Source organism: Anabrus simplex, chromosome 1, assembly GCF_040414725.1.
Source record: "Anabrus simplex isolate iqAnaSimp1 chromosome 1, ASM4041472v1, whole genome shotgun sequence".
Lineage (NCBI taxonomy): Eukaryota > Metazoa > Arthropoda > Insecta > Orthoptera > Tettigoniidae > Anabrus > Anabrus simplex.
Genome location: NC_090265.1, coordinates 639,334,003 through 639,910,718, shown reverse-complemented (window position 1 = coordinate 639,910,718; position 576,716 = coordinate 639,334,003). Strand labels below are relative to the sequence as shown.

Below are 576,716 nucleotides of genomic sequence, written 5' to 3'. Positions count from 1 at the left end.
AAAAATAACCAACCTGTTTTAGACCGATCTTTGGTCAAATCTGTTTCCATTCAACTTTCTTACAGGATGATTCACACATATTTTCAGGTTGGTCTGTTAGTCCAATCCTAGTCCCGTTTCTCGGCGGCATCGGGTATGAGGTGAGATGAATCTGCCGTGGCGAGTTGTTATGACCGGATGCCCCTCCTGACATCAACCTCATCAGAGAAGTTAATGAGATGAAATGAATCACGTGATATATGATACTAGGACGGGAGAGGGTGAAACCCGGTGCCGGCAGATAGCCTATTCCTGTCAAATAGCACAAATGGGTCTGATCAAGGCTTAACGTCGCCATACGACGGACGAATCACCGCCAACAGCGTCATATGCCCTCACTCCATACAAGTATTACGGAAAGGTTTGGAATTGAATCCAGGCTTTTCCACGCAATTCAGTGATTAGAAATTTATTGTATACCACCACCTCTCCTACCCTGCCGGCCAACATTCTGATGGTGAACATTTTTTCGATCAACGTTACTCGAACCGGATAACCACGGTGTCAGACCGTTTAGACTTCAAAGCCTAAACGATCATGGCCACCAGGTGGGCTCTCCCATGCATTTTCAGGTACAGTGATGAAATTACACTAATAAGGCGATAAACGTACGAGTCCTTTGAGTTTAGGTCTAAAGTATGTGAGCTTTAACTTGAAAAAGAAAATGTTATATACAACTGAGCTGTGACTTAATTTTGTATGTTCCCTTTCATGCCTGAGCTTAAACCAATACATGTATTTTCTCCGAAATACATCTCAGTAAGCTTACACACATGAACATCTTTCGTGGGAATATACAGATTACCTCTATTCTGGAAAGAAATGAATGGATAAGGATTTTCTAATAATAGTGTTTAATGTTATTTATTTTACGTCTCACTAACTACTGTTACGGTTTTCAGAGATGCCGAGGTGCCGGAATTTTGTGCCGCAGGAGTTTTACGTCTCAGTAAATTTCCCAACACGGGGCTGACACATTTGAATACTGGTACCTTTAAATACAGCGGGACAAAGCCAGGATCGAAACTGTCAAGAGGCCAGCGCCTCAACCGTCTGAGTCACTCAGCCCGGCTGAGGATTTTCTTCTTGTACAACAGGTTTCTTACACGTATCACATTGTAGAGAATTGGCTAACATCTTTACCACAAATCCTGAGACATATTCTATAATATTCTGTGATAATAAACCTAACAGGCTTCTTCGGTTGATGAAAGCTTACCGATCCTTCCACTCTAATTTTAACAGTAATTTTGATATCCTTATAATATATCTTTAAAAATTAGAAGAGGCCGAGACCGCTGTTGTTCAATTACCAACACCAGCAAAACAAAAACTTGTAACCAAAAGTTGTAGTATTACCGGTACTATTATTATTAGGCCCTATGCCGCACTCCATCACAAGGGGACTAATACCAACAAATATGCACCGGAAGGAAGTGAATTAGGCATCTTTAATCGTAAACTTAATTGCATTAATTAGTAGTACAAGTACACCACTTACCAATGTATTGAAACTCCTATTCCATCCTTACTCTCTCTTCGTGAATAGGAAAAACCACACCCAAACACTACACGGGTATTCATCATTCTGCCACACAGTAGTATTCCGAAAAATTAATGTGAAATGTACATAAAAACAACATAAAACAAAACTGCACGTAACATATTAACATGCATGTTTACGGTGAATCTGTAGTGACATGAGATGGCGGCGGCCGCAATTTTCCGGCTTCGCTAGCACCATTGCTACGAGATCGGTGCTGCCTGTCTATTTTGTATGTCTTTGACTCCTACACATCCCTCAAATATGGCTAAGCATGAGCACGACTTGACCACAGATAAGAATATCGCTTTCGGGGGAAATTAAATATAATATTATCGACACTAAAGCGACAAGCCACCGTACGAGGAAGTGTAGCTTTAATTATAGTATTGTTACAGTGAGTGTAATCCAAATAGCTTCGGCGAAGGGAAGATGAAACAATAATACTGTGTAACCGAATGTGTTGTACGGTCCATATACTGTAGATGTAGCTTGTATTCTGGAGATCATAGGTTCGAAACTCACCATCGGTAGCCCTGAAGGGTTGTTTTCCGTACTTTCACTATTTTTCACTAGGCAAATAGGCCTACTGGGATGTTATTATGGCCACGGTTCTTCTTCCCCGGTCTTTGCCTCTTCCTATCTCATAGTTGCGGAAAACTTATCTGAGTGCGACGATTATTGTTGTAAATAAAAAACAACATAACCTAATTTTTAGTTGTCAATATTAGGCTATGTATGCTCACTTATTAGTAAATATAATATACCGGTACTGTAAGCGAATCCCTTCCGGTTGACGTATGTGACGGCCTTCTGGCGATCGGGACAAGTAATTCTGATATGCATGTAGTCGAAGTGACCTTTAGTTCCATGGCAATTATCCCATGTATAATAACGTATAACGTTTGCCAAGAATTGTAGTCAATTTGACAGTTACCGGACTGTCCCTTTGTCAGTCTCAAGAAACAAGTCTCTTGAAAAAGCGAAATAGTATTTTAAGCTATACCTCTCCGTACATTTCAAATGAATTGCTGCGATTTCGCAACAGACAATCCACAGAAAGGCCGTCGGACTAACATTTCTTCCCGGAAACGTCTCAGCATGATAATACCGTACGAATTACATGTTTCATGGTACATGACCTCTGTTTGTGATTCACTCCTCACATTTGCGGTTAAACAGTGTTCTCGGCAGTGTTTAAACATGGCCAGTTGAGCATCGGTTTTAGACAGTGTCTAAGTGATAAATAACTTCTCTGCAATTCGGCAGCCATACTTAGAGTTTGTTTAGCCGTAGACATCGTCTAAACACCGTTTCTGCAATCAGCCCTATTTATCTATTTCTCTGTACCGTACCTATATAAAAGTGGATGTTGCAGTGGCGTATACTGAGGGCTACCAAGGCTATCAGTGAAGCCCAAACCTCAATTGAGAATGATGGAAGTCTAAAACACATTATGTTGTACGCATCTGACACATTGTTCCATTTAAAAAACTTGAAAGTGAGGAAAAACGTCGCACGTATTTCTGAGAGCAAGGCATCGGACTGATATTGCAGCCTAGACTCTCGCCCCTCTCCCCTCGACTCGTCCCAAGCGGCTTACTGCTGTATATCGGTCAAGAGCGGTCAAAAGCATTCTATCCATTTAGCCACAAAGCTGGACTTTAATTTGCTAAACCTTGGCAGTAGCAGAGGCCAGGGCAGTAGCCAGTAGCTTGTGAAGCAGCCTTGACAACACAACAGGCTTCTCCGTTGGCTATTGGATGCAGCTCAAAAACGCTGAAAGCTTGACGTTCACTAAATCAAACATGGAAAAGGGGTAACTTAAGTCTAGTGGTCGCCCACGTCTTGATCCCAGCATACGCCACTGGGATGTTGGTATATTTCAGATTAATAGACTCAAAAACTACTATTACTCTTATTCTTATTACTCCTGGGAGGGTTTAGGAAGTGGTTAGAACGAAATCCGATAGGTAGTTCCTTTTTGATGAATAAGTGTGTGTAATTAATTTAATTCCAAAGCCGCACCAAGATTGGATAGACCTTGATGGATAGATTGTCGCTAGGCGATAGCGTCCAAACTCTGTATCATGATAGTCCGGTAAAAAATGCTGTATATGGGAGGATGGGAACACGCCACCATGTTTTATGAAGTACCTTTCCATATCTCCTCCTAAACCATTAGAGCAATTTCTACCAAACTCTGTACACTTACTGTGGGAGTAAGCCATCCCTAGCATCCATAGGGTTGGGAGTGGGAGGTGGTGGCATATAAAGGTAATCGAAAATAGTGTCGAATCCATTGTTTTCGGGGTCGCTGAGATGAAAAGTGACACACTGGATGCCGTTTAAGTCAAAGTTCAGCCCCATCGGCATAGGGAATAAGAAAATTTTCAAATATGGCATAGATTATGGATGTATGTGTGTACGTTCCAGCATAGCTCTCAACCAAACTTGGTACAAATATGACTTACTATCTGAAAAAAAAAATAATGTGTGGGCAAGACACCCCTAGCACCCCCTAGGGGGAGGGGTTGAAATGTAACAATAATCGAAAATGACTTATATTAGCATCGAATCCATAGTTTTAGGGGTTGCTAAGATAGAATGTGAGACTCTGGATGCCGTGAAAGTCAAAATTCAGTCCCAATCGGAATGGGGGTTAGAATGGGTGAAAAGAAAAATGTGCAAAATTACCGAGATTATGGGTGAATGTATGTTCCAGCATAGCTCTCAACCAAACTTAGTACATACATCTAGGGGCGAAGCGTCAGGGGAGACAGGGTAGACAGCGTGAACGAGAAATTGTCTAGTAAATTCAATTATTTTTATAGAACATTAATTATTTCTAGATACAAGACATTATTGTATTCCCCGCTTTAATTATTTTCGACTCACTTCGGCAATACTCGTGCTCGCGTCAGTTACATGAAGCACGTAGACAAAAGTAGACGCTGTCCCTTCTGTGTATTTTTCCTTTGATTTTTAAAGCTTTCGTCGTTGCCTATGCTATAATAGAAGGCCTGGACATGCCGACACATTTCTGGGCGAACAAAGTAGTTCAGGCAATTGCCGCTTGGATCGCGTTTATGTTCCATTGTTCTCATGTTCTGTCTATACCCTTATATTGAAGATTCATACAATAACGCGAAATAATACATTTTATTATCATTATGCCCGGTGTGAATCAGATATAAATATATAAAACAACTTAGAACACACGACACTACATACATTTCTTCCATTTAGCACTTCATTATCGCACAATAATAAATAGGGAAATAGGCCTAAACAGAAGTACTCACAAGATTTTTCCCTATTTCTATAATTTCAACACTTTTCTGCTCGGAGGCCTGCTCTTGAATTTGTTTAATAAATTACAGCCTTTAGTGTCTTTCTTTGCATTAGTATCAAGAACAGGCCTGAAAAATGTTGTAAGTATAACGTATGTGATGTGTGCTTGATCACAGTCGCGGCACTGAAACGTCTCTTTAAACTTTGGAGCGGTGAGGAATTTCTGCTTTCGGACAAGGTTACATTTTCCGAGATATCCTAACGCCCGCATTGTAAATATTAATACATTTTTAAGAAGAAGGCGAATTCGCGCCGGCACTTTGTCGTGGAGCAGAATTCCCCTCACTGTACTTACACTGTAATCTGATTCGACAAAGTGCAAGCTACATATTCTTGAGTTATCATTACGAACCCAAATAGATCCTTTTCTGCTGCCCTGTCGAGAAATAGCAAGCCTCCATTTGTCCCCTAAACTCGGACCTTTAGGAAAAAGATGAAAATTTATATTTGTGTATATTTCTTCGCTGTGTCAGATGTGCAGTTAAGCACGCAACAATAAACCACCTTAACCCACAGAATGGAAAGAGAAACTTGACGGCAATTCGACCCAGGGACTCTGAAATTTGGATCTGGGTTGGCGACCACGGGGCCCTTAGCTGAGTTCTGGTATTTCTTCCACTTACTTGTGCCAGGCTCATCACTTTCGTCTATCCTATCCGACCTTCCTTGGTCAACTGTGACCCCGACACTATTAGGCTTCCGAGGGCTAAGGAGTCTTTCATTTTCACGCCCTTCGTGGCCATTGTTTTCCTCTGGCTGATATTTTCATTTTTCGAATTGTCTGGTCCCTTCCAGTTTCTCTCTCTGATTAGTGTTATATAGAGGATGGTTGCCTAGTTGTATTTCCTATTAAAACAATAATCACCACCGCCACCTTCACGGTGATTTGGAAGCGCGTAACTAAACAAATGTTAAGTGCATCTCAGCAACCATCCATATATTGCAAATCGTGAGACCAAATAAATTAAAAAACGACAAAACTCTTCATATTTCATGTTAGATAAGGCCTTTCCTTATAAAACGAAGTTTAATATGTTATTTCTTCTCATAAAACATGTTGCAGTAACACAGGTAATCATAGAATTCGCGCCAAACATAGAACATAAACGCGAACCTAGCGGTGGAAAAGAAAAAACTATTACCCCGCTTTTAATGCAAGAAATTGGCTCTCTGTCCAGGCCTTCCTTGTTCAGATAGAGCGACACTAACGCTAGTGATGGGCGAATGATACGGAAGTTCGAGCAGGCTCGAGTCGGCCCGATACGCTACGTAGGCTCGATGCCGTATCGAACCTGTTCGAACTGTCAGGCGACACCACACATCGCCTAAGCGGAGCGCGGACGGAAAATTCGTCCTATTAGATTACTACTAGGTACACTCAGTATATTTATGTGTGGGTGGGTGGTGAACACAACGTTCTCAGTGAACGGAAAGAGCATTTGTTTAAGTCTTTCTGGCAGTACGAACAACAGACTGGTAATATTTATTTCGTTAATATGTACCTTTGCATTTTACAATTTGTCCGCTCTTTAGAAATACGTTTCTGTATAACTTTGTCGTGTTTTGCAGGCTTAATGTTGTTAAACATTACTTTCAAGTACCGATAGTTAACATTTTTTTCGTATGCTACGAGCTATTATTTTCTCATTAATAATTAGTAATACATTATTATTTTATTTGCTATTAGCTTTACGTCGCACCGACACAGATAGGTCTTATGGCGACGATGGGACAGGAAAGGGCTAGGACTGGGAAGGAAGCGGCCGTAGCATTAATTAAGGTACAGCCCCAGCATTTGCCTGGTGTGAAAATGGGAAACCACGAGAAAACATCTTCAGGGCTGCCGACGGTGGGGCTCGAACCCACTATCTCCCAATAATACATTATTATGTCCACCTCTGTGGTGTAGTGGTTAGTGTGATTAGCTGCCACCCCCGGAGGCCCGGGTTCGATTCCCGGCTCTGCCTCGAAATTTGAAAAGTGGCACGAGGGCTGGAACAGGGTCCACTCAGTCTCGGGAGGTCAACTGAGTAGAGGTGGGTTCCATTCCCACCTCAGCCATCCTGGAAGTGGTTTTCCGTGGTTTCCCACTTCTTCTCCAGGCAAATGCCGGGATGGTACCTAACTTAAGGCTTCGCAGGTGAGGCCGCCTGGGCGAGGTACTGCTCATCCTCCCCAGTTGTATCCCCCGACCCAGAGTCTGAAGCTCCCGGACACTGTCCTTGAGGCGGTAGAGGTGGGATCCCTAGCTGAGTTCGAGGGAAAAACCGACCCTGGAGGGTATGCAGATTAAGAAAGAAAGAAAATACATTATTATAATAGACGAATTTGTTATTACTTCAGACAGAGCAGACAATGGCCGGTAGAAAAAGGTCATGGACTTGGGACTACTTTGAAGAGCTTCCAGACAAACGAGTAAAGTGCACTCGATGTGATAAAATATTAAAACGATAGTAATAATACATCGACGATGATAAGATACTTAAAAATTCATAATATTCGTCCTTCGTCGAATGACACCATTCCAAATGAGGGGGAGACACCTCCACGTAAACGACGTCGACATATGCAGGTAAAATATTCCTAATAGGTTCCGTTTTGTTTTTCATGAATAGCACAGTGGACGCCCGCTCGCATTTGACCGGCGAAAGGCTCAGAATGTCCGCCTAGACAGGGTCTACATAGTTTACTGTTGAGGTATACAGTTTATACCGATTTTACGTGCGTAAGCATTACGTTATGAAACCATCAATTTATTCATTGATTGGCAATTAGTCCGCCTCTGTTGTGGAGTGGTTAGTGTGATTAGCTGCACCCCCGGAGGTCCGGGTTCGATTCCCGGCTCTGCCATGAAATTTGAAAAGTGGTGCGAGGGCTGGAACGGGGTCCACGCAGCCTCTGGATGTCAACTGAGTAAAGGTGGGTTGGATTCCCACCTCAGTCATCCTCGAAGTGGTTTTCTGTGGTTGCCCACTTCTCCTCCAGGCTATTGCCGTGATGGTACCTAACCTACGGGCACGGCCGCTTCCTTACCTCTTCCTTATCTATTCCTTCCAATCTTCCCATCCTCCCGCAGGGCCCCTGTTCAGCATAACAGGAAAAACCGCGTGGGCAAGGTACTGGTCATCCTCCCCAGTTGTATCCCCGACCCAGAGCCTGAAGCTCCAGGATACTGCCCTTGAGGCGGTGGAGGTAGGATCCCTCGCTGAGTCCGAGGGAAAAACCGACCCTGGAGGGTAAGCAGATTAAGATGAAGAAGAAGATGGGCAATTAAAGAAAACGATGCAGAAAACCGAAAAAGTAGCTAGTGGGTCGTAAAGCCAATAACGAACAATGGGGTTCTTTACTTCTATGGTTATGGCCCCAAACAGGAAATAAACACCCCTCACATCCTCGTTTTAAAGCGCTGGGGAAATCGGGCTAGAAAAATATAAGGGCCAAGAAAGAATAATAATTTTATTGGCTTTACGTCCCACTAACAACTTTTACCGTTTTCGGACACGCCAAGGTGCCGGAAGTTAGTTCCGCAGGAGTTCTTTGCGTGCCATTAAATCTACCGACAAGAGGTTGACGTATTTGAGCTCGAACCTCGGCGCGTATCGGGTCGGCTCGATCCCGCTAGAACACAGGTATCGTTTGTCCATCACTAGCTGTATCCCGAGTCAGACTCACCCTTCGGTCATGTGACAGCTCGAGCTTGCTTCAAACAGGCTCGAACCTCGGCTCGTATCGGGTCGGCTCGATCCCGCTAGAACACAGGTATCGTTTGTCCATCACTAGCTGTACCCCGAGTCAACTGCGCCTTCGGTCATGTGACAGCTCGAGCTTGCTTCAAACAGGCTCGAACCTCGGCTCGTATCGGCTCGGCTCGATCCCGCTAGAACACAGCTATCGTTTGTCCATCACTAGCTGTAGCCCGAGTCAGACTCACCCTTCGGTCATGTGACAGCTCGAGCTTGCTTCAAACAGGCTCGAACCTCGGCTCGTATCGGGTCGGCTCGATCCCGCTAGAACACAGGTATCGTTTGCCCATCACTAGCTGTAGCCCGAGTTAGACTCCGCCGTCGGTCATGTGACAGCTCGGGCTTGCTTCGAACAGGCTCGAACCTCGGCTCGATCCCGCTACAACACGGGTATCGTTTGCCTAACACTAGCTGTAGCCCGAGTCAGACTCACCCTTCGGTCATGTGACAGCTCGAGCTTGCTTCAAACAGGCTCGAACCTCGGCTCGTATCGGGTTGGCTGGATCCCGCTAGAACACAGGTACCGTTTGTCCATCACTAGCTGTACCCCGAGTCAGAATCCGCCTTCGGTCTTGTGACAGCTCGAGCTTGCTTCGAACAGGCTCGAACCTCGGCGCGTATCGGGTCGGCTCGATCCTGCTCGAACACGGGTATCGTTCGCCCATCACTAGCTGTAGCCCGAGTCAACTGCGCCTTCGGTCACGTGATGACTGCTCGAGCTTACTTCGAACAGACTCGAACCTCGGCCCGTATCGGGTCGGCTCGATCCCCCTAGAACACAGGTATCGTTTGCCTATTACTAGCTGTAGCCCGAGTCAGACTCACCCTTCGGTCATGTGACAGCTCGAACTTGCTTCGAACAGGCTCGAACCTCGGAGCGTATCGGGTCGGCTCGATCCTGCTCGAACACGGGTATCGTTCACCCATCACTAGCTGTAGCCCGAGTCAACTTCGCCTTCGGTCACGTGATGACTGCTCGAGCTTACTTCGAACAGACTCGAACCTCGGCCCGTATCGGGTCGGCTCGATCCCCCTAGAACACAGGTATCGTTTGCCTATTACTAGCCGTAGCCCGAGTCAGACTCACCGTTCGGTCATGTGACAGCTCGAGCTTGCTTCGAACAGGCTCGAACCTCGGCTCGTATCGGGTCGGCTCGATCCCGCTACAACACGGGTATCGTTTGCCTATCACTAGCTGTAGCCCGAGTCAGACTCACCCCTCGGTCATGTGACAGCTCGAGCTTGCTTCGAACAGGCTCGAACCTCGGCCCGTAACGGGTCGGCTCGATCCCGCTTGAACACGGGTATCGTTTGCCTATCACTAGCTGTAGCCCGAGTCAGACTCACCCTTCGGTCATGTGACAGCTCGAGCTTGCTTCGAACAGACTCGAACCTCGGCCCGTATCGGGTCGGCTCGATCCTCCTAGAACACAGTTATCGTTTGCCTATCACTAGCTGTAGCCCGAGTCAGACTCACCCTTCAGTCATGTGACAGCTCGAGCTTGCTTCGAACAGGCTCGAACCTCGGCGCGTATCGCGTCGGCTCGATCCTGCTAGAACACGGGTATCGTTCACCCATCACTAGCTGTAGCCCGAGTCAACTGCGCCTTCGGTCACGTGATGACTGCTCGAGCTTACTTCGAACACACTCGAACCTCGGCCTGTATCGGGTCGGCTCGATCCCCCTAGAACACAGGTATCGTTTGCCTATTACTAGCTGTAGCCCGAGTCAGACTCACCCTTCGGTCATGTGACAGCTCGAGCTTGCTTCGAACAGACTCGAACCTCGGCCCGTATCGGGTCGGCTCGATCCTCCTAGAACACAGGTATCGTTTGCCTATCACTAGCTGTAGCCCGAGTCAGACTCACCCTTCAGTCATGTGACAGCTCGAGCTTGCTTCGAACAGGCTCGAACCTCGGCGCGTATCGCGTCGGCTCGATCCTGCTCGAACACGGGTATCGTTCACCCATCACTACCTGTAGCCCGAGTCAACTGCGCCTTCAGTCACGTGATGACTGCTCGAGCTTACTTCGAACACACTCGAACCTCGGCCTGTATCGGGTCGGCTCGATCCCCCTAGAACACAGGTATCGTTTGCCTATTACTAGCTGTAGCCCGAGTCAGACTCACCCTTCGGTCATGTGACAGCTCGAGCTTGCTTCGAACAGGCTCGAACCTCGGCTCGTATCTGGTCGGGTCGATCCCGCTACAACACGAGTATCGTTTGCCTATCACTAGCTGTAGCCCGAGTCAGACTAACCCTTCGGTCATGTGACAGCTCGAGCTTGCTTCGAACAGGCTCGAACCTCGGCTCGTATCGGGTCGGCTCGATCCCGCTACAACACGGGTATCGTTTGCCTATCACTAGCTGTAGCCCGAGTCAGACTCACCGTTCGGTCATGTGACAGCTCGAGCTTGCTTCGAACAGGCTCGAACCTCGGCCCGTAACGGGTCGGCTCGATCCCGCTTGAACACGGGTATCGTTTGCCTATCACTAGCTGTAGCCCGAGTCAGACTCACCCTTCGGTCATGTGACAGCTCGAGCTTGCTTCGAACAGACTCGAACCTCGGCCCGTATCGGGTCGGCTCGATCCTCCTAGAACACAGGTATCGTTTACCTATCACTAGCTGTAGCCCGAGTCAGACTCACCCTTCGGTCATGTGACAGCTCGAGCTTGCTTCGAACAGGCTCGAACCTCGGCCCGTAACGGGTCGGCTCGATCCCGCTTGAACACGGGTATCGTTTGCCTATCACTAGCTGTAGCCCGAGTCAGACTCACCCTTCGGTCATGTGACAGCTCGAGCTTGCTTCGAACAGACTCGAACCTCGGCCCGTATCGGGTCGGCTCGATCCTCCTAGAACACAGGTATCGTTTACCTATCACTAGCTGTAGCCCGAGTCAGACTCACCCTTCGGTCATGTGACAGCTCGAGCTTGCTTCGAACAGGCTCGAACCTCGGCCCGTAACGGGTCGGCTCGATCCCGCTTGAACACGGGTATCGTTTGCCTATCACTAGCTGTAGCCCGAGTCAGACTCACCCTTCGGTCATGTGACAGCTCGAGCTTGCTTCGAACAGACTCGAACCTCGGCCCGTATCGGGTCGGCTCGATCCTCCTAGAACACAGGTATCGTTTACCTATCACTAGCTGTAGCCCGAGTCAGACTCACCCTTCGGTCATGTCACAGCTCGAGCTTGCTTCGAACAGGCTCGAACCTCGGCCCGTAACGGGTCGGCTCGATCCCGCTTGAACACGGGTATCGTTTGCCCATCACACGCGTAGAGAGCGGGATCGAGCCGACCCGATACTCGCCGAGGTTCGAAGCAAGCTCGAGCAGTCACGTGATCGAAGGCGGAGTCTGTCTCGGGCTACAGATAGAACGTGCAGATTAGCAAACAGCATATGAAGTGAAGCACCTTTCACACATGTGTGTGTATAATATTTATAACGAAGTTGCGTGCTTTCACATATTACTACATTCAGTCATTGACGTATATCTTATGAGAAATAAAGGTTGGCCATAAAATTAGAAGGCTTAGATCAGGGCCTCTCAAACGCCCAAACTCTCACGCGTGCAGAGCGAGTTGCATAGGCTCTGTGCACTGTGCATCGGTACGCTTCGCCTCAACTCGGCTTGACTCGGATGGTGTAGTGTGCTGAGAGCGACGAAGCGTTTGGTGGTAGACGACGTGTTTATCAGTGAAATAGATAAGCGCACGACAACTACATAATAATGGAGCAACCTGTTTCGAAGAAAGCAAAGACTTCCGAAAGTCCATTTCAATCGAACTGGGAACTTTCGTATTTTTTTTGTCTGTCGTGACGATAACGCCAAATGCTTATTCTGTTGGACGATAATTACGTGCGTAAAAAAATTGTCTACTGAAAGACACTACAACAGACTACATTCGGAAAATTATTGTGAAATCATAGGACACGTCAGAGAGAAAGAATTAAGGAAGTTGAAACATCTTGAAGAAGAACATTCTATATCCACAAATGAAGTTTGTTCCAGTACTGTAGCATTTTCATTTTGGTTACGGGCTCTGCATTTTTAAAAATTATGTTTACATTCCTCTCAAACATGTATGTGTATTTCTAATTCACTTTCTTTTAATTTTTTAATAACACTGGTAACCTTGTCCCATACAACTGAGCGTCTCCGCTCACCACACATAAACATTTCGCAGTAGAGGAGAAACAGTAGTGAAGGTGAGGAACGCGGAGACAGGCCGAACGGGTGAGACAGGTGTAGGGAGAGAGGAGTGGAGGGGTCTGCACTCTGGTCAACCAAGCGAAGTCGTCTTTTGCACCGTGCACAGTGCATGCACCACGCGCATGCACCCTGAGAGGCCCTGGCTTAGATTATGATAATATGCAATGAAAATGACGACGGATGTACCCGTAATATTCCCCCCGTATTAACAGAAGTATTTCCTCCCAAGGCAGTACTTGTGTGCCGTGTAACAACTGCACGTTGGACGCAACATTATGAATAAAAAACCAAACCAGACCCCATGGCGCAACAGCCCCGACGGGTCATGGCCTACCAAGCGACCGCTGCTCAGCCCGAAGGTCTGCAGATTACGAGGTGTCGTGTGGTCAGCACGACAGATCCTCTCGTCTGTTAATCTTGGCTTTCTAGACCGTGCAAAATTATGAATACGTTAATATTATTCTTACAATGCGATGCTTTGGGCGGCTAAGACAGCTGGCAGCGCCTCAGGCGAGGTTCTCCTTCTGTCCTCAATGTTGGGGGGTTTGAATCCACTCCTCGGGAGAGTATTACCCTTGTTGCTCGTATAGAAGACTTTGAGTAAGAAAGGATTGACATCTCATCAATCGTATACACAAATACACGTATAATTATTATGATGCAGCAATGTTACTGTTTGATTGCGTGAAATATAGGCTATATGAAACTCAAACGTGACTCGCGATTTCAAGCTGTATCATTTACAATAATTCAGGTCAATCGGTTCAGTAGTTTTCGAGCCCATCTGGAACAAATAAAACAAGACATCATCTTATGGTTTTAAAAATCCTGATCCTACCGGGTATCGAACCCGGGACCCCCGTAAACAAAGGCCAATACGCTTACCATTGAGCCATACACCCGAGCGTGAAACGTGTCAACAACAACTGCAGGTAAAATATACATTTTTAGTCTTATGGTTTCCTTTTTCTGTCTTTATACGGCCCAAACAACACATTTTAGTAGAGAATTGGTTTATTCGGATGGAGGCATGTGTAACGAATCATCGCACAAACACAAATTTTGATTGTCTCCAATATATAGGTATGGGTCGAAATTATATTATGTACAAAATACACGGAAGTAACAGTAGAGAGGACGAACCGGTACTGTCCAGCATAAATACTCTTACATATCCTTCTCAAGTTTGCTGGGTGTTAGTAACAGCAAGGCGCTAGGTTGCGGCGCGCGCAAAAGCTCGAGCAAAGCTCGAACAGGCTCGAGCTCTGACGTCATCTGTTCGAGCAGCTCGAGCCGGGCTCAAGCACATCACTAGTTAGACTAACGCTATCTGTAGGTGCTGACTGTGGAACTATTGCTTTCCTCAGTGCCTCCTAGGAGGCGCTGACTTTCCTATAGCGAGATTGCTCCGCCCAGTAGACAGACTTACCAGCGTCTCTTCTTGCTCTCATTGGCTACTTGGATCTCCCTTGTAAAGGTGCTCTTATTGGCTACCATCTCAGACATGCTTTTAATGTAATTAATTTGAATTTACTTTATTATAAGACACGTCTAAAAATAAAATATTGATATAATAATATTCAAATACGAAATATAGCAAACTTACACCTAATAAATGAATGATAGCACCCAAACCCTTCAAGTACATGCATTTTCTTGGCCGCTAATATTAGTTACGGTACGGCATTATAACGTAAACGAACAGTTACAGTTTCAAAGTTACGAATGTGGTGTGAGACGTGACAGCAAGTGGCTAATAGCGTACGAGTGTGCTAGTGTCTTATAATAAAGTGATAGGCCTAAGTGTTAATGTTTTATTATAAAGGAATAGTGAATAGTTACTGGTAATAAAATATAAAGTGCAATTCTTGTTTTCTCGTGTGGCAGATTGTGTTTATTGATGATAGGCCTATCATGGCTTCTGAATTTAACAGTCCTGACTTCGATTCAGTTGTATACTTACTTAACAATGGTATTTCCTCCTTGTCGTTAGAACAAAAGATAACGATAAAAACTTTACAGAAACGGCCTGACCTAACATTATCACAACAGGACGGAAAATTTGTTCGAAAATTTCAGAAAAGCTGGTATGATAAATATCAGTGGTTGTGTGGAACTGGTAAAGGTCGTGAACAAAAGTTATTGTGTTTTTATTGCTTGATGTTTGGCGTTGACGGGAAAGATTCTTGGCGCAGAACGGATGTAAACACCATAAACAATTTCGAAAAAAAGCTAAAAAGCACGCGGCATCTGAGAATCATATTAAGTGCGCCTACAAATTTCACATGTTGGGGCGGTGCCGTATCGAACATGCCGTTTCAGAGGGACAGAGACTACAGGCCATTAAACACAGTGAAATGGTTTCAAAAAATAGGAAAATTGTCAGCAGATTAGTAGACGTTGTTTGCCACTTAAGTATTCAGGAATTGCTGTTCAGGGGTCATCGAGAAAGTCAATGTTCTTCGTTATGTTCATTTAATAAAGGGAATTACATGGCTACTCTTGACTTACTGGATTCGGAGGAATCTTTCATGAAATACCACTTAGAATCAGAAAATGTCTTCAAAGGTACTTCTAGTGACATACAAAATTATTTGATTAAAGCTGTTACTGTTGCCGTTCAGGAACGTATTCGAAAAGGGAATTAGCTCATGTCCAACCTGACGAAACTACAGATGTTTCAGTTAAATAACAGTTAAGCATTATTGTGAGGTATTGTGTTAATGGTAAAGTCGAAAAGCGGTTTCTAGGCTTTTATGACGTGTCTGCTGATAAGACTGCTAGGGGTTTAGCTGATGTCATAATCTCAGGTCTGAAAGAATGGAACATTGATGATACCAGACTCGTATGTCAAACGTATGACGGAGCTACAGTAATGTCTGGTCATAAAGGAGGTGTCCAGGTAATTGTCAGACAGTCTTATCCTCATGCCATCTTCGTACATTGTTACGCCCATCAACTCAGTTTGGTTCTTCTTCATGCTACGAAAATTATGAAAGAGGTGAACTTGTTCATATGCAATTTATCTGTCTTCTACACATTCTTCTCTCGTTCTTCACGTCGTGCAGAATTGCTGAGAGAGCAGGGTTTTCAGCTTCCTCATCCTTCTCCTACCCGATGGAATTATAATTCTAGGGCTGTTATGACCGTGAAAAAATATTATTCCGAGTTGAAAAGAGCAGTGGATCATATCATAAATTCTGACAACTGGGATCCAGAATCAATGCAGACAGCAATAGGAATAGATAATATATTGAACAATCACAAATTTTTGTTCCTTCTCTGTCTCTTTTCTAGAATTTTTGTCTACCCCGACTTCTTGTTTAGCATTCTGCAGTCGAACACATCTTCTAATGTAAATTTGTGTATTAAAGAAGTGAAGGTTGCTACTACTAACATCAGATCTCTCAGAAGTGATAGAGTAATTAATTATCAACATTTACTCTGATCCCGATAAATATATTCGACCCCAGCAACTATTGGCGTACATTTTTAATAATGTTCTGCTTTATGTTCAAATGTCGTGAATGCTAACCAGGGTCAAAGAAGAGTTGCCTACGAGGTACTTGATTCAGTGTTGCTTCAGTTAGAAACACGTTTCGGTAATTAAGAAAGCCTTCGTTTCGTAGAACTACTTGATGAAACTATATTTAATATATTTATCATTCACAATTTCCCCAACATCATTTAAACTAACTCATGGCCATGTACCCTAAGGTTTTCCATATAGATCAACTTAAAAACGAACTTATCAACATTTACTCTGATCCCGATAAATATATTCGACCCCAGCAACTACTGGCGTACATTTTTAATAATGAACTCCAGAGTGTGTATATGGAAACAACAAAATTCCTTAACTTGATGCTATCTATTCCGTTAACGCCAGTTTCTAGCGAACGCGCTATGAGTGCCTTGAAACGAATTAAAACATATTTAAGGAATTCGATGACCAACCAGAGACTGTCCAACTTGAGGACTCTAAGCTATAGAGAAGGAACTGCTGTGGCATTTTAGCAAGACTCCTGACTTCAAGACGAGAGTAATAGACATATTTGCTGAAATGAAGGACAGGCAGATTGAACTCATTTACAAGAATATTGTTTAAGGTGAGTTGTACGAAACTCTATGATTAACCTCTCATTAAATTTACATAACAATGAATTATATTGCTATTTTTAATTCTAAAAGTATGTTGTTATTTGATGGTTCCCCGCAGCCTATTTATGTATTTATTTACGGTATTTATTTATTTATTATCGTCTTGTTTTCTATGGCGTGGCTCAAGCTATAGAACCTGCTATTATGCCCAACCATAATACACTATGTAATTTATGTTAAATTCTACAACATACTATAACTGTGCAACTTATAGACTAACTGGTAAAGCTCATGGCATAGATCCTACGGTTAATATGTACATGAAGAAAGTACATTATCTTAGATATGTTCTATAGACCTCGTGCGCATGGATGTTGCTGCGCTCTGGCGGCAAGTTGCTCGAATAGTTCATGTGACTAGCTCTCGTCAGGGAAGTGAAACAGGCTGGGTTTGTTGAGATACGAAATCAAGTTCGAGATGGAAGAAAGTTCTACAAAGAGTAGAACAAATTGTTCTGTGGTTGGATGTAGCCATTCCTAGAGACTAGAAAGTTCTTCGAATTCCCAAAGAATAAGCAACACATTTGGTAACTCGTTTAGACAAAATTGTTCATATCATAGGTGTCTTAGTGAACTTCTGTCCTCCGATCATTAAAGCAGATGACTAGTATCTTTTAGGTATGACCTAAACTTAAACATACCGAGCTCGATAGCTGCAGTCGCTTAATTGCGGCCAGTATACAATAATCGGGAGATCGTGGGTTCGAGCCCCACTGTCGGCAGCCCTGAAGATGGTTTTCCGTGGTTTCCCATTTTCACACCAGGCAAATGCCGGGGCTGCACCTTAATTAAGGCCACGGTCGCTTCCTTCCACTTCCTAGGCCTTTCCTATCCCATCGTCGCCGTAAGACACATCTGTGTCGGTGCGACGTAAAGCAAATAGCAAAAAACAACTTTAACATTATTATATAATTACTAAATTGTACATGATTAGGCTACATCAATTGAGTTCACTGTTTTTAATTTTTTTTACTTCTAACTCGAGTAGAAATTATATCATGTTTGATATATCTGAATAGTGGTAAATTCTATGTATGAGTATGGTAACAATGTAACATTTTGTATACCGGTAACGCTTGAAAATTAGCGGAAGGTAATGTTTGAAATAAAACCTCCCTGCCGTGAAAATAATATTTGAAAGGAATTCTTCATTTCTGGAGACACCCACTTTCACACTTTTCTTTGGAGAATATACAAAAAAGTCACAGGAGTTGTGGTTCAAAATATATAATGGTGCTTGTACCTGGGTGTAATATACGTGAGTTTCCTTTAACTTGATATCAGCATCAATGTCAATACACAAATATGGAACATTACACATTGTGACTTCCCCTCTCGGAGAACAATCATCGAACGAGAAATGCAACCATTCAAGCTAAGGGCGCCAATCTTTAAGTTGAGGACTTAAAGATAAAAATTTATAATCAAGCTTGGACGGACTCTTATCAAAGGGGTGGGGTGATAGTGCACTAATCATTAAGCAGGAGAATTAGAAATCAAAAGGCTAATTAAGGCAGATTGATTAAATTGAACTAGAAAAATACTATTTATTATATTGAATATAAATGACGACGGTTTAACGAGAACTGAATTTAAAATAGAAAATGAATTTAACAAAAAATTGAATGACTCTACTTCGCGAAAACTTGCAATATCTTTAACTCGCTTGCTCACCATGTTGTCTTGTTCTGCTGGTCCTTGGAAAGCTTCCATCCTTGTAGCGGGAACATCACCGGTCGTCTTTGAGATCTCTTCATCTGCAGCTAAGTACCATTCCTACCTTGCAAATTGCACCCACCACTAATTGGAAGATGACTTCAAAACTAACACTCCCTATTATGCTTTATCCCATATATTGGAGATAAGCCCTAAGTCATAGTTAGAAGAACCACCTTGGGTTATATGGAGAGGATACTCAATTAAGAATCCTTCCAACTTTACTGAGAATGTGCTCTGAAGTTTCATTTCTATCTGGTTTAATACTACCTATTGACTTAGACTGGTTCAAACCGGTCTCGTAGCCGAGCTGTACGTACTTCCTGATGAGAGTGGCTATACACCCCTCATTCAGAATTTCTAAGTATCGAGACGAAGAATCAAGTAGCATAATGTAGAATAATATCGATCAGAATCACGTAGAAGTCTCGTAGAAGATCCGTAGAAGACTCGTAGAAGACTCGTAGAAGATGAAGCCAAGAGCTCCAACACGCCCTTTTATAACCTTCTCTCGCGCTAATTACAGGTCGCTACACGTGGTCCAATCAGATGACACGTCTCTCCCCACTCCAGATATTAGAGTTGACGGGTCTTAACCAAGATATCAACTGTTCTTCTATTAGTCCTTTCACTCAGTATCCATGGCAACATGACGCTCCTTTGAAAATATAGGCGGTGATCAGTTTGAATAATTCTGGTCGAAATACGGTAGCTTACGTTACCACGCTTGAACACGTGCTCGCTTTTCCCAGAACTTGGTGTCTAAATTTGTCCTTCCTTCTTCCTCGGTGATGTGGCAAGATAGAGGAAATCTACTGCAAGTTAATTTTAAACTAATGTCGCAAGAATCTAAGTGAATATTAGGATATTCAGCCCTCATTTACAAGTCGTAGTTACAAAGTAATGAAATGATAGTGAGCAAATGATTAAACATGAATTATAATACAATTACATACCAAAATAAATATCATGACGTTAAATTCCTGAATTAATTACACATAATAAAATTAACATAATTACACTGTAACGTCTGGAACGTTACAACATGTTCTCATCAATTACGGGCTTTACCCAGCACTATCCCATCCGGGCTACTAGGGTTGCTCTTCTTTTATTAACAAACCCAGCTGTGACACGCAACATTGGGACGATAAACAGAACCCCTGAAGTGCCCTCTGCTCATTATCTCTACCATATTGCACTGCAAGACTGTTTATGTCCTTAGAAATAAGGACCTGAGTTGCCAGTTTTTTTAAACCTCCACTCTGCAGAGTCATGATCTTGTGTACACTCTGGCTGGCAGATATGTGTAATTTTCTTTGATCGAACCACGCAGGATTTTTAGACTGAGCCCTAGTCTCAATCGCAATAGCATACGTGTACGATTTTGTGACTTTTACGTTGTCATAATAAAAATTCAGGACGTCACTTGGCAACGTGCACTCATAATAATTGTTTGGCACTATTGATATCTTGCCACTTGGCAAGTAACTTATTATTCTTTTTTTGCTAGGGGCTTTACGTCGCACCGACACCGATAGGTCTTATAGCGACGATGGGATAGGAAAGGCTTAGGAGTTGGAAGGAAGCGGCTGTGGCCTTAATTAAGGTACAGCCCCAGCATTTGCCTGGTGTGAAAATGGGAAACCACGGAAAACCATTTTCAGAGCTGCCGATAGTGGGATTCGAACCTACTATCTCCCGGATGCAAACTCACAGCCGCGCGCCTCTACGCGCACGGCCAACTCGCCCGGTAAAGTAATTTATTCCACAGCATCTAAACAGGTTATTGACGTTTTGAAGGTCTAATTCCTGAAGACACTGAAGTAAAAGTCTTGTTTCGCTCTGTTCTACAGCATCATCAACAATGAAATTGGAGATAATTAAGGATTCACGTTCACACACGGCCTTCAAAATTCTTGTAAAAGCACAGTCTATAATTTTAATTTTCTCATATAGTTCAGTTTCGCTGAATGTTTCAAATCCCTCCCTTTCCAATACGCTACAAACTGGCCGCTTACTTAATCTGTCCTGGAACATTTCTCCTAATTGTTCACCTTTAGAATATTCCACGGCAACATTCTTAGGTTTTTCCCATTATTGCAGAAAGAAAATCTTCGAAGAATATCTTTCTGTATTAATATAAATCCAAAGCGCAGCAATGTGCTTACAGAATTTGGAAAGGCCTGCTTTTTATTCACACTCGGCTGTTCCTGTTCAGTCCTGTTGCAGTCGATCTGTTAAATATTAAAACAAGACTAGCATTAATTAATGAAAAAATAATTTATAACGGCGATGGACACGGAAAATATGTACTGTATCATAAAGTTATGTTTGAAATTAATAGTCTATTTATACATGTGATTTATGCTGCAAAAATAATAAGGCGGTTGATTAATGCTTGTTTCTCTCAAACAGAAGCTGGATATATCTTATTTCACCTGGAATATGTGATTACTGAAATATGACTTATCCCAATGAATATTCTGAAAGCCCACACAAATCTGAGCTTTAAATAGCTTCCTTCACTGTCACACTTGATTCTCCCACACAAGCCACTACACATACTCGTCACATGAATGTTCTGTGCGAGTTGCCGCTAGGAGCGCCAGCAGGTAAAATATCGCCATGCGCACGAGGTCTATAGATTATGTTCTGATATATAAGTAATGTTTGTAACACCTTTTGAACAGCTGAGTACTAGGAATGTTTCTAATTTCAGCCGGCTGGGAATTCCACAGGCGGATAGTAGCGGGGATGAATGAATCACTGTTACTAGTAGTGTGATGGGTAGGAAAACTTAGCAAGGAATTAAAGCTAATGATCTTGTTTGGAGATTATTTCTGGATGATAACTACTGAAGGTCATTTCTCAAGTAAACCGGTATTTTGCTCCGTAGAACAATATGAGTAACTGACGCAGAAATAAAAGGAGTGCACGTAGGGTTACACAGAACGTTGTTGTAGGACTTGTCTTAGTTTCAGAGTCATTAATATAATATTGATAATATGATTAAATAGCTTTAAAATATCTGTCTACCCCCTTATTTAGCTCACGCTTTGCTACTGCATACATCACTTACTATCTGGAAAAGTTATTGTGGGGGTAAGACACCGCTAAGGGAGAACGTGAATTATAAACATAATCGAAACCGATCGATATTGGTGTCGAATGCATAGTTTTCGGGGCCGCTGAAATGAACTCTGACACTATGGATGCCTTTAAGTCATAGTTCAGCCGCAGTCGAAATGCAGGTTGAGAAGTGTTGAAGGAGAATATCTAAAATGGCCGAGATTATGGATATATGTGTGTATGTCCCGGCATAGCTCTCAAGCAGACTTAGTACACACATGAGTTACTAGACTATCTGAAGACAAATACTGTAGGAGTAAAACACCATTGGCAGCCCTAGGCCAGAGGGTGTTCGGGAGTGAAATATACAAAAATAATATAAAACCACCAATATTAATGCATAGTCCACAGTTTTCGGGGTCGATGAGAGGAATAGTGACACTGTGGATGTCGTTTAAAGTCCAAGTTTATCCACCGTCGGCATGGAGGGTGAGAAGGAACGGAAAAGGGAAATGTCCAAAATAACCGAGATTATGGAGGTATATGTGTATGTTTCAGAATAGGTCTCATGACTTACTATCTGGAAAAATACTGTGGGGGTAAGACACCACTAGCACATCTAGCGGAGCGGTTGATATGTACAAATAAGTGAAAACGACCGATATTGGAGTCTAATCCATGGCTTTCGGGGTCGCTGAGGTTAACTGGGACATTCTAAGTGCCGTTTAAGTCCATGTTTAGCCTCGATCGGCATGGGGCATGAGAAGGTGTGAACAAGAATGTGTCCAAAATGACCGATATTTGTGTTGAGTTCACAGTTTTCGGGGTGTCTAGCCTGATTGGTGACAGCCCCGTGACATTCGAAATCGTGTACATCATACCGGTATCTATTACGCGAGGCGCAAATACATTCAGTTATAACGTACTTCTATTATTTGTTTGAAAAGACAGCTACTTCCCTGACAATCTGGGCTGCCAGAAGGAAATAATGTAACGTGAAATTATAATCTCAAACTAAAACTTAACATTAAACACTTAACAATAACTCTAAATTTACAAATGAGTTCGTAAACTATCATTCGACGTCACAACAAAGTAATGTAGAAAAAAATCACTTCAAACAGTTAATACAAATCCTAAAATTAAACATTCAAAGAAAGTGCACGAGCAAAACCGGGTACTACAGCTATACTTTATAAAGATGGGTCTTCTATAAGTTATAATCACAGACCGAGCTCGATAGCTGCAATCGCTTAAGTGCGGCCAGTAACCAGTATTCGGTAGATAGTAAGTTCGAACCCCACTGTCGGCAGCCCTGAAAATGTTTTCCCGTGGTTTCCCATTTTCACACCAGGCCAATGCTGGGGCTGTACCTTAACTAAGGCCACGGCCGCTTCCTTCCCACTCCTAGCCCCTCCCTGTCCCATCGTCGCCATAAGACCTATCTGTGTCGGTGCGACGTAAAGCAACTAGCAAAAAAAAATATATAAGCACAGAATAATTTTAAAAAATGATCAGTAGAACTTTGTTCGAGATATAATCTTCAAAATCATACTGCATCATAATAATGTCCTCTTTTTTATGGTGTCCGGACATTTCGTACCACCGACATTCCGTACCACTTGATTTTTGAGGACATTTTGTACCACCTAGGTCGTTATCTATCTGGGAACGGTTTCCTTGTAATTCTCAAATATTTACACCAGGACAATCCGTACCACTTGTCATTTCCACGCCAGCGGGCGTAATGAGCCTGACAGACACACATTAGAAATCACAAACAAAAATAATTTACAACATATGCTGAAGAAAACTTCTACTGTATATTATTTTAATAATTGTCCTTGAAACTATACTTATCACTTATGTTTACATAAATATTATCATAAGAAAGTCGATTTTTTAAAGTATAAATCATGAAAGAAAACAATACAATAGAAATACACATCGTGTTCGGGCGCAATGTGCCTGACGAGCATAATGATGGATAATATTACTATTATTGTGAATATTAACTAAGTAAAATAAAAGATCCTGATGAACTGGACGATATGTGCTTAAAGATCACCCGGAAACAGGAAACTACTTAAAGGTGGAAGCAGCTAGGTCCCCGCGAATGACGAAAACGAGATAAGAATGAACACATGTGCCAATAAGATCGGTTACTAGAGGTGTGACGGTCCAGAAATAATGTGTCACTGCTCCAACTGCTCCAGTGACTTGACTGGAGCAGTGACACGTTGCCGGTCCAGTGACAAACCGGTCCAACCACAGATGGAGCTCAGGAGCATGGCATAGCATGCAGAGCGCGGTGACACGCTGCCGGTCCAGTGACAGACCGGTACAAGCACAAATGGAGCTGAGGAACATAGCATAGTAGGCTTACGTAGTCAGCGGACGCACGATTTGCTCTGTCCTTCGATTATGTCATGATCACGCCTGTTTTATCTGATTACATAAAATCAGCTTCATGGTCCGTATCGCACTTCAATAGATTCACAATTAAGTATTTATTTATTTTCCACCTAGTCGATACAATGATTGCTTAAGGCAATTTTTAATGGTTAAAAGTGGTACATGTTTCGTATATTATCAACATCTTCAGCCACATAACACTGTTTAGATGAAAAATATATAAATTGACAAAGTAATGCTTTAGAGGAAGTGTCCTTAAAATTAACATAAAATTGGCACTTCCTGAACCAGGATCGAACCTGCCAAGTTGGGGTCAGAAGGCCAGCGCTGTTCCGACCAAGCTACTCCGCCCGGCACAATTTTATTTCAAGTAAATTACAAGTAGACTTTCTGGAAAAAGTAACGATTACAAGTATTTTTTAATGTAATCTTTACAAGTAATCCGATTACTTTTACCCACTTACCTTCCAACTAGGAAAATGATAATATTTTGTGTGCAATTCTTCCCTAAGATTCTGACATGTGAATGGCCTATAATGTTGTTCAGAAATCGCCGATGATCATTTTGAAATATCTGACGTTTTAAAAAGTATTCCGTGTTGTGATTTTAAAATGTTCATTGATCATATTCGCCAGATTAAATGATTAGTTATAGTATTAAAAGTGACGTTTAACTATACGGTATTTTAACTATGTTTAAAAAACAGCCATTAATAATAATCACAAAAATATATTATTATTATTATTATTATTATTATTATTATTAGTATTATTATTATTATTATTATTATTATTATTATTATTATTATTATTATTATTACTTCCTTCAGGCTAGCAACCCGTCGGAAGGACATTTGATTGCTTCAAGTCTTGCAAAAAGTAAAATGCAAGACCGTAACGGGTCACATGGCCCAATACTTGGAAGGAAGATGATGATGATGATGATGATTATTATTATTATTTGTAGAAACGTTTTAATGCTGAAGTAGATTACTGTGGATTTCTTTCGTTCGCATGAAATATTGAACACCATATCGGTATGTCTCCGTCCTGTTCTTGTCACAACCTCCTAACGGTACGGGACGACGACGGCTGTGTCACTGGACCGTTTGCGAATAGCAGTAACAACACTTCCCGGTACAGCAAACTGCGAGTCGCAGCGCAAGACCGTCACAGTCTGGTCACAGTAGCAGACAGCAGTGGACCGGTAGCAGCAAACTGCGAGTCGCAGCGCAAGTCTGTCACAGTAGCAGTGGACCGGTAGCAGCAAACTGCGAGTCGCATCGCAACAAGGTTCCTGGAGCAGGTTGTCACTGTTCCATTCGGAGAATAGGTGACGCGTACCGGTACGCCAGTACCGACACACCTCTATCAGTTACGCCCGACAGAAAGTTAACATCAGCAGTGGTCACACCATGCGGAGGCTTCTGCGCCACTAGTGGACAATGGATATACAAATTAATACATACAGTAGGATATCGTTTTTACTTCGCAATATTCCCCACTCTTTCAAGTGGTACGGAATGTCCTGGTGTAATACTTTAAAGTCATTAACTGACACTTCGCAGTAGGGCTGGGACAGATACAACGCAACCGTTTTATCGCAACCGTTTACGGAACACAACCGTTGTCGAATGAAACCGTTGCGAGAAAATAACAGTTGCAGTTGCGCTTTGCTGTTGCGTTCTTCGCCAGCACAGATCAAGTGGAGTTTCAAGTTTTACAACCGATACGTATACAAAACTGCTTTGTGCCTTCCGCAATCGTTGCGTTTCTTGACACTGGAGTTTTCCAGTGTAACTCACAGGTGAGATAGGCTGTTCTGGAGAGCTGGCCTGCTATTGAATTATGCGCCTGATATCAGCGAGAGCCATAATAGACAGTTCTATGGCTCGAGTGTTGTAAGGTACAGTTAGTTCAGTATTTTTAGAGTTCATTTTGTTAGTTATTCTAATTAGCCTCCATTCAGTCATGAAATACAGAACTAGTGGATTTTTAGATCCCGTGATATTTAACATTTAAAAGTAATACGAAAACATAACATGACTTCAAATCCGTCTCTGTAATGACAGGCACACTCACAAAGGCGATCGTGAGTTGAGAATCAACCTTTTACGAACAACTAAAAACATAGGTATTAAACAAGGCCTAATAGTGCCCCAGTTTAAAGAAGGAAGAGCATTATTCCACCTCTAGGTCGCAGAAATTACAGTAATTTAATATTATTTTGTTATGGATTTATAAATTTTGTTGACATTCGGATACATTTATTTGTAATTTCTATAATGTACGGTAGTAGATTTTCAAGCACACGGTAATTTTAAATTCTTCTAACCCACATTTCCAGTAGTCTGAATAGGTAACATTGTATAGTAGTAGGTTAGGAGAGTGTTAAAAACAAGATAGTTATATTACTACTATCGACCAAACTATTATGCTCATTCAAATGTTGTTTATGTTATAACCAGTAAGCCTATAAAAATCCAATTACACCATAATTTTCGTCGTTTTATTTCACGCTAGTCACGAACGTTTGGAATTTTAAATTTGTACTTTAGTATTTTTATGGCAAATGGAACGCAGGAAGAGCCCGTTTTTAAACGCGTTTCAACAATACGTCAAGTTAAAAAAATTATTTCTCAAAACACGTCATCAGATCGAGTCCAAATTTTAACACAATATACAATGTAATATTTTATACATTAACTTATTTATAAATTTAAGAATTTACCGAGCTCGATAGCTGCAGTCGCTTAAGTGCGGCCAGTATCCAGTAATCGGGAGATAGTGGGTTCGAACCCCACTGTCGGCAGCCCTGAAGATAGTTTCCCCGTGGTTTCCCATTTTCACACCAGGAAAATGCTGGGGCTGTACCTTAATTAAGGCCACGGCCGCTTCCTTCCCATTCCTAAGCCTTTTCTATCCCATCGTCGCCATAAGACCTACCTGTGTCGGTGCGACGTAAAGCAAATAGAAAAAAAAATTACGAATTTGATATTCCCAAGGAAAAAAAAGCTGTTATCAATTTTGTAAGACAACTTTTTTCTTGGCTTAGGGTGGTTGGAAAACTACATTCTTGGTCGGGTTGTAATCTTTATATATCCAATGGTTATGCTATATGACTGTGAAATTCGTAAATGAATTCAATTCATTCATATCATTTGTGTTTATATTGGATGTGAGGCGTTGCCGCGCACTCCCTCATTTGTTCGGTAGAAATACGTTATTTTGCAACCGTTTTATACAACGGTTGTCTGCGTGCAACAATTTCGGGGACAACCGTTGTCTGAGCGCAACTGTTTTGCCCAGCACTACTTCGCAGGTACACAGCCGTTCAATTTGTACGAAATGTCCGGTGGTACTAAATATCCTAGAACCCTTTTTTAATGCCCCTTCCCCCCGGCGAGAGAGTGCCTTGTCCACAAATCGGTCATACAGCTCGAAAAGCAGGTCTAGTGTGACTCAGAAGCAAGGCAACGCAGAGATAGTGATAGCCACTGAGTGACGAGGAGGGGCAGAAAGGGGGGAGGGGTTGAGAGAAGGGTAGTGCAAGACACAAACACACATGCAGCAGCTGGCGACGGTACCAGTGCTGCCATCTCTTGCCTTGCGATTGACAGTGGAACTGATCGCTGCGCCTTAATTAAATGAAGTAGGGTAGTAGGAAGGGAGAGAGTAAAATCCGGTGGCGGCATATAGCCTACTCCTGTCGAATAGCACCAAGGGGTCTGCTCAAGGCGTAACGTCCCCATCCGACGGACGAATCACCATCAACAGCGCCATATGCCCTCACTCCATATGAGCACTGCGGAAAGGTAATCTAATATATTGGTTAGAAATTGTATTCCACCACCTCCCCTAACCTGCCGGCCAACAGTCTGATGGTAAATTTTTTTTCGACCAACGGGATTCGAACCGACTGGATAGACTTCAACGTCTTTACGATCATGGCCACCAGGCGGGCTATGTTGGTCAATAGCAATGCTAAGAGCTATTCTAGCAATGGATAAGATCGTGTGCTACTCTTTATTAGGTTATAAAAGTAAATGTACTTCTGGGGGTGTGTTTATGGGTACCTGGACATGGCAATGAACACATCTCTCCTCTAAAAGGAATTCCACGTAAGTTTTGCATCTTTTCTACTTCCCCACTTTCTTACAAACCTTGCGTGAACAGGTCTGGAATTTTACCTCGGAATCAGCTAGTTTTGCAGCCAGGCTCCACTGTGTCCTTATCCTTAAGCGGGCCCTACACGGTCAATAAAACTGTCAGTACCGATAATAATACTGACAATAATGCTGATCGTGTGTGGACTGGAATGATGGAATGAAGGCCAGTACTGAAGCAGATCCGGATTACCTTATCTGCGAGCATCAGTACTGCAGAGTGAAGATTCTGAAGGTTATACTGGCCGTGTGAGTGCGCTTTTAGAATACATCAGAGAGTAGTAGACTCTCTTTGCAAAAGAAGAAAAACAAGTGACTGCTATAATTACGCAATTTTAAATCAGCTGGCGCTGTGGTTATGTTTATCTGAAATGTTTTACGGGCATAATTGCGAACTGAGGCAGGAGGACGATCCTACCTTCCCTGTTCTTCTTCCAGGCGCTCCAAAATGGAAGCATGTGAAACGAAAGCTTCAAAGATACTTAATGGTGACCGATAACGACCCCAGAAACAAGCTATGCCTGAGGAGCAGAGCAGCAATAGCTTACGAAAAAAGACGTCACGCTAGATCCCGTTTTTGGTACATAATCCACCCATATAGTAAGTTACGTACTGTATGGGAAGGCATTGTGATTGCCATCTTAACGATCTCTTTCTATACTCTACCATTTAACGTCGCATTCTACAATCTAGAAAGGCACTTGTTTCATCCTTTGCAAAAGGAAACGATCTTGGGCCACATTGAACTTTTCTGCAGTTTTATAAACCTTACTGATGTAGCACTCAATTTTATTACTGGTTATTATCGGGTTTCTACAAAGGAAATTATATTAGAACCTGCTATAATTGCAAGGAAATATATTCGAGGTTACTTCATACTGGACTTAATTTCATCTTTACCCTTTGCCCATATAGCGGATTTATTCGTAATTCATAAATTTAGAGATCATTTATTTTCTGCGACTTTAATTCACTGTGTTAAAGCACTCCTGATATTTCGTCTAAGAACGTTAATATTATACACAACGCATTTTGGAGTATTATTAGAATGTACTGACGCAACCATTCGTCTAATTTGTGTTTGCATAAACTTTGCAATATTTCTGCATTGGTTCGCATGCATTCATTTCGTGACCCCTATATTAGTTCACGGTAAAGAATTGTTTACTAATACAGAGGGAAATTTATCATCGTGGATCCATCGGTCGGTTATTCAAAACGAAACCCTTTTGATGCAATACGTTCATTCCCTAACTCGAACAGTTTGTATTACTGCGTCTGTTGGCTATATGCCCGAGATCCCCATTGCATTTGAAGATATAGTGGTAAGTACCATTAATGTACTTACTGCAGGAGTGCTGAATATTTATGCATTTGTCGAGATAGCACATATCATGCTGTCATTTTATGCCCCGGAAGTTAAATATGAAGAAATTATGAGTCAGCTTAAGGAGTACATGCGTCGGAATAAAATACCCCGTCATCTACAGGACCAGCTACTTTTGAATTACGAGTACTGTTATCAGAAAAAGTTCTTCAGTGAAAAGGCTATCATTGCAACACTTTCGGAACATCTCAAAAGCGAGATAATAATACATTGCTGTCAACGTCTTGTAGACAATGTGCCCTTATTTGAAAATTTACCAAAACCTATAGTAAATTCTATTTTAACTAGCTTAAAACTTGAAATCTTCCTTCCAAATGATGTTATTATAAAATCTGGAGACCGTGGCGATTGTATGTACTTTCTTACACGTGGAACTGTAGCAGTGCTCACATCAACAGGCAAAGAAGTCTGTCATCTAGAAGATAATTCTCATTTTGGTGAAGTAGCTTTAGTCATGGAAGATGACGAACGCAAAGCAAGTGTACTGGCATTGGAGATTTGTGAAGTTTATCGTTTGGAACGTAGAGATTTTCGGCGTATATTCATCCCATTTCCTGAACTATATTCACGAATAAAACGCTCAGCAATACAGCGTATACAGCAAGTTCTAGTGCAAGAAGGAATACAGAGTTATTTACAAATGGAAAAGACTTTGAGACCGTGGGACGTGTAACATAATTATACAATTTTAAAATATCCGCCCAACACATTATAGGATCCATTACGATGCGTATGGTAAGCCCTAAACGGCATTAGGCGTCTTTACAAAAGTTAATAGTATAAAAAGGGTATTGCTCTTGATCTATTCACTGTCTTGATCGATTCTACCATAAATAGTAAGTTTATTCGTACCTATACAATCAGAATAAAAATATCGTCAAAAATTCCTTCAGTTCTATATTTGTAGAAACTTAACTGTCTTATGAAGCCATGTAATATCATACTATAGAACTCCAGGGAATAACTAATCCAACCAATCCAAGCGTTCCCCGCTCTCGTTGGTTCTCCTATGGGCAGGGTCTTCTTACAATCCAATGATCTGTTGGTATTTTTACTTTCTCTCCTGATCTGGGTGGTGAAATTTAGCAATATAGTCGTTTGGTGAGGTGGGACTTTTTATCTCGAGGACATCCCAGTACCCAGTACTGAGTTTATATTGATCATAGCTAGGTATAGCACAAGCGCTGTGGTCCTCAGATGGCCCAAAAATACTAAATAATAATAATAATAATAATAATAATAATAATAATAATAATAATAATAATAATAATAATAATAATAATAATAATAATAATAATAATTTTTTTGCTATTTGCTTTACGTCGCACCGACACAGATAGGTCTTATGGCGACGATGGGATAGGAAAGGCCTAGGAATGGGAAGGAGGCGGCCGTGGCCTTAATTAAGGTACAGCCCCAGCATTTGCCTAGTGTGAAAATGGGAAACCACGGAAAACCATTTTCAGGGCTGCCGATAGTGGGGTTCGAACCTACTATCTGCCGAATACTGGATACTGGCCGCACTTATTGCGACTGCAGCTATCGAGCTACGTAATAATATTAATAATAATAATAATAATAATAATAATAATCCTTAATTATGGCCTACCTGCTAGAAGCAGGGTGCACTGCCTTCGACTGTACATTTGATTGCAGAGAACTCTGCGAAGTCCAGACGCTTCCACCTTCCCTCCGTGCGTTCCTAAGTTGATGGTATACATACTGAAACCCATCCGCCTGCTTATATCAACCCCACATGCAATTACATTTGACGCAAATGATTTGAGTACGACCACCCTTGCCTATACTTACCGACCTTACGGTGACATAGGAAATAATTCTGTACGATGGCATCGAATACTTGCGCCATTATCTGGTAGTTTGGCCTATGACAATGAAATGTGTGTGTCTAATTCAGACGATGTCCGCAACGCGACGAAGTCGTTGGCGTGGAAATATTTTTAAGAAATGCCACACAATACAATCCACTGTGTTGAATATACAAAACAACTAAAATACGTCAGCGGAAATACTGGGATGATCCAGCCCTTAAAGAACATAACACATTTCGCGTATTAGCGTTTAAATGGTGGAAAGAAGCCGATCTCATATTCGTAGGTTTCTTTTTAATGAAACATTTACACGAATACAGGTTAAAGAATGTTTGTTTGGTTTAGATGTTTTGTTTTATGCCAACATACTGAACACTTTAATTGTTATGCAACGGTCAATTACCACGGCGAAGTCGGAGGCATGTATTTGTAGAATCTTGTGGTCTCAGAGAGATCCCCTTGTGGGCGGGGGCGGTAGAATAACATCCACGCGATCCCCACTGTAGCAAGACGTGATTAAAAGGGGCCCCAAGTGCTCTTATCTTCGAAGCGTGGGTTGGCGACCACGGGGCCCTCATCTGAGTCCTGGCATTGATTCCACTTACTTGCGCCAGGCTCCTCACTTTCATCTATCTTATCCGACGTCTCTTGATAAACTTTTGTTCTTTTCCGACCCCGACGGTATTAGAGCAGCGAGGTCTTGGGAAACTCCTCAACCGGGCGAGTTGGCCGTGCGCGTAGAGGCGCGCGGTTGTGAGCTTGCATTCGGGAGATAGTAGGTTCGAATCCCACTATCGGCAGCCCTGAAAATGGTTTTCCGTGGTTTCCCATTTTCACACCAGGCAAATGCTGGGGCTGTACCTTAATTAAGACCACGGCCGCTTCCTTCCAACTCCTAGGCCTTTCCTATCCCATCGTCGCCATAAGACCTATCTGTGTCGGTGCGACGCAAAGCCCCTAGCAAAAAAAAAAAAGAAGCTCCTCAAGCTCCTCCGCGGCCCTTGTCTTTCTTTGGCCGATACCCTTCATTTTTCGAAGTGTCGGATCCCTTCCATTTTTTCTCTCTCATTAGTGTTATATAGAGGATGGATGCTTAGTTGAATTTCCTCTTAAAACAATAATCACCACTACCACCATCTCAGGGTGATTACGGGCTCTTCGTCACTTGCTGCTTTGATCGACGTGTATCAAGATTGCAGAGAACACTGCGAAGTCCAGAGGCTTCCACCTTCCCTCCGTGCGTTCCTAAGTTGATAGTATACATACTGATACAGATTAAAGGCAGGAATATAACTCAGATTTACACCGGATGAGTTGGCCGTGCAGCTTTGAGCTTGCATCCGGGAGATAGTGGGTTCGAATCCCTCTGTCGGCAGCCCTGAAAATGGTTTTCCGTTGTTTCCCATTTTCACACCAGGCAAATTCTGAGGCTGTACCTTAATTAAGGCCACGGCCGCTTCCTTCCAACTCCTAGCCCTTTTCTATACCATCGTCGCCATAAGACCTATCTGTGTCGGTGCGACGTAAAGCCACTCCATATAGGGTTGGCGCCAGGAAGGGTATCCAGCCATAAAACAGGGCCAAATCCACATACATACATACATACATACATACATACATACATACATACATACATACATACATACATACATACATACATACATACATACATACTATACGCGAACCTTTTCTTGAGCCCTGAGCTCCCTAGTGCTGAATCGGTAGACCTCGGTTATCTTCGACATCCATATTGGCAACCTTTGAAACACAAACTATGCATCGCTGTGCGACATCTGGCGTACACTTTACGAACTAGTACTGATGTTGTTTACACAGCAAAGCCAAACTACATAATTCATGCTAGGAACAAGATTCGCATCGAGAAATGTTATATAATGTTAAATAATGTATGTGTGACAGAGTTGTTGGCGTAAGATAATAAATGTTTAGAAAATTCATATCGATCGATCATATTATCGATTCAAATCAGATTTCATTTCCATCCAGTTGGCTGTATAACCGGAAACGTTAGCGCTCCCTCCTTACCCCTTACCCCGTAAAAATCGGGTTCAAGAAAAAGTTCACGTATATTACATACATACATACATACATATGTGACACAGTTCGCACCCGCGACCCCACAGTTATGGGAAAAGTGGTAGAAAAGTAAGAAGAAGAAGATCAAGCAATAGAAGTACGAACGTTTGGGTACTGATAAAACCTCTCATAAAGAAAGTATTATCGACAGAAATAACTTTAGTATAGGCCTGCTTCTCATGTAAACTATACGAATAATATCTTGCTATGCTCCTTTACTATCAAAATATAATATCTTTTGCTATTGGACTGATTACTTTGACAGGGCTGTTATTGTAAAGTGAAATACAACGTTAAGTGCATACGGTACGAAGCTCCTAGGCATGTGCATGGAGCGAAAACCACGTTTTAAGGGCCTGAAACCAACAGTTCTCGAGATATTGGTACGGTACCACACTGCCACCGCTCTTCAATGTAAGTGCGAGAGCACATGTTGAGACTTACGAACGAGGCGAGAATTACAACTTCCGCTTAGGAGATTGTGTAAGATATGTAGAAAGATTTCGGGAAAATTCATATTCTATGTGAGAATTTTTTTTTTTTTTTTTTTTTTTTTTTTTGCTTGGGGCTTTACGTCGCACCGACACAGATAGGTCTTATGGCGACGATGGGATAGGAAAGGCCTAGGAGGAGTTGGAAGGAAGCGGCCGTGGCCTTAATTAAGGTACAGCCGCAGCATTTGCCTGGTGTGAAAATGGGAAACCACGGAAAACCATCTTCAGGGCTGCCGATAGTGGGATTCGAACTTACTATCTCCCGGATGCAAGCTCACAGCCGCGCGCCTCTATGCACACGGCCAACTCGCCCGGTGTGAGAATTTTACGGTGCTCGCTGTCAGTTGTCTCATATACAGAAATAGGTTCAGAAGTGCTTCTGCGTGCTATCAGACAGTTTTATATGTTCATTGAAATATCTATGATTTGACAAGCACATGCTTTATTTTATATCTATCTTCTATTCTTAATACTTCCCATCTTTTCAGACTCCATTTTGGCCACAATGGTTTTTTTTCCTTCCAAATTTGCTTAACGTCGGACCGACATAGATAGGTCTTATGGCAACGATGGGAAAGGAATCCTTTTGAGTGGGAAGAAAACGATCGTGGCCTTAATTAATGTCCAGCCCAAGCATTTACCTGGTGCGAAAATGGAAACCACGGAAAACCATCTTCAGGAATGCCTACAGATGGGTAAGGGGCTCGAAACCACTATCTACCGAACGCAAGCTGATAGCTTCGTGGCCCAAACTGCACAGGCACTTGCTCGATTACAAAACTTTAGTTGTTCAACCAGGCTTTCCTAGAGCTCCTGTATACTGTAGTTCCTGTTACTCATGACTGATTCTATTTTGCTTGTCTTTTCCATCTTTATCTTCTTTACCTGGCAAAGCACAGACATGCCTCTGTGTGCAGCTGCTCCATTTACAGCAGTAAGATTAGACGTGCTTCTTTACTGTCATACAGCTCACTGAAGTAACTTTAATTCGTCATACATATCATCTTATCTTCTCTTCACCGAGCTCGATAGCTGCAGTCGCTTAAGTGCGGCCAGTATCTAGTATTCGGGAGATAGTGGGTTCGAATCCCACCTTATTAAAGCCACGGCCGCTTTCTTCCCACTCCCAGCCCTTTCGCGTCCTATCGTCGCCATAAGACCTATCTGAATCGGCGTGACGTAAAACAACTTGTGTGTATATATATTCTCATCTTCTTTTACTTTATTCTTAACTAGCATGTACCCGCGGCTTCACCCGCGTTTATTAATTCTGTTAGGGATGGGCATGAGCGCAGCTCGAGCGGCTCGAGCTGATGACGTCACTGCTCGATCAAGGTCGAGCAGGAGTATGGCCTGCCATCTATGAGTGATTACCTTGTACTAAATCAGATGAATGGCAATCTTTTTTGCTCTTTTAATACTAATGAAATGAAACCAGTGTGTGTACAGGAACACAACTGAACAAACTATATCCTCACCCGGCAATTTCAGAAATAGCTTGTTACATTTCGTATCATGAAAATAATATTTATAATGATAACGCCTTAACATTATTAACGGAATACATTGAATCCCTTACACAACATAGGAGTATATGGATTATATGGTTGTTATCCTAGAGTAATATTATCGCCTGAGAAATGATAAGGCGTAATATGTAAGTAAGTTCGCCTCTGTGGTGTAGTGGTTAGCGTGATTAGCCGCCACCCCCGAGGTCCGGGTTCGATTCCCGGCTCTGCCACGAAATTTGAAAAGTGGTACGAGGGCTGGAACGGGGTCCACTCAGCCTCGGGAGGTCAACTGAGAAGAGGTGGGTTCGATTCCCAACTCAGCCATCCTCGAAGTGGTTTCCCGTGGTTTCCCACTTCTCCTCCAGGCAAATGCCGGGATGGTACCTAACTCAAGGCCACGGCCGCTTCCTTCCCACTCCTAACACCTTTCCTATCCCATCGTCGCCATAACACCTATCTGTGTCGGTGTGACGTAAAACCAATAGCAAAAAACCCAGTTATATTATATCGGACGCAGGACTTAAGGTCTGTTCACATTTTTTTATTATGTAGGAGAAATAGTAAATATAGCATAATAAAACTGAACAGAATATATTATTAAAATGATACAAAATGATACAATGTTCAGAAGAACCAAAAATGGAAGTAGCGACCAAGTAACGAAAGGAAAACCACACAAATATAATCACTATGCAGAGCTCATCGCCATGTCGAGCAGTCACTTCTATTTGATTAAAAAAAAGTAATTATTGGCATATATGGATTTAATAAACTGATGCGTCCACTATGACTTACGGTACGTATGTATTTCTGTAGAATGGACGCTATCGCTAATGATTCTACTTCTACTCTACGCGTAGTGCCGGAAGGTGAATATCAACGTGAATGAGTGCAGACGGAATTGTAGCTCAAGCCCTAACACACACTCCTGCTTAGCGCACATGCAAGCCTACGTCACGAGGGAATTCCGTGTTGCTCGATCTGGCTCGACCACGCTCGACACACCAGTTCGTGACGTCAGCACTCGAGCCTGCTCGAGCAGGCGATCGAGTGGCCCATCCCTAAATTCTATCGTTAGATGTTTTAAAACTATTTATTTCAAATTAAAATGAAATATCTATATTATTAATACACATAGTTGTTACATAAATTGCATGCATTAATTATTTTATATATATATAGATAATATTGCTACTTTCAATGTTTAAGATACCAGGTAGATGGATGGTACAAATAACATTAAAACAATATAAAATACCGTAATATAATGGCGTATGGCCTCCGGGGAGGCCTGGTGCGGGTTTCTCATAGACGGCCTATTAGGCATCCTACATCCCTGTGAGGGCCCTACCTAGGATGATTTCTAATACTGAATACGCCACACACACACACACACACCCACACACACACACACACACCCAGCCCGTGAGCCATTGGAATTAACCATTTAAGGTTAAAATCCCCGACCCAGCCGGGAATCAAACCCCGGACCCTCTGAACCTAAGGCCAGAAAACATATCACCATGCTAAGTCACTGATAACTACCTATCTACAGATAACTGTCATTCCAGAAACCGGCCATGATATAACAGCTAGCTCATGTTCATACGTAGCACGAATCGAACAAGTCAGTCCTCAGCTAGCAAATAAAGATCTTTTGAATAGGCTACATCATATTCTTTCGAGAAGTATTTGTCCGATTTTCAAAATAATCTCCTTGCTGAATTTACAGTCTAATGTTTGTGTAGATTTAAGGCTATGTGTACAAAACAGTGTGGTACCGTTTAAAAAAGCAAAGTTAGTTCCATGATCTCGGAAAATATTAACGCCATGAAACAGTTCTGCACGTCCGATTATTAGCCAATTGGTACCATTACTGAAAGTGAACACAGACTGTCGATATCTTTAACCGTTCACGGGTTATTTGAGGTGGACAACTTAGACGAATAACCCTGTATAAGGGAGGAATCTTTGTATTAAGTTCATAAATGTCTTATTTGTTGCTAGCGAAGGAACTATGAATATAATATGCCTCAGTTTTTTCGATTCCATTTTCTTCAATCTTCATTGCTCTGAGGTACCGGTATTGTAATGTAGGGGTCTTACTAATAAAAAGTCCTTATACCGTTGTTTAACTCTTGTTTAGTTATACAGTGAATAAACCCTATATAAGCGTTTTACATTTTTCTTACTAATAAACGAGGTATACGCATTGTATTACTACACAGCACGTATACACTCGTTCCAAGGAGTAGGAATCTCTTCCTGCAGTTCACTGACGTATTTCGTACGTTCACCGCCTTTATGATCGCTTCTGCTGGTTATCTACGAGCAAAACTTTCCGGAAAGTCGCACAGTAGCACGGCATATCGAAAAGGCAGTGGCAACACTAAGTGAGACAGCTGGAAATTCGCTTATACTTATATAAATATTTCTTCAGCTTGCTTGTGTAATGAACGCCAAAAAAAAAAAAAAAGAAATAAAATGGAATGGCTTAAGAAAAGATCAATAGCTCCTAACTGGGCTAGTACGGAAAGCGTAAGCAATTGTAATTGAATCGGCGAGTTGAAAAGGGTACACATTCCAAAATCCTTACTTTTCAGGAGAAAGGAAAACCTGTCTTGTAGCTAAACGAAAGGTTAGATCAAAAAAGTTTCTATTAGGCATTTATACATCATATTTCTACGTATTCAACTACAAAGTATAGAAATCATATTGCGTACGGTTTTCAAGTTATACCATTTTTTATGTCAAGGAATATGTCCCTTTTTATACTCAAACTAGCAAGATACCCGTGCTTCGCTACGGTATTATACTGAAATTTATAATTGAATGCTTATTGTTTTAGATATATAATCCGCCGAAATTCGCGATCGGACTCGTTTTCTGCGAGAATCCACCAAAATTCCCGATCTGACTCGTTTTCTATTATTTTACAGCACGTTTCCTCCCATTTTTCAATCTTCCTTTCCAGCAATCGATTTCGTACTTCCCGGGCTAGGCTCAGGTATTCCTCCTGGTCAGTTGGGTCCGTAAATCTTTGCTATCCTTTCCTTTAATCATTTTTAATATGGATAAAATCCTTCAGGGGATCCGGCGTGGTGTCATGTTGGGTGCCTTGGCGGCACTGAACCCGCGGCCGGACTGCATTCTTAGTCATTACCCGTCCAGGAGCCGTTACCAGCGCGGTCCGCACATTTGACGACGGTCCGGAACATTATTATTATTATTATTATTATTATTATTATTATTATTATTATTATTATTATTATTATTATTATTAAGTGTTGCTGGAATGGATGATGACAGGAAAACCGGAGTATCCGGAGAAAAACCTGTCCCGCCTCCGTTTTGTCCAGCACGAATGTCACATGGAGTGAACGGGATTTGAACCACGGAACCCAGCTGTGAGAGGCCGGCGAGCTGCCGAGGATCCTTATAAGTACATTAAGAACATTAAAATCAATTGGTCTCACCTCCTTCTACACCCCACCGCCGTTAAGTTTATTTACCGGCAACCCCCCCCCCCCACAAAAAAAATAAAAGAAGGCTTGTTTCTTATGTTTAAAGAAGATTTCAAACACCAATGTTCACGTCTATTACCTTCAGTTTTGAGATATAAGTATCCCCATAAAAATAATTTACTTTTTTCACTTCATTTCACACAACTCCCCCCCCCCCCTAAGTGAACTTTCCCGCAAAAAAATACTTGTTTCTTTAATAGTAAAGGATCTTCTAAATACCAATTTTCACGACTCTAACTTCTTCAGTTTTTGATTTATGTGTCCTCATGAAAGGATTTAAACTCCTTTATACTCCCGCCCTCCAAGATGGTTTTCCCCAAAAACGCGTTTTTCTTTGTTTTCAAAGGAGATCAAAATACGAATTTTCACGTCTGTAACAACTTTAGTTTTTATTAGATGTATGTATTCTCATTCAATTAATTCCATTAATTTTTTGAATTTTTCACCCCCCCCCCCCTAAATTGGATTTTCCAGAAAAAAAAAATACGTGTTTCTTTATTCTTAACGGAGATCCCAAACACCAATTTTCAGGTCTGTAATATCTTCAGTTTCTGATATATAAGTAGCCTCATTAAAGACATTCAATCACTTTTTAGCCCCTTTTCACTCCTCCTATTGCGATTTTCCGAAAACAAAAAATACGTGTTCCTTTATTTTTAATGAAGGTTCTAAATACCAATTTTTACATCTGCAAACTTTAAAGGTTTGGAGATATAGATTCACTCATTTTAAAAATTCACCCCATTCTCACCCTCCCATAATTGGATTTTCCAAAAACAAAAAATTACGTGTTTCTTTATTTTTGAAAGAGGTCAAAAGTACCAATTTTCAGGTCTGTAATATCTTCAGTTTCTGAGATATAGGTACCGGTATCCTGATTAAAGGCATTCAACCCATTTTCCCCCATTTTCACCCTTTTTCACCCCTCCTATTGGGATTTTCTGAAAACAAAAAAATACGTGTTTCCTTATTTTTAAAGAAGATTCTAAATACCAATTTTTACATCTGTAAACTTTTAAAGTTTTGAGATATAGAGCAACTCATTTTAAAATTTCACCCCCGTTTTCACCCCCTTAGCGAAGGAATATCCAAAAATCCTCTCTTAGCGAGCACCTACGTCATAATATGAATATATCCCCAAAATTTCATCTCTCTATGTCCAGTAGTTTAAGCTCGGCGATGATGAATCAGTCAGTCAGTCAGGACAAGCTACTTTATATATATACTAGCAAGATACCCGTGCTTCGCTACGGTATTATACTGAAATTTATAATTGAATGCTAATTGTTTTAGATATATAATCCGCCGAAATTCGCGATCTGACTCGTTTTCTGCGAGAATCCGCCAAAATTCGCGATCTGACTCGTTTTCTAATAGATTACGGTATGTTTCCTCACATTTTTCAATCTTTCTTTCCAGCAATCGATTTCGTACTTCCCGGGCTAGGTCCAGATATTCCACCCCGTCAGTTGGGTCCCTAAATCTTTGCCATCTTTTCCTATAAGCGTTTTTAATATGGATCAAATCCTTCAGGAGATCCGGCGTGGTGTCGTCTTAGGTGCCTTGGCGGTACTGAACCCGCGGCCGGACTGCATTCTTAGTCATTACCCGTCCAGGACCATTTTCCAGGGGGGTCCGCACATTTGACAATGGTCCAGAACATTATTATTATTATTATTATTATTATTATTATTATTATTATTATTAAAAGATGTTCTGAACCCCACAGCAAGCTGCAAGATCGCTACTTGGCGGTAAATTACATCTGCCGCCAGTGTCATTGTTACAATGTGACCAGCACCATCGTCGCGCGTAGGCAAGTGTGCGGGATTTCTGGCGATACCAATGACATACTTCCGTGCATTGTTGACCTTATTATAGAGGTGAACAATTTGACGGTCCATCTCATTCCTATCGTTTATTTCAAATGTGTTTAAATTTTTATTTACATGCCAGGAGGATCTACTGTAATCTAAGAACGTTCTCCGAAGGAAAAGATGGCTGTTGAAAACCAGCCCAGGAAAGATTAAAAATGATCGGTTTATGATCAGAATAAGTACATCGAAACTATATAGCCTGTTTCCAGTCATTCGACAGGGTCAGGAATGGAATGAATAAAGCCCCATCTAGCAGCGACAATAGGAATTGTGCCGGCTGCCGAAGCACACCTCTGGGGCAATGATCGTTGAATGACAAATGAAATGAAATATTGGACAGTGTTGCTGAAATGAATGATGAGAGAGAAAATCGAAGTATCCGGAGAAAAACCTGTCCCGCCTCCGTTTTGTCCAGCACGAATGTCACATGGAGTGACCGGGATTTGAACCACGGAACCCAGCTGCGAGAGGCCGGCGCGCTGCCGCCTGAGCAACGGAGGCTCCTTAAGTACGTTATGAACAGTAAAATCAATTGATCTCACCTCCTTTTACACCCCACCGCCGTTAAGTTTATTTACACCCCCCCCCCCAAAAAAATAGAAGACATGTTTCTTTATGTTTAAAAGATATTCCAAACACCAATGTTCACATCTGTTACATTCAGTTTTGAGATATAAGTATCCCCATAAAAATAATTCACTTTATTTTCACTTCCTTTCACACTCCCCTCCCCCCCCCCACCCCGTAAGTGAATTTTCCGGCAAAATATACTTGTTTCCTTAATAGTAAAGGATCTTCTAAATAGTAATTATCACGACTCTAACTTCTTCAGTTTTTGATTTATGTGTCTTCATGAAAGGAATTCAACTCCTTTTCACTCCCGCCCCCCAAACGCGTTTTTCTTTGTTTAAGGAGATTCAAATACCAATTTTCACGTCCGTAACAACTTTAGTTTCTATTAGATGTATGTATTCTCATACAATTAATTCAATTAATTTTTCAATTCTTTCATCCCCCCCTCACCCCCCCCCCCTTCATTGGATTTTCCGAGAATACGTGTTTCTTTACTTTTAAAGCAGATTCCAAAGCAGATTTCACGTCTGTAATATCTTCATTTTTGAGATATCAGTAGCCTAATTAAAAGAATTCAACACCATTTTCAGTCACTTTTACCCCCCCCCCCTTCCACCCAAGTGGTATTTCCGAAAGCTGAAAATACACGTTTCATTATTTTTAATAGAGATAAAAATACCATTTTTCACTTCTGTAACATGTTAAGTTTTTGAGATATACTGTAGAAATTCGCTTTTTAAAATTTCACCCCTTTTTATTTCCCCTTACGTGGAGTTTCCGAAAACAAATCACCTATCTTTCTTTACATTTACAGGAGATTCCAAATACCCACTTTTTACGTCTATAACATTTTACGTTTCTCAGATATTCTGTAGATATAGTCTTTCAAAAAATTCACCCCAGTTTGTCACTCCTGTTTAACCCCCATTAATTGGATTTTCAAAAAACAAAAAAATACGTGTTTCCTTATTTTTAAAGGAGCTCCCATATACAAATTTTCAGTTCCGTAATATTTTCAGTTTCTGAGATATATGTATCCTCTATAAGGCATTCATCCCATTATTCACCCATTTACACCCCTCCTATTGGGATTTAAATAAAGCGAAAAATACGTGTTCTTGTATTTTTAAAGAAGATTCTAAATACCATTTTTTTTACATCTGTAAACTTTTAAAGTTTTAAGATGTAGACACACTCATTTTAAAAATTCACCCCCCTTTTCACCCTCCATTATTTGGATTTTCCAAAATCAAAAAAATACCTGTTTCTTTATTTTTAAAGTAAATCCCAAATACCAATTTTCAGGTCTGTAATATCTTCAGGTTCTGAAATATAAGTAGCCTCATTAAAGGCATTCAACCGCTTTTTCACCCTTTTCCACCCTTCCAATTGGGATTTTCCGAAAACAAAAAAATACGTGTTTCTTTATTTTTAAAGTAGATTCTAAATGCCAATTTTTACATCTTTAAACTTTAAAAGTTTTGAGATATAGATAGACTCATTTTAAAAATTCACCCCCTTTTCACACCCCCATTAATTGGATTTTCCAAAAACAAAAAATATGTATTTCTTTATTTTTAAAGGAGATCCTAAACACCAATTTTCAGGTCTGTAATATCTTCAGTTTCTGAGATATAAGTATCCTCATGAAAGTCATTCAAACACGTTTTCACCCCTTTTCACCCCTCCTATTGGGATTTTCCGAAAACAAAAAAATACGTGTTTCTTTGTTTTTAAAAGAGATCAAAAGTACCAATTTTCATGTCTGTAATATCTTCAGTTTCTGAGATATAAGTACCGGTATCCCGATTAAAGGCATTCAACCCCTTTTTCACCCTTTTGTGCCCCTCCTATTGGGATTGTCTCAAAACAAAAAAATACGTGTTTCCTTATTTTTAAAGAAGATTCTAAATACCAATTTTCACATCTGTAAACTTTTAAAGTTTTGAGATATAGACACACTCATTTTAAAATTTCACCCCCCCTTTTCACCCCCTTAGCGACGGAATATCCAAAAATCCTCTCTTAGCGAGCACCTACATCTTAATATGAATATATCTCCAAAATTTCATTTCTTTATGTCCAGTAGTTTTGGCTCGGCGATGATGAATCAGTCAGTCAGTCAGTCAGTCAGTCAGGACAAGCTACTTTATATATATAGACTAGCAAGATACCCGTGCTTCGCTACGGTATTATACTGAAATTTATAATTGAATGCTTATTGTTTTTGATATATAATCCGCCGAAATTCGCGGTCTGACTCGTTTTCTGCGAGAACCCACCAAAATTTCCGATCTGACTCGTTTTCTATTAGATTACGGCATGTTTCCTCCCATTTTTCAATCTTCTTTTCCAGCAATCGATTTCGTACTTTCCGGGCTAGGCTCAGGTATTCCTCCCGGTCAGTTGGGTCCGTAAATCTTTGTCATCTTTTCCTATAATCATTTTTAATATGGATAAAATCCTTCAGGAGATCCGGCGTGGTGTCATATTGGGTGCCTTGGCGGCACTGAACCCGCGGTCGGACTGCATTCTTAGTCATTACCCGTCCAGGAGCCGTTTCCAGCGCGGTCCGCACATTTGACGACGGTCCGGAACATTATTATTATTATTATTATTATTATTATTATTATTATTATTATTATGTGTTGCTGGAATGGATGATGACAGGAAAACCGGAGTATCCGGAGAAAAACCTGTCCCGCCTCCGTTTTGTCCAGCACAAATGTCACATGGAGTGAATGGGATTTGAACCACGGAACCCAGCTGTGAGAGGCCGGCGCGCTGCCGAGGATCCTTATAAGTACATTAAGAACAGTAAAATCAATTGGTCTCACCTCCTTCTACACCCCACCGCCGTTAAGTTTATTTACCGGCACCCCCCCGCCCCAAAAAAATTAAAAGAAGGCTTGTTTCTTATGTTTAAAGAAGATTTCAAACACCAATGTTCACGTCTATTACCTTCAGTTTTGAGATATAAGCATCCCCATAAAAATAATTTACTTTTTTAACTTCATTTCACACTACTCCCCCCCCCCTAAGTGAATTTTCCCTCAAAAAATACTTGTTTCTTTAATAGTAAAGGATCTTCTAAATACCAATTTTCACGACTCTAACTTCTTCAGTTTTTGATTTATGTGTCCTCATGAAAGGAATTCAACTCCTTTACACTCCCGCCCTCCAAGATGGTTTCCCCCCAAAACGCGTTTTTCTTTGTTTTTAAAGGAGATCCAAATACGAATTTTCACGTCTGTAACAACTTTAGTTTTTATTAGATGTATGTATTCTCATTCAATTAATTCAATTAATTTTTTGAATTCTTTCACCCCCCCCCCCTTCATTGGATTTTCCGAGAATACGTGTTTCTTTATTTTTAAAGCAGATTGCAAAGATCAAATTTCACGTCTGTAACATCTTCATTTTTGAGATATCAGTAGCCTAATTAAAAGAATTCAACACCATTTTCAGTCACTTTTACCCCCCCCCCCCCCCTCCACCCAAGTGGTATTTCCGAAAGCTAAAAATGCACGTTTCTTTGTGTTTTATAGAGATAAAAAACCATTTTTCACTTCTGTAACATGTTAAGTTTTTGAGATAAACTGTAAAAATTCTCATTTTAAAATTTCACCCCTTTTGAGTTCCCCTTAAGTGGAGTTTCCAAACACAAATCACAAATCACCTATGTTTCTTTAGATTTACAGGAGATTACAAACACCTACTTTTTACGTCTGTAACATTTAACGTTTCCAAGATATTCTGTAGATATAGTCTTTCAAAAATTCACCCAATTTGTCACTCCTGTTTAACCGCCATTAATTGGATTTTCCAAAACTAAAAAATACATGTTTCTTTATTTTTAAAGGAGATCCCATATACAAATTTTCAGTTCTGTAATATCTTTCGTTTCTGAGATATATGTATCCTCATTAAAGGCATTCAACCCATTTTTCACCCTTTTACACCCCTCCTATTGGGATTTACAGGAAACAAAAAATACATTTTCCTTTATTTTTAGAGGACATTCTAACTACCAATTTTTACATCTCTAAATTTTAAAGTTTTAAGATGTATACACACTCATTTTAAAAAATTTACCCTCCCCCTTTTTACCCCCCAATATTTGGATTTTCCAAAAACGAAAAAATACGTGTGTTTATTTATTTTTAAAGGAGATTCTAAATACCAATTTTCACATATATAACCTTTAAACATTTTGAGATAGATACACTAATTTTAAAATATTACTCCCTTTTCACCCCCCCCCCTAAGTTGGATTTTCCAGAAACAAAAAAATACGTGTTTCTTTATTTTTAACGGAGATCCCAAACACCAATTTTCAGGTCTGTAATATCTTCAGTTTCTGATATATAAGTAGCCTCATTAAAGGCATTCAACCACTTTTTAGCCCCTTTTCACTCCTCCTATTGCGATTTTCCGAAAACAAAAAAATACGTGTTCCTTTATTTTTAATGAAGGTTCTAAATACCAATTTTTACATCTGCAAACTTTAAAGGTTTGGAGATATAGATTCACTCATTTTAAAAATTCACCCCCTTTTCACCCCCCCATTAATTGGATTTTCCAAAAACAAAAAAATACGTGTTTCTTTATTTTTAAAAGAGGTCAAAAGTACCAATTTTCAGGTCTGTAATATCTTCAGTTTCTGAGATATAGGTACCGGTATCCTGATTAAAGGCATTCAACCCATTTTTCCCCATTTTCACCCTTTTTGACCCCTCCTATTGGGATTTTCTGAAAACAAAAAAATACGTGTTTCCTTATTTTTAAAGAAGATTCTAAATACCAATTTTTACATCTGTAAACTTTTAAAGTTTTGAGATATAGAGCAACTCATTTTAAAATTTCACCCCCGTTTTCACCCCCTTAGCGAAGGAATATCCAAAAATCCTCTCTTAGCGAGCACCTACGTCATAATATGAATATATCCCCAAAATTTCATCTCTTTATGTCCAGTAGTTTAAGCTCGGCGATGATGAATCAGTCAGTCAGGACAAGCTACTTTATATATATATAGATAGATAGATTTGAGAAAGATCTAAGATCTTTGTAGAGGCAGATAATGTATAATAAACTCGCAATTTAAAGTCTATTAAGCAGTAACACCTTATTACACAAACATACGCCCAACCATCATTTCTTTTATAGTTATTCATTGTCATTCCGTGAGACAGCTGGAAATTGACTTATATTGATATCAACATTTCTTCAGCTTGCTTGTGTAATGGACGCTAAAAAAGAAATGGAAAAGCTTAAGAAAATATCAAAAGCTCCTAACTGGGGTAGTACGGAAAACGTAAGCAATTGTAATTGAATCGGCGAGTTGAAAAAGGTAGGCCTACACATTCCAAAATCCTTACTTTTCAGGAGAAAGGAAAACCTATTTTGTAGCTAAACGAAAGGTTAGATCAAAAAAGTTTCTATTAGGCATTTATACATCACATTTCTACGTATTCAACTACAAAGTATGGAAATCATATTACGTATGGTTTTCAAGTTATGCCACTTTTTATCTCGAGGAATATGTCCCCTTGTATACGGTAGGTACCTACTCAATTAAGAAAGATCTTTGTAGGGACAGATAAAAGTGTATAATAAACTCGCAATATCAAAGGTCTATTAAGCTGTAACACATTTTTACACAAAAATACGCCCAACCATCATTTCTTTTATAGTTATTCAATGTCATTCCGTCTCTTTAAAGTGTTTTACTTTACGAAGATGTCTAGCTTCCATAACCTCTGAATGGTGTACCGTATGTTTTCTATGTTTAAAATATCGTGAAGATCATCAACGTTATCGTCATTCTTTCCACGTGTGTTCAATGTTAAATGGATAAGTCGAATATTTTACAACGATTATATGACTGTCGACAATAAATACCACGAAAATAAACTGCTCACTCGTTTCTTTTTTTCCGCTACACGCTGCTATACAACGCTTATACAAGGGTCCTGGACTGTATAAGCAATTCAGTGAATAACTATAACAGATGTATACACAGGAGGCTTATACACGGTTTATTAGTAACGAATTTCGCGTAAACGGTGTATAAACCTTGTATAAAAGTTATACACCGTTTATTAGTAAGACGGTAGGTGTATAACTGCACATAACTAAGCATACTGTAATGAAACTCCAAGTTGAGGTGCCAGCCTCTGTTGTACAGTATGTTGCACTTGTATGGCATTATACTATATGACACTCGTCATAAAATTTAAGTCATTAAGTACTGCATTTAATTATCCCGGAGACAGGAAACGGGTAATCACATTCCCTATTAGTTACTAGCAGTTTCCCGCTGGCTCCACCTGCAATGTACAAAGTATGATGCTGTTCGTTACTATCCTCACGAATGTATTTGCAATGTTTCGAGTTAATGAAATAAAGCACATGATCTGCTGTGGTAACAGAATGTAATTTGTCTCCATGACGAAGATCTTTGAAGGACTTTTTAACAGTTCGGCGCGTAGTGTTGTTCCAAGGAACGTTTAATTCAATTTCTTTGTGTGATGTATTTCCAAGCGTTTTGTTGACATAATATGTTTACATATTATATCGTTTTGTTGACATAATATGTTTACATATTATATTATATACATATTATGCCAACAAAACGCTTGGAAATACATCACACAAAGAAATTGAATTAAACGTTCCTTGGAACAACACTACGCGCCGAACTGTTAAAAAGTCCTTCAAAGATCTTCGTCATGGAGACAAATGTACTCAAAACTTTTCTTAGAATCTACCAATGTAAGTTGTTATTACCTCAAAAGAAAGCGCCTGATCCACTGAGTGTTTTTAGACCAAAACGAACTGCGTCTCAATTAGAACGATAGATATGATTGCTTCAATGAGAAAAAAATGTTGAAGAAATGAGACGTCAAATTGAATGTGCACTCATAACTTTCCTCAGAATCAACCAATTTGAATAGTTAAGAGCTGAAATGAAAGAGCTTGATCCCCTGAGTGTTCTTAGACCAAAACGAACTCTGTACCTCAGAACCAAAGATATGATTGCTTCAAAGAGACAAAACATTGAAAAATCAAATAATTTGAAGAAGGCGGAAGTTAAGTGATTTATAGTACCTGATGACAAATCTGTGCATGAATACCTTTCAGTTAAAAAAAGAATGAAGGAAATCGAGCGGATAGAATGGCCGGACTGACTGACTTTAGTTTTCATAAAAAAGTTAATATATAGATTGCACATCATGTTAACAGCTTTTTCACTATGCATTATTAAACATTTAAAATTATAACGGTGAAAATTATTTTCCCCCACCTAATGTCCTGAATCTTCCGAAGAATTCTACCCGACATTGACATCATATCAACTACAAGCATTTCCATACTGGTCGCCCGCGACCAACGAATGATCGTAACGATAATGCTCGTGCTTTCTGTGACTGAATCACAGATAAAAGTCACAGGCATTTTTGTGCCACAGATACCCCGGTCACAAATATTCTAAAATAGCATTTAAGCTCATCTCTACACGTTTGGTTGACCATGGGAGAAGATTAAGTCCAACACTTTAAAAAACTTCTCCAGACCGCTGCTTGTTTTACAAAGACTTTCAAAAGTGAAGATAAAAATATCAGTATTCAGCTGGTATCTATAGTACTGCCATCTGGTGTCCAGTTATAATTCTACGGCAGAAGAACGACACCGTCTGTCGGAAAGACGATCGCACTGGACGAAACAGTGCACCGTCTTCCAGAAAGACGGTTCGCAATTCTAGGGATTTTCGTTGCCCCTTGTTGATGCACAGAGCGAAACTCAAACAAACGGGAAACTGCAGAAGTCTAAACTGAAATAGTATATCCGAATAGATGATTTGAATTCGAGGAATGAGTGCTACTTCGCCTGCGGCATGTCCAGTCATGACGGTGGCTTCAATAATTTTCGGCATCTGTTTCTTAACAGAGAGTCGTTTTCCATTGCAAAGGGAAGGAGGATTCATATTCCTTAGGATAATCGGTGTCTTTGCAGAGTGTGTTTCTTTTATCTTGTCCACTGAACGAGAATAAATGAAATTATCCGCTGTACATTACCATTATGTGCAGGAATAACGAAAAATTGTTCGGCAGTTTTCAGCAACTCAAAATGGCAGGTTTCATACGAACTAGCATTAAAATGTCTCAACCCCTTATCATTAGTTGATGCCACTTCAAGACCTGAACAGTTTTGTATAAGAAATTGGTTTAAATTATACAGAAGGTCACGATATTACCACCTGCGACCACAATAATCACTTGGGAAACTTCATTTCGCTTTCAGAAACAATTATCCATGTGGTCAAGCAACTTACAACAAGAAAATACATTTTTAAAACCACAGACTTTTTTTTTTAGAAATAAAAAGCAAAGTAGGACATATCATGTATGAATTATAAGAAATTACTCCCGGACGTCGGACAGGTTAAATTTTAGAGCATGTCCGGGATTTTCTCGACGTCTGATAACTTCAATCTTGTCACTATTTGAGCACTGTAGAAATGAGCACCGATCGAACACAGAGACAGTGTGACAGCATGTTATTTCAAACACACACTCACTTGAAATATACTGCCTGATTTTTCTACAAAATGTTGAAGAAAAGATGAAATAGGTTTGGGATAAAGCAGATTTCCCAAGGCTTCATTTGAAATAAGGCTTGTTAAAGTGAAACTGTAGGAGTTCTGAGAAACAGTCCGAACATTCCGTACAATTAACTCTTCCTTCTACCTTCTGCACCATGTAGCCACCAATATACGCTAGACTTCCAGTCCTCATGGTTGCAATGGCGACACTGAAAATAATACAACAAATAATACAAGTCATAGAGAGAGAGAGAGAGAGAGAGAGAGATTTATTAAAGAAAGAAATAGTCCGTCCTCCAAAGGCGTTGGAAAGTGGTGCCAGAGGAGCACATTGCAGAGGATGGATCAAAGCCGTCTAAACAAACTCAATAATCTTGATCTCGTGCCCTGGTTTTATAAGTTTTGCTTTTACCAGATTATTTAAGTCAGAAGTTACTGTACTTATTAGGTTAGGTTTGTCAAGAGAAATTTCGTTGTTGAAGTCAATTCTTAAATCCTTGACTCGTGCATTGTTCGTTTTTATCGATGGGATTAATGATCCTTCGAGTATAGTGGCGTTTCCTTCAGTTAATTTTCCTTTTTTACGATTATATTTTTGCTTTTAAGAAAATGGATATGTAAACCAAATTCTGAAAAGCTGTTTTCGGCTAAATTTAACAAGGTAGTAGCATCACTTTAGGTTTTTCTGATTATGATTATTATGATAGGTCATCTGCGAAATCACCTTAGGATAAAGGCGGCAGATCATCAGATAAAATATGGCCATAACGTTGGCTCTTGCCATAGTCAGTGAAATTTTGTTTTAAAATATTGATTGCTAAATTAAACACCAATCGTGAATTCGGGGACCCTTGAGCTAAGCCACACTTAATTTCGATGGGTTTTGATTTCTTACTGTATATAGTTCTGGTAATACTCCAAGACTTCCATTTACCGATTACTTCTAGCATTTCGGCAACAGTAGTCCTTCGAAGCAGAGTTTTAATTTTGTACTTTCCTTAAACATATCAAGATTTTCATCTATCAATTACTGTTATCATATCGGCAACTATTGCCAGTGAAACTTGGGGTTTCATTCAGTACTTCCCTTAAGAAGGGAGTGCTTACCTGCCTCTTGTATCCTTGGCGGGTAACCACCTAGCGGCATTAAGAAGAAACATTACCATTTCATTCACCGCCGCCTCGATCCTCTTATACTGCCTGCTCTATGCCACTAGTTTAACACAGGAAGGCGCGACTACCAATATTTCTCCAAGACGCCGTAAGAGTGCAGCAGTAGACGCACAATATTCGCTGTCAGTGTGGGTGTAGCACTGTGTTATTGGTGCATGAATGTGTGTGAAAACCTGAGTTATTTCGTACAATGAGTAAACGTATGTGGTCACTTCCGTTCGTACAAGATATATTTTGTATAGAACTGTGAAATGAATTAATCATGCTATGCTTATAGATATTTAAAAAGTGATTTTAAGGAGTTGGTACTTGTTTCTTTCCGTTTGTGCAAGGTTTATTTTTTGTAGAAATTAAACTTTGGATTCTTTCCCCGAAATATTCAACTGCTGTGTACTATTTTGCCAATCTCGGCAAGGTGGTTCGCAGCCAGAAAAGATACGACTCCATGAAATACCGTCTAGAAGGGAATTAAGAGAAAAGCGTCTGTCGGCGTTATCTAGGCAAGGACCTAATAAAGAAAGTAATTGGATATCCTCAGATTACTCTCGCATCTGTGGCTTTACACTTTATTATAGAAGGTGATGGAGCCTCCGCGGCTCAGGCGGCAGCACGCCTCTCACCGCTGGGTTCTGTGGTTCAAATCCCGGTCATTCCATGTGAGATTTGTGCTGGACAAAGCGGAGACGGGATAGGTTTTTCTCCGGATACTTCGGTTTTTCCTGTCATATTTCGATTAGGTGGCTTTTTAGATTAATATGTTGATTAAACTCATCGATACGGCCATGAAGTGGACAGCTTGCAATATTTCATTCCAGCAACACTCTCCAATATCATTTCATTTCATCTGGCATTCATTAATCATTGCCCCGGAGTAGTGCGACAGGCTTCGGCAGCCGGCACAAATCCTGTCCTCGCTGCTAGATGGGGGCTTGATTCATTCCATTCCTGACCCGGTCGAATGACTGGAAACAGGCTGCGGATTTTTTTCAGAAGGTGATTAAAGCCGTGGAGGATAGTGGATTCCTTGTGATAAGAATTGTGACGGACAATCACAAAACGAACGTCTTTGTGTTTAGACATTTTGGACAACTTCAGATATCCAGACGATATTCCAATCAAACTAGAAACAGGAAATCAAATCCTAATTTGCGGGTACTAGGTTCGTGCTGTTGAAGAGAGGATGGAGTGTGACATTTGTGTCAGCAACATCTCACTGCCGAGAGCTTCGACACCGCTAAATGGCTGATTATGTATCAGGACAGAGGAGTTCGATACCAAAACCTTGTTTTGTTGCTCTGGTGAAACATCTGCAGGAGTTCGTTTAAGCTGCTGTGCCCTATTGTCGAAGTTCTTCAAACGTACGAGCGTAATACGAAGAATTGCGACGTCTTCCCTTTCAGAATACCGGGCGAGTTGGCCGTGCGGTTAGGAGTCCGCAGCTGTGAGCTTGTCTACGGGAGATGATGGGTTCGAACCCCCACTTTCGGCAGCCCTGAAGATGGTTTTCCGTGGTTTCCCATTTTTACACGCCGTCTCCTTCCCATTCCTAGGCCTTTCCTATCCCATCGTCGCCATAAGACCTATCTGTGTTGGTGCGATATAAAACAAATAGCAAGAAAAAATCCTTTCAGAATGTGTTTTGTTACAGTGTGAGGTCAAAGAACATCAGCAAACTGTTAGTGATATTATACTAATCAAGTTCGTAAGACCTGTATTATTTGATATTGCGTTGGCAAGAACACAAAAAGTACGGTACCGGTACCACTCCAAGCCTTCGTCCGGGAATATCCTTAAATTGTGCATGAAGAGGCCAACTGCGACTTCATACAGGTAATATTGCCAATATTTAATATTACTGATGTAATTTACGAGCTTAAGTGAACATATGACCATACTGCATAGTGTTTTGTAGGCTATCGTCATTAGAATAAGTTTAGAACATTGTGCGTCTATGTCTGCCATCTAGCGGAGAAATTTTGTCGCAGCGTAGTCGCAAAAAGGCTCGCATAGAGCAGGCAGTATAGGAGGATCGAGACGGCTGTGATTTCATTTTAATAACAGGCTTCACAAAACGAAGTTATGCAGGTGTGAAAAGCCTAGCGGTGGTATAGCTGGCCGTGGCTGAAGTGACTAGAAAGCCATATGTAATCATAAAATTACCAACATTACATAAAACTTTCATGTAAATGACAAGAAGTATGCTGTATAGCTGCTTTACTTTCAAAATAGATTCTCTTCAGCTATTCAAATTATGAATTTAACCAAGCAAGAACTGTATTTCAAGTGAAATAGGATGCACTCTCGCGGTAGACGTACTTAGTTCCTTATATTGGCAGCGATAATTACCGTTTTAGTCTCAGTGAGATATTTTTTCAGCCATATTTTTTGTACGGGAGTAACGGATCTCTTTCATGCATTATCCTTGCTTCTACTCATCTTTACTTTCTGAGACATGCGACAAGAGTGTAAAGACTTTCTTATCTCGAAAACAGCGTTTTATATGCATGTGCTTCCAACATTTATTGAACAAGGTCTTCCATATTTGTACGCTAATTGCATTTTGCTTGCCACAATTACGATGCGTTAATCTGTACCTGTAATGGAACATCACTGCGAACTGAGGAAGGGAACCGACAATATTTTCCCAGTTCTACTTCCAGGCTCTTCGAAATTGATTAGTATAAGACGGCGGTTTCAGAAGTTATTGATGGTATCCGATAGTGATCCTAGATGCACACTGTACCTGAGAAGTAGAGCCGCAATAAGTTTTGAGAAAAGGCGTCACGCTAGATCTCGTTTCTGGTACATAATTCATCCATTTAGTAAGTTACGAACTATATGGGAGGCTATTATGATTATTACTTTAGCAGTAGCTTTAGTTATTATTCCATATAACATCGCATTCTTAAACCAAGGAAAGATGGAATCAGAATTCTCACGGAAGGAAGATGTTGTCTTTAATATCGAGCGGTCTTGCAGTACCATATGCCTAGTAGATATAATAATAAATTTTTTCACTGGGTTTCATCGACATGCCACAAAGGAAATTATCTTAGATCCTGCTATTATTGCCCGACACTATCTTGGAGGTTACTTCATTTTTGATTTGATTTCATCTTTACCATTAGACGATATTGTAAGATTATCAGTAGATAGAGAACAATTTGCAGATGTTTTATATTTTATGACACTAATTGATTGTGCTGGAATTCTCAAGATATTACGTCTAAGAACTTTAATTCAGTACACAATATGTTTTGGAACAATGTATAACTGGAATCATTCAACCATTCGGATGATACGTCTGTGCATAATTATTACAATGTTTCTTCACTGGTTTGCATGCTTCCACTTCTTGGTTCCTATACTAGTTCACGGAAAAAATTTATATAACTCTAGAACATCGAATTCATCGTCGTGGGTCCATCAGTTACACATTCAAAAGAAAAATATGTTCCGTCAATACTTTTATTCTCTTTTCCGATCGGTATGCAATACAGTTGCTGTAGGTTACGGACATGCCATTCCGAGAGCCTTCGAAGATATATTAGCATGTACAATAAACATTATTGCTGGGACAGCATTAAGCGTCTACACATTTGTTGTTATTGTACATATCTTATTATCTGGATATGCTCCTCAAGCTAAATTTCAAGAAAACATGAATCAGCTTGAGGAATTTATACGCCAGAAAAAAATCTCGCGACGTCTACGACGGCGTATGCTAGTGCATTACGAACACAATTTTCAAAACAAGTATTTCAGAGAAAAGGCCATTACTGCAACGCTTTCGGAGAATCTCAAGAGTGACATCTTAATGCACAGCTGTCGACGCCTCGTGGAAAACGTACCCTTGTTGTACAAGTTACCAAAGTCAATTATACATTCAATTCTTACCTGTTTAAAACTAGAAACATATCTTCCAAATGATGTAATCATTAAAGCTGGGGAGCATGGAGATTGCATGTACTTCCTCACTATTGGAACTGTAGCGGTGCTTACATCAACTGGTAAAGAAATATGTCACCTTGAAGACAATTCTCATTTTGGTGAAATAGCCTTAGTTGTGGAAGACGACCAACGAATGGCAAGTGTATTGGCAGTAGAGATTTGTGAGATATACCGTCTAGAGCGCAATGACTTCCAGAATATTTTTATTCCATACCCGGAATTGTACTCGCGAATTGAACGTATAGCAGTGCAACGTATTCATCAAATTCTCGTTCTTGAAGAAGAACACAATCGCATACTTATGGAAAAATCACTGATACCATGGAGAAAATAATCACGTATTTTGTAGTATTACAGTACCTGTACACCAAAAAAGTTCACCTCAAATAACTGATAAACCGTTAAAAATACCGAAAAATCTGTTTTCAGTTTTAGTAATTTTACCAAGGTGCTTATAATGGAGCTTGCAGTAATTTTGTAAGTGTGTCGTTATCCGACGAGATAAGGGTATCAACTTGAAAAAAAAAAATGGAAATGTACTGTTTCCTTCACCTAGCATTAGAGTAATGGACAACGTCAAATTCAGAGATATACCGAACTCGATAGTGCGGCCAGTATCCAGTATTCAGGAGATAGTAGGTTCGAACCCCACTGTCGGCAGCCCTGAAAATGGTTTTCCGTGGTTTCCCATTTTCACACCAGGCAAATGCTGGGGCTGTACCTTAATTAAGACCACGGCCGCTTCCTTCCCACTCCTAGCCCTTCCCCGTCCCATCGTCGTCATAAGACCTATCTGTGTCGGTGCGACGTAAAGCAACTAGCAAAAAAAATTCAGAGATACTATAATTTAACAAGTCTTACCAGTTGTATGCATACGTTTTTGACGGTTTTTGTGGTTAAAAAAAACACGTAATTTTCAAGGGAAAATCATTTTGTAATTTATTCAAAATATTGGCTTCTACACACTTCACCCATCTTTCAGCCCAACTTCCTCGAAATTGTTGAAGTGCTGCTCTGCGAGTGCGTACCCCATTGATGCGAAGAGGTGATAAGTCAGATGGCGCCAGGTCGGGACAGTACGGCGGGTGTCGAAGGATGTCCCATCCAAGCGATTTGAAGCTGTCTTTCACTAGTTTTGCTGGCTGAGACGGCGCATTGTCGTGTAACAAAATCACTTTGCCATGTCTTCTGGCTCATTCCGGTCGTCTTTCGATCAATCCGTGATTTAAATTAATCATTTTTCCCCCTGTGGGTGGGGGCGGTAGAATAACATCCACGGTATCCCCCACCTGTCGTAAGAGGAGACTAAAAGTGGTGCCAGGAGCGTGGGTTGGCGACCACGGGGCCCTTAGCTGAGTCCTGCAATTGCTTCCACTTACTTGTGTCAGGCTCCTCGCTTTTATCTATCATATCCAACCTTCCTTGGTCAACTCTTGTTCTTTTCCGACCCAACGATATCAGGTTACCGAGGATTAGGGAGTCTTTCATTTTCAGGCCCTTCGTGGCCCTTGTCTTTCTTTGCCTGATATCTTCATTTTTCGAAGCGTCGGATCCCTTCCATTTCTTCTCTCTGATTAGTGTTATATCGAGGATGGTTGCCTAGTTGTACTTCCTCTTAAAACAATAATCACCACCACCACTTAATCATTTGTTGGCAATTGCGTTGAGCATTATCGGTTTCACCGGGCTTCAAGAGATCGTCATACGAGATACCGCTTTGGTCCCACCAGTTACAAAGCATGGTCTTCTTGCCGAAGCGATTTGGCCTTGGGGTTGAAGGACCGGCTTCGCCAGGCGACAGCCACGATTTTCTCTGCTTCGAGTTTTCAAAAAGCAATCCATTTTTCGTCACCCGTCACGATTCGGTACAAAAATCATTTTCTGTCGTGGCGTTGAAGCAGCATTTCACAAGTGACTGTTGAATCCTGGTATTGTTTCCACTTACTTGTGTCACGTTCCTCACTTTCATCTATCCAATCCGACCTTCCATGGTGGTGGTGGTGATTATTGTTTTAAGAGGAAGTACAACTAGGCAACCATCCTCTATATAACACTAATCAGAGGGAAAAAATGGAAGGGATCCGACACTTCGAAAAATGAAGGTATCGGCCAAAGGAAGACAAGGGTCATAAAGGGCGTGAAAATGAAAGACTCCCTAGGCCTCCGTACGTAATACTGTCGGGGTCGGAAAAGAACAAGAGTAGACCAAGGGAGGTTGGATATGATAGATAAAAGCGAGGAGCTTGACACAAGTAAGTGGAAGCAATTGCAGGACTCAGCTGAAGGCCCCGTGGTCACCAACCCACGCTCCAAAGTTCAGAGCCCCTGAGGCCCCTTTTAGTCGACTCTTACGACAGGCAGGGGATACCGTGGGTGTTATTCTACCACCCCCACCCACAGGGGAACCGACCTTCCATGGTCAACTCTTGTTCTTTTCCGAACCCGACCGTATTAGAGCATTCGAGGCCTAGCGAGTCTTTCATTTTCACGCCCTTCGTGGCCCTTGTCTTTCTTTGCTTGACATCTTCATTTTTCGAGGTGTCGGATCCCATTTTTTCTCTCTGATTCGTGTTATATAGAGGATGGCTGCCTAGTTGTACTTCCTCTTAAAACAATAATCAACACCACCACTCTCCTGCCTATCGTAAGAGGCTACTAAAAGGGGCTCCAAGTGCTCTGACCTTTGGAGCATGGATTGACGACCACGGGGCCCTTAGCTGAGTCCTGGTATTATTTCCACTTACTTGTGCCACGCTCCTCACTTCCATCTATCCTATCCGACCTCCCTTGGTCAACTCTTGTTCTTTTCTGACCCCGACGGTATTAGAGCATTCGAGGTCTAGGGATTCTTTCATTTTCACGCCCTTCGTGACCCTTGTCTTTCTTTGGCCGATATCTTCATTTTTCGAAGTCTCGGATACTTGCCATTTTTTCTCTCTGATTAGTGTTATATAGAGGATGGTTGCCTAGTTTTACGTCCTCTTAAAACTGTAATCAGCACCACCAGCACCACCACCACTACCACCACCAATGTTAATGGGATCGAACTCGCGATCACTCGTCAGGAAGAAAGTTGTAATTTCACGAATTTACAGAAAGGAATGAAGAATTTATTCACAAGAGTGAACACTGCTGGATATCACTAAAGAATATACGAGTAAGTTTATATTATATAGAGCTGTTTGAATGTTGTGTTCTACTATACACACTGGCACTTTGAATCGAACGTCCAAATGAATAATAAGAATAAAAAATTCTGTCAATATTTCAGTCTACAAAACGTTCATTTGTGTTGAACGAAAGAGTTTAACTATATACATAAAATTAGTGGGTTCTTTTTCTGTACATTGTACAGAATTTAAAAATAATTGTTGTTATGTATCGGACATGTCCACAGTAACAAGGAAATGCACTTCTTAATTTTCCGTCATGTCTATATGTCGTCTGGCTGTATGTATGTACACCCATCACGAGAAAACGGCTGATGAAAATTTAATGAAAATCGGTATGTAAAATCGGGGGATGACCCACTATAATCCAGGCTATTCATTATTTTACTCACGCTAAGTGAAATAGTAGTTTAGGGAAAGGCCCAAAATTTAATTCTGAAATATTTATGTTATTAATGGTCCAGCCTACCTGCCTCTTACCCGGATGCCCCGGGTTCGATTCCGGGCCAGGTCAGGGACTTTTACCTGCTTCTGAGGGCTGGATCGAGGTCCACTTAGCTTACGTGATTACAATTGAGGAGCTATCTAACAGTGAGATAACGGCCCCGGTCTACAAGCCAAGAATAACGGCCAAGATGATCCGTTGTGCTGACCACACGACACCTCATAATCTGTAGGCCTTCGGGCTGAGCAGCGGTCGCTTTTTAGGCCATGGCCCTTCGGGGCTGTTGCGCCATGTGGGTTTACATGAAATGAAATATAAGACAAAATATGCCCTAAAACACACGGAACAATACAGTATCTACACAGTGAAACGTATTAAGGGGGCAGACCTTTAATTTTAGTTTTTCTTGACCTCCATCTCCCATTTGCCGGCGATCTCAATAGATATTTACTCTATCATAGACATTATTATATTCATGTACAGTGTGATTGGGTACATTCTGGATGTCTTCACTCTTGCTTTACAAATTATGCTAAGAATCTAGAATCGAACACAAGGAAACACCGCACTACAGAAAATACACACGTATTTTATTTACACTAGCGAACACGTCTCTGTGGCAACAAACAATGTCTGTCTTGCAGCTACTACTACTCAAAATGTTTTCATTCCTCCCTTGAAGGGGTAGGCAGGCCTCTTGGACGGTGACACCGTCTCTCAGGCCGGGAGATTTGTTACGGTGAAGGAGATGCTCCGGTGAAGGTGAGGGGGTTGGTGGCCGTGGGCTGTACTAGGAACCAAATATAGTAGAGATAATACGCGACACTTACGGATTTCGCCTTGCTGAAATGGGAGACAATTCGACGGTGGCGCTCCTAGTGACTTGACCTGAACAAATCGCGCTAAATTCAAATATCAATGGAAATGTATATACGGAAATGGATAAATAAATTACGTCTAGAAAGAAAGTGTTATTAAGATATTAACTTCGAAGTTGCTAAAGCAATTCTGGATAAATGAATGAAGAATTATTTAAAAGGTTATTATTCAAAGACTGAAATTAGACATATAGACAAGAAGTGAAATGGACTGGTGTGAAATGGCTTGATCTTTCATTTATGCATTACTTTTTTAGCTTTAGCATTCCTGCCTGAACTCTTACGGTTGGATTTGTCTTTTTTCTCATTTAAAAACATTGTATCATCACATTAAGACACTTGTCAATAAAAATATCGGCACATTCCTTACACATATGATGCAATGAATTAACATTTAATAATAATAATAATAATAATAATAATAATAATAATAATAATAATAATAATAAGAAGAAGAAGAAGAATATTTTTGTTTTACGCCCCACTAACTACTCTTTTACGGTTTTAGGAGACTCCGAGGTGCCGGAATATAGTCCCGCAGAAGTTCTTTTACGTGTCAATAAATCTACCGACACGAGGCTGACGTATTTGAGCACCTTCAAATACCACCGGACTGAGCCAGGATCGAACCTGCCAAGTTGGGGTCAGAAGGCCAGCGCCTTAACCGTCTGAGCCACTCAGCCCGGCGAATTAACATTTAATAGCTGGACAATTTTCCTCCTAACATGAAGCCTACTAACAGAAAGATAATCTATAAAATCCCGGCTTTAGTCTGAGAAGAGGGATATAGAAAGAAAAGTATGAAAATGTTGTCGATAGTGATGCTTTAAGGAATATTTGCGTACAATTAGAGTAAAAATGTAACATAACCTTGGCTGTATTGTCGAGGATTTCTAAAGTCGCTGGCCTGGAAATGATCTGAACGGATATTATAATTCTTATATAAGCGTAACGTCCCTTCTTTCTTGTACACCTTATCCAAATCACTTCTTTGACATTTCAAAACCCACAGATCACACCTACAACAACACATCTGTATTGAAGGTTAACTGCTGCACTATAGATTAAAATATGCGTATTACATTTTATGCCAGTTAAAATATGGGTCGAGCAGGTCAGAAGATTATGAAGTACTATAAAAATCTCTGCCACTGGAAGAATATATATGCAAACACAATATTACTTACATTTTCTTGTCACGAGGGAACCTGAAGAACGACCGCGCATTCTTCTCTACTTCGTAATTACTGCAGCCAAACACAGCAAATACCTTTCCCCTCATGTTGAGATATCAAGGAATGACACACACTACTATTTATTTATGTCAACTCACTTAAAACGCATAAATAACACCAAAAACTTCACACAAAAATACACGTGCTCTTATGAGAGAATCAGTACTGTTCAGGTCTATCCGCTAGAGTGCGCTTCAGTAGCTGTCCCTCGATATCTCGCTCAATGTCGCGTATTGTCTCTACTGTCTTTGTAGGAACTGTCCCGGCATTCGCCGGAGAATGGAAAACCATGGAAAACCATTCTCAGGGCAGCCGACATGTCCCACCCCATCCCGTCTCCCGAATGCAGAGCCGTAGAGCCACGGTAGAGCCGTGGCCACCGAGACCAAGACTCGCTATATCATCACTTCACTCCCCTAAAGTGCATTTGCTCTGAACACCTGTTGAGATAAAGCAGGCTGACAAGCAAAATTCAATGGTTTCAAATCAGCTATATCTCAACGCAGTACAACAATATTCCTTTGCAGTCTTTCTGTCCGGAAATATCCGTTAAACTTACTGGCTCGACTTGTAATTTAATTGAATTGAATGTTAATGTTTCCACTTGCGTGGAGCGACATATAAATTAACCAAGTCCCGAGCTCTAGCAGACTTGCGATATTAGCTATCACTTGAAGAAAACTTTTAAAAGTACACAATTGTTCGTTCGTTCGTAATCTGTTTACCCTCCAGGGTCGGTTTTTCCCTCGGACTCAGCGAGGGATCCCACCTCTACCGCCTCAAGGGCAGTGTCCTGGAGATTCAGACTTTGGGTCGGGGATACAACTGGGGAGAATGACCAGTACCTCGCCCAGGCGGCCTCACCTGCTATCCTGAACAGGGGCCTTGTGAAGGGATGGGAAGATTGGATGGGACAGGCAGGGAAGAGGGAAGGAAGCGGCCGTGGCCTTAAGTTAGGTACCATCCCGGTATTTGCCTGGAGGAGAAGTGGGAAACCACGGAAAACCACTTCCAGGATGGCTGAGGTGGGAATCGAACCCACCTCTACTCAGTTGACCTCCCGAGGCTGAGTGGACCCCGTTCCAGCCCTCGTACCACTCTTCTAATTTCGTGGCAGAGCCGAGAATCGAACCCGGACCTCCGGGGGTGGCAGCTAATCACGCTAACCACTACACCACAGAGGCGGACCCAAAAGTACACAATTGTACTGCTCAATATTAGCTATCACTTGAATTTTTTTAACAAGTGCAAATTTACACCCAGCACTCGCCAAAAAATCTACATCCTTGCACTATGGTATAGGAAGTAGACTGCGTGGGAAGTTCCACCGAATACTGAGCGGTACAGCGTGGCTTCGCCTTACAAATCTCCGAAAGAATAACCACGAGTCTCTCGACGTCAGAGTATTTTTTGATATGACGTGTTTATTACGTATGTTGGGAGTATGTGTAACTTAGAATTGTTATCAAGACGCAGTTTGGCTTGTTGCATTTATTGACGTATCGTAAGGATGTATTTCATCTGAAGAGCTAGCCTGCTATCCCTTTCGCTCCCTGCACTCACAATCGTGAGTGTACTCGTAGATTTAACATTGCCTAGATACGAATTATTATTGTTGACTTCGTTCACTTCGGTCGCACATGAAAGTGAGGGTTCTGGCTTATGCGAAACCACTGAAATCTGGCGGTATACCTCAGTATCAAAGTTGAAAACAAAGAGTCTCATTGCATGCCCTGTGACAAGATGGCGTAAAGAGGTAATTATGTTTCTATTTTAGTCAATTTGTACTTTTAACTTGAGCATCCGTGGCTCAGGCGGCAGCGCTTCGGCCTCTCATCGCTAGATACCGTGGTTCAAATCCCGGTCACTCCATGTGAGATTTGTGCTAGACAAAGCGGAGGCGGGACAGGTTTTTCTCCGGATACTCCGGTTTTCCCTGTCATCTTTCATTCCAGCAACACTCGCCATTCTCATTTCATAGCATCTATCACTCATTAATAAATCACTTTGGGAGTGGCGACCTCATCGTACTAATAGCCTATATCTGCTTCAATCATTACATCTCTGACCCGGTCATTGACTAGAAAACAGGTTGTAGGTTTTCATTGTACTTTTAACTATTATATAGCGATACATTATTAACATAATATCCTCTACATTTAAATTATATATGTTTATTTCCAATCTAAAAGTATTTGGGGTATTCAATTCACCTGTGAATTATGCACTAACGTTTGTGACTGTTGGGAGTGTACGTATACTTCTCGGGTTTGAGGTTAAGTTCGTCAGGCATGGTTTATTGCTATTGAAGTAGCTTTAGTTACCTATCTATTGTTTCTGTTACTAATAACAGTGTCGAATCGTATATTTACTTACTGGCAGTATATTTTCACATAGTTGTAATTGCTTTTATGTACACTGACTGACAGAGGAAATGCAACACCAAGAAGGAGTGGTCAGAACTTTATGCCAATTGCAGGGTAGACTGACGTCACTGAGGTATGCTCATGATGTGAAATGCGCCGCTGTGCTGCGCACGTAGCGAACGATAAATGGGACACGGCGTTGGCGAATGGCCCACTTCGTACCGTGATTTCTCAGCCGACAGTCATTGTAGAACGTGTTGTCGTGTGCCACAGGACACGTGTTGTATAGCTAAGAATGCCAGGCCGCCGTCAACGGAGGCATTTCCAGCAGACAGACGACTTTACGAGGGGTATGGTGATCGGGCTGAGAAGGGCAGGTTGGTCGCTTCGTCAAATCGCAGCCGATACCCATAGGGATGTGTCCACGGTGCAGCGCCTGTGGCGAAGATGGTTGGCGCAGGGACATGTGGCACGTGCGAGGGGTCCAGGCGCAGCCCGAGTGACGTCAGCACGCGAGGATCGGCGCATCCGCCGCCAAGCGGTGGCAGCCCCGCACGCCACGTCAACCGCCATTCTTCAGCATGTGCAAGACACCCTGGCTGTTCCAATATCGACCAGAACAATTTCCCGTCGATTGGTTGAAGGAGGCCTGCACTCCCGGCGTCCGCTCAGAAGACTACCATTGACTCCACAGCATAGACGTGCACGCCTGGCATGGTGCCGGGCTAGAGCGACTTGGATGAGGGAATGGCGGAACGTCGTGTTCTCCGATGAGTCACGCTTCTGTTCTGTCAGTGATAGTCACCGGAGACGAGTGTGGCGTCGGCGTGGAGAAAGGTCAAATCCGGCAGTAACTGTGGAGCGCCCTACCGCTAGACAACGCGGCATCATGGTTTGGGGCGCTATTGCGTATGATTCCACGTCACCTCTAGTGCGTATTCAAGGCACGTTAAATGCCCACCGCTACGTGCAGCATGTGCTGCGGCCGGTGGCACTCCCGTACCTTCAGGGGCTGCCCAATGCACTGTTTCAGCAGGATAATGCCCGCCCACATACTGCTCGCATCTCCCAACAGGCTCTACGAGGTGTACAGATGCTTCCGTGGCCAGCGTACTCTCCGGATCTCTCACCAATCGAACACGTGTGGGATCTCATTGGACGCCGTTTGCAAACTCTGCCCCAACCTCGTACGGACGACCAACTGTGGCAAATGGTTGACAGAGAATGGAGAACCATCCCTCAGGACACCGTCCGCACTCTTATTGACTCTGTACCTCGACGTGTTTCTGCGTGCATCGCCGCTCGCGGTGGTCCTACATCCTACTGAGTCGATGCCGTGCGCATTGTGTAACCTGCATATCGGTTTGAAATAAACATCAATTATTCGTCCGTGCCGTCTCTGTTTTTTCCCCAACTTTCATCTCTTTCGAACCACTCCTTCTTGGTGTTGTTTTTGCTCTGTCAGTCAGTGTACATTACACTCTGTATTTTCTCTGCCAAATTTTAAGAAAATTGTAACCCAATGTCTCTATAATTTTTCAGATAAACTACGGGCACTAGAAAACCTCCTAGATGATCCATAGGCAATTCAGGATTGATTAGACACATCAAATACTTTGATGACAGTAATGATAAGTCAGCATGGGAATCAGAACCTTGTGCAGATGGTTCTATTTCAGAATCTGGAACAGAAGTGCCAGTGAACCCACTTCTTTCGACAAGTGTCTCATGGTCTAAGAAAGCATTTAAATGTAAACCTGGTTCTGAAGTTATTTCTGTAGAAAAATAAAATCCAGTTTCGGTGAGTCAAATTTACGAATTACAAGTTGAATGGGAAGGCACCAAAAGAGATGATGGACCTACTAGCTTTCCGGTTGGCCACTGGAGAGTACTTTCTAGGTGGACCCAAGAGAAAAAGGAATGACGATTTCAATGAAGAGAATGGGAACATATATCCGCACACTTTATCTTGGTGCATTTACACTCTTAGTGCTGAATCGGTCGACCTCGGCGATCTTCGAGATTCGTACTGGCAACCTTTGAAACACAAACTATGATTCGCTTAAGCATCGTTGTGCGACATCTGGCGTATACTTTACGTACTATTTACACAACCGTTGCCTACGAGATATACAAGGCCGGGAAGTGTGCGCTAGTTCTGAGCATAAAAAGCGTCCACAACCAGGTTCGTAGTACCGCCGCCAGATGTCTCGACATCTTGCTATAGTTTTCATGTGCTGTAGTGTATTAACATATGGAGAATGTTTTTAATACGTTTACTTATAGATTTCACTTACCGTTAGTGTTCAAATGAACTCGAAGTAAATTTCATATACTCTATAAAATATGGTATATCGTACTGTAAGTCCAATTCGTAAAAAAAGGGAGAATAATTGGAGTTTTCAATCATTTCCAGCCGATCCAGTTTTAAAGGAGAAGTGGATAATTGCTACATCCGAACGGTGGTAAGGGGGGCAAATTAGGTTCGCTTTGGTCGCCTGGGACGTCATCCAGAGTCTGTAATTTACATTTTAAATATTGAGGCTTCAGATTAAGGGTTACAGATTCATTAGATCACTTCACTGCTTCCGACTACCGCATCAAAAGACACCAATTAGGCCTATGTTGGCTTTTCGAATCGAAAAAAACTAGAATAAGACTCCTCATTAAAGATCCCCCTGTGGGTGGGGGCGGTAGAATAACACCCACGCTATCCACAGCCTATCGTAAGAGGCGACTAAAAGGGGCCCCAGAGGCTCTGAACTTTGGAGCGTGGGTTAGCGACCACGGGAATCTTAGCTGAATCCTGGCATTGCTTCCACTTACTTGTGCTAGGCTCCTCACTTTCATCTATCCTATCCGACTCCTCTTGGTCAACTCTTGTTTTCTTCAACCCCCACGGTATTAGGTTCCCTAGGCCTAGGGATCCTTTCATTTTCACGTGGTCCTTGTCTTCCTTTGGCCGATATCTTCACTTTTTGAAGTGTCGGATCCGTTCTTTTTTCCCTCAGATTAGTGTTATATAGGACGGTTGCCCAGTTGTACTTCCCCTTAAAACAATAATCACCACCACCACCACCACCAGCACCATCTCGTTGATGGAAACCTCCATTACGAAGCCATGAATTTGACATGCGTGGAGGAAACGTTAGGATCCCTTATCATAGATGAAATGGCTATCAAGCCCAGAGTACACTATGATCGTAATCATGATCAGCAACAGTTCTGGAAATAGGCCTACTTGATGAGACGCTCGAAGGTAAGCTAACTAATCAATTCGCGATTATTCTATTTTCTTTCAGATGTACTATTTTTAATAGGCCTAAAATATCTGGAAGTGTTTTGCTATTGGTTTTACGTCGCACCGACACAGATAAGTCTTATGGCGACGATGGGATAGGAAAGGGCTCGGAGTGTGAAGGAATCGGCCGTGGCCTTAATTAAGGTACAGCCACAGCATTTACCTGGTGTGAAAATGGAAAACCACGGAAAACCATCTTCAGGGCTGCCGACAGTAGGATTCGAATCCACTATCTCCCCAATGCAAGCTCACAGCTGCGCGCTCCTAACCGCATCTTAGATGCTATTGATATTAAGAATGACACCATACCTTTTCAGAAAACCTGTCACTCTGGAGTTGTCTTCCTTGGCCATGATATGTGGTTATCACGTTCGAGTTGCGGAAGAAAATTCCAACTGTCAATCATGCTTGGGACATATATCCTCGGCCACTACTGACAGTCCATTGATGTGCCTCATTAGGATGAAGATCGTGGAGTATTACGCTACCCCTCAAAAGAATTTGTTTACTTCCTGGAAAATATGTTGAATTTTACGCGTCATTCATTATTTTTTTTTTTTGGTCCAAAGTTCATTCAGGCATTCAAATTTGACGAGTGTGATCAGAGTACTGACTGCAACTCTCATTACAAAACTTTTAAAACCAATACTCGACAATGAAGCTCATACAATTAATTACAGATGCTCATGACTTGCAAAAGAACTTCAGGACAAAGCCTTTAAGTTGGAAGATCTTAAAAATGTGAGTGATATGAGCAGTGGTCATGGTAAGTCATTTTTAATGTATTACTTTTATTAATTATCACACTTGATTTCGCCTAAAATAATTCCAAATACCACTTAAATTTGCCTTACTTTAGGATCACATTTACGTGGTCCTAACTTCATTATTTGTAGATTTTTACGTCTTTAGAAACCAACATGTACTATTAATTGAATGTATTTCGCGCGAGCAGCATAGCAAGATGTCGAGACCTCTAGCGGACGTTCGTAAAACTACTTGCGACCCGCATTTCTATCGGTCCACTTCCCGGCCTTGTATATCTCGTAGGCAACGACACAACAAAGCCAAAGTATAGAATACATGCTAGGAACAAGATTCGCATCGAGAAATGTTTTATAATGTTATATAATGTGTATGTGATATAGTTGTTGGCTTAAGATGATAACGGTTTAGAAATTTCATATCGATCGATCATATTCTCGATTCAATTCAGATTTCATTTTCATTCAGTTGGCAGCACAAGGCAGCACTATCGATACCGGGACAGCTCCCTCCTTACTCCTCACCCCGTACACAAATGCACCAAGATAAAGTGTGCGGATAATATCTCCCCCACAAAAAAAGACCAGCAGGTATGCCCGGAAAAGACAAACGACTTGATGGTTTTGAACATTACCCAGTTGTAGATAACTTGAAGATGCCACTATGTTGCAGACTTCACGGCTGCCAACGGAGATCTCGCACACGATGCATGAAATCCAATGTTTACCTCTGTTTAAATAAATACAATAATTGTATCTATTTGTTCCTCACAATAAAAAAGAGAGACTAATGCACTGTAGAAATTCCATCATCAAGACAAATTGTAATGTGACATTTAGCCTGCTATAATCAGTATTTATGTTGTAATAATTTGTTTTATTTCTGGTTACAAGCTAATAAACATTTACTTCAATTATGGTTATGATGGCAAGTATTGTTTTTCATTGGTGAAACACATTTTAGAATGACAAATGTCAGATTTCAATTATCCTCATCGCCTTAATGAATCTGATACAATTGTGAGGGGTCAAAAAATACCCGTAGTGCCGTTTGTAAATTAGAAAAATTTCATTTTCGGTATTATTTAGACCATAATAGGAAATAGAAATTTTGCGCCCGTATTCTCATAGCATATACGTATGCCGGGAGTGAAAGGGCTATAGTAGTACACACGACTGGCGCTGTGCGCTAAGTATTGATGTGTGTGTTCTTCCCGTTGCCTACGCTATAATACAAGGCCTGGAAATAGAGCCCGTAAAACGCTATAGAAGTGGTCACACTGCAGTTCATTGGCGGGCCGCTAGGATCGCTACGTTGCCCCCTGTTTACCAGGTTTGCGCCTTTAAACGTGTGTATTGAGTTGGTTGTGAATGTGTGTAATCTTGTGATAATAAGCACTCGCAGGTTCAATCATGGTTTATTGCTGTGTTCCTTATTGTCATTCACGACAAATTAAAGGTAGTGGAATTTCATTTCACAAGTTTCCAGTGAATAGTGCTTTGAAAGAACGGTGGCTTGTTGCTATATCTCGCAGAGGAGACAAGCCGGGATCTCTCTGGGTTCCTACAGAAAAATCGAGGGTGTGCAGTAAACACTTCAGAGAAGAAGACTTTAGTATAAGTACATCTAAAAAGACGCTCCTGCCTAATAAAGTCCCTTCAGTTTTTACAGAGTTCCCCAAACACAAACAAGTCACTTTAAAATGTAGGAAAGCTCCTAAGAAAAGACAGCTTGAAAAAACGGACAGTGAAAATGAGTATATAAGAAATAAGAGAAAATGTGTGGAACAATCGGATTCTCCTGTGCCTGATAATACTGGAGAATCTGACCTGATAAATGTAGGTACCACAACAGTAGGTACACAGTTTTCTCCCGTCCTAAAATCAACAGTACCAAAATACATTACCAGGAAATTAAGGAAGGAGATCAGAAGAAATAGAAAGCACGTGACAATTATTCAGAGGTTGCGCGTAAAAATTCGTGACTTGGAAGCAGAACTTAGTAAGGTAAAGAAGGATCCCGGAAATCTTGCAAGTCGAGTTTCTAAAATTCAGAAGGAAGCTGAGGGAGGTAATATGAAAGCAAACTTTTTGTTAGAACAACTTCAGAGCTTTGGAAAAAAGAAATGTAAATACCAGGAGACTACAGTTAAAATTTGTGTACTATTATCTTCAAGGTCGCCAACTGGTTATCGGCTTCTCAGAACACTCGATATTTTGCATCTTCCTCATCCAAGAACGTTGAAATCGTATGTTGGATACTCAAAAGGGGAGACCGGCATAACTTCGCTAACTAAAGCCCGATTACTGGTAGAAAAACTGTCGTTAGTGAACGATAACGAAAAGGTTGGTTCCCTTATAATAGATGAAGTGTCCATAAAGCCGAAACTTATGTATGACAGGAAATTAGATATGTTTATTGGACTGAATGACATTGACATTGACGCTCTTGGAATCGAAGATAGGTTGGCCAATAAACTACTCTGCATTTTGTTCAAGGGACTCTCTACATATTACAGAATACCGGTGTCTTTCTATTTCACTTCATCCATTACGGGCTCACAACTTGCAAAATTAACCTTGGATGCGTTAAATGCTGTTGAAGAGTGTGGTTTCAGAGTGATCAGAATTGTGACCGACAATTCTCAGGTAAATGTTTCGATGTTCGAAACATTATGTGGAGGAAGCATTACGCATGAGATACAACATCCAGCTGATAAAACTAGGCCTCTGTTCCTTAGTTTCGATCCCAGTCACGTCATAAAAAACGTGCGATCCCAACATTTGTCACGAGACTTTTTTGTAAACAATGCTATCGTGACCGGTGATAATTTGAGAGTTCTTTTCAAACTCCAGAAATCTTCAATTATGAAGCCGGTGAGGGATAAGAAGCCCCTGAGTAGGAAAGTTTTAAAACTGTAGACACCTACAACATTCAGCTCTCTTTATTTAGGATATAATTTACTTATAGACATACACGGCCATGCGAATGAAAGGGGGCAACAGCGCGATCCTAGTGGCTGAACGGTGAACTAAGGTGGCACCCGTTTTCAGTAGTGCATTTGAAGGCCTTGTATTATAGCGTAGGCAACGGTTCTTCCTGAGCTACGCTGTGCTGCCATCTGGCTGCGTACATGCACTACAGAGTCGCCAGCGGGAGTTTCGATCCATAGAGTTGTTTCGATCGTGGGCGACAATGTTTTGATGCCTGTTTTGTTTTGTAGTTGTTTGAGGACGGTTGAAGAAGGCTCGTTCAGGCTGGTCGCAGATAGCAGTTTTAAACACAACCAAAAGAGAAAAGAAATGGTGAAGATATTTGATCCGGGTTGAATTTGTCGCCAACCGGCGGCAATTTCTAGTTTGATTGCGGTTTGCCTTATCATATCTTATGTATACGTTGGAAGTGTAAGTAACTGATCATGTTCTTTTGCCCGACTGCATTTTACTACTGAGATATCTCCAACATACCAAGAAATTGGGAAAGCGTTTGAATTTATTGTAATCAAGAGAAATATTTTTTGAGGTGACTCGGTACTCGTTAATTTGCCGTGAATAGGATGTAATAATAACTCACGGGGCTCTAAGTTCTTAACTGTTCTTGTAACAGTATGTTAAGTGGCAAACTTCATGAATTCATCATCATCATCATCATCATCTGTTTACCCTCCAGGGTCGGCTTTTCCCTCGGACACAGCGAGGGATCCCACCTCTACCGCCTCAAGGGCAGTGTCCTGGAGCTTCAGACTCTTGGTCGGGGGTACAACTGGGGAGAATGACCAGTACCTCGCCCAGGCGGCCTCACCTGCTATGCTGAACAGGGGCCTTGTGGAGGGATGGGGAGATGGGAAGGGATAGGCAAGGAAGAGGGAAGGAAGCGGCCGTGGCCTTATGCTAGGTACCATCCCGGCATTCGCCTGGAGGAGAAGTGGGAAACCACGGAAAACCACTTCCAGGATGGCTGAGGTGGGAATCGAACCCACCTCTACTCAGTTGACCTCCCGAGGCTGAGTGAACCCCGTTCCAGCCCTCGTACCACTTTTCAAATTTCGTGGCAGAGCCGGGAATCGAACCCGGACCTCCGGGGGTGGCAGCTAATCACGCTAACCACTACACCACAGAGGCGGACAACTTCATGAATTACTGGTGAAAATCAGTAAGTTAGAGTTGTTTCGATGATGGCTATCTAGTGAGTGTTTGGGAGCCATCTTTACTTTACCGTGTCACGTGATCGGTTTCCATGGGTGACAGTTGTAAGCAAATGGGGACGTGTCGTTGTTGACGGAATACAGATGATTGTATCATGTTGGTTCGGTATGATGAGACGTATTGTGCTCTGATCTAAGTTCATTTTGACAGTACTATACGATTTTGTTGAATTGCGTCCACTATTCATCTGACCTTATCTTATTCAGAATTTTCTTTATGTCATCTATTTTGCTGGTAACATTGCATTACGGCTCGGTTATTTAGTGAACTGGTATTAGAAGTCTCGGACAAACAAATCTCAACTTATGCTAAATATTTTCACTAGTATTTCAGTTACCCTATGATTAATTATTTTCCTGTCCGGCTCCATGGCTAAATGGTTAGCGTGCTGGCTTTTGGTCACAGGGGTCCCGGGTTCGATTTCCGACAGGGTCAGGCATTTTAACCATCATTGGTTAATTTCCCTGGCGCGGGGGCTGGGTGTATGTGTTGTCTTCATCATCATTTCATCCTCATCACGACGCGCAGGTCGCCTACGGGAGTCAAATAAAAAGACCTGCACCCGGCGAGCCGAACCCGTCCTGGGATATCCCGGTACTAAAAGCCATACGACATTTCAATTATTTTCCTTAATGTACTGAATAATTTAGGTTCTGAAATATTGATATCTCTAATTTAAAGGGTCGACCCGTCTAATATTATCCGTTGTGATTTTAATTGTGATAATAATTTTTCTTTGCTTAATTATATTAGAGTAAATAAGGGATTATTGTTGATTTTAAATAGATATTCTGATTCATTAAATTACTTAAAATTTAATTGATCTATTCATTTCAGGTCAGTATAATTTCTTTGGTTTTTGATCCGCCTGGCCTCTTGGCTCATTTTGCTTGTTATTCACGCTTCTACGTTGGGACCTATGTGGTAAGTAGTCTGTTCCTATTGTTTGCCTTGAACGGTCCCATGTTGTCCTACTACTACCGATTGGGAACATCTTAGTGATACCAAGGTACAGTTGGGTAAATTATACTGTGGTGTTGTCACATTGAGATGGTGGATCCTTCCAAATATTGTAATGCGATCCCGTGACATTGCCCATTTTTCTCAGTTCCACAGGATTTCGTAGAAAAATTACCACATAAGTGTTCCTAAAATGCCTGCCATCACGGATCCAATATTTAAATGATATGAATTACATTTTCTGGTGGTAATGTTCGTAGCGTTATTCGCACTAAATTTTGTCTTCTGGCGACCGAAGCACTCCTCTGACCAGATCACGGATCATCTACGTAACCTTCTCTAGTAGTTATGATGAAAATATACATTTATCCTGAAATATCCCTTTAAATTCTTGTCTTTCTTTTATTAAAGATTGGGATTTAAATATGCCACAAGGGCTTAAGTATTTCTGAAAATATAGTTCGCACGAAGTCCCCCGACTCCACGAGGGGTCCCGACTCCACAGGTGTCAGCGGCAAGCGGGAGGAGGTTAATCAGATATCTATCGGTTTTCTTTATGCCTGCGAGCCATACACAGTACGAAAGATGACGTGCTATCTTCATCCCTAGAGATAACAATACCGAGGAGGTGATACCGTATAGGCCTATTACACGTTTTATAATATTTAATCAACAGTTCTAAACCCTGTGCATGGTTACACAGTATATCAGGGCACGACAAAACCCGAACGCCATGTCGCCATGGCGCTTAAAATTATTTCTTTGGCGCCATGTTTTTCGAACTGAGTATAATCTCCCCCTCCCCCCCCTTTATATTTTGATTTCCGGTTTACTGTTGCTGAACTATTGGAAAGCGCATGTAATAATACACAACCACACTCCATACGATTTTTCTAACTCGGTTGAACAAGAGAATGAGGTTAGGTAACGGTGGGGATCTTGGTAAGTATGGGCGATTTCTGCTTTGATATTAATGTTATTACCATTTTTAATAATAATCAAGGCCGCATTATATAAACAATAGAAGAACAAGCAGTATAAGTATGAACGTTTGGGTACTGAGAAAACCTCTCGTAAATAAAGTATTACCGACAGAAATAACTTTAGTATAGGCCTGCTTCTCATGTAAACTATACGAATAATATCTTGCGATGCTCCTTTAATGTTGTTGTTTGAGTCATCAGTCCATAGACTGGTTTGATGCAGCTCGCCATGCCACCCTATCCTGTGCTAACCTTTGCATTTACTATCAAAATATAATATCTTTTGCTATTGGACTGATTACTTTGATAGAGCTGTTATTGTAAAGTGAAATACAACGTTAAGTGCATACGGTACGAAACTCCTAGGCATGTGCATGGAGCGAAAACCACGTTTTAAGGGCCTGAAACCAACAGTTCTCGAGATATTGGTACGGTACCACACTGCCACCGCTCTTCAATCTAAGTGCGATAGCACATGTTGAGACTCACGAACGAGGCGAGAATTACAACTTCCGCTTAGGAGATTGTGTAAGATATGCAGAAAGATTCCGGGAAGATTCATATTCTATGAGAGAATTTTGCGGTTCTCACTGTCAGTTGTCTCGTATACAGAAGTAGGTTCAGAAATGCTTCTGCGTGCTATCAGACATCTTTATACTGTTCACTGAAGTATCTTTGATTCGCCACACACATTTTTTTCTTTTATATCTATTTTTAATACTTCCCATCTTTTCAGACTCCATTTTGGTCACAATGCTTTTTTTTCCTTCCAAATTTGCTTAACGTCGCACCGACATAGATAGGTCTTGTGGCAACGATGGGAAAGGAATCCTTTTAAGTGGGAAGGAAATGATCGTGGCCTTAATTAATGTCCAGCCCAAGCATTTACCTGGTACGAAAATGGAAATCACGGAAAACCATCTTCAGGAATGCCTACAGACGGGGCCCTAGATTCTGTATGGTTCACCTGTCTCATAGAGACAGGTGGTGTGTGAGGTACCGATGCCGGTGCTCCTTCGGAGCTCCTCTGTCGGTCTTTGGTAGGTGTATTGATTTGTGTTTTAATAGAATAAGGTCACACTTTCGGTGGCCTTATCCTGGTTTCTTGTTTTGTGGAAATTTATTTCGTTGTGTGATTTTATTCTCGTTTAATGATTGGAGGAGTGTTAATTTGTGGCAATGTGAAGTTTGTTTATATGTAGTTGAGTGTATTTATTTCTGAGTTGTGTAGTTTCTTCTTATTAGTTTAATTATTGGTATGTGTATGAGTGTTCAGGGAAAAATTTCGTAATTTAGAATGGCTGACACAGTGAGTTCAGTGTACGATGTGGATTGGAGCTTGGTTTCCCATGAGATCCAGTCCTAGCTGATGTTGCGTTAGGAGGTTTGCAACGCTGCATCGTGTATGAGTTCGCTTACTTATTTATCATTGTAACTGATTAATAAGTGTTTATGCGGGTGGAATTATGGTAGTTAACAGCAATGGCATCATGATAGTTTATTTAGAAGGGCTTCACATGGGGCAATGTTGTTGTTACGCTGACCAGGGTCCATTCCCAGGTGACCTAGCTGCAGGTAGATGGGGGCGTTGTGGGAGCAGAGGTTGCAAGAACAGTCCTTATCTTGTGTGTGCTTTGAACGTAAGTGTGTTAGTTGCTGTGTATTGTGTTATTTTTGAGTATTGTTATTACTTGCTAAAGTTTAGTCAGGGTTGGTAAGTATGTCTTTAATTATTAGAGTGTATTTTGGTCGTCGGTAGATAGTATCGGCTCTGTGTGGATCATACTGTCCAAGTGTGTTTATTAGTGGATTTTCGTGTTGTTGTGTGGAGTTATAGAAGTTTGTAGTTAGTGAGTGTACATAATCCAGAATGTACGGGACTTTAGTTATGTCGTGTAGTTGTACTGTAGGTATGGTGTAGTCTTTAACTGCTAAGTGTAATAGCCAGTTCTGTATTCTCTGTAGTCGTTTTATACTGGATATAGGTAGAAAGCCAATGGCTGGATATGCGTATGTAAGGACGGGGCGTATAAATGTGGTGTATATGAGTTTGATGTTTTTCTGAGAGAGTGTACTTTTTCTGTGGATGAGTGGGTAGAGCATTAGGGTGTTTCGTTTGACGCGTTGTATTGTGTTCGTGATGTGTTCTTGTAGGTTGAGTCGTGAGTCTAGTGTGACCCCTAGGTATTTGTGACTGCTGACTTGTTGTATGGCTTGGTTGTACAGTTGTAGTTGTTGTTGCGGTTGTTTGCGTCGGCGAGTGTAGTGTACTACTTTAGTTTTTTGTAGGTTGACTTCAATTTTCCATTTGGTGAGCCAGGGTTCGAGTTCGTTTAGGTGTTGTTGTATTCGTTGGGTGGCAATGTCTGGGTTCCAGCTTCTGGCCATAATGGCTGTGTCATCGGCAAAAATAGCTGTTAGTGTTTTATCTGTACGGGGGATATCGTTGATGTACTGGAGAAAGAGAATTGGTCCTAAAATACTACCTTGGGGGACGCCAGCGTGTATGTTTCTTGGTGTTGAGTTTTTATTGTTTATTGAGATGTAAAAGGTGCGGTTTAGTAGGTAATTGTGTATAAGTTTAGTGTAAGTGGAGTGCAAGTGTAGTCTGATTAGTTTGTAAATGAGGCTGGGGTGATGTACTCTGTCAAAGGCTTGTTTATAGTCTAAATATACTGCTATTGTTCCTTGGTTGTGTTGAAAGCCTTGTGTAATGTGTTCTGTGACGCGTAGCAGTTGTGTTGTAGAGTGTTTCTGTCGGAATCCGAATTGCTCGTGTATTAGGTTGTTGTATATTGTATTTCTGATGCATGAGTAGATTAGTTTCTCGAATACTTTGGAGATGATGCTCAGTAGGCTGATTGGTCTGTAATTGGCTGGGTTTTTGGGGTCTTTGTTTGGCTTAGGGAAGCATATAATTTTGGCTGTTTTCCATTGTTGTGGGAAGTATTCAAGATTGAGCATGGCATTGAAAATATGTGTTAAGAATTTTATCATGTCGGTGTTGAGGTGCTTGAGCAGGAGTGCGGGGATCTCGTCCTGTCCAGGGGCTTTTTTATCTGATAGTTTCTTGATTATGTTTTTGATTTCAATTGGTTTGAAGGGGGGGACAGGTGAGTGGTTTGGAGTATGTAGAAAGTTGTGTATGATGTTGGTTACTATGTTATCGTGTTGAGGGTTCGTTCTATTGGTGTTGGGTTTGAAGTTTTCTTTTAAAGTGTCTGCTAATAGTTCAGATTTTTCAAGGTCGGAGATTGTTTTGGTGCCGTCTGGTTTAGTTAGTAGGTTGGTCAGATCTGCTGAATATTTTTGTAGTTTTCCAGAGGTTGTTTATGTAAAGGGGTTCGAAACCACTATCTACAGAATGCACGCTGATAGCTTCGTGGCCCAAACTGCACAGGCACTTGCTCGATCACAACATTTAACCCCTTCGTTCCTGGCATACTAAAGAGTACATCATATTTGATATTTATTATCTCTGCATGCAAGATACAGAGATGGTTGAGCCCTGGTGTTCTGAATATACTATCATTTCCTCTTCACTTGCCGAATTAGTAATCAGCTGCCATCTAGCGTTTATCCTGAAAACTACATTTGAAAACAAGATGGCAGAAATAACCGATGCTGTTCCTGGTAACCTTATATTATTTATTTTACTTCTCAGCAAATGTACATTTTAGTGACATTCTTGCTGTGTATAACTTACCTAGATACTGTATATCTTGTAATGTAACTGATGCAATAACTATTTCAGAAAAGCAGTGTAGATACAGCTATATGCGCAACAATCTTGTGTGCCCTATAATGTTTTTGATTCTCGTCAGGCTAATGCCGAATTCGAACCAAGAACATCATAGTGACCCATACATCCAAGAAAAGATGTATGTACGGCACATGTCTTACCTTACAGGCGTATCCACAATCCGCAGCTCAGTAGAGCATGAATCAGGGCATCAGGGTGAAAAATGAGGGCATAAAAGATAACTTAGGTGGATACGATATGATGCAGGGTAAGAGAAAAATCCTACCAAAAAAAAATCTAACAAAAACATCTCTGCATTCAAAGTTTTACAATAGTATAAAAATAGTATAAAAATACTATTTACAAATATAATAGCTTTCAAATGTGACTGGGGTAAAGATAATGTTGAGCCGATGACTACCAGTTCACTGCCTTCACGAAACAGCTTTGCTGTAACAAGCATGGTACAATTGTGTAAGTAATGAAATAAAGAGACAATGGATCTGCTGAAATACACATCTAACAGTAATCTCCCCATAAAATTTTACTATGCCTCGTACCATCGAACCCCGGTGCAAACAAATATAAACACATAATGTACAGTGCCCTGATCCGGTCTCGATCCCTGGTCCAATGAAGAGCAAGGCGTTGAATAATCATATACAAAAAAAAATATCAAAGGAACACAACCACCTTGTCCAAGGGGTCAATATCAAACGGGCAAGTGTTAAAATAAAGCAGAACAAACAGAACTAAAATCTCTCCTTGCGTCAAAACATCAAGGTCGTCCTCTCCCCTCTACACACTCGACAAGCTGCAGACAGCAATATAACCGAGTTTCAAGACTGTGACGTCAGGCACGACAACCTTCACCAGCAGTGCACTCGACAGGCAGCGGTCCACACAATTTATGAGCTCAGCTGACTGACTTGTAGCTGAGTGCTAAGAAACTTCGCTTTTCAAAGTACCTCACATAATCTGTCTGCTAGAGCGCTCTTATAAATACACATGGGCTACACGCCCTCATCTCAATATAACCAGCAATACAACAAATCTCATTTCCGCCTCCAATGGGCTCATCCTTGATAATACAAAGGCACAATTCAGTAAGCTATAATCACATAGCCATAATAAGGCATCTCAAATGCATCCAATACACTCTTAATCTGTGCTGGGGCTCTCTCATATCAATTCATACAGTCAGCTACATGCATAATGCCCACATCTCTCAAACATACGGACTCGCTCACCCTGTCAGTAAAGCTAGGTGAGTTACGGGGTAAATCCTGATCTCAAATACACAACCGACGTCTGCCGAGACACATGTCTAAACGCTACACAATAAACAGTGCCTGCCTGTCAGACTTATCTAATATGACCAAGGGAGTTCGACCTGACCCATGAAGATTACACGTACACTAATATAATACTATCGAAATGAAATATAATCACACCAACAAGGAATATACAACCTACTACCTATCCTAATGTACGGGGTTCGAGCTTGAGGCCTAGCTCTTTATTACCAAGAATTTTCCTACCATAAACTAACCTGTTGACAGACGGCCCCCCTGTTCCTATCTAAATTTAAACGACATGCTTGAAACAGAATTGGAAAGCTCTGACCTTATATGACTGATGACATGACGGAGCGGCCCTTCCTGTGGACCACTGAATTCACCACATCATGACAAACTGCGACACTTGCAGCAGATACTGGTGGACGGCTGGAGCCATTCTATCTTGCGTGAATCCTTCTTGCAGCTCCTTAGATGGTTGGAAGATGTCCCCTTCGATGTCGCGCTGATCAGGTACGCCCAACGTTCCTGGGTCGATTCCCGATGTCGTGCCGGCTTCAGCTCCCGTTGTGGCTTCCTCGCAATGATGATGTAGAAGCTCGTTCTGGCTTGATGCAGGGGAAACTGAAAACAAATTTACTTATTACAGACTGTCCAGACTCGATGCCTGTTTCCACTAATATCGTGCCTCATACGTTACATTGACCAAGTCTTGTTCTGAATTTTAAACCTGGTACACTATAGTTTCTTCGTCACTCTTAGTAACACTGTTATTTTATTCTTTCACTCGGACAACATGTGGTATCAGAACTACCCTGAGCCTACATTTATTCTAGCATTACGTCTGTTACAACTGGACCTCACCGAAATATGAAGCTACTAGTTCATCAGTCTATAATAGGCAGTACCTCATCTCACCACAGCAGATCAACACAGGTAATATCAAGAATTCAGCTGAATATGCAGGTTAATTACTTACTTTCTGGCAGATTCAGTAGTGCTAGTTGTATGTGCAGCTCGAAGATAAAACGTTGTTCTAGGTGCCGACTCGCAGCATGACGACTTCGTTCAAGCAGCCTTACGGTCAGAGAATGAGGCTGACGTGCCAGGCGGCCTTGCATTTATAATCAGGTTGGCGTAGCCACACCGCTTAATCGCGTGTAGGATACGCGCGCCCGCGACTCGAAGTTTTCCTGCACAAAGAACGTCAAGTACCCTACTTAACTAATGCATTTATGATTACAGCCATATTGCATATCAAAATTTAGCATAAATTATGCAGGTTGCAATTCTTGTATCAGATCCAATGCATCTCTTTCGTAACCAAAGATATTAATTTAATTCCTTCTTCCCTCCGAAAGTTAGTTTGCCGGGATCTTGGGAGAGACCCCAATCTTCATTAAGAGGCTTGGCTTGGAACATAAATCCCTTTAATGAGGCTCTGGAAATTTTCATAATGATGCTCTAGCTCTCTCCCCACGAGAACGCTTCTTCTGGAATCTTTTATGAAATAAACTATAAGACAATGACTTCCTTGGTGGTCTTAGGTAATCCCAATATCTAATAATAAAATCCATACTATTGGTCCATGAACTGTATGGTTCACTTGATGTACTAAATGTAGTACAACAGCTCTCCAGCGTTATAGTAGTGATAGTACATATATCACACCCTCGCACTATATGTAGAAGTAAGAGATATTATTGTCAGTATTCGATTTATTATTATCCGCATTTCAATTGTATATTTTGTCATTAATATTTGTCAGCTGGGAGGTCTCCATATATGTAGTATGAGTAATTTGTTTTGACCATACGGCTGGGAAAACATTGCTATATTGGAATTGGAAGTTTTGCATGAGTCACGTATATATCCCAGTCTGATGAGATGAGCTTGTTGTTGTACTAGGAATGTTCTATGACTCATGTGAAACACCCTAGAGTGTGTTATTGCCTTGGGACACTGGAATGAGTTCACGGTGTGGTCTTGACAAGAGGATCACTCAAAGTTATAGTTACAGAGACGTTCGGTGAGTGTCATTCATTTCTAATGACGTGACTGTATTAAAAATATTTGCATGTGATGAATTACTTTTAAGTATATTCGATTTTAGCCTTCATTATAACACTTTGAATTCCCCCGGTATGGATTCACTCGCCTTTGTTTATATTTATGGTAGATTGCACCGTCATCTACACTGGTCACACACATACGCGCATTTTACTTAATATTGTTATTTGTGTCGTAATAATTATAACCACCATTTTCTTTTATAATAAATTATATACATACTGTAGTTTTAACCTCAGTCTGAGCCAGTCGTTTATTTATTTCAATAGTATAGTTTAGCCTAGTAGCCTTATATCAACTTTGTAGCGAAGCTCCCAGATAGTCAACAGGACGTCACCACCCCTGAAGAAGAGAGTCATCTGCGGTAAGTATATTCTTTTTAGGAAGCAGCCGTGGCAGAACTCAGGAAGTTCGACTCATTGCAGACATCATGCGAAGAGTGCAGTATAATATACTGCATATTATACATAAATATATTGATATTTAGCCTAGTATTTGTTAAGTTAAATATCTATACATCATTTTCCACGGATATACCAAAGGAAAATAATGGAAGGCATGTTTTGTTTCCAAGTGGATGCCACCAAAGGGATTATTGCTCTACCATCATTTCCCAAGTATTATGGGAACTAGTGCCTACGCTTTTATAGTTCTTATTGTGCCTTATTTTGTGTAGGCTGTTCAAGAGATCCGTGGTTTGTAAAAGAAGACGTCCTGACAAGAATACGCCGTTATCGGAAGGTGAACTGGAAGACCTACTAGAGCGAATGCATAATGGTGAGATATCTGACATGGATTGTATCTCTGACGGAGAAGAAGATGAAGAAAGGCAGTTTGAATCGCTAAGATCCGTCATTTATGAAGGTGTTGGTGCTGATGGTAACATTGTTCATGGAAGTACCCCGGATCCAATAGAAAATGCTAGGAGTGACAGTGACAGTTCCCATGACGAATTTTCACAACCGAGTAAACAGACGAAGCGTGTACGTATTTCTGAGAAGTGGAAAGTAAAGGAATTCGAAAACATAGAAGATAATACGTGGCGTGGAACACCATTCCGAGATGATGGGGGAAGATGTACGTGCACCGTATGAATACTTTAGACGGTATATCCCAGAAGATCTACAGTACATGAAACCATAGCTTTCCACACCAACAACTACTGTACTACATTAGAAACACGGGCAACAGCAACTTTTCCACTGACCCTACAGAGATTCGCAATCTAATTGCAATGCACATTGTAATAGGTGTTCTGAATTTCTCCAGGCTGAGATTGTTTTGGAACCCATTGACACGTATTCCTTTGACTGCTGATCTGGTCACAAGTTGTAAATTCCATTGTGGTCCGTATTGGTAATTGATCACTATCAAGGGGCTGATCTGATATCGCGCAACCGTTTTGAAAAATTACAGAACAATTTAGCTACTGACAAACCAGACAGTAGTAATGACAGACTATGGAAGGTTAAACCGATCATTGACAGTGTAAAATCAAGATGTCATGATCTCTATCTTGAAGAGAATATATGTATTGATGAGCGAATTATTCCTTTCAGAGCATCTTTGAATATCATGCAATACATAAAAAGTAAACTATATACTTGGGAGGTGAAACCGTACCTTCTGTGTGGTGAGAGTGGATTGGTTTATGATTACATTGTGTACTAAGGCAAAGTAACACCTCTTAAACCTGAACTGGCTGAAGAGTTTGGTATAACTGGAACAGTAGTGGCGCAGTTGTGTGAACGAATTACCACCTAATGAAAACTATAAAGTGTATGCCGATGATTACTTTACTTCCATTCAAATTATCAGACATCTTCTGGGAAAATGTATATTTTACTCGGGAACAATTCGAAAAAATCGAATGAAAAATGTCCAGTCGCTCCAAAAAATAGTGAAAGTGGTATCATACATGAAACTGTAAGTGGCGATGACAAAATAGCCATTATTCAGTGGAATGACAACAAGACAGTGATTAAAAGTGGTCCCAGGGGCTCTAAGATTGGGAGCGTGGATTGGTGACTAGGGAGCCCTTAGCTGAGTCCTGGCATTGTTCCAATTACTTCTGCCAGACTCCTCAATGTCATTTCTCCCATCCGACCTTTCTTGGTAAACTCTTGTCCTTTTCCGACCCCGAAGCTATTAGAGCATTCGAGGACTAGGGAGCCTTTCATTTTCGAGCCCTTAGTGGCCCTTGCCTTTATTTGGCCGCTATCTTTTTCATTTTTCGAAGTGTCGGATCCCTTCCTTTTTCCTCTCTGATTAGTGTTATATAGAATATGGTTATCTGGTTGTACTTTCTATTAAAACAATAATCATCACCACCATTGGATTTTGAAAATTATCACACCCTTGCATTTATAATATCCATGACTTTTTATAATGCTACACGTAAAAAACATAGTTCCATTTAAGAAAGTTTAGTAAGTATATAGAAAGGTAATAGAATACAATGTAGGCTACATTTCACATATTTCAAATACACTAGTAACCAAAAGTCAGGCATGAATTACGAGTAAGCAGGGCGACAGGAAATAGAGCGCAAATCGCATGACATATGCACCTACCAACCTTACGTGTTCCCTGCTTTGACTAGCGGCGTAACCACAAGGTAAATACAGCCAGTGCCTGCGCCCCATGTTCCCTCAGTCGTGTTTGCCGTGTTATAGTGCGCGGAGTGTAGCCACGTGGTGAACGTGACAACATAATGGCACAGCGACGCCATATGGACCTCGTTTTGCAGGGCAGAATACTCGGCCGCCTTGAAGCAGGCCAGACACAGACCGAAGTCGCCGTATCCTTGAATGTGCCACAAAGTGTCATTTCCAGGCTTTGGAGACGATTTCGAGACACAGGAGATGTTAGTCGTATGCCAGTACCAGGTCGACCAAGGGTGACCACCCCATAGCAAGAACGATATCTGGTCTTAACCGCCCGACGAAATCGGAGTGCACCTGCAAGACAATTGTCGACGGAGCTTGCAGCCGTCTCAGGGATTGCCGTTTCCCGGTAAACTGTGTACCGGAGGCTCAGAACAGCAGGGCTGTTTTCCCGACGCCCAGCGATGTGCGTCCCGCTCACTCCAGCGGAGTGTGGAGCCGTCAACATCGAAACTGGACCATGAATGAATGGAGGCATGTGCTCTTCTAGATGAATCCCGCATCAGTTTGCAGAACGGTTCCCGTCACACATCAATCTGGAGAGAACCGGGTAGCCGATACAACCATAGGAACATCGTGGAACGGGACCAGTATGGTGGTGGTGGCGTCATGGTGAATGGGCGTACGGACCTACTCATCTTCATGGGTGATCCGAGGAACATTTAACGCTCGGACATTCAGGAAGGAGTTACTGAGACCACATTATCTACATTTCAGACGTGCGGTTGGTCCAGACTTCCTCTAATGGACGATGCCCGACCACACTGCGCTGCTGTGGTGGATGAATTTCTGGCTGGGGAAGACATTCATCGCATGGACTGGCCAGCGAGGTCTGCGGATCTAAATCCTATAGAACAAGCCTGGGATGCATTGGGGAGGCGAGTTGCATCCCGTCAGCCTCCACCAAGGATCCTCCAAACCTTCGCATTGCCCTTTCGGAGGAATGGGATCGATTGCCACAAGAGCTCTTGGACCATCTGATAGAGATCATGCGAAGAATGTGTGGGCGTTAGAGGTAACCATACACCCTATCAACAGCATATTTTGTTGTGGAAGACATGGCTTAATTTTGTTAGTTGTTGTCAAAGTTTACCTTAGCTATCAGAACCTTTCTGACACTGTTTTTTTGGTGTGTGATTCAGCTTCCGTTTGTTCAGCAATCCGTCTGACATTCATGTCAGGCGATATGGCCTCGTTTAGTGATTATGCTTAACTTTTGGACACTAGTGTAGATTAAAAGCTCCGCTTAAAAATAGCTGTTTGAGTTGATTAGACGACGAGGTGGTTTTCATGGCGGGCCCCTAAACAGTAACGTTGTCTCCCGGGCCGGAGATGTGGGGAGAACTGTGCGGTGCGTTGAAATGAGGTAGATGGGTAGGGCGATGTGAAGAATTGAGGGAGGAGGGAAGATGGGGCCTCTTGGCTACGGTGATGGGAAAGACAGAGAATGTGCGCTAGGAGTGGAGTTTAGATTATGGTACCAGGGTGGAGATGGAGGGTTAGGAGTTGCAGGGTAGCAGTGAGATTGCAGAGGGAAGAGGTTAGGAAGGTATGATTTCGAGTGTCGGAGGTCGTTGGGGAAAGACACAAAGTGGGGGAAGGGGTGGACCGACGAGTTGACGAAGTTGAAAATGAGTGGGTGGCCGGGTGCAACGATGAGGATTGTTGGGGGGATGTCGAACAAGTTGGGGTGGGGAAAGAGAGAGGGCTCCACTTTAGATGTATGCTCTACTACTAATAAGGTGTTGTACACCTTCGGCGGTGGGAGATGGACTCGGACCATATACGTTGGGCCGGATTCGTTCTTGATCCTAAAGACGCGACGGACTGGGACGTTTTCTGCTTAAAGTTAGTGGAGGTTTGTTCGGTCTGAGAGAGCAGGATCCACTCCGCGGATCACACAGCTATACAAGGCGTAGATAGTCGGTGGTGACTGCGTTGATGATGGTGGTGCGGTGGCAGCTGCTGCATGGTCGGCGTGTGAAGATGGAGGTGACGAAGGCGATGCTGCGGCTGTAGACTCAGATGTTTCTGTAGGCAGGTACTGGTGTTGAGGTTGTTCAGGGGTGGGGAGGAGAGGGAGGGAAAATATCATGAGTGATGAAGGATAGCAAGTTACAACAGTTGTGACGACTCGTTGGCTGAACGGCCAGCGTACTGGCCTTCGGTTCAGAGGGTCCCGGGTTCGATTACCGGTCGGGTCGGGGATTTTAACCTTAATTGGTTAATTCCAATGGCACCGGGGCTAGGTGTATGTGTTGTCTTCATCATCATTCCATCCTCATCACGACTCGCAGGTCGCCTACGGGATTCAAATCAAAACACCTGCACCTGGCGAGCCGAACCCGTCCTGGGATATCCCGGCACTAAAAGCCATACGACATTTCATTTTTCAACAGTTGTGACAGGAACATGAGAAAAGGTATGGGTGGATGTCGAGGTGGTCGTTGTGGCGGTAGTGGTGGTGGTGATGGGGGTAGTGTAGAAATGGGATGCAGATGGTTGTGGTGGTGTCCACTGTGGCGGTGCGGTTGCTTCTTTGTCGAAGTACGGAGGACTAGGTGTTACCCGATGTAGTTGGCGGTTAATGTAGATTCCACTGTTGATGAAGCGCTGAACGGAGTCCGTTGTATGGAGATGAAGAAGGACCCGACGTGTAGGAACGAAGTCTTGCAGTATCCTGGAAACGCTTCGGGCTGGGACGCCTGCCAGTCGGAGTTGGCTGAGTTTGTCGTGGTCAGAGAGGGCGGGATCAACGCCACGGATCACACAGCTGGACATGATGAGAGGTTGACTTCCAACTAGGTGTCAGCCGCTTACTTGGTTGAAGTCGACGAGGTAGCAATGTTAAAGATCGAGAGCCACCCGGCCGAGAAAAAATTAAGAGAGTAGCACGGAGAACTTAGCAGTCCTACTTAGAGAGGAGTCGATGAAAATATGAGTTGAAAATGAAATGGCGTATGGTTTTTAGTCCAGGGAAATCCCAGGACGGGTTCGACTTGCCAGGAGCAGGTCTTTTGATTTGACTTCCGTAGGCGACCTGCGCGTCGTGATGAGGATGAAATGATGACGAAGACAAAACACACACCCAGCCATGGAGCCGGACAAAAAAAAGTTGATTAGCTCGGTTTCTTTTCTAGTGCGAGAGTACGAATTTCTTGGTATGCGCCTACTATTTGATCAGTTTTCTGTACGAATAGAAAATGTAAACACACGGCATAAAATGCAGTCGTAATATTTTTTGTCAATTTCACAGTTTGTGGCATTTACCGTATGTAGCAGCGATCAAGGGCACTCAGTTTCCCTAAATGTTCTTCAAACTTCAACCATCCACTGCTGAATGGAACTCATATATTTTTCCAAGCGTTCTTGTCTTGAGTCACTTGACACGATCGCGTTCAAACTTCCTGCCTGATTCCTGTCCGACCTTGCCTTGGTAAACCCCTGTTCTCTTCCGACCCAGACGATATTACGTTTGAGACACGCAGGAAGTTTTTCATTTTCAAGCCCTTCATGGCCTTTCCCTTTCTTTTGCCGAAGGGTCGGATCTATCCCTTTTTTCCCTCTCCGATAAGTATTTCCTTTTAAAACAGTAATCACCACCATCATCCTCCTGCCTGATGTCACCCAATTATCTCTTCTGAGGTCTTCCCACAGTCTCCCCTGTAGGTGAGGGCGGTAGAATAACACTCACGGTATCTCCTGCCTGTCGTAAGAGGCGACTAACAGGGGCCCCACGGGCTCTGAACTTTGGAGCGTTGGTTGGCGACTACGGGCCCCTTAGCTAAGTCCTGGCATTGCTTCCACTTACATGAGCCAGGCTCCTCACTTTCACCTATCCTATTCGACCTCCCTTGGTCAACTCTTGTTCTTTTCTGACCCCGACCGTATTAGAGTACTCGAGGCCGAGGGAGTCTTTCATTTTCTCGCCCTTCGTGGTCCTTATCTTTCTTTGGCCGATACCTTCCATTTTCTCTCTGATGAGTGTTAACTGCGCTAACTGCATTTAAAACAGCATATATGGTCCGTAAGTTGTGTGAAAAGCGATGTTTAAGTAGTAACTAGTCTACATTGGAATATGCCTTCACTCAAAGGTGCACACGAAAGACTGGATAAATTTGAAGCGGCTATGAACAGGTTCGAGGCACGCCTAGAACTTGTTAATGGCTCCCAAGGCTCCACCACAACCAACTCTGCTGGTAACTCCCTAGCTTCCCTGAGGCAGGAATTCATGGAATTTAGGTCCGCGAAAACCAGTGAACTCAAGTTGCTTAGAGATGAACTAAACAGTCTTGAACATAAACTGGAGGAACAATACGAGCTACTGGGTGAGGCAGAGTAGTACAGTAAAAGAAACTGTTTGCTGAAACATGATATCGCCGAGGAACTAAATAAGACATTTATAGAAAAGTGAAGGACGTATTCTTCACACATCTAGAGTTGGAAGTGCCCATGGAAGGGATCGATAGAATCCACCGAACTGGAAAGCCTCAGAGGACAGCAGCACAGGTACTAACAGCGAGTAAGCGGTCGATTATCGTCAAGTTCGCTAGCTACTGGGAACGTGAACGCGTGTGGGATGCTAATTACGCAAGCTAAAAGGCACGAAAATCCTGATCACTGAATCGCTGACAAGAACACGTAAGGCAATTTTAAATTCTGCATGGAACAGATTCGGCATGAGAAATGTGTGGATACTAGATGGTCGTATTTTAGTTATGTTTCCAGACGGCACTAAGAAGATTATTACCACGAATGCAGATTTGCAATCTTTAAACTTTAAAGTTTTCGTGGGACAAACGATAACAACTATGTTTCTTGTAATTATTGTTGTTATTATTACAGTGTTCTTAAGAATGTGTGTGTAAATGCCAGCAAGTGATTGTTAGCTGCCTCATTCTCCAGAAAGTTGAGGTGAGTTTCATTCTTTTAAATAGCATATTGTTATCTGGAATTCTTAGTATTCAGCTAGACAGTTATTGTGCACCTGGACTTGACCTTGGCAGTGACGGCAGGGTTGCCAATCTGGTGATTTTGTCACCAGATCTGGTGTTTTCAGAAAGGCGTATGGTGACAAAATTTGAATTTTGAGACAAGTCGAAAATATGGTGTTTTTCTTTAAAATTTGGTGACATATATGGTGATTTTATAATAAAATGTCAATTTAAAAAGGAACTACGGTCATGAGACGTATAACTTAGTAAAATATTATGACCTATCATATAAAAACTGATCTTAACATGTTTACGTAAGCGACTCGCTTGACAATAAAACCAGCGCCATTGTCGCGTGTGAGCAAGAGCGCTGAATTTTTAACAGCATCAGTGTTGTATTTCCGTGCATTATTGATCTTATTATTAAGGTGAATAATAGCGCGGTCGACATCATTCTTACTTGTAACAGTTGTAACTGGAAAAGTTGGAATGAATCATGCGAGGAGCCCAGCTCCAGTGCCAATGTCGCTGTGTGATTAAAGATAGTGCGCTGGACTTTTGAGTTGTGATTGTGTGGTAGTGTCTACTTCTTAATTTATGTTAAATGTGTTAATTACAGAGTTAGTGTAGTTGGGAACCATGGGGAAGCCTCAGTATAAACAGCGATTTAGAGACGAATGGCTTAAGGATGATAGGTATAATAAGTGGTTACTAAAAGTAGAAGGAAATGCCACAAAAGGCTTTTGCAAATACTGTAAAACTCAACTAGCTGCTAAATTAGGAGATATTGAAAAACATAGGAACACTGCTAAACACCTCAAGGCAGCCGAACCCTTTAGTTCTAATAGGCAGAAAACTTTAAATTTTAAACCAGTTAATATTGAGACAAATTTAGTGGAAGGAAGAACGGCACTTTTCATAGCAGAACATTGCTCGGTTCAAGTGGTTGACCATCTTAGCGAGTTGTGTAAAGTGAATTTTCCCGATAGCAAAGGGATTAATAATTTGAAGTTGCATCGTACAAAATGCACTGCTATAATACAAAACGTGTTAGCTTCTCATTTTGAAAAAGACTTGATAGATGATTTACGTGAAAATGAAAACGGTTATAGTTTGTTGTTGGATGAAACGAATGATATTTCAGTTACCAAGTTACTAGGCATTGTTATAAGATACTATTCAAAAAGAAAAAGAGAGATTATCGTGACATATCTACAGTTAGTAGAGTTGTCAGAATGTAGCCTACAGCTGATGCTATAGTTGAGGCTTTGGAGAAATGTCTGTGTAATAAAGGTTTGGATTTTAATAAATTACAAGCAATAGGAACAGACAATGCGTCTGTTATGGTAGGCATAAATCATGGCGTGTATGTAAAGTTAAAGGCTAAAGTGCCAAATCTACAATTAATCAGATGCGTTTGTCACTCTCTACAATTGGCAGTTTCACGTGCATCAGGGTGTTTACCGAGGAACTTAGATTTCCTCATAAGGGAAAGTTACAATTGGTTTTCACAATCATCTCTACGACAGGTTGTATACAAAGAACTATACGAGACAATAAATGAAGGCGACTCTCCCCTGAAATGAGTACAGTTAAGCCAAACTCGGTGGCTGTCCATCGAAAGTGCAGTGACAAGAATAATGCAACAGTGGACCGAGTTAAAAACACACTTTGAAATCGCTCGTCTTAAAGATCGCTGTTATACAGCCGATATTTTATATTCAATGTATAGCGACCCTCAGAATTACTTGTACTTGTCTTTTCTGAAGCCAATTTTGGTTGAAGTGCAGACCGTAAATAAGAAGTTCGAAAGTCGAAACCAAGATCCTACAAAATTATTAGGTGACCTAATCCTTCTCATTAAGTCATTATGCACCAAGGTTCTACTGCCCACTGTCAAAGTAGATGTCCTGAAAACAGAAATTAATAATCATCTGGACCCAAAGCCCTATCTAGGTTATGATTTCGAAACTAAAGTATCATCGTCCTCGCTTTCTGAAGACCAACAGAAACAACTACGCTATAGATGCGTGCAATTCATTGTTGAACTTACTCAACAATTGAGGCAAAGATTACCTGAAAATATAGGGATCCTGGAAAAAATGTCTCTCTTTTCACCCGAAAATTGTTTAAGGCCTTTTAAGTTGCAAATTATTGATATAGCACAACTCTTTTATGCTGACAATAATGTTATTGCGAAAGTAGAAAACCAGTGGAGAAATCTGCATCATATCCAGTGGACTGAAGTTAAGGACACTGTGAAATTTTGGGCAGAAGCTGATATGTATAGGGATTCAACTGGTGAAAAAACCCTTTCAGCGAACTTGCAAATTTAGCTATATCGACTCTCGTACTTCCTCATTCTAATGCGGATGTAGAACGAGTGTTCAGCCAAGTCAGTATAACTAAAAATAAACTGAGAAATAGAATGTCAATACAAACTCTCCATTCGGTCTTGTGTGTAAAATTTAGATTGACTAGGACAGGGAAATGCTGTTATACGTACGATCTACCGAAATAAGTACTGCAGAAAATAGGCACATTAGAGTCATACAACTATCCGCGTCAAGTACCCTCAACTTATACAGATCAGCCATAAATAAACAAATATAGTACAGTTTTTAATTTGTGTATATAGTTTGCAATTAAATACACTTATGTTAGGATTACGACAATTGATAACACGCAGTGAACATTTTATTATTATAATAGTGCCAGTGTTTGAGTGTGACTTGTATTCAATTGATCATATGGCTATAATATAGGCTAGACCTATCTTTACAAGAGGACACCATTAGACTTACTAAACTTTAGAGGCAGAACAGCACAACTGAAAGGAGGTAAGTGTAAATTTAATGCATTATCGTACTACATCTGGAGAATTTATAGAGTTTTCAAATCCAGATCTGGAGATTTCTGGTGTTTTTCAAATCCATATCTCGTGATAATGAGTATCTAGGAGTTGGGAACCCTGAAGGGGTTATTATCACCAGATATGGATTTGAAAAACACCAGAAATCTCCAGATCTGGATTTGAAAACTCTATAAATTCTCCAGATGTAGTAAGATAATGTATTAAATTTACACTTACCTCCTTTCAGTTGTGCTGTTCTGCCTCTAAAGTTTAGTAAGTCTAATGGTGTCCTCTTGTAAAGATAGGTCTAGCCTATATTATAACCATATGATCAATTGAATACAAATCACACTCAAACACTAGCACTATTATAATAATAAAATGTTCACTGCGTGTTATCAATTGTCGTAATCCTAACATAAGTGAATTTAATTGCAAACTATATACACAAATTAAAAACTGTACTATATTTGTTTATTTATGGCTGATCTGTATAAGTTGAGGGTACTTGACGCGGATAGTTGTATGACTCTAATGTGCCTATTTTCTGCAGTACTTATTTCGGTAGATCGTACGTATAACAGCATTCCCTGTCCTAGTCAATCTAAATTTTACACACAAGACCGAATGGAGAGTTTGTATTGACATTCTATTTCTCAGTTTATTTTTAGTTATACTGACTTGGCTGAACACTCGTTCTACATCCGCATTAGAATGAGGAAGTACGAGAGTCGATATAGCTAAATTTGCAAGTTCGCTGAAAGGGTTTTCACCAGTTGAATCCCTATACATATCAACTTCTGCCCAAAATTTCACAGTGTCCTTAACTTCAGTCCACTGGATATGATGCAGATTTCTCCACTGGTTTTCTACTTTCACAATAACATTATTGTCAGCATAAAAGAGTTGTGCTATATCAATAATTTGCAACTTAAAAGGCCTTAAACAATTTTCGGGTGAAAAGAGAGACATTTTTTCCAGGATCCCTATATTTTCAGGTAATCTTTGCCTCAATTGTTGGATAAGTTTAACAATGAATTGCACGCATCTATCGCGTAGTTGTTTCTGTTGGTCTTCAGAAAGCGAGGACGATGATACTTTAGTTTCGAAATCATAACCTAGATAGGGCTTTGGGTCCAGATGATTATTAATTTCTGTTTTCAGGACATCTACTTTGACAGTGGGCAGTAGAACCTTGGTGCATAATGACTTAATGAGAAGGATTAGGTCACCTAATAATTTTGTACATACATACATACATTTATTGAACATAACAGGCGACTTCGCCCCTATACATGTTCACATGCAATAATAATAATAATAATAATAATAATAATAATAATAATAATAATAATAATAATAATAATAATAATAATAATAATGATAAAATGAATAATAAATAATAATAATAATAAAATGGATAATAATAATAATAGTAATAATAATAAGGATAATAATAATAAGAATAATTAGCAGTCAATAGCTGAAGCAGTTCACTCACTCAGTGTTCATCCAGTGTCCTTATTATGCTCTGTACCTTGCGTCACATTCTTGTTACTGACCTACACCTGATCCATAATCAAACAACAACACTCAGCATTTCAGCACTTGCATTCCAGCTAACTTTAAAACAAACAGACCATGCAATCCTGTCCTCTTACCCAACTCCACCTAACTAAGTACTCAGTCCCTATATTCCCTAATCCATTAGAATTTTAACATACTATCCCCTTCCCTTATACAGATAACTATTCCACCCCCATATTCCCCTGCCCACCCTCTAACTCACTCTCCTTCATTTTACTCTCGCAGGCCTTTTTTGTCGCACAAAAATACCTGTTCAATTCACCCCCTTTTTCCCATTGTTTAATAATCCATCTCAGTATTGCGTTCTCAACCCCTCTCCCCAATATTTCCCGATGCTCGGCACTCAATAATCCATGTCTTAACCCCCTCGTTACCTCACAGTCTCTTAGCAAGTGAAACTCATCATTTACATCTCCACAAAGTACACACCTTGTCTTATCCCTCCCCTGTAACCAGCCTGTATTCCTTGGCAGACCTAAAAGCCACCACATCATCCCATATCGTTTTGACCTATCGACGTATCTAATATTCAACCCTGCTATCTCCTCTATTTTCGTCAAAACAGTCAGCGAATTTCTTAGTCTGCTTTCCCCCAATAATTTCTGCCTATGGATATCTCTAATTCTCCTTTCCAGTATATTCATCCCTCTCACTTCTGTCCTTGACCAAACCTCCCCCCACAGGTGTCCTAATCCTATCCTCTCCAAATATCCCTTTATTTTTTCTAACCATCCACCCTTATACATGCTCTTAAATTGCTGTACATATGCTGCCTGTAAAACTCTCCCACCTTCCTGTCTTTTTAAATTCATCCAGTATCTAACTATTCTTTTCACACCCTCTGATTCCAAATCCTCCCCACACATTAATTCCGCCCCTACATTTGCTGTACACCTCGGTAAGCCCATCACTAACTTAGCAAAACTACTAACAATCCTTCTTAGTTCCTCTCTTTTCTCATCCAGCCCCCAAACTTCTGCTCCGTATAATACCCTCCCAACGATTACCGACCTGAACACGAGTCTCAGTGTTTTATAACTGATCCCCGGGTACTTAAGTAGCAAATTTCTGACTGAGGCTAAGGCTGCCAATCCTCTATATTTCACTCTTTTGATCTGGTCACTCCAAGTTCCTTTATCATTAAAAATAACTCCTAGATATTCCAACTTCCTTACCTGTTCCAATCTTTCTCCCTGAATTACCCAATTCCCTTCTATCTTTCTTCATCTGTCCACCTGTACTACCAATATTTTAGACTTATTTCCATTAATTTTCAATCCCCATTTCCTCGCAAATAGCGTCACTGACTCTAAGGCCCTATTCATCGCCCCTGAAGTAAGCGTCATCAATAACACATCATCCGCAAATATCAGTCCTGGTACTTCCATACCATTAATTACTGGTACAGCCCAATTTTCTGCCCCAAACCCGTCTAAAATATCGTTAATAAATAAAATAAACAGTATTGGCGATAACTTGCATCCTTGTTTTAAACCCACCTTGGACTCTAATGGTCCACTCAGTCTCCCTTCTCCCAATTTTACACAAAACCTGACGTCCCTATATATTCCTTCCACTGCCCTCAACATCTTCTCCGAAATCCCTAACCTACCTAATTTCTCTAGTAGGGCCTCTCTATTCACCTTGTCAAAAGCTTTCTCAAAATCTATTTCTGCTACATAAACCGTGCTTCTAGCCATATTCTTATACTTTTCTAAAATAGTCTTTACTATCATTATATTATCCACTGTTCTTTTCTTTTTCCTAAATCCCCCTTGGTAATCTGTCAAAATTTCATTTTCTTCCGCCCACCCGCTTATTCTGTTCGCTAGCACCCCAGTATATATTTTACTCAAAGAATCCAACAGAGATATACCTCTATAACTGTTCACCTTGTTCCTACTACCCTTCCCCTTGTATATAGGGCATATAATTCCTGTTTCCCATTCCTTAGGGTAATTTCCTCCCTCAAATATCCTATTGAATAGTTTAACCATGCCCTCTATCATTATCTCATTTTTACTAATTTCCTTCCAAAACTTGTTATTTATACCATTACACCCCCCGGCCGACTTCGCTCTGGCTCTGCTTATCACTCTCCGGATTTCCTCTCTTGTGATTTCTTTATCCAGGTCATAAATTGCCACTCCCCTATTCCTCCAAATTACTTCTTCTCCCGAACCTCTCCATCTATCACCCCCCTTTTTTCCTAGTAATTCATCAAAGTGCCTGACCCATTGCACTTCCTCAATACTCATTCTCTCTATATTCCTTCCACCCTTAATAATTCTATTAATCTTATCCCAAACTCTCTCAAAATTGTTTGTCTTGCAGTCATTATTTATGGCTTCCATTTGTTCCTCTAACCACGTCTTTTTTGTCTCAGAGATTTTCTTTTTATACTCCTTCCTCAATCTACAGAAAAACTCCCTTTCTTGGCTCCCACCTTTCCTTCTATATTCTCCTAACGCGTCCATCACCTTCCTCCGCAATCCTTCACACTCCCTATTAAACCATTCTTCTCCCTCTTTCTTATTTCCTTTTCTAGCTTTCACCTTCTGCGCTATCATCTTTATTGGATGTAGCAACAATTCCAAGGCTTTATCAGTATTATTCTCTTCTAACGCCCCTTCCCACCCATATTTCAGAAGATGTAGCTCCTCCTTTACTACCCTATTCCAATCCCGGCCCACCTTCTCTGTCCATTTATACTTATTATAACCACTCCCTCGTTTGTCATTTGTCTCATCTTCCTTCATTGTACACTTCTCTTCCTCCCTTTTCAGCATAACCCTCACCGGGAAATGGTGTGATTCAATCCATTCTCCTATTTCCATACTTACAACTTCCTCAATCATCCCTTCCGAACTTAAAACCATATCTATCACACTACCCCCTTTCTCCGTAACATATGTCAATTTCCCCGTCCTGTCACCCTCTATCCACCCATTCAGAATATACAAATTTCCCACAGCACACATCTCTAGGAGCTTCTCTCCATAACTATTTGTAATTTTGTCCTCACTCCTTCTACTTTCCAACAAACACATTCCATCCTCCCTACTATAAACTGGGCTCTGTTCTCCTATTCTCGCGTTCCAATCCCCAAATAACAACATATCCTCCTCACCTGGATACTATGACCGTCCAATGGCAAGTGAGTCAGCTGTTGAGCCATTGAAGGTCATGCTAAAGGAATGGTTAACAGGAATTACTCGGAAATACATCCAGCTGGGTCAAATATCTAGAATAACTCGCCCATTCAGACAAGAAATGGGATGGATATAAGATGAGGAATGAAATTCCTAAGCTCAAAACCCCGTGGTCACCGCACGCTTACAGTCACGAAATATTACCTTATAGGTGAGCAGAGAGTAGCAAAATAATTTCACATTCTCAACAGTATTAAGAAGTAAGTCGACTATATGATATTCAGGTCCAGCGGTGTCATGAAGGAGGCCATGAATTGATGCCATATGTAACAGGATCAAGGCGGCGCTGAAGAGGTTAGGTCGATTACATACGTCATAAAGACAATGGTGAAGTGTTCCTTTGTACATCTTTCCAGTCAGATGGGATCACGTTATCTTGGAATTCGCATTCGAACTGTCATAAACAGATGGAAGAGAGGTTACAAGTCAGTGAGTTGAGCCTAACGTATGGAATGCAGACCGATATTATTAGCATAACAATGGTAATGAACTTTTTGTTTTATGAGTAATGTATGGCAGATAAAAACGGAGATTGAAGGTTGAACTGACAGTGATTAGCACGTCTTTAAAGGGAACGTCTACGTTCGCAGAACCTAAAAGAAATATTAGAGAACGTGATATATAAAATAATATTACTGTGTCGAATAGCGATCTGAAGTTTTAATACTGAACAAGGGAAGTTTCGGAAATAACTGTGAGATAGTGTAAAACGCCTGTGTCACTGTGTTAATTTTGTTTTCCTAAGTTTCAGGTCCATGGACTCAAAAATGTATGAAGATTTTCACAATGATGTAATGATGGAAATGATTATGAGGGCTTAAACATTCCGATATCCTGACAGGCCCGGGAGATAATGCCGAAGTGAGGGCCAAAACTATGACCAATGGAGCAAAGGACTGAGAGCGGTATCACCTAATCTTCACTGATAAGTACCAAGATTTCGTTTTCTTTACCCTATTTTCTTGTAGTTGCATAGCTGTAGAGTAGAATGTATTTTTCCTTTCATAATGAAGTGACGTAAATTTAAACAACTTGAGTGACCTAATGCGACTATCATTTAGTGCCCGGTTACTTGTGATTACGGTTATGTCCGAGGTGGTAATATTAAGATCATCTATTACACGCAAGATTTAGCTTGTAAATACGTGCCTTACCGCGAGTTACTCGGAATCTTCTTCACGTTTACGGTGAATGGAGGAATGCGGTGTCTTCATTAGTGAACCATACTTGTGTTGCACGAATACTTCGTGAGGTGACTTTATTTTAATATTTATTTGTAGAAGGTCTTCTGCATGATAATACAATACGTGTTTATTGCGTAGTGGCGAATGTTTCGTGAAATTAGTGTTGCGTTGATTGCGATTTGGTAATGATAAAAGAGATTCTTCGGGAATGCTTGTGAATTCTCTTGGGTAAGTAATGTGTGAATATGTATGATGTGCTTGAACATGGTGAATAATAAGGACAGGGTCGTCCATAAAGTGTTTTATGATGAATTAATATTGTTATGGGAAGTGTCTCGTTGGAAAATAGATAATGGGAGTGTGATAAATAATTGTTTGAGAGTTAGAGATGGATTTAAGCGCTCGTCATCCAATTAAGAACCCAGAATAGGCAAGCATTTGTGTCGTTGTTATTTTGGTGATGTAAGATGTCCAAAGGTCGAGCGTAGGGATTGTTATATGATCATCGAAACACTGTTTCGCGACGGGATACGATGCAGATACCAGTTAATTTGAGGAAATGGTCACTAATTAGACGTTTTCAACATTTAATAAGCATATGTGTGAAGTAGAAGGTCGTATTTATCGAATTGTTGTCACCTGGTAGTAGATTGTAGTCTTGCGTAGTTGCTTATAGTCTGTTTCCCGTAGATAGTGTGCCTTCAAGATTTTCTTTCAGGAGGGCAGTGCCGGTGGAAGCAGTTACTGTTAATCATTCTTTGGATTATTTATGATTTGTAGCGGCTAGATATTGTGTTCTATTTAGGTGGCTGATACGGATTCCTGGGACATGCTGTTGTTGAGTTATATCGATATGAGATCCAATTATTATGTGGGTTTTCCTACACTGTGTGCACTTTATGGATGTTGATATTGAAACTGGTCACCATTAGAGAACTCAAGTTGGTTAGCAATTAGGTAATTTCTGAGATAATGGATAAAATGTAGGGTACTTTAAAATGAAATCTTGGATAAGTGAAGATAAAAGCAAGTGTAGTTTATAAAAAAAAAAAAAATTTGAATAAAATTTTATTCGATCCTATTATTCATTGCGGGCGGACAATTAATGATAAATAATGATGATTTGCCTTCAGCAAGTTCCATATTCGTTTCCATCAAGTTAGTATTTTCAATCAAGGTTTAAATAATGATGTTTTTAAGTATTTAGCCAACAGAGATTTTCGTTCGTCTATCTAGCTATTATCCAATCATCATACAATGTATTATTATTGTACTGAGTTAAGTTTTGATTTCATTAAATTGGAAAAAGGTCCTTCCAAGAAACTAATATTCGTTTCCTTATTTAAATGAGATATATTTAGCCTTGCGAAGTTTAGTGGATACTATTATTACCATAATCATGAACGTCTTGCGTCAAATGCTAGTCCAACTGCATATACAGTTGTTGGATGTCCATGCCCTGGGTGGGGAATTATGCGTCACGACTGACTTTAGCTGAGGCATATCACAAGAACCTACGAACCTTCTATATCCCCGGGCAATGGACGGGTGTATTCTGGCGCCCATACGTGAAGCCAAATTAAGAGAAGGTTTTCTTGACAACCAACAGCAGAATTCGAAATAGAGGATGACTGAGTAATTCAATGCTCATACGTGCAGGCAAGAGCACACTTATTGTCCACCGTGGGAGATTTATGTTATGCAGAGTTTGGACGGGGGTAATGGATATGATTAATACTTACATTTATTACAGAGCTACGCAAAATATTAAAAGGCAGGAGACGTTTCGAGCAAGGCATAATTATAGGTTGGTAGATTGGAAGGATAATCTGTAGGCAAACTCTGTTGGCTAAGAGTTATTAATTTACTTAAACTGAAGTGTCCGCAATTAACTCACTTGCATTTATCGTATTATTGGTCGTTCACTTTGGCATTGATTCCGGGTCTGGAAGGATTTAAGCATTCAAATAGTTGAAGTATATTCACGTAGGATTAGGTGTTAGTGTTAGGTAACTTGAGTGATAGGGAACTTAGAGACTGTTAGTACTATATTTAACTTGCGACAATACTTTTTAAAAATGGCATCGTTGGCCCAAGTAAAAGCGTTGTTGGAAGAGTTGGCAGGAAAGATGACAAAGATGCAAGAGACACAGGAAGCCACGACAAAGGAAAATCAATCAATGCAAGAAAGTATTAAAAAGATTCATGATGCCCAGGAAGCTATAACAAAAGAGATCCATGATGCACAAGAAACTTCGACTAGAGAGATTCATGAAGCACAAGAAAGGATAAAAGAAGTCACCATAAAGGAAATTCATGACGCACGGGAAGCTTCAAGAAGAGAAATTCAGGAGAGCCATGAGCTTATTCAAAACAGATTATTGGAGACACAAAGTAGGCTCAGAGTGGAAATGCAGGAAGGAATTAAGAATGAGATTCAAGGTAATTTGCGTGAGATCACCGAGGTGGTCCAACAGAATTTCAAGACCATGCAGGAAGAGGTGACGTCACTAGGAGACGACATGAAGAACTTGAGAGAGGAAGTCGCTATGGCAATTAATGAAAATAAGAAGGATATTCAGGAAAAATTCACTGAGTTGAAAGCTGAATTAAGACTGAATGTCAGTGACCTTCAAACCCAGGTTGATCGAGAAATAAAAGAACTTAAAGAGGAAGTAGTCATGGTGCAAGGAAGGATGACAGAGAAAAGTGCCAGCTGGGAAGAGAAATTCAAGAAGATTACGGAAGAAATGGAAAATGCTAACCAAACGGTGCTTAATGATGTAACATTGGCAAGGGAACAGATCAATAATAAATTTGACTTGATCATGAAAGAATCAGACGAAAATAAAACCTTAATAGATCAACAAATTAAGAAGCTGAGTGATAATCTTAATACGATCCAGAAGGACATGCAATGTCTGAAGATTGAAAATGAGGCAACGAAGAAGTTGGTATCATCTTTCACAGATCGACAGGTATCGATGGAGACTGGGAAGAATACAGAATCAGAATGTCAGTCCGAAATGCCAGCATTCAATATTGAAACCAGCGAAAGTGGCATTACTCATGTAGGAAACGGTATGCAAATAATTAATGTTATCCGCACACATGAAGATAGGCCTAAGAAATTCTCAGGCAATATCGGATCAGGAATGACACCCCGTGGATTTGTGCGTGAGATGGATGAATACTTTCGTGAAGCCAAAATACCGATGGAGAGACGACTTAAGACTGTAGAGCGACATTTGGAAGGAACACCGTTGGTGTGGTTCAAAGCGTTCCGCTATATATTTGAAGATTATGACGGATTCAAGCAGGCGTTCTTGGAAAAATTTTGGAATATTGATACGCAACAAAATATCCGGCTAGAATTGTACTCAAAGAAGTATTCACTGGGTGGACCGAGTCGCTTCTCAGACTACTTTACAATGCAATTCCATCGCCTTAAAGAACTGGACTCACCACCAACAGAGTTAGAGATGGTCAGGGCGATAGTAAAGCAATTCCCTCCAGACGTTCAACGATTATTGACAGCGGCGAATGTACAGTCTGCAGTACATGCTGAGTCTGTTCTAAGACAGCTTGATAGCACGTCATCGCAAACCGGTAACCGAATGATAAGGCATGCTGATCCGGTTGTTAATGTTGCGACACCGGTAGAATCACAAGAAGCAGGGAGAGATAATAATTCATACCGCCATGCCCAAGAAAGAAGGCAAGCGAGGTACAAAAATCTCAAGGAGGACCGGCAATATCAGAGATGGGCACCACCCCAGAATGGGAATAGGAGATACCCACGATATCGAAGGAACTCAAGATGGGTCAACCATAGAAGCAGATGGCCATATCAAAGAAATAGAGATAATGAGGACATGAGACAGCGAGATGGAAGTCAAGAAGAAGAGATAAACCACGAGAAGAAGAAATACATTGAAGAGCTAAAGAAACAACAAGAAAAGAAGCAATGGGAAAATGCAATCCAGAGTCAGGATATTAATGCTGATTGCATAGGTGCAACGAGTTTGGAATATCAGCAGCAGCTAAAGAAAAACAGAACAAATGCAAAACTCAATCCTGGAGCGGTACCATTTGATGACGGCAATAAAGAGAGGAACGGTGTGAAAAAAACTTCGTTCTGGGATCAACAGAGAACGATGTAGTTAAAATAAGACATAATTATAAGGGAGATGATTGGATAATAGCTACCATAGAGTCATGGGCATTTGAACCCGAAGAACTGCTGGAGGATAATCAGCCCAAAACGATAGATTTAAAAAGAGGACTTCCGATAATTACAGTAACGGTATTTGGTATTCACGTGTCATCATTATTGGATACAGGGGCAAGTATCAGCATAATCTCGAAAATACTGTTCTTAGGATTGCAGGACAGACTTAAGATTCCTGTAATTCCAGTTTCAGGTGTAAAAATCAGAGGAATTATCCCAGATAAAATCGCTAAATGCAAGATACAAACCTATTTGCCTATTGAGATCGGGGAAATAGTGTTTGAACACCCATTTGTGGTTATGGCCAGAACTCAAGGAGTCTGTCACCATTTATGTTGACGACATTGTGCTAGCAACGGTCACGTTTGAAGATCACATGACCAAGTTAGAACGATTATTGGCTAATTTAGAGGAAGCAGGGTTCAAAATTAACAGATCTAAATCAAAATTCTGCCAGCCAGAAATTCTTTTCGTTGGGCATATAATTGATGGAACGGGGATCAAACCGAATCCTCTTAAAATCCAGGCCATATGTGAATTTCCCAGACCGAGAAGGATGAAACATATCCGGCAATTTTTAGGAATGACGGGATTCTTCTCTAATCACTGCCCAGATTATACTGAAACAGTAGCACCTCTACAAGAGCTCCTGAAGACTAACAATCGATGGCACTGGACTGAACGTCATGATCGAGCTTTCAGGAAAACAAAGGAATTGATGGCGAATAATGTTAAGTTGGGCTATCCAAATTTTGATTTAAAATTTATTATACAGTCAGATGCTTCGTTAATAGGAGTTGGAGCTGTATTATATCAGGAATATGACGACGTAGAGAAGAGAAAGACTTACTTGGCATTTATAAGTCGGAAGTTACGCGGTCATGAAACGAAATATACGACGACGGAGCTAGAGATGTTAGCGATCGTGTATGCGCTCCAGCAGTGGAGGAAAATGATTTATGGGTACCCTATAGTGGTCCGAACTGATCACAAGGCTCTGACATTTGTATTAAAATCATCTTTGACAAGCGAGAGAGTGTCAAGGTGGGCCCTCTACGCACAGCAATTTGATCTTCAAATCGAGTTCTGTGCCGGTAAGTCAAATATCTTGGCAGACAGTTTGAGTCGAAATCCGGTGGAGGACATACCAGAGGTTAACATGGTGGAAATGACCAAAGAAGACGAAGAATGTCTTGAGGATTTGAAATGTCTATCAAAGTTGCAACTTAATGATTCGTCCTTAAAACCCATAATAGAAGAGTGTCGAAGAAGAACTACCGATGATGGTCATGGAAACCAGGAAGCAAATATGCTAACGGCCAACTATGTTTATGACAATAACCTCCTATATAAATTTGTGGATAAGGAAAAGGAAAGGTTACGAGTTGTAGTTCCACGCAGTTTAAGGTGTAAACTAGTCTGGTACATACATCGAATGATCGGCCATGGAGGAGTAGACAAGCTGATAGCAACTATAGGAGAAACATTTACCTGGGTTGGATTTCGAAGAACAATAAGGAAAGTTGTCAGAACTTGTGATACGTGCCAGCGTGTAAAGTATAATTCCACTTCACTGTACCAGCAACCGATCTCTGTAATACCAGAAAAGCCCCGTGACATATTTGCGATGGATCTATACGGAGGATTACCAGTTAGCAAACGCGGGAATCGTTTCATTCTAGTTGTCCTTGATATCATGTCCAAGTTCGTGTCGTTGCAACCTATCAGGAAAGCAAATTCCAAAGCCATCATTAGGAGTTTGGAGAGGTATGTCATACCTCAGATGGGCAAGCCGAACTGTGTCTTAACCGACCACGGAACTCAATTTACGTCAGTAGAATTTTCAGAGGCCTTAAAAAGAATGGGAATACAGCACAAGTTCAGTTCCATACGTCATCCAGAATCAAATGCGGCTGAGAGGATAATGCGAGAGCTGTCGAAATATTGCAGAGTATTTTGTTCTGAACGTCACTGGACATGGGCCACATTCTTACCAACGATCACTGAATGCTTAAACAACACATGGCATGAATCGATCGACAATATCCCTAGCGTTGTCCACCTGAATAAGTATCCTAATCGTCCTTGGAACGAGGTTATAAGTAAGCCTACAGAAGACCTACCTAACGAGGAGGAGATCATTCAGCAAGCCCGACTGCGCATGGAAAAACAGGCGGAAAAAAGGCTCAAGAAATTACGGCACAGAAGATTTCGGAAACCACTAGAAATTGGAACTTTCGTGTTAGTGAAGAAACCGGCCACGTCAAACCCTGCTGCTAAATTTTATTCAAAATTCGCTCATCTGTTTATTGGGCCATTCAAAATCATCGAGGTTTTGGATAATAATTCATACAAAATTCAGAGCTTAGATTCTGGAAATGTTTCCATATTTAATGCCTCAAACTTGAGAAAATATTATTTTCCGATCACTGTTGAAGAAGAAGTAAACGTTATTTTTGAAGATAGTAAAACAGAGGATGAATTTAACGAATATACATCTACGGAGGAATAGGGTCAAGCCCGTTGGATATGTTACGAGGAATATCAAAGACTAAGAGGGACGATAGAACGTGTAACAGGACGTGTTGTAACGAAGAACAACTATTCAATTAATATGAATTGCGAGTTTTCCGGACATATTATATTGATTCCTCAAATGGAATATGACATTGAGAACGAATTATAATTTTGGTACACATGAGGAGAAATTTCCTACTGACGTCCGAAATTTCTTTCAAGTAAGGGGGGAAATATGACCGTCCAATGGCAAGTGAGTCAGCTGTTGAGCCATTGAAGGTCATGCTAAAGGAATGGTTAACAGGAATTACTCGGAAATACATCCAGCTGGGTCAAATATCTAGAATAACTCGCCCATTCAGACAAGAAATGGGATGGATATAAGATGAGGAATGAAATTCCTAAGCTCAAAACCCCGTGGTCACCGCACGCTTACAGTCACGAAATATTACCTTATAGGTGAGCAGAGAGTAGCAAAATAATTTCACATTCTCAACAGTATTAAGAAGTAAGTCGACTATATGATATTCAGGTCCAGCGGTGTCATGAAGGAGGCCATGAATTGATGCCATATGTAACAGGATCAAGGCGGCGCTGAAGAGGTTAGGTCGATTACATACGTCATAAAGACAATGGTGAAGTGTTCCTTTGTACATCTTTCCAGTCAGATGGGATCACGTTATCTTGGAATTCGCATTCGAACTGTCATAAACAGATGGAAGAGAGGTTACAAGTCAGTGAGTTGAGCCTAACGTATGGAATGCAGACCGATATTATTAGCATAACAATGGTAATGAACTTTTTGTTTTATGAGTAATGTATGGCAGATAAAAACGGAGATTGAAGGTTGAACTGACAGTGATTAGCACGTCTTTAAAGGGAACGTCTACGTTCGCAGAACCTAAAAGAAATATTAGAGAACGTGATATATAAAATAATATTACTGTGTCGAATAGCGATCTGAAGTTTTAATACTGAACAAGGGAAGTTTCGGAAATAACTGTGAGATAGTGTAAAACGCCTGTGTCACTGTGTTAATTTTGTTTTCCTAAGTTTCAGGTCCATGGACTCAAAAATGTATGAAGATTTTCACAATGATGTAATGATGGAAATGATTATGAGGGCTTAAACATTCCGATATCCTGACAGGCCCGGGAGATAATGCCGAAGTGAGGGCCAAAACTATGACCAATGGAGCAAAGGACTGAGAGCGGTATCACCTAATCTTCACTGATAAGTACCAAGATTTCGTTTTCTTTACCCTATTTTCTTGTAGTTGCATAGCTGTAGAGTAGAATGTATTTTTCCTTTCATAATGAAGTGACGTAAATTTAAACAACTTGAGTGACCTAATGCGACTATCATTTAGTGCCCGGTTACTTGTGATTACGGTTATGTCCGAGGTGGTAATATTAAGATCATCTATTACACGCAAGATTTAGCTTGTAAATACGTGCCTTACCGCGAGTTACTCGGAATCTTCTTCACGTTTACGGTGAATGGAGGAATGCGGTGTCTTCATTAGTGAACCATACTTGTGTTGCACGAATACTTCGTGAGGTGACTTTATTTTAATATTTATTTGTAGAAGGTCTTCTGCATGATAATACAATACGTGTTTATTGCGTAGTGGCGAATGTTTCGTGAAATTAGTGTTGCGTTGATTGCGATTTGGTAATGATAAAAGAGATTCTTTGGGAATGCTTGTGAATTCTCTTGGGTAAGTAATGTGTGAATATGTATGATGTGCTTGAACATGGTGAATAATAAGGACAGGGTCGTCCATAAAGTGTTTTATGATGAATTAATATTGTTATGGGAAGTGTCTCGTTGGAAAATAGATAATGGGAGTGTGATAAATAATTGTTTGAGAGTTAGAGATGGATTTAAGCGCTCGTCATCCAATTAAGAACCCAGAATAGGCAAGCATTTGTGTCGTTGTTATTTTGGTGATGTAAGATGTCCAAAGGTCGAGCGTAGGGATTGTTATATGATCATCGAAACACTGTTTCGCGACGGGATACGATGCAGATACCAGTTAATTTGAGGAAATGGTCACTAATTAGACGTTTTCAACATTTAATAAGCATATGTGTGAAGTAGAAGGTCGTATTTATCGAATTGTTGTCACCTGGTAGTAGATTGTAGTCTTGCGTAGTTGCTTATAGTCTGTTTCCCGTAGATAGTGTGCCTTCAAGATTTTCTTTCAGGAGGGCAGTGCCGGTGGAAGCAGTTACTGTTAATCATTCTTTGGATTATTTATGATTTGTAGCGGCTAGATATTGTGTTCTATTTAGGTGGCTGATACGGATTCCTGGGACATGCTGTTGTTGAGTTATATCGATATGAGATCCAATTATTATGTGGGTTTTCCTACACTGTGTGCACTTTATGGATGTTGATATTGAAACTGGTCACCATTAGAGAACTCAAGTTGGTTAGCAATTAGGTAATTTCTGAGATAATGGATAAAATGTAGGGTACTTTAAAATGAAATCTTGGATAAGTGAAGATAAAAGCAAGTGTAGTTTATAAAAAAAAAAAAAATTTGAATAAAATTTTATTCGATCCTATTATTCATTGCGGGCGGACAATTAATGATAAATAATGATGATTTGCCTTCAGCAAGTTCCATATTCGTTTCCATCAAGTTAGTATTTTCAATCAAGGTTTAAATAATGATGTTTTTAAGTATTTAGCCAACAGAGATTTTCGTTCGTCTATCTAGCTATTATCCAATCATCATACAATGTATTATTATTGTACTGAGTTAAGTTTTGATTTCATTAAATTGGAAAAAGGTCCTTCCAAGAAACTAATATTCGTTTCCTTATTTAAATGAGATATATTTAGCCTTGCGAAGTTTAGTGGATACTATTATTACCATAATCATGAACGTCTTGCGTCAAATGCTAGTCCAACTGCATATACAGTTGTTGGATGTCCATGCCCTGGGTGGGGAATTATGCGTCACGACTGACTTTAGCTGAGGCATATCACAAGAACCTACGAACCTTCTATATCCCCGGGCAATGGACGGGTGTAATACATTCCCCTTATCCTACCAATATCCACCAATAACTCTTCAAAAAAATATTTATTTGCATATGCTGAATTACTAGGGTGGCAGTAAACAAAAGCTAGATTTATTTTCTTCCTCCTTCCCTCACTCCCTCCCAAATTCAATCTCAGCCATATGGTTTCCATCATATCGGTCTCTATAACCTCTACTCTTTCACTAATTTCTTCCCTAATTAGAACTATCATCCCTCCTGGTGCTCGTCCCTTATTCCTCTCTTTTCTTCTATATTTATATTTTATCTCAAACCCCTTCCATGAAATCTCCCTCCCTGTTTCCAACCACGTCTCCAAGAGTGCCACAACATCAAAACTTTCAATTTCTTCCCGAACTTTCTTGTTTCCTAATTTGTTCCTTAATCCCTCAATATTCACACATCCTATCTTCCAATATAGTTATAGCTTTCCCTCCCTCCCTTCTAGGTCCCCCCCTCTATTCTTACTTCTAGTATTTATCGACCTCTCTTCCTCTGTATCCTCCATCCCTTTACGTACTTTTCCCCATATGTCTTTTAAGCTCTTACTTCTGACTTTACTCATAATTTTTTTACCTTCTTGTCGATCTGTCTCCTCTTGACCTTTCTTGTTCACTACACCACTGCACCCTGCTCTCACCCCTTCTTGCTGCTCACCCCCACTCACCCCCTCACTATTTTGGACTTCTGAATCCACCTTCCTTTGTCCTTTCTTGCTCACTGCACCTCTACACTCTACTCTCCCAGTTACTTGCTGCTCACTCTCACCATCCACTTCACTATCTTGATCTTCTGTCTCCCGGCTGCACTGCCCATTTTCTTCCGAGATGCTCTGCTCTCCTGCCACGTCCCTCCTCCTCTTCTTTTCTTCTTTCTTCTTCCCATCTTGCCTTGTCCTCTCACCACCCTCAACCCTCTCGTTTTCGTCCATTTCCTTTAGCTTCGTCACTGAATGTACTCTAACCCATCGCCCGTTTGTCACCTCCAACCTCAGACCTCTTATTCGGGCCTTTAGCCCCTGGTTCCTCGCTCTCCAAAGGTGCCTATTCAAGATCTTCATATTTTCACTTCCTTCTCTTCCTATGTCTCCTTTCACCCCTATTTTCAGTCCTTGTAAATTCTTGCTGTTACTTAACACAGATTCTGCCATTAAGGTTGAGAAAAATTTAACCCTAATTGGCCTCCGGCCTTTGATTTTACCAACTCTCTCTACATCATCTATGTCTAACTCACTAAAGTTAATCTTCATTACATCACGTATAACTTCCACCACCTTATATATCAGCTCAATCTTGCTCTCTCTCGCCCCTTCCTCAACTCCATATATAAATATGGCTTTTTTCAATCTCTCCTGCCTGTACCCCTCCGCTTCTTTCTTCATCTTCATCACCTCCTCTTTCAGATGTTTCACTTCCCCTCTCAATAACTCGATTTCTTTCTCATTATTGACCACTCTCCTGCTCGATTCCTCTGTCTTCGTTTCAAGCCATTTCTTCATGTTCCCTATCTCCTTTCTCTGCTCCTCCATCATGTCCTTTATTTCCTGTACCTTATCCCATTGACACTTTTCCTGCATAACTTCACTTACAACCACCCTGAGTGCGGCCAAATCCTCCGTACTATATTTTCCACTGGTATTTGGGCCTGGGTTTACTTCCACCCCCCCAATAACCAGTAGCACTGCTATCACTGTCACCACCAGCACCGCTTCACTCATTTTCAATCCGTCCGTACTTAGCACCAATCCACTCCTGGTCTCCTTCTTCTGCCTTGCCTGCCATTTCCCAATAGCGGCCCGGTACTGTTCAATGCCGACCATGTTTACAGCACGCACTTCACTACGCAACCTCTCTCCTCGACCGCTCGAGCTAGACTGTAATAATTTTGTAGGATCTTGGTTTCGACTTTCGAACTTCTTATTTACGGTCTGCACTTCAACCAAAATTGGCTTCAGAAAAGACAAGTACAAGTAATTCTGAGGGTCGCTATACATTGAATATAAAATATCGGCTGTATAACAGCGATCTTTAAGACGAGCGATTTCAAAGTGTGTTTTTAACTCGGTCCACTGTTGCATTATTCTTGTCACTGCACTTTCGATGGACAGCCACCGAGTTTGGCTTAACTGTACTCATTTCAGGGGAGAGTCGCCTTCATTTATTGTCTCGTATAGTTCTTTGTATACAACCTGCCGTAGAGATGATTGTGAAAACCAATTGTAACTTTCCCTTATGAGGAAATCTAAGTTCCTCGGTAAACACCCTGATGCATGTGAAACTGCCAATTGTAGAGAGTGACAAACGCATCTGATTAATTGTAGATTTGGCACTTTAGCCTTTAACTTTACATACACGCCATGATTTATGCCTACCATAACAGACGCATTGTCTGTTCCTATTGCTTGTAATTTATTAAAATCCAAACCTTTATTACACAGACATTTCTCCAAAGCCTCAACTATAGCATCAGCTGTAGGCTACATTCTGACAACTCTACTAACTGTAGATATGTCACGATAATCTCTCTTTTTCTTTTTGAATAGTATCTTATAACAATGCCTAGTAACTTGGTAACTGAAATATCATTCGTTTCATCCAACAACAAACTATAACCGTTTTCACTTTCACGTAAATCATCTATCAAGTCTTTTTCAAAATGAGAAGCTAACACGTTTTGTATTATAGCAGTGCATTTTGTACGATGCAACTTCAAATTATTAATCCCTTTGCTATCGGGAAAATTCACTTTACACAACTCGCTAAGATGGTCAACCACTTGAACCGAGCAATGTTCTGCTATGAAAAGTGCCGTTCTTCCTTCCACTAAATTTGTCTCAATATTAACTGGTTTAAAATTTAAAGTTTTCTGATTAATTGTAGATTTGGCACTTTAGCCTTTAACTTTACATACACGCCATGATTTATGCCTACCATAACAGACGCATTGTTCCTATGTTTTTCAATATCTCCTAATTTAGCTGCTAGTTGAGTTTTACAGTATTTGCAAAAGCCTTTTGTGGCATTTCCTTCTACTTTTAGTAACCACTTATTATACCTATCATCCTTAAGCCATTCGTCTCTAAATCGCTGTTTATACTGAGGCTTCCCCATGGTTCCCAACTACACTAACTCTGTAATTAACACATTTAACATAAATTAAGAAGTAGACACTACCACACAATCACAACTCAAAAGTCCAGCGCACTATCTTTAATCACACAGCGACATTGGCACTGGAGCTGGGTTCCTCGCATGTATCATTCTAACTTTTCCAGTTACAACTGTTACAAGTAAGAATGATGTCGACCGCGCTATCATTCACCTTAATAATAAGATCAATAATGCACGGAAATACAACACTGATGCTGTTAAAAATCCAGCTCTCTTGCTCACGCGCTACAATGGCGCTGGTTTTATTGTTAAGCGAGTCGCTTACGTAAACATGTTAAGATCATATTTTATATGATAGGTCATAATATTTTACTAAGTTATACGTGTCATGACCGTAGTTCTTTTTCAAATTGACATTTTATTATAAAATCACCAAATATGTCACCAAATTTTAAAGAAAAACACCATATTTTCGACTTGTCGCAAAATTAAAATTTTGTCACCATACGCCTTCCTGAAAACACCAGATCTGGTGACAAAATCACCAGATTGGCGACCATGGTGACGGTATCAATAATCCCTCCCTCCCGGGCTCTAACTTCTCAGCAGGTACTCTGTTGAAACAAGCATTGTCGTCCTCTTCTTACAGCCTACAGTGTTGCCATGTAAATGCTCTTTCTCTTCCGGCGCATTACAACGAAATTCAAGCAATATTAACGGAAAATAATTTACATATACTTTGCATCTCTGAAACCTGGCTGACTCCTAGCATTCCTTCCGCCAAATACAGTAGAAACAATACGCGACACGTACGGATTTAGCCTTGATAAAATGGGAGACAATTCGACGGTGGTGCTCCTAGTGACTTGACCTGAAAAGTCGCGCTAAATTCAAATATCAATGGAAATGCATATATGAGAATGGATAAATGAATTACGTCCAGAAAGAAAGTATTATTGAGATATTAACTTCGAAGTTGCTAAAACAATTCTGGATAAATGAATGTAGAATTATTTAAAAGGTTACTATTTAAAGACTGAAATTAGACATATAAACAAGATGTGAAATGGACTGCTGTGAAATGGCTTGATCTTTCATTTATGCATTACTTTTTTGCTTTAGCATTCCTGCCTGCACTTTTACGGTTAGATTTGTCTTTTTTTTCATTTAAAAACATTGCATCACCACATTAACACACTTGTCAGTAAAAATATCGGCACATTCCTTACACACATGATGCAATGAATTGACATTTAAAAGCTGGACAATTTTCCTCTTAACGTGAAGCCTACAAACAAAAAGAAAATCTCTAAAATACCGCTTTAATCTGAAAAGAGGGATAAAAGAAACAAAAGTATGAAAATGTTGTCGATAGTGATGCTTTGAGGAATATTTACGTACAATTAGAGTGAAAAGGTAACATACCGTGCCCTTGGCTGTATAGTGGAGGATTTTTAAAGTCGCTGGCCTGAAATGATCTGAACAGATCTTATAATTCTTATATAAGCGTAATGTCCCTTCTTTCTTGTACACCTTATCCAAATCACTTCTGTGGCATTTCAAAACCCATAGATCACACCTACAACAACACATCTGTATTGAAGGTTAACTGCTGCACTATACAATAAAATATGCGTATTATATTTTAAGCCCGTTACAATTTGGGTCGAGCAGGTCAGAAGATTATGAAGTACTATAAAAATCTCTTTGTCACTGGAAGAATATATATGCAAACACAATATTACTTACATTTTCTTGTCACGAGGGTAGCGAAAGAAAGACCGCGCATTCTTCTCTACTTCATAGTTACTGCAGCCAAACACAGCACATACCTTCCTCCTCATGTTCAGAGGAGATATCAAGGAATGACACACGCTACTGTTTAATTATGTCAACACACTGAAAACGCATAAATAACACCAAAAACTTCACACACAAATACACGTGCTCTTATGGCAGAATCAGTAGTTCTCAGGTCTACCCGCTAGAGAGAGCACTAATAGCTGTCCCACGATATCTCGCTGAGTGTCGCGTATTGTCTCTACTGTATTTGCTTCCGCCATGGTTGATATCGATCGATATGATATAATATGTTTCGATTGGTCTGATGGGAGACGTGGAGGTGGGACAGCGATTTACTGTAGAAATGATCTAAAGAGCCGAGTGATATGTACATCTTCCCAGGGTGTACGAACACGGCCGGAATTCATGTTCGTTGAAGTAAATATCAACAAACAAAAAGTGATGTTTGCTGTCATATACAAACCGCCTGGTGCAATAGATATGACCGAATTCGAAACGTATTTACTAGACTTCCAGGCTATTTACGAACACACAATCATCATGGGTGATTTTAAATGTGACCTACTTAATACGACTCGTGACAGTAATCGATTAGTAGATTTGTTTACTACTTGTCACATGACTCTTCTCCCGCTACAACCCACGAACCACGTGTGTCGTGTATGCAACAAACCGTTCATCACACACGCTCATATATCTCTTTATAACGAACAACCCAGGTAAAGTAATAACCCATGGGCAAATCCCTGTATCATCCATTTCGACCCACGACCTAATATATTTATCGTATTCCCTCAAAGTGCCTAAATACAAACCCAAGTACTATACATAACGGTCAGAAATACGAAGGACATAAACTTGGATTACTTGAATTATGACGCTTATCAACTACCGTGGGACGATATACGGAGTCTAAATGATGCCGACGCTAAAGTTAACTTGTTTAATACGATGGTAAAGAGCTTATATGACAGACATGCCCCTAAACGTCGAATAATGGTATCTCGCCCTTCTTGTCCATGTCTAGATGATGAAACCAAGAGAATGATGGCCCACCGTGACTCGTTATTTCGACATTATAAACAAACCCCTAGATGACACAGACTTCGAATCTTACCGCACCTTAAGAAATCGCACAAAGCAGTTAATCAGAAATACAAAATTTATATATTTCCGGAATTTAGCCAACAACATAAATACTAATCGTGCATGGGACCAACTTAGAGCTCTGGGAATAGGAAAACATCAACAGAGACAGACAACTCCTGACATTCCACTTGACGAACTGAACGATTACTTTAGTAGAATAAATATTCAAACTACCCCAGCTAACTGCTCCGACTCACCGCCCTCCCCTCCAGCCAATCCACCATTCACATTTCACAGTGTCACATAAAATCAGGTTAAAATGCTTTGTACTCAATTAAATCAAAGGCCACAGGTGTAGATGATATTCCTATTAGTTTTATACATAACATTTTGGGTGCTGTCCTGCCTACACTGACCCACATACTGAACTACTGTTTACTAAACGGAACTTCCCCAACTGTCTGGAAAACAGCCAATATTATACCGTCACCTTAGGGTTTAGACCCGCAATCACCCTCTGACTATCGTCCGGTGTCCATACTCCCTGCGCTTTCTAAAGCCTTTGAACGTTTAGTATACGAACAAGTTCTGGAGTATCTAAATAAAAATGCTCTTTTGGACCCTTCGCAAATCTGGATTTAAGAAGGGTCACAGTACCTTGACAGCACTTTTGACCCACGATTAGTTGGTTCAAGAACTGGAAAAAATCCAAAGAAATAAGCTCGATTTTTCCTGGGTGATATCGGGCAAAAGATTAGCTTCACAAACGTGTTGCCAAGTTTGGGCTGGGACGACTTGGGAGAAAGGGGACGAGCGGCTCGACTAACTGGTATGTTCCGAGCTGTCAGTAGAGAGATGGCGTGGAATGACATTTGTAGACCGATAACTTTGCGTGGTGTCTTTAAAAGTATGAAAGATCACAATATAAAGATAAAGTTTTAATTCAAGAGGACAAATTGGGGCAAATATTCGTTTATAGGGAGGGGAGTTAGGGAATGGGATAACTTACCGAGGGAGATGTTACTGAAGACATTAGAAACGCTATGGACAAACGACTGCTCACTATACTTATCCTTCTTGACTTCAGTAGCGCCTTTGACACTATAGACAATGATAAAGAAAATGGAACTGCTAAATTTTGACCTGGCTGCGCTTAAGTATTTTAGTTCTTATTTGAGTAACCATCAACAGCGTGTAACTGTAAACGACAAGGCCCTACAGGGCAGTGTTCTACGGCCCTTACTTTTCTGTATTTATATCAGTGATATAGGTACCATCTGTGACAGGAAATAACGCACACAACTTCTATGCTGACGATCTTCAAATTTATCTACACTGCAAGACTACACACTTTAGATGAAACAATACAAGATATTAACAATGACCTCCGACGACTCAGTATATATGCACAACGAAATTCTGTTATTACTAAACTCCACAAAATCCCAGGCAATCATAATTGGATCACGAAAATTACTACTCAAACAATGTTGCAATCCCGCCTATCCTACGGAATGGTAACATTATTCCCCAAGTAAAACAGTTAAAAATCTGGGCATAATTAGGAATGAAACACTTGATTGGTTTGATCACACGTAAAGAATCTGTAAAAAGATTTTTGGAGCGCTTCGCCCTCTTAAACGGCAAAGGGATGCATTTCCATTTGAGCTCAAGGCTAAACTAATACAGACACGGGTACTCCCTATTCTTGATTATTGTGACGTTGTTCTAGAATCTAGTTGATATGACGAGAGAAGAAACACTTCAACTTCAATGAGCATTGAATTCTTGCCTGCGATTTATTTACAACATCGGGTACGATGTTCATATCACCCCATACTATAAGGCTCTCTCATGGCTTAAGCCTGAGAAACGTCGGCAGCTACACATTTTAACGATGGTATTCAGAGTACTAGCTGAAAGTCAGCCACTGTATATTTCTTCTAAATTCACCTTTTTTTTTTTCACCATTTCACAACTTAAATACACGTTCCAGATCCTCTCTTTCTGTTCCAGTTCACCGTACAAATGAAATTAATAGATCGTTTGTAGTGACCGGCGCCAGATTATGGAATTCTCTGCCAGTTCAGGTCAGAGAAACTAGCTCTTTACAAAGACTAAGGTCATCTGCCGAGACTACCTGCTGAGGACAGCTGACTGAATGGTTGAAGTATGAATGTGTGCGCTCCTGAAGATTAGTCATTATTAAAAGTTTTTAATATTAATTAGTTTTAGTATTAGTATTTATCCTCCAGGGGTGGTTTTTCCCTCGGACTCGGCGAGGGATCCCACCTCTACCGCCTCCAGGGCAGTGTCCTGGAGCGTGAGACATTGGGTCGGGGATACAACTGGGGAGAATAACCAGAACCTCGCCCAGGCGGCCTCACCTGCTATGCTAAACAAGGGCCTTGTAGGGGGATGGGAAGATTGGAAGGGCTAGACAAGGAAGAGGGAAGGAAGCGGCCGTGGCCTTAAGTTAGGTACCATCCCGGCATTTGCCTGGAGGAGAAGTGGGAAACCACGGAAAACCACTTCCAGGATGGCTGAGGTGGGAATCGAACCCACCTCTACTCATTTGACCTCCCGAGGCTGAGTGGACCCCGTTCCAGCCCTCGTACCACTTTTCAAATTTCGTGGCAGGGCCGCGAATCGAACCCGGGCCTCCGGGGGTGGCAGCAAATACAGCAGAGACAATACGCGACACTCCGCGAGAAATCGAGGGACAGCTATTAGAGCTCTCTCTAGCGGAATGACCTGAGAACTACTGATTCTGTCATAAGAGCACGTGTATTTGTGTGTGAAGTTTTTGGTTTTTTAAATGCGTTTTCAGTGAGTTGACATAATTAAATCGTAGCGTGTGTCATTCCTTGATATCTCCTATCCACATGAGGGGAAAGGTATGTGATGTGTTTGGCTGCATTAACTATGAAGTAGAGAAGAATGCGCGTCTTTCTTCAGTTTCCCTCATGACAAGAAAATGTAAGTAATATTAGGTTTGTATATATATTCTTCCAGTGACAAAGAGATCTTTATAGTACTTCATAATCTTCTGACCTGCTCGACCCATATTTTAACTGGCTTAAAATATAATACGCATATTTTATTGTATAGTGCAGCAGTTAACCTTCAATACCGATGTGTTGTTGTAGGTGTGATCTGTGGGTTTGATTTAATTCAGGAAAATACATATGCGTATGAGTGTGGCTGGTTGTGTTCCAAGTTACTCCATTTGGAATGCCGTAATGCGTTGTCAAGCACTGAAGAAAATATGGGTGATTTAATCAAGAAATGTGCATATTTTGTTGAAACAATATGATGATGCAAATTTGCTTTACTCTAATGTAATGGCATTATGGCAAGTATTGCTTATAGGGAAAGTTTGAATGTTTTTGAGGCTAAATTTATAGATTTTCTTTCTGTCAGTAGGCTTCAAGTTAAAAGGAAAATTGTCCAGCTCTTAAATGTAAATTCATGGAATCATGTGTGTAAGGAATGTAATACCAATATAAATGGCCCGTTATTGGACATTATAAATTTTCCAGCTAACTCATTTATAATTTCCAATTTATAATGTTCAATAACGGACCATTTATATTGGTATTATAAATTTACTCATTCGGGACAAACATTTCAGATTCCCTATGGGAATCAACATCTATATTATGTAAGGAATGTGCCGATATTTTTGTTGACAAATGATTTTATATGATGATGCAATGCTTTTAAATGAGAAAAAAGAAAAATCTAGTCGTGAACGTTCAGGCAGGAATTCTAAAGCTAAAATAGTAATGCATAAATGAAAGATCAAGCCCTTTCACAGCAGTCCATTTCACATCTTGATTATATGTCTAATTTCAGTCTTCAAATAATAACCTGTTAAATAATTCTTGATTCATTTATCCAGAATTGCTTTAGCAACTTTGAAGTTAATATCTTAGTAACACTTCCTTTCTAGACGTAATTTATTTATCCATTTCCGTATACACATTTCCATTGATATTTGAATTTAGCGCGAATTTTCAGGTCAAGCCACTTGGAGCGCCACTTGCGACTTGTCTCCCATTTTAACATGGCTAAATCCAGAAGTGTCGCGTATTGTCTCTACTGTATTTGGTGGCAGCTAATCACACTAACCACTACACCACAGAGGCGGACGTATTTACATTTATTATATAATTTTTGTACTTTTTATAAAATATCTCAGTATTTTATTTTTGATTAGTATGTGGTTATGTAGAAGTGAGGGTCTCGATCCCTAACTTCGCCACTGAAGAAAGGCATTAATAAAATAAAATAAATAAAAGTATAGAGGAAGGCACTGCTAGCACACACGGTATCCCCTGCCTGTCGTAAGAGGAGACTGAAAGGGGTCCTAGAGACTCTCAATTTGCGAGCGTGGGTTGATGATCACGGGACCCTCAGCTGAGTTCTGACATTTCTTCCGCCTCAGTAGCGTAACGGTTAGTGTTATTAGCTGCCGTCCTCGGGGGCCGGGTTCGATTCCCGGTACTGCCAGAAATGGCAGAAAGATGGCAGGAGGGCTGGTATTTGGATTCAAATGGTACATGCAGCTCACCTCCAATGGGGGTGTGCCTGAAAAGAGCTGCACCACCTCAGGATGAGGACACGAGTTTTTTTAAACTTTTTTTTTGTCAGGCTCCTCACTTTCACCTATCCTATTCGACCTTCCTTGGTCAACTCTTGTTCTTTTCAGACCCCGAAGTTATTACAACATTCGAGGGCTAGGGAATCCTTAATTTTCACGCCCTTCGTGACCCTTCTCTTCCTTTGGTCGATATATTCATTTTTGATCCCTTCCAAATTTCCTCTCTCTGATTAGTGTTATATAGGGGAAGGTTGCCTAGTTGTATTTTCTCTTAACACAATAATCACCACCACAACTATCTGATGTATTCGTCAATAGTTTTGATGGTTTGAATTCCAGTGGTGTAGCATCATCAGGGGAGACTTTGCCATCAGACATCTACTGGTGGCTTGTGCTCAAGGCAGACTTGAATCTAGAGGCTTTCAATAGTGCGCAGGTCGAATCGAGTCGAGATACGATCTGTCACAAACTCGAACAATTGGAGTTATATAGGCAATACCAAGTGGGCAAAATAAAACTGGCCCGGATAATATTTACAATAGGACTGATGCGGGATTGGCCCTTGACGCACAGAAGATACTGGAAATGGCCTCCCGTAGCTGAGTCTGACATTGCTTCCACTTACTTTCGTCTTTTCTAACCGACTTCACTTGGCCAACTCCGACCCCGATGGTATTAGATTTACGAGGCCCTTCTGTCGCCGATACTGTCATTTTTCAGTGAGAATTGATGGTAGAATGACTTGGTTCAGGGTACTTACAGGGGTTAGACAAGGCTGTAATCTTTCACCTTTGCTGTTCGTAGTTTACATGGATCATCTGCTGAAAGGTATAAAATGGCGGGGAGGGATTCAGTTAGGTAAGCAGTTGTAGTAAGCAGTCTGGCCTATGCTGACGACTTGGTTTTAATGGCAGATTGTCCCGAAAGCCTGCAGTGTAATATCTTGGAACTTGAAAATAGGTGCATTGAGTATGGTATGAAAATTAGCCTCTCGAAGACTAAATTGATGTCAGTAGGTAAGAAATTCAACAGAACTGAATGTCAGATTGGTGATACAAAGCTAGAACAGGTCGATAGTTTCAAGTATTTAGGTTGTGTGTTCTCCCAGGATAGTAATATAGTAAGTGAGATTGAATCAAGGTGTAGTAAAGCTAATGCAGTGAGTTCGCAGTTGCAATCAACAGTATTCTGTAAGAAGGAAGTCAGCTCCCAGACGAAACTATCTTTACATTGGTCTGTTTTCAGACCAACTTTGCTTTACGGGAGTGAAAGCTGGGTGGACTCAGGATATATTATTCATAAGTTAGAAGTAACAGACATGAAAGTAGCAAGAATGATTGCTGGTAAAACAGGTGGGAACAATGGCAGGAGGGTACTCCGAATGAGAGGAAGACTAATTTAGGAATGAACTCTATGGATGAAGCTGTACGCATAAACCGGCTTCGGTGGTGGGGTCATGTGAGGTGAATGGAGGAGGATAGGTTACCTAGGAGAATAATGGACTCTGCTATGGAGGGTAAGAGAAGTAGAGGTAAACCAAGACGACGATGGTTAGACTCTGTTTCTAACGATTTAAAGATAAGAGGTATAGAACTAAATGAGGCCGCAACACTAGTTGCAAATCGAGGATTGTGGCGACGTTTAGTAAATTCACAGAGGCTTGCAGACTGAACGCTGAAAGGCATAACAGTCTATAATGATAATGTATGTATGTATGTATGTTATTTGAATGTGATTGTGTATATTAACATTGTGTCCTGTCATTTCATCATTCATATCATCCATCGCTTTGTTAGGTTAGATAGATCCTCGAAGGTATGTGTGAGGATTGGAATGTGTTTATTTTCGCGTTTATGCAAGCAACTTCAGGACAACTTAGTTTATTTAAGGCATAGTCATCAATATTTTATTTCATTTGAACCATGAAAAAGCTATATTGTAAGGACCAGACATATGGAAACGAATGTAAATCATCAAAAGTATGTAACATATGGAATATTAAGCCTGACATATACGGTTGAAGGATAACACAATCAGGCAATGATTATTATAACGCAGGTCATTATACTCATGCCAATTATACTCGATGAAACCACATATTTTTTAACAATCTTTAGGATAGTATTAATTATCTTTGTGAATGGGTATGAACAATTAGCTTTTTGAAATATGAAAAATGACGTAATGCTATCACTGCATTACATTGATTTGAATTTGGATAAATGACTGGTTGAGATTTCAACATTTGTATAATTGGGATGTTAGAGGCACGCTTTGGTTTCATCTTAATTTAGTTAGGGATTTTATTTTGAATAAACTTGTTCCAATCCAGAATATCTCAGCTTTTATCAAAATTATTTAGATGTAATTAACCATATCTGAGAATTCATTCCAACCTTACGTTCATACTAGGTTATAAGATAATGTCAACCTTAGTATAACATGACCAACTTCATCGTAAATATCAGATGATTTGCGATTATAGGAAATATTAACAGTACATCGATGGACTTGAAGCCATACAACATAAGCATTTTATCTAAGTGATTTGATACCTCATATTTTCGATCTGACACCTTGATTGCCCAATAGGATTCCCAGCTCAAAACCTCATAATCGACACGCTTCATCATTATTCAATATTGGGAGTGAGAACCAACATAATCACACTAATCAAGTCACCCTAGCTAGCTGTGACATTGTAATTATCGGAAGTAGCTCCATAACAAGAAGAACCTAAGTGTAGAGTGCTCGTGCCAACCCGGGGCGATGCATATAGTAGAATAGTACAAACTGATTGTGCCATTTGCATGATAGTATTAATTAAGCATACCAAGACTCAAAGGACGTTATCAATGGGTTTGTTCATATTAAGAAAAATTAAAGAGGTTACACAGGGTGCTGCAACACGCCTGCCACTGGGTTAACGGGTTAAAATGAACCACTGACAATAAATTTTCATTTATGTATTTCAAACATAGCAAAGTACAATAAAGAATAAACTTTGAAAGTACTATGAACTGGGGTAACTATGGTCCAAAACTAGCACTGATGTGGTAAAGATATACTTAGGAGCAGGTTCACCTGTTTAGAATTATTGGGGGGGGGGGAGATACTGGTTTCAAAAATGTATTGTATAGATAAGACCTATTTAAGTTTTTGACTGTAGTCATTCTTGTAGCGATAGTCACTCCAGTTGATAGTACACATATATTAACATTTTTAAAATGTTTTCTGAATTATAAACATTACACACAAAAATAAAAGAGCCTCTTTGATAAAAATTATTTCAGTGTAGCACCAATTTTCCACATCTACAAGACTAGAAACAACACTATGTATGCAAGTGCGTGTAAGCTCACGCATGCACACACTCACACTCACTCATTACTCTACATTTAAAAAAAAAACATAAAATGAACTTAAAATATAATAACGGAATACAGCACAGTAAATAGATATAGAAATTAATATTTAAAATGTTTGTCTTTTCAGTCTTACATAATAAATAAACAATTTACAAGAAGATTTCACATTATTATCCATTAGTAGAACATTACATAAATGTTATAAAATAAAGTTTCAATGACTGAATTACAAAATAATTCTCGATTAGAACTAACACAACAAAATGCTATAAATACTGACAAGACCAGTGCTCAGGTATGCATCAGTGATTTGACCACTAACATAAGAGATACTGAAATGTTGAATGCTTTCAGAAAATGGTTCTCCATGCACTAATAAGCCTACTCTGTGAAACAGGAACTCTCTGTAAAAAAGGAACACACTGCAAATGAAGAAGACGGAGAAGACGATTTAACAATGAACTGTACTCCATCTATAAAGATACATTCATCAGTTAACTACAGTAAAACCTCTGACTGACGGACACATAAGGGGGATTATTTTTTCATCCGTAATGGTGAGGTCACCACACCTGTGCAACTGGAGTTGGTGTAAGATGATGATGATAACAATGAATGGGGAGGTGACCAAACTGCACATACTATTTTCATTGAAGTATTATTATGTAAAACCGAGCAAGATGGCCGTGCGGTTAGGGTCGCACAGCTGTGAGCTTGCATTTGGGAGATAATGGGTTTGAACCCCACTGTCGGCAGCGCTGAAGATGGTTTTCTGTGCTTTCTCATTTTCACACCAGGCAAAAGCTCAGGCTGTACTTTAATTAAGGTCACGGCCACTTCCTTCCCACTTCTAGCCCTTTCCTATCCCGTCATTTCCTTAAGATCTATCTGTGTCGGTGCAGCGTAATCAAAAAAAAAAAAAAAAAAAGACCCAACGTATTTTGTAAAAAAATCCCAACTATTTTTCTTCCATGCATTTATTTAAGTAAGACAAATTATTGAAAGCTTTATGTAGCCAACCTAGCTAATTTAATCACGTAATACTTGCAAAATTCAGTGCAGTTTTACTACATATCCATCTTTGTATTTTCATTGAGTGATAATAAATGATTGTATGCTTGTTTGCTCTTTACATATCACTAAACAAAAAACGTTGTGTGTGTTGTTTTAATTTAGAAATCAAATGAAATGTAACAGAATAATTCTTAAGACAAATAAAATTGTTCTAATAGCTGTGGTGCAAGTATTGCTACTACACAACTATTAAGTGCTGAAACATGAAGTAACAAAGTTGTTCCCCCTCTGGGTGAGGGCAGTAATATAACATCCTCAGTATCCCCTGCCTGTCATATGAAGCTACTAAAAAGGCCCCAGGAGCTCTAAACTTTAGAGCGTGGGTTGGCGACCACGGGGCCCTTAGCTGAGTCCTGGCATTGCTTCTGCTTACTTGTGCCAGGTTCCTCACTTTCATATATCCTACCAGACCTCCCTTGGTCAACTTTTGTTCTTTCCTGACCCGATGCTATTAGAGCACTCGAGGCCTAGGGAGTGTTTCATTTTCACGCCCTTCGTGATCCTTGTCTTTCTTTGGCTGATATCTTCATTTTTCAAAGTGTTGGATTCCTTCCATTTGTTTTCTCTCTGATTAGTATTATATAGAGGACGGGTGATCAGTTGTACTTCCACTTAAAACAATAATCACCATAACAAAGTTGTTGATTTTAACTTTTTGTCACTGAATTTGTGACTTACCTGAAAAGAAATGTCCATAACTGTGAAGTAAATTTACATTCAGGGGAAGAGAAAATGGTACCTGCATCCATTTTACAACAGATGTCGTACAAACCATTCCTATAGCCGTTGATGGAGATGGTATATTACTCTCCAGTAACAGAGCCAACGGCCGTAGCCGAGTTGAAACACCGGATCCCGTGAGATCTCCGAAGTTAAGCAACATTGGACGTGGTCAAGATTTGGATGGGTTGCCACGCGCTGTTGGTGGGGGGTAAGGAAATGGAGGAGCGGAAAAGAACTGGCCACCCTACCGTACGTGAACTCCGGCTCAGGCAAACCTCGGTGGAGGCTCGAACCTGCCTTTGGGCAGAATAACCCTTACCTACCTCCAGTAACAGAGATGTGCGCCTTTAGGTGACACTCTGGAGATAAAAATGGATATGTTGGTCATTTTGGTGAATATTTTTTAATGACTGGAATTGAAAGGATTGAGTTTCTTCTTTCTTGTCATGAAGTTATTCCATTGAATTCTAACAATATGTCACTTTAGTAATGCTTTGTTTGCCAGTCTGCACATGGCAGAAATTGACGTGGCATCTGCTGAACTGCTTTGTTAGGTAATGATGTCATTGTCATGTTTCCATTCAATCAAATATGCCTGTTTTTTGCAATTACGCATCCATGGGATGGGCCAACAGCTCCCACTTCCCCTCTGCTGACATATTTATGCACAATCCAGCTGTAAGATCTGCCATATTTCTGATGAATTTATAAAACCTGTTATGGACTAATATTTCAGTACGCTACTGTCATTGAGCAACATTGTGTGCTTGTATTGGTATTCCTGATGGTACTATAATAGTGTCAACAACTGTGAGTTTAATCTTTTATGCAAGTTCTGTGTTGGTAGCCAGTCTGTTGACTTTTGTAACTTTTTGTAGTTGCGTATCAAGATACTATTATTACTGAAATATAATGTGCTGTAATAATTGATAGCTTGTATCCAAGGGAATAAACAATATGCGTAAACATAAATTAGCCTTAGCTAAGCGACAAATTGCTGAACTTTTGATATGAAAGAGATGGGGATCAGCTATTACCGAACAGGAGTCTCCATTGAAAACACCAGGGACGAAAGGTCAGTCATGAAATGTTATCGGAATCAGATTGTTCTCATCAGGAAAGTGTCGCATCAACTTTAAGCAATGTAAGTCCAGCACCTATACCCAACAATCATGACAGGACAGAAACATGGGCGCCTGCAAGGGGGGGCACTTGCCCCCCCCCCCCTGGAATTCTAAAAATGTTGATGTTCAATTGTTTAATATCATACTAGATTAGTTCATAAACTGAAATTACTGACAGTCAGCTAGCATATGTTATAACTGGAAGTTTCTGTAAACAATTTAATGTTGCTGACGTTATATTGGTTTTTATATTCAAGAAAATTGTTAATGTGCCCCCCCTGGAAAATATCCTGCGGGCGCCCATGGAGAGAAACTACAATTTCCATAATTTCATCTCAAGAAAAAGTAACATTGTCAAAAACAAGATGCAGGTGAATCATTTTCCATTCTTTGGAGGAGGAGAAGAAGAAGAGACAAGCTTCCAGAATTAACAGTACTTGTACAGAAGCTGCTAAGAGAGAAAAGGAAGGAAAAACATACAGTTCTGGTGACTTTTAGGTAATGAATCAGGAAGAAAACGTCACTTGAACTTTGTTTTAATTTTCCCGCTAATTGTAATTTTACATTTAAATCCCATTTTTCTCCCATAATATTCCGCCAAATGTAAAAAAAAAAAAAAAAATGTACGGTATATGTATCACAGCTATATTAGGAAACCTGCATATGGAATTTTTGATTGCAGAATTTTTTCAAGTAGTAGGGATTTTTAAGTCCAAAATTTTAGAACGTAAAAATTACATAATTAAATTTCATGAAAAAATGGAATTAAAAATTTCAAAAAAATTATTTTGGTTAAAACTATTACTTGTATATGAAAGAAATGTTTGTGATATCTCTACTTTTATATAGGTGACATTTACACAAAGTTTCGTGAAAATCCATGCATTAGATAAAAATATCTGTTTATCTCAGGAGTGTTGCCTTAAAGAGGTGTCCAAAACCAGATGTTTTACTGTAGTAAGGTCGGCAAGACTGAAGTGGGCTGGGTATATAGCATGGATGGGTGATACAGAGATACTATCAGAGATATTCATCAGAAACCCTGGCAGTCAAAGAGATCCACGCAGAACCAGGCAGCAGGATGGAATAGAGTAAGATTTATAGCAAACAGGACACAAAAATTGTAAAACACTGGCACAAGAACAGAATACTAGGCAGAAAACAGTAGAAAGGCCAAGTTCACTAGGGACTGTAGAGTCACAGAAGAAGAATAAGAAGAATGGAGCAATTCATTGTTCATACTTGAATCCAATAACACACACTTGACACTTTTACTGTACTGATATCATTAACAGATAACTGAGAAAATGATAGATGCATTATTTTGGGCAATAGTGGGAAATGAACTCTCTTCAGTCCCCATTATTATACTCTCATAGATTTCAAAACTACTGAGGGAAAAAAAAAAAAAGTCTTTGGTTAAACCTTCATTTCCTGTAAAATGTTCACAACTCTGGCTGCATATTCAACTTTGAGAAGATAATGTGATTACACATGTCTGATTCAGATGCTATAGATGACATTTGTTTGCTAAATAATCTGTCTTCTCAGATAAATAGTGATATTTAATTAGAAGGTTCAATGTAGGTGTTGCAAATGTGTAAGCAAATTTTTGGCGCAAAATTAGCATTACATTACAATGGCTGATTCACCTAGGTCGAAAATGAGGAAACACGCTCAAACCGATGGAGCAGATGAAAAAATCCAGTTGTCCACTGAGTGGAGCTGAAGAGACCAGAAGGTGTGGAGAACCCCAGAAGGCTGAGAAAGCAGAAGCCGCTCAGCCAGGTATGAGTGGTGCTGGCCCTTCTACTGCTCCCAAGGCCAACAATTCAACAATTATATGTCCAATGGCTTGATAAACACAAACGATCTCTTGGCCAATCAGAAAAGTTGCCACCAACTAATGCCGAGAGGCAAAGGAGGTACAGGGAATGTCAGAAAACAGAACATGGAGAAGCGAATATATCTGCTGTGCGAACCTCTGTTCTGGTAGATCAACACGAATCGACTATGAATAGGGTTCAGCCATGTTGCCCAAATTGCAGATTTTGTTGAAGCGTAGTATAATTTTTAGTTAGTTTGTAATAATAATGTTTAATTTAACTTATAATTTGTCCAAAAGAGTAATAACCCTGTAATATACATGTATTTTAAGACTCTAACAATACAGCCTACAAAACTTTTCATTTCCTGTCATAAAAAGCTTCATTCTAATATTCAGTGTTCCACTTTATATGAGGGTTGGGGGCATAAATCATGGCAACTACCCCTCCCCAAGCCTCACATGTGCATGGTGCTACCATACAATGGTCAAATGTCCTGGAAAGAATGTCACTCATAGTGCATGGACACAGCACGAGATGGCGGTGCATTGCACAGGTACCGCGCACAGGATGATGGAATTTCAGTAGTGAATCAGGCTCCGTGCAAAATGGATGTGACGAGGCAGGAACAGCATGCATCAAACTAGCTGCTAGCTGGGGTCGCAATGCCAAAGAAAATCCCAGAGAATTTGTGGAATCTGGAGAAAAATGTCCTTCCATACCAAGACGTTGCGAGTTGGGCAGCAGCATTCAGTGCGGCGTGAAACGAGTAGCAACGTGCAATGGTCCAGAAGACCTGATAGTGTCTGGATTGATGTGTCATGTGCAGTAATTACTCAGTGCATGGACATGGATAGAAGAGGGACACTATTTGACTTACAAACAAAAAACAAGCATTGAAAAGCATACCATCCACAGAATTTTACAGGATGATCTTCAACTGCGCAAAATTACATCAAGGTGGCAATACTAGAACACCCGCCATACTCACCAGACCTGTCTCCATGTGATTTTGACCTCATCCCCAAAGTGAAAGAAGAATTGCATGGGAGATTGTTGGGACACGAGACGACATTGCTAGTGCTGAAAATGAGACTGCAAAATTCACACTATACTAATAATAATGAAAGTTGGCGTGTGACATTTCTTAGAGGGAGGTCCGTTTACTGTCTGCCGGGGCGGGATAAAGGGAGTGGCAGTATGGTTGCCATGGAAACGAGGGTGGAGCGGCTGCGGTTGCCATGGAGATAAGTCTTCTGGGTAGCTCGTCTTGCTGGGAGTTGCCAAACCTCTCACTTCACTTGTGAGTTAGATCTTGTCGCAAGCAGTTCAGTGTGAGTGGCATTCTATTTCTGTTTTGTGGCCATTAGTAAGTTTTTAATTGTATTTTAAATACTATTTACGTACGTACAATCATTGTATTTTAATTTATATTTTGAGTACGATGAAACGCGCCAGGTACTCTACCGCTGGGTGGTGTAGAAAAGAGTACACATGATTTATGACTCCCCGGCCTCCCCGCGCACCCTTTTCCCCTTGAACTCACTTTTTCTTATTTGTTTTACGTCCTGTACTTATGCCAATAAGGTGTACAGAGACAAAGTATAGGACAAAGGGCATGTTGAAGGATTTGTCTGGCTATAGGTACCCCCCCTGTTAAAGAATAATAATGTTATTGATTTTATGTTCTGTAGCACTTTCAAATACCACCGGACTGAGCCAGGATCGAACCTGCTAAGTTGGGATCAGAAGGCCAGCGCTGTCTACTGTCTGAGCTTATCAGGCCAGTCCCTGTTAAAAATAACGCAATGAGACCAAGTCAGCCACAGCAAAATTTGTCCCATTTGCGATCACTCCCATTGCAGTGGAAAACAAGAATGTTAAGAAAGACCAGTTCATGTCACAGCGGTCAGAATGACGGAGGGAACAAGTGAGCCGGAAGCGAGGGGTAAGAAAATGTAGAAAGGAATGCTGGAATGTGGCAACATCGTGAAATGGCATGTGGAATGCTCCTCCCTCCAACCTTACCTGTCATACGCCAACTTTAGTTGAGTCTAGTATAATATCCAACGTGTCCCGCATCATTGGTAATGTGTTGTGGACAATATAGGGGACTGCACTGATGATTTACTGTAAATGTTACTGCACTCTCTGAGAATAAACATCATGTAGCACAGGAATTTCCTGGCTGACAGTTTACTCGCCTTATATCCTACACCTGGTAAACCTACTCGGCGTTATCCACACATTTCACAGCACCTTCACAGTTGTCACTCCCATATGTATATTTCCATTTGTATGGTAGATCCTGTATTCATGCAAAAAAAAAAAAAAAAAATATATATATATATAATAATAATGTTATTGATTTTATGTGTCCCTCATAGATAAACTAACCTGTTTAAAAAAATGATAAACAAATAAATGGCTGAGTTTTCATAGAATGATAGACCAGGTATAAAAAAATAACTTTTACTCACTTTAATACATTATGTACATTTATATCATAGAATTCTTATGCTACAGATATACAGTGATGAAAAAATATATTTTTTAAGAACATACAACATCAAACAGCCTTATTTGTACTCCATCTTTGGTAGGTATGAGTAAAACAAAACATTTCTTACATATTCACAAAACACTCATTTGAGAAACACCATCACACTCCTTATTATCACTTTTGTACTTCGATTACAATCACCAGATGGTCTGAACTATACTGTAACCAACTTCCTCAATTAAGGCAAAATTAATATAAAATAACTTTTACATAAAATGCTCTTTAAAAAATCCACATTAAAAATGATTACAGAATGTAAATATGAAAGTATAAGAGAGCTGCTATCAATATTTTTTTAGTTATATTTTTTATGCAATCCTTTTGACACAATACACAATTCTAGAAGTTTAGCCTGAGGTAGCAAAAAAAAAACCTACCAAGCGACACTGCACTGTGTTGTATGTCCATACGTAACTTGGTCCCACCACCACCACCTCTTCTTTTTACAATTTTTTAAATTCTCTGTTGAGAATGTGTATTACTAACAAACATGTAGCGGTTTCAAACCAGTAAAAGAGTGACAAGATCGTCATTACTGTAAACGCATTGACTGCCAACCTTATCGATGGACATTTTTGCATTGTGCTTCCACTACTGCCAATTTCATTTTCATACAGTGACAATGAAGGCCAAGAGAGGGGATGGGCTACAATGCCAATGCAGCAGTGACAATGAAACAATACCACTGGCAAATTAGTAAATTGTTGAGGCTCTGGAAGCTGACAATGTAGAAGCAAATACAGTAGAGACAATACACGACACTCAGCGAGATATCGAGGGATAGCCATTGGAGCTCTCTCTAGCGAGAAGACCTGAAAACTACTGATTCTGTCATAAGAAAACGTGTATTTGTGTGTGAAGTTTTTGGTGTTATTTATATGTTTTCAGTGAGTTGACATAATTAAATAGTAGCGTGTGTCATTCCTTGATATCTCCTCTCAACATGAGGGGAAAGGTATGTGCTGTGTTTGGCTGCAGTACCTATGAAGTAGAGAAGAATGCGCTGTCTTTCTTTTGTTACCCTGGTGACAAAAAAATGTAAGTAATATTGTGTTTGCATATATATTCTTCCAGTGACAAAGAGATTTTTATAGTACTTCATAATCTTCTGACCTTCTCGACCACATTTTAACTGGATTAAAATATAATAACTTATAGGTGTGATCTGTGGGTTTTGAAATGTCACAGAAGTGATTTGGATAAGGTGTACGAGAAAGAAGGGACGTTACACTTATATAAGAATTATAAGATTTGTTCAGATCATTTCCAGGCCAGTGACTTTAAAAATCCTCGACTATACAGCCAAGGGCATGTTACATTTTTACTCTAATTGTACGTAAATATTCTTCAAAGCATCACTATTGACAACATTTTCATACTTTTCTTTCTTTTATCCCTCTTCTCAGATTAAAGCTGGGATTTTATAGATTTTCTTCCTGCTAGTAGGCTTCATGTTAAGAGGAAAATTGTCCAGCTTTTAAATGTTAATTCATTGCATCATGTGTATAAGGAATGTGCCAATATTTTTATTGACAAGTGTCTTAATGTGATGATACAATGTTTCTTAAATGAGAAAAAAGACAAATCTAACCACAAAAGTTCAGGCAGGAATGCTAAGACAAAAAAAGTAATGCATAAATGAAAGATCAACCCATTTCACAGCAGTCACATCTTGTTTATATGTCTAATTTCAGTCTTTAAATAATTCTTCATTCATTTATCGAGAATTGCTTTAGAATTTCTTTCTAGACGTAATTTATTTATCCATTTAGGTATATGCATTTCACTGATATTTGAATTTAGTGCGACTTTTCAGGTCAAGTCACTAGGAGTGCCAACGTTGAATTGTCTCCCATTTTATCAAGGCTAAATCCGTAAGTGTCGCGTATTGTCTCTACTGTATTTGGTAGAAAGCACCCAGAATGATTTGAAAGTGGAAGGTGCGAGGATCTTCCGCCGGACTATATAAAGAGCGGAATCAGAGATAGCCAGTCAGTCTTCAGTCAATCATAAATGAACGTAAGTTAGGAGATGGTCACGAGTCAGTGCATGTGCAAGTTTGACGGTCTTGATTACACGAAGTACAGACAGCTGTACAGTGAGAGGTTGTGTCGGAGAACAAGAGTTTGGTGCAAAAAAGCTGTTTGATTATGTCTATGAGTACAAATTATGCCAAGTGGAAAACTCAAACAAGAGTGAACTTACGTGCTGATAGAAGAAGGATTAAGTCAATTGTGGTTTGATATTAGAGTTGGCTAGTGTGTGTATGCTTTGAAATATTGAGTCAGCGCAATCAGTTGTCTCAATGTCTCGACACATCAACACTTCACTGTTCCGAAGCAGTGAGATTGCTTTGTGTGTTGTGTCATATGAACAGAAACTACAGTTGTTCCGTACACATCAGCTACATCGATGCTTCAAAACAGTGAAGCTCTGAATCAGTGATGGTGCATTATCCTCTCGCCTCAATAAAAACACTCCGCATGACATTATGCTGAAGATAAGCTGACACTCATTAATAGACACTTCATATTCCGAATTGCAAGTCATGTTACTAAAAGAACAATGTCATGTTTTTATTTTACACACACATACAAAAAGGACATTATTGTTCTCAAAGGAGGGTCATTACTATAATAGGAAGACGCTCCTGTTTAACAAGTGTAAATGTTTCAAAAATTATGTTTTAAACTTCAATTTGAAGTACAGTTTTAGACTAGATTATGTCAAGCCTGTTACTGTACATATAATACCGATCATGGACTCTTCTCAAATTTAATTTGATAGTAATTCAAATTAGTTCATGTAGTTCAACTATTTTATTATGCTTTCCTAACTAGTTTAGGTTGCTTGTAAATGTATGTAAAATTCCAATTTCGGACTCTTCTTAGATTTCATTACTCATTTTATAATTATTTAAGTTAGTTCACTTAAACTACTATTTTACAAGTATGCTTTTCCTAAGTCTGTTATGACACATAGAATACCTATCTTGAACTCTTCTTAAATTTTATTAATTATTTTATAATTATTCAAATTATTTATTTATTAGTGTGCTTTTAATAGTAAAACTGATTCCTCTGGCTATCATTGCAAGTGCTTAGCGAAGAAGCAAACGCAATTTATTACTATATACTAGTACTTTGTGTACCATTGCTCATTAAATATTTCATGAACCTCATATTTTATCGTTATCAGAACGTTGAACAGTTTATGCAGGGAACTGAACTTAGCTATGAAGCATGGTTCATGTTTCACCACGCCATCGCAATATACTACTCCTCTTGTAGACCGAGACGAAAGTATCCCGTGTTTCAACACGCTGCTTCACCATTCCATCACGAAATATTGTCCAGGAACACCGGTTCTTTTGCAGTCCGAGACGGAAGTGCACCGTGTGTCGACACACTACTTCGAAGCAATTCGCTGTGCCATATCGAATGTCTCGAAACAATCAACAGTGTCGTTTCACTCATCTCTATTTGGAATATGATTTAATAATATGTTCAGATAAAAATGAGGGCCCACCCAATAACACATGTGTTATTGTTAGAAATTGGCAGGACAGGTAGTCATCACTTCATGGAATAGGACTACTGTATATAAAATTTGTAAAATAATGGGTAGAGACACGAGGATAACTGTTTTTCTTTCTTTCTTCTTTAAAAAAATTAATGCATTATTTAAAACAAGTAAAATATGAAAATAATAAATAAATTAAAAAATAACAAATGTCTGAGTACCCTGAATATTTTCCACTGTCTCATTGTCGATTTTGAAGATATGATTCACATCTAATGGCATACTGAATTGGTATTACTGGCATGTATTCAATACTTGTGGCATCCTGAATTTTCTCACTTTGACAGAAAACCACACACTACCTTTCCTCAGACACAGAATGATAAAAGCTCACGGCAGTACTGGCTGAAAAAACAACTAACAGCTGATCCAGTGGTTGTCTGAATTTAAATACTGCGTTGTCAAAGATTGGTATTTGCTGATGATGTACTAATATGGGTAGAAATGGGATATGAAGAACAGGAGAAACTGGCGCTTTGGAACAACAATTTAAAGAATTTGAACTGAAAGTGAGTAAAATGAAGACTGTAAAAATGACTATGAATAGAAGAGGAACAGATTCGAACATCTATTAGAAGGGAACCAAATTAGAATCGGCTTCCCACTTCAAGTACCTTGAAAGTACAGGAAGTATAATTTAAGACTTGGCACTTCTGGTGACAGGCCGTGGGAATCCTCAAGCCAGTGTCGTATGGTTTGTGTCATGCTTGACCTGATAAGAAGTGTTAACAGATAATGCAGCAGATACTTAGCTCTCTTGCTCAGTTCACAAGTAAATTTGGACTTTTTAAGGTGTGTTATTAAGGTTATAATTCTGATGGTCAAGTACATTAGAGCGCAAAGAATGCTTTTGGTCGAGAGTTTGCACACAAAGAAGAAACATGTTAAAAGCTGCCTTCGAAAATTCTGTACACAGTTTCCTGGTTCGACAGTACCATCAAAACGTTACGCCAATAATTCATTCACATATGGTGTAGTATTGGTTTCATAACTGATAAGGAAGAAAAAAACAGTGAATGAGAACAGCTCTCATGCAGGAGAGATTAGAAGATATACGGGCAGAACTGCAAGTCAGTCCACAAAGTCGCTTTGGAGAGCAGCTCAGGAAACTGGTACTTCACATTCGTCAGCACGTAATGGAACAAAATGATTATGTTTTACTGGTCACATTTGGTCCATAACATACTGCCTGCAGATTTCATTGCAAGAATGTGATTTATTCATTGGCTATTGAACAGTTTTCACTATAGTATTGTGAATCCAAACTTTGTATGTATTTATTTTTTTATTTGTCCTGAGACTATATACAACTGGTGAGTTCAGTTTTGTTTAGTTACTATAAGCGTAATCATGCCACTTCTTTGAGACAATTATGCCCGCTCGCTGTCTCCACTACCGTGTGCTCCTATTCCTTGGAAGTACGCTATGATGTCTAATCTCAAAAGACAACATAGTCAAACAGGAAATTCTCAGCAGGACCCAGAAAGCTGAAGTACCTATGGATCACACCTGGTTTGTTCCAGCTCTCATCTATGCATGAGCCATTCACAGCTAGCCTTACAACCAGTTACTTAATACTGTCTTGCTATTACTTTCAACAGACATATTTCACTCATGACCATACATCCAAATGATCTCTTTTCAATTGCATATTCATATATCCTGTTTTCGATATCTGGAAACTTGCTTCTTGGCCACGTATCTCAACTCTCATTCACATCCCACTTTCTTCCCAAAGCGTGATTACCAATTTACTCTGACTCTTCAATAATGCAGAGCTTTTCTTTAGCCATGAACAACCTATCATGAGAACCCACATCAGCCACCTTACACTTGTGCTACTATTTAAACTGATGTCACGCAAATGATGCAATATATATGTGACACGCTTCTTGCTTGTGGTGGAAGCAGAGTTGCCAACAGAGTGGGCTACCATCTTCCAGATTTCTGTAGATCAGGAGCACTGTACAAACTTTGATGCAAATTATACCTTTTTGCCTCCAAATTTGGAAAAAGAAATATGTGGAGATTATTCATATGTATAATGTAAATTATAACATAGCATTGTTATTCCTTGGAATTATACTTTCTCTTGTATTCTCTTTAAAAATTTCTTTTCAACTATTAAATTGTAACTACTTGTTCATTAAAAAAACCACAATGTAGTTTAAGCTAGAAACGTAGCCTGTAAAATAAGAGAGCTACTGGTCGATGTTTGACTGCCTTGAAATGCCTCGTGGCTCTTCAAATGTGATATACTTCTGTTTTCAAAAATAATATCCGGAGAACAATTAATACACGGCACTTTATTTTCTGTGACCTCTCTTAAATACTCCCAGTCTTGACTTTCTTTTGATGGCCATCAATGTGCACCAGAATTCATTCAATAATTTACAAGCAGAAATGGTACAGAACTTTTCTAACCACCATAAATCAAAGGTTCAGGCTCAAATGAAATAATCAATTCTGCTGTCTCCCTTTTCAGGGTAAATCTCACCTCCTACCGCCATTCTTCCCGTGTACACATACGTTTACGTAATTCACTGCAAATGGAAGATCAAACTGCCTCCTGACACATCTGGTTGTCCAAGATGTCATACCGCACGACATCAGAAGTATTACGAACTATTCTCAACAGTCTCAAGAGATGTGTCTCATCAGTGAGACATGGAGAAGTTCTTGGGCTTCTCGAGGCGTGTGCTTGCATTTCTCATTCCTAGTAACTGCTCTCTAGTACTATGTACGGTCTCGTCTCGAATGGACAGTAATGCCCCACACCTTAACATTAGGTACATACCTACTAAAGCATCAGATAAATTATATATTTCAGGCACTGAATGTAAAGAGGCCTAAAAGAAACCTTTTGAGGTATTGTCTTGTTTTGAGAGGATGATGTTTATCCTTGAGAGAATACTGCACCTTCAATAAAATTTGTACAAAGTAAAGGGGTGATAAATAATTATGTAAGTATTTGGTCAGTTTTCCAGTTTCAAGATATATATTGAGACTTAGCTTCATGTAGTACCTTTGTAATAAATGTGTGTGCCACGTCCTATTTCCGAGTTTTCTTTAAGTACGAAATATCCAGATCTCTTACTTTTGAGCCCTGGTTTTTAAATTTTATTTATATTTGATGTCTGAGATTTGTGATTTTTCACTTGGAAAATAAATACAGTGTACTTATTTTATCTTTATACAAGTAACAGGATCTATGCTCGCTGGTGCACATCAACCAGGATAATTAGAACATGTCTTCTAGCATGATTTGCGCTAAATGTCCAGGCAAGAGAGCGAGAGAGAGAGAGAGAGAGTGTGTGTGTGTGTGTGTGTGTGTGTGTGTGTGTGAAACAGGCAAAGAGCAACCTTTCACCGTGTAAGGACATATGGATAGATTAAACACCAAAGAAAGAAATGGGCCCAAAATGTTTGGCTATAGTCTCTTTCAGTTGGACAAATAGATCCTGTTGTGAGATAGAGGGAGGAGGGTTTAGATAGGCATGATGAGACAATGGAAAAATGAAGCAGTGATCTAATGTTCAGGCTGGGCGCTTCCTTACAATCTTTAAGGGTAAAGCCGGACTGAGTGGCTCAGATGGTTAAGGCGCTGGCCTTCTAACCCCAACTTGGCAGGTTCGATCCTGGCTCAGTCTGGTGGTATTTGAAGGTGCTCAAATACGACAGCCCCGTGTCGGTAGATTTACTGGCACGTTAAAGAACTCCTGCGGGACTAAATTCCGGCACCTCGGCGTCTCCGAAGACCTTAAAAAGTAGTTAGTGGGACGTAAAGCAAATAACATTATTATTATTTTAAGGGTAAGAGGGTGGGAAGTTGGGAGTAAATGTTTAAGGACTTACAGTAAATGTGAAAGAGTCACCACATGTGGTTTGATGGTGCTGGATGTAAATGGGGACGAGAAGATCCATATTATGGGTTTTGCAGATACTGCGGTGGCTGCATACAGTATTCACTTGGCTACGGTGCTGGTGGTTAAGCTGGACACAGTTTGAAATGAAGCAGGTAGATGATACTGGATCAAGTGGAGTCATTATGACCTTATATGTGGGCAACGCATGCTGATGACACTGCTGGTAAAAGTGATGCTGGGTATAAGTAGACAGCAGGTTTTATAGCAGCTGTATTCACAAAGAAAAGTCAGTATGGGGTGGAGGTTGGTATGATTCATAGCAATTGACAATGTTTCTGAGGTTAGGTGGTTGCTTGAATGTGACTATAGGGCTTTTTCTTATTTTGTCATCCTCCAGTGACAGAGGTTCCAGAAGAAAATTTTGGGCCCATATCTTCCTTTGACACATGCTTGTCACTGTTCTCCATCTGTTTCCTACATGTAGGCCTATATATGATGAAACGATTAATTCATTAAAAAGTAAAAGAACATCATGTTGTTGATCAAGATAATTTAGTGTTTGTAAACACTAGCCAGAGTGACCACTATACATGCATTAAGTAGCATGGTTGATTCAGATTCCACTATGAGCCATAACTGACAGAGATTTCGACCATGGCACAAAGTAAATGCCAAGATGACACACTTAAGTCCACTTCGTTCCCAATATCCTGCCAAAAGTACAGATTCACAAGAACATAAGAGTAGAAACATCAGATGCACTAAAGACATAACCAATCACAACATTCACAGTCATGAATCAGAAAGAAGCAAAACAAATATCTTAACAAAGATAATATGTGTGAATAATTTTCTTCAAATTCAAACTAAAACAGAGTTCATGTAACTTAGTGAAGCTATGTTCCTGACTAGTATAGTTTTTCAAATTTCTTAGTTCCTTCCTTTTTCCTTATTCTTGTTCTTATTACAATGCTGTCACTGAAATGCTTGGACCCTGTCAGTATCAATCTTTAACAAATGTAGCAGGTGATGCAAGTGTGCAGGTACTTGAACTACAAGTATACAGTATTAATTTTGTAAATTTGCTGAATGTGTATTGCAAATGTATTTTGCAATAGAGAAATGTATTTAAAATTACACAGCAGTGGCAGTTTGTGACATTTTACTCTGGCAGAGCTGTGATGCTATCCCCCCCCCTAATCGGTCCACTTTTCACTGACCAGCATCGTGATATTCTTAGATGAAATATAATAAATTATCAAAATAATAACAACCCGATGACACTGGCTGAATAGAAATCTGCTTGTTGCAGCACAATACTAAATAATTAACTACACCACAATGGCATTTATACACACACATTAACAAGCTAACAGCTACTTCAATTATGACTACTATGGCACTGCACCATCTCACGTATCACAATCACAAGCGACAATAATGACATTCACGAAAACAAATACACAGTGCATCTCCAAATTTCTCTCGTCTTACCCAAATCTCAAAGCATAAAGACGTACCGGTATTTAACAATTTGACCAACCTACAAATAGTGCTGTCATCTTATGGTTACATTTTGAATCTTTATTTTAGCTTCTTTATAGAAATGAATTGTTTAAATGTTTAAAATAGAATTCATTGTTTTGTAAAATGTTTTGGAATTAATCTGTAACAAAAATTAATGTAAGACATGGGGAGAAAAAGCCTAGGTATATCGTAAAGTGGTTGGCGATGTTGCTGCAGGCTCTGCTGGACAGACCATACACCTGCCAAGGTCTGACAGCCTTTGCAAACAATAAAATGAAATGTTTACAGCCAAAATAATAAAGATAACATTGTATAACTGAATAGCACACCACCATAAGTTCGACTTCGCTACATTTGTCTATCTCTTTATGCAATCAGTTACAGAGTGAAATTATGTTAAGTGTTTTTGAAAAGGCGGTGGGGCGGCGCCCAAACGCTCTTCATGCACAAACCGCCACTGTTACATAGATAACATAACATAAAAAAATTATTGAATACTTCAAATAATTACCCAGTGTAATTGGACCTAAACACATTAAAGGCTTTAACATCATCAATCAACAATTTACAACAGAACAGTAACAAACGGTACATACTATGTGAAAATAACATTTAAAACATTACATATTTTGATACACTTTCATTGGAAGAGACAAAGACGAATTCAAAGTCTCAATTATCTGAGTCTCAACTACTGAAATTCTGTGCTTTCCAAGCCTGTTCAAGAGGGGGAAAAAAAAAAGTTTCCATCAGTGCCAAACAATTCCATTGCTTCATGGCTTAGAGTGTAACTGCTCTCATCTAATAGGTATCAGACTGAACGTGCAAAGCAATGACCCTATTGTTTTGCGGCTCGAGTCAGTCACTACCTGCCATCCAATTGCCATTTCAAGGCTTGATTTGTCATTACTATTACCGCTATGTTGCCTGTCAGTCAAATGAGTGAAAACAAAAAAGTGCGGTGGTGGTGATGAAGAAGATGACAATGACATACTCAACGTAGAAAGCAAAACCAGTCATACAGATGGTTTGAATGTGATCTAGAAGACATGGTTCTATGCAGAAAAGGAAGACAGTGTAATCAAACAGAAGACTGTTATAGACTTTTCCAAATTCAATTATAAGATTTTAGTATAGTGTACAGTTTTAGATGTTTGTTCTTCCTGTAAATGTACAGTATATGTATGTACTGTATTTTCATATTAACCTGATTTGTTTATTCTATTTAGTCCAATTAGTAAATTGTCTAATTTCTAATCAAAACACAGCTTTCAGTAACCATCTATTTTATCCAAGTTGTTCATCCAAAGTAGTCTTGGTCCAAATTAACTCGGATAATCGAGACTCTACAGCACAATATCAGTATCAAATTAACGGGCTACCCTTCCTTACTGATGTTCACTCTCACAATATTTCTTTTGACAAAAGGATTTATTAAAACCAACAATAAATGACCTGTCTCTGCCTCTTTTACAATATCAAGAGACTCCAAGAATGTCAGGTCTTAAAATTATACAGATCATGATTTCTTTTAAAACTCTTAAAAATTTTCAGCTCACATTCTCCTCCATGGTATTCTACGTATACTCCTCAGATTACTTGCCAGTCTACAGCAAGCACCACCTTCTACAGGACTCTTCATCTAATCCACATAATTACAACATATTGGTGAAATATCTCTCTCTCTCTCTCTGTCACTCTTATGTACAAGACCTGTTCACAAAAATAACCACACTTGAGATGTCTGAATATTACCAACAGTGTATCAATATTCGCTTCTGCTTCAAAATGGGTAGAACTTTTATGGAGACCCATATTCATGAGGAAATTTTTTTCCAAGACAAAGAAAGCTCAGCACATCAGTAAAACCGTGTTGTTGATGGTCTCTTTTGACATCAGGGTGTTGGGCTATTTTGTTTATGCAGATTGGCCTTATGGTGATATGGGAGAGGATAGAGTTAGGAATGGGAAGGTAGCGTCAGTAGTCTTAATAAAGGTACAGCCCCAGCATTTGTGTAATGTGAAAATGGGAAACCACAGAAAATCATCTTCAGGACTACCGACAGTGGAGCTCAAACCAACCATCTCCTAAATACAAGTTCACAGCTAAGTGACCCAAACTGCATAACCAACTAGAGCACTGTGCACCATGAATTCCTCCTACCTGTGGGTCAAATGGTGAAGTGCTGATATTAATTCAAAGATCTCAGACATTTGAGATAAAACATCAGAAGAAAAAAACCAGATTTGTGGAGAAACAACTCAAAGAGCCTCCACCATGGAAATGTGCCAGCTACCGAGCGAGTTGGCCGTGCGGTTGGGATTGTATAGCTGTGAGCTTGTATTTGAGAGATGGTGGGTTCAAATACCACCGTCGGGAGCCCTGAAGATGGTTTTCGATGGTTTCCCATTTTCACACCAGGCAAATGCTAGGGCTATACCTTAATTAAGGTCATGACTGCTTCCTCCCCAATCCTACCCTTTCCCATCCTTGCATTGCCAAAAATCTTCAATGGGTCAGTGCGATGTTAAACCATTACCAAAAACAGATGTGCCAGCTCACACATAGCTGTTTATTCATGAATTATTGATAACATGAACTTATTCACCCGACCTAAACTTATTTTCTATTCCTCAAACTGAAAATGCAGGCAGAAATGTGTGTGATCCTCCGAATCGTCCATGATGACTGCTTCTCTATGAGTAAACAGTGTTGGGATCATTGTATTAAAAGAGAATAGGAAGTACTTCAAAAGAGACAAAATTAACTAGGCTGCAGATAGGCCCCATAAAGAATTATTTTCAAAGATAGGTTATTTTTGAATAGGCATTGTATTATGTGTTGGTCAACTGCATTTTTGCTTGAGCAAGTCATTTCACCCACTTATATTTTCCTATCCAGTTTATTGAGTATCTACATTCTGCCCCTGTTTAATCATAAAAACAAAGCATGAACATTTCTTAAGAACATACAGTCCTCATTATTTTTATACAGATTTACAATACTGCGTCTCAATTCTCTAAATTCAACCAGGTCCTTCTTAACTTCCAATAAATCTACATTCATAAACTCATTTGTCGAGACTGTTGGAGAACGAGATGGATAACTTAACTTAAATTCGATACCCGAGGTGTGTCGGAATTCAATGTAAGATGAAATCATTACAGGTAAAATGGCAGCAATCTTTTTAACTTCAGGAGTTGACAGATGACGAAAAATATTGGACTGGCTATGTGCAGACTCAAGGATCTGTAAAATTGCTTCATTTTTTGGGCAAAACATACGGGCGATTTCTATAGGCGATTTTCCATCCTTTTTGTCCTGTAACAAGTCTTGACCTGGAAATAAAATGAGAAAATATGTGTAACTTTACATGCATCTTGCTAGGAGAAAGGCAAGGCAACAACTGTTAGGATTTGCAAGTAAAAATAGTAAATAATAAAAATGAAAAAGGAAAGAAAAAAGAAAATATATTCTTTGAAGTTATTACTATATCACAAGAAACATGCAACATATTTGGGGAGAATATAAATTGAATTAGACAAAGTATGAACATTTTAATAAAAGAGAGAATTAAGTTTCAAAAGCAGAACATCAACAGTAGAGTCCATTTTTATTATGACTACAGTAAGGCATCGGGAAAGAACCTTAATTGATTTAGGAAAGGTCCATAACAATTTGAGCCTCCGTGGCTCAGGTGGTCTCTCACCGCTGGGTTCCATGGTTCAGATCCCAGTCACTCCACGCAAATTTTGTGCTGGACAAAGCGGAGGCAGGACAGGTTTTTCTCTGGGTACTCTGGTTTTCCCTGCCATCTTTCATTCCAGTAACACTCTCCAATATCATTTCATCTGTCAGTCATTAATCATTGCCTCAGAGGAGTGCGACAGGCTTCAGCAGCCAGCACAATTCCTATCCTCGCCACTAGATGGGGGCTTCATTCATTCCATTCCTGACCCAGTCGAATGACTAGAAACAGGATATGGATATTCATTTTTCCATAACAATTGCAGAGCAAATTTTTGGGAAAGTTAACCACAGAAAAGAAACACAAAAATAGTGAAGCAATGGTTAGGGTGTGTAGGAAGTTACCACATCCTTACACAGCAGTACAATACCTCTGCCACCACCACCTTCATCAGATCATGATTAAGTTCTGTGAAGCTTAAAAGGGTATTTATTTTGTTAATGATGTTATTCATTTTTACGCCCCACTAACTACTTTCATGGTTTTCGGAGACGCCAAGGTGCCGGAATTTTTATCCCACAGATGTTCTTTTATGTGGCAGTAAATCTACCAACGCGAGGCTGACATATCTGAGCACCTTCAAATACCACCAGACTGAGCCTGGATGGAACCTGCCAAGTTGGGGTCAGAGGGCCACCGCCTCAACCATCTCAGCTACTCAGCCCGGCGGCCTTTATTTTAAAGTGAGGTACAATGACAGTTATAACCATTTGCAGCCATGGTAGCAGAGTTACCTACAGATAAGTGTGGTGATGAAATGGAAATATTTTGAAGTCGTTTTGTTGACGAGTTAAGTGTTGTTGCCATTGCTCTATTGTTAACACATTTATTTTCGCAGTGTACTTTCTGTATGAATTTTTTTAACACAGTTGCTCAAATGCTGTCACTGAAATAATGTGCTTTTAAAGTCCTATGCGAGGTATTCATCTAATGAGGAGAGCCGGTTTCAATTCAGTTGCAGATTTCTTGGTGCGAGTCTTCCAAATAGGAATACGTATATACTATAATGAAGAACTCCACTCTACCGGGTTTGTTCTTAACCAAACGAAAAACAGACAATATCTGTTAACACAGGATAAGCTCACCATACTACACACTCTAGCATGTTGCTGTTTTTCTATACAAATTTAAGGGAACTTAAGGGAAGCTTAAACGTAAGACTAGGAGAGCGTACGAACAAAAGAAATAACGATGTGTGCAAAGCAGAGTAAAGAAGTTTGGTGAAGCTTTTGCTAACAGAAAAGAAATATCTTGACAATATCCTCAAAGAAAATTGAAATTCATAGAACCCTTTTCTAAAAATATATACGAAGACTGAAGGGAGAGAACAAGTCAGTTCCTTCTCTTTGTATAGGAAAGGATTTATTGGCAACAACAGATATAGATAAAGCGGAAGCATTAAATAAGCACTACGGAAAGGTTTTTAATCTGGCAGCACAGTTATTCAGGAACAATTTTCCAAAAACTAATAATGATTTCCAAATTAAAGCTTCATTATTGCATATAGGTCTTTCTAAACTCAGAAGAAGTAAATCTTGTGGGCCAGATTCTATTTCCGGAGAGGTACTTTAACTCAGGGGTGAAGCGATCCTACCATATTTAACAAGAATCTTTAATATATTTGTGAACAACAAGAAGGATCCAAAAGATTGGAAATCGGCCATTGTAGTTCCTATTCACAAAGGGGGTGACAAGAGCGACTTGAATACCCACGGACCGGTAAGTTTGACATCAATCGTATGTAAACAATGGAGCAATTAATAGTAGACTATTTGAGGTTAAAATGGGACTCTTCTGGAATTATATTTAAGGGGAAGCATGGTTTTAGGGGAGGCTTCTCCTGAGAAATTCAGCTCTGTTCCGTATGTCAAGATATATTGGATAAGCTCGACAGTGTGTCAAGGATTGATGCAATAGTAATTGATTTTGCTAAGGCATTTGATCTCGTGCGACATGACATCCTCCTTAACAAGTTAGCATGAAAGGGCATTGATATCAGAGTTGTGAAATGGATACGAGAACTCCTCAATGGAAGACCTCAGAGGGTGTGCGTGGGAGAAACGCTACCTTCTCCAATAAGTGTTACGTCTGGTGTGGCTCAGGGTAGCGTTATTGGGCCAATTCTTTTCATACTTTTCATGAATGAGATGCCTGATTCGATAAAATAGGAAGAGGACATACGACCGGCTTCTCTTTGGTTTCTCCTTTCTTGTTTAGAACAGTGCGCATTTCCGTGTCACGAATACTACTCAGCATGCAGACATCTCTCATGTCTTTTCACTTCAAGGCCATGGGTTTGGTTTTATAGGCAATAGCCACCTCCCCTTTTTTTCCAACTTTTTCCCCATGATGTCCTTCGGAAGATTTTTTCTGTTAGATTTTACAGTACCGACAGCGTCTGTCCGAAAATCATTGAGCTGATCGAAGAGTTCCGGGCTACTGTAATAATTATCTAGAGCTGTGAGGTATCCCTTATTTAGAAGAGGTTTGGCTAGAGCAAACACAACTTTCGAGGGCTTGGTATACTGAGAAATATTTACCCCACAAACCTCATTTACTACCTCAGTTTCCTTGCCTGTGTACGACAGGATATTCCACACACATCGTGTTTTAGCCTCACGTAATTTAAAAGATTCCATCGCGAAACGAGCTTTCTTCTTTGGAATGTACATTTTCCACCCCAAGCAACCTTTCCAAAGGAGTAAACTTTCGTCAAATGATAAGACGATCATCTGGCAAATAGGAAGTTTTAAATTTTGATACAAGAATGTCTAAAACTGGCTTCACTTTGTAGAGTTTTGGGGATACTTGCCGATCGTAAGCCTCATTATCTGAGAAATGTAAAAATTTCAGAAGGAAAAAACGTTTCTTGGATATGATCTCGTAAAACACGGGCATTGCAAACAATTTATTACGTGAAAAATAATGGGATAGCTTTGGCTTTTGAATTATACCCTGAAGAAGAAAGATCCCAAATAAAAGTTTTATTTCTTTCTTATTAGTAGGAACCCAATCCCTCTCCCTGCTTCTTCCTTTCATTTTAGCTGTTCCTATACTATGGCTCATTCCACGTTAAGAAAACAGTATTGCTCTTACGGACCTACAACGAGTGAACATACCCCCTCTGAGACACCCATAATTTCTCGTGATTAAGGGATAGTATACCGTACTTTTTAATGTATTATGAAAAATAGATAAAAAGGATGAGGCATTTTTGCCCGTGAGATATTAAAATAACTATATAACACTTTATTTTTTATAAATACATTCGTAGGGAGGAAGTACAATGGCGGGAACAGCCACCGCTTCATTGCCTTGCTTCATTTGCCTTCTATGTTGCTCTGGTTCAAGCATCTGTGAACCGCGGGCAGATCACTTCTGTAGTTAAGTTCTTTATTGCATGTGTGTTTTTAGGCTGTAAATCAGTGCGTACTTGTCTTGTGTGCCTATTTGTGCGATCTCTTTCTTTTAACATTAACACCGTGATTTCTTTTGTAGAGATGTCATTTACGGTATTTATTTGTTGCATGTGTCTTTCAGCCTTTATATCAGTGTAGAGGCCTAATCGTATTATTTTGAGTGAGTGTTATGTGATTAGCCTACGTGTGTGATTTCTTTCTTTTAACATTAATAGTGATTTATTTGCGTTATGGGTGAGAACGTCCATAAAAATAAACAGGGAGAGGTACTGAGGAAGAAACAAAAGCAAACTGTGCTTAACGTACTTAATTATCTTTCTCGAAGGAATCCAGATAAAAGTCTCAGCTGGGTGGTTAAAGAAACTGCTGAAGCAACAGGCATTTCTGAGAGGACTGTTTATAAAGTGCGATCAGCAGCCACTACAGGACCTTTGGCTTCTCCGATTAAAACAAGAGAACGTAAAGCACCACGGAAAGACAGCAGGTCAGTCAAGTTCAATGATTTTGTTCGCAGTGGTGTAAGGCGTAAGGTGCACGAGTTTTCCCTTAAAAACCAACCTCCAACCTTGCAGCAAGTCCTACAGTCTGTGAAGAATGATAAAGACCTTCCCGAGTTCAAAAGAACAACTTTGTATCGTGTGTTGAGAGACATGGGTTTCCAGTACGAAAGGAAAGGAAATTCAGCTCGTTTGACGGAAAGAGAGGACATTGTATCTTGGCATCACAAGAATCTGTCAACAGTTAAGAAATATCGAGACGAGGGAAGGAACATATTTTACACTGATGAGTCGTGGGTTAACACAGGGCACACTGTTGGGAAAGAATGGAAAGATAAGACCATTTCAACTCCACGGGATGCTTTTCTGTCAGGACTATCTTGCAGTCTGAAGTCTCCTACAGGTCGTGGTCCACGGTTCACGTTAGTTCAAGCCGGTAACGAGAATGGGTTCGTGCCAGGGGCGAAGTACGTGTTTCAGTGCAAGAAGAATACCGCAGATGCTCACGATGAAATGGATGGTGATTGTTATGAGGAGTATTTTAAAGAACGTCTACTACCGAACCTGCCGCCAAACTCTGTTATTGTTCTTGACAATGCCTCCAATCATAGCCGCAAGAAAGAAGCTCTGCCTACGAAGGCATGGAAAAAAAAGAACCTGCGGTCATGGCTTTGAGAACATGGTGTAGTGTATGATGAAAACATGCTGAAAACAGACTTGATGGCCCTCGTAAACAGTGTGCGATGGAAATACGATCGCCACAGAATCGATGAAATGGCAAGAGAAAGTGGTGTCATGGTTCTTCGTTTACCACCATACCATTGTGAGCTGAATCCTATTGAACTTGTTTGGGCGCAAGTGAAGCACTATGTTGCTATGAACACCACCATGTTCAAAACAAGGGAGATGGAAAGACTCATCGATGAAGGTTTCTTACACGTGTCTACTGAAAACTGGGCGAACTACGTGAAACACGTGAAAAATATTGAAGCGGACATGTGGAAATCTGATTTGATCCAGGACGAAATGGAGCCCTTCATCATTGCTGACGGCAGTGAATCCGTCCGATTCAGACTGATAGAGGACTTCAGTCTGCAGCGGCAAGGAAGTAACATTCGGTGAGTACCATAAAGTTGTTGTCTAATGGCAGATATTTTACTTTGGTTGTATATTGCATAGTATGTGTGTGTGTTCTGTTATTTTCGTACTGTACAGAAGTTGTTACTGAAGATTTTGATGCTGTGGTGTACAGTGAAAAGTCATGGCATAACTTGTACCGTTACAAAAATTTGCCATGTGTTTTGTTTGTGCTTGCTTTTGTTATTTAGTTGTTCTTTAATAATAATTGCTGCTTTACGTCCCATTAACTACTTTTACGGATTTTGGAAATGCTGAGGTGCCGGAATTTAGTCCCGCAAGAGTTCTTTTACGTGCCAATAAATCTACCTATACGGGGCTAACGTATTTGAGCATCTTCAAATACCACCAGACTGAGCCTGGATCAAACCTGCCTGGTTGGAGTCAGAAGGCCATCGCCTCAACAGTCTGAGCCACTCACCCGCCTGGGGAAATTTATTAAATGCAATTAAATGCACCATTCACCCTTCGAGCCCATAAAAAATATTATTTGTATATTTTCTCCGCCGGTTCACCTCACACTTCAATGCTAAGGTTTCTTATGTGCCGTAGTTAACCTCGGATTCTACTCACCGTCCCCTTTACTTCATACAAAAAAATTTCAACTTAGTTCATTCCGCTTGTTATCTTGAAGTTAAATATTGAATTTCACAAATGTATATGCCGCCGTTACACCGTAATAGTGTTGCGCAGAGCCGTTCGATATGGCAACCCTGTTGTTATAAGAGCAATACTGTTTTCTTAACGTGGAATGAACCATAGCTTGTATTGACTGCTGAGCGAACAGATTAGTTTGCTCTGCAATAAGTTTGCACAGTTCATTGTCAACGAAATGCTCAAATATTACGTCCGGTTCTTTTTTATTTAAAATTTGCCCTGAATTCCACTTTGGTATGTAGCTGAAAATCTGGTTCTCCTACATCCCCTTACATCCCAGTCATTAGACGGAGTAGGAGGCAAATCGCTCTCACTTTCTAACTTGCTACTCTCATCAGAGCTCGAACTCGACACCTGTCCACGACATCTAAGCAGCAGGCCTACTCCGACAGAAGCACTCATGCTTGGAGCATCTAATAGCGGGATAGTTTCACCATTACTACCTAAACTAGAATCACTGCAACTATCTTCCTCACTGAGTTCGAGAATATCCCGTATATCATCACTTGGAAGATCTACAAATCTTTTGGACATGTTCACAACAAATAGGAAATGCTACATGTAGAATTAAAACAATAAATCACAAGAGATATTTATATACCAACAAAACAACTTATGCGAGCTGAGAACATTCACACCGAGACACGTAATACTACGCTCCACGCAACACACTGACGGAGCTTCTCGCTAAGCGCCACATTGGTTGTTCTTGCGCTCTGCAGCTATGTAGCAGAAAACAAGGGGATTCCCAGACGAGACCTGCTTAGATACACGAAGGTGAAAAAATTTGTCAGATGGCAGCACCTCTCAGAACATACGGAGAAAGTTTCAAACCTACTGCTTGTTTCGTAACGGAGATAAAAAATAAAAACCTTCCACGCTTCACACGACGCGCGCCCACCAGCGGCCTCGCTCCAGCCGCGTCACCTGAAGCGAGCCCTACTCTACAGGTTAACATTACTTTATCATCATTGTAATGTTATGCTAGTAGTAAGCTCAATCTATAGTATTGTAAGGCGTAGTGTTGAGCACTGGAAATACTTAAGCTGTGTATAAAATTTTATGCAATGATGCTGGATTTAGACTGTTAAACTAGTAATATTTCTCGTAAAAAAAATTTCCCCCCATGGAATTGCTTGTTGTAATCCAGTTGTTGTTGTTGTTGTTGTTGAATTATGTTTTAACCTTACTTTATGATAACTTGTAACGTTAAGCTAGTAGTAAGCTCAACCTATAGTTTTGTAAGCCATAGTGTTAAGTACTGCAAATAATTAAGTTGTGTATGAGATTGTATATGTGTGCGTGCATATGAAAAAGGACCACATGTTGGGTATTGAGATAAAGGTACTCAGTGTTCTCCCCAGAAACTTTTGTTAGCTGGGTGGCAGGAATGAGTAGTCGGGCGGGGAATATTGAGTAAAAAATAAATATGATAAAATTTCAACTTAGACAGGTAAATATTAACTGCAAAAATCACGTAGAAAATGTAACAGAGTAGTTTGAACTTCTAGTGTTCTACTGCTCGTTCATAATCACTTGGTTGCTGTGGAAAGCCAGACGCGTTTGTTACGTCCCGCCAAATCCAGTGCTCGCATGCGATTCCACGCTAATCCAGACACCGCTCGTGCACAACACTACATGATAAGCTTAATTCCAATGTAACTCAAGCAATTATGCTGACAATAACGAAGATTTATCATATAAATAAACAGTTCATAATGACTGAAATATGTGTAGCTTCCACGGCTCAGGCGGCAATGCGTCGACCTCTCACCGCTAGGTTCCGTGGTTCACTCCATGTGCAATTTGTGCTGGACAAAGCGGAGGCGGGACAGGTTTTTCTCCGGGTACTCCGGTTTTCCCTGTCATCTTTCATTCCAGCAACACTTTCCACTATCACTTCATTTCATCTGTCAGTCATTTATCATGGCCCCATAGAAGTGCGACAGGCTTCAGCAGCCAGCACAATTCCTATCCTCGCCGCAAGATTAGGCTTCATTCCATCCCTGACCGGGTCACTGACTGCAAAACAGGTTGTGGGTTTTCAATGATTGAAATATGTATTAATATTACGTAAACTGAGCGAGTTAGGAGCGCGCAGCTGTCAGCCTGCGTTCGGGAAATAGTGGGTTCGAACCCCACTGTCGGCAGAACTGAAGATGGTTTCCCATTTTCACACCACATATATGCTGAGGCTGTACCTTAATTAAGGCCACAGCTGCTTTCTTCCCGCTTCTAGCACTTTCCTATCCCATCACCGCCATAAGACTTATCTGTGCCGATGCAGCGTAAAGCAACTCGAAATATTATGTAACTAGCAGATATCTAAGTTATGATAGTTGGGCGGTGTGCCATTAGAAAGGTCTTAGGGAGAACATTGGGTACTGTCGTGTTACATAATATGTAACTAATATCATGTAACTGAACTGAATGCCTCCAAAAGAAATTAAGACCTTAAATTAGCATGTAATCTTACAACATAAGATTTCACAACTTTTCAGTAGAGCTGTTTAAAAATGTGGTTACTTAGTGACAAATAACTTTTAAAATCACAGCAATAGAACCAGCTTTTGGGTGGTTAGGCCGTGTGCATAATGCAGAGTTTCGTCCAGACGTGCCATTTGGACTCATCAGCTGGAATGGCACGCTGGCTTTCTTAAAATTTTAATTTTTTGATATTTGTTCGGGGTGTCGACCTAGAAAGATCTTTTGCTCCTACTTGCACCATATGTTAGTAACCTGCGTGTATTTGGAAATTGCAGAGGTGTAAAGTGTTGGATATGAGGAAAGGAACTATGCTGGCGTTTACATTTTCATGTTCACCGATATTCAGACATAGAATTTTTTTAACAAAAATTACCAACAGATATTAATTACGGTCTAATTTTTCGTGGAGATCTATCTATCAATTCTAAGTCTCTGAAGTTTTACGACTTGCAGAAGGTCATTGAAGACAACTAATTGCAACACTACTGTACTTTACAAAAATTTTCACATTCCTTAACGATCGTTAATCATAGCCAGCATAAGACAGGAATATCAGTTATTTATGCTGGAGCCTGCATTTTGGGCATATTATATGCTCTTTCACTGTCTGGTCCCGATGTCCTGCCTCTCCACAGTAGCTGCAGGTGGGTCGAGATCTCTTCTTTGGGGAGAATTTTCTAGGAGTTGGTGGTTTTCTCTTCTGAGCCTTACGATGATGGTGTAATTATTGGCAGAGGAGGAGAAAAAGAAGCCGGCTCCGTAAGATTTTCACTTGAGGTGGTTGGTGGCGGCATTATTGGAGCAGGGAAAGATGTTACAGCAGGACATAGTATATCTTTCTTATCTTCTGATATGAAGGGACTATTTTTGTCATGGAGATACATCTGTCTATGGATGCTAATTCCTTGAGGTTTGATGACTTGCAGAAGGTCACTGAAGCCAGGCGGTGGATCATCTGGAAGGATGGTGTAGGGTACTTCATCAGAAACTATGGATTTCTTTGTCAATACTGCACCAGGGTGCTCTTTCATATACACAAAGTGATGTATCTGGGTTATTTGCGGAATGTTTTTCATTCCAGCACGGAACTTGTTTTGCCAGTCATAAGTAGGAATAGTCACATTTCCAGATTCTGTGCCAACAGCGACAGGAATAATAGAGCTAGAAACCTGACAACTTTTACAGGCAACATTAATTACATCTTCAATAATTTCACTTTCATTTTTCTGGAATGCTCTCTTGAAACAACCAAAATACAAATCGGGTTGAAATTTTGTGTGTTCCACTGGCAAAAATGAAACTTTTCAACTGCTGTTCTTTCCTGTCATAACTCTCCACATGAGCTATCTCATTAAGATGTTAATTTGGAGCGTGGGTTGGTGACCACGGGTCCCTTAGCCGAGTCCTGGCATTGCTTCCACTTGTGCTGGCTCCTCACTTTCATCTATCCTTATTGACCTCCCTTGGTCTACTCTTGTTCTTTTCCGACCCCGACGGTATTACGTACGGAGGCTTAGGGAGCCTTTCATTTTCACGCCCTTTATGACCCTTGTCTTCCTTTGGCCGATACCTTCATTTTTTGGAGTGTTGGATCCCTTCCATTTTTTCTCTCTGATTAGTGTTATATAGAGGATGGTTGCCCAGTTGTACTTCCTCTTAAAACAATAATCACACCACCACCACTTTTATTTTGCCCAACACAGTTATCAGCATGGAATTCTAAATACTCCTCACCTACTGAAAATTTTTCCAAGAAGTGATGTACAAGAGATAAGAGAGTATTTACACCTTTACCTGCAATACAAGCTTCTGGAGTACTGTACAAAACAAATTTGTTAAGTGGTTCACATGCTACACCAAAGAGACCAACTTTGTGGCCTATAAGAAAGAAAATGGGTCCAACTTGTTGCGGATCGTACGGTAAGTGCACCTGTTGTGCAAAATCAAAACTATAATGCATTGTGCCTTTGTATATGTTACAGCTATGTGACCCAAGAGACAATGGAGTTTCCAGTTGTCTAATCCCTTGTCTACAATTGTCTAGGGTGTTTTTATAAGCAGTCTGCTCTGCTTGGACGTGATTAACATATAGTATAGCCTTCTCCATCAGATTTATTTTTTCCTCCTCATCCATAATTGACAGTTTCCGTATTACAGTTTAATGGCATCTACAAGTCATACAAAGATCAGTCTTTGGTTTCTGAACTACTATATTACTGCAAAATGTATGCCAGATGGGATACCAGGACGAGAGTGATACAGGAACTCTCTCTAATGATTTACAGCTGGAGTATAATGTATGAACGTACTTCTTAGACATGCTGGTTGGAAGAAGCACAAGATCACTTCTTCGATTTGTAGGGATCCGGCCTGGCATGACAAGTGCATTGTGTTCACTGGAATTTTTCATAAGGTCGACTGTATGTTTACGATCATCAAAAGAATTAGATTTTATCTGAGAAGTCTTTAATACGTTTTGGTGAATTTTTAGGCTGTTTCTTGAATTATTCCTTTAATTTTTTTTAGCCTCTTAGAGCCACAACCGACAAATTGAAAGAATGACTGACACACCTCCTGCCCTCTGAAGTGATAGAAAGTTTCTTTCCTGTCATAATTATTTCTCTTAGTAGCTGTCATCATTGGCTGGTTTCGTACTAATGCATTCATCGCACACTTCTCCATAGTACGAAATACACTGTAAGAATGCATCGATATCGGAAATGTTTGGAGCAGACAGGATGTTTATGAAACTTATTACATTGCCCAGCTCGGGTTTATTCATCATAAGATAGCTCAGTCATCTTATGCTCACACAGCTATGAGCGCGAGCAAGTGTGTGGAGCCTCGCTTATGATGCAAAAAGTGGTCCCTTTTCTAAGTATTAAATAAAACTCATGTTTTAGCACCAATTATTGTCAGAGGGCTTTCACATTCATGCAGCAAGTAGATGGCAGTCCAAGCAATATATTGTACCGGTAACGGCGGTACAAAACTAAGTCCCCGTAATAGAAATCTTAAAAAAACTTACGCGTTACGCTCTGGGTCGGCTACGAAAGACTGACTGGACGGCGAGCAACAGCTGTGTGCGTGTGACGTAGAGAGCGGGTGACGTCACAGCATGCCTTGCCGCGACACAGGGCCTAGACTGATGTGGAATGTTCTTCGAGTTTCTATGGGTAATAACTTTCCCCACAATAATAATTAAACAAATTTAACAACATCATCGTGTAACCCGATCCCTTATCTACGTTCCTGCAGAGTTTCACGTAAATCTGACATGAGGCGATGAAGTTATGGAACGAGATGTGAAGGCCCGGATCAGATATAAATACAGTACCGCTTCGCTCAGCAGAGCAGTGTGTGGCCTGAGTGTGTGGCCAGAGTGTGTATGTGCACGCTAGGCAGTGGAGTTCATACAGTCGGTTCGCGAGGACCGTGATCTAGCGTAAAGCAGCTATCAATCTCCAAGTCCGTGGACTTTAACCCAATCGCGTCGAATATGGACTTGTACGGATTTCTTTATACTGTGAGTGATAAACTTTTACTCCGACGGGACGTGATATAAATTGTGCATGTGTGAACTGTGCATTTCAATTTTACTAAACAAGTTTAATGTTATGGACAGGACTTAGAACAGTTTGCTCCTAACAGAGTACTAAATACTTCAAGTTTATGAGACAGTGTTTTAATCCAGATTTACTCGATTGCAAGCATGACTACGTCACTAATTTGCCATTTCATGAACTGTGTAAATATTTGTAGGCCATGAACTGTAAACTGTGCATGTGTGAACTGTGCATTTCAATTCTACTAAACAGCACATTTCAATTCTACGAACATTCAGTTGTGCATTTCGATTTTACGAACAGTCGAACCGAGGACTGTCAATACATGATTAATTTCGTCTTTTAATTTCATGTTATTATCAATACGTGAATGAGTTCGAATTCACAAGTGAAACATCTTTATTTTCTAATCCAATTAAATTACGTTGAACAGTGCTTCAAACTAAGAACTAAGTCGTGCGGCATTACTTTACATTATGCCAAGTGCCACAAACTTCAAGTGACTGTTAAATTTTGACGATAAGTTTCGAGTGGACTTTTATTTTATGAGTATTAAACTTACATGCTCATTCGAGTTTAGTGGCCTTCTTTTCATTTAACACGGGATAAAATTTAGTGACATTTCACCGTGTGATAAACTTTCAAAGATACATTTTTTTTTTTTGTGTTGGGACCTTGTTAAAACCATTGATAAACTTTACTCTCATCTGTGCAGAAGCAGTCTTTACATTAACTCGCCCCAAGGCTTAACGATGTTCATTCACGTTCATCGTTCACGAGGACTACCTCAACGCCCTTCATCAGCACCGTATGGATCTTCAAGACGTCGAATGGATCTTCCAGAACTTCCATCGGGGGAGGAATGGTGGTTCACTGGTATGGGAAAAGGAGGAGCTGCCGGAATCCAAGGACATCGCCAGCCCTAGGACGAGGAACATTTTCTACTGTATCTGCTGTACAGAGGTGACATGACTTTGAATTTTTTTAATAAACTCAGAGGAAAAATTTTAAGATTTATTTCTAAACAAACCCTCTCTCTCTGTACGCACTTCAACGAATGGTACACGCCCTGCGTCTCATGTCTACCGAAGTACCACATTTACTGTTACAATATGTTGTGGTTGTTGTTTGAGTCATCAGTCTATAGACTTGTTTGATGCAGCTCGCCATGCCTCCCTATCCTGTGCTAACATTTTCATTTCTATGTAACTGTTGCATCCTACATCTGCTTGTCATATTCATACCTTGGTCTACCCCTACAGTTCTTACCACCTACACTTCCTTCAGAAACCAACTGAACAAGTCCTGGGTGTCTTAAGACGTGTCCTATCATTCTATCTCTTCTTCTCGGCAAATTTAGCCAAAAATGTCAAAAACATATCAGATGTAAGGCTTTTCAGGCGTTTGCTCTATTAACCAGCGTTTCGCCTTAGGTCTGACACTAGACTCATCAGAGTGGGATGTGTCAGACCCTACCCACTGACGCTGGGGTGTATGCAGGTGAACTTATCAGAAGCCCTTATAAGAGGCACAGTCTGATAACTGCATACGGGAGATACATCTCCACAATGGAATTATTGCCCGCCTAGCAATTCCGAATGGAAAATTCTAAATTCCCATGGAGGGAATTAGATATTTTTCACCAATAGAGCATGTCAAAAATGTCAAAAAAATATCATCCTCATCATCTGCTGAGCTAGTGGGCATATAGACCTGCACTACTGTGGTGGGCATATATAGGTATCAAAAAAGAAATTCAACATTTTACTCCCTTGAGTGGTTTTTTACAATTATTTCATGAACTGTTGACCGTGAGGTGGTCCCTTTTCTTATGCATGCACACATATGATGATGATGCTGGATTTAGAATGTTAAACTAGTAGTATTTCTTGTAATTTTTTTTCCCATGGAATTGCTTTTTTGTACTCGTGATGTTGTAGTTGTTGGGTAGTTATGTTTTTAACTTTATTATCACTTGTAGTGTTCAGCTAGTAACTTACAGTATTGTAAGCCGTAGTGTTAAGTACTGGAAATACTGAAGTTGTGTGCGAAATTGTACAGAAAGTTAAACTAGTAGTATTTCTGGTCATATTTTCTTTCCATGCAATTGCCTTTTGTACTCTTGTTGTTGTTGTTGTAGCTGTAGGGTAATTATGGTTTACGTTCGCTTTATTATCACTTATTTCAACCTATAGTATTGTAAGCCATAGTGTTAAGCACTGGAAATACTTAAGTTGTGTGTGAATTTGTATATGATGATACTGGATTTATATTGTTAAACTAGTAGTACAGTATTTCTTGTAATATTTTCTTTCCATGGATTTGCTTGTTGTACTCTTGTTGTTTGTTTGTTTGTTTGTTTGTTTGCTGTTGGGTAATTATGTTAACTTTACTTTATTATTACACTACAGTAAGTGACCATTGCCACTGGGATATTTCCCATTTGCGATGCATTTGTTAATAATGAAAATAATAAAAACTCAACAAGTGGATAGCAAAATTCCAGGAATTTAACCTCAAGATCAGCGAGACGAAGACTGCTGTTATGACAGTGAACAGAAATGACCGACCACCAAGTGAAGAGTGTAGACAATTTCCCATACCTGGCTAGCATAGTTTCAAAGGATAACCTACTCACCAAAGAAATCACCAACAGGGTGCATAAGAGTTCCAACTTCTACCAACAAGTAAGAACCCTCCTCTGGGATGAAAAGATCCCAAAGAAAGCAAAACTAAACATGTTCAACAGTTGCTTCATACCAATCTTGACTTATGGTATCGAAACATGTACCCTCACAAAGAAAGACTCATGAAGACTTCCGGCATCAAAGATGAAATTTTTGAGGTCAACCATCCAGAGAACCAAGATGGATGAGTTAAGAAATGAAGTGGTGAAGAGAGAAGCTGGAATCAAGTCACGTCTGCTAAACAGAGTCAGAACGTCACGACTGCAGTGGTTCGGACATATGAAGAGAATGGAACCTACAAGGACAGCCCAAAAACAGCTGGAAAGAGAGGTAGATGGAAAACGGAGGGTTGGAAGACCTAGTACCCGTTGGAGAGACGTGATCACGACCGATATTGCAATCAAGGGAAGGACACTAGATGATGTCAAATAACAAGACATACATGAATAGAGGAGAGTGGAAGACGCTTATCAAAAGTACCCGGGAAACTGGAGCTGTAAACTGATAATGATGATGATGATTGGCTGCATGGTAGCAATCGCAGCTAAGCCAGAAGATCGACTGCAATTGGCGGATCGGTAGTAGTCCCAGGCTCTCAGCTGAGTTAAGTTAACTCTTGTGCATGGCACTATATCACATGATCACAACAGTGTCACAGAATAACAGTTCGTAATGCTGCCATAAGAGTTTGTAGCTATGAGAATGTCCACAGATACTTTGAAACAGTTCACCTTATATGCCTAAATTGGCATTCGGCACCCCTTTAATATAAAATGATATTTTAAATCAATTTACTGCATTCTCTACAGCCATTCGTAGGACAGGATGGAAAAATTGTAGATCACAAATATTCCGCTCCATCAGTCACATATTGTGATTGCTACTGTTTGGTATCAGTGACTAAATCACAGTTTGTGGTTGTGATGCACACATCTCTAGTATTGGGTAGGGCTTGGACAATTACGTGCTTAACTTTTCAGAAATATGCATTCATTTACATGCTTAAAAAGTGGAAAATATCTGATTAAGAATCCAAAATATGCTCTTCAATTTGTACTATAATTATAATCCCAGTTACTTGAAAATATTGATGAAACGTCCAGCTGCCTGAATGAACCAGTCCACAGTGTAAAATAATGTTCTGTCAGCCATACTTTCCTCTCAATAGGCTGACGCTTACCATACTTTCCTTTCTGACAGAACTTGTTTCCCAGGTTCCCTAGGAGAGTTCTCAAGCTCCTCACAGATTTCAAGAATGTCCTGCCGATCTGATGAAACACATTTTACTTTTCAAGTTTTACGATTCTGGAACTTAAGAAATCAAAGATTTAATCTGTACCAAGTCTCCTTGAACTCCCTTCACACACAGCTTCTGAAAACTCACTAACGCACTAGCTTTTTGAGAGCTGACTTTATAACCTCAAAATTGTCCACATAATACCACATCGCTGGATGCTGGTTGTGGAGGTAGTGGCAAATATTTGTATAATAGGAATGTAAATATCATGTTGTTTTTTTAATACTGTGACTGTATAATAGACCTGTATATTTGTATAGTAGGAATGTAGATATCATGTTTTTTTTTAAATATCTGTAAGTAAGGTTGATCCTCCTGACACGAATAAAGAAAGAAAGAAAGAAAGAATAAACTCACACAACTGAGTGCTTTAATGAACACTTTTTACTGATGCTACGATAGAATAACACCCACAGTAGGCCCTGCCTGTTGCAAGAGGCAACTGACAGGGGCCACAGGGGCTCTCAACTTAGGAGCATGGGTTGGCGACCAAGGCGCCCTTTAGCTGAGTCCTGGCATTGCTTCCACTTATTTGTGCCAGGCTCCTCACTTTCATATATCCTAACTGACCTCCTTTGGTCAACTCTTGTTCTTTTCCAGCCCCGATGCTATTAGGTTCCAAGGGGTAGGGAGTCTAATTTCCACACCCTTCATTGTCCCTTGTCTTTCATCGGCTGGTACCTTCATTCTTCGAGGTGTCGGATCCCTGCAATTTTTTTCTCTCTGATCAGTGTTATACAGAAGATGGTTGCCTAGGTGAACTTCCTCTTGAAACAATAATCACCACCACCACTTACTGACGCTATTACTCTGTTCACATTTGGAAAACAATATTTGTTACTGTTTCAGGAACACTGCATACTGTGTGCTAAACAAATTAAATGACATCTTGCCATACCGAACATTCAACCCTTAGCATACTTTAACCATGTAAGGTGCAGTGTCTGTAATTAATAGATGCACTTATCATATCGGATGCCATACCATTAAAGCTTTAGCTAGTGTATGACTGTTAGTTTTCTCAAGATGAACTGTTATTAGTGAAAATGATGGTGATAGATTGCATTTTAACACACTAACTATGCCGTTGGCTACATAATGGCCAGTAGTGTCAGTCGCCTTGTCTGTTGTAACCCATACTGTGTTGATTCATCAGGAACAAGAAGTTTGACACACTTCTCTAACATTTCAGGTAGCACTGGATGCTGGAAGGGCATATAGGCGTAAGAAGTGCAAGACAAATATCTTGTGAGAATTGGTATTTTGTTGGAGCAAGTCGCACATCCTGCATTTTGAGAAGCAAACTACATGTCAGCTTCTTTATCGATGCACATTTCACATGTTTAGCTGTAATATGTTGTATAACTTGTGAACGCATGTCAGCAGCGACAGGTTTCTCACAAATGTTGCTAAATATAGTAATACAGTTCCATTAGTTTTTAAAATGTGTCTAAACTCCTGAAAATAAAAAAATTCTGAGTAACACACTCCACACTTTTGAGATGTATTGGGAGGTATCTTATTCCTTGATATCAGAACTCCACACTATCAGTCTATGTCTTACAAGTTTGCCAAACCACTGTAATTTCAGGTAAAAATTTCCTGTTAAGGCATAGACTAGTGGAGGGGAAAAATAGGCTTAATGAGACTGACAGCTCCAGCCCTCTGCTCTCCTTAACCCACTCAACTCATTTGACATGATGATCACACACAAACAATGGCCAGGTCTTAAACTCAAATGACGAGGCATTCACGCGCCGCGCCGAGTTGTATGTACTAGCATATATTTTGATCACTCCTGCAAGGGTTTCCCTTTTGCAAACTTCTATGAATAGAACAGGAATGTGGACTGTTTACAGCTGTCCTTCTAAGAACTTGCACCGTTATTTATTGCTTAATTATAGCCTCTGAAAGCACAAACATTTCATCAGGTGTCAGTCATTCTCTTAGCCATGGTTCAGGGCATAGTATAAGCAACTGACAGCAATGCTATTGCTGAGTTAATTGAAAGTGTTTTAGATTCAGAGGACAGTGATGGCAATTATGATAACACAGAAGAAGAGATTTGAAGTGAAAGTGATATTTAATCTGATACGACTGACAATGAAATCGTACCTAAAGCCCCGCGTACGAAACCAAAAACAGTGACTGGGTGTGGGTTAGTAATACGAGATAACCAACCAATTATTTATTACTTTACATGGTCTACAGGGATATCAGTAGAACTGAGAAGACAAATATTTAGATAATTATGTATGGGAGTTGTCTGCATTCTTGAGGGTTATGGATATGTCTTTTCCCACACTGCGGGAAACAAATATCTACGCTATGGAACAATTACTATCAAAGGGTAGAGAAAAGATCCACCTATTCAATAACATTAGATTAATATCATATCTTATATTATTGGTACTAGTTTCGACCTTACTACATTAGGTCATCTTCAGCCATATTCAAAATTTGGAAACACATGCATATGATATAACCACCAATAAAATATTACAAATGGAATAATTATAGGACCCACAAGGAAAAAAGGATGATAGGTGGTTTGACACTAATGAGGATGAAATTAAGGTCTACTTTACCCTCTGCATTCTGATGTCCCATGTTCATAAGCCTTGCATCCAAGTATACTGGAGCAGAGATAAATGTGTAAGACCCCAATTTTTCAAGATACATTGAGTAGAATGAAGTGCCTCTACATATACCCAAATGTTTTGAGACTTATCATATAAAATCTTTGTTCTAATATCATTGTTGTTGAGTAGATTTACTTTGAATGCTTCAGTGAAAACTGTGCGTGAAAATTCGAGTTGCTGTTCCATTTATAGCATTTATTTCAGAGCGGTGCCCAATAGTTCTGACCAGGTGGCTTACTCGTGCTGATGACAATTTAAATGCGATTTCTAAGTGAGCGTGTGGGACCATTAAACCTGACGCGATTGGGTTAGTGATAGGCAATAATTATTCCTGTCTTGAAATAGAAAATAGAGACTAGGGTGCACTGACAAAACAGATAAGACAATTGCTAAAATTGGCAAGGACTGAAAATGTGGGCAGGAGACGACTAAGAAGTAGAATATACCGCCGAATATTGGAAATATATACTTATGAATAAATATGCCAGACTATGTATTTAATTATAAAAATGGCAAAAATATGTAAATAAATAAAAAAGGAAAGTATCTAATTATCTGAGCCTTAATAATGAGGTAGTATGGATTCACCTGAGTGAAGAACTTCAGGAGAACATTTGGGAAGTGATACCGAAATCTCAAAGGCTGAGATTCAGCGAGTGTCTACAAACCCATTCAGAAGGTGGCATACAAACTCATTTAGGAGGTGCCAAACGTGTTAGAGGGCAGAGAGACATCATTTTGAGCATCTACTTTTACACTTTAGCTGCCATGGGGATCCAATTGGCCCAGCAGCATAGGTATTTATTAAAAATTCTGCCGGTTGCTAGGTAATTACAAGTAGGACTTCTATACTAATTGCACGAATTCTAGCATGGAAACTGGAATGTATTAACTCGACAAAAGAAGCATAAATACAATCATCATCATCACCTACAGTTTCCAGCTGTTGGCCGGGTCTGCTTGCATAAATACAACACAATAATACTTCACACTGCAATGGAGCCATCCCTCTTGTGGACGTTATCAGAGCCATCCAGTCTCCGAGATCGTTAAATTATATATTTAAAATGTTTTTTTAAAATCTGTTTATATATTATGTACAAATATTTAAAATTAAAATATAATTGAAGAGTGGAAATGTCAAACGTTCTAAGTGCCATGTTCTAAATTTTACAGAAGGACAAAACTGTCTATCTCTGTTTGCATTTAATTTATTCCATCAAAAATACATATGTAGGCAGTTTCCTACTACAGAATTCTTTTGTACTAGAAAACTTTGCCAAAAATACAATGTAGGAGAAACAAAGCACTAACGACAAGAACGTTCTATGTGCCACATGATGATCGAGTCAGTTACAAGTGCCACTCAACCTGTTGTTACACTTTATTTAAGGTTTTAGAAGGATATAATAATAGCAATAACATAAATGATTAGCAGGAACATATTATGTAATTGTATTATACACAAAATACTGCATCTTATTAAGGAGAAAGGTTCAAAAATGTATTTTATTTTTAAAAAATGCCTATCAATCTTCACATTCTCTCCTGACAACTGCCAGTTTTTCAGTTTTTAAACAGGGGTTGAAAGTAATGTCTCATAAAACTCTCTGTGCTCTTGAGGAAGGAATGGCAACATTGTCGAGAGGTCCTTCTTTTTTTCAACTGATAAAGGGGGTTGATCTTTCAGATGAAGCTCAGCTTGCTGTATATCAACCACTGATTTTCCTCTCCTTAAAACATTCATAATCTTCCATGCTTCTAATTCTGAGTAAGTGATTTTAATAGTTATTTGAGATGGATGAGACTGAGATACTTTAAGCATTGTGCATTTTGATATGTTGCACTTATGTAACATTAACAGACTATCAGCTATATTCTTAAAATCAAAGAAGTCACTTGACTCCATTGGAAGTACATGGAAAAGGATATTCGTTTGTTCTTTTCTCCAGTTATGTTTTACATTTTCCAATCTCAACTTTTCTCCTTCCATTATAAACAATGTTTTATTCCATTTATTAAGGTACTTTCTAACCACATGCAATTTCCCGCTCTCAACACACAGAACAAAACACTTGTAAAAAGGAGCACGGCACTTGGAACAAGAGATGGCAGTACAGCATGGCTCTTAGAACAGCCCTACCTGTAACAAATTCTTTGAACTACTTACTCCGTGTATTGGCTCTTGGAACCCAGCTAGGTATATACTCCTGAGCACATAGAACATATTTGTGAAATAAAACTAATTTTTCAAAAACTGGCACTTAGAACGTTTGACATTTCCAATCTTCAATTACAGAAAATGTAAATTACAATCTCTGAAACTTTCCATTTAAATGATCATTCATGAAAATATTGAGGTTTTTTTAAAATAGAGTAATAGATATCTCTCATACTCATATAAATAGTTCTCACATAGTTTTACTGTTAATTCTTACACCAAAAAAGAACAACTATGCATGTGTGGCTTCTGCAGAGAGACCTTTTTAACTTGTTGATATTTAAAATTTAATCACTCCATGACAGACACTATAGTAAAGCATTGATATAATGAACTATGCATGTGTGACTTTTGCAGAGAGACCTTTTTAACTTGTTGATATTTAAAATTTAATCACTCCACAACAGACACTATAGTAAAGCGTTTATATAATGAACACTAACTGCATATTACAAGAGCTATCTGGTAAGCGTGATCTTATCTATCCATATGTTGCTCCTGACAAGCATTTGGAGAAGGGGGCTGAGCAGGGGCCAAGGTACTGCACGGAAGAGTGGCCTTGACCAAACAGGTCGGCCATTGCAGCAATATCAAATTTACTCCCGGTCTCACAGACTGGTGGTTCCATTAAAGTGTTAAATAATAGGTCCTTCCAGACCTTCTCATTACATCACTTACCTCCACATGCAATAAGTAATCTACAAATTTCCACTCTTTCATTCTCAATTGCATCAATGAGAGGAGTGGTGCCATTATTACTGCTAGCTCGAAGATTCACATTCTCACAACCTAAAAATATACAAAGAAAACAGATCATTACAATTTAATAGTTCTTATGAATACACAAAATCACATTTTCTTAATTACAGACATCTTTCTTTTCAAACAGAGCATTATTTTTAAAACACTTCACTTTCAATTCTACACAACTTAAACTACTTCTCCACACAGTCACCACCAATATTAAGACCAATTTTTGTAAACCTTCACCATAGAATGACAATGCCTGTGATGAAAGCCATGTCTGTACTCTTTCTATGAGATCATCATCACAACTGCCAAAACACTTGCCACCAAGAAACTTCTTCAAGTGAAGGAAAATTAGGAAATAACTTGGCATCAAATGCAGACTCTAGGGTGCTGCCACTGTTCCCAACAAAATAATGCGATGAGGTCCTGGGTTAGATTGGCTGTCTGTGGTCTGGCATTCCTGTGAAGAAAGATGCTTAAGGAGGAAAGCATTCCACACCTTTTGTTCTCAATCAAACAACGCAGATTTCCTAGCATCACACCGTAGCCATCTTTGCAGATTGTTGCCTTCTGAGACAAAAATTCAATAATCAAAACATCCTGTCTGTCTCAGATAACTGTGGTTAGGGGCGCACAGATGTAAGCTTTGCACCCAGAAAATCATACACATGACCTTCTGGGTTGTTGTCAGTTTGAATTTCTTCTTCATTCATCGAATGCTTCCACTCCAAGGCTTCCTGCTTTGATTCAGGAGTGATGTGGAATACCCATGTCTTGTCTCCTGTAACCATGTGGTTTAAAACATTGTCACCTTCCTTATCGTGTGAAAAAGGCCAACACACTGCCCATTCGTTTCGTCTTGTGTTCATCAGTGAGGTGTTTTGGCACCCGCTGTGCACACAATTTCTGATATCCAAAGTAATGTATCACCATACAGTACAGAACGAACCTTTAACATAGTGGAAAAATCAGAGAGATTGAAGAAATTGTGTACAGTTTGTTCCTACAAATTTTTTGCTTCAACTCCACACACCAAAACATCTATGGGACGTCCTGCACATGTTGATTAAGGTAAGGCTAGTGGCTGCAAGAGGCAGCAGGTATAGTGACTGATCCTCCCAAACATTGACCTGCAACTAATATTATGCTACTTTTATATTCTACTACTCCAACCTGTTACTACAGTGTAATGGATACACAGGACATGATACTGGAAAGTAACTGTATATCCCGTATGTCACCCAGGTAGCAGATTCCCTATCAATTATTGTTTACCTAGTTTTTCTTAAATGATTTCAATGAACTTGGAAATTTATCAAATATTTCTCTTGATTATTCCCTTCCCTAATTCTCCTTCCTATACATGAAAATTCACCCTAATCTGTCCTCCTGAATTTCAACTTTATTATCATACTATCTTTCCTACTTTTAAAAGCTACTCTCAAGCTTTTTAGTCTACTAATGTCACTCCACACCATCTCTCCACTCATGACCTGGAGTATACGGCTTACTTGAGCAGCTCGTCTGCTAATTCCAAAGTCTTCCCAGAGCAAAGTTTGCAACATTTTCATAACACTACCCCTTTGTCAGAAATCACCCATAACAAATCATACTGCTTTTCTTTGGATCTTTTCCAGATCTTGTATCAAGTTATCATAGTGTGGGTCCCATACACTGGAACTATACTCTAATTGGGTTCTTACCTCTCTTTACATCTTTACTCATCATCATCATCATCATCATCAATGTCCCACTCCAGTCGCCCAGGTGTGGTTAACAAGCTTCCCCCACTCCTTTCTGTCCTTCCAATTTTTCTGCTCCATTACTTCCACCACATCCAATCTAGCTTCTCTAATGTCCTTCCAAATCTGATCCATCCACCTTCTTCTCGGTCTTCCAACTGGTCTCTTTCCCTTAACTTCTCCTTCTAATTTCCTTCTTGCTACCTGTTCCTTTACCATTCTTTTCACATGTCCGAACCATCTCAGTCTTGCTTTCTGTATGTTCTGTACGAACAGTTCTATATTTAGCTCGTCTCTGATTTTAATATTTTGGATTCTCTCTCTTCTTGTCTTCTTAACCGATGTTCTTAAAAATTTCATTTCTAATGCTTGGATCTTACTATCTTCTCTCTTATTAGTTACCAGCGTTTCTAGTCCGTATGTAATAACTGGTATGAAATACTGTTTATATAATGTTAATTTCGTTCTCTTGAGTACTTTGTCATCCCATAAAAGCTCTCTGACTTGATGATAAAATGTTGTACCTTTCCTTAGTCTGATATTAATTTCAGGGTTGATTTCATTACTTCCATTAATAATGCTACCCAGATACGTAAACTGTTCTACATTCCCTAACTGTTCTCCGTCTACGTTCACTTGGCTTCTCTTTTTCTCTTTTCCACAGTGCATGTCTACAGTTTTCTTTTTACTTTTTTTTTTTGCTAGGGGCTTTACGTCGCACCGACACAGATAGGTCTTATGGCGACGATTTTCTTTTTACTAATTACCATTCTAAACTCCTTCAGATTTTCATTACAAATGTCCAGTCTCCTTTGTACTTCCTTTTCTCCCTTTCCCAAAATCACCACATCACCTGCAAATACCTAAGAATTCACTTCATCACTACATCTTTACTACAACCCCTAAATACTCTCATAACTATATGAAGAGATTTGTAAACTTTAAGTATAAACTCGTTAGTGTGATTACTCCATGAAGATCTTTCCATATAATAATACCTAAGTACTATCAGTCATCCCTGTAAGTCACTTTCACTCAATCAACACAGAAATTAAAACTGAGAGGACTTCTCTTATTGGTGAAAATTACAACCTGATTTTTTATCCTGCTTATCAATATACCATTGTCTGCCATCCCTCACAACATAGTAGAGATCTCTTTGCAATCATTCACAATCCTGTAACTTATTTACTGCTCTGCACAGTATAACATCATCTGATATTTTAACGTCTGACAAGGAAAGGGTGCATGCCGGGGAATTGCCAATCTTACGTCAATTTTTCACACAAGTTAAATGAGCCAAGAATAACACAATGGTCAAAATTATTCGTTCCGAAATTAACTTGTGTGACCTACAGAAAGCATTAAATTTTGTATGATTGAATTAGCGAGCTCGGCTACACAGTACTGTACAGCATGCTGGGTCTGCTTGTCTTAAGGCCTCTAATTCATACCCTACCCGCAATTCGCAATGTCCAACAGATGATATGAAGCCACAATGACATACGCTTATAGTCGTCGTATGGGACAAGTGATTGTTTGTATAATGATAATCAACATAGGCAAGGTTAATTTTGTGCTGGAAGAAAAATATGGAACATTTAATATTAAGCCTCTCATGATGTGGTCGACACTATTGACGGTATGTTGATGGGTCTATTTACTTGTTGGTTCGTACCTGTTTCGTACCCATTGTTTAACATTTTACGTATTGAAATTTACAAGTGTCATCAGAAATACCTCAAAAATGAAGATATTTACATAGAGCATGTCATGTCTCACTTTTCCTCAAATGACATGTTATGTGATCCTGAAGCAAACATTCTTTTTTTTTTGCTAGGGGCTTTACGTCGCACCGACACAGATAGGTCTTATGGCGGCGATGAGATAGGATAGGCCTAGGAGTTGGAAGGAAGCGGCCGTGGCCTTAATTAAGGTACAGCCCCAGCATTTGCCTGGTGTGGAAATGGGAAACCACGGAAAACCATCTTCAGAGCTGCCGACAGTGGGATTCAAACCCACTATCTCCCGGAAGCAAGCTCACAGCCGTGCACCTCCACGCGCACGGCCAACTCACCCGGTCCTGAAGCAAACGATTCCAAGATGAATATTTGGTAGAAAGTAATAGCCAACCAGGGAATGTGAAAGATGAACTTACAGATATTCACTATAAAAGGAAGGCTGTTCAGTTATTAGAGAAGTGGCCGGCGGGACCTGCTTTCCTTTTGTCAAAAGCAAAATAGACTTATATTTGTGGGAAAAGCATGTAAAAAAACAGTGGAACCCGCCACGACAAATTGAGGGCACATACTTCAGAAAAAAATAATTGATTTCACCCATCAAAATAATGAAGTAATTCACTGCTATCCAACAGTGGGCTCTACAAGTTTCTTATGAAGAACAATGTACGGAGTTTAAAACATACCACACATGGTACATAACTTTAAGAAGCGCAATGGTATTTTGTCGCGGAAAATAACACTCGTAACGAAGAGAAAGGAGACCAACAAGGAAGTAGAAACCACGGCAGCAGTAGAAATATTCATAGAAGTCAAATCTGTTATCAATCAATCAATCAATCAATCAATCAATCAATCAATCAATCAATCAATCAATACTGATCTGCATTTAGGGCAGTCGCCCAGGTGGCAGATTCCCTATCTGTTGCTTTCCTAGCCTTTTCCTAAATGATTTCAAAGAAATTGGAAATTTACTGAACATTGCCCTTGGTAAGTTATTCCAATCCCTAACTCCCCTTCCTATAAATGAATATTTGCCCCAGTTTGTCCTCTTGAATTCCAACTTTATCTTCATACTGTGATCTTTCCTACTTTTATAAACGCCATTCAAACTTATTCGTCTACTAATGTCATTCAACGCCATCTCTCCGCTGACAGCTCGGAACATACCACTTAGTCGAGCAGCTCTTCTTCTTTCTCTCAATTCTTCCCAACCCAAACATTGCAACATTTTTGTAACGCTACTCTTTTGTCGGAAATCACCCAGAACAAATCGAGCTGCTTTTCTTTGAATTTTTTCCAGTTCTTGAATCAGGTAATCCTGGTGAGGGTCCCATACACTGAAACCATACTCTAGTTGAGGTCTTACCAGAGACTTATATGCACTCTCCTTTACATCCTTACTACAACCCCTAAACACCCTCATAACCATGTGCAGAGATCTGTACCCTTTATTTACAATCCCATTTATGTGATTACCCCAATGAAGATCTTTCCTTATATTAACTCCTAGATACTTACAATGATCCCCAAAAGGAACTTTCACCTGATCAACGCAGTAATTAAAATTGAGAGGACTTTTCCTATTTGTGAAACTCACAACCTGACTTTTAACCCCGTTTATCAACATACCATTGCCTGCTGTCCATCTCACAACATTTTCAAGGTCACGTTGCAGTTGCTCACAATCTTGTAACTTATTTATCACTCTATAGAGAGTAACATCATCCGCAAAAAGCCTTACCTCTGATTCCACTCCTTTACTCATATCATTTATATATATAAGAAAACATAAAGGTCTGATAATACTGCCTTGAGGAATTCCCCTCTTAATTATTACAGGGTCAGATAAAGCTTCACCTACTCTAATTCTCTGAGATCTATTTTCTAGAAATATAGCAACCCATTCAGTCACTCTTTTGTCTAGTCCAATTGCACTCATTTTTGCCAGTAGTCTCCCATGATCCACCCTATCAAATGCTTTAGACAGGTCAATCGCGATACAGTCCATTTGACCTCCAGAATCCAAGATATCTGCTATATCTTGCTGGAATCCTACAAGTTGAGCTTCAGTGGAATAACCTTTCCTAAAACAGAATTGCCTTCTATCGAACCAGTTATTAATTTCACAAACATGTCTAATATAATCAGAAAGAATGCCCTCCCAAAGCTTACATACAATGCATGTCAAACTTACTGGCCTGTAATTTTCAGCTTTATGTCTATCACCCTTTCCTTTATACAAAGGGGCTACTATAGCAACTCTCCATTCATCTGGTATAGCTCCTCCGACCAAACAATAATCAAATAAGTACTTCAGATATGGTACTATATCCCAACCCATTGTCTTTAGTATATCCCCAGAAATCTGATCAATTCCAGCCACTTTTCTAGTTTTCAACTTTTGTATCTTATTGTAAATGTCAGTGTTATCATATGTAAATTTTATTACTTCTTTGGCCTTAGTCTCCTCCTCTATCTCGACATTTTCCTTGTAACCAACAATCTTTACATACTGCTGACTGAATACTTCTGCCTTTTGAAGATCCTCACATACACACTCCCCTTGTTCATTAATTATTCCTGGAATGTCCTTCTTGGAAACTGTTTCTGCCTTAAAATACCTATACATACCCTTCCATTCTTCACTAAAATTTGTATGACTGCCAATTATGCTTGCCATCATGTTATCCTTAGCTGCCTTCTTTGCTAGATTCAATTTTCTAGTAAGTTCCTTCAATTTCTCCTTACTTCCACAGCCATTTCTAACTCTATTTCTTTCCAGTCTGCACCTCCTTCTTAGTCTCTTTATTTCTCTATTATAATAAGGTGGGTCTTTACCATTCCTTACCACCCTTAATGGTACAAACCTGTTTTCGCATTCCTCAACAATTTCTTTAAACCCATCCCAGAGTCTGTTTACATTTTTATTTACCGTTTTCCACCGATCATAGTTACTTTTTAGAAACTGCCTCATGCCTGCTTTATCAGCCATATGGTACTGCCTAACATTCCTACTTTTAAGACCTTCCTTTCTATCACATTTATTTTTAACTACCACAAAAACAGCTTCATGATCACTAATACCATCTATTACTTTAGTTTCCCTATAGAGCTCATCTGGTTTTATCAGCACCACATCCACGATATTTTTCCCTCTGGTTGGTTCCATCACTTTCTGAATCAGCTGTCCTTCCCATATTAACTTATTTGCCATTTGTTGGTCATGCTTCCTGTCGTTCGCATTTCCTTCCCAATTGACATCTGGCAAATTCAGATCTCCCGCTACAATCACATTTCTTTCCGTGTCGTTTCCCACATAGCTGACTATCCTATCAAATAATTCCGAATTCGCGTCAGTGCTACCCTTTCCCGATCTGTACACTCCAAATATATCAAGTTGCCTATTATCTTTAGAAATGAGCCTTACACCTAGAATTTCATGTGTCTCATCTTTAACTTTTTTGTAGCTTACAAATTCTTCTTTCACCAGAATGAACACTCCCCCTCCCACCCTTTCTATCCTATCTCTACGATACACACTCCAGTGCCGTGAGAAAATTTCTGCATCCATTATATCATTTCTCAGCCATGATTCAACTCCTATTACAATATCTGGTAAATATATATCTATTAAATTACTTAATTCTATTCCTTTCCTTACAATACTTCTACAGTTCAACACTAACAATTTTATGTCATCCCTACTTGATTTCCAGTTCCCTGTTCCCTTATCACCGCTCCCTAGGCCATCCTGTTTCCCTGAATGTACCTCCCTATTACCCTTCTGAACAAATTTCCTAACTTATACGTACCACTGCGGTTTATATGAAGGCCATCTGAGCGCAGATCCCTATCTCCTACCCACCCATTAGGATCTAGAAATTTCACTCCCAGTTTCCCCACATACCCACTCCATAGTGTCATTTAAATCCCCAATCACCCTCCAGTCAGTATCCCTTCTACACAGTATTCCACTAATAACAATCTCCGCTTTCTTAAACTTCACCCGTGCTGCATTTACCAGATCCCGCACATCTCCAACTATGTCGGTACTTATATCAGCTTGCCTTACGTTGTTGGTACCAACGTGAAACACTACCACCTTCTCCTTCCTCTCCTCCCACTCTTCTACTTTCCTCAACATCTGCCTCAACCTAATTCCTGGATACCACTCTACCCTGGTACCCTTTCCTCCGCACACTTTCCCCATGTGTCTAACGATGGAATCCCCCATGACCAGAGCCTCAACCCTACCCACCTCATTTGATCCCCTCCCCTCCTGGTCAGCCCTATCTTTCCTGATAGCTGCAGAAGCTACTTCCTCCTCCCTTTTCTTCTTCCCATGACCCTGTGCCACCTGTCTTTTCCTATCCTCTACTCTACATTTTCCTTTCCTACCTTTTCCCTTCCTCCTACTTCCACACATCTCAGCAACAGTTCCCTGTCCCTCATCTTCCCTCTGTTGTTCTACCTGGAGTGACTCGTACCGATTTCGCACAGACACCTGTCCTGAATTCTGATCCTGAATAGAGCCCTTAGCCTGCAATCTCCTTCCCCTTAGAACATTAGACCACCTGTCTTCTACAACTTCTCCCTTTCCTTCCCCTCCCTCTTGTACACCTACTGTAACCTGTACATTGTTTGAGGGAGTCCTATCTCCTAACTCCTCCCTCATACCCCTCAATGCTCCGCCACACCCACAGTAAGTACACTCGCGCTCCTTAGCCATTCTTTACGGGGAAAAAAAAATTAATTAAAAATAAAATAACTTATTTGCAAAAAATAAATGAATGGAGGGATATATTGTCTGGGATAGTACACAAGAATAAGGTAATTAATATATGACTACACTACAATTATACTTAGTCGTGCTCTATTTTTTTTATCCTACAACCCCTGACAGGATAAAAACTGCTGTTAATTACTGAATATCGAAAGTAATAACCTACACAAGAACTACACAATTCCAAACTGCAATTAAGCCTATTATAATTACAACAACAGTATTTTAGTAAGAGTTTCTACGGATACCTCTACTACACCAGTACTACACAAATATTTTACAATAATAAAATAATCACACTAAATTCTAATAGGATATTACTCGTATACTACTGTACAGTACACTACAGTAATTTTAAACTACTTTCAGACGTATCCTAATTATGATACCGGTACCGTACCGTATGTCACAAAACTTAGCACAACAGAAATGAAATTTGCAAGAACTACTGTACTCAAAGATTACCAATGAAGCTAAATGCTTAGACAAATTATTATTAGGATTACGGTCTGATAGATACACATGAAAAATAACACATGAATATAGGAGGCAAGATACGGCACTATCTAAATGTACTGTATCTATACTACAATGTATCTACACTACACTACACTACACTACACTACACTGCGTTTGGTTAAATGCTTAAGTATTGAAAGGATTGCCGTACACGAAGAAAAACACGAATATAACTGGCAAGATACTATCTAATATATTATACCTTATCTTCACTACAATTCTACTGAAATGTGGTTATGTGATTATTACAGCTGGTGGATTACTATTATTTTCCCTACTCTACGGGACGGAGAATAATAGTGTCCTTAATTAAGCCTACTGAAAAATACGAGGTTGTCTACAGTAATTTCTCAAATATTTCTATCAAAACTACTACTACTACTACTCCTCCAGGGACTTGAACTGCAATTACTGGGATATATGAACTTTATTATTATTAGCTAACCGCTCATAAATACTGAAAGATCGAGGGAGCGAGATATAAATTACGGATACTTTAACTACCTACTCAGAAGTACAAATGAACGGAATACAAGGTCAGCTGATTTTTATTTATATTTACTTGACTACACTACACCCTTTGTTCACGACTGTAGCCAACAATGCAATATTTGAATATGAGGAGTGACAATAATCAATAACAATACAATGACTGTTAACTATTACCGTGTAATCTCTTTTAACTTCTTCTTAAATGGAAGTTTACAGGCGTATCGTGTTTTTTAATGTAGTAAATTATTACCTTCGCGATAGTTTGAACGGATATCTATACGAAATACCGGAGAAGTTGCTGCAGAAGTTATGGTACTATTTCTTATGATAATCTGCCTTTTTAAGTATAACCAACGAACCTACAGATATTTACAAATATTTTTAAAGTTAATATTATTACCTAAACCTAAATTCGAAACAAGGTACACCTAGCTAGCCTACTTAACCTAGAAAACGTAATTTACTGAAGACCAACTGAATTACTTGTTACAAAATTTAAATAAATATCACTACTCCCAATTTCTACCAACAAGCACTAAACATCACTATATAAACAGCACTAAATGAATCAGATATACACAAAATTTAGCTATTTCAATAGGTTTTCACTACTTTACCACTACAATAATGCAAGAGCTCTCTCAACAGCCAACCGTTCTCAAGCGCATCCAACAATGCAAATGGAGTCCTACGGCCTCAAAAACGTGTGTAACAGTGATCAGAGTGGGTTTAGCCTGGAGATGTGTACGGGAAGGACATTGACTTTAAAAGGGGAAAAAATCTGTTAAAGCCACAGTACAATCTGTGTTACACCATAATGCCCATAGTTACCACAAGTGGCGAACTTATGGGGGTCTTTATGCATCACTTTAAGAGCACTGAAAGCTGTGTTTGGTAAGACTGTGAAAAAGAACATGTTTTTGCATGAAAATATTCATGTTGGTTGCATTAAATCCAGAAAAATGGGATCTCTATAAGTTAATGAATGGTTTAATGGCATATTCAAGCAAAATACACCATCCGGTAAAGTTGCGGTCATTCTGGATTCCTTTAATGGACATAAATCTGTACAAAATGAAGATATTGTACAGCTGATGAGGACCCCTCCCAGTGCTACAACTTACTGTCAATGACTAGATGTATATGGGTTTAGAGTATTGAAAGGCTTTTGTACATAGATTATCTGACACTGTTCGATTATTGAATTAGGAAGTCGTTTTATTTATTTTTAGAATCTCTGTAATTTGGCATTATGCTGTTGCTGATCCTAAATAAATAAATTAATTAATTAATTTCTACTATGAGCATCATTGTTGCAGCAACTATAAGGAGTAACTTGCTTTTGTGTGTAACATCCCTCGTTATACTTGTTAACCTTTATTTTCACCACAACAATCTTATTTTATTGCCTTTAATCAATAAATTATTTCTCTAATGCTGCTACATCATTTTAAAGATGTGCTTTTAATGGGCCCAGTCTCTCGACGTGTGAACCCAGCATGCGCTGCGGTCCTGCATAGCAGAGCACACCAATTCAAACATGTAAACTTGAATGCCTTCTGTAGATCGCATAAGTTAATTTCCAAAAGAAATGTTTTGGCCATTGTGTTAGTCTTAGTTCATTTAACGTGTGTGCTTGCCTAATGCCATTAGTATATAAATATATATTTTTTTTAATGTGTGTGCAAAATTTATGTAAGATTCGTGATTCCCTGGTACACACCCTTCCCTTACGAGTCTCATTTCAAAAATATGACTTCCATCATAAAATGCTTAAAAAAACTCCTAAATTCTACAATCTTCAATTATATCCAGTACATACATATATAACTTAATTATCATACCTCAAAGAGCACAGTAATTCAACAATTCTTTCACACACTTTCCACTTCGCCACATACAAAAGACATAAAATAAATAAATAATCCCACTGTAAAAAAATACTAAATTCCATTTTAAAATGCTTAATTCTTAGTTTAAAATCCCTAAATTCTATTATCTTCAATTGAAGCAGTTGATGTAAAGAGGGCAACATAGACCTATGGGCCCGTTTTACACAGAGTATATAGGATTGTCCACCATTGTATCTAGTTAACAATGGCAAAAGATTCAGCAGGATATGTTGAAAACCGACGTTGTTACACCTGTTTAAAGTTAGCCATGCAACTTTTCCCAGTTCGTGGTCACAGCTTCTCACAATGTGACAGGAACTTTGGACTAATCTCGTCTAGTACATGCTTGGTGACGGACGTGAGTGAGTGAGGCTCCACATAATCAAGTGATTTGAAGGTGTTATACAGCAGTGAAAGTGAAAAAAATTGACGGAAGTGTTACATTTGTATTTACCAATCAATATACACACACGTTTTGTTGGTATTGATCTTCTTTGAATTCCAAATTAGCATTGTAAAGAAAATGGGTCGCCGAAACAACGGAGTTGGAAGCCCAGCCATTACCAGTGCTGCCAACGTAGACCGCCTCGTGAAGTGCGTGCTGGACGACTTCATTAACTCGGACAGCTTCCTTGAAAAAATTGTGCAGGCCATTTCGACCCGCATAACAGAAGTGGTCATAAAAGAACTTGAAAAAAGTTTAAAATTTAATATCGAAGCGTTATCAGAGTTAACTGAAAAACTTGATAAGAAGGAGGCGGAAATTCGCAAACTGAAGGAGGATATGGACGCTAAGTGTGATTCATTGGAGCAATATAGCCGGAGAAATAATGTAAGAATTTTCGGCATTCCTGAAAGTTCGAACGAAAACTGCGATGAACTAGTGCTCAACGTGTGCAAAGCAGTAGGTGCAGATGTGAGACTTAATGACATCGATAGGTGTCACAGAGTAGGACCTCGATCTCCAGGAAAAACACGACCTATCCTAGTGAAATTTGTGTCTTATCGCTCACGGCAGGACGTCTTCACGAAGAAAAGGAAACTGAAAGGATCATCTACAACAATCCGTGAAGACCTTACGGCTGTCAGAATGTCCATCTTGAAGACAGCAATCCAGCGTTTTGGGCTTACAAACACTTGGACTGATTCAGGCGACATCATAATCAAGAAGGCGGACGGGATGAAATTAAGAGTTTGCCAGTTAAAGGAACTTCCTATGGCATAAGGTTCTGTTGCAGTGCTGCTTTATCACTTGATAATGTGAGTCTACTTCCCATCCTTTACTGTAAGTCACAGCCGAGAAGCTATCTTTCAATTTAGTTTAAGAAAATCTATCTATCTATCTATCTATCTATCTATCCATTTACCGTATTAATTGATCTAAATATCGATTAGCTTATCTGTCTTCTTATCCTACCATCTGTCGATTGACTTACTCTTTAATCACTTTCCTAACTGGTTCTAATTTAAATCAGGTCCCCGTATTTACGTCTACATAGATCTAACATCTACACTACGGAGAATAAGCTCCTACTCGAGTTATTCTGTACACGTAATCTGCTGTTGCACGTTATTATTATTATTATTATTATTATAGACAATTTAGCTATCTAAAATACGTAAATTGCTGATTATTCATTGGATGTATTCGCATGCTGTGTTCTACTTCTAGTTAGTTTTCATTTTAGCAATTGGCAATGCATACCACTAACAGCAGTAATCCCTCTGACCATAGCAATACTTTTCCTTGTCACACTTCCCCTTCCCCACCCATCCCTTCAACCTGTCTACCTGCTAGTCCATTGACCCGAACCCCACCCCTTGAAGCTACAACACACATTCTCCAGTCAGCCCTAAATAGACATAAAAGCGCACTTCACATATGTCACCTTAATGCCCAGAGTTTAGTTTCTCAAACTCGTATAGATGAACTCAAAGCGATTTTCATTCCCCTGTCCTTTGATATCATCTTATGCAGCGAAAGTTGGTTGAAAGTCAAATTCAAGCTAAGAATCTTGAATTACCTGGCTACTGCCTTCTGAGGAATGACAGACTTGGCAAAGGGGGAGGTGGGGTCTGTGCTTTTGTCTCTTCGCGCTTGAAACCTCAAATTATTTGTCAGTCGCCTCAACAGTACGAGCGTAAACCTGAGTACATGTTCATAGAGATACAGGTCGCTACTGTTAAATGCTTGGTAGGTGTAGTATACAAACCGCCTAAAGCTCGCCGTCTGAATGACTTAGAGACTGATATTAACAGACTGTTACCTATGTACGAACATTTTATAATGATGGGAGATTTTAATACAAACCTTCTAAATCCAGATTCTTCCGAAGCCACCCATCTATTGAATACGTTTCAGGCATGCAGCTTGGCGGTCCTCCCACTTTCTCCCACTCACCACACTAAAACTTCACACACACTACTGGACCTAATAGTAACGAACAACCCTAACAGAGTATTACATCACGGCCAGACATCTGCTCCCGGACTGTCAGCCCATGACATCATCTTTATGTCTTACGCACTGCAATGCCCTAAACATAAACCTAAGCACGTGACTTACCGAGACTATAGCCGTATTAACAACGAAAAATTATTGGAAGATGCTTTTTCGATGCCGTGGCAGGAGATAACTCATAAAACTAATATTGACGACATGGTCACCACTTTCAATAACATGATAATGCATATTTTTGACAAACATGCCCCTATACGAACAGTACGCGTCTGTAAAAGACTCTCCCCGTGGCTAAATGATGATATTAGAGCAACGATGGCTAAGCGTGATGCAGCTCATAGGAAATATAAACATTACCCGACAGAGGAAAACTTTATCTATTACAAACGACTATGTAATAAAACGACTCAGACAGTAAGAAACGCTCGACTACGGTACGCCCATGACCTTATAAAACCTGACGTAAGACCCGCTACTTTACGGAAGTCAATCCGCCATTTTGGACTAAATAAACCGGACAAGGTAGACGATTTGGAAGTTTCTCTTGATGAATTGAATAATCACTTCGTATCCTCCCATGTACAATTAAACGAAGAAGCAAAAGAAAACCTTTTGTGTGCAAATTACAACACACCACCCGTAGGCAGAGACAAATTTTATTTTAGTTATGTCTCACCCCTTCAAGTGAAAGCGGCTATCATGCGAATCAAAACCAAATCCACAGGGGTGGACAATATATGTATTATAATGCTAAAGAAAATTATCGACGCTATTATTCCAGTATTGACATTCATATACAATTTCTCCCTTCAAAATACATACCTGCCAACTTTTAGAAACCAAAAATAGGAAGATTTTTTAATTCTTGGATTTCATCACATATATTCCACCAAGGTCTACGTGAAAAAAGGTCAGGATAAAAGGCATACTTGTCTACAGTTACGATGCGAATTGACCATTAAATTTAAAATCTTAAACTAAGAAAACATAAAAATGGTTACATGAAAATGTACCTAATCACTCTCATTTATGACATTAACATACGAATAATATTCGTCACACCGACACGCGCAACAAAATGCATAATACCGTATATACTCGCGTAATTAACGCACTTTTTTGACGAAAAATACAGGCGAAAACTTCGGATGCGATTCAAGGAAATCGGATATTTACAAATTATTTACAATTCATTTACATTTAAAAGATACTGGTACATCAAATATAATCCAAACACAATTGGTTCAACCCATTTGCAGTTATCGTCATTTGGCGTAAAATTACGGCGTGAGATTTTTTCTGAAAAGTCAACTAGGGTACATCAGATAAGTTAGACACGTGGGTTTGAAGTACCGACACTGGAAAACATTCTTCCCATTACGAGCTGACAATACGACCTGAATGACATACCGGCAAAAAAAAACAAAAAAAAAAACTGTCCAACACGAGAAGGGCCGGGCATCGATGGAGGGACCCTGCTACATTACCCCAAACCGTTCGTATCCAATCTTGTACGAATGACGTGTCCATCCACCTTTTTTCTTGAATACGAACGTGGATCACTCGCGGAAATTTTGCTTTAGGCATTGTTTTTCGTTTTAGAACAATGTAAGCTGCAAGCTTTCTGTCATCAGCTGTTACAGCAAGCATTGCGGTACATCGTTGTTTTTTTGCTTCCGGTAGCGCGTGCGATAACACTGTACGTTCCTTTCTTATCAATTGTTCGACTTAATGGTATATGGAAACTGATTGGCGTCTGACCTGCGGTTCCTATAAGGGAGATAAAATATTCCTTCACTTTACGCTTCCCAATCACAAAGCGCTGAAAATGGTTGAAATCATTCGTCACTTTTTGGCATAATGTTGTTCTTCGTCGAAGAGAAAGTCCATTTCTCTTCATAAAATTAATTCAGCCTCGGCTAACCTTCAAATACGAGACAATGATTCCACGTGCCACGGCCATTTCTCATTCTTTAAAATGCAGCATTTTGTGAGAAACTGCTTATCCAACATTGCGTAACAAAATCATAAAGTTAAGCAGATAATCCTCTACTTGCGGAAACTTGCCGCTTTTTGGTCCGCGAAATGCTTTGCGAGACTTGTTGGCCGCTTGAAGTGCACTTCTGTTACCGCGGTAGCGCATGTTTCATTTGCACACTGAAAAATTGCTGCCCGCTGCTCTATTCACTATGTTTCGGCGTAACTGATCACCGCAAGTTCGTATGATGCTTTATTAATCGAGTACTGTGGACTGGCAAACAATTTTGAGATCACATTATGTCCCGTACGCGAAACACTCGTAAAACTAGTGCAGTGGGATTTCCTGCCGGCTAATACAGCACGTTGCCTGTATTTGGAATGCCCGTTTTCGCAATAGGAAGCCTGCTACCTGAGTAGTTGGCATCTTTATTTCGAAACGCATCCGGAGCTGAGTGATGGATCTTCAAAGTTGTGGGTGCGTCGAATTCCACTTTGGACCCAAAAATATTGGGATGTGTAAATTATTCAAGGGCGTCGATTACGGTTCGCGGGAAAATACGGTAGTTTCCTTCAATAGCCGGTAAAATGTACAGAAATTTATAGGCATCTCTGAACACTTGGAGATAACGTTTGTCATATTGTTTGGCCATAACGAGAAAAGAAAATACCAGAAACAGTCATAGAAATGCAAGGAAAAACACGTGGCCTACAACTCCGACGAAAATTCGCACAGAAACGATGTTAACAGCGCGCGAACAACACAATAACAAACTCATTCTTTCGTCCCGATTAACTGAGTCGTTAGCGCGCGCTAGCCTCTTGCTTGCAGGACGATTGCCGCCCCGAATCCCCAGCTGTATAAAGCGCACACGCTGCTGTGGTGAGCGGGAAACACGATACACGAAGGCGACGGACGAAACACTCACGAAATAAAGCATCAAATACGCTTGAAAATTAGGTTTCGTAAATTACACAAGCACATAAGAATTTATCCTTTATTTTAGGGGAAGAGTATTGGCCGTACTAGAGATTATATTACTCAAAAATCGGAAGAAGTAAAAATAAATCGGAAAATCGGAAAACGAGTTAAAAACCGGAAAGTTTCCGGGTAAATCGGAAGGGTTGGCAGGTATGAAAATAGTGTATTTCCAACTGTCTGGAAAATGGCCCTGGTGCATCCTTTACCAAAGATAAAATCTCCTAGACTAACCAGTGACTACAGACCTATAAATATACTGTCAATAGTAGCCAAGGGACTCGAACACATTGTGCATAATCAAATCACCAACTATCTCAACGACCACGACATATTAGACCCACACCAGTCAGGTTTCCGACGCAATCACAGTACATGTACTGCCTTACTAAGCGTGACTGACGATATAAGACAGGCTATTGATGAGCAAAAACTGACTATCCTAGTATTATTGGACTTCAGCAAAGCATTTGACTCTGTAGACCATGAGTTGCTCCTATCCAAACTTTATCACCTAGGGTTCTCCTACAGTACTCTGAGATGGTTGGGAGCTTATTTACACCAACGTCAACAACGTGTCATCAATCAAGGTGCATTTTCTTCGTGGCAATATGTAAAAAGAGGTGTCCCACAAGGGTCAACCCTTGCTCCTTTGCTATTTTCTGTCTATATCAACGACCTAGCTAAACAGCTGACACATTGTAAACATCACATCTATGCTGACGACGTACAATTTTACATCCATGCAAAACCAACAGACGTTTTGACAGCAATTGAGAAAATTAACATGGATCTAGAGGCCATAAGTAAATGGTCTTACCAGCATGGACTTATTTTGAACCCAAAAAAGTCCCTAAACTATAGTAATTGCCCACCCAAGACTTATTTCCGACAATTTCCGCATGTCCATCCCCGACGTACAACTTCAAAATCAAGTGTTGCCCTTTTGCAAGAGCGTAAAAATTCTCGGAGTAACCACTGACCAGCACCTCTCGTGGACAGATCAGATAATATCTGTGAGTAGACGAGTTTTTGCTACGTTGCACACATTAAACAATTTCAAATTTACTTTTCCGTTCAGTTTAAAGAAGAAACTAGATGAAACCCTCGTTCTTCCAATATTCGATTATTGTGACGTAGTTTACAATGATGTGAAAACCGAGCTTCGAGATAAACTACAACGTGCACAGAATGCCTGTGTAAGATTTATATGTAATCTGAAATTTTCAGATCATGTTACCCAGTCTTACGTCGACCTCGGATGGCTACGCCTTGAAGACAGACGCAAGCTGCATACCCTGACTTCATTGCACCGAATCCTTACCTTACAATCCCCATCTTACCTGTATGAACGATTTCATAGCCTTTCTGAACACCATGATAAAAACACCAGAGCGCTGAACTCGACATTGCTCACTATTCCTAAGCATAAATCCTCAAACTACAACTCCTTCACTGTTGTGGCCAGCCGTGAATGGAACTTCCTTCCGCAGGAGGTCAGAGGGATATCACGGAAGATTTAAAAGTATGTGTTCAAAATATCTCTATGAAACGAGCTCGTAGTGCGACAGTCTTCTTCTTCTTTTCCTTCTTCTCCTCATGGTCATTCTTCTTCTTCTTCTTCTTGTCATTCTTCTTCTTCTCATGGTCTTTCTTCTCTCCATGGTTCTTCTTCTTCTTCTTCTTCTTCTTCTTCTTCTTCTTATTATTCATCAATAGTGTTAGAAAGTACTCAGCTGTGGTTTCCTGCATAGTTATCCTTATCCCTATCCCCATTTGGCAATGTTTTTCACCCACAGTAAACACATGAAAACTGAACATTCGTCAATGTGATATACTTCTGGAATTGGACAAATTAATTGTAAATATTAGTAGGTTTATCTATATTATTATTATTATTATTATTATTATTATTATTATTGAAATTGTAATTCGTTTTTTCTTGTATGTTAATTTCTTCGTACGAAGCAAAATGTTAATTTATATTGTGTATTATAATAGTTATTTTTATGTACAGCATGATAGCATAGTACTGTAGTAATTTGTTTCAGTCTCTTTTTTCATTTATTCAGTATGTTATATATTTTTATGTTAATTATGTATTTCACTAGTTAAGTGTAAGACAGGGACACGTGTCCCTAACTTTGCCAGTTAAAATAAATCATATCTATCTATCTATCTATCTATCCATCTACACTAACCAGAAAGACGTGATTTGGGAATGCCAAGCCTTATCTTACTGCAATGGTATTGTGCTGCAGAAACCCTTCTCCATTTTTCAAGTTACAATGGATGTGGACCAGACTGGATAACTTTTTATCACCATTCTTTTTTGACAAGCCAGTATCCAGAAATAATGTCCCATTCACAATAATGCAGTATGTACAGTAGTCATGAACACAAGGAGAGGTGGTCCTGTTTTGTGTTCTTACACTTTCACTGCAAATTTCAACCTTTTTCACAACCTTACAAACAAGAGAACTTCACCATTGGAAAGACTGCTCCCATGGACATCAACTAAAAGAAAATGAAGGATATAAGAAGCCTGTACAAATTTTTATCTGGAGAAGATGTTGCCAAATTTTTGTCTGGAGATTATGTTGTGTTTATTTGGGGAATGATAAACCAAGACGGAACAATAAATGAGGTAGGACGTTTTTGTATTCTCTGACAATGTTAATAAACCAAGACTGAACAGAAAATTCTATTCTCTAAAAATACTGATCTATTGTAGCCACTAAATTTATCCATAAACTCATTCTTTGGTATTAATATTGGATTACATTTAATATAAAGCACTATATTTAAGTCTTGTTTATTGAATTTTACCACCAAAAATACTGTGTGCGTGAAAAGGGCTCATAATATTGATTTAAATATAGTGTCCACAGAAATGTTCTCTTAAGTTTCCCTGACTTTCCCTGACCTAGTAAGAAAAATTTCCCTGGCTCACAAAAACTGAGTGACAAGTTAATTTACCAAACAGCATGTTTTACAAGGAACAATAAAGGAAATTCCAGCCTCCACCATTCTCATAGGTGGCCTAATTTGCTTTCCACTTCCTTTTTTTTCAATTATTTATGGAAAGATGACACTTTATATATAAACAAATTGTTTAAAGGTAACATGTAGGCCAAACATATACCTTTATCTTATCATTTCCAAGGAACCAAGTACAACTAACTTATTAAGAAAGTAGTTCAAATATGAAAATAAGATTATTTTACAACAGCAAACTAATACTATTTCATGTGGATTTAAAGCATGCTTGAGATCAAAAGCAATTAACTTGCATTTCTAATGTAGGTGAATATAGTGAATTCCAATTAGTATAGGTCTATATTTAAAACAGTTTTCAAATTTGAAGACAAATCAGTCAGGAAAGGAATGAAAAAGAAAAAGTTTGCACTTATCAAAAAGATTACTGCTTTAGTTCTACGTTTTCTAGTACCATTTTCTTCCTTTCAATTTCAGCATCCTGCTTTGCTCTTTCAATTTTCAACTTTTCCTCCAAATCTTTCAATTGTAATTCAATGTTCCTTTTCTCCATTTTCTTCTTTTCCTATTCTGATTGCTTTTCTTTTTTATTTTCCAGGTATGACTGATACCTTCCTCTTGAAGTTTGGATAGAGGTCAGCATACTTCTATTGGTAGTAACATTCCTCAAATCTCCAAAATGTTTTACAATATCAAAAATTATTCTCTGGGACACAAGTGGTTCTTCTAAAAGTAATGGACTTTTATCACATATTCTTGTATAGCTGTGCAAGTTTTCAAGAACAACATCAATCCTTTTCATTGCCAAACTGGATTTGAGCAATATCATTTTACTGTCTAGGGCAGTGAGACCTCTGGTTAAATGTGATTTTAGGACTTTTCTCTCTGTTTTTCTAACATGGTGATTTTTGAACTCATTCTTACAAGTAACCTTTTTCTTTTCACAACATTTAACTTGTTTGAGTAGGCTCTTGGCAGCATAACCAATATCCACTTGGCATTATCTTGTACGTTAAAATATTTTAACTTTTAGTAAGTACTTGTTTTGGCTATCTTTTCACACTTAACAAATCTCATCATTATGTTTTTCATAACTTCAAGTGATGTAAAATGGTAAGGCACCATAAGTTTATAACTTTGAAATCTTCTGAGGGAAGGTTCAACATCTGACAAAATGCTTCTAAAAGCACTTAATTTTGCCTTAAGTAGTGGATTTTCACAGCTTCTCTAAGGTACTGATTATTATTATTATTTTTTTTTTTTCTTCAGTGTACTCTTTCACAAATTTGCCCACAGCAAAGTTTTGAGCAATTTCACTGTCTGGGAACATTGTTTTGAATGCTGTGGAGGTTTCATCACAAGAGTTAAGAGACATCTTTCCAGTGACAACCTGGAGATTCTATAGGGCTTCAGCCAATGTAACATCTTCATTCATATTGAAGGTCTTTAAACTCATTTGACTTGTTCCTGGCACTGCTAATTCTTTTCTAGCTGTGGATGTAGTGTGAAATGTTGACTGCATATCTTCAAATGGAGATGGAGTAGAGGTATTCTGTGCAAAGAAAGAAATTGTTGGCTGGGAAGACTTAGCTTTCATGTATTTTATATGAGTAGGTCCTTTAGCATGGGAAGTGACTGCTTGTTCACCCACATTAATAAGTTTGAATGATTTACAACACACTTTAAAATATGCTGAAGTTGCATCATTTACCAGTATGTCCAACCAACCACTCAGTTCGGGAAACACTCTACTGTCTAGCCAAAATTTATTAAATGTACACTGATAGTAAGCCACTATCATGAGTTTCAAGAAAGCATCCTAGAAATGAAATAAAAAAGAATAACATAAAAATGGTTGAAAGAAATTACACACGGGCACAACAAAAATTGTAGAATTGATGTGCACTTCTTGTGTAAAAATACCTTAAAAAGAAATGCTTCAATAGCCTGGGTTACAGCAGACTAGAACCTAAAAAATCCCCTCAAATCCATCATTGGAGAAGATTTCCCTGACTTTCCAGATTTTTTCTCTATTTCCCTGACTTTTCCTGACCAAAATTTTTCCCCCCAACTTTCCAGAATGTGGACACTGTGTTTAAAAGTTCTTACAGAGATCAAGTCGTAAGTCATGGCAACTATTTTTTTTCTCGCGAACAGGAGACAACACGGAAAATCTAAGATATGCATTTCGAAACGTACAGTATGTACTTGCGTATGTTGCCACTAGATGGTGTATGTAAACAACAGTGTGGGTCTAAGCATGCCCCCCAAGTTCAATGTGTGAGTGAGAGCATCACAAAATGGAAGTCAACAAGCAGGAGCAACAATCGTACATTAAAATAGCAGTTCTCCGCGGCAAAAATGCATGCCAATGCCATGCAGAGCTGCGGGAAGCATTAGGTGTGTGACTATGATCTAATCCCCAAAGTCAAGAAGCCATTATGTGGACAACGGTTTGCTAACAAAGAGGCCATCGTAACAGTATTTCGGAGAGAGGTGTCACACGTTAGCGATACACATGCAACGAATGTTATTCAGCGCCTGCCCCACCGCTGGCAATGCACAGTGGAAACCTTGGGTGATTATTTCAAAGGTGTGTAACCAGTGGAGACCTGTCCTTTGTACGTAGTCTTGTGTATTTGCTGTCTATACCATAATAAAACAATGTTTACCAATGGCCTGTGTTCTGTCACTTTCCTATGAGAATCTCTTGAAGTCAGAATTTGTTTTCAGGCACTATGCACATGCCCTATATTTCCAAATACATAGATTTTCCGTGTTGTCTCCTGTTTGCGTGAAAAAAAAAAAAAGTTACCAAGACTTATGACTCGATCTTTGTATTTATTTAATTCGTGAGCAATTTATGTCATATTTTACATGAATTATTCATGTATGAATGAAATATTTAGCCTAAATAATTACAAACACTGCCATATGGAAAAGAAATAAACACCAAAGAAAAAAACAAAGACAAATATTTCATTTCCTTTTTTTCTCCAAAATGAGTTTTCACTTATGTGCCCTTTTTACGTTGACTGCCTCAATCATAACCAGTACATACACACCATAATTATCATACCTCGAGGAGCACGGTAATTCAATAATTCTTTCACACAGTCTACATGCCCATAACTAACAGCTTCGTGTAAGGGAGTCCAGCCATCATTACAAGCGGCATTGACATCTATGTCCATGCCACTGTTCAGTATTTCCTTCAGCTCCTCAACATGATTCCAACGGCATACAATGTGCAGCTTCACTTCACCTTTAAAGAGACACAAAAATTATTAGAACATGTTATGGGTGATATTCCCACATTTATCCTATAAAGAGCAAATATTTAGGAAATTATGGCATTTTTAGAAACAATGTGGATCCATTTTCAAAATGTCACAAGTGCAGCAGTTTATTATTTTTAAAACTTAGTCAAACGATATAAAGAAAGATAAGATCAAAAGGAACAGATTAGTGCATTCAAAGCATTTGACAGGGTATATCATGCCAGACTACCGGCAAAAATGAGTTTAATTGGACTAGACAAAAGCGGGACTGAATAGGTGGCTATATTTCTAGATAACAGAACTCAGAGAATTAGAGTAGGTGAAGCTTTATCTGATCCTGTAACCATTACGAGGGGAATTCCTCAAGGCAATATTATTGGACCTTTATCTTTTCTTATATATATAAATGATATGAGTAAAGAACTGGTATCGGAGGGAAGGCTTTTTGCAGATGATCTTATGCTGTAGAGAGTAATAAATAAGTTACAAGATTGTGAGCAAATGCAAAAAGACCTGAACAGTGTTGTGAGATGGACAGTAAGCAATGGTATGATGATAAACAGGGTTAAAAGTCAGGTTGAGAGTTTCAATGATAGAAAAAGTCCTCTCCGGTTTAATTACTGTGTTAATGGGGTGAAAGTTCCTTATGGGGGATCACTGTAAGTACTAAGAAGGAAAGATCATCATTTGGGTAATCATATAAACAGTATTGTAAATAAAGGGTGCAGATATCTCCAAATGGTTAGTAGGGTAATCAGGGGTTGCAGTAAGGATGTAAAGGAAAGGGCATATAAGTCTCTGATAAGACCCTAACTAGAATATGGTTCCAGTGTATGGGACCCTCACGAGGATTACTCTGATTTGAGAACTAGAAAAAGTCCAAGGTAAAGCAGCTCGATTTGTTCTGGGCAATTTCTGACAAAAGAGTAGTGTTACAAAAATGTTTCCAACTTTGGGCTGAGAAGACTTGGGAGAAAGGAGATGAGCTGCTCGAGTACGTGGAATGTAATACTAATATAGTTGGTCCGTTACTGGACATTATAAATTTTCCAGCTAACTCGTTCCTGGTTGCCAGCGTTTCGCCCTAGTGTGCTAAGTTGGGCTCATCAGTTCGTAAATAGCATACCTACCAAGACGCATGGCTAGTGCACACCATGGAGGCCACTGCGTAGGCTACATGGAGCTACCGGCAGTGCCAATGCACTATGAGAGACTTTGTCTCATTTTCAAAAATTGATGCCTGCCTGGCCATCAGATGATAAAGATGTTGATTACCGTAGGGAACCTGAAATATTTGTTCCGAATGAGTAAATTCATATCAACATAGTAGGTCTGTTACTTTCCAGCTAACTCACTCCTGGTGCTATTTACCAACTGATGAGCCCAACTTACTATATATCATGTCTTTCATTCCTTGAATGAGGTTGACATCAAGAAGGGCATCCAACTGCTTCAAACTCGAGCATTTAGGGGAACGGGACAAGGGTTGGACATACATACATTAAAATAAATATTATATCTGGATTAAAGCCACTTTATATTAATAAGTCTTTTAAAAAAAAAGCGCCAAGCTTTCAGCCAAGTACATTGGCTTTCATCAGGGCAAAGCATGTGAACGTCTGCTGCTGACAGTAAGCATAGAAATTCTACACGGAACATGGAAGTCATGATCACATTATTAGTGGCCCCACTACTAACTAGACTCCGAGATCATCACGCTGTGCTGTGGTGGTTGTAAGGGAACTAATTGACTCACCACCCTCTGCCAACAGTTTCTGGACTGTGTCACGTTGTGCCATGGTGGTGCTATGCGTTTACCTATTTATTTTAATAAATGACAATGAGCCATGAAAACCTACATTCATTAATATGAGTACATACATCTTTTACCCAGTATTAACACCAGCAACCTACATGCAAATCAAAAATTGAATTTGTGTTCATATTCTCATAACACTAATTTTCTTTTTACATATTCAAATACCAACTTGAGAGACCATTGAAAAAAAATAGTGTAATTTCAACATACAGAAAGTGTGCACAATTTTATAATGATCTGAAAAAATATACAAGTTTTAGATCATTTGAACTTTACAATTTCAGACTAAATAAAACCACAGCCACTGTCTAGCAATTCTGAAGTATGAAATAAAAACAATGACTGGTTCGTATACATGTTTGGCTTAACCAACTAAGAAAACCAAACTGCCCTCAGAAATAAAGTTTGTAATCTCTGCAACTAAAAACTATAAAAATCTATCCATGTGTAATCAAATGTTGGAGATTTTTATCAATTCATGGAGAAGACTACATTGTGTCGCACAACATAATGCTATCATTTCTGAAAGGCAGAATAATGTTGCATGTTTTCTTGGTTCTATGGTTTAAATGGATACTAAAGTTGTGAATGCTTCACGATTGCACTTGTCTGCAAAATTAGAAGGCAATCAGATAAAACTGTTGTACAGGGATCATTCTGAGTTCCATAAAAAGTTACTTTAGAGTAATTTACACTAAAAGATGGCATTGCATTAACAATAATTTCTGAATCAGTATATTTTTCTTTTTAATTAGCTTTGTGTTGGACCGACACATACAGGTCTTATGGTGACGATGGGACAGAAAGGGTTTAGGAGTGGGAAGGAAGTGGCCGTGGCCTTAATTAAGTACAGCCCCACAATTTGCCTGGTGTGAAAATGGGAAACCATGGAAAACCATCTTCCGGGCTGCCGACAGTGGGGTTGGAATCCACCATCTCCTGAATACTGGACAGTGACTGCACTTTAGTGAATGCAGATATCAAGCTCAGTTTCAGGATTAAAATTACCAAGGTTCTAAATAAATACACTCACACCTTTTATTTTTTCCAGTCTTTTGAATTTCTCTTGCTATTATGACCAAAATACACTTTATTTAGATTAACTAAGCTTTATCATATTAAAACTCTGAAAGCTTTCAAAGTCACAAGTGTTATTTAAACATCTCCATAAGTCTTTTAACCCTTTGTCGGGTTGTGATCATGGACATTGTATTTAACCAATGTACCTCAGAAATGAGCCACCAATTTCTTCAAAACTTCCTATACATTATTTCCATAATCCTGCAGAAGATTTCATTTTCTAAACTGCTACAAATTAATTTGTGACAGAAAGGAATAAACATAGTAGGAGAATAGTTCTTCAGTCATGAATTGATCTGCACCAATTAAAAAAAGACCCCTTATAGGATTATTAAAATAGTAACAGGAATGTGTATTTCAATTTTTTTGAAGAAATCCAATTGCTCATATCCGAGATGCATAATATCCATGATCACAGACATTGTTACTCCGTGGTTGTGCTATATCATATGATCACGTTTACATTCATACGTTAAGTTGTATTGTACATAAATATAGAGAAAATTTGTATACTCATAGCATTATGTTCAAAGGGAACATCAAAATGAAATACACTAGAACCCCATTTATCCGAAATAAAGGGGGCGGAGCCACTTCGATTGATGCAGTTTTTTCGGATGACACATGGTAAATATTTTCGGAAGTTAAATGTTGAAATAAAAATTCATGAACTCTGTTAAGCAAAGGTGCATACTATATATTCACATTAAAGTCTTTACGTAATATCACCCAGTGTATAAAATCAGTGATTTTCTTCTGAATTTTCTTGGTGCAACGCTGTCATGCAGCTATGTTTGTGCCACTGTTTAATCAACAATCTATCAGGTGGTGTAGATTTGTTGCTTTGTTCAACAAAGCGCAAAGCAATCTGAAATAATGAAACAATTTCTTTTGCAATGGGGTAAGAAAAGCATAGAAACCACAGTATAAAACCGCAAGGCCAGTGGAATGACGCTGGGTGAAAGAACAATATGAACGGAGAAGGGTCGCTGGACTTCCCTGCTTTCCTAACAGAAGCTGCAGTATAGTCCGAGCAGTAATCAAGATGAAACTCCCGCAACTGAAACAACGTTAAACATAGTCTACATAATCTTCATGACGAATAATAATAATAATAATAATAATAATAATAATAATAATAATAATAATAATAATAATAATAATAATAATAATAATAATAACAACAACAACAACAACAACAATTCCTGCTTGATCAAGAAAAAATATATCATGGAACGAACTAGATGGTAAGAAACAAACTGTTTTGTTTTATGCTACACGTATATTCTGGTATAAGTCATGGTATAAAAATAGGGTTTGCCTGGTAGCTCTCAGCACATATAGCAAGAGAATTACTAATATCGACGGCTAAGATCGAGAGGGTAAAACACAAAATATTAAAATACAATTTTGCAAGAGCATTTCGGTTAAGCCAGGTTTCGGTTATGCGAAGTTTGGTTAAGCGGTGTTCTACTGTACATAACATTTACATATGAACAACCTTGCAAGAAGGCATACTTTTGATGAAACTTTGTATCTGGGAAATGAGCAGTAGGATTTCTTAAAAAATCTTAGATATACTTTGCTATGACTATTTCAATAATCTGCTATAAGAACTTTTCTTTTAAAGAGGTATGTGGCAGTTGGTATCGTCTATACTAGCACTATAACGGAAGAATTTGCGACTAAAAGAGTTAAAAACGGCTGCACGTGAAACAACAAAGATATCGCCAAAATATTATTTTTAGTTCCTGGGTCTTTCTAAGCCTTTATTTTAAAATCACCCTTTAAATCTTATAACCTCATAATCAGAAAACATCAAATTAATCATTATTGAGCTATTAGATACATTCTAGAAGTATCCTCTTCAAGCTGTGCTTGAATCACACCATTACAGCAAAATGATCATCGACTTCGTCATACATCTTTTAGTCATGCACCAAGATTGTGGTCCATCTTCTCTTCCTTCTATGGTTATATAGCTGAGAGATGATAATGATGGTGCTTATTGTTTAAAGGGGCCTAACATTTAGGTCATCAGCCCCTAATGGTACGAAGTAAGACGAAATGTAATGCCAATTTGAAAGTCCAAAATCATCCACTGACCAGAAATCGAAAAGTGACAACAAAGAATGAATGGGTGAACATGAATTTAAAACAATTAGTGTATCCGACCCACAATGTCCCACATTCCCAGAAACTATTACTGATCAAAAGACTGCTTCTACAGCACAATTCTGAATCAATGATAATCATTGTCTAAAGGGGTCCAAAATCCAGGTCATCGGCCCCTCTTAATGGTACTTATCACTAGTAAAGTAGAACCATGGTATTTGTCATATTGCGGTACTAATCAAAAGTAGCGTACTCTCGCAGTATTCCACACATGATGGTACTAAACACAGGTAATGTAACATGCGCATGTAACGCAGTCCTACGGTGTTTCTCACATTGTGGCGCCACTTACGGGCAACGCAAACCTATGGTGTTCCTCACATAGGTATACTAATCACAGGGACTCTACTATCCCGTGGTGTTCTTCACACAGTGCGTACTAATCACAGTCAACGCAGACCCACTGTGTCGCTCATATAGTGGTACTAATCACAGACCTGTGGTGCTTCTCACATAATGGTACTAATTACAGGCAACGTAAGCCCGTGGTGTTCTGCATGTAGTGGTACTAATCACAGGTACTGTAAATCCCACCCTGGTGCACACTCTGTTGCTACTAATCACAAACCTATTGTGTACCTAACATAGTGGAAATAATCTCAAGTAAAGAAGACCCATGGTGTTCCCTGCATCATGGTACAAATTACAAGTAGTCTCGTGGTTCTAATTCGATCATCCCTTGGTCACCCCTTTTAGTCACCTCTTACGACAAGCAGGGGATACCGTGGGTGTACTCTTTGTGCACAGGGGTTATATGGCTGAGAGAGAGAGATAGAGAGAGAATCATACTCAGAGACAGCTATTATATACTATGATATATAATCTTAAAATCCATATCCGCCAAGGTTTTGAAGTAGCGGTACTTGTCAAATGGTTTATACACATTCTTGAAAGCTGCATGAAAAAACTAACGAGAGTGATGGAATGCAATTTAATAAAGCTGGGTAAAGCAGGACATCATAAATCTACTCATATAATAACATAAGCCATTTTCTGGTCACAGAAACTGTGAGAAAATGGCTGAATAGATTTCAGTGAGTGATCCCTCATTTTAAAGTGTAGAATCTGCCTCAGTAAAATAATAGTTTTTGTAGAAATGTCTATTAAGCTCAAGATTTTTTATTTTATTTTTTAATTTTCTTCAAGTATCAGTGTATGGGTTAGTACCATGTCACAGCTAGTGTGCTTTCAGGGCCCTCCACTATGTACCACAAGGCAGCTGGTATCATCGATACTAGCACTATAGCGGAAGAATGCCAGTTTCAAGCAGTACCATGTTAACATACTATTAAGATGGTAGAATGAAGTTACTATGAACTGTGGCATGAAGCTCTGTTTGTTCAGAACCTGTACAGTTACATTACCTATAAAATTTAATTTACAAATCAATATACTACTAGTAGATATTCCCATAGACTCCACCGGTCCTACAAAGACATCACAGAGAAAGCGAGCCACAGAGTTTCAATGGCAACAAGTAGGTTGTAAAGATTGACTGGAGTTTCGTCCAGGTACCAATGGAAGAACAATTTATTTTTTGCAGCATTTGTTGCAGAAATCACTACTTAGGAAATAAAATCTTCAACAGAAGTGAATGAAATTGTACTCACCATTTTTATTTTTCCGTCTGAATTGTGAAATATTCGGTTTCTGAAATGAGAAAGAAATGAAGATAATCAACAACAGAATAGATGGCAACTAACAACACTCGGAGCAACATAGGTTTTCTGAAACAAATTAACAGGAAAATATATATATGCAGAAGAATTGCAAAATTATGTAATACTAATCCCTACTAATACACAAAAAGTACTCAAATTAACATGGAAAAATAACAATTCATCACACTAAATCTATCACCTAGACAACAGTCCTAAATGCAGATCAGTGATTATTAATTGATTGATGCAAAGAGATGAATATATCAGATAGTTACATTGGGGGTCTAGCCACAGAGGTAAAATGTACTTGGTTCATCCTAAAAGTATGGGTAGGATTCTCTGACATGCACACATGCACACAAGCACACAAGGAGTATCAGGTTAATTCCTGGGAGCAAAGGCAACTAGACACCGAGCTGACAATTCTATATTACTTAATGTTGAGGATTTTTTTTGGATATTGGAGGTCTTTACCTCTCACTTTTCCACAGGACTGACGTAAATGAGCCAACTGATGCAATAACACAACTAAAAAAGGACAATGAATCAGACAACCGTGAATACAGTGAAATTTCCAACTTCCTTAAAATATTTTAAGAAAAAGACTCGGCAAACAATTGATAGGGAATCTGCCACTTGGGCGATAGCCTTAAATACAGATCACTGATGAGTGATGACTGTGTCCGGCTAATCACAGGCAACGCAGGCCCATGATGTCGCTCATATAGTGGTACTAATCACAGGCAATGCCCAGACCCGTGGTATTCCTCGAAACGCAGACCCATGATGTCCACGACCAGATGCTAAAACATCCCAGTGAGGATAGTCTTTTTTTTTCTCCTTGGGGTGTTCCAACCGAACCTGCATAGAGGGGAACCTCCATCATAGTGGCGGATGCTATAGACGGGTATTGTAAACCCATCGTGATCCACCCAGATCCATGGTATTCCTCACAGAGTGGTACTAATCACATGAAAAGCCGACTCATGGCGCTCCTCGCATGATGGTATTAATTACAGGTAATCTCAGGGTTCTAATGTCATCCACCATTGGTCGCCCCTTTTAGTTGCCTCTTACGACAGGCATGTTGACTCGAAGCTAGAGATGCAAGTGGTCACGAGGATGCATCTCATATTGTAACTCTGGTAGTACCAATATACTTCTCATCTTTTCCATCCAACTTCTCTTGATCGAATTCCACCCTGTAATTTCAGCACGGTGTGGTTCCTAACAGCTCCTTCTGTGGATCAGTGGTAGTGTCGACCTCTAGATATCCAGATCATGGGTTAAAACCCAGCAGAGGTAGCTAATTTTTGAAAGGCGGAAGAAAGTTCATTCGTGTAAAAGATCTCTGGTGACACGTTTGGCGGTTGTCCAAATTACTTAAAACTCAGCCATAGGTCACCAAAGAAAGATTTGGTTATGGCACAGCAAAACAGAACATTGAAACTGATGCATAGACAACCTAGATGTGTCAAATTAAAATAACTGATGCCATACTCTGTCATTATTATTATTATTATTATTATTAGGGAGCGGATTTTTATGTGCTAAAAATGTGAAAAATATTTATTTTTTATGTGCTGAAAAACTTTAAAATATGTGATAAAAAATTGAAATTTTTTCCTTTAAATATCACATAGCTACTCGCGCTCAAGAAGTAAATAGGTATAATGTTTTGTATTAGAATATGGTGCTACCAAACGTGCTCCTTAAGGCAAAATGATGTCTGTGTATGGAAACGTGCTGTATGGTATATTAATTTTTGATATTCCAAAGTAGATATTATGAATGGTTATTTTTTAAAGGTAATGATTTGCTTAAATATGGCAAAAGCAACCTATCATCTTTGAAAAAATAGTACCAGTTCGCACTCACCCATCACACGCTGAAATATTAGTTGCTAGAAGTAGTCTCAGAATTGCAGTGAACAACAAAGGTCATCTCCAAATTGTCCATCACAAATGCATGCCGATTATCTCTAAAGAACGCCTTATACTGCGAAAACGATTGCTCCACATCACAGGAAGTCAGACGAGCATAGTTAAAGAGAGGAATGTCACCAACAATAACGCCATCAATTTCGCCAACATGAGCACCCTCTAATACATTAGAAATTTGGCACATTGTTTGAAATCCTCTGTTTTTTCTGAACAAATTTTGATATTTGACCTTTAACAGTCCCTGTACCTGCGAAGCCGGGAGTGAATCTAATTTATTTTCAACAGCGTGCACTTCCTTCACTGTTTCGGACAACAGGTTAGTGGATTTTTCAAGTATGTCTATAGTTTTACACAAGAAGCTTAGATTGGCAGATATAAACGCCAAATCATTTTTGAAAGAGCTGTCTTTTAGTATCTCTTGAAGAATCTCAATTGACGACGCATCGTTTTTATCTAGCACGTTCACAACGGATGCAAAACTTTCGAAATTGTCTGCGTAGTATACCACAGCGCTAAGCCAGGTACCCCACCGCGTAACAATAGGCAGAGGAGGAAGCGCAAGATCCGGGTTTTTCTCTTTAAAGATATTGATTCTTGAGGGTGCTTTTACGAAGACTTCTTTGCCATTAGACATTAATTTATCCACTTGAGGATACTGAGCCCACACAGTTTCACATAACCTGTGTAGAGCATGAACAACGCAAGTTACGTGGATCATTTTCAGATAGCTCACAGAAGGGGCCTTCGGCTGCCTTTTTCATGTAAGCTGCACTGTCAGTCGTATTTAATACCTTTTGGCCAAAGTAAGTGCATGGCTTCATTGAATAACCTAGCTACAGTGACGTGGTTTGCAGCAAGCATTTCGTTACACGCTAGCAAATAAGAATGTTCGCAAGCAGTTTTGTCATTCTTCAACACACCAACTACAACATTTCCTACTTTTCTGCCACTTGAATCAGTGGTTTCGTCAATGCTCACCCACAGTTTTTCACTATCACATACTGCCCGAATGTGTGTGTGAAGTGAAATTCTTATAACTTGAAAACTACAGGAGATATTTCAACCAAACTTCATATTTTAGTATCCACCTGTCCAAAGGTAGGCTTTTAGGTCCATACCATGTCAAATTCCTGGAATGGACTTCAGGTTTATACTGAACCGAAACAGTGATTTTACTCTCCCACAATATATACAAGACCAACCTGACTGGAAATCGACCAGCCTTGATGGAAATCTATTTCTAAAACCCTTTTTCTCATGTGCATTTTTACAATAAGAGGATTATTAAAGGAGATATCATGAACAATCCGTTTTGCAGGTTAAGTCCAGCGGACATAGCCCAAAAGGTGTTGTCTGTGGAGCAGATTCCTTATCTATATAAATAAAGTCTTAACGACCGTGTGTCTGTACATTGCGTATTTTGGCGAAATTTTCATTCAGTTATCCGTTTCAGGTGTAGAAATGACTATCTGCATATTTTTAAGCTTTGGTGTCTGTTTATTTGACCGAGTTCTTGTAACTTGAAACCTACTGAATATATTTCTACTAAACTTCATATTTAGAATCCACCTGCCCTTAGATGGGTTTTAGGGCCAATATTGTTTCTAAATCCCTGAAATGACTGGGGGTTTATACGAAACCGAAATCGTGATTTTGCACCTCCTCATTCAGTCGTTCTTCTTTTGGCTCGTTATCCATTGTATTAACCCTCAAACACACGCGTATGGGGTGGAATCCACCCCAGGTCATTTTATTTACTAGTGAAATGTACAAATAACTTTCCTGTGCTCTCCCCGCTCTTATATCTTTCTGGCTGGATCCCCGCAGAAAGATTCATTCTTACATAATCTATCTTAAAATCTCCAATTAATACAGTAATTCATATTTTACAATACAATGATATGTGGGGTGGAAAACACCCCCGCGCGTGTCTATGTCCTAAGATTTGGCGCGTGTGCTTGAGGGTTAAAACATCGAAGTACTACCGGAAGAGACTCACACGACACGACTAAACACACACGACAGCCCGCCAGACCAACTGCTCAGAAATGAAAAGCGCATGCGCCCGGCCAGCTACAGCCAAGGAAATCGCCTGCCTAGCGATCTGTCTAGCTTAGCCTAGCTTAGCTTCGCTTAGTATAGCTTAGCATAGCGGCCTGTGTGTGTCATCGTACTTAAATGCATTGGGAGCGATATTTTTCACAACACCGCGTAGCTTAGCTTAGCTTAGCTTAGCCTAGCTTTCTGTGTGTGGTGGCCTTTAGGCTCGCTACCTAACTGCGCAGTACAATATGGCGCCTTGCCGCGTCACGGTGTCGTGTTGTACGCGCTTTTTTTATCAGTTATTTGCGGAAATGGCGAGTAATTTAGTTTCAAGTCCCAAGTAATTTAGGTTCAAGTCCCGTTCGGAAAATGTTGGATGGAATAATGAGTGACGCGAGTAATATGAGTGACATTGACAGACTTCCTGGAAAGCTGGAACGTTTATGCGTAATCTGTTGACCAACAAAAAAGGGGAAGGACCCGGTATTTGTGCCCTGGTTGTGACTATGTAGTTCACAGGGGGTGTTACCACAATTTACAGCACTTTAGGAGGCCTGAAAGGAGAGGAAGAAAAAGGAGAGAGCAGTCTAATTCTGGTACCGTAGCTCCTCTGAGTGACTTTGCGGAGGTGTTCTAGTGCTTGTGTATATATGTATATCTTTATTTGTGCATATAACATCAGAAGTATTTATATTTTTTTGAAGTGCATAAAATTGTGAACAACATTGTGATTTGACTTTCTCGGGTAAGTCGAGTATTTTAGGGTCTGGTATGGGCGCAAACATTTTGATAATATCATTTTGGAACATTTTTTTGGAAACTCAGGATGGCTGTAAAGATATAATGAAAGGTACAAAACAAAAATATATTTATTTCAATAGCCTATGATATGATTTAATAAAATGTATTACACTGCGTGATTTTCTTTTAAGACCTATTTTTAATAATTTTTAATGAAAGTGTACAAAAATCCTGAAAATCGTGTGACCGTAACAGTCGTTTACATAGACCATTTGCGGGTTAATTAAGGCCACGGCCGATACATTCCCATTCCTAGCCCTTTCCCATCCTTGCGTCGCCGAAAACCTTCGATATGTTAGTGTGACGTTAAACCACTAGCAAAACAAGTGATGACTAATACCGGTTGTCTGCCTAGCCAAAGTCGTAAAGGCGTGCTCGGTTCACCCGAAAGGACGTGGGTTCGATTCCCAGTCAGGAATAACACAAATTTAGAAACAACATTTCCATTTGTGGAGAAGCACGTAACCCTGCCGTTCAGCCTACACCAAAAATTAGTACAAAGTTAATTCCTAGAAGCGAAGACAGCCAGGCATAAAGTTAATTACCGATACTCTAATCCCACTTACAAGGATCACCCTTGACCTCGAACGCTCTGAACCGCGTGAACACATGCTCGGAATATAGATCGTTCATCACAAAAACAGTGGCCTGTGATTTTTCCACGCAAAACTCAGCAGTTACCAGCAAGCGCCATTTTATATCTGCACTGACAAGTATAGCAGCAGTAATGAAATGAAATGACGTATGGCTTTTAGTGCTGGGAGTGTCCGAGGACATGTTCGGCTCGCCAGGTGCAGGTCTTTTGAATTGACTCCCGTAGGCAACCTGTGCGTCGTGATGAGGATGGAATGATGATGAAGACAACACATACACCCAGCTCCTTTGCCAGCGAAATTAACCAATGATGGATAAAATTCCCGATCCTGCCGGGAATCGTACCCGGGACCCCTGTGGCCAAAGGCCAACACGCTAACCATTTAGCCATGGGGCCGGACATAGCAGCAGTAAGAGTGCGTCACAAGATAGCTCTCCACAGAGTACAAGACTTCCATCTCAGAGCAACATGAGCCGTCAAGTCAAAGTCAGTACGAGCTACCTCCGCCCAAAATGTCGAGGCCCAGTGTATTAACAGATATTAATGGCAGCATACTTAAAACCTTTACACTAGCGGCTTCAACTCCTACAGCAAACTGATGATGATACTTTTTGTTTAAACGGGCCTAACATCTAAGGTCATCGGCCCCATAATGTTACGAGATTGACGACATTATATGATTAAAATTTTAAAATGTATCCAATGACTAATATTTGAAACAAATGATAATAAACAATGATTGCGAGTTTAAAACAATCAGTGGGCCGATTTAGCAATGCCTTATCTTCGGTAAAATAATTGATTACGGTAGAATAAGACATTGCCTTAAAAGAAATGAAATGAAATGGCGTATGGCTTTTAGTGCCGGAAGTGTTCGAGGACAAGTTCGGCTCGCCAGGTGCAGGTCTTTTGATATGACTCCCGTAGGCGACCTGCGCGTCGTTATGAGGATGAAATGATGACGAAGACCACACATATACCCAGTCCCCGGGCCAGCGAAATTAACCAATGATGGTTAAAATTCTCGACCCTGCCGGGAATGCAACCCGGGACCCCTGTGACCAAAGGCCAGCACGAAAAACCATTTAGCCATAGAGCGGACGCCTTAGAAGAATGGTCGAACGACAGAACAAAGTGGAGAGGAATCATATTTACTCCCATCCGGTGTGTCAGCTGGAAATGGGAAAATTGTGATTATGACGAAGATATTGGGTGGTGTGAATAAAAATGAGCACGCACTCTTTAATCGCGAATTTAGAGCAGGCACTCGCAATGAGGTGAATAAAAACCGCCTGTCGGAAGCCATCACTCACAGCAGACCTGTGACCTTGAACACACACTCCAGTCGCTCGAGTAGCAGAGTGGGCGCTCCAGGTTTCTGGTGAATAAAGATAAAGCAGGCACTCTTTCCGGTAAGCGCCTGCTCATGTTTCCTTGAGCTAACTCAGTAGGTGATTCCGAATTATAGTGTTAAGTTCAACTGCATGGCAGAGGTAATGATGGTGGTTAATCGGAAAAGAAAATTATATAAACTTCGCAGAGAATCATCTCAACTTGATTACAGAGTGTTATAAAGGTCCAGTAAGGAGCATGCTGAAGTGCCTCCGTAGCTCAGACGGCAGAGCGCCGGCGTTTCACCTTTGGGTTCCGTGGTTCAAATCCCGATCACTCCATGTGGGATTTGTGCTGGACAAAGCGGAGGCGGGACAGATTTTCCTCCGGGCACTCCAGTTTTTCCTGTCATATTTCATTCCAGTAGCATCCTCCAATATCATTATATTTCATTTGTCAGTCATTAATCATTGCCCCAGAGGAGTGCGACAGACTTTGGCAGCCGGCACAATTCTTATCCTCACCGCGTCATTCATTCCATTTCTGACCCGGTCAGATGACTGGAAACAGGCTGTGGATTTTCAAGAAGCATGCTGAATGGTTAGCGGAGCATGTTATGTTGGTGACCCTGGGTTTCAGAGTGTAGTTAGTGAAGACATCTCGGAGAACTGTGTCAACAATATTTTCGCAAGTTTCGACATGAACAGAAAAGAAAGCAGATTATTAGATAAAATTCCAACAAATGTTGCTTAGATGCAGGAAGCACGAGCTAAGAACATTTGAGCTTCCTTTATGCTGTCGTAACTGTAGACTGTACTCATGTACAAATTCAGAAGCCACATGTTCATGGGAATGACTACATTTACAGAAAAGGCGTCCCTAGCATTAATGTACAGGCCACTTGCAATGGAAAGGAAGAATTCAACCAGTGTAGATGACGGTCTATGACTCCCGAATTTGAAGAAACTCCGATGTTTGCAGAGTTATGACGCCTCTGTAGGAAGTCGAAGGGATGACAACTTCTGCAGTTCTTGCAACTTGCTTACGTCACTCCGACACAGATAGGTCGTATGGCGACGATGGGATAGGAATGGCGCAGGAGTAGGAAGAGAGCAGCCGTGGCCTTAATTAAGGTACAACCCCAGCATTTGCCTAGTGTGAAAATGGGAAACCAAGGAAAACCATCTTCAAGGCTGCTGACAGTGGGGGATCGAACCCACTATCTCCCGGATGCAAGCTCACAGCTGCGCGCCCTTAACCGCACGGCCAAATCATCTGGTCCTGCATATTTGGCTCCTTAAAATTTCATTCAATTGTCAATATATTATTTCAACATAATTGATCTTTGTTATTTACGTTATAGGCCTATCATTTTCCTCAATGTAATAATGTCGTAATATTCAGGCTATGATTTCCTACCTTTCAGACGGCCGATGGTAGAGTTATTGTCCCGCTGCATCAGATTCATCAGCCGCTTCTCCCATTATTTTAACAATATGCATTTGTTTCCCGTACGCTTTAATTCTACTTTATATTTCAGTCTTGTTTTCATGTTTTGTAATTTTTTACCAACGGTTGGACGGAAAATCTTCCTCTCCTTCTACCACTTTTCCCACCTCTGTGGGGTCCTGGGTCGAATTGTGTCGCACATGTGGATTTGGCCCTGTTTTACGCCGGATGCTCTTCCTGACGCCAACCCTAGATGGAGGGATGTATTCACTATTGCGTGTTTCTGTGATGGTTGGTAGCGTATTGTGTTGTGCGAATATGAAGAGGAAAGTGTTGGGACAAACACAAACATCCAGTCTCCGAGCCAAAAGAATTAATCAGAGGCGATTAAAATCCCCGAGCCAGCCGGGACCCTCTGAACCGAAGGCCTCAATGCTTACCATTCAGCCAATCAGACAGTTGTTGGACAGAAATGTTTAAGTTAAATTTAGCGAGTAGTTCACACTGAACTGCATTTATTGCACTTGTTTTCTTGTGCTTCTTATCCGGTAACTGTGACTCTGAAAACATAATTGTATATTCCTTTAAAATGGAGATAAAAGCGGACTGGAATTCCACACTGTTGTCGCCTGCCATGTTAAGCATTGGGTGGTGTGAATAAAAATGAGCACGCACTCTTTACTCCCGAATTCAGAGCAGGCACTCGCAATGAGCCGAATAAAAACCGCCTGTCGGAAGCCATCACTCACAGCAGGCCTGTGACCTTGAGCACACACTTCAGTCGCTCGAGTAGCAGAGCGGGCGGGCGCTTTAGATTTCTGGTGAATAAAGATAAAGCAGGCACGCATTTCCGTTAGCGCCTGCTCGTGTTTCCTTGAGCTAGTTCAGTAGGTGACTCAAAGCGATAATGTCAAGTTCAGTACCATGGCAGAGTTTATAACAGTGGTTAATCGGAAAAGGAAATTATATAAACTTCGCAGAGAATTATCTCAACTTGATTACAAAGTGTTATATACTGTAAGTTCAGTAAGGAACATGTTAAATGGTTAGCGGAGCATTTCCTTGGGCATTCCGAAGAAACAAGAGGTGGTGCACTAACAAACGAAGGAAAAATGAGAATCTCCTTGCGTTATGTTGGTGACCCAGGATTTCAGAGTGGAGTTGGTGAAGACGTCGGTGTAAGTCGGTGCACCGTCAAAAACATTTTCGCAGGTTTTGACTTCAATAGAAATGAAAGCAGATTATTGGATAAAATTTCCAACAAATGTTGCTGTGATTCAGGAAGCACAGGCTAAGTGGCAAGAACGTTTTTCATTTCCTTATGTTATCGGAACTGTAGACTGTACGCATATACAAATTTACAAGCCACATGTTATGGGAATGACTACATTTACAGAAAAGGCGTCCCTAACATTAATGTACAGGCCACTTGCAATGGAAAGGAAGAATTCAACCAGTGTCGATGTACCACGACCTGACTGTATATGACTCGCGAATTTGGAGATACCCCAATGTTTGCAGAGTTATGACGCCTCTGTTGGAAGTCGAAGAGATGACAACTTCTGCAGATCCTACAACTTGCTTTACGTCGCACCGACACAGATAGATCTTATGACAACGATGGGAATGGCGTAGGAGTAGGAAGGGAGCGGTCGCGGCCTTAATTAAGGCCTAGTGTTCAAATGGGAAACCACGGAGAACCATCTTCAGGGCTGCCGACAGTGGGGATCGAGCCCATTATCTCCCGGATGCAAGCTCAAGCCCTTAACCGCACTGCCAACTCGTCCGGTCCTGGAGATCTAGCTCCTTAAAAATTATATTCAATTGTCAATATATATTATTTTCATCATAATTCATTTTTGTTGTTTATGTTAGACTATTTTCCGCAATTTATTAATGTTGTAATATTCAGGCTAAGATTTCCTACCTTTCAGACGGCCAATGATAGGGTTATTCTCCCCCTCCATCAGAATCATCAGCCGCTTCTCCCATCATTTTAACGATATGCATTTGTTTCCCGTACGCTTTATCTCTACTTTATATTTCAGTCTTGTGGAAGCTCATCGGCAGGAAGACACTCAGGCACTCAGCGAGCACACGCTCACTCGCGTAGACTCATTTTTATTCACACCACCCATTGCTGCCGATGAGCTTCCAATCAGCATTTGCGGTGAATAAAAATGTAGGGCGGAAGCACAGTATACACTCGAGTGTCTGGAGCAGCAACTCAGTGTCACTGAACAAGGTCGTGCACGTGCCATGTATATAACACCTCAGACTGCGATAACACTTCGATGACTTCCGGGTAGTTCAATGCTTAACATGGCAGACAACAGTGTGGAATTCCAGTCCGCTTTTATCTCCATTTTAAAGGAACATAAAATTATGTTTTCAAAGTTACAGTTACCGGATAAGAAGCACAAGAAAACAAGTGCAATAAATGCAGTTCAGTGTGAACTACTCGCTAAATTTAATTAAACATTTCCGTCCAGCAACTGTCTGATTGGCTGAATGGCCAGCATTGAGGCCTACAGTTCAGAGGGTCCCGGCTGGCTCGGGGATTTTAATCGCCTCTGATTAACTATTCTGGCCCGGAGAATCCATCCATCCATCCATCCATCCATCCATCCATCCATCCATCCATCCATCCATCCATCCATCCATCCATCCATCCATCCATCCATCCATCCATCCATCCATCCATCCATCCATCCATCCATCCATCCATCCATCCATCCATCCATCCATCCATCCATCCATCCATCCATCCATCCATCCATCCATCCATCCATCCATCCATCCATCCATCCATCCATCCATCCATCCATCCATCCATCCATCCATCCATCCATCCATCCATCCATCCATCCATCCATCCATCCATCCATCCATCCATCCATCCATCCATCCATCCATCCATCCATCCATCCATCCATCCATCCATCCATCCATCCATCCATCCATCCATCCATCCATCCATCCATCCATCCATCCATCCATCCATCCATCCATCCATCCATCCATCCATCCATCCATCCATCCATCCATCCATCCATCCATCCATCCATCCATCCATCCATCCATCCATCCATCCATCCATCCATCCATCCATCCATCCATCCATCCATCCATCCATCCATCCATCCATCCATCCATCCATCCATCCATCCATCCATCCATCCATCCATCCATCCATCCATCCATCCATCCATCCATCCATCCATCCATCCATCCATCCATCCATCCATCCATCCATCCATCCATCCATCCATCCATCCATCCATCCATCCATCCATCCATCCATCCATCCATCCATCCATCCATCCATCCATCCATCCATCCATCCATCCATCCATCCATCCATCCATCCATCCATCCATCCATCCATCCATCCATCCATCCATCCATCCATCCATCCATCCATCCATCCATCCATCCATCCATCCATCCATCCATCCATCCATCCATCCATCCATCCATCCATCCATCCATCCATCCATCCATCCATCCATCCATCCATCCATCCATCCATCCATCCATCCATCCATCCATCCATCCATCCATCCATCCATCCATCCATCCATCCATCCATCCATCCATCCATCCATCCATCCATCCATCCATCCATCCATCCATCCATCCATCCATCCATCCATCCATCCATCCATCCATCCATCCATCCATCCATCCATCCATCCATCCATCCATCCATCCATCCATCCATCCATCCATCCATCCATCCATCCATCCATCCATCCATCCATCCATCCATCCATCCATCCATCCATCCATCCATCCATCCATCCATCCATCCATCCATCCATCCATCCATCCATCCATCCATCCATCCATCCATCCATCCATCCATCCATCCATCCATCCATCCATCCATCCATCCATCCATCCATCCATCCATCCATCCATCCATCCATCCATCCATCCATCCATCCATCCATCCATCCATCCATCCATCCATCCATCCATCCATCCATCCATCCATCCATCCATCCATCCATCCATCCATCCATCCATCCATCCATCCATCCATCCATCCATCCATCCATCCATCCATCCATCCATCCATCCATCCATCCATCCATCCATCCATCCATCCATCCATCCATCCATCCATCCATCCATCCATCCATCCATCCATCCATCCATCCATCCATCCATCCATCCATCCATCCATCCATCCATCCATCCATCCATCCATCCATCCATCCATCCATCCATCCATCCATCCATCCATCCATCCATCCATCCATCCATCCATCCATCCATCCATCCATCCATCCATCCATCCATCCATCCATCCATCCATCCATCCATCCATCCATCCATCCATCCATCCATCCATCCATCCATCCATCCATCCATCCATCCATCCATCCATCCATCCATCCATCCATCCATCCATCCATCCATCCATCCATCCATCCATCCATCCATCCATCCATCCATCCATCCATCCATCCATCCATCCATCCATCCATCCATCCATCCATCCATCCATCCATCCATCCATCCATCCATCCATCCATCCATCCATCCATCCATCCATCCATCCATCCATCCATCCATCCATCCATCCATCCATCCATCCATCCATCCATCCATCCATCCATCCATCCATCCATCCATCCATCCATCCATCCATCCATCCATCCATCCATCCATCCATCCATCCATCCATCCATCCATCCATCCATCCATCCATCCATCCATCCATCCATCCATCCATCCATCCATCCATCCATCCATCCATCCATCCATCCATCCATCCATCCATCCATCCATCCATCCATCCATCCATCCATCCATCCATCCATCCATCCATCCATCCATCCATCCATCCATCCATCCATCCATCCATCCATCCATCCATCCATCCATCCATCCATCCATCCATCCATCCATCCATCCATCCATCCATCCATCCATCCATCCATCCATCCATCCATCCATCCATCCATCCATCCATCCATCCATCCATCCATCCATCCATCCATCCATCCATCCATCCATCCATCCATCCATCCATCCATCCATCCATCCATCCATCCATCCATCCATCCATCCATCCATCCATCCATCCATCCATCCATCCATCCATCCATCCATCCATCCATCCATCCATCCATCCATCCATCCATCCATCCATCCATCCATCCATCCATCCATCCATCCATCCATCCATCCATCCATCCATCCATCCATCCATCCATCCATCCATCCATCCATCCATCCATCCATCCATCCATCCATCCATCCATCCATCCATCCATCCATCCATCCATCCATCCATCCATCCATCCATCCATCCATCCATCCATCCATCCATCCATCCATCCATCCATCCATCCATCCATCCATCCATCCATCCATCCATCCATCCATCCATCCATCCATCCATCCATCCATCCATCCATCCATCCATCCATCCATCCATCCATCCATCCATCCATCCATCCATCCATCCATCCATCCATCCATCCATCCATCCATCCATCCATCCATCCATCCATCCATCCATCCATCCATCCATCCATCCATCCATCCATCCATCCATCCATCCATCCATCCATCCATCCATCTAGGGTTGGCGTCAGGAAGAGCACCCGACCGTAAAACAGGGCCAAACCCACATGTGGACACAATTCGCACCCAGGACCCCACAGAGGTGGGAAAAGCGGTATAAGGAGAAGAAGAATTTCCGTCCAACAACTGTTAGTAAAATATTACCAAACATGAAAACAAGACTAAAATATAAAGTAGAATTAAAGCGTACGGGAAACAAATGCATATCGTTAAAATGGGAGAAGCGGCTGATGAATCTGATGCAGGGAGAGAATAACCCTACCATCAGCCGTCCGAAAGGTAGGAAATCATAGCCTGAATATTACGACATTAATAAATTGAGGAAAATGGCAGGCCTATACCGTAAATAACAAACATTAATTATAATGAAAATAATATATTGACAATTGAATGAAATTATTAAGGAGCCACATCTGCAGGACCGGATGAGTTGGCCGTGCGGTTAAGGGCGCGCAGCTGTGAGCTTGCATCCGGGAGATAGTGAGTTCGATCCCCACTATCAGCAGCCTTGAAGATGGTTTTCTTTGGTTTCCCATTTTCACACTAGGCAAATGCTGGGGTTGTACCTTAATTAAGGCCACGGCTGCTCTCTTCCTACTCCTGCGCCATTCCTATCCCATCGTCGCCATACGACCTATCTGTGTCGGAGTGACGTAAGCAAGCTGCAAGATCTGCAGAAGTTGTCATCCCTTCGACTTCCTACAGAGGCGTCATAACTCTGCAAACATCGGAGTTCCTCCAAATTCGGGAGTCATAGACAGTCATCTACACCGGTTGAATTCTTCCTTTCCATTGCAAGTGGCCTGTACATTAATGCTAGGGACGCCTTTTCTGTAAATGTAGTCATTCCCATGAACATGTGGCTTCTGAATTTGTACATGAGTACAGTCTACAGTTGCGACAGCATAAAGGAAGCTCAAACGTTCTTGCCACTTAGCTCGTGCTTCCTGCATCTAAGCAACATTTGTTGGAATTTTATTTAATAATCTGCTTTCATTTCTGTTCATGTCAAAACCTGCGAAAATATTTTTGACACAGTTCTCCGAGATGTCTTCACCAACTCCACTCTAAAACCCAGGGTCACCAATATAACGCAAGAAGATTTACATTTTTCTTCATTTGTTAGTGCACCACCTCTTGTTTCTTAGGAGTGCCCAAGGAAATGCTCCGCTAACCTTTCAGCATGCTCCTGAAAAACCACAGCCTGTTTCCAGTCATCTGACCGGGTCAGGGATGGAATGAATTAAGCCGTGAGGATAGGAATCGTGCCGGCTGCCAAAGTCTGTCGCACTCCTCTGGGGCAATGATTAATGAGTGACAGATGAAATGTAATGATATTGGAGAGTGTTGCTGGAATGAAATATGACAGGAAAAACTGGAGTACCCGGAGAAAAACTGTCCCGCCTCCTCTTTGTCCAGCACAAATCCCAGATGGAATGGCCGAGATGTGAACCACGGAACCCAAAGGTGAAAGGCCAGCGCGCTGCCGTCTGAGCCACGGAGGCACTTCATCATGCTCCTTACTGGACCTTTATAAAACTCTGTAATCAAGTTGAGATGATTCTCTGCGAAGTTTGTATAATTTTCTTTTCCGAATAACCACCGCCATTACCTCTGCCATGCTATTGAACTTGACACTAGCATTTGGAATCACCTACTGAGTTAGCCCAAGGAAACATGAGCACGCGCTTACCGGAAAGAGTGCCTACTTTATCTTTATTCACCAGAAATCAGGAGCGCCCACTCTGCTACTCGAGCGACTGGAGTCTGTGCTCAAGGTCACAGGTCTGCTGTGAGTGACTGCTTCCGACAGGCGGTTTTTATTCACTCATTGCGACTGCCTGCTCTAAATTCGCGAGTAAAGAGTGCGTGTTTATTTTTATTCACACCACCCATTCCCTTAAAATGCAATAGTATATCATGCAAATTACAATCTTAAAAACACATTAAATATCCAAACACAAACTAAAACGGAATAAAATTAATAAAACGTAGCGAACAATAGTACAAAGACTAATACGAAACACTACGTTTATATGCGATCAAATAAGCCACTATTTCTCATAAAACGGACGACGAGGTCGTCTGCTGACTGCTCGTCCTCCCCCCGGATGAGGGAGATAGTACTCGGGAGTTTTAGACAACGGCGCAGACCGACCACGTCCACGCACTCCGTAAAGGCTTGGTTTCTCAGAACTGACGCATGCGAGGTGCGACCCCAACGTTGCGTACTTTCGTCCCAATGACGCTGCGAGGCTCGTGGTTTCCCAGGCTGCGAAGCGGATCCGTTGCCGAGCACATATCTTGTTCATTGGATCTCGCAGCCTGTGCGCTACTGTTGGAAGAGGAAGCGGATTATGAGTCAGTACTGGAGGGTTTTCTTCACCTCTATAGCAGTATCAATGAAAACTGTTGATGATCATGTGATGTCAGCCCGTATCGTCCACAACTTTCTCCGGAATGAGCGAATTCCTTGCCCAAATGAACACTTTATTGGCAATTTGGAATTAACAGAAGAAAACATGATTCCTCTGGCAGTTGACAACGGCGGTAATTCTACACATGATGCTTTCATGATAAGAGACAGCTTCAAGAAATATTTTTGTAGCAGGGAGAGAGAATCGGTATGACAAAGAGAATATGCTAGCTGGGTGGAGTGAAAGTTTTTTCTAACGGACAAACATGTATTTGTTTACTTATAGTTTACTTTTTCTGTTCCCAATTAGCATAATAACGGAATGAACACCGTTATTAAAATAAAACACGTGATTTTATTAAATGAACAATACTGAACTCAAATTTTGAAAAATTATATATATTGGCATATTTGATATGAAAGTAATGGATTTATTGGTTGATATATCATTTCTTAGGCCTTTGCTGGCAGGATGTGGTGTTTACAGTGCACTATGTCTTCTGGTATGGGCTAGAATAAAATTGTTACTTTCACTGACCTGTCTCAGTCTTATGCTTGACTTTCACAATATGAAAGTGGCTGAGGTATGAGTGACGCTAGTAATGGCATTCCTTATACAGCCAGTCCCTGCTATGAATGGTGTGAAAATGTCGCTCATAGGGTCGGTTGGTGCACGCATTTCAGTGGGCTTGGCAGACTGATGTGCAATAGCAACTTCTGGTTCAGTGAGGAAAGCAACGGGAAACTACCTCACTCCTCAAATCCCCTAGTACGCCTCTTCAGTGACACCCAGGCCATCTATGACAGCTAATGGTGAACCTGTTGAGGATCCAACCAGCCTTCGGGCTGAATACCCAACATACGTACATATCATTTCTAAATCTGTTAATTATTTAATCCTTTGAAACTGAACTCATTATATTTGTTATAAGTAACATCAATAATAATAATAATAATAATAATAATAATAATAATAATAATAATAATAGACACCCTACCACCGATCCACAGAGGCAGCTACCACATCAATGAAAAAACAAAGAATCCCAAGAACGGGGGTTCCAAATGAGAGTAAATTAACATTAATCGTCTGGTACCTCCGTTTTTGGAGTTTCTATTTTTACGAACTCTTTCCTTCTCAAGACCATCGTATAATACATAAAACTAGCTACATTTATTAGCTGTTCTATCCAACTTCTGTGATATCATTTTCCATAACTTGTCTTTCACAACGTTGTTTTTGTAGCTCTTGTGTTAACTTACAACACTGGGTGCATTCGAACTTCTTCAATCAGTTCCTCGTCCACTTCGTCCGTAAAGCTCATCGTGTTGCTTAAAACAGTAAAAACAAGAACAGAAACAATGTTGCCTCGCACTGCTGTCGCCTCGCACAAATCTGGCCGGACGAATCAGTGCGCGGTGACGCTGCGAGGTTGCGCACAGTGCGCACCGCGCAGCTTGAGAAACCACTTGCATAAGCTCGTGTAGTCTGGATTTGTGCGAGGCGGGCCTCGCACCTCACATGCGTCGGTTCTGAGAAACCAAGCCTTAAGGATGTGTACCACGGTAAGATGATCGCCACAAGTACACACCGGACGGGTTCTCCTTTCAGTAAATAGAAGTGCGTTACTATACCGTGGCCGATCCGAAGACAACATAATACCACTACTTCTCTCCGAGGAGCCCGAAGAGAAGTCTTCCATACCTTCGTTGTATTTTTATCGCTCTCAGCACATCTGGAAGTGGAATGGCCGGCCACTCCATCTCCCAATGGGAAATAACCAAATGTCTCAGCTGAGAGCGAATATCACTTGCTGGAAACTTGAAAGCCAACGGGGGCAATTTAACTGTCTCCTTGGCAGCCTTAGCAGCTAACTCGTTTCCCTCTACACCCATGTGGCTTCGGAGCCACATAAACGTAATTCTGGTGCCGGCACCCGAACACCCGTCCAACAGGACCTGGATCCGCTGCACCGAAGGATGCCGAAGAAAACAAGTATCAACAGACTGTAGCGAACTCAAGGAGTCTGTACACAGCAGAAAGTGTCGGCGCTCATCGGACAGTGCGTACCGCAGAGCTTCACAGATAGCATACAGCCCTGCTGTGTACACACTACAGGTTTCCGGGAGAGCAAAAGGAAACCTATCAGTGTCGACAACGTACGCACAGCCCACCTTTGTTTCTGCCCTTAAACCATCCATGTAAACGACGACTGAATCTGGATACCGGCCAACAACGGACAGAAAGAGCCTCCGATAATTCAAGAGGTCCGTGTTTTCCTTCGGGGCAGTATGCAGATCCAGAATTATTTCAAGTCGTTGTATTATCCACGGAGGTACCCAACTTGGTTGTCTGACAAGACAGGGAACCGTAGGTACATCAAACAATCTGCGACTGCTATCCAAGCGTATCCCAACCGGGCGTGTTTCTCGGGGATAAGCAGCGTACAGACGACAGTTTCCATTGTGGAATACGCAAGGATAGCTTGGATGAAGTAGCATCTGTCGCAAATTTGCAGTATAGGACAGAAGCATTTGCTGGCGCCTCAGGTGTAAAGGCAAGAAGGCTAGAAATGGGGCTAGTACGAAAAGCTCCCGTTGCTGAACTAACCCCTCTGTGGGGGATGCTATTCAGTTCCGCAAGGACGCGTTACCTTGCTGATCCATGTGCTGCACTGCCGTAGTATAACCTGGATAAAATATGTGCCCTATAACATCGCAGGAGCACCGTGCGGTCAGCTCCCAAGTAGTGCTGCTGAGAAACTTCAAAATATTGAACTTCTTAGTGCATTGCACTTTTAACTGCCACACGTGTGGCTCTCACGATAATTTCTATCGAAAAAGAGCCAAAGAAATCGGTAGGTGTCAGTTACGGGAAGAACGACATTCCCTCAATAAAGCTCAGGATGCGAGTGAAGTGTGCGCTTCCGGCAAAAGTGTACAACAGAGGTCTTTGTGGTTGAAAACCGAAAGCCATGTTCTGAAGTACACTGTTAGACTCTCCTAACATCTCGCTGTAATTGTCGCTCTGCGACTGTCATTCTTTGCGAGTTATAATGCAGAGCAAAATCGTCTACATATAGTGACGGTATTACCGCTAAACTAGCAGCTGCGACAATACCGTTTACGTCAATCGCGAACAGAGTGACACTAAGAACCAATCCATGCGGGCCTCCATTTTTCTGTACGTGGTATTGCGAATATGCCCTCCCTACTCGGACACGGAATAGATGAAGGGACAAAAAATTCGCAAAAAATACCGGCAAGTTACCTCGGAATCTCAACTGATGCAGAACTGAAAGGATACAATATCGCCATGTGGTGTCATATGCCTTTTCTAAGTCAAAAACAGCCACCAAATGCTGTCTGCGGAGAAATGCATCCTGGATAGAACTGTCCTGGCGTACCAAGTGGTCAGTGGTCCAGCGAGCGGCTCGAAACCCACACTGGTACTCGGACAAAAGTCCTTTTTTCTCCAGACACCGCACAAGTCGCCGATTTACCATCCTCTCAAATAGCTTACACAAACAGTAAAACAAATAGGCCTGTAACTTCCTGCATACTTAGGATATTTGTCACGTTTGAGGACAGGAATTACTATGCCCTCTCGCCACTGAGACGGAAACTCACCCTCTATCCAGATTCGGTTGAACACACGAAGGAGATAGAACAGACTGTCTACACTAAGGTGTTTCAACATCTGGTTAGGGACACTGTCTAGTCCGGGAGACGTGCCCTTGCAAAGCGCCAAGGCGCTGCGGAGTTCCCACTCCGTAAAGGGCACGTTATAGTCCTCAGAAGCTTAAGTGGTATACCATCTACCTACCTATTTACTCTGGATCGGTCGAAAAAGTCGAGAAACTGCCAGGAGCTGAATCCGGGCCTCTTAGACTAGAGAAAAAAGTGTAAAAGGCATGTCCCCAAAAGCAGAGAGACAAAAAAGTCGATCAGAGGTCAATTAAAACGTACAGGATTTATTCACATAAGCTTAGCAAGAAATGATTAAGATATGGGCATAGAACAAGCAAAGTGGGGAAACACAGGGAGTCGAATATTCACACACATAGTTTGTAAAAATGAAATGGCGTATGGCTATTAGTGCCAGGAGTGTCCGAAGACATGTTCGGCTCGCCAGGTGCAGGTCTTTTTGATTTGACACCCGCAGACGACCTGCGCGTCACGATGAGGATGAAATGATGAAGACGACACATACACCCAGCCCCCACATACACCAATGATGGTTAAAATTCCCGACCCTGCCGGGAATCGAACCCGGGACCCCTGTGACCAAAGGCCAGCACGCTAACCATTTAGCCATGGAGCCGGACACATAGTTTGTGAAGATATATCAATCGCAATCGAGTCGTTTGACTCATCAAACTGGATATCATGCAATTTTACGCTGTCGCAACAGAGGTATCACGAAAGGTGATCCAATTATATTCAATCATTACCAGACAGTGGTAATTAAAACGTGATCCAAAGTATTTCTTTCTTATGGACCAAGTGCCATAAAGAGGTGAAAGCGAGGTGTTGGTGAAAGTAGCAGCTTTCACACAAGAAAAATATTATCACGGCTTCCGACATAAAGTCAAGGCTTTTATAACAAGAAACATGGCTCCCAACAACAATCTCCATGCAGACTATATCCCCACAAATCAAAAACGCCAGTGAAGCAATGCTGGCAGAAAAGAAAACAAATATGGAACACAAGTATGTTAAAACGGAGTTGCCATAGTTACGGAAACAAGTAAAATGAGAGTAAAATCTCGAAATAAGCATGTAAATCGGTTGAGCAAGAATAGCGAGATAAAATAAGAACAATGATTAAAGAAAATATCCATAATATACTGAAAAACAACGTCTCCCGTAAGTTCAACCCCTCGCCCACGTCGTGGGAGATGGGCAACGTCATAAAGTAAGGGATTGCCTGGTGGGGTGATATATACAGTACAGTGGGGACTGCGTGTGCCTCGTGACCGCCTCGGTAGCTGTGAAGGCCCAGCAGGAACCCTAAAAAGTGGCGGCTAATGGGGCTTTGGTGAAGATGCTGCTGCCTTGTAGTATGTGGGATTGGTTCTCCAAAGGCTAAGGGAAGAAAACCCTGATTAAAAATTACCCGCTGTCTGGAACAGGTTGGACGTAGGGCTGACACCCCGCTATGTAAAAAAGGTCAAGTTGCGAATCTTCAACGAAAGAAAGCCGGTCTGATCAATGGAGACAAACTTGGCGAGGAAAAGAACAATGATAATCGACCATCAGTGCATGAAAGAAAGAAAAATATAAAGCGTCAGATTTATATATTGGAACCTGGAATGTGAGATCTTTGTATCGCCCAGGAGCCCTGAAGGTGCTGTTGAACCAAACAATGAAGTTGAAGCAGAGTATCATAGCTCTACAAAAAGCAAGGTGGACCGGAAGTGGAATTCTAGAGAAGCGAGAAGCTAGTATATTCTATAGCTGTAGCGAGGAGGAGCACGAGCTCGGCACACGATTTGTAGTACACCACCAGCTAAAGCACGTTGTAATTGGGTTTACACCTATTAGTCCAAGAATGTCAATACTCAGGATAAAGGGTAAATTCTTTAATTACTCTATAATAACGCCCATGCACCAACAGAAGAATCTGAGGAAGAATAGTCCTATGAACTTTTGGAAAGAACATAATTATGGTGGTTGCCCAGGACATGACATTAAAATAGTTGATGGTGATCTAAATGTTCAGGTGGGAAGGGAACAGATATATAAGCCAACAACTGGTCCCCACAGCAAACATACTGTAAGTAATGATAATGGAACGAGACTTATATTATTTGCAGCATCTAGAAATATGGTTGTGGGCTTCTCATTGTTCCCACACAAAGACATACATAAAGGAATGTGGACATTGCTGGATGGAAACATAGTTAACCAAATTGATCATATACTGATAGATGCAAGGCACAAATCACATTTCTTGGATGTGAGGAGTCTCAGATACCCAAATACAGACTCAGACCACTTCCTGGTACGTGGGCGAATTAGGGCTACGATCTCCAGTGCATTCAAAAGAACCCGAACCAACATACCACAATACAATATAACAGCTCTAGAATCATCTGAAGTTAAAAAGCAATACCAGGAGAGGATAATACAGATCCTTGAAAATACTGAAGAATGCAACGACATTGAGTATCGGTGGCAAATGATTAAAAATGCAGTAGAGACGTCAGCAAATGAAACACTGGGAACTGAAACAAGATATAAAAGATCTCACTGGTTTGACACTGAGTGTGAAACAGCAACAGAATAGAAGAACATGGCATACAGAAGGACATTACAATCAAACTGTACAAGAATGAAGGAAGTCTATAAAGAAAAACGGAGGATTGAAAAGAAGATCCATCAGAGGAAAAAGAGAGAGTGGATGAAGGCAAATATCAAAGAAATGGAGCTTCTGAGAAATCAAAATGAGGCGAGGAAATTTTACAGAGAGGTAAATGCTGCACGGAAACCCTTCTGTGGCAAAACTAGCCTGATAAAGGATGAAACAGGAAACATTGTTAGCGAGGGGAAAGAGATATGTGAAAGATGGCGGCGACATTTTGATAAGACTCCTGAATTTCAGAACGATAACAAGACACTCAATTGATGCGCAAGGAGAAAATGACCCTGACGAAAATATATGTCTACCAACTTTAGAAGAGGTGATAACTGCCATGAAGAAATTGAAGAATACAAAGGCAGTAGGAAGAGATTCTATTCCAGCGGAATTGCTCAAGTAAGGTGGTAATGAATTGGAACGGACTTTCCTAAAAATAGCTAATTTAGTACGGGATGAGGAGAAAATGCCTCAGCAATGGGAAGAAGGAATTTTATGTCCTATATATAAGAAAGGGGATCAGCTTGAGTGTGATAGTTATAGAGGAATTACGCTACTTAATTTGGGGCATAAAGTATTCTCCAACATTCTATTTGACCGTCTTCTCCCAATTGTTCAGAGAAAGACTGGGATTTATCAGTGTGGATTTATCCCAGGAAAGTCCACTATAGACCTTAAGGGAACCGGGTAATGTGGAATGACCAAAAATAGCATTTTTTGTTTTAGGTTCAAAAAATTCTCCATTCTTTCCCGATTACAACAATATATAACACATGGGTATATAAACCATATTTGAGGTCATTAATGATATTTTAATGTAACCACGCATACGTCAATTACGTGTATCGACACACACTCTTTTTGTTTTCCGGCAATATTTTTGTTCTACATGGTGTAACTGAAATCGGGAAAGTTTGTTATCTTGGGAGATTCTTCTGTTCATCACATAGGCTAACCTGAGTACGCAATAACGATTGTCAGTCGTTTCACCGCCTTTCTAATGTTTATGCTAACCTGATATTTACATTGTGATTGTGCTCGTATTCAAACTTCAAGGTGGTGGTGGTGATTATTGTTTTAAGAGGAAGTACAACTAGGCAACCATCCTTTATGTAACTTTAATCAGAGGGGAAATATGGAAGGGGTCCGACACTTCGAAAAATGAAGATACCGGCCAAAGGAAGACAAGGGCCACGAAGGGCGTGAAAAAGAAAGACTCCCTAGCCCTCGCAAACCTAATAGCGTCGGGGTCGGAAAAGAACAAGAGTTGACCAAGGGAGGTCGGATAGGATAGATGAAAGTGAGGAGCCTGTCACAAGTAAGTGGAAGCAATGTCAGGACTCAGCTAAGGGCCCCGTGGTCGCCACCCCACGCTCCAAACTTCAGAGCCCCTGAGGACTTCAAACTTCAACCTCATTTTTCTCGAAACACAATCTTTGATAGGTTTTGTACCTTTTTCTCGGGAACTAAAAAAAACTGTACAATCCTGAAATTTCTACCACATACTGTGCAAATACCAAATGCAGTGGAGACGTCAGCAAATGAAACACTGGGAACTGAAACAATATATAAAATATCTCATTGGTTTGACACTGAGTGTGAAATAGCAACAGAAGAGAAGAACATGGCATACAGAAGGACATTACATCGTGTAACTGAAATCGGGAAAGGTGTTATCTTGGGAGATTCTCCTGTTCATCACACAGGCTAACCTGAGTACGCAATAACGATTGTCAGTCGTTTTACCGCCTTTCTGTAGCAGAATCGCTTTAAAACCATTAGCATTTATTGAGATAAGTTACGAAGTATAACAAAAAAAATGCCATTACAATATGCTCAAAAAGTTTGCTCGATTAGATTTTTGTTCAAAAATCAACCATCAAGTCCATCAATATAAATCTACTACAGGCTATTAACCACACATTTTCAAGTACATAATCCAATACTCAAGGTTCTGAGTCTTCTAGATCACAAGAAAATGGTGCAAAAACAAAGCAGCACCTTTTTTAAAAAAATTTACATTACGCCACTGCTCATAGTTTAATCATCACGGAATTCAACTGGTGTATACCCTTAAGTTATTTTAACAAATATTAAAAAACTCAAATATAGCTCAAGTAGTTTCGGAGATATTCAAGATTTATTGGGAACTAACGTTTACACTACCCAGTTCCCTTAAGACAAATTTTAGAGAAGCCAATCGAATTTGGGATTGGCACACATCACTTCTTCATTGATTACTAAGGAGCGTTTGACAGAATAGACAGGAGAGCAATTGTACCATGCTATGGTTGGACTGGGAATTCCTGGAAAGCAGCACTTTTTTTAAAATTTAACATTACGCCACTGCTCATAGTTTAATCATCACGGAATTCAACTGGTGTATACCCTTAAGTTATTTTAACAAATATTAAAAAAAAATATAGCTCAAGTAGTTTCGGAGATATTCAAGATTTATTGGGAACTAACGTTTACACTACCCAGTTCCCTTAAGACACATTTTAGAGAAGCCAATCGAATTTGGGATTGGCACGCATCACCTCTTCATTGATTACTAAGGAGCGTTTGACAGAATAGACAGGAGAGCAATTGTACCATGCTATGGTTGGACTGGGAATTCCTGGAAAATTGGTAAGGCTGGCGAGAATGACAATGAGTGGGACATGAAGTAGTATAAGAACGGGAGGAATGATATCTGAGACATTAAATATTCAAAATGGGGTACGGCAGGGAGACGCGCTGGCATGTCTCCTTTTTAATGTTGCCTTGGAGAAGCGGATGCGAGATGCAAACCTCCTGAATAGGGTAACAATTTTCTATAGATCAGTGCCGATACTTGCGTATGCCGATGATGTAGTGGGAAGAACTCGAAAGGCAATGGAAGAGACATTCATCGCCCTTGAACAGGCCAGTAGGAAAACGGGACTGAATATCAACCAGCAGAAAACTAAATATATGGCTGCTGAGAAAGCACGAAAGGAGAATATGCCACCCTCAATAACAAATTTTAGAGAAGACAATTGAATTTGGGATTGGTACGCATCACCTCTTCATTGATTACTAAGGAGCGTTTGACAGTAGAGACAGGAGAGCAATTGGGAACATGCATCATTATCAAAAATATTTTTTTTGAAAAGTACACCAATGAAAGAGTACGTAAACGTATTACATTGTGGTGTGTTGCCTTGTTTTCTACCATTAAAAAAATATTTAATAGTGCCTTTCCGCAAGGCGAGTGAAACGGCCTCTGACGTAAGCGGCGCGCTGTGACGTCACGATCCAGTACCGCATGGAGCTCTGCCAGCCGTTGTGCATCAGCCGTTGCTAAAAGCCGATTGTTTATTATTCATGATCGCGAACAACTTCGAAATGACAGAAGAAAGGTTCAAAACAGCACAGTCAGACAATCTACCATGTGTAGATGTCATCATTCTTGAAAAATGTGACTTTTGTGGCCGCAGAAATTAGCGGATAACAAGCAAGTTTGTAAGTGGTGTCCTTTATATACGTGCAATGTACTGTAAACCCTAGTATTAGGATAACAACGAACCTGGATAGAAATCACATCACTTTCAACATTTCCTTCTAGACTGATTCCCCTATTAAAGAATAACATTACATTTTCGGGCTTTCAACATTAGTAAAGTAAGAAATCGGATTTCAGCACTAACATAAACATATAGGTAGCATTATAGTACTAGTCCGCTTCTGTGGTGTAGTGGTTAATGTGTGCCACTCCCCGAGGCCCGGTTTCGATTCCCGGCTCTGCCATGAAAGTTGAAAACAAATAGTACGAAGGCTGGAACGGGGTCTACTCAGCATCGGGAGGTCAACTGAGTAGAAGGGTTTCGAATCCCACCTCAGCCATCCTCGAAGTGGTTTTTCGTATTTTCCTACTTCTCCTCCAGGCACCTAAGGCCACGGCCGTTTCCTTCCCTCTTCCTTGTCTATCCCTTCCGATCCTCCCATCCTCCAACAAGGTCCCTGTTGAGCATAACAGGTGAGGCCGCCTGGGCGAGGTAATGGCCCTCCTCACCAGTTTCATCACCATGCCCAAAGTCTCACGTTCCAGGACACTGCCCTTGAAGTGGTAGAGGTGAAATCTCTCGCTGAGTCCGAGAGAAAACCAACCCTGAAGGATAAACTGATTAAGAAAGAAAGAAAGATCATAGTACTGTAGGTCTATAACCTATCATTTCTGAAAAAAATCTATATTTATGGTTGGGGCAACTGGCCTACCCACTTCCGGGGCCCATGAAAGAGAATTAAATATCTTTGTGGAGGGAAAAAGTTAAACATGATAAAGATGTCACCCCCTTTTTAGTTCTCCTTAAGTGGATTTTCCAGAAACAAATCACCCATGTTTCTTTACTTTTACAGGAGATTCCAAATACCAATTTTTACGTCTGTAATATTTTATGTTTCTGAGATATACTGTCGATAAAGTCTTTCTAAAATTTCACCGTAATTTGTCACTCATGTTTAACCCCATTATTTGGATTTTTCAAAAATAAGAAATTCGTGTTTCTTTATTTTTAAAGGAGATCCGAGATACCAATTTTCAGGTCTGTAATATCTTCAGTTTCTGAGATATAAGCATCCACATTAAAGGCATTCAATCCCTTTTTTTTCCCTTTTCACCCCTCCTATTGGGATTTTCAGAGAACAAATAAATACATGTTTCTTTATTTTTAAAGGAGATTCTAAATATAAATATTTACATCTGTAAACTTTTAAAGTTTTGAGATATAGATACACTCATTTTAAAAATTAACCCCCCCCCTTTTCACCCTCCCCCACTATTTGGATTTTCCAAAAACAAAAATTTAGTTTTCACAAGTTGGGCTGAGTGGTTCAGACGGTTGAGGTGCTGGCCTTCTGACCCCAACTTGGCAGGTTCGATCCTGGTTCAGTCCGGTGGTAGTTGAAGGTGCTCAAATACGTCAGCCTCGTGTCGGTAGATTTACTGGCACGTAAAAGAACTCCTGCAGGACTAAATTCCTGCACATCGGCGTCTCCGAAAATCGTAGAAGTAGTTAGCGGGGCGTGAAGCCAATAACATTAATTACATTTGGCTTTTAACAAGCTGAGCATATCAGGAAAGAAAAGTGTTCTGGTGACATTTTAGTCGCTCAATACAGGAATGTCTTTGGGTGCTGTGACTTTTACTTTTTTTTTTTTTTTTTTGCTGTTTGCTTTACGTCACACCGTCACATATAGGTCTTATGGCGACGATGGGACAGGAAAGGCCTAGGAATGGGAACAAAGCGGCCGTGGCCTTAGGTACAGCCTCAGCATATGCCTGGTGTGAAAATTCGAAAGCACGGAAAACCATCTTCAGGGCTACCGGCAGTGGGGTTCAAAACCTTCTATCTCCCGGATGCGAGCTCCCAGCTGCGCGCTCCTAACCGCACGGCCAACTCGCGCGCTATTTTTACCCTTCGGTTTATTGACTTGGCTTGTATAACCTAAAACTTAGGCTAAGTTGGATAATATTTTAAACACCTACATCACTATTTTCACCTGTGTGCAATTTTGTTATTTATTTCATTAATATTATGATAATTATTATAATTGAGCATTGTTAACTTATAAGACCCCAACAGACAAGCATTGGTTTTGTGTAGAGTTATACATTTGTTAAATTCACGTTGTTTCCTTTCATGATGTACACGCCTTTGTTACATTATAGAGTATTTAGATATAGCCTAAATTTCTTTACCAATTAAGCTCTTCAATAAAGACATGCATAACTGTCCCATGCCAAGGTATATTGGTAGAATTAGAGCTGTCAAAATGGTTCATAACCCCTTTGATTTATTATCTTGACATGGATCACCCAAAACATAGGTTAGGTTTGGAGAATACTTTAATAATCAGCATTATTTAATGCACTGTTTATTATTTTCATATTCCAAGATATAATTGAAGCATTTAACTAAAGCATCATACATTAAAATTAAAAGTTTTACCACTAGAACAGCTGACATGGAAAAGTGATTTGAAAATTCAAACAAATTCATCTTACGTTAAAATCTTCAAAAAAATAAACTGTAGACTTTTCCGACATATCACCAGCATTTCTCCGGCTCGCCAAAATCCATTTCTCCCTAGTTTTAGCGTCTTTGGAACATGTATAAACTATTTGTTTGGTATGATATGCGATGTGCTATTGCACATCGGAACTCTACACCATTTACAAGTTTTCTGCCTCACTGTCTGCGCAGGATTCATTTTAAGTCTAAAATATACCACTCAGATTATTATCCAATGTATAGACCTCGAATTTAACCATACTAGACCTAACGTAAAGTAGAAATACGCGAAGTGTATCCTGCTTCTCACAGCACACTATGTGTTATTTCGTCTGCTAATTCAGTCAACCTGTACGATGACGTCAGACCAATGAGATCGCGTACTTGCGTGACGTGACATTTTCGTAGATTTTTATCATGTTTGGAGTTATTATTTGTACATTCTGATCACATTTTTGAATTCTGCATGAAATTTTGAATCAGATTAGCATATTTTTAATTAAAACCCCGGATCATGCATGTTCCCTATTGTACCATGCTATGATTGGACTGGGAATTCCTGGAAAATTGGTAAGGCAGGCGAGAATGATAAAGTTGACCAATTTAAATATCTGGGATCGACAGTAACCTACTCAAATGATACCTCTCATGAAATCAAACAGAGAATAATAGCAGCCAACAGAGCCTATTTTGCTCTAACAAGGCTTCTCTCCTCAAGGCTCTTGACCCGTACCACTAAATTAACCATCTATAAAACACGTATAAGACCTGTGCTTAGATATGCCTCGGAAACTTGGCCATTAACAGCAAAATATACTGGAATGCTGGATGCCTTCGAAAGAAATATACTTCGAAGAATCATCGGCCCAGTCTGTGAAAGAGGAACATGGAGGAGGTAAAATAATGAATTGTACAACATTTATAAAGACCCACCTATTAGAAGAATAGTGAAATAAGCCAGATTGAGGTGGGCCGGGCATGTAGCACGGATGAGCGGTACGGAAGTACGGTACCTAAAAATATATTAAATGGAAATCCATGGGGACAGAGATGACGAGGTCAACCAAGAACCAGATGGATGGATGGAGTTACTGAAGATCTTCGGGAAATAGGAATTGGAAAGTTTTAGCGTTGGATCGAGATAAATGGCGGAAGATTGTTGAAGAGGCCAAGGTTCACAATGAACTGTAGAGCCATATAAGAAGACTGAAAAATAACACAGATTCGATAACCACGGCACACATACACACTCAGAGACCAAATATGCGAAGCAAAATGAATAAATAATATCAAGACACGTTACGATAAGAATCGTAACAGCACGACAAGAATCAGTGGATGGTTCATGAGCTTGATCAGGGAGCACAGATCAGTTATCTGGGTCGCCGCAAATAGGCATGGCTCACGCAGTTGACACCATAACCAAAGTAACTTACACGCCGGATAACACGCATTCATATCGCACATCAAGGCGAACATGAATCGTACAGCATCAGCGTTAAACCATATTACAGAACATTAGCTCAAGCCAGACGTCGAAGCCGAAGAGGAATAAAAGGTATGCAATCAAAAACCACAAACTCATCACGCAACGAAACAATCGGATCAGTGCTATCTTTTGTTCAACGTAGGAACGATAACATAATAAGCAGACATGAAGAAAAAAGGAAGGACAATGGAATAAATCTGCAGCAAATAAATAAAAGAATAATAGAACAGGGATCTCTCAGTAAACAAAACCAGCATAACGATGGCAAGCCAAGGAAGGATAAATATGATAAATACCTGGAGACTGAAGAAATCAATTGCATTAATTCTAAGTAATCATATTCATTGACTCTGAACTGAAAGAGCCATAAGAGGTAAAGTATGAATCTTTTGAAATATCGTTTATATGAGATGAAAATCAACTCGTAGACTAACGTCTCCATACTTTTTATCCAAGCCATTATTGACCCCAGATCAGAGATCACACGAATCAAAGATAAGCTAGAAAGAAATGCTTTGGCAATCCTCCGTTACATGAGGTGCCATCTCTCTAAATGGGATGAACTACGCGTCAAGTTCGGCATAGAGAATACTAACCAGTCACAATTGACTGATCTATGACATGGTAAAGTAAGATATGAAGGTAATGAGGTGCGGCACAGTGACAAAACTGAGGTGATGAACGAGAAAATCACGATGGTAATTCCCGGAGCCAGGCACATCCACGACGTGACTGGCTAGATTGTAAGCAATCGAGAGCGGTTTAGTGACGATACTGCCTGCAATGAAAATTCCCGGTACTGGGGATGGTCGTTGGATACGTCGAAGTTTTGTCCACACTTGAGATGACGGAGTATGTGATGTCATAGACGACACATCCCTCCCACGAAGCTTTCTTACACTCTCGAATAAGAACACGCGCCTGAGCACGGATTTTTTAAATGTTAGCAATTTGGCCACAGTAGGCCGCCTACAATTGCGTTTATGAGCACGACGGCGTTCTTTGATAGCTGCTGCAATTTCTTCGTTCCACCAAGGAACGAGTTTTCGGCGAGGAGTCCCTGGAAACGATGGAATGGACTCCTCAACGGCAGCGAGAATAACCTGTGTTATGCAATTGATATCGCCGTCTACACTCCGCCTGGCCATGTCGTTAAAGACAGCTAGTAATGTGAACTTTGGCCAATCAGCATGTTTAAGAATCCATCGAGGAGCCTCAACGGATTTCTGTTTCAACAAAGTAAGAACAATGGGAAAATGGTCACTGTCACAGAGGTCATCGTGTGTATTCCACCGAAACAGGAAAACAGTGTTCTGCAGCATGAACTGACGTCTGTGCGAGAGTATGTGGCGTAACGTACACTGAAATGAGTTGGTTCACCTGTATTCAAAATACATAAATCCAGCTCTCTTACTAATGTTTCTAACTCCCTTCGCCTGGGGCAAGGCGTTCCCGAGCCCCATATAGGGTGATGGGCGTTACAATAGCCCAATAGAGGAATGGAGCTGGAAGCTGATCTACAAGATCAGTTATACCATTTATATTAAGAGGCTGACCTGATGGAAAATAAGCATTACACACTGTTGCTATGATAGGCAGCGGAACGCGAATTGCTACAGCCTCCAGCTGGTTTCTTAGTGGAACCTCTTCGCTATAGGTATCAGAACGGACAAAAATGCCGACGCCACCGAGAACCCGGTTGGCATAATGTCGAAAATTTCTCAAGACCGTACGATGTCCTGGTCTGAGATTAATTTCTTGAATGCAGATTATACTCGCCGAATACTCACTAATTAGCTAGCGCAGCTCACAAGATGCCTATCATAAACGTTACAATTCCACTGTAACACTGCCATAGTGTCGACCAAAGGGGGAAGAGTGTTATACTTAAAACCTGGGCACTAACATCAACATCTACATCCGTAGATGTAGAGGAAAGCTCGACGTCCATCCCGTCGTCAACGGGCGAAGGGACTGACGCCCAGCTCTTCGACTTATTTTGCGGCGGGGTTTCGTCCTACGAGGGGACCGCGCAGGTTTAGGAGCAGGCGTACCTGCTGGCGCTGATTGATACCCTCCAGATGGAGGGCATGATTTCCCCTTCGCAGAACTGTGGGAGCGTCTGGGAAGGGCGCTCCGCTTCTGCGCCTTCTTTTCTTGTTAAGACGGGCTGGGAGATATTTTACCAGCCCTGGTCGACAATACCGCCTCCGCCGGCGTGGAAACGACTTTCGCCGACCTCTTTGTGGGGAAGACTTGGCCTTTCCTGCCTGCTGTGCCGGCTTAGGAGTCCCTGCAGGCACACACTTGTTGGTGGTAGAAGGCGGGGTGGTCTCCCCTTTCAGCTTTTACTCTTTGCGGCTTTGCTCGCAGGAGCAACTGTCGCCTTGGGCGCAGCGATCGTAACAGGTTTAGAAGATGTAAACGACGAACCTGGAAGACTGTGCTAACTTTGTCAAGCGTCTTTGCGGGTGCATTCCTAGAATTAACCTTAGGGGCGCTTCCTCCTACGGAAGACCATCCAGGGTCTTGATCATCTCGATCTTCTCACCCAGATATACTGGACAGTTTTGATATTGGGGTGAATGAAGACCAGGGCAGTTAGTGCACCTGTAAGGAGCTGTGCACTCTTCCACGCTGTGAGTTCCTCTGCCACATGTACGACACACAGACGGATTCGAGCAACGAGATACCATGTGCACGAACCTCTGGTATTGATAGCAGCGCAGGGGAGGCGGGATGTACGGTCTCACGTCGCAGCGATAGGTTGTTACCTTTTTTTCTGGTAACACTGACAATTTGAAGGAGAAAATGAACGCACCCGTGACAATGTCTTCGCCGTTGACTTTGCGCATAATGCGTCGGACGTGTGTCACGCCACGGTACTTCATGCCTTCCATCAGATCTCCATCAGTTTTCAAGATGAGGGCGCGGTGGAAGATAACTCCACGAACCAGATTCAATGTGTTGTGCTTGTCCACTTTGACAGGAATATCGCCAAAGTGGTCGCACTTGAGCAATCGATCAGCTTGCACGGCAGTGCGCGTCTTTAGCAACACTCTACCGTTGCGCATTTTTTTCAGGTCTTCCCGTTCGCCGTAGACACATTCTATGTACCTACTAAACAAACAGACTTTACCAGCTTGAAGTCACTCTCATCAGTTCTGGTAGCTTCCAGAAACCTAGGAAGCTGGATCCCATTCCTTCACGCTGCGCTTGTTCCCAGGGGGTCGAACCCCAAAAAGAATCCAGAGTTAAAGACTTCGGTGAAGGGCGATCTTGGGCAGGCTGAAGACGTTTCGAAGCCATGCCCGAAATCATCCATCCCGAATGTGACCCACTCCGATCAGGGGCCTCTGTAGCCGAACCAAACAGGCAAGGCAATACCCACCTGGCCATAGCAGTTATTGCCCGGGGTCCGATGTTGGACGATGCCTAATACGCGATGACTGGGGCAATGAACACTAGGACTCCCTTCCTCCAATCACCCGCAATATAATGTACTCCATAGCATGCCCACAGTAATAAATATAGATTTTTTTTTTTAATTGTCAGACGGATACTACTGCACGGATACATGACGCTCCCACCCGACGTGAGTTTTGGAAATACTGGCGGACTTTCGGGCGTAGTCGCACACGTAAGAGGCCCATCTCCGAGCTGCACGCACATCAAGAATTTTGAATCGGTCTGCAACTAACCCTCAAAAAAATAAAAAAAATAAAGTACGGACCGATGGCCACATGACACTTTTAGTCGCCTCCTACGACAGGCAGGGATTACCTGTGAATGTATTCAGCCCCTCTCATCCTCAGGGGGTCCAACACATGATTCCAAGCCGCTATCAGTGTCCGCACCACGGTCGCCCCTTTTAGTCGCCTCTTACGACAGGCAGGGGATACCGGGGGTGTATTCGAAAGGGTGTTACCCTTTTAGTCGGCTCTTATTATTTTCCATCAGCGTCCCCCACCCACAGGGGTATAGCAAACTAATGAGAGTTGTAAGCGCATTAGCAATAAATCAAATTACAAGTTAATTTTAAAATGTCACTAGAAATCGACGAGGAGCTCACTTTCAAGTAAACAGGCTGTCACAATCCTTTTTTTTCTTTTTTTCTTTTGGGTCAGCAATTCTAACATTCGTTTTCAGCGGCGAAAGCAGCTCTCCAATGTTTGTTTTGGGTTAGTCTCTTTGGAGTTGTATAGGAGCAACCTCGATCTGTCACAATTACAAACTTTAAAAGCACATGATGTTGCAATTTGATAAATATAGGGCGTACGGATCTACAGTTCATTACTGGCATTTGAAAATGTGCACACTAGGTGCGTCTAAAACTGTTGGCCTGGACAATTTCAAAGCTTTGATCACTTTTGTAGACAATTTTACGACAGAATATGGCATTTCATTCTGGCTTATAACTACATTCGTTACACGTAAGGACATAGAAGAAGATAATACAGTGCTCCCATTTTACGTGGAACCTTCGTGCCGCTGGCTAACTTCCGACTCTCAACTCCAAAACACTGCAGATCCCACCTGTTAGTTGCTTCTGAGAATGGTATCGGAACATGACGTCTACGATTGTTGATTCTGCATTATTGTGTATATTGGTTGTGTCAAAACCGACTATAATATCTCAGACCGTAATAGCCTATCAAAACCAAAATGCTAGACCACATAGCGACCGTCAAAGATTAGGGCGTCATCTAAAAAGCTTTATTTCACCACGAAACATTCGCATATTTAGATTACTCCAGGAATAGCAGGAGTAATGTCAACAAAATGTATGTTGACAATGTTGCGCAATAAAAAGATACCATTTTCTCAGCTGCACGGGGAAACATCGAATCATGGATATGTTCAATCAATCACTACAGATCAGCATTTAGGGCAGACGCCAGGGTGGCAGATTCCTTATCTGCTGTTTTCTCAACCTTTTCTTAAATGATTCCAAAGAAACTGGAAATTTATTGAACATCTCCCTTGTTAAGTTATTCCAATCTGTAACTCCCCTTCCTATAAACGAATATTTGCCCCAATTTGTCCTCTTGAATTCCAGCTTTATCTTCATATTGTGCTCTTTCCTACTTTTAAGGACACCACTCAAACTTATTCGTCTACTGATGTCATTCTACGTCATCTCTCCACTGACACATCGGAACATACCACTTAGTCGAGCAGATCGTCTCCTTTCTCCCTCGTCTTCCCAGCCCAAACTTTGCAACATTTTTGTAACGCTACTCTTTTGTCGGAAATCGCCCAGAACAAATCGAGCTGCTTTTCTTTGGATTTTTTTCCAGTCCTTGAATCAAGTAATCCTGGTGAGGATCCCATACATGTTTCTAAGCTTACTCTCTTTACAAGTCAGGGGCGGAGCCCGCGAGGGGAGGGGGGCGGTGGCAGACACCCCAGCCCCATCCACTGAATCTTGTTAAAAGAAAACAAATATAAATTGACAATAAACAAGTGAATGTCGACTTAATGGACAGGGCCGTACAGTAAGAACTGGCCCGTTCCTTCGATGCGAGTGCTGCCGCCTTATGACTGCCAATCAGAGGCAGTGACGTCACTAGCCGAACAAGTTACTGTGCGACTTCCCTTGTTCTGATCATCACCAGTTCTGCGCGAACACTGTACTTTGTAAGTGCTTATAGATGGTGTTTATAGATATTTGTAAAGCATTAACATACTGTGAGTGAGTTTCATGTAACAGAGTTGCTGTCATTAATTTGTTCCGCGAGGTAGAATGGGTTGTGCGGGGGCTTCGTGTAAAAGTTATTCTCTAAAAGACAAAAAAATCTGGGATAAACATTGTTTACAACATGTTCCCAAAGGATCTTGTTACTTGCAAAATTTGGTTTATTGGTCTCGGTTAATTATAAAAAGGCATATGCATGCAGCGAACATTTTCTACCTCTGATTATAAAGATGACTTGAAAAATAGTTTGTTAGCATTACCTCTAAAGAAAATATTTAAGTCTCTAAAAACTACAAGTCATACGGAACAACGGATTGCAAGTAATTCAAATTCGACTTTGCAACTTAAAGTAAGAAAAACTCGTTTAGCTGCCTTGGGAAGACTGGAAAATCTAAGCCCAAAGATATTTTTTTTTAAAATGTTATTGGCGTTAAGTCCCACTAACTACTTCTAAGGTTTTCGTAGACGCCGAGGTGCCCAAATTTAGTCCCGCAGGAGTTCTAAGTACCGTCTTCTCGTCTCTCAGAGTGAGCTTCCGGGGACGTCCGCTCCTCTCTTTATTTATCAATGATTTTGAAGTTTAGTACTTCTTAATCAGTGGCGTGCACTGATCCCCAGCTACTTTTTATTATTTCTTAGACCGTCTCTTTATCAAGTTAAAAAACTGCGAACAGTTAAGTCAAGGGAAGTACAGCTGTGTCGATAACCCGTTCGCTTCACCGCAGTGCAGGTCTCTCCAGCGAGCAGGGTTTCTTTCCCGGCGCGAAAGAGAGTTACCCCAGCGAAATGCAAGTCGCTTGGTTGACATGAGCTTCAAGCCTCCTCTTGGGCTGGCAGGTTGATAGCTGTTGGCCTCGCTCGATATTAAGAGCATCTTACTGCGGCAGAGCAGCTAGCCTGGGTGCATGTTACTTGTAATAGTTAACACTCGAAGTGTTCAACGCCACACACCAGAGACGACAAGAAGAAGAAAAAAACAGCCACATGCAGATAGTCTTGCTAATAGAAATAGCCGTTTTATGAAACCAATTGTAATAAAATAAATTATTTTATTTTTGGATTTCGGGATGTATGAAGTTTTTGGAAGCGATTCATTGATGGCATGTGTAGAGTAGTTTTTCGATGCACGCGGAAAAACATTTAGGTTGCCCAGCATGAACACAGAGCCAAACGTGAAGTAAAAGGAATTTGTATTTGGTAGCTTTGAACGAGTGGGTTTGCCTTTAATGATGGTACTCATATATAGTGACTTTTTGTAGCGTTCCTCTTGGATTACAGGTAGAGTTTTCGCGTGTTCTGTGGCATCCTTCGTGAATATAGCAGTTTACGTCGTGAGGAATATTTTCCCTAGTTTGTCGTTGCTGCATGTACGCTCAGTAAACGATTGAAACTGTAACTCCGGCGACGGTAAAATCATTGCTAAATTTTGCTCATTCAGTTTAGGTTAGGCTTTTTTTTTAAATTAAAAAACACCAAGTTAGTCACAGTATACTTCTGTGAGAATCATGACTGTACTGTTACGAAGCGTCAGTGGGTGAAACTGTAAGTACATTTTTAAAAATCTGCTGCAGCTTAAATGATGGTGCTGTTACTGCCGAAAACACCAGTTTGGAAGTACGTGCGAGTATGTGGTTGAAAATACTCCTATTCAAGTTAGTTATAATAAGCAATTTATTTATTCGTTTATTGTCCTATCTGTTTGCTTGTTATATTTCCACTTAGTTATCTAGTGAGTTTATAAAATAATAATGTTGGCTTTAGAGAGTGGTGGGGTGCGATTGCTTTTTAAAAAAGAAAGTGAAGCTGGGGTAACGAATGCGTTCACCGCACGCCACCGTTCTTATTGATACTGCACACTGTATCTGCATCGTTTAATGATTTGTGCAATTTCGGCGTATGATTTGTCTCCTTCATGCAGAGTTACTATTATTTTTTCTTTCTTCAATTGTAGTTTCCTGCCTAATTTTCCTCATTCCACCATGAATCACCAGTATTCACTTCGAATGTAAACAAGGTTCACTCCTCAATGTTCAAGTCAGAACTAACGCGTACTACTCTGTTGATAGCTTTCATCGATGTGTGAGGACTTCTGTACAAGCATACCATCACTGCCCAGACACATTTTCCTCATCTTTCCAATTATGATCAGGATTTTACTGTACGTATCTTGACGTATGTATGCATAATGTATCGTTTCAATTCATGATGGATCGAAGAACGTACGCAGTTTGCTACCGCGCCTATTTTATAGACCAACGGGTCAATGGGCCTCTGTGTGCACACTTATATATGTCCGTCTGCGTATGTCTTTCCGTCCACCAAAATGGTGTCAATCTTCCGTCAACATGACGTACACTGGTTGCCTGGTTACGATGTCGGCTTTTTGTTCACGCAAATTTCAGGTAGACCCGGAGCCCAAAAACATATCTATGTTAACAAGAACGACGTTACTAACAAATGCATTAGGTTAATTAATTACCTTAGCATTGTTTAAAATATGAATAACATAACACTGACATAAAAAGACATGTAAACAAATATCGCATGCAACAGATACATTTTACCAAACACACAGCTTTACCTAACTTAGCAGTTACAAAAATATTAAGACGATAGAACATTCAATGTGAGTTAATGTGAGCACACAGACACATCTCTATTACTCCACTATTTAGATATGAAATTCAGAAATTGGATAGTGGCCACAGAAATAACAGTACCCTCATTTTGTAACATCTCTAATGTCACAATAATGAAATGAAATGACGTATGGCTTTCAGTGCCGGGAGTGTCCGAGGACAAGTTCGATTTGCCAGATGCAGGTCTTTCGATTTGACTCCCGTACGCGACCTGCGCGTCGTGATGAGGATGAAATGATGATGCAGACGACACATACACACAGCCCCCGAGCTAGCGGAATTAACCAATTATGGTTAAAATTCCCGACCCTGCCGGGAATCGAACCCGGGACCCCTGAGACCAAAGGCCAGCACGCTAAAGCTCCTTTCACACAACACGGTTTCGACCGTACGGCAAAAAAACCGTACGGCTCTTTGCCGTGGAGATGTTACTTTCACACTACAACGGTTTTCTTGCCGTACGGTTTTTTTGCCGTGGGAAGCTCAGTGCATGTCTTGATGCTAGTCATACAAGAGAGTCATTTTAATAATAGGATGATTTCTTAATATTAGTAGTTTGTGGCTGAACATTAAACTGTGAAATTGTATCATAAGTATATATTTGTGAATCTGTATTACGTAATAATATGCACTATATATAATATACTGAAAATACACTTAAATTACCAATTTTTTTCTTTGTCTTAAATTAGAGCAAAATCTGGTTTCATTTCTAAGTAAATTCACGCCAGGCATTTCTTGTCGCATTCCGATCTTTATAAACGCAGTAGTGGCGATTAGGGGGGCCAGGGGATGCTGTCGCCCCGCCCCAATTTGTGGAGAAAACATTACATTATTATTCCGTTTTAGGTGGCTGAAACTAGGACTTATTTTAATTATTTAAAAAAGCAATTTGTACAAGCCCTGTTGTCTTATCAGATAATTTTTTCTTTTATTTTCTTTAATTATCAATAAAATTATTAGCGGGAATACGCACAAAATGTAGTTTGTCGCGGCTAACCGATTTGTATAGCGCCATACCAAGTAGTGGAGACTTTGCATGTCCTGTGAGGAAGGGTGGCAGGGGTATATTTTATTGCCAAGGTCATGGACACTGGGGTATGATTCACTCGCTTGCCGCGCGCATTCGTCTATCTGGCAATCTCTTTAGTGTGTTAGTTTCGTAGTGTGTAGTCAAATACTAAACGAATTTTAATTGTATTATCACACCGTACTTCTGTTTAATTTTCGTACATGTGTAAAATTGTTCCTTTGATGAAAGTTTTATTGTATGGTATCGAATCAATATCTAAAAAAAAAAACTATTACCGCACTTAAGTTGGTAGTCTGACAACCTCTGTCGAAATTAGCCTACCACTTTGAGCTTTTTAAAAACGTTTTGGTGTATATACCTCCCCCGCCCCACGCTATACACCACAAACCCGGGTACGTTTTGTTGTTTGTACATTTCGCCCCCCTGCCCAACACATGCGTCCAATACCCAATCGCCACTACTGTACAAATGTCTGGAGTTATGTCCCCATATGGACCAGATTAATAAGAATTCCAGAATCTACGTCAGCCATTTCACAAAACCAACGATAAATCCTACAAAGCAATGCACTGAACATTTAACAAAGTAAAACAATAAAACGCAACGATACTAATACGTATAAGTTGTGTCTAGATACCCTCGCGTTATCTCCTCTACAGCTGCTCGAGAGCTGCCGTACGATTAAAAAACCGTACAGTGTGAAAGCACGCATTTAGCTGTGTGCGCCTCTGAGTCAACGGCAGCCGTCCATTCCAGTGGCAAGACACGGCTGCCGTGTAATGTGAAAGGTCTAATGCTCTTCTTCACGCCACTAATGGAATGTCGCCGTACGGTTTTCTTTTTTTTTTTTTTTTTTTTTTTTTTTTGTCGTACGGTCGAAACCTTGTAGCGTGAAAGGAGCCTAACCATTTAGCCATGGAGCCGGACGCCACAATAATGTTAAATGATCATAGCTAGAGCAACTTTCTGCCTCTCGGCAGCTGTAGGACAAGGCTTTCCTGGTTAAATTTAGAACAAGCTTTAACAACATTCTTAAGAACCTAATCAAAGATACCGGTACATATGATGTTAGTTCTTTGTATTGACTGACAGGCTCTCGAATACGTGTAAGGCTATGTCCTATTGGAAGCGTTGCTACGCGATGCTAAGCTGAGCGAAACCGCGCTGCGCACATGCCGTCTGTGTCCTAATACAGAGCGGTGATACGCTCTTCTGACTGGACACAGTAGGCGTAAGTTACATTTCATAAAAAGAATGACAAACGTGTATTGCTATTTGAAAATAGTGCGGTCAAATTTTCTACTTACGGATGATGATGAAAGGAGTTACACACACTGTTGAGTGCACTGTGATAATACACAATATTGTATGCGATTTAGAAGGTTTAAATGAAGGTATTTCGATTAATGCAGAACAATTTACGGTAGATGAATCGTTACGTAAATAACATGAGGGTGAATAATGCTAGTACCAGGTCTGCAACTGCTGCGAGGGATTACTTCTGTGTTTACTTCACAGTCCCTCCGGATACATAAGGCCATGAAAGGTACTTTTCATCAGTAATAAAGCGATGCGCTTCAAAGATAAATTTAAAAAAATATCAGTACTCTCAAAATGCAGTGTTATTTTATGCAGTAAATATACTAAAAGCTATACATTTGCACTAGATTGTGGATCCTATCGATTCGGCGATTTCTTCCCAGGTCTTATCCACCACCCTCTTGTTCACATAATTCCCGTGTCTCTTGTCACACAAACAATTTCGCGTGGACGAGATAAATAAACTCCTCTGTGTTAACTTCCATCGAACGCGGTTGAAATAGCTCTTCTTATCCTCTATGATAATACTGGACCAAGCGTTGATTCGCTGTTGCTGGTCACATGAATGTGACGTCACGAAGCGCGGGAAATTGAATAGTGGGCTTGACTAGCCATATGTGCATGATTTAACCTGACGCTGGCCACGTAAGCAGGCTTAACCGTACAAGGGCGTTAACCTCACATGGCGTCAATAGCTACGTGTGCGAGCTTTAACTTACTTTTTTTTCTAGTTGCTTTACGTTGCACCGACACAGATAGGTCTTATGGCGACGATGGGGCAGGGAAGGGGTAGGAGTGGGAGGGAAGCGGCCGTGGCCATAAGGTACAGCTCCAGCATTTACCTGGTGTGAAAATGAGAACCACGGATGCAGGCACAACATCGCGCTTACAACGTGTGCAAGTTTAACCCCACATAACGTCACGCTGAACAGGTGCAAGCATAATCTCACATAACGTCACGCTGACCATGTGGGCAGGCTTAATCTCACATGACGCCAATGGCAAAGAGTGCTTAACCTCATATAACCTAACGTTGACCAAGAGAAAAGACTTAACCTCACATGACGTTAATGTCTACGAGTGCAAACCGTACATAACGTCACGCTGACCACATGTGCAGCATGACGTGACAATAACCACGTGTACAGGCTTAGACCCGTGCTCGAAGCCCAGGCTTAGGGGCGTCAGCCTAACAGACGTAAGTTCGATACAACCTTAACCTAAGTAGACTATCAATGGTATGAATAAAAATGAGAATATAGTATGTACTCAACTTTTCTGAGTATATACTCCACTTCATAAGAATAAAGTTCTTGAGAATGTACTCACTAGCTGAGTATATACTCATGTTATGGAGATGGTGTAGTATATACTCACCTTCCTAAGAGTCTGAGAGTAGTTTCTCATATGTGCTATGAATAAAAGGGAGTACCTTCTCAGATTGATGAGTATATACTCACTTTGTTTTGAGTATGGCTGATAGTTGTCTCAAGCTTGAGTATATGCCAATTTTTAGCTTCTGAGGAGAAATAACATGGCTGAGTTTATTAATAATGTGGTGCCTCGTGGAAAAATTTACAAGGAGAGAAGTGAACATGTGGACTCTAATAATTTTAAAAGTCTATATCGTTTTTCCAAAGTTAATGGGTGGTATGAATAAAACGTGAGTACTTACTCAAACTACATACTCATGAGCATGAGCATTTAGTAGGAGTATATTCTCAGTCCAAGTAGTATGTACTCCATTTGGTAAGAATAAAAAGATTCTCCTGTGATGGAGTAGATACTCAAGCGCACCGCCATGTGGATCGTTTGAAACTGAGTAGATACTCATGTTGTGTACGATCGTCAACTGTTATCTTGTTTGGTTCCAATCGCAACATAACCTCAACTGGATCCGGTTTGGTTTGTAACTTTGTAGTTTGCACTGATTGTTCGTTCGTGAAGTTCGTCGATATGGAAAGTATTCATCCGGTAACATTTTCAAATATATTGCTGGAACATGCGGTACTTTTTAGTAAGTCCCAACTGCCGGCGCTTCGGAAAGAAAAATCCGAATCGTTGGAGGCAATTCAAACGAAATTGATAGCTATGTGCGGCAAGAAAGTTGAGATCGGCACCATTACGAAAAGGATAAACATGAAAATGAGGGTGAAACAAAAGTGCGACCTAAACCAAACGGGGAATAAAAGGATAGTGCTGAAGGACTGGGAGAATATTATCCACGAGCTGTTGGATGGGGATACCAATCCAACATTGACACGAATTCCAGGTATGTTCCTAAAGTATATTCACGATTATTTTCTTGAACAGGTTTATAGAGGTTGTAGAAAGTTCAGTATTTTGTGTGCCAACACTACAAACTTTAAGGTTAAGATATTTATATTTATTGCTTTATAAGAACCAAATAGCACCTAGGCATTTGGTTCAGAGTACCGGGTTTGAATCCCGGGCCTGGGATTTTAGCTCCGTTTAATTCACTTGTCCGTAGAAAACTGAATTAGTGAATTAAAACGTTTTTCGTTTTTTTTTCGTAGGAGCAACTGCGGTTTGAGTAGGGCTTACTGAAGTTCAGCCACAACATATTCCTCCACCTGTAGTGGAATTTGTAGTATTGGAAGAGGGAGGAGAAGGAGGGAGTCCTGTAGAAATCGTCAACTCTCCAAATGTAGCCACCCCTAAACGAAAAAGAAGTGTTTTGGATGACTATGAAAATGACGAAACCAGAACTCTAAATAACACAGACCTGCAGCGCTTGGTGCTGTTAAAGCAGATAAGAGTGTTGGAACTCACAGAAAAAAAGTTAAAATCAGAGATGAAAGAATGAGAGTCGAGTATATATATATTTAAAAATAAATTGTTTTGCATACATTTTTTTATTTTTATTTTTTAGTGAACAATAAACAGAGTGACACTGGTACTTGCTGCAACTCAAACACCTTGATATATTATCTCTGCCAATTCATTTCGCCTAGCTTCACCATTCCACCTGATATTTGCAGCAGCTGCCATGTCATCATTTCCATCTTCTAACCTTACATTGCCACCTAATGGTTGTAGTTCAGGGTCCTCATCCTGTAAGTACTTGGCAATATTGTGCAACACACAGCAACAAATGATCAGTTTTGGCACTTTATTTAAAGATAGGCGTACTTTGTGCTGAAGAATTGGGAAACGTTGTTTTAGTTGCCCAAAACATCGTTCGATCACAACTCTTTCTTTGGTAATGCACCTGTTATAAGCAATTTCTTGAGGTGTTTGTGGATTTCTGAACGGTGTCATAAGCCAAGGTGCAATACCATAGCCACTATCCGCTAACAGTAAAGCATTTACCCTATTCAGACTTACTGTTGTCTGGACAGCTGAATTTCTCCAGACTCGAGAATCATGCACAGATCCAGGCCATGATGCATCGACACTGGTAAAAACTTCCTTGGCATTGCACGTTGCCTGTACAGTAATACTTGTATAACCTTTCCTGTTTACATATTCATCACCATAATGTGTAGGCTTATTAATTCCAACATGAGTGCAGTCAAGAGCACCTACCGCTGCTGGAAAGTAGTACTTTTCCTGCCACTCTTGTTTCGCAACTTCAAATTCCATATCTGTTTGAGGAAATTTTATCCACACTGCAGCTTTAGCCATGATGCGGTCCATAACCTCAACAAGATTTTTAGACACAGTTGTTTGGTGGATTCCAAGATCTTCTCCTATGCCACACTGGAATCCTGGGTCACCTACCAATCTTAAAAATGCTTTTAATTTTACTATGTTTTTAACAGCACCACCTCTTGTTTCCAGTTTCTCCGGTCCAAATAAGTATAGGTTTAACCAGTCCACATTAACTTTGGAAAAACGATATAGACTTTTAAAATTATTAGAGTCCACATGTTCACTTCTCTCCTTGTAAATTTTTCCACGAGGCACCACATTATTAATAAACTCAGCCATGTTATTTCTCCTCAGAAGCTAAAAATTGGCATATACTCAAGCTTGAGACAACTATCAGCCATACTCAAAACAAAGTGAGTATATACTCATCAATCTGAGAAGGTACTCCCTTTTATTCATAGCACATGTGAGAAACTACTCTCAGACTCTTAGGAAGGTGAGTATATACTACACCATCTCCATAACATGAGTATATACTCAGCTAGTGAGTACATTCTCAAGAACTTTATTCTTATGAAGTGGAGTATATACTCAGAAAAGTTGAGTGCATACTATATTCTCATTTTTATTCATACCACCCATTGTGGACTGGTTAAACCTATACTTATTTGGACCGGAGAAACTGGAAACAAGAGGTGGTGCTGTTAAAAACATAGAAAAATTAAAAGCATTTTTAAGATTGGTAGGTGACCCAGGATTCCAGTGTGGCATAGGAGAAGATCTTGGAATCCACCAAACAACTGTGTCTAAAAATCTTGTTGAGGTTATGGACCGCATCATGGCTAAAGCTGCAGTGTGGATAAAATTTCCTCAAACAGATATGGAATTTGAAGTTGCGAAACAAGAGTGGCAGGAAAAGTACTACTTTCCAGCAGCGGTAGGTGCTCTTGACTGCACTCATGTTGGAATTAATAAGCCTACACATTATGGTGATGAATATGTAAACAGGAAAGGTTATACAAGTATTACTGTACAGGCAACATGCAATGCCAAGGAAGTTTTTACCAGTGTCGATGCATCATGGCCTGGATCTGTGCATGATTCTCGAGTCTGGAGAAATTCAGCTGTCCAGACAACAGTAAGTCTGAATAGGGTAAATGCTTTACTGTTAGCGGATAGTGGCTATGGTATTGCACCTTGGCTTATGACACCGTTCAGAAATCCACAAACACCTCAAGAAATTGCTTATAACAGGTGCATTACCAAAGAAAGAGTTGTGATCGAACGATGTTTTGGGCAACTAAAACAACGTTTCCCAATTCTTCAGCACAAAGTACGCCTATCTTTAAATAAAGTGCCAAAACTGATCATTTGTTGCTGTGTGTTGCACAATATTGCCAAGTACTTACAGGATGAGGACCCTGAACTACAACCATTAGGTGGCAATGTAAGGTTAGAAGATGGAAATGATGACATGGCAGCTGCTGCAAATATCAGGTGGAATGGTGAAGCTAGGCGAAATGAATTGGCAGAGATAATATATCAAGGTGTTTGAGTTGCAGCAAGTACCAGTGTCACTCTGTTTATTGTTCACTAAAAAAAAAAAAAAAAAAAAAAAAATGTATGCAAAACAATTTATTTTGAAATATATATATACTCGACTCTCATTCTTTCATCTCTGATTTTAACTTTTTTTCTGTGAGTTCCAACACTCTTATCTGCTTTAACAGCACCAAGCGCTGCAGGTCTGTGTTATTTAGAGTTCTGGTTTCGTCATTTTCATAGTCATCCAAAACACTTCTTTTTCGTTTAGGGGTGGCTACATTTGGAGAGTTGACGATTTCTACAGGACTCCCTCCTTCTCCTCCCTCTTCCAATACTACAAATTCCACTACAGGTGGAGGAATATGTTGTGGCTGAACTTCAGTAAGCCCTACTCCAACCGCAGTTGCTCCTACGAAAAAAAAAAAAAACGAAAAACGTTTTAATTCACTAATTCAGTTTTCTACGGACAAGTGAATTAAACGGAGCTAAAATCCCAGGCCCGGGATTCAAACCCGGTACTCTGAACCAAATGCCTAGGTGCTATTTGGTTCTTATAAAGCAATAAATATAAATATCTTAACCTTAAAGTTTGTAGTGTTGGCACACAAAATACTGAACTTTCTACAACCTCTATAAACCTGTTCAAGAAAATAATCGTGAATATACTTTAGGAACATACCTGGAATTCGTGTCAATGTTGGATTGGTATCCCCATCCAACAGCTCGTGGATAATATTCTCCCAGTCCTTCAGCACTATCCTTTTATTCTCCGTTTGGTTTAGGTCGCACTTTTGTTTCACCCTCATTTTCATGTTGTTTATCCTTTTCGTAATGGTGCCGATCTCAACTTTCTTGCCGCACATAGCTATCAATTTCGTTTGAATTGCCTCCAACGATTCGGATTTTTCTTTCCGAACCGCCGGCAGTTGGGACTTACTAAAAAGTACCGCATGTTCCAGCAATATATTCGAAAATGTTACCGGATGAATACTTTCCATATCGACGAACTTCACGAACGAACAATCAGTGCAAACTACAAAGTTACAAACCAAACCGGATCCAGTTGAGGTTATGTTGCGATTGGAACCAAACAAGATAACAGTTGACGATCGTACACAACATGAGTATCTACTCAGTTTCAAACGATCCACATGGCGGTGCGCTTGAGTATCTACTCCATCACAGGAGAATCTTTTTATTCTTACCAAATGGAGTACATACTACTTGGACTGAGAATATACTCCTACTAAATGCTCATGCTCATGAGTATGTAGTTTGAGTAAGTACTCACGTTTTATTCATACCACCCTATATGGCGGCTATACACGGAACCTAAATTTAGAGAGCAACCTCAGACACTCGGAGGTAAGCATGGTTTAAAAAAAAAACTTAAAATTAAAAATGCATTATCTCCTTAACCGATCATCGTAGAAAACAATTGGATTGGATATATCTTGAGGCATGAAATTCTTCTGTACACAATATTGGAGTATAGACTGGCCGAGTTGGCCGTGCGGTTAGAGTCGCGCAGCTGTGAGCTTGCATCCGGGAGATAGTGGGTTCGAATCCCACTGTCGGCAGCCCTGAGGATGGTTTTCCGTGGTTTCCCATTTTCACACCAGGAAAATGCTGGGACTGTACCTTAATTACGGCCACGGCTGCTTCCTTCCTACTCCTAGGCCTTTCCTATCCCATCGTCGCCATAAGACCTATCTGTGTCGGTGCGACGTAAAGCAAAAAAAAAAAAAAAAAAAAAAAACACCACCCTGGAGGGCAGTGTGGAAGGAAAGAACTGTAGAGGTAGACTAGGGCTAGCGTACATAAAACAAATCATTCACGACAACGGTTCATAGACCGGAGTTCATGGGAAGCCGTTACAAACCAATCTTCGGATTGAACCCATAGAAGAAGATCCTCTAACTGGTGATATATAACAACTCACCACTAACGGTTTCCTTTCAAAGTTTTGGAGTAAAAAGGACTTGACGTTAAAAAAGTTTCGGATGATACCTTAAATTACGTTTAGAGTAAAAATAGGTTGGGTGAAGAAACCTTAATTTCTCTTCAATCAATGGTCCTACACAACTAATTTTTAGCTTAAAATGTACCAAAAATTATCCTTCAACTAGTGATATATATATCAACTCACGTCTAACTGTACCCTTTCAAAGTTTCAAAGTTTTCCAGTAAACATGACTTCTAACGTTAAAAATGTCTCGGATGACGTTTTATATGACTTTTAGAGTAAAAAATTTGGGGTGAGAACAACCCTTAAATAAAAAGAAAACAGTATCTCAACGGACAGTATTGGAAAACTGATTCTTTTTAGCTGAAAGTTCCTTAGCCTACATCTTAGAAATAAAACAGCGACGCCTAGGAAAACATGTAAAGGAGGTGAAATAAGTACATCATCTTGAATTTAACAAAATATTTATTGAATATTGAATTTTCACAACCGCATTGTAATCGAAATCAACTTTCAACCTATCAGGTCATGAATTACGAACACAGTACCTGTTGAAGAGAACACAGGTGTCGGGTTGGCCATTTTTCTTCTGTACTTATCATCTCTTCAACGCGTACTAGGTTGAAAGTCGATTTCGAAATATTTCCAAACCAAACCCCATGGCACTACAGCTCTTGAAGGGCCTTGGCCTACTAAGCGACCGCTGCTCATCCCGAAGGCCTGCAGATTACTCGGCGTCGTGAGGTCAGCAAGACGAGTCCTCTCGGCCGTTAGTCTTGGCCTTCTAGACCGGGGCCGCTATCTCACTGTCAGATAGCTCCTCAATTCTTATCACGTAGGCTGAGTGGACCTCGAACCAGCCCTCAGGTCCAGATAAAAATCCCTGACCTGGCCGGGAATCGAACCCGGGGCCTCCGGGTAAGAGGCAGGCACGCTACCCCTACACCACGGGGCCGGCACTTCGAAATATTTACGGTCTAATTATTTACAAAATGATATAAACTATTACCGGTTTTACTACAATCGTTGTAATATCGTTGCTTTACACCTACGTCTCTTAACATCTTACAGCGAAGGGGTAGCATACCGGAAAATTTGTGAAGATCCTGCAACAATGACATTTAATAAAATACGTATTATTTACGATAATCACTTTTGAAAATATCTTATGCCATGCAGGTTATGGTTAGCAAAGAAGCTGTTGCTATTCTTATCATGCATCCTTCTATTTTTGTTGCTATTTGCTTTACGTCGCAGCGACACAGATCGGTCTTATGGCGACGATGGGATAGGAAAGGCCTAGGAATGTGAAGGAAGCGGCAGTGGCCTTAATTAGGGTACAGCCCCAGCATTTGCCTGGTGTGAAAATAGGAAACCACGGAAAACCATCTTCGGGGATGCCGACAGTGGGGTTCGAACCCACTATCTACCGGATGCAAGCTCACAGCTGCGCGCCCCTAATCGCACGGCCTGCATCCTTCTTACGGTGAGATCTGTGTGTCTACTTTCTTTTAGAGTCGTCATCAACTACAGTAAACAAGGGTGCAAGTTCACGCATTCACTTCCTACAGTTTACAATTAGAAGTGAAGCTTTCACAGTGTGTAGAGTTACTTAGTTCTATCGGCCTGAACCGTGCATTGACAAAGAATACTGCAATGTGTTCGAAACGTCGGCAAACTGTACAGAAAACAACACCGTTCAATCCTTAAGAAGAACTAAGTACAGTTTACAATCTTTGGATTAGGTCCATCCCAGTCATCGTTACCATTTCCACCTCAGTGCTTGTAATGTTGCCGACAGCGTCTGTATGCGGCTACGTCGCTTGACTGTGGAGAGGTAACATGTTCTAAATATCTACGTTGACAGCCGCGTACGTAGAATAAAAGCCTGGTGGTAAACACTGAAGTAGATGCTTTCGCATGCGATGCAAGATCCCGTGTTTGTAGAACATCTTAATATCCTTACTTACTTGAGAAAAGTAAATAAGATGTAGCATATAAGTCTCACAGGTTGCAAATTCACGGTTTGGTTTGTTATCAAGACGATTGTTTGACCGTGTAATCTTTCTTTTTTACGCTCCATAATCTTTGATGGAGAGGCACACACTGATGATAACATACCTGCCAACTTTACAAAACCAAAAATCGGGAGATTTGGATATGAAAATCTGGAGATGCAATTGGTCAAAACCGCTTATTCTACATATTGTGTGCAATACAGGAGTACTAAAACATGACTGTAGCTATACGAGGCTAGTCCCTCACAGGAAGTATGCGAGTGAGATGATCTGCCTCTGATAAGTTCCGAAAATAGTATGAACTGATGCTCCACATGTGTGAATCAGTCGTGCATTTACTGTAGATGCTATTACTTAGCAAGTGCATAGAATAAATTGCATCACCCGCCCGCGCGATTATGCGAATCGCAATACTATTTTTTTCAAGCGATAAATTCAAGTTCGCCAGAATTGTCTCCGAATGGGTCCTAAAATCTCTAGAAAAGTCACTAGTCGCTATCTTTGAAATTCTGTCACTAATTTATTAAAAAACTCTAAACCTAGCGACTAGCCTCAACAACTGACTAGACTGATGTGAATGAACACGAACATAGCACGCGAGAACGAGAGATTGACGATCGAAATACGCGTCGTGATATACAGGTTTGAATAAACATCACACATTCTCGTCTTAATAAACGTCCATATTTAATTTGAAAGCGGCAAAGAGCGAAGGACTTTCGGTCACTTGCGTACAATGCTGAAATGGCGGGATTTGAAAAAAAAAAAAAAAAAAGTTTGAAGTTCACAAAAAAAAAAGCTAAAATCGGGAAATAATAGAATAATCGGGAGGCGGGAAATACTGTCGAAAATCGGGAGTCTCACGCCTAATTCGGGAAAGTTGGCAAGTATGCGATGTAGGTAAGGTAAGGGTTATTCTGCCCGAAAGCAGGTCCGAACCTCCGCAGAGGTGTTCCTGAGCCGAAGTTTACGTACGGTAGGGTGGCCAGTTTATTTCCGCTCCTCCATTCCCTTACCCCCCACCAACAGCGTGTGGCAACCCATCCAACTCCAACTCCACGCCCAATGTTGCTTAACTTTGGAGATCTCACGGGATCCGGTGTTTCAACACGGACATGTAGACATATCCTTATTTATAGTCTTGTGATATTCGATAGCGGATAGTGAGTTATGGCAGGCACTTCAATCCTTGCAGTAGCATGTTCATCATAGTATTCTGTGTTTATTTAATTTTTCTTTCGTTGCTGATTAATAGAATATATGAAACAACGCCTACAAACGTACAGTTTGTCTTCGTTTGGTCAGCACGTTGAAAAGTGCAGACCTCCACTTCGAAAATCATAACTCCTAAACGGTGCATGATATTAATAAACACGCCTCATTTATGCTGAGCTCAAAATTTGAGGCCTCCAGCGTGCCCCCTTCAGGGAATTTTGAGAATTTTCGATTTTTCTAAGGATCCTGGGGTCATCAGCTTCTCCCGTACCAAGTGTCAAATTTCTGAGATTTCTGAGCTTTGTCTCGTCCTTATACGACAAATTCGATATTTTGCCTATATTAGTCTATTATTTTTATATCTCCCCCCGTGCCCCCCACCTAGAATTGTTTTCAAAATAAAATACAGCCATATTACTCACTGGCAATGTAGATTTCTATAGGTGAAGTAATTTTTAAAATCGGTTCAGTAGTTTTTGAGTCTATTCGTTACAAACAAACAAATTTTTCCTCTTCATAATATTAATATAGAAGTATAGATAATGATAGCTTCCAGAGGCTTGATTAAGAAGAAGTAAGTCACGATAATCAAGCAATTCTTTATCTACTACTTTCAGAGGAAATATCTTGTTGTCTTCTTCTAATTCAAATATATTAATATATATGATATTCCTCTTCTCAAACTTTGATGTGTCAGAGAGCAGTGTTCAAAATGAGATACAGGAAAACTCACAATTCTCTTCCAGTTCCTTGTACTTACTAACTCTCTGACTATTTTTTTAAATACATTTTGCCAAGACAATGCATGAAGCATTTCTCATCCTTGAAATTCCGAGGATTAATACACGCTTTCTTAGCTTCAACAGTTGCAGGTATGGGAATATATGTACTACTTGCTAGTGAATTATATTTGTAAATTTTTAATCCTCGTACAGAGAGTAGTGCCCAGTTACTTCCTTTTAGCAAGGCTTATTCCATTTCCGTACGCAGTGTTTTAAATTGTGTTTCGAGAAACTCGCTGACATTCACTTCAAAAAACGCTGCTATATTATGAGTTATAAACGCAAGATCTGTGGTTTCGCCAACAACGTTGATGAATTTACACTCAACTATCAAATTAACTGTCACTAAACTATGAAGATTTAATTCTTTCTGTACAGCTCGAATAATTTGTGTTTTTTATTCTTTTAGACAAAAGTTTAAATCCTTGCACGAATCACAGCGTATGAGATACGACTTCAGCTGCAGTCCAAAATATGTTTCATACCCCACTATACCACTATCATCGGGGTTTATAGCCAATTATTGTATCTTAGTAGGCTCTCTTTTAAACATTTTTGAAAATGACGGAACTTCTTCATGACGTTTGCCGTTGTAGACATTGTTGCATATGCGTCCACATGTTTCGCAATTATAGACTTGTTCACACGGCATTTCATGACGCATCCTATCATAGTTTCGGAGGAAAGATTGTCCACACTTCTTGAAAGAATAGCTCAGAAGTTTACTCCTTGATAGAGTTTATACCTTCTACTATCGGATTCTTCTTTAAAAATAGAACACACTTGAGGAAGAGAGAAACAGAGCTATACCGGTATGCTCAACTCAGCAGTTTATTACAAACTAAATCTTGTCGAGATCTACAACTCTACAGTAATTTATTATATGTGATAAGTAGCGTTTCCATACGTGCAAGTGTGATTTTCCTTATGCTGATGCATTTATCATGTTGAATTACCGCCATTGGTACAATATGTACACAGGGAGTAAAGAATACAGGGAGATGCCTTGGAGCTCTGAGAGTGAAGCCCAATGACAGTGGTCTACAGAAGGGGCGTGGTCGTAAATAGGCGCGAGAACGCATGCTCTTTCTTGATAGTCAAATCTGTTACAGCTCACCGAAGTAAATACGGTGTACGCAAATTGTAATTGCGGGAATTTTCAGATGCAAACACTGTACGGCACGCAAAAATGTAAAAGAGAGACTAATTTTAGTTGATGATGTAGCTCTTACAATGTCGTGTTGTGCATACGGTTGCAAGAATCGGAAATCCAAAAATTTCCTGGAATAACATTTCACAGGTGAGATTCTAAGTATGGCTTTTAATATGTCCATTATACTACCTCCATTGTATTTCGGAGTCTCAGAAGCACCGTCCACTCTTGTAAGAATTTTTAGGTTAGACTTGTTTATCGTCAATTTTTCCTGAGGTTTCCTGTTCATGAAGAAAGGAGAGCAGAGTGGATTAAGGCCATTAGAAGGGAAAGTTGGATACCTTCTCCTTACAGCAGAATATGTTCAGCACATTTCAAACCGGAATTATTTGATCGGTCTATGAAGAAAGTTTTTTGAAGGTGAATGCAGTACCTACTATTTTTGAAGAGTTCCCTTCTTACCCACAGAATTAGAGCACTCGATGCCCAGGGATTTTTTCATTTTCACGCCCTTCGTGGCCCGTATCTTCCTTTGGCCGATACCTTCATTTTTCGAAGTATGGGATCCCTTCCATTTTTCCTCCTAATTAGTGTAATAGAGGATGATTGCCCAGTTGTACTTCCTGTACGGTAGAATAAGGCCCACGGTATCCCCTGCCTGTCGTAAAAGTCCCTGGGGAGGTGGGGGTAGTAGTACAAAACCCACGGTATCCCCTGCTTTTCGTAAGAGGTGACTGGAAGGGGCCCCCGGAGCTCTCAGTTTGGGAGCATGGGTTGGCAACCACGGGGCCCTTAGCTGAATCCTCTCATTCTTTCCACTTACTTTTGCCAGGCTAATTTTAATTTGGTCAACTCTTGTTCTTTTCCGGCCCCGAGGCTATAAGAGGATTCGAGGGCTATGGAGTCTTTCATTTTCTCGGCCTTCATGACCCTAGTCTTTCTTTGGCCGATATCTTCATTTCTATCTGATTAGTGTTAATAGAGGATGGTTGCCTAGTTGTATTCCCTCTTATAACAAAAATCACCACCACGTGTCGTAAAAGGCGATTAAGGACCTAAGGGTCTCTTAACTTCGGAGTGTGGGTTGGCGTCCAAGGGGCCCTTAGCTGAGTCCTGCGTTGTTTCCACTTCTGTCAGTGAATGGTTTACTTCATGGTTTTACTTCCTATTAAAACATTAATCACCACCACCACTCCAAAATATGTAGTAAGCAATGTTGCTGAGCCCAGTTTGGTAATTTATTGCGCATTCCCCTAAAGGATTCAGACTGTGGTACCGTATGCCATTATTAATAGCCTACTCCTTATCTATACTGATATCTGGTGAAGATTTGCATCTACTGTTTTTAATATACTGAGTTTATAGTACCGATATTCAACTAGCGAGAGGGTAGATTTAAGGCTGCGGGTCATGAGAAACGCTTTATTAAAGCTTAGTAAAAAAGTATTAATAGGTCTGTTTGCCAAAAAAGTTGTTGCAGTTAATCGCCGTATTATTTTGAAACGATTCTACTTAACTGAGCGATTCGAAGTTTCCCTACTCCCGAGAAAATGTCTTAGTTTTTATATATCCCCAACGTAAGAACTGCCATGTTTTGGTAACCATGGGGGGCGTGGCCGTTGGCTTCAAGCGATAGCCACAGAGAGTAGTGTAGCGGGCAGCTCCCTGTATTCTTTACTCCCTGTATGTACGTGATACTTTTTTATGTTACGGTCTGAGTATTGGAGTCAGTCTTAGCCTTGCTTGTGTATTAAGTAATCGAATGGAAAATGAAGTGTCCGGACGAAGAGCGAGTTTATTTGGTGGAACTTTACGTAAAGAAACGTAACTATAGAAGATGCATTCGGAGATTTGCTCGTAAATATCCTGAATCTAGCATTACTGCAAAATTTTGCGTTTCGAAGTGGATGAAATAGTGGCATACAACAGGTTTAGTTTGTGATGTACTGAGGAAACAGAAAAGACATGTCTTTACTGAAGATAAACGTGGGAATATACGGGTGCGGTAAGAATCAAGTCTTAGAAAACCACTTAACCGTCTAGCACAGGAAACGAATATATCCATGGAGTTTGCCCACAAAGTAACCAGATTGCTGAAATCTCGATCATATGCAATAAGATTTGTGCAGGAACTTCACCAAAGATTTCACCGCAAGAATAAGGTTCTGTAAGTGGTTTCGTGTACTTTGCTCCTCCTGTTTCAAGTAGTTGATGTTCCAATGCTGGGTGTGTTGTCTTCATCATCATTTCATCCTCATCACGACGCGCAGGTCGCCTACAGGAGTCAAATAAAAAGACCTGCAACTGGCAAGCCGAACCCGTCCTGGGATATCCTGGCACTAAAAGCCATACGACATTTCATTTTTTCAATGTTTCAATAACCATCAAGAAGCTGCAGCACTTGATTGTGAAATGTTGATGTGTATCTGTCATCCAGAAATGCAAATTGTTTCGGAAATGTTCATGATGGCAAAAATGGAACCACAGCTGGTGTTTCTCTCTGAAGAGACATGGTTCCTTTTTTCCGGACATGTAAATTCACAAAATGTGCGATTGTGATTGTGGAGTACTGAGAACCCATACACTGTACAGAAGTGCCACTGCATCCCAAATGGGGGTGAGTGTGCGGTGAGCGCGCGGCGGATAATTAATTGGGCTTATGTTTTTCGATGACTGCTTGAATTCAGATGTGTAGGCTATGTGAGAGAAATGATTACGTTCATTTTCTAATGAACTGACACAAGAAAGGAATTATGGATATTTTGAACAGGATGCTACCACAGCGCATATCGGTCTATAATTCTACACACACTTAGCGTCCAGTTTTTTTTTTTTTTTAATGGTTCATGGCCCACTAGATAAGCTGACGTAACTTACTGTGATGATTATCTTAAGGGAACTCTAAAGAGCAAAGTTCAGTGAAATAATCCCCGTAATATATAAGAACTGAAGGCCGAACGAAGCAACACGTGCAAGCGGAATTACAGAACGTGACAAATCACTTATCTTACTTGACTTACTTCGGTCGGAGGTTATTTTCAATAGTATCTGAAATAAGTAGTGAGTATTATATATATATATATTTTGCCAGTTGCTTTACGTCGTATCGACACAGATAGGTCTTATGGCGACGATGGGACAGGAAAGGGCTACGAGTGGGAAGGAAGCGACCGTGGCCTTAATTAAGGTACAGCCCCAGCATTCGCCTGGTGTGAAAATGGGAAACCACGGAAAACCATCTTCAGGGCTGCCGATAGTGGGGTTCGAACCTACTATCTCCCGAATATTAAGAATGATATTTACATTCGTAGTCCGCCGCTGTGGTGTAGTGGTTAGTGTGATTAGCTGCCACCCCCGCAGGCCCGGGTTCGATTCCTGGCTCTGCCACGAAATTTGAAAAGTGGTACGAGGGCTGGAACGGGGTCCAGTCAGTCTCGGGAGGTCAACAGTAGACATGGGTTCGATTCCCACCTCAGCCATCCTGGAAGTGGTTTTCCGTGGTTTCCCACTTGCCTCCAGACAAATGCCGGGATGACGCCTAACTTAAGGCCACGGCCGCTTCCTTCCCTCTTCCTTGTCTATCCTTTCCAATCTTCTCACACCCCCCCCCCCCCAGGTCCTTGTTCGGCAAAGCAGGTGAGGCCGCCTGGGCGAGGCACTGGTCATTTTCCCCAGTTTCATCCCCCGACCCAATGTCTCACGCTCCGGGACACTGCCCTTGAGGCGATAGAGTCCGAGGGAAGAGCCAACCCTGGAGGGTAAGCAGATTAAGAAAGAAAGAAAGAAAGAAAGAAAGAAAGAAAGAAAGAATATTTACATTCGTAAGGTTATTTTATTCTGTAGAGAGAGAAAACAGTTATTTACGTATGTACGGCTACATTTTCATCTAGTTGCCATAAGACACTAGAATTCAATCAATACTAACTATATTTTGTGAGCACATTCTGATTTATATTTGATAAAAAACAGTACATTATTTTCCTAACTCATTTCTTCACATAAATATGATGGTGGACGATAGTCACGCAGCTGGTGATGGTGTTCAAATCAATCAAATCAATTAATATTAATGAAATGGCGTATGGCTTTTATTGCCGGGAGTGTCCGAGGACAAGCTCGGCTCGCCAGATGCTGGTCTTTTGATTTGACACGCGTAGGTGACCTGCGCGCGTCGTGATGAGGATGAAATGATGATGAATACGACACATACACCCAGCCCCCGTGTCAGCGGAATTAACCAATTCCCGCCGGGAATCGAACCCGGGACTCCTGTGGCCAAAGGCCAGCACGCTAACCATTTAGCCTTGGAGCCGGACATTAATATCAATGATCTGCACGTATGGCTGCCGTCCAGGTGGCAGATTCCCAATCAGTTGTTTGCCTAGATTTTTCCTAAATATTTTCAAAGAACTTTAAGATTTATCGAACATTTCCCTGGATAATTTATTCCAATCCCTTACCCTCCATCCTGTAAATGAATATTTGCCCCAATCTGTCCTCTTGAATGCCAACTTTAACTTCATATTATATTTCCTACTTTTAAAAGTTCCACTCAAGCTTATTCTTACCACACCAACTCACCACTGACAGTTCGAAACACACCACATAGTCGAGTATCTCGTCTCCTTACTACCAAGGCTTCCCAGCCCAAAGTTCGCAACATTTTCGTAACACTACTTCTTTGTCGGAAATAACCCTAAAAAATCGTACTGCTTTCCTTGGATTTTTTTGCAGTTCTCGTATATTTGTTTAATACGTGCCGCACCCAATGCACGTTCAATACCCGCTTTCATGCAAACTGCGTGTGAATGAATGTGGCCCTAAGAAGGGCCGATTAGTTAGCGGGTCGCACGTATACAGATCTGAAATAATAGGAACATAACTGCCCTGACAATGTTTTATCGCAGCAAACGCTCGATGTGATGACTGTTTTGATTTATGCACATTAGGGCCCGGTGTACAATAGATCGTCTTGCGTGTTGAAGCATTCCAGGTGTAATTGCTGCCGGAGCTGGTCTTTTTTTCTTTTTCTTTTTTTTTTTTTTTTTTTTTTTGCTAGGGGCTTTACGTCGCACCGACACAGATAGGTCTTATGGCGACGATGGGATAGGAAAGGCCTAGGAGTTGGAAGGAAGTGGCCGTGGCCTTAATTAAGGTACAGCCCCAACATTTGCCTGGTGTGAAAATGGGAACCACGGAAAACCATCTTCAGGGCTGCCGATAGTGAAACTCGAACCTACTATCTCCCGGATGCAAGCTCACAGCCGCGCGCCTCTACGCGTACGGCCAACTCGCTATCCATTTCCCTGGCAGATCCTTGTTCAGATGGTGGTGGAGCTCCATCCTGTTGAAACCATATCGTCAAACGATCGTGCAAGGGCACATACTCCAGCAGCATTGGGAGTTCCTCATACACAAAGTGCAGGTAGCGTAGGCCCGTCCAATGGTCCACAAAGAAATAAGATCCAATCAGGCGTTTCCCCAAGATTCCACACCAAATTCACCACTCCCCGTCGCATTTGATGGGCCGCCTGCCGCACCTAGTCAGAATTGTCCGGACTCCAATAGTGCAGAATGTGGCAATTGACGTTCCCATTATTGTGGAAGCGCGATTCGTCCGAGAACAAGATATGCGATACGAATGGTGCATCATTGTCCAGCCTGCCTAACAGCCACCGACAGAACTCCATTCGAGCTTCGAAATACCGCCCATGGAGCTCTTGGTGTAGCTCAAGATGGCATGGGTGAAATTTGTATTCATGCAGTATTCGCCAGACGGACGGCTGGCTGGTGTTCACCTGTCGTGCAGTCGCCCTTGTACTGATGTGTGGATTATTACGAGCTGCCCCCAGAACGGCCTCTTCTGTTTTCACCCGATGTAACGGGTCTGTCGTGGACTGGTGGCTGGTTGGAAATCACGCCTGTTGTCCTTAGGCGTCTTTCAACACGGCGGAATGTCGTAGCAGCCGGGTGTCGCCTGCCGGGGTACCGTTACTAGTATAGACGTAGTGCCTCGCCGGCGTTTTGTCTTGCTTCCCCATAAGTGAGGAGCATAACAACGTATTCCTCTGTGGAAAACATGCCGAATGACAGCAGAGATTACAGTACATTCAGGCCCTAACCAGCAGAGTATGCGCAGGGCACAAAATGAATAACAGCGTCATTCTACTGTTTGAATGTGGCAAAAGTGGCCCTGCGTTTACGTATTCAAACATCATACCGATCAGGGGCGAAGCGTCAGGGGAGACAGGGTAGACAGCGTGTACCCTTAACATTTTGTGAAAGAAATATTGTCTAGTTAATTCAATTACTTTTTAGAACAAAATATTTCCAGATTCGTGACATTATTGTATTCCCCGCTTTAGTTATTTTCGTCTCATTTCGGCAATGCTAAGGCTCGCGTTAGTTACACGAAGCACGTAGGCGAAAGTAGACGCTGTCCATTCTGTGTATTTTCCCTTTGATTTTCAAAGCTTTCAGATAGCACCTCTGACTGTGGAACTATGACTTTCCTATAGCGAGATGTCTCCGCCCAGTAGACAGACTTACCAGCGTCTCTTCTTGCTCTCATTGGCTAGTATTTGGATCTTTCTTATAAAGGTGCTCTTATTGGCTACCATCTTAGACATGCTTTTAATGTTATTAATTTGAATTTACTTTATTATAAGACAGGTCTAAAAATAAATTAATAATATTTAAATACGAAGTATAGTAAACTTACACCTAATAAATGAATGACAGCATCAAAACCCTTCAAGTACGTACATTTTCTTGCCCGCCAATATTAGTTGCGGTATTATAACCCCAATAACTATCGGCTTCCAGTCTTAATAAGGTACTCCAGAGTACGCATACGGAAAAAAATTGCTTAACTTGATGCTGTATATTCCGATAAAGTCAATTTCTAGTGAACGCGCTATGAGTGCATTCAAATGAATTGAAACGTATTTAAGGAATTGGATGACCAACCAGAGACTGTCTAACTTGGGAATTCTAGCTATAGAGAAGAAATTTCTGTGGAATTTTTAGCAAGACGCCTGACTTCAAGACGAGAGTAATAGATATATTTGCCGAAATGAAGGACAGGCGGATTAAACTCATTTACAAGAATATTGTTTAAAGTGACTTGTACGAACAACTATCTATTTCTTATTTCTCTTATTAAATCTACATAACAATGAAATATATTGCTATTTTCATTCTAAAAGTATGTTGTTATTTGACAACTCCGCGGCCTATTTCGTCTATATTTAAAAATAAAGCAAGTGCACGTAGGGTTATAGGTTGTTATAGGGTTTGCCTTATTTTCAGTCATTAATATAATACTGAATACAGATGTGTGCGTCGAAAACAAAATTCCATATAATAATATGATTAAAACAGTTTAAATAAAAGAATCTCTGTCTACCCCCTTACTAAGGTCACGCTTCGCCACTGATACCGATGCAAAAATACTTGAACGATGCAGAATTCGAACCGCCGCTCGCACATTCCGTCGATTGCTAGGCGAACGCCTAACCACATCCGCTAAGTTACACTGCTGGAAACATGCTGGTAGTACGAGAGCAGAGTACATACGCCACCCGGTTCGGTGTTTAAGACATTAATTACTGTACTGTTGCCTAGCTTTGTGCATTGATTCCCCTCTTCGTTACACCCGGTCACGAGGCACGACACATTAACATAGTTACATGGTAGAAGGGCGTTGCTACATGATTTCAAGCCGTCACGATTTGCGAACGGATGATATAACATTTTGCTAGGGTTCAGAATCGTGCGCAAAATGTGCTCACTGAACATCAGTACCATACAGTACGCCTGCAGGGAAATAGCACCCCTATAACCATGTGCACGTTAGTTGCTATTTGCTTTACGTCGCATCGACACAGATATGTCTTATGGCGAGGACGGGATAGGAAAGGCCTAGGAAGTGGAAGTGGCCGTGGCCTTAATTAAGGTACAGCCCCGGCATTTGCCTGGCGTGAAAATGGGAAACCACGAAAAACCATCTTCAGGGCTGCCGACAGTGGGGCTCAAACCCACTATCTCCCGATTACTGGATACTAGCCGCACTTAAGCGACTGCAGCTATCGAGCTCGGTGCACGTTAGTTGGGCTGCAGCAAATGATGTTGGAAGGGGCTGCTGAATCACACTGTATACAGGGTTATTCACCTAAGATGTTACACGGAAATAACGGCTAAACCATTGAAGATATCGGTATTGTTTTCATATTCGTAAATGATACCCAGGGGTTGTAAAATAATGCGCTACTTATTTCCATAGGTTGATTAATAACCAAGATATTGATACTAAATTAATATTTTTAATGGAACGGGACGAATGCATACAGCTGGCCTAAAAGTTCAACTGCGTACAAGTCCAAATATGTATTTTCAAAATCGGACAGTTAATTTTTGAAATGTCAATAAAAACCGCATTTGGACTTTTGCGTGCCACATCAGACAGCGTGCAGTCGGCCCAAGGACGTACTGGCACGCAAGCTGTTTCCTGCCATTGATTCCAGCCACAGAACGGATAATAGACATGTACTGTAAATTATAGTACACATAATTTGATGTACCGTAACATACCCTGGGTGTGCAACGTTATTGTATGACTGGTGAACACACAACGGGGAAGGGAGATTAAAGCGGTTTTTTTTCTTTCTTTAAACCCATGTGTAACAGGTTGCGCTCACTTTGGCGTCTTTCCCCACGGATGGGAATGGAAAGGATGTGGAAAGGACGTCGGCTGTGGCCAATCTCAGAGGTACCAACCCGGCATTTGCCTGGTGTTGAACATGGGACACCATGAAAAATCACTTTCAGGTCGAGCGAGGAAGGACTCTGACCCGAATGCACGCTACTACATTATTCATTTGCTTTTGTAGAAGGAGCTCTTCAGGTGTCCTGTGTTGTTTATTTCTCAATTTATACAGTAGTATGTACTGTACACTCAAACCAGTGACAAATATAGCTTTCGTGATGTTCCTTTGAAGTCAAAATAATTATTTGATTCCTTTTAAAACATCCATACTCCCTGTCCGGTCGTGAGTTCGCCTGTCATACAAACTTTACAAACCCATTACATGTGTATCCATGGATGTATGGTATCCGTTCTGTGGCTGGAATCACACCCACGAAACTGACTGCATGTCAATATGTCCTTGAACAATTGCACGCAGTCTGATGCGGCATGCAAACCGCGCATGCTGTTCTTATTGATATCTTAAAAAAGTAACTGTCCGAATTTGAAAATACATATTCGAACGTGTACGCAGTTGAACTTTTGGGCCAGCTGTATGTATTCATGCCGTTCCATTTAAAAATATGGAGTTAGTATCAATATCCCGCCTATTAATCACCCCATGAGAATACGCAGCACATTATTTTACAAGACACTGGGTATCATTTAGGAATATTAAAACTGAATACCGATATCTTTAATGGTTTAGACGTTATTTCCGTGTAACATCTTAGGTGAATAAATCCGTATATAAGAAAACATAAAGGTCCAATAATACTACCCGGCGGGAACCCCCTCTTGATCATTACAGGATCAGGTAACGTTTCCCCCACTCTAATTCACAGAGTTCTATTTTCTAGAAATGTAGCCACCTATCCAACAACTCTTTCGTCTAGTCCGATAGCCCTTATTTTCGTCAGTAATCTCCCATGATCTACCCTATCAAAAGCCTTGGATAGGCCGACAGCGATACAGATCATTTAACCTCCTGAATCAAAAACTGCTACTAGCTGTTACCCACGGCTTTGCTCGCGAGGATTTGGTAAGTTGATAAAAATGAATTGTTCCTCGGTACTGCACTAAGACATTATCTGAAATTGCCTAAAGTATAAAAACTCACCGAAAAATTGCATTTCATTTACCCCAGAACCTTTTTGTAAACCACGTTTGTGGCATTGCCTTTTGGGGCTACGATGACCAGGCTACTGACAGAGCTAAGTTTGGAACATGCGACATGGAACTCTACATGTGAGAAACAGTCCTCTTTTAAGTCGGAAAAAAGGGGGTTTCTTTATTTCCAAAGGTGATTCCAAATACCGATTTTCACGTCTGTAACATAGTTTCTGAGATATAAGTACCCACATAAAGAAAATTCAACTCCTTCACTTATTTTCGATCACTAACTTGTGTTGTTTTTTCGAATATTTCGATCACTAACTTGTGTTGTTTTCTCGAATACAAAAAGTGCGTACCGGTACTTCTTTGTTTTGAAAGGGGATTACAAATACAAATTTTTACGTCTGTAACTGTTAAGTTATGAGAAATACTGTAGACATAATCATTTTAAAACTGTCCCACTCCTTGGCTGATTGGATAGCGTTGGGGCCTTCGGTTCACAGAGTTTCGGGTTCGATTCCGGGTTGTGTCGGGTGATTAATTAATCTAGTTCGGGGACAGGTTGTATGTATTTGTCTCAACACTCTCCTCTTCATATTCACTCAGCACACCACATTACCAACTACAACAGGGACACACAATAGTAATTACATCCCTACACACGGGGATGGCGTCAGGAAGGGCATCCAGCAGTAAAACAGGGTCAAATCCATATGTGCGACAAAGTTCGCACCCGCACAGGTGTGGGAAAAGCAGTACAAGAAGAAGATAATAATTTTAAAAATTCACCCGATTTTTTATAATTTCACCCCCTTAAGTGGATTTTCCAAGAAAGTGTGTTCATTTATTTTTAAAAGAGATTCCAAGCACCAGTTTTAACGTCCGTAACACACCTTCAGTTTCTGAGATATATGTATCCTTATATAAAGAATTCAACTTCTTCCTCGCGTCTTTTCACCCCCTCACCCCTTAAGTGCATTTTCTGAAAACAAAAATTTCTGTTCTTTTATTTTTAAAGGAGATTCCAAATAACAATTTTCATGGCTGTAACATGTTAGGTTTTTGTGATATATTGTAGATAATATCGCTGCTGTAAGAATATCGGATCTGACGTTGCCATGGTTACGGCAGTTCATTTCTTTATCCGATTCCTAGAGCAGGGGTAGTGTGGTGCCAATTTCTCCATAACGGTTAGTTTTATGGCTTTAAAACATGGTTTTCGGGCCCGTAGGACTTACCGAGTTTTGTTCTTTGCGTCAAGGGGCTTAGAATTAGCTTTGTCTCGTCCTTGTACGACAAATTCGATTTTGCCTATATTAGCCTATTATTTTAATATTTTTTAAAATCTCCCCTCCCTTGAATTGTTTTGAAAATAAAATATAGCCTATGTTACTCACTGGCAATATAGATTTCTATAGGTGAAGTAATTTTTAAAATCGGTTCAGTAGTTTTTGAGTCTATCCGTTACAAACAAACATACACATTTTTCCTCTTTATAATATTAGTATAGAAGTACAGACATCTTGCTAGAAACCTACACGTTGAGCTTTACTGGAATAACCTTTCCTAAATCCGATTCTATCAAACCAGTACGTAATATTGCAAACGTGTCTACATAATAAGAAAGAATGCTTTCCCAGAGCTTACAAACAACACATGTCAAGCTGACTGGCCAGTAATTATCCGCTTATTGTTTGTTACCCTTTCCCTTGTACACTGGAGGACTATTGCAATTCTCCATTTATTTGGTACTGCTCCTTCATGCAAACAGTGATCAAGTGAGTATTTCAGATATGGCACTACATCCCAACCCATAGCCTTTAATACATCCCCAGAAACCTTATCAATCCCAGGTGCCTTTCTAGCTTTAGACTTTTGTATCTTTTTATGAATGTCTTTATTATCATAGGTAAATGTCAGTGTTTTCTCCAGTATTAGGCACCTCCTCCATCCTTCCATTGCTTCCTAAAATTCATATAGCTGCCAATTATGTTTGCCATCATGTTATCCTTAGCTGATTTATTTTTTCTGAATTCAATTTCCTAGTGAGCTCCTTCAATCTCTCCTTACTCCTGCAATTTTTTTCTAATCTGCACTTCCTTCTTAATCTCTCTATTTTCCTGTCATAATATAGCAGGTCCTTACTATTACTTATTTTGAAGGTATATACTGTATTTCTTTCCCCACTCCTCAACAATATTGTTACCCATTCCATGTTGTTTACATTTTTATTTACCATTTTCCATTGACCATAATTGCTTTTCAAAAATTTTCGCATTCCCCTCTTGTCAGCCATGATATTGTCTAATAGTCCTATCACATTTAACTCTGACAAAAACAGCTTCATGGTCACTTATACCTCCTATCACTTCAATTTCCCTATAGAGCTCATTTGGTTTTATCAGCACCACATCTCAAATGTTTTTCCCTCTAGGTGGTTCCATCACTTTCTGATTTAGCTGTTCTTCCCGTAATTTATTCACCATTTGTTAGTCATGCTTTCTGTCATTCGCATTCCCTTCCCAGTTAACATTAGGCAAGTTCAGATCACCTACTACAATAACGTTCCTTTTCCTGTCGTTCCACATACAGCTGATATCTTACCAAATAATTCTGCATAAGCGTCAGCGTTGCCAGGGCTGTACACCCCAAAAGCACCCAGTTGCCTATTGTCTAGAGATTAGTTTTACACTTAAAATTTCATGTTCCTTATCCCTAACTGTTTCGTAGCTTACAAATTCTTCTTTCACCAGTATAAATACTCCCCTCCTATCGTTCCTAACCTGTCTCTATGGTAAACACTCCAGTTCCATTACAAAATTTCTGCATCCATACTGCTTCTCAACAAAGATTCTAATTTCTATTACACTACAATATCTGGTACAGTAAATATATGTCTATTATATGACTTAATTCTATTCCTTTATTTACAATACTTCTACAGTTTAACACTAACAATTTTATGTCATCCTTACTTGACTTCATGCTTCCTATACTGTCATCATTTCACCCTGGCCCACCCAGTTTCCCTGAACGTACCTCCCTATAACTCTTCCAAACAAACCCCCATAACTTACGTGCATCATTGAGGTACAAGTGAAGGCCATCTGAGCATAGATCCCCCTCTCCTACCCACCCATTAGGATCTACAAATCTCATTCCCAATTTTCCACATACCCATTGATAGTCTCATTTATACTCCGTACGGCTCTACTTCTAAATTGACGTTTTAGCAGATTTTGGCTCTGTCTGGTGGTTATGCGCTGAAGCATAGACATCCAACCAATCCCAAGCTGCCATTCATATCGATTTATATCGGCAGAGCACGATCTCGAAACCTAGTTGCCAACTCTAATATTTACATTCGCCACGTGGTTAACCTATCTCGCTCAGCGTGTATGGTATTCGGTACGGTTCGCAATTTTTTGCATTTTCCTTCAATATTTAGTGTGTTTTTCATATTGTTGGAGGGTTCCAGTGACTCTGAGATCAGTAGAGTGTTCCCATTGTAGGCCATAGCCTCCTTTCTGTGCCAGCCGTTAGTGATGTGTTATTTCCTCATTCTCTTTTATTGTTAATAATATATTCTCTTTTAGCGCCAGATATTGTTAGAAAGTATAGTTCTTGTGAATTTGTTTTCAGTCCATATTCATTCGTTTTTCTGAGTTCTGTATTACAATTTACAAGGGCTGTTTACCGCGGTCATATTGCATCAGCTGTTCTCCAGGCGTAGCGCGATGGCAACAGAGGGAAGGCGATGCTCACTTGTTTTGCGAAACTTCAATTTAGAAGTAAGGCCGTGCGGAGTATAAATTCCCAATCACCCTCCGTTCAGTATCCCTTCTACACAGTATCCCACTGATAACTTGTTTGTTAAACGTCTTCCATGCTTTCGTAACCGGGTTCCAAACATCCCCAACTATATTAGTACAATTCCTGCTTATGTTATTGGTTTCAATGTGGAAAAAATGACTACCTCCTTACCCTCCTCCCACCCTTCTATTTGCCACAACATCAGCCTTAACCTAATTCCTGGATAACACACTAGCCTGGTTCCCTTTCCTCCACACACTTTCCCCACATGCCCGACAAGTAAGTTACCCATGACCACCGCTGGTCTCCCTTAACTTCCCTGACGCAGGCAGAACTCGCTTCCTCCTCCCCTTTTTCCCTCTCACTACCCTGTTCCACCTCCTTCTTCCTATCTTCCACTCTATATTTCCCTTTCCTACCAGTCCCTTTCCTCCTGCCGCCCCGCCCGCTGTAACGCTTTCCTGATCATCTTTCCACTGCTGATCTACCTGCAGTCACTCATACCGATTCCTCTCCTGGGCCTACCTTCCTGAGGAAAACCACTAGGCCTCATTGTCCTTGACCTTAAGACATTAGCCCACCTGTCTTCCACAGCATCTCCCCTTGCATCCCTTCCCTCTCCCATATCTACCCTATCCTGTACACTGATTCAGAGACACCTATCTCCATTACTGTCCTCCATTACAAGTCGAATTACTTCCCTCAAACTCGCCATCTCTTCCCTCATCCTTCTCAGCTCGCACTCACACCCACACTCCTTACACCTGCCTCTCTCAACCATTCTTTTTGTCTCTTCAAAGAAATGTGAAATAATATGGAAATATTAACAGAAATAAAATAAGAGTATTATATGAATACAAGTAGGTATATATGTCAGATGAAGGATATAATGAACACTACACAAAGATTTCAAAACAATAATGCAATCAGGAAACAAAATGTTAGAATAACTACACTACAATTATACCAGTTAAACACATTCAGGTTATAAAATACTAGAAATAGGAGGCTAACCGTAGAAATGTACAAATACACTAAATGTATGTAGTTATGGACAAATTAATATTATTATTACTACTAGCAAACAGAAAAGGCAAGCTATGCTACAATTCTAAATTGTAGTTACGCCTATCCTAATTACATCAATAGAATTCTAATAAAGAGCCAAATTTCCAGAGATATATTTCCCTACTACATGAATATTTTGCTATAATAAAATAAGCTTGCTAATTTTGAATAAAATAACTACACTACAATAATTCTAAACTGCATTCAGATATATCCTAATTACAAAAAGGATTAGGCTTACTACGTGCAAACAGAAATGAAAATTTTCGTTAAATGTTGAGATTCGGAAGAACTGCTCAAGGATTACACAATGAAGCTAAGTAAATAGATTATTATAATGATTATTGCTATTTTATCATACTATGCTCTAATAGGAACGTAAACTGCCGTTAGTTAAATGCTAAAGTATCAAAAGCCGATACCATACACGAGGATACTTAAGATGGGTTATTTGTTTATCTACATATGCGCTAAAATAAGTGGGATTTTTATCCTACTCGAGAAATATTAAGCTATGATACAGTAAGTGCCATAAGCACGTATCCTAATTATAACAGTTGAACTCTACAATGAAATGACGGCTCCCATAGCGTTTGTGTTATTTATCCCTTCGGAAAAAATGCACCCTTCATTAAGAATAATATTTTAAAACATCTTGACTGACTTGAGCAGAATGATTTGTATACTTTGTTTCATAATGAGTCCTCGGATCAAGAATACTGGTATATACAGTACCGTGCAAGAACCTTTCTTGAAAGCAACATTAACAAACAACAAAAGCAACTTACAATTAGCCAAAATCATTTAAGAAAAGGCTAGGAAAACAATAGATAGGAAATCTGCCAACTGGGCAAATGCCCTAAATACTGATCAGTAGGGATTTATAATATCAAGGATTCTACTGGAGCCGTGTTCATCCGGCCTGTGGACCATTTTGAAACAACCATAACTCTCATGTTAAATGCCTTGATTAGCCGAAAGTAATAGAACATGCTCCCTGCGGAAAAGTGTGAGCCGGGATTTAACGTTATTCAGTTTCCTCGCTTTCTCACCCAGCCTCCCATGCTGCAGTTTGAGCGAGCAGGAAGTTGGCCAGCGGCAGAATGATCCGAAGTTTCCTCGTAAAATGAGGGCACTGCAGTATACGTCGGAAGGCACAAGAGTTTGTGGACGACGTGAACACAGATTTATGACAGAGGGGAGTGTCAATAAAAGATATGTTTGGAACAGTGACGAAACCAATTTCATTATGAAACTGGAATCAGTAGTTGGGGAAAAAATACCACGATTCCCTCATTGATTCAAAATGGAAATCGGGTCCTTGATTTACAAAGGGTGCTCAATATGAACACTGATACCATTAGCCCGAATCCATACTTCGCTGCGACAAAGCCAACTTCCTAGTACAAGTTCACATGTCGTGATGAGGTTCCTCATTGAAGCCACAGGACCAAATACATACTTTTGGAGGTGTTTAGAGTCATACACCAGGCATCGTCAATCGAGAGCGAAATGCCTTCGGAGCCAGTATGCTCCCCGCTCTTGAGGAACGAGAGCAACTTAGCAAGCAAGTAGGGGAAGTGCACGACGTAGTACGAACTGCAGGCCAGTGGCGCAAAGGTGCAGTGCATCTTTCTCGACAGGTTAGATTGCGACACGACACACGTGAACTCATGTGAGGTGACACTAGTGTGTTTCCGCCTTTATTCTCACACCACACGACGTTCAAGTCTAGTCGGTTAATGTTGCGTTTCACGCCTAGTATGATAAATATGAAGGCCGGTAAAGGATAGCATTACTAGAAAAACTTAAAAACAACACATTTGAGGATGTAAGTACATTTCATATTACCCAACTCAACTCTAGTTTGATAATTCCTCAGAAATAATTAATTTATGTACCGGTATGTATGGTAACATTTTCAAGCTGCAAGTACAGTACTATTAAATAATTAATTTATTCAATGTTAAACAATTAATTTATTGAAACCACCTATTCAATACTAGTTAAGTCTTTAGGACTATAACACTGTCATAATATTAAGTTTGAGTATGGTACATGTTTCGCGTCATTGCAGGCATCATCAGCCATGAAATCTATCTCCACGTCAGAACTCTGAGTGGATACTATACTAGGAATATTCATAAATCAATATTTTTTATATAACAATTTGCACTGAAGTACAAGACATTAGGTCATATTGGAGTGAACAAGCCGTTCATGTCTTAAAGTTCTAATGTGAAGTCCAACTCACGTTCACATCCAATGGAAATAATATTATCTGTCAAATCTCATAATGCAGGTAATGAGAACGGCATGATACAAGTGGGTTTAAAATATCTATACACTTTTACAACCTATTAGGAGATCAACTTGTACTGGATCTATTCTTAAAGACTACTGTTTACACAATTTACACTAATATATATAACATGTGGTACAAGTTGGGAATGAACTGTTCGATCATATCTTAAAGTTCCAATGGGACGTCCTACTCATTTCCACGTTGAATGGAGATAATGCCGATACTGAGGTGGCAATTGTAGTCTATTGGAATCATAACATTTAAACATTTCTTTTTACATTTGTAGGAGATCAAACACATTCAGCTTATATGGTTTTTGGGATGGTCTAAATATTCTATAGATCAACATCACTTCCTTGAAGAATGAGGATCAAAAGTACAGTACCGCCACGGTATGCAACCCGCCTGTCCACTGCTCTCTTGTCACGTGACTGACAGCCATCCCAAGCGGAGCAAGTAACACCGGCTCCCTAGAGCAACTGCGTGATGACGTCTGTCATACACTTCACTCCTATACACCGGTTCGTTCATATGGCCCCAAAAATAAAAATCCAAGAGATTTAGATCAGGGTTTTGGGAGAGCCATACCTCTCTTCATATGAACAGAGGATAAATATAAAGAGGATATCAAATAGACCCTCCGGGAACGTTTCAGTTAGGAACTGGAAATACTTTTGGCCTATCAAACATGGTGGGAACATGAAAGGGCCAATGATTGTGGTGATGGTGGCAATTACCGTTTTAAGAGGAAGTACAACTAGGCAACCACCCTCTATTAACACTAATCAGAGGGAAAAAATGGAAGGGATACAACACTTCAAAAATGAAGGTACCCGCCAAGATAGCTGACAGTTTCTTCATACAAGCTGCTTAGAATAGTCTTTTCTATTACCAGTTTAACAGAATTCATATATATTTCAAATACACACAGTATAGTCTACAGAGGATTCCAGAAAAATGTAGACACACTGATAGTTAATATCTTTCAAACAAAATGATATATCGTTGTAATCCTTGCATGGTAGCGCAGTCCATTCTTTTCTCAACAGATGATGAAGATCGTGTGAATGGCGCAACAATCTTGGCATGCATTTTCCAGCAGATGACAGTGCAGTAATGAACAAAGTAAGATTGCCATTTGAGCAACGCAAGGCCGTATTGAAGTGGTACTGCAAGTACAAAACCATGATGGAGGTACAAAAACGGCAATGGCGTGATGTGTACAAAACTCAGCCACCAAGAAATACCACAATTTGTCATATTCGGAATAAATCTGAAGCCAATGGTACTGTTCAGGATGTGCATAAAAAAAGGTCTGGCCAACCAAACATCAACAAGTCCAGCTTCCAGCGTTGCTGTGTTGCAATATTTTATTAGGTGTCCTAAAAAATCTGTGAATCTGTGAAAGCAGGGTAAGCTGATCAATTGTACAATGAATTCTGAAGGCTGCAAAGTGGAAAGTGTACATTCCAAGACCGCTGCATGCTATGAAAGAGGACGACCCGGATCGAAGGCTGGAGTACTGCGAGTGGTTTGAAGGCATGCTTTGCAAGGATGAATGTTTTGCAGGGATGGCACAATTAAAACTGAACGGTACCGTAAATCGCCACAACTGTGTGTACTGAGCTTCTGAAAATCCTCACGTTTACATGGACAAACATGTTAATCTACCCAGTGTTAATGTGTGGTGTGGTCTGTCATTGCGCGGTTTGATTGGCCCATTCTTCTTTGAAGGTTCCGTAACTTGTGAGGTGTATCTTCAGATGCTGCAAACTTTGATTTCACCTGCCATTCAAAAGGTGTTTGGAAATGAAAGATTTTACCTACAACAAGATGGTGCTTTGCCTCACTGTCACAGACGTCAGAGCCTACTTGGATGAAAATCTACCTGGATGATGGATAGGTCGAAGAGGAGCTGTTGAGTACCCACCACAGCCTCCAGACCTTACATTCCTTGACTTCTACCTATGGGGCACCTTGAAAAATGAAGGTTATTGACAGAAGTCAGGTACACTGAATGAGCTACGAGATACCATCGAGGCGTCCTGTGCGACTATCACACCGACAACATTGACAGCCATAGTTCGGTCAGCAGTTCAGTGGCATTTACATTGTTTGCCTGCTAATGGAGGTCACTTTGAACACATAAAATAACCTTCCCCCTGTGCAAGAATTGTAACAGTATGTCATTTTGTTATTGACTATCAAAAAGTTTCTACATTTTTCTGGACCCCTCTGTATATTAATGTGTGAGAGATATGCTTTCTAATGGTGAAAAACTTAATGAAATCAATTGAGGGGTTCACAAGCAGCTCCTTGTCTAAATTGTCAGTATCAGCGCCTTCGGTTCAGAGGGTGTCTGGTTCAGTTCCTGGTTGGGTCGGTGATTTTAATCATGTCTGGTTCATCTGTTCAAATCCTCCAACTTGGGGACTAGGGTTTGTAGTTGTCCCAGCACTCTCCTCTTCATACACACATGCCACTACCTACCACTACAGAACCATGCAATAGTGAATACATTCCTCCACATAGGGTTGGCATCAGGAAGGGTATCCGGCTGTAAAACTGACTGGGCCAAATCCACATGTGCGACACAGTTCGCACCCGCAAGCCCACCAGGGTGTGAGAAAAGCAGTATTGGAAGAACTGGAATGTTTCCCAAGATTAGCCAAATTTTTTTTAAAAAAGCAGCTCACAAATTCCTTACACAGATAACTAAAGGATATAATTATTTACATTCACTGCAGTACTGAAAGCAGGAAGTAATTTATTTTTAAAATGTCTTTTGTTTTATGACGAACTAACTACACTACACTTTAAGTTGATAATACTATACTTTCATCTTAGCTAAGAAGCCTAAAAGCGAACTAACTACTTGAGATGGTAACATCAAGTAAAGGTTAATATGTATCCACATACTTACAGCAAGTTCCTGCTCCTGTCTTCCTTTAAAGGTACAATCTTCCAGTAAGTAATTTGCATTTTGCTAAATTGTACACAATTCAAATGATGAATGCAAAGTTCTCTTTGCCATATGAATGAACTCTCCACCAACATTTTCATAATGCCAGTCTTTTCTTAAACCTTATTCTATATTTTCTAATTACTTGTATGATTTTCAGCGTTAATAGCCAGAAAGTCTTATCTTCGAAAAAACTATTTTATGTCTTCCTCCAAGTTTCAGCAGTACAAGTTGAGCATTACTGGTCATATACAAATCACAGTCGTCACAGTTTTGTCATTCTTATAAGGATAAAAACCATCATCATCCATTTCATATGTATAAATTATTCATTATAATCTAGTAATATATTAGTTGTTAATATATCCAGATTTTATCTTGATTCACCCCTCATTACATTGTAGATCAGTGATGGCCAACTGGCAACCAGTGAAATGATATATTACAGCCCCAGGGAGTCTGAGGTATGCTTTTCAAAATTCTTAATAACTGTATCGATGTAGCATTTAATACTAGAATGCTTCACAGGTTTACAGTGTTTTGCAGAATACATTCTCTCTGTGTTGGATATTTTAACACTTCAACCTGTCTTTCAACCATCGACATATTGTAAAGCAGGGATACATCAACACACGGCAAGTTAATGCATGTATCATTTGCCAATGGAGGGCATTTTGAACATTTCATGTATGGAAGAGCTTCATATGATACGATGGTGTGTTCTGTTCCCGTGCTGGCTTCTTACCTCGTGACTTATGAACTGGCAAGTTATGAATACATTTGTGAAGGAGTTCAGGACAATTTTTTTTTTTTTTTTTTTTGTGGTTTTTGATGTGTCCTTATTTACTGAAGCGCCTGTCTTTCACAGACAACTGCAACATGAGGACACCCTAAAGTTATTTTATCACTGCATGATATCTGTTATTCGTTGCAGGACAGGTAACATTACAGAAAGACTTATGGTTTTGTCATGGAAAATGCACTTTATCCCTTAGGAAATAATAACATCTGATAACTAGGAATAACTTAAAAAAACAGCAGTGCCAACCCATGCGCACAGATAATATTCATCATTATAACAGGGTTTCTTTACTGTACCCAAAATATCTTAAAGCGTAGGTGGGCAATGAGAGGGTCCCATTCCTGGAGCGTGTGAAGAGCTGAGAGCAACCGACTTAAAATACATGTAAAGAATACATGGTGATATATGGAGTCCAGGAGCAAGCAGAGCCACAGCAATATACCTGGCTGAGTGTATTATGCTGGCCACACGATGTAGGGGTAGCGTGCATGCCTCTTACCTGGAAGCTCCAGGTTTGCTTCCCGGCCAGGTCAGGAATTTTTACCTGAATCTGAGGGCTGGTTGAAGGTCCACTCAGCCTACGTGATTGCAATTGAGGGGCTATCTGACGGCATGTAGGGGAGCCCAGTCTAGAAAATTGAGAATAAAGGCTGAGAGGATTCATCGTGCTGACCACATGGCTCCTTGTAAACTGCAGGCCTTCGGGTTAAGCAGCTCACTCGGTAGGCCCAGGCCCTTCGGTGCTGTTGCGCCATGGGATGTGGTTTGGTTTTGTGTGTATTATATTTATGCAACACAATTGTACAGCTTCTTGTCATTCACTGTTTATGCTGTATTTCTAAACAAGATTTATGTAGGCCTACAGTATTTCTATAAGTCCAGATACTAGTCAAAGTAGTATTTAGTTATCAAATGTCAAAATAATTAATATATGGTAAGGAGGAAGGATCCTGGGCATGATATTAAACTGTGTCCACAGACTGAATAAATGCCGATATAAGTGATCCCACTCTACCAAGTGTTAATGGCTTCCTTGGAGGGTGGATGAGCTTGTAGAGGTCCAAGGCGGTGCGACGTAAAGAAAACTTAAGACAGACAGATGCTTTACTTCGATAACACAATGTCGTATTGGCGGTAATGCACTATTTGACAATACTGTAATAATAATAATAATAATAATAATAATAATAATAATAATAATAATAATAATAATAATAATAATAATTTCGTTAGGAAGAGAAAATATCTTTAAAGGCGGAAGAGCCACTATACGGCCAATGGCATAGGATGCAGAGGCAAGGGGAAACTGCATTAAAGATCCATAGGATATCCTAAGTATAAATATTTATGATGGAATCTTCCCACGTTAAATTAGTATCTGGAAGTAAAACAGTCCCCAACTTGAATCACCAGAGGGGATGACTTAAGAAGATGCAAAGTAATATTCAAGTTTGTATAACAGGAACATGGAATGTTTCATCACTTACAGTAAAAGGACAGGAAAACTAGAAAATGTCAAAAATGAAATGGATAGGCTTCACATAAGTGAAATGAGATGACCAAAGAATGGAAACTTCTGAAATTACTACAAAATTATTTATTCAGGGGATGTAAAAGGAAGTTGTTTTTTTTTCTTCCGCTATTTGCTTTACATCGCATCGACACAGATATGTCTTATGACAACGATGGGACAGGAAAGGCCTAGGAATTGGAAGGAAGCGGCCGTGGCCTGAATTAAGGTACAGCCCTCGGCATTTGCCTGGTGTGAAAATGAGAAACCACAGAAAATCATCTTCAGGGCTGCCAACAGTGGGGCTCGAACCCACTATCTCCCGATTACGGGATACTGGCCGCACTTAAGCGACTACAGCTATCGAGCTCGGTAAAGGAACAGGTGGTATTGCCTTCATATTAAAACAAATACTAGCATATCGCATCGTCATGCACATAGGGATTTAGTGAACGAATTATTTTGATCACACTGAAGACAGAACCAAAGGACACAGTATTAATCCAGACATGAATGCCCACATCTGAACTCTCTGATGATTAAACAGAAAATATATATATGAACAACTGGAGAAAGTAGTAACAAAAGTTAAAGGTAATAACCTAGTCACCATAGGGAACTACTGTAGAATGCTGTAGTAGGCAAGACTCCCATTGGACTACTGTGTGAGTACGTATGGCCTTAGAAATAGTAATGTAAGTGGAAACAGGCTAATTGCGTTCTACAAAAGTCATATGTTAGTGCAAATACATCCTTTGAACAACTAAAAACATGATGATAAACCTGGACCATGCCAGGTAATGGCAACAGGTAGCTGATAGATTATATATTGATAAAGACCACTATCATAAACAAGTTGAATTATTTATGAGCTATCCAGGTGAAGATGTGGACACGGACCACCATCTGATATTAATGAAGAGCCAACTAACTGTAATATACAAGACAAATGGGATAATACAAAATTAACTCAAATGGTCAATGCATGCTTTGGATGAAGGAAAATCTTGGATCACTTAAGATATACTGGAGTTAATGGAATAAGTAGCCAATGCAAAGTTAGAGGAAACCAGGAAGAATATGCTAGAATACAGAGGAAGAAAAACAGAGAAGCAAGAAGAATAAGATAAGAACACTACAAAAAGTAGTGCAAAGACATGGACAAACATATGATGAAAGGTGATAGCGAGAACATATGCCAAGATACGAAAAACAACTTGGAACAAGAAAGTGTTGAACATCGTATGGAACAAGAATAGTAAAGTCCTAATAGATGAAAATGAAGCAGCACTACATTGGAAGGAATATACAGAATAATGTGACCAAGGCAAGCTGGATACAGATGTCTGAAAAATGAAAACTAAGCAAGGAAGAAGAATAATGTAATGAAACGCTAATTTTCCCACAAGGTCATATCAATGATCACTGCTGAATCCAAAGTCTGTGGGTCGAACAACTATTGAGTCATGCTATAGTTTATGAGTACCAAATACTTTGTGAAGCAATGTAGGATTACTCTCGTTGAATTGAAATCACATTCGTATTTTTGGATTTGGAAACACTCATGATACAGTTAAGAGAAAACATGTATGGGAATGCCTACTGAAATGGAATGTACCAAAATCATTAATTAACAAACATAAAAGTGTTGTATCAAGAGAGTAAAAGCAGTGTACAAGTGGGGAGTGGTGACAAACATTTTATACAAAAAGGGTCTCAAGCAAGGAAGTGCACTGTCACCATTATTGTTTATTATATAGATGGATTAAATCATAAAACATGAAAAACAGAGTATCAGTAATGATGAAGTGAATACTTTGGTATTTGCAGATGATGTGGTGATTTGGGGAAAGGGAGAAAAAGAAGTACAAAGGACACTGGACGTTTGGAATGAAAATCTGAAGGAGTTTGGAATGGTAATTAGTAAAAGGAAAACTGTAGTCATGCACTGTGGAAAAGAGAAAAAGAGAAGCCATGTGAACATAGATGGAGAACGGTTAGAGAATGTAGAACAGTTTACATATCTGGGTAGCATTATTAATGGAAGTAATGAAATCAACCCTGAAATTAATAACAGACTAAGTAAAAGTACAACATTTTATCATCAAGTCAGAAGGCTTTTGTGGGATGACAAAGTACCCAAGAGAACAAAATTAACATTAAATAAATAGTATTTCATACCAATTGTAACATACGGACTAGAAATGCTGGTAACTAATAAGTGACAAGATAGAAAGATCCAAGCAGTAGAAATGAAATTTTTAAGAAAAATGGTTAAAAAGAAAAGAGATGGAATTCAAAATATTAAAATCAGAGAAGAGCTAAATATAGAACTGTTAGTACAGAACATACAGAAAGCAAGACTGAGATGGTCCAGACATGTAAAAAGAATGGGAAAGGAAGAGGTGGCAAGAAGGGAATTGGAAAGAGAAGTTAAGAGAAAGAGACCAGTTGGAAGACCAAGAAGAAGGTGGATGGATCAGATTTGGAAGGACATTAGAGACGCTGTACTGGATGTGGTGGAAGTAATGGAGCAGGAAAAGTGGAAGGACACAAAGGAATGGAGGAGGCTTTGTTAACCACACCCGGGCGACTGGAGTGGGACATTGATGATGATAAATCCTCCAAGTGATAGATTCTTGTGAATGTAATATGTACACTGGTTACTGTCTGACACATAACCTCAATTATGCCTTAAGCATTTTCATAAATAGTTCCATACTTTTCCCTTTAGCGTTCGTCTTCCTGGTTTCTATGGTTACTGTGAGGAGCGGCATTATATTAAGGGTCAACCGTACTAAAGAAAAGACAAGTCACCGAGCGAGTGGCTGCGCGGTTTCATTCACGTAGCTGTCAGCTTGCACTTGAGAGATAGTGGGTTTTATCTCCACTGTTGGCAGCCCTGCATCTTTCCTACTCCTAGCCCTTTCCTATCCCACCATCGCCGCAACACCTATCTGTAACTAAGAACCTCTCTGTGTCGGTGTGACGTAAAGAAAACTTAAGACAGTCAGATGCTTTACTTCGATAACAATAATAATGTTATTGGGTTTACGTCCCACAAAACTTCTTTTTCGGTTTTTGGAGACTCCAAGGTGCCAGAATTTTGTCCCGCAGGAGTTCTTTTACTATTCAGTAAATCTACCGACATGAGGCTGATATATTTGAGCACCTTCAAATTCCACTTGGCTGAGACAGGATCAAACCTGCCAAGTTGGGGTCAAAAGGCCAGCGTCTCTACCATCTGAGACACTCAGCCCAGCAATGTATTATTTTGCTTTTTATAGTCTTCTGATATATACTGTTTATTCTTGTCAAATTGACCAGGATCCATTTGAGGATGACATTACATCCTGAGACAGTATTAACAAGTTTGAGCCTTCCCCTATAAACTTTTTGGACTGGTGTTAGATGCCATTGAAAATTTGTGTCAATCGGCTTTTCGCCAACATACCTTTTTTAAGTTTACGGAATGCAGAGCTCACTACTGTACTGAGTTGGTGTATGTCTCCGCCTAACTGCGCATGCGTCGGAACCCACCAGGCATGACTAGTCCTTGGCTTGCCAGCTATCGCGCGGCAGTCCCCAGCGTGAAGCCAAGATGGATGGAAGTGTGAACGTGTACTGCGCTATGGAGTGGTGGTTTGTTCTGAAACCACCGTGATTACACATCTAAAGGGGATGTATCCCTGCTGAACTTGCTGTCGACCTCTTGCCGTTGTTTTTGGGATATAAATTTGAGTGAATGCTTCTTTTGGATTCATCGTAACAAGATCTAGTTAGCTGGCCTCGTGGTTACCTGCTTCAACAATGACCAGGTTTGGATTTCTCAAAAAATCTACTGACTCAAAGGTATGTACCTGTGTTTGATTTCCCTCATTCGCCGTGAAGAAGAAAATATATGTGTTTTCGTGGATTCAAGAAAAGTAATAATAATAATAATAATAATAATAATGATTTATACTTCCTCCTCAAAATTGGTACTTTGTGTCGTGTGCGTTTATGAATGGTGGAAAACTGTTTCGGCCAGCTAATCACTCTATTAAGCATGGAATATGCACGGTGAACTGAATTAGAAATATTTTTTTAAAAATTGTATAACCTTTAATCGTTTACAGTTTGTAACTTTCCGGTGTGAACCAAGGTGCTGTTTCCAAGATAGCGGGTTTAGCTTTTCCCTTGGGGTTTCGGTTTGCATTCTGTGTAACTTTCCCCTCTGTTTCATATGCATTCTTTATGCTCGCGTTTTCTGTTATATATTTATTTATTTATTTATTTATTTATTTTTCTCTGTTCGTTATCCTCCTTGTTTGGAAGGAGGCGTTGCGTTATGTTTTTCCTGTTACTGTGGCAACGTGATTTTGTTGGGCATTGTTGTTGGGATTTTGATGATGTAGTCTGGAACACGGCTCCTGTGTGGATCTTGCATAATATATTTTTGGGTTGTGTGTATCGTTGGCTATTTCTCATGTTCCTTAATTAATTTTGGCCAACCTTTTAACTTTGTTTTGCCTTTTCTTGGTCCAGGGCGGATGTGTAAACTTCTACGTTAAACTTCAATTTACCTTGGAAACAGCCCTTGGTGGAAATTTAACAAATTAATTGTGGTAACGATGAGAAGCGACCGGCTTAACAGTTAACTGAACTATTATTTTGTTTACTGAGTATAGTATTTTACTTGCTTAATTTTGCGTGATCGATCACATTTTATTTAAACTAATAGTTTCTACTGGTATTAAGGTACGGAAGTCGACTTTTGTTTTTTCCCTGTCTTGTTTTCAAATTAGTCATTTATTATTTGTTAAAAGAATACCAACATTTTCTTATTTAATGATTCCTAATTTGTTAATTATCACCAAACCATATCAAGTATTTTCAGATTAATTTATTGTTAGTTTGTCATTTACATTAAGTTCAATTTACTTTCTGATTATAGTTTTTCCCTTTCTAAAATAAACCTAGGTTTTCTCAAATTAACACCATTTAAATTGTTACCTCCCATTTAATTTCAATTAAAGATTTTAAATACCACTAAGGCGTTGCTTTTCATTCACCACGTTTGGTGGAACACTGTCACTGCTTGCTTGGGTATTTGTATCCACGGCCTTAAGCCGCCTGACTTCTCTGCTTCCGGTAAGTGTGTTAATTTCTCCCTTTTGGTAATTTTAATGTATCATGTTTTTGGTTTGTGTTTTTAAACCTTTGGATTGGTTTTGTTCTGGGCTCTGTTGTTTTACTTGTCCCCTTGTTCTTCTTCATATTCGTTTTAACTTCTCTTTTGGGGCGGACACGCTAACAACCTTCTCACCAGGGTGCTCTTCTCTCTCTCTCTCTCTCTCTCTGTGTCTCTCCTTTCTCTTTTCCTCTCTTACTGGTGGGTAAGGTTATGAACCCATCATCCTTAGGTTGTTCCGGGGACCTGGAGGATGGTGTTTGTTTGAATCCATAGTCTTACATGTGGGCACACGTTTTTGTTACCTATTATTTCACTGCCTACTACAGAGAGTGAGTGACCTGCCTAAAGTTGCTGTCTACTGAGTAGCTTGTGAATATAATGAAAATCATAAGGAATGTTGTTAAAAACAATCAAAGTTAAAAAACGTAACATAGCAGTTGCTTTGCCACGATTGATTATGTCATAGTCAGGTGATCAAGTTTACATTTGGTTTCAGATATTTAAAAAATATTTCTTCACTAAAAAAGAATGAAAAGTAAAGAACCGATGGTGAATTGCCACAAAAATATTCATATCTACTATAAATTTCAAATTCAACTGTTGTATAGTTTCGAATGGTAGCTTCTTAAGTTTGGAAAGGATTAGTCGGACAGTGATATAGCATTTTTTGACTGTAACCTCTAAAAAGGATATTACTCTTGTTAAAATGCTAGCAATTACCTTGAACATTTCACTTCTTGTAACTTGTAAAGCAGTAGCAGTTATAAGAACATAACGGAATGATTCAACTGAGTCCATGGTTTCGCTTTCGGCTCTCCGTCACGTGGTAATCGAATGAACAAATCATTTTGGTGAATCATTTTCAAATGAATCGGTTCTTCTAAAGGAATCAGATTCCCCATCTCTTGCTCCCAACAATATTCTATCTACTGATTCAGGTAAGTTACTTGACTTTAATTTTGATCTATGTGAACATTACCAGTACCTGCAACTTTAAAATCTTTACATACTGAATTTTTACGATTGATTTACAATTGAAATAAACTTTCAACCTATTAGGTCGTGTTCAGTACATAATAGCACATGTTAAAGAGATGTTAAGTACAGAACAAAAATAGCCAACCAGACACCACTGGAATCCAAAACCACAACCTCCCTATCCCATACACTGAAACTTCGTTAGAGAATCCCACCTTGTGGGAGCAAATACTATATAAATGTTATAAATTAATTGTGAAAGAGTCTCATTTGCTTGCACTTGAAAACACTCTTGTTGTACGAAGTATTGGAAAGGAAGAAACAAGCGTCCAATCAATCAATCAATCAATCAATCAATCAATCAATCGCCATTGATCTGCATTTAGGGCAGTTGCCTAGATGGCAGATTTCCTATCTATGGTTTACCTAATTTTTTCTTGAATAATTTCAAATAATAACAAACATCTCTCTACCGAGCTGCAGTCGCTTAAGTGCGGCCAGTATCCAGTAATCGGGAGATAGTGGGTTCGAACCCCACTGTCGGCAGCCCTGAAGATGGTTTTCCGTGGTTTCCCATTTTCACACCAGGCAAATGCCGGGGCTGTACCTTAATTAAGGCCACGGCTGCTTCCTTCCACTTCCTAGGCCTTTCCTATCCCATTGTCGCCATAAGACGTCGGTGTTGGTGCGACGTAAAACAAAATAACAAAAAAACATCTCCCTTGGTAAATTATTCCACTCCGTAACTCATATTCCTATAAATGAATTTTTTTCCCCGATTTGTCCTCCTGAATTCCAAATTTACTTTCATCAATCCTTGTTGTTCTACATCATCTCTTCTCAGCCCCTGACAAGATAGTTTCTGCTTCTTACCTTCGTCAAGGGGTCATCTTGGCAGATTTCCAGTCTTGATGCGGAAAGTGTAGAATGAGAAGAAAGCTGCGTAAGTACAGGAAAAGGGAAGAAACACAAGTAAAGGTAAGTACGGATGGTACAGGACAAACACAAAAGGAGAAAAGGATTCACACTGGATAATACAAGTATTGGAAAGGAACAAACAAGGTCAAAGTGTTGTATGCAAGTTTAAATGTGTCATCACACCGTCTGTAGTTAACAATGGCTTCAAAGAATCGAGCCTCCCTCAATTTCTGTACAAAGGTAGAAATTATAGAGGCAAGTGAAAAATACACATTGTTTGTTAAGTCTCTTGAGAATGAACATGAAAACATACCTGTAGAGTAAAGCAAATGAATATACAACAGACTGTCAATAAATTTAAAACAGGAAAACACAACATTTTGAAATTTTAGAAACAAAGGCAGAAATCAATGTTAGTGATTGAATGAAAGTTGTTTGATGAAGAAAACAGAAGAACATGGTATATAAAGATATATGAGACTGGTTCGTTAGTGCTAAGGCAAAAAAAATTAGTATTCAGGAATGTAACAAGATAGGGAAGTAGCAGAAAATTGTTTGCGCACAAAGAAAAGCTCTCCAGAGTGTGAAAAACAGTGAAACATTGTACAATATGGTACTTCTTTCTTGTGTTACGATCAATAAGATGTTATGGTGTAATCTCATTTAGGTGTATAATTCAGCAAAGCAACAGGACAAGATCTCGGACTACTCTATGAAACTCCAAAATGTATTACAATGCACAGTTACGCTACATAAACAGTGTTGTACATTACCTCTAATCCTATTTAAAGGAAATATGTGCACAACAGAAATTAAATGTAGTACCATGCCATTCCATTATGGACAGGTTTAAATGTTGGTTGTTATAAGATGCTTAAAATAATGAGCAGTCCATTGAATTCATAGCATACTCATGATACTGACAATAGTTTTGCAAAGAATTGCTGCAGTGTTCAAAAAATTTAGTGAAGTGATTTGTTCACTGCATTGGACAGTTGTTTCTCATTGTTTTTTATTTTGGGGGATTTGGATGTCTGAGACCATGAGAAACTTCATTTTCTTGTTAATTGTCTGTATGTTAAACCTGTTATTGTAAGGTGTGAGGAGGGATAACTAATTGTTTGGGTTTTAGGTATCAACAAGTTCCCACAGACAAATGAAACAACCCAGAATTTGCCACAAAATCAAACCCAGTCTATGATGGCCAATATTGCTACCAGTGTTTGAACTTTTGGATCTCTGAATGCAACATCTTCTCGGCTCTTATGTTCAGAGGGCCCATGGTTTGATTCCTGGCCAGGCTGAGGACTTTAACTACAAATAGTTAATTCCTCTAGCTCAGGAGGATTGGGTATTGGTGTTTGTCTTAATACACATCTTCATTTACACATCACAATATATCACACTACAAGCCACCACAGAAACACACAATAGTGAATACATCCCTCCACATAAGGTTGACATAAGGAAAGGCATTTAGGTGTAAAACTGGGCTTAATTCACCCCCAAGTAGTTGGGAAAGTGCAAGGAAGAAGATATATATCAAATTCAGACTCATTATCTACAATTCACAGTATGCTTAGTCATGAAGAAGGTTCGTTATTTGGAGCTAAACTGCTTTATTACTTTTGTGCACAATCTCTTTCTATTTTCTTTACTTTTCTTTCTGGTTGGTTGGTTGAGATATCACACAGCAAAGGTGGGTTTCGAACTCACTCGCCTCCCGAATATAGAGCTTGGCCGCATAGCCGAAGTGCATTAGCATGCGTGGCCGCTCCGCTCAGCAGACACATATCGTGTTATTATCGAGAAATAATATCATGGTATTCTGTTATTAATGATAATATTAAAGGGCAGTGCTCTATCCGAATTGCGACGTCGGCTATCTAGTCAGTACTTCTGGCTTCCGGATAAGCCAGGGAACGAGAGAACATTAAAATGAATATTACTTTACCTAAACATTAAACTCTGTGTTTTTTCACAAATTCAGTTTAAGTCAGATAAATTCAACTCCATGTTAATACTACAAAGACTGTTAAAATTATTTCATGAGAGAATGAGTTTTCTAAAGATGTTTCAGAGGCTTATTGACATACAATCCTGCCATTTACTTGGATTTCTGTATAATGACAATAGATTTAATGCAATTAACCTCTCAAGCCAGGAGCACGTGAATGTCACGCGCGCAGTAGTCGTATCTATCGGTGGATGCACGTGACATTCACGATGAACGCATCACTTGCTCCAAAACAGTCTAGCTCTGCCATCTCTTGACATTTCTCTGTAGTACGTAACATATGAAACCTTGAGGCTTGGTTCTCCTACCCCTCATGTTTTCTTTGGCCTATAACTGTAACTTTGTGATAAAATACATCTTGGTTTCACGTTGCTAACTACTGTTTTTTTCTTTTTTTTCAAGTGAAAGCATGGCAGGTCCAAGTACGTCGTATAATCTCATGTCTGAACAAATTCTAGATTGTTTAGTTGAAGTGGGTGATGGTGATATTATAGTATTTGACAGTGGTAGTGAGTTTGACAGTGATGAAAGCGATGAAGATTTTTTGCCAGAAAAAAGCCCTGAAAATAACGACGTAAGTGCACACGGTAACGACGATAGTGATGTTGAAAATGACAGTATCTTGCCAGTGAAGGGTCAACGTACACAAGAAGACTGGAAATGCGACAAAAAAATTCCATTTACTGGAACATGTGAAGTTGTAAACCAGGTACAGCGCATTACAGAAGTATTTAAACTATTTTTCGATAATGAGATATTGCGTACAATTACGGGCGAGAAAAATCACTATGCCAATGACTTTTTGAATTCAAAGGATGATGACCTGACACAGCAGTCCAGAGTTCGTGCCTGGAAAAATGTGGATAATGATGAACTGTATGTTTATTTTGGATTAATGGATTACTGGAAAACGAAAGGAAACACCATTCTGGTGCAAGGAATGTGGCATTGGGCTCTGTGTAGATGGGTGTTTCGAAGTTTATCACACTGAAGCCAACTTTCATGTGAGTTAAAATAACTTTCTTTACTTTTTTGTAACAAGGAGTCTATAGTGGTGTGTATCTCATCAAAATTTGGGTTATTTATATGCAAACGTTGTCTAGATATAAATGTTTATTTGAAGTACTGTATCATTACTGCTGCTTGGCCATTAAAATTGCCACCAGTAGGCACTGGCGAGATAATTTTATTCACGGCTTGAGGGGTTAATAAAGTATAAACTTGAAAATCCAATTTTCAAATACATTCATAAATGATACATAGAGTAAAATGTCAACTCAATAGTTACCATAATGTTTCTATAATCAGACAAGAATAATTATTCAAAATAAAGTCTAGCAGGCCTAGATGTTCACAAGGCTGTGAATAATTTTATAATAAAAACTGTTAATAGATATTTAAAGTAATATTAGTTTAGAGTGTGTTGTTGCAACAACACGGAACTAATAACACAGTGGTTTATAATTTCCAGTCTTCCATAAAATTAATGATTGTCAAACTGATGCCTATTTAAAAATAATTTAGAAATACTTCTATTTTATTTTAAGAGCATTTTCTATTAAAGCATGAAGGTTTTTATAAATTACAGCACGAATAATGCATTATTTTGTACGATCAATTTTTATGAGTAATTTCCTAACCGTACGTCGTACCATTCAAACTGTCTTGGCATTTTTAGCCAGAAATTCAAGGAACAGCTTGGAACTAGGACGGTGAAGAAAGAAAAATGAAAAAGAGAAGATCTTGTAACCTATAGCTCTTAATGATATTAAAAGTAATAGTTGCTTAACTGACAAATGAATGGTAATCTGGAAAACACTAATAAACTGAAATCTGTCGGGCAACACTGAAGTTATGAGAAAATACTATTTTAAATATGAACAAGCTGTAACTGATGCCCATTTGGCTGCTTCTTAATAAATCATTCCATCCTCATAGATAATAATGTTGTAGCACATTATGCCCAGGTAAAAAAACAAAGGACTTCAATTAACCTTTTAACGAACCACTATTTAACCCAGACTTTGTGGAACACAATGAGTAGTTATGATTTTTAGAAGTAATTTATCACAATACAGGACAGTGAAATTGGACAATCTGGAAAGGATGCAATATTTCAATTTATAACAACTTTTGTATCGTCAGAAGATATGGAAAAAGATTTTTCTAATCTTGGTGTGTTGCTTTCTCAACTGAGAAATAAACTATGTACAGAGAATGCTTTTAGGCAGGCACTTTTAATGAAACACACAATAACACATAAGATGATAGGATATGGAACCCTAAATCATGGTAATAAATTTATTATAATAAAACTCTTTCAATAATTGTTTAATCTTCTTCTATTGTATAACAATTTGATTTTGTGAAATAACTTTATATTGTACAAATATTAACAGTGTTTACGAATTTACGAAAATTATTAGAATAGTAACTTGAAATAGACTTTCAGTTTATTGAGCACGAATAGAACATGCCAAAGATACGTTGATTACAGACTGGTGGGAACCAAACCCACAATCTTCAGATTTTGCATCCAATGCTCTCCTGATTGAGCTATGGTGTTGATGTTGTTCTGTTGGTGGAGATCTGACCTACATATCAGTAGGCCTATTCAGTTCAAATGGCAGGGAACTAGCCCAAACTCTACAGTTAAGTACTGTAGGGCTAGACCCGTAGCTCAGATTCCTGTCAACAGAACATATAACCAAAACCACTGTAGCTCAATCGGAAGAGCACTGCACGCGAAATCTAAATGTTGTGGGTTTAGTTTGCACTAGTGTCTTGTACGACATCTGTAGTTAACATCTTTATGGCAGGTATGAATAGTACTCAACATGACCTAATAAGCTAAAAGCCTATTTCAAGAACAGTGTAGTCATGAAGCTATATACCGGTATTCATTATTGTCACTTTTCATGAATTAGAGATTTCTACTACAAGCTGTATACATCAACCATTAATAAACCACCCAGTGATAAACAACTAGCCAAGAATTATACACATGAAGTAACACCGGAAGTAACCACTGCTGAGATTGAAAATGCACTTAAACAACTAAGGAATAAAAAATCCCCTGGGGAGGATAAAATAACGAATGAAATGCTGAAATTAGGTGGAAGAGATCTGCTAGAAGCCGTGAGAATACTCATCAACAAGTGTATTAACTCTGGAAGAATACCAGAAAATTGGAAAAATGCTAAAGTGATACTTCTCTTCAAGAAAGGTGATAAGGAAAATTTAGAGAACTATCATCCTGTGAGTTTGTTATCACACCTTTACAAGCTCCTGACTAAATTTGTAACCAACCGCCTCATAAGAGAACTGGATTTTTATCAACCTGCCGAGCAAGCGGGATTTCATTCCAATTAACCTGAAGACCAAGGTTTATAATACGTGCGTGCTGCCAGTTACTACTTACGGTCTGGAAACGATGACTCTGACGAAGGAAAGTGCTCGCAAGCTTCAGCGAACACAACAAGCCATGGAGCGACAGATGCTAGGGATCAGCCTTACGGATAAGATCCGTTCAGAGGACATCAGGAGAGGAACTAATGTAACAGACATCCTAGAGAGAGTAGCAAGACTAAAATGGCAATGGGTAGGACACGTAGCTCGACAAGACTACAACAGGTGGACCTCTAGGATTGTTCACTGGAGACCATGGGAACACAAGAGAGGCATTGGAAGACCCCAGAAGAGATGGCTCGACAACATAAAGCTGTTGGCTGGAACACGTTGGTTCCAAATGGCTCAAGACCGAAGACGATGGAAGCACATGGAAGAGGCCTATATCCAGCAGTGGATTGAAATAGGCTAGAAAATATATATATATATTTTTTTGCTAGTTGCTTTACGTCGCACCGACACAAGGTCTGATGGCGACGATGGGATGGGAAAGGCCTAGGAGTTGGAAGGAAGCGGCCTTAATTAAGGTACACCCCCAGCATTTGCCTGGTGTGAAAATGGGAAACCACGGAAAACCATATTCAGGTCTGCCGACAGTGGGGCTCGAACCCACGATCTCCCGGATGCAAGCTCACAGCCGCGCGCCTCTACACGCACGGCCAACTCGCCCGGTAGGCTAGAAAAGAAGAAGAACAATTACGGAACAAATCCACCATGAGTAACTGAAAAGATGGAGAATTCCTTTTCATGTTCGTCTCTCTATACGACTTGATTCGATGCTTGTTTGTTCCTTACCAATACTTAAAAAATAGATGGATGGTGTGACATTCACTTCCTACTGCTAAATTCATTCATAAAGTGCAATTTCCTTGAATATACAATATGTTGAACTTTTAAAACATTCACTGTTTAATAACAGTGTGATAAAAAATAACAAACCTACTAAAATTTTTCTAATATTCTTGGAAGTAAAATATTTAGGTCTCATCTACTACTATAAAATATTACTTACTCTCTTATGACACTCTACAGTCATGTACTGTAGTGCTAGACCTGTAGCTCAGATTCCTGTCAACAGAACATGTAACTAAAACCACTGTAGCTCAATCGGAAGAACACTGCACGTGAAATCTAAATGTTGTGGGTTTGGTTTGCACTGGTGTCTCGTAGGTCATCTGCAGTTAACATCTTTATGGCAGGTATGAGTAGTACTCAACATAACCTAATAAGCTGAAAGCCTATTTCAAGATCAATGCAGTCATGAAAGCTATATATTCACTATTGTCACTTTACATGAATTTTTAATTTCTGTCAACAAATGCAATATATAAGCACATGTAGAAAAAATTCAATTTAATTTAAGGCACATCTAGAAATTTACAACCAAGCAGGACCCTATACACACATAAAATTGAAATTAATGATCAAAATACGATTACCTGATTTACTGATTTGATTTTAAGTTACTTCACTTGGCCTACTCTGCAAAATGATCTCCTTACATAGAACAATGTATTTTACATAAGTCTCCATATAATTTCTGTACAACAAAATAACTGCAACTCACTGAACATTGAGTTTGCTGGAATTAGATATAACCAACACTCTCACACACCTTATAGCTGTCTTACACACTCATCATTAATGGCTTGAACAAATCATGGTAAAAAAAAACAAACCCATCATCAGTTTGACACAAATTCATAAAACTTTAAAATAATTATGCCCACTTAGCATCAGGTGACTCTAGACCATATGATAAATCTAGAGTCACCTAGGCCAACGAAAACACAAACAAATCATCAGAACTGCACAGTAAACTTCTCCTGTGACAAGAAGATACTTCCTTGTGTTTGGATATAAATAAACAGTATGGCAGATATATTTCAAGGTGGTAACTGCCAAACAAAAACGTGCTGGTTTATTCAACTAATTCAACCATTTCTCTTTCCTCTATTCTAGTTTATTGAATTACAAACAAGTACATCAAATCATCACTCATCAAAGGAAGGAAAAAACATGAAGCTGTTGAACTTCAAGACATTAAGAATCTCTATATTTTTAAAAGTAGGTCTGTTTATATTAGGAGATAGGATGTCTTTGGAGATGCTCAAGCTTCTTTCGACATCCAAAGAAACCGGTGGGGCAAACCTTGTATTCACTTGGAATGGCAACTCTACAGATGTGGCAAATTCCTCAATGTCTGGATTCTTATTAAGACTAGACTCAAGTTTATCTTTGGCTAAGCCATCTAACTACTTCCTTACGGAAGTAAAAATATCCCATTGTTTTTCCTTTTCCAGACCTTGTTCTTCTAATCGTTTAATAACTGTGGTCAGGTATTTGTAACTATGGACACAATATAGTTCTGTCTGCAAATTATGTATTTTCTCCAGTAACAGAAGTTGCTGTGGCTTAGAAATTGCACCTGCATCAGCTGGATCCAATGAAAGCACAAACACTCCAATTTTGTCAAAATTCTCACACAACATAGCACACTCAATCCACTATCCCCAGCGAGTAATGACCGGGAAATTTGGAAGGGGCAGGCCAGTGGTTTTCCTGTAGGCAACAACACGACTCAAGAGCTTTCGGCAGTGATTTGTGATGTCGTATTCATTCCTTATGGATTCACAAACCCTGTGAAGGGCATGAACCAAGCATGTCACATGCTTCAACTTAGGAAATACAGGTTTCAATTGATAAACAGCTGAAACCATGTATGGAGCTTGGTCTGTAACCACAAGAAGAAGTTTTTCAAACTCGATAGCAGTAGGCCAAAGTTTTTGGCAGAAGTCCATAATTGATTGCATTACTGTACTGGCATTGGCTTTCTGCATCTCATACATTCTCAACAACATGGGTTTAACGTTCTCCCCTGCTAAGGGGAAAACTAAAATGTTCAAAAGATATCGCTCCATTAAGTCTATGGTTTCATCCACAATGATTCCCACATCACAATCAGACACTTTCCCCTTGATTTTTTGTATGTTTTCTTGGTAAATAGGCTCCATGTAGTCTTTTCTTAAAGTACTCTCATCGGGCATTGACATCTTTGTGTATATTTCAAGAACTTCCCTGAAGGCTGGATGGTTCACCTTATTGAGTGGAATTCCTGCTTGCATAAGAGCTGAACACAAATCAATGTTTTATTCCTTCAAATTTTGAAGAACTCTGTTGAAAAGCATTTCGTAATAGAGGTTAATGCGATTCGTTTGCTTGAAGAGTCTTATTCATTTCATGCTTAGAGCTGGAAATGTGTTGTTTGATGTGATCTTGCTGGTGTTTTTCATCTAACAAAATTGTTGAATCACAAATAGTACATTACATAACAGTTCCATCAGCGTCTATGAAATCTTGTTTGAATTCCTGAGCCAGAGCAATAAATCGGGCCCCGGACACCTTTAGCATGGTAAAATCGCGCTTACTGGGAATTCAAAAACATATCAGATGTAAGGCTTTTCAGGCGTTTATCAGAGTGGGATGTGTCAGACCCTACCCACTGACGCTCACTCATGGGGAACAATTGCAAGCCCCAATCCCTAGCATGAAGGAGATTCAATGGATTGCCCAGTGCTTTCGGACTAGGAGGCCATGCTGATTCCTTCAGTGTAGCGTGCGTGCGGCCCAAACACCTAAGGGCATCACAGACCTGTCATTGCTCAATCTCGTGCGGCTAGAAGCCACCTGTCCCTCTAAGAAGATGTGTTGTCGCCAGTAGCACGAATGGATACCGGATGCAACTATTTAGCAGGCTAGAGTCTCATTCGTTATTGGAATTAACCAGACAAATCGCTCCACCAACTAAGAACGGCCATGCACCACCACCCACCGAATCAAGAAAGAGCTCTCAATCTGTCAATCCTTCCGGTGTCCGGGCCTGGTCAGGTTTCCCGTGTTGAGTCAAATTAAGCTGCAAGCTCCACTCCTGTTGGTGCCCTTCCGTCAATTCCTTTAAGTTTCAGCTTTGCAACCATAATTCCCCCGGAACCCAAAAGCTTTGGTTTCTTTAGTAGTACACTTGTTTACTTATGTAACAAAGTGCTAACACCAGTTCACTTGCTAACTCAATGCAACTATCACACAACTCACTCTTGCGCTCACTCACTCGCTGTCCACACTCTCTTATAACACCGCAAAAGTTACCAGAATGTTCTCATTAATGCTGGAACTGAAGTCTCAGCAATTTATAGTAGCTCCGAGCAGAATCCAGTTTTAATTCTCAGAACTACGCGGGTTCGGTTGCTGACATCTCTGCATCACCAGCCTCCGTCTCCATACAAACAGAGGACGTCTCTCACAGTAAAAAACTCACATTCATGAACAGCAGACTACTGATTCTGGTGGGATAGAATCACTCATTGCCAACTGCATTATTGTGGGCTACATTATAGCGGTAAAGCGAGAGAAAGAGGTTTTGTTGAACACACAATTATTTTTCATTGTTGCAGGTGTGCTTTCAACTCACGCATGGTGTTTACTGAAAGAGGTAGGCTTACTATTAACATGTACACAGCAAGCTGAGAAAACGTTAATTGAAAGTTAAGCATTTTATATCAATTAGAAATCTTATAGAATAAATTGGAATTAAAAGAAAAAGGGGGAAAGGGGGGGATTATGGGCATGGTTGGGGGAAAAAGGGATAAAGGTCCCAAAAAAGGGAAAAAGGTGCATGAAAAAATGCCTCTTTTCACAACTAGAAACAAACACTGTGATATCTTTCCAAATAGCATTAATTTACCCTAACAAAACAGATGCGCACCTAAAAATCCTAACCCTGCTTATTACTACCTTGAGGGAATTACTATGGGAAGTGAAACATAAAAATAACTAAAAACCTACCTATATTAGGGTTGGATCCATATATTTTGGGGGTCGCTGAGAAGAATAGTGACACTCCAGATGCCATTAAGTCGAAGTTCAGTCACGGGGATAAGAAAGGGTGAAAAAGAAAATATCCAACATGACCCAAGATTATGGATGAATGTATGTTCCAGGAAAGATCTCAACCAAACTTAGTACACGTATGACTTACTATTTGGAAAAAAATATTGTGGTGGTAAGACACCTGGCATCCCTATGTTTGGGAGGGACTATCACATGAAAATCATCGGAAACAACCAATATTAGTGTTGAATCCATACTTTTCAGGGTCACTGAGATGAATTCTGACACTGTGAATGAAGCTCAGCCTCCACTGACATGGGGGTCAGAAATAGTGAAAAAGAAAATGTCTAAAATGACCGAAATTAGCATTGAATCTACAGTTTTCAGATTCGCTAGACCAAATGGTGACAGTCCCAATGACAGTGGGAACTGCGTGAATGAATAGATAGATAGATAGATAGATAGATAGATAGTTTATTTCAACTAGCAATGTTAGGGAAATGTGACCCTATCTTACATTTAAGCCGTGAATACATAAATAAAATAAAAATATTGAAAAGTAGACACAAAAATTAGTATGCTACTAAGCTAGTTACTGCACAAAAAATATCTAATATACTACACAATATAAAATAAGTGAACGTTTTACTTCCTAAGTAGGATAATGTAATACCTACGAAGAAATTAAAATACAATAAATTACAACAACAACAACAACAACAATAATAATAATAATAATAATAATAATAATAATAATAATATAGATAACTGCACTATTAGTTACAAATTAATGTTCACTACCAGAAATTTCTCACATTGACGAAAATTTTAGATCTCATGTTATGACTGTGGGTGAAAAACATTACAAAATATGGATCGGCATAAGGATTATTATACCGGGAACCACAGCTGAGTACTGCTACTGCTCTAACAGTGAAGATGAATGATGATATGGTAAGAAGAAAAAGATGAAGACCTGTCGTACTGCAAGTTCATCTCAGGGAGATATTTTGAGCACCTTCCTTCAAATCTTCCATAGTTTGATATCCTTCTGACCTCCTGCGGAAGGGAGGTCCATTCATGGCTGGCTACAACAATGAAGGAATTCTTGAAGGCTGAGGATTTATGCTTAGGAATAGCGAGCAATATTGTGTTCAGTTTTATCATGGTGTTCATAAAAGCTATGAAATTTTTCATACAGGTAGACTGGTGATTGCAAGGTAAGGATTTGGTGCAATGAAATCAAGGTATGCACCATGCATCTCCCTTCGAGGCGTAGCCATCCGAGGTCAACATAAGACTGAGTAACATGATCTGAAAATTTCAAATTACAGTACATATAAATCTCACACGTGCATTATGTGCACACTGTAGTTTATCTTGGGAGTTTGGATTTTGAGTCTTTGAAAACTAAGTCACAATAGTCTAATGTTGGAAGAACAAGGGTTTTGACTTGTTTCTTCTTTAAACTTGGACAGGAAAGTAAATTTGAAATGGTTTAAAGTGTGCAAGGTGGCAAAATCTTGTCTACTCACAGATATTGTCCGATCCAAATACGAGAGGTGCTGGTCAATGATTACTTCCAGGAGTACATCATAACTATAGTCCAATGTATAAATACATACAGTTATCACTTATTTTTATTATTTATCTGAAAGGATCAACTACTTCGCAGACAACCTGAGCTGCCACATAGACAAAGTTCCACACAAAACAAAATAATCTAATTAAAACACGCAACAATAACTCAGTATGTAAAATATCAATCATCATCACAAAGAATTTTACGAAAAATTCACTTCATACATAATTAACAGGTAATACCCCGCAGTACATCACGCCAATTCGCTTATGCAGATGACCTAGCAATAGTTACTCAGCAATTCAATGTGAATGAGATAGAAGCAATTCTGAACAGAGACCTTGACATTTTGAGTGAGTACTTTGATAAGTGGTGTTTGATACCTAGCACCAGCAAAACGGAAACCTGTCTCTTTCACCTTCATAACAGGCAGGCAAACATTACTTTGAATGTTTCCCTCGACAACTTTCCCCTACCACACAATCCTAACACCGAGTACCTTGGAGTAACTCTTGATCGGACACTATCGTTCAGGAAACATTTAATGAATACCGCTGCTAAACTGAAGACCAGGAATACTATCATTCAGAAACTTGCAGGTTCTACATGGGGAGCATCAGCATCCACTCTTAGGTCGTCAGCACTGGGACTGGTATACTCTACAGCCGAGCAATGTTCTTCTGTTTGGCTGAATAGCCCTTATGTTAAGAATATTGATGTTGTTCTGAATCAGACGATGTGCATTGTTAGCGGCGCAGTCAGATCTACTCCTCTTTTCTGGTTGCCAGTCTTGAGCCACATAACACCTCCAAGGATTTGCAGACAAAACAACCTAATTCGCGAATTCAGGAAGATAACAATGAACCCAAGTCTTCCCATTCATGAAGACATGGTTGTTAGGTATGGACGTCTGAAGTCAAGATCTCCACCCATTCAGACTGCAACGGAACTCATCAATAGGAACTTTAACGGTTCTGATGAATGGCAATTGGAGTGGACCAACACAGCTCCAGATGAATGGCAGACCCTCTTTAGTCGCCAACACCCACCACCTGGTTTTAATCTCCCCAGAAGAACTTCGGTTCTTCTCAACAGAGTCTGTACCAAACATGGACGATGTGGATCATTGTTGCATATGTGGGGTATGCACTCCTCCCCTAAGTGCAACTGTGGTGAGAAGAAACAGACCATCCATCATGTTGTCACCGTATGTCCTAGGAGGTCATACTCCGGTCAGCTGAAGGAGTTTGTGTGTGCTTCTGATGGGGTTGTACAATGGTTGGACAGCTTAGATTTGAGTTTATGAACTGTTTTAGATACTGGTTAATTGTTTAAGGTGTTATATTGTTTGTTATATTTTTAAATATTTGTATGTAGAGTTACGTACTAGCCATAAGCTAAATAATAATAAATAACTGGTAAATCCTAAAAATAAACATTCAAAAAGTGCCCATGCAGCACATGAAGCACTTTCATATCAAGTCAAGTGACACATTTAAAACAAATGCTGCGGAGCAGCACAGGTCCTCTAGTAGACAACTTGTCCGGCTCCATGGCTAAATGGTTAGCGTGCTGGCCTTTGGTCACAGGGGTCCCAGGTTCGATTCCTGGCAGGGTCGGGAATTTTAACCATCATTGGTTAATTTCTCTGGCACAGGGGCTGGGTCTATGTGTTGTCTTCATCATCATTTCATACTCATCACGACGTCAAGGTCGCCAACGGGTGTCAAACAGAAAGACCTGAACTTGGCGAGGCGAACATGTCCTCGGACGCTCCCGGCACTAAAATCCATACGCCATTTCATTTCAGTAGATCACTTAATGAAGTTTGAATTGTTGTGCTTTACTGATATGTGATTTTAAGATCTGTGTTAATGTCTGTGCAGTGGTGGGCTTTGTCATATATGTGTTCACAGAAGGTCAAGTGTGTTGCGTCCAATTGCGTTTTTATATTCTTCGTACCTAGTGTGGAAATTAAGTGCTGTTTGGCCAATAAATGTATTATTTCAATTTGGTTCATAAGTTCATACATTCCTGATTTGGAAAAATGGACTTTTTTACTTTCCAATAACAAAACATGTCATTCTGTTTCTAATTACTCTTTTTTTTCATGTATGATCTGTTATTTAAGAATAGAATAGAATATCCACAGCCTGTTTCCAGTCATTCGACCAGGTCAAGAATAGAATGAATGAAGCCCCTATCTAGCAACGAGGATGAGAACTGAGCCCCCTGAAGCCTGGTTAATGACTGACAGATGAAATAAAATGATATTTGAGAGGGTTGCTGCAATGAAAGATGACAGGGTAAACCGGAGTACATGGAGAAAAACCTTTTCTGCCTCTGCTTTGTCCAGCACAAAATTCACATGTAGTGACTGGGATTCGAACCATGGAACCCAGCTGTGAGGTGCCGGTGCGCTGCCACCTGAACCATGGAGGCTCAATCTGTTATTTAATGTTTTCTTTTTTTTTAAGTATTTTCTAAATTTGCTTCAACCTGAATTAATTTTCGATTGAATGAATAGCCTAACAGAGATTGAGCGATTGCAGTGATCCCACATCTATATAAACCAAGAGAGTTAAAAATGAATTCATTCTTGGGATTTTGAATGTGATTTCTCCTCCCCTAGGATCATCACCCAACGAAAGTCTTTGACAACCCCGAAGGAAAAAGTAGATATCTAAAGTTTTAACTGAATGTGTAAATACTAATTTGAATTTCCTGGTGAAATAATCATATGTCAAAGGGTTAAATAACACCAACAAGGTGGCTCCTGTGATGTAAAAAAAGGGACTTTCAATGACTAAACAGGATAGTAACCATCCAACTACAGAGCACGTTGTGCCAAATCATATCCCAATGTAGAAATTATAAATTTGGCTTTTAATTTTTGTTAACATTTCACTTACTGTGGAGGCATTAACATTTAGGCTTTCACCATGCTCATAAATTTAATTTCTGGTATCTCATACCTCTCATTAAATGAAGTAAAACAATCACACTTAAAAAATCTCCAAGATTTATATATTTTCTAATGGGATAATAAATACCAGTATATAAATATATTCCTTTTCACTACTTTAGAAATACTACTTGGAAATAAACCTAACAATGCTGCTGCATCAGAATTAACATTCATTTCTTTATACATTTCTGTTATTGGATCACAGGATAGTAACCATCCAACTATAAAGCACGTTGTGACAAATCATATCCCAATTTAAAAATTATACATTTGGCTTTTAATTTTTGTTAACATTTCACTTACTGTGGAGGCATTAACATTTAGGCATTCACCATGCTCAAAAATTTCATTTCAGTATCTCATACCTCTCATCAAACAAAGTAAAACAATCACACTTAAAAAATCTCCTAGATTTATATATTTTTTAATGGGATAATAAATACCAGTATGTAAATATATTCCTTTTCACTACTTTAGAAAATAATACTAGTTTGAAATAAATCTAACAATGCTGCTGCATCGGAATTAACATTAATTTCTTTATACATTTCTGTTATAGGATCACATTATATGACAATCTGGAGTCATCAACATCTTCACTTTTACACTAATCACATAAACAACATCCATTTTACTGTCAATTCTCCATCAAGAATGCTACTAATCTTTGTAGTAGTTGAGATGACACACAGAATGAAATGCACTCACATGCTTGATTAACCTGTAACCAAACTGCCAGGGGAAAAAAAAGAAATCCCTCAATAAGGCAAACATAATAAAAAAGTATGCACAGAAAATCAGGAGTTTGCTGTGCCACAAAAAAAATTTTGACACAGTTTTCATAAAGAAACATATACAAATTGAATTCACACATTAAAAAAGATCAGAGAATCCAAGAAGATCAAATCAAAAATTAAAATTAATTAAAAAATGAATAAGAAAAACATTTTAATTTTTAATTTTCCATATCCCACAAAAATTAAATTCAACATAGCAAAATAAGTTGAAACAGATTAATTTAATGTTTTTGACAAAATAAAATTAAAGCTCTCAATTTTCAAATTCTTCCTATTTCTTGCTTTTCACTCACATACCTTTCGTTCATGAAGTTCATTATCATTCTGCAGATCCTGAGACCTACACTCTTGTTGCAGGATGTTGTATGCATCTTCAACATATCTCCTCTGGAAAGAATAAATTTTAAATTTAAATGTTAATAAAATTATAATTATGATAATATTATTTCACTGCTGATACTGCATATCTGTCAATATTACCAAACAAATCTGGTAACACAGGTAAACAGTACACAACAGAAAAGTACGAGCCTTTCCTCAATTCATTAATACATGAACAATGTTCAGAAAACTGTTTAAGAAAAACAGAATTATACATATTCACCTCCTGAACTTTACAATCATGCATGACACCAGCAAACAATAACATGATGCATCACAAGGAGGGGGAGGGGGGGGAACGTGAGCATCGCTGCTGATAAAAACAAGAAGTCCATTCAGGCAGCCAATAAGAGACGCACCTTCAGTCAATTGCAGCAACCAGTAAGATAAGGACTTTCAGCATTCACAGCAACGAATAAGATGACTTTTAGTAAGTGGAAGTAACAGCCTGATATGGAGAGTTCTGAATCCTATTTTCAGCTCTGCAATCATAGACTTGAAATCGGGAGAAACAATTAACTGATTAGTTGGCTGAGAAAAGTTTTTTTTTTTTTAATGGAAGAATCCAATTTTTGTTTTACTCGTTCAGTTAACCACAGAGAGAAAACTAAATGTGGAATTATTTCCGCATATATAATACAGGCTTTTTACTGATATGTAAACAGTATAGATGGATCACATCATCACAATCATTAAAAAGTTAATTTTAATTTTATTACACTTCTCCTTTTTACCAATCGTGCGGCGTCAACGTTTCTGACAGGTTGTTTCCATTTCCCTCGGTCGCAAATGGCATTTTCTCTTAACTTCTTTTCCCTGCGATCCTCCTGCACACAATCCATCCATCTTTTTCTGGGTCTACCTCTCTACCTCCAACTTTCCACCTCCGTGTCAAGCATTCTCCTTCCCACATAATTTTCATCCCTGCACTTAATGTGGACATACCAGAGCAATCATTATTCTTGAAAATTTCTGAATATTTCAATCACTTTAACGCTGCCTCGAATAAAGGTGTTCTTGATGTGGTCTTTCCCCGTAACCCCACACATCCATCCCAGCTTCTTCATTAGCCGCTTACATTGTGACTGCACTGTTAGCCAAGATTCTGTACAATATAGCATTGCAGGTCTCACTGCACATTTATAGGCTTTCCCCCTTTGTTCGGATATTTAGTCTATTGTCACAGAGGACACCAAACAACCTTTTCACATTAGACCAATCAGCCTGAATTTGGAGGGTAATTGCTAGATTTAGATTACCATCAGCAGACATAGTGGATCCTAAGGGCCGACTGCAGAAACGATGACTAGTTTTAAGCCTTAGACAACGCCTACCTAAAGCGACGTCTAAATCAAGCATGATCTTCCATTGTAGAAATAATGTTCAGTCGATGTTTAACTAGACATCGCTTAAAGTCTCAATTTTGGTTTGAAAATGGAGACAGAAGTATCTTTCACGCAACTCTTTGCTTGCCGCAACCAATGAAATTCGTCTGTGCGCGCGCCAAACGTCAGTCAGCTGTTTGTCTTCCTATAAATTACTCAAATATGGCTTAGCATGACCATTACGTGCCCACAGATAAGAGTATCACTTTCGGTGGAAATTAAATCTCATCATAATATTATTGACACTACAGCGACACACCATCATATGGGGAACGGTAGCTTTGATTATAGCATTGTTACAGTGAGTGTAATCTACTCAGAAATACAGTAGCTTCGACGAAGGGAAGATGAAGCAATAGGAATGTGTAACCGAGCATGTTGTACGGGCCATATAGATGTAGTTTGCATTCTGGAGATCGTAAGTTCGAAACGCATCATCGGCAGCCCTGAAGATTGTTTTCCATAGTTTCCCTATTTTTACACCAGGCAAATACTAGGGCTGTTATTATGGCCACAGTTCTTCTTCCCCAATCCTCTTTAAACAATAATCACCACCACTTGCCTGTTCCTATCTGATAGCTGCTGTATATATACAGTATATAAAAAACCCATACAACCTACTTTTTGCTTTTCACTATTATGTGTGTTTACTTGGCAGTAAATATAAGTGAATCCCTCCCGGTTGATGTATGTGACAGCCCTCTGACGATCGGGACACGTAATTCTGATATGTATGTACAATTCAATTCAATGGAAATTACACCATGTTTATAATAAAACATATCGGTTGCCAAGAACTGTATTCAAGTTGACAGTTACCGGACTGTCCCTTTGTAAGTCTCAAGAAACAAGTCTCTCGAAAAGCGAAACCTTATTTAAATCTATCTCCCCATACATGTCAAATGAACTGCTGCGAATTAGCAGCGGGCGACCCACAGAGAGGCCGTCAGGCTAACCTTTCTTCCTGGAATCGTCTCAACATGATAATACAAATTACATGTTTCAAGGTACGTGACCTCTGATTGTGATTCACTCCTCTCATTTGAGGTTAAACAGTGCTCTTGGCAGTGTTTAAACATGACCAGTTGAACATCGGTTTTAGACAGTGTCTAAGTGATAAATAGACCTGGGATTTCAGGCTCTAAAAAAATTAGTTTTAGGCGCCTAAAATAGGCTTTTAAAACAAGTAAATATGCTTTTAAAAGAGAAAACAGGCACTTAAAATATGTTTTTAAAATGTGTGGATAGGCAGGAAATAGAGTTTAAAATATTACAATATACACTTAAACTGTAACGTGATACTTTTTTTACTTTAAAAAATGTGGTATCCCTATTCTTAACCGAAATAACTGCAAAATTAAGACATAATAAAAAAAGACATCAAAAACAATATAAAAAGTAATGTGACAAAAAAAGTTATGGATTATATGATATACCGTTATCAGTACTGATCTAAAACCTTAATACTAAAATCATTGTACACAATTACAGCACTGTAGGCATCCAATAACGGCATAAACGCGAATGGAGTATGTGTTTATTATTTGTGAGGAACATTCCTACAGTACTTTCATTCGTAGTTTGCTTTACAGTACATAACAATAATCTTCTCCAAATTTTCCACAGTCAGGCTGTGTCTTTTGTCTGTTAAAATCATTTTGAAAGCAGAAAAAGTGCACTCCACACTCACAGATGTTAGAGGGGCATAGGAAAATTTATCTACATTTTTCAATTCAATTTCACTTGGTAAGTCTACCTTTTCCCCATCCATTACCTGATGTACCCTTTTCAGCACTGAATAACCTGAGTTCTTCTGCAGTACACTAGACCACTTGTCTCTTATTTTGTCCCCTACCTTGCCCCTAGCACTTTGTATGTTATTCTCAGCTTCCTCAATTACAGAAAATTGCTGTTTGAGACTGTTTCCTTTTTCCTCCATTTTTGTAATGGTGACTGGAAGAAATGAAAAATTTGCCTGAATATACGCAATGTCTCTCTGAACACTGGAACAATCATTAAACAGCTCTTTGACAGAAGACACACATGCAGAGTTGTCCGTTAAAGGCAAATTGTCTATCACAGTCTTGATTTCCTCAAGATGTTCTGCATAATACAGGGCAGCTTCCATCCAGGAACCCCAACGGGTGATGACTGGCTGTGGTGGAAGGGGAATAGAGGGGAGTTTCTCTCGAAAGATGGCTATTCTTGATGGAGCCTTACAGAACACTTTCTTCATTGTTGAAATGAGAGTATTTACTGCAGGAAACTCCGCCCTAACTGTTTCTGCGAGTCTATGCAAGGCATGGGCCATGCAAGTAACATGAATTAAAGAAGGATAGAAAGTTTTGAGGAGAGGTGCAGTGGCAATCAAGTAGGAGGCAGCATCGGAGACAAGGAGAAGGACTTTAGAATCATCAACACTCCCAGGATACAACAATTGCAACCCCTTGTTGATGAAGTATGCAATGCTTTGACTATTGACTTTCTCAAGCTGTTTAGAGCAAAGAAGGTGAGCGGTAGATGCCTGATTGGGTTCCAGTTTTCCTACTATAAGGTTAGCAATGTACCTGCCCACAGAGTCGGTGGTTTCGTCCACACACAACCATATGCAAGACTCCCTAATATCCTCCCTGATTGACAAAATGACCTCATTGTAACAAACATCTAAGTAGTTTTTCTTTAATGTAGATGCTGATGGGATGTGCTGCTTGGTGTATTTCTCTAAAAAATCTCTGAAAACCGGATTATGCACAGCATTCCAGGGGATATTTGCTGCAACTACGGCTCTACACATATCAGCATAGAAACCATTATGGATTGTAGGAGATATAGTTTGTGTGAGCAGAGTCTGTCTAATGTTACTTTTCATGGCTGCTTTCGCTTTGTGACTGGCAGTATCTGCATGCTGCTGAAGGTGGCATTTTTTCTCATGTGAAATCTAAAACACAATAAAGTGATGTCAATTAGAGACTAAGATGAGGAATAGAAAAGGTGAGCTATTGAATAAAATTTGTAATTTTGTACTATTTAAATTAAGCCATTATTACTCTAAAGTTAATTAAGAACAAGAACGCTACAGTCCCCGAAGGGCCTTGGCTTTCAATAACGGTTGCTGCCCAGCTCATGGCCTGCAGATAATGGGTGGAGTGTGGTCAGCACGATACATCCCTCAGCCGTATTGCCTTGCCTCCGTGACCCCTGCCCACTGTAGCTTCTCAATTGTCCTCACAATGCTGGGTCAACACCGTTCCAGACCTCATAGATTTCTAAATTACTGCCGGTACTAGAAATCGAACCCAGGTCGTCTGGACTAGGTCTCTACAATTAATTAGAGGAGCCAATATCAAAACCTTAGTTTTAGATTAATATGAAATTTACGATATATGCACATACCTGTTTATTGCAGTACTGGCAGAAAATAATCTTGCCATCAAAAGTCATCCCTGGAAATTGTACAAGCCATTGTTGTATAAGTGCACTCTTAGATGATTTTGTTTTAGGCATGATGAACTATATTCACTTAAACAAATGTTCTTTCACTGGTGACTTGACACAGAATGTCCCTTCTTACTACCTGCTCCTTGTTCATCCTAGATAATCTCCCCCCCCCCCCACTCACTCGACACAGTACGTCCTTTACTACCTGCTCGTTGTTCTTCTGAGCTAATCCTCCACCTCCACCCTTCACTCAGCATTCCTTTGGTGACAGTTGTCTGGGAAGAGCACATTTCTGTGAAAAACCCACCCTCTCCTGTTCTGCTCGTTCCAGGATGTCCATTGTGTGATTGTAAAAATTATAGAAGTTGAATTTTATTTTAAATGTAGAAAATGGGCATTTTTAGGCACTAAAATAGTAAAATAGGCTCTAAAGGTCCAAATAGGCATTTTAGGGCACTATAAAACTCTGTTAATGTAAGGTATTTATCATGAAACGTCAACATATTTTTAAAAAAATCATGTTATTTCGTAAGGAACGAAGTAGGCATCTGCCTTAAAATCCCAGGTCTAGTGATAAATAACGTCTGTGCAATGCGGCAGCCATATTTAGGCATTGTTTAACCGTAGACATCATCTAAATAGCGTTTCTGCAATCGGCCCTAAGTGTTTGAAACTGTTCCTTGTCTCGAGCTGTTTCCATCCATCCGAACAGTTTCATTCCCAGTTCCTCCGAGGCACATGTATTCAGTTTTATTCCAGCTGATTTTAAGACTTCTTTACTCTAGAGCACTTCTCTAGCATTCTAGTTTATGTTTAAGCTGTTCTCTACTTGTGCTGCATATCATCTGCAAATAGCATACAACAAGAAGCTCGATCTCTTAGATTTTCAGAGAGAACATCCATTATCAGATAAAAACATAAGGATTCTTTGTAGATCCTTGGACTGTTATGGCCACCATCAATCCTACAATGCTTCTAACTTGCGTCTCTGCTCCTTGGTACATGTCCTGAACAAAGCGCAAAGACTCTCTGGTACTCCCTTGCATCTTATGCATCTCCATACTTCCTGACGGGGCACCCAATCATAAACCTTTTCCAAGTCTAGGAACACCATATGTAGCTTCTCCCTGTGCTTTTCCATAATCTGCCTAAGAGCAAAATTAGCATCAGTAGTTCCTTTTCCTGGCACAAATCCAAACTGTTCTTCCCCTATTGTTGCATCCTTCCTACGCCTTCTTCAGTAACTTTCTTCCACATCATTATAGTGTGTTACATGAGTTTAATTCCTCTGTAAATTGTGCAATCCCTAATATCCCCCTTCTCCATACAAAAAAGAATTATGGTACTCTCTCTCCATTCCTCGGGCAATGTTCTTCATGAAATATCTATTGGAATAGATTCCACAACATATCTATTCCTTCTTCCTGCAGGCATTTCCTGTACTCCAAGGAAATTCATCAGGGCCAGTTGCTTTTCAGCGTTTCATTTTACTCATAGCACTTACAACTTCTGTCCAACATATGCCATAGCTACATTATAATTTGCGATACCATCCTCAAAAACAAGCCGTGAATTCTCCCCCATTAAGCAGCTTTTCCAAACATTCCTTCCCTCGCCTCATTAATAAGTTCTTCATCTCAAATTACCATTCCTTCATTGTCATCATCATCACCATTTCCCATCATCCAGCTGTAGCCGGATAGGGACAAATATGGTTCCTCTCCACTTTCTCTGGTCCCTCCACCACTCCTCCTTGAACACTGTGTCCCAGTCCAGGTTTCTTTCTCAATTACTGTGTTGGATTGTGTTCTTCCATCTCAATTGTGGCCATCTGCTCCACGGCCTATCATTCCTTACATTTGCATTACCATCACCTGTTTGGCATTCTTTCATCAATGATTCGCTTTATGTGCCCAAACCGTCTTAACCGGCTCACCTCTATTCTAACATTCATTTCATCCACTCCAATTTTTTCCCGGATGTTCTCATTCCTTATTTCCTCTCTTCTACTCTTCTGTATCATACTCTTCAAGAACTTCATCATGGCTGCCTGTAATCAATTCTCACCTTTCTTTGTTATTGTCCAAGTTTCTGCTCCGTAAGTTGTTAGGGGTACGTAATACATCTTGTACATAGAGTCCTTTGCTTCCATTGGCACATCTTTGTCCTATAACATGTTTCTTATACTATGATAGGAACAGCTTCCAGCTTGAATCCTCTTACTAATTTCAGCATCCAGTTGAGCATTCTCCATTAATTCACTCCCCAGGTATTTGAACATCTCCACTTCCTCCAGGGGCTTGTCTGCAAGTCTAATCTGATCTTTCCCTTCTTTCTCCCCTCTAGTCATAACAAGAGTTTTACCCTTTTCTACATTTATTTTCAATCCACATTCTTCAATTTTCCCATTTACCACATCCAACTGTTCTTGAACATTCATGTCCTCCTCCTCCTCCTCCTCCTCCTCATCATCATCATCAATGTCGCACTCCAGTCATCCGGGTGTGATTAACAAGCCTCCTCCACTCCTTTCTGTCCTTCCACATTTCCTGCCCCATTACTTACGCCACATCCAATCCAGCTTCTCTAATGCCCTTCCAAATGTGATCCATCCACATTCTTCTTAGTCTTCCAACTGGTCTCTTTCAGTTACCTTCTCTTTCATATTCCCTTCTTGCTACCCATTCCTTTCCCATTCTTTTTACATGTCCGAACCATCTCAGTCTTGCTTTCTGTATGTTCTGCACTAACGGTTCTATATTTAGTCTGATTTTAATATTTTGAATTCTATCTCTCCTTGTCTTTTTAACCAATGTTCTTAAAATTTTTATAAAAGTTCTCTGATTTGATGATAAAATGCTGTACCTTTACTTAGTCTGTTATTAATTTGGGTTTATTTCATTACTTCCATTAATAATGCTAACCTGATGTGTAAACTGTTCTACATTCTCTAACCGTTCTTCATCTATGTTCACCTAGCTTTTATTTTTCTCTTTTTCAGAGTGCATGACTACAGTTTTCTTTTTACTAATTACCATTCCAAACTCCACATTTTCATACCAAATGTCTAGTCTCATTTGTACTGCCTTTTCTCCCTTTCCCCAAATCACCACATCATCTGCAAATGCCAAAGCATTCACTTCACCACTACTGATACTCTGTTTTACAAATTTTATGATTTCATCCATCAATATAATAAACAATAATGGCGACAGTGCACTTCCTTGCTTCGAGACATTTTTCTGTATAAAATGATTCAGAGTCACCACTCCCAACTTGTACACTGCTTTTACTCTCATGATACAACATTTTTATCTTGTTAATTAATGATTTTGGTACATTCCTTTTCAGTAGGCATGCCCATACATATTTTCTCTTAACTGTACCATAAGATTTTACCAAATCCAAAAATACAAAGATGATTCCCTAGTTTCTTTCTAGATGCTTTTCCATTATCGCACGCACTGTAAATTTCAAGTCTACTGTTGAACTATTCAGTCCAAAGCCATATTGTTCTTCCTCTAAATGTGTTTCTATTCTATCTCCCCTCTTTTGTCTATGACTTTCTCCATTATTTTTAGCCCATGTGATAATAGGGTTATACCTCTATAATTTTCACATTTCTTACTATTTCCTTTTTTGAACAATGGTACAATGCCTCCTTGTTGCCAATCTTCAGGTATCCTTTCATCCTTCCATATGGCATTGAGGATTCGGTATAGCCACTGTAGTCCAATGCTTCCTGCTACCTTAACACTATGCGCCCGCCGGTAGTAATATTACTACCACGTGGCGTGCGCCTGAGTGCCGCTGTTAGTAATACTACTACCACGATCTTTGAAATTCAGTCACTCGAAAGCTATTCACGTTATCGAATTAGTTTTTACTTTGACGTGTTGTCGATTTCCTATACTAGGTGGTATTGTCGATCGATAGTGATTGGTGGTGCAACTTAGGGACGATGTTTCGTAGCCACGTGCGCTTAGTTAGATCTTACGTAATTGCTGACATACGCACTCCTCGCGTGCTCCAGTTAGATAAGCTCAAATTCATGTGCGTGTGTTCTAATGATAGATTACATGACTTCACAGATTTAGAATGAAAGTGTAGTGAGGCAACAGTCTGCAATCATCTCTCAAGTAGTCGATTTATACTGTATAATTATTGAGATATGGTTCCCGGACCTTGTACAAGTAAAGGAAATCCTACGCGTGCATACAGCCCACAAATAAGTGAACAGATTATTACGGAACTTGTGAACGATTCAGATCTGCATGAAAGTGATCGTCAAGAAGAAAATGAAAATATACAAGTCCCTCAGGATGCTGAATCATCAGATTCATAACCAGAAGAACCAGTCGCAAAAAGACAAAGGGAGGTGAGAAGCACGGGAACACAATGGAAACAAGATATTAGTTCTATGAACAGGCCTGCGGGAAGGCTAGTAGGTAGAGATCATTTTCCACACAAAATACCTGAAGTAGGCGCGAAGAAGGAAGGACACGCGCAGCGTACATGCAAGATTTGCTACGACAAGTCCAAACATAACACCGGTCGAGCTGTGAAGAAAATGACAACCATATATTGTTGTAAATATGACATAGGTCTTTGCATAGGAGAATGTTTTGAGTGTTACCATACCAAAGCTAAGTATTGGAAATAACAATGTGTAATTCTGTTATTCAGTGACTTAAAACTATCAAACTTTTCTAGTGAATTAGAAATTCAAGTGCGTGAACAAGGATATCAGAATGGACCAATATTGTAGCCTAAGTTTCTTTCCAATGCTGAAGGTAAGCATTTTTATTTGATTTCGTGGGATAGCCCACTTTTTGTACAATATGTATATAAATTTGTTAATTTATAATGCGAAAATTGACAGAACTGTGATTTTTTTCCTGAGAGTCTAAATTATGCTGGCACAGGGTAGGGACGCCATCTTGAAACGTCTGGGCTCATAGTGTTAATCACATCAGTATTGAATTCATCTTTTCCACTTGCTTTACCTTTGGTCATTGCTTTCAGTGCCCTTCCAAGTTCCAACCATGTTATCGGGTTCCCTTCTTTTTCTCCATCTCACTATCGGCAGCCCTGAAAATGGTTTTCCGTGGTTTCCCATTTTCACACCAGGCAAATGCTGGGGCTGTACCTTAATTAAGGCCACGGCCGCTTCCTTCCAACTCCTAGGCCTTTCCTATCCCATCGTCGCCATAAGATCTATCTGTGTCGGCGCGACGTAAAGCCCCTAGCAAAAAAAATTTTCTCCATCTATTATTTCCATTTTTTTATCTCCTTCTTCCTCTGAGCAGTCATCCACATTGTATAGTTTTTCAAAATACTGTACTTTGCCATCAGCTTCTGAAGAACCTTTTCATCATGTACTATGGATGCGTCTTCTCTCTCTAATGCCTTGACTTTTTCTTGATCGATTCTTTTCGATTTTGTTAGTCTGTATAATAGTTTCTGATTTCCTCGACTATCTTGCTCAATTTTGTTGGTAAACTCCCCCCAACATTTCTCCCTTTCTTCCTCGACACTCCTCTTTACTTGCAGTTTCAATCTTTTGTACCGTATTCCACATGTAACCTTTCTATCTTATTCTCATCCCTCTGATACGTTTTTTGTTTTCCCTTATCCATTTCTTGCTTCACCTTGTTTCTTGCTTTTATTTCTTTCTTTATTTTGTCTGTTACCGAGCTCGATAGCTGCAGTAGCTTAAGTACGGCCTCCCCCTGTGGGTGAGGGCGGTAGAATAACACCCACAGTATCCCCTGCCGTCTTAAGAGGCGGCTAAAAGAGGCCTCACCAAGCTCGATAGTTGCAGTCGCTTAACTGCGGCCAGTATCCAGTATTCGGGAGATAGTAGGTTTGAATCCCACTGTCGGCAGCCCTGAAGATGTTTTTCCGTGGTTTCCCATTTTTACACCAGGCAAATGCTGGGGCTGTACCTCAATTAAGGCCACGGCCGTGTCCTTCCCAGTCCTAGCCCTTTCCTGTCAGATCGTCGCCACAAGACCTATCTGTGTTGGTGCAAAGGAAAGCCAATAGCAATTCTGTCTGTCCACCACCATGTCTCCTTTCCCTTAACCTTTGCTTTTGTTTTGCCCCGCATACCTCAATTGCTGCTTCCACAAATGTCTGTCTTAAATTGCCCCACTCTTCTTCTCCACTTGGTAGTTCCGTGTTAGGCAATTTCCTTTTTATACAATCTTGGAATGCCGTTCTTTTATCCTCCTCCAATTCCCAAATCCTGATATTTGGTTTCTTCTTCAATACAATTTTAGGAATTTTTACTTGTTTTAATTCCACAATTAATAATCTATGATCACCTTCCATACTTTCACTGGGCATTTATCTTCGTAATCATGGCACATCTTCCTCATTCTCGTTCTGTTATTATAAAACCGATGAGTGTTCCATACTCTCCATCCCAACTATATTGCTAAGTGGATTGTTTAACACTAGAACCGCCGGAATATATTGTATACCTGGGACCGCTGATGCGGTCATTTTGACCGCTATTGAAATTATTATACTTTCATTCTCAATAAACACAGTTACTCATTATTATAGTTCTGCCTCTGTTTCTGTACATTGCTTTAGGAGTTTCAATATTTAATTATCAATAAAAAGACTCCATCCACTCGTTACACTATTGTCAGAAACATGCCACTTTGAATATGGAGTAAGTCCTGGATTTTCTTTTAAAGGGTGTATGGCGAGCAATCCAACCAAGTGTCATCTTCCCAGTCTGCTACAGTCCACTCCCTGATGCCATCAGTATCTAAAGGCGCATTATCTGGCCATGGGAGGCTTTTACCTTTGTTGTTGCATCCCGTATTATACCATGCTTTACGGGTTACTGTTTCTACGGCTGTAATAGAATAATTGAAAACTCGTCAGTACTCAGCCTATGCAAGGCATCATTATAATTTTAATACAGTATAAATCAAGGAATTACATCAAACTTGTTATGCTGATAGATATAATAATACGAGGGGCATACTATATTGTTTTACACTTTATTTTTTGTACGTCTGGGTATGATTCACATTTCACTTTTGAAGGTGCAGATGTGTAAATAGTGTCTTGTTCCACCGTTTGGTAGCAGCACAAGAACAGGGGCCAACGAATGCACTCGTCATAGCCATTTCATAACAATACTGTGAGCGTAGGAGCAGACAACATTGAGAGCAACCATCAGGGACAGCGCTGTACGACTTGATTCCTATGGAAAGAAGGTATGACCAGTGCAGAAATTCATCAGCGCTTGGTGGCAGTTTGCGGAGAACATGCGCTGTCACGGAAAACAGTTTACAACTGGGTGGACGGTTGGAAAACAGGGCGCACATCGGTGGACAAGGGAACCAGTTCTGGAAGGAATGTGACAGTGTCAACACCAGCCAGCATTGCCCAGGTCGAACAGGCCATCCAAGAAAAACAAATGCATCACATTTACGGAAATGGAGGCAGCCGCATCAATTAGCCGAACGTGTTATCCACGTGGGTGCCTAAACTCTTGTCTGCAGACGAAAAGCCGAGGCATGTGGACGTATGCAGATAATTTTTGCAACACCATGATCAGGATCCATCCAACTTCATGACTAGGCTTGCGACTGGTGATGAGACATGGCTCCATTACCATAAGCCACAAACGAAACAACAATCGATGCAATGGAAGCTCAAGGACAGTCCACCGCCAAAGAAGTAATTTATCACCTGTTCGGGAACATGAAGAAACCTCTGCGTGGTCGCCGTTTTGCAGAACTGGGCACATCTGTGAAGGCATGGGTACGTAGCATTCCGAAAGAATGGTTTCAAGAAGGTCGTCTGGAAAAACTGACACATCGATGGCAAAAGTGCATACAGTTAAAGGAGATTATGTTGAGAAGGTGGACGTAAGTACTGATGTGTAATGTACTTCATTTGGGTGCAAAAAAATAAAGTGTAAAACAATACAGTATGCCCTTCATACTAATATCAACTTACCATCAGCCTGAACAATATGGTTTTCAGCGTGATATGAATCACTGCTTTACGAGTTATCACTTGACTGGTCATTAGCTTCATGTGCATTTTCTTTTTTTAGATCCTTTATATCTGGACCACATTTTAAAACAGACATATCTTCATGAATGTCATGCAAGAGACTCAACAACTGATGGTTTAGTGGACATGTATACTGTACTGTAACAAGCTGACAAAAGCTGACGAATGATAACACTACCGGAGACGCAGCGGAAATAATGCTCATACAATTCGTAATATATCCGAGTTACATTGTTGTGGTTTTGTACATTACCGTTGCTGATAGGATAATTATAAGTAGATGATTATATCTCAACGAGAGGTATGTGTTATAATACATTTTATTATGATACTTAATACAGCGGTCAAAATGACCGCTCCGGCAGTAGTAAGTATAGCCGTTACTAACGCCCCATCTATTGATGCAGAATGAATTATATTTAACACGGATTTTCCTGGGCACTAATCAGGAAAAGTCACTGCAGCTCAATATCCTACAATAAAAACTGTAGTCAAAATTGAGTTTGGAAAATGTGTAGCAGTCAAAATTGACCGCTCCGGTGGTTCTAGTGTTAAAAGAAACAAGATAAAATTTAATATATTATTACACAACTAAATTGCCGTGAAACTGAATGGTAGACGAAGATATCAGCTGCATAGAATTGTAAAGAAATTAGCAACATTCCATTACAAGATACCGAAAATAACTGTTGAGAGAAGAAGATATAGCAGAATATTATATATTCAACATGAAAGAACAGTAGCCCAGCTGAAAATAAGAAGATTAAGATTATATAAGCGAGGCAAGTGGTCAGGCAAGGACCGTAACGTTGATTGCTGTTGGAATTAAAGAACGCCAAATAAGTAGACGACGACAATTATTTCAAGAAGAAAGAATTAAGAGACAGGAAGACGTCAGAAAACGAATTCAATATTTGAATTCACATAAAAATTAAGGCAGAATTGATACTGGAACTATACTCATCCCAGTATTATCTATATATTTAAAATTTTATGAAAACTACAGTCAGTCAGTCCGGCCATTCTGTCCAGTCGATTTCCTTCATTTTTCTTTTAAATGAAAGGTATTCAAGCACAGATTTGTCACCAGGTACTATAAATCACTTTACTACCGCCTTCCTCAAATTATTCGATTTTTCGTCTCTTTGAAGCAATCATATCTTCGGTTCTAATTGAGGCCTAATTTGGCCTAAGAACACTCAGTGGATCAAGTTCTTTCATTTCAGCTCTTAACTATTCAAATTGGTTGATTCTGAGGAAAGTTATGAGTGCACATTCAAATTGACGTCTCATTTCTTCAACATTTTTTCTCATTGAAGCAATCATATCTTTCGTTCTAATTGAGGTACTCAGTTCATTTTGGTCTAAAAACACTCAATGGATCAAGCGCTTTCTTCTGAGGTAATAACTACTTAAATTGGTAGATTCTGAGAAAAGTTATGAGTACATTTGTCTCCATGACGAAGATCTTTGAAGGATTTTTTAACAGTTCGGAGTGTAGTGTTGTTCCAATGAACGTTTAATTCAATTTCTTTGTGTGATGTATTTTCAAGTGTTTTGTTGACATAATATTACATTCTATTACCACAGCAGATCATGTGCGTTATTTCATTAACTCGAAATTTTGCATATACATCCACGAAGAAAGTAACCAACACCACCATACATTGTACATTGCGGGCGGGAAACTGCTAGTGTATTTGAAAATAGCCAGATTAATTAGCAAACAGATAAGAAGAACATTGATAGACTATTTTCACCTACTGGAGGAGTTGATATGAACCTGTACATATCAAAATTTTATTCTGTTGAGCCTAGCGCTAGAAAGAAGAATATGGATATGTGGTAGCTGATCCATGGGTTCCAGCCGGCCGAGGACAGCAGTTATAGCTCAGAGGGCTCAGAATCGTTGTAAGCCAGAGAATGACGAGCTAAGTTTACCAAATTATAGTTCTTAATTAAATTAGGAAATAAGTATATCATGAAATTATTGTTTTTAGTGGTGTATTCAGGTTGTCAAGTGATTCAGTGAAGGGCAATTTCAGAATCTAGCTTTCAAGGTTAAGTCATATGAGAATCGATATATCTCGATTGGAAGAAGTGACCGTATATATTGAGTGTAATATGATAGCTATGGAGAATTCATGATTTATAGCAGGAATGAGTAGAAATTAACACAGCAATCTGAAAGCATATGTGAGTTGTGGATATATTAAATGGGTCAGGAAACCAAACATGTTTGTTAGTCATTGCAACGTTATGATAGAAGGGAAATGCAAATAATACAAATTATTCCTTGTCGATGTAGAATGTGAAGAAGTATCTCAGTATACTAGATGGTTAAATGTTATTCTGAGGGATGAAGTGTGATCCAGTGAAGGGAACATAGATTCAATGAAGTATAATACGTCGTGGGAAATATTGTATACAAGAAGAGGGTCTATCATAATGATTTGAAAGGAGTAACTTAATTTTCAAGGAAAATGACATTTCAATGAGGGTTAAATCTGGAATATTAAATCAAAGCGATGATTAATTATGAACTAGAATAGTTACAAATGAGTTATAGATGTTAATTTCAGAAGGTTATACATTGATAAACAAATGATTAGACATAGTGCAGTTAGGATAGTAGATGCCAAGATTTTGTATGGCAGTAGGTGATGGTAAGCTTAGCAAGTCATTCAATGGTAATTAAGAGAAACAGCAATGACAAATAAACAATTTAGTGGATCCGATTCAAAGTTTAAAACTCAAAGACAGAAAATGTGTGTTATTTTCAGCAATGATGTTATTAATTTTTAACTTAATTATTTTTTTAACACGTAATGATTTAAAGGGTGATCTCAGACATCAAGTAATGATTTTAGCAACATGGGATATCAGAGTAATTCCCCTGTAGTTCTTCAATACTTTCTTACCGCCTTTCTTGAAAATTGAGAACTCGATATATCCACTGCAGGCTTACAGCTCCAGCTGCCTTTGATATCAACACTAAAATTTCATCCGTTCCAGCACTTTTTCCATTCTTTGTCATTCAGACTGCCATTTCATCATAATTTCTTCATCAACTAGTTGCCTTTCCTGGTGGTCCGTTAAATGACTGTCATTAGCTCTCATGTTCACCAACTTCTGAAAATACTCTTTCCATCTATTTCTTATTTCTTCTGGCTTTGTTAATATTATGCCACCTTCATCCTTGACAAATCTGGTGTTTACTTTATCTCTCTTTTTGTTTCTTAAGATATCATACAATAATTTCTTGCTACCCTGCATATCATCTCTCAATTTCTGTGTGAATAAGACCCAGCATTTCCTCTTTTCTTCCTCCACTACTTTCTTAGCCAAATTCTTTGCCTCAACATATTTCCTTCTACTTTCTATAGATTAGATATTTTCCATGCTTTTCATGCCATTTTCTTTTTTTTCACTTTAATCTTTACCCTATCATTCTATCAATGTGTCTCTTTGTGTTTCACATTTCCTGATATTCTACCACATACCTTTTCTTATCATCCAACCAGTGCTTCCTTAAATCTTATCCATTCATCTTCAACATTCCCCATTTCCATCCTGGGTACCAAGGGTATTATTTCCCTTTGAAATTCTTTTTGTATGCTTTTCTCCTTCAACTTCCATACCTTTAATTCTTTTCTCTCTTAATGGGGGTTTATCGATCTTTCCCACTTTCAGTTTTCCCTAGCACAACTCTATGATCTCCAACATCTAAAAGGTTCTTCCGATGTTCTTTCTCTATGATTATATAATCAATTATGGTCTCTGCTCGTCTATCTCTCCAACAATACCTTGTAACCTTCTGACTGTTCTTCTTCCTAAACCAGTTGTTTCCAACAATCATTTGGTTCCTCCTGCAAAAATCCACCAACAACTCACCTTCTGGATTTACATTTCCAAATCCAAAGGGCCCTACAACATTTTCCTTTCCTTGTCTATCAATTTCAACTTGTGTATTTAGATCTCCCATCAACAGCATTTCCTTATCTTCTATCTGTTTCTCCATTTCCTCTAAAAAGTCCTCTACATGTTCATCTATGCAACCTGTTTGGGGGGCATAAAACTCAAATAGATCTATCATGCCATTTTCAAACTGAAGTCTCATCACCATCATCCTATCACTGGCACATTTTGTAGATTTCACATATTCTTGGATTTCTTTTCAGAGTATGATGGCCACTCCAGTTTTTACTTCAGGTCCTTTGCTGTAATGCAGCCTGTATCTTTCTTTCAGAGAAATCTCTCCTGTACCCCTCTTCTTGGTCTCACAAAGTCCAAGTATGGCTATATTTTTTTCTTTCATGAAGTCGACCATTCTTCTGTCTTTCCCATCAGTGTCACAACATTTACTGTCGCAATCTTCATGCTTGAGCCCTTACTGTCATATTTATTAACTTGTGAAATCCTTATGCCAAATATTCCACCTTTACAATACGGTACTGCAAATTGTTTTCATTGTTACGACTATATTAAGGTATAATGAGACAATGTTTCGTTCCACTTTCGGGACATCTTCAGTCAAATAAGAACAAGACCCATTTCAAGACCACTTCATTGTTAGCAAACCCCACAATGTCCGGCAGGTTGTTGTCAGGGCGATCTGTAATCATTACTTTGGTCTTCAAGGTGTTGATCTGAAGTCCATAAACTCAGATATGTTTGTCTACCCTCAGTAACATAGTCCTTAGCTTGTGTCTGTAATTATCAAAGTATCGTCTGCATATCGGGGATGACTTACTTGTCTGCCTCCAACTACAATGCTGCCATTCCAGTCTTCAAATACCTCTCTCATTACGTACTCACTATAGACGTTGAATAGAATAGTTGAAAGAATGCACCCCACGTGTGAGAAGGTGTCATGGACTCCTACCATGGCTGTGTTCAAAGAGTACACCAAGTGCACCACGTATCTTGGTGTCCCCATTTCGATGAGAATGGTCCACAGTCTAGGCCATTTTACCTTGTCAGGAACGTTTTTGTAGTACACAAAAACATGTATACAATGTGACACTGAACTCTCTGGTCTTCCTCACGAGCTGCCGGAGGTTAAGAATTTGCTCACGAGATCCATTGTGGAGAACGACACCAGTCTGCTCATGTGGTATTTGTGGGAGCAGGAAGGTCTCTAGGTTCAGTATCATAAGCATTACCTTGCTGGTGTGGGAAAAGAGAGCTTTTGTTCTGTAATTTTTTCAGTCAAGAGGTGAGCCTGCTTTGAACATTGTCATAAAGACTGAGTGACACCACTGTTTCAGCCAGGTCCCAGATGTCCAGATCATACAGTATATAGCCCGTGGAGAATGTCCAGGCTGAGTTCACCAATGTTGTTCAGCACTTAGTCGGTGATTCCACCAGAAATGGGGCCTTTCCCTCTGTGTAGCTTCTACACTGCACATTCTACATCTTCTTTAATAATTAATGGTTCTAGGTCTTCTTCATTTCCTTCTGGCATGTGTTCTGGTTCATCATGAAGCAGTTGGATGGAATACTTCTGTCACACTTTGGCTATGCTTTTCACGTTAGTAATGATATTTCTTTGGCTGTCCCTGATAAGCTGCATCCTGGGCTCGAATTCTTGAGCCAAGTACTTCGCTTGATCATATAGTTCTGCACAGTGAATCTCTGCCGTATGATTCTCTAGCTCAGAATACAACTTCTTGATGTGCTCATATTTGTCTTTCCTGCAGGCATATTAGATGCCAGTGTTCATCTTTTTCAGCATTTGACCCTGGTGTTCTGGGTTTGTGATTGTTCAGAAAGTAAGATGTTTCTCAACCAGTGCCAGAGTTTTTATGGATATTCACTGCTGGCGTTTCACATGGTGTTCAGTTTTAGAATCTTGTACGTTGCTTCTGTGACCCATTCCTGTATTTTCTTCTACACAATGCTGCAGCTTCCTTCAAGGTCACGAGGGCCAACGTCTCGAAGTTCTTGTTGGAAGGCAGACGGTTCAGGCTATAATTCGAACTGGTTTCATATTGGTCACTAATTTGTTCAGTTTACTTTAGGACAGGCCTAGAGTAAACTATGATCAGACCCACGCTGAACACTTGGTTCTGTTCAGTGTTGCAAAAGAAGGTTCTTCACCTTTTGTCTACAAATATGTAATAAATATAAATAAATAACAGACGTCTTCTGTGATCTTTAAACATGGTGTTCATAATGGAAAAGCTGTTATCGATAGCGAACTGTAATAGGCGACTTCATCATTCATTCTGCTTCGTTAAATCATAATGTCCCACCGCACCTCACAAATTATTATTCATCACACTAATCCCGACCTTAGCTTTAAAATCTCCAAGAATGACTGTGATTTCCCTTTCCTTCTACATCCTATGCCACTGATCAACTGATTTGGTTCATCCCGCTTTATGGGCCATTTCTCCCCCCACGGGCATGAGGGTGCTACTATAATGTTCTCTAAGCTCTCATAAAAATCTTCAATCCCTTGGTCATCAGCAGTCATATAGCTTGTACAGCTTGGTATTAAGGGCGAGGGTTAACACTCTTTCAATGACAGGTGTGCACTCTTCAATAAAATGAGACAGTCCTTTGTTCACAATAAATACAACTCCATTCTGACTCGTTTCATCTGCACCAGTGAGGTACACAATATGATCTTCAGTGCTGAAGTGCCCCCAGCCTTTCCATCAAGTTTCTGGTAAGCTGCAGATGTCGACTTCTTGCCGCATCAGTTCTTGTTCTACAACTTGAAGCTTTCCCCCTCTGGAGTAATCCTCTTGTGTTCCATGTTGCAATAGCTTTGAAAATGCGGAGCTGGTTTGTAACTGTTGGACCTGTAGCAGATTTGCAGTGCATGGCCTGGTCGTTCACCACCGCACATCCAGTCACACACTTAACATCAGTCAGCCCAGACCCACCAGTCGCTACTCTGATTGAATGGTATAACAGCATCATTTCTGTGACTCTGCATGATGCATTCATGGCATATCATTATCTTAATGTAGCAGATTTACCTTTCTTTCTACATCCTATGCCATTAATCAACTGATTTGGTTCATCCCACTTGAAGGGTGATTCCCCTCCCCCACAGGCATGAGGGTGCCCTTAAGCTCCACGCGTTCATCAACCCTTGGAAGAGGTTGTTGATACTTGATGGAGGGGGGCCACTTATTCCAGTGGTCACTCAGTGGATACAGTTTAACATGATATCCAGGACTGTAGTGACTATCAAAATACTTTTTTAAAGTGAGAAAGTCATTGAAATTTAGTAAATTCAGAACATGTGAATAAATAACTAAATTCATAAGGCTGTTATTATTAGATTCTATACAGTATTATCTTTATAAATGTAAAGAAATGAAGACCGGGCTTGGTAGCTGCAGTCACTTAACCCTGACAGTAACACCATACGTTTTTCTGACGTGTTGTGCGAATGAATGCCATCTATTCCTCTTAAGGAGGGGAGAGTTATCCCCTCCACCACCTCTATTCCTTGTTCATTCCATCTGGTAACTTTAATGTAACTTTAAATAATAGGCTTTGAGTGACACGTTTTCGAATGTGTGGTGTAACTAAAGCGATATTTATAGACGTGTTACTGTCAGGGTTAAGTGAGGCCAGTGTCCAGTATTCAGGAGATAGTGGATTCGAACCCCACTGTCAGCAGCCCTGAAGATGGTTTTCCGTGGTTTCCCATTTTCACACTAAGCAAATGCTGGGGATGTACCTCAATTAAGACCACGGCTACTTCCTTCCCACTCCTGACACATTTCTGTCCCATCGTTGCCATAAGACCCATCTGTGTCGGTGTGACGTAAAGCAACTTAAAAAAAAAAAAAAAAAAAAGAAAGTCCTATCTTCAATAGCTTTTTAAATAATATTTCTGTAAAAAGTTGAGTCAAAAAATATATTATATTCAACATTTATATTGAGGATTTTTGAACAGAGGAAGTTATTATTGTGCAGAAAATAATACCTGCAACTATTTTATTTTTCTATGACATTACTGTTGCCTGCTGCCATTTCTTGATGGATACAGTACTTTTGTATCCATCTCTTGGCACAGGCCAGAGTAAAGTGTAGCTTTCACCGAAGTCCCAGTCTCACCCATGGCTGTGACAATATGGAAGCTGCTGGGGTATGGGTGGTGCTGAGTAATGACATTCAGAGCACGACTAGTGCATCTGAGTGTTATGAAAGGTGTTGCTCATAGGGTCGGTCGTGCTGCAATAGCACTTTCTGACCCAGTGAGGAAAGCAATGGCAAACTACCTCACTCCTCGTCTTGTCTCGTACGCCTCATTTTGGTGCTGCCATTGGTTTTTTGCGGTTTCCTTATAACCGCATAACTTTTGGTGGTGCTATTTGAGGATCCAACCAGCCTATGGGCTGATGACCTAACAGACATGACATTACTACTTCACACCTTCTCCTCAGTTCAAACACTTCTTCATATTTTAAGTTGGATGATCATCAAGCACCAAGATGGGGGAAGGGGGGAATTGTAATCCAAACTATATAACTTGTTCCAGCTAGATCATACTATGTGACTATCTGCATTCCAAATTGAAATATATGCAATATAGACCTGCAATGGCTTTTTTTTCAGCCTGCTTTATGTCGCGCCGGCACAGGTAGGTCTCATAGTGACCATGGGGTAGGAGTGAGAAGGAAGCGGCCGTGACCTTCATTAAGGTACATCCCCAGCATTCGCCTGGTGTGAAAATCCATGGACAACCATCTTCAGGGCAGCTGACAGTGGGGTTCAAACCCACTATCTCCCGAATGCAAGCTCACAGATGCGCTGGCTGGCTCAAGATAGCATGATGACATAGTCAGTTTAATATCTGCTATTCTTGTTACCAAACACTTTGATTGTACAGTATCAACATTTCATTACCGATTGAATTACATATTAAACGGGGTTAAAAGTGTATCGTGTTCAAAACAAAAGAAAAACGAAAACTACCCACAGTGACAGTTGAGAAATGTTATTATTAAAGAATGTGATGATAAAACAGAAACAGATGCTTCAGCCCCTTTTCCGTGCAGCAAGGTTAGCTGAAAAATATGCAGGTGTACCTATCTGCATAGTTATATCCATTAGACGTGAATTACGAGAAAGAGAGGCTTCCAGATTGCTGTCACTTGATCATATCATGAAGTTTATTTCATGCAACACTCCATTATACTATGAAAAGACGCTGTCCAAAATCGTGTAAAATAATCATATGGCTGCAGCTACAGTGTGCAAGCATTTAAATGTGATGCCATATGGCTGCTTGCCCATCAATTTCGACATTCCATTTTACTCTAGGCTTAAAGAGATGGCAGAGTAAATAGAATCTCTCTTGTACATCTAAGGCTGAGCTTTAATGAATTTTGTTGGATAAACACCAAATGTGTTAACAGCGTACAACGTGGAAGGCTATGTTCTCCTGCCCTTCAAGAATTCAGCTACCTCTGCCGGGTTTGAACCTGCTATCTTGGGATCCGGAAGCAGATACTCTTACCACTTATCGTTCTCTTGTATGGGTAACGATTTAAATGGAAACAATGGTGATGGTTGTTGTAATTGCTTTTAAGTTTTAATTATTTATTAAAAGTGCAAAAGCATGTGGTCATCAGCACATGTCGATCAGGAACATAATGGAGACGACAAGCAAACCAAGAAAGAAAACAAAGGAACGATCGCTGGAAGAAACTAAAAAGAGAACGGAGATTGTGAAACGAGGGGGAAATGAAAGATTCCTTTGTCCTTGGATGCCCTAATACTACAGAGCCAGAAAAAATCCTAAATGTGATGGCCAACGATGTTGTAAGCACATGCAGCTAATCAACAATGTAGGCCAGTGTCCAGTATTCGGGAGATAGTAGGTTCGAACCACACTGTCGGCAGCCCTGAAGATATTTTTCCGTGGTTTCCCATTTTCACACCAGGCAAATGCTGGGGCTGTACCTTAATTAAGGCCACGGCCACTTCCTTCCCATTCCTAGCCCTTCCCTGTCCCATCGTCGCCATAAGACCTATCTGTGTCGGTGCGACGTAAATCAACTAGCAAAAAAAAAAAAAAAAAAAAAAAAAAAAAAAAAAAAAAAAAAAAAAAAAATCAACAATGTCATTACATTGAATGTTATTAGTTGAGCTGTCCTTTGTCACTTCTGTTGCTGCCGATCTCCCATGGATGGCACTGCAGCTGCAATTACAAAAACTAACCTATCAAAGATGAACAAACACCTAGTTAAGCAATAAACAATTGTTACCAATAATGGAGGATAAAATGCATGTCACATGAATAATTCCAAGATGAAACATCAAAATAACAGAATGTACTTTAACTTACCATAGTCGCAAGTGAGGCACTGTCCTTTGTGAATAACTTATTTCGTATTTGTCTATCACAGAGATAAAATGACAGCCATGGTGGTTTCAATGATTTTAGTATATATATCAAATCATTCTCATAGAGATCTGAAAGTATAATTTAAAAACAGTTTGAAACATTATTATCTCCCAAGAGTGTGTTTGAAAAGAAGTCATTATCACATTAAAGTCTTGGTACTTACCAGCACAGGCAATACGTTCTAGGAATTTCTTAGCCATATTTTCACAATTCCGACCATACTCCAGAATTTCCTTATTGGGAAAACATGGTTCTGCAGCATTCATTGTTTCTATTATAAGAGCAAATATTTTCTGCAAGAAATTGATTCAGATTCAGTTTACTTGACAAGAAGAACAAATATCACTGATAAAATCATTCAATCAACCATTAATCCAAGTCTTCCACAAACAATAATGTGATGAAAATGAACTTCAGTAGATATAGAAAACAAACATTAAGATGTGGAGATTGTACGTGTCCCTGATTGTTTTTCTTCTATTTCTCCCTCTTCCCACACCGACCTGTTATTGTGTTTATCCTATTATGAGCTCCTTCCAATATTCCTATCTTACTATTCTAGTCTTTTGCCACCAGCATTTATCTTTATTTTTTGTCTCTTCCCTTTTCCTGTGTCTATCTGGCTTTCTTCTTATCCTACACATCCCACGTATAGACTGAAGATCTGTCAAGATGGTCCCTCAGTGAGCATTGAAGCCTGTCCCCCTGATGAAGCTGGGAAGCAGAAACAAACTTGTAAGGGGCTGAGAAGAGATGGATGCAGAAGAGCTGGGATTGATGACAAAAGAGCCAAAGATGCTGTGTATGAAGGTAGAGATTGTCCTTGTCTTTGTGTTTTCTTTCCATTTCTCCCTCTTCATACACTGACCTCATTCTGTTTATCCTATGAGTTCATTTCAAATGTTCCCGTATTCCTATGTACGAGTTCAGTTCACAAAATGAAATATATTTGCTCAACACTCTTTGAAACACTTAATAAAGCTGTCAAGCTAGAAAAGTTTGAGTTATTTCACATTATTTTCACATCTTGATCACCTCTTTACCTAGTTAATCTACATCGGTGCGACGTAAAGCAAACAGCAATAACAAAGTTAATCTATGGAATTCCCAAGTCAAATTCCTCAAATATGACCTATTAATATCTATTGCTTCCTCCAATAGTACTGTCGAAAAAAATTACAATAATACTGTAGGACTTAAGTCCATCTGTACGTCCGTCTGTCCATCATTACTACCACTTTTTTACAATTTCATTATACAATTTGCTTTACGTTGCACTGGCACAGATATCTCTTATGGCAATGATGGGATAGCAAAACGGTCAGGAGTGGAGAGGGAGAAACTGTGGCCTTAATTGAGGTACAGCCCCAGCATTTGCCTGGTGTGAAAAGGCGAAACCATAGAAAACCATCTTCAGAGCTGCCGACAGTAGTATTCGAAGTCACTACCTTCCGAACGCAAGTTTATGACTACGTGACCTACACTGTGCTGCTGCTGCTACAAGTACACCCATTGATGACAAAAGAGCCAAAGATGCTGTGTATGAAGGTAGAGATTGTCCTTGTCTTTGTGTTTTCTTTCCATTTCTCCCTCTTCCGCCTGTACGTCTGTACACTGACCTCATTCTGTTTATCCTATGAGTTCATTTAAAATGTTCCCGTATTCCTAAGTATTCTAAACACAACTGAATAATTAATAGTCAATAAAAAATTCCTGGAAAGAATGAGACCAGGGATTTCCAGGCTGGCCTGAGGGCAGGTGACGGCCTATCATTTGTATTGTGCTATCGTCTGGTGTCTCTGTGGATTTTTGGAACGCAAAACTAGAATGGTCACATTTTGGCCGCACCCCGAAGATACAAGAATCTGAACACCAGGTATATAAAATGAGGCTTGCTGCGAACAGGAGCACTGTTATTGGGGGGGTAGTGTTGAGTTGTTACTGTTCAGTAGTAGTTGAGTTGGTGCTGTTTTATTGTTGTGTCGAGTGATAGGTGTTGGGTAACTCAGTGTGTGGAAGAGCCATATAAATTGATTATACAAGTTATCAGCCTTGTATTAAGTCAAGCCAAGTGACCAGCAGTCGTACATTTTGGTAGTGCGACCAGTGCGAGCGTGTGAAGCCAAGTAAAGAAGAGATATGTCAATGAAGATTACTGTGGGATCGTCCATTCCAGGCAAATACCGGCCAGCCGCAGACCTGCTGTTACGACAAGAGACTTTAGTAAATGACCCCTAATTATTGAAGGGCTGCTATTCATTGTAAAGTATAATTCTGTAGCCTATGTATATGCACTGATTGTATCATCCTGGATTAAATTAGATCAATAAAACAGTCTGCATTTTATTCATAACAATATGGTGCAAAAAGACATGTAAACTAAGTGTAGATACAAGTCTCTCAAAAATACACTTTATAAATGAGTTTTCCCCCGTGAAAACAAGAATATTTATTTAAATAAAAACTACAAGCAAAATCACATTATAGTCATCTTTTTTCTCTTTTTTAAAATATACTTACAGCATCTTAAAACTAGGCTCTGATTCTACACAACTTAGTTCAGCCATCACCATGGAGAAGATGAAAGGATTGTGAGAAAAGAGAAAAATGTGCAAAGCCTGTCCTCTGCACAACTAATTATTTCACAGTTATGTTAAAAGAGTCTCTCACTGCTGAGAATTACTACCTAGTAACAGTAGGGTTGGAAACACTTAGCAGGAAATGTATGGAAGAGATGAAGGGGGTCTGGATAAGGTCGACCTGCAGCAAACTGGCCACAATCGCAATAGTCTTTCAGCCTTTCTATTTTTTACAACTTAATGCTCACAAAACCTGTTATTTTCAAACTTCATTTAACCACAATATATATTTATTTTACAATTGGTGTTATGTCGCACCGACACAGGTATGTCTTATAGCAACGATGGGATAGGAAAGGGCTAGGAGTGGGAAGGAAGCAGGTGTGGCCTTAACTAAGAAACAGCCCCAGCATTTGCCTGGTGTGAACACAAAATTTTTCCAAGAAAACAAAATCACTTGCCATTTTTGGTACAAAACACTTGCACTTGAATAACAATTGCAGAATGGCCAATACAGTAAAACCTCGTTAAAACATTTCTGCAGGGAACAACAAAAATGAACGTGTTAAGCGAGAAAACGTACTACTGAATACACGAATAAAAACTATCCAACAGGAATATGGAAACACTAGATACAATTTTTTCCGACATGAAAGCATTTTACATCATTTATCCACGGGTACAATGAAAACTATATCTACCATTTCTCAAGATGAGAGGTAAGTATTAAAAGATGTGAAAAACACAAGAAAACAATGAAAACCTTTTCTGGTCGGGCTTATAAAATAACAAGTTCACTGAACGGTGTCGCCACGACAGATTCATCTCACTTCATACCCAAAAACCCCATAGAGCAACGGGACAAGGGTTGGACAAACAACAACTGAACGGTGTAAGAAAAACACCAAACAAGAAATATGAAAACATATGAACAGGGGCCAATAAAAATATCCAAGTATTATTTCGGAGCAGAGGGTTACAAAACATTATTTTCTGGTCCTACTCTTAGACAATGAATTGGAGGTTATACTCGGCCATGTGCGACTGCAACACAATGACTTTGGCAGGCTGTTGAAAATATCTTCATTTCTGCTCACTTACACCATGTTTAGGACAAAACCTTATACCACTGAAACACCAGCTTCATGACACATCCATTTATTACGAGCTGTTGACTACAACCGACTTTCTCGCACGCACACACGCACGCACACGCACACACACACACACACACACAAACGTCCAAAGAATAAAACAAATGAAGATAAACCACTTGACTAAATTAATATGAATTACCAACACATAACCTCAATGTTGTATTCCTAAAATATGTACAAGATATATGATACATGACATTTTATTTTTGTTATGAGAAAACCTCAACATTCCAACACTCCCCCCTTTTCTCAAAAAAATTAAATACAACACCTCAATCAATTGTCCACTCATCGCAAACCTATAAGCTTATACAAACTCTTAAGCTTGTTGCTTGATAAATTCTTTGTGAACAAGTCTGCAGCATTTCTCTCTGATGTTACATATACAAACGCAATGAACCCCTTTTCTACTAGTTCTCTACATGGTACATGATGTCAATATGTTTGACCTTTCACTCACAAAATCGTTTTTACTCAATTTAATTGCTGCTGCATTGTCAGCAAAAACTTTACAAGGTATATCCATACAGCTTTCCAGCCCTAGCTCTGATAGCAAATCTTTCATCCAAGTTACTTCTCGAGATACCTCTGCCATTGCCAAGTATTCAGCATCCATGGTAGATCTAGCAATACAACTCTGTTTCTTACTATACCATGATACTGCTCCCCCTGCCACTGTGGTTACATAACCACTCACTGATCTTCTAGACTTAGTATCTCCTGCCCAATCTGCATCACAGAACACTTGTACTGACTCCTCACAATTTTTGAAACACAACTTTAAATCTCTAGTACCACACAGATATCCCATGATATGCTTCACTTCTTACCTATCTTTAATCTTAAGTTTTTGACAATTTTGACTAACTTTACTTACCGCAAATGCAATGTCAGGTCTAGTATTATTTGACAAATACAGCAAACTTCCTACTGCACTGCGATAAATGGCACAATCAAATTCCTGCTCATCATTTTCAGCTGCTGAATACCCACTTGGTAAAACAGTCTTACTCGGTTTACAGTCACTCATGGAAAAATCAGCAAGTAATTTGTCAATGTATAAATTTTGACTCAACATAACCCCTTCTTCTGTCTGTTCTAATTTTATTGACAATAAGTTTGTTGCTTTCCCTAGATCTTTAATCTCTAACTCATCTGCCAACCTTATTTTAACCAACTTAACATCCTCTTTGTCACCTATTGCAATAACGTCGACAACATACAAGCCAATAATACAACACTCCTTTACATACACACATGGTTCTTTGATACATCTCTTAAAATCTAGTCTTCTAATTATAGCATCCATACAGGCATTCCAGTCTTTACTCGAATTAGGTAGTCCATAGATGCTTTTCTTCAATTTACATACATAGTTCTGGACATCTTTTTCTACGAACAATTCTGGTTGTTCCATGTATACAGTACAACTGATTTCACTATTTAAGTAAGCACTAGTTACATCTAGATGTTCTACTGTCCAACCTTTACGTACTGCAATACATATCAACAGTCTCATTGTTTTCCTCTTTATAACAGGACTAAATGTTTCATCAAAACTAAGGATCATCTGTCTCTTAAAACCTTGAGCAACCAACCTGGCCTTATATTTCTGAATGTTACCCTCGCTGTCATATTTCAATGAAAACACCCACTTAGAACTAATTATCTTGACATTTTTTGGTCTTTTTACAATTTCCCAAACATCCTTCTTTCTCATCTCATTGATCTCCACTTTTATGGCTTCCATCCAGTTAGCAGACTCTTGGCTTGACATAGCCTCCTCAACTGTTCTAGGTTCTACTACATTTGCATGTCTAACTTCCATCACTGCCCTACAATCTGCACAAGTCTTACCTTTCCTCTGTCTTATTGACCTTCTCAGACTATTACCTGCCTCTTGTATTGCTATAGACTCAACCTCTAGTTGTTAATCTCCGGTCGTTGGCTCAACAGCCAATGTTTCCTCTCCGCCATCCTCTGTGTCTAATTTAAAGTTAAAAACTTCATGATCGTTCCATATTGAATAGCGAAATAAGAAGATGTACAATATTAGAAGGATCCACCTTTCAATACTTCATTGTAAGTTGAACTAAAAAGAAGTCACAACTTGTTTATTGGGACCGGTTTCGACACATTACAAGTGTCATCATCGGCCAAATAGTAAAGTAGGGCAAGATATAAAGGTCTTAAAACAACTAATACATTGAACACAGGCAAAAAATTAACATTGATTCATATCGTAGCAATTCAGTTAATGTCCAAAACACAATGATCGCAGTCAAGAGAGTAAACAGAACATCATTGTCTTGCGCTGAAAACAAATATAGTTGAAGTTCACAAGCAGGTCAAGTATGCACTTATGTAGAGTCATTGCTAGACAGGTCTTGTAGGCCTGAGAAACAAACATTCCTCCTGTTTGCAACAAACAATGTTTCATCTCCATTCTTATCTACAACCACTGCTTTCTCACCTGCAAATCCTACTTTGAAACCTTTACTGGTTAACTTACCAACTGATATTAAATTTGCATCTAAGTTGGTACATACAACACGTCTGTAAATGTAATTGTCCATCCTGTGGACATTTTTACTTTTAGCTTACCTATACCTTTAATATCCAGCTTACTGTTATCTCCTATTTCTACATTCCCGTTTACATTTGTTAACATGTCTGTAAACATCTCCTTTGTTGGACACATATGATGGGACGCACCTGAATCGAACAACCAATCTTTAATCACACAGAAACTACCATGCTCATCGCCTTATCTACTACATGTATAATTTCTGAGCTTACCAGTTTTCCCACTCGCATTCACTGATTTACTCTCCTGCAATGGTTCGTCACTCTTCACTGTTGGACATACTTTTGAATAATGTCCTGACTTACATAACTGAAGCACTTTTGGGTACTGCAACAATATTTAGATACATGTCCTTGTTTACCGCAATTGTAGCAACTATATTTTCCTCGTCCCACGTCTTCTTTCTTAATATCTTGCTTCTGTTGAGCAACCATGGCTTGAGCTTCATCCTCCTCACGTTTTCCAGTGTCGTAAGCCTTTGCTCCATTTTGCTGAAGTTTCCTTCTGCTTTCCTCCGAGAGTAATCTCGCCTTCACCTTCGAGATGGTCAGTTTCGCCAAATCAGCCTCCAAGGAAGGTATACAAGCTGCATATTCCTCTGTAAGGTTTCCGATGATCATTCCTGCAACTTGTTGATCTGTGAATTCGTATCCGGCTTTACTAGTTCTCCTCCACAGTTGATTTTTTTTGCGAAGTATTCTTGAACACTCATGTCCTTAGGTTTCACAAAATGAGTTAACTGTTTCAGGGTCATAGCACCATTCACTAGCCCTCCGTCATTACACAACTCGTCCAGTTTTTCCCATGCCTTTTTCGCTGATTCAATATCTGCAATGTTACTTTCAAAATCTTCTCCGACATATTTGAAAATAACCGCTAACGTGATCACATTGTTTCGTGCTCGTCGTCTCGTTTCTGTCTGAGGCAGTTGACAACCTGGTGTATCCTCATACCCTATTACTGATTCCCATACATCTTTCAACAACAGCTCTTGTTTCACCTTTAATGCCCACGAAAAATAGTTCTCCACTGTAAGCTTGGCCACATTCCTATTCAGTGTTTCTTCACCGGTCCACGAGGTCGCCATTTTTACCGTCAATAATGTCACAACTTGCTTCGTCCGATGTTAATTCTCGTTACTCCATTTCCACTTATATTGTCCGAAATTTACTGCGGCGTTTTGGCGTTCTGGAGCCATAACCTGTTGAAAATATCTTCATTTCTGCTCGCTTACACCGCGTTTAGGACAAAACCTTATGCCATTGAAACACCAGATTCATGACACTTCCATTTATTATGAGCTGTTGACTACAACTGACTTTCTCACACACACACACACACGCACGCACACGCACGGACGCACACACACACACGGCAATTAAAAAACGTCCAAAGAATAAAACAAATGAAGATAAACCACTTGACTAAATTAATATGAATTACCAACACATAACCTCAATGTTGTATTCCTAAAATATGTACAAGATATGATACATGACATTTTATTTTTTATGAGAAAACCTCAACATTCCAACACAGGCACTTAGAAAAATTTTGACCAATTTACTCATTCGGACAAATATTTCAGATTCCCTATGGCAATCAACATCTGTATCAAGTCAAATAGATCGAGTCGAAACTCGAAGGTGCGAGTTCCAACATTCGCAATACATGCTTTAAGATGCGGATGCCAGTCCACTTCCTGAAAGATTTTAATGTTGTCTTCATTAGAAAGGAATTTCACTTTTTCCATATCGGTACCTAGGCTATCACAAGACAAATATGCACCACGCTTGTCAATTTCACACGATTATGTTCCTAATCCAGATATAGGCTAATGTGAAAAAACTTCACTGCAAGCACAAATAGGGTTATCTTGAACTAGTACCAATAGGTAGCGCGCGTGTACTACTCGGACTACGCCATTCCACCTTCATTTGTTTCAGGGCTTAAAGGTTACAATATCGCTGTCATTTAATTGACTCATAAGTACTATTGTGGTATCCTGAGATTCAATAATAATGCCAGTTTACTGTTGTGTGCCACTGTGCAAAAACCGAGGCATGCCATTTTCGTTCCATCAGTTTCCGAAAGATGTGAAACTTAGAAAACAGTGGATACATTCAATCAGAAGGAAGAATCTTAAACTGAGCCAGATTACGAAGAATGATAGAGTCTGGTCAGCACATTTTAGCATCGATGATTATAGAACGACGTTATTAGGTACGTAGATAAGTATGTAAATGATTACTAGTACGCCTATAGTCTATTTAACATTAAATGTGTTAAAGTGCGTGTAGAGGTACAGCAGAGAGGTACATGCACTTGCATTTATATTATCGTTCGAATAACTATGAATGTTTTGATTTTGTAGGTGAAAGGTCGCGGTTGAAATTACATGCAGTGCCATCTGTATTTCCCTGGACTCCTGACACCAGCTCAGATGTAAAGACGAGAGAGGTTAGGGCACGTAACAGAGGAAAGAAGGAGGATGATCTGATGACAAGGCAAGACACAGCTGTGCTTCTGGACACCAATGACTTACCTATAGCAACATTTGAAGAGTGTCAGTCATCTAGTGTTAATGAAAATATGAACCTTCCATTATCAAGCGGTACCGGTTAACTTATTTAGGGATCTTGCATGCCAAACCAAAGACAGTGAAGGTGTACTTGATATTGAAAGACTTCTAACAATATCTGGTGCAGTGTAACTCTTCACATGTTTTGACAACAGAGATCATTCTTATTTAGTGTTTCAAGCCCTGGGAAGGGGTAGATTTAGTCTGCAGGTATTTCCAATTTCACCAGAATACTGTTTCTTTTTAACAATGATGAAATTGAGAATGGCCAAAACAGATAAGGAACTTTCATATGATTTTGGTTTAAATGTAACAACAGTAAGGCTAATTTTTTCTGTATGGATAAATTTTATGTATTGCCAGTTCAAAAAATTAAATATTTGGGTTGATCAGAAGGCTGTGAGGGAAAACTCCCCTATGGAATTTAAGAAGCAATATCCTAACACAAGAGTAATTTTAGACTGTACTGAAATTCCAATAATGAAGCCTAAGAGTTCTAGTGCCCAAGAGGAAACATTTTCTACGTACAAAAACTGTAACACTGTGAGGGTACTGATTGGAATAAATCCATCAGGATTTGTGTGTTTTATATCAGATGTGTATGGTGGATCAGTTTCAGACAGGCAGTTGTTCATAAAATCTAATATTATTGACTTGTTGGAAGAAGGTAACTCAGTAGTGGTTGACCGAGGATTTCAAATTCAAGACCTACTTTGCTCAAAGGGAGTAAGTGTAAATATTCCACCCTTCTTGAAAGGGAAAGGGCAGTTCTCCACCATGGAAAATACCACGACAATGAGAACTGCTTCCAAAAGAATACACATTGAAAGGGCTACAGGCTTAGGAAAAACATACAAAATTCTACAAAGCTTCACATAAGCAAAGTTCCTCTGTCAGGTAGGATTATTTTTGTACGTTACATGTTGTGCAATTCCTGGAGATCAATCATGTGATACCTAGTATGTATTTATTTACAATAAAATGAAGCCTACTAAAGCAAAACATGGTAGGTAGACTATATTATGTTACAAGTGAGCAATTGCTGGAAGCATGATATAATTGTTCATTTCTTGTTCATTTATACCAAAGGCTCATGGACCTAGTTCTCCATTAAAGCTGGAATAAAATACTCATAGTAAAATTTCTCAAGCTGTGGTAGCATTTCTTGAATAAACTCCTCATTCCTCTCAATATTTATGATTACCATATCAACAGCTGTGTAGACAGCAAAACTACAGAACTGTCTATCAGTGATAAACAACTGTCCTTGCACTTGAAAATAATAGTTGTGTGACTGCTTTAAATGTATGCCATCTTTGTCCTCAATTAAATAAGGTGCAATACTGGCAGATTTCAGTTCCAGCACTCTGTCATTCCCAATGAGTCCATCACAACTTGTTGCTAGATAGTTTTTGGTGCGATGAATAATCAACCCACATTTGGATACACTATGATCTGTAATTTCTTCATACCTCCTCCTTGCCAGACATTCCTTATCCAAACCCCATTTCATAAATTTATTTTGGTATTGACTACCTGCAATTATTGTATGGGCCAAAGTTTTGGCATCTTTAGTGTGGCATATTCTACCAAAATAACTTGCAGTTAGCCTGTACTTCCTTTCCTTGTACCATAGTGCACATCTGGACTGCCCTCTTGTTTCCCTTTCTATATCTTTTATGGCATCCTCAGAGACATACACTAACTCAGATAAATAATTTGAGTTTGTGTCTGTTCCATAAAAATGATCAGGTGCAACAGACAAGATGTTAACATTTGATTTGGGAAGTGATGACAAATAAGACAGTTTCATTCCTGAATTTTCAATTAAATGTCTCACATATGATTCATAACTTTCCTCGTTTCTGAGTGAGGCTGGTCTTGGATCAAAACATAACCGTGAACCTGTTGCTATGGGCAGATTTGACACTTTTACGGGACTTCCATGTACTTTCCTTTTTCGTGCAGGCTGGTGAAATGTTTGTAAAACGTCAGTTGGTGTTTCTCAACATTTTATCAAACCAGTTTTGCTGAAGTATTCAAGGGCATAACAAAGGGCAGCAGTATAGTTACAACAGGCTTTGGGTCCAATACCTGCTACACACAACTTGCTGCTAGAATGCCAGAACCACAGCGATCTAGTATCAACTTAACAGTGTACTCTTTGTTTCTGGTGAATTGCGATTTCACAGAAGACAGTACAAATACCCTATCACGCTCAAACACACGCTTAATGATTTTAATGAACTTTTCATTAAATAAATTATATCCGGCATCACATAACGACTTGTAATTCTTCACTGGAGCTCCATCAATCTCGGATTTTCTGAAAACGAAGTAGTCCATCAAGTGAATATGTGATAATTTCATATGAGGCAGAAAGGAGATTGATAAATCTTTATAAAGTTCATGTCACTTGGACATATAGGCCTACTGGTAACCCTATTTTTTGTTGGTGTCTCTGTTGTCCGATGTATTCCCATTTTCATATAAGCCCGCAATCTAGAAAGAACAAACATTCATAGATTATTATAGTACCAGTGTGTACGGTACTGATTATATCCCTGCATTTATTATTTAAAATACTTGCGCACAGACAGCGTGTAAAACATCTCTATCGTACCTTTGACAAAGCTCTTGTTTATTACCACCAACTCTTCCTCCTCGCTTCCTCAACTCTTCTTTTAAAGTGATCATCTTCATTTTATCTATGTTCGGATAAATATTAAATACGGCACTATTGGCATCATCCATATTCTCATTCATAACTTTACTATGCATAACCTAGGCCTAATCACGTACTACATGTATTGAAAAACAATCTCATTCGGGTCCGAGTAGTACACTCGTGCCATCTAGCGGCAAAAGTTTGCATAGGATAACCCTATAGGCTCACTTTTTCTGTAATCACCCAATTGTGGTCACGGCTCTTACCCGCGTTGTAAATCATGTTTCTTTCACAAGAGATGACAAATAACATTTTTTAGGGCTAGGAAAAATGTGATCGTTTTTGTAGTAAGAGGTAATAGTGAAAATTTGTGACCTGACATGTTCATATGTTCCTAATCCAGATATAGGCAATCGTATCACGTGACAGATATTCTCTACACTTCACTCTACCACTCAACACAAAATAAATTTTTGACTTTCTGAATGGAATGCGAAATACGAGCACAAATAGACTTACTGTGTTATTCAGAGATCTTGCTGCTAACCGGCAAGCAAAACTGAACATTCCTGTATAATAAGACTATAAACATAGAGTAGAAGTCTGATATAGCGAGTACGGCATATAACGAGACCTCCGCTATAACAGTTTGCTCCCCGAACGTGCAACTTATCCTGTGAAGTACAGAAATTTAAGACCTTTTTCTCTAATCATGCAACTGTGGTGACGGATCTTACCCAAACTGGAAATGACTTTTGTTTCGCAAGGGATGACACATACTATTTTCAGGGCTATGAAAAATGCGATCGTACTAAGTGGCAATAGCGAAAATTCGTGACACTGTAAACAAGGTATTTTTATATAGATTTAATAGGGTGAGAATCGGGACTTCTAATTTACTACGTGCTAAGCAGGAAAACATGTTAATGACGAACACAATAATGACATTTCACTGTATAATAAGACTATGAACATAGAGTAGAAGTCCGATATAGCGAGTACGGCATAAAACGAGACTTCCACTATAACAGCGACTTTTTCCTGTCCCTTCAAAATTCCTATATTAAACTGTGTATCATCCTTCGGTTACAGCGAGAGCCCTATCACTGACACATCCGTTATTACGAGCGATTAAGCACGCACGATTGTTTCCATTACTGATATTTATGCACCCCAGCAATTATAATGCATGCGATCGATTACCTTCGGCATCGTTCCTCGCTATGTGCACTAGCGAGTTCTCTCATCAACATTCGAAGGCGATGTCGGAGTCGATTAGTAATACCCGTCGATTGTTGTTCTGTAAAGAAAATTCGAAATGAAAGAGAACATATTTTTGTAATACATGCATAAAGAACGTGTTCGATAACGGTTGTTAATACCAAATATTTCAGATTCCCTATGGGAATCAACATCTATATCAACGGTTGTTAACTCGTTAAAAATTAAGGCTGACTAAACGACCGCTTAATTTTGAGGCTAAATACTGCAATTAAGTAAGAATGGGATACACCTTGAGATATGGCAGAGTGTTGAATTGATTTCAGAGGTTAGTTTATATTTTCTCCGCCTGGTTAAATTACGGAAAGGCTATTATGAAAATTTAAAGCGAGAAGGTTTCTCTACTGGCGCTTGAAGTGCGTTTTCATCATACGTATAGTACGGTAAAGTTTGGATAGGTGACGCTGTTTGCAACAAATGCGATCGATCATCTTCGGTATGGTATAGTTTTCTCACTTTGTGCATTTGCAAGCTCTCTCGTCGACATTTAAAGGCGCTGTTGGAGTTGATTAGTAATACCCGTCGACTGCTGTTCTGTAAAGAAAATTCGAAATGAAAGATGATAACATGTTTTCGTAATAAATGCGTAAATAACGTGCCCGATAGCAGTTGTTAACTCGTTAAAAATAAAGATTGAAGTAAACGATATCTTGATTTTAATGTTATATACGGAAATTAAGTAAGAATGTGATACATCTCAAGATATGGCAGAGTACATCACGGATTTCAGAGGACATTTCATATCTTCTCGCGTCTCGTTAAATTTCGGAAAGGCTATTTACATGTAAATTTTTCGCGAGTAGGTTATCATTTCTCTACACGCGTTTCAAATATGTTTCCATGATACATATACGGTTAGGTTAGGACGCCGTTTGAAGAAGAAAACTGAAGGGTTTGCCACAGAAACCTTTGGAGTGATACCGTATTCCTCCGAATCCAAGACATTTTTTCTCAGAATCTCATATGAAAACTCGAGGGTTGTCTTGCATTCGCGGCATGACAGTAAGTTAATGGATACCACTGGCAACTACCGCGGTAACCACGCTGCTTCTTTTCACACGCGCACAAAACTCGTTGACAATAAACGACCGTCTCTTTACTATAGCCTACATCACTAGCCGCGACAACCGGTTGTACAATCCCTGTGTGTAACGTCACTGGATCTCAGGAAATAGTGAAGAGAGTATGGTGTTCTATTAGCTTCTACAAAAACGTTTCTCAAATCTGCAGAATGGCATCAAAACATGTAAGCCTTTGAATTCTTAGAAAGGCCATAGCTACTTAGTGGCAGAGTTATAACACGTCTATTGTACTTGACGCTTAGTAAAATTAAGTTTTATAGACAGCAGGAATATTTTCGTGATGGATAGTCGTATTGTAAAGATACGTGGAAAAGGTATTACAGTAGAGTAAATTAAGGTATTGCCGGCAAATTTTCAACGGGTTCTAGTCGATATTATGATGCAAAGTTAATGGTTATTAAACACTCAGAAATGTAGAATAATTGTGCAGCCGCACATAGGCCTAACTAAAGCAAATATTTGGCGTTAGCGTGAAGACAAAGGGCTAAAAAAATGTGTAACATACTGTACAAGAAATGCATTCAGTGGTCCGCAACAAGGACGCTTTAAAGAAGTTGAGAATGAAATTGTGAGGTATGTGCACGAAAAACGCAAGGGGGGAATGGCCATACTGTTACAAGTGATAAGATTTAACAGCTTCATTTCAAGTAATACTAATCCCGTATTGACTATAATCAATCAATGAATATTCAAGATAAACTTAAATATTATAATTAAGTGGTCCACCTATTCAATACAATATATGAGGCGGTCCGTTCCAAAACTCGTCTTATCCATTTTTTTAAAAAGATGAGTTAGAGGTAGCGTTGCCTTCTTGGTGATAGTTCTATCACAAAATTAAGCTCCAAAACTCGCCTTTTCCCATATAAATCTGTCACCAAACTTAGGCTGTTGTTCCATAACTCACCTTATCCACGGCGCTTGTCGTTCCAAAACTCGCCTTATACAATCAACCAATAGGAAGGGATAATTTCAGCACGTGACTCACGCTACAACTTACCCGCGTTTTATGCCATTCTTTCCACTCTTTGAATTGTTCTTGAAAGGTGTTAGTCTTTCATGCAGTTTTGTGCTGTGAATAGAGCGTATTAAGATGACGGAAAATATTGCTCCGGTTGCGGAAGGTAAAGGGAGAAGAAGGAAGAGTGATCCTGATCATGGAGAAAAACTAAGGAAAAAAAAGACAGGTTTGCTATGAACGTTACATCCTAATAGTTTAGTTGAGAGCTGCTACTTTTAAAATACAGTGAAACCTCATAACATGTTTCCTCAGGGAACAATCTTGTCTACTGGAAGTATTTTAATTTTGTCTTCATTAGTTAACGACATAACAATTTCTCTTCTACATCTCAACTTTCTTGTCAGAACACTGAATACACAAACCCATAGGAACAAGGTGTTATAGTATTCACAAACTCGAAGAGCTTCAAGGTCAAGCTACCTGCTTGTTATCTCACAAACTTCGTCCGTCCTGTGGCTTAGACAAGAGATCAAGGGAGGTTCACATTCCACAAGGGATTGACAAAGAATGCTTTCAGGGCTGCGTAAAATGTTATCACACTAAGCAATAAAACGTATGAGGAAGGAACGAGGTTTCACTGTAATGAGAAGTTGCATGCTGTTGTATTATGAAATCTTAAACATCAGCAATTTTGCGATATACAGTACCTTGATGAGAAATCATTCATTTTCATTGCAGGCATGGGCCTACTAGTCCTCCAGACTACCCACAATGTAGTCACAATGGTCCAACCTTCAAATGACGTAAATTGCGGATGATTGACATTCAGCAGTTTCATGGAAACTTTTATGAATGTAACAATAAGATTCAACAAGATATATTCATTTTAAAGTATCTGAGTATAGAGAAGCCCAAAAGGGAAAGAACTGTCAAGGAGGGAAGTTCAAGAAAAGGTGTCAGTGTTCAGTACTATATAAAACTTGCTAATACAGAACAATTTCACATTCAGGTCTGCCAAAAGACATTCTTAAATGTATTGCATGTCAGCAAAGATCGGGTTCAGAGGATTGCCAGAAATCACTTCACGACAGGGAAACTTCCAACAGAAAAGAGGGGAGGGGATAGGATCAAACCAGAGTACACTGAAAAGAGGCACTCCGTGAAACGTTTCATTGAAAGTTTGCAGTGTTGTGAAAGTCACTATTGCCGCGGAAAGTCACCGGTCAGACAGTATCTACCCGGAAATTTAAGCATCGCTAAGCTTTACAAAATGTATAACAACAAATCGCCTGAAGAACTCAGGGTGAAGCGGTGGTTCTTCCGTGAAATTTTTACGCGTTGCTACAACATAGGATTCGGAACACCAGTTACTGACGCTTGCTCAAAGTGCATAGAGCTCAAGGAAAAAATTAAACTTGAAAGTTCGAACGTAGCACTGAAGAATGATTTAATCTTGGAACTTAGAGTACACAAACTAAGGGCTGCAGCTTTCTTCAAAAAGCTCCAAGAAGAAAGGGACAGCATGGCAATATTTTCATTTGACTGCCAAAAGAATCTTGTGAATCCAAAAGTTCCAGATCAAATTGCATATTACAGTCGTCAATTGTACACCTATAATTTTACCATTGTGAGGGGTACCTCACATGCCAAGTTGACAAAGGAGAATGTTTTTACATACACATGGATGGAGCATGAATTCAAGAAGGGGTCTAATGAAACGTCATCTGCAGTTTACCATCGGTTATCACAAACTGATTTGTCAAACTTCACAACTATACGACTTTGTGCGGATGGCTGCGGAGGACAGAACCGCAATTCTACAATGATTGCAATGTGCTCTTATTTTTTGACACACACAGCTCCGCCTAATATAGAAAGTGTTGAATTGGTCTTTCCTATGACAGGCCACTCATTTCTGCCCTCTGACAGGGTATTTGCTCAAGTCGAGAGAGAGATACGAGAATGCCCTATAATCTGTAATCCAGCAGAATATGAAGACATCTTTAGCAAACATGCTGAAGTCTTCAAGTTTGGCAGAGACTGCTCGGTGAACAATTGGAAAATGTTTGCTGAAAATATGATGAAAAAACCTGCATCTTGGCGCTTTGAATTTTCTTCAGTGAAACGATTTGTTATTAGCAAAGACTCACTGGGAAATGTCACCCTTAGAGGAGAACCTCATTACAACTCAAGACATCGGTTTAGGAAAATCGGTAATGAAAAAGGGAAAACGCCTGCGAGATATGCTAATGCCACCTGAATTATTGCCAGGAGTAAACTTGGATCCCGCCAAAGTAAAGGACGTAAAAAGTTTTCTTGAAAAGCATTTTGGAATGGATTGGGAAAGGAATGAGTTGCTTTCTTTTTATCAGAATCTGTTCACCTCAATTTCCGTAGACGAAAACAATCTTGTTGAAGAAGCAGAAGTTCTTTGTGATGGATCTCAAGAGGAGGAAACAGATTTGAGAGTTTGATTAACAACAAAGTGATGTTTTATTGTTCAAGTTACTTCTATTGTGAGTGCAGTGTAGCCTATAAAGGAAGAATTCTCTCCAAATACTATGGATAGGATGTAAATATGATAAATCATACTGTTGTGTTTAATTTATTAGTGAATATCATTATACTGGTAGCAAAAAAGTGGAATAGTGTACTGGTGAGTTTTATTACAACATTGTATTCCCAATTCTTTCATTTTCCTTGTTTTAAAATAAGTTATGTGAGGTAATATATTTTGATTTTTTTTTGGATGCTCCAAAACTCGTCTTATCCAAAATACAAATGTAATTTATTGACGTTCTACTAATTATATTTATAATTCTTCAGTAAGGCGACCCTATGACACTGGACTTGAACGCGTCGTAATACATTTAAGCAAGTGAGACTTATATTACAAAAATTACAGGTTTTTCGCTTTTCCTGAAAAATCACTTATGGTGGATAAGACGAGTTTTGGAACGGACCGCCTCATATAATTTATTATATCTAGTACATGGTTCGTCCCCTAAGGGACATCATCAGCTAAGTCATAAGACAGATCTGTCTTATGACTTACAATTTTAACGAAATTTCGAAGATCTTATTTTAAATGTCAAAAATTTTAATGTGTCTTTTCAATTTTAATATTTATATCTGATATATTAATGTTAATTTATTATTATTATTATTATTATTATTATTATTATTATTAGCTGAATTTAGCCGAACCCAGAAAGCAAGACGTGCGTGTAGTGATAGCCGATTATATCTGACGCTGAGTAAAAGTAACAGGTTTATAGACAGCAAGAATAATTTTCTGGTGGATCGTCGCATTGTAGAGACGCATGGAATAGGTATTGCTTGCAAATTTTCAACGGGTTCGCGTCGGTATTATGATGCCAATTTTAAGTTAATGATCCTTAAACCCACGGAAATAAATAATTGTGCAGCCACAAAAAAATACGGCATGACGAAAGTTAATGTTCGGCGTCTAAAAGTAGTCTAAAAATGCGTAGGCCTACTATACAACAAAGGCATTCATATTATTTAACAAAGTACTTTTTGAGCCTGATTTAAATTTTTGGAAGGAAAAAGTGGGGTTCATCTTGGTTTCGGAGAAATACGGTACTATTTTTTTTTTCGAATGAAATTAAACATACACTTTGACGTAGTATTGAATTTCGAAAAATAACAAACAAGTAAGCCATAGTGTGGATATCATCTGCGGAAATGCAACTTTTGAACAAACTTATTGCCGTTTCATGCCAATTTTAATGTGCATGGTGGGTTTTCCGACTTTTATTAAAAAATTGGATATAACGACAATCCGTTACAGCGAGTAATTCTCACTATAATAGACTTCTACTGTACTTTTGTAAATATTTTGATTAATGATGAAATATGGATTTGTATGACCAGTAACACTTGTGTCATCCTGTTAAAAGGGGAGGAGGGGGGATGTGTTTATTTAAGTCTATTAAAAGAGACCAGAATGGAAATATGACATGGTAGAGGAATCTGAACCATACTAATAACCATACATTTCTTCCATTCAAGAATAAGCTTTTAGCGCCCCCATGAAACAATTTACCTTCACCTTCATCATACGACCAGAATATACTAATATAATGAATGCTGCAATGCAATATATTTGACAAATATGTTTAAAGAATAACTAAGCACTCACTGTATTACAAAATCTTAAAATGCTTTCACCATGCTGACATATGTATATTAAAGACAGCAACGTTCAAATTCAGCCATGAGCACTGAAACTGTGGAAAACTTTCTCTCTTAACACAGACCTGTTTGGGAAGCTATGATACATACAGAAACTGGAAAGCTTCTTATTTAATAGACAATTTCAAAGACAAGGCCAACACCTTTTGTGAACCAGTATGCCCCCTCCTCGCACTTCTAATCATTATATTTTAAAAACTGGAACCAAGACCAAAGATGGTAAATGAATATCACCATAAGCTTTACAGTTTATTTAGAGATTTCTTGAGCTTCCGAAGTAGCCAATCAATAGACAGATCTCACTGTACCCTGTTGCTGATTTAAGGCCTAACATTTAATTCTTCCTGTATCTAAAAATAATAGCTCTACTTACATGAAAAGTCTTGAAGGGAACTACAGCTCGATGAGAAGAAAAACCCTTCAAATACAGTCTGATTAACCTCTCACAAGTTCTGGACACTGAACCAATTGAGCTGTAGGCATTTGTCCAAATCGCACTCACAATAAGAGGTCGAGTCTCTTCCTGGATTAACGGCGAGGGTCTAACACGTGATGTCTCTTCCTCGATTAACACTGAGTGTGAACGAGAACGCAAATCATGCTTCACTAACCACACAACAAGATCACGCTCCAACACATCAACAATAAAGCTGAACACAATAAACAGTCTTCGGAGTCTGTCCTTAATAGATAAATCATTATAACAGTGCCGTACAGGTTTAACTTCTGGATCCATAAATGTCCATTTAATGCCATCTTCAGTATCAACCATTGCAGAAACTGACGGGCGAGGAGAATTTACTTCACCTGTTCTATTCAGTTCTTCCTCTAGTTTGGAAATGATGTCATCAAATATGCCTTGTGATTTCTCCTTGCCATTCTGTAAATACAAATGAACAAAGATAAGTCAAACTCAAAACTCATAGGTAAATCTATTCACAGAACCACATCACAATGGTTACCTCTCTCATCCTATTTTTTGAAGTAAAAATTAGACATTATCCGACTGGTTTCCCTGCAGATATATTACAAGTCCATTCCATTCAAATATAATGCATGTTACATCCCCTTTCTTATAGTTACACATAATGACGCATTGTAGAAATTAAAAAAGAAAGAGAGACACACACATCTGCCTGTTTTGCCCACAGAGATATTGCAAGTCCATTACATTCAAATATAATGCATGTTATATACCATTTCATAGATTTAATTTTTTTTTTTTTAATTTGATTTATGTTGCATCGACACAGATAGGTCTTATTCATCATAAGAAGGGTTAGGAAACGGCGAGGAGTAGGAAGGAAGTGGCCGTGGCCTTAATTAAGGTACAGCCCCAGCATTAGCCTGGTGTGAAAATGGGAAACCAAGGAAAACCACATTTAGAGCTGCCGACAGTGGGGTTCGAAACCACCACCTCTCGAATGCAAGCTCACATGGCGCGACTAACCACAAAGCCACTAGTTCGGTTGAGGCATTGTAAATATCACACCCAGCGCAATCAGAAAGATTATAAAGTGATGATAATAATAATAATAATAATAATAATAATAATACACTGGTGGGGAAAAAAAATCGAAACACCATGAAATAAGGAATGCAGAAGACTGAAATTTTGGCAATGTATTTGTCGAGATAACATATCTAATTGATTAAAGATATAAGACTACAGGTTAATATCTACGCGAGAAAAGCCATCACAAATGTACCATGCTGGTCCATTAATAACCGATGTAATCGCCTAACTATTGAATGCAGGTATGCAAACATGCATGCATTGTGTCGTACAGGTGCCAGATGTCAGCTTGAGAGATAGAGTTCCATGCCTGTTGCATTTGGTTGGTCAATACAGGAACGGTTAATGCCGGTTGTGGATGACGCTGGAGTTGTCGACACATGATGTCCCATACGTACTCGACTGGGGACAGATCTGGGGATCGAGCAGGCCACGGCAGCATGTCTACACTCTGTAGAGCACGTTGGGTTACAATAGCGGCATAGGGGAGTGCATTATCCTGTTGGAAAACACTCCTGGGAATGCTGTTCATGAATGGCAGCACAACAGGTTGAATAACCAGATGGACGTACACATCTGCAGTCAGGGTGTGTGGGATAACCACAAGAGTGCTCCTGTTGTCATAGAAAATTGCTCCCCAGACCAGAACTCTTGGTATAGATCCAGTGTGTTGACACCGCAGACAGGTGGAATGCAGGCGCTCACCTGGTCTCCTAACCAACACACGGCCATCACTGGCACCAAGGCAGAACTGGCTTTCATCGCAAAACACAATGGAACTCCACTCCATCCTCCAATAAGCTCTCGCTCAACACCAGTGAAGTTGCAGGCAGCGGTGGTTTGGGTAGTTGGAATGCACATCGCAGGGCGTCTGGCTCAGAGCTGTCCTTCAAGTAACCGATTTTGAACAGTTCGTTGTATCATTGTGGTGCCAACTGCCGCTCGAATTGCTGCTGCAGATGCAGTCCACAGCCATACGCTGAATACAACAGTCCTCCCCTTCGGTGGTTCCACGGGGACGTCTGGAGCCCAGTCTTCCTCGAAGCGTACCTTCTTGTGACCACTGCTACCAGCACGCATGCGCAGTGGAGATATTCCTGCCAAGTAGTTCTGCAATTTCTGCAATAGCGCAGAAGGAAAATCCACATTCACGTAGACCTATCATACGAAGTCGTTCAACCACAGTGAGCTGTTGATACTGGCCTCTTCAACGTCGTAAAGGCATTCCTGACCCACTCACAGTCAATCTGTCCAATCTCACAGGTAACTAAAGCTCTCGCACAGTACAGCCCGTATTTAAAGCGAACCTGATGCGCAGCGTCACAGGGCTGCAACTAGCGCCACACTAATGCGACTTGCAGGAAATTTGAATCAATGTGATCTTTCGGATGTATAAATATGCCTACCTACATTTGCTAATCTAGCACAACTCCTTCTTGGTGTTTCGATGTTCTTTTTCTGCCAGTGTAATAATAATAATAATAATAATAATAATAATAATAATAATAATAATAATAATAATAATAATAATAATAATAATAATAAACGTATATATTCACTGCAGACTGTTCAGCGTTCAGGTTGCAAGCCTCTGTAAATTTAATAATCGCCATCACAATCCTCTACTTGTAACTGGTTTTGAGGCCTAGTTTAGTTCTATATCTCTTATCTTTATATCGTTAGAAACTGAGTCTAACCATCATCATCTTGCTCTCCCTCTACTCCTCTTACCCTCCATAACAGAGTCCATTCTTCTTTTAGGTAACCTATACTTCTCCACTAGTCTCACATTACTCCATCACTGAAGCAGGTTTATGCCAACAACTTCATCCACTACTAAGTTCATTCCTAACAGCCTTTATTTCCTCATTCTGAGTATCCTCCTGTCATTGTTCCCACCTGTTTGTACCAGCAATCATTCTCCCTACTTTCACGTCTGTTACTTCTAGCTTATGAATAAGTTATCCTGAGTCCACCCAGCTGTCACTCCCATAAAGCAAAGTTGGTATGAAAACAGACCGATGTCTGGGAGCCGACTTTCTTCTTACAGAATAATGTTGATCGCAAGTGCGAGCTCAATGCATTAGCTTTGCTACATCTTGATTCAATCTCACTTACTATACTACCATCCTGGGAGGACACACAACCTTAATACTTGTAATTACCTATCCGTTTCCAGCTTTGTATCCCCAACCTGACATTCAATTCTCTTGGATTTCTTATCTACTGACATCAATTAAGTCTTCGAGAGGCTAATTTTCGTACTATACTCGTTGCACCTATTTTCAAGTTCCAAGATATTACACTGCAGGCTTTCGGCACAATCTGCCATTAAGACAAAGTGGTCAGCATAGGCCAGACTGCTTACTACATTTTCACCTAACTGAATCCCTCCCTGCAACTTAATACCTTTCAGCAAATGATCCATGTAAACTATGGACAACAAAGGTGACAGATTACAGCTTTTTCTAACCCTGTAAGTTCTCTGAACCAAGAACGCATTCTATTATCAATTCTCACTGCAGCCCGATTGTCAACATAAATGCCTTTGACTGATTTTAATAATCTACCCTTAATCCCATAGTGTCCCCCCCCCCCCCCCGTACGGCAAACATATTTTCCCTCGGTACTCTGCCATATGCCTTGTCTAGATCTACGAAACATTTTTCAATTACCTGGTGCATACTGAAAATCTGATCCTTACAGCCCCTCCGTGGTCTGAAACCTCACTAGTTTTCATTCAACTTCCTCTCGACCACTGATCATACCCTCTCTTCAAAGATACCAGTGTACACCTAGCCTATTATACTGATCATTGAGATACCTCAATAGTTTTTGCAATCCTTTCAGTTCCCTTGCTTACAGATAGGGGCAATTACTGCTTATGTCCAATATGAAGGTACCTTACTAACATTCCATGCTAATCTCATTACTCTATGAAGCTATTTCATCCCTGCCTTTCCACTATTCTTCACCATTCCAGATCTAATTTTGTAATGTGGATAAGTGAAATTCTATTTCTTGGAGCATATTTAACCTGTGTATTGGGAAACTATTCCTGCCTAACCATCCTTTATTTGGTGAGCCTGTTTAACTGATAATTCTATGGTTCCTAATTATTTAAAATATGTGATATGTGTGCCCATTGCATTTTCTGACGTATTCCAAAATGGCGTCAGAGTGGAGGTATGGACCACACAGGTCAGAATTACATGAAGTGAACTATAATTTACAAGTTCACATGAGGCCAAGACCGAGTAAAGAGCACACAATTTCAAAGGCTGTGAGTAGAGAACATATAAATATCAAGTGGATTGTTTGAAAAGAAACAAGTAAATATTAATACATTATTATTATTATTATTATTATTATTATTATTATTATTATTACACTAACCAATCTGCCGAGATACTGGATGGACAGGAAACATTTCAGCTGCGTCAGAAAAGAAAGATATTAGCCAAGTTAATCGAAATACTCAGTTATTACTTGTTCTAAAGACGAAGATACGGTGTAATACACAGTATTCAGCGCAGAAGAAAGGCATCGCGGCGTGAAATAAGGAGATTTGAATTAAATATGCTCACAAACTGGTCAGACAAGGAGCGAAACGACACATTGAAGCTTATTAAGAATAGAGATTGGGGGACAGAAAAATAACCAAGAATCATTGCCAGGAAGAAAAAATAAGAGATTCTTGAGCCTTAAAGAGTATTATATAAAATTCTATACAAAAATTAAGGCAAAGATAAGATCAAAGATACATTGAACCCAGTGTTAAATATTTTGGGAAACGTCAGCTCAATAAGCAATTACGAGATATTCAATTTTCAAGAAGCATTAAAATAAACTCTTACTTGTTGGGATTATTAGCGCAAGAGAGAAGATAATTATGACTTGCTAAATTCGAGGTGGACCGACCTGGAAGTGAATATGTAACCAGCCAGCCAGCCAACCAAACCTGATGAAGGAGAGTACTCCAGCTGACCCATAGTATCCAGCTGGCCAAGGACTACAGATGTAGTGCTGAGAGCTAAAAGTCGCCACAGCCAGTGAATGACAAGCTAAGTTTGCTAAATTATAGTTCTTAATTAAGTTAGAATGTAGTACCAAACCAAACCCCATGGCACTACAGCCCTTGAAGGACCTTGGCCTACCAAGAGACCGCTGCTCAGCCCGAAGGCCTGCAGGTTACGAGGTGTCGTGTGGTCAGCACGACGAATCCTCTCGGCCGTTATTCTTGGCTTTCTAGACCGGGGCCGCCATCTCACCGTCAGATAGCTCCTAAATTCTAATCACGTAGGCTCGAACCAGCCCTCAGGTCAGGTAAAAATCCCTGACCTGGCCGGGAATCGAACCCGGGGCCTCCGAGTAAGAGGCAGGAACGCTACCCCTACACCACAGGTAGAATGTATTAACCTCATGACATTTATAGTAATTGTGAAGTATTTAAGATAACAAGTGACTCACTGAAGAGCAATGATTGAATTATATATTACGAGGTTAAGTTGTGATAAAATCGATATATCTCGAAGAAGTGATTATACATGTATTGAGTGTATTATGATAACTGATGAATTTATGATTATTTGCGAGAATAAGTGTAGATTTTACACAGCAGAATGAGAGTATATGCACGTATTAGAATTCTTAAATGGGTCTGGAAGCTGAACATGCTTCTTAAGCGTCATAATGGAATGATATGGAAAGGAAGTGTAGATTATAAGAGTTATTCCTTGTCGATGTACGTCATGAAATGGTATTATGGCATACTAAAGGTTAAATATTATTCTGGAAGATGATTTATGATCCAATAAAGTGAATATAAATGAAATGAAGCTTAATACGTGGTAGGAATTGTGTTATATATGAAGAGATTATGATATGAAGAAAAATGGTAATGTTGACGTTTATAATTGACTGAAATGAGCAATATATAGAAGTGAATGGAGTAATATGAAGGAATTGAAATGAAGTGTTAGGAAGATAATTGCAGCAAAGACGTAATGATGGATCAATTATAAGAAGCAAGTACATGGAATGATTAATACTTCAAGGGATTATCGTAAGACAAGGTAGGAATGGCTAACCCAGACGTGTATATCAGAATAGATGGCTCCTGCTATATTAAAATAAGGCTGTGTTGTAAGGAATTATCCACAGCAAATATCATACAGAGGTAATACACAAATTGAAAGATGAGATGTGTATGTAGCTGTGTTGAATAACATACACATTAGAGATAATATTGAGCTATCATATTAAAATTGAGAGGAGTCACATAACTTTTCAACACAAATAAGGCTTCATGTAAAGTCAAACATGGAATAAGAGGATGAAATAATGGCTGATTAAGAACTAGTAGAGTTAGTAATAAGGTTTAGATTATTTATTTGTGAAAGATATGTGATGATTTTACGAATACACAAACATAAACTAGGATGGTAGGTGCCAAGATTATAAGTGGTGATAGGTGTTAGTAACCTTAGCATATCATTCAATGGAGATAACGGAGATGACAATATTCATAAGAGAATTTACATTGCATAACTTGAAAGAAAACATCTAAATATGAATCATGTGTTATATGAATCAATGATATGATTGATTTTTTAAAAATTTGATTATTATTTAAATAATGTGATTGATTAATATTTACATCTCAAATGAAAATGTTAAAACAAGATGTTAGCTCATGTCAGGATTGAAACTGAATTTTATTAAGTTAGCGCTGATATAAATGAAATCTATGGATAATGTTGATTTATTTTATGATTTGTTGGACGAATATTATAACAAGTTACTTTCTTTTTCTTCTGAATTAAATTAGATTAATAAATTTCTTATTATGGATTTTTATATGTGTGAGTAATTGATTTATAGCTGATCAACGTAGGATAACTTAAGTCTTAAGTGGATTTTTGCGATTTCTGATGGTACATGCGTTGGAAAAATATGCAGTTGGATGGAGATGTTCATCCGGTATTGAATTATTTTGCATGAGGTCGAATTTCTCTTCTGAATTCATGTTAAGCTGAATTATTTTCATGAAGATTTACCCTGAGAGAATCTTGAGCTGTCTAGTATTTTTACTTGTGTTGTATCTGGATGCAGGATGGGTGTATATGTAATTGTTGTGTCCTGGATGAGATGCAGGAAGTGGCCTCTCGGAAACAATCAATACTGATCCGCATGCGCTGAAAGCTGCTTGGGCGAGCTTGTTACTGGGCACTGTACGTGTCCATTGGGACACGTCCTGTGGTCGACAGAATGGAGTTTGATACTCCAGGATAGACTGATTTAAGCTATGAAACTTAATTTCTATAATTACGTAGTTTTGATTTATTTTTTCTTTGGATGAGAATCGAAGAGTTTTACACATGGCTGTGTACCAATCCTGGACTAGATTAATGGTTTCAGCTATGGGAATGTTAGTGTACATATTCGTAACATCAAACGAGTGCATAACAAACATAGCCATTTAAGTAAACTTGAAATAAAAGAACTTTTACATATTCTGAAGATAGTTTTCAATAATAATTATTTTACATTTAGTAACACAATTTATCTGCAGAAAGGACTCCCTATGGGATCCCCTATTTCTGGAATTTTTGCAGAAATTTACATAGACAATCTCGAAAAAAACGAGATACTCAACAATTCACCAGGTATATTCCATTGGTCGAGATACGTAGATGATTGATCAACGTATCACAGACAGTACAACCCTCCTTACCCCCTACATAAAATTCATAGTTGAATCTGAAACAGACAGATCTTTAAATTTTCTAAATCTTAAGATTAGGAGAAGCGACAACCATCTAAAATTTGAAATCTTCAGAAAACCCACCCAGACAGGCAACATGATCATACAAGAGTCACTGCACCCTGGCTCTCACAAAAAGGCCTCTTTTCATAGTATGATATAGAGAGCCTTGAACATTCCTATGTCCAAGAAAACTTGTAAGAAAGAAATTAACACCTCCACACTTAGCACACCTTAATAGGTTTAATAGCAATTTTGTTGGCAGAATTCTCAACAAGATAAACCCACCGCCACACTTAAAAAACAAAAGAAAGAGAATACTGATTTTGTCACCTTCACTTTCAATAGCAATAACCTATACCAAATCTCAAATATTAATAAAAAATAAAAAAAACAACAACAGAACCTCAATGTTTAGAACTAACAACACTACTTCTAAACTTTTCTATAACACAAACATACTTAACAAATCCAACAAACATTTGCAATATGGGGTCTAAAAGTCGACGTGTAACCAGTGCAATGCCAGTTATATCGGACAGACTGGGAGAAACTTTAAAATCTGCTACAAAGAACATTTTAATGCAGCTAAATACAAGAGATTTTCCACTATGAGTGAAAATATTTATATAAACCCCAATCAAAAATCGTATCCCACCCATAATCTTAACGAAATCCAAGAAAAAAATTAACATCCTGGTTGAAACAATAATCGAGAAAGATCTCAAGCAAAGCTCAATTAAGTCTGTCACAACACGCACTACTGGTCCATCCTCCCATCCTTCCACTCACTCTCCCTCCCCTCACCTGCCGTTTCCCCCCCCCCCCCCCAACACATCAGAACGGTCGCCAGTCAGTGGAGGTCAACATCGACCCAACCTGATCTATCACGGCTGGAGTAAAGAGGAAGTGAGTAATATTTTGCGACTCCTCATATCGTTTACTTTTACTTCATTTTTCGTTCTCATACAAGGCTTGTTTTCATTTTTAGACTCTGGCTATACTTGCATTCTCCATGAAGAAATGTAACAGATTTGTCAAAACTTCACTCTGTTTCCAGAAGAATGACAAATAGAACAACATTTAACAGTCTTCACAAGTTTCAAGTATTTCCACCAGTCAATCAATAGTTGTATAAATATGGTTGGACCCCCACTTACAACTAAATTTGTCGAAGTTGGTAGTTTGTACATTTTAAACACAGATTTCCATTGCATTCGTTGATTGTATTTTAAGATAGAAGTTATGTACATTGTACACATAGACTTCCATTGCACTTTATCTCAAGTTTGTTATGTATCACTGTTTTTTGTGTAGGTCTTTCTTCTTTGTTATTTTCGCTGATGATGACCTCTAGACTAGGTCAAAATATGTCCTATATAGCATTTTAGACAGACCACTTATTAAATGGCAAATGTGTATTGAACAGGTGGACTTTATACAATTAAATTATTTCAGAATTTTAATTAGATATTTAAAGTCAATACAAAACCAAATAAAGGTCATTACTTGTAGTAAAATGATCAGTTCCTCATACCAATATTTTATTTTTTAAAAGTGTCTTTCCTTTGATAATGGGGTCAGGCCTTTACTTCTTTCCTGCGAAAACCATATCCACAAAGCATGATCTAACAGTTCAGATTTAGAATTTTTCAACATTTTATTGTATTTTCAACATTTTATTGTACAAGTTTCTAGTTCTTTCCTATTCTTTCACCAGTCTGGAATTGTAGTGATGCCCGAACCAACTTCATTTGCAATTTTTTGTAGGCATTCATCTTTGTCTAATCTTTCAAGCAGTTTTAACTTCTCTTTCAAAGGTCAGTGTAACATGTTTACACCCTTTGGTTGCCATATGTGATGAGAATTCAAACCAAAAGCAAATTTTTACTTTAAAACACGAAAACCATTCACCTTGTCAAAAAGCGCTGCCTTAATGATATCACTCACCAAGCAACGCATCAGAATGCACTGCCTGGTCAAGTATCACCAGCTAACAGATTCAAAAATGTTTTATGTTACATTTCAAATGCCAACAAGCCTACAACGTCCATACATACAATTCATGCCTGGACTGGATGAGGGTCAGAATAAGAAGAGCCAAACCATTGGAGGTCGGATTAACAGTGTTCCAATGTACTTTGTTCCTTCAGCAGGACATGTTTAATTCTTTAAATGTTTCCATATCATTATAATTACACAACAAACAAAATTTTTGTTTGTTTTTGTGTTCCATGCAAACTAATACTGTATAATTTTCACAATTGCCTCTAATGTTTCGGGGCAGTCACTGTTCCATTTGTGAAATGCATTTAACTGCATTTACAGATCTAAATACAATTGTCTCCAACCAGACAAAACACTGTATGCTTATCAATATGTCATGACACACCTACTGCCAGGACGTCTTGATGCTCTTCATCTAATGGCAAAAGTTAATTTAAAATTTGCCACATTCATGGTTTCTTGTAAGAAAATGAAGCAAGGTCTTCCCTGAAACATCAAATTACAAGCAATTTACCTTGTTTCACTAGTGTGTCCACCAAATCCAGATTTTGAAATTCCCTGACATTTCTCTGTTTTCCAGACATAAAAACATTTTTTTCCCTGACACACAATGACAAAAAATTAAATTATAATAGAAGTTTCCAGGTATGACCGTAATATTAAAATACATTTTGAAAACTTAACATGCAAAAAATAAATGAGTAATTAATGTGCATATTAAATTTCAAAACTTGGAAGTTGAATTTAGTCCAATTTAATTCAAATTAAGATTTTAAAAAGTTATTACCATTACTGCTTCAGTGAAGAAATTTCTTCATCTATAGCCAGCAACGACTGTCGAGCTTCTGCCATCACCCTCCGCTTCTTTTCTTCTAATTCTTTCAGCAACAAAGTGGCCTTTCTCTTATTTTTTTGCAAAGAATCTTCTGCTTCCAATCCTTCACGTTTCTCCTTCAGATTTTGAACATACAAAGGATGAGCATTCCTTGCAGCATGGAGCATGTTCTTATTAATGGAGACCTTTTCAATTCCACCAAGGTTTGAGATAGCATCATATATTCTTCTTTGTGCTATAAGGGATTCTTGTAGCATGTTCTCTACAATAATTTCTTTATTCAGAGAAAAACCACGTTCAAGAAAGCATTTCCATGAAACAATATTAGTATCATTTTGAGAAATGAAGCCAACTTTTCTGTGTTCAAATGTACTGTTAGCAAAACAGTACAGAGCCAAAAGTGATCTAATCTCTTGTTTTTAGAAGACAAAGAATTCATTACTTCTATCATTTAATCCAGGAGTTCCACGAAGTGCTGCTCTAGCAGCATAACCTATGTCAATTTCAGATGCAGGCAGAAGATTTTCTTTACTGTCTAAATTAATTCTGAGGACATTTTCTGAAGACTGCAGTGACTCAGACTTAACGCACCTTGTCATGACAATTTTCATTGTTGCAATGAGAGATTCATACAGGAGTGATGCAATTGGAAGATCTGTCTGAAACTGTTTTAGGAATGGTTCCAAATCTCCAACAAGAGATAATAAAAATGACAACTTGGCCTTAAGGAGCTTATCTTTAAGTGAAGTTGATAATATTTTGAAGCTGTTACAGTTTGGGATTTTCTTGTCTCCGTTTGTTCCTTCCACATATTTGTCAACATTAGGTAGGATATCTATAGCACGTTCAATGACTTTCGATTTTTCAAGCCATCTTATAGCACAATATTTCAAAGGAAATACGTTTGAACCTGAATAATGTGTATAATCAGCACGTCTTGCAGGAACGTAGCAAAACAAGAAGTGAAGAGCACGAAGAAACTCGGCAATATTCCACTGGGTTTCTTTTACTATTTTATATGAATTGTGCACAGTATGCAAGCCACAAGATCCAATGTTCACCAAAATAGGAGCATCTGGATCATCACTTAATAAATTACCAATATCTTGAAGGAACTTTTTATTAACACCCATTGAAATTTGTAAGTGTTTTTTTAGATCGAGTCCCTGCTGTGCTCGCAAAAAACCATTTAACAAATCTGAGGAGGTAGAGTGACCAAGAAACACTGAATCAAAATAAGAAGTGCATACTTCATTGGTATCAGGATTGAAACTACCAACTACAAGATCCATCTGGCCCATCTGAGAAACTTTATTCAGTGACTCGTCAAAACCAACAGTGAAATGTGTGCACTTATGACACATCTCAAGAACTTGCTTATGAAAATAGGGAGCCAAACCATGAGTGATTGTATATGCAACTTTTGTTCTGTGCAGTTGAACTTTCGAAGCTATTTCAGAGTCTGGAAACATTACTGGGAACAAACGTACACTAGCTTCACTAGAACGTACAGAATGGTGTTGCATGACCGTATGCATGCACCATATAATCTCAGCTTTGGTTACTTGCTCTCTTGAAAGATAATTCTGTAGACATCTCGTCTCTGGTGAATCTTCTTTAATGGAAGAAGAAGAAGAAGAAACGGCAGCAGTGGAGTCATATGTGATAGAGTTCGTTGTGGTAGCTGTGGCACGCAGAGGACAATTTGTGTTTGCGGCCAGGCTATTATCTATTGAGTTTAAGTCATTTTTTACTTCACTATTCGAATGTTCTTTTTTTAAATAACTTGAAAGGGATGATGAGAACTGGCTGAACTTGACACTACTGGCATGCTTCTTTCCTCCCATGTGACTTTTAATGCCTGCTTCCCCATGTTGCTAAGAGAAAATGATGTTTTACATATTATGCAATATGCTGAAAATTTGTCCTGAGGCATGGGTTTCAACCATGTTCTGAAAGTATCATCAAGCAGCCACCTTTCATTAAACGAAGTTTTCCTTGGCTTTGATGAAGACACTGTTACCTGAAAAAAGTAAGTATATTGTAAAAAAATCTTTAAATAGTCCTATACTCCGCACGGCTTTCTTCTACACTGACAGTTCGCAAAACAAGTGAGCATTGCCTTACCTATGCTGCCAGCACTCTACTGCTTCAATAACAGTTGATGCAATACAACTGCAGCACAGAGCCCTCGTAAAATGTAATACTCTACTATGAAAATCACACGCAAATCACAAGTGAAAACAAATTCACAAAACCTTCAAAGATAGTGCATGCACTTCCTAACAATATCAGACACTAAAACAAGAATAGGTACATTATTATAAAGTGTAAAAGAAATAACTTATTCGCAGCTAATGACTGGCATTAGAAGGAGGCTATGGCTGATCGATACCACGGTGTCAATTTTTGCCGAGTCACATTCTTGCCGCTTGTCTTGCACGAACTATACTGAGGTATGGTACACAGATGAACTATATGGTAACCAACACATGGATGTAAATAAAATTACAGCTACACTGAACACTATTAAAACTATATACCACACACGCCAGGTTAAAAGGCTTAACCACGTGGTGATGTAGGCAATACAGTTGGCAGACAGGTTTCAAGATTGCGCTCAACCGATATAAATCGATATGAATGGCGGTTTGGGATTGGATGGATCAAGAACGAATACATACAAACATACTTCACAAACTCAAAATCTCCTAACCAACAAACAACCTTCATCTTACAATGTGATGTCACTTTATTTTAAATCTTGTTCTCTATTCACAAAATTACACGTGATATTACAAGCTACTAGTTGTGCCTGAAAACTTCCGAACCCCTCTCACGAAAGATAGGTTAGAAACTCAACATGGCGCGGCCCAAACGGTGTCACGATGCATTACGCATTTACACAAGGCCTACCTATGTCAGCACATTTAATAATAATAATCATGAACATTCGAATGAGTATTAAGTTTAAGTGAATTTCACACTTTCCTGCATTCAGTCAGCGTTTGCTGTCTTGTTTTTACATTTTACGAGGTAGTGACTATCGCACACGTCATTACACAGTAAACAAACACAGTCATCCGTTGAGTTGTGGAATTTTGTCTATATGCATATTTTGTTGTGGAAGCCATGTATTTAAGCGATTAGAAAAACTGAAAACGCAATATAGGCCTAATTCAACAAGCTCGCCATTTCCCAACAACACAGCATATTCAATAGTAATCAGATCATAACATTGAAAATTCGATCGATCAATCGATCAATCAATCAATCAATCGATCGATCATAGTTGCTACTGCTTGCTATAGGCTATCCATATAGCTACTGATGCTATTGGTTACTTCACATTCGAGATCACACTTGATTTTTTAAATGTTTATACAGTTTTCTTTACAATTTATTCCTCTCATAACACACATGCCCCAGATTAATGTTATAAAAACTGAAAAATGTGCTTCTATTAAGAGATAAATACGGTATGTCCATTTTATATGGCAGAATGAATTTCCAGATTTTTTCTGAATTCCCTGACATTTCATGGTTTTCCATACGGGTGGCCACCCTGTTTACCCTATAGAGACCCTAAACACTACCCTGTCTTCTTCTTATTATTATTTTTTTTTTTTTTTTTTTTTTTGCTTTACGTCGCACCGACACAGATAGGTCTTATGGCGACAATGGGACAGGAAAGGGCTAGGAGTGGGAAGGAAGCGGCCATGGCCTTAATGAAGGTACAGCCCCAGCATTTGCCTGGTGTGAAAATGGGAAACCACGGAAAACCATTTTCAGGGCTGCCGACAGTGGGGTTCGAACCTACTATCTCCCGAATACTGGATACTGACCGCACTTAAGCGACTGCAGCTATCGAGCTCGGTATTATTATTATTATTATTATTATTATTATTATTCTTTTGTTTTGGCCAACTGTGGACCATGTTAATTCAATTTCATTCGTTTCTGGGGTTTGATCCTCGCCCAGTACTCCTTCATTCCTTGCAATCTCTTCCTCTCTTCTCTCAACAGTGCTTTCATCCAGGATATTCTTGGAAACTCTTGGTGTTCTTCATTCTTGATTTGTAAGCTTCTCTGTTGCTCATGTTTTCTGTATTCCCATTTATTTCAGGTCCTTCACCTCCTGATGCCAGCGCACCATAATTTTCCTAGTCTCAAAAACCCTTAATACCTGGGTCAGTCTTCCCACGCCCATTCTGTAAATGTGTCTAAAGAACGTGACTCTCCTCTTTTGGATGGCATCGCAGATGTTTTCCCTTCTGAAGTACAATTCTTGGTTTCCTTTCTGTGTTACCCATCCTCTGCTCCTAAGGGTCCCAGTATCTTCCCCAGATTTTTTCTCTCCACCAATTCAAACTTCTTGATCAGCTATCCTCTCTATTATAAATTATAATTATTTGTTATTAGCTGTTGTAAAAATAGAGTAAGAACACCAGCATGGGATTCAGACGATTTCAAAGTAGAAATGGACTGAGCCAAGGCAGTGACCTAGCACACTTTTTGTTTATAAGTACCATGGATGAAATAGTGCCTATAAATGCCTGTAAGTGCCTAAAATGTTAATTTTGAAATTTTATTTTGCTTTATATCTCGTTGGTCAGCAGCGAGTATAGCCCTACCACATATTGTGAGGCTGAGACAACATTTTCTCGATTTAGTAATTTCCTGACTGAAACAAGGCATAAATTTACACCAGAAAACAATCTAAATTACACAGCAGTCAACTGTAATACAGCTGGAGATTAAGTAGTTTCAGTACAGTTACATTCTATCTTCACAAAAATTGTGATCAGGTACAAACTGGCACTTCTTCCTACCTTTTCCCCAATTTATAGGGGTCAGCAAATGGTGGTGTTTTGGCTCAGTTTTACAGCCAGAAGCCCCTCCTGACATCGACCTTATGTGGAGAGATATATTCACTATTTTGGTTTCTGTGGTGGTAGGTAATGTGATGTGTTGTATGGAGATGAAGATGTGTATTAATACAAACACAGCCATCCAGCCCCTAAGCTAGAGGAATTAAATAAACATGGTTACAATCCCCAGCCACCTGGGCCCCTTTGAACCGAAGGACATTATGCTCACCATTCAGCTCAGGAGCTGGACCACTTTCAAATAAAGTAAAATCCCTATCTAACATTGTTTAGGAGATATTTTTTAAAATACTTGCCAGCATCAAGATTTTTGGTTCAGAGGGCCCCAGGTCATAGATTTTAACCACATCTGGTTAATTCCTCTGACTTGCAGACTGGGTAGTGCTTCCAACACACTCCTCTTTATATACATACAATACAGTATCAACCATCACAGAAACACAGACGCTGAACACATACCTGCACATACAGTTGGCACCTGGAAGGGCATTCGGCCATAAAACAGAGTCAAGTCCAAACGCGCATCACAGTTCGCACCTGCAATCTCACCCTAGGTAGAGCCATGCGCAGATACACAAAATATTATCCGTACCTGCCCCGCACTTCCTTCATCCGCACCCGCGAATGGTTATCCGCATCCAAGAATGCTTACCCGTGGATATTGTAAATAATTAACTATATTATATTACACCCAAGGTAATGAAACAGATAGATCTGTTAATATAATACAAAAGGCCCGATACCTGGCACCAAAACCCCTACAGTCACAGGTACATGAGGGATTTTCTCTTGCGACAACTACAGATGTATTGGCATTTGTACCTTCTTTCCACTAAATGTGGACAGGAGCCAGTTAGGCTTAGGTCAGATTTACGGCTTTATGGTCTCACGGCTCTTTATCTATCGTCATTCTCCCATACCACTGTCAAGGGTCACCTAACCACAAGAAAAAATAAAGGTGTACCTGAGTGAAAATCAATAAACTTCATTATTTAGAAATTATCAGCAAAATTATCGCACTGTCATACAGTTTGCATCTGCCAAGATACTAACTTCGCGGATATCCACATCTGTGCAGGGCTCTAACTATAGTGAAGGAAAAGCAGAAATTAATACAAGTTCATACAAATTTTGATAGTGCCTAATTTTAGTGTCCAACTTTTGAAATGTCATTTATGCTGCCTAAAATAGGATCTTAAATGCCTAAATGCCCTCAGATTATGACATATCATAAGACACGAGGATAACCCATGAGATTACTAGCACAGTGCAGTTAGCAGGAGAGTTCTTTCAGAGGATAAGAGGACTGGTGTGGAATAAAAATAATAATGTTATTTGTTTTATGTCCCACTAACTACTTTTTAAGGTCTTCGGAGACGCCGAGGTGCCGGAATTTAGTCCCGCAGGAGTTCTTTTACGTGCCAGTAAATCTACCGACACGGGGCTGTCATATTTGAGCACCTTCAAATACCACCGGACTGAGCCAGGATCGAACCTGCCACGTTGGGGTTAGAAGGCCAGCGCCTTAACCGTCTGAGCCACTCAGCCCGGCACTGGTGTGGAAGAATGATGTGCAATTGAAATGCAAAGATAATTTACCAGGGCTATTTTATACCAATTCTTGCATATATAACAAGTGGAATTTGGTTGCAGAAGTATGATCCAACTCCTGGAGGGGGTGTAATAGCAACATGCTTTCCATCCATGGCACATATACAATTTGGAAATTTCATTATGTGTGCCCAGGCAAGCAATATACATTCAAATGAAATTAAGTTTCTGCGAAGTATACTGGAAAAAACAACAAATGATCATGTGAGGAATGCAGAGGTAAGAGACAGGCTCAGAATAATAAATAGCTTCAGTGAAAGGATATAAGTCAGGCTGGCACCTGTGGAAAAAGGACAGGAGAATGCCAGAAGTATATGAAATAAAGTAAAAGCTGTAAGAACCGGGAGAATATGGTTGGAGCAGATTAAGATACATCTAGGAAGAAGATTAACAGATATAGGAAAAGGTGTTTGAATGGGGGTGGTGGAAGGATAGGAGCAGATGGAAGTGACTGGTCCACAACCTGACACAAACTTAATTGGAGGACTAACACATCAAGGTTGTTGTTTTTTTTTTTTTTTTTGCTTTAAACCACACTGACACAGATAGGTCTTATGGTGACAATGTGATACGAAAGGGCTAGAGGAGGAAAGGAAGCAACCGTGGCTTTAATTAAGGTACAGTCCCAGCATTTGCCTAGTGTGGAAATGGGACACCACAGAAAACCATCTTCATGACTGCCAACTGTGGGGCTCGAACCCACTATCTCCAGAATACTGGCCACACTCGAGCGACTGCAGCTACCGAGCTCGGTCATCAAAGGTTTTCTGGCGATGGAAGGATGGGAAGGAGTTAGGATTGGGAAGGCAGCGGTGGTGGCATTAAGGTACAGGCTCAGCATATGCCTGGTTTGAAAATGGGAAATCACGGAAAACCATCTCCAGGGCTGCTGACAGTGGAATTTGAACCCACCCTCTCCTGAATACAAGCTCACAGCTATGCAACCCTAATAGCACAGCCAACTTGCTCTGTTTTTTAGTATACCTAATCCAGCACAAAAAATAAAGTAGGAGGCAGAAATTTGAAGTGTACAGACAAATTTATAACTTTATCTATATATACTTAATAACTTACTTCAGTCCAAGGATCCAGTAGAATCTGTTTGTAATATGCACCCATTTTATATGCACAGGGAGGATGAAGTTGCAGGAGAGTCCGCAGAACTAACTGAGCTGTAGCAAGCACTTCAAGACTGTCTGTATCCTGAAAAGAAGAAATCCCAAGAGAATACATTAAACCAGTAAACAATTCATTTTATGGTATCCAATTCTAAGTATCCCCAAGAAGAGGATATTGACATGAGTATAGATAAAAGGAAATATTTTCTTCTAAACAGACTGAAGTACACTAAAAATATGTTGTTGTTGTTGTTGTTGTTGTTGTTGTTTGAGTCATCAGTCCATAGACTGGTTTGATGCAGCTCTCCATGCCACCCTATCCTGTGCTAACCTTTTCATTTCTACGTAGCTATTGCATCCTACATCTGCTCTAATCTGTTTGTCATATTCATACCTTGGTCTACCCCTACCGTTCTTGCCACCTACACTTCCTTCAAAAACCAACTGAACAAGTCCTGGGTGTCTTAAGATGTGTCCTATCATTCTATCTCTTCTTCCCGTCAAATTTAGCCAAATCGATCTCCTCTCACCAATTCGAGTCAGTATCTCTTCATTCGTGATTCGATCTATCCATCTCACCTTCAGCATTCTTCTGTAACACCACATTTCAAAAGCTTCTATTCTCTTTCTTTCTGAGCTAGTTATCGTCCATGTTTCACTTCCATACAATGCCACGCTCCACATAAAAGTCTTCAAAAACATCTTTCTAATTCCGATATCAATGTTTGAAGTGAGCAAATTTCTTTTCTTAAGAAAGCTCTTCCTTGCTTGTGCTAGTCTGCATTTTATGTCCTCCTTACTTCTGCCATCGTTGGTTATTTTACTACCCAAATAACAATATTCATCTACTTCCTTTAAGACTTCGTTTCCTAATCTAATATTGCCTACATCACCTGCCTTCGTTCGACTGCACTCCATTACTTTTGTTTTGGACTTATTTATTTTCATCTTGTACTCTTTACCTACGACTTCATCCATACCATTCAGCAACTTCTCGAGATCTTCTGCAGTCTCAGATAAAATAACAATATCATCGGCAAATCTCAAGGTTTTGATTTCCTCTCCTTGGACTGTGATTCCCTTTCCAAATTTCTCTTTGATTTCCTTTATTGCCTGTTCTATGTAAACATTGAAAAGGAGAGGGGACAAACTGCAGCCTTGCCTCACTCCTTTCTGGATTGCTGCTTCTTTTTCAAAGCCCTCGATTCTTATCACTGCAGACTGATTTTTATACAGGTTGTAGATAATTCTTCGTTCTCGGTATCTGATCCCTATCATCTTCAGAATCATAAATAGCCTGGTCCAATCAACATTATCGAATGCCTTTTCTAGATCTACAAATGCCATGTACGTGGGCTTGTCCTTCTTGATTCGATCCTCTAAGATCAGACGTAAAGTCAGGATTGCTTCACGTGTTCCTACATTTCTTCTGAAGCCAAATTGATCTTCCCCCAACTCAGCTCCAACTTGTTTTTCCATTCTTCTGTAAATAATACGTGTTAAAATTTTGCAGGCATGAGATACTAAACTAATAGTGCGGTAGTTTTCACACCTGTCAGCACCGGCTTTCTTGGGAATAGGTATAACAACATTCTGCTGAAAATCGGATGGGACTTCTCCTGTCTCATACATCTTGCACACTAAATGAAATAACCTTACCATGCTGGTTTCTCCTAAGGCAGTCAGTAATTCAGCGGGAATATCATCAATTCCAGGTGCCTTGTTCCTATTTAGGTCACTCACAGCTCTGTCAAACTCTGACCTCAAAATTGGGTCTCCCATTTCATCAGCATCAACAGCCTCTTCATGTTCCAAAACGAAATTATCTACATCGTTACCTTGATACAACTGTTGGATATGCTCCTGCCATCTTTCTGCTTTGTCTTCTTTCCCTAGAAGTGGCTTTCCATCTGAGCTCTTAATATTCATGCACCTAGATTTCCTTTCTCCAAAGGTTTCCTTGATTTTCCTGTATGCAGCATCTACTTTTCCCAGGACCATACAGCCTTCGACATCCTTGCACTTCTCCTTCAGCCATTCTTCCTTAGCTACCCTGCACTTTCTATCCACTTCATTCTTTAATCGCCTGTATTCTTTTCTGCCCTCTTCATTTCTAGCATTCTTGTATTTTCGTCGTTCATCAATCAGGTCTAGTATCTCCTGAGTTATCCATTGATTCTTAGTTGATCTTTTCTTCCTTCCTAACATTTCTTCAGCAGCCCTACTGACTTCATTTTTCATGACTCTCCACTCTTCCTCTACTGTGTTTCCTTCGGCCTTTTCATTTAGTCTTTGTGCAACATGTTCCTTGAAACAATCCATCACACTCTTTTCTTTCAACTTGTCTAGATCCCATCTTTTTGCATTCTTTCCTTTCTTCAATTTCTTCAATTTCAGATGGCATTTCATGACCAACAAGTTGTGGTCAGAGTCCACGTCTGCTCCTGGGAAAGTTTTGCAATCCAACACCTGGTTTCTGAATCTCTGCCTAATCATAATGAAGTCTATTTGATACCTTCCAGTGTCTCCAGGTCTCGTCCACGTATACAGCCGTCGTTTGTGGTGTTTGAACCAAGTATTGGCGAGGACTAAATTATGGTCAGTGCAGAATTCAACCAGCCGACTTCCTCTTTCGTTCCTTTGTCCCAATCCAAATTCTCCTACTGTGCTACCTTCTCTTCCTTGGCCTACCACTGCGTTCCAGTCTCCCATCACAATTAGATTCTCGTCACCTTTGACATATTGTATTAAATCTTCTATCTCCTCATATATTCTTTCAATTTCTTCATCATCCGCTGAACTAGTAGGCATATAGACCTGCACTATTGTGGTGGGCATTGGTTTGGTGTCTATCTTGGCGACAATAATTCTTTCACTATGCTGGTCGTAGTAGCTTATCCGCTGCCCTATTTTCTTATTCATTATTAAACCAACTCCTGCATTACCCCTGTTTGATTTCGTGTTGATAATTCGGTAGTCGCCTGACCAAAAATCCTGTTCTTTCTGCCAACGTACTTCACTTATACCAACTACATCTAACTTTAGCCTATCCATCTCCCTTTTCAGATTCTCTAACCTACCACAACGATTCAAACTTCTAACATTCCACGCTCCGACTCGCAGAATGTCAGTATCCATCTTCCTGATGATCGCCCCCTCTCGTGTAGTCCCCACCCGGAGATCCGAATGGGGGACTAGTTTACCTCCGGAATATTTTACCCGGGAGGAAGCCATCATCAGTACATCATTCATACAGAGAGAGCTGCATGTCCTCGGGAGGTGGTTACGGCTGTAGTTTCCCGTTGCTTTCAGCCGTGTAGCAGTATCAACACAGCTAAGCCATGGTGAGTATTATTACAAGGCCGTATCAGTCAATCATCTAGACTGCCGCCCTTGCAACTACCGAAAGGCTGCTACCCCCCTTTCGATGAACCATTCGTTAGTCTGGTCTCTCAACAGATACCCATCCGATATAGTTGCACCTGCGGCTCGGCTATCTGCATCATTGGGACACGCAAGCCTCCCCACCGCGGCAAGGTCACATGGTTCGCAGAGGAGGACTAATATAGCAATATAGCAAATTAAAACCAAAAAATTTATTTCCATCACTAACTCCAATTTACTTTCAATGACCAGACTAATATCTTCAAATAATCATTGTCCCTGTATACACACCATCGAAAATGTGCTTTAAGTTGCTTGATTAATGCTTTTTATGTTACTATTTCACATACAAAGGTCTCTTGCACTATAAAATACAGTTTTCAACATTTTCAATTTTGATAGTGTACATAGGGACAGTCAATTAATTACTGATGTTGCAATTTCCTCAAAACTATTAGTAAGCTATTTTTCATGAGAGTTTTATCCTGGTGTAAACATGGTATCTGTATGTCCCCATCAAAAAAAGAATTGTACAATATAATTATTTAATCATCAATACACGGTTTATTTCAACTATGAAACTATCATTTCTACTTTATCAACCATAGCCTACATGTTTCGACTCTTATTTTGGGTCATCTTAAGTGGATTGAATCTTAAAGGTACATAATCTACAGTTCAGTAATATCCTCAAAAATGTTTATGGATACTGGTAAAATAGGTCTCACTAGAACCCTGAATCTTAAAAATGTAGGTAACCTACAGTTCAGTAATGTCAAAACAAAAGTTGATGGACACTGGTACAACAGGTCTCATTAGAATCTTGATTGTGTATAGGTAAAAACATACTGTAGTTAAAATATGGCTTGATATGTGAACTCTTGTATTAAAACTATAAAATCATATTGTGTGGTAAAATCTCTAAATTTTCTCTCTTGAGCTGAACTCATTTCTTAAAACTCCATTGTAGTCGTCAAATGTAGTGATATAAGGAGGTAAGTGGTTGGTTACATTCTCTCATGTGCTTATATGAATTAGTGCTGTCAATAGAATGTCCATATGGCCTGCAAACAGGATTATAAAGGTAAAGGAGTCTGTGTTTTGTGTGTGCTTAAACTGATATTTTGCAAATTATAATCATTATAAACTATCAAAGCCATTTCTTATTAACAGTGCTGATGTAGTTATTTTATTATTATTATTATTATTATTATTATTATTATTAATTATATACAGTCGTATCACAGCACACACTTTATTAAAACATAACCGGTTTTCGGACACTAAGGGCCATCATCAGTGTTAAAATTTAAGTTTAATTCCACATGAGTGTGTCATCAGAATTGGTTAAAATGAGTTTAAAATGTACCCATGTTGACATCAACATAGAAAGGGCTGGCTTTTCCTCGTTGCTCAGGTTGTTGGAGTACTCGACCAATGAAGGAGAATACTTTTAGTACCTGTGTCATTGATTCCCAGAAATCAGTAATGCCCAAATCAAAGCGGGTATCTTCACAGGTCCAGATATCAGAAAACTTATTTCTGATGTTTTTTGAAGACGTTATGTGCTCAGCAAAACATTTGGCATGGAGAGCATTCTGGGATGTAGTTAAAAACTTTCTTGGCAACACAAAAGTTCCAGGCTACAAACAAATGGTAGAGAGAATGCTTGTTTCTTTCCAAGATTTAGGTTGCAGTATGAGCTTAAAGGTGCACATGTTACATTCATATCTGGATTATTTCCCTGAGAACCTCGGAATGCTGAGCAAAGGGTAAGGAGAAAGATTCCACCAAGATATGAGGGAAATTGAATTCAGCTATCAAGGGAAATGGAACAAGAACATGCTGGCTGCAGGAGATTGCATTTATATATGAATTTGGAAGTCTTATTTAAAGCAACACTTCTAACAACGTAACCAGTGCATTAGTACATGTGTATAAAAAACATAAAAAATGAAATATCAGACTTTAAGGAAATGTGATGTGATGTGGTAAAATTAACACTGAATCTTGATTCAAGATGCAAAATTTATTCTAGAAAATAACAGAGGATAACAGAAATGAAATTATTACAGGTAGTGTTACTGGCCTTGTCACAGCAGTTATGTGGTCACATGAAACAGACCTGCTGCTCATTTCCGAGTACTGGAGTACATAACTAGCACATCAGTTTCTTCAAATTTTATAATTATCATGATCCAAATAGGATCATCCATGGCATATTTCTCAGGTTGGTTCAGATGGCAGCAACAGCCAAGATGTTCTATTCTAGTGTTAACGCATTCCATCTGACTTTGAAATACAGTATGTAGCAATCACTCCGATGTGTGATTTATCAAGGTTGATAAAACATTTTCTATCTGTAACCATTAGCTTATACTTATTTCTTATTTGTAAGCTTGTTGCTGCATTAGACTGGCGACTTTCTACATTAATTAGGTTTGTAAATGTTAATCGCAGCGAGCACATGCTACTTTCCTTGTTTCAAAAATAATGACCACATTTTCATTAAAACAAAAAGTCAACCAATGGGTGCAATAAGTTCCAACGAATGGTTCGTACAGGATGCATTAGAATTCGGTGATCCATATCAGTTAATTTTTTAGGTCTACCAGAGCGATGTGGGAGTCAGCATTTTTCTGATGTTTCCACTTTACAACAACATCGCTAACAGTAGACCTGAGCACACAACTCCCACAGTATCTCTCTGACGGAATGTCCGAACTTGCGGACGCCTATAATCAGGCCCCGTTTAAACTTGTTCAGTTCTCTATATTGACTCACTGTGACGGAAAACATGTCTACGTCTATGATGTCCAAGCATTGTGCCTGCACTTACATACCCTCGGATGGACAGCCAGACGTCACACAGCAAAGCATACTCAGTGGAGTGTCCAGAGACTTTGGCTACATGGTGCATTTCTAATTTGGTTTCTGAGTGTTTTGCTCTCAAAATTTCCTAATTCCTGATTGACCGTGTCCTTTAGTTAAAATGTACTAGTGATAAAGAGGTAAGGAGAAAGTGAAACCCAGTGCTGACACATAGCCTACTCCAATTAAGGGGCCTGCTCAAGACTCCAACGTTACCATCCTCCAGATGAATCTCCATCAACAGTATTATGTACCCTCATCCCATATGAACACTGCAGAGAGGTTTGGAATTGAACCCAGGCTTTTAGCATGCAATCTAGAGATTATAAATTGTATATCACCACCTGTCCTACACTGCTGGCCAATATTATGACAGTAATTCTTATTTTTATTTTTTTTCCATTTATGGGACTTGAACCTACTGTGGTGTCAGATCTTGAAGACTTAATGCCTTAATGAATGAAGTGTTGAGCTGACCTCACTTTAACCTTGTTCTGGTAAAATATTATACCTTTTATTTTCCATTTGGTGTGATTTAGTATAACTTGTCAAGACCTAGGACCACAACCTTATTTTCTGCAACACTTGATATAGGTATGCCTGTCGTGGGAATAATCATATTCCAATTAAAACCCAACTTCTAGCCTTCGTAAGCCATCTGTGCAGACAAGTCTCCTATTACAAAGAATTTTACCTTTGTGAATACAAAGCTCTGAGATTTAAACATTTTTAGCAAATTCATTTCTAAGAGTATATGCAGCATATTTAAAAGTAATTAACATTTGAACCTGATTGGTTCATTGCCATTGGTTTGTTAAATGTGAATTTGTAAGTAGAGAAAGGTAATATAAATGTTGGAAAGTTGCAGCCAGATGTTGCAACACCAGGCAGCAGAATCTTGGTGCTGGATAGACATGTGTGGCTAATCAAGGATATGAAGAAACTGGGTCTGTAGGAGTCAAGAATAAGTAAGAGTGAAAGGCGAATATTAGTATCAACTGGCAGAGAATTCGAAGTGGCCAATAAGAGTAGTGCTAATTCTGGCACAAGAAGATTTAATATAGTGGTACGAACGTTAAATGGCTGTTTAGATGACTTTAAAGTTGTGCCCATTGCATCTCGTAGACATTTACAAAATGGCGCCGAAGGAAGGTATGGCCCAATCAATTTAAAAGAATATGCAATGAATATATGATACGATGTATATCAGAAGGCCATGCATATCTGGGAACGGACATATACCGAAGGCGGTGCGGAACAGCGAAAAGTCAGGTAGATTGTTTTGAAGAAAAAAATAGAACAGAAGAGATTGTTTAAAAACCTTACTTTAAAAATTGAATCGGAGGAGTGAAGACGTGACCTGTGATCCTGCAACATATTGGACGAAATTATAAGAGATTTAGGAGAAATTCCTGAAGAATAGCTATATTTGTTGAAAAGCAAACAGCATAATCAATCTACAGTGAAACCATAATTAGCGGAAATATTATAGCTAAACGAGATACGATTAAATACGCTCAGCGGAATCCCGAGAGCAAGCCTATCACATCAGCAGGAAGGGAACATACAATCTGCGCTAGAGAAATATAAACGAAAAGGAGACTATTTTATTGATACTGAAGTTGGAAGAAGAATAATTCTAAACGTTATTAAGCAATTTATGAGATTTTCCCTGAGATAGCTGATATATATAATACGTAATTTCGAAGAGATTAGAGTTTATAACCCAAAGGAAGAAAAAGAACAGTAACTGAGAGAAATATTAATCTCGGATGAATTTTATGACAATGTTCTTTTCGGGAATATTTATTTTTGTTGCCAGCAGAACCAACAAGATGATGAACTGCTAAACGTGTAATATGGACCAACCTGGAGAGAGGTATCGCCCAACCAGATGACCAGCCCGTGATGAGAAAAGCATCATCCTACCGGATGACCAGCCCGTGATGAAAGAGGAATACTACCCACCAGAATTCAGTTCTGAACGGGAGGAGGAGTGATGGTCAACCCCAGATCCAGACCGCAGAGCTTACCACATGACGCTCAAAGATGAACAACTGGCTACGGAGTAACAATGAACGAGCTAAGTCTTTACATTTAGTAGCTTAATTCTTGATCTATATATATATATTTAATTTGGCATGTGCTTTGAAATTGGTGATACAAACCATCTAATTAAGTGTGCAAGTGATAATATGCAATGCAGTGTGAGATATTTAAGTCTTTAATGATATAATAAGGCTGTATAGAATTAGATTTATATTTACTTTGCAAACACATTACCGCATTTTGGTCAGATAAATCAGTGAGGTACTTGAGAATATGAATGAAGTGTCTGGAGATAACAGCTGATTGCTAAGAGTTAACATATATTGTGGAATTTTGATAAATCTCGCATTGAACATACTAATGGATTACGTCATAGATGGTCCGCGCGTCAGAAGTGGATAAGTATAATTATGTACTCCTTGTACAGCGATACTGTACTATTGAAAACTCATTTTGGGGTTATGCATCATAACTTTATTGAGAAGTGTTTTGTGTGAAATGCAATTGTGACATATTTAGCAAGGCGATATATGAGTAATCGCAACGTTTTCGTATCGAAGGTTATGGTAATTAAGGTGTGATATTGAGTAGTTGAGATGATGTTTCTGAATCATAAGACGGCGAAATAAGTGGAGATATTATGTAATACGGAGGATTATATTATGATTAATGGTAAATGCAAGGAATATATGTTGTTCAATGGAATGGTATGTCACATTTAAAAAGGTAAGGATCTTATGAAACGATGCATATACGTAATAGGAAATACACCGCAGGAATGACCAAAACTAAGGTATGAATGTTATACAGTAGTGTGCAAATTAATTGGGACAAGCTCATATTTTACAAAGAATTGAAGTTGGTTAGCTGTAACCAATTTTATCTGCCCAACTGTTGTACTGTTGGTGGACTACTGTTGCCTTGACCATGAACAACAATTGTTGGTCCCCTCCAGTTAAGTTGAGTGCTTGTATTGTATAGCAACAGTATGTGTTATTTATCTGTTCTTGAGAGGAAAACTGTGTTTGCTTTAAAATGGACATTTCACAAATGAAGCGGACGAAAATAGTTGCTCTTCGTGAACAAACATCTATGACTATAAGAGACATTGCCCCTGTTGTTGGTGTGGGAAAATCTAGTGTTTCAAGACTTCTTAGTGCATATCGTGACATTGCCTCATTGTCTCCAAAGAGAAAAGGCAGATGTGGACGGAAACAAAAAACCACCCCTAGAACTGACAAAATTCTACTTAGAAACAGTAGAATTCATTCTCACAAGACAAGCAAAGACCTTCAGAGAGATTTATTGGCTACTGGGCTTGAAATTGATTCTTCAACGGCATGGCGTAGGCTTCTTGATTGTGGGCGAAAGGCACGAAAGTAAATAAAGAAGCAGTTGTTAACGCCTGCCATGAAGAAAGAATGGTTGGCATGGGCCAAAATATATCAATCTTGGACCTCCAATGACTAGAAACGTGTAATTTTCAGTGACGAATCACATTTTATTGTTCAAGGTTACAGAGCACGGGTTGTCAGGCGAAACACCCATGAGGCAGTGCGGGCTGAGCATCTTGAACAGACTGTAAAACATCCCTCCAAAAAAATGCTTTGGGGTTTCTTCACTGCAAGTGGTCCTGGGGCTCTAGTTCCAGTTGACGGCATGATGAATTCAACCAAATACATGGAAATCCTTAGGCGCAGGATTGTGTCACTCCTACAGACCTTCGCAGATGGTGGAGGAACATTTCAACATGATCTGGCCCCGTGTCACACTTCTAAAGCAGTCAAGACAGTCGTGGAAAAGAAACAACATTAATGTGCTTCAGTGGCCTGGTAATTCACCAGACTTAAACCCCATAGAGAATTTGTGGAATATTGTGAAAAGGCGTCTTGGTAAAATGGACTGTTCAACAAAGGAACGCATGTTAGTAAATGTGGTAAAAGTGTGGTTTCATGACGAGGAACTACGAAACATCTGCTCTAACCTGATCGAATCTATACCACGTGTTCAGATGGTCATTAAAGCACTGCGTACTATTTCGTCAAGAAAATGCTATCTTACTAATGAAATTAAATTATCACTGTCCTTGTTTCCCATATTTGGGTAATCCTATCAGATAAAGTTATTGCATGGTACCACTATCAATGATCAAGAAATTCTATTGCTCAGGCTATCCACCACGTTTTTGAACTGAACACGGTACACGTCCTTCGTGATCACAAGCAGAATACGGAATGTGGGGTCAACTTCTTGAGCGTTTACTGACTGCACGCCGTTACAGCCCGGCAGGATGGACAAGAGGATAGTTTTGATGGTATCCACTGTACCAGATCATGGTGATATTTTGGAAGACACCGGAAAAAGGAACAGGAAAGGAGATCCAATTTTGAAGCCGAAATCTGTGTTGTACTACAACAAGATCAAAAAGGGTGTTGATCGTGGTGATCAAAATAATGTAGTCATATTACCCCTCATTGAGAAAGGGTGTAAAATGGTGGAGGAAAGTTGCCATTGAACTTCTCGTGGGTACTGCAGTTGTAAATGCCTGCATCCTTCAATGCAAGTGCAGTTCTGGGGGAAAAAAATATTTTCGTCATTTTAAGGAATCTCTTGCCTTCTCTCTATGTTGGTACAGCACTGCTACATCTTATACACCTCCAACAAGGAACAGGGCACACACACTGGGTAAACTGGAAGGACCAGCCAGAAAAATTTGGCGACATTGCACAGTGTGCTACAAGAAGATATTTGCACAGCATGGTAAGAAAACTGTTGACAACAAAACAAAGAAGGTGGTGACATTCTGTGCAGAGTGTCCAGGAGCACCAAAAATGTGTATCGAGTGCTTCACTGAAACTCACGTGAAAAAGTGCCAGGGAACATGTAAAACACAACGGTGACAGTGTTTGTGTTATATCTCGTCTGGAAATCAGTACTTAATTTTACTTGATGACTTTTCTGAAAAGTATTGGCAAATGATGTTATTTTTTTGTTCCGTTTTTTTTACTGTAAATAGCTGGGACTGTTTTCGTGTCTAATAAATATTGTTATGAATTTATATCCTTTCTCTTTTGTGATATTACTTTTTTACTAAGCATAAGATGAAAATAATTAACATAGGCCTCTCATATTCCCATAAAAACAGATCAATGAATGAGAATCTAACAATTATTTCCGGGGTCATTTCTGTTTCACGCAATTGTTGAATCGGAACACTGTCGCACAGGTAAATACGCTGGAATGTCTCCTCAACAATAACGCCCACAGCAAGTGCACATGCATTGTTTAGGATTTCATACTACGGAGTAAACAAAGTCAAATTCAGCAGGTCACCGGTGACCCGAACCAATAATAACTAAAGGCAGCATCGGGTCACCGGTGAGCCGATACGACATAACATTAAGTCATCGAAATTCACTGCCGCAGGGAACGTGTTAAGTCTAGTGAGCATGTCAAACCCTATGTCATTAAGAATGGTGTCCTGTGTTGTTCTGCTCGTGGTCGCAGAGACCGCAAAATTGTTGATCCAGCTAATTGAGTTCCTGCACTTTTCAAATATTTCCATGAATCCCCTGTTGGTGGACACCTCGGTGTGTTCAAGACTAGAGAGAAAATCCGTAAACATTTCATTTGAAAATCCATGGATGGTGAAATTCGCACCATGGTCAAATCTTGTAAAACCTGCTCCTAATACCCGACTAGGTCTGTTGTCATCTGAGCAAGCTTCTCGCCTGATGGAGAGACTGCTTATAGATTACACTGGTCCTTTTCCGCGATCACAGACCGGCCATCGTTTCATACTTATGTGTGTTGATGCGTTCTCACATTTTACATGGCTGTTTTCTACTCGCATGACTAATGCTAATACTACCATTTCTTGCTCGAAACAGTTCTTTGCTTCATTTAGACGCTGTCAATTTCTAAAGAGTGATAATGCTAGAGCTTTTACATCTGTGCAATTCTGTAATTTCTGTTTTGACCTATCTATTTCTCATATGACTACCACCCCTCATTATCACAGGCCTAATTATGCTGAAAGAGTCAATCGTGCTCTTATTGCCTACCATCCTTCTGACCACTCTAAGTGGGATTCATCAAAATTGGTTATCATTTGCTTTCAACACTGTCGTTCATGAAAGTCGTAAGTAAACTCCTGCTTCATTGATGCTAGCGTTCACCCCTAATTCTCCATTCTAATCTGTGGTCTATTAATTATCTTCTACCTGATCTCTATAGAACACTTCCCCGCCTTGTCAATACTTTACATATTTTATAATCAATTCTGGAAAAAAAAAATCAATTCTTCTACCTGATGTCGCAAATCCAAAAATGATCCATGCTGCTTGGCACCATGCGCATAAGAATTTGAAAGTATATTACGCTGAAGATCAACATAAATAATCACGGGCAAAGACTGCACAATCTGTCTGTGGGTGACCAGGTTTATGTAAAGACTCATACTATGAGTAGTGCTGCGGACCATGTCATTAGTAAGTTGGCCCCCCAGATTTCGAGGTCCCTGCACAATATTGAAAATTTTAACCCCTGTGTCATTGTTAGTCAGCAATCCTGAAAAGAAAAGGATCAGTAGAGTCCATTTGTCGCAAGTCAAGATCCCCTAGTTATGAGATGGTGCTTTAGAAACTATTAGTTACTTAAGGAAACTTAGTTGTAAGCAAATTTTGGGGTACATATCCGGTCGGATACATTGGCAAGTTTAGAGGTTATTTAAGATTTTAGTTGTAATAAGAATGGTCGTTTGAGATCATGTTAGGTATAATTTAGTAGGTCATTTAGGTTAAGATTTTCATTCTTTGTCATAACTAGGGATCCCTCATAATATTTCCGGTATTAAGGTAAACTCCAGTAAACTTTCCTAATATTGTTTGGTCTGTTATGTTTGGTAAATTTTTATACATGCTTGCCCTGGGAGGGGGGAGCTTGGAGTTTCCAATGATATTTGGGGCAAGGTTATCCTCCTCATATGGATTATTAACAGTTCCTGTTATATAATAATAGCCGTAAAGAAAAAAAAAACAGAAAAAACACCCTTCAGTCTACGTTTCTCAAAAGACTTCTGCATAGCCGATGCTACGGCTTTTCCTGTATTACTTCCTTTTCTGCTGCGGACTAATCTCTGTTACAGTGATCATGATAACCTGGTCCAGACAGGGAACCTGTAGTGCCTGTTGGAAGGGGCACTGCACTATGAATTCCTGACCTGTTTGCATCCAACATGGGAGTGTAGTGTCTCAGAATTCCTGGTAGTGGCAGTTGCCCAGTACTGCGCCATGTCTTACTACATGTTCACTGTGAGTTCTATTCGAGTGAACTAAATGAAGCTTCGTCGGAGACCCTGGTGAGACTGAAAAGGGAAACCGTGTTGGCAAGCAGCCGATGTCAGCAATCCTATGGACAGCAATACCTGTGGTCGAGCTTAGGAAATTCTGCTTCCAAGATACTCTTAGTAAAAGTTGCATCAAGATGTGGGTGATATGTGTTGGTATCAGTGTGTTTTAACAAAATTCAGACCTCCACTTAAAACCGCCATTTAATATAAAGAGTTTTTTAAAATTTATTATAGAGCAGAGCTCGAGATTCAGCGGTGGGGGATGTCGCCGGTGGTGACAAATTAATAACGTGGATGGAAACTAAGGAACTCTCAGACATTTTTGAAGAATTCAATTAAATATTTGTTTGTGTTTTTTTCTGTAAATTTATGTAAATTTTATGTGTTTTATTTGCTGGGAAATTTTGTGGATTTAAAGAATTTTCAGGACTCGCAGAAGAGACAATTAAGTCCGACTCGTTGGCTGAATGGTCAGCGTACTGACCTTCGGTTCAGAGGGTCCCAGGTTCGATTCCCGGCCGGGTCGGGTATTTTAATCGCTTCTGATTAATTCTTCTGGCTCGGGGACTGGGTGTTTGTGTCCGTCCCAACACTCTCATCTTCATATTCACACAACACACTACACTACCAACCACCACAGAAACACGCAATAGTGATTACATCCCTCCATATAGGGTTGGCGTCAGGAAGGGCATCCAGCCGTAAAACAGGGCCAAATCCACATGTGCGACACAGATCGCACCCGCAACCCCACAGGGGTGGGAATAGCGGTAGGAAAAGAAGAAAAGACAGAAGAGACAATTAAATTTATTTAATTATTGAGTGTTAAAAGAAAAAGAGACATTGATTTTGGTATTGGAGAACTCCAGTAGTGTACATATTGTAACCCATCTTTTGTATCACCCTGTATTTGCCACGTGGACGCTTCGATCACGAAATCACTGAGTTTCGCAATCGAAACCTCTAGAATATGTTTCTCACATTACCATATATGGTGCTGTAATCCTATTGGCAAAAATAATAATAAATTGTATTGGAGAATTATCGGGTCGAATCATAGGTAGCTTCCCTGATTGGCTGTTTGAGTGTTTCTCAATTTCCGGCCTTTGGCTCCTTAGCAGGAGCAAGGCTCTGGTCCGCGTCTTCTATTTTCGTACGTTCTTACGATCGGACGCACCTTGTAAGGGGGTCCACTCAGCGGCTCCAGCCCCTCAGGGTAAACATGTTTTCTTTTCTCGTATGTTAAATTAATGTGTAAATACATTTGTTCGGAATTTACCTTAGACCCTGGTTTTCACCATTTTGGTTTTGTAATGCCATAGTTCGTCAGCTATGCATATTCCTTGTTTTGGAGGCAATTCCTTTTTGTTAACCTTTCGTGTAATGTAAAACTTAATTTTTCCATTCAGGTTGCCTCCAGTAATGCAGCGTCAATTTAGAGGAAGCCTATGGAGCGAAGCGTCTCTCGCTGATGTGTATTAGGAGAAGACAGCAACTTTGAAGGCCTCTGCTTTAAATTTCAAATTACGTTATTTTCTTGGTACTAATTGGTAGACACTTTATCATTTTGATGGTTGTAATTATATCATATTCCCTCTTAAATTTCCCTTGTAAATTTCATTATAGAAGTTATGCTCACCTTCTTAAATGTTATCGTAATATTGTGTTGCCATTTGATTTTCTGAAGAACCACTAATAGGTACCTCTTGGTTCAATTTAACTTTTTTCTTAATTGATAGTATTATCCTTTTAATTGGTGTTTTTATACCTTGTTAAAATTCTATATATTGAGTAAACCAGACTAAAGGGTTAATGCTCTCACGTTTCCTTCCCTACAACGTCACATAAGATCCCATCCTCTGTAGGATTTCCCGGCCTGCTTCCCATACATCCTTTCTCTAGTTGTCATGTTGGTATCCCTGCGTAGCCATGTGTATGTTGTTGAAATTTAAAATGTTTTTCTGGGTGTAACATCGGCTGACGTTGTTCCTTCAGGTTTGTTATTTTGGATTATTACATCATTACTTGTTTTATATGTACCTTATATTATGTGCACTCTTCTGTAAAAGGGAGGTTACAATAATTATTAATATTAATATTATTATTATTATTATTATTATTATTATTATTATTATTATTATTATTATTATTATTATTATTATTATTATTATTATTATTACTACTACTACTACTACTGAGTTTCAGTTTCATTTGTGTCAGTGTTGATTTTTTAATGCCATAGAATAAATTTAGTACTGAAAGAAAGTTCTTATTCATCCATTATTGCGCCATTTCAGTGTTAGCAGTGAATATCGAGGAACAAAAATGGACACTATGCCGCGGGAACATTAAAAACAAGATGCAAATCTAACCGTAATGTCGAGAAGATTGTATTTTCATTAGAGATATGCCGAGAAAAAACATCTAGAGGGCGGTGAAAAAAGAATGAAAGATAAAAGATTGTTACAAATTTATTATTACAAAAATCAATCCAGAAGAAACCAACTCGAGTAGATCACTACAACGTATTAACACGTAAAGGAGACGACGTCCATATAACAAGGTTTAAATTGAAGAGGAAACAGAAAAAACATCAAGAGAATTGAGCGAAACCATGGAAATACTGTATGTATTCGCGTATTAATAAGCTGAGGAATTAGAACGACTTGTCAGAATCGTTACGTAACCAGCCATGTCACGACATACCACGCGAAAGAAGTGTACAGCATCATAAGCTAATCGCAAGAGGATAAGAAATACTACAGCAATTAAGAAACAACTATAGGGAATTAAAATCAGATTATAATTGAAATCTTTATAGCCATATTAGTAGTCTGCAAGACATAAGCAAAATTTTATTGAAGGAAGCATTATTTTCAATATATTTATGAATCACAGAAGGCTTTGAATACTAACATGACGTAAATGACCAATGGTAATCTGTATTTCTGTCCTAACTGCGCAAGAAATTTCCAGCATCATGTACTAAGAAGACCGAGGCAGGCTGTCTGGAGATGGTGACCTGAAACCGGCAAACCTATCCCTAGATGACGGAGGAGGAGGAGAGATCTATCCATATGTTCTCCAGAGACCAGCACGATATAACAGTCGTATTTGACAAGATGTCCTAAGCATTTGAACAAACCAGCGAGGGAATACAAGGAAGAAAAGATAAGTTTATTGAAATAACATTACCGTAATTTAAATAACATGTTTTTGAAAAGTGCCATTTTCTGCTTGTATGTAATATGTGTATGCAGTGCTGTCATTGATTTATATTCAAGAAAAGTGATGTTACGTGTGGAAAAGCATTGATTTAACAACATAGGAGGATAATAGGTAATCATCTAACCAGAATGACAAATCCTTTGGGTTAGGATGTATTTAATCGGTGATAACCAGGTTATGCGTTCGTAATGCTGTCTATATTGAGTAGAGAGGATAACTTACTTCAGCTGTTGATATGATACGACATTGTGGTTAGTGTTATGATTATATTAGAGTGTTATACCACGAAATGGAGATAAGGTAATGTCATATACAGGTTATATTGAGACCATAAGAAGACATATGAAGAAAATGAGAGGAATCTGAAGAAAACTGAGAAGGAAATGGAATATATAAGTGGATGAATAATAATTATGAACTCATATGCGTCGAGTTAAGATAGATTATTGTGGTTATTGAAATGAAGGATGAGATATGACATGAGAAATATGAAGCAGATATTATAGATATAAAGAATGGTCAAGTAATAAGAATAATGAAGGTAATAATAATAATAACTTAAATGTTTCCACCTTTTCAATACAATATATTCACAAATTTACAAAATTATACGGTACTAGTTTCGACCCATCTAGGGGTCATCATCAGCCGTATTGAAGCAAAGATCATTTCGCCACAAATGATCTTTGCTTCAATACGGCTGATGATGACCCCTAGATGGGTCGAAACTAGTACCGTATAATTTTGTAAATTTGTGAATATATTGTATTGAAAAGGTGGAAACATTTAAGTTATTATTATTATTACTTATATATTGTTCAATACGGACCAAAAACATGAAATTCATAACCATCAATAATGAAGGTGATGATTATTTTTTCGTTGAGATGGAAGAGATGGATATTTATTTTTATCCTTGCTATTTGCTTTACGTCACACCGACACACACACATATATATGTCTTATGGCGACGATGGGATAGCAAAGGCCTAGGAAGTGGAAGGTTAATTAAGGTACAGCCCCGGCATTTGCCTGGTGTGAAAATGGGAAAACACGGAAAACCATCTTCAGGGCTGCCGACAGTGAGGCTTGAACCCACTATCTCCCGATTACTGGATACTGGCTGCACTTAAACGACTGCAGCTATAGAGCTCGGAGATATATTTTATTGAGGACATTAAGTTAGTTGTCGCGATTTATGGTTAGGAGTAAATGTATTTGATTCCGTAACATATATTAATTCTTCAGTATCCCACAACTAGCACACATATGACCCATGTAACTTGCATATGTCAGTTAGAGACTTGTAGACCATCAATTACGAATCCATATAGGGAAGTGAAAGTGAAATTAGCCTATATTATCCTGAATTCTTAAACACAAATATGCTTATTCAAATAGAGTTAGGAGGCTTGTTTGCTCATATTAAATGGTATCACTGAAGAGGTTCTCAATAATTGGAAGATAATGACATTGGTTATTAGAGTCTTCTTAGATGACAGACCACAGAATTTCCAGAAATAACATTAAATAAGATGTCAGGAGGAAATGGTGACATGATGACAGATATATAGCAAGGACTTATAGTTTCTTTGATATGAAAGGCCTTTAAATATTCCATAGAGATATTAATTAGATTAGATAGGTGGAGAGATGGCCAGATTTTCTATAGGATATTCAATTTTCGCTCTATTTTCAAGACCTTCTAATCTAATAAAGAGATGTTATATGAATTTATTAAATCTTTTTAATGGTATCTTAGGTTAAGTAATTAAGTATCTCTAGGTTAAGAATGATAGAAATTTATGATGATATGAATTAATTCGCGAGATGGAGATGTCCAACAAGTGGATATGATATAAATTTATCCGTTTGTCTCATCCAATGACTCTACTTCCAAAACCTACGACCCCAAATCGATGGATGTCGACAAAATTGAGCTAGTCTGGATCTTTTTGTGACTCGAGCTGGACGCGGGAACGACGCATTATTTTATAGTATTTTAACTCTATTTCCTTCTCTACCTAGTTAATTAAGACTGGTTATCTTTCATTTTGTTTTTTCTCAAAATATCACCTGGGATCACCCATGTTCGACTCTGGGATGAGCATTCAGTGTCCAATTCATAGGAGGGAAGGGTATACATTATTAAACATAAAAATGCAGGATATTATGGCAATTATAATTCATATTAATATTATACAGAGCCTTCATGGCTCAGACGGCAGTGCGTCGGCCTCTCACGCTGGATACCGTGGTTCAAATCCCGGTCACTCCATGTGAGATTTGTGCTGGACAAAGTGGAGGTGGGACAGGTTTTTCACCGGGTACTCCAGTTTTCCATCATCTTTCATTCCAGCAACGCTCTCCATTCTCATTTCATAGCATCTATCAGTCATTGATATATATCACTTTGGGAGTGGCGACCCCATCGTACCAATAGCATATATATGGTTCATTCATTACATCCCTGACCTGCTCAAAGACTGGAAAACAGGTTGTAGGTTTTCATTTTCACTAATATTATAAAGAGAGAAAGTTTGAGAGTTTCTTTGTATGAAGAGGGTAATCTCAGGAACCACATAACTGCCATCATTTCTTCCAGATTATTATAGGCTATATATAATTATGCTGGCTTATCTGGAGAGCAGGAACGTCATATAAAGAAGAGCAAATTGGAAAAATTGCAAATTTGGGACCCTTTATAAGTGAAGACCCTGTCTAAACTGTTAGTCCTAATAAAAATGGAGCACAGAAGTGTACTTAGAACACATTTTCTAGAAAATTCTTCTTAACTCTGGTAATTTTCTGTTTTAAAGCATGCCTTAGCAAAATAATGGGTGAACTGTTAGATTCATATCATTAGAATAACATTTCATCTAAAAATATACAGGGTGTATCCATGATGATGTTACAAACTTTCAGGAATGATGGGAGGACGGCAAATGGATCAATTTGAGATATGGAACCGTAGTCCAGAAACGTTAGAGTCAAAAGTTATTAATAATCCAAGTTGTTTAACGTCCGTCCATTCTTAACAGTTCAAATGACACTGAGGTTATTTGAATGGGTACAACAAAATACAGGGGGACACCATTTCGAACAGTTGTTGTAAATGGAGCAGCTTGTGAAACTTGTGCAGGTAAACGGACTTAAAAGAGTAGAATTTTGCTTAACTTTTGATTCGATAGTTTCTGGAATAGGGTTACTTATCTCAAATGGACCCATTTGCAATCTTCCATCACCCTTGTAAGTTTGTAACATCATTACGGCAGATACACCCTGTACTGATATATGTTTTGTATGTAACTGTTTCCCACAAAATTGCACTTTTGTGAGTTAAACAAGCATGAACATGCAGTCCAGGATACTTGCATATCAGGAATGGTACAGCTGGATGGGTTAGGGTGAAAACTGTTATTTGTGCCCATTAGTGGTGTACGTCCAACAATCGTCACACCTTTTCACTTTGTGAGAGAAAGTTTAAGCTAGAAGGTTGGGACAATGAAAGAAAACGTGGACCAACCCAAAGAAAATGTATGTCTTGGACCCTCAAGAGAGAGTATTTGTTCAAGAATCTGTATTCTACCAGATTAGGCAAAGTAATATTTCTTGGTTATAGCCATACACATACTGAGTGATGTGGAAGCTGAGGACAGAGATTAAGTTCAACAGAGAGGCAATTAGAGGTTAAGTTGTGTTGTTATGTGAATGTTCACTACTGTTAATAAGCATGTTCAAATATAAAAATGTCTGACATCTACTTGGGTGAAGCCACGGATAAAAAATTCAATGGTGTTCACATTAGACAGAGTCCGATTGTTAACCCAGCAAAACCTGAATACACTTCTTAGTAAGTTTGATATACAATTCCCTTATAAAATTGCCCAGTGATCAAATCTATGCTTCAGTTCTACCTCAAACTGCTGCTTATCTTGCTTTCAAAGCAGAGTAGAATGACAAAAGTGAGATGGAATGAACCAGATGCTTCAGCACCACAAACAAACAGAATAAGTGTGTGACATGACTGTGAGGAGTGGGAAGTAACATGAGAGTTTTAATATAATTATAATGGGCTGGCACTCCTAAGAAGAAAATGGAGCAGTTTGCAGATGATTGACATCCATCTACTTCAAGTTATACGTAATACCAAAATAGACTGTTCAATGATTTCCGTTATAGATTTGTAAGCATGATTTTGGTTAACAACTAATGTTTCAAATACTTCACATAGAGATGAAATTACTTACCAAAATTAAATGCACCACACGACGGACCACTTTCACACCAGGATACCAAGTACGACTATAGTAGCACTGGATAAATTGGAATGCTTCTAAATCGAAGCCATCCTTTATCAGTTCAATCGTATACTGATTGAAATAGCGAGAGAGCTCAGTAGCTCCAACCTGATTTCAAGGAGAAACAAAAAATGAAGAAAAATTTTATTTGGCACATAGGTAGTTCAGTAGCAAATCAAGGAAGCGAGTACAATATTATTTCAAACATGAAGACAATACACAGAAATTAAACTGTACACAGAGGGAATGAGAGATATGTAGAAGAAAGTTACGAGAGATACCAGACAAGTATGTCAATACAGTACTCTCCTGTTGCAGTTGCATTATAGGCTTCCAATCAGCCAAACATAACCTACTCAGACCTGAAATTTTTTCACTCGTATAAAAAATCTTTCCATAAACTTTGCCCTCTTGAGAATACAGAATTACGAGCAACGTCCTTTAAAAAGACAATGTTATCACTTTTATGTCCCACCGACTACTGTTATGGTTTTCGGCGATACCAACCTGCCGGAATTTTGCCTCACACAAGTTCTCCTACGTGTCGGTATATCAGGGGTTTCCAATTTGTAAGGGCTGGAGGGCCATATTGGAAACCTTAGTCATGTTCGCGGGCCGCACTTGAATAATAGGCCAATTTTCGTAAAAATTCTGCATATAGTAGGCCTATAGAGTTACCATTTTGAAAAAATAATACGCATAATTCAATTGAAATAAAGGTTTGATAATTTTAATTTCTTAGGTAAAACATTATTTTATAATTGCATAAAAGAGTGAAATTTGGAGCCGGGCTGAGTGGCTCAGATATTTGAAGAGCTGGCCTTCTGAAGCCAGCTTGGCAGGTTCTATGTTAGATCATTCCAAAGGCGCTCAAATACGTCAGCCTCGTGTCGACTGACTTCCTGGCACGTAAAAGAAATCCTGCACGACAAAATTCCGGCACCTTGGCGTCTCCGAAAAAATCAAAAGTAGTTAGTGGGACGTAAAAACCAATCATTATTATCTGAAATTTGAATTTTAAATTTTTTTTAATGAAAAATAATCCATTCAGATCAAGTGAATTTCTAAAAAGATGAAATAATATTAAAGAATGAACTAGTACGGACTTGGGTCTATAACGAATATAAAAATTAATACATTTTTGAACAACCTATAAAATATTATTTTGTAACTATTTTTCACATTATTTATTAAAATGCCCTCGCAGGCCGCATATAAGGCTGGCCGCCATTTGGAAACCCCTGCAGTATATCTACCAACATGAGACTGATGTATTTAAGCAGCTTCCAATACCACTGGACTGAGCCAGGATCACACCCGCCAACTTGAGCTCAGAAGGCCAGTGCTCTACCGCCTGAACTACTCAGCCCAGCAATATTTATTTTTGACTAGCTGATATACCCGTGCTTCGCTACGGAATTCTACATTGTATAAAGAATTCTAGGTTAGGTAGTGTACACGTTGTGTGCAAGATTGTATTAAATTGCAAAGCTCTTAACGCTACCCTAGGAACGCGACGGCGATGTCACCAAACATCTTTGCTCATATGAAGACTGAGTTAGGGAATTTTCACTGTAATGGTAGACCCGCTTGCATACCATCAGTCAAAATAAGGTTGGGAAGCTTTCATTTTAATGGTAGACACTCACTCTTCACCTGCCTTTTTACATCCTCAGAAAGACTGTCTTACTGGTTTTCCCAACTGAAAAGATCAAACATTACAGTGACGTCAGTAGGAATGGCGCAATTACAAGCAATGCTTTCGTATGAAATACTCGATCAATCACAAACCACTCATTTTCTCACTTTTAACGAACAGGTCTAAGCTTCCGATATTACAGTACAAAGTTTCAGATCTGGGATGGCCAAGCCGCAGACAGCCGTGATCCGTGAACACTCTTCGTCTTTTTTTCGGCGGGGAGGAGGTCGAATAGCGGAGACTCCTGGGGCAAAAACCATGCCCTTTTACTAATCTATTTCCTAGGAGTACACGATGAGTCGGTAAATATCAATTCACTACACTGGCAACGGGAAAATCTATCTGACTTGGAGGCAAATTTCTCCTCCAAGCCAGAGGAGAATCCCCTTCTTCATTGCTAATTTGGAATAAAATGAATGTAGAATTTAATAAAAATGAGGAGGAAGAAGCTGAAGAAACGGCTCTTTTCAGGGTTGAATTTTGAGTCATTTAGTGAATTCTGGTGCTATAATTTGGAATAGGCCTAAATTGTTATTCTAGACCAGGCCATACTACTACTACTACTACTACTACTACTACTACTACTACTACTACTACTGCTGCTAGTAGTACTACTACTACTACTGCTACTACTACTCAACCTCTGCTATCGAACAGCTGGAATACTATGATGAGCCGGTGTGTTGCGTACTAGCTGTATCAGAAAATGTATGAACCAGAGGAAAGGCATGCTAAAGAAGAAATTTTTCTAACTCCCCGGCTACTTTCCGCCAGTAATCAGTCAGGCTATTATACTCGGTACGCAACAGCAATCCCATCTATCAGAGTTGAGAGGCAGCATAAGACATAAAGAACACCGCCACTAACAGTGGTCAATATAATGTTATTGTTCATTAAAGTTACGCGCTTTGGATACTGTAGGCCTTCACATTTAGTTTTCTTCCGACTCTGAAATACCACTCCTATCATAGTCGGTACGGTAAAACTGAATAAAATATACATGGTCGGAAATTGTATTCTCTGTAACATTTGCGATAGGATCAATTACATAGGTATTTAAAATTTAAATTTTAGGCACCCTCCCCTAAACTACAATTTAATCCAGGTTGAATGAAATTGTTTATAGCTTAGACTGTAGTTTCTTATTTGCCGTCTCTATATACCGATTTTCATTAAATTCTGTTAACCCATTTTTTCGTGGCTCGGCGTTGATATGGACTTGGCAACAAAAATACAAATTCATTAATATTTGTGTTATCATAGCCGGCACAGTAAAAATTTATAAGACATAAATGGTCGGAAATTTAATTCTATATGACTTTTGTTATGTAGTATTTATCGATACGACCACTAATAATATAAATATTTGAGAATTAAATTTTAGGCCTTCCCCAAAAGTACCATTTCACTCAGCGTGAATAAAATGATGTAGGGTAGGTTCCTCCAAGAGTATGCACTTAACGTTAGGACTGCCACAACATGAGAAAGAAATCATAAAGTAACAAATAGTTTGCACAAAGGTATTTACTGATATCCTGGGCACTACATACATATCAGCAAAACACAACTCAAATGGTAAAATAGTAGAAAAAATATAAAATGTAAAATATGAGAAATGCACGCTCTTGGGGGCATATGCCTGTAAGAGTGTGCAGTGGGTCCTCTATGAGTGCGCACCTAACAGGAGTCACATTTGAACACGCCAGCGCCCTCATAGCTAGAACAGGCATCATGCCACCACTGTTTACAGTCTTTACATTGAATCCAATCTTCAACTAAAGGTTCTTCATACTTTTCATCACATCCTGGGCAGAAGATACTGTCCTCAACTGGTGTGCATTTTGTGGAAGCTGTAGCATCAAAAAGCTTTTTCTTTTTTGTAGACTTGCTGGATTTCCGTCCTTTCTCACTCGCGCTTGACGTGGAAGCCATTAACGCATTTTTAAATGGAGATTCCGTCATAACTTCGGACTTTTTACCTTTCCTCTTTCGCTTCTCTTCGTGAGTTGCTTTTGGAAGAGGGAGGAGAGTTGAAGGTGACACTATTTCCTTATCTTCTGCATTAGGCATATCAGCAATGACACTGCTTTCTTCAGGTTCTTCTGAGGGTGGAGGGCGGCTCGTAAAGGCCGAAGGTTCGAAATCTTCATCAGAGAAAACATCCGGGTTGTATGGATAAATCCCCGTAGCCTTGGAAGAATTATTTGCTTTTTCAAGCATTGCCACTCTTTCATAGGCAGAACGGAAAAGAGGAAAGATCCTTCAGAGTGATTGCTCTTCCAGGGTGATTGAACATCCATTTGTCACATTCAGTTGAAAAGGCTGATTTTAAGGGTCCGAAAAATCCTTTGTCAAGGGGTTGCAGCATGTGACTAGCATGTAGAGGAAGTGTTAGTAATGTAATGAACTTGTCCCTACAGAACATAACTGCATCCAAACTACAGTGCGAGATATGGTTGTCCATAATAAGCCGAACAGGATCTTCTTCACTTGGTTTAACAAATTTTTCAAAGTGTTTCAACCAGTCGAGAAAGAGTTCTGTATTCATGTAGCCCAAGTCTGACATAAGTGGCAGGGTCCCTTCTGGGGCGTCTTGGTACAATTGAACATTCATTCTCTTTCGGGGGAAGATGATGGCAGGAGGAATGAAAATACCAGTGGGAGAAAAGCAACACACAACTGTCACCGTTTGACGCCTCTCAGCTGAAACAACCTTTGCAACATGCCGTTTCCCTTTTGACGAAATCACTTTTGGAATGCGGTTAGGGATAGTGGAAATGGCACTTTCATCCATGTTGAATGTCTTGTGGGGAGGGATATGTTTCTCTTCTACTACTGTCTTCAAATTAGTGAAAAATCTCCGGCATTGTACTTTATTGAACCCTATGGCTCTACCTAGACTGCACTTCTCGGGAGTGCGAGGTGGTTTCGCTTGCAAAACCCATAGACCCAGTTTTTTCCAGCCATTTTTCTTTTTTCATTGAAATTGTTGGCGATGTTGTTGTTCTTTGCGAATAGAAATGCAAGCTGCATTAGCTGCCTCCGTGTTATGCCATAAAACTTAGCATCCAAGTCCTTCACATGCTCTACTAACATTTGCTCCTGATTGGGGCTGAATATTGGCTTCATTCTTCCGAGAGATGTCGGAACAGTGCCCTGAAAATACAACGGATTGGTGAAATTCCTATGAAATATGGACATTTCAGAGATAAAATAAGCAGATACAAATGTTAATCAACTCTTTTTAACCTCAAGTGTGTACGTAAAGCTTTCAGTCTTTTCCGTAATGTTGATTCATTCACTCCAAGTGATTCAGCTATTTTTCTTTTACTCTCTCCTTTCTCTAGTCTTTCCCAGCAATCATTCAAAACAGCTTCGGTGAAAATAAGCTTTCGATTTGATTTTCTCTTATAATAAGACATTTTAACCCTGAAAAATAAAATGTTAAAGCATAAGACGAAGCTTAAACAAGTTGTCCCGTAAGAGCGCGCACTGACGTCCTACAAGAGCGCGCGCGCCCCCTTGCAGGACAATCCACTGCGCGCTCTTAAGGGCTCGGTAGTAGTTTTATGTTTTACTCGCTAGATAGCACGAGCATGCAGGACAGAAGGTTGAACTGTGTCAATAACAAAGGTAATGAACTCTTCTCTCTTATAACACAAAAGATAAACATATCGAAGTCTTCCAGGGGTGTGCAAGTACTAACATACAGGTTCAGAATATTATACGAAAATGAGTGAAAACAGATTCTTACCTGTAACAAGAACAGTAGAAATCAAAAGGCTTCAGCGATACAGTACATGGACAACGGCTACACACAGTCGACTGAATACCGCATCACCGATATCTTACACTGCTGCCAACTTCGGAATTTGAACTGTGCACTCTTCTGAGACGCGCGCTCTTAAAGGAACTTACCCTATAGCCTAGATTTTAATGGCTCGTTCTCCGACATTGCATACAAATTTTCAATGAGATAGGACCACTAATAACGTGAATATTTAAGAATACAATTTTTGCCCTTCCCCTAAACTATCATTTCTTTCGGTGTGAATAAAATTATTTATAGCCTAGATTATAGTGACTTATTCTTTGACTTTGCATATCAATTTTCATTAAGATATCACCACTAATAACATACATATTTGAGAATTAAATTTTAGGCCTTCCCCTAAATCAGCGTGAGTAAAATTATTTACAGCCTAGATTGTAGCGACTTATTCCACGACTTTGCATACCGATTTTTATTAAATTCTCTTCAGCCGTTTTCTAGTGATGCGTATACATACATACAGACAGACAGACAGACAGACATTATGGAAAAGTAAAAATTGCATTTCCTTGTTACTGTGGACATGACCGATACAGAGATACCATTCTTTTCAAATTCTGAGCAATGTACAGACAAAACTCTTATTTTATATATATAGACATGTGACATCCAGATTCATATACAAGTTGCAATGAAGGATGCCACTCGAAATAAACTTTCAAATTATAAGGTCATGTTCACTACATGTAGTACATATTGAAGAGATGTGAAGTACAGAACAAAAAAAGGCCAGCTGGACCCCAAACATCAAACCTTGCTGGCTCTGCTTTGGAATCAACCGTATATAGCTAAACAAGCAAAATATAGAGAAGTAGTTGAAAATTATAACTGTGGTATTTGTGGGAGAAACAAGGGGACTACAGTAAGGAGTCCAAAAACCTTACTTAGGACTAGCCGCACTTACTCATTACACTAGCCTGCAAAAAATAACTTTTTTGCACGGTAAAAACGAAAATAGGTGGGTTTTATGAATTTCTTAATGCAGAATTCAAGAAAAAAATAGTTTTTGTGTATCACGTCTGGTTTAGTGGCAATTTCACAAAATGTTATTTTGTTCTTACGTAAAATTGCTGATACTTAGTATTGATTAAATTTGATATATTAATGTAAATTTCAGCTTGCAAAATGTAATCATATTTTGCATGCATTAAATTACACATAAATGCTGCTTTGTAAGCAAGTAGATGGTTTGTATTATATTTTTAATGTATATTGAAATTCGTGAAACTGAAGCATAAAGCGCATATTTAGTTTCGGCTACAGTTGCTTTTCAATTAATATAACCGTACCTTGAATAAAAATTACATGGTTAAATATTCATAGTTTTGTTACTTACATTATGCGCAAGTTAGATTCACACCTCCGTCTTTTCCTGTTTTCCGTGGAATTTCCGGGTTTTTTAAGTTCTTGGATGATCTCGAAAAGGGTCGTTTCGTGCAATCGACCAACAGTAATCGACCATCATATTCACATCACAACGTCCCTGATAGCGTCGTTTTGCATCTTTGAGATCCTGGTGAAACCTTTCACCTTGTTCTTCACTGACAGCTCCTAAATTCGGAGATGCGAAGCTAAGATATGAAGCATAAGGCTCATATTACAACCGAGTTCCTTAAACTTTACAAACATTTTCCTTACAATTTCTTTGTATTGAGGGTCCTTAATGTTGCCAAGGAATTTAGTCACTACATCTCTGAATGCGTTTCATGCCTCTCTCAATTTTGGTCATTGTGCCTGTGAAATTTTTATCCTTCATCAATTTACGAATCTGTGGTCCATCAAATACGCCTTCTTTGATATTTGCATCTGATAATGAGGAAAATTTAGTGGATAAATATTGGAAGCATAGGCTACTTTTATCTAATGCCCCTTGACATACTATTTCATCAATTCCAATTTGATGTGCAAGAGTGGAAGTAGAATTTTTTCATGGTCAATAAGACTTACATTCAAGACATTTTTGGATCCTGGTTGTAGTTGTTTCCTTTCTGGCCAATTCACTGTATCCCAGTGTTTATTCCATGCCCTGCTATCCCATTCGCATAGGAAACAGGGACATTTTGTATAGCCTTTTTGTTGTCCCAGCAACAATCCAATGATCGTCAAATCACTGCAAATTTGCCACCCATGCCCGTGATATTTAATTTTTTCAAGCACCAACTTTAAGATCTCATATGTTTCAGACATTTTTGTGGAGTGTGCAAGTGGTACGGATGCTAGAACAATTGTATTATGAAGCAAAGAGTCAATAAAAACACGCCACTTACTAGGTTCATACTCTTTCTCTCCCAGTTGACGTAGATTTGAAACATCCATACAAAATACAAGTTCATCTTCGTGAGTATAATACTTTCGGACTGTTATCTTTGAAAGGAAACTGCTTTATCAGTCCATCATAAACATTGCATAAGCGCTGGGGCTTTTAACACGTCTGTTTATTCAAGTGGTCTAAGATGAAAGACAAACGCTCAACTGTCTTATCTTCAAGCCTACATACCTCGCAATCTATTGCATATCTGGCGGGGTTTGTTATGAATTTACCAGGAAACCCCCAACTACAAAATGAAAATTTAGACAGCAATAAACCTATAATAAAATGCAAACAGTAACAAATCAAATCACATAATTGTATTCTAAAAAAAAGTTTTGCGAGAACACCTCTCAACATTACATCTTACGAATACATGCAGATACTAAAACACCAAATTGTGTCAAAACTAGACGTGATAGGAAAAAGAATAGCATTATTTTTGGAATCAGGGCAGCGATTTCCATAAGAATTACATATTTTCTATTTTACCGCAAAATCATGTTGGCTAGTGTTATTAGAGCCTGGATTTCCATGCTCTATCAAATCTCAAAATATGCATGCATTCATGCACTATCATATGGCAAAACATGCACAACAAACTGGAAGATATGCACTATCAAAATTCAGTTCCTTCTGAAACATTGTACAACAACAAATTTCTCCAAATTGTCTTGATGTAAGCTCATCTGTTTATCAGTCAGCAACATAGTGTCCACAGAAATGTTCTCTCAAGTTTCCCTGACCTATTAAGAAAAATTTCCCTGACTCACAAAAACTGAGTGACAAGTTAATTTGCCGAACAGCATGTTTTACAAGGAACAAAAAAGGAAATTCCAGTCTCCACCATTCCCATAGCTGGCCTAATTCTCTCTCCACTTCCTTTTTTTCTCTTTTTATGGAAAAACAATTACAGTGATGGCACATATTTTCAGAGCTTGAACAACACAGCATCTAATTTCCAACCATCTTATTGCAGTGTACTTGTAAGGAAATGCAGTGCTTGTTGTTAAGTATGTCTATTTAGCACAGTGAGCAGGGCTATCTTTAAAATGATTGCACAGAGACCTGAAAAAATTAAAAATTTCCCAGTCAATTTTGGAGATCCCAGTTTTCATGGCTCCATATACTGTATGCAAACTGCATATGCCTATATCAAGAAGAGATTTGCCCTCGGGGTTGCCTTGATGTAAGCTCACCTGTTTATCTGTCAGCACCATAGTGTCCACAGAAATGATCTCTCACGTTTCCCTGACCTACTAAAAAATTTCCCTGACTCAAGAAAACTGAGTGACAAGTTAATTTGCCAAACAGCATGTTTTACAAGGGAAAAAAAGGAAATTCAGGTCTCCACAATTCCCATACCTAGCCAAATTCTCTCTCCACTTCCTTTTTTTTTTAATTACTTATGGAAAAACAATTACACTAATTGCACAAACCCTGGGATTTGAGACTTGCAAAAGGTAAGGAGAATCCATTTACAGTATAAACCCATCTGTTGTCCTGCCTAAAAACACACTATTCCAAAATCTTGTTGCAACTTTTTGAATATTTATACCCAAAAATCTTATACACAAATCCATTTGTTCTCTTTGGACAAATTTGTTGAACGATTCATCAAAACAAACAATGTAGTCAGAGCACTGTTTTAAGTCATTTTGCGAACTTTCTTTCAAATACGGGGTTCATCCATCCATTATTTATAACATAGGAGGTCTTAGTCTTGCCCATAACAAAGTTCTGAATGATAAATTTTACTGTCTGAAAACATTGTTTTGAATGCTTCAGAGGTTGCATCGCAAGAGTTGAGACATCTTTCTAGTGACAACCTGAAGAGCCTCTATGGCTTCAGCCAAATGTAACATCATCTTCATTCACACTGAAAGTCTTTGAACTTGTTTGACTTCTTCCTGGCACCGCTAGTACCTTTGTATCTGCGGATGTTGTGTGAACTCTTGGCTGCGTATCTTCAAGTGGAGATGAAATAGAGGTATTCTTTGCAAAGAAAGAAATTGTTGGCTGGGAAGACTTAGCTTTCATGCATTTTGTATGAGTACGTCATTTAGCATGAGAGGTGACTGCTGGTTTGCCCATATTACTAAGTTTGAATAATTTAAAATATGCTGAAGTTGTATAATTTACCAATATGTCCAACCAACCACTCAGTTTGGGAGAAACACTTCATTGTCTAGCCAAAAGTTTATTAAACGTACACTGCTTCGTAGTCATTGTCGTGCGTTTAGAGAAAGCATCCTAGAACTGAAATAAAAAATACCACCTAAAAATGGTTGAAAGAAATTACACAAGGGCACAACAAAAATTGAGGATATGTGGGAAGAGAGGCTTATAAGCCTATATGCCCTTTTTTTCGCAATCACTCTAATCGATTCGCCATATTGTTATAGTGCTTCCTGAAAATTTCATTAAGATTGGGTAATTTTTGTGGATTGAGGGATATTTTTCTGAAGGCATGCCCAGTTGGCAGTAACTCCTGGTGAGCCAATAACAAATAACATTGGTTTAGTTAAGGTTATGTGATTATTCTAGTTGGTTGCTTTGACTTGTGGAGAGTGTTAAAGTGAGTTCTTGTATGAGAAATGGAAGTGAGTGGTGATGAAAAAAGTATTTTTAAGAAAAGACATAAGTTATATAGCAATAATACTAACATAAAACGTGAAACTGCTAAAATAAGAAGGGCTAAAGGACAAAGTTAAGCCAGTAGTTCTGGCAAGACAGAATAAAGCAGTTTTTAAATGCTACTGAGTGCCATAAAAAGCAACGTTTCAAACTTCTCTCGTATAAAACACAGGAAGAGCTCTTTAGAAACTTCTACAATGGTCAGGATAAAGGTATGCAAGATTCTTTATCACAGAGCATCTAATATATAATAGAGTTTGAGGGATGTTCCATCTTTCAACAAATTGTAAAATACATTGAATTTATTGGGCGAAGACCAGTTTCGACTCACTTGGAGTCATCATCAGTTCTTGTTGAATATCAAATCAAGGGGAATCTGTTAACAATCATAATTACGGTTGCCTACATACAACTCGATTGGTTGACATAAGACATCATTATATATATATATATATATATATATATATATATACATAATGGCGATTGCCTAAAAACACATCAATGGGTTGCAAAACATACACCTTGAATTGTAATATACACATAGTATGCGATACTTGGAACGTAAAATGTTCTTAGTTCTGATTTAAACTGTTGTGTGTTCATGGAACACGGAACACTGGAGACATACGCGCTGGTTGAAAATATATACAAATCTACATGAAACACATATAATGATATGGAACACATGGTACTTCAAGAATTTTCTTGGACTTGATGGTCTAGTTTCTATCTAATTAAACTGGATGAAATATATACACATTGAAATGAAATGCACACAAAGACATAACTACTTGGCACAGCAACTGCAAAATCTGCTAGACTTGATCAGAAGAAAGGAAGACAAAACATTTGGTCTTATAAGCTGAGCTATGAAGGTTTTGAAATTAAAACCTGTCAAATGATAATTTGTTAACTATTTCAAATATCAGAGAAAAGAATACGAGTTATTCAAACAAAAGTCGCTAACAATGAAGACCTGAGATCGTAGAGGCAACCACTGCAATAGACCCCACAAATTAACATAATCCAGACCTGTCCCGATAAAACTCGTGTTTGCCTGAACGAGCGCTGCGGACTGGTCCCAAGTTATCTCGTGTTAGCAGCAGACTGGAGTTTAGGTGCTATCTTTTGAGATATACCAGAACTATTTGGAGATCAAGGGTGACAGAACTCTGTTATGTACGGTTCTACAAAATCGATAGTCACATTTCTTTTTCATTATTCTTCATATCATGGCTTTTTTTTTGCATTTCCTGGCAACATGTTTACAAAGTTTAAATAGCCAAGCAGTCTGCAAGATGGCAGTGCCAGGAATCGCACGTATTTAGACAGGGATGAAATTACTCACGAATTATGTGCTGATACAGAATCCGAATGTCCAAGTGATACTGAATATTTAGAGTTTGATTATGAAATATCTTCTAACGGAAATATAAGAACCTAAATAACCTGCACTGAAGAAGATATTTCATAACCAAACTTTCAACTCTGATTATCTCAAACTCAGTTTTTCGTTATATGCCTCTCTAATGGAAAATTCTAAATTCCCATGGAGGGAATTAGATATTTTTCACCAATAGTACATGTCAAAAATGTCAAAAACGCCTGAAAATCCTTACATCTGATATGTTTTTGACATTTTTGACATGCTCTATTGGTGAAAAATATCTAATTCCCTCCATGGGAATTTAGAATTTTCCATTCGGAATTGCCAGGCGGGCAATAATTCCATTGTGGAGATTTATCTCCCGTATGCAGTTATCGGACTGTGCCTCTTAAATAGGCTTCTGATAAGTTCACCTGCATACACCCCAGCGTCAGTGGGTAGGGTCTGACACATCCCACTCTGATGATTCTAGTGTCAGACCTAAGACGAAACGCTGGTTAATAGAGCAAACGCCTGAAAAGCCTTATCTGATTGTTTTTGACATACACCTCTCTTCCAGCAATGTCCTCAATTGTAGAATTGTTGAGTACTTCTTGTGAAAAATACCTGAAAAAGAAATGCTACAACAGCCTGGGTTACAGCAGACCAGTTCTCAAATCCACCATTGGGGAAGATTTCCCTGACTTTCCAGATTTATTGTCTATTTCCCTGACTTTCCAGAATGTGGACACTATGAGCACATTCTTAATAAGCATTCTGTGTCACAAGAAGTGACAGTTGCATACTTAAATGAAGGTATTTGGGACAAAGTGAGGTCAAATTGTTTGTCTTTGCATTTTCACCACTATACTCTTTTATAAGCTTGACGAATTCAAAATCAGAATTTGAACAGATCACTTTGTTCAGCTTATCTCTAGCTGCTGGAGCTACTTTTCCGTGTGATGATTGCAAACACATTTGAATGTCCTCAATAACTGGTACTTTCCCGTGTGATGATTGCAGACACATTTGAATGTCCTCAATAACTGGTAACAATTGCCTACTGAGATAACAAAGACGTGTGACGAGTGAGAGTTCCGGCAAGAAATTTCAGGGTAATATTGAAAGAGGGTTCAGTGCAAAACCAAGGTTCGTAAGCTGCTACCTCAGTAACTTGGTGTCACAGAAGTAAGATACAAGTTTTGATTTGTTAGTCTAACGAATATTTAAAGATAGAAATTTCATAATGTTCCGTATTGAACTGTATCACAATTAAAGTGAAAACAAGAAATAAAGTGGTTCAACCTATTCAATACAAGGAAAATAAGATAAAAGCGGTACCGGTTTCAACCTCTATTCTGGGTCATCAGCCGATTAAATAAAAATATAAAACAATGCATAGGAAAACAATAAGTAAAGGACACGTCATTCACTAAAAGCAGTTCAAGAAGCACTGTAAAACTATAGGGATTAACACTGTGTGATGTAAGATCCTAAAATCCAGAAAAAGTCGAAGATCAGTCATTTAAATGAAGCAAGGTGCAAGTTCTTGAAGAGCAGCATAACATACGTAATGTCCGGCACTGTACTTCAAAATGTTTATGAGAATTGGTGAATAGTTCAGTGAACAAGCCTGCAAATACTGCTAGGCGTGAAGTTATAATTCAATCTAATAAATTTGAAGTCCTAAAATGATACAGAAGTCGAAAATAAGTCACTTAAATAAAGTAAGATGCAAGTTCTTGAAGAGCAGCACAACATATGTAATGTTGGTCATTGTGCTTCTAAATGCTGATGAAACTTGGTATAGTTCAATGATTAATCCTGCAAATGCTTCTAGGCACTTAAATATATAATACAACTTTATATAATTGAAGTATATATATTAATGTTTATAGTCAATCAATCAATCAATCAATCAATCAATCAATCAATCAATCAATCAATCAATCAATCAATCAATCAATCAATCAATCAATCCATCAATCAATCCATCAATCAATCCATCAATCAATCAGTCAATCAATCAATCACTACTGATCTGCATTTAGGGCAGTTGCCCAGGTTGCAGTTTCCCTATCTGTTGTTTTCCTAGCCTTTTCTTAAATGATCGCAAAGAAATTGGAAATTTATTGAACATCTCCCTTGGTAAGTTATTCCAATCCCTAATTCCCCTTCCTATAAACGAATATTTGCCCCAATTTGTCCTCTTCAATTCCAACTTTATCTTCATATTGTGATCTTTCCTACTTTTAAAGACACCACCCAAACTTATTCGTCGACTGATATCCTCCCACGCCATCTCCCCACTGACAGCTCGGAACATACCACTTAAACAGATCAGATGTAGGCTTTTCAGGCGTTTGCTCTATTAACCAGCGTTTCGTCTTAGGTCTGACACTAGACTAGTGTCGAATCCCCTCTATTTTTCTCTCTGATCAGCATCATATAGAGGACAGTCACGTAGTTGTAGTTCCTCTTAAAACAATAATCATCACCACCACCACCACCACCACCAATGCTTGTATAGAAAATAGTCTTAACACTCCAGTAACATGCTAAGGATGGTAGTTGGACAAGACCTATCCACAAACGTAAATCGAGGAATTTCCTCATTTTATCCAATGTTGTGCCCACCCATTTATTAAGCCGGTTTGATCTACTTAATGCTTAGTCAATAAAACTTGATAATTATGGTTCATTTCCTCCGCCATTAAATTTATTACTTCATTCATAACATACATATTTAATAAGGTGAGGCTTCGGAATCATCAGCCATCCCTCTGTTAAGTGCCTCCGCTCCTTGAAAAGGAATGTCACACTGAGCGCCAATTAAAGGGTCCCCATTTGTTGTTATTGTTGTTGTTATTATTATTATTATTATTATTATTATTATTATTATTATTATTATTATTATTCATGGCTGTTCCTTGTATCAAAACCCCATACTCATTTTCACTTTGAGACTCACTTTCAGCACTTACTGAACTGTCACTACTTCCTACATTCTCATCGTCTGTACTTTGTTCAAAATTACTGTAACCCCATTCTTAGTCGATATGATAATTGTCCAACTTGTTCGATAAATCTCCAGATTATCTGCACTAAGTATTTTACTGCTCGATTTACTCATAAATACTTCAAGATAGTAACGGACAAACTAACCCACACAAAAGAAAGCTAACAGCACTGCACACTTACCAAGATAGGCAATGACTGTCAGGTTACAAAGCACTCGTGTTGTACCCATATGGGGTCATGTGTACACAGAAATTGACGAATGAAAGGTGGATTATGCACTTACTTAAATAGACGGCCAATGGATGGCTGAAGAGGCTATTACAATTTTGAACCACACATTTACTGCGCACCCAAATGGGTTCGCAAAGTTCTCAATTTTCAACAAACAGATGATCCCATATGGGGACATGAAGTTCAAAAAATTAAGTGCTCTCACGTACCCACCAGTGGAGCCACTTGGCACTCAACGTGATAAATCAGTTAATGAATGAATTTGGAAAATACTTGTTTACACTAGGTGGGCATCATTTATTTTGTAAATTGTGCAGTAAATTTCTCGAAAAAACAAGTACTGTAACAGCAAGTAGAACACAAATATATTTTTTGTAAAACAATTATTACAGTCACCAGACTTCTGTCTGGTCAAATATTTTAAAGTCTTTTTAAATTTATTTAATAGCATCTTTCTATAAATAAGAGGGCATTTTGCAGTGATTATTTTGGTCATCAACATCTGCCCCCTTGACATCACATACAGTAGCAAACACTTATTGGAAACTGCAGGCATTTAAACTCAAAAAGGGGTGATTAGTGTGTATTAGAGGATTTTGTGGGATAAACTTGCCACACCCTGTTAGTAATATAGTCTCGCTAACAAATTTGCAGAGGGCTTTAAGGGACTCCACAGGGTAGTACACTGCCTTCTTGATCTACTACTATGTCTACAGAGGTGTATACGACTTTATGCACATCAAACCTGCTGAGAATGGTATTGTTAAAAGCCTCGGCTAGATCGTTCCTGGAAGCGAGGATTGCATGTTCACATAACCAAGAGTTTGTTTTGGACAGCAAATGTTTGAATGTCAGGATAGACAGTTCCTGTCACAATCTTAATACACAGGAAAAAATAATACCACAGACAATTGAGCATAGGCCATTTCGAGGTGTGATCTCCAAATCAGCATCTTCCTATGTCCATACCCGATCATTTAAGCACCGACTTAGATAGGCTCTCAAGTTGCCAGTAAGACTCAAAATTGTACTGAGGTTGCACCACATGATCGAACGCTTCAGGTAGGCATCCATCTGGTCAGCGTAAGTTCTCCTTGGAATGACAGGGAGAATCTGATAGAAGTGTCTGATCTGCGATACCTACCATGATTCGATGAATGATCCAAAGATCTCTTAGTGTTTGATTGAAGGCTTTTACAGCCCTTTTATGTGCCATTCTACACTCAATCCAGATCTGCACAGCACAGTCTTGAAAAACTTCAGAAATATTGCTATTTTCCAAAAGATTCCACAATGGTGCATTAGTTCTATGCAAGACGAAGGGTATCTTAAATGTGAAGCATGCTGTTCTACTCCCTTGGAACAGAGCTTCACTATGCCTGAAGAAGTAATGACAAACGTGATTTTGTCGTCTCCACAAACCTTTTCTTTTCACAAGTTGTTTTACGTCGCACCCACACAGATAGGTCTTATGGTGACGATAGGATAGAAAAGTCCTAGGAGTGGGAAGGAAGTGGCCGTGGCCTTAATTAGAGTACAGCCTAGTGTGAAAATGGGAAACCACGGAAAACCATCTTCAGGGCTGCCGACAGTGGGGTTCGAATCCACTATCTCCCGAATACTGGATACTGGTTGCACTTAAGCGACTGCAGCTATCGAGCTCAGTTTCCCTCCATCAACTTTCTGAAGTAATAAATGAACTTAGAATGTTTTCACAGTAAAAGCAGGGGCATCCAAAAAGGGAACATTTTCTTGTAGATTATCTGAAATTTCCAAAATATTAAAAAGGAAATTATCTGCGCTTCAATTAGTCTCACCATTTTTAGAAGTTCAACCCTATTATAATATGTCTTCCCTAACGTAATCAGTATGTGAAATTTTGTAACTGGAAAGCAAGGGAGATGCTAAATCATATTGCTGACACTCACTTCTAAAGAAAGAAAGAAAGAAAGAAAGAAAGAAAGAAAGAAAGAAAGAAAGAAAGAAAGAAAAAAGGCACTTTTGGACTTCTTCACTGTTCACCAAATCAAAGTCTCTGTGAATCTCTGTATCTTCAGAGAGATTGTCCTATACTTTTCCCGTGAAGCCATCATAAGGTCAGTAGATTACAAACACCAGCATAATGGGGAAATGCTGTCTGATCTTTGGTGGACTCTCAGAAACAATACATTCCATAATTTTATCATCCCAGCAACTAGGCATGCTAGCCAAAAAATGAGTCACCCCTCCCCGAGAAAGAATGCAATGGTTGATTTGGAGCAATGTAGATTATGTTGCACTGGTACCAGACAGTCGTATGGCCCTTCACTGCTGACATATAACCATGCCAATGCAGGGGGAAAAAAAAGAAGAGAGAGTGGGAATGTGTGTGCGTGCGCGCATGTTGTTGGATTAAGGTGGATAAGTAGAAAGGGGGAGAGGAGGAGTGAAGTAGAAGGGATTGTGTTCTGGTAAGTAATATGATCACCAGAAATTATTGTTTGCGTTTTAAATATGTTAAATTGTTCTTTAAAAATTCGGATATTCCATTTAAAGGAATAATTATTTTATTCTTCTTAATCTTTTCTTCTTCTTCTTCCTAGTCTTCTGCGTGAATGGGTCACTCAGGACCACAAGGAATCAACATTTGTTGAGCTTTCCTCGTTGCTCAATAGTTCTTTATTTTTATCAACTGTTGTAATTTCTGCTCCTCCGACCAAGTATGTCGTATTGGTTTCTTCTAGTCTTCCTCAAATTCCCATGTGTGAACAATTTTCCCAATTACATTTCCATCTTGCAGATTTGGTGATCCTAATTCAGTGAGGTCTTTCTCTACTTGCTTATACTATTTTGTTCTTGTGCGCTTGATTTGCAAAAACTTGTATATTTGTACATTTTGATATGCAAGTCTTGTTATTCGTTCTTTCCAAATGGCTTATAAATTTAATTCAACGCAGTCTCATTGTAACAGAAAGTGGAGATATTTTACAATATATTTCAGGGTTGGGTTTGGGGTAATGTATTCCATTTTTAATTCCTGGCTCTTAGATTTTTCTCATGATATTCCTTCTTTAATCTCTAATTGTTCCTTTATATTTTTATGATGTAAATTGAGTGTTTCTGAAGCACAGAGCTTCAGGTTTGATCACTGTTAAGTAATGACGAATTTTACTGTTCCAGGACAAGCATTTTTTATTATAAACATTCTTTGTGTGTTAAAAAGCAATTTTCATTTCCTGAATTCTAATTACAGTATTTTATTATTCAAAGTAAATACCGAACAAACATGGTAATCATAAATAGTAAGTGGTATGTTCTAAACTGTCTGCAGAGAGATAGCATGGTATGACATCAGTAGACGAAGAAGCTCCAATAGAGAGGAAAGAACATAAAATGAAGATAAAGTTTGAATTCAAGAGGACAAATTAGGGCATATATTAATTTATAAGAAGAGGAATTAGGGATTAAAATAATTAAAATAAATTTTCAACTTCTTTGAAATCCTTAAGAAAAGACAGGTAAACAATTGATAGGGAATCTGCCACCTGGACGACAGCTCTAAATGCAGATCAATGATGACTGATTGATGTGATAATTTTGGTAGAAAATTCACCAGGCGTTGGAGCATGATGCCAGTATGTGTGGTAACCAGTATCACCTGCAAACATCTCATTCAACCATTTTTAGGGAACTTCTTTGAGCATTTTCTTTCCCTCATGCATGGCGAGTTCAAATTCAGATTATTGCAAAGACCATGACCATGTGAATTCTAACAATGCTGCAGAGTTCTGGGTTTCCTTGAGGATATGGCAGTTCTGCTTGGATGAAATCATCAATTTTGGTGGGCCTTATTTTGCCTTCTAACCAGAGGAGGATACGGGTGCCTGTGAAAGACCACCTTTATCCTATTCCGCTGAGTACATAAAGCATTAGCGAGGTCCATTATCTTGTTTTTGATGAGCATATCATTTTAAATTGAACATCCACCAGGTAATATATAACATATCCTTGGGCATATGATCAGGAAAAAGTTTGCTCTTAATTTTGAGCCAGTGTGAATTCATTATACCCATAATGAATAAGTCTGGGCACAAATACTTATGAACTTAGCAAAATGCATCTTGTGTCCCCTCCTGTAAAAATGGATCGTAAGATGACCAAGCGAACTACGTTCTAAGGACTCCCATCATCCCTCAGGGCATTCTATAGAGTGATACAATTTTCTGCCCTTGAAGTATGCCGTTGAGTTCTTATCAATACCAGTATTTCAGTTTCAAATTCTGAACATATCTACCTACAAATGGTTCATTTTTTCCTTCTTTCATCAAGTGGTTTAACGTTGCACAAACACAGAGAAGGTCTTCAGTAACAAAAAAGTAGGAAAAAAAGCAGAAAGGGCTAGAAATATTGATTTCTGAATTTGAGCACCATGTGCTGGCCTGATTCTTAAACTATGTGATGAAAGGAGGGTTCTAATCACACTGGTGGTAGCCCTGAAGATGTTTTTCCTCCATGGTTTCCCATTTTCACTCCAGGCAAATCCTTAATAAAATCCACGGCCACTTCCTCCCCACTCCTAGCCCTTTCCTGTACCATTAGACCTATCTGTGTCGGTGTGAAGTAAAGCAAATATTATCCTGGTTTGGTAATTTTGTTTTTCCTTCTCCGAGTCCTTCGACAACCAATCTTTGGTATTTTCTCGTGCTTAGGTTTGGGGACGTAGAGTTTTTTACGATGGTGTAGTATATCATGGTCTTGAGCTTTTTACTCCATATCATTATATTAGAACTCTACCTCTCCTTGTACAGGGGATTCTATATGCTTAAGTTGTTTCGCTTGCAGAAATCAATCAAATTGTCTCCTTTGGAGTTTGTTCCCAAAGCCATATGATGTTTTCACAACCTTGTCTCTCTTTACACACTACGGAATTCAGATCACCCATAGTTATAATATTCTCTTCCATTATTTGTTCTTCAAGTTCAATAAGGAATTGTTCTTTCAAATCTGCGGTACATCCTGCTTGAGAAGCATACACTTGGAATGAAGTATGATGCACATTTCCAGCTCGTAATCTCATCTGGATGATAATAATACATAGTTGATATATGTCTGTACATCTACATCTTTGTCGAAGAGGAGGCCAACTCCATTTTTGGATTCATTCATGTTCCCACTACAATATAACATATACCAATTTCTCACTGATTTCTTTCTACAGCCTTTCCATTTTGTGTAGGATGCTAAAAGGTTTGTTTTTTCCACCTATTCAATACATATAAATTTTATAAATTAGGAATTTATTATTGATTCCACTTGAGACATGTTTCGCCCTTCATTGAGGGCATCATCAGTCAAAATATCACCTCAAGGTAAAAAATCAGGTAACTGGTTAGTAGTTGATATGTACAAATTAATACATATTATTAATACAATTACAAAAATTAAGTATGGGAAAATAGTTGTACAAAAGTGATGGTTGAACATATAGGTTTATAGATGAAAAGTCAGCACCAATGCCTAAAATTAACATAGTAGAGTTCGGCAATGGTGCTCTGGAGAAACAGTTGACGCAATCATAGGAAAATAAAAAGTTTAAAAATATTTACATAATAACAATTAAGGGAGAAAAGGTGTAGTGTTCGGCGTCAATGTTTGTAACCAAAAATTAATGTCAAAGTTTGGTAACTATACAGTATTTACATTGTTCAATTGAACAGTTGAGATAAAGTTTTAAAAATATTTACATTATAACATTCAGCGTAAATGTTTGTAATAAAAACTAATGTCAATAGTTGGTAACTATATAGTAATTACATTATCTAATTGAATAGTTGAGAATTTACAATTATATACATAATTACACAAGAGCAGCTGGTGTGCAAGGATAAAAAAATGTTTGGTACCAAGTGCGTCCTGATGTTTTAGAGGTTGGAAGAAGGAATTAGTATTGACATTTCCAAAATATGTAGAGCAGTTTATTTTAGTTAAAATCACCGGGGGTAGGGAAATATTTCCTAGCCAAATGAGGTTTTATAGGCATCAAGCTGGAAGTTTTTCATTTGCAGCACCGAGATCGGTCAGTGTGGATGGAGATTCATGGGTATTCCGTGCGTTTGAACGGCAACAATGGTGACAGTTATTAGTGGGTAATTGCTAGTTATTAGTGGGTAATTGCTAATTAGGAAAATGTTGCGGGTTGAAAGTTTCGCTTATTCTTTTAGTTGACTTCTGTAGCATCGAATGTGATGTGAAGACATCGGTGTGAAATGCCGGTGAGACAAATTGATATTGTTCCGTGGAATAAAGTATGGCGGACTTCGGGATGAGGTTATTGTTCTTTACTGGTCTGGTGAGATAGAATAGAGTTGCTTGTGTTGTGAACTGCTGTGGAGAGATTAGAATGTATACGGCATCAGATCAGTTACATCAGATAACTTCCACTTCATACAATACAACTTTCAACAACACGCCGGAACCCAGCGCACATCGGCACAAATATGGCGTGCCACTACGGCTCCTCTTTGCAGTCAGAATGAGAAGATGCCTCACCCCAGCTTTAAAGCTCTGACTCTGCAGTTGCCGTATACATTCTAATCTCTCCACAGCAGTTCACAACACAAGCAACTCTATTCTATCTCACCAGACCAGTAAAGAACAATAACCTCATCCCGAAGTCCGCCATACTTTATTCCACGGAACAATATCAATTTGTCTCACCGGCATTTCACACCGATGTCTTCACATCACATTCGATGCTACAGAAGTCAACTAAAAGAATAAGCGAAACTTTCAACCCGCAACATTTTCCTAATTAGCAATTACCCACTAATAACTAGCAATTACCCACTAATAACTGTCACCATTGTTGCCGTTCAAACGCACGGAATACCCATGAATCTCCATCCACACTGACCGATCTCGGTGCTGCAAATGAAAAACTTCCAGCTTGATGCCTATAAAACCTCATTTGGCTAGGAAATATTTCCCTACCCCCGGTGATTTTAACTAAAATAAACTGCTCTACATATTTTGGAAATGTCAATACTAATTCCTTCTTCCAACCTCTAAAACATCAGGACGCACTTGGTACCAAACATTTTTTTATCCTTGCACACCAGCTGCTCTTGTGTAATTATGTATATAATTGTAAATTCTCAACTATTCAATTAGATAATGTAATTACTATATAGTTACCAACTATTGACATTAGTTTTTATTACAAACATTTACGCTGAATGTTATAATGTAAATATTTTTAAAACTTTATCTCAACTGTTCAATTGAACAATGTAAATACTGTATAGTTACCAAACTTTGACATTAATTTTTGGTTACAAACATTGACGCCGAACACTACACCTTTTCTCCCTTAATTGTTATTATGTAAATATTTTTAAACTTTTTATTTTCCTATGATTGCGTCAACTGTTTCTCCAGAGCACCATTGCCGAACTCTACTATGTTAATTTTAGGCATTGGTGCTGACTTTTCATCTATAAACCTATATGTTCAACCATCACTTTTGTACAACTATTTTCCCATACTTAATTTTTGTAATTGTATTAATAATATGTATTAATTTGTACATGTCAACTACTAACCAGTTACCTGATTTTTTACCTTGAGGTGATATTTTGACTGATGATGCCCTCAATGAAGGGCGAAACATGTCTCAAGTGGAATCAATAATAAATTCCTAATTTATAAAATTTATATGTATTGAATAGGTGGAAAAAACAAACCTTTTAGCATCCTACATTCAGTATCTTCAATACGGATAGAAATGATTTTTATCATTTCCATTTTGTCTCGCTCAACCCTATATCACAAGCTTGTACCTGTCCATCTAAGAATTCTTCACATCTGTTAGAGAGTGAGGATGCTGAGGGTTCTAATTTTGAGGTCTTTCTTGGGTAATGTCTGTCTCTTCCTCCACCTCCAAAATGCTTTGGGTTGTTGGCCATCATAGTTTTGTGAGCAGTGTGAATTGTTGTCACATCTGTGTGAAAGTTGATGTCACCTTCAGTAATTTTAACACTTTTACATCCAAGGTTTGTTTTAGTTTTAAAAGTGTCATTCATTTACCTCTGTGTAGTTGGCTTGGCTAAGACTAGCACTGCAGAGGGTTTTCTGTCAGGGTAATCTCCCTTAGCCTTTGGCAGTCCCCTGCCACACTTACAAGGCAGCAGGACTTTGATGTATCTGTGTGTCATTTTCTACACAAAGGCTTCATAGGCCTCCTAGGCTATAATTCCTCTGCCCTTAACCACTGGCTCTTCCTTAGTTTGTCAGGTTTAGTACTAGCTGCCTGACCCTCTGCCAGACAGATGCATTTATGATGACTTCATTTATGTAAAGGGGTTTCATCGGCATGATCTCAAGTTTCCTCAAAGGATATCTGTAATCCTATTTTTGCTGGGCTGAGCGGCTTAGAGGGTTGAGGCGCTGGTCTTCTGACCCCCAACTTGGCAGGTTCGATCTTGGCTCCGTCCAGTAGTATTTGAAGGTGCTCAAATACGTCAGTTTCATGTTTGTAGATTCACTGGCACGTAAAAGAACTCCTGTGGGGCAAAACTCTGGCACCTCGGCATTTCCGAAAACCGAAATAGTAGTTAGTGTGACATAAAGCCAATAACATTATTATTATTAATCCTATTTTTAATGCAATTTTCTGGAGATCAGTGATCTGAGCAAGGACTTCTTCCATGTCAAGGGCTAAGAGAGCTAAATCATCTGCAAACCCTAAGCAGTGTGTCCTTATTGAGGACTTTGCTCCAATTTTGATTTAGGTGAGTTTTCTTTTTGCCAAATTTTCATGATGTAATCTAGAGCCATCTTGTGTGATGCCTGTTTTTACTGTAAAAGCATTTGGCATTTTTCCCCTGAACTTTACTTTTGAAATTGTGTTGATTAATTTATTAATTTTTGTTAATTTAGGATGAAGGCCATATGATCTGAGGATTTTTAAAAGAGTGGGTCTGTATACACTATCAAAAGCCTTTTTGAAATCTAAGAATGAAATAAACAGCTCGGCATTTCCGAAAACCGAAATAGTAGTTAGTGTGACATAAAGCCAATAACATTATTATTATTAATCCTATTTTTAATGCAATTTTCTGGAGATCAGTGATCTGAGCAAGGACATTATTATTAATAATATTCCATCATTAGTTTCAGGCTGAGAATTTGGTCTGGGCAACTTCTGTATGGGCAAAATCTTCCTTGGTATACTCCAAGTTGTGGTTCCAGAATATTTTTTATCCTACTGTAAATTATGCAGGAGAAAATGTTGTAAGTGCAGTCCAAAAGGGTTATTCCTCTGTAATTGTCTGGATTTATTTTCTCTCCCCCTCCCCCCCGCCTTTTCTTTCCCCCTGAATAATGGGTGGACGATGCCTGAGGTCCAATGTTCTGGGATTTTCTCTGTGATCCACATTTTGACTAGATACTGATGTAGATTTATGATTGCTGGTTTCCCTGCATTTTTGCAGATTTCTGCAACGACTAGGTCTTCACTACATGCCTTATAATTTTTTTACCTCCTTAATTGCAAATTCTACCTCACTAATAGTTGGAGGATCCATTAGATATTTTACAATAGTGGGTTGAAATATTAATGCAAAACCAGAGAATACTTATATAAAGTATGACACCTATATAATAAACTTGCTACGGGATATGTGAAGGTGATTTCCTGGTAGAGAAATTCCCTGATGAACCAATGCCTCACATAGATACAGTACAAAGACTTGCCCATACAAAGAAAATTTAAACGACATAATATCAAAGTGAAAAATGTTATGGTTTAGTACAAGCAGCATTCAATTAAATTGGAGGAATATCCTGAAGAAATCTTTCCATGTCCTTGCACAAGAAATGTGTCTCAAAATTCGTAAGCCGAATGAACAAAACAATTACATTTTGAAAACTGGTCACTTCGTAGCGAACAAAGCCAAGCAAGTTCTTGTAATTGGGTTCGCATAACATTGCTGATGACATTTTCTGATCCACTATAACAATTTTCTCAGGCAAAAAAAATAACCTGTTTCCTTTCAAATTGTTATGCACAAAATATTCCCTAATTGAAACAAAACAATTCACAGCAGGATGTCAAAATTGGCTTACGATGATGTTACTGAAGGAAGAATGCAGTAATACTACCCACACTCTTTGAAAACGCCATAAATTCAGAGGGGTGTCGCACACAAAGGTAAAAAATAATTACCTGTAGTTAGAGAACACCTCCTAATAATAAGACAACAAACATAAATCTTCATTATATGCTGTTATGCCTGCCAGCATTCAGTCTGCAAGCCTCTGGGTATTTACTAAATGCCAACAGATTCTTTTATCTGTAATTAGATCTGTGATCTAAACATTGCCATCTTGGTCTCCCTCTACTTCTCTTAGCCCCCATGATGGAGTCCTTTACTCTAATAGTAATACAAATTTTTTAAACTATCTACATATTCTAAAAATAAATAAATGATCATAGAAAGAAGAACAACTTAATTTATTATAGTAGAAATAATTATGCTTACCTTCCCCTCGCCATGATAATCTTCACAGGAAGTTGAAGAATCGGTACAAGGGGGCTGTGATGAAGCACCCATGCGCAGCCAGGGACTACTATGGAATTTTGCCAGATACCCATGAACTATTTTCCGGAAATCTTTAGCACTGATTGGTGTTCTTTCACTGTTGGATGTACTGGCCTCTACCACAGGTGCCACAACGCAAACAGACTGAGATACTCTGTTTTCTTTTATTTCATTTGGTGAAATCCAGTCAATACTAGATGTGCAATTACTAACAGAACTAACAGATTTGTCTTGAACTCTATCATCTGCACAAGTATTTCCAAAATATGCTAACACAGATCTCACTCCCTTTTCCCCACAATTTTTACGAGTCCTGGATTTTACCTTCCTACTATTTAAGCTTGATTTAACTTCAGAGAGGTCTGTAGAATATCGTAGTTTCTTGCCCTTACTACACGACTCCCTTTTGTACTCTGAGGAAAGACTCCGTGCTCTGAGTTTTTCGCTTCGATTTATAAAATCAGAAGCAGGTAAAGGACTAGTATTTCTGCATCCAGATGTAGAACATATCAGTTCACCATTACCACCGTCCACAACTTCATTTAAATTAACATTCACTTCTACATCACACTGAACGGAAACACAGGAATTAACACTTTCTGGCGAGTTTAAATATAAGTTACATAAATTAGTTTGTACTGGGAGCTCTGACCTACTATAAGTGTGACTATCACAGCCATTAATTTCCTTATTATTAGTATAAGGATCATCATTTCTACTTTTTAGTGGAGACCAAGACATTCCACTCTTATCACTGCCTATGGGAGGAGATAAATTAATATTCACATCCGAATCACTTTCTAATGATCCATGATTATTCTGTACTTCCAATTCAGATGTAGTATAATTTTCCTGAAAGGAGTTTAGATCTTCACCTTTCCTATAATTATTTTCTGTTTCCAATTCTGATGGAGTGTTACTTGCACTAAGATCACATTTTTTTAAAGAAATATTCTCTACATTCAATTTTGATTGAGTACTACTTGCAGAGAATGGGCTAAAACCATTAGTTTGTGAAGGAACAGTGCTGAATTCCAATTCTAGTTGAGCATTACTTCTACGGGATGGGCTAAGTTCATCAGTTCTTGAAGGAATATTCACTACTTTCAATTCTGATGGGGCATTACTTCCATGCAGTGAACAGAGATCATCAGTTTTTATAGGAGAGGTGCTATCTACATCCTCATCGCAATGCTCAGAATGAATACTAGCTACTGATAATACAGAGTTATCAGATGACAGTAGGACACTATTTGATGAATCATCATCAATCTCAACAAATGAAGTCACGTTAAGTAATTCATCTTCAACTTCATGAATCTCTATTGAAGGATGAACCGAACCTTTTGAAACATTTCCCTTGGGTAATGTTGAAGATTTTCTTTCTACCGAGGATGGTACTGTCTTCTCGAGGAAACTTCGTTGCGGTTCTGATTTTTTTAAACTAGTCTTGTGCACTACTTCATGTGGGGGAGGATTGTTATTTGTAGATAAATTTGCCCCTTCTACAATGAAAACATCATCATCATCATCTAGAGCAACTTGAGGAGAGGAAGCAGGCAGATGATGCAGTGAATGCCCAGTGGGATAACATAAATAAGGAGGAGCAAGAAAAGAGGGAGTAGAAGGACAGAGATGATTACGCGGAGCTGTGGGAGCAAAAGTGGCATTATCACTAGGATCAACGATAACAACGTCATCATCAGAAGATAATATTTCTATGAATTCATTATCACTGCTCAAATCAATTATATCACCAGAAGGTGCAGAAGACACATCTTTGCCATTCTGTCTCCTGAACCTTGTACTTGAAGAGGATGGGGGCTGAAAATATGATGTAATTTTGTTTGATTGCCGCATCTTAGAACATTTTTCAGAAACTCTCTCACGAGTCTGACTTTCTCTTTCAAGACATCTCCATCTGTTTGGAGGCAACTGTACATATGTAGGCTGGCTTTCAGAATGAACCAGTTTGTCTTCAAAATGGGGGGAATAGTCTGCTGTGAATAAGATCTCAGGAGAAGATAACAGTTCTTCAGAATGTACACATGGAGAATCATCATCAAGTTTAACAGATTCTTGAATGGAACATAATGGCTGAGAAGGAGGCAGACTCTCTTGATCTTTAATCACCGACTTCAACTCTTGTTTAGGTGCAGAGTTCACAACCTTTTTCGAAGAACAGTCCTCCAGTTGATCAGATCCAAGGGCAGAACTGCCATTATGAAGATCAATGTCCTGTTTCCCACCTGAATTCACCACACAAGACTCTTGGTCCACATTACCCTCTGAATGCACATCAACACATGATAGTAAAGAAGTATCTTTTAAACTCACATTGCTTTCAACAGTAAGACTAAGGTCTTCACACAAATTAATTTCAGATTTATTATTTATTCCTGCAGTACAGCACTTTTTGTTAGCATTCCTGGACAAACACCCACTACTGAATGAAAGTGATGATATATCCTCCAATATGATAATGTTCGATACAGTGAGATGAGTAGGAGGCCTCTCCTTAATCTCCGCATATCCATTCGATTTCCTATGAGGAGAAGCCATCCATTTCTTCAGGTATGATGTGGAAACACTACCATTACTCTTCTGGAGAGGGATAGGGGAATTTTCATCAGATTCCAATTTTCGTGACTTTTTCCTAATCTTGGGAATAGAAAGTCTTCGCTTTGATACATCATGCATTTTTGCATCATCTTCTTCAACCAAAGCTTTTGTCAAACACTGCAACAACAAAAAAATCAAAATGTAATTAATAATAAGAATTCAAAGAATACAATACTAACTGAAATAAGATTCATATCTTGATCAATCAAAAGCTGGAAAGAAGGACAATCAATGAATATTGAATTTTCACGACCGCATTGTAATCGAAACAGACTTTCAACCTATAGGTCGTGTTACGTACATTTAGTACGTGTAGAAGAGAGATGTTAAGTACAGAAAAAAATGGCCAACCGGACACCAGTGGGATCCGAAAGCACAACCTCCCGATTTCACGTCGGTCGTTCTACAAATTGAGCTATGGTGGCCCAGGTCATCCTTGTTCTGTTGGAAAGGATCTAAGCTACAGGTCTGGCACTACTCGCATCACACCGTAGAGTGCGTTCAAGTCACCCGTTGTGGGCCAAGTCAATGAATATTGAATTTTCACGACCGCATTGTAATCTCTTCTACACGTACTAAATGTACGTAACACGACCTAATAGGTTGAAAATTGGTTTTGATGACAATCAATACATTTTTCAATTTAAATCAAACAAAAACATCAAATGCAATTGCAGAAAAAAATTAATATCACATGAAACTGAAAAGACTAATACCTCAATCCTTATATATACAGTTTTTATTATTATTATTATTATTATTATTATTATTATTATTATTATTATTATATCTGTAAGATTACTATTATTGTATTATTATTATTATTATTATTATTATTATTATTATTATTATTATTATTATTATTATTATTATTATTATTATTATTATTGTTGTTGTTCAATTCAATTCTGCAATGCTTGTCACTTGCATGATTGTAGTTGAATGTATGTATACATATGTGTGTGTAGATTAACACTAAAAACATGTACAGTAAGAGTTGCTGTATATCAGATGTGGATGTAGTGTGTGCATTAACTTGTGACATTGTACATTGCGAAATACTGCTAGAGTAACTGCCGAGTCACTGCTCTGTCATCATGCGTATTTAGCGGTGAGCTCACTTTGTTTGAGAAACCTAGGGTGCCGCAGGCAATTTTGCCATAGTGTTAAAAGTTTGAGCAGGGTGGGAGTAGATCATAGTTATTTCTGGAGATTGCGTAGGTGTGTCAACCAATGGTTATAAATACTAGGACCAGCGTCTTATAGCTTCAGTCAACGGGAAGGAGAGGCCTCAGTCGGTCATTAGTCATTAGTTAAACGGAAGGTGAACAGTGAGGAAGTCAAATGGATAAGTGAACAGTGAGGGAGTCAATTGGAAAGAGAGGCCACAGTTGGTCGGTCGGTGCAGTTACAAGGATAGGCTTGCCATGAAGTCATACAGGACAGACTTACCAAGAAGTCATCTGGATGGAGAAGAAGCAGTCACATGGATACTTAGTCATCAGTGAAACAAGAAGGATACATCACCAAATTAGGCTTGATACATCTAAACACCAGATCAAAGGAATACATTGTAATTACACTCAAAGTGTTGAAGGTACAGTCAGGTGAACCAGTGAGGGATAAATTTTGTGTATAATTGTTAAATGTCCGGTCAAGAAGAATTCAAATTTAATGTCAAGTTTCTTTAAGTTGCCATGTCATAATTTTATATTCTCATCTGTTTTATTGCAACATTTCTTACTGTTTTTATTGAAATTATTTCAAGAATATATTTTGTTCTATCAAATTAATTCATCGTTTTATTTTCAGAGTAGAATTACTTAACCTCAAATTTAAAGGGGAAACCGAACGCCAATCTCCTTTCCCAGAACTTATATGGTATGTTGTCTAAAGTAAACTTATTACCCCACACCCTACAGATATTCAAGATTCTCATTCTATTATTGCTGCAATGAGTTGTAGCTGGCACCCTTCAAATAACGTATGTGTAAGACTTCAGGTAAAAACCAAGTGTGAGTACAAGGTCCAACGATTGAGTATTTTATTTAATGAATATTAATTTTCATATTTTTCATTTTAAATGCAGTTTTATATATTTTTAAGGTCAGTAAATGAGTCAGGAACATATTACACTACGGCTGAGTTTTAATAAATTTTGTCGGTGTCACCAGACATTTTAACGATGTACGACATGGAGTGTCGAAAGGAAGTTTTTCCGCCTTTCAAAAATCAGACTACCTTTGCTGGGTCTGAACCCGCTATTTTGGGATCCGGAGGCCGACACTTTACCACAGATCCACAAGTTATGTATATTCCAGCACGATATAACTAAAAACAGGTTCATTAAACCTCATTTGTACGTAACCCATTTATACATAATTCTGTGTTAAACGTATTCATACTGGGCGAGTTGGCCGTGCGCGTAGAGGCGCACGGCTGTTAGCTTGCATCTGGGAGATAGTAGGTTCGAATCCCACTATCGGCAGCCCTGAAAATGGTTTTCCGTGGTTTCCCATTTTCACACCAGGCAAATGCTGGGGCTGTACCTTAATTAAAGCCACGGCCGCTTCCTTCCAACTCCTAGGCCTTTCCTATCCCATCGTCGCCATAAGACCTATCTGTGTCGGTGCGACTTAAAGCCCCTAGCAAAAAAAAGTATTCATGTTCATTGAATTTAATTTATTTGTACATAACAATGTTAAAATAAAAAACACACGTGAGTTAAAAGATATGACAGGGCCTACATTAGAGTATGCATTGTTGGCAGTGGGACTGCAGCTACAGATGTCGGAAGGTGCGGTGAGGTAGTGTAACGAAGGTGATGGGAAATAAGCAACATTTACTAAAAAGAGAAAGATTGAGACATTTGATTTGCATGTAACAGACTTCAAATAATGACATAGACATTTGAATTACCTGTTATTACCAAAATATAGGTGAATTAGAAATGTGATACATTAGAGTTGGCATTGCTGGCGGCAGGACATTAGCTGCATGTGTCAGAAAATCGAGGTGGTGTAGCAAAGGTTTTGGGAAGTGACCGAGTGGCATAAAGGTAAAGCAGAAAGATTATGAGACACTTGTTCAGGACACACTTGTTTTGACTTTAAATAGGTTATGAAAACAAGATACATTAAAACTATACTGAGGGCTGCGCATCTCCGCTATTTAGATAAATATGGTTTGTGCTTGTACTAGATCAGCCTACATTATTCTTCTCGTGTGCCCACGACAGGGTTGGGCACAATGAGCACCGAGGAATAACCCGTTCGATGGGTGATGCAGTGAGATCCACGGCTACAAGTTGCTTGCTCGACGGGGAACACAGATATATCCACCAATTCAATTTGTTTTTTCTCTCAGCTGCCTCCCTGCAGAGGTTTATTTCCTTTTCAGCAGCATATTCTGGATGAGTCTGCCCTCTGATGTGAATTTTTTTCAAATATGTTCTCCCAATACCAATGCATCATAAAGAACGCAGCTTACGTCCGGGCAAGAACAACCTAAAGCCTAATAGCTTCAGCTCATCATCGCCTACTTGTTCCTTGGATGTAATAATATTGCTGTAGAAGGGATTTCTGGAGATTATGATACTGAATAGACCTCCCTGATGACAGCATACTGTGAGAGGCAGTGATACCGGATCGAGTAAGTTTCTTAGATTGTTGCAGGTAAACTGCTGAAGTATTGGTAATAAAACCGCAAAATTCGAAAACTTAGTTGATGCGAGTAACCCTGATATAATTGTGGGAACAGAAAGTTGGTTATTGGATAATATATACACACAAGAACCTCGTTTATTCGGATTAAGTGGGAGTGTAACTGATCCGGATTATTGAAAATCTGGATAATCCGGAAAAACTAAAAACTCAAATACAGTACATGTTATGTTATATTACACTAATACCTTTTTTCAATAGTACAAAAAAATAAAGAACATTTTTCTTACATTTATGCCTGTTTTATGCACTAAAATAATGTGTAAGGTTTTTCTGCTTTACATTTGCTTAGCATTTGCGCACAGCACAATCACGAAGACATTTTACTAACATCAGTTCTGCCAGTGTGGTTTTAGTCTACGATTCTAAATAGGCTATCAGCTTGTCCCAGCTGCATTGTTGCCCCTTCATGAGTTATTGTTTCTTCTGATGGAGCGACAGTTTCATTTTCAAACTCACCATCATTGAATTAGTAGTGCGTTGCATTCAGAAGAGCGTGGATTCGAATCCCACATCGGCCGTCCTGAGAATGGTTTTCCACGGTTTCCCATTCCCAATTTCAGGCGAATGCTAGGTCGGTACCTTTGATAGACCGTGGCTGAATTACTTCCAAATCCTGTCCTTAACTATCCTTTGTGGAAAAAACATTCAAGAAGAGTCGACCCCATAAAAGATATATTGTACAAGTAAATTTTTTTTTCGATCTGGATAAACTAGAGATACAGATTAATGAGGGCCAGATAAATGAGGTTCTTGTGTAATTCAGAAATATTCAGGTCAAAATTTCTAACATTTACATGTTACAGAGGGTCAAAAGGAGGGGGAATTATTTGTGTTAGGGTCAGAGTAAGCAGTACGTTGAAATGTGTTCTCAGCGACTGCAAAATAATTGGGGTAGAGGTAAATAATGCACCCAATAAACAAAATATGTCATTATTGGAGCTTATCGCCTGCCGAAATCAGGTTCAAACATGATCACATGCGCAAATATAAGCTACAGGAGAAACGCTATCTTCTCCAATAAGTGTTATATCTGGTGTGGCTCAGGGTAGCATTATTGGGCCAATTCTTTTCATACTTTTTGTTACGGGGTTACCCGTGGAATGCAGAGGTGAAAGAAGGTGTGGGCAGGAATGGGTCTAACTACAAAGCTGAGATATTGATTAAAATGGCATTAAAGGTTATATTTTCAAAAATAGCAAAACAATTTTCACATACAACTTCAGATTTTAACAAGTAAGAACAAGTCAAATCAGGTACAATACCAGTAACAAAATTTAAGTCTAGGAACGACAAGATTGGTGGTATAACAGAACTTCGGCTTCAAGCCTTCACCTTACATTTTCTGAGCTCTCAGCTCCAAACCACATATTTACCAAAGGGCACTGTACCATTTCATTGCCCTGGTCATTTAGAATCGCGATATTAAAATCGTCGTTTTGCCGTGAATAGCGATAAAGTGTCGGGAATAATGCGGCAGAAAATACGATTTGTAATATACAGTCGTGCAGAATTAAATAGGCCATGAATATCTTGGAAGAAAGTGCAGACATGTGGAATCCAAATGGCCGTGAAAAAAAAAAGCAGGGCGTTTCAGATTGTTAAAAGAAATTATTACTACTATTCACGGAAAGAAGAAGGCATTACAAAAAAAACTTCTACGGAGCAAGAATTGAAGAAGAACTAATACGTCAAGTAGTATTAAAAATTGCGCCAACTACATACATATATATCAAGTCTAACGAGAAGGAAATCGTAATTAAAGAAGGAGGATATATATTATCGAAGAATAAGTTTAACACCGAAAGTTGACGCGAGTCACCAGTTAAAAATAAATTATCGCCAATTAAGAATATATTAACGAAAGGCTGAAAGTGGACTAGAATACTATTACAAAGTTTCTGACGTAGAATTAACATTGCATTTTAGTAGAATAACTTATTAAAATTGTAGTTAGATACAAGAGAAGTTCCTCAAGAACAACTAGATTATGTCACTAACTATGATGTTGGATATGTTTCCATTACATGCAATCAACGGCATCGTCATGAGTGGCTAAATCCGAGATGGGATTGATAACTGACCAACTCCACGCCAGCTGATTCTACAAGCCCGTAACCAGTTGCTACTTCCAATATGTGACGCAGCCATGACCTGAAGGCGGCCAGCTGCCTAAAGATGATGAAGAAGAAGTCTAGCCCAGTCCAGTAATGCCTGCGGATAAAGTTAAGTTCCATGTAATTTTATTTATTCAAAGTAAATAGTACGTAAATTATAGATGTAGTAATTAGAGGTTAGAGGTATAATTTTCATGAAGGTTGCAATTAGATCTTCGAGATATATTTTCAGTGAGCAGTGTCGTCACAAAGAAGTTACCATAAGCGCTTTTAAAATATGGAAATAGGTAATCTTCATTTACGGAAACCAATATCCTTATGTAGGAATGTTTTTAGACAGATATGGAGAGATTTGAAATAATGCTTCGATGATTACTAAGGAAATGTGAAACGCATAAGGTGTTATGATCTAACCGTAATACGTAGAGTTAGATGTTTTTTATTGGTTATGAAGATCTGGTTATCGGCAGTACGCAGTCACATGTGAGTAAATATGAACTTGATTTGTTCATACTTGTATTTCTCTTACTGGGATGAGTAATTATATGTTTTTGAGTAGAAATATAACCCATTAATACAATGTTGTCACTCGGTGACAGAATAATGAGACTTTACGCCGCTTAGAAGTAATGTTAGATATTTATATGAGTAATTAAGAGTTTATTCGTCGTAAATATGAGATTATAAATATAAATATTCTGAGGGATGTGTTTGTAGGGATGAATTAGGTGAAGTTGTAATGTTTACGGTTGAGATATGGAGAGAGATGCATACTTGAGATTTATTGGTAGTAATTACACACTGTAATACTAACCACTGATTATATCTGACGTGTCGGCGGCATGAATTTAATAACATAAGATATTTTTGGATTAATGGGATATTCTTGCGGTAAATACGTGACGCAATTCGTAGGTTGATAACCATATATATAACCATATTTACTCATCGAAATAACATCTCCAAATAATAAATATTGAGGTAAACCTGAATTCTTCTAACAAGATTTCGCATGTTGTAACGAGTCTTGCTTGATTGGTATTGGTTGTCAAAGTCATCATTTATGAAAGGAAGCATTTTCTTGAATTAAGTCTCTGCCGTTGGTAAATAAATTTTGTTACTAACTATATCCTATAAAATTCCATGAAATGGTAGTTGAACTTAGACGCAATCTTGAATCTCGACATATGTAAGACCTCATAGGATTATGACGATTTATTGTTAAGCAATACCTACATCTATTTCTTAGGAAATAATACGGACATGTTTATCCAGTAACTTGGAGAAACTGATTGATATATATATAGGAATATATTTAAATAGCCATTGGGAGCTATACTAATGTGGAACTTCGCTTTCTCCGCTAGCATTACATTTGGAGATCATAGATGTATGGAATGATGAATAATTTTAAAAAAAATCAAAATAAGCAATTTCAAGTTAAATGAATGCGATTCAATTTTGATGTTAACCATTTTTAATTTATTTGCTTACGACTTTATTCATACTTTAACGTAAATAATACTTTGATTACATGGATATTCAACAAGAATACTATCTAATGAGATTGTTAATTACGACTTATAACACCCCTTAAAGTTTTCTTTGTTTTTACGTTGTAAGAATTATAATTTTTTTTTTAACGAGAAGAATGATTAAGCTTAATCATAAATTTTATCGATTTATCCTTTCAATGAAGAAATACTGAATATAATTGGATATTATTTTACGATTTTATTTCATCCCATATTAATTTTTTTGAATAAACCAAGTATTTACATATTTAATTTAATACTATTGTAGTTTATTTTCATAAATATAGCAGATAAGCTTACGCCGAACAATTACATGATTATTCTTAGTTGAATGAGTTTGGATGATGACTCTATTGGTATTTAAGGATCAATGGATGTGCTGGTAAATCATATCAGAGGAAATGCGGGTTCCCAGTCGGCCTCACGTTAAAATAATATACCTCATTGATGCACATTCATTACCCCTGAGACGTATCGGATAGCAAGTCGGAGACGATTTTAACGCTTTCAGCAGAACGTAGAATGGTGAAATCTGCTTAAATTGGAACTTGTGCAAGCGTGATGAACTTATTATATGCCGATTAATGGAGACAAACATAGCTGCCGATACTTGACATCACTATTAATGCATGATCCATTCAGTTGACTCCAATTTCTGATGCAATTGGAAGGGGGGAAAAAGCCGGTGCAATACATGGGTCACCCGATAGGGTTCTAGAAAGAGTTTCCCCCGAAGGATGGTGCAGGCACAAAACCCCTAATAACATGGAGCACTTGCTCCCACCTTCGAATATCAAGCCTCTCTGAGGCGCTTTTACCACAAATAAAAGAGCTGACCCGCCCTCAATTTTCTGAGCCTATCAGAGGCCACCACGGACTTTACTATTAACTGCCCTCAAGGCACACTTACAAAGAAACAGGGGTATCTTGTACCCAACCTAATGGGCCTTAGTAGGAAAATAATAGGTTACGTTACTGGCCCAAAATGCAAAACTGAATGGAGGCATGAATATGCACTCCTACATGAAACTTCCTAAACCGAAGAGGCACTAGGCCGATGAAGCAGGGGCTATTCCCAAACTATGGAGGTGACTCGTATACAGAACGTAGTCACCTCGAATTCAAAATGAAGGGGAGCTCGAGAGGGTAAAGCACTCTCTATCCCCGATTTACAGTTAAAGTTATGTGAACATTTTACATCAGAATAGTGAAAGAATTATTGATGTCACGATAGACATCAAACCAATGCCAACCAAAAGACTGCAGGCCTATATGCCTACTAGTACAGCGGATGATGAGGAAATCAAACAAATGAAGAGATAGAAGATTTAATACAAATGCAGTGGTAGGCCACGGAAGAGAAGGTGACACGGTAGGAGAATTTGGATTGGGACAAAAGAATGAAAGAGGAAGTCGGCTGGTTGAATTATGCACTGAACATAATTTAGTCCTTGCCAATACTTGGTTCAAACACCACAAACAACGGCTATACATGTGGATGAGACCTGGGGACACTGGAAGGTATCAAATAGACTTCATTATAATTAGGCAGAGATTCAGAAACCAGGTGTTGAATTGCAAAACTTTTCCCGGAGCAGACGTGGACTCTGACTACAACTTGTTGGTCATGAAATGCCATCTGAAGTTGAAGAAATTGAAGAAAGGAAAGAATGCAAAAGATGGCATCTAGACAAGTTGAAAGAAAAGCGTGTGAGAGATTGTTTTAAGGAACATGTTGCACAAGGGCTAAATGAAAAGGCTGAAGGAAACACAATAGAAGAAGAGTGGATAGTCATGAAAAATGAAGTCAGTAGGGCTGCTGAAGAAATGTTAGGAATGAAGAAAAGATCAACTAAGAATCAGTGAATAACTCAGGAGATACTAGACCTGATTGATAATGACGAAAATACAAGAATGCTAGAAATGAAAAGGGCAGAAAAGAATACAGGCAACTAAAGAATCAAGTGGAAAGAAAGTGCAAGGTAGCTAAGGAAGAATGGCTGAAGGAGAAGTGCAAGGATAATACCAATATAATGGTCCGTTATTGGACATTATAAATTTTCCAGCTAACTCATTCTTGGTTGCCTGCGTTTTGCCATCGTGTGCTAAGTTAGGTTCGTCAGTTGGGACTTAACACACCACCCAAGACGCAAGGCTAGTGCATACCGTGGAGGCCACTGCACAGGCTATTTGAAGCCACCAGCAGTGCCAATGCACTATGAGAGCTATGTCTCATTTCCAAAAATAGATGCCTGCCTGGCCATCAAATGATGTAGATGTTGATTCCCACACGGAACCTAAAATATTTTGTCCTGAATGAGTAAATTTATAATACCAATATAATGGTCCGTTATTGGACATTATAAATTTTCCAGCTAACTCATTCTTCAAATAGCCTATGCAGTGGCCTCCACGGTATGCACTAGCCTTGCATCTTGGGTGATGTGCTAAGTCCCAACTGACGAGCCTAACTTAGCACACGAGGGCGAAACGCAGGCAACCAAGAATGAGTTAGCTGGAAAATTTATAATGTCCAATAACGGACCATTATATTGGTATTATAAATTTACTCATTCAGGACAAAATATTTTAGGTTCCCTATGGTAATCAACATCTACATCATTTGATGGCCAGGCAGGCATCTATTTTTGGAAATGAGACATAGCTCTCATAGTGCATTGGCACCGCTGGTGGCTTCAAATAGCCTATGCAGTGGCCTCCACGGTATGCACTAGCCTTGCGTCTTGGGTGGTGTGCTAAGTCCCAACTGACGAGCCTAACTTAGCACACGAGGGCGAAACGCAGGCAACCAAGAATGAGTTAGCTGGAAAATTTATAATGTCCAATAACGGACCATTATATCGGTATTATAAATTTACTCATTCAGGACAAAATATTTTAGGTTCCCTAATGGAATCAACATCTACATCAAGTGCAAGGATGTCGAAGGTTGTAGGGTCCTCGGAAAGGTAGATGCTTCATACAGGAAAATCAAAGAAACCTTTCGAGAGAGGAAATCTAGGTGTATGAATATTAAGAGCTCAGCTGGAAAGCCACTTCTAGGGAAAGAAGACAAAGCAGAAAGATGGCAAGAACATATCCAATAGCTGTATCAAGGTAAAGATGTAGATAATTTGGTTCTGGAACAAGAAGAGGCTGTTGATGCTGTTGAAATGGGAGACCCAATGTTGAGGTCAGAGTTTGACAGAGCTGTGAATGACCTAAATAGGAACAAGGCACCTAGAATTGATGACATTCCCTCTGAATTACCGACTGCCTTAGGAGAAACCAGCATGGCAAGGTTATTCCATTTAGCGTGTAAGATGTATGAGACAGGAGAAGTCCCATCCGATTTTCAGCAGAATGTTGTTATACCTATTCCCAAGAACACCGGTGCTGACAGGTGTGATAACTACCGCACCATTAGTTTAGTATCTCATGCCTGCAAAATTTTAACATGTATTATTTACAGAAGAATGGAAAAACAAGTTGAAGCTGAGTTGGGAGAAGATCAATTTGGCTTCAGAAGAAATGTATGAACAAGTGAAGCAATCCTGACTTTACGTCTGATTTTAGAGGATCGAATCAAGAAGGGCAAGGCCATGTACATGGCATTCGTAGATCTAGAAAAGGCATTCGACAATGTTGATTGGACCAAGCTATATAAGATTCTGAAGGTGATTGGGATCAGATACCGAGAACGAAGAATTATCTACAATCTGTATCAAAATTGGTCTGCAGTGAAAAAGCAGCAGCATTCCAGAAAGGAGTGAGGCAAGGCTGCAGTTTGTCCCCCCTCCTCTTCAATGTTTACATAGAACAGGCAGTAAAGGAAATCAAAGAGGAATTTAGAAAGGAAATCACAATCCAAGGAGAAGAAATCAAAACCTTGAGATTTGCCGATGATATTGTTATTTTATCTGAGACTGCAGAAGATCTCGAGAAGCTGCTGGATGGTATGGATGAAGTCTTGGGTAAGGAGTACAAGATGAAAATAAATAAGTCCAAAACAAAAGTGATGGAGTGCAGTCGAATGAAGGCAGGTGATGCGGGAAATATCAGATTAGGAAATGAAGTCTTAAAGGAAGTAGATGAATATTGTTACTTGGGTAGTAAAATAACTAACGATGGCAGAAGTAAGGAGGGCATAAAATGCAGACTAGCACAAGCAAGGAAGAGCTTTCTTAAGAAAAGAAATTTACTCACTTCTAACATTGTTATAGGAATTAGAAAGATGTTTTTGAAGACTTTCGTGTGGAGTGTGGCATTGTATGGAAGTGAAACATGGACGATAACTAGCTCAGAAATGAAGAGAATAGAAGCTTTTGAAATATGGTGTTACAGAAGAATGCTGAACGGGAGATGGATAGACCCAATCACGAATGAAGAGATAATGAACCGAATTGGTGAGAGGAGATCGATTTGGCTAAATTTGACTAGAAGAAGAGATAGAATAATAGGACACGTCTTAAGACACCCAGGACTCGATCATTTGGTTTCTGAAGGAAGTGTAGGTGGTAAGAACGGTAGGGGTAGACCAAGGTATGAATATGACAAGCAGATTAGAGCAGATGTAGGATGCAGTAGTTAGGTAGAAATCAAAAGGTTAGCACAGGATAGGGTGGCATGGAGAGCTGCATCAAACCAGTCTATGGACTGATGACTCAAACAACACATTTGAGGTTAAAAAAGGACTCTTCTGGAATGATATTTAAGAGGCAGCACAGTTTTAGGGAAGGCATCTCCTGTAAAATTTAGCTCTGTTCCGTATATCAAGGCATATTGGATAAGCTCGACAATGGGTCAAGGATTGACGCAACAGTAATTGATTTTGCTAAGGCATTCGATCTTGTGCCACATGACATCCGCCTGAACAAGTTAGCGTGTATGGGCACTGACACCAGAGTTGTGAAATGGATATGAGAAATCCTCAATGGTGATTGCATCATATACAGGAAGACATAGGAGGACGAACTGTTTCTTCAACACGATTTAGATACAATTGAAAAATGTGCATGTGAAAATAAAATGAAAATCCACAGTGGCAAAAGCAAGAAATTGTTTAAAGTAAGTAACAGGAAAGAGAGATTACAAAATTGGAGGAGAAAGTGTTGTTGAAGTTGATAGTTGAAAGATTAAGTGGAAAATGTATTTAAGAAATCATGGAAATCTTTACATTTTATTATGGGGAATCCAAGAAAGCTAATTCCGGTGACAAAAGTAAAGCTTACAAATACTTGGTAAGACCGATTCGCGAATATGGATCTGCGTGCTGGGATCCATATAAAGTGGGTTTAATAAATTCCCTAGAAAACGTTAAAAGAAGAGTGATACGTTTTGTAACCAAGAACAGGAGGAATACCATTTATTGGGAAAGTCTTGAATCAAGACAAAGAGCTCGCCTGTGTGGTCTTTAAAAGGGCTATACGGTACGGGCTGCCTGGAGTAGCATTAGGAATATGTTGGAACCTCCCCCATACTTATCGAGAAATGATCATAAGCATAAAATTAGGGCCAGAAACCAGCACACAGATGTCAGCAAGTTTTCCTTCGTAAACAGGACCATAGGACATTGGAATAAATTACCTGCAGTAGTCTTTGATAGATTACCTTCTAGTATCAAGTCATTTAAAAGACCATTAGTGATAGTGTAAAGTGAAAAGTAAAAGTTGTCAATTACGGACACTGAATTTGTGATTTTCTGCTCGGTTTAGATTGTGAACCTAGTGATTTTTTTACGGTATTCCTTTTCCAGGGAACTGCTTGTTGTACTCATGTTGTTGTAGTTGTTTTTGTTGTTGGGTGATTACCAATGAGTTTAGCTTTACTTCATTATAACTTCTAATGTTAAGCTGGTAGTAAGTTCAACCTAAAGTATTGCAAGCTGTAGTGTTAAGTAATTAAGTAATTAAGCTCAACCTATAATTTTTTAAGCCATAGTGCTAAGTACTGGAAATAACTGAGTTGTGTATACAATGATGCTGGATTTAGAATGTTAAACTAGCAGTATTTCTTGTGTTAATTTTTTTTCATGGTTTTGCTTTTTGTACTCGTGCTGTAGTTGTTGGGTAGTTATAGTTTAACTTTATTATCACTTGTAGTGTTAACCACTCAACATGGAGTGCCGTACATAGCACACGCGTACCAGCATCCGCTTTGTGCTTCTATCTAGTGAATATTTCTTGAACTATTACGAATGTAATAAGATATATGTATAGACGAAACATCGATCATTCATTTCATGTATTTACCTATCGAGTTCTTATTGATTACATATGAATTATCGCGTCTGAAAAGCCAACAAGTTCTGTTGTTGACATCGTGACTGATAAACGTTTTCTTGTGATCACAAATTTGAATATTAACGATGTTTTACTGAACTATGATACAGGAAGTTTTGTTTTGTTAAACAAGGACTTGGATATAGAATTTGAGAGTGAAAGTAGTGATCGTGACAGTGGTACACAGGAAAATATCTATTCTGCTATTGGCTTTACGCTGCATCAGTGTATATTCTGTCGAAAATGAACACACTTCCAGAAGAAGAATGAAAACCTTGTCACCTATATACGTTAAAGGCAAACTGAAATACTTCTTATGTACCAAGACTGACTACATCCTTTGCAAAAATCATCAGCAAATATAGTCTGTTGATTCCAAAATCATCACAGGGAAACCTCCCAAATCAGAGCTTAGACCTGTGATCTGAGAATTAAAGCAATGATGTCATTTATTTATGGAAACCAAGATCAAATGGATTTAAGCCAAGAGAGATCCTAAAAGCTCAGCTATACATCGATGATTTTAGGGTCCATACTGCCCAGAATCTTCAGGTAAATAACACAAGGCAACCCAGACCATATATGAAAACATTTCACGAGTTACTGCACAGAGGGACCGAAGATACAAAGTAAGAAGTGGAGGTGGAAAAGACAAAGCTCAGGAGGCACTCAGCGACAAGAAATAATATTTTTACATGCAGTGGTGGAAGTCTCGAAACAGTCAGGATGGGCCACACCCAAGGATGGGATGTGAGGCCACTAAGAAACTTTCATAGGCAGTAATTGCAGAAAGGAGCAGTTAAAGACTTCTATGAAAACCTGAAGATACCAGAGGTGCAAAACAAATCTGCATTGTTGCCACTCAGCATTAAAAGTATTTTAAGGACACCATCACCATCACAATAACGAAAGGGAAATCACTCACGAAAGACAACAAATGGAAAGAGTACTTCAGGGAGTTGCTAAACAAAGAATTGCTATGCAGTATAGCATCTTTACAGCTACTTGATCAGGGACCTGCATTTCAGATAACCCAAACTGAGTTCAGTCCCGTCAAAGATGAAAAATGGCAAAAATTAGGGAACTGCTAACATCCCAGCTGAGCTATGGAAAACTCTGGATGTAGAAGAAAATGTCTGGCCGACAAGGTTGTTTTAATAAGGCATTTGCTGGCGTACCTATGCCAGAACAGGTCTCTTAAAGCTACCTCATGCCTACCTTCAAGCAGAAAGGAGACATCTGAGAATGTGGAAAAGTACATTCACAATTAACTCGCTGAAGGCACCCTCAGCATTTGGGAGCATGTTACCCTTCAAAACTGCATCAGGAATATTGTCAACATCCATCGTGGATGCCCATAAAACTAGAAAGGAAAGACTACAATATGGTTGTCAAACCTGCCTACATTACTATATAAGCAGTGCAAGGCAAACAGCACGATTAACACTACAACACGCCAAAGATATGTGAATCTGCGATGGTCTGAGGATACTCTCATAAAACAACCGTTACTAACCCACCCCATCGTGGCACAGTCCCAAAGGGCCTTGGTCTACCGAGCGACCACTGCTTAGGCCGAAGGCCTACAGATTACGAGGTGCTGTGTGGTCAGCACGTAACTGTTATTAGTCATTATGGAACTGATGCATGCTATTATGAATCAAAGTTAGTTAATTAGAAATCACAGGGAATGTGTCCATTCACCCTTCTTGGCAAGCCAGAAGGACTACATGATGATGACGAAGAATGTGTCCATTAATGGAGCCAACAACTGGTGTGGCTTCGTACAGCATGAGCTGTGCTTCACTGCATACAAAGGGCAAAACTCCCTATAGTTACTATGTTACGGCTTAGAATCACACCCACTTGAACATTTTAGTCATTATCTACTTATTCCAGTAAGGACTAAAAGATGATGAAAGAGGAAGAAAAGTATATTTAAAAATTTCCACTAACTACTTATGCCTACCTTCCCTTCACCACAGTAAATCATCACAGGAAATTGAAGAATTAGTACAAGGTTGTTATGGCAAGGTACTCGTGTGCAGCCAGGGACTACCCTGGAATTCTGTCGCCAGATACACATGATCTCATTTCTTAAGATGCATAGCACAGATTGAAGTTTCTTTACAGTTAGATGTACTTGCCTCAATCACAGGCACCACAAGACAACTGGATTGAGAAACTCTGTTTTCTTCTATTTCATTTGGTAAAACCAAGTCAATACTAGATGTGCAATTGCCAACAGAATAACAATGAACTCTTTCATTTAAACGAGCATCTCCAAAACATGTTAACATAAATCTCACCCTCTTTTCCGCACAATTTTTACGAGAACTGGATTATCCCTTCCTACTATTTAAGCGGGATAACTTCAGAGAGGTTTTTAGATGATCGCCGTTTCTTGCCCTTACTACATGACTCCCTTTTGTATTCTGAGGAATGAATCCGCGCTGTGGGTTTTTCTCTTCAGTTTGTAAAGTCGGTAGCAGGAAAAGGACTAGTATGTCTGCATCCACATGTAGAGCACATCAGTTCCACCGACAACAACTTTATCTAAATAAACATTCACTTCTGCATCACAACGAAATGAAACACATTTTCTGGTAGCCTAGGTTTAAATACAATTTATATAAATTAGTTGGCATTGGAAGCTCTGACTTACAATAGTTGTGACTACCAACGCAATTTATTCCTTTATTATTAGCACAAGGATTACCATTTCTACACATGAGTGGAGACAGTCATTCCACTCTTTTTGCTGCCTATAATGGGAAGTAAATTCATATTCACATCTGTATCACTTCCTAACGAACCACAAATGTTGAAGTTCTAGAGGTTCTTAATGGGAGTCATTGAGTATTCTACTTCATCACTAACACCTTTTTCTTCCACATTACTAGTCCACCAGTTGAGGGGAAAACTGTCAATATTCTGGGTTTTAACCACAGGATTTACCTCAGCATCATGCCGAGCCAGAGTTGCTCTCACTTTCTGTATCACAGACCCTGATTCAGCTGCCAGAGATGGAACAATTTCACTCTCTAGTAGACTCCCAGACTGATTGCAGAATATGTGATCATTTTCTTTCCTCTCATACGGAAGTACCCATTATCACTTGAAATTTCAACTTGAATTTTTCAAGAGTATCATTTCCTTTAAATGAGCCATCATCTTCAATTTTTATATGTTTATTCTCTACTTCCACTTCAGATGCAACATTGCTTCCTTGAAAGGAGCTTAGATCGTCAGCTTTTATATGATTATTTTCTATTTTCAAATCTGATGGAGTATTACTGACACTGAATGGGCTAGGATCATAATTTTTTGAAAGAATATTCTCTACTTTCAATTCTGATGGAGTATTACTTCCAATGACGGGGGTGAAGCTGATTCCTGCCCATGGTGCCCCTGCTAAGGTAGTTGGAATTAAAACTCCATTACCGAACCGAACGTCAGCATACCAGAAGTACTAGATGGCAACTACTCTTCAAAGGCCTTTTTCAAGGCCAAAATTAACTATATTTTGCCATAACATAGAAGGTGTATCACCATCTGAAGAGGTACTATTGAGTCAACTCTGTCAAACTAATAACTGTGATGTGCTTTGTATTCAAGAAACACACAGAAGTGACCATCAACGACGTCCCAAAATTGCTGGTTTACGACTTGTGGCTGAAAGACCACATAGTCAGTATGGAAGTGCAATATTTGTTCATCCTGACATTCAGGTCTTGTCAACATCTGTAACAGATCAAAATAACATTGAAATAATAACAGTTGAGCTTCGTAATTGGCACTATCTCCAAAGCCACCAGGTATTGATTTTTCCTTTATGCCCCCTGATAACTTTTGCAAGCAAACTACGAAATTTGTAGTCGGGGATTTCAACAGTCATAGTACAGTTTGGGGTTATGCACATGATGATGGAAATGGGGATGCTGTATTGCTGTGGGCTGATAATTTCCAACTTAGCCTTATACATGACAGTAAGCTTCCACCAAGTTTCAACAGTGGTCGATGGAAACGTGGTTACAATCCAGACCTTATTTTCGCCAGTGAACATGTATCTCAGCAGTCTGTCCTCCCCTACCTAACTCTCAACATCGCCCTATTATGTGCCAAATAACCACTGTAACACGACCGATTACAGTACCTTTTCGGAGAAGGTTTAACTTCAAAAAGGCTAACTGGGAAAAATTTAGCAATACACTTGACAGCTTCATACGGGAGATTCCTCCAGAACCAGAATCTTACGACACTTTTGTTGATGCAGTATCAAGAGCCTCACGTTTATCAATACCCAGAGATTGCAGAACACACTACTACCAAGGTTTAACTGCTGATGCAAAAGTCTACCTAGAGAACTACCTTGCCCACTTTGAAGTGAACCCTTTCAGCAAGGAGACAATTTCAGCCGGACATGACTTACTCTCTTCAATCTCAGAAAACAAAAGGAAAACTTGTTTGAAACTGATGGAGGAAACAGATTTCTCAGTTAATAGTCAAAAGGCTTGGAGACTTCTGAAAAAACTGAACAGTGACCCAACCAAATGTTCAGTCCATGCTAATGTTACAGCCAATCATATTGCTTCACAGTTGCTTAATAATGGCAAATCATGATCAACTATTAGGAAATCAGAGTCAAAAATTGTGACCGGGGAATATGAGGCTATCAGTACTTTAGCCAGACCATTTAATCTCAATGAATTAGAAACTGGTATTACAATGTGCGAAAGTGGTAAAGCTGCAGGTTTGGACGATATCTGCACTGAGCAAATAAAGCACTTCGGTTCTGGAACAAAGTTGTGGCTCGTGGAATTATTCAACAAATGCCTAGCATCATCCAACATCCCAAAGATTTGGCGGAAGAACCACGGGTGATTGCAATCCTAAAACCAGGCAAAAACCCTGAAGATCAGTAAAGTTATAGACCAATATCTCTTCTATGCCACTTGTATAAAATCATGGAACGAATGATTTTGAATCGCCTTACTGAAGTTATTGACCCACTTCTTATCCCACAGCAGGCAGGATTTAGACTTGGAAGAAACTGCACCTCCCAGATTTTGCATCTAACTCAGCACATTGAAGATGGTTTTGAGTTTTAAAAAAGTGACAGGGGTCGCATTTGTTGATGTCGCAGCGGCGTATGACATGGTAAACCACAGACTCCTTTAAAAAAAATTCACAGTCTTACTAAAGATCTTGAGTTAACACGATTGATAGCTACACTTCTTCATAACCGCCAATTCTTTGTTGAATTTCAGGGTCGGCGAAGTCGGTGGCGAACTCAAAAGAACGGCTTGCCTCAAGGAAGTGTACTGGCGCCTTTGTTATTTAATATACACACAAATGATCAGCCACAGTCTCAAGACACCAAGAGTTTTATCTATGCTGATGACCTTACTCTCGCTGTCCAGTCAGATAGTTTTGAAGAGAAAGAATGCACCCTGAAAGCTGCCCTAGAAGAACTCTCCAACTTGTGCCAAATCCGAGCAAAACGCAAGTTTGTACATTCCATCTACGACATCGACAAGCCAACAGGAAACTTGCTGTGACATGGAATGGAGCTACGCTAGACCACTGCTTCCATCCCAAATACTTGGGTGTCACTCTTGATCGCAGTCTAACCTTCAAGGTGCACTGTATGAATGTAAAACAAAAGGTATCTTCCAGGAACACACTACTTAGAAAACTTGTTGGATCTACTTGGGGCACACACCCACAAACTGTTAGAACTACTGCACTAGACTTATGTTACTCCGCCGGTGAATATGCCTGTCCAGCGTGGTACAAATCTGCCCACGCAAAACAGATTGATGTGGCACTCAATGAAAGCTGTAGAATAATTACTGGTGTCCTGAAGCCAGCTCCTCTCGAGAAAATCAATTACCTTGCCGGTATTGCACCTTGTGACGTCAGGAGAGAGGTTGCTGCTAACAACGAAAGGCTTAAAACAAATTTAATGCCTTCACATCCACTCTTTGGATACCAACCTGCCCAACGAAGACTGAAGTCCAGGAAAACATTTTTAACATCTTCAGAACACCTGGAAGGATCATCGGACAAAGCCAGGATTACCAAATGGAAACAAAAGACCCCTGGCCTTTTGAAATGGATGGAACCACGGGAAGCGTTGCCTCCTGGTCACACTGAGGACTGGTTGACATGGAGGTCCTTAAACAGACTTAGATCTGGAGTGGGTAGAACCAGAGCGACTCTACAGAAATGGAACTTCCCCATCGATACGGCCTTTTGTGACTGTGGTGAACTTCAGACAACTGATCACCTGCTATGCTGTGCCTTGTGTCCATCAAAATGCACAATGGAAGACTTGGTGCTGGTTAATCCAAATGCCCTTGAAGTGGCCAAATTTTGAGCTGAATCTGTATGACATATATTGTTGTAGACCTTTTACTTGTATATATTTGTGTATATAGTTTGTTTCTTTTAAATGTAGTATTATTCTATTGTACTTCTGATTCGAATAAAGAAGACTTCCAATGACTGAGCTAAAATCATCAGCTTGTGAAGGAACAGAGTCTGTTTCCAATTCTAGTAGAGCAGCATTTTTCTGTGCATTGGGAAAGAATGAAATAACCTGTCATGTATACAAATGAGACAAGGGTTCATACCCACTATACGTACAGAAATGCTGACAGCACAAAGACGTTCCATGGGTTATGGTGAACCAAAGTGCACAACAAGGATCTATTGTGGTTCATGCAGATGGTGAAATGGGATTCATAAATGGTGCAGAGTTGATTTAGGATTTGAAGTTGCAATCACAGGATTACCACAATTAAATGAACAGAACAAATTCTATTAGTGGCTGCAGGAGTGACTCATCCCAAACAATCTGCCTGGCTGCATTTTAGTCCCTGACAATGGACCGTACCATACCAATCAGGAAAACAAACCTTGCATACATGCTGCTCAAAAAGACATTTACCGAGCTCGATAGCTGCAGTCGCTTAAGTGCGGCCAGTATCCAGTATTCGGGAGACAGTAGGTTCGAACGCCACTGCCGGCAGCCCTGAAGATGGTTTTCCGTGGTTTCATATTTTCACACCAGGCAAATACTGTAGCTGTACCTTAATTAAGGCCATTGCCGCTTCCTTCCCAGTCCTAGACCTTTCCTGTCCCGTCGTCGCCATAAGACGTATCTGTGTCGATGCAATGTAAAGCCAATAGCAAAAAGACATTTCAGTGTCATACCAATATAAATAGTCCGTTATTGAACATTATAAATTTTCCAGCTAACTCATTACTGGTTGCCAGCGTTTCACCCTAGTGTGCTAAGTTGGGTTCATCAGTTGGTAAATAGCACACCCACAGAGACGCATGGCTAGTACATACCGCGGCGGCCACTGCGTAGGCTACTTGGAGCCACCGGCAGTGCCAATGCACTAAATGCTCTAAATTCTTAGCATCTGGAGTATGCTCATCATCATCCAGACTCTTTCATGCATTAATATTCATACAACTGTTAGTTCCATCACTGGTAATCATTACAATTTCAATTGCAAAACAGGAACTGGTAAATGCTGATTCTGTAGTCAGATCATCAATCAGTGGTGTTAGCAGTATGCAAGCCACTGGACGCCACTGTAAATAACCACCAGCTGACGCAGAACTGCTAGATGGTGTTTCCACATCAACCAACGTAAATAAAATAAAATGTTCCAATAGTGCTTGTTAAAACCCTGCTCAAATGCTGTTGGGCTTTGTCAGAAGAGCACATGAAGATGTAGTTAAAACTGACACATTCTTAAATTGTGGCTAGTATAAATTCGCAATTCATTGCAGTGTAAATGAAGTTAACCTGAATAAATGATAGACAAAATTAGATAAAATTAATTAACTGAAGGAGAGAGCATGTTAGTCAAATGGCATAGGTTATATGAGACTAACCTCTCGTTGCAGCATATGGTGCGTAGCCTATTGTTGTGTGCCTCACACTAACGGTTGTGAGATTCAAAGGAAAAGAAAGGGGCGGGGCAAGGAGAGTGAAGAGGGAATAAAGGAGAGGGGTTGGGGCAAGGGAAGAGCTCCGGGAAAGGAGAGGGGATGGATGGGAAAGAGGGGATTAAGGCGGGGCCGAAGGATGTGGGAAAAGAAATGACTGCTGAGGAAAGGTGCTGTGAATATTATGAAAACTGAATTATGACTTGTTGGTTTGATGTTTCTAAAAATGGGAATTAGAAGTTCAAATAGGATATTTGGCTTTTCTGAAATGTCATTAAGATTATGATTTGGGTTAAAATATTGATCACCGAGCTCGATAGCTGCAGTCGCTTAAGTGCGGCCAGTATCCAGTATTCGGGAGATAGTAGGTTCGAACCCCACTGTCGGCAGCCCTGAAAATGGTTTTTCGTGGTTTCCCATTTTCACACCAGGCTGTACCTTAATTAAGGCCACGGCCGCTTCCTTCCCACTCCTAGCCCTTTCCTGTCCTATCGTCGCCATAAGACCTATCTGTGTCGGTGCGACGTAAAGCAACTAGCAAAAAAAAAAAAAAATATATATATATATATATATATTGATCTATATGTAAGCAGCAGCTTTCACTAATCTTAAGGAAGCGGAATGTGCAGGTCTCATGATCAACACAAACAAGACTAAAGAGATGAGGATTAATTTGGATGTCATGACCAGTTTGACAGTAAAAGGAAAGGAAATTGAGCGAGTTCAGTCCTTCCTCTACCTTGGAAGTATAGTTACAACGGATGGAGGAGCAGAGGAAGATGTTCGAAGCTGTATCCAGAAGGCAAATGGTGCCTTTGTCCAGCTCTACCCCATGTGGTAAACTAAGCTTCGCCTCTTCCAACAGCAATGTAAAGCTGATTCTTCTATATGGCTGTGAAACAGAGAAAATTACAAGACAGATCAATAACCAGCTGCAGATGCTCATTAATAGATGTCTGCGTCGCATAACAAATGTGAGGTGGCCGGACATAATCTCAAATGAAGATCTTTGGACCATGACCAATCAGCGGCCGACTAACATCCAGATCAAGGAGAGGAAATGGCGCTGGAACGGGCACAAATTAAGGAAGCCAGATGGAGCTGTTGAGAGGGCGGCGCTGGACTGGAATCCTCAAGACACCAGAAAACGAGGTCGGCCCAAGAAGACCTGGAAGAGGACGAATGGAAAGGAAATCACAGAGTTTGACAAGACCTGGAGTTAAGTTACGAAAATGGCCAAGAACTGTACTGTGTGGAGAAATTTCACCAAGGCCCTATGTTCCACAGGGAGCAACAGGAAATAAGTTGAGTGTTTAATAGATAACAATTATTTACTTTTGTACTTTAAAATAATTATTTTCATCTGTATCCGCTTGATTAAATTGTGGTGTTGGTTTTGTTTTTTTGTTTTTTTTTTACTTGACAACCCATCATTGGCAGATGCCCCGAGCATGCCGGATTATCAAAGTCCTGCTGTATATTGTATGTGAATTATTGTTTTTAAGTGCATAACTGTTTATTAAAAATCATCTGTATACTTCATTATTAATCAACTATGTAGCCAAAGATGATCCATCTGGAGTGAAACACGTCTTGCAGTAAACATACTTTGAGAATATTCAATTTTAGTCTAACTGGACTATGTATTAGTATTGATTAGATGCACCTTCACAATAAAGAAAAAATAATTTTATGATTTTGTAAGTCAATACGGAATCAACATGAAATCTATTACTTGTAAGAATCATGGCCACCGTAAAAAGATCCTAAATGACAGGGACCGGAGACGAGTGTCAAGCCTTGTCAATGAAAATCAGTTTCAAAACCAGAAGGAATTACTGCTGATAATCAGTGAAGTTCCATCCCAACAAGTTTCCATGCAAATATTGCTAAGGTAACTCCATGCAATAGCTGACCATATACGGAAAGATTTTTTAGCAGGCCTCGCTTTTAGGGCTACATCCGACGGGCCGCCTGTTAGGCGTGACCTTCAGAGACCAGGCCTGCTGCTTGCCATCAACTGTGATGCCAAGCCCGTTGTGTTGTGCAACATGATCTGCCAAGAGTCCAGACCCTCCCGTTAATTGAATGATCTGTGACTTCTCAGCAGGCCAAGCCTCATTCGCTGGCCTTTCAAACTAGTTTGAAATCCTTGCCGATCGGATCTGCCGTACTTAGAACTGTGCGATGGATGTCGAAGCAGACAGTGTCCAGAGGAAAAGAAAATTTTTCTGTTGCGTTTGTTGGAATGTGCATTTCGCTGTATGTTAAATCATGCAAAAAGAAAACTTGATCGAAGTGGATGAAATATCAGCGAGGCAACTTTAGTTACATGTGCTTCATACAACACCTGAGAGAAAAATGAACCGATTACAAGAATTATTTGCAAATGGACCAGAGCAATGCTGTTAGTTAAGCATATATGGATTTTCTCGTTATTACGTTAAGGCCCGGTTTCATCAACACATTTTAAATATATACTAACAAGTAGTTAGTTAATACGGAGTTAAAATTTTAACATCTTGCTAGGTTTCTTGCGTTTCATCAAACTTTTCTTGTGAAATGTTAACTAATCGACTGTTAACTCTCCCAATATTGCGAACTGGTGCGAATCAAGGAGGCAGTGGTACGAACATGCTGTTTTACATCGCACTCCGATGCGCTTTTGTTTGCGTACAGCTGTAAAATATGGCGCGAGAAGTGAAACGGAATCGTAGTTCTAATTTTTCCGCCTTCGAAAAAGAGTTGTTAATTGAATTAGTTAGTAAATGTATATAAGTTATTGAGTGCAAGCGCACGGATGGCTTGACGATAAAACAAAAGGGCGAGGCGTGGGAGAAAGTCCACGATGGTTTCAATGGGGTTAAGATACTTTTTTAGCGGGTATCCACTGTCTCCCAACAAAATCACTTCGTTCATTGTCCAACTTCAAACTGTGCTCCGATATGGGAGTTATTATATATTGTATTGTCGTGTGCAGAACCAGACCACATAGCAAGTATATCCCTGATTTGGAGGTTAGGCTCATTAATCACCTGAACATTAACAGAGAAATATCCCTTCCGATTACGATATATTTCGGCCCAATTGCCTCCAGGTGATTGGATTCTTACATGTGTGTAATCTATTGCACCTAGAACAAACACTAGGTAAACGGCTTATTCATAGAAGTCGCGGATAATTTGCTGACGCTCTTCTACCGAAGGGAATGTAATGTTATATCCCTCCTCCTCATAGATGCTATTGCTGCAGACACTCATCAAACAACTCTACTAACAATGGCTTTAGAATTTCCAGCATTGTCTCAGACGATTATGTGAAAATAACCAGTAGCAACAAATCGTAATATTATCAATACCTGCAACATTGGAGAAAGAGGTTAAGTTTCTCTCGGTAGGATATTCTAACCTCACTCGAATTTCGTCAACAACCTTAGCAACGACAATGAAGAAATTCCGCATCCGTCAAATTTTCAAAAGTCATTACGTCGCATAACTCTTCTTCGATCAGGATTGTTTTGTAAAAGATCTAAATAGAGCAATTCAGCATCGAAAGCGAGATTCACAGCAGCCATTTTGGAACAGGTTGCTAAATGCTAATGTTAGCCATTTAACATTGGAAATGACTGATGTTAACTTTAATACGCAGTTTAACATTTGTTAATGTTAACAGTTGTTGATGAAACGCAAATTTTCTTAAATCGTATGTTAAAATGATTTAACACCTTGTTAAGTACTAACATGTGTTGATGAAACCAGGCCTAAACGTTTGATTTGTAACACATATACATAATGATTCGTTGATAGCGTATTTATTGTAGGTAGTGTAGCTTCTAAGCTGAAGAAAAAGGGTACTGTAACGCGACAAAGCATACCACCTGAAGAACGTGTGATTGCGACACCAAGAATTTTAGCTACCAGGCGATCTTTAAAATATTTGAAATTTACAACAGGAATTGCAGTTCAGACATTTCAATAAATTTCTCAAGCAGTGCCTTTGTCCACTCGATACTTTCCTTACAAGAGGCTTTGTCTGTGAGGCGAGGTCTTTCCGCTGAGGTGCTGAAAACATTTGTAGCATATAACGCCCCATACTAGCCTCGATCACTAACGAGCAGTCCTAGCCTTATTACATAAAATCAGCTTCATGGTCCGTATCGCACTTCAATAGATTCACAATGAAGTATTTATTAATTTTCCACCTAGTCGATACAATGATTGCCTAAGGCAATTTTTATTGGTCAAAAGTGGTACATGTTTCGTATATTATCAACATCTTCAGCCACATAACAATGTTTAGATGAAAAATATAAAATAGACAAAGTAATGCTTTAGAGGAAGTGTCCTTGAAATTAACATAAGATTGACAAGATTAAAACAAACAAATAACTCAAGAGAAAATATATAAATTATTTCTACAATAGAAAGCAGTCGTCAAGGAAACACTTGTACAATATTCCATAGAGAAATTGTCCTAATAAATATTCTTTTCTTAATAATCCATGAAAAAAGATCAATTTATAAATTAAAAATTATACAATTTATAAGTAATTATCGAAATGAAGAAATCCTGATATCACAGTGCGGCTCTTATTATTAATGTAGATGAAAATATAACTAATTCCTAGTTGTCAAATCTTATTAAGCCTGCTTTCCTTTGGAACAGTAACTCCTGTCATTCTTTCACAGTTTTGCGCCGGGTGTAATATTGATGATGCGTTCTTCCTTGTTCTTGCACCTGAGGAGGAGGAGGAGCGGGGGATATAGGTGTGTCAAGAACTTCCTTGCTGTCACCTATAGCTTCAACTGAGGAGGAATAAGTTGTAGGGCTATCTGTAGGTGGAGAAATTCCAATTCTTTTTTCTTGATCCTTCTCAAGCATTTTCAAATATACTAGAATTTGATAATATAATGGATTCTTATATTCTACAGCCTCATTAAGGTTATCATTTTTCTTTACAAGTTGGTCTAGATGAATGTACAGGTCTTCATATGTGTTCATTAAGCTGCCCTTTTTTAACTTTTTTATGATGGTCAGGTCTTGTTCTATGTTTGTAAATTTATGACCTGTGGCAGTCATGTGTGATCCCATTGCTGAGAATCTTCTATGTTTTTCAGCATTCACATGTTCCAAATATCTAACTTTAAAATTGCGGCCAGATTGTCCTATGTATGTGTTCTTACATTCAAAGCATGTGAGTTTATATATACCGGAATCAAAAAATTTATCTTTTTCCGAGAGATTTATTGTATCATGGTTGAAAATACTATGTTTCATGTTGTTATTGGTGGAAAAAACAATTTTGAAATTTTTTCTTTTAAATAAATTTGTTATTACATGAATGTTTGGATTATTATATGTGAACTTGATATATTTTTCAGTTTTACTAGGTTCGACTGCTAATTTAGATTGTTGCTTCTCCGAAAATTTATTAATTATTTTATCAATCATGTTATTGTTGAAACCATTCAAGAGGGCTTGTTGTCGGATAAACAACAGTTCTTTATTCCTTTCAGATTTGGATAAAGGAATACTAAACGCTCTGTTAATGTAACTATAATATGCTGATCTTTTCTGTGCCTCAGGGTGTAACGAGTTGTTCTTGATAGTGGTCAGTGTGAAAGTGGATTTTCTGTGTATTTTGAAAGAAAATCCTTTTTCTTCTCTTGTTGTGACTATGTCCAGAAAATTCAGTGATTTTTCAACTTCTTCTTCTAAAGTGAATTTTATATTGGAATCCAAATTATTCAATATATTTAAAACTTTATTGCTATCGGTGAGTCTGTTATCTATTATAGCGTAAACATCGTCCACATAACGTGTCCAAAAATCCAAACCCTCTATTTGATTAATAATTTTCGTGTGTTCCAAATAGTCTAAGTATATATTAGCCAATATTCCTGATGCTGGGGCACACACGAAAATTATTAATCAAATAGAGGGTTTGGATTTTTGGACACGTTATGTGGACGATGTTTACGCTATAATAGATAACAGACTCACCGATAGCAATAAAGTTTTAAATGTTTGTTTGTCCAACCCTTGTCCCGTTTCCCTACGGGGTCGGGTATGAGGTGAGATGAATTTGTCTTGGCGGTTTTTTATGACCGGATGCCCTTCCTGACGTCAACCTCATCAGAGGAGTTAATGAGAGATGAAATGAATGACGTGATATATGATAGTAGGGAGAGGGTGAAACCCGGTGCCGGCACATAGCCTACTCCTGTCGAATAGCACCAAGGGGTCTGCTCAAGGCTTAACGTCCCCATCCGACGGACGAATCACCATCAACAGCGTCATATGCCCTCACTCCATATGAGCACTGCGGAGAGGTTTGGAATTTAATCCAGGCTTTTGGCACGCAATCTAGTGATTAGAAATTGTATACCACCACCTCCCCTACCCTGCCGGCCAACATTCTGATGGTGAAAATTTTTTCGACCAACGGGACTCGAACCGGCTAACCTCGGTGTTAGACCGTTTTTAGACTTCAGCGCCTTAACGATCATGGCCACCAGGCGGGCAGCAATAAAGTTTTAAATATATTGAATAATTTGGATTCCAATATAAAATTCACTTTAGAAGAAGAAGTTGAAAAATCACTGAATTTTCTGGACATAGTCACAACAAGAGAAGAAAAAGGATTTTCTTTCAAAATACACAGAAAATCCACTTTCACACTGACCACTATCAAGAACAACTCGTTACACCCTGAGGCACAGAAAAGATCAGCATATTATAGTTACATTAACAGAGCGTTTAGTATTCCTTTATCCAAATCTGAAAGGAATAAAGAACTGTTGTTTATCCGACAACAAGCCCTCTTGAATGGTTTCAACAATAACATGATTGATAAAATAATTAATAAATTTTCGGAGAAGCAACAATCTAAATTAGCAGTCGAACCTAGTAAAACTGAAAAATATATCAAGTTCACATATAATAATCCAAACATTCATGTAATAACAAATTTATTTAAAAGAAAAAATTTCAAAATTGTTTTTTCCACCAATAACAACATGAAACATAGTATTTTCAACCATGATACAATAAATCTCTCGGAAAAAGATAAATTTTTTGATTCCGGTATATATAAACTCACATGCTTTGAATGTAAGAACACATACATAGGACAATCTGGCCGCAATTTTAAAGTTAGATATTTGGAACATGTGAATGCTGAAAAACATAGAAGATTCTCAGCAATGGGATCACACATGACTGCCACAGGTCATAAATTTACAAACATAGAACAAGACCTGACCATCATAAAAAAGTTAAAAAAGGGCAGCTTAATGAACACATATGAAGACCTGTACATTCATCTAGACCAACTTGTAAAGAAAAATGATAACCTTAATGAGGCTGTAGAATATAAGAATCCATTATATTATCAAATTCTAGTATATTTGAAAATGCTTGAGAAGGATCAAGAAAAAAGAATTGGAATTTCTCCACCTACAGATAGCCCTACAACTTATTCCTCCTCAGTTGAAGCTATAGGTGACAGCAAGGAAGTTCTTGACACACCTATATCCCCCGCTCCTCCTCCTCCTCAGGTGCAAGAACAAGGAAGAACGCATCATCAATATTACACCCGGCGCAAAACTGTGAAAGAATGACAGGAGTTACTGTTCCAAAGGAAAGCAGGCTTAATAAGATTTGACAACTAGGAATTAGTTATATTTTCATCTACATTAATAATAAGAGCCGCACTGTGATATCAGGATTTCTTCATTTCGATAATTACTTATAAATTGTATAATTTTTAATTTATAAATTGATCTTTTTTCATGGATTATTAAGAAAAGAATATTTATTAGGACAATTTCTCTATGGAATATTGTACAAGTGTTTCCTTGACGACTGCTTTCTATTGTAGAAATAATTTATATATTTTCTCTTGAGTTATTTGTTTGTTTTAATCTTGTCAATCTTATGTTAATTTCAAGGACACTTCCTCTAAAGCATTACTTTGTCTATTTTATATTTTTCATCTAAACATTGTTATGTGGCTGAAGATGTTGATAATATACGAAACATGTACCACTTTTGACCAATAAAAATTGCCTTAGGCAATCATTGTATCGACTAGGTGGAAAATTAATAAATACTTCATTGTGAATCAGTCCTAGCCTGTCGGTACGCGTCACAAGAGACTTCACTTGTCACAATTCCTTTCCGTGAATGGCTAGCTAATGAATCTTTGAGAGTCAAGTACCTTGTAAGAGGCCATTACTCATATCACGTGAAGCTGTAAATCTTTGATAGGCCAAACAACACCAAACGCGGATAATAGGTAGCTGGAGACGTGTAGTGTGGTTGTGGTTTGGTTAAGTTCTGGGGGGTGTTATTCGTATTATGACTTGGGCCCACTAATTCAGGTTATCGTGAACATGAACCAGGATGTTTTTATTTCAACATTGTTGTAGGTACGACATCGTAATTGCTGTAAAACCTTCAATTAGTATGTTTAATATATTTTAATTATAGTTTATTTAATGCTAAATTATCTTTTATTAAGTGTTAAACATGACTAGTATATGGTTTCTCTGTAAATATGTAGTATAAAATTGTATAACCTCAAATACGTATTGTTTAACCTCAAAATCTATAGAGTTGAAAGCGGTAGAAAATTCCAATAATGTTCGTATGTTAGACTTATTGTACTATAATTTGGTAGAGGTGAAAGGTTCTGGAAACTTCGGCAAGGTTTTAGTATCCAGATACATGTAGAGACATTAGGAATGTTGTAGATATTTTCAAAAAAAAAATATATATATATATATATATATATATATGGAAGGAACGTTCAAGTACCCATTCGACTAGCTGGTCGATCGATGTTTCGAGTATGTTTCATTAGAGTGTTGTAAGAACTCTTCCAGAAGTCGATCATTCTAGATGGTTGATCAAATGGTATATATATCGAGCTGTTAGTCAGCGAGTTCAGTTCTTAGTTCTAAGTTTGCAGATCTTGGTTCTTGGGACTCAGGCAAGTGATGGACTGGGAGTGACTGTTGGGCTCCGAGGTGGAGTCTGAGTATTGGGCTCAAGTGAGTGAGGCGGTGAATTCAAGAGAGAGTATGTTATAGTGCGCGCGTCAGTGTTGTTGATATCTGTACTGGTCAGAATCGACTTCAGGGCACTCCGCTATTGAGTGTTGTATACAGCGTCATTTGCGACTGTGTATAATTGTGTGTTATGACGTACAGTATAAATAAAGTAATTTGTATAAGGAAGTGAACGTGTTCTCGTGTGATATTTATTTACGTAAAATAAAATCACGACATAGAACGATAAGGTCTGGGGGTTTTATTCGTATTATGACTTGGGCCCACTAATTCAGGTCATCGTGAACATGAACCAGGATGTTTATTTCAACATTCTTGGTGACCTAGTGCTGCTCTTCGTTCAACATCTTCATGATTAGTAAGCTGTGGACACTCCCATTTTCCAAGATGACAACAGCCGTTTTCACACATTCACAGGACTGCACGCAAAAGTGACTGGTTTGACGAATACACCAACACCCTGTCACAACTCAACTGTTCTGCTAAATTCCTAGATCTTAATCTCACAGAAAATGTGCAGGACTATCTGGAACAGGAGGTGAAATTCAAATATCAGCATACCCGCAATTTAGTGGCTATACAGGATAACATCAGCGAGGGGCTACAACTGGATATGGTATTCTTGCAGAACCTTGTGAACTCCCATCCTTGCAAATGCCTCAATGCGGTGGCGGTCAGAAGTGCATAAAATCTATGTCACTGATATGTACGACATACCAGGGAACACAACGGTGTCGACAAGATCGATTTCTCTCCCACTGGTTATTGGAGTGTCCCCACTGTATTTTTATCAGATGCATCATAGCATTGCAACCCAGTCTTATGCATGTACTTATCATCAGCTCACAGTTACCATCACATGTAATGATGCATCTCAAATATACGATTTGGTTCACCACCTCATACCTGTCAACCCTGTAAACATTTGGCCAATTCAGGTTTTCGCAGTCCCAGAAGCTTGCTTTTACTGGCGTTGATGATGCTACATATAGTTTGCAAAAGGCTTCCACAGGATGCATTCTGAAAGTGGCAAGAAAGCTAGGACTAGTGTGTGTGCAATACCATGAGGACTACACTGAAATATCAATAAATACGATATGATATCATTTCAATAATTTTAAGTTTATTAAAATGTCCGGTCGACAAAAATTCATTTAAAAATCTTACCTTGGGAGTAGATATACTACATCTGAAGGATTGGCGCCCCTTTCTCGTTAAGAAGGATGAATGCTCTGTAAAGAAAATATTTAATTATTTTAAATAAAGTTTTATCTAGTGCATATATACTCAGATATGTATTTGTATGGATGTAACAGCACTACCAGGTGAGGCATTGGATGTAGACCACACAGCAGAGGTAGCAAAATTAAAAATAGGCAAAATTGTGAGAGTAAAAGAAATAAGACACAAGAAAATAAAAGTATGGAAATTAAAAGATAAAAACTCAGGAGAAATTTCAGCAGAAATTAAAACAGCAAATCCCTACATCAGAAACAGAAAGTGTAGTCAGAGAATGGACCTAATTTAAAAACACATTTGTAAGCCATGCAGAAAAGATTGTGGCGAGAGTTAAGGGAAAGGAGACACTTCGAGGAATGAAAAGGTGAAGGAGGTTATTAAACAACAGAAGAAAGCATGGCAAAAATGGAATAAAGGTGGAAACGAAGGAAGCAAGATTTGGTATCAGGAAATTAAAAGTAACTGTAAAAAAGTAGAAAATGAGGAGCAGTTGGAAAAGGATGTAAATGATGGGAGAAGGATTGATAAACAAGACAAAAGAAAAGATCTACACAAAACAAGTGAAAGAAGAAAATGGTAACGTAATAACTAGAGCCCAGATTTCCATGCAATACATGTATTTAAATAAGCTAGTTACACTTCACAAAATTATAATACCAATATAGTTGGTTCGTATTCACCCTGGGCCGAAAACACTGGCGACCAGGAATGAGTTAGCTGGAAAATTTATAATGTCCAATAACAGACCAACTATACTGGTATTATAAATTTACTCATTTGGGAAAAGTATTTCAGGTCTCTTAAGAATTCCAAATAACCGCTCTTTTTCCCTGCATGTTTTAGCCTTTTTAGGAGAAAATCTATGCAAAATGCATATTTTGAAGATTTTGTAATTAATAGTGAATATTTGGCATTTATATTGCAAAACATGACTTTTCTTCCGACTTTGGCACATATATAATGTTAACTTGCATGATAGTGCCTTTTACAAATGTTGCTTTGCAGAATTTTGGGACCGTTTTTCCACGTTATACAGAATGTCTCATTATTGAAAGACGGAAAGAGAATGTACTCCTGGCATCCGAACTGGGTAGACGTCCTATAATACAATTAGCAAGCACTTTCTTATCTGTTGATTGAGTAAACATTGTAAGCCGAAAGGCCTCATGTCGACCACTGTTTTTTTAAGAATAAGGTGTCCCAGTTATAAAATGCTATAAATTGAACGGTAAATTGTGCATAACTAAATGACAGCTCATTTTTTCGTCTATGTTAGACGAACAAAACAAAATTTGTATCACACTTCTCTGATGCCGCGGTACTGAGATAGCACCTTACAAAACTTGGTTTTGAAACTTAACCCTCTTCTGTTGTTAACATGGAATTTTCTATGCGAAACTCTCACTCATCACATGTCTTTGTTATCGCGCAGGCAATCGTTAACAGTTATGGAAGACATTCAAATGTATCTGCAATCATCACATGGAGAAGTAGCTGCAGCAACTACAGATAAGCTGAACAAAGTAGCCCGTTCAAATGCTGATTTTGAATTCATCAAGGTTACAAAAGACATATTATGGTCTGTTACCATGTTTGTGTGGATCACAGAGGAGAAAGAAGGTGCGGGCATAAACGGGTCATTATAAGACAATCAAAAGATTAATTTAAAACTTTAAAATTAGAACTATATTTCTTTCTCTGCTTTTTTTTCTTCTTCTCCTTCTTTTCACATTTAAAATTGTACACTTTGCTAAGAAAGCAACTAGTCAGTAGCTTAAGTACAATGTTGGCAAAATCAGAATAATCAACAAAATGCTAATTAAAAATCTGAGCTTAAAGCTTCCAATTTACAAATGTTACTTGAGCACTACTGCTACATTTAATCAATAATCAAGGAGACCGATCTCCCAATTTCTTTTACACCATTAGTAAGAGCATCTTTGTCTACAAGTTTATTTAGGAGACTACTCTCCGAACCTTATAACATTACAGCCTTCCAGTTCTCCACGGGCCTTCATGGTCTGTAAGAGGATAGGCTGCTTTGCTTTTATTCTGCTCCCGATCACAGTAACGAATTGCTCATTCGATGTCCTTACTTTTCCCAAGATAACGGGTTCGTTTCCGACTGAGGTCTGTGGATCTGAATCCTATAGAACACACCTGGAGTGCATTGGGAAGGCGAATTGCATCCCGTCAGCCTCCACCAAGGACCCTCCAAGACCTTCCCATTGCCCTTTCCAAGGAATGGGATCGACTGCCACAAGAGCTCTTGGACCATCTGACAGAGAGCATGCCACGTCGCTGCGAAGCATGTGTGGCCGTTAGAGGTAACTATACACCCTATCAACAGCATATTATGTTGTAGAAGACATTGCCAAGTTTTGTTAGTTGATGACGAACGGAGAAATTCCTATGAAATGTAAAGAGACAATGTACAAGATGTACTATACCCCTATATTAACGTATGCATCAGAGACTTTGACTTCAAGAATGAGAGTAAAATTCAGGCCAGTGAGGTAAGTTCCTGAGGAGTTATGGTAGGGAATACAAGGAGAGACAGAGTAAGAAATGTTGAGATCAGAAAAGAGATAGGGGTAGAAAAACTGAGTGATAGGATGGAGAAAAATGAATTGAGATGGTTTGGACATGTTATGAGGATGGTGGAGGGAAGGATACCAAAACGAGTGTTGGAGGCTAGGAAAGAGGGTAAGAAGGAGACCCAGAACAAGATGGCCCGACTATGTCAAGAACAGTATAAGAAAAAGAAGACTGGACTGGAATACAATTACTGAAGAGGAATGGTGGAGGAAGAACCAACTGTGGAGAAGTGCCATTAACACCCTGACCTGGCAGGAGCTGGACAAGGGGAAATGAAAATGATGATTATAATGATGGTGTATTTCATTATCACTTGTGAAGGTCATTTGAGCTTAATGTTACAAATGCATGACAAACATCAATTTACAATTTGTTTTATGTTACACCAACAGAGATAGGTCTTATGGCAACGATGGCATAGGGAAGCCCTAGGAGCGGGAAGGAAGCAGCTGTGGCCTTAATTAAGGTACAGCCCCAGAATTTGCCTGGTGTGAAATTGGAAAACCAAAGAAAACTATCTTCAGGGCTGCTGACAGTGGGGTTCGCACCAACTATCTCCCTGATGCACGCTCACAGCTGCGTGCTCCTAACCACACGGCTAACTCGCCCAGTATGACAAACACACACTATTATAATGTGATAGTAACGGGCGCCAGGAAATGTTTTCCGCAGTGCCTACATGTTGCTACATAAAGGAGCATCACCAGTTTAGTTGGCAGCACGGTGTCATATCTGTCATGCTCACTCGCCAACAGGCCAAGGTCAACATGATAGCAGTACAGGAATGGCCACACGTGTGAGGGTGAGCTGTGGGCTGTCGAAATCTTCCGTGTGTATTGCATTAAGTGAGCTTTCACATAGAGTATGGGAATAGTGCAACAGGATACAAGCGGTAATATTCACTACTGAAGGGAGAGCTTTTTTTGGTGGAATACTTTTTTTTCGCGAAGGCAGTCGGTTTACAGAAAATGTAAAACTACAATTTCAGGTGCAGGTTCCTAATTCAAAGTGTCCAAACAGGGATACCGTTCGTGATTTGATAAGTAAATTTTGTGTGACTGGTACTGGGAACAGGCAAGCCTACACTTTTAACAGATGAAGAAAGATTGATGAACTTACAGTAAATATCATTAATTATGTGCAGTCAATTACGCAAGAAACTTTAGTGAAGTCTTCAACAATATGTGTGGACGTTTTGAAGTCTGTCTTCGAACACAAGGAACACACTTCCAGCATCTGTTATGAATTGCTGTGGCGAGTACAAAGTTTACTGTTCGTTTTGTTTTGATACAAGCGGCAGCAGCCGTGCTGCCAACTTAACTGCTGATGCCACCTTGCACAGCAGCACGTAGGCACTGCAGAGAACATTTCCTGGCTCCTTGTACATTTACAACAATAAATCAGTAATGATGCAACTGTAACTATGACATAAGATACATGTCTGGCAATAGATTAAATAATAAATCTTACCATTCATGCAAGTACAGGTCAGCTGATGATGATGATGATGATACTTATTGTTTAAAGGGGCCTAACATCTAGGTCATCAGCCCCTAATGGTACGAAATGTAATGACAACTAAAAATTCATCCAACGACTAGAATTCAAAATGTGATGACGAAAAATTAATGGATGAATATGAATTTACAACAATCAATGTATCTGAACCATTACCCATCACCTCACCTTCCCAGAAACTATTACTGACCAAGGGACTGTTTCCAAAGCACAATCCTGAATCGATGATGCTTGGTGTCAAGTACCCCTCATAATGGTACTTATCGCTAGTAAGTAGAACCATGGTATTTCTCAAGTTGCAGTACTAGTCAAAAGTAGCATAAACTCACGGTGTTCCGAACATTATGGTACTACTCACAAGTATTGTACGTGGCACAAGTAACACACCCCTACGGTACTTCACCCACAATGGCACCATTCGTAGGCAACACAAACCTATGGTGTTCCTCACATAGGGGTACTAATCACAGGGACTCGTACTATCCCGTGGTATTCCTGATAAAGTGGGTACAAACCACAGGCAATGCACACCAACAGTGCCACTCATATAGTGGTACTAATCACAGGTACTGGAAACCCTGCTAATATTCACAGACCTATTGTGTACATAACATGGGGTACTACTCGCAAGTAAAGGCCACCCATGGTGTTCCCCGCATGATGGTACTAACGCCTCTTACAACAGGCAGGGGATACTGTGGGTGTATTTTTCGTCTGTATCCCGCAATCACAGGGGGTACAGATCAGTTGATAAACACACATTAATATTCACATAACAATTAACAGCATCACAATACACAATATTCAAAATCAAAAATCAAAGTCTCTTTATTTGCAAATGAGGTGTCTACCTCGGTGGCAAATGGTACACTAAAATACATTATTGTCAAGCACTAAATATTAAATTAACAAGAGAAGAAAATTTTCCTATAATACAATATTATACAATTTACGCTAACAATGTTTTCTATTAAACACACAGCTCATCCTTAATAAATTTATATTGTTTACAAAATTCTACTTATAATATCTCCTGTACTACTTACAAATATAGTCAACTGATATACAGTATGTGGAATTACTTCAAATGATACTACAGAACTGGCATAAGATTAATATTTACATTGCATTTATTTTTTTACTTTTTTTACCCGTTCTGGATCCTAAGTATCATAACGACCTGCTGCGTCTTAACCAGAGCCCCTTTTGCCACCATTTTTCAGAGTTCCTGAAGGGCCTTCACAGCTACCGTAGCGGTCCCAGGGCCCTCGAAGTCCCCACTGTACTTCACCCCTACAGGCAGTCCCCTACTTTGGCTGTCCAAACTCCTTAGACCAGGGGATAGAATTAATTTATTCACACACATTTTTTTATTTACAATAACCTGCACTGGTCGAATGCCCTCTAACACTTCATTTATTTTCTCTGTTGCTGTTTATTCTCTTCTTGAATATCTGTACAGATTTTGGAAAAGGATCAAACACTACCCCTGGTAAACTGTTCCACTCCTTCACACCCTTCCCAATGAATGAAAATTTACCCCAATCGCTTCTGTTAAAATTCCTTCTAATTTTATATTTGTGGTCAGTCCTGCCGATATAATTATTTTCCAATTGAAGCCTCTCACGGATATCTCCCCATGCTTCTTCTCCTGTATAGGCTCTATATAATCCTATAAGTCTAGTTTTCTCCCTTCTCTTACTTAAAGTTTCCCACCCAAGTTCCTTTAACATTTCTGATACACTACTCTTTCTCCTGAAATCCTCTGTTACAAATCTTGCTGCTTTCCTCTGCACACTATCTATTTCTTTTATTAGATATTCTTGGTGAGGATCCCAAACGCTGTTTGCATATTGCAATAATAGACGAACCATACTCAAGTAACTTTTTTCTTTTAATTCATTGTTGCATCCTTTAAGTAGCCTCATTATGACATGTAACGATCTGTATGCTTTCCCAACAATGTCATCAATATGACCCTTCCAATGCAAATTACTTTCAAATCACACACCTAAGTATTTGCACTTGCCATCTTTTGGGATAACTACCACATCCAAAGTATACTCAAATTCAGTTTTAAAGCTCCTGTTTGTAAAAGTTGTAACAGTTGATTTGCCTCCATTAACCTTCATATTATTTTCTTCAACCCATTGTTGGATACTTTCAAGGTCCCTTTGTAATTCTGAACAATCCTCAATGTTGTTTATTTCCCTATAAACAATTATGTCATCTCCATACAATCTTATTTTTGATGTTATATTGTTCCCTAAATCATTTGCGTATATTAAGAAAAGTAACGGACCGATTATACTACCCTGTGCAATTCCCTTCCAAACTTTGTCTTCCTGAGATACATTATTTCCTACTTTGACTTTCTGAACCCTTGAATTTAGAAATGTTTTTATCCAATGTGTAACCCTTACGTCCAATCCTATTCCCTCCAATTTCTTTAATAATATTCCATGTTCCACTCTATCAAAGGCTTTGGAAAGATCTATAGCTATGCAATCTAGCTGACCTCCTGAATCCAATTATCTGATATGTCCTGCTGAAATCCCACCAGTTGTGCCTCACAAGAAAATTTCTTTCTAAATCCATACTGGCTCCTCATGAACCAATTTTTATCATCACATATCCCTCTGATGTACTTCGATATTAAACTCTCCAGTATTTTACAAACTATACTGGTCAGGCTGATTGGTCTGTAGTTCTCTGGTTTCCTTTTATCTCCCTTTCCTTTATAAATTGGTATTATTATAGATTCCTTCCATTCCTTTGGTATTACACTATTATTTATGACATAGTCAAAGAGAAATTTTAAATAAGGCACTATGTACCACCCCATTGTCTTTAATACCTCCCCAGTAATTTGATCACTTCCTGCTGTTTTTCCTTGCTGAAGCAGTTGGATTTCTCTGAAAATATCTTCATTTGTGAATGAGAAGCTTCTTGTTTCCCTCTGTCTCTCTCCCTCTTTATCTTCTGTTTCGGTTTCCAACTCTTAACAATCATCTACTGAATCTCTAAATTCCCTACTAAATAGGTTTGCCTTCTCAGTATCTGTTAAATAGTGTTCACCCCCTTCTCCCACGATTGTAGGAATTTGGATTCCTTTTTCTTTTTGATTCCTGATATATGAATACAGCTTTTTCCATTTCCCTTTGTGGTCATTACCCTCTTGAAGTATGCCATTCATATAATTCTCTTTTGCTTCCTTATTCAGTTCCCTCATTAGCTGTTTTCTAGATTCTCTACTTTCCCTACCCTCTTTGATTTTCCTGTTTAGTATTCTACATTTTCTTTTTAATTTTCTTATTTCCCTTGTATAATAAACAGGGTCTGAGGTCATTTTACCCTTCTTAACAGGTACAAATCGCTTCTCTCCTTCCCAAATGATTCCTTTAAATTTAGCCCAAAGTGTATCCACGTTACTCCCTTCACTTATCCAACAACTGAATTGTGATTTAAGGTTAAGTCCCAAATTCATCAACTTTAGTTTTTCTGTACAATTTCTTGTCTTGTGTAACCCTCTTATTAAGCCTTTTTGGTACGAGTCCTACACCCATTATTACAGCCTTATGGTCTCCTATTCCTTCAATTACCTCAGTTTTATCAACAATATCCCATGGTTTAACCAAGAATACATGTAGTAAGTTATTGAGACGAGTCGGTTCTTGTACTACTTGTGTAAATCCTCCCTCCCAAATTAACTTATTTGCCAGTTTCTGTTCATGGGCTTCACTTGCAGCTCCATTCCATTCAACTTCAGGCAAATTTAGATCTCCCCCAATTATTACCATATCATTATTATTGTTTTTATGAGTATAATCTATTATTTTCTCAAAGATTTCCATGTCTCTTTCCTCTCTTCCAGGCCTGTATGTTCCTATAATTCCCACCTCCTTCATATTATCACAAACTAATTTTATCCCTAATATTTCATCCCTTTCATCGGTAAACCATTCATGTGAACAGTAAGTTTGCTTCACCAGAATAAACACCCCCCCCCCTCCCTTTTTATCTCCTCGGTCTCTACGATAGACTGTGTACCCTTCTGGAAATACTTCTCTATTACCCACCCCTTCTTTCAACCACGATTCCACTCCTATCACCACATCAGTCTCATAGATTCCATCAATGTACCGAATTTTAATTGTTTATTTACTACACTTTGACAGTTTACCAAGAGCAATCTCAAACCCCCTTCCTCCCTAAAACTTGACTGTTGCAATTGGGTAACTTGAAATTCCTTACTATCCTGAGTTTCTTTTTCTAGTTGACTGAGCCAGCTTGAAGTACAGCTGGCTCCTTCTACTAGTTTTCCTGGTCAGTATTATAACTCAAGGGAGTTGCCTGTTTTACAGTACATATCTTAAGATTAATAAAATCTACAACAATATTTGCTATCTTTCGTTTACCTGAATTGTTTAGATGGAGGCCATGTTTTGTATAACAGTATCTCTCAAAACTGCTGCATTCAATAACCTGAGTATTCCGAAAATGTTTACAAATTTTAACAATATCTGTATTGACCTTGTCCACTTCAGTGTTCACACAAGAGTCTCTACTCATATCATGCCTGTGGGGCACATTCACTACAAACACGTTAGTGTGGGTCAGCTTCCCTAGTGTATGTTTAAGTTGTGATCTTACATTCTTGGCGTCATCGTGAGCTACGTCATTCGTATTAATAGAGAGCACAAAGAAGCAATTTCTTTTCTGGCGATACAACCCTCAACCTGGAACTCCATTACTAAGAAATACCAGACATCTCAGTGCTGGATCATGGGGGGGGGGGGAGATCAATGCCGTCTGGAATACCTAAGGCTGCTCGTCCACTGGAAGACACTACACGCGATTACGAGATGAGGCGACTTCAATTCGACTGGGGTCATCCAATGCAGGAGACTCGCGCAACTGCCAGTTATATAAATTCAACGACATGGTCCGTATCGCACTTTAACAGATTCACAACTAAGTATTTTTTATTTTCCACCTTGTCGATACATTAGCTGCTTAATGCAACCTATTGGTTAAAAGTGGTACATGTTTTACCACTTTTAACTAAATACTTAGTTGTGCAACTGTCAGTTGGTGTCTGTACTTCATACAGGTCTGTATGAGTTTCTGTACTAGGCATTGTCAAGTTATTAAAATTATTAAAAAAGGTGAACAACAAGCTGTGGCATTATTACATCGACAGTCACAATCAGAAACCAGTGGTGCACCCACCAGATTTGCTTCACTAGGCATGCAATGTGGCATACACACCACAGCGCGAGGTAAGTGTCCATTCACTTTGTGTTAATCTTTTCCTTTTCCGTGCACTTTGCTTTTTACTGGCTTTTCTCAATTTTAATAAGTCCAATTTGTTTTCCGCTATGAACTGAGAATTCCACCAATTAATATCACCATGTGCAGTGTCTACTTACTTCTCAACAAGAATTCAAAACTTCACATTCTGCACAACAATCAACCATGCAGCCCATCAGCACAGCCTGGTTAATCAATACACCAACCGCCAAATTCTCCGCTTAAGCTGATACAGTGTTTAGTCGACTCTTCTTCCAGAGAGTATCAACTACATATTTTGTTACTCAGACAATGTACATACCTGTATATTTTTATATATGTGTCAGTTTACTTTGTGTTCATTCTTATTGCCATAGCACTCGGTCCACAACCGTTATGTATCACCAGGACCTACTGAATTCCATGAGTCTATAAATTTTAACAACACAGAGCACCTTATTTGTAATTTTGTTTCAGAATTTTTAGCATGTATAATGTACTTGTATTAATTATTACTCACCTACATCACACGTAATATTTCATTTTTATCTGCAACATTTCAACCACACTTCATATTGTGAAATTATATTTTTCATAAGTCTCTTACTGCTACAAAACATGTTTTAGGATTTTGCCATATATTTTGCTTATGTTATATTATGGCTGATGATGGCCCCGAGTAGGGTTGAAACTAGTCCCATGTAATGTAAATACTGTAAATACAACTTAGTATTGAATAGGTGGAAAACTCTACTGTGCATTATTTATATGATACGAAAATAATTCAGATTAACTTTCAACGTAAGACAGCTTCAGCTCTTTATAGTAGGAAGCTTTCTTTAGACAACATACACATAACCCTCATTCTAGAACCTTAGGTACATAAGGGTAAGAGATGACTAAGTCGTGTGGGGCCAACTTAGAATCATGGAATAGGTACTGTTACGATATAGAGAATATATCTACTAGCACTACTCATGAAACTAATGGCTAAAGATGCTATCAACAAAGTCAGTACATTAAAGCTACCTGATGGAGGTTAACTTCCTCTGGAAAAGCAATTTTACTGAATGCTTACAGTTCATTTACCAGACTCTGTTGTAGCCGACTCCCTGAAAGAATAGGTGCTAACATACTATGTTCTAGGAATAGAACAAACAAACAGGGAGGACTGGCAACTAGTGAGACTGTAAATCGAACTAAAATAAAATGGGAATCAATACCGTTAAACAAAGGCCTAAAAATGCCTGCTCTTCTGCCATTTACCTTCGGTGAGGAGGTGGTCATTTACCTTCGGTGAGGAGGGAAGTCAGAATAAACTTCATTCCAAGCTAAGAATTAATGAACAGAAAGACTCATCTTTCTTACTTAGAATACTTCAGAGACTGGTAAGCAGGCATATAAGGGCCTGTATTCTTTAAGGTTTTACTCTACACATATACAAATTTGCTAACCAAGCAGGTAAATCTACACAGAGAGCACTGCACTCTGTAGTTACTATTATAGATTAGGTGCTAGAAGGTAAAGAGATCATTTTGGGAACATTTTTTTATATAGAGGAAGCTTTTGATACAATCTACAGGATGGGCCACAACTTCCCCCTCAACCATGGATTGCGATTTCACTAACTTATCAGGAATTCTGTGTGGCACTTGATACGCTCAAACCTAGGAAAACACCTGGACCAGACAACGTCCCTCCGGAACTAATTCAAGATGGAGGCTTACCGCTAAAAACGAGGCTCTTCACCCTCATCCTCTCAATTTGGGAAACCCAAAAAGTACCCAGTGATCTCAAAAATGCCAATATCATCACTATTTTCAAGAAAGGTGACCGTAGTATATGTTACAACAATCGTGGCATTTCTCTGTTATCCACTGTAGGTAAATTTCTCGCAAGGATCTTGATTAGCTGCCTGCAAGTCATCTCCGACAAGACTCTACCACAGTCTCAATGTGGTTTCTGAGCATCCAGATGTACTGTTGACGTGATCTTTTGTGCAAGACAATTGCAAAAGAAATGCAGAGAACAGAAGTGTCCCTATTTTGTGTTTTATGACCTGGAAAAGGCTTTCGATAGTATTCCAAGACTCGCTATGTGGGCAGTTCTGGAAGGCTTTGGCTGTCCTGAGCATTTTGTGGGCCTTGTGCAAGCACTTCATGATGGTATGACTAGACAGATTCTCCATCAGAACAACTTCTCCAAATCATTCCCAATCAAACATGGATTGAAGCAGGGTTGTGTACTTGCTCCAACTCTGTTTGCCTTGTATCTGGTGGCCTTGCTTTATGAAACAACAGACAACCCCGGCATAGAGATTAAATACTGCTTTGATGATGGCCTCTTCAACTTGGCTAGACTTCACTCGCGAAGACATACCAGTGTTACTAGAGTAACTGAAATGCAGTACGCTGATGACACCGCACCACCAGCTCTTACACCTGAGGAACTGCAACAGTCAGTCAACAGTTTCAAGGATGCATATGACCTTTTTGGTCCCACTATCGCCAAAAACACCAAGGTACTTGCTCAGCCTGCAACAGGGACTAACATCCCAGAATTTAACATTACCATCTCAAACACCAAACTAGAAAGAGTAAACTACTTCACTTACATTGGGAGTATCTTGTCAAAAACCTGTACTTCAGAACAGGATGTGGAAAACAGGCTTCGTGCTGCCCACATGGCCTTTGGCCGACAATCACACAGTCTTCAGGAATAAAAACCTTACAATTCACACAAAACTAATGGTGTACCAGGCTGTAGTCATCTCTACACTTCTTTATGGCTGTGAAATGTGGACCTTATACGGCCATGACATCAAAAAACTGAAGCGCTTTCACCACCAAAAACTATGCTCCATCATGAACATCAAGAAGGAAAACCACGTCTCTAATGTTGAAGTTCTTAAGAAAGAATGTGCTAACAGTGTAGAAGCACTGGTTGTTGGCCATCGCCTCAGATGGGCAGGACATGTGCGCCGTATGAATGACACCAGACTACCGCGCCAGTTCCTCTATGGTGAACTAGGCTCCGGTTCAAGACCACATCCCAGAATTATCTAAGTAATGTTATCTGTCTGTCATTGCTACCCTTAGGTAGATAAAATTTTTCATGAAAATAATCAGTGTAAATAATAAAACAATAATAAAACAAATGCTTCACAATTTAACAATCTTTTTCCTTTGAATTCAAGTGATCCATTAATCTAGCTGGCCAGTGTAGATTAGTTTCTTTAACACTCGGTAGGAGAGGAGTTTCTAAATTTATTATCAACAGTACATCTCTACCCAGTCCAGCCCCGCGGTGCAGGAGGCAACGCGTCCGCCTGTCAACCGGCGGCCCTGGGTTCGATTCCCTGCTGGGTCAGGGGATTTTAATTGTAAATAATTAATATCCCTGGCCTGGGGACTGGGTGTTTGTGTCGTCCTTAAAGTTCCTTTCCTCACATCCAACACACTACACTTCCGCAATTCCAATTACACGCAGGTTCACATCATATGGTGCAAGTAATGGCAAAAGATCCACAGTGTATGACGCCATGAAAAAAATAATAATTTAATAAAAAAATCTCTACCCTACAATAGAGTACAGAATAAGTAGCACACAAACTGTTGCCAGATTTCTACAAAAACATGGCAACTAAGGAGATTAACACTGAACTTTGACACCAAGATCAACATTTACCAACAACTCATCTGTACGGATGATCAGCTTTCTCAAATCCTTAAACTATTTCACTTGAGTATCTCAGACTGACTGCTGGCCTTCTGAGCTCAAGTTGGTGGGTTCAAACCTGACTCAAAAGACACTCAAATACATCAGTTTCGTGTCATTAGATTTACCAGCACGTAACAGAACTCCTGCTGGGACAAAATTCCGGTATTTTGGTGTCCCTTAAAACCATAAAAGCAATTGGTAAGACAAACTAACACTATCATTGGAACATCTTTTCACTCCTAGGTGTCTGCTTGGTGGCTATGATCGTCAAGGCACCAAGTCTATAACTTATAGTAGGACACCACAGTTAGCCAGTTTGAGGTCTGTTGGAGGCAAAACGTTCACCATAAGAATGTTGGCCAGTGGGGTAGAAGACGTGGTGGTATACAATTTCTAAACACTAGCTTGCATACCAAAAGCCTGCATTCAATGCCAAGCCTCTTGGTAGGATTAATGAGTGAAGACAAATGACTGTGGATTGCAATTCGTCCATCAGATGTCTTAAGTAACAATCTGAACAAATTATTTCATCTCCCCATCTCGTGCTATGAATGCCACTTCATTCCTCCTCCTTAGATATTCAAACCAATATAATGAAGGCTTTGCCCTCTCCCGACCTTATCATCTCACAACCAAATGAACAAGTAGTCTATGGGTATCAAGTAGAAAGACCTGCACCGAGAGGGCCAAACATATCCCCTGACAATTCCAACAATAAAGAAAGAAGAAAGAAAAAATACGAAGCGTGTTTTTTAAGTAAGGTCCGTTTTATTGTAGACACTAGTAGTTCGCGCGCATATCGCAACGAGCATGTGCGTCGTGTACAGGCCTGCCTCGGGAACAACTGTGCTCAGTTTCAACTCTGTAGCTAACCTGTACGGTTCTCTTCCGTGCTTTCAAAATGTTTAAGACTATCAACTCACCCTAAGCGTGTGAGGTTCATTCAGTGATACGGTTTTTGTCAGCAAGGAACCTGTCTGCTGCAGAAATTCATCGACAGATTTGCGAAGTGTACGGTGATACTGTTATGAGTGAAAGCAAAGTGCGTAAGTGGGTACGACAATTCAAAGATGGCCATGACAACGTCCATGATGAGGACCCCTCCGGTCGCCCTTCTTTGATTACAGACAATTTCCTGGTTTCAGTTGAAGCAAAGATTCGTGAGAAAAGGCGCTTCACAATAACAGGTCTCTCAAACGAATTTCCTGGCGTGGTGAGATCAGTGCTTTACAACATTGTTTCTGAACACCTAAAATTTAGGAAAGTTTGCTCTCGTTGGGTTCCAAAACTCCTGACAGAGGACAACAAAAACCAAAGATTTGAGTGTGTGATATTCTTGACTCATTATGACGAAGAAGGTGACGGCTTCTTGAGTCATATCGTAACTGGAGACGAAACATGGGTTACGCATATCACGCCCGAATCGAAGCAACAGAGCATGGAATGGAGACACACACACTCGCCTGTAAAGGTGAAGGCCAAACAGACTCCGTCCCAGGGCAAAATCATGGCGTCGGTGTTTTAAGATGGGCATGGTGTTTTGTTGGTCGACTTCATGCGACGAGGAACCACTATAAATTCAGAAGCATACTGCCAAACCCTGAGAAATCTACGCAGAGCGATTCAAAACAAAGGACGCGGCATGCTGACAAAAGGAATTGTCCTTCTCCGTGACAATGCAAGACCTCACACTGCAGGTTAGACCCGCGATTTATTGGACAGTTTTAGCTGGGAAGTTTTAGACCACCCACCCTACATTACTGATCTTGCGCCGAGTGATTACCATCTGTTCCTCCACCTCAAACAACAAATCAGTGGCAACCATTACAATGACGACGACGAGAAAACGGCAGTTAACTCTTGGTTATCAGAGAAGGCGGCAAATTTCTATGAAGAGGGTATTTTAAAATTGGTTACGAGGCATGATAAGTGTTTGAACAAACTTGGCAACTATGTCGAAAAATAGAGTGAAGTATGCACTTTTGAAAATAAATTTACTTTTTTGAAATAACCTTTCGTTGTGTACTTATTTTCAAACGGACCATACTTAAAAAACACGCCTCGTAATAACAGCAATAACATGTCTTAAGTAACAATGCGAACAAATAAAAAAAGACCTGCACCGGGAGAGCCAAACATATCCCCTGACGCTTCCAGCAACAAAGAAAAAAACAAAACAAAAAAAGAAAGAAAGAAAGAAAGAAAGAAATAATAACAGCAATAACATGTCTTAAGTAACAATAAGAACAAATTACTTCATCTCCCCATCTCGCGCTATGAATCCCACTTAATTCCTCCTTCCTAGATATTCAAATCAATACAATGAAGGCTTTGCCCTCGCCCGACCTTATGTCACAACCAAATGAACAAGTAGTCTATGGGTATCAAGTAGAAAGACCTGCACTGGGAGAGCCAAACCTATCCCCTGAAACTGCCAGCAATAAAAAAAGAAAGAAAGAAAGAAAGAAATAATAACAGCAATAACATGTCTTAACAATGCAAACAAATTATTTCATCTGCCCATCTCGCGCTCTGAATGCCACTTAAATCCTCCTTCTTAGGTATTCAAATCAATACAATGAAGGCTTTGCCCTCGCCCGACCTTATGTCACAACCAAATGAACAAGTAGTCTATGGGTATCAAGTAGAAAGACCTGCACTGGGAGAGCCAAACCTATCCCCTGAAACTGCCAGCAATAAAAAAAGAAAGAAAGAAAGAAAGAAATAATAACAGCAATAACATGTCTTAAGTAGCAATGCGAACAAATTATTTCATCTCCTCATCTCGCACTATAAATGCCACTTAACTCATTGGGCCCGAGCCACGGAACCGTTCTGTGCTTCGTCTCGGTGGACCAAATGCCGGACCACGGAACTGTTCCATTGTCTCATTTTACTACGTAATTTATCTTTTCCTCAAGAGATGGCAGAGTGGGTTGTATTTGTGATTTGTGTAGGGATTCTTTCTTTGCAATGTTATATGCTCTTTGCTAATATATATCGATAGTGTGCTTGGTAATATTAGTTTGAAGTGGGCTATCTCTCGACTTTGAGATTCGCTTGTAAACAAGATGGCTACCAGTATAGAACTGATATTTACCGATATATAACCCCTTTTAGGAAGTAATGATGATTAGGAATGTAATTTTTTCAGTGAAATTAGTAGTAATATTAGTATTAGTGTTAGCAATGCTCCTGAAGAACAAATAGATGTGGAAATCGAAGAAGAAATGCAAAAAGAAGGCCGTGTTACAGCTCAGGCGGACTGAGTACGGACCCGTGATGCTAATAAAATAAAATGGTTTACTGTATTCCTCGTTCCGCAGTTTGTGGTATGAAAGCCTTTTGTTTTCATGTATATTTAAATCTTTAGTGGTCTTGTAAGTAAGAAATTTCACACGACATGAATCGACACTATATTTCCTCAAAAATAATCCCAGCGCCAATGCAGTTTCAATCAAACAAATATGCAGGGCCCAATGGGTTAATTTCTCCTTCTTAGATATTCAAATCAATATAATGAAGGATTCTATGCGAAGTGGGACAAGAGAAGTCTGGTAAGGTTTCGTCACTATTAACCTCTGCAAGAGTTACATTTAATGCAGCGAGAATATTGGCAAAAATGGAGTGTATGATACTCTGCAACCCACTTTCCACAATACTTAACTCAATTTTCCACTGTTTTTTATTGCTTCACTTTTGTTTTGGTTTAACATTCCCAGGTGTTCTTAACACTCTTTATGTTCTTCCTTCCTTCCTAATCTTCAATCAATTCATTAATCACTACTGATCTGCATTTAGGGCAGTCGCCCAGGTGGCAGATTCCCTATATGTTGTTTTCCTAGCCTTTTCTTAAATGATTCCAAAGAAATTGGAAATTTATTAAACATCTCCCTTGGTAAGTTATTCCAATCCTTAACTCCCCTTCCTATAAACAAATATTTGCCCCAATTTGTCCTCTTGAATTCCAACTTTATCTTCATATTGTGATATTTAATACTTTTAAAGACACCAGTCAAATTTATTCGTCTACTGATGTCATTCCACGCCATCTCTCCACTGACAGCTCAGAACATACCACTTATGATATAGATGTTGATTCCCATAGGCAATCCGAAATATTTGTCCCGAATGAGTAAATTTATAATACCAATGTAGCTGGTCCGTTATTGGACATTATAAATTTTCCAGCTCACTCATTCCTGGTTGCCAGGGTTTCGCCCCAGTGTGCTAAGTTGGGCTCATCAGTTGGTACACAGCACACCCACCAAGACGCATGACTAGTGCATACCACGGAGGCCAGTGCGTAGGCTACTTAGAGCCACTGGCAGTGCCAATGCACTATGAGAGACTTTGTCTTATTTCCAAAAATTGATGCCTGCCTGGCCATCAGATGATTAGATGTTGATTCCCATAGACAATCCGAAATATTTGTCCTGAATGAATAAATTTATTATAATGGACCAACTACATGGTATTATAAATTTATCCTTAATGCCTGGCCACAGCCCCTCCACTTATATTGTAAATGGTTCCTGCATTGTATCACTTACATTGAATGGTATTAAGGAAATGTGTGAAAACATGCAACACTATTGCCTTTCCTTACAGCCTGCCGGTATTGTAAATTTTGTGTGCTTCTCCTTTGTTAGTTGTTTAACAATGCACTAACTGGGCAGGTTTCCACCAATGATATGATAGGAAAGGGCAAGGACTGGGAAGGAAGAGGCATTAAAATATTGCCCCAGAAATTGTTGGTATGATAAAGGAAGATCATGCCAAAATATCTCAGGGCTGCCGATAGTAGAGTAGAACCCACCAAGTCCTGAATGCAAGTTCGCTGATACGCATTCTGTACCACGCAATCGGCTCACTCGCTCTTCCATAGTCCACTGCCATTTTAATAAACATTCTAGTTAAAAATGCTAAAAAGCAAGAATGAAGAATTAACACTAACAATATTCATCATGCAGGATATATTCTGGACATGCTTTGTAAAGGACTTCCGAGTATTTTTTCCAAATCTCATCCATGTCACATGTTTGGCCCATGGATTGCATCGTATTGCAGAAGAGATACGTACCCTCCTTTCATCTGTCAACAAAGTAATTTCAAGTAGGAAAAGGTTGTTCCTAAAAGCACCGGCCCGTGTATAGTCGTACCAAACTCATCTGCCTCAGGTTTCTCTTCTGCCGGAAGCTGTTCTCACAAGATGGGAAACTTGGTTATCCGCAGTATCGTTCTACCAGGAGACCTTTAATCAAGTGAAAGATGTAGTTAAAAGTATTGATGATAGTCATATATATGTACATACATACATTCATCATACGATAAATAAATAAATAAATAAATAAATAAATAAATAAATAAATAAATAAATAAATAAATAAATAAATAAATAAATAGTCATACTGTGTGTGTTTGTGATGCAAAGTGCGCATTTGAATCTGAAACTGTATATAAAGATATCAGTTTCATCAATGTGCATTATTCGTCTTTCGAACATGATTAAGGACCTAGAAACTCGCTGTGCACCCCTACACGAATCCCTTCTGTTCATTCAAAACACCGTTAGTTTTATAAATGGCATTCCTGTTGAAAGTGGAGAAAAATTTTAAAGGAAACTCAGTGCGGTGTTGAACTCAAACCCAGGACTAAAGAAGACTCAATCCATAAGCTACTACCTAAGTGGAATCAGGTAGTCTTTGCCAGAAGAATATTCTGAGCAGTCAGTGCCAGTGGACAATACTTGTACAGTTATGTCCATCGACGTAGAACGATCATTTTCAGAGTATAAATTAATTCTATCTGACAACAGAAAGTCTTTGACTCCTGAAAACATTGAAAAACTGTTGATAACCTAATGCCATGCATCATTCTGCAAGGAATGAAACATGTTTCATCAATTTAACACCGAGTTAAAAATAAATAATGCGTTTGGTAAGAGTATTTTTGTTTTATATTTGGTGCATATTTTCAATATTTTTAGTGCATGCATAATTTTGGAGTTTTTAGTGCATGTGAATCTGGGTCCTAATTATCACTACTGATATGAAAGCAAGATGTAATGAATGCTCAGTTTGTTTTCATTTGCTGCACTGCAAACATCAGCTCATACTTACTCATGGCTACACAAGTCCCTTGTCCTCTAAAGCCATCATGTTTAGAATTCTTCTAAAAATAAATTCAAATTGTCCTTGATATAATCCCAGTCACTCTATGTGATATTTGTGCTGGACAAAGCCGAGGCAGGACAGGTTTTTCTCCGGCTACTCCGGTTTTTCCGGTCATCTTTTACTCCAGCGACACTCTCCAATATCATTTCATTTCGTCTGTCAGTCAATAATCATTGCCCAAGAAGAGCAGCCTGCACGATTCCCATCCTCGCCACCAGATGGGGGCTTCATTCATTTCATTTCTGAATCGGTCGAATGACTGGAAACAGCCTCGAGATTTTCATTTGTCCTTGATGTCTTTCAAGCTTTAATCTCCCTTTTAACATTAAAAACAAACATTTTCTTAGGAGAGGAACTTTTTGATGTACAGATGAAAATTATTTTTATTTACTGAATTGTAACGAGCTATTCTCATAGATCATAATACTTATTTAGTTATTATAAAAGTTTCAACTGGATATAACAGCTATTTCATGTATCTTGTGATATAGAATGCATCAAAAGAAAATATGTGCAACATTTCCTTTAATTTTTGTCATCCCTTTGAAGGGTCTTTGAGACTTTTTTTTTTTTTTTACAGGTTTCTTTCTTGAATCTGTTTTATGCTGCACAGGAACAGATAGGTATTATGGCGACAATGGGGGAGGAAAGGGCTAGGAGTGGGAAGGAAGTGTACATGGCAGCTTTTCATGTTGTACTATGATCTATTACTACTTGTCAATATTTCCGTACTTAATATTTAAGAACATTTGGCAGCAGTGCATGAAAAGACAAGGACAACATTAATAGTATGGTACATGTATTGGAAAAAGAAAGCAGGTGTCCATTAAACTTCACAATGCGATATAGAGTAGAGACGTGCTATAACAATGCCTGCAACTCCCCCTATATGAAATTCTTTTCACAAATTTTAATTTTTATATTAAAACTCTCAAAAGTGATAAAAGAAAATTTTAACAATGTTTTAAGTGCAACAGTACAGCTTGGGAGCACTTGGGTTGCACAACTTTATAGGAGTGCTGAATACCAAAGTGATAGAGTGTGCTGGAAGTCTGAGAGCGTTCAGGGAGTTTTAAAACCATCATTAACAACCTTAGGACGGAACAAGCTCCATTATTGCCACAATACCACCTTATGTTCACTCCGCTCACTAGGACGAAATTACATCGCCAACACTTCTGCTTTTGTGCAGTGACATACACTGACTGACAGAGCAAATGCAACACCAAGAAGGAGTGGTCAGAACTTTATGCCAATTGCAGGGTAGACTGACGTCACTGAGGTATGCTCATGATGTGAAATGCGCCGCTGTGCTGCGCACGTAGCGAACGATAAATGGGACACGGCGTTGGCGAATGGCCCACTTCGTACCGTGATTTCTCAGCCGACAGTCATTATAGAGCGTGTTGTCGTGTGCCACAGGACACGTGTATAGCTAAGAATGCCAGGCCGCCGTCAACGGAGGCATTTCCAGCAGACAGACGACTTTACGAGGGGTATGGTGATCGGGCTGAGAAGGGCAGGTTGGTCGCTTCGTCAAATCGCAGCCGATACCCATAGGGATGTGTCCACGGTGCAGCGCCTGTGGCGAAGATGGTTGGCGCAGGGACATGTGGCACGTGCGAGGGGTCCAGGCGCAGCCCGAGTGACGTCAGCACGCGAGGATCGGCGCATCCGCCGCCAAGCGGTGGCAGCCCCGCACGCCACGTCAACGGCCATTCTTCAGCATGTGCAAGACACCCTGGCTGTTCCAATACCGACCAGAACAATTTCCCGTCGATTGGTTGAAGGAGGCCTGCACTCCCGGCGACCGCTCAGAAGACTACCATTGACTCCACAGCATAGACGTGCACGCCTGGCATGGTGCCGGGCTAGAGCGACTTGGATGAGGGAATGGCGGAACGTCGTGTTCTCCGATGAGTCACGCTTCTGTTCTGTCAGTGATAGTCACCGCAGACGAGGACGAGTGTGGAGTCGGCGTGGAGAAAGGTCAAATCCGGCAGTAACTGTGGAGCGCCCTACCACTAGACAACGCGGCATCATGGTTTGGGGCGCTATTGCATATGATTCCACGTCACCTCTAGTGCGTATTCAAGGCACGTTAAATGCCCACCGCTACGTGCAGCATGTGCTGCGGCCGGTGGCACTCCCGTACCTTCAGGGGCTGCCCAATGCTCTTTTTCAGCAGGATAATGCCCGCCCACACACTGCTCGCATCTCCCAACAGGCTCTACGAGGTGTACAGATGCTTCCGTGGCCAGCGTACTCTCCGGATCTCTCACCAATCGAACACGTGTGGGATCTCATTGGACGCCGTTTGCAAACTCTGCCCCAGCCTCGTACGGACGACCAACTGTGGCAAATGGTTGACAGAGAATGGAGAACCATCCCTCAGGACACCATCCGCACTCTTATTGACTCTGTACCTCGACGTGTTTCTGCGTGCATCGCCGCTCGCGGTGGTCCTACATCCTACTGAGTCGATGCCGTGCGCATTGTGTAACCTGCATATCGGTTTGAAATAACATCAATTATTCGTCCGTGCCGTCTCTGTTTTTTTCCCCAACTTTCATCCCTTTCGAACCACTCCTTCTTGGTGTTGCATTTGCTCTGTCAGTCAGTGTATATTCCAATCTTACAAATTTCAAGATTTATTTCAAGTGTGTGCACCCAGTCGAACAGCCAGCTTTGGGCATCTAACGCCAGGCAACATTTCACGTCAAGGACACACAGCACTTGTTTCTACCGTGAGGTCATTCTCCGCACAGGCACTTCCGCTGACGGTCATGCTTCCAGCTTGCCTTCGCACAGCTCATTCTACTACACCCTGCTTGACAAGTCGTGCCAACTGTGTCATACATCTTATACGCAAGCATGGCGAATACAGAACAATTAGCAGCTATACTACAGGCGTTACAACAGCAGCAATAACAATTTATGCAGCAGCAGCAATCAGCATTAATTATGGCCCTTCAGGCTCTCTCTACATCCCAACTGAGTAATGCCGTTCCTGCATTTACTTCCTTTGACCCCGCTCGCTTAAAACAGTACTTCATCTGTCATGCCATTACAGATGAGAAGCACCTACGAGCTCTCTTCCTCAGTTCTGTAGGAAATGCAACCTGCGAATTAGTGCAGAAATTAAGTCCAGAAGAACAGATATCGGAAGTTCCTTTTGCTCATCTCCTAGCTCGCCTCAATGAGCAATATTCTAAGGATCCCCACATTGTAGCAGCTCGCTATAATTTTTTTCAATGCCGAATGAAACCGCACCAGACTCGCACAGAATGGATTGCGGAATTACGTGGTCTTGCCAAGAGCTGCAAGTTTGTCTGTTCTAAGGATGGTTGTGGCACGCCATATACTGACTCACTCATTCGAGACATGGTCATTCTCCATACGCCACAAGACTAAATACATTTCGTCGCTGTCAAAAGCAGTAACCCTTCCTTAGAAGAAGTACAGTGTATTGCCACAGTCTATGAAATGACTACTAAGACTGCAGCTGAGATAGCTAACAAATACGAAGTAGCTCAGGTCCCTCATACAGCCAGCAAGCATTCTGCTTCTTCGAACCACCAGGTCAGCTCGCTCATTTCGAAGTGCTCCAGCCAGGTTTATTCTCGCTCTTCTCAGAAGACACGCATTCCTAAGCAACCTCCGAAACTCCTGCCTTCACGCGGAGGATGTTTTCAACATCACGAAAGCCGTGACTGCCGATTTTTCAAGTCAACCTGTGATCGCTGTCATAAAATAGGGCATATCAAGACTGTCTGTCAGAGTAAGTCCCGCCCTGAACGTCCTCCTCCTATGAAGAAAACTACTCAGAAGAAAATACAGGACATTGAAGTTGATCAAATAAACCTCATTCTATCTACAACCAATTCTAGCAAGATCGTCATTTCAATCACTTTCCCGGATCACTCGACTAATTTTCAACTGGACACTGGATCGCCTGTCTCCCTTATCAATTTTGCTACCTATCACAGCTTAGGATCGCCGTCATTCTCCCCGCTGATGTCCAGCTTGTTACTTTTAACAAGAAGAAGATTGACATTAAAGGAAAATCACTATTCCAGGAAGTTACAAGGACATTCATAAAGTAGTTACCATACTGGTTGTCAACAACTACACTGCATCCAACATTCTAGGCATGAATCTCTTCAACTTATTCGGATTTCAGATACATGACAATGTCAATATTGTTTCTGCATTACAGCCTACCTCAGATGTTACTCATCTACTAGACCAATTTCCGGAAGTTTTCGACTCCACTGTAGGCACAGCCACAGGATACATAGATCATATACAGCTTAAATCAGGAGCCAAGCCTCGCTTCTTTAAGGCACGTCCAGTCCCACTTGCACTTCAGGATCAAGTTCAGCAAGAACTACAGAGATGGCTAGCAACCAGTATTGTAACTCCAGTTAACTCCAGTAAATGAGCTACATCACTCTTCGTAGTTAAGAAAGCAAATGGTAATATCCGCATTTGTGGTGATTTTCGCTCTACAATCAACTCTCAAACTGAAACAGATGTTTTCCCGATTCCCCGTCCTGAAGACTTATTTCGCCGTTTAGCCGGTGGACAGCTCTTCTCTAAAGTGGACCTGAAAGAATCTTATCTCCAGCTCCTAAAATGGCCTATGTGCTAATCTAGCTAAATGCACCTTCTTTCAACCGCAAGTTCAATACCTGGAACATATCATTGATAAACATGGCATCCGGCCCAGCGAACAGAACGTCTCTGCCATTACCAACATTTACTTATCGTATGATGAATCTATGTACACACATGTATATAGTTCAGGGTAAATGTGCGTAGTCACAAGTCCGTACAATACTATAACTCTAGGTCTAGCATTTTGACCCAATCAACATGCCCGCACCGCAGAATCTCAAGCAACTGCAATCCTTCCTCGTAAAAGGTAACTACTATAGCAAGTTCATTCCGTGCTTTCCTTCAGTAGCAGCTCCTAGCAGGTGCTAAATTTCATTGGTCTCAGCAGTGTCATTATGCCTGGCAGACCATCAACATGGCCCTTGCCCAAGCTGTCAAGCTTACTCATTTTCACCTTGTAAAGCTCCTCACCCTAGCGACTTACACATCAGATTATGGCCTCAGCGCAGTTCTCTTCTAGAAGGATCGCCACAGACAAGAACGTCCTATAGCCTTTGCTTCCAAGGCGCTCAACGAACACCAACGTCACTACTCTCAGATAGAGAAAGAAGTCTTAGCTATTATCTTTGGCATTCGCCGCTTTAATGAATATCTGTAAGGTAACTATTTCCCTATCATCACTGATCACAAGCCTCTTGTTCACTTATTCCATCCTGGTAATAAGATCCCTGAACATTATCTCTGGAAACTTCAGAGATGGTCAATATTTCTCTCTGATTACTCCTATCAGATTCCATATCGTAGCACATCCCAGCAATGTAATGCTGATGCTCTCTCTCACCTACCCGCTGGTCCTGATACCACTTTCGATACTCAAGAATCTGAATACCTTCAGTTAGACATCGAACGTGAAGAAACTGTCTCCAGTTTTCTTATTGACGCCACTTGCATCACCAAAGCAACAGATAAGGCTAGTACACTAGCTACAATTCGTACTTATATCCGCAATAGTTGGCCGCTTCAACACAAAATTCCTACCAGCCTTGCTCCTTATCATCGTCTTCCAGTCCGTGCCGGAGGAATCCTATTAGAAACAGGCACACTATTCCGAGTGGTCATCCAACTTAGTCTGCGAAAGCAAATTCTCACCTTGTTACATGAAGGTAATTGGGGAATATCACGCACCAAGCAACTCGCCTGTCAACACTGTTATTGGCCTAGTAATGACACTGACATTGAGAAACTCATCCTCCACTATAAACAATGTCAAGCACATCAGAACGCACCTGCATCTGACCTCCCTCCATGGCCTCCAGCTAGTTCTTCATGGGAACGAGTACACATAGACTTTGCAGGACCTTTTCTCAACTCTATGTGGCTCATCGTGATAGACTCACTATCTAATTTTCCTTATGTCGTGGAAATGCATTCTACAACTACGGAAGCTACTATTCGAGCACTTCAGAAGATTTTCACTACTGAAGGTATACCCCATTTCTTAATTTCAGACAATGGACCTCAATTTACTGCCACTAAATTCCAGAACTTTTGTACCAACAATGGCATTAGGCATATCTTGGCACCTTCTTTTCATCCTCAATCAAATGGTGAAGCTGAACGTTTTGTCCAGACTTTCAAGAAAAACGTGAAGAAAGCCGTATCTTCAGGTTTAACCAAGGACCAAGCATTATTAGAATTGCTCGGACGATATACGACTATGCCTGCTACAGACAACCTCACTCCAGCTCACAAGCTACATGGACGCCCTCATCGCACATTGCTTTCTTTGTTGCAGCCTCTTCCTGCCCAGCCGCATCGCTTGCAACCTAATTTCAACGTCCCAGACAAAGTATATGTCTGGACTTTTAAGCCCAATCCTCCCTGGATCCCTGGTGTCATCTGCTGTACCTTGGGACATCGTCTCTACAACATCCAGACAGCCGAGAAACGCATCTGCCACCACCAGGACCAGATCCGCCTCCACTATCGTCCATCACCTGATGTTGATTCCCTTGTCTCCCCTAAGAAATCCATCGCAAAAAAGAGCTCTGGACCATTTAATCACGATGGGTTTTTTCAGGACGATTCTACGCTCCACCGCCCGGACCAGACTACGGACACCACAACCAACATGGCCAACTCTCCAGCCCAGCATCGCCATCACCATACTGGTGCAATTATTTTTATTTTATTTTTTTTTTGCTAGGGGCTTTACGTCGCACCGACACAGATAGGTCTTATGGCGACAATGGGATAGGAAAGGCCTAGGAGTTGGAAGGAAGCGTCCGTGGCCTTAATTAAGGCACAGCCCCAGCATTTGCCTGGTGTGAAAATGGGAAACCACGGAAAACCATCTTCGGAGCTGCCGATAGCGGGATTCGAACCTACTATCTCCCGGATGGAAGCTCACAGCCGCGCGCTTCTACGCGCACGGCCAACTCGCCCGGTCCGGTGCAATTAGGAGGGCAGGGTATAGTAGTGTCCTCCGCCTGGGAGCTCCACAGCCCGCTCCTGCATGGAACCTACTCAGTGCTACGAGTGTGTTGACAGCAGCGCGCTGACATATGAGATGTAACGTCAGCCAACGAGTATATATTGGAGCGTTGTTTCCTCCTCTCCAGGCAGTCAGCTGTGTCCAGCAATCAGGTTACACCGTATGTCAGACACGGAGGCACAATCTTGAAAATGTGTACTGAACAGGTGGACTGAATTCTGATCGGGAGGTTTCACCTCAGGACAACTATGCCTTAAGATACCCGCCTCCCGTGTAACTTGCCTTCACCTGCCTAACATTCTGCTAACCAGAACTTTGCACCAAGTTCCATCCAAACTTCTCTAACTTCAGATAGTAATCTGTTATTATAAATTTTTACTCATTTGTGGCACTCTATCTCGTCAAGACAGATCTCGTTGTACATATGTATATACTAGCAAGATACCTGTGCTTCGCTACGGTATTATACTGAAATTTGTAATTGAATGCTTATTGTTTTAGATATATAATCCGCCGAAATTCGCAATCTGATTCCTTTTCTGCGAGAAACCGCCAAAATTCGCGATCTGTCTCGTTTTCTAATAGGTTACGGCAAGTTTCCTCCCATTTTTCAATCTTTCTTTCCAGGAATCGATTTCGTACTTCCCGGGCTAGGTCCAGGTATTCCACCCAGTTAGTTGGGTCCCTAAATCCTTGCCATCTTTTCCTATAAGCATTTTTAATATGGATCAAATCCTTCAGGGGATCTGTCGTGGCGTCGTCTTGAGTGCCTTGGCGGTTAGCCTACTGAACCCGCGGCCGGACTGCATTCTTAGTCATTAGCCGTCCAGGACCCGTTTCCAGCGTGGGCGGCACATGTGACGACGGTCCAGATTATTATTATTATTATTATTATTATTATTATTATTATTATTATTATTATTATTATTATTATTATATGTTCTGGACCCCACAGCAATATGCAAGACCGCTACTTGGAGGTAAATTACATCTGCTGCCATTGTCATTGTTGACAATGTGACCAGCACCATTGTCGCGCGTAGGCAAGTGTGCGGGATTTCTGGCGATACGAATGACATACCTCCGTGTATTATTGACCTTAATATAGAGGTGAACAATTTGACGGCCAATCTCATTCCTACCGTTTATTTCAAATGTGTTTAAATTTTTATTTATATGCCAGGAGAATCTACTGTAATCTAAGAACGTTCTCCGAAGGAAAAGATGGCTGTTGAAAAAGAACCCAGGAAAGATTAAAAATGATCGGTTTATGATCAGAATAAGTACATCGAAAGTCTACAGCCTGTTTCCTATCATTCGACAGGATCAGAGATGGAATGAATAAAACCCAATCTAGCGGCGACAATAGGAATTGTGCCGGCTGCCGAAGCTTATATTTCATTATATTTCATTTCTCAGGTGAATCTACTGTAATCTAAGAACGTTCTCCGAAGGAAAAGATGGCTCTTGAAAACGAACCTAAGAAAGATTAAAAATGGTCGGTTTATGATCAGAATAAGTGCATCGAAAGTCTACAGCCTGTTTCCTATCATTCGACAGGATCAGAGATCGACTGAATAAAGCCCAATCTAGCGGCGACAATAGGAATTGTGCCGGCTGCCGAAGCTCCCCTCTGGGGCAATGATCGATGAGTGACAAATGAAATGAAATATTGTACAGTGTTGCTGGAATGAATGATGACAGGGAAAGCCGGAGTATCCGGAGAAAAACCTGTCCCGCCTCCATTTTGTCCAGCACGAATGTCACATGGAGTGACCGGGATTTGAAACACGGAACCCAGCTGTGAGAGGCTGGTGCGCTGCCGCCTAAGCAACGGAGGCTCCTTATAAGTACATTATGAACAGTAAAATCAATTGGTCTCACCTTCTTTTACACCCCACCGCCGTTAAGTTTATTTACCCTCCCCCCAAAAAAAGAAAACTAAAAGAAGGCGTGTTTCTTTATGTTTAATGGAGATTCCAAATACCAATGTTCACGTTTATTCCCTTCAGTTTTGAGATACAAGTATCCCCTTAAAAATAATTCACTTTTTTTAACTTCCTTTCACATTACCACCCCCCTCACAAAGTGATATTAAGGCAAAAAATACTTGTTCCTTTAATAGGATAGGATCTTCTAAATACCAGTTATCACCACTCTAACCTCTTCAGTTTTTGATTTATGTGTCCTCATGAAAGGAATTCAACTCCTTTTCACTCCCGCCCCCCCCCCCCCCCCCAAGATTGTTTCCCCCCAGAAACGTGCTTTTCTTTGTTTTTAAAGGAGATCAAAATACCAATTTTCACGCCTGTAACAAATTTAGTTTTTATTAGATGTATGTATTCTCATACAATTAAGTCAATTAATTTTTTCAATCCTTTAACCTCCCAAACCCCCTTCATTGGATTTTCCGAGAATACGTGTTTGTTTACTTTTAAAGCAGATTCCAGAAATAAAATTTCACGTGTGTAACATCTTCATTTTTGAGATATCAGTAGCCTAATTAAAGTAATTCGACACCATTTTCAGTCACTTTTACCCCCCCCCCCACTACCCAAGTGGTATTTCCGAAAACTAAACACACACGTTTCTTTATTTTAATAGAATTAAAAAATTACCATTTTTAACTTGTGTAACATGTTAAGTTTTTTGAGATATACTGTAGAAATTCTCATTTCAAAATTTCACCCCTTTTTAGTTCCCCTTAAGTGGAGTTTCCAAACACAAATCACCTATGTTTCTTTGCACTTACAGGAGATTCCAAATACCCACTTTTTAGGTCTGTAACATTTCTCAGATATTCTGTAGATATAGTCTTTCAAAAAATTCACCCCAATTTGCCACTCCTGTTTAACCGCCATTAATTGACTTTTCCAAAAGCAAAAATATACGTGTTTCCTTATTTTTAAAGGAGATCCCATTTACAAATTTTCAGTTCTGTAATACCTTCAGTTTCTGAGATATATGTATCCTCATTAAAGGCATTCAACCCATTATTCACCCTTTTACACCCCTCCTATTGGGATTTAGAGAAAACAAAGAAATACGTGTTCCTTTATTTTTAAGGGAGATTCTAAACACCAATTTTTACATCTGTAAACATTTAATGTTTTAAGATGTAGACACACTCATTTTAAAAATTCACCCCCCCCTTTTCACCCCCCATTATTTTTATTCTCCAAAAACGAAAAAATATCTGTTTCTTTATTTTTAAAGTAGATCCAAATACCAATTTTCAGGTCTGTAATATCTTCAGGTTCTGAAATATAAGTAGCCTCATTAAAGGCATTCAACCACTTTTTCACCCTTTTCCAACCTTCCTATTAGGATTTTCCGAAAACCAAAAATACGTGTTTCTTTACTTTTAAAGGAGATTCTAAATACCCAATTTTACATCTATAAAATTTAAAAGTTTTGAGATATAGGTACACTCATTTTAAAAATTGCATCCCCCCTTTTCACCCCCATTATTTGGATTTTCCCAAAACAAAAAATATGTGTTTCTTTATTTTTGAAAGCGATACAAGGTACCAATTATGAGGTCTGTAATATCTTCGGTTTCTGAGATATAAGTATTCTCTTTAAAGGCATTCAACCCATTTTTCACCCGTTTTCATCCCTCCTATTGGGATTTTCCGAAAACAAAAAATACGTGTTCCTTTATTTTTAATGAAGATTCTAAATACCAATTTTTACATCTCTAAACTTTAAAACTTTTGAGATATAGATGCACTCATTTTAAAAATTCACCCCCCTTTCACCCTCGCATTAATTGGATTTTCCAAAAACAAAAAAATATGTGTTTCTTTATTTTTGACAGCGATCGAAAGTACCAATTTTGAGGTCTGTAATATCTTCAGTTTCTGAGATATAAGTAGCGGTATCCTGATTAAAGGCATTCAACCCCTTTTTCACCCTTTTTCACCACTCCTATTGGGATTGTCTGAAAACAAAAAAATACATGTTTTCTTATTTTTAAAGAAGATTCTAAATACCAATTTTCACATCTGTAAACTTTTAAAGTTTTGAGATATAGACACACTCATTTTAAAATTTCACCCCTCTTTTCACCCCCTTAGCGACGGAATATCCAAAAATCCTCTCTTAGCGAGCACCTGCATCTTAATATGAAAATATCCCCAAACTTTCATTTCTTTATGTCCAGTAGTTTTGGCTCGGCGATGATGAATCAGTCAGTCAGTCAGGACAAGCTACTTTATATATATAGATTTCTTCAACAAACAGTCAACCTACTTGTGTTATTATCTAGCGTGTTCAACATTAAAAGAAGCAAGTCGAAATTCCCTTCATTTTGTACATATTGTATGAAAGACTTCAATACAATAAACTTTAAAGTTGTGTTTTGTATTATCGTGCCGCTTGTATGCAACACTTTTCTTTTTAGTTCCTTTAAAATGGTATCCATAACTGCTATTCATAGAAGAGGTGATAAAGCAATTCCCTGTTGTACTCCTGTGGTTGTAATGAACCATTCAGAGTGACCATCTCCAATAGAACACAGCTTTTGCAATTAATATGTAACATTTGGATCTTCCTAATAAGGTAATCCGCTACACCAAATTTTCTAAGACTTTTCCAAATAGTTGATCTAGGAACATTATCATATGCTATTTCAAGGTTCATAAACACAATAATTATGCCCTTTCCTCTTTCCAAGTGCTTCTCTGCGAACATCCTCAAAGCAAATATCAGATCTGTTGTGCTTCTTCCAGGCTTAAAGCCATGTTGTTCCTTCTAAGATAGGCCCTAGTATATCCCTTACTCTAGCTTCAATGATCTTCTCCACAATTTTAAGGCCATGTGATAGCAGGGTAATGCCTCTGTAATTTTCACTTTTCCTACTACTCCCTTTCTTAAAGATAAGAACTATCATCCCTTTTCTCCAATCTTCAGTTATTTCGTTATCCTTCTGAGAATTCTATACACCCACTGTATTCCTGGTGGACCAGCAGCTTTAACCATGTCAGCTGTAATTTCATCAGCTCCTGCTGACTTACCACTTCTCATCATAATGGAGAGAGCTTGCTCTACTTCTGTTCATGTAATTGGGATATCTTCCTCTATTGTTTTCCAACCTACATCCTCAACAGTGATCTCATTAGGGTCATTTAGGGGTTTGTCAAAATAATGTCCCATTGTATCCCTGATATCTTTCACATTGCAAACTATATTCTCATCTGCTATCTCCAAAGCTGTAATTGCTTCTTTATCTGATCTTTTACTTTTTGCTATTCCATATATCATATTCTTATTCCCTGTACTGTCTTATTTCTGTTTAGTTGTAAATTCTTCTGAACTTTACTCTTTTTCTTCTCATAACTTCCAACTTCCTGCATCTATATTATTTCGCCATCTCTTCCAATTTATTGTTGTCTATTCGGTCGCAGTTGATTCTTCTGTCAGACTTAGCAACATCAACTGCTTTTTTTGGCTTTATTCCTTTTCATTATGGCTTCTTTCACTTTTATCATTTCACCAAGATGCTCTTTTCTCTGTAACTCTCTGCTTGTTCTTCCACGTATTTTATCTGCGCTACCAACCAGACTTGCCTTAAAACCATTCCATTCTTCATTACCTTTCTTTGTGACTGTTATTGGTATTTTAGCTCTGATTTCTTCTTGAAACTGCTGTTTGACTTCCAGATCATTCAATTTCTAGTGTTTAATTCATGGTTTTTTCTTCTTGTTTACTTTAATAGTAGGTTTGGTGACCCTTAGGTCTGCAATGAGGAGTCTATGGTCACTATCAAGGCTCTCACTAGGTATCACTTTTACATCATGCACCTTTTCTCCACTTGGTCTATCTGTGACGATAAGGTCTATCACTGATCTACACTGACCATCCCAGCTATATCTCAATATCTTGTGGCTATTCTGTTTCTGAAACCACGAGTTCTTCACCAGAATGTGGTTTTGTGTACATAGATCAAGCAGACATTTGCCCTTCTCATTTCTATTACCAAATCCATATGGACCAATAATTCCTTCATAACCTGACATATCACTTCCTACCTGGGCATTAAACCTCAAACCAGTAGTTGAAATAGCTGTAACTGGTGGGAGTGCACACACATTTGCATTACCTGATGTATATCACTCTGACAGATGTATTATTCACAGATTATAGACATAAAATACACCAAAACATTCAGCATGAACTGGACCATTTGAAGAGGGGTTTGCATTTACTCTCACTGTAATAGTTTTTAATTTTGCACCCTTTAAATACCCCTCAAAAATCAATTATTCTTTTAACTTATGCCTACACATCAAATATAAATTACTAATCAGTTTTTCTGAAAATGTTAAATATATATATATACATAGCATCAGAATTAATTTCTCTACAATATATAGAGAAATTAATTCTGATGCTATGTAGACACATTTTAAGTGAGTAGAGTTAATACTTTAGGAATTATTCAATAAAATGTACGGTAACTGATAGAGGTCTAACAGGTGGGTGTTAATAACCTACCTCAGGAGGCACACTTGTCCATTCTGCTGCAGCGGGCCTTGAATTTACAGATTTATTTAATTCTATTACAATACCTTCATCACTGAAATCCAAAAATGTAGCCATCATGTGTGCATAACACACAGTAAACAACAAAAGCAAGTTACAACAAAGTCAACATGTGTTTCAAGCTGTACGAATTGCAACCTTTATTTCAAAGATATCAAAGGTAAATGGATGTATTTAACACCGAAACATTAAACATTCCACAGAAAAACATGCCTGATAAATGATGCCATCTAATGGAAATATTTATTACTTCTTCTAGCCATATTTACTGGTAGAGTTGACCTGACAATCTATCGTCAGCAGCAGTTGAGATAGGCGCGCACCTGCCGATCTATCGTCAGCTACCGGTTCGAGGGTTAAAATCCCCAATTATCATTATGTTCTCTTCATCAATAATGTCCTCTACTTTTTCTAGGGAGCTTGCTTTTTGTTCATCACTACAACCCTGCGGAGGAGCATGAACTTGCATCACAGTTTGGGTTTCTCCATTTAGGCATATTTTAGCTTTGAATAATCTCTCATTGATGACTGAGATATCTGTTACACTATCAATGTCTTAATGGAGTACAAAGTCAACTCCATTCCTCGCCACTGCAGGATTAAAACTCCAGTATAATTTATATCTATCCTCTAACATTCTCATGTTGCAACGTTTCCATTTGGTTTCACATAGCCCTAGGATGTGAATATGTCTACAGTTCATTAAATCTGCGATTTCATTGTATTTTCCTGTAAGAGTCAATGTTTGAAGTTCCAATCCGAAGCTTGTTTCTATGATCAGTTCTTCTTGTCCATCTTGAATGAACATCGGACATAACGTCATCATTAGCTCCAAGTGTGCTTGAAGTATTGTCGATGTTCAGAATATGTTTCTTTCCGAGGCTTGTTTTCATTTTGAAAACAAGTGCATTGTACTCCTGTACTGATTTGCTACGCCTAACGTACTAGAGGATTTTGTTTCAGGGTGGCCTCCCTTAGCCTTTGGCAGTCCCCTGCCTCACTGCAAGGCAGCAGCTGATAAATTTATGTGTTATTTCCCACACAAAGATCTCATCTTATCCAACCTTCTAAGGGAAAACTCCTCTGCTCGCAGCTATTGGTTTTCCCTTAGTTTGCCTGGTTTGGTATCGGCCGCCAGACCCTAGGCCAGTCACAGATAGTATTTTCTACTGTCGCATATGGTAGCATATGCTTACAGTCAACATGGTATAATATATTCTGGGATTTACTCTTGTTCAAGAGGATATAGTCGTGAATTTATTTTATTACTGCTTCATTGATTACCACTAAATATTTTAGTATTAAAGGGAGATTTATGTATATTATGATTGTGTTTAGATAGTTTCATATTGAACAACATATTGGATGGATTTGCTAAAGACAAACTGAAGCAAAGCTTGTCAAACAATCCAGACTTTAAAAAATTAATTAAGTGTGCTGATTTCGAGTTCAGGATGAAAACTTTATTTTCACCATTGCTTTTAGTTAATGCTGAGTGGTTATTTCCTGTTCATAAAGATACTGCATTCAAACAGGAAATAGATACTGCATCCAAACAGGCAGAATCTGACTTTCAAACATAAGGAAATGTGGAATGTGATCAAATACAACACTTTCTGTATGTTGTGGTGATTTTTATTTTAAGAGGAATTAAAAAAAGTAAATGTAAGACTGTGTGCTCTCTGTGTATCCATGAATGTGCTGAAGAGTGTTTTCAATTAAAAATAATTATCTTTTGAGAGAGTATACAATTCCTTTCCTTTTTGCCTATGACTTCCCTTTTTGTCCATGAATAGTATACCCTTTAAAATCTGGTGTCTGGTCATCAGTGTATTTACTATTTTTTTGATCATGCTATCTGTAATTCACCTTCCCAGCTAACATTGGTAAACTGAGAACACCCATTACAATCACTTTCCTTTCTGTGTCGTTCCTATCTTGACACATAACTTTGCATCAGTGCCTGCATCGCTTCCTTCCAAGTCTGTACACCCTAAATATGTTAAATTGCCTACTATCTTTAGAGATGATCATTTACCCTAGAATTTCATGTTCTGCATCCGTAACTTTTCCAAAACTTACAAATTGTTCTTTCATCAGTATGAATACTCTCTACCTTACCATTCACACCCTGCTTCTGCGATAAACACTCCAGATCTTTGAGAAAATGTCCGTACCCAGCCAGGATTCAACTCCTAGTATAACATCTGGTAAATATACATCTATTAAATTACTTAATTCTAATTGTTTCTTTATTATACTTCTACAGTTTTACACCAACAACTTTATGCCTTCCACCTCACTGTACTGTACTCTCATCACTGCGCCCCCTGCGGGAGGGGGCGGTAGAATAACACTCACGGTATCCCCTGCCTGTCGTAAGAAATGACTAATAGGGGCCCCAGGGACTCTCAACTTTGGAGCGCGGGTTGGAGACCACAGTGCCCTTAACTGAGTCGTGGCATTGCTTCCGCCTACCTGTGCCAGGCTCCTCACTTTCATCTATCCTATCTGACCTCCCTTGGACAACTCCTGTTCTTTTCCAACCCCAACGCTATTAAGATTATTCGAGGACTAGGGAGTCTTCCGTTTTCATGTCCCTGGTCCACCCTGTTACCATAAATTTACCTCCCTATAAATATTCTAAATAAACTTCCTAACTTACACATAACCCTGCCGTTCAAGTGAAGGCCATCAGAGCACAGATCTCTATCTCCTATCCATCTATTAGAATCTACAAACCACCAAGCTCGACAGCTGCAGTCGCTTCAGTGCGGCCAGTATCCCGTATTCAGGAGATAAGTGGTTCGAACCCCACTGTCGGCAGCCCTGAAGATGGTTTTCCGTGGTTTCCCATTTTCACACCAGGCAAATGCTGGGGCTGTACCTTAATTAAGGCCACGGCCGCTTCCTTCCCAGTCCTAGCCTTTTCCGGACCCATCGTCACCATAAGACCTATCTGTGTCGGTGCAACGTAAAGCCAATAGGAAAAAAAACTACAAACCTCAAACTCAGTTCTCCTCAAATCCACTCCATACTCTCACTTAAATCCCCTATTACCCTCCAGTTAGTATTCCTCCTACACAATACCCCACAGATAATAATCCCTACACCATTAAATTTCTCCCACACTGTCATTTCACATGTTGGTACCTATTTCTGCTTGTCTTGCATTGCCGGTATCAATGTGCAAAACTACTGCCTTCATCTTACCCTCATCAACCCCTTCCACTTTCCACCACATCTGCCTTAACTTCATTCCTGGATAACACTCTACCCTGGTTTCCATTCCTCCCCTCTTCCCCCGGATGCCCAACAATAGAGTCTGCAATGACCAGAGCCTCAACACTACACCCCCTCCTGATCTCCCTTACCTTATCAAATGGCTGCATAACTCACTTCCCCCAGCACTTCCTCCCTCTCATGACCCTAATCCACCTCCCTCTTCCCACCTTATATTTTATGTTTCACTTTCATACCTTTCCCTTTCATCTTACTTCCTCACAATTCCCTGTTCCCGATCTTTTCTCTGCTGTTATTCCAGCAGTGTCTCATTCCAACTCCTCACCAATATTTGTCCTGAAATCTCCCACTCACCAGATCCCTTAGCCCTCACTTACCTTCATCTCGATATATCAGCCCACTTATCTTCCGTGTTGTCACCTACGTCCTTCTCCTCCTTTAAAAACTTAATTATTCCCTCGTACTCCTTTATTCCCACTTACACCAGCATTCCTCAGCAATTCGTTCATCTTCATCGCAGAAATATAAAATAATACAAAAATATCAGCAAGAATAAAATAACATTTTCTTTTAATAAATAATAAATAAATTACTCTACACAAGGATTGCACATCAATAAAACATGCAAAATAATAACTGATAAAATAACTACACTATAATTCTACTTAGGGATATCCTAATTGTAAAATAACAAGGAAAACAGGCTGACAAACTACGTACTTTAAATATAGCCAGATTATTATTATTATTATTATTATTATTATTATTATTATTATTATTAGCAAATAAGCCCACTAGTACTACTCGAAGCACTTAGAGGAGAATTTCATCAGTGAAGATAGTCGCTCGAAGCGGAACCAAATGGGAGGTCTTGGATTCAAACCCTTCATCTGGAAGGCCGGGCTGCAGTAAACGTCCTGAAAGAGTGGGAAGGTCCCAAAACATATGCTTACCACAGAGTTGACGACTCTTGTCATTAGTACCTTTCATCTTCTCTTTGATGAATCGGTGCTTCGTCTAATAATAAAGCTACACAGAGAAGCAAACACTCAGGAAGAACTCAAGAAAATGGACTGGACCATGTCACTCGAGTTGAAGGCCATGATTGCCATCATGTATACCCAGGGTGTTCTGTGTTCAAAAGGCGTGTCTGTGGATTATCTATGGTCGCGTTGTTGTGGACAGCAATTCATGAAGGACACAATGTCCAGGGAAAGATCGCGAGAGCTTCTCAGATTCATCCATTTCAACGAGAAATCAACCCGAGCTGAGTGCTGCTAACTAACAGGTCTCTGAAATCTGGGATAAATTTGTGGAAAATTGCCTTCACTGTTCCTGCCCAAGTGAAAATATAACAGTCGATGAACAGTTACTTTCCAGCAAAACCAGGTGCAGATTTACATATTTTATGACAAGCAAACCCAACAATTATGGACTCAAACTCTGGACTGCAGGTGTGGCAACAAAATACATCTGCAATGTCTTTCCATACCGTAGTAAGGTCAACCATTGCCGGTGGGACATTAATCAGATAGAGGCAACAATGAAGCGTTTATACGAGTTCCAGTAACCAATCTAAAACCCAAAAGAATCAATCATACTGTATACAGATGCTGATTTTTTTGTTTTCTAGTTTGTACATCATTAAGAAAATTAAGACAGATTTTACTTACCATGAACGCAATCACTCACAGGATAGATAACTCGATTAAGTATGATAGGCTGCAAAAACAAGAAAAAAAGAAAGAGATGTAGGTACATATATAAGAACAGAACCAATGTTTCTGTATAGTGTTATATACAGTTTATATGGAGATTAGAAATGACTGAAATTTTGATGTTAGAAACTACTGTATTCATATTATGAATGAAATTATTACCACTAACTGCTGCCAATCTTATAAGTATACCCTCAAAATGTAACACAAATTACCCTATTTTCTGGCTCTTTAAAAAATATGCCCTCAAGATATTTAAAACTGTTACAAAGTGACAAAATTAACATGCTTCTTATAGAGCAAGGTCTGAAGAATCCTCCAAGGCAAAAACCCCAGAATGAATTTTTGGTCAAATTATTCTTAACATCCCCACAATACTGTCTCTCTACAATATTACTTCCATGTATTTTGACACCATGAATAATAGAAGAGATTTTCCTTTCAAGGGACAATGCAATGAGAGAGGGTTGGTTTTGTTTGTTTGTTTTGTTTTGTTTTTTGTGTGTAAGTAGATGCATGGATAATCCACAACAATTTGCATAATACTGTGATGACCAAAGTTAGAAATGTAACTAAATTAATTTAAAGTAACTCATTTTTTCAGTATAAGAGACTAAGAAACTATAACTGGTGGCAAATAGTTTTACTGTTGTAAATGACACGCGTGTAACCATGCACCAACCAATTACAAAGGAAGGCTTTGCAGATCAGAGACAATATGTGACTAAACCCGTAATATTACTACACTTCCTCTTTTCATCTTCCCATTGTCCAGCTCCATGGTCACCATAGTGGCCTTCAATTTAGAGGGTCAGGTCAGGGATTTTAATCTTAAATGATTCATTCAACTGACTCGAGGCCTGGGTTTTGGTGGTGTACCCAGCATCCCTGCCTAACATAAAGCTCATCAACCCGCACACACGTAACATTACCCTCCGCCACAATAACAGGCAATTTCCCCATACAAGGCATATGCCGCAATAGCCACACAAAATTATAGGTATATATTATCTTCCCATTTACTTGGTGCTTGCATGTGTACACCATTTACTCCACGTTAACATGCCATAAAAGAAAATAAATCCTAAACTTGGTACATCACTTCTGTATTTATAATAACTGCTACAAGTCACAGTCTTCAAGAAGCTGACTTTTTAAATATACGGTATCAAAACAGAATACAGCAGAATATTTCAAACAAAACAGGAAATTTTAGAATCCTTCAAAAACTATGTAGACAGAGGGCGAGAATCATGTGACCCTTTAATGAATAACACGGGCCTCACAGGTCCAACACCTCAAACAAAATTCAATATTTCTCATAATGCAAATTCCTTGCAAAGGGACATCTCCGTACACAGTCATCTTGAGCAGAAATTCAATACATTAACTTTTTACACTGTTTCCTGAAAAAAAATCATTTTCACTAACCCGTTATTTTAAAGTTACTGCAAGTAGGTTTCTCTAGCACATCTGATATACCAGTACATCGATAATTTTCTGTTGGGTCAACTGCCCCATGGCTGCTTGGATCATTAAAATAGCACCACCTAACGTGAGTCATACAAGGCACAATGAAAAATGAGGTATAGTTTGCCACTGCTTTCCTCACTGGACCAGAAAAAGCTATTTGCCCTATGAACAGCACATTTCATATCCTCCAGATGCACTAGATGTGCTCCAAATGTCATTACTTGGCAGCTTCTACAGCCTACTATCACAGTCATAAAGCAGACCGACTTCATCAGGAGCCACATTTTGCTTCCTCTGGCTTGTGGCAAGAGAGCAAGATGCAAAAAGAGTTCATCCATCCAGAAACAGCAACATGTTTACAATAGATAATTATTACAGTACTACTCAAATTCACATCCTTAGTCGTAGGCCTACATTCATTTTTTTTTAAATTTATTTTAACATGACTACAGACATCCTGCCACTTTTGCATCTTGACCTGCTTCCTTGAAAATGATATATCCAGTCATGTAACAAGACACACCAGTACAAAGGTTATGTTTTATGCTTCCTATAATTGTTTTCTATAATTCTGTTCTTATGATGGCATTTGCAGTAACCAACATTATTTTCATAGTTCACACTGCACTCTTATATTTTACACACATTATAAGCAGTGGCAGCTGGTGCAGAAAATCAGTTGTGTGCTGTAACCTATCCCCCCTCCAAAAAATAAAAATATTTAGAAACATACTGGTATGTGGTTTTCAAGAGGCACTCAACTGAGTTTTCCACACTGAACGAATATGCAAACAACGCTAACACATATACAAATTTCTCACAAAAGAACTATAAAACTATATAATTAAACACACAATAACACCTGCAATGGCAAACTATTCATGAACTCAAACACTTGGAGGGAGCACGCAAAAACAGAACTTCCCAATGTTACCAAAATCATTGAAATAAAACCAGCAACGTCGTAATGCAAAATTATATGTTATGTTTTTACAGTGACATTTATAAACTAGACATTTTAATTAAAGAAACTCACAATATCATGTCCTTATTTTGACAACATAAAAAGTACATTTTTTATACTTCATCGATTTACGAATGTGGCTATGGAATAGGCAAGTTGGTATTATTCTATCCTCTTTGGTATTAAAAGATATAGCGGGAACAGCTCTATAGGATCTTGTTTCCCCGTTCGCTTTGAGCGATCCCCTCTTAAATACTACCGCTGAGTCAAGTGCCATGTTTTCATATCGGTCATAATGCAAGTGTGACTAGTGCTGCCTCTCTGTGGTCGAACGAAGAATCGCTGTGAAGTGATGTCTTGGCTGTTGTTTCCACAGCCTATCGGAAAAGTTGGGCACGCATGCGCAAAAGGCAGAGTTCCTGGTTTCTGGCTAAAAGCTTAGAAATTCTCACTGAGCTGTGATCTCACAGCCACCCGGCATTGAGCGCACAACTAATTACCTGGTTGTGAGGGGAGTTGAATAATTTCCTATTCTTTGGCTGACATCTTTTTCAATACACTGTATTTGATTGTAGATAATATTAAAAGTAATTTATTTTTCAAATAGGCAATGTGCTCGAAAAAGATGGTGCCGGAAATCTCCTAAGTATGGGCATCATGTAATGAAAGGGAATTCATCTGATACTAGATTCTTGAATTAAAGCAATCAATGAGGGGTATGGAATGTTTAAAATCTTAACAAATTAGTATATACAAATCAATGTTTTGACAACACTGAACCAACAGAACGACATTCAAGAGGATGTATTTAATGATACAAAAAAATACAAAAAAACCTTTGACAGGTGGATGTTTACGTCTAAGAACTAGCTACCGGTACTGAAAATAAGCATTGGGTCGATCATATACAAATTCGAAAATCAAAGAGAGAAAAACTATCAAAATAGCACTTGCTGTGGCTAGCTTCGCTCATGCTAGAGATACTTTCACTCGCGGTTGCGAAATACAGCCTTTATATGGCTGCAACAAAGTTTGTACACATGCTCTTAGCATAGAACTGAAACAGGTTTGATCCGCGGAGGTTGGGCGATAAACCCCGTGACTTCGGTTTCTATCCTAGAACAGCCCTCCGCAACGATCGAAACGAAACATAACCTCTACACTATGTAATAGTTATATTCAGTAAAGTGCATTTCCTCGTAAGGAATTTGTAATAATTCGAGGGCAACACTTAAAATTAAATAATAACAAAATGTGTCAACCTTAAAGCTGTCATGGCCATTAGAGAGTGCCTGGTTTTCTTTTTCCCGCGCGCACAAATTCTGTCAACATCATGTCGCCACCATGAACACTTCACGTGACCTATCACGTGAACGATCTGTCACGTGAACTAAACAAACACGTGACGATACAGACTACGTGTTAAGGGCCCCATACGCCCACAGACTTAGTCGCAGGTAAGTCTGCGCAAACAAGTCTCTTCAGACGTGTGTCTGTGTGTATGGCCGATAAGTCTGCAGGCAAGTCTTTGACATTCTGGCGCTGCTTGAATTCAGCCAGACCGAGCTTGATAGCTTCAGTCGCTTAAGTGCGGCCAGTATCCAGTAATCGGGAGATAGTGGGTTCGAGCCCCACTGTCGGCAGCCCTGAAGATGGTTTCCCATTTTCACACCAGACAAATGCTGGGGCTGTACCTTAATTAAGGCCAAGAACGCTTCCTCCACACTCCTAGCTCTTTCATATCCCATCGTCGCCATAAGACCTATCTGTTTCGTTGCGACGTAAAACAAATTTTAAAAAATACTCGGTACGCAGCAGCAATCCTATCTATCGCAGATGGGTGGCAACAGAAGACACAAAGCACGTCACAACAAACAATGGTCAATGTAATGTTATTGTTGATCAATTTTATGAGCTTTCTATATTATAGCCCTTTAGTTTTTTATCGACTCTGCTATATTAGGGCGTCTTATAAAATTATTTATAGCGTGGACTATAGTTTCTTATTCTCCGAATTTACATACCGATTTTCATTAAATTCTGTTTACCTTTTTTTTTTCCGTGACTCGGCGCTGATATGGACTTGGTAACAAAAATCCAAATTCATGAATATATCTGTGATCATAGCCGGTACAGTAACAATATATAAGACATAAATGATCGGAAATTTAACACTATATAACTTTCGTTATGCAGTATTTATTGATACGACCACTATTAACATAAATATTTGAGAATTAAATGTTAGGCCTTCCCTCAAACTACCACTTCACTCAGCGTGAATAAAAATATTTATGGCCTAGATTGTAGCAACTCATTCCCCGACTTTGCATACCGATTTTCATTAACCCGCCATCGGTATCGTTGTTAGGTAGCCCCTAACAAAAAATTCCTTATTAAGAAAAGTCTTTTAGTTTAAGACTCAAAGTTTTCAAACACCAGGTATTTTCAAATGAGTATATGAGTCACATGATTTCCTTCGTTACGCGATGATTCACGCACACGTGTCACGTGGAGGAGTGGGGCCATGCCGCAATCTCAGACGGAATCCAGTGGGTTCCGTTGAGGATTTTAGCCCTCCGACCTAAGTGAGGTCTTGGGTGCTATCTCATAATACTTTAGCTGAAGCTGCATTGATGGTGGGTAGGGGGAACCTGCTAATAAACGGAATCAGAACTGGTCAGGATATGACCTGCGCCCTGTTGGGGGGGCGACTAATCTAAGATTGCCTTAGGACGCTTATAGCGGTAACCTTCGGTATCATAATTGCCCAGCGATGAGATGAGTGGGTTGGGCCTGTTGATTAGCCCAGAATAGAATTTCCGGGAAGTCTTCTTGATTCTGGTTCTAATCTCCTCAATCCTAAGGGATTGGTGGATGTCATGATTCCGTTCAAACCATAGTGCACCAGAGATGAGACGCAGCGCCCGGTTTTGGACGCGCTGCACCTTATCCAGGCGTGTTTTGGCTGCCATTCCCCAGACCGGACTGGCATACTCCAGTATAGGTCGGATAGATGTCTTGTACAGCGTGAGCCTGTTTTCTAGATTTAGGCCTTGATCGGCTTTCATGAGGGGAATAATTTGGGATAAGCGTTTATTCGCTTGGACCGAAATCGAACTGGTGTGATCTTTAAAAGTAAGTCCTCTGTCTAGGATTACACCTAGGTATTTAGAAGAATTTCTCCACCGGATCACTTCACCGAAAAAGACCAGTGGGAGGGGGTTAGTCATAGTGCGTTTGGAAAAGAACGTTGCATTGCATTTATTTACATTAATTTTCATTCTCCACTTCCGAAACCATGGTTCGAGAGTGGAGAGGGCATCTTGGATGTAATTTTGAGCTCTAGGTGGTTGCCAAGAGACAGAGGAGATAGCCGTATCGTCAGCATACATGTAGACCTTCGCGTGCGTTGGCTTAGGTACGTCAGTCATGTACAAATTGAAAAGAATTGGGGAGAGAACTCCGCCCTGCGGGACGCCAGCCAAAATAGGGCGTGGGCTCGATAAGGTTTTGTTAACCTCGACTTGGAATTTCCTATCTGTGAGGTAGCTTTTAAATAGTTGGATCATGAAAGAGGGTAAGCCGAGGGTATTGAGTTTAAATATGAGACCTTCATGCCATACCTTGTCAAACGCACGCGATATGTCTAGAAAACAGACTCCCGTATGCCTTCTATCATTAAAGTTTTTGGTGATTTCCTCCGTAAGTCTCATGAGTTGGTGAACTGTGGAGTGCTTACTTCGGAACCCAAATTGCTCATCGTTAATTAGGTGGTTTTCTTCAATGATGACGTTTAGTCTGTTGAGTAGAAGTATTTCAAATAGTTTAGATAGTATAGATAGAAGAGAGATTGGCCTATAATTTTGAGGGAAGGTGGTATTAGTAAGTGGTTTGGGAATCATAATGCCTTTGGCGGTTTTCCATGGGGATGGGAAATAGCCATATCGGAATATGGCATTGAATAATTTGGTGATGAATGTGAGAGCCTTTTTTGGTAAGTTTTTCAGGAAAGATGCCGAAATATTATCGAGTCCAGGAGTTTTCCTATTTTTGAGTTTGAGAATAGTTGTATATAGTTCACGGGGTGAGATAAATTTGAAGTTAGGGGGAAGGTTGGTGTCACCTAAATCTTCAACCTCATCCTCAACTAGGTCGATGAAATCATCGTCAGAGGGATCGTCGTTTGAGATGCAGGTATTTTCAAGTGTATCGGCTAAAGCATTTGCTTTATCAATATCAGTGTAGGCCAATCCTCGTAAACCATGTAAGGGGGGTATGCCAGTCCGTTTTCTAGTGAATTTACGAGCCATCCTGTGAAGGGAGTTGTCAGCCACGTTCAACTCAGCTAGTCTGTATTTCCAGGAGTTTATCCTGTGGTGTCTGATAAGAATATTAAGGTTTCTTCTTTGTCTGTGCCATTTGGCTTTGAAGTAGGGATCACGAGTGGTCTGCCATACTTTACGGGTACTGTTTTTAATTTTGATTTGATCCAGAATTGCTAGCGGTAGTGTGTCCTTTCTGGACTGAACCACTGCTGGTCCCACGGTGGAAGATTCAGCGGCCGAAATAATGGTGTTAGTTATTTCAGTTACTAGGGCATCGATATCAGCAGGGCCTTTCACGCTGGGATTGCCATTTCTGTGGGTGTCTATGTGTTCTCTAAATTTAGTCCAATTGATTTTACGGTTGTAAATTGAAATGAGTAATGGGGAGATCAAGGTTCTTAAATACTACTAAAGGTTGGGCCCAACTCGAGCCGAGCTGCTATTGGTTAACGAAATGACGTCACATTAGGAGCAAAGCAGCCGAGCGCAGAGCGCGCAAATCAGTAGGAATCTCATAATATCAGCAAACATTACAGTTTCTCAGAACTAATTGCACACCAGACATAAAGATTACTGCTGTTATAAGATTGAAAAAGAGTACAGCATAGTAATTTTTCATTATTTCCATTACGAATAAGGCGTAAATGTAACGTGACGGCACACTGACCAACGCTTGAAACTTATTAACATTTACAAGTTCCTCTATTTAGTTTGAGGAAGGTTGCGCGCTTTCAAATATGTAAACATAAATATTTAAGAGATATGAAATCTTTGTCATATTAAATCCTTACAGCAGAAATTCCGTGATGGAACTACCGTAAGTTAACATACGATATACTGACTCACTTCCGCAGGTATCGAGTTTAAAGCTTAACACATATTATAACAGCAGCAGAAGTAAGTTTATATTCGAAACCATGCATAGATAGTCCTGGAAAACCTACAACCTGTTTTCCAGTCTTTGATCGGGTCAGGGATGTAATGAATGAACCGTATATAGGCTATTATTACAATGGGGTCGCCACTCTCAAAGTGATTTATTAATGGCTGATAAATACCCGGAGAAAAACCTATCCCGCCTCCACTATGACCAGCACAAATCTCACATGGAGTGACCGGGATTTGAACCACGGTATCCTGTGGTGAGAAGCCGACGCGCTGCCGTCTGAGCCACGGAGGCTCCGCATAGATAGTCAACTTTTAAAAACTTAAACAATAAGAAAGAATAGGAAAAACACTTCATTAGAACACAGTCCTACCTGTGAGATTGGATGTCATGACGTGGATGCTTTTGAAGATGAAATCCACTGTCGTGCCTTTCGCCGATGAGCTGCTATGGATTTTTCAGTTCTTGCCCGAATGTTCATTTGTTGTATGCGTATAAATATTCTCGTTCTAACATACATTTTTAATATTTCTGGTGGTACAGCGGGGACTTTACTGCTAATTATTTAACACACTTTGCGTGTAATATTAGGTATGCGTCACAGTTCAGTTCGTCCGTGAGTGTCCCTGAAAATTAACTCAAATTCCTTTATTTGGTTTACCATTCTAACGATGGAACGAGTAGACCTCCCCGAGATAACATTTCTATCCATCCCACAGGGGCTGTACCAGAAGAAATGGAAAGCATTTCCGCAGTGGGACTTCGCATTGAACTGTCATATTTTCTTTCACGGTCGCGTTCTGTCTTGAGTGTTAGTCCGCGCCTCGCTACGATACCGGTCGCGTCACATATTAGGCGCATTCTAGCCTCGATACCTTTGGCGTCACAGTTTCTGCGCATTGCGTGCTGGTGTAATTTTTCAGTGAAAAGTGTCACAGTGAAATTATAATGGCTAATAGGCCTAGTGAATCTCTTATCCTGAGCTGGATTGAAGAAGAGGACGACGTATTTACTGATGGTGACGAACGAAGCTTTGCTTCTGACTGCCTAAGTGATGCTCCTACTGAATATTCCTCATATCCAATGATTCGGAAAGTGATACTGACACCCAAATTCTTCAGCCTATAGCCTCTACATCTTCAACGCAGTCACCTGGGATTTTTGCACCCGAAAGGACCACAGTGCATCCCTCAAGACAACGGAAAAACTTGAAACGTCCATCCGCTACAGTCATAACGCAGCCCTCTGGACTTCAGTACATTGGAAAGGATAAATATACGAAATGGTACGTACACAAACAAACAAATAAGAAATGTAAAACTATAAGCCAAAATATAGTTAGTAAATTACCAGGTGTCAAAGGTAATGCAAAAAATTGTAAAACAGTTGTAGATTGTTGGAAAGTTTTTTCTGATAAAACAATCAGTGACATTGTTTCATTCACAAATATCCAGCTTTCTGAAATGGCCAATTCTTATAAAAATGGTGAAAAGGACTGTCCACAAACCAATGTTGATGAACTATTAACCCTGTTTGGTGTTTTATATATGTTGGGTGTGAAGAAAGGCAATCATCTAAACACATCAGAAATGTGGGAAACTAATGGTACAGCTCCCGAGTTTTTCAGACGAGTCATGAGTGAAAAAAGATTTCACCAGTTATACAGAGCTATTCGGTTTATGACAAACGTACTCGAAATGCTCGTCCGATAATCTATGCCTTAGTTGATGCCAGGACCTTTTTTTTACTGTAAATATGGACATTTATCCCGGTAAACAACCAGCTAGAAGTCCTTACGCTACAGATAATTCTGCATCCGCTGTTGTGAAGAGGCTAATTCAACCAATTGACAAGTCAGGATAGAACATCACTATGGACAATTACTATACATCTGTTCCACTTACCAAGACCTTTTTATTCACCACAGAATGACAATAGTTGGCACAGTAAGAAAAAATAAACCTCAATTGCCACCAGACTTTCTGAATGTCAAGAACAGACCCGTTGGAAGTAGCATGTTTGCATTCGGCAAAGAATCTAATAGCACGCGATTAGTTTCATACGTTCCCAAGAAAAAGAAAAATTTTCTTTATGCTGTCCACTTTACATAATGATGACACCATCGACCCAGCGACCGGAGATATCAACAAGCCAGAGGTCATTACATTTTACAACTTTACGAAAGGAGGAGTTGATGTTGTTGACAGGAAGAGAAAAAACTACAGCATGAAGAGAGTAAACAACAGATGGCCTTTAGCAGTCTTCTGTGGACTTTTGGATCTGGCTACTGTCAATGCCCAGATTATTTATTTCTCTAATATAGGAGATTCGATTCCACGAAGAAAATACATCACAAATCTTGCCCTGGAAATCGTAAAGCCACATCTGCTGAGACGTGCTTCAGTCGATGTTCTGTCAATTGGTCTAAGAAATGCCATCAAAAATATCCTTGGACAAGAATATCCCGTCAGAAATGCTACACCAGCAGCCGCAGGTAATTATTGCTAACAATTTTCATTTCTCCATTTTTGCAAGTATCTAATTCTTTGTAAAACTTGTTTATAATCATTACCCAAAAAAAAAATATGGTATTTACTGTATATATTTTCAGACGTTCCTGGGCGGAAACCAAGATGTGCCTACTGCCCAGTCCGAAAAAACCGATTTACGTCAGCTCGCTGTTTCGTGCAAACGCTCAATATGCAAATAGCACACTGGAGTAACAAAAGTAGTATGCAGTGAATGTTTTTCGCAAGAAGTTGAAAGAAATGAGTGAACAGGACAATGACACAAAATAATGAGGTTTACAAAACATGATAAAATTTGTTTTGTACTGTAATATGTATTTGTAATGCCAAGGAATTTTGTTACTTTTCAAAACATTTAGGAATAGATTTATATGAATGGTAAACATAAAACCAGTCTGATAAAACAAAATTATAATTACCTTCTAAAAGAACGAAAACAGTGTACGAGTCGAAATTGTAGTAGCAAATATTTAGGTAATAAACAATTGTGGATATATACAAATATATAAGAATATATATTTACTAAATAACCAAATACTACTATAATTTATTCAAACTGCCCAGAAGAGCCCTATAAGAACTAAAATCATATACCAAGCCGATGTTAGGGAGCCCCTATACACGCTACCTCTCGCGTAAGTGCGGACAACGATACTGATGTTGGTGTGTTTAAGGCTTTCGCTGTGGCTTATGATAGTGCAGTAGATTCATGGATGATGCAGTATCCAAATAAAACTGTCTCAATCTAGGATGTCGCGGCGTGTGTTGAATATGCTCACCAGAAGGCATTAACTCCTAGTAATATCATGTCAGCTTTCAAAAAGTGCGGTATCTTTCCGTACGATCGAGACGTTTTCAGTGAGCTTAACTTTCTGCCTAGTTCTGTTACCGACACGCCTCAAACTACACCAGAAAACTGCAGCAACTTGATGCCTGATCCATTTTCACCAATAAGTCTTCCTCGTCCATCTTCAAAGGCTGAAGATTAAAATGTGGTAGATGGAAGCATACAATCTTTTGATGACAGTTCACAGCAAGAAACTAAAAGTGCATCCCCCCACCACATTCTTCTTAAAGGACAGCATTTGTAAGCCCAGAACAAATAGGAGGATACTCAAAGGCTGAGAAACGGAAACTTAGTCAGAAAAGGCTAAAAGGAAGAAGTATGACCGCAACTTACAAACCAAAGAAAGACGTAACTGAAGAACGGTATTAGTGTTGGCTACTGAATGCATGATTCGAAGCAGTGTATCGATTCATTCAAGTGTCCGATTGAATCGATTCACAGGAACGGTCAACTCACGGCACACGATTCAGCTTACTCCCAGCGGACAGTGCTGAGTGGCGCACTCGCTGGACGAGCTTCCGCTGCAGCAAGACAGTGAATTATGGCACATCGAAAGAATCATGAACGAGCGCGGTTCAGTGAGACACAAGATACACACGGCTCCTTATCGGCTCACTGGACACTGGCGTAGAGCCGAGCTTCCGGTGCAGCGAGACATACAGTGAGCCATATCACACCGAAAGAATCGTGAACGAGCACGGCTCAGTGAGACACAAGATACACACGGCTCCTTATCGGCTCACTGGACACTGGCGGAGAACCGAGCTTCCGCTGCAGCGAGACATACAGTGAGATATGGTACAGTGAAAGAATCGTATGCTATAATGGACTCTCGAGCTCAGCTCTTCTGAAAATAATATCCATTTGCATTCACTGTCCTCTTCTTACAGGGAGGTTTAAATAATAGATGGATTTATTTGCAGTGTTAAAACGGTAGTCAAAACATAATTCTAAAGTAGCTAGTAAGTAGGTAGGCTATTAGGTTATACTATTTATTAGTTTAATGAATCTTAGTATTATAACTTAGTTGACATTTGACAATTAAACTCGACTCTAGCCTGCCCTATGACTGAGTCATGCTCGTGACCACTCAAAAGTACCTGTTTTATATTGGGAAGAACGGCTCAGTATTCTCACAGTTCATATGTCACATCGTTGCACAAGACTTCAATCATAATTGGACAGACGCAATAACTTAACCAACAGTATGCTGAATCAGGAAACCAGCGGGCTACTGTACATCTCAGGTAGCCTATACAAAATATGACGATTTAAAAAATCCTCAACTGATAGAAAAATACATATTTTCAAAAATGATTGAGCGAGTTGTCGTGCGGTTAGTATCGCGTAGCTATGCGCTTGCATTCGGAGGATGGTGGGTTCGAATCCCACCATCGGCAGCCGTTAAGATGGTTTTCCCCATTTTCACACAGGAAATGCTGGGACTGTACCTTAATTCAGGCCATGGCTGCTACCTTCCTAATCCTAACCTTTCCCACCCTGCTTCGCCGGAAACCTTCGATGTATTAGAGTGACTAGCATCTTTTTCTAAGAAGGGAGTTCATAGCATGAAGGCCAGATGGCAGCTGCGAGCACTGAATGCTGTTGCAGCTGTCGTACCAGCGCATACTACACAGATGCATTAGGAGCGGTGATATGTGCCGTGGATCGGATCACCCCATCGATTCAGTAACGTGAATGGAATCAAATGAATCGATTCAGTAAAATGAACGTATAACAAAATGATGGCAAAGAAAACTGAACCATGAAGAAATAAAACCAAAAAAGTTTTAGTTCTTGATGAAATAGCAAAGAAAAAGAAATTTCTCAATTGGATAATTCTTCAGATTATGAATCTGAAGAGGATGCAGGTCCATAAGTCGATCCCTCGGATTTTGGAGCACTTGAAAGGGCGCCTTCAGTAGACGATTATGTTCTGACAGAATTCATACAAAATAATAATGCGGCTTGTTTAATACATTGGCAAGATTTTAAGTGGAAAAGATGAAAGTGGAGATTTAGAGATTAGCTTATTTAAAAAATTGGGAAGGAAATTTACTATTCCATATGTTCTTGATGTAGCTTCTGTTTCTGAAACTGACATTAAAATGATACTGCCAATGCTAAACCAATGCACGGCTCAGTGAGACACAAGATACACACGACAGGAATAACAAAGAGACAGCAGTCTTCTTTTGCATTTCAGATTGATTTTTCACTAAATGGCATTCATTGAACGTCGTTGAAGAGTGTCTCACCGTTCCCCCGGTTGTGTCTCCATTGTATCCCATCGGTGGGGAACAGTGAGACAATGTCTCTTCAAATATATTATTGTAATTTGAAGATACAGAGTAGGATATTTGTTCTGCAATGTAACAAAGAGTAATCTTTGAGAACTGTATGTGCCATATTTGAAGTAAATAATTTGTTTTCCCTCTGTGATGATCCAAAATAAAAGTGCCTCACTGTTACCCACCCTCCCCTACGCATATCTTAACCGAAGTCTGTGAACATTTACCGCAGGTGGACAAACTCTTGGATTTAATGTGAAAAAAGTGAAGTATAGTTCATCAAAATATTTTCATTAAACGTTCTTAATGATAATGTTATTCACACAATATATGTGGTATTGTACCTTTTTCATCGTCCTGATAACGGAATAAAGGATGTCATACGATGTTTAAAGTTTACCATGCACGGTAATGAGATCGCAAAGATTATGTAATTGAGCCATACATCTAAAGAAAGAACGAATATATTAAGTGAAATAGGCCGTGATTTCAGAGTATATATAATACGGACGCATAAAATCAAGGAGGCCAGGCATGTGACGGCAAAGATGTTCATTTGGCGAATTAAGTATGCCTAGGTCATGGAGTTAGACGTAAAGTTATGAAGGATCCATGCGGCCGTGATAAAAAATAATAGGAAGTTTTTAAAATTGTTAAAAAAGAGGAAGAGTGTGAACAATAAAAACATTTCGTACGCAAAACTTCGAAGTAAGTTTATCCAAAAAAAAAAACCTCGCGGAAAGAAGAAGGGAGATATTTCAATTAATAAGAGCTGAAGAACCTGCACAGTGAAGAGATTTTAGAATTACGCCTATATCTGATCAAATATCGAGGCGGATAGTCAGAAGAAGTTGAATAGTATCCGGACAGTAGTCGGAATATAGACCGAAATACCAAGACGAAATACCAAGTCAAATTTAACGTATTGTAGGTTGATTGGCTGGATAGAAAAAATTAAAGCTAATTTGATAATTTACCTGTTAAAATCTGTCACAAGGAATTGACATTGAATTTCTGACATAACCTGAAACAGAAATATAATATAGATTCTTTGTAGAACATTCTGAAGGATATGGGCGTGATATTAATTGCCATATTGGAAATGTTTCCTTCACATATGACTAACGGCTACAACATGAGAGGCTAAATCGGAGATGGAGCCGACTTTCCGACGTAGACCGCCCAGCTGCTCCTGCTAACCCGGGTTTTGAGACTACAACCTGATGGTGATGTAACGGATGTTGGGGACTTTCTACGCAGCCCTAAGATGTCAACATCGGAGCTATAACCCAGTCATCTAACATCAGCAGCCGCAAGCTAAGTTCCAAAGAATTAATTTATTATCTTGAGACTAATGTGTCGTAGACGTAGTATTTAAGTATTTGTAGTGAACATTGGTATGTTGCTTGTTACGGAGTTCTTCGTGATGAAATCTCAGTCGACACTATCTTTGCAATGAGATTATCCTAGTTGATTTATCATTATTTCTTCCAGAGTTTATAATCAATGTCATAGTATAGGAATGTTTATAATTGAACAAGGAGAGATTTAAAGTGATGTTTTCAACCATTACGGGATTGAAACAACGTATACAAAGAGACAAGTCCCAGACGTAATGTTTAAAAGAAGATAGTTGATTTCTGAGTAACTTAGATCTGGTTATTATTACGACGCGATGACATGTGAGTAAATATTAACTTGTTTAGTTTATACATGTGTTTCATTTACAGGATAACGTGTTCATGTGTATTACAAATGAAACTTAACCCAGAAATGTACCGTTGCAGTACATTAATGATATGTTAAGACGATTTGCCGCCTAGTTGGAAATGATAAATGTTTACGTAGGGAAGTTAGGATTTGAGTGACATGTTGATATGGTTTTACGAATAATTATTAGCTGAGATATATTTATGGGAATGAATAAAGAGATATTATGGTAATTAATATTGGTAAATGGAGAGATAGATATGCTTATGGATAATTTTGGTGGTAAATACGATGTATTACTGGCCAATGGTGATGTCTGACATATGCGGCAAGATATTAAAATGGTAATGCGAGATATATTGGGTTAGTGGTACATGAATACAATGAAATACATCGTAGATTTCGTATGTGGGTTACCGTAAACTGTCTTCAGATTAAATATCCAAATAAGAAATAAATAAGGGGAAACTTGTTGTCTACATAGAGAATATGTGAACGTTGTACTGAATGTTATTTGAAGTTTGGTATCGAGAATGTCTTTAATTGATAGAGCAATTTCATAATTTGAATCTCTACCACAATTAAATAAAATAGGTTACCAAATACATTCCTACGAATTTTATGATACTTGATTGGACATTGGTGAAACCATAAATCATGATAAGTATATATTTTCTATTTGAACTACGATAATAATTGTTCTTTATACGATACCAACATTTAATTTTGGGATGTAATCGGAATATTTTTACCGAATGATATGGTCAAAGTGACCAATATTTTTCATTTAATGATCGATATATATTTGAAATAGCCATTTTGAGCTGTTATATACTTGGAACTTACTTGCAACTGCTGACGTTATAATATTGGAAGATACAAATGTGTTAGTGACAGTATATTAATTTAATATCGACGAAAATAAGCATTTTATTTTTTTAGAACGAAACAAGAGCTGATGGACTCAGATTAAGCATATTTGTTATGAAATTTACTAAGGCTTATGGACTTAGATTTTTTTACCCATATTAATTTTTTTCTGCTTTTCAATTAATTGTCATTATCATGAGATAATTAATTTCAGAGAATATTTAACTACATCTTCAACAGATAGAATGTGTACCTACGATTTATGTGATTAAGAGAATTTATTCTTTATTTTTATGATGCGGATAATAAGTGCAAGAGGATCAGTTGAATCAGATTGTAGGTAGATTAAATTTATTTATTTTTCACATAGAGAGGAGGAAGATAATTGATGTAAATAAATGTTATCAGATTTTTTTTTGTGATTCTAGAATCATGAAATAAATTATAGATTTTCCAATTTAGAGGTTATTATTGAAGATAGGTTAATATCATTATGGTATAGATGATTTTGAATTAATTAATTTTTTAAAAAATTCTTTTTTTCTTTTCTTTTCTTCGAATGATTGGACTTGGACAACTTAACATTGACTCCGATGGATGGATGGATGGATGGATGGATGGATGGATGGATGGATGGATGGATGGATGGATGGATGGATGGATGGATGGTATCGATGGTAAATTTATTAAAAAGAAAATGCGGTTTCCCAGTTGACCTCACGTAAAAATAATACTATTCATAGATGCATTTTAATTATCCCTGAGAGGTGTCGTGTGGCAATTTAAGGATTATCCTATCGATAAATGTGATATGAGAAATGAAGAGTGCCATATCGCTTAAATTTTATGATGCGGATACTGTTTATTCAATGAATGTTAGAAGCGAGCATAGCTACCGACACTTAGCATCGTTCTTCGTAAATGCATTGATCCATTTAATGATCCGTAGAAGTGATGGTTGGATGAGGGGAAAATAGCCGGAGCAATTGTTGGGTCGCCCAATATGGTGCAAGAAAGAAATCCCCTCAGGATGGTGCAGTATTGTGGTGTAATCTCACGTTCTGCTCGCAGTATAAACGCATGAATGTATAGCAGGCCTCGGCATTCAGCGACGTCTGTGTCTGGACGCACATTCGCTGCCCCGAACCCAAGCCGGGAGGGTAACAGATCATAGAGCAGCGTTGGATAAGAACATTTCTAAATCCAAAGGTTCAGAAAGTCAAAGTACGAAATAATGTATCACAGGAAGAGAAAGTTTGGAAGGGAATTGCACAGGGTAGTATAATCGGTCCGTTACTTTTCTTAATATACGCAAATGATTTACGGAACAATATAACATCAAAAATAAAATTGTATGCACATGACATAGCTGTTTATAGGGAAATAAATAACATTGAGGATTGTTCAGAATTACAAAGGGACCTGGAGAGTATCCAAAAATGGGTTGAAGAAAACAATATGAAGGTTAATGAAGGAAAATCAACTGTTACAACATTTACAAACGGGAGCATTAAAACTGAATTTGAATATACTTTGGATGAGGCAGTTATCCCAAAAGGTGGCAAGTGCAAATACTTAGGTGTGGGATTTGAAAGTAATTTGCAGTGGAAGGGTCATGTTGATGACATTGTTGGGAAAGAATACAGATCATCACATGTCATAATGAGGCTACTTAAAGGATGCAACATAAAATTTAAAAAAATAATTAAGTATGGTTCCTCCATTATTGGAATATGATAACAGTGTTTGGGATCCTCACAAAGAATACCTAATAAAATAAAAAATAGATAGTGTGCAGAGGAAAGGAACAAGAATTGTAACAGGGGATTTCAGGAGAAAAAGTAGAGTATCAGAAATGTTAAAGGAACTTGGGTGAGAAACTTAAAGTATGAGAAGGGAGAAAACTAGACTTACAGGATTATATAGAGCCTATACAGGAGAAGAAGCATGGGGAGAAATCCGTGAGAGGCTTCAGTTGGAAAATAATTATATCGGCAGAACTGACCACAAGCATACAATTTGAAGGAATTTTAGCAGAAGCGATTGGGGTAAATTTTCATTCATTGGAAAGGGCGTGAAGGAGTGGAACAGTTTACAAGGGGTAGTGTTTGATCCTTTTCCAAAATCTGTACAGATATTCAAGAAGAGAATAAACAGCAACAGAGAAAATAAATGAAATGTTAGAGGGCATTCGACCAGTGCAGGTTATTGTAAATAAAAAATGCGTGTTAATAAATTAATTCCATCCCCTGGTCTATGGAGTTTGGACAGCCAAAGTAGGGAACTGCCTGTAGGGGTGAAGTACAGTGGGGACTTCGAGGGCCCTAGGACCGCTACGGTAGCTGTGAAGGCCCTTCAGTAACTCTGAAAAGTGGTGGCAAAAGGAGCTCTGGTTAAGACGCAGCAGGTCGTTATGCCACTTAGGTTCCAAAATGGGTAAAAAATAAATAAGTAAATAAATGCAATCTAAATTTTAACCTTATACCAGTTGTATAATATTATATGAAGTAATTCCACATACTGTATATGAGCTGACAATGTTTATAAGTACAGGAGATATTATAAGTAGAATTTTGTAAACAATAAAAATTTATTAAGGTTGAGCTGTGTATTTAATAGAAAAAATGTTAGCGTAAATTGTATAATATTTTATTCTATGAAAATCTTCTTCTTCTCTTGTTAATTTAAAATTTAGTGCTTGACAATAATGTATTTTAGTGTACCATTTGCCACCGAGGTAGACACCTCATTTGCAAATAAAGAGATTTTGATTTTTTATTTGATTTGATATATGCATAGGGTTAATATACAACAATCCCATGGGGTCACAATATACGAATATTAATTTTTTAAAGGATTTAATTCAGGGGATTAACTAAATGAGAGGTAACTTTGAAGAAGCAGGAATTATTATATGGGAGTTTGGAACGCACGAATTGGGGAGTCAATTCCAGCATACAGTAAAGAAAGTATAGAGCCAATGTGAGGTAGCAGAAATAGCCGGGACAGAGAACGTAATGTATATGGGGATAAACTCTTAGAGCTATGTGCCGCAGAATATCTATTTATTCTAAACGGATGGTGGCGGGGAGATGAAACGGAAAAGCTAACATATATCACAACGCATGGAGGCAGTGTAATTGATTTGGTTGTGTGTTCAGGAGATATTTTTGAAATGGTAAAGGAAATAGAGATGAAATAATGGGCCGAATCACATCATTCCCCGGTATCTGTTACCACAGAGGCGTATGGGAAGGAGCAGGTGGAACGTAACATTGTAAGAAAAAAGATAATATTAGAATAATTAATTAATATAAGTGGTGCAAGAATACCCCAAAAGGGAATAGAGGCATATTTAAGAGGAGAAGAATTGCAGATAATTAAGAGTGGAATAGAGGTAGCGTTATTGAGTAGAAATGTGGACCTAGCGATAGAACTAGTAGAGAAAGCCTTTATGACTATAGCCCACGTGAAAAGAAAGCAGAATAATAATAAAGAAAAGGGGAAAGAATGGTATAATTATGTGTGTAAAACAAAGATACTCGGGGTTATTAGAGCCCTAAAGGCATACAGAAAAAAGGGTCGGCCTGAGGTTCGTACACGGAATTGTAAACTAAGAAAGGAATACAAAGCGTTATTAGCAGAACAAAAGAGGATATGGATATGGCAACAGGAACAGCCAAAATTAATAAACATACTGTAAAAATAATCATACTGATAAGGTATGGAATAGAATTAACTAAATAAGTACAGGTGATAGAGGATATCGTCGCTGCCGGAACAAAACCTCCTATGTGAAATATTTTGGCTTAGAACTTTGGCCGGTAAGGTTCTGTCATCTAAGGTGCAATATTGTGTGATTATAGTCAAGGCATTCTCGCTCTTCATGATGTATGTGCTGCGGGTCAGTATGTCTCCAAAAATATTATCACATAGGAGGTTTTGTCCCGGCAACGACGATATGCTAATGTTAAAATTGCTAATGGAGTTCGGATTGATTATTTTAACAAATTGTTAGGAGGTCTCGAGGGATTTGGAGATATGTATCCCATACTTAGATGAAGAAATATTAGAATATGAGGTTTTAGAAATGATCAGAAAGGCCAAACGTAGGAAAGCGCGGGGTTTAGGTGGTATAACAAATGAGTTTCGGAAAGAAGCAGTCAAGTCAACAAATGCTAGAAATATTAGTAAAATTGTTCAATAACATATTTGATCCTTCGGAATTTCCTAAGTCATGGCAAACTGATATAATATGTCCAATTTACAAGCAGTGTACACAAGCTTGTCGAGATAATGGATCGTGTACAACAGGAAAGTCACAAACTTGGCATGGAAATTAATTGGAACAAGACAAAACTAATGACTGTCCACAAAGGTGCAGAGATTCATGTGCCACAGCACCTTAACAATCTCCAAAGAGTCTGTCAGTTTCCTTATCTTGGTTCAATAATCGAGGATAAAAGTAGCTCCGAAAAAGAAATCAAACGTCGCATCATTTTAGGACGTACAGCTATGGCAAAATTAAAGAAGATCTGGCAAGATAGAGCAATATCTATGAACACGAAGAAAAGATTAGTCCATTCGCTTGTGTTCTCGATCTTCCTGTATGGATGCGAAACTTGGACCATAAAAGCTAAAGACAGGAACCGAATCAACGCCTTTCAAATGTGGTGTTGGAGCAGGATGTTGCGAATACCGTGGACAGCCAGGCTAACAAATGATTCTGTCATCCGGGAAATTGGAATACAAGAAAGTCTATGCCAAGTTGTGTACCAGACAATCCTGCAATTCTTTGGTCAAATTATGAGAAGAGAGGATGACAACCTGGAAAAATTAATTGTCCAAGGAAAAGTTTCTGGTACAAGGACACGAGGACGGGTCGCAAAAAGATGGGTTGATCTAGTAAGAGAGATCATGGGCTTACCATGGAGAGTTACTGTCCGGAAAACGCAAGTACGTACAGAATGGTATCAACTTATAAAAGAAACAACAAAGTCCATGGGTCACGATACTCAGTCATGAGTGGAACGACTGGAGAGAGAGAGAGAGAGAGAGAGAGAGACAAGAAGCGTGGGGAGAGAAGTGATCCAAGTAACTATAGAGGTATAACGCTATTGGACTTCCTAAGTAAATTATATACAGGAATTTTGGCAAATAGACTGATGAAATGGGCGGAAGAATTATCCATCCTCTCGAGATATCAAAGCGGTTTTAGGAAAGGTAGAAGAACAGTAGAATACATCATGATTGTAAAAACAACAATAGATAAGTATATAAAACCGAAAGCAGGAAGACAATATATAACGGCTATAGGTTTTGAAAAGGCATTTGACACAGTCAGTAGGGGCGCATTGGTTGCGAAATTATGCCTATTAGGGGTGTCTGGTAAGATGATACAAGCAATTGAGGCAATCAATGGAGGTGTGCAATGCAGTATTAGGGTAGGTGATGGTGTAGCACGTGGTCAAATAGAATCTAAATTGGGTTTGAAACAAGGATGCAAGCAATCTTCTATTCTATTTTTGTTATTTATCCACGATACATTAAGTGGACATAGAGCAGATAAGTGGAAGAATCCAGTTTTAGTAAATTATGAAATACCAGGCCTAATTTTCACGGACGATGTCCGGCTGATGACGTTAACGACCGGAAGCATGCAAGAGAATATAAATGCTGTGTCAGTAGATAAGTATATAAAGTATATAAAACCGAAAGCAGGAAGACAATATATAACGGCTATAGGTTTTGAAAAGGCATTTGACACAGTCAGCAGGGGTGCATTGGTTGCGAAATTATGCCTATTAGGGGTGTCTGGTAAGACGATACAAGCAATTGAGGCAATCAATGGAGGTGTGAAATGCAGTATTAGGGTAGGTGATGGGGTAGCACTTGGTCAAATAGAATCTAAATTGGGTTTGAAACAAGGATGCAAGCAATCTTCTATTCTATTTTTGTTATTTATCCACGATACATTACGTGGACATAGAGCAGATAAGTGGAAGAATCCAGTTTTAGTAAATTATGAAATACCAGGCCTAATTTTCACGGACGATGTCCGGCTGATGACGTTAACGGCCGGAAGCATGCAAGAGAGTATAAATGCTGTGTCAGTTTTCTAAAAAGTGGTCATAAAAATTAACATCTCCAAGACGAAAGTTCAGATTTGTAAAAGGGCGGTAAGCGAGCGAAGAATGAACAATGGACGATAGATGGATGTCAATTGGAGATCACGAATACATTAGAGTATTGTTGGGAGATCAGAAGAATGCTCATGCCAGGTGAGGCACGGGCCGAAAGGGTTTTCACCAGCAGAGCCGGTGACGCAATGGTTACCATAGCAACTCCGCTGCTACCCAGGCGACTTTATATTATCTTCTATTGGAGCTCTTCACTCTTGTCAGTTATAATCCAGCAAACTGCAAAGTGTGAGTCAATGTTTTCGTGTAGCAGATAAGAGCCGATCTGTCTGGGCAGAACAGGAAGCTCGTGCTTGCAGGCCACATTCCTCATACTTGCATTCTTCTCATCTCTACACAGTACTTGGGAATATATTGTAAGGGGAATTCCCGTACTTTAGTTCAGTGGATAGCATGGATTGACGCCAGGGCGTGTACGGTCCATGCTCAGAGAGTAAGAGAGAGATGGGTAGTATAATAAGTTCTTATTAAGTTGAAAATTGTGTTTATTTCAAAATCGACAAATTACATCACTTTTCACAGACGAACAGTTGAGATTTTGACTGTCCAGGTAGAGGTAGGGAGAGACGTCGTCCCTCGGCGTCGGCATCGGTGATGTCCCACGCTGTTGAACTCCTTCCCCCTCACCAAATAACTCGTCTCAGCACCATTGCACCACGTTATCCCACTGCGGTTGACGACCTTCGAAGTTCGGATGAGACTCGAACCTGGGAGTCTCAGCGTGAAATATTTAATTAGTTTTTATTCCACCGAAATCCCATGAAGGGACTAGAGAAATGTGTGGACTTCGCACACAATGTGAATAGAATTTGATACGACACTTCTCTACCGCAATGCACTGAAGATTGTGACACGGCACTGTCCGTAAGGTGGTGATGGTGGTGGTGCTTTTTGTTTTAAGAGGAAGTACAACGAGGTAATCATTCTCTATGAAGAAATTAGTGGAAAAGATTTAAAATATAAGACAAAATTATTTATCCAACGAAGGAATTTTGTTTTATTTTGTACTGCGTTTCAAAATATAATTATAGAATTAGGCCGAAAAGATAACTAGCGAGTCAAAAGGGAACCTACGTTCCCTGAGTAAAAGTACACTTGTAATTTATATACCCTTGATAAGTCCACTGTCGCACATAAAGCGGATGACGAGATCAGCAGTAGTCGCGTCATCGGCTGGTATGCGTTTGAGTGTTTCCTGCAGGCCGAGGTTCCGTCTTAGGCCAGAGAGATCGGCGCACACTGTGAGGATGTGGACCACGGTGAAGTCGGCACCACAAGAACACACTGGAGGGTCTTCCCTCTTCAGGAGATAAGAGTGCGTGGATCGTAAATGACCTACCCTCAGGCTGCACAGTACTATGGCTTCTCTCCGTGAAGGTCGGAAAGAGGACCGCCACACGGTAGTTGTCTTAATTGCTCTCGGCTTGTTGGGATTTCGGATATCTAGTCACTCCGATTCCCAGGATGCCAAGATGGTTCGACGTAGCTGAGAACAAATATCCTTAGCAGGTACATTGACTGGTCTTGGAGGTAGAAGTACAGCTTCCTTTGCAGCTTAATCCGCAAGTTCATTTCCCGCAATCCCAACGTGGCTTGGTAGCTACGCGAAAGTGATTCTGGTGCCAGCATCCATTAACCTGGCTAGAAGCTCATGTATCTGCTGTACCCGTGGGTGTTGAGAGAAACAAGTTTCAATAGACTGCAGAGAGCTTAACGAATCGGTACAAATAAGAAAGCGCCTTGTTTCGTCACGCAGTGCAAACTGCAGAGCCTCTAAGATGGCGTAAAGCTCTGCAGTATACACGCTACATACTTTAGGAAGCGAGATCTTCGTGTTCATATCATCAATGACGAAAGAGCAACCAACATTATCTCCGATTTTAGAACCATCCGTGAAGATCAGTCTCGCAGCCGGATATTGGTGAAAGAAGTCCTGGAAATACCTCCGATAAACGGAGGAATACGTGTTCACCTTGGGTCCACGGAGTAGATCTAGACATATATCCGGTCGCGGAACCAACCACGTAGGTACCTCGCTAAGAGTGTGTTCAAGACAACCACCGATATTGACATTCAAATCATGACACAAGCTATCAATTCGAAAAACAACCGGCCGTGTGCCGTTCGGCCGGTCTTGGCACCTCTGGTGGTACAGGGTACGATAGATGCATTGATAGCTTGGATGTAGCGGCATTTCATGAATTTTGGCAGCGTACGTGAGAAGTAACCGCTGCCTCCTTATCCGTAAAGGTGGAACTCCCGCTTCAGCGAGTAAGCTGGGAATGGGGCTAGTACGGAAAACTCCAGTTCCCAGCCTTACTCCACTACGGTGAATACTGTCTAAAAGGCTCAGCGTAGATTTTGATGCTGAGCCATAAGCCGCACTTCCATAGTCTATTCGGGAGAGGACCGTTGCCGTGTAAAATCGTAGCAGTACCGCACGGTCAGCCCCCCACGAGGTGCCGCCGCTGAGAAACTTAAGCATGTTAAGTCTCTTCATACACGCAACCTTCAACTGACGGATGTGGGGCTGCCACGTTAGTCTCTCATCAAAATAGAGACCCAGGAATCTGCAGGTGTCAACCACTGGTAAGACACCGTTTCGCAAGCGGAGCTCTGGTTTGGGATGCACAGGCCGACGTCGACAGAAGTGTACAACTGGGGTTTTCGCTGCTAAAAATCGAAAACCATATTGCAGGGCCCAACTGTCGACTCGGTTAATAGTTTGCTGCAGCTGTCTCTCAGCAAATGCCACCCTTCCGGAGCTGTAATGTAAAGCTAAGTCGTCTACATACAGCAATGGAACGACTGCGGGCCCAGCAGCGGCAACTATGCCGTTGATGGCGATTGCGAACAGCGTGACACTCAATACAGATCCCTGAGGTACTCCATTTTCCTAAACGTAATATTGAGAAAATGCATTCCCTACTCGGACTCGAAAGAGACGAAGGGACATGAAGTTCTCAATAAACGTTGGCAAATTTCCCAGAAATCCCAACTGGTGTAGTGTGGAGAGAATCCCATATCGCCAGGTAGTGTCGTAAGCTTTCTCCAGATCAAAAAACACAGTGACTAGGTGTTCCTTCCGGAGAAAGGCCTCCTGAATGGCGCTCTCTAGTCTGACCAGATGATCAGTGGCAAACCGATGAGAGCGAAACCCACACTGGTATTAGACAGGATACCTTCCTTTTCCATTGCCCACACAAGACGCCGGTTAAACATCCTTTCAAATAGCTTACAGAGGCCATTTGTAAGGCATATTGGCCAATAACTATCCACGAGTTTTGGATCTTTACCTGGCTTGGGAATTGGTATCACAATTCCCTCACGCCATTGAGATGGAAATACTCCCTCCTTCCATATTATGTTGAACAGGGTGAGGATATCCTTGAGACATCTGTCACTCAAATGCTTAAGCATTTGAAAGCATTTAATTATGGATTTTGTCCGGTCCAGGACCCTGCATAGCGCGAGTGCACTTCACAACTCCCACTCCGTGAAGGGCACATTGTAGGGATGCGAAGCACTGGAGGCGAAAGAGAGATGGTGTGCCCCTGCTTCGCGCTTAATTGGTAGAAATGCAGGGTCGCATCTCCCAGAGCTGGACGTATCTGCGAAATGTGACGCGATGTGGTCGCCAATGACAGAAGGAACCGTAACTATATCTCCATTAATGGAGATTCCGGGTACTGAGGGCACATTCTGTACACCGACAATACGGCGGAGTTTCGTCCACACTTGTGATGACGGAGTATGTGCCGTCATAGAAGACACATACTTTTCCCACGTAGCTTTCTTACTTTCTCGAATCAAAAAACGGGCCTTCGCGCGCAGACGTTTAAATGTGATATGATTGGCCATCGTAGGATTCCGACGATAATGCTTAAAAGCCCGTCGGCGATCACGTATGGCTGCTGCAATTTCGTCCGTCCACCATGGGACCTGTTTCCGGCGACGAAAACCGGACGAGGAAGGAATTGTTTCCTCTGCAGCAGCCAAAATTCCCGTAGTAATGGAAGAGACCTGGTCGTCAACAGACTCCAGCATATCATCGGCCATCACTGCGCGTTTTGAAAATTCTGGCCAGTTTGCCCGCCGAAGTAACCAGCGCTTGGGTACTTCGGACTGTCTTTGATTCAAGATAGAATTATCGGGAAGTGGTCAATGTCACAGAGGTCATCGTGTACTTGCCACCGTAGCAGGGGAACTAGCGCATGGCTGCACAACGTGACATCCAGGTGTGAGAATGTGCCATGTGCGCTGCTGAAGTGTGTCGGTTCCCCTGTATTAAGCACGCAAAGATCAAACAGATTGATCAGTCGCTCGAGCATCCTCCCCCTAGCATAGGAAGACGGAGAACCGCATAGTGTGTTACGGGCGTTCTCACCTCCCAGCATGAGGAAAGGATGAGGCAACTGAGCGATCAAATCTTGTAGTGCGAGCGATTCAAGATCGTAGTCCGGTGGAAAGTACACGTTGCACACCGTTGTCATTACTGGCAGCGGAGTGCGAACTGCAACTGCATCTAGCTGAGTACGGGGCGATACTTCTTCGCTGAAGATGTCGGAGCGAACTAGGGTACAAAACGCCCCCAGTTGCCGCGCCATCCACAGTTAATCTATCTTTGGAATAAAGACGATATCCTCTCATAGTCGTGTCGTGTCCAGGTCTCAAACGAGATTCCTGTAGACAGACTATGGAGGCCGCATAGACGGATATCAATTGACGTAACTCAGCTAGGCGGCAGTGATAACTACTGCTGTTGCACTGCAATAGTGCCATTGTGTGGATAGGTAGCGTTAGGAAATTAGGACAATTGCTTGCCCTTCTTTCTATCCGCTACCTGCCAATTTCCGCCGTCTCTGTCGGTGTCCGTTATGTCATCGTCACCATCTACAATAATAATGGCTTCAGTCTCCATTGTGTCCCCAGCAGGGGGTGACTTGGAGGTTAAGCCCTCCTAGATGGCGTGCTCTCTGATTTTGAACGGTGGGCCTTCTTCCTGGGAGAACTGAGAAATGAGACAGTCGCGGCCTCCCCTTTTTACCCGCCGTTTCCTTATTCTTGAAGGAGAACCGGCTGATTGGTTGCCGGTCTTCTTCGGGGATGCTGTGATCCCCGATGGGATTGGAGAAGACTTCTTCTCCAAATACTTAGGGGAGCGCTGTGGCTTCCCTTTCTCCCCCTTCTTGACCTGTGCTTTGGTAGGAAGGCTGGAAGAAGGTTTCTCCAGCCATATTTGGGGAAGTCGTTCCCCCGGCACTTGAACTAGAGGACTTTCCAGCTGGAGGTGTCTGCGAAGTGCCCTTTCCAGAATTTTTTGCCAATAACTTGCTTACCGATGCTTTTGTTGGGATTTGTACTCTCTTTCCTTGGTTACTGGTGCTGTGAGGAACTGTCTGCTTGCTAGATGATGGTTTCTGCGGAGCGGTTGCTATAAAACTTGTTGGTGTTATTGGTACTTTCACTGCCTTCTCAGCAAAGGAGACGGAGAATTCCGGAGGGGCCATTGATTTAAATTTCCTCCGGGCATCTGGATAAGATAGTTTATGCAGTACCTTAATCTCCTGGATCTTGTTTTCTTCCTTGAATATAGGACAATTCTTGGATCGCGGGGCATGCTCACCTGTGCAGTTTACACACACGAGTGGTGGTGTGCATTGTACACCGGTATGTGCCCCTTTTCCACATTCCCCACAAGTTGCTGAGCCATGGCAGCGCGGTGATGTGTGACCAAACCGTTGGCAGTTGTAACAGCGCATAGGTGCTGGAATATACGGTCGAACTCTCAGCGTATACAGTGCCTGTTTGTCAAAGGTGAGTATGAAAGCACCTGTGTCGTGAAGATTAGCTCCGACACGCCTCTTGAGCCTCTTGACGTCGGAAACTCCCCGCGTGCAAGGCTTCGGATGAGATCATCATCAGAGGCTTTGACTAAGTCCCTGTGAAAGATGGCTCCTTTAATGGAGTTCAGGGACTTGTGCTTTTCCACCTTAACAGGTACTGGTCCGAACATTGTAGCTTCCAGTAACCTCTTACTCTGTACAACCGTAGTAGTCTTGATAAGTACGGAGCCGTCTCGTAGCTTCCGCATCTCATCAAGCTCTCCGCCAACAATATCCTCCACAGCATTACTAATTAGAAACGGATTTTCTGGAAGGAAGCTCTGTCCATCGACTCTGGAGGCAACCAGGAATCGAGGCAGATTTTCCTCAGACGTTTCCCTATTGAACAAATCATCGGTTCTGTTGAAGCGTTTACGTTTCTTTGCGGTACAATTTAAAGACGCGGTTTTAAGGCCTGCAGCCTTCGACGAATTAAAACAAAAATCAAACTCAAAAACCATACATGTCCCACGAGTACCCGGGATATAAAAGGTGTACCTTCGGCAGAGCCCTGACGTACCGAAGGCAAGGCTATATACTCCAGAGGGCGCCCGGTATCTGGAGGGGGGTCGCTAGGAACTACTCTCCCAGTAGCCATTCATCACCTCGCCACGACCCGAAACTTGTGATTGGGTTGGGCCGCTAAGGATGGTTTCACACCAAGGAAGCCTTTACAAGTCAATCCAGTCACGTCTGGGTACGTCTAGGTCCGTCAAGGCCAAGCCCGTCTAGTTATGTCCTGTGGTTTCAAACCAAGCACGTCCAGTCCAGTCATATCCCCAGAAGAAAGGACAAGGTGTGGATATAATACAGTTTTCCTTCTGCCTTGGAAATGGAAGGTGAGATAGTTAAATTTATAGTTTTGCGCCGTATATTTCGCCGAAAATAAAGCAAGATCGCGATTGTGGGTCCATTCGATTAATTTCAGAAAGGATATCTATGGTGCTTTCTGTCATTTGTTTCCCGACTTAGTGAACGATCCGTTCAAATTTTATATTTTTTCCGAATGAGGTATAAAAGTTTTGTGAAGCTTTATGACCTGGTTCGAAAGAGGTTGAAAAGCACAACAATTACCGAAAGGCCATACAACCAGAGCTTCGGATAGCAATATTTTTAAGGTAAGTTAACACAAATACTACTTTTAATGCAAATTAGTATTCATTACAACACACAAAATAATTTCAATGCAAATTATTTTATTTTAACATAAACATTATAATTACAATGTTATTAACATAATTACAAAGCACAGGCATTTAAGAAATTTGTATAAAAGAAAACCCACTTTTCCAAATAACTACACTGATCAGAATGTGACGTATTGTTAAAACAATGAAACTGGACTGGACTGGACGCATCAGAATCAAGCCCCGTTTGGTTCCCCTTCCACTTGACGGGACTGGTCTAACTTTGACTTGACTCAGACTTGGGCTGTGTGAATGAAATATAGCTGTGGTAGCCTAAAACAAAGGGAGATTTCCGTGTTGGATTGCCCTGTTGACGGACTAGACTTGACTGGACGGGCTTGACGTGACCGGACGTGTTTGGTGTGAAACCAGCCTAAGAACTTCTCTCACAGTAGCCATGCATCACTTCGCCACGACCCGAAACTTGCGATTGGGGGAGGATAAAATCTCCATACTATCCTATTCTACCCGAGGCAGAGAGGTTGGCTGGACAGGAAGAGGAAAGAAATTTAAGAATGTGAGTATAGAAGGTAGAAATAGTTATGAAATCTAAAGAGCACAGACACCTCTCAGGCAACTAGGGGGACACCTTGATAGTCTGGCCCTACACCGAGACCAATCCAGCATGGGTAACCCTGTGCTGGCACAGCCGTCGAGATCAACAAGCACAGAAGCCCCCACACCGACGTCAAGGTCATGTTGTCTCTAGAGGGGGCACTGTCCGTAAAATTCACAAGTTCAACGGTTAATAGGGTTGGACGCAAACACTTCGAAGAAATTCAAATAAATTCAGTACCACAGTCTGTGACAATGAGGGAAATTAGCACAGTTCAAAATAAGAGAGTAATTATCGTCTGATACACTCGTCGACGAACTTGAAATTAATGGAGTAACACGATGATCTGGAACCTTCTATGAAATCAAGGTTCAGTTTTACGAAATTAAATGAACCATTACTTTGGCACAGTCCAATGAAGAGAAATAAAGTCGCTAGGAAACAATCTCACGTAATGCTTGAACACGATAAAGTGATTGTACAGTTCTATGAATACATGTTAGAGCACACACAATCTTATGAACAAAAATTACGTTCTTTCACGAAGGCACAGTCTTTTTTGAGCATAGTCTTACGGAAAGTTAAGTTTTCACTGAGGCACAGCCTTTATGGAACGAGTTAAGCACAGTCTCTCGAAAAGAAACTGAGTTTTACTGAGGCACAGTTTTTATGAATTGGGTCGCACAGTCTTACGAAAAACACGTCATTTGAGGAAAGTCCAAGCGGAACAGTCCCGTAAAATAAATTAAGGTACAGTCTTTTCGAACTGAAATGAAATTCACAAGTCACTTCGTGACTGTTTAAAATATCAATCATCTAAGACCTTTCAGTTCGACTCTTTACGAAACCGATTCTATCACTCTTATATTACTGTTTGTACAAATACGTCACTATCAATAACTCGAGATAATTCGCTTCCCTCAATCTCACACGAAGTTAAAGCCCTAAGATCGCACTTCTAACACTTAGAAAATGTAACTGTATCACTCACGTTCTGTCATCGGCACTTAGCCGGACAGAGTAACGATCTCGAGTACAACTTCCACAGCTGGCACACACACACATACACACACACACACACACAATTCTACCGAGCCAGCACGCTTCTTTTATACGCGTGGGTCGGACTGCGAGGTTTCAAATACAAGATCTTTCAGTCTTTAATAACTCGGCTATTCTTCCGCAGATTTTCTTGAAATTTGGTATTTTATTGTCTATTATACGGATCCACATGATGATGAGGTTAAAAAATTTTATCGGATATTCCACTCTGGAGATAACGAAATGGAAGCAATGGCATTTTTGATCGTGACGTCACTTGGCCTTAGCTGGTTCCCCGTAACGAGCGATCACCTGCCTCGCTGTCACATCCGCTGCCGGAGCGCTCAGCGGTCTTTTCAGACCATAGCATAGTAGCCGGTTGTTAGCGCGTGTTGCGTAAGAAATACTCTGACTGTGAATGTCGACAGGGCATTCCCGTTTCAATATATAGCATATAAGGGGCAATGGGTCCACCAGATAAAACAAGAAAAATGGAAGAGTCTTGCAGCATTATCAGTAATTAGAATTCTTGAAAATAAATTCCCAAATATACGAAGGCGGTTTTTTTCAACCTCCGGAGGGTCATAAATGAAAGACAAGTGTACGTATCCAAATGAATTTATTACCAAATGTTAGGTACAAATGTGGTTACTTTTCAACATAATCACCATGGAGGTTGAGGCATTAGTCATACCTGTGGACAAGCTTTTCCATCCCCTCTGCACAGTATGTTGCCGCCAGCGAGTTCAGATAGGCCCGATCGTTGGTTTGAAGATCTTCATCCTCCTGGAACCTCTGCCCTCCCAGCCCCTTCTTCAGTCCCGGGAAGAGGTGGAAGTCACTCGGCCCTAAATCGGGACTGTGCGGTGGGTGGTCAAAAACGTCCCACCGAAATTCCTCCTGCAGAAGTTGTTGGGTGACACCAGCACTGTGAGGGCGAAAGATGTTGTCTGATGACCACAAAAGTCGCCGGATGGCAGCAGCGTTGACGTTTCTTACCCGTTATGAGGCTGAACGTGGCGATTTGTTGAAGAAAATTGTGACTGGCGATGAGACTTGGGTTTCGTAAGTCACCACCGAAACAAAACAACAATCACGCCAATGGATGCACACGCACTCACCAAACAAACCGAAGAAGATTAAGCAAGCCTTCAACGAAAGGAAGATGATGGGTACAGTCTTTTGGGACCAAAAGGGTGTGTTGCTTGTTGAGTTCATGGAACGGGGGTCTACGATCAATGCAGCTGTTTATTGCCAGACTTTACGACGACTGAGGTGGGCCATACAGAACAAACGACGAGGCATGCTGACGTCTGGAATCCTCTTCATTCATGACAACGCACGCCCTCACAGTGCTCGCGTCACCCAACAACTTCTGCAGGAGGAATTTCGGTAGGACGTTTTTGACTACCCACCGTACAGTCCCGATTTAGCGCCCAGTGACTTTCGCCTCTTCCCGGGACTGAAAAAGTGGCTGGGAGGGCAGAGGTTCCAGGAGGATGAAGATCTTCAAACCAACGTTCGGGCTTATCTGAACTCGCTGGCGGCAACATACTGTGCAGAGGGGATGGAAAAGCTTGTCCACAGGTATGACAAATGCCTCAACCTCCATGGTGATTATGTTGAAAAGTAACCACATTTGTACCTAACATTTGGTAATAAATTCATTTGGATACGTACACTTGTCTTTCATTGATGACCCTCCGGAGGTTCAAAAAAAACCGCCTTCGTAGATTATAAGATTCAGAGAAATGTCTTGCAAGCTGTAGTATAAAATCGAATGTTATATGGATCTGAACTATGGGGTGTACAGAAAGAGTGTGAGATGCTGAACCAGGTTATAAGTAAGTTTTGTAAAATTGTAATGGATTTACCAAATTGTACAGCAAACTGTGGAGTAAGATTACGTGAAGAAAATATCCAAGTAGATATTCTTAAGAGAATTTTGAAATGTTTGTTAAGATTGAAAAGAACAGAGGGTGCCGAGCTTCTGCAGATTGCATATCAACAGAGAGAAAATATCCAGAGAGTGTAATGGCTAACTAAAGTTGAAAGTATACCAGACAGGTTGGGATTCGGAAATTATTGGTAGAAGGGCCTCGAGAGATTGGAGAGATCGACGAGTAAACTAATCATTATACGACTTAGGGTATTGTGAATGTAAATAGAAGAGAAACCCGAGGTTATAAGAATACGGTATGGATGAGGGGAAGGATACAGTAAATGAAAACGGAAAATAATTTCACATGTTAAAATCCTGTAAAGAAACCCTAGCGGTTAGAAGGAAATTCTTGAATAGCAAAGAACAATACATGACAAGTGAGGATGAGAATGGCTATAGGATTATTGGGATAATAAGCAAAGAATGGTATAAGCCTAGTAATCTCAGGAAATTACTAATTGTAATTAGAAATGTATATACAAGAAAGTTGCAAGATCTCACAATGCGGGTAGAGCAGATTACGGATGGATGACTGAGTTATGAACCGGTTAGTTAAGAAGTTAAGAAGTGGTAATTAGTATAGTGAGTATTAGTATGCATAGTGCCTGTTGAATATGGAGAAGAACTATGTACAGACAAATAAAAAAATAATTATAAATTTCATGTTAGGTAATTGCAATTCTGCATACAAGTGTTTAAACAACAGAGTTGATACTGCATTTAAACAATATACGTGTTTTCTTTTTAAAAGGAAACCACATCACAATTATGGAATCCAGCTGCTGTCCAAGTAAACTATAAAATCGCACATTTAATTGCGAGACAGTACTGCACTGAAGGACCTTTTGTAAAAGAGTGCTTCTGAGATACTGACTCCAGAAGTGTTTTTCAAGTTTAATATGGTAAGTCTCTTCAACCCGAACTTAGCTCGCCGTATAGAAGAGCCACTGCCTTCGTGATACACAGGCCGTACTGTAGCTATACTGACGTCACGCTTGGGGTGGGACTTGGGGGCGATACGCATCCGGTCCGCTTGAATAATACACTCGTTTAAATTACTTAATAAATTGTTGACACCTTATAAAACCAAAAACTATTCATAAATATTTGTTAGTTCTGACATACAATGCATATCCTTCCCGGGAAATTTCTATTTCCCGCATATATCCGTTCACTTCCGTGAGTACATGCTAACATTTTGAGACATATTCTTGCAATTTATATCCAATTTCTACTTAACTGGAACATTCATATCATACACACAGATAGAAAACAAGCAACCAATTACCAAATGTAGATTATTTCTGTGCACCAATTCTACACGAAAGATTACGAGTAGGCTAAACTTCAACAATAACATAACATTTACTGTCACTGTCACTGTCATGATATTCCGTTATTGTTTTAAACATATAGATTTTTAAACAGCAAATAATGCCTATACAATTATTTTCATATTCAATTTTCATGGAATAACCCTGTTCCTTTGCCTATGATATGACATTTGTTCGGAAAATCTCAGCAATGTTATTTCACAATACATTTCTACCTAAAATGGTAAAATGCATACATTGCAAGCTGTAGTATAAAATCGAATGTTATATGGATCTGAACTATGGGGTGTACAGAAAGAGTGTGAGATGCTGAACCAGGTTATAAGTAAGTTTTGTAAAATTGCAATGGGTTTACCAAATTGTACAGCAAACTGTTACCCATGTTTTTGACATAATAAGAAATGTTAGCTCACCATCTGGACGAGACACTCTTATTTCCCTCAGGATTTAGTCTTCAGGAAAGTGGTTGATACACACAACTGTATGGTGATTAGCTAACTTCTCCCTACGAGTAGCTTTCTTCGATAACGTAACTCCTTCTTCATCGGAAGGAAACACAAGTACTGGAGTGTACTCTCCTCCTTTATAATTTGGCTTTTCTCTCACTAATAACCTTAACTGAATTATATACACATCGTGGTTGATAATAAGACGCTGAATGCAGTCGTGATTGAGACAGCGTACAGTGCAGACGTGTCAATGGAAACGAGGAGTGAGTGATAGGGAAAAGGGCGCAACGGTACAGGTTAAGGATAGGTTGTTGGCAAGGTGCAAGATGGAGTGGAAGGAGTGAGAGATAAAAGCAACACGAAGGGGTTGCTCGAAATCATGTTGTGTGCGCTGGTGATAGCAACGCTTTTGGTGGTGGGAGAAGTAGAGAAGAACCCAAGCCCCAGTTCGGGACCTTTTGAGTGGGAGGAATTGGAACAAATAAAGAGAGTGGTAAAGGAAGCAAGTAAGGGAGAAGGGATTAAAGAAATACTGCAGGAACACCGATATACACAAATAAGAGAGATGAAGGACCTAAAATATTTATAAAAGAAGAAATTGGCGGTTTAAACGATTAGATAGGGGACTTACAAGAGGGAGTGGGGAGTTTGAGAAATGTGGTTGCATCGGAAGAGGAATTGGCAGAAATAAAGAAAGGAACAAGGCTGGCGATGCACGAGTCAACAAGGAAGAATATTTTTGTGTATGGAGTACCAGAGGATAAAAAAGAATCAAAAGTGGAGTTGGTGATATAATTGCAAATAACATGAAAATGAACTTCTCTGAAGTGCACACTGATGATTTGCATACAGCAGGAAGGAACAATGACAATAGGCCTGTGAAAATGACATTGATTTCAACCCTGATGGCGGAAATATTAGGAAATCCATTGAATCTGAAAGGCTCAAATATATGTTAAAGGCAGAGTTCGACAAAGGGGAGAGGACGCAGGACGCAGATGGAAATTTTAAAACGGCATATGTGGAAGGCGAGGGCACAGGGTCTGCGAGCGAGGATAGTAGGGAAGTGTTGAGCCCATAATTCTACCTTGCCAAATATTGCAACTACACGATGCAACTACGAATGCAACCGTGTTTTTTTATTGCAAGCTTATCTCACGTTCTGTAGCATGAGAACTCACCGTGGCGAGCAAGCGGGCCACCCATTCGAATGAGGTCGTAACACTTCGGCTGACCTCGAGTAATTAATACTGAACTTCTATAGTAGGGCCCACGAGAGTTGAAGTCTGACAGGTGAGCGGCGAAAGCTGTAACTACGAAGTACGCTGCGTTGTCATAGTTACCTCCATTCGCAGCCTACCACCCTTTCAGACAAGCTGAGTGTTTAATAAAACATGTAGGCCTAGGCCTAATACAATTCATTTACCTTGACCGGTTCCTAAGCTCGTGTTAATAATTCCAGCATTTAAGACAGAACACGACATTATCGATATATATATATATATATAAAAGATTTCATAATCACTAACAAAATCATCAGTTTCTGACAATAACCTCAACAAATGCACATGCTAATCACAGAATAGAACAACACTACCCACATTGATAGCTTTTTATTATTTAACTCCGATTGTTAACGGTACCTGTACAATTCAAAAATAATCTACGGTATAATAAACACAATAGGAAGACGATACTTCATCGAGAAAAGAAATCAGTCAGAATATGAATGACAAAAGTGACTGAGAGCAAGCCAACCCACGTGGTGATAGCGTCCTAAAATGTTGCAACTCTGTTATCATTGCCATAGCAACAGGCCATTTTCGAGCAGCGTTAGTCAAATTTTTCTCGCCGGTGGCGCTAAACGTCAGACTTCAACTCTCGTGGGCCCTAGTTTAGATAATAACCTACATTGCGAGATTTCGGCAATATCATTAACCAAGAAATAAGTAATTAACAATTTTAAGAAATATTTAATGAAGCTAAAGTCCACAGGGTGGAAATGTATTTAATTATACCTGGAGATAAACTGGCATCTGGCCGTGAGGGAAGCGCGTGTCAAGGTCACGCAATTAAAGTGCGCACGAAATCACCTGCAGGGAATTAATTACGCCTGTTAAAGGAACGGGAATAAATCAGCAAACACCATCATGACTTGAAAATTAGGTGGAATGTTTGGGGTGAGTCTCGAAGAAATCGGTATAATTACACCACAATACATCACAAGTACAGCGCCCCTACGAAGACTTTAAATACCCCCACCCCTGGACAGACCTGCGTCGCTTTAATATCAAGTAGAGGTTTTGAACTGTTCCTTCAATAAACTATCGAGATTTATACAGTTGGCTCCAGATATAATATTTTACCAAGTGGTAAATGGCAAAATAAAATCATTAATTGAATTAATATAGGATTCCTGAACTTCTCAAATGGAAACAGCGAATTCATAGATAGTTTTCGTGAATTAGTGTGTACTTTTGTAATCGGTAAGGGAACTGTAAACTGGCAGATAAGCTTCGGGTTTCACGGTGACATCTTCAAAACACTTGGTCTAAAGGGAAGTTGGAGGCTCTCACAGACGAAATTTGGGTCCTCGGCGAGGAGCGAAGCGGTTGCACATATTGTATGTGTCTAGAATAAATTATTTGCGTGTGCTGGATCAATTAATGTGCAGAATCTGCGTAATCATAAGTTATAATAAGAGAAGAATGTGTTCTTCAACCATGAGTGGTTAAGTTTGAGACAAGCTGGCCCGAAATGGAGTCAAGATAGCTCCGTGCCCACGACGCAGTTACAAGGTATGTCTGATTTAAATATCACGTTGTAGTTAGAAATGCATATGCTTGTCCCGTGAAATTAATATGTGGCATGTGTAAAAAAAATGTATTGCAATGTTAAGGCGAATTGCCTATTATTCATATCCGTGCGCGAAATATTAAAATGCGTTAAAATTTCCTTAGAAAAATGTAAAAGGTGAAGTTAATTATTGTAATGAAAATATGTTCGGGACGATAAAAGTCATAATAATGATAAAGATAAATAGCCGTAGTGAGCGTGATAAAGGCAAATATCAAACTATCAATAATAAAATAATATTCGCGTCAGGATAAATTTGAGATAAAAAATTATGTGTTCAACAGTAATGTCAAGAGAGATTTGCGATTTACACCGAAATCCAGTGGATTCTGATAAAGTTGGAATTTATTTTAGAAAACTTACATTTTGTGACACCGTGTAGTTGTGATACAGAAAATCACGGTATGCTATTTTACTCTTGAGGTCAGAAAAATTTGGAGAAGTTAATTGCAAGATCCTTGTAAAGATGTTGGTCATGGGATTGCTTGTATTTGAAAAAAGCTTCGAACAAGAAGAAATAGTTTGTAATGGAAATGAAATATGAGAACAGTTAGGAAGATGAAAAAATCAGAGTAAGCCTGTATCTTATGAGTGATGTAAAATCACCAGGAGGCTGAGAATAAGAGGCCCTGTTTTTCGATGGAGAGGAATTTTTGTGACAGGGTGTATGTTACGAGGTAATATTTCTGGGGCAGGCTGAGTAAGATGACGAAGTCCTGTAAGCAATCCAGAACAGCTGACACATTTAAAAGTGGTCAAAGCCAAGTGAGCGCGTTTTAACGCGCCTATTTTGAGTACAAGTTGATGTTATCCCATGATTACTATTTTACGAGACGGTAGGTTTTGGCAATTAAGTCTAAGTGACGATTCTATGTGGTACAAGCAAAGTGCATTTTGTGATAGCCGACTTCACGAACGAAGTAAATTATGACACACGGTCAGGTTAATATTTAATTATTTGGAACTGAATTCTATTATGTATTTTTAAGAGACGAAATTATGGCTGACTAGAAACATTGCGGGTGTGAAAACTGAATTTTGTTAGAATGTTCGTTGAACCTGAGTAGATTGATGGAAAGATACTTCACTGGACAGTTCACAGTGATACATGTTTGGAACTTTTGAGATGAAAGGCCATGTGGAGCCTTGAGTTATGCGGTGTACTGATTGGACATTCGATTCATTTTACTGAATCGATTCATTTGGTTCCGTTCACGTTACTGAATCGATACAGTGATCCGATTCACGGCACATTAGAGTCACCGCTCCTACTTCATCTGTGTAATATATGCACTGGTAAGAGAGCAGCAACAGCATTCAGTGTTCACTCCTGCCATCTGGTCTTCATACCTTGAACTCTTTTCTTAGAAAAAAGTGCGTCACGCTAATACATCGAAGGTTTCCGGCGACGCAGGATGGGAAAGGTCTGGGATTAGGAAGGTAGCAGCCACGGCCTTCATTAAGATACAGTCCCAGCATTTCCTGGTGTGAAAATGGGAAAACTACGGAAAACCATCGTAACGGCAGCCGACGGTGGGATTCGAACTCACCATCCCCCGAATGCAAGCGCATACCTACGCGATACTAACCGCACGTCCAACTCGCTCAGTCATTTTTGAAAATATGTATTTTTCTGCAGAGGATTTTTGTAAATCGTCATATTTTGTATAGGCTACCCGAGATGTACAGTAGCCCACTGGTTTTTCGATTCAACATACTGTTGGTTAAGTTATTGTGTCAGTCGGCTCACTTACTGTCTACATATGATTGAAGTCTTGTGCAACGATGTGACATACGAACTGAGAGAATACTGAGCCGTTCTTTCCAATATAAAACAGGTACTTTTGAGTGGTCATGAGCATGACTCATAGTCATAGGGCAGGCTAGAGTAGAGTTTAATTGTCAAATGTCAACTAAGTTATAATACTAAGATTCATTAAACTAATAAATAGTATGACCTAATAGCCTACCTACTTACTAGCTACTTTAGAATTATGTTTTGACTACCGTTTTAACACTGCAAATAAATCTATCTATTATTTAAATCTCCCTGTAAGAAGAGGACAGTGAATGCAAGTGGGTATTATTTTCAAATGAGCTGAGCTCGGGAGTCCATTATAGCACACGATTCTTTCAGTGTACTATGGCTCTGTATGTATTGCTTCAGAGGAAGTTCGGCTCCCCGCCAGTGTCCAGTGTGCCGATAAGGAGCCGTGTGTATCTTGTGTCTCACTGAGCCGTACTTGCGCCCACGATTCTTTCGGTGTGCCATGATTCACTGTCTCGCTGTAGCGGAAGCTCGGCTCCCCGCAAACGTTCAGTGTCCCGCTAGTGAGCCGCGAGCTCGCCGTTCCTGTGAATCGATTCACTCGGACACTTGAATGAACCGATACACTGCTTCGAATCATGCATTCAGTAGCCAACACTAATGCGGTGAATACCATGATGACAGATATTGTTATATTCAGTGATATTACGTAAAATTATACGAGAGCTGAGTTTGTTTTTATTTAGCGAACTTCACCGCATGTGTGGAGACTGTAATGAGGAATAGATTAAACTATTCGGACATGATGCTTAATTTCGATTTCACGCTTTATTGTAAGAAATGGACACAGTTGTATTTCCAGGTTCGAGTTCATTCTGTGGCAAATTACTTTTCAGTGTGTTAGAGTTTCAACGAGGATTAGATTTAGATATCCAGGATTGTGATTAAAGTTTCAGTTTTGACTGACATTATAAATGATGTACACATACCATAACGTTGGCTAGACGATAAATTTAGGATGCTGCGTGTATTATATAATTTAGGGATGAGTACACACTAGTGTATGTTCAACGACAGGATTGGGGCGTCGTCTGTATGTAGTCAAGCCATAGGTTAGTCAGTTTTGCGAATCGACGTAAACGATGTTAGTGTTTGCAGTAGGGAATACGAATATGAAAATGTTAGCAGGTACTATTCAGGCCATGTTTCGGCATAATTCTTACTAGCCAGAAAGTGCTCCCATAATAGCTTTCCATCAGTAGCAGTATGAATGTAAGGGTTTTCCTATGTGGAAAACAACCTAATGGAGACTGACCGTTACTGCTTAGCCACGCGCGTTAAGTTCGATGGACTTTCGTTTTCCACTTACTTTTTCTTTACTTTTAGATTTATTGTTAGGATGTCCGGTATCTTATGATAAGCCTGTGTGCTGACACTTAGTTAATTTATGTAGGATTTACACTACGAATGCGGTTTCTATTCGTTAGCTGTTAATATATACGGTGAACAAAAAATGTCAAACGTGGAGGTCGGCATGCGGTTTCTCGTCGAAATTCACGACAAAAGCTTACTTTGCTAAACATAGTCCCACCAATCATTTTAATAGAAATGCGAGTTAAGAAACGAGGCTCTGGCAACGCTGTAACGGCGTGCATCGTGGCCAAGCACAGGTCGCATGAACTCAGCGATTCGCCATAGCTGTCCCATTAGCTCAGTGAGACGAGGTTATGCCATAAATGCCGGCTGTGCAGACGCGCTGATGTTCGAGTCGCGTTCGAGCCATTTTTTTCTGTTAATATATCAAATTGTGTCCAATGTACAACTCCACTATGAAATACACTATGTTCTGTCTTACCGTTACAGTTACACTTATTTAAACGTTCAAACATAACATGAACTTCATACAGACGTAAACGACCACTTTGTTTCGTCCATGGCACAAATAAAGCCAATACGTAGAACATAATAGTGGATAGAGTTAACATCGTCTTTATCCAATGTGGTACAAGGAAAAGCAATTACAGTACAGTAGGTAGGCTACACTGGAATGTCCATTATGCTACGCACAATAATTCCATAATGTACGTGTGACGTCCAGTCTTATCTTCACAGAGCCGGTACGTACACTAGTTATGTTCCCTGCCTACAGTTTCCGAGACGGGAAGTCATATTCACTCAAGACCGCTCGAGGAAACCAGATATCAATTTTAAACTGTAAATAGATCATTAATATTTTCGTGTCGCAGGACATTAGGAATGTGTTGTTCCGACCTTAAGACTGTAAATAGATGATTAATGTTATCATGTTCCAAGACACAAGGAAGGCTACCGCCTGCTAATGTGACTAATGTGTTTCTAAAAGTGTAAATAGTTACTTATTGTTATCATGTTCTCGAGGAAAGCTGCCGCCAACTAATGTATTTATCGCTTAAGGCAACAGCTACTTCCTCTTATTGACTGTTTGTCCCTTATCTTATGTATGTCATGCTGGAGCCAGCGGCACTGTTGACCTAAACCAACATCCGCTCTAATGATATTTCTGTCATACTTGTTAATGATAAGTAAAAGTTATCTTAATATAAAAGCAAGCTCCACATATGTATCAGGGCTCACAACTTTAGATTAAGTCTTAGTGTGTAGACCACCAGGTCATATTCGACTTGAGAATAAATCATTGATAAAATATGTGACTTCTTACTCTGCCAGCAGTCAGTACTGCGAAACTGACGGTCGAACTTGTGACCATTGTAGTAAATTCAAAAACCACTACAAAAATTTAACTGGGGGCCCGTCCGGGATAGGCAAGCCGTCTATCCTAGCCAGATCGACTACAGAGCAGATTGGAGGTGAGCGACAACTTCTACGAGAGGCTTTCGGCTTTGACCACACTAGTTGGACTTTGCTGCTGCCCGCCTGCCGATCCGCCAGCTGCCTATCCGTCAAAACTGCCGCAACTGACGACCAGAGGAGAAGCCGCCGACTATCCACTGCAGACCGAGGATGCTGAAATTGCTGTTCATCTTTTCAAGCCTGTAAGTGAATATCAACAAATTTTTTCAATGTGCTATTTCTAAATACGTGCTAACGGTAAAATAGCCGCCTTCACTTTAAGTGCCAACGGTAAACTGCCGCCTTCACATTTAGAAATATTATTCTGTGAGCCCAAGTTCAGAATAGCCTGGTTCATTTTTTTTAGTTCAATTAGTTTAAGTAAAAAGAATAATATAATTATTCAAACCCTAAATAAGCATATTTTCCTTTCAATTAGATGGCGAATTAGTGGGATTGAATAAATGCGCTGCTTTTTCGATATCAAATTGAATTAAAACATTACAAACAAATAAGCATATTTTCCTTTCAATTAGATGGCGAATTAGTGGGATTGAATAAATGCGCTGCTTTTTCAATATCAAATTGAATTAAAACAATACTAACAACTAAATAAGCATATTTCCCTTCAATTAGATGGAGAATTAGTGGGATCGAATAGATGCGCTGCTTTTTCAATATCAAATTGAATTAAACCAATGAATTACTAACTACTTATATATTTATTTTTAATTGAATGTGAATTAGTAGGATCAAACAGATACGTTACTCTTCACAATCAATTACATTAGTTAATTAATTAAATAATTGTATTTACGGCAAAACAAATTTCTTTAACTTACGAAATGGAAGGAGAATTACTCTCAAAATTTGAATATGCCGACATACAATTATTGCCAGAATTTGATGGCACCTCTTATTTTATTGCTAGGTGCGACTCATTTCTGAATAATTTCAGAAGAGTAGCAACAGTCCCTCATGCGGACTTAATTAACGATTTCCTATTTAATGTAGTGAAATCAAAACTCAAAGGAGAAGCGAGGAGTATATTAGACTTAGATGCTAATACCAACTATGACAGATTCAAAGAAAAGCTTGTCTCAAAATGCGGAGATGTTAGAAACGAGCGACTTCTGCTCCAAGAAATTTCTAACTGTTTCCAAAAGCATAACGAACCTTACACCAATTACCACGAACGATTAGAAGCACTAATTCTTAGATATAAGAGCCTGTGTAAACTCAACTATAGAGATCAGGTTCTAGACTTGAAGTTGAGAGAAATAGAGGAGCTAGGTCTGAGCACATTTAAAGCCGGAATATTAGAACCGTACCGAGCATTGTTACGTTACGCTCATGTCCCAGATTTAAGTCATGCACTTAGAATTTGCAGATCTTATGATAATGATAGAGCACATGAGAGCTATATGGATCAATTAAGAGGAGGACATAAGCAATTTCTCCACAAACCTGTTCCCAAACACTTTCCTAACAACCACATTAATACAAATCACAATCCATTCACACCTCAGAGTTTCTTACCGAGGTCAGTTCCTCAAATTATGCATAATACGCATAACCCAGTACCAAAGAACGTACAAAGTCAACCCAACATTCGGACCAACTTTGTCTCGTCCAATACACCACCACAAATCACGCAACAAAGAAGCACAATACCCATGAGGCCACCACAGCCGAGAAATCGTCCTTACCCTACTCCGAATAATATTGGAAGACGTTTCGCTCCGTCAGATCGACATCTTCCAAGACCTATGTCAGGTGTCTCAACAATCAGAGGTAACTTAAATTCTCACGCAGAGAATCCTCAGCACACAGAATTTGAAAACTGTCAGTCTGAAATTCCACATGTCGAGGAATTAGAACAAGATTTCGAATACCGCTACGACTCATATTTAGAGCCAGTAGAACAATTCGAATCGGAAATAGAAACACAAAATCAGGGTTTTCGCTCGGCCCAGCCGTCACGGTCGAAGACCTAAACAATATCCATAATGCACCTCAACTACCATTTATTAGTTTGCACGGACTTAAAATCCTAGTTGATAGTGGAGCGTGTAATTCTATCATGAATCCAAGCGTAGCATTCGCATGTTTTGCTGATCATTTATTTAAGGAACCATTTTGTATTCAGTCAGTTCATGCCCAAACAATAGGCAATGATAATGTAAGCTTTCCTATTTTTTCTGAATACAATATTGACTCTCCAGTAAAATTTAGAGTAATGAAATGGCATAAATATTTCGATGCTTTAATTGGTACCGCAGATTTCGCCAGACTAGGCGCAAAGATAGACTACAGTACTAACACGCTTATTCTATCAGGACAAGAAATACCACTCCATTTTCACTCGCCTGCCGAGCAGAAACTCACACAGCCTGCCGAAGAACCACATTTCATCTCAAATAACATTAAACAGGGAGATATATATATTCATCAGTTTGAGCATAATGGAGCTCACTCTCCTGACGCAACCCTGAGTGCGAAGGATTACCAAGTACCTTACCCAAGTAAGACGCATCAAAAATTAAATTTCAAAGAGCCTATATTGGTCGAACCCATTGAAAACGTGGATATTCAACCACTAGAAACCAATTTCATAACAGATAGAGAAATCAATCTGAAGGTACAATTGGACAAGTCTGAATTCCTTCATAAGGAATTAGCCTTTTTGGGTCACGTTGTGACACAAACTAGAATCAAACCGAATCCAGACAAAATTAAAGCAGTCAAAGAATGTCCCGTCCCCAAGACCACGAAAGAGATTAAGCAATTTCTCGGATTGGCTGGTTTTTATAGGAGATTTATCCAGAACTTTGCGAAAATTGCACAACCTATAACACGATATTTAAAGAAGGGAGCCAAAATTGATACAGAGAATTCTGAGTATCAGAATGCGTTTAAAACACTCAAGACCCTTCTAATAAACGCCCCTGTCCTAAGCTATCCAGATTTTAATGAGTCTTTCACTCTGACAACTGATAGTTCAGACTTCGCAATCGGAAGCGTTCTTTCACAAAAGGGACATCCTATTGCTTACTATTCACGGACACTAAACCCAACCGAACGAAAATATTCAACTATCGAAAGAGAATTACTCGCCATAGTAGATAGTTGCAAACATTTCAAGCCCTACTTATATGGAAGGCATTTCCAAGTAGAAAGTGACCACAGACCACTACAGTGGCTCTTCACTTTGAAAGACCCGAGTTCGAGACTGTATCGCTGGAAAATCAAACTAGAAGAATTTGATTTCGATATAAATTATGTAAAAGGAAAAACCAACTATGTCGCGGATGCCTTGTCTCGAATTGAGATAAACGCAAACGAAGAAACAGACTCTAATTTAGCTATAGCTGAAAATGACGGATATCAGGATGACCTTGATAACCAAACTGTACACTCTAACCAGGAGGATCCCATTTTCACGTTAAAAGCTTCCGAAAGGAACTTAAACCAAAACCGCAATCAAATCATTGTAAAATATGGAAACTCTCCCAAATTAATTAAACAGACACTATTCAGAAAGAACACACGACATTACATGATAGTCACAAAAACAAACCTTTACCAAGATTTGAAAGATCTCCTACTAAAGGTAATAATAACTTCAAACAAGTATGCTGTTTTCTTTGATGATATAACTTTAGAAATTCCCTTCATTAGAACTTGCCAGAAGCTGTTCACCTCTGAACTCATAATTATCAGAGCATCAAAATTGTTGGAAGACGTAGAAAACTCCGAAAAACAAAAGCATTTAATTTTGCAATACCACTCAATTAATCACAATGGAACCTCAGAGACCATAGATCACTTGCAAACCAAGTACTACTGGCCTCACTTAAGAGAACAAGTTCGAAACTTGATCAATCAGTGTAATCTATGTCAGCGAAATAAGTATGAAAGACATCCCAACCGGGTTGAGAACCAAGGACCGATAACAGCAGACCACCCTTTCGCTCAAGTCCACATAGATACATTCCATTTTGAGCAAATACGGATTTTGACAATACTAGACGTATTCTCCAAATACGGCCAAGCCTATATATTGTCAGATGGCACAGCTCTTGCTGTATTAAATAAGTTACAACTTTACTTCTCACACCATGGCCTGCCTAAAAAGATCATGCACGATCAAGGCGGAGAATTTGAAAACAATATTATAAAAGAATATTGTAAAGCTTCAAACATCGAGTATCACGCAACCACTCCACTGAACTCCTCATCTAACTCTCCTGTAGAGAGGTTCAATTCTACACTGCTCGAAAAATTACGCATTTCAAGAGACAATGACAAGTTCTCTCCTATACCCGAACTCTTAGTGAACATCATCATAAACTACAACTCTTCAGTACACTCGACAACCAAAAAACCACCTTTTAATATACTCTATGGACCCTACTACGATATATTAGATCACATTTTTTCTCCCACGCCAAAAATCAATGAATACATTCAAAGACAAAGTGACCAATTTCGAATCCCAAATGAAAAGAATCCTAAACCAAACAATCCTACCTTTGAACACTCCTACAAAATCGGAGAAACTGTTTACGTAGCAAATCCATTGACTAGAAATAAAAAGTCAAAGAATTTATACAATGAGGGTATCATAACAAAAATAGAAGGTAATAAGGTACACTGTGCAATGAAAAATGGCAAAGTGCATGTCAGAAATTTTAGAGACATAAAACCTAAGAGAAAAATCTCTTCTCTTCCAGATTCCTCTCAGGATATGGCTCAATTAACGTCAGAAAAATAAAAACCCAGGGTTTCTACGCAGATTCACTTGGACCTGCGGTAATAATCAATAATTATCACAAATTCATGTTTCATTTCAACCTAACTAATTTAGTCCAATCTTACATTAATACTCAAAATGCAGCTTCATCTCTCATAACGTATTCTAATAATACTTTCCCATATCTATCTCAAGAATTAATTAATACACTGAAAGATACGCAGGATGAGCTAAATAAACTTCTACCTATAAAATACACAAATAAACGTGGACTCATTAACGGCCTAGGTAAAGTAATTAAATTTATCTCAGGTAATTTAGATCAAGATGATTTAGATAATTTACAAAAGCAAATTAAATCATTAAGTCAAGGAAATATTAAAGAAATGCAACACATTAATAGTCTAATATCATTTAGTAACTCTATTGCTAATACATTTTAGAAAGAAATGAACCATGTCAACCTCAATCTGGGTATAATTAAAGATAATTTAGAGAAGGCATATTTCAAAATAAGCACATTGGAACATCACCAATACGTGTTAATGTGTGTGAACAAATTAAGAAGAATCATCAAGACATTGGAAGACACCATCAGCCTTTCCTTCAATGACATAACCAATGTGGAACTGTTTTCTCAAGAAGATGTACGAAATATTGTAAAACATTTGTATTCTATTTATCCTACAAAATCCCTAATACATGCTGATCCTTATCACCTGTATGAAAATTTAAAATTCACAAAAACCCAAACAATAATGTTGGATACAGAAGTAATTGTAATCCTTTCTGTACCTATTACAGATGGAAATAATTATCAATTGTATCAGATTTACCCTGTACCTACTGTTGATAATATTGTATTTATTCCCTCTGAAAAATATTATTTACAAGGACCCACATCAAAATGGTCTACTATACCATGTATTAAAGGAACACAAACTTATGTGTGTATCCATTATACGATAAGAGTAACACCTTGTAATTTAACTAAAACTACTGAATGTGAATTTGCTAGTGTTAAAAATAATGTGCAAATATTTCAAGCGCTAAATAATGAGCGTCTCCTTTTCTTTAGTGCTAATCAAGAGACACTGTTACAAACGTGTGATAATAACCAAAAGACTATACGAGTTACATGACCAAATATTGTGTATTCAAATGACTCATGTCCAATTTCCACTATGGGAATCACGTTGGACCCAAAACCAACGAATTACTTTAAGCAATTTCCTCTTTTGTATGTGCAAAAAGAACTCTATATAAAACATGAAGTAAACTTCATATATTCGCATCTCGATGCAAATGAACTGAAACTAGATTTAAAACCAATTACTCCAAAGTATGATGTTGTAAAAGAATTTACTCCAATTAATGGAATAATTATTTGTATTGTACTATGTATTGTAATATTAGTAAGTAGAAAAAGATTGTATCAAATATGTGAAAAATTGTATGAAAAATGTAAAACAAAAACGTTAAAGGTTACTGAGGTCAGTAACGATAATCTAAGGGGGGAGGAGTTATGTTCCCTGCCTACAGTTTCCGAGACGGGAAGTCATATTCACTCAAGACCGCTCGAGGAAACCAGATATCAATTTTAAACTGTAAATAGATAATTAATATTTTCGTGTCGCAGGACATTAGGAATGTGTTGTTCCGACCTTAAGACTGTAAATAGATGATTAATGTTATCATGTCCCAAGACACAAGGAAGACTACCGCCTGCTAATGTGACTAATGTGTTTCTAAAAGTGTAAATAGTTACTTATTGTTATCATGTTCCCGAGGAAAGCTGCCGCCAACTAATGTATTTATCGCTTAAGGCAACAGCTACTTCCTCTTATTGACTGTTTGTCCCTTATCTTATGTATGTCATGCTGGAGCCAGCGGCACTGTTGACCTAAACCAACATCCGCTCTAATGATATTTCTGTCATACTTGTTAATGATAAGTAAAAGTTATCTTAATATAAAAGCAAGCTCCACATATGTATCAGGGCTCACAACTTTAGATTAAGTCTTAGTGTGTAGACCACCAGGTCATATTCGACTTGAGAATAAATCATTGATAAAATATGTGACTTCTTACTCTGCCAGCAGTCAGTACTGCGAAACCGACGGTCGAACTTGTGACCATTGTAGTAAATTCAAAAACCACTACAAAAACTTAACTCACTTACGAGCAACGTTCAGTTCACAGCAGATGTTCAAAGCGACTACCTTGCATTTGCAAACATTTCGCCACTCGCTGGAGCATACTTTGCCGGACCCCACGCAACACACCTGCATCCACCACTGCCGTTGCAACATGCCCACGCGAGCTATTAGGTCTTGTACATCCATGGGTGGAGTACTATAAACATATTCCTTTAAGTGTCCCCACAAATAAAAATCTAGTGAATTAAGGTACGGAGAACGTGGAGGCCAGATTATTGGACCTCTACGATCAATCAATTTCCCTGGAAACACTTCATTTAACCAGTTACGCACAGTCCATCCAAAGTGTGGCGGTGCACCATCATGCTGAAACTATAGCTGTCGCCGAACACCAAGTGGAACGTTTTCGAAAGCGTTAGGCAAAGTATTGTCCATAAGCGTACGATAGCTGGGCGCATTCAACTTGTCCGGCAATAGGTAAGGACCTAAAAGCACTCATCCCACGATTCCACCTCACAGGTTTATGCCAAAGCGTGCCTGAAAGCCACGTTCAGGGCTGACATGAGGGTTATGGTCAGACCAATAATGGCTGTTGTGATGGTTGAAAACACCTTCCCGAGTGAAGCTACATTCGTCACTCCATACCACATTCTTTATAAAATGTTCGTTATCTTCAACTTGTTGCAAAACTCATTCACAGAACTGTACTCGTTGAATGCGGTCTTCTGGCCGCTAGTGTTGAGTTAACGTGTAATGATATGGATGTAGTTTTTCGTCGTACAACACGTCAACAACTAGCGTTTGAGATACCTGGAACTGCCTTGCGATATCACAGGTACTTTGCCGAGGTGATTGGTGAATGGCTTCAAGAATGTCGTCCTCTGTTTGTGGAGAACGTCTAGTCCTTGGACGACCTCTGGCCACTACTTGTGGACGAAGATTACCGGTTTCTCGCAGGCGTTGCTCAAGGCAACGAAAAACATTCTTATCGAAATGGCGCCTTTGAGGGTACCGTGCTGCATACTCACGAGCAGCAGCAGAAGCTTGGTTATCGGATGCACCCAACACTAAAAGCATATCGACGTATTCGCCGTCTGTGTATTCCATCAGGAAGCCGCCCTACATGCACTTGACAGGACCAGTTATGGTTGTGCACTGCATGGTTAGTCAACTCATGAATTCAGTTGAATGGATCACACTGATATGTGTTCAACTACTGTCATGTGACAACAGGATGCCATGCTTACAAACGCAGTTACACGACGGGAACTAGGGACCGGCATCCAAACACACGGCCAGCAGGTCATGGATTCGCTCCACCAGAGGGTGCCCAGGGAAATATTCATCAGTAGATTGTAGCGAGCTCAAGGAGTCGGTACACAGCAGAAAAGTCTGGCACTCATCGGGCAGCGTGTACCACAGAGCTTCACAGATAGCACAGAGCTCTGTTGTGTAAACACTACAGACTCTGATAAAGGAAAAAGAAACCTGCTATGGTCGACAACGAACGCACAGCCCACTTTCGTTTCTGCTCTCGAACCATCCGTGTAAACGACGACTGAATCTGGATATCGGCCAACAAGGGACAGGATGAGCCCCCGATAAATCGAAGAGTCCGCGTTTCCTTTCGGGCCAGTGTGCAGTTCCAGAATTATTTCAGGTCGTCGTATTATCCACGGAGACATCCCACTTAGTTGTCTGACAAGACAGGGGACCGAAGGTACATCAAACAACATGTGACTGCTATCCAAGCGTATTCCAACCTGACGCGTTGCTCGAGGATAAGCAGCGTACAGTCGACGGTGTCCATTGTGGAATACGCAAGAATAGCTTGGGTGAAGTGGCATCTGTCGCAAAATTGCAACATATGACAGAAGCATTTGCTGGTGCCTCAAGTATAAGGCCGCTTGCACACGGACTACGCTGCAGCCACGCCACCAATCGGCGCGTGTCACGTCACTGCTAGAGAGCCATTGCATCAAATGAGCCCCTTCACACTGGGCTGCGCCAATGGCACGTGGCTGGCCTCTGGTCGAACTGTAGCGAGTCCCAGAACACCAGATTCAGCAAGCAGGCTAGCAACGAGTCCCAGCACACCAGATTCAGCAAGAAGGCTAGCAATGTTGCTTGTACGACAAGCTCCCGTTGCCAACCTCACCCCGCTGTGGTGAATGCTATTCAGTTTTGCAAGGCGCTTTGCCTTGCTGATCCATATGCTGCCCTGGCGTAGTCTAACCTGGATAAAATATGTGCCCTATAAAATCACAAGAGCAACGTGCGTTCAGTCCCCCAAACAGTGCTGCTAGAAAGCTTCAAAAATTCACCTTTTAGTGCATTGCAATTTTGAAATGAAAAATTACTGCACTGTGGTTCAGATTTCACTTAATACTTCTTTCTGTAAATACTCATATATACACTCCCCTTGTCCATAAAACTGCGGCACGTGTGACTCCTACGATAATTTGCTATCGAGAAGGAGCCCAGGGAATCGGTTTCAACTACGGGAAGAGCGGCGTTCCCTGAATAAAGCTCAGGATGCGAGTGAAGGTTGTGCTTCCGGCAAAAGTGTACAACAGAGGTCTTTGCGTTTGAAAACCGAAAGTTGTGTTCTTAAGTCCCTGTTCCACTCTTCTAATAGCTTGCTGTAATTGTCGCTCTGCGACTACCGATCCCTGTGGGACTCCATTTTCCTAAACGTGGTATTGCGAATATGCCCTCTCTACACGGACAAGGAATACTCGGAGGGACAAAAAAAACCGCAATAAATACCGCAAGTTACCTCGGATAACATGATGGCAAAGCATAATTCGCGGTCATACACATTTTAGTGAAAATGGAGGGGTATGTATGAATAGCCATTGTTCCAACCTGTTTGTACCAGCAACCATTCTCGTTACTTTCATGTCTGTTACTTCTAACTTAAGATATCCTGAGTCAACCCAGCTTTCGCTCCTGTAAAGCAAAGTTAGTCTGAAAACAGACCGATGTAAAGATAATTTTGTCCAAGAGCCGACTTCCTTCTTACAGAGTACTGTTGATTGCAACTGTGAGCTTACTGCATTACCTATACTGCAACTTGATTCAATCTCACTTACTAGATTACCATCCTGGGAGAACACACAGCCTAAATACTTGGAATTATCTACCTGTTGCAGCTTTGTATCACTAATCTGACATGCAGTTCTCTCGGATTTCTTACCTAATGACATCAATTTAGTCTTCAAAAGGCCAATTTTCATACCACACTCTTTGCAACTATGTTTTGAGAAAGGCATTTTTTGTTGTAGATTGTGCGGGATGTTTGGTACCTATTTCCAGTTTGCGTACTCGCTCCTGAAGTGCTTCTTTGTCCTGTCCATTTTTCATGATGATCTCACCCAGGTATTTGAATTTGTCTACTCGGGTGATGCCCGCGTATTTTGTATGGAGTTTTGGTGGGGCCTCTTTGATGTTAGCCATGACTTCTGTTTTCTCAAACGATATCTGCAGACCAGTTTGTTCGGCAATTTCCTTTAACATTATTATTATTATTATTATTATTATTATTATTATTATTATTATTATTATTATTATTATTATTATTATTAATGTGTTCCAAAGTTCAGTTTCTAGATCCCTGCTTCATTTAATTACGTTTTATAGTGTAGTCAACACAGAACAATGCGAATTGAAATAGCCACTCCTTGACGTGACTTAAACCCTATGTCGATAGCCCTAAAAGATAGTTTTACGCGACGACATTGAAAATATAGACTGCTAATCTGATAGCGATCTTTGAATCTACTTGAACCACTGGCAGCCATGACACTTGAAGGCAAAACATATGGTTTCCCTCTGAATCTAACATAGAAAGGATCTGGAGAAGTTGTTGTGTGATGGAATACGGTCTTTGAGAAGACGTGCAATGTACGCTATGAATTCAGTAGAACGAAGTCAGGCGAGGGTTGTCCAAGAGAGGTCCGATAGAAATATTAAAGTGGTGAAGCTGGTAGGATACCGTATGTAGAAGGAATCCTACACTCAGCCAGGGCTCCGGTGGTCTAGTTTAGAATCTGGGATTACGCCGTTTACTAGCTCCTTACAACAGGTAGAGAATGCCGTAGAGAAATTCTACGCCGTAACCAACGGACGTACGTGCTGCTTGTTGTACAGCAGTTCTTAGAAGGTAGCCATAAATAGAAAAAAAGCATAAAACCTAAAAAACCAGACCAAGAAGTAAAATTTAAAAATTATACCAGACACTGACACTGAAGGTACGTCATGAAAAGGCAGTGGTATCTTTCTCTATGCGTGTGAAATCCTCAATGAACTGCTGTACGTATAACATGTCTTTATGTAGTGAATGGCTTTACTGTTAGTGAATGGTATGATGCCGAATCATGCATCCTTCTACATACGTAGGCCTAATTCTTCTTATAACCAAGCAAATATCTGTCATATTCACTGCGCTTATTTCATTATAACATTAATGCAACATTAAGAGTGTTTGAAAATGTCGTGTTTATTTAAAAATGAAACTATAATTTGCAATAACACTTAATCTCATCAACTCACTGAATTGATAATAGGGCTATCACGGCCAAGAAGTGGCAGCCGCCATGACAGTTACAGGCAAAAGTTAGTTCGCTGTGCTTCAACCAGGGGCGCTGTACCGAGTAAGTTTAGCAGTCCATATCTTTCGTGTCACTGGTTTTAGGTGGTTTCCTATTTTCACATTAGACATAATACTGTAGAGCTGTACTTTCAAGCCACATATTATCAGCTCCTATTTTTTACATCAGGCAATTACCAAGACTGTATCTTAATTATGATAAACATGCAAAATACTTGACGCGGGTTCGATTCCCAGCTCTACTATACGTATCTTACAAACTTCACCTTAAACCAGTATGAAAGAAATCTATAAAACACAATGTATTTTATACATGGTGGTGATAATTGTTTTAAGAGGAAATAAAACTCTGCACTCATCCTCTATATAACACTTATCTGAAAGACAAAATGGAAGGGATCCGACACTTTTAAAAAACCACGCATTATAACATTGGCATTTACTAACGCAAGTAACAGAGATAATTCCAAGGACAATGTGCATGTATATAAATGCTGACTCGACTTCCTGTTTCCGCCGCGGTAGCAGACCTGATCCATTCCTTTACTGCCTGCAGCCCAGCACTTTCGCTTTAGAGTTTCATACCTGCCTTCACACTATACTTCACCCACTGCCTGCTCGATCTGCATCCGATGGGACAGGAAAGGGCTAGAAGTGGGAAGGAAGCGGCCGTGGCCTTATTTAAGGTACAGCCCCAGCATTTGCCTGGTGTGAAAATGGGAAACCATCTTCAGGGCTGCCGGCAATGGCGCTCAAACCCACTATCTCCCGAATACTGGATACTGGCCGCACTTAAGCGACTGCAGCTATCGAGCTCGGTGATCATCCAATGACAATTGGGGATGTGTCAGGGCCTTGGCCCAGAGATTTCTGCTATAAAAGCTGGCACATTTTCGGACCAGGTGGACTTAGTGATCGCTCCAGTCTTGTATGTTCATAACGGAGGCGGGGTCGCCTCATCCATCATCGGGAGTTCCGCCAGCTCAAGGTAATGGCAGATCTGTGATTGTCTTTCAAAGCTAGCTCGAGGGGAAATTTTCAAATCTTAAGTAAAGTAACTTTATTTTCTAAAATGTAAATTTCACACTTTAAATGTAAATTTCAATTAAGCCGAAAGAACTCAACCAAAATCAGGGAACAGAGAGTGAGGTACCCTCTAGTATTCCCTCTCAACTTGATTTTCAGGTGACTACTACGATTTTTTTAACCTTTTCTATCTTGCAATTTTTGTAACTTAAATATTTTTCTCCATCTAGTCTACTCCGTAGTATAGGCTTAGCCTCTGTAACATAGGGCCATAACCCCAAATAGGGTTTAATGCATTTAATGTAAATTTTAAGGAGTGCAAGTATTAGCCTCTTCACCGTTTTGGATTTTGGTACAGTAAACTTTACCTTTTGTTTTGACCAAAGGCCTCATAGAATGGGTACTTGTTATGCCTGTTAAACTCCATTTAATTCTTTTCATTTTAAGGATATCCGACTATTGAGCAGTTAAGACAGTGAATACTGTTTAATTTTGTTAAATGTATGGTGCCTTCGATAGGCATGAAAAGCATGAGTTTTCAAAAATAGATTCCTAAGTGTAAATTTGTAGAGCAAGGATGCTCTTCCTTCTGACGTAAAAATTGAGAGATCTGTCTCCTTGACTGTTGATTGAATGCAGCAGTAGTGCTCCAGTAACATTTGTTAATGGAAGCTTCAAGCTCAACCTGTAAAACTGTTATCTGATTATTCTAGCTTGTCCTTCGAACACATGAGCTAAAATTGTACCTGATTTTGTCATTTTATTGTCAAAGTATAAACCTTGAAAAGAAAAAAAAAAGGGGGGGGGGAAGGTTTAGAAAGGAAATAAAACTACCAATTTTGAAATTTTAAAATAATCTTCTGACTGTTTCATATCCACCGATTCATGCCCACAGCTTCTTTCACCTCTGCTCTCCACAATACCTCCGTAACAATAATAAAAATAATATTAATAATAATAATTTCGAGCATAGATCATGCAAAATGAATAGGGTACAAATTATACAGTATAACTGGTTATGAAAATTACTCATCGACAAAGGAAAAGTACAAGAGTGTGCAATACGCCTTGAATCACACAATGAAGTAACTAAAAGTTCAGTACGTATTATGTCATGCACTTCCCCTCCATGCTCGCTTAGCTGATCTCAATCCACAACAGCAGGGAGCAAACTGGCTCAAGAATTATTTCTCTCTGTGTTGACGATAGCTGACATAAAGGACTCCGATTCTCAGGGGGAAAATCAGAGTATGAGAGTGAAACAAACTTTCGGAAAAAGTTTCAAGAAAAAAATTTCATAATTTTTACAATTGATATTAACAATGGTATCGCTTACATGTAAACCTCAGTCTCGAGCAATCAGTATGTCCTAGGAATACTCCGGCCTTTATTTTGGATCTAGTAATTTAACACCTTCAAAATACGTACATTTCTGAGGTAATGAATTCATGGCAGACAAGTTAAATTAAAATTTTCTTGCATGACAAGACCTAGCTTCAAAATTTTGAAATATAGTAACGTCCCTTTTCTAGGACTTGTGTCATTACTCTTGATAAGTTCAATATTCCTTATATCCATCCCTCATTATCTTATTAATAACATCGGCCTGCGAGGATTTTACAGCAAAAGTAATTGTATGTGATATACATTACATTTATTGTCCTAATGTAAAAAATAATACCAGTTGTTTCGTATCATGTAGAAGATTTGTCACAAGTCTGCCCCATGTTTATGCTACTGGAGCTTCATTGTTGTAAATGTGGTTTGGATTGGTTGTATGGAATGCAGGTATGGACATGCCTGAGAGAAAATATTGTATATGCTATGTTTTGGAGGAAAGTAAGTAATCATACAGGAACACCAGAAGAATAATTAGAACAGTTGCAGTTCCCTTATGCGCAATGAAAGACACAATCAAAACGCCGAGATCGCATTTCTCCGTAGTATGAGAGGAGAATCTGAGAACGTGTGTCACGCCCTTGTCTACAAGTTACAACGTGCACTTGAAGTCGATTGAGTGAAAAAGTGAGTAAGTTTGTGTTAAAATGGAAGTGGCAGTGATGTTCGGAGGTGAAAATTTGTGAACAATCCCAACTCCTTCTCTTAAATATGTGGCCAGTATACAATTAAAAGCCAGAAGCGAAATATTATGCCATTTATAACAAGCCTGTATTGGCATATTTTGACATGAAGTTAGGTGATCAGGACAAGAATTTTGCATCCTATATTGTGTGTAGAACGGGTGTAGAAAACCTGCGGCAGTGGTACAATGGGTTGTTGCCGTCAATGCCATTCGGAATCCCAATGGCTTGCGTCACTACCGCGTGTTGCGACGCGCCCCTCTCATGTCTCAGTGCCGAGTGAATGGACTCGAGCGAGTCTCGAATCCGCGACCTCCCAGACTAAGGATATTGAATACTGATCTAGAGTTTATGATCATGTAACAGTGGCAAGAAGTTATAGTGTTTCAAATGTTGAGTGATAATTTTAATAAGTGGGAAAGAGTAATAAGTATTCAAAAGCATAAGACTTCATACAAGTTCTACTTGAAGCAAGCTGGTGCAACTCAAGTCAGTGGATGCAATGCTGTGCAGTAATCAGCTACATGGCGTCAGAGTAAAACAGAAAACACAAAAGTTCTGTAAGTGTTTCTAGAAGCAAATATCGCGTAGATTGTTGACGCAGTAAGAAACAAATTGTTCAAGTAAATTCAATGGCACTCACCATCAGTTAAGGGGGAGGGACTCGTGAACCAATCAGACTTAAAAATGTATTACTTTTACAGAAGCAGAGGGCAAAGCTTCGATAAGTTTGAACAGGAAATATACGGAATAATACTTCGACAGATTGGGAGGAGTCCGTCCGACCACCGTACTAACAACCTGTGTGTGGCCATACGCCAAGGGAGAGAAATTTTCTAGCTTCAGTTCAAGTAGTGTGTGTGTGGCTATGAGTCAGAATAGATCAGAATTTGTAGGTTATGTACGTAGCAGTGAACCTCAGTTAAATGTGGCTTAGCAAACGGTCTAGAAATTTTATCAGGTTATGCAAGGGAGTGAAGGAAACACTGTACAGCATAGTTAGCAGGTTGCTAGTACAAAGACTTCAGCTGCAACAACACGAACATCGAACTGTTTAACAGGAGGGCCGAGTGTCATAGCGAGCCTATCCTATTAGTAAATATAACCTTGTAGTCAGAACTGTTTGGGAGATAGACTATTCTGTTCGATGACTGAGTTTGAGGATGTTGTGTTAGAATCCCGGAGCTACACATCCCCATGAACTAAACATCGCTTCACTCAACGCGACTACGGTATCGTGGGCGCAGAGAAGAAGTCAAGGGAAGACGACGCAAAAGATTGAAGAAATCTTCAATCAAAAGATAAGTAACTACCAACTTTGTATGGTACGATCTAATTGTATTACAGAATGAAATTGAACTGGATAGTCAAGGACTTTGAGAGAGACTATCTAACCAAGAGCTAAAAGTGTATCTGTACAAAGATTTTCAGGTTTCTTAATTGTATAATTTGTAAATGTATAATGTGTGTCTATCTATTCAATACAGGTGAGAGAAAGAGAGTGTGAGATATCTTATTATTTTAAGATTAAGCTTCCGAAAATCCAAACCCAAGTCCCCAGCCTGCCGAATATTTAGGATCACGACACTTGGCGGGAACAAAGAAATCATTATGACGAATGTTATTTTGGTGTACGATATGTAAAGTGTCCGGGTTCAATACGAAAAAAAAAAAAACACATTGTGTATCCCTGCCTTCCATCTGCCATAACCCCCATACCACATTCTTCAGTGCCAGTCCCAACATCTCTTCGTGAAAACCGTCACAATTGGATGGTGTTATGCATCACTTGACCAAGCGCCAAAAGTAGATTTTGAGATATTAACACAAACGCAAAATCCTTTGTATTAATTCATATTTCTTCTTAAATGTGATTTATTATATACCACAATGAAGATAGGAACATACATTTTCTTCTTAATGTATAAAATTTAGGAATATTTGAAGTATATTGTCATAATCTGAGATAATGGCGCTTGGTCACTTGATGCTTTATTGCGGTTATCTTAGTTTTTTGTTTTACATCACATGACTAACAAATAAAATTGTTATTTAGTGATCGATTTGACTTTTAAAATTTCAGTGCAGTGTAAAATATGTTACTTGTTAACAAATTTTATTGCTTATTTAAGTACAGGATTAAATTATACATAACAGCATAGAACACGAAATAGAAAAAACATTAATTTTAGAATATAGTATAAAAATTACACTGTTAGATCATAGCATTATGGCATCATAAACACACAGTTTCTCCAAGTGTAATATAATGGAGGACGTTAAGAATTCTCGAGTTCAAAATCCATATTTCCACAATCAAACCCATCTATACCATCGTTTATTCCAGAATCACTATACAAGCCGTTATAGAAAGGCTTGGCGTCATTGAAAATTAGCTCCATGAGGGAGCGCAGGTCGTGAACCTTCGCTTCTGAAACTGGTTTTCCACTGGGCCATAATGGAGTGAGCAGACCATGTAGAACAGATCCTTTTTCATTCTGAAGCCGGCGACCAACTCTAGATTTCTTAATGTCCACTTCAACAGTGCATTCTGCATCAAAATGTTATGAAGAAAATGCTAAAAGGTTTATCTTTCTTTACCTCTATTTCTCTCACATGCAGCCAGACCGCAATGAGGGATTTCGGTAAATAAAGAAAGTACGTTAACTACAATGATGACACATTGCAGAGAAATAATGTGAACTCGAAAGTTGTGTAACACGGAAAAAATCCTGCCCGGGAATCTGCTACATGGGAATCTACATTTAGCATCACACGACCAAGCGACTGCACACTTGTCGTGTGGTCATTTGATGCGTAATTCAGACTCAGAAATGGTGGTTGGTCACTTGATGCAAAACTTCAATTTAATGATTGAGAGGTTGGCGTTTGGTAAAAATTCATTTCCCGCTAAATCATATTGAGAATAAAAGTCCGAACAATAACCTAAGTAAAGTTTACACCTTTAGCTACCGATGGTGCAATAATCTAAAAAATCCATTTTGGCGCTTGGTCAGTTGATGCATAACAACATCCAATTTGTCTATGGTGTTGCGGAAACTGAACTACAATGAACACAGATGGTTACTGTGCTGTAATTTAGAAGTGTGCGGTATCATGTTAGGGAAGCAAGGAGGATATACAAAGTTCCTGTGTTTTCTGTATGAGTGGGACTTTCGGGACAGGGATCGTCGCTGATTAGTGTCCGAGTGGCCCAAGAGGAAACAGTTCATGTCTGGAGAAAGAAACATTGTAAATCATCCATTAATCAATCCTCAAAGTGTGTTATTGCCCCCTTTACATATTAAATTGGGAATTATGAAGCAGTACGTGAGGAGTTTGGATAGAGGCAGTCCCTGCTTTCGTTACCTATGTCAGAAATTTCCATGACTGTCGGATACCAAAGTTAAGGAAGGTGTTTTTGATAGCCCCCAAATTCAGAGGCTTATGAAGGATCCAACATTCAGTACGACAATTAACGAAACACAGATTCTGGCGTGGGAATCGGTTAAAGATGTTTGTTGCAAATTACTGGGTAATGTTAAAGATATCAACCACCAACAGATTGTGGAAACCATGCTGTACAACTTCCAGAAATTGGGTTGCCGCATGAGCTTAAAATTACATTTCCTGCACAGTCATCTGGATTATTTTCCTGCAAATTCAGAAGCATTCAGTGAGGAATATAGCGAGCTTTTCCATCAGGATCTAAAAGAAAGTATCAGGGGCGATGGGATGTCTTGTAGTGAGATTCATACATTCTAGCAATGAACATGTTACTTTTTTGTATACAGTAGAACCTCAATTATACGTCCCTGGAAATTACACTTTCCCATATTATTCATTCAAATTACGTAGTCCCGCGAGCATCCTAACTAAATTATGTAAAAATCCTGCATTATCCTTTCTTCGAAAAAAAAAAACATTTCCCGAATCAACCGTCCATAAATTTCAGTCCCATCAACGCTAAATCCTCAATCGCACGTTTTTTCAAGAAACTGTTTCTCACGAAAGGATGGCTATGGCATACTTACGGATCTTGGCATTAATGTCCTGTCATTGCGGTATTTTGAGGAATTACTGTAGTGTGCTGGAAAAGTGATTGGCGGTGAACTTGCATAAGGGGCCATCTTAGCATCGCATTTGGGTGGTACTGTTTGGAGAATCCTCGGAAATCATAAAACAGAGAGTGTCCACAACAATTGGAAGGAGACAGAGCACATTTCGACAGCTCTACTTGAAGACGGAACGAGTTTCGTCAAATGTTCGTACTTGCAAAATGTCTACATTATTGTCCAGGGTTATATAATAATTTCGTGTGGCTATACCTAGCCGAGTGCAGCCCTTGTAAGGCAGACCCTGTGATGAGGGTGGGCGGCATCTGCCATGTGTAGGTAACTGCGTGTTATTATGGTGGAGGATAGTGTTATGTGTGGTGTGTGAGTTGCAGGGATGTTGGGAACAGCACAAGCACCCAGCTCCCGGGCCAATGGAATTGATCAACGAAGGTTAAAATCCCCGACCCGGCCGGGAATTGAACCCGGGACCCTCTGAACCGAAGGCCGGTACGCTGACCATTCAGCCAACGAGTCAGTCATTGTCCAGAGTTACATGTTTACTTTGTTACTTTTTTTAGAGTGTATCGCCCAACAGGTTTTCCGCACTTCCCTCAGGGCACTGTATGAAATGAAATGTCGTATGGCTTTTAGTGCCGGGATATCCCAGGACGGGTTCGGCTCGCCAGGTGCAGGTCTTTCTATTTGACTCCCGTAGGCGACCAGGGCACTGTATAGTCACTGGGCTTTCAGGCAGGAATCGAAACTGCTCCTTCTTAAGTAACACAAAATTAGTATTTTAATATTACCGTCCTAATATAAGACTGGGAATTTCAAGTTTTTGTGTTAAAATGTTATAAAACCGCAGTCGTTTTAATTGTGCACGTTACATTTAAAAACATTGTATTATTTTGCACATGTACCGACTTGTACAGTAAGCGCGCTTTCCAGCTGAACTCAAGTATGCGAATAACCGTAATTTTGGAAGTGTTATTAATATTTTTCTCTTTCCAATTTGAATGTGATTAGTGACAGGCAGAAATGAATATACAGTAATGCATTCGAGAACTTGAGGATGGATAATTACATTCAAAACCATATTCTCAAGTTCAACATAACCTTTAAAAATTCGATGTAGGCCTAATTTACGCAGTACAAGATTTCCATGAACTTACTACAAACAGTATACCGATGACAATATTACAATGGAAGATTAAAAAAAAAAAAATTTGCCATCATTTTGGGTGCTTTGGTATCTAATATGCTTTATTTTATTAGTTTACAGAATTAACAACTACTTGTGGTTGATTGTTGTTTGGCTTGGCATTACGGGTATTAGATTTTTTGAAGAGTTTGGCTGATCAAAGTTGCTGAACTTAAAAGAAGTTTTCAGTGGAAACTGACGAAGTTTCCCCGGTAAAACTGAATGTAAAGTTTTGAGATTTTTAAGTGGCATACCGGTAAATTATGTTTGAAGCCGGCCCCACAGTCTAACTTGTCCGCCTCTCACCCGGAGAGCCCGGGTTCGATTACTGGCCAGGTCAAGCATTTTTACCTCAATATGAGGGCTGGTTACAGGTTCATTCATTCTACAATTACCTTTAATTGAGGAGCTATTAAATGGTGGGTAGGCGATCCTGGTCTAGAGAGCCAGGAATAACGGCCGAGAGGATTCGTCACACTGACCATGCATCCTCATAATCTGCAGGCCATCGGACCGAGCAGCTGTCGCTCGGTAGCCAGAAGGCCCGTTGGGGCTGTAGTTTGGTTTCGTTTAGGGGTGTTTGTAAGGTAAGTATACATATTTCACTTTTTTATGTTTAGCCAAATTGTTGATGGTTCATTCGTTCCTGGATTTTTGTTTTCCCATGTTGTACGTTCTCCAAAAACAGACAATTGACGTTCCACAGTATTCATTGCAATTTGATCATGGCCCATTAAAATTACATGTATTCTCTATCAAAATTACAACAATATGTCAAATTTGGATTTCAAATAGTAAAAAAAAGTGTACGTGATAGGCAAAAACGGTTTACATATTTGAAATCAGCACACCTAAATTGGGGTAAATCACCTCTTCAATATTTCTTCAGAGAGATTTTTTTTCCCCGCAGGCCGGTGTAATCAGAACTGCTGATTAAATGAAATATTATCCTTTTGATGCAACCACTGCACATAAGATGAAAATGAACTTACCCCTTTCAACAGATAATCCACAAGGTATGACAATGGAACGAGTGGAATTCCCCACTCCTGTATTTCCTCCAACGACTTGCTACTGCGACATTCTGTGAATATCCAATTAACTCTGGGACGTTTCACCTCTTTCCTAAGAGGGAAGTCAATAACTTTTACATTTGCTCCACCTGCTTGCAGGATCCTGTAAAACAAAAGGATAAATCATATTACAAAATAAAATTATCTGTTATCTAGTCTAATCAATAAGTAGAGTCTTGAAAGGATTTGATTACAATTTTATTATAAACTGCACCAACTAAAGAAGTGTAACACGTAGAATTTGGAAGTAATTACTGATAATCAGAACTGCTGGTTATTTGGAATACCAATGTGTAATTCTATTGTTCAGTGACTGAAAACTATTGAACTTTTCTGAGTGAATTAAAAATTCAAGTGCATGAACGAGGACAACAGAATGTACCAATGTGGTAACCTGCTGGTTATGATATGTGTTGTGTGTATTGTGGGTATTCAGCCCAAAGGCTGGTTTGATCCTCTACAGCTCCACCAACAGCCATCATAAATAGCCTAGGCGTCACTGAAAAGGTGTACTAGGGAAATGAGGAGTGAGGTAGTTTCCCGTTGCTTTCCTCACCGAGCCAGCCATTGCTATTACATATCAGTCCACCAAGCTCACTGAAATGCATGCACAAACCGACCCTATGAGCGATATTTTCACACCATTCATAACAGGGACTGGCTGCATAAGCATCACTCATACCTCAGTCACTTTCATATTGTCAAAGCCCAAGGATGACACTGAGACAGGTCAATGAAAGTAAAAAATTTGATATAGCCCATACCAGAAGACATAGTGCACTGTAAACACTACATCTCGCCAGCAAAGGCATGGTTATGATATATATCCTTATAATTGTTATATTAAACCTTTATAGAGAGGAAAGGCATCACTGAGTACAAGGACGGGATATACAGTCATGTTCATAAAAACAAGAACACCTTGAAAAACTACAGATACGAAGTCCATATTCACAGGACATTTGCATTAGTATGTTCTGAAGAAATGATTAGCATTTGAACCACGTTGGCCCTCAGGTTCAAAGTCCACGTCGATATCTCGGTGCACTACCACCGACTGGTAAAATGTGCCTCTGGCTCTCATTGTCACTATAAACCGAAGGTAATGTATCAGCGCAACTTGAGCAGATGTGCAGGATGCCTCGCAAATGTATGTGAGAATTGTACTGTCAAATGAGTGAGTTTGAAAGAGGGCGTATTATTGGCATGAGAGAACATGATGCACCCATCCGGGAAATTGCTGCTCGTGTGGGACGAAGTGTGTCGGCAGTGCAACAGGTGTAAACAGAATGGTTCGCAGAAGGCCGTACAACACGACGATAAGAGTCTGGTCACACCACCGGGGAGATAGACATCTCATCTGAATACCACTGCACAAGAATGATCTGAATCATCCTCAGCTCTGGTGCAATGGTGCAACAGTGCAACACATACTACATAATCAGGAGTGACAGTCCGTTGCCATTTATTACATTCTGGGTTACCGGCGCGTCGTCCACTTCTCTGCTTACCTTTGACTAATGTGCATAAACATGCTAGACGGCAATGGTATATGGAACGACATCATTGGGGACAGGAATGACAGCAAGTAGTGTTTTCGGATTAATCTAGGTTCTGTTTGTTTGAAAATGATGGCCGTATTTTGGTTCACCGCAGACAGAGGGAGAGACATCACAGTGACTGCATTCGCACAAGACATACAGCATCAATTCAAGGCCTTATGGTGTGAGGTGCTGTTGGGTACAACCACAAATCACAGTTGGTGCGTGTCCAGCGCACTGTGACCAATTTCACCTATGTGAATGACATCCTGCGACCCGTAGCCATACCCTTTCTGCACCATATTTCAGCATATTTCAGCACGGCAATGAACGACCACATGTTGCTGCATGAACACGTGCCTTCTTGTTGTCACAGGATGTCACACTGTTGCCCTGGCCCTCCCAATCACCGGACTTGTTGCCAATCAAAAATGTGTGGGATATGATGAAATGACGGGTACGGCGCTGTGACCCAATGCCTACCACCAAAAATTAACTGTGGAACCAGGTGAATGCAGCATAGATAGCTATACACCAAGACGCCATTCGCGCCTTATACACGTTGATCCCATCACTCATGGAACAAGTTATCAGTGCCCATGGAGCACCCAGTGCCTACTAGGCAACAGAACACATGCTGAACCTAGGTGACTGAAATGCTAATAGTTTTTTCAGAACAAACTAATGAACATGTCCTGTGAATATACACTTCCTATTTCTAGTCTTTCAAGGCGTTCTGTTTTTTTATGAACATGAGTAAATTTAAGTAGCAGAGAATGAAATTCATTCATTGTTTACCCTTAGTCCCAACTGAGTTCACTTCCTTAGGGTAACTTCATCCTTTGGAGTCCGTATTCTTGGTGGTTATTCAGTTTTCTGTAGTTGGTGGTTCTTGTGCATATTGCACAAGCTTTCTATGCAGATTTGATTGTTATCTGTGAAAGAGATGACTGAGTTCGGAAGATACTCCATGAGCTGTTGCACTAACTGATGATGGGTGCAGCCTCCAGTATGTTGCAAATGCCCTAGGAACATCAACATCAAAAGCAAGTGTACATAGAGCAGTAAGGCATCATCAGCAACACTACACCTTTCATAGGAAACCTAGAGCTGGTTGTCTTAAGGTCGACAAGAGCCAGAGATGATTGATTTTTAATTCTTCAGGTGCTAGGAGATCGTCATGGCACAGCCGTGGAGGTTAGAAATTGCCTAGAGGAAGTGCATGAAATCGGAATGAGTGAATGGACAATGAGAAAAACATTCAGAGAGGCAACTAATTTCAAGAAGACCTTTCACTGTCCCCGAGTAGAGATAGCAAACATCGGCTGGCTCGGCTGTGATTTGCTCAAGAACATCAGAACTGGACACAGGAGCAATGGACCATTGTCCTCTTTACTGATGAATCAAGGTTCCTAAATGGAAGACAAGAGGGTGTGGAGAAGACCTCGGGAACATTATGCTGCCTATACCTTCTCAGCAAGAACAGCCTATGAAGGAAGTTCCATCTATCATCTACGCAAATCTAGACGAAGCCATGATACAGTGGTTTAATCAAAAGCGAGCGGAAGGTATTCCTGTGTCCGGCCCAATGTGTGCTGAGCAAGCAAAACATTTTTTGCGATGCACTTGGCTTAGAAGGCGATTTTAAAGCATCTTTTGGGTGGCTTTAAGAAACGCTATGGAATGGGAGAAATTGCTATTCACAGAGAGCGTCTCAGTGCAGACACAGGTGCTGCTGAAAAGTTCACACAGTAATGCTTTACAATGTTTTATCAACATTGATTAACTCCACTCCAAAGTTTACCGCAAGAATACCGTGAACATTTTATGTTATAGAACATTGTATTTTAATGCACTATGTGTTACTAGTTTTTATCATATCCATATCTTGGAATATTCTAGAATGCTTGGTACAAACACATCCATGAACTTATGCAACGATTTACCAACATGCATTAAACTCATTTGAACAAATTATCTGTTACTCATGAACAGTACACCAGAATTTTAAGTAACATATGCATGTCATAAAATATCGACGCTTGTTTTATAACTATAATTTATTAGCTTCATGGTCCATATTGATGGTTCAAGTACAAGTATGAAGGATGAGTTCTCCACCTAATCAATACTTTATTTTACACAGTGTCAATATTATTTACATAAAAAGACAGTACCGGTTTCGACCTGTAAATAGGTCATCTTCAGCTGTTGGAGAACCTGCTTAATAGCGACTGTACAGAATAAATACTACTAAAATAAAAATTAAACAAGATTGCCATTAAAATAAACATGAAATCCAATATTCTAAAAATTTCTTAATGTTAAGATATATACATATTGTACAGTTTTGGGGTTAAGGGGCTATTTCCCTGGCCCTATGATTTCTACATATTTCAAAAATTATATTTACTGAGGTTGGAACTGGATACAATTCTTAGAGTTTATCAAGAATCACTGGCATTCAGGTGACACGACATATACGCAACAATGTGCAGCATGCTCCTAACTATGCTCAAGGACATATCCAGCTCACACATCTTTTAAAATTACCTGAGGGAATGCAAGTATGAAGAGAGGAGCACCCACAACTCACTTTCATTGAGTTCAATATGTAAGACACCGCAACGTAAACCTCAATAAGGAAGTCTAATATAAAATAGCATGTTTTTTTATCATTGATATAGACTGAGAAAGAACTATGTATTTGTAAAGAGGTTACTAAAACTAATGGACACAACGTCCCCGCATATTTTTGGCCCAACAATGCACTTTGTATCATCTCATAAAACCGTTGGACATAGTACTGCCATTTAACATTAGATATCCGAGCCTGACACCAGAATGTCAGTGATTCTTCATAAACTCTAAGATTTGTATCCAGTTTCAACCTCAGCAAATATAACTTTCGCAATATGCAGTAATCATGGGGCCAGTTCAAAAACTCTTTAACCTCTTAATGTGAAAGCCCGAGTATACTCAGGGTTTTATATATTTATATAAAATAAAATCCCGAGTATACTCGGGAATGTCACTCATTGATCGGTACCTAATTTAAAAGCCAGAATATACTAGTTTCTTGTTGTTCCTCAATATTTCCACCAGATGTTTAAGAAATTATTACTTTAGGGTCCTATTTTTGCCAACAGATGTCTCTGACTCAACCGTAGTGGATGTCGGTGACTCAGGCAGTTCGTTTTCGCGGCTTTCCCATATTTGTTGCTATCTAAGTGTACTTTGTCTGTAAGGTGAAAATGGAGAGTGAAGAAGAGTTTGACTTTGAGTTTAGTGAGTCTCATAGTTCTGAAGAAGTTTTTGAGGACAGTTCAGAAGAAGAAAGTGGTAGCTCTAGTTCATCTGCTTGTGATATTGCAAGTGCCGGACAGTGGTGTGAAATTGATACTTCCAGAACACTACCACCTGCCCCAACACGTTTTCCTGTCAAGGCTAATATTGAAATACATTTCCAGCCGTGTTGTAAGGATGTTATGCACTATATTAGTCAGTTCATTGACGACGATTTTATAGATATTTTGGTGATCGAGACTAACAGATATGCAAGACAGACTAATGCTCCGGAATGGAAGGACACAACAATTGATGAAATGTATATTTTTATTGCGCTGACAATACTGCAAAGCATTGTAAAGAAACCTACATACCAAATGTATTGGTCCAAGGCACCTGTTTTAGCTACACCCATATTTCGTCAAATTCTTCCTTTTTGAAGATTTCTTAACTTGAAGAGGTACCTACATTTTTTGGACAATAGTACATATGTTGCAGAAAATCATCCACAACCTAAACTAAACAAAATATGGCCTATCCTGAATCACATGTCCATTCAATTTGGAACTGTGTGTACCCCGGAAAGGGATGTGACAATTGACGAAAGCTTGCTGCTGTATAAAGGAAAATTGGGCTGGGTCCAATATCTGCCTCTCAAGAGAGCCAGATTCGGTATCAAAACTTTCATGCTGTGTGAGTCAGCTACAGGTTATGTTTGGTCCCTGATCATAAACACGGGCAAGGACTCTAAATTTGATGATGACTACAAACATCTACCCATGTCATCACAAGTTGTTATGACACTGATGAAACCCCTGCTGAATAAGGGGTACTGTCTAACTGTGGATAACTATTACAGTTCTCTCCAACTGGCCAACATTCTGATTACCAATCACACAGATATGTGGCACTGTGCGCCCCAATAGAGCAGATATGCCTCCAAATTTCCAGAGCACGAAACTCCAGAAGGGCGAAATTGCAGCATTCCAGCGAAGTAAACTGACTGCAATAAAATGGAAAGACAAAGAGATATCTGCATCCTATCTACCATCTATAATGCAGAAATGGAAAGACGCGGAGGACAGAAAAAGGAAGTTGTGAAACCTAAATTTGTGTTCGCGTATAACGAAAAAATGGGGGGGTGCTGATAAAGCAGATCAACACACTGCTACTAACACCCTGCCATGGAAGAGGAAAAATGTTTTATAAGATGATGTTTTTCACCTCTTGGAACTAGCAGTATGGAATGCTTTTGTCCTCTTCAAAAAACATGGAGGAAGAACGAATGCTCTTGACAATGCACTTTAAACATCTCATAAAACCATTGGACATAATGGTGGCATTTAACACAGATAACATGACACCTGAATGTCAGTGATTCTTGATGAACTAATAACTGTATACAATTCGAACCTCAGTAAATATAATTTTTGAAATATGTGGAAATCATAGGGCCAGGAAAATAGCCCCTTACCCCAAAACTGTACCATATGTATACATCTTAACATTAAGTAGTTTTTTTTTTTTTTACTAGTTGTTTTACGTCGCACTGACACAGATAGGTCCTATGGCGACGATGGGACAGGAAAGGGCTAGGAGAGGGAAGGAAGCGGCCGTGGCCTTAATTACAGCCCCAGCATTTGCCTGGTGTGAAAATGGGAAACCACGGAAAACCATCTTCAGGGCTGCCGACCGTGGGGTTCGAACCTACTATCTCCCAAATACTGGATACTGGCCGCACTTAAGCGACTGCAGCTATCGAGCTCGGTAAAGTAGTTTTTAGGATATTGACATTCATGTTTATCTTCATGGCATTCTTGTTTAATTTTAATTTTAGTAGTATTTATTCTGTACAGTCGCTATTAAGCAGGTTCTCCAACAGCTGAAGATAACCTATTTACAGGTTGAAACCGGTACTGTCTTTTTATGTAAATAATATTGACACTATGTAAAATAAAGTATTGATTAGGGGGAAAATTCATCCTTCATACTTGTGCTTCTTTTTTAAACCAGAGGACACATAATATCACTGGATATTTTAACTGGAAATAAGTGGATGAAGGAAGTCAGAGAAGATTGGGAGACTATTGGCATAAAGGAAAAATATCCACTGATGACAGTACAGGATAGGTCCAAATACAAAAAGCTCGTGGAAGGTCACAGATGGACAGACACCAGGATCCAGATTCAGATCACGGAAGCCGAGAGAAAGAGGAGGAGTGAGAGAATGAAGAGGTATTGGGAAGAAAGAAGACGTACCGAACAAGTCACTCGTGATCCTCAGGGGTCGTAACAAACCTAATAAATAAATTGTCACTCATATCACATGACTTTCTTCATTAGATTTGGTAATGTTTTTAAATTATATGTTAAGTTTATCAACATTTGGATCTCATGACCAGCTGAAGATGACCTCTGTGAAGGTCGAAACCGGTACTGCATAGTAATAAGACACAATAAAATATTGATTAAATGGACGGTATCCATTCTTTGTATTTGTAAATACAAGTATCAATACGAACATGAAACTGATAGATTATAATCTTCAGTGAGGGCTGCCGATAGTGGAATTTGAACCCACTATCTCCTGGTTGAAAGCACACAGCTGCGCGACTCTAACCGCATGGCCAGCTTGCCCGGTGTTTGTTGATTTTAGTCTGCAGTCTGGTGTGTTTATCTTTCAATATCTTGAGTGTATTTGTTTTGTATTTTAAATCTTCTATTGTAATATGCAACTCTCTCATGTCTTGTTTAAGTTCTGAGATACATCTAATATTTTTCTTACTCTTACTCTTCCATAATTTTTCTACTGATTCTATTTTCTGATGACCGTATTAGATGCCCTAAAAATGATATTTGTTTCTTTTTCATTGTGCTACTCACAGGTTCTATTTCTTTATAAACTGTTTCATTGGAATATGGTCTTCAGACTCTGTTTACTTGATAATTTTTATTTATATAGGTTCTACCTATTCTCCTTTCTAACTTGAGTAGGGCCTGTCTATTGCAACTGTCTTTGTTGTTTTGAATAATGTTTCACATGCATATGTAATTTGTGGATGGGTGACTGTTTTGTAGTGTTTCAATTTGGTTGCGTTTGTTTTGTTTTTTTTTTTGCTAGGGGCTTTACGTCGCACCGACACAGATAGGTCTTATGGCGACGATGGGATAGGAAAGGCCTAGGAGTTGGAAGGAAGCAGCCGTGGCCTTAATTAAGGTACAGCCCCAGCATTTGCCTGGTGTGAAAATGGGAAACCACGGAAAACCATCTTCAGGGCTGCCGATAGTGGGATTCGAACCTACTATCTCCTGGATGCAAGCTCACAGCCGCGCACCTCTACGCGCACGGCCAACTCGCCCGGTTTGGTTACTATTAAGAGACACAATTTTATTACAAGATGGCGGCTGGTGCAGTGTGAGTGTTAAGTGCTCTCTGTTTTATCCTGCGAAAACAGCAAGAACAACCGCATCTAGGTACGAACTCTGTCACGGAAAACATTTGTACAGTGTTCTAGTTGAAACATATCACTAAAACATGACACTTAAAGAAGTTAATCAAAGAATAACTGTCTTTGATAGTCAACTGAGTGACTTCCAAGCTTGCCTAGCAGCAGTGACCACCACTGCTAGCAACACTACTACCAATCCACGAGAAGAAATACAGAGCCTGGCTGCCGACTTTGAAACCTTCGAGGACGAAGTGACCACTGAAATTGCCGAACTAAGGAATAAGATATCGGCGATGGACGAGACTCTAACCCGTCATGAAGAAATGATTGACGATTTGGCTCAGTATAGCCGTCATAACTACTTCCTACTGCACGGTGTTGCCGAGGAACCTGATGAAGACGTGTATAAAAAAAATTACGGACTTCATCAGGGATAAGCTACAACTGGACATCTCACTAGAAGACATTGACCGCTGCCACAGGCTTGGTGAGCGGAAACGTACAACAGCTGAAGCCGTAGTGACGGGAAGACGACCGATCATCGTGAAATTCCTTAGGTTTCAAGATCGTAACCGGGTTTGGAGGGTTAAAAAACTTCCCAAAGGATCTAAATTTCTAATAACTGAATCATTTACAAGTATCCGGAAACAGATTCTAAACAGAGCTAGGGATATCCTAGGGCATAAGCGGGTATGGACAGTCGAAGAACGCATAGTAGTGTTACTAAATAATGGAAGGAAAGAATATATTAGTACTGTAGGTGACTTGAACAGAACTCTAAACTCAGCAGGTGTAACAGTGAATCAAAGTTTAAGTCTTAAAATGTTCAGTAGCTTTCATGTGTATATATTTGTGTGTATGTGTCTGAATGTGTGCGAATTGAGTCAGCGAATGTACCTGGGAAATTCTCGGTAAGTGTTTCTTTAGTTATGCATGATAATGGCTAAGACTAATGAGCCTGTGCTTGTAGCAGATGAGGAATTCCTGCATGCCATTGACCCGGACATATTCCAAGACAATGACAATCCTCTTTCACAATCACCAGTAGCTCCGCTACCCCAAACCGAGCCCACAGGAATCCTATTGAAACATGCCTTGTTGGAGTTTCCTAGAACCCTGCAATGTTGCCACATTAACTGTTTATCACTTTTAAGTCACTTTGACGAAGTCCGTTCTATAATTACTGATACAAATATGCATTTAATCGGTCTGAGTGAAAGTTGGTTGACTAACAGTATCAGTTCCACGCTTGTAAAAATTGATGGGTATACTTTATACTCAGGAATGACCGCGCAGGTAAACGAGGTGGTGGTGTTTCAGTGTACTGTAGAGACGACATTAAGAGCAAAATAATCTGTAAATCTTCCCCCAATGACACTCCGCATACTGAATATACTCGTATGTTCTTTGAGGCGATTATCAACCACCAGAAAGTGTTAATAGTACTAGTAGTAGTATATAAGCCACCGAAGGTAATATAGACGCATTTGAAGCAGATCTGCTGAAACTTATACCAGGTTATGAACACATCATAATCCTCGGTGATTATAACATAAATCTCCTGACCCAGACTAGTGACTCGGACCGAATTCGCAGGCTGTTCATTTCAATGGATATGACCATCTTACCATTAGACGCAACTGATCACGTTCACACACGTAACGGCTCAACCCACACTCTAATTGACTACTTAGTGACAAATAATCCCCATACGGCTGTCAAGCACAGACAAAACTCTGTCCCTGGTATCTCTATACACGATCTTATCTACCTCTGCTACTCACTGCAGGTGCTGAAGTGTAAAGCTAAGTATGTAAACTACAGAGACATGAAAAATATAGACTTAACTCTACTACAATATGGGAGCCTCCGTGGCTCAGACGGCGGCGCATCGGCCTCTCACCGCTGGATACCGTGGTTCAAATCCCGGTCACTCCATGTGAGATTTGTGCTGGACAAAGCAGAGGCGAGACAGGTTTTTCTCCGGGTACTCCAGTTTTCCCTGTCATCTTTCATTCCAGCAACACTCTCCATTCTCATTTCATAGCATCTATCAGTCATTAATAAATCACTTTGGGGGTGGTGACCCCATCGAACTAACAGCCTATACATGCTTCATTCATTACATCCCTGACCTGGTCAATGACTGGAAAACAGGTTGCAGGTTTTCATTTTTTCATCTTCTACTACAATATGACGCATATACGTTGCCTTGGGATGACATACGACAATTGCACGACGTGAATTTGAAAGTACATCGATTTAACTCCTTATTGTTCCCGTTGTGCAGGCAAGGGTTACTCGCTCTCCTGCTCCGTGGTTAAACACTGAAATAAAAGCAACAATGGCCCGTCGTGATGCTTTGTTTCTCCGGTACAGAGCAACAAAAGAGCAAACGGATTTCGAACAAAACTGTCATTTACGGAACAAAACGAAACAATTAATTAGAAACAGTAAATTTAAATATATCAGAAATCAAACCAAAAATCTCAATACAGTTAATGTGTGGAATCAGTTACGTTCAATAGGAATAGGAAAAATTAAAGAACCTCATATTCCAACAATATCGTTGGACACACTTAACTCTCATTTCACTGGTAAACAAATCAAAGAAACTCGACCCCAATCCGGAATCCTGTTACACAAAGATGGCAATTAGTTGAATATTGAACCAACATTCTCATTGCAAACTGCCAATATAAACGAAGTAAAACAAGTCTTAAATTCCATTAAATCTCAAGCGAAAGGAGCAGATCATATTCCAGTAGGCTCCATAAAAAATGTCATCGGCGCAGTATTACCGATCATTACTCATATCTTCAATTACTGTATAAATTCAGGAACTTTTCCAGACATTTGGAAGGATGCTCTAGTGATTCCGGTATTAAAGAACACCATATCAAATTATCCATCAGACTACCGCCCTATATCAATACTCCCTCCGCTTGCGAAAGCCCTTGAACGACTAATTCACGAGCAACTAACTGAATATCTCACAAATCATTCACTACTAGACCCATTGCAATCTGGCTTCAGGAAGGGCCACAGTACGACGACAGCACTCCTTCGGCTAACAGATGATATCAGGCTTGCTATGGATAAGCGACAGGTGATGGTACTCACGCTCCTTGATTTTAGCAGTGCATTTGATACAGTCAACATACAACTACTCCTTTCAAAATTGCGCTCCCTTGGCGTTGACCGGAACGTTCTCAATTTTCTTTATATCCTACCTCACAAATCATCGTCAGTGTGTCTCAGTAAACGATGTTACGTCCAAATGGGCTATCAGATTATCTGGCGTGCCTCAAGGATCTGTGCTTGGACCTTTATTATTCAGCCTGCATATCAATGATATTTCATCCCAACTTGTCCACTGTAAATACCATCTGTATGCTGATGAGCTACAGGTATATTACCATACCACTGTAGATAGTATATGCGAAGTGATCCAGCATATGAATACAGACCTACGACAACTCACAATGTATGCCAGGAACAATGCCATACTCGTCAACCCACAGAAAACTCAAAGCATAATAATTGGATACAAAAAATTACTATGTGTTCCAAATAGTAACCACAATCCTCCTCCAATTACCATTGATGATACTGAAGTGCCATACTCCAAGATTGTTACAAACCGTGGGGTCACCTTAAATGAGACTCTGACCTGGAATGAGCATATAACTAATGTGTGCAGAAAAGTATATGCATCTTTTTACCCTTTGAAGCATCATAAAAATGTTTTGCCACTGGACCTTAAATTAAAACTCATACAAACACTTCTATTTCCAGTCTCTGACTACTGTGACATTTTATTGACTGACCTAACCTGCGAACAAGCAACAAAGCTACAACATGTACAGAACTCTTGCATTCGCTATGCCTTCCAGCTCCGACATGATGCTCATATAACACCATACTACAAAAAGTTTAAATGACCGTAGAAAAACGTACCAAATGACCCTCGTCTATCAGTTGCTTTCTTCAAACAGCCCCACCTATCTATCGTCCAATTTTAGGCTTCTTTCTTCGTTCCACGAAATTAACACTCGTTCCAGATCACTACTTGAAATAGCACCGCATTGAACAAATAAATATAGCCACTCATTCCTGGTCTCTGCTTCGAGGTTATGGAATACGATCCTGGATGATATTATAAAGTCTTGCTTGTCTAGGACATTTAAAACAGCCTACCGTAAATTCCTCCAGAGTACATACAGTTGACTCGAATTAATGAAAGAGTGAATGACGTGTGAATGAAACCAAAAATACGTACTATATTTAAGTTCTTAGGCTATCCCATTTACGTTCTTACTACTCTCATTTAAGGCTATAGACTGTTCATAGAAATAGACTACATAGTAACATCGATCTTAGTACACTCAGATTGTAACATACTAATATTCAGTTAATTTATTTTAGCCTTATATTTGAATTTTTCCTTTAAGCTAATTGTAGATATATTCTTTAGGTTATAAGTTGATTTTTTTTTTTTTTGTTATTATCCATTCTCTATCCTATAATTTTTCATCAGTAGTAACCTTAGTTAATTGTATTATTGTAATTCCTTATCTGACTTACATATCTCAATAACAGTAATTGATTACAATGATATTTTAGATTAATACTGTAAACATAAAAAAATTGTATGTGGTTAAGTGTAAGAGAGGGCCAAGAGCCCTAAATAAATAAATAAATAAATAAATAAATAAATAAATAAATAAATAAATAAATAAATAAATAAATAAATAAATAAATAAATAAATAAATAAATAAATAAATAAATAAATAAATAAATAAATAAATAAATAAATAAATAAATAAATAAATAAATAAATAAATAAATAAATAAATAAATAAATAAATAAATAAATAAATAAATAAATAAATAAATAAATAAATAAATAAATAAATAAATAAATAAATAAATAAATAAATAAATAAATAAATAAATAAATAAATAAATAAATAAATAAATAAATAAATAAATAAATAAATAAATAAATAAATAAATAAATAAATAAATAAATAAATAAATAAATAAATAAATAAATAAATAAATAAATAAATAAATAAATAAATAAATAAATAAATAAATAAATAAATAAATAAATAAATAAATAAATAAATAAATAAATAAATAAATAAATAAATAAATAAATAAATAAATAAATAAATAAATAAATAAATAAATAAATAAATAAATAAATAAATAAATAAATAAATAAATAAATAAATAAATAAATAAATAAATAAATAAATAAATAAATAAATAAATAAATAAATAAATAAATAAATAAATAAATAAATAAATAAATAAATAAATAAATAAATAAATAAATAAATAAATAAATAAATAAATAAATAAATAAATAAATAAATAAATAAATAAATAAATAAATAAATAAATAAATAAATAAATAAATAAATAAATAAATAAATAAATAAATAAATAAATAAATAAATAAATAAATAAATAAATAAATAAATAAATAAATAAATAAATAAATAAATAAATAAATAAATAAATAAATAAATAAATAAATAAATAAATAAATAAATAAATAAATAAATAAATAAATAAATAAATAAATAAATAAATAAATAAATAAATAAATAAATAAATAAATAAATAAATAAATAAATAAATAAATAAATAAATAAATAAATAAATAAATAAATAAATAAATAAATAAATAAATAAATAAATAAATAAATAAATAAATAAATAAATAAATAAATAAATAAATAAATAAATAAATAAATAAATAAATAAATAAATAAATAAATAAATAAATAAATAAATAAATAAATAAATAAATAAATAAATAAATAAATAAATAAATAAATAAATAAATAAATAAATAAATAAATAAATAAATAAATAAATAAATAAATAAATAAATAAATAAATAAATAAATAAATAAATAAATAAATAAATAAATAAATAAATAAATAAATAAATAAATAAATAAATAAATAAATAAATAAATAAATAAATAAATAAATAAATAAATAAATAAATAAATAAATAAATAAATAAATAAATAAATAAATAAATAAATAAATAAATAAATAAATAAATAAATAAATAAATAAATAAATAAATAAATAAATAAATAAATAAATAAATAAATAAATAAATAAATAAATAAATAAATAAATAAATAAATAAATAAATAAATAAATAAATAAATAAATAAATAAATAAATAAATAAATAAATAAATAAATAAATAAATAAATAAATAAATAAATAAATAAATAAATAAATAAATAAATAAATAAATAAATAAATAAATAAATAAATAAATAACATGTTGTGCTGTAACCAGTTTATTTATTCTGTTTTACCATGCCGGTTTCTTGTTCAGGTTATATATGATTATTTCACCTAAATATTTAAATTTTTCTAAAATTTTTTTTTCATGGTCTCCCAGCTTAATTTTGTTTGCAAGGAGAAGTTGAGTTAGCATAATTTTTGTTTTTTCAAATGAAATTTTCAAACCTATATTCTGAACTATTTCCTGTAAAGATTTTATTTGTTGTTTGGTTTCCTGAAAATCATTGGCCAGAAGAGCCAGAACATCAGCAAATCCTAGACAGCTCAAATGTGCGTTATCCTTCAAGGTTCCAATTTTTATATTTTCGAGTTGTTCTTGTACCATTCCCTCATAACATACTACATTATAATACAAGGAAGTTAATTACTTTACCACCTTTATTTTGCATATTTTAGAAACAAAAGTACAGTGGTCTCCCAGATTTTCATTTTTTTTAATATAGCAACCTACCCTGAACTACCATTTTACCCATTATCAATAAAATTACACCGGCCTGCGAGGATTTTCTAGCAAAAGTAATTGTATGTGGTATACATTACATTTAGCCTCCTTATGTAAAAAAATATATACTAGTTGTTTCGTATCACAACAGATTTGTCACAAGTCTGTCTCATGTTTATGCTAATGGAGCTTTGTTGTTGTAAATGAGGTTTGGATTGGTTGTATGGAATGCAGGTATGGACATGTCAGAGAAAATATTGTATGTGCTCTGCTTTGGAGGGGAATAAGTATCATACAGGAACACCGGAAGAACAATTAGAACAATTGCAGTTTGCGCATTCGCAATGTCACACAAGGTAAAAACGCCAAGATCACATCTCTCCGTAGTCTGTGAGGAGAACCTGGGAGCATGTGTCATGCCTTTGTCTACAAGTTACAACGTGCACTTGAAGTCGATTGAGTCAATAAGTGAGTTAGTTTGTGTTAAAATGGCAAGTGGCAGTGAAGTTCGGAGGCAGACACGTGTGAACAATCCCAACTCTTTCTGATATATATGTGGCCAGTATACAATTAAAGGCCAGAAGCAAAATATTATGCCATTTATAAAAAGCCTTTACTTGGCATATTTCAACATGAAGTTAGGTGATCAGGACAAGAGTTTCGCACCCCATATTGTATATAAAACATGTGTAGAAAACCTGTGGCAATGGTACAATGGGTTGTTTCCATCAGTGCCATTCGGAATCACAATGGCTTGGCAGGAACAAAGAAATCATTTTTAACAAATGTTATTTTTGCGTATGTAAAGTTTCTGGGTTCAATACGAAAAACAGAAACCACATTGTGTATCCCTGCCTTCCATCTGTCATAACCTCCGTACCACATGGACCCGGTATTCCTGTCCCAAAACAACCAACCAAACAATTAACCAGAGAGTGTGTCTTGTCATCTTCAAGTGTGGAGGATGGTGATGATAATACCTTTGTACCAGATGCTGAGGATAAAACTCCAGGTCTTTATAATCAGTGTGACTTAAATGATATGGTGCGTGACCTAGGCCTCACTAAAGAAGAGTGAACTTTTAGGATCAAGATTAAAAGAGAGAAATGTTTTACTTTCTGAGACAAATTCATATTGTTACAGAAATCGGGAGGAAGAATTCCGGCAGTTTTCAGTTCATGAAGACGAACTTGTGTTTTGCTGTGATATCCCTGGCTTGATCCGTCATCTTGGAACTATTTACCAAGCAAAGAACTGGCATATATTTATTGATACCAGGAAAAGAAGTCTCAAAGGTGTTCTTCTACACAATGGAAATAAGCTTGCTTCGGTGCCAGTCGCCCATTCAACATCTCTTCGTGAAAAGTATCACAATTTATCTATGGTGTTGCTGAAACTTAACTACAATGAACACAGATGGTTACTGTGCTGTGATTTAAAAGTTTTCAGTATCATGTTAGGGCAGCAAGGAGGATATACAAAGTTCCCGTGTTTTCTGTGTGAGTGGGACTCTCGAGACAGGGATCGTCACAGGTTAGTGTCCGCATAGCCCAAGAGGAAACAGTTCATGTCTGGAGAAAAAAAATTGTAAATCATCCATTAATTGATCCTCATTAAATATTAAATTGGGAATTATGAAGCAGTACGTGAAGAGTTTGGATAGAGACAGTCCCTGCTTTTGGTACCTCTATCAGAAACGTCCACAACTTCTTCTTAATGTGCCATCTTCTAACGAAGGTTGGAGGTCAACAAGGCGATCTTTAGTTTGGATGCAGCGACACCGAACAGACACATCGTGTCCAACCCATTTCAGTCCACGACTGTCAGATATCAAAATTAAGGAAGGTGTTTTTGACAGCCCCCAAATTCTGAAGCTTATGAAGGATCCGACATTCAGTACGACGATTAACGAAACACAGCTTCAGGCATGGGAAATCATTCAAGGATGTTTGTAGCAAATTCCTGGGTGTTGCTAAGGGATGTCAACTACCAACAGATTGTGGAAACCATGCTGTACAACTTACAGAAATTGGGTTGCGTATTAGCTTAAAATTACATTTCCTGCACAGTCATCTGGATTATTTTCCTGCAAATTTAGGAGCATTCAATGAGGAACATAGTGAGCACTTCCATCAGGATCTAAAAGAAATGGAACGAAGGTATCAGGGGCGATGGAACATCTCCTTGATGTCAGATTACTATTGATGTCAAGTGCAAGGTAACACAGCGTTCATTCACATCAAAGTGCAGCAAACAATAGTGTTCTTGTAGTGAGATTCAGACATTCTAGCAACGAACATGTTACTTTTTTGTATATTCATTGCAATTTGATCATGTCCCATTCTCTATTATGGTGTTTTCTATCGAAATTACAACAATATGTCACAATTGGATTTCAAATAGCAAAAAAAAAGTATGTAATAGGCTAAAATGGTTTACATATTTGAAATCAACACACCTAAATTAGGGTAAATCACCTCTTCAACCTTTCGCCGGAGATATTTTTTATTTTTTTTTAATTTTTGCAGGCCAGTGTTATTTATAGCCTAGACTTTAGTACATTCTCTCACAACCATAAATATGGATTTTTATTAAATTCTGTTTAGTCGATTCCTTGTGGTGCCTGTACATACATGCAAACAGACAGGGTGGAAATTTAAAAATTGCATTTGATCGTTGCGCCCAGAAAAACCGCTATGTGTTAATATTTCAGCTTACAACTCTGACCAGAAAGGTTCTGTCATCTAAGGTTCAGTATTACATGAACTATGCCAATGATTTATTGTTCTAACTAATACATGTGCTGCGGGTCATTATTTCTCCCCTGAACATAGTCACATAACGATATTTTGAAGTATGACAACAATTTCCTTTTTATTCTTGAAAAGACTAAAAAAAATACCAATTGCTAAAAATTCTGAAAGAAGAGACAAAATATTTTAATTTATATACATATTTCACAATTTTAATATAAAATAATGTAACTCCATCTTTCTGCAGCAAAAATTTACAGGTCAGGAAGAGGGTAAAGTGGACGAGAGGTGCTCCAACTTTCTATGACAATTCTAGTACACAGAAGATACAACTTTCAAAATATTATTACCCAATCTTGCCACAAATACTGTCACAACTTTCAACAGACTCCACATCAGGTGTTCAAGGTAAACATCTCCTTCAGGCAAGAAGGAATTCACAGAAGGCATAACATACGGTAGTGTTTCCCATTAGGTATCCTATCTGCATAAATACAGTACTTCCCATCCCACTTCAAAGTCAGTAAAGCACAATGTTGTCAATATTGTTGAAACCATCCAGTAACGTCTAGTTCACATGCACAATATTAGTCCACACGGAAACGAAGAAAAGTTTACCTTTGAGTGGTGTGAAAAAATATCTGCCTCTGGGTATAAGGAATTTCTATAGGAGATATGAATTGTATACAGTCAAAACCATTTACTGCGACATTGCTTTTAATGACGTATTGGATATAATGGTGAAATCTAACAGTCCTGTCTAAATCCTATATAAACACTATTTGAAAAATTGCTTAGTACGATATCGCTTATTACGACATATCCTATAAAACGGCATATTCTGATCAGATTTTTGGAGATATGTATTTACTATAACATCCAATTTTCATTTTTGTTTGTTACATGTTTGGTGAGTGCTGACAACAATGTAAAGCTTATTTTCGAGCTCTTGTTTTCAGTAAATGGTAGATTTCAACTCAGTCCGTTTGTTAAATAGTCAAGGCAAGCATCGTTGTGAAGATGTCACAAAGAAAGGAAAATAGTTTAATAGTGAAGAAAAGTCACAAATAATATATTGATTACAAAATGGGGGAACAAAATGTCAGAAGTGGGAAGAAATTCGGTGTATCACACCGAATGATTTCAACTACAATTTGGAAGGACAGAGAGATCATCTCATTTATTAGCCAAGACCACATGCAATGTTATTGATCAATTTGCATTGTTGCTGCTACTTGCCTCATTTATTATTTTATATTTTGCTGATATATTATTGTTGTACGTACTGTGTCAACATTAGAAAAAAATTCCTGTCAGTTCCACTCCACAAACACGGTATTGCAAATACAGTATTAAATCACTTACGCTTTTTGAAATTTTAACTTTATTTTGTCAATTAAGCATGTAAGTGTCCATCCTTAAAAATGAAGATATTACATCTTTAGCAAAAAAAAAACCAACCAGACCTCTTTGTGCGACTATCGCCTATAACGACCATTAACTGGCGGTCCCTTCGGAGACGCTATAACCGGTTTCGACTATATCACAAAAGAGTCATCATTAGAGATCCCAAAATGATACAAACTTATTTGCATCATGAGCAGCAAATGAAGATTGAGACACTAGACTGATTACAAAAGTTTACCTTCTAAATCAAAAGTTGCCTAATTTCTTTGGTGTACTAAACCATTCAGGATGATCATATTTGTGCAGTGTGGTGATTCAATGTGGAAGTTTGAGGAGTGCATGCACATACCAACATCCGGAAGGACTTTGATTAAGGACTGAACCTTTGTGTTAAACTGCAGGGGCTCATTCTTTATTTGCTACTCATGATACAAGTTAAACGTCTGTCATCATTATATGAACTCTGATGATAACCAATTTGTGAAATGTAACTCATTATTAACAATTATCTCATTTAGAGGTGAATGCTTTTCACACTATACAATAATGAACTTACGTTGTGTGGTTTTGTGTGGATGACAGTGGGCTGGCAGCATTTAAAATCCTTGCTCTTATAATCATGCAGCTTTTTTTTTTTCTATGTTAAATTGTTAATGCAATCTAGGAGACAGTGACATTGCAGTTTTCAATGAACTGGCAATACTATCTACTGAATCTTCTTCCATCCAGTTCTGCCAGCAGCAAAAAATGTGATATATTCTTCCATCCATGCATCATGTATGTGTTCTGCATAAAATATAATCCAAAATCACCGCAAGCAAAACATTATCTCACTTGAGTTACCTAGTTCCAGATTTTACAATTCAATTAAAAAGCAAATAAGGATATTTATGAAGTAGTATTAAATACTATTTATACTGCAAACTTACTAAAAATTTTAGGAACTGATATTTATACACTGGACTATTTTCTTACATTACTTTTCTTTTTTCAGATTTGTACTGAAATACCAAAAATGAAGTACCATATCACAGATTAACTTCAAGAAATATTTCAGCCTTTTCAACCCGGATGTAGAGAATGAGAAGTATCAAGTCGGAGAAGCACTTCAGATGTGTGAAGGGAGCAAATTCCTCACAGAAAGTAACTAATCATTTCTTGAAACCAAATACAGATGATTTGGTGTGTGGTGCAGAGGATGTTCTTGCCTACCATATTGCCACACATCATAACAGTGAACAATCTATGAACTGAACATCTGGATTTTTGAAAAATGCATTTCCTGACTCAGAAATTGCTGCTAAAATGTCAACTAAATCAAACACTGAATTGACAGTCAATTCTCTATTGGCTCCTCATTCTTTTGAAACAAAAATTCTTGTTACGGTACATATGCAAGGAATAATGGTCCTATTAAGTTGTTTCCTATCGTGGCTTATTATTTTGATCATGAAATTAATGGCCTGTAAAAGTTTTGGAGCTTTGAAGCAAACCAGATCGAACAGCTGACACAATAAAGAATTATGTCAGTGAATTGTTACACAAATTTGATCTTCAGAATAAATGTGTAGCTTTTGGAGGAGACAACTACAATATAACATTTGGAGGAATTAACAGAAGGGATGGAAGAACTATTTATTTAAGTTTCAAGATATCGATTAAGCAATCATTATATTTGGGGTAGGTTGTTCAGCAATATTCTTATAAATGCATCCATTATAGAACAGATTCCTTTGATACTGATTTGCACTCACTGGTTTTGAAAGTTTACAACCATTTCTCCATCTCCATTGTTCATGTCAAACCTTTTTCTTTGCTATTCCAGTACACAATGCCTCTGCTGAAACATTTTCTTTAACCACAGCTCAGCGGACTTTGAGAGGAATAGACTAAGTTTCAATTTAATGAGATTAACTGGACTAGTGAAATTCAATTTCAAGTGTTTCAAATGCAACCAATTTTACTCATCTTTGTTGAAAAGGAAAGACATTCTGAAAAAAAATTAGGTCATCTGAAAAATAATAAAGCCTGGAGAATGATATATCATTTGGTGGCTAATGTCCACCAGAGAAACTATATAATGAGCCAGTAATTCCCTTCTTTCAAAGCTCATATAATGTCGACAGAATCACCATGAAAGAACAATTCTTTGAAGCCAGAGAAATGACTCCCACAAGGATTTGTTAAGTGGACGGAAACATAAATTGGAAAAACAACTTCAAGATGAGATCGTAACAACCATTATAAAATTTTCAGTAACAACTGTCAGAACCCATAATCAGAACTTTTAAAACTCAAGTACCACACAGATATGTTTTAACGATTGTGAATAGTCTGTACAAGTATTTTGCAATCCAGATTGGGGAGGAAACACTGAAAACACAGGATATCAGTGAGTGGGTATGTAACTACAGTGGTAGGGGAAGCAGTTTCTTGGCATAGTAAGAAACAGCTGTATTGCTACACCAACCATGGATGATGAATAAATGACAATGGCCGAGGTTTTTCGAGAAGTGACTTGGATAAAAGATTTGCTGTCAGAATGATGGCTGGAAAAGTTTATGGATACTTTGTATAAAATGTTTCCTGACAATACAGCAGCAATTAAGTCAAGCAAAAGTGATAATGTGAGTGAAAGATCAAAAACATATCATATACCAAAATTTAGAGAACTAGTAGGGAAAGGACTTGCTGAGTTTGTGTATGTAGCATCAGAAAGAAATGCTGCAGATCTGTTTACCAAGAATTTATAGAGCAACAAACTTAAGGCTCCTTTCACACGATCCACTGCTTTCCACGCCCCCCTCTCGTCAACAGCAGGCTGCTGTCAACCGGCCTGAAGTGTCTTCCACTCCCAGCAGCCGGAAGCTCACTAAATCATATTAGTTCATTCAGACAGTCAACACTGTGTGCGCCACAATTTCAAAGATTTTGTTTCAAAATGTGGGTTCCATTCACAGACACTGAAAAGTTAATAATAGAAATACAAAATCATCTTTGTCTGTGGGATTTATGAACTACAGACTATTCAAATAATTTATTTTCTTGCAAGTTACTTTCACTTTACATCGCACCGACACAGATAGGTTTTATGGCAACGATAGGACAGGAAAGGGCTAGGAGTGGGAAGTGGCCGTGGCCTTAATTAAGTTACAGTCTCAGCATTTGCCTGGTGTGAAAATCGGAAACCACGGTAAACCATCTTTAAGGCTGCCGACACTGGGGTTCGAACCCACTATCTCCTGAATACTGGATACTGGCCCCATTTAAGCGCCTGCAGCTATTGAGCTCGGTCAAATAAAATTAAAAGCTTCAAATGTGGAATGAAGTTTTGCATGAAGTGATTCCAAATTTTGCCGAACTGGGCAACTCCAAAGAGAGAGAAGTTGATAACTACAGTAATAGGCTATATGTGTTACATGTTAACTATTTATTCAATATTACAATAACATAGGTCATTGAAAAAATAATTAATCAAGGTTTTTAGCAGTCTTTCTTCCAAAAGAATTGCTTCCAATTAAATTACATAATACTGTCTTATTTGCGATAACTACCAGTGTTTTATTTACAGAAGTTAGCCGTAGGTAGCAAGGCCATACTGGTAGCTCACTAAATCAATCATTCAGGCGGTCAACATTGTGTGCGTATCAAGTTCGAAGTTTTTGTCTCAAAATATCGGTGGAATACATTTTCTCATGTTGGTGTCCTGACGCTGTAAACTTGCTTCAAGGATTGACAACAATTCATCAAAAAAATTCCCACTCATAGGAAAATAATTAACACGTTACTGTATTTGGTTTCAAGAAATGATTAGTTAGTTTCTGTGAGGAATTTGCTCCCTTCACACATCTGAAATGCTTCTCCGACTTGATGCTTCTCATCCTCTTCAACCGGGTTGAAAAGGCTGAAATCTTTCTTGAAGGATTGCTGCCTAGTGCCGTGAGCTAATAGCATCGAGTTACTCCCTGGTGCCAAAACGTTCACAGGCTTAACCAAGCAAGTGATCACTGAAATGAGGATACATTTATGAAATATTAGGTTAACTTATTATGTATATTAGGTACAATATTGCGACCCCATATGGGGTTGTATTGATCATTACGAATTGTACGTGTGCACGCGCCCCCAAATGGAGTCGCACTTACACAGTAGTCACTGTCCCAACGCTTGGCCATTCTTACCTTTTCCTCTGCAGGGATGCCGTTATGTGCCATTGATTATGAGAGACGTGGTTAGCTTGTTCATACTCATGCTGTACAAAAGTACAATCCCCTTTTTTACATCAGGAAATGTTTGTAAATGACGATCATCCAATTTTAGGTTAGGAAATTTTCGTATAAAATGTTGTTATACAAAGTAGCTTAAATCATGTGAATTTGTGAATTAGGATGTAATAGAATATTATAAGAAGAATTTGTAGTTAAGGAATATTGAATATGTATATAATTATGTTTATATAACTTTTAATTTGGGTAAAAGAACCTGGCAGTGATGATTATGCAACATGGGACTATATCATTGAAGACGGTTGAAGTCAGTCAAAAATGTTGCAACAGGTGGCTTGGAAACCCGGAGCACAGTGGGGAAGTGTATGCTGAAGATTGTAATTCATCAATGTGGATGTACGTGCGAGACCGCTATTTGCTCTGTACTGGGTTCAAAATCACTGTAACTATATAATATACTTCATCTACATCATCATTGCCCGACTTGTTCAATATATCATCCAGACTATCTGCACCAAGTCTTTTACTACTCGATTTACTCATAGTGACTTAAAGGAAAAGGAAACTCACAGCACTGTACACTTACGTAAACAATCCATGCGTGAGATAGACAATGACTTGGTCATCGTACAAAGCACTCTTGACGTACTTGTATGGGCTTGCGCCAAAACAGGAATTGATGAATGGAAGGTAGACTAGGCACGTACTTAAGTAAACGGCGAAGAGATGGCAGGAAGAGACTTTATACAGCTTCAAAACATGCACTTACTGCGCACCTAAATGGGTTTGCAGAGTTCTCGATTTCGAACAAACGTACGAACCTATATGGGGACATGAAGTTCAAAAACTTGACTACTCTCACGTACCCAAATGGGGTTGCTTGGCACTCAATGTGTTAAAGAACATTTTTGGATAACTGGTACATTTATCTAGAAGAAAACTCTGAGCTCCTCATTCTAGGTGGTATGAATTCAATGGATGGACCCTATGAACCTTAGTACTCTTCTTTCACCTCAACCTTCTTTTCGTAAGAATATAAATCCCAAGGATAATGTTCGCGTCCATGGTCCAGATTCAAACCTAGACACAAAATATGTGGTGGGGGAAGAGAAGTCCCAGGCAAGTTGCCGGAAGTGGACAGCAAGGATAAACAGTGTTGAGAAGTGGAGTGGAGTGAAGTGATGTGGAAAACAAGTGGATAGCATGAAAGGAGCGTAAGAGTTTGTCTTGTTGGAATACAACGAAGATGTATGAAGGCAATCATCTAAAGCCAAATCCCAACAAGACTCGGGTGTGCGCATTTCACTTAAGGAATAGAGAAACTCAGCGGGAATTGGACATTATATGGCAAGGCAAACAACCTGAACATTGTCCAACACCTGTGTATCTAGGTGTTACTCTTGACCGACCACTGTCCTTCAAGAAACATTGACATAACACCAGGCTGAAAGTTAGTTCATGGAACAATATTTTGAGAGAGCTCACAGCCACTACCTGCGGAGCAAGCCCTCGCGTCCTGAGAACCTCTGCTCTTGCTTTGTTTGTGTCCGCTGCAGCATAGGCTTCACCTGTGTGGAGTGCAACCACTCACACCATGCAGGCTGACATTGCAATCAATGAGACCGTATGAATCTTATTGGGATGTCTGAAGCCAACTCCAGTTGATAAATTCTACCCAATTGTTGGAATAGCTTCCCCCACTATCAGAAGGGCTGTTGCTGCTGATGCAGAGAGGACGAAGCAGACTAATAATTCTCGCCATCCATGGCATGATCACCAGGCTGTAGTCTGTCGAATGATGTTGAGAAAGAGCTTCATCACCAGGACTCAACCACTGGTAGGAACATCGGAATCTAACCGCATCACCAGGTGGAAGAGCATACTGCCGTCTGATACCCTTGAAAAGGGAGAGCTAGCTCCAGGGAATGACCTGCCCTACCCTATTTGAAGATCACTTCATCGTCTTAGGGTGGGCGTCCCTTTTTGCAAGACCAACATAAGAGATCCATTGTATAGATTCACTGGTGCTCTGTTATCGTACATCCTCAGTACATGTCCAGCCCAGCGCAGTCTGTTGGATTCTATCACACCCACTATAGTGTGTAGTTGAGAGAGGGTGTAAATCTCATAATTAATCTTTTCTGCCAGCTTTGAGAGATAGGATCAAACCATGAGCTAAATATTTTTCTATAAACTTTATTCTCAAAGACTTGCAACTGCTGCTGCTCTTTCTTGGTTATACACCATGTCTCAGAACCATCTACAGAAGTACTGGTCGAATGATCGTATTGTAGATAATCATTTTTTCTTTTTGCATTCTTGTTAAAAACTTAGAGCCTAATATAGAGCTCATAGAGTAAAATGCCTTATTTGCATCCTTAATTCTAGCTTGGTGTTCCTGTTGCCTTCAGTTTTGCTCATCAATTAATACACCAAGGAATTTCAACTCCTTTACTCTTTCAAACACATATTTCCCAATCTTCAAAGGCAATCTGTCAACCTCCTCATGATTCAGTCTCTGTGCAACCAAGTAATGTGACTTTTTATCATTTACCCGTAAGCCACTTTTTGCTGTCATTTCCTCTAGTTCCACAAATAACTGCCTAATTTCTAATTCATTGCAACCAATAAGAACAATATCATCCGCATATGAAAGGACTTTATGTTATCTCACCAATATGACGCCAGCAGGTACATAAGCTAATTTCCTGATAATTTTCTCCAGTGCAATGTTGAACAGAAGAGGAGATAGTGCATCTCCTTGTCTCAGTCCAGTTTTATTCTGGAAGGAACTTTATTTTCTACCCTTGAGCAAATCACAGCTAACATTACCATCCACACACACTTTGCACATGTTAATTAATTTTATGGGAAAGCCAAACTCCATCATGATGTTCCACAGCCCTTCTCTATGGACTGGATCAAATGCCCTGAAGAAATCTATAAAGAGATAATGAACCAACTCCTTATCATTAATTGTCTTAATTGCAAATATGTTGTTTGTAGTGGATCTGTTATTACGAAAACCGTTCTGATAGTCCCGAATAACATTTTCAGCAAATGGTTTTAAACACTGTAAAAGAATAAAAGATAGAATTTTGTAGACTGTATTTACAAATATACCATGATAATTTTGAAGTTCTTCCTTATCCCCTCCTTTATGAATTGGGACAATAAGTGATTCCTGCCATTCTTTTGGAATAACTTCATTGTGCTATATTCTTGGAATGATCTTATATATGTATTTATGTAATCTTTCTCAATCATATTTAATAAGCTCAGCAGGAATGTTGTCACTACCTGAAGCTTTCTTGTTTTTTAAACATATACTTTGCAATACTTCTTGATATGTTGGCACTGGTATTTGTTCTTCTGATGGGGAACTAGATGGTTTACCAATACAGGTTTCTGGATCATCACAATTCAGCAAGGAATTGAAGTATTGCTTACAGTAATTTAATAATTTGTCCTGATCAGCAATTAAATTTCCAGACTTATCTCTCATAATACTCAATCCTGGTTTAAATCCTTTTTTAATTGTGTTGACAGTAGTCATCTTGGATTGATTCTATTTGTTATCTACGGTAGACTTTGTTCTTTCTATGAATTAATTTACTACATTTTCTGTTTTTCTCTGTATAGTTCCTCAACATCTACATTCTTATTAGACTGCAGCCACTTATTATGCCATACTGCCACTTCATTAACTGCATCTTGACATGCCTCATCGAACCATTTCTTTTTCTTACTAACACCTTTTGGTATCACTTTCATTGCTACTGTTATCATGATTTGTTTTGCATTATTCCACATTCGTTCACAAACTTTGTAATTTGTTTCATCAATGTCTTCTCTAGGATCTTCTCCCAGAATATCAAATCTGTTTGTAATTTCCACATTATACTTTAATCTTTCATCCTCCTGCTTCAGTTTCTCAGTGTCAACTTTGCATCTTTCCTCAGTCTGTGACTTAAAGAGGTTTTCAATTTAATTTTAACAGAAGCAATTATCATATTGTGATCAGATCCTATCTCAGCTCCTCTGTAAGCTCTGGTTATGATCTATCTGACTGGCAGTCTTACCGTCATACAAATACCATGTTTTCTACTGTATTTGTTTATGTGGGAAGGTGGTACTCCGCACATTCATGTTTGTGGATGTAGCAAAACCGATTAGTCTAATGGCATTATCATTGCTTTTGTCATGCAGACTTTCCCTTCCTATTGCTGGCACACAAATTTCTTCCTTTCCAACTTTTGCATTGAAATCACCCAAAGTCATTTTGACATCATGTTTGGGTAATTTATTCCACAGTTCTAACAAATCCTCATAAAAGGAGTCTTTAACATGATTATCCTTGTCGTTTGTGGGGGCATGGCAGTTCACCAGTGATATGTTAAACCATTTAGAATATACCCTCAAATAGCATAGTTTTTCATTTGCACGTTCAAAGGACAACACTGAAGATACTAGTGAATTTTCAACACAAAATGCAGCACCAAATTAGTGGAGTCCAGTTTCTTTACTACTCAAAAGTGTATACTTCTCCATGTCCTGTATACCATTACCTAATAATCTAGGCTCTTGAATTGCAGCAATTCTCACTCTACACTTCTCCAACTGTTGACTGAGGATTTTGAAAGATCCTTGTTTATACAGGGTTCTTACATTCCAAGTTCCTATTTGTAAAGCTGATTTCCATTGCAGGTTAGTCATATCCATTCTTATTCATCCGAGGCAAATGTGAGATATTCGTAACAATCTTTTTTTTAAATGCAATAGAGTCGTTAACCCTACGTGCAACCCCCAACCTGAAGCGCCAGAGACTTTCCTGGCAGGGTTGCCATACCTTAGCCAAGTAATCCCAGTTTTAAGATGCCAGGTACTCGCCCTCACCCCTTCTATTAGAATAGTATTTGCTGGTTATAATGTATAGCAGCTTTCTTCCATCTTTACATTTGTTCCTAGACATGCCCTTGCTGTTTCTACTACAGCACCTCTGTATGCCCCCATTCTCTCTCTATCTCTTGAATCTGATTACTGTCTATTGTTTGAAACTTTTCACTAATCATATCCCTGTACTTATGTCTAATTTGTTCATCCTGGAGATTTGCTACCCTTATTCGTCTGGAGAGATTTCACTTCACCCTAGACCTAGAGATACTTACTTCACTCACTATAGATCTGTACCATTAAAAATTCCCCGGAATACCAGCATATTCCTAAGAGATTTTCTGAATTAAAAGTCAGTTACAATTATAGGCTATTATGAATCTGGTGCCCCTACCCTCCCATGTGTAGTAGTGAATAGACATATGCTTGAAGAATGTAACGGTAAATGCAAAACCCATACTAGCACAGAAATCTAGTAAATGCTTTTTTTTTTTTTTTGCTAGGGGCTTTACGTCGCACCGACACAGATAGGTCTTATGGCGACGATGGGATAGGAAAGGCCTAGGAGTTGGAAGGAAGCGGCCGTGGCCTTAATTAAGGTACAGCCCCAGCATTTGCCTGGTGTGAAAATGGGAAACCACGGAAAACCATCTTCAGGGCTGCCGATAGTGGGATTCGAACCTACTATCTCCCGGATGCAAGCTCACAGCCGTGCGCCTCTACGCGCACAGCCAACTCGCCCGGTAATCTAGTAAATGCTTTCCATTCCCATTAGCTTTCATATCTTCCGCACATTTACCCATCATCTTCTCATTTCCTTCAGTTCTATTTTCAACTCTCGCACTGATATTACCCATTAGTACTATCCTGTCCTTGCTGCTGACCCTGAATACGACATAACTCAGTGCTTCAATTTTTCAACTTCATCCTCATCTGCAACCTCACATAGTGAATACAATGACACAATTATCATCCTAATTCCTCCAACTGCTAAATCTACCCGCATCATTCACTCATTTACGTGCCTGACAGAAACTATGTTGTGGACAATAGTATTCCTGATGAACAGTCCTACCCCACACTCAGCCCTTACCTTGTTAACATCTGTTAAAAACAGTTCATAATATCCTTTCTCTTTCTTGTTATCTCCCCTTATCTAAATATTATTAACTCCTTCAGACCTATCCTTGTTGATGACTCAGCCAGTTCTATACCTTTCATAAGGTACTGATAGCTTCCCATCGAATTCCATTTAATTCCATTTAATTCCATTTAATTCCAAAAAGTCCCTTGCCTGTCAAATGGAAGTGGAACTCTTGTCCTCATAGGTCTAAGGCTTTCTTAAAACATTCTGAGTGTGCTCGGTAAAAATTATGTAAAGCCCGATACTACCCTACACACACATAGTCGCAGTGAGAATCTCTCCTTTAACGGATTAAGGACCACCAGTCCTAGCCCCCTGAGCACAAAGAGGCCCACGACTCAGAATAGGTCTGAGATGCGCACTTCTATTTCATAGCAACTGATATCCCATCTCTCAGGACCATTACGGTCAAACAGCCATTGCCCCTGGTTCACAAACTACCTCTCTTAAGTTATCTCTCTTACTAGGATGAGACTACAGTAACCCACACTACAAACAACTTCAGTAGGTTCTAGAGAAAGCAAAGTACTACCAATTTTGTAGAGGATATAATTCCCTACATATTTCATGCATTACATTTTTGCTTGACTCAACCAGGTACTGAAAAACAGAGCCATCAAGTTCAGATGAAAATAGAATGATACCAACTGTGATAGTGTCCAGAAAGCAAAAGACTTGGAGTGTCTGATCAACAAGAATGTACTGGCATCATTGGTCTCAGCGGTATTGTTGAAATATTAACAGCCACCCTCAGTTTTATTCGAAGACGACTGTAACCTAACAAGGTCAAAATGCTTTAGGAGAACTGCCAAAGCTGTATTCCGATTGAAGATGGATACATAGACTGGTTTAAATTAACTTAAGTGATACAACAAGGAAGTGTGTTGTCACCATTACGCTTGACAATAATGGACAAGATCATGAAAAAAAGTAAAATCTGTTATCGATACAGAATTTAATGTCGCAAATTTGCTGGTGATGGAATACTTTTGGAAAAAGGAGAAGCAGGACCGAGTATGGAGTAGTGGAAAAGGATGATTCAAGCATTTAGCCTCAAAAAAAAAAAAACATAAATCAGAGACAGCACTTACGTCAATTCCCGCCAGTTAATATCTTTGTGGAAAGAAATAAGCCGAACAAGTGGAAAGCTTCAAGTACCTTTGCAGTATGCTCTGAGAATGGCACTTCAGAAAGAGAGAGACTATATTGAAAGTTTACACACGGATTTCTATTTGCAAGTCGCCTCTGATAACAACGTTCCTAGTATGATGATGGTCCACCTTTTGTTGCTATTGCAGTGAAAATTCTTGTGTGAAGGCTGTCCACCTCGGGAGTATATCTTGGATATTAAGACTTCGCTCATCGTTGGTGTTCCAATTCATTCCAAGATTCGGGTTAATATCAGTGCTCTGGGAAGGCTAATACAGTTCTTCAATCCCCACATCATCAAACCATGCCTGTATAAACAGCTCTTTATGAACTAAGACATTATCATTTTGAAACAGAAATCATGGGCCCTCTCTGAACTGTTGCCATAATAAGAGGAATGCAAAATTGTCAAGAACTGTTTCATTCCTACTGGCGTTTTGCACTCCTGAACAGGAACAAGAGGGGATAGTCCACAGTATGAGAAACAGCTCCATATCATGGTACCTCCTCCACTAAACTTCACAGTTAGTAGTACATACACAGAAAGACGTTGCTCGCCTGACATCCTCCATACCCAGAACCATCAGTCAGATCTGCAGATATTGAAGAGTGATTCATCCCCCTATAGCAATTGCTGCCTTTACTTAGGAGTCCAATGGCACCATTCTTTACACCATTTTACCCGACGGCAGGCACTGATCTTTGAGATGTTCGGTTTGCATGTAGCTGCCAGGCCATGGAAACCCAATTTCTGGAGCTCTTGACGAATAGTTCTGGTACTGGTAGTATTACTGGATGCACTTTTAAACTTCATATGAAGTCTTCTAACTGACGATATGGGGTTTTGTTGCACTACCCTCTTCATTATTTTCAGGTCCCTGAGTGTTTCTTGGTTGTGCTGCTGTTGCTCCTTATCTCTTCCATTTTACAATGACACTGCTTACAGTTGATTGGGCAATCTACAGTAGAGGTTGAAATTTCCCAAACTGAGTTTCTGAATAGGTGGCTGTCTAAATAAAATCATTACTCTCTGCAAGTCACTGAGCTCTGCTGCTTGTCCCATCCTCCAGCTAATACTCTACTGTGATGACAGCAAGGCTATATCAAGGCTACATTACTGCCACCTCAACTTTTAACAAGAAATACCATACACAACAGTAGTGTCCAGAAACTTTTGTCAATATAGTGTACTAGCTCATGTACCCATGCTTCACTATGGAATTCTACATTACATAGAATTTGAGGTAAAATACTATACACGTGGTTAAGATTTTATTAGCTTTACCAGTGGAATACCATGGGGTGGTCGCCATACATCATTTCTCATGCAAAAGTCTGGTTTGGAAAGATTTCATTACGATGGCAGGCTCCCTTGCCTATTGCCAGTCACAATTGATTTGGCTATTTTCATTTAAATGGCAAGTCCCCTTAACTATTGATGGTCACACTAGACTTTGGAAGATATCATTATAATGACCACAGTCCCCTTGCCTACAGCCAGTCAGTGAGCACCGTGAAATTCTCTCACTGAATAATATCTTCTATCAATAAATTTAGCACAGAAGTTTTTTTTTTTTTTTTTTTTTTTTTTTTTTGTTTTTTGTTTTTTCCCACTGGATGATGGGAGCTTTACAACTACTTTTCAAGTCAGAGGGAGAATTTAGATCATCATAAGACACAAGAGAAAGACACTTGTTTTTAGAAAGAAGATGATAATCAGTGAAAGGAAATTGTCTGTTTTGTCATTGGCAGTGCACAGGATAAAAATACTTGCAGGGCTGATTACACTAGTGCACTGGATAAAAATACTTGCAGGGCTGATTACACTAAGTAATGTAAGGATGGGGTTTGCGATATTGGGTGGTTGTTGATGAGAAGGAACATACTGATGTACGAGTGGTTCAAAATGCAACAACATCTGGAACTAGAAATGTAAAGAGGCTCTTCAGACTGTATTATTATTACATTCCCTTCACGATACACCACCAAATGGTGAGGGTACATTTTGCCAGCAGCCACAATTTTGCAATGGGTGGCGTATGAGGCGGGAAGGGACGTGCAAGCCTGCTACTCCTACTCAACCAAGGTTCTGTACCTGTATCCTCACAGCATCAGAGTAAACATTTGAAACTGCTGCCTGCTCTTACGAATGTGTTGTACGACACTAACAGCATACAAGAGCTGTAGGTAAACAGAAAGGAAAACATGGAAGAACAACATAGTGTTGGACCAAAATGAGTCAACATGTGGAAAGTATTAAGAACTTTTAAAAAAGAAGAGAAGAAGATATGTACTGCAAACTTATCTCACAGAATATCTTTCTCTGCAATCTTTCTACATGTCTTATGCATCTGACCAAGCAGAAGTTGTAATCTTGATCATCTGATTCATGAGTCTGTTAATGTGTGCTCTTCAGCACTTCTAACTGTATAGCAGTGCAGTGTGGTGCCAATATCTCGAAAACGGTTGATTTTAGGGCCCATACGGACATATAGAGATCAGTTCCTTGTGTTGTAAGATTTAAAATGAGCTTCATCTCGCCCTTGTATGAAAAATTTGATTGTTTCCTATGTTAGCCTATGATATTGTGGCAAAGGGCCAGTCTAGGAGAGAAACTGATTTTTTAATCCTTTCTTATAGATCCTATAGATAGATAGATAGATAGATAGATAGATAGATAGATAGATAACTAACAGAAGTAATAACAGTAAGTTATTTATTAGACCACCTAATCAATACAAAATCTAGTCTTGGATGATTTACATAAATTTGTTAACTAATAGTGGTACATGTTTCGCCTTTCCTGAAGGCATCATCAGCCATAGTCTTAACCTTAAATTAAAAATAAATTATTACATGTAATAACTAACAGAATACAAAAGGGGACATAGTTTTACCAACAACTAAGGAACGTAGGAACATCCTCTGGGATGAAGTACCATCTAAAGATAAATATATCCTGAACTGTAATTACTTCATTCTCAGAATTTTGCATGGACTACGTAAGGAACACCCCCTGGGATAATAAACTACCATCTAAAGATAAATACATCCTGAATTACAATTACTTCATTCCCATAATTTTGCATGGACTAGAGACCTCTACCATTTCAGGAAGGAACAGTAATAAATTGTGAAGTGCAAAACATGAAGCTTCTGAGAACAGCACAAAAAACAAGACAGAATAGGATTTTATTTTCTTTGCTACTTGTCTAATGTTGTACTAACACATTGAAGGTTTTCAGTAATGGAAGGATGGAAAAAGGGCTAGGATTGGGACTGGGGAGGTGCCGACACAGACACCACACACACACTAGCATTGGTGAAAGAGACACGACTGTCAGAGTGAAATCAGCATTTGGAATATCACGTACATATCTTGTTCAAAATAAGGCAATGTGCACAAGAGTATTTATTCTGGTGGCATAACTGTCTCTCTCCCAATGCTGAAACAAAATGCTGTCTGCTTCTAGATGAATTTTCATCCCACCAACAAAATCTGTACATAATTCCGGATAAACAAGTATAGGTAACAACCATTGTACCTGGTAATTCTCTTGTTCAATTTTTGGATGTATATTTTTTTCATCAATGGAAGAAGTTTTCCAAATGTTGTTTTTGTGAGCAAGTTTCACTCAGTAACATTGATACTGGTCCCCAGAGCAGAGTAACACTATCATCAACCTTCAAGCGTTTATCCATAAACAGTTCAGTACCGCATACTCAATAACATGATTAAGCACACGTGGAGGAATGTTACATTTCCAGTGATGCTTTTGATACTCCTGACAATATTATCTGGGATATTGAAGTTTCAATTTCTCAACTGTCAATTGCACAAATGCATCATTCTCCAATGTGCTTGATGTGGTTTACATTTTTGCTAAAATTTTTTTTACATCAACACCCACAAACCTGTTGAATAATCATTATCATTAATAATCATTACCTGTCATTATCTGTCATATTCATTATTATACCAATATCTATCCCAACTCGTATAAACATGTATAATTACTGTTATGGACAGCTACACTCAAGTTCATAAAAACTAGAACACTTTGAAAGACTAGAGATAGGAAGTTCATATTCACAGGACATTTGCATTAGTATGTTCTGAAGAAATGATTAGCATCCAAGGTCTACATCGATATATCGGCGCACCACCACCGACTGGTAAAATGTGCCTGCGGCTCTCGTCGCTATAAACCGAAGGTAATGGATCAGTGTGACTTGAGCAGATGTGCAGGATGCCTCGCACACATATGTGAGAACCGTACCGTCAAATGAGCGAGTTTGAAAGAGTGTGCATTACTGGCATGAGAGAATATCATGCATCCATCCAGGAAATTGCTGCGCGTGTGGGACGAAGTGTGTCAGCAGTGCAACGGTTGTGTAAGGAATGGTTCACAGAAGGCCGTAGAACACGACGAGATCGACACCTCATCCGAATGGCACTGCAGGACAGATCTGCATCCTCCTCGACTCTGGCGCAACAGTGGAACAGTGTACCACATTCTTCACCATCAGGAGCGACATTCCATCTCCGTTTACTATAGTCTACGTTACGGGCGAGTCGTCCACTTCTCTGCCTACCTTTGACTAATGTGCATAAACATGCTAGACTGCAATGGTGTATGGAACGTTGTTACAGGGGACAGGAATGGCAGCAGATAATGTTTCCGGACGAATCCAGGTTCTGTTTGTTTGAAAATGAAGGCTGCATTTTGGTTTGCCGCAGACAGGGGCAGAGGCATCACATCGACTGCATTCGCATAAGACATACAGCGCCAACTCAAGGCCTTATGGTGTGTGGTAATATTAGATGACCACAAATCACAGCTGGTGCGTGTCCAGGGCAGTGTGACCAGTTTGACCTACGTGAATGACATACCCTTTCTGCACGACACCCCAGACGCCATATTTCAGCAGGACAATGCGCAACATGTTGTCGCACGGACACGGGCCTTGTTGTTGTAACAGGACGTCAGACTGTTGCATTGGCCCGCCCGATCATCGGACTTGTCGCCAATAGAAAATGTGTAGGACATGGTGAAACGACGGGTGCGGCACTGTGACGCAAAGCCAACCACCAAAGATGAATTGTGGAACCAGTTGAATGCAGCATGGATGGCCGTACCCCAGGACGCCATTCACACCTTATACTTGTCGATGCCATCACGCATGGAACAAGTTATCGGTGCCCATGGAGGACCCAGTGCCTACTCAGCAACAGGACACATGCTGAACTTAGGTGACTGAAATGCTAATCGTTTCTACAGAACATACTAATGAACATGTCCTGTGAATATGAACTTCCTATCTTTAGTCTTTCAAAGTGTTCTTTAATGAACATGAGTGTAAAATTGGCACAATAAGCATTGATTACAGCTGAACTTTCTGCTTGTTTTGATTTTAGGCCATTAAAAGTCAGGCATTTGACAAATGGTCCTTGTAAGGCATATAGGTCGATGTGCAGTTGTCAACAGCTTGTTGTGACCTATGCCACTCTCTTCCTGGTTCTTTGTGGTCCTTCTCCATTTCATCTATTTTTTCAAAAATAAGGCCCTTCATTTGATCTCTTCCTTCTGGTATAAAAAACAAATATCAGGTTAATATTTAGCAAAAAGTAGACTACAGACAGGCCTTGTGGCCATGATCATTATGGCGTTGAAGTCTAAATGGTCTGACACCGTGGTCAGCTGGATCGAGTCCCGACGGTCAAAAAAATTTCACCATCAGAATGTTGGCCAGCACGATAGCGAAGGTGGTGATATGGAATTTCTGATCACTAGATTGCATGCTAAAAGCCTGAATTAAATTCCAAACCTCTCCTCAGTGCTCATACGGAGCGAGGGCATATGACACTGTTGATGGTGATTCGTCCATCGGATGGGGACGTTAAGCCTTGAGCAAGGATGATAGGAAAACTTAAAACGGTCCACCTTTTCAATACAAAAATGTTATAGTTTATTTATAACATGTATTTGTCCTTGGAACTTGTTTCAACGCTGATTTGCGTCATCATCAGCCAAAATGTGGGAATAGGCAAGCATTTAGGCATTTATATTACACAAGGCGTTACATTAAACAATACACATCTTACAAGGAGATAAAAACAGGGACGAGTATAGAAACAAATGAATCGTTGAGAAAACAAAAGTTATACATATTAAAAGTAACCTTAACCACACATCTTGCAGTGCGAAAGTGTTCTTCTTGAATGATTCCTGAATATAAAACACACGTGCACACATTTCTGAAGAGCCAGCAGGCAGGACAAAGTAAAGTGAAACCTTAAGAGTTCTCATTTTTCTATGTTCTGACTAACTAATGAAGTCTCCCTTGAGTTCCTGATAAACATACAAAACAGGAAATTCTCCTTCACTCTCAACAATAGCTATAAAGACCAACGGTAAAATTTCATTTTAAATACTGTGCAGAGACGTGAAAGCATGATTTTGAACATGATATAACTCCTTCATATAACCCAGTTTTTTACACAAGGTGTTACATTAAATAATACACATCTTACGAGGAGATAAAAACAGGGACAAATGTAGAAACACATGCATCGTTGAGAAAGCAAAGTTATACATATTAAAAATAAGCTTAACCACACAACTTGCAGTGCGAAAATATTTGCCTTGAATGATTCCTGAATACAAAACGCACGCGCACACACTTCTAAAGAGCCAGCAGGCGGGGAAAAAGTAAGGTGAAACCTTAAGAGTTCTTCTGAGAAGAGTTCATCATTCTTTCTATGATCTGACTAACTAATGAAGTCTCCCTTGAGTTCCTGATAAACATACACAACAGGAAATTAAACAATACACATCTTACAAGGAGATGAAAACAGGGAAAGTTATACATATTAAAAATAACTTTAACCACACATCTTGTAGTGCGAAAATATTCGTCTTGAATGATTCCTGAATACAAAACACACGCGCACGCATTTCTGAAGAGCCAGCAGGCAGGAAAAAGTAAAGTGAAACCTTAAGAGTTCTTCTGAGAAGAGTTCATCATTTTTTCTATGTTCCGACTAACTAAAAAGCCTTGAGCAGACGCCCTGCTGCTATTTGACTGGAGTAGGCTATGTGCTGCCACCAGGTTTCACTCTCTCCCTTTCTACTATCATATATTACGTCATTCATTTCATCTCATTAACTCCTCTGATGAGGTTGAAGCCAGGAAGGGCATCCAGCCGTAAAAACCCACCACGACATATTCATCTCACCTCATACCCGACCCCATAGAGAAAAGGTACAAGGGTTGGACAAACAAAACTACAGACAGATGTACACTTACAACACAAAATGTGAGTGTCCCCTGGAAGGTATGGTTGCCTACTAACACTCACAGGCTGGAGGATAGGATATGCACCGCCCTACCGCTTTCACAGACCGCCTGGCTAACATAACCCAGATGCATGCTAGTAACATAATTTTAATACATATTCGCATCACTGCATGCTCCAAATTAAAATGTAAATACTGTAAAACTATTAATTTAAATGAATTTAAATGTATTCATCGATTTGATAGGATGAGCAGACGTGGCGGTGGTGTTGCATTGTTTTGTAAGCTTAATCTCAGGAGTACAGTGGTAAAAACTTCTACCACTACTACTAATCCTGTTCCTGAATTTATGTTTGTTGAAATTATTATAGACACTGTTAAAGTACTCATTGGGGTTGTATATAGGCCTCCAAATGCAAGGGGCATTGGTGAGTTAGAGGACGATTTAATGAGACTTTTACCATCTTATGAACACGTGATTATACTAGGCGACTTTAATACAAATTTGTTAACTTGGACTAGTGAAACAATACGTTTTCGAAATATTTTTCTCTCCTGTGACATGACAATATTGCCCTTGGAACCAACTAACAACGTTCATACTTCCACCGTCTCTTCCGATACACTAATTGATCTCATGATAACCAATAATCCACACAAGGTTCTTACACACGGTCAAATACCTGTTCCTGAAATATCAACTCATGACCTTATATACTTAGCGTATTCGCTAAGAGTTCCTAAACATAGGTCGAAATACGTGACTTTTAGAGACTTTAAAAATATAGATTTCAATCACCTAAAAGAAAATGCATGCAAATGTCCTTGGGGTGACATAATACTAATGAATGACATAGATGAAAAACTGGAAAATATTAATTCTCATATTCATGGACTTTACAATAAGCATGCTCCTAAGCGCTGTGTGAAAGTAACATGGCCGTCCTGTCCGTGGCTGACAACTGAAATTAAATCTTTGATGACTCAGCGTGATTTGTTATATAGACGTTACAAACGAAATTTATCAGCTGACACATTTGAACAATACCGTTTACTGCGAAATCGAATTAAACAAATTATCCGCAATAAGAAATTCGATTACTTCCGGCGTCTATCCAATACTATAAACGCTGATAGTACTTGGCGACAACTTCGTTCGTTAGGTATTGGAAGGCCTCCTGTGAACCATGCTAAACCAGAAATACAGATTGACGAGATTAATAGACACTTTTCAACAGATGTTTTTACTCCTGAACACGATATAATGCAGGCCACCATCAAGTCTATGAAATATCATATGGTTTTTAGTGCCGGGATATCCCAGGACAGGTTCAGCTCGCCAGGTGCAGGTCTTTCTATTTGACTCCCGTAGGCGACCTGCGCGTCGTGATGAGGATGAAATGATGATGAAGACAACACATACACCCAGCCCCCATGCCGTTGGAATTAATCAATTAAGGTTAAAATCCCCGACCTGGCCGGGAATCGAACCCGGGACCCTCTGAACCGAACGCCAGTACGCTGACCGTTCAGCCAACGAGTCGGACATCAAGTCTATAATACGACAACAATCATCTGATTGCCCATATTTCGAATTTCGAACTGTTTCAGAGTCTGAAGTGAGACGAGTACTGATTTCAATTAAATCTCATGCAACAGGGGCTAATGAAATCCCTATTTTCTTTATTACTAACATTATGGATATAATATTGCCGGTTATTACCGACTTATTTAATGCATGCCTCTCCCGTAGTTATTTTCCAACAAAGTGGAAAGATGCACAAGTTGTCCCAGTTCCAAAAAGGTCACCAGCTAATGTAGCATCTGACTTTCGTCCTGTATGCATTCTTTCAGCACTGTCTAAAGCTCTACAAAAATTGATCTATAGCCAACTTGAACAATATCTGGAAAAATATTCTCTGCGTGACGCCTTCCAATCTGGTTTCAAGAAAGGACATAGCACAGGGACGGCACTACTAAGAATTACAGACGACATTAGACGAACTATAGATGAGCGGAAAGTGACTACTTATTTTACTTGACTTCAGTAGTGCGTTTGACACAGTAAATATTGACATATTATTAGCGAAACTACAAAGATTTAATCTGAGTCCCTCAGCTATTCAGCTCTTTGCTTCGTACCTCTCCAATCGGCGACAACGTGTTGTCATAAACGGCATCACCACAGACTGGAAGACGAAGCAAACAGGTGTCCCACAGGGATCCGTGCTTGGACCTCTTCTGTTTACTCTATATATCAATGATATATCTTCTCGGTTCAGTAACTGTAAGTATCATTTATATGCAGATGATCTATAAATATATTATCACTGTAAAGGTATTGATATTGAGTTTGGAATTCATCAGATGAATTCCATTTTAAATCTGATTAGCTCCTATTCTAATAAGAATTGTTTATTAATTAATCCTAAAAAGACACAAGCTATTATAATAGGGCAACAAAGGCAGTTAAATATCCTTAATAAGAAGTTATTGCCTTCACTTTTGCTTTGTGGTGTAGCTATACCATTTCAGAAGTCGGTAAAAACTCTTGGAATTATCATAAGTAACACACTAGATTGGAGTGAGCACATAACAAGCATCTGTAGGAAAATTCACTCGTCACTTCACCCTCTTAAAACTCGCCAATCACTTCTTCCACTAAGCTTGAAAATTAAACTTATCCAGACCCTCATATTTCCCATACTTAATTGTAATGATAGATGCCACCATGGAACAGACACTAAAATTACAGAGGGCAATGAACTCATGCATTAGGTTTATATTTTCAATTAAATTTTCAACTCATATCTCCCCCTATTATGAACTTCTCTCCTGGTTAAAAATCGATAAACTACGACATCTTCACATTGCTACTCTCGTATTTCGTCTGCTGAATGAATCTAAACCCCAGTATTTATCCTCAAAGTTTAATTTACTCTCCTCCTCTCATGAACACAATACTCGATCGACTACTACACTCTCAATTCCTGTGCATCGGTCATCTTCATTTAACCGCTCCTTTCAAGTGTCTGGTGCAAGGCTATGGAATTCCCTTCCAGTTAGTGTTAGGAATTGCACTTCCTTAGCTTCTTTCAAGCGGTCTTGCCGAGATTACCTATTAAATGTATAACCAGCTTGTATGAATGGCAGTATGAATGGAAGAATGAATGAGGTTAGGATTTATATTTTGTTATATTATTTCATTATTCTGTTTTATAAAGTTTATTAGATATGTGGTTAAGTTTAAGAGAGGGCCGTGAGCCTCAACTTCGCCACAAATGAAGGCATGAAATAAATAAATAATAAATTATTATTGTTAGTATATCGCATCAATTACATCGAAGTTTAAATGTTTAGCTTGACTATAACGTAGTGTCGTGCGCAAGAGGTGTCTGGATTGGCGTGGAATTGCACAAGAGCACTCGATTCCTCATGACGTCACAAACCCGCATGGCAATCTACAGCAACCAAGTGGTAAGCCCTGATGTTTGATTATCAACAATCAGTAGAACACTAGAACATCTTGTTTGTGATAATAACACTAAATTAGTTAATGTTTACCTATCTGATATTACTGTTAATGCCCTTCGTGGATCAGTGGTAGAAATAGTGGGTTCGAACTCAGCAGATGTAGTTGGATTTTTGAAAGGCAACATTCCATGTCGTACGATGTCAGCGTGTAAAAGATCTTTGGTGACATATTTGGTGTTTACCCAACAAAATTCACTAAAACTCAGCCTTAGCCACGGAAGAGAGATTTGGTTTACTCTGTCATTTAGTACATAGGTCGGGAGTAAAACAGAACGTCAACATTGACAAGCAAGCAGCCAGATGGCGTAAAACTAAAATGTTTGTAGACGGTAGCTGAGGTTATATTATTATTATTATTATTATTATTATTATTATTATTATTATTATTATTATTATTAATGCCCTAAGGGGAATACATTGAATTTTTTTCATATTCATATTTCACGTAGTATTCCCTGCCCGGCTACTTGTTCCTGCCACCCAGCTGATGAACATTTCTGGGAGAACACTGTGCTGAGTTACATTCTATGGCCTTGCTAAGTTACGTTCTATTTTGTTGCCTTTTCATGGTCACAGGACATGGCTTGCAACATCTCTCGGACTAAGACATAATATATCTGTCCAGTGTTATGCACTATATTTTGTCCAGCGGTCATGTTATCGTTTTGTGAAGAGCTCCGAACGTGCAGGCACTGTCAGCCAAGGCAGCAGTCGTCCGTGCTAAATTGTGAGTTCTGCTGGATGCCTATGGTGTCAAGAGTTTGAGTCTCAGTAGGGTAGGGTAACATATATTTTTTGTTTATTTTTATTCCTACAGTGACTTATACAGAAGGTCATGAAACTTCCTATCATTTACAGTGAGTAGGCTTATTTTTGGCCCCAAAGAAGGGCTGTTGTGCGGTCCTCTTAGGGGAGGACAACGCATCGCCATTGTGCATGACCTCTTCCAGGCATGTTGGCCATGGAATTAATTAGGGCAGAAGCATATTTTCATCATCAGCCACCTTGTCCCAGCCCGCACTGCCATCTCAGAAAGTGCTGTTCATATTTAGCATGGGAACAGGCCAGGTCTCTTCACCTTGGCCCATACATTATCAGTGGGATTCACGTCTGCTCTGCAGGGAGGCCAATCAATAAGCTCGACCTGATCTTGCCTTGCAAGCCATTCCTGAACTAATCAGTGTGTATGGATCGGAGATGGGTCCTGCTGAAATTGTGTAACACCAGAGAGATAAAGCACCTGCACAGAAGGGATCATAATATTCTCAAGGCCTTTTCAATACCAAGGTGCTTTTCCATGAGTTCCCCTTACTATACCA

General features: G+C 39.4%; 1 protein-coding gene across 1 annotated transcript; it reads right to left on the bottom strand.

Moving 5' to 3' along the window:
• Positions 1-140,087: 140,087 nt before the first annotated feature.
• LOC136884538 (uncharacterized) lies at positions 140,088-539,165 on the bottom strand. The gene is made up of 15 exons (XM_067156823.2): positions 539,125-539,165; positions 533,841-534,024; positions 470,967-471,015; positions 433,015-433,079; positions 398,466-401,264; positions 372,801-372,959; positions 351,625-351,753; positions 333,300-333,806; positions 313,976-314,105; positions 313,753-313,880; positions 290,476-290,565; positions 192,026-192,065; positions 185,140-185,325; positions 162,405-162,515; positions 140,088-140,706 (listed from the first exon to the last, which is right to left on the bottom strand). Exons 1-15 carry the CDS (start codon positions 539,163-539,165, stop codon positions 140,303-140,305), a joined length of 5,022 nt encoding a protein of 1,673 aa, XP_067012924.2. The 3' UTR covers positions 140,088-140,302.
• Between the last annotated feature and the right edge of the window lie 37,551 nt (positions 539,166-576,716).

Excerpts from the sequence above, each read along its gene's own strand:
- LOC136884538 (XM_067156823.2), bottom strand. The coding sequence starts at position 539,165 with ATGGGTGTAGCTAAAACAGGTGCCTTGGACCAATACATTTG. Across the intron at positions 192,066-290,475 it reads ATGAACTTCATGAACGAAAG|AAACCGAATATTTCACAATT; the intron begins GTATGTGAGTGA and ends TTCTCATTTCAG. Across the intron at positions 185,326-192,025 it reads CAGACGGAAAAATAAAAATG|GTGAAGTGAAGCTGCACATT; the intron begins GTGAGTACAATT and ends GTCTCTTTAAAG.